Source organism: Pinus tabuliformis, chromosome 7 (genome assembly GCF_031772625.1).
Source record: "Pinus tabuliformis cultivar Carrire ecotype Pingquan chromosome 7, CPIR1, whole genome shotgun sequence".
Taxonomy (NCBI): Eukaryota; Viridiplantae; Streptophyta; class Pinopsida; order Pinales; family Pinaceae; genus Pinus; species Pinus tabuliformis.
The window spans coordinates 1,414,139,374-1,414,716,089 of NC_142293.1; the positions used below are offsets into that span (position 1 = coordinate 1,414,139,374).

General features: G+C 39.6%; 1 protein-coding gene and 2 pseudogenes across 4 annotated transcripts; 1 reads left to right on the top strand and 2 right to left on the bottom strand.

The window, feature by feature from the left end:
• Positions 1-61,646: 61,646 nt before the first annotated feature.
• Positions 61,647-338,599, bottom strand: HGL1 (heteroglycan glucosidase 1). 4 transcript variants are annotated; one of them, XM_089459848.1, is made up of 23 exons: positions 338,113-338,599; positions 276,088-276,412; positions 275,834-275,902; positions 275,161-275,298; positions 274,862-274,979; positions 251,014-251,096; positions 250,621-250,716; positions 249,870-250,038; positions 249,574-249,716; positions 249,322-249,408; positions 249,004-249,189; positions 201,904-202,071; positions 197,154-197,274; positions 196,818-196,887; positions 196,513-196,600; positions 196,266-196,386; positions 122,125-122,318; positions 121,917-122,025; positions 120,814-120,966; positions 62,895-62,997; positions 62,594-62,767; positions 62,339-62,484; positions 61,647-62,222 (listed from the first exon to the last, which is right to left on the bottom strand). In XM_089459848.1, exons 1-23 carry the CDS (start codon positions 338,280-338,282, stop codon positions 62,023-62,025), a joined length of 3,231 nt encoding a protein of 1,076 aa, XP_089315974.1. In that variant the 5' UTR covers positions 338,283-338,599; the 3' UTR covers positions 61,647-62,022. The 4 variants fall into 4 exon arrangements, with proteins under 4 accessions (XP_089315974.1, XP_089315973.1, XP_089315975.1 ...); XM_089459847.1 differs by having other exon boundaries at positions 276,088-276,416; positions 338,099-338,599; XM_089459849.1 differs by having other exon boundaries at positions 276,088-276,416; positions 338,113-338,244.
• LOC149252952 (autophagy protein 5 pseudogene) lies at positions 74,419-75,440 on the top strand (annotated as a pseudogene).
• A 186,896-nt stretch (positions 338,600-525,495) lies between the features above and the next one.
• Positions 525,496-525,906, bottom strand: LOC149252953 (RING-box protein 1a pseudogene; annotated as a pseudogene).
• Between the last annotated feature and the right edge of the window lie 50,810 nt (positions 525,907-576,716).

Below are 576,716 nucleotides of genomic sequence, written 5' to 3' on the forward strand. Positions count from 1 at the left end.
AGGAATGAGTACCATTGTTCCAGTATCAGCTGGCTGAGGTAGATCCTCCTATGCCACGCAATCTGCGGATGGCTTGCTAGATTCATTTGATGCCCAGGATCACTGGGAGTCAGCATATGTCATATTGACCTACATCCTTTTCATGGTTACAACGACAGAAGATCGTCGTGGAGGACTGGCCATACAACAACATTGATTTGCATGGAGATCTAGACATGCCCTTACTAGATGGAGAGGACTTCGATGGCGAAGGTAAAAAATCAAAATTTTAATTTCGAGATTTTTTTAATTTTTTTTGGTATATATGTGCTTATAACATTTCTCTTGTTAATGCAGATGTTGGACCAAAGCGGCCAGCTGGGATGTCCCCGATAGCCAGGTGCATCCCCCGCCCTATCGATGTTATCACCCCTTATCTAGAAGGGAGCAACAACGATGAGGAGATCATGAGGAACCTTGAGGGGTTAACTTATGGTATCCCAGAGTATGCTCAGATAGGAGACATGCCCCGTCGGTACCAGAGACACACGGTGGGAGTCTCAAATCAAATCCGCCGATTTTTTAGTTGTGTTGCACGAGCTGTCTTGTGCTACCATGATCACCATGCTAATTAGTTCCTAGGTCCATCACTTACATATTTTTTGAGGCCTACGGCCACAGATGTATGAGGCCTGCGAGCCGCCGGTGTTATTTTAGACACATGTTATTTTTTTGGGTTCTAATGTATCAAACATTCTCACCATATCTATATATATATATATATATATATATATATATATATATATATATATATATATATATTGTATTTTCTTGTTTATTATGGTACAAATGGTTTGTTTTATCTTTTACATGTTTCGTAAATTTCTATCCAACATGTAATTAGCTAATGCATCTGTCAATGTATTCATGCACCTAGGAATATAATGATATGTAATATAATCAAAATGCCTTTCCAATAGATGGATACGAAGATACATTCTCAATATCGGAGGGTTCCTTATGGAATATTGTCCGTTGAGTTGAAGGAAAACAAGCTATGAATCTAGGTTGAAAACCAATTCTCTGAGGTCCAGAGCGATGACTTCTGACAACAGTTTGATTACCGCATTGTATTCAACAATGTTGTTGGTTGTGCAACATAGGCAGATACCTTGAAGATCAATCAACTCAGCGTTACGGTCATATATAGTCCATGCCGTGGATGATAGGTTCTGAGTACTATGGCAAGCACCATCAGCGAAACCAACGTGAAGAGTCACAGACATCTACAAAGCAAGAAAAGCATAATAAACAGGAAAGTTCTTTGAAAACTATCACACAAAACCACGATGTACAAAAATGAATCACACACTAATGTACATAAGTAACCATGCAATATGACCTAAGCATAGTACTTTTTGAGGTAAAGCCCATTTTGGGGCTTATCGAGAGGATTTCCTTCATAATCAATAAGCTCATAGGCTCCTTTCTGCAAAACGTGTTTCACGATATAGGGCCCATGCCACATAGGTTCGAACTTGCCTACCCCCAGCTTATCGTTAGCTTGGTCATATAATAAGACCAAATCACCCTCAGAGAATGCGCGAGGGGAGACCGACTGATTGAAATGGGATTTGACCCGTTTCTTTTGTGCTTCGATGACCAAGGCAGCAAGATGACAAGTCTCATCCAGTCGTTCTAGATATAAGAGGTGTTCCTCTTGAGGTGATGTTTAGGGGAGGAGTTCAACAACTAACTTGAGTGAAGGAATCTCATATTTGATTAGCAATGTTGCTTCCAGACCGTAGACCAGCTGTAATGGTGTGAAACCAATTGCGTCATTGGTTGAGGTTTGATAGGCCCACAAAGCTTAAAAGAGCATGAGATGCCAATTTGACTTGTGCATCCCAATAGTACGTTGAAGCATTGTGACCAAGACTTTGTTCACAGCTTCAACTTGGTTGTTGGCCTAAGGATAATATGGGGTCAAGCCATCGTGGTGCAAGCCCAATGCAGATGTCAGCTCAGCCATCATGTAATCTTTGAAATGGGAGCCATGGTCTGTGACAATGGCTTGGGGTACGCCGAATCTGGAAATAACATGGTTAAAAGGGAATTGAGTTGTCGTCTTACCATCTACAGAATATGTAGGAATCACTTTGGCCCATTTGGTGAAATATTCCACAGCAACGATAATATAGCCATGCCCCCTGGTGAAATGAGGGTTACATATCATATAATAAATGCCCCATTTGGCAAAGGGACCTATGGTAATGACGGGGTGGAGGTGATCGGGAGGGGCGCACATCTTGTGTTGGTAAATTTGGCATTCGTGGCACTTTCTAATAGCAGGAATGTAGTCCTTGAAGATAGACGGCCAGAAATAACCAACGCAAAGGATTTTTTGAGATGTAGCATAACTAGATATATGACCACCACATGCCCCAGAGTGGAAATCATTGAGAACTCTTTCAGCTTCCTCGACCATAAGGCATCAGGGAAGAATTGAATCGACACCGACACGACATAAAGTATCGCTAATAATAAGGTAGGGTTGGGAGTGATGCCAAATCCTTCGATGATCATCCTTGGTCAACGCGGAATGAAACATGGAAATTTGGAGATACACAATGATATCACCGTACCATGGATCAAGGGTGCTAATTAGGAAAAGGGTCTCATCTAGAAGCTGCTCATCTACACCAGCAGGGAGAGCCTTGGAGGGGAGGGAACAAATCAATTTAGCAAAAACAAGTGACTTCTTGATTTGGTCGTAGTGAAGACCAAATCGTATTCTTGCAGGATGACGATCCATTTGGAATACTTGCCCCCCAGGAACTGACGAGTCAGGATATAGTTCATAGGGTTGTATTCAGAAATCACTCGTCATACATAAAAGGATATAGTGCCGAAAGCATTGAACAACCTGAATGACAGTCGAAGCCAACTTCTCAACATGTGCATAACATGTTTCAGTGTCGAGGAGATTTTGACTAAGGTAGTAGATTACATGTTCATTTCCTTCACGTTGTCTTGGACCAAAACCATAGCAATGGTGCTAGTGGTCGCGACTAGGTAAAGGAATTAATCTCAATAATAGTTCGATGAGTGCAACAAAGAAGAATTTATGAGGATGGCCTTGAGATTATCAAAATATTTTTGGGCCACCTTGTCCCATGCAAAGGGAATTCCTTGTTTGAGCAACCAGGTAAATCCTGTGGCTAGCCCGGCATAGTTGGGTATAAAACGAAAAAGAAAGTTGGCCTTTCCTTGTAGGCTCTGGAGTTGGTGCAGTGAGGATGGAGGGGGTAAATTTACAATGGCCTCAACTTTTAGCGGATCCAGATGACTACCGTCCTTGGAAACGATGAAGTTTAGGAGTTGTCCTGATTCCACGCAAAAAACACATTTGTGTGGATTTAACCGAATGTTATAGTGTTTGCAACATAGAACAATCTATCGAAGATGATCTAGGTGATCGTAGCGCTTACGAGAATGAGCGAGAACGTCATCCAAGTAAGGCTGGACAATGTTGTGAATATCATGAAATGCGTAGGACATTGCTCGTTGAAAAGTGGCTCCAGCATTTTTAAAGCCGAAAGGAAGCTTCTTGTACACGAATACACCACATGGGCAGATAAAGGTTGTCTTTTCTTGATCAGACGGTGTGATATTAATCTGGTTATAACTAGAAAAACCATCCATAAATGAAAAGATCTCGCTCCTGGCACATTCATAAATGTTTTGATCAATGAAGGGAGTAGGATAGTTGTCTTTAGGACAGGAACAATTGAGATCTCGATAATCCACATAGACGTGGATCGTGCCTTGTTTTTTAGTCATTGGGACATTATTGGACACCCAATCTATAAGGGGGATGGGATAGATGAACCCAGCCTTGAGAGGCTTTTCAACTTCACCCTTAATAGCAACGACCTTCCTCAGGTGCACCAGGCGAAGTCATTAGCAAATGGGCTTCGCGTGTGGATATGTTGGTATTTCATGAACCACAATGCTAGGATCAATGTCAGGCATCTCTTCATAAGACCATGCAAACACATCACAAAATTTTTGAAATAGACAAGTATATGTCTTGATCTCATCCAGAGAACAAGATACCCCAATATGAACATGTTCAATGATACCAGGTTTGATAGAAATGTCAATTGGCATCATTTGGGTAATATTACCCAAATTTCCTTCAGACCATACTTCATGATTAACAGTCGGTGGCGGAAATGGAGAAGAGGACTCTTTGAAAGTGGTAGACATGACCACCGGGTGGGGCAGGAATGAGGAGCGATGATGAGTATAATCCAAGGTGGTTCCTCAAGATACATTATTTCCATGATACCTTCATCAGTAAGGAAGGTCTCGGCTAAGGGATCAAATGATTCCAAATTACCAAGCCAAGGGGATTGAGAGTACATATCGACAGAGGTATTTGACATATGAGAATCATAGGATGCAGAGTTCGACGCCGAAACAATTTCCACGTAATTGAATTCGGTGAGACTAAGCAGCGTAACCTTGCCCCAAGTATCAACAAGATCTGGTGCAGGTATGACCCAGGGATCACATTTAACTGAGATCATGTTGACAAAGGCAACATGAGGATGTGGGAGTGGAAAATTTCCCATTAAGGCAGAATCTTTGAAGAGACCTACCCCCACACTCTCATAGGGAGCACCAGAGTGCTTGATGTACGAAACATTGACATCTGAGGAGGAAGAGGAAAAGAAAGACAGTTGATCGATGGTGACAATTTTCCCTTGATGGGGAAACAGATCACGTGAAATAAAGAGGAGGCCACGACATGCATGGCATGAGTCCAACTTCGGCAGAGTAGAAGATTATAATTGAGATTTGCGTCAACAATTTCTACTTATACTTGCATTGTCTTGCCTTCCAGGGTGATGGAAAGGTTAGGTAAGATACCGAAGGGTCGCAAGTCACACCCATCGAAAGCTTCCAAAGTGTTTGGAGATTGGTTCAGTGCAGGGGAACCAATAGCCTTCCAACATGCAGTGGACATGATGCAGGTGGAAGCACCTTCATCGATGACAGTGCGACGTATGGTATTCTCATTGATGATTACCTGAATAAGAAAGGAAATATGATGAGGGAGCCATGGAACATGGTTCTCCAGATCAAAACATATCAAATTGGAATCGGTGGGATCAATGCCCTCGATAGCTGACAACAAATATTTCTGCTACAATGGGAAGCTTTGGAGTACCTCGAGAGCCGACATGGCTGACGGTGCCTGAGCCAAATCCTCAACAATATTATAGTGTTGAGCTACTCGGGAATTGGGATTATATGAGGATTTCCGCAGTACAGCTCGAGAGGTTGGCCGCATAGTAGAATCAAGGTGAGGGTGCTCAATTTGCAAAGGGTTGGAACTCAGGGTAGAAGAAGAAGGTGCAGCTTCTTTCTCCTTCCCAGCTGCCAGAGCTGTAGTTTGATAGTCTTTAGATCAATTAGCCACATTAATAGGTGTCCTCATCATGAACACTTGAGATTGAGGAAGAAGATTGAGGTTGGTCTACCATTTGGTTCTGCTGAGATGAAAACGGCTCTTTGAGGACAACAAGGGTCCCTTTGAGCAAGCGACTAACTTCGTATCATCGAGGACAATCCTTAGTGTAGTGATATTCCTCGCAAATGAGGTAGGGATACTTAGGTTTCTGTTGCAAAGATTCGCCAGCAGACGATTTGGGAGGACCCTGTTTCGGGGCATCGGCTTTAGCTTTTCCTTTGCCTTTCTTTTTTCCTTTCGAGGATTTGTCCACTGCGGTAGACTAGAAGGTGTGGACCTCTAAGGTTTTACCAGGGCCAGGTGGATTCTGGGATGAACTATTAGGGGAAGAATTCGAGACTGAATTCTGTTTGGAAGAAGTTTTAGCAGGGGTTTGGGATACTAAACCAATAACTCCATCAATGGGGGGAACACCTAGTGACTTTGATGTTGTGGGATCGGAGGATGGCCACAGAGCATTGGTTAATAACTCGTATAAAGTTCCAGACTAAGAATAAACTAGATCAAAGTAGTGGGCACGAGCGATGGCCTACTCTTCAGTGACACATCCACCCATAGCTATATCACAGGCAATTGGGGCTACGAATGATTTGGTAAACCATTCAGTGAGAAACTGATCAACAATATCGAATTTTATCAGGTGATGTCTACGTATCCACTCATGGATGTGATCAGAGATGTGTGTCGCAGTATCTTGCTTAAGCGATGTGAGAAAATAGGTGCCAGTTTCATAGCGAACCGACAGCTGAAAATGAGTGAGGAAAGCCATGGCTAAAGAGTTAAAGTCATGGTAAGTAATTTTAGGTAGCTCGATATACCATTTCGCTGCAACACCTGTGAGGATTCGTTGCAAAAGACAGAGACGAATGGAATCATCCACGTATGAGTTCGACAAGCACCAGAGTTGATATGTCATCACATGGGCCTGAGGATCTTCTTTAGCTTTCCCATCAAACTTTTGGCAATCACTTGGTATCTTGGATGACACTGGAGGCCAGTACGGTGAATGAAGGATCGGATCATTCATAAGGCGCGATACATCTGGCAACTCGAGTGTAGCCAAGAAAGGTAATTGAGTGTTAAAAGGCATGGGAGGTCGATAAGCGGGCCCATAGGGAGGAGTCCATCCCTGCTGGTAAGGATTTTGGCCCCATAGTGGGGGATTTTGTCCATATGGCATCTGAGGCTGCCCCCATTGCCAATTACCTTGACCATAGGGAGGATTTTTACCTTCAATACCTTAAAATTGTCTAGGCATAGGTTTCTGATAGGAAACGTACGGGTTAAAAGGTTGTTGAGCCTCTTGACCTTGGACATATGGATATGGAACTTGTTGTCCTTGAACATACGCTGATGAGCCTGTTGTCCATGAACAAGAGTATTCTAGACCTACAGTCCTTGGGCATAAGGTTGATAAACTTGTTTCCCTTGGACGTAGGGATTTTGTACTTGGTGCCCTTGGCCAGCAGGATTCTGAAACTGTTGGCCTAGGACATGAGGATTTTGGGCATGCTACTGCAGGACTTGACCTTGACCCTACCCCTACAAGGGTTGACCTTGTTGATATGTATACAAGGGTTGTTGCTGCCCTGGTTGGTTTTATTGTTGCAAGGGTTGACCTTGCGGTTGTAAAACTTTTCCCTAGGTCTGCAGAGGTTGGCCTTGCGAGGACATGGGTTGAGAGGTGTGGGGAGCATATTACATCTGCTGTTGCGCGACTTGCTGCAACTTTTGTAAGGATTGACCTTGCGATTGTTGCAGGTGACCTTGCTGCGGGATCATTTTCCCTTGCTGTTGCACAGAGAGCCCTTGTTGCAACAAAGGTTGCCCTTGCGGTAACAAAGGCTACCCTTGTTTTTTTAGGGGTTGTCCTTGCTATTGCAAGGGTACTTGAACAATGCCCAGAAAATTACTGAACTGAATCTGGTCGTAGCTAGGTTAGATGTATTGCTTAGATTGGAGGGTGTAAGGTTGATTAACTAATCCTTGAGAACCATATGGAACATAAGGATATTGGTACTAGACCTGAGCCCCATAAGGCTATTGATACTGAACATTGCTCGATCTAGATGGACCAACGGGATTCTAAACCTATTGATACTGGACATCGCTTGATCTAGTAGGATCAGCAAGGTTATAAATAATACTAGAAGAAGGTTGGTTTATACCAAGCATGTGACCTTGGGAGCTCTTCACATTAGTGGCACCTGACACCATAGAAACATTCAGGTTCTTCCCCCCAGGCGGTGGCACAATCTGGCCACTGACTAGCGGGATGGAGGAACTGACAGAGACAATCTTTGAAATTGTTGGTTGTCTCTGACGTGTAACTAGGATCCATGATACAAGAGTGTTTGGAATAGTGGGTTGCACCGGGACTTAAGTAAAAACCTGTTGGGTACTCATGTTCGTGACGAACGGACCTGACGTAGGTCTAATCTCTGATGCCCATACAAGATTATGGTAAAGTGATGAGGCACTAGGTGTGCTTAAAACTAAGTTCCCCAAAGACATGTAGATGGGTGGCAAACTAGCGGGAATACCTTCCGAAAAAGGGAAACCGTCGGGAGGAAACTGCAATTGCAATTCTCCCCCCTCAACAGTGTGGAGTAGAAACTTCGAACTCATCCAGAGATGTGACTAGAGCATTGCCTTCGGGTTCCATGTCTAAAAAAAAACGACGATGAATGGCCAAATGAGTACGAGGGGATAGTTCCAAAGGAACACCCAGCTGGTCGTACGGACTGTAAGGATGCTGCAGTGATATCACAATAGGGTAAAACAGAGGGTTTGGAGGGAAGATAACTAGTCCAAGTTGGCTGTCAGTGGTCAGCGAGTTCTCTAGAGTTTGAATGGGATTTTCTGGAGATTTTGGTCCAAGATCAAAAGATGACCCAGTATAGAAAGTAGGCGGAGGACGAGATGACAATGGTTGAACACTCAAAACAATTGTGAGTTCAACATTTTGCTCCTCGAGTGACTCTGGTAACTCAGGAAATGGCTCCTCAAACAATCTTTCAGACGGAGGAGAGGAAGAGGAATTGGGTGAACCAGATGGTTCAGCCACGATGACCTTGTCTGAGTCAACAGAACAAATAACTTCAACGCTTTAAAATGTTCTTTTAAGGAAACTCATAATCTGGTCAAAAAGACTAACAGGATGTTTTGGATCGTGGGCAATCAATTATTAAGACGCATAAAATACTGATGCTCTTTCATTTTTAAGAGTCGAGAAAGAAACAAAGATGACTCTATCGCTTTCGACTGGAAACAAGCTCGAAAGGACAAGTGCTCGAATGATCTTTTAATTTTAATGAGTCAAAAAGATCAAATGACTTCTCTGGATGATCTAGGTAAACAAGATTAACAAGCAACCGTGAACTACTGAATACCTTCCGGCGAACCAAGAAGTACGAGCAGGCAATATCCCTTCGGTGTATCTTGTTTGCAAGGCGGCCAACTCGGCTTCCTATGGATAAAAGGATTGCAGCCTAGTGGGTTCTTCCATTATATACTTGACGATACATGGAGCACAAATATGTACTAGCGCTCTATAATGCTGAAGCTAATGACAGTTGCTAGGTTTAAAGACACCAGAACACGTCTCTATCCTAGACCTTCTAGATATGATCGTTAATGTTAAATGCACCTTAGGTTAATTGAATTCATTTTAGAGTTGATATTGAGTTAAGTTTCAGTTTTTAGGTCTTAGCAATGCTACTCGAAAAACCTCAAATGCAACTAAATGAGACAAGACCCTTTCAATTCAATGAAATGCCTATGCTAGAGAGGGTAGAAACTACTCAATCAAATGAAAACAATCAAGAAACTGAAAATGAAATGATCTTTCACTACCTTACTTTTCAAAAAATAAACTAATCAAAATGCATTCGACAAGAACTTATCTATTAGTCCTTTCAAAAAAAAATTCTCTTCCTTGTTCAAATGCCGATGCAATTCTAGTCTTTTAGAAAGATGCAAATTATTGTAACATAATGATGTAACGAGCTAGAATTTCATACCATTTCATGAAACAATGAAACAAATTTCCGCATACAATCTTTCAGTGAAAAAGTTCTTGAGACAATAATCTATTAAAGCAGATGAAAACATGAAAAGAGAAGTTCGTTCAGGTCAATAAAACACCGACTTTACCAATCACAAGACCGACAATGTAATCTATGCCGGAAAAGAAACATTCAGGCAAGTAAATGAAACTTTTTCAAACTTGTCCAAAAAGAGGTCAAAGTCGTAAAAAGGACCAAAAAAAAATGCAGAGTAAACACACCTACAACCCCAATTAGTGAGTTCTCAAACTGTTGAATGGATGACCAACTAGATTCCCTAGTGTCGCTAGCCACTCAATGACAATCAAGTATAAAGTTGACAAGCCAACAAGAAAACAAAACCAAATGAAAAGTAGCTTTTTAATTAGGGAGAAAACAATCAAAAAGGCCTATGGGGTCAAAACCACAAGAGCAGAACACACTAGCCAATATTGGGGTCAAGCCCTAATATTCACTTACAAGCATTGGTGCGACTGCCTAACTGAGAACAAGCACCAAAAGGCTGGTCAGCGTGATTTTCAGTGGATTAAGCATGCTGATCGAGGTAGCTAAGGAAAAAAAAATTGAAAACAGGACCAAATCAGCTACTATGAATTTCAGACTCAGACTAGTAAACAGGAGAAAGAAACAGAACCAAAGGGAAAACATGAAACTAGGAAAGTTCACACGAAATCATGAAATCCAAGACAGACAAAAGGATTCGAATCCCCAGTGGAGTCACCAATTTGTGGTGAAGTAAAATTACAAGTGCAGACATGAAAAAATTCTTGTATCCTGATGATGGGTCTACCCACAAAAGATACATTCTATGGAATATTTCCTTAGGTTAGAATCAATCAAGAGGGCCTGCCTCTTGGTTGCTTATCCTGCTTGATGATGTCCTCGCTTGCTCGCTCCAACAATCTCTCACTTCCTTCTTCAAGTTCCTGAAACAAGTAAACAACAACAACACACAAACATAATAATAAACATTGCAATTCAACCTACTTAACAAGTCAAGAAACATTAAGCCACGAATATGTAATATTACAAAACATGTAGGAAAGCGATCGATAGTTTCATATATTAATATAAAGAGAGATTACAACCATTTGTCTTGACGCTGCAACCTTCCTCTGACAGACCAGGTTCCCACACACTTCTACTAGCATCCCGTGATGGCCTCAATCAACAATATTTTTAAGGCTCTTCTCTTTAGGCTTCACTCCAAACCAAACACACTTCTCCCTAACACAACTAGATAGCTACAACTAGTAATAGCTTGCTTGTCTACTCCAAACCAAAATAATATCAACACTCAACCAAAAACTTTGCAACTAACACTAGTTTGTGCTTGGGAAGAAGGGAGGTTTATATAGGAAATATGAATGGGAGATGGATCCTCTTCTCATGGGAGAAGGAATTATCCCTTGAGGTAGTTCCATCATTATAGGGGAAAGGAGCCCAAACTGTCATCCTCGACACCATCCGGCCAAACCTTTTACCAGACTTCCGTTACAGAGCTTCTAGATCTAGAAGCTTCGGTTCTAATTTAAAAAACTTTCCATAACAAGAGTAGTGCTAATATCTTCACATCGGTGCATGGGAGACAAAGGCCATTTTTTTCGATCTTGTAAACTAGACAAAACAAAAGTTTCATGCGAAATGGTGCAAAAGGGAAATGATCTGCTCATGAAGAGGGACACAATGGGAGTTTCTTCATGAAGGCAAAGCATGCGGGGTTCACTATAGAGTTCCTCTAGGATTAGGGAACGAGGAGTACAGGGACAGTGACAAAATGCTATGTAATAGGACCTACTATTGATGTACTCCTTAATGAGCTAAGAAATGCTACCAGTTGAACTGGAGGTAGAAACCTATTGAGGGTCTTCTAAAATCACTTGGAAGCCTAGCTGGTCTAGATTTCCCTCGGTCAATTTTACCTTAAATTTTTCATCTTTTTATTCCTTTAGTTTGGAATTTTTTGTTGATGGTGAATCCTCCATCACCGTGTCTCCAACCTCATCAACATTCATTTTCTTGGTTTTTTCTTTTGTTAATGGTGTCTCAACCTGCATTTTTGTATTGATAAGACAATATTCTAAGTTAACTTTCCATTCCAAATCAGGTCTAGATTCATGTTCATATGAAGAAGTGTTAATTTTTTTTCTCCTTTTAGATATAATACTATGGGGATCATAGTGCCAAACTTCTCCTATCTCAAAATTTAACTCCTTTAACATATCTTCTACCGGTTTGAAAGATTGTCCAGTGTTCATAATGAAAATGCCCATAGTTTTCCAAGCTTAAACATGTACCATTCTTAGCAAGGAAAAAATGGATCTGATCATCATTTAAACTTTGCTTAATAAATTTTAAGGCAAAGATCCTCATAGGCATAAATATAGGTAATTAATATGGGGGCATATCGGATCCATACACCTTAATTTCAATATAATCCTCAAATAGATACTAGTCACCTACCCTAGTATCCTTAGTGAGCCAAAAGCAGCTCTCTCCAGTGAGGTAGGACTCTAGGGGGAGAGAGATTATTGATGATCTTATAAGAAGTAGACATAAAGGTAGAAATGAAGTGGGAAAGCCCTTTATGGTTGGACTTATTCTTCAAAGCATTGTTCCAGTCAACTATTGATTTTCTCCACTCATCAGAGTCTATCATACTCAGACATAGGTAGTCAAACTACTTTACATGAGTTTACGTGAATGGGTAGACCAATATGGAGTAATATATAAAGTAGGAGGAAAGGTGAGAATGGTTAAACTGAAACTTGATAGCTTTAGTAAGAAATGAGGGAATGCTTAGAACAATGTCAAGCTTCATCATTAAATGAAAAAATCCTAGAGTTTTTTTGCTAATAGTTGTTGTTTCATCCTCACCTAGCAACAACAGAATTATGGCCAAGATAGGTTGTGTTGTTTCTAAAAATAAATAAATGGGGAATGTCTCTGAATTTGGAGGCAATTGAGCACTAAGAGCTAAAATCGTTTTGAAGAGGACTTGTTTTTCTTTAACTAAGAGTCTATTGTAATTGAAAAAGAGGATGATGTATGTCAATTTCTCTAGATTTGGGGATTTTGGGTAAACTAATGTGTTTTGAATCAATTTTGGGGTGATGTTGTGGTGGCTACAACACCCTCCAACATTTTGGCTTGCATCCAAAATTTGGAGCCTTGGTTTTTCCCTTGATGGTTGCAAAGACTCAAACTCATCCCATGAGCTCTTGTTGAGTTTTCACACCCTCTTCGCTTAATCAATCATAGGTCGTCTTTTGGCACATTCATCGCTATGTCATGCTTGTGAGTTTGTTCTGGAATTTTGAAGGTTTTTCTTTGTGTGTATGAGTTTTTTTTCTCTGTTGACATCGTTCGCACTCACACACTAAGTTGTAAACGCTATCACGCCCGTGTCGTCACGGTCGTTTGAACACATATTTCAATTGTCACACTTGTCACTCTCAACATTCAAGTCATTCTCACTGAGCACATGTTATCTTGTTAGTTTGAGGTGCCTTGTCTTCGAGTCATGCTAAGTGTGTGATCACATTGTCATGTATGCACGAGTACACTTACTTTCACATAGTCAATTTTCCTGAAAATTTATCGACCGGAAAACCCTCCGTTAACCGAACCCGATCTTAGTGACCTTGTATTGCTACCCAAAACTACGCAAATATTGAGGCTATCCTTCGGGCAGCCTGCTCTACGCAATTTTGGAAATGAGCCAACTAACTGATTCCTAGAAATGTGCAAAACTTGGCCCATAAGCCAATCCACTCTACACTCCCTGCAAGGCCTCCCATCAAGCCTCCCTCTGGTCAACCAGAGAAATAACTTGGGTTGTGACCCTCGACTGTACTAAGCTCCAAAATTACACAGAGTTATCCTACCTGCCCATATTACCTGCTCTACAACCAGCTTAGGAATTGCGTAGAGTTGTTTTGTCTTGCCCTTCCTTCCTACTTTGAAACAATCCTAGGAATTGCATAGATTTTTCCTACCTTATAGCCCCTTCTTCCCGACTTTTGAACCAGCTCAGGAATTATGCAGAGTTGTCTTCCCATGCCATCCCTTCTTCCCTACTCTATAACTAGCTCAGGAATTGCATAGAGTTTTCCTTCCCATCCCTTCTTCCCCGCTCTACAACCAGCTCAGAAACTGCGCAAAATTGTTTGGGCTCGGACTCTCTCAGGATTGCGCAATTTTGACCAACAACTCCTGCAACTCGACCTTGTGCTCCTTTGGAAAAATGTGCAGATTTTTCTTCCAGTGCCTCTTATTTCCCGCACAGTCTTCCCTGGAGAAATTACGCAGATTCTTGCTGGATGACCTTCCCATTGCTCCCTTGAAAAATTGCGCAGATTGGCCCGAAATCTCCCTGACACCCCACATGGCATTCGTCCCAGAAATTGTGTAGTTCTACCTCCTAGCTGGGTTTTTCCCCGCAATTGTCACTATTGTCTCGGATTGCAAAAATCTCTCTCCCAGTGACATTTGCACGTTTTTTACCGACAGTGGTCTAGAGCCTTGCATCTCGACTTGTGATGTGCTCCCGCAGCCCCCGTGCCTTGTCACTCTCCCAGTCACTTGCACCGAAATGGAAGACAATGCATCCTGATAGACTAGGATATTCTTGGATTTGATGGAATTTCATCAAGAGTGATTGCAGGAACAAGTACATCGTTGAAACATGGCGTGACGACAAAAAATATTGAGAAGAGGTGCATGCTTGATGACTTTCTCAAGGTCAAACAAACACATGAAGCACATTGAGAAAGCGAGCGGAAGGGATACATTCACATGCACCATCAAGAAAAGACCAATACCATTAAAGACCCCACACACTTTGCCATGTGGAGGTGAATACATGTTGCACCAAGAGCATATCATCACTCAGTAGCACAACAACTCGACACAGACACCACAGTCAGGCAGTACATGTCAGTAGTTTCATGTCAAGTTGTGTCATGAGTTGTCTCAGCCACATCACTATTATGGGCTATACTTTTTGTAATCAATGTAATGTAAGAAAGTCCAAGAGACCCACATATGAATTTGAAGAGTCATGTAAAGTTGAAAAATCATAGGAAGTCAAACAGTCATGAGGGAAGTCGAAGAGTCACAAGGGTCAGTTATACCCCCTTGGCTATATATACCCCCTCATTGTATGAGAAAAGGAATTTGCACCTTCGCTACTCCCACATAGCCTTGAGAGTTTGTAGTCTGTTCTTTGAGGAGTAAGGAGTGGCCTCAATGTCCCACCACTTGGACTAGTGATGTATGGTGTACAGATGTGTCTTAGATCTTTTTCTTAATTCAGAAGCATGTCTTAAGCCAACATGTTTTCAGGCGTGTTTTGTATCTATTTGTAAGACTATTCTTTAAACTTTTGTAATGCATGTTTGCTTAACCTCTACTAAGATAGTTGAACTAATTCAGTTATTTTAGTACTCATATTGTTTAAAATGTGTTGTATTGTTTATCACTACTCTCCCGTCCATGTGGACTACTCTGCCAAACATTAGACAGACCATATTTGTGTATTTCTTGGTGTTAACAACTGTCATCCCCATGTGGACTATTCCACTGGATGGTGTACGTGTTTTCCCTCGAGCTTTGGTTTTCACAACTGTCGCATTCGCTGTGGATTACTCCATTGAATGCTGGAAAGACCCTTGTTGTTGTTCGCGTATGTTTCTTCTTGGGTTGGGACTATTCCCTCTCATCAAGAGGCTCACTTTACCTCCCCCTTTTGACAGTAAGAGAACCTGGACACAGAGTTACATTACGCACTCACTAGGCACACTCACCTCACTTTCTTCAAGCTACAAGTATAACACTCTCATGTGCTAAACAGCAAGAGCTAAGGAAAATCTCTAAGAGAATGGAAACTAGGCCATCATATTGGATGGGACTCCTACACCAAATGGTGTAAGGTCTAGTTGCGAATTCATACCGAGGAGATCCCTTGAATTTTTTTGGGTCCATCACCGTTAACATTTATGGCGCAAGAAGGAGGGTTTCCACTCATTTATGGTTGAATTTCCTCTCAACCCCACGTATCTATCATCTGGTCAAGGGACTATCATGAACTCCCTCTCTCCCATGCCCAAATTTGAAGTTGGTTACTCCTCACCTCCCAGACCCGAACAAGAAATCCCATATCATCACCATTTCTCAGTTTGTCCCATCACCCATTAGTTTGCTAAAGCTATTGGGTTGATCCCAGGAGTACATAATCTTCCCTCTTCGCAGAGGAAGAAAAAGACTACACCCATAGGAGTAGTGGTCTCATCTACTGAAGAAGTAATCCTCGCCACCCTTAAAGAGCTAGAAGAATTTGTTTAGAACAAAGAGGAACCTTCTATTTTTCCTAAAAGGAGAATAAGTTAACAATACAATCTTGGGCTCAGGTTCTGGCGGAGGTAGTGGAGGCGGAGACGAACCAACAGATTCGGAGGTTGAATCGTCTAATTCAGAAGAAGAGGAGGAGTACGAAGAAGAAGAAGACATGGCTAATAAAAATTTAGAATGGATGACACAAAGTCCATTGGCAATCCATGGTGTCTTGCACAATATTCCAAGACATGTAAATAAGTTGTTAACGAAATATGACACTGATAGAGTAGTGAAGGCGGAAGATCATCTAGACACATTCTACCTACATCTGCAGACACTTGAGGTACGTTATGACGATGTTGCATGTAGACTATTTCCATGTACCTTGGATGGTAGAGCAGTTGTATGGTACCACAACCTTGTTGTCAACTCCATTCAGAAACGAGATATGTTCAAGAGAATTTTCCTTGAAAACTTTGTTGATGACAAAGCCCCCGCCATGTTATTGAAAGAGTTGGGTAACCTTAAGATGGAACCGAAAGAGAAAGTGAAATAATTTAACCATAGATTTAACAGTATTCTGGACAAGTTCACTGTATACACTAAACCTCATGACTCCATCACAATCGACTACTACACATCTGCACTTCCAACCATCATTGCGCATTTTTTCGAGCGAGGTGTGAAACCAACGCTATCCGAAAATTGCCAAGAATCAATTGATGTGGAGAAGGACTGACACATGATTGGACTCATTGTAGATGATGAATCAGTGAAGGACCCCAAAGACGCGGGTAGGAGGTCCCAGACTACTATGAGCCTAAGGTGAAGGAAAAAGAAACAAGTGAAATTGAGACTCTTATTCGTATCCTTAAGTCCTTAACAGCTGAAGTAGTTGAACTCAAGAAACAGACAAATGAGAAAATAGTAAGCAACATACCTGCTAGTTTTGCACACAGAAATAATGCGACATTAGGTAGCAGCAGTCACCCGACTAAATCTGCGTAGAGTTCAAATGTTATGTTCCAAACAAACCTACTTGGTAAGGATAACTTCTGTGATTTCCACCAAGCACGACACTCAGAGAAGACCTGTATGGATTGGAACCGAGTTGTGGGCTCCGTGGCTTCAAGAATGAACGATCATCTTAATGCCAGTGAGCAGGTTCAACTAGAAGATGAAGATGATGAAGAGGATGTTGCATCTGATGAAGCTCCAAGTTCTGGGCATGTGGTTAACATGTATCAGTGTCTAAACGCTACCCAGAATAAAACAACCATTGAGAAGAAGGCCCCAAAATAGAATGGTCGATACAACTTAAGAAGTCAAGGGGATCCTACTATGACTGAGGTACCAAAAGAGAAAGTCAAGAAACTATTCATAAAAGTTTAGCCACCAGAACCCTCAAGACAGAAAACACAAAACAAGTCCGGGAAGACAACTCCAACGAAAGATACATCCATGAGTAGCTCACTTCATAACACTCTAGCGGACAATACAAACACAAGTCTTCCCCCAGAAAACTCGGTGAGTATTCTCGTTTTGGACTATAATATTGTTGAATACATGAAGAAGACACGTGTGAACATTTCTTTGTACGAACTCACCAAACTCACGGTCAACAGGATATTTTGTTGCACGCAATGGGACAAACCTCCATAAACAATTTTGCCCCTTCCAGCAAGGGATCACATAAGTCTCTCAGATCACTCGCATTTGTACTGAACGCGCTTCACAAGGAGGAAGCGAACTCGCTTTGTCCACCATTTTTATTATCATTTGAAATATTCAACTTCATTGTTGACAACTATTTGGTTGACTTTGGTGCATCAGTCAATGTCATGTCACTCTCCATTTCTAAATAGATCAATGCACAATGGAGCATTACAACCACGAAGATCATCCAACTTGATTGAACATGTGTACCATCCATTGGTGAACTCTAGGATTTGATCATCTAGTTATCATCCAACAGGTGAGTTCACCAGTGCATTAACATTGCGATAGTGGACATCCCAAAAGCATATGGCTTACTTCTCAGTAGAGACTAGTCCAACAAGTTGGATGGATATTTTGCTACAGACTAGTCAGACTTATGGCTTGCGTATCAGGGCAGAAGAAACCAGATTCGAGTGTTATTTTAGAGGTATATGAAGCACAACATTACTCCCCTCGAAGGTTAGAATGAACTGTTGGCCTTCTCAGAACTTTTGTTCCACAATTTATTTCCAGAAAATGCAGTTGGGGTGCTATCTTCATAGCTGAGCACCACCCCACCAAAAACACAGTTGGGTCTCCTTCCTTGCCCAACTGGTGATAATGAAACTTGTACAATACTTTGTAACATTAGTGTCTGTAGTGTTAGCAGTACTAGTGTGGCAAGCGGTCCTTGTACAAATGACATGTGGACCTTGTATTTTGATGGATCCAAAACATAAGATGGCTCTGGAGCCGAGTGTGTTTTGATCGAACCAAGGAAAAGAAAGAATTTAGTCTCAAGCCGCTTGGAGTTCAAGTGCACTAACAAAAGTAGTGAATATGAAGCACTTGTCTTGGGTTTGCACAAAGCCCTTAGCCTCAATGTCACTATGCTTAAAGTGGTAGGTGATTCATAGATTGTGGTACGACAGGTACGTAACACCATACACTATGTATCACCTCACCTTAAAGGTTACCAGCAAGAGGTATGGTGGCTAATTTCTAATTTTCAAGCTTTTAATATCATATATGTACCAAGAATGCACAATGCAACTGCAGATGCTTTGGAAAATGCAGCTGCTAGGATGACATTGCTTAGGGATAGATTTACTGTTGAGATTTTGTATAAGCCATCTATCCCTAACAACATAACTAATTTGCATTTTTTTGATGATGATGAATAGATACTGCACTTTATGGCCAATGGTGACGTTTTCAAAAACGCAGCCATAGATGAAGGTTTGCACAAGCAGTCTCTGCAAGACACATCTGATGACAAAAAGGAAACCCCATCCCCAAGGGTGTGGTTTCACTTGAGAAACTCTATGACTTGCATAATCGCTTCAAAGGGCCCAGGAACACCAAAACCCACAATTCCACACTGATGCATGAACAAATCAACTTGGGAACAAAAAGAGATCTGAAATTTGTAAATCTCGGTACATGTTTCACACTAGAGGAACAACAGACTTTTTCCACCTATTTATAGAGTATCGGGATGTATTCGATTGGACATCCAATGATTTGAAAACATATGACATGCGAATAATCCAACACGTGATTCCAATCAAAGAAGGTGTCAAGTCGTTTCAGCAGAAACTTGGAAAAGTTCGTCCATCACTTGAACCCCTCATATAGAAAGAATTGTCTACGTTATTGGACGCTCAGATCATATACAAGGTTCGCCATTCTACATGGGTTTCGAATTTAGTTCCTATAAGGAAGAAGTCCAGGGAGATCCCCCTGTGCATACATTTCTGAAATATTAAGAGGGCCTCAGAAAAAGACAAGTACCTTGTGCCATCTATGGAGCACATCTTGCATATAGTATCTGACGCTGAAATGTTCTCTCTCCTTGAAAGATTTTTTGTACATAACTAGGTTCTGGTAGTAGAACCTGATAGACTTAAAACTAGTTTTCGTACCAAGTGGGGTACATTCACTTACAGAAGAATGCCATTTGGTATTGTAAATGTAGGCGCAACCTTTAAACGCGCTATGGACATCACCTTCCATGGGCTCATCGGACAAAGCATGGTAGTATACCTTGACAACGTGACAATTTTTTTCAGAAAGAGGTCAGACCACTTGCACCATATTAAGAAGATCTTTGAGCGATGTCGAAAGTATGGGATATCCTTGAATCCCAAGAATATTGTATTTGTAGTATATGAGGGGAACCTCCTTGGGCATATCATATCATCGGAAAAAGTGGTATCAAGGTTGATCCAGACTAGGTTTGGACCATTACGCATATTCCTCACCCACTCAATAAGAATGCTATGTGGTTCTTCTTGGGAAAGATAAACTTCCTCTGGAAGTTCATCTCAGATTATGCGTATATTGTCAAACCTATCCAAGATATGATCAAGAAGGACGTTGTATATAGCTGGGGAAAGAAAGAAAAGGACGAGTTTGCCTGTATCAAACAGGAAATAGCAGATGCACCTACGGTATACAACCCAAATTTTAGCAAATATTTATTTTTGTATACATTCGCTTCCAACAATTAATTCGTTGTAGTGCTCACACAAAAGGGTGAGATGAACAAAGAACGTCCCATATGCTTCATGAGCGCGAACATGTAGGGACCCGAGCTCAACTATCTCACCATGGCTAAATAGGCATATGTTGTATACAATACAGTGAAACATTTTAGACCTTACCTACTGAAAAATCACTGCATAGTATTTGTGCCACACCAAGCAATCAGAGTGTTGCTTGTTCAACAAAAGCTGGCTAAAATACATGTGAACTGGATGAAAAAACTACAAGAGTATGATCTTGATATCAAGCTAGTTCACACTGTCAAGGGTCATGACCTCTGTATACTTGCAGCAGAAGCAGTACATGCCCAAGAGGAAGAAGAAGAGCTTGTCGGTTGGGAGCAATAAATCGATATGTATAATATAGAGCGATAACCACCCACATCGCACAACAACACTTGGTACGAAGAAGTGTGACAGTACCTTGAGCATGACACCATTCCCTCTCACTTTCCATGTGATAGAAGATGGAACTTCGCCCAAAAGCCTTATGTTAGCGGTTGGTGCATGAAGTGCTTTATAGAAAGCACAACAACGAAATTCTGCGCAAGTGCCTGGAGGTGCAAGATTCAGAGAAACTGTTATATGACATGCATGATGGACCAACCAGAGGTCACTTCACAGGTAACACAACTATGCATAAAGTGATGAGGTTCGATTTCTACTTGCCCACATTGTTTAAGGATGCACACGCTTATGCCCGCAAGTTCCCGGTCTGTCAGCGATGCACTGACAAAACACGAAGGTCAGCAGCCCCTTTGCAGCCTGTTGTAGTGGATGAACCATTCCAACAGTGGGGCTTAGACATCATTGGGGAAATCTTCCCCCAAGCATCAAGGCATCACCACTACATTCTGACTGCTACATATTACTTCACGTGGTGGACTAAATCAGTTCTACTCAAACATGTGAATGACTAGGAAGTCATCAGCTTCCTTCATCAGAACATCACCTCAAGGTTTGGCATTCCTGTATCACTCGTTTTTGACAATGTAACTTACTTATCTTTGTTGAAACTGAATGATTTTGCATTGCAATATGTATTGTGGTTAAGAATTCATCTAACTACTACCCGTAGGGAGATGGTCTTGTTGAATCAACAAACAAGAATCTTATTCATATCATCAAAAAGACCATTTACTCTGAGCAGCGAAACTGGCATTCCACCGTGGTGAATGCACTTTGGATTGACCTAGTTACACAAAATCCCTCTTTGAACACATCTCCATAATTCCTTGTATACGGTAAAGAAGCCATCCTGCCACCTAATATCTACTTTCCTACTATTATGTTATTCCAAGAATCTCGAGGCATGTCGTGTCTATTGATTCAACGTAGGATGGACACATTATACAAGTTATAGGAAGAACGAATGAAAGAAAAATAAAAATTTACACTCCACTTGAACCATATCAAGAGATGGTTCGATTGTAATTCTGCAGGGAACGCTAGCTTTGTTGTAGGTGACTTAGTCTTGAAATGGGATAAACCCCATGAAGACAAAGGAGAACACACTGATCTGAAAATCACTCTTGAGTGATCTCAGTTAAAGAATTATTGAATGAAGGTATTACAGACTCATGTGTTGGTGTGTGTCTATGTTATTTTAGGCAACGGATCGATTAGATTGCAAAATACACAGACACTGGAAAATGGAAAACAGTAAGAGAAACATAGTAAGAAAATACAAGAACACAACAAATTAATAAGGAGTTCACCCTATCCTCTAGGGCTACGTCTCCGGTCCAGCTTTCATTGGTGGCCTTCTTTTATTGTGTCTTTAAAGCAAGATTTACAATGACGAGCTCAACTTGAGTCTCCTGAAGTAGAAATGATGCTTGGCAGGGTGGTTCATGGATTCCCTAAGCCACTAGAGTGCACAGACTCTTTTCCTCTCCAAGTCTTGACTTCCCTGGTCTTTAATGGGAGGAGCCCAATGTGGTGCTCAATTCCCGACAAATCCTCTCGGGGATTACTTGAACCTCTCAAGCTTTCTGTCTACTCGATGCTTCCTTAGGCTGCAGGTCAGCTCGGCCCTCTGTCTTTCTGCTTCTTGCTTCACTCTCTCTTCTTTTATCTGTCTTCACTCTCTTCTCCTCTCCCAGTCTTCTGTTCTCTCTGTTCATGGCGTAAAGCCAATTTGCCTCACAATTGTTCGATTCCTCTTCCGCCCCCGTTGGATCGCCTGCTGTTGCTCGCTTGGAGTTCCTTGTCTCTGCGTCATCGTCAATGGCTCACAAGGAGTGGCCATTTGTCCTCTTGTGAACTATGTTATCTCTTCCTCAACGGTTCGGTTTTTTCGGTTACGTTATGCAACGACTCACCCGCCAACTCAGCACTCAAATCGGACCTCAAACTCTTATGTGTCGCAGCTTAATCCCCTGTCAAATCCAATTTCTCCATTAGGCACGATCTCCTCCATCAGATCTAGAGCCTCTAGATCCTATTCCATTCGCTCATTTCGCGTGGTTGACCTGCTCGACCGTTAGCACGCGATGAGCGGTGGTTTTCTCTCTCATTTGCCTGCCACGTGTCGAGCGCTGAATGGAATCACTCATTTTTCTCCAAATCCGCTTACTACCCAAGGGTGCCCCTGATATACCACCGGTTTTAGAGTGCGGGTCCCGCCTTTCGCCTTAGTGCTTTCCCCATGGTTTCCCGGCTTCCATGCGACCGAGAAATTTGGGGCTCTTTCCTTCTCGAGGGGTTTTGCCCAACGATGTGCGATTAATCGTGCATCAGAAATGCCCTCTGTTTCCCAATCCAGGCTTCCCAAGTGCCAGTTTTTCCTCCTGCATGGTCTCCATGGGCCTCGGTCAGCGCGCTTTGACCGAGTTCCTCGTCGTTCCTTGCTGGCTGCAAACTGCCACTGTCAGAGGTCTTCCTGATCACTCTTTTTTCACAAGTTCGAAGTCTGTCCTGTTTTGATACAGTCATGGCATCTTGATTATTTTTCATAGATCCAATTCAGATCATGGCCTTCCCACTGAAAAAGCTTTTGGACCACCAAAAGTTGGTTTTCAAGCATCGACTAAGTGAGGGTACAATTGTCTCACTTGTCCAATCTCTATCCACTTTGCACTACTCAGCTTTGAACCCTTGAGCCCAATTTTGAGGTACTCAACATCTCCTTTGTGCATTGTCCTCACCTTCCTATCCAGAACTGTGTCCTCCTGCAATTCATTAAGGTATTCAGGTAGCAAGTCATCAATAGAAGGCAACTGACTCTTCTTTGTGGTATCCTCAATTAGTGAGGGTTCAAACAATCTCAAGCAGTCTGCATTCACAACTGAGTAGATGTGCATGTAAGCTGGTAGATCAAGGCGAAAAGCATTTTCACCAATCTTCTCAAGTATTATGAAAGGTCCATACCTGATAGGCTTTAGCTTTTTACCTTCACCTTGCATCATGTCCTTGCTAATGTATAGCCAAACTTGGTCACCAACTTGGAAACTATGCTCCATCTGATGCTTGTCATGTCTTGCCTTGTATTTGGCTTGGCTCTTTTCCAGCTGTTCCTGTACTGCCTGGTGGATCTCTTGGATTTTTTCAATGAACCTGGTTGCCCTGTCCACATCACTATGTCCATCAACTGTGGTATCTTTACCAAAGACAAAATCCAAAGGAGACCTTGGTGTGAAACCATAACAAGTCTCAAAAGGAGATCTCTGTGTAGAAGAATGTTTTGCTCTGTTGTAAGCATGTTTCACATAACACAAATTTTCATCCCAAAGCTTAGGATGTATGCTGCAATATCCTCTGAGTAACTGGATCACTGTCCTGTTAACTACCTCTGTCTAACCATCAGTTTGTGGATGAAAATTTGTGCTTTTCTTTAGTTTGGTGTCCATCAGTTCCCACAGACTCGACCAAAACTTCCCCACAAATCAGGTGTCTCGATTAGATACAATGGAAGTGGGTAGTCCAAAATGAACCCATACATGTTCAAAGAATAGTTTTGCAGTTTGTTCAGTTGTAATCTATTTATTACAAGGTATCAAAATACACATTTTGTTGAACCTATCCACAACAACATATAGATAATCATGATCTTTCCTAGATTTAGGCAGTCCTCCAACAAAATCCATCGAAACACTTTCCCAAGGGTGAGAAGGAACTGGTAATGGAGTGCACAAGCCTAGTTTTCTATTGTTGGGCTTGCTTTTAGCACACATAGTACACCCTCTTACATATCTAGAAACTGTCTCATTCATTTTTGGCCAATAACAAAATCTTTTCAGCTGTGCAGCTATTTTACTTACCCCAAAGTGACCTAATATGAGTGTGTTCTTCTCTAATTATCTTTACTCTCTCAGTTTTGGAATGCATAACTTCCCACAATGGTATAAGAATCGGTCCTTTACATGATAATCCAATTATTCTACTCGTTTGCCTTGACTTAAAGTTGCATATACATCTTTAAAGTCTATATCTTGAGCATATTGTTCAAAGTAGCTTTCATGTAGCACAAAATTATGCTTAAGTATAGTAGATGCATCTATAATGGGTCTAGATAACATATCTGCAACTTTATTGTGTATTCCCTTTTTATATCTGATGACTAAATGAAACTATTGTAGAAAACCCATCCATCTATAGTGTCTTGATTGTTGCAACTTAGTTTGGGAGTGTAGATATCGAAGTGGTTGATGATCAGTATGTATTACTGTCTCTTTTCTCATTAAGTAATGTTTCCACTTTTTCACACTCTGTACTAATGCATACAATTCTTTATCATATGTAGGATAGTTCACTACTACAGGATTAAAAGTCTCAGAATGATAACATATGGGTTTACCGTGATATGTCAACACTGCTCCCATGGCATAGTCACTGGCATCTGTTTGGATCTCAAATGGTCTTTGAAGATCAGGCAGTGCTAGTATAGGTGTTGTACTAATCTTTTCTTTCAAAGCGTTGAATGCTTTCTGTTGTTTTCCTCCCCACTGAAACACCTTGCTCAATCCGATTAAAGCATGTAAGGGAGCTGCAATTGAGGAAAAGTTAGAAATGAAATTCCTCCAATATTGTGCTACTCCTAAGAAGCTTCTAACTTCTGTAGCAGATTTGGGTTTAGGCCAGTTTACAATGACTGCTAGCTTAGAGGGATCTATCTTCAATTCACCACCCCCTACTATATGACCCAAATAATTTAGAGATGTTTTTCCAATTCACATTTTGAGAATTTAAGATGAAGTTTTTCTCTTTTCAAAACATCTAATGTATTTTTAACACGCTTTAAGTGTTCTTCCCACGTTTTGCTAAAAATCAGAATGTCATCCAGATACACAATAACAAAATCATCAAGAAAAGGTCCGGGTACGTCATTCATTAATCTCATGAAATTAGCGGGAGCATTGGTTAAGCAAAAAGGCATAACCAACCACTCATACAATCCCTGCTTTGTTTTGAAAGCAATCTTCCATGCATCTTTTTCTGCAACTCTGACCTGATGGTATCCATTGTGCAAGTCTAGCTTGGAGAAATAAACAACTTCCTTCAATTGATCTAAAAGATCATCTATGTGAGGAAGGGGATAACGATTTTTTATTTTTATCTTATTCAGTGCTCGGTAATCAATGCACATTCTCCACGAGCCATATTTCTTTCTCACCAAAATGATTAGTGACCCACATGGCGATGTGCTAGGCCTGATGAACCCTTTCTCGAGAAACTCCTGCACCTGCTTCTTGATTTCAGCGTTCTCTAAAGCAAACAACCTGTACATTCCAATATTAGGCAATGGAGCATCTTGCTGCAAAATAATATCATGTACTATTTCCTTTTTGGGTGGAAGACCTTTAGGTTCTTGAAACAAGATATCATACCTTGAAACAACCTTTTATAAATCAACTTGCTGTTTAGCATTAAAACCCTCAAATACATTGGTTTTTTAGGTTTCTTTTCCTTTACAACCATCAGTAAGAATTGTTTGCATGAATTTATCATTATTTTCATCTGCCCTGAGTTTATGAGAGTATAATTATTCTTGAGCTTATGAGCTCTTACAAATTATTCGATTCTATCTTTAACAAGTAGATACTTGTTCTCAGCTCTATAGAAAATAGCTTTTCTATCATACAAGTAAGGACTTCCTAAAACAATTCCACATATATCCAAAGGAATTATGTCTAACTCAACCTCATCTACAAATGCTGACCCAACCATCCTAATGGGTATGGTTTCTTATGAGGTGTAGTTGCTAATCCCAATTTCTTTACAATTGCTTCAGAAATTAAATTTACTTGTGAGCCACTATCAAACAAAGTATCAATCTTTTTATGTTTGGAAATAACTCGAATATGAAAATCTCATGTCTTTTTCTCTCATTCTCTTCATTAATAATAGATTGTGCAGAATTACTAGTAGATGATTCAGAATTCTTACCTTTTATACCTGTAGCTGCAATTATTGTTTCATCTCCCGAGTCTAACCCCAAATCTTTCTGAATAACTGCAAAAATCTTCTTCTTCTTGCCCTCGAACTTCTTAGGTCTCAGCTCTGGATGTAGAATCCAACAATACTCATCATCATGCCCATCCTTTTTACAGTGAGTGCATGAAGCTTTTCTCTTCTGTGCAATGTTAGCCCTCCTTGCTTTCTATTCCTACTTCCTTTTCTCCTTTCTCTTGCTTGCAGTGGGTTGGGATGATCCCCCAACTTCTAGATTTCCATTCTTTCCTCTAGCTTCTAGATGAGTAGCTTGTACAGATACTTCATCTATACTAGTGGGATTAAACATGAGGATGGTATGCCTCATGTAGCTGTGTAGACCACCAATGTACTTCAACAGAGTCTCTAATGAGTCTAATGAGATTCCTAGGATCAATGCTCTCTTTCTAAACTCTTGAGTGTACCCTTACACACTTTTCCCTTTCAACTGTCGAAGAGTTTGCCAACTCATCATGGCTTGTTGCATGTAGGCCAATGGATAGAACTGCTTTTTGATTACATAAACAAATTCACTCCAGACAGAGATAGTATCACCATGTCTTTTCATGTCAGCTTGGGTTTTGCCTTCCCACCAAACCAAGGCAGTGCCTCCAAGGCATAGGCTTGCCAGCTGAATATTGCTCTTGTCTAAGTCGATATTATGCACTCTGAAATACACATCAATTTGTCTAATCCAATTGTCCAACTTTTTGCATTCAACTCTCCATCATATATAGGTAAATCAAATTTGACATCTATTTTGATCAAAGATGCTTTCTTTTTGTTTTAAGGGCTGTTAGGAGGTGTGAGAAAGCTTTCCTCTTTCCATTTTCCTTTGGAGTGGTCATGGAAGTGAGACTCATCTTCTCCTTTGTCTTGCTTAGAGCTTGATGAATCTTCATCCTTATGTTTTCTAAAGTCCCTATACATTTCTTCTACCATGGACTTTATGGCTAGGAAACTTTCTATGAATTGAGGGTCTTGCCCCATAGAACCTTCCTCTGACATTGTCTTTCAAGGATAGACTCTCCCAATTTCAGGATTAGTTTTGACCAAATCTCCTTCTCCTAATTTGAGCTTTGATCTAGTGAGCATTCAACAACTAAACCAACACAAGCTTGTCTAGCCTTGACAACCTAAAGCTATGATACCACTTGATCTGAAAATCACTCTTGAGTGATCTCAGTTAAAGAATTATTGAATGAAGGTATTACAGACTCATGTGCTGGTGTGTGTCTATGTTATTTTAAGCAACGGATCGATCAGATTGCAAAATACACAGACACTGGAAAAGGGAAAATAGTAAGAGAAACACATTAAGAAAATACAAGAACATAACAAATTAATAAGGAGTTCACCCTATCCTCTAGGGCTACGTCTCTGGTCCAACTTTTAATGGTGGCCTTCTTTTATTGTGTCTTTAAAGTAGAGATTTATAATGAGGATCTCAACTTGAGTCTCCTGAAGCAGAAATGATGCTTGATAGGGTGGTTCTTGGATTCCCCAAGCCACTAGAGTGCACAGACTCTTTTCCTCTCCAAGTCTTGACTTCTCTGGTCTTTAATGGGAGGAGCCCAATGTGGTGCTCAATTCCAAACAGATCCTCTCGGGGATTGCTTGAACCTCTCAAGCTTTCTGTCTACTTGATGCTTCCTTAGGCTATAGGTCAGCTCGGCCCTCTATCTTTCTGCTTCTTGCTTCATTGTCTCTTTTTTTCTCTGTCTTCACTCTCTTCTCCTCTCCCAGTCTTTTGTTCTCTCTATTCGTGGCTTAAATCCAATTTGTCTCATGACTGTTTGATTCATATTCCGCCCCCATTGAATCACCTGCTGCTACTCACTTAGAGTTCCCTGTCTCTACGTCATCATCAATGGCTCACAGGGAGTGGCCACTTGTCCTCTCGTGAACTACGCCAGCTCTTCCTCAACGATTCGGTTTTTTCAGTTACGTTATGCAACAACTCACCCGCCAACTCAGCGGTCAAATCGAACCTCAAACTCTTATGTGTCACGGCTTAATTCCCTGTCAAATACAGTTTCTCCATTGGGCGCGATCTCTGCCGTTAGATCTGGAGCCTCCAGATCCTACGCCATTTGCTCATTTCGCGCGGTTGACCTGCTCGACCGTTAGCGCGCAATGAGCGGTGGTTTCCTCTCTCATCCACCTGCCACGTGTTGGGCATTGAATGGAATCGCTCGTTTTTCGCCAAATCCGCTTACCACCCAAGGGTGCCTCCAATATAACGCCAGTTTTGGAGCGCGGGTCTCGCCTTTCGCCTTAGCACTTTCCCCATGGTTTCCTGGCTTCCATGCGACCGAGTGATTTGGGGCTCTTTCCTTTTCAAGGGGTTTTTCCCAGTGATGCGCGATGCGCTAATCGCGCATCAGAAATGCCCTCTGTTTCCTGATTCAGGCTTCCCAAGTTCCAGTTCCTTCTACGCGGTCTCCATGGGCCTTGGTCAGCGTGCTTTGACCGAGGTCCTCGTCGTTCCTTGCTGGCTACAAACTGCCACTGTCAAAGGTCTCCCTGATCGCTCTTTGTTCACAAATTCGAAGTTTGTCATGTTTTGATACAGTCATGGCATCTTGATTATTTTTCATGGATCCAATATGGATCACACATGAAGTTCTAGTCTCTATGGATTAGTATGTACAGGGTTCACGAAAAACTTGGCCAACACACATATCGCTTGCAATCACTTGACGAGAGGATTAACAACCTTCTTATCAATGGCCAAGATTTAAAATGTTATTTTCAATGATCTGGGGTTGCACCCCACCCATGTATATAGCATGCTTATTGTTGCTTTGTTAATTTGTTTTTTTGTTTTTCTATTTTACTTTCGTGCTTTTTGCTTTGTTTTTCTTTTCTTTGTTTTGATTTTCTTTTCGTTTTGTTTTGTAAATAAGTGTTGTCCTATATTATGTTATTGATTTTGAATAAGTGTTTGGATGAGTTTAAAGAGTCTTGTGACACTACAACACTTGGCTAGGTTTGTGTCCAACTTCTCTGTGCTTGGTTGTAACTTTTGGCCGATGAAGCTTGGACAGAAAATATGAACCATTTGTAAGGGAAGCTCTGGTCAAAGCATGAACCTGTGTCCAAATTGGGAAACCCCATGCCTATACTCAGTCTTCTTCTTTGTGTGTTCAAGCTTAATCTAACTAATAGAAACGGAGAAGGGGAAAAATATAAACGAGCAAACCTAAATGAAAAGTCTTATATGCTTCTTTGAAGGAACAACCTCTTCTGCTCTCAATCAATTAGGATCCCTCTTCTTCCCCAAAAATAAATAAGTGCCCATGCACAGTCCTCTTTAAAAAATACAAAGGTTAATGAAGAGAAAGGATTCCTGCACAAAGAGGTGAAGAAGGGAACTCCACTGGGGTACTAACCAGGCTCGCTAGCAGTGGAGTAATGCTTGTGTTCCTGCATTACTCCATCGGGGTACTATCCAATCTTGCTTGCAGTGGAGCAACACCAGAGATGAAAACCTATACTCTACAAATCTTCAGCTCATGAACCTAACTACTCTTCCCAATTTTGAAACACTGTGATCTAGCTGAAAATTTTATTGTGCTTGACTGAGTTGGTACAAGGTGAACCATGTCTATCCATGGGGTAAGTGGGGAAGAAAAAGTAACATGCACAATGAATCAATACTTCCTGAAAGTCCAAGGCCTTGTGCTGCAAATGAACTGAAACAAAGAAGCTCATATTCAACTAGTGCGTTTCCAAGTGTTGTAGCGGCAACAACACCCTCCAAAATTTTGGCCTGCATCCAAAATTTTGGAGCCTTATTTGGTTTTTCCCTTGATGGTCACAAATAGTTAGGCTCATCCCATGAGCTCTTATTGAGTTTTCACACCCTCTTCGTTTGATCAATCATCAGTCATCTTTTGGCCCATTGATTGTTATGTCATGCTTGTGAGTTTGTTCTAGAATTTTGAAGATTTGTCCTTGTGTGTATGAGTTGTTTTCGCTCTGTTGAAATCGGTCACACTCACACACTAAGTTTCAAACACTGTCGCGCAAGTGTCATCACGGTCGTTTGAAGACATATTTCAATTGCCGGACTTGTTTCTCTCAACCTTAGAAGTAGTCTCACTAAGCACATGTTGTCTTGTTGGTTTGAGGTGTCTTGTCCCCGAGTCATGCTAAGTGTGTGATCACATTGTCATGTATGCACAAGTACACTTGCTTTCGCACTTAGTCAATTTTCTTGAAAATATGTCGACCGGACATCCCTCCGTCAACCAGGCCCGATCTCAACGACCTTGTACTACTTCCCAGAACTACACAGAGCTTGAGGTTTTCCTCTGGGTAGCCTGCTCTGCGCAATTTTGGAAATGAGCCAACTGACTGGATCCCATAACTATGAAGAAGTTATCCCAGAAGCCAATCCACTCTGCGCTCCTTGCAATACCTCCCATCAAGCGTCTTGTTGGTCAATTGGAGAAGGCACTTGAGTTGTGACCCTGGGCTATACTGAGCTCCAAAATTGCACAGAGTTGTCTTACCCTGCCCATCTTACTTGCTCTACAACGTGCTCAGGAACTTCGCAGAGCTATCATGTCTCGCCCTTCCTTCTTGCTCTGCAACTAGCCCTGGAATTGCATAGATATCTCCTGCCCTGCCAACCTTCTTCCCCACTCTGCAACCAACTCAGGAATTGTGCATAGCTATACTACCCTACCAACCCTTCTTCCACGCTCTGTAACTAGATTGGGAATTGTGCAGAGCTGTCCTGCCCTACCCTTCTTCTCCACTCTGCAACTAGCTCAAAAGCTACATAGAATTGTTTGGGCCCGAACTGTCTCTCAATATTGCGCAGTTTTGAACAACAACTCCCGCAGCCCGACCTTGTGCTCCTATGGAAAACTGCGGAGATTTTTTTGCTAGTGCCTCCTACTGCCCGCACTATCTTCCCTGGAGAAATTGTGCAAATCCCAGTTGGATGACCTACCCAGTGCTCCCTTGGAAAATTACACAAATTAGCCCACCAGCTCCCCGACACCCCACCTGGATTTCCCCTTGGAAATTGTGCAGTTCTTCCTCCCAGCTAGGTTTTGCCCCGCATCTGTCACTGCTATCTCGAATTGAAAAAAATTTGTCTCCCAATGACATCTCCGCATTTTTTCCCGATAATGCTTCGAAGCCTCGCATCTCGGCCTATGTTGTGATCCAGCAGCCTCAGTGCTTTGTCCCTCTCCTGGTCACCTGCACTGAAATGGAAGACAATGCATCTTCATAGAATAGGATATTTTCAAATTTTGTGTCGTCTCATCATGAGTGATTGCAGGAACAGGTACATCGATGAAACATGGCGTGATAACGAATGAGATGGAGAAGAAATTTGGAAATTTGTAAGGTTTTATTACGCGAAGACAAACGAGATCAATGAACTTTGGAAATTTGTAAGGTGGTAATTCAAAACCATAAACCCTGATCTCTGTGTAGTTCTAGTACAAGTATTAGTCTCCTATTTTAGTCTGTTCTCTTAGATGGAGGAATCTCTTTATTTCTAGACCTATTCTTGGCTCAATATCACTGTTCAACAAATAAGATACTGTGTATAAAAACTAATCAACATACTATGTGAAAGTAAATTCATTGGAGTGCTTCCTTACCAAGGAAGTCCAATGAATTACTGATTAGGGATTTCCCTACTCATCTAATTTCTACAAAGGAAACTGAAACCTATATGCCTGATGGTACAGAAGAAAATAAACAAGTACTGCAACATATTTGAAAGTTGCCTATATGGAGAATTTGAGGAACTGTGCATGGATTGCATCTGATATAAACTAACTATAATTGAATATGGAGAGTTTTTCACATGTTGTAAAGACTGATAAAAAACCAACAATGACTTGATCAACCCACTAATTGGATTGGTAGCCAAGTAGGCATGAAACAATATAAATAATTTTTTTAGTCATCTCAAGGAACATAGAGGATGAATATGGATGGTTTTCCTTGGGTAATTGGGCTTCCTCGGGGAGAAAAGTCTCAAAAATCTTAGCTCTACATGGGAAGGTTAGGTTTTTGTAGAATTCTATGAGGGAATCTACTGTAAATGGCTTCAAAGGGGGAAATTTTGCAATTGGAGCATTTAGGAGATGGATTCAACTGTAATGGTGAAAAGGATATCATTATTTTGGACCACAATTTCTCTCTAACTGGGAATATATCTGAATTGACACCATGACACAAACTCAGGAAAGTGGTAGGTCTAGGAAAAATAAATTGGGGTAGGGAGGATTCCCAGAGACGCAATTCATCGCTAAGGTGTTAGGCCCCTATACTACTAGTGTAACACCTTATTTTTATTAGTACAATCCCCTTATTATATTGATGTACCCATGTAGTGCCCATATTGTTACTATTGTGCCCCATAGAAGCCCACTAATGTTATTATTGTGCCCTTACATTATTATTGTTATGTCGGCTCTGATTATATTATGACCCCTTAGACTCCTATATATAGAAAGGAGGTCTTTTCATTTGTATAATCCAAGATTATTTTTTTTTGTGTAATGTAAAGGAGGTTGCCCCCTCAAAGAGGCTGAATTTTAAGGCGTTCAACTATCTTTTCTATCTCTTTGTGAGCTGGTTTCATAACATAAGGTCTATGAATTTATGTTTTAACCAGTTGTGGATTTCATAAAGGTCGAACTCACAACTGGTTTCAACGATATTTTATTCTTGGTATACTAGGGGTTGATGTTATAAATCTATGATAGGGGGTAGCATGGGGTCATCAACTAAGGCCTTAGATTTTCCTTTGGGAGCCATGCTAGAAGGAAAATCGACAGGAAAATTTTAATTACCCAAGAAAAACTGGATGAACATTGTTGCCTGGATGAACACTAGTGACTGGATGCACGGTCGTAGTGATAGCTTCTTCTAACTGGGTGTTGTAATAGGCTCTAATTCGCAGACTAAGAAATGTAACAATTATGGTCTAATAGTCTTGAAACAACATAGGGAAAGGAAAATAAATGGGCTCAGGGTCTATTTAAGGACAAACATGGATAACCTTTGTAATTACACATTTAACGGAGTGGGTCCATTATCCTAGGAACGGGTGGTTATTAAATCCTTTAATGGTTTGATGATGAGGTGGCAGAGGTCTCAGGTGGCAGTGACGCACTAGGGTGAAGTGGGAATGCGAAGTGACAGGGATGGGAGACGAGCAAATAGAGGAGCGCCATGTGGATGCGTCACGTAGGAGTGAGTTGGGGACGGGAAGGTAAGAGTGATTTGGCAGAAGGGAAGTGGGGTCTGGAGATATGAGGTGTCAGAAGACGAGTGGAGTGGGAGCAGAAAAGTTAATGGTCGTAATTGGTAGGAGCAAGAGCGGAAAGCTGGTTTTCGGGGGGGGATGGTATATGGTATTAGGTAGGGGGGTCCAAAATGGATGAGGAGCGAACATTTTGCAAGTGTGGTGAGAGGGGAAACCAATTTTCAAACTCCCCCTTCGGTCAACCGTTGGAAGGACCAGGGGGGTCTGCAACTCCTCACCCGCTGTTGATTCGGGCGGGTGAGATCTCAACCATTGAAAAATGTGCACCATTTATTACATGGAAAAAAAAACCGTCGCATCAAAATAAAATTTATTATATTACATAATCGTGGTTTATACAAATATGATTTCACTTAATTAATTAAATTAGCCCTAATCTAAGCATGTTTAAATTGTGAGCTTTAATTTTTAACATATTTAAAATAAAATCAACTTTACCTAATCCAACTTTCAACCACAATTACACTGTGTGGTCAAAACATTATTTTTTCCTAACTAAACACATCTTATTAACAAGCCTAATCACGCTTCAATGGTGTGATTAAAAGTCTAATCCTATTTATTTAAGTTTGATGAAAATGTGGCATTTTAACTAGCAACACATTATTCAAGATTTCTAAGGTATTACTGATGCATTTTTTTATTTTTTGAGTGGCATTTAGACTTGCTCACTTATTTTTGGGGTATTTTGATTCCTTTTTTAATTTTCTCATGTTTTTTTCCTTCACATATATAATTTTTTCTTTTTGTGTCCCCTTTCTTTTCTTTTCTTTTATTCTACTTTTTCTTTTTCTTTTATTTTGGAAATAATTTGCAGAAAGGGAGATTATTTACAATAATCATATACATGAAAATTCACAAATAATCAACTTATGATCCTATAGATTATAGGACCCTAAAAGTGGCTCCAATGGGGATGGTATGCTCCTTGTGAGATGTCAAGAACGTTGTAGATCAGTAGCCTTTATCCTTTGGGAATTGAGTCCTTATTCTGTGGATAAAATAATTACCTGCTTTTATTATTAAATATGGGTAACAAATCACCAAAAGCTCAGGGCCTTCTCTTCGAGCTTCAACTTATGATGTTCACCACCTTCACTCTTGCAATAGAATACTAAGTATATATAAAATGATTCTAAATGAAAATTGATTTAACTTTGAGGAAAGTAGTGTTTGAGAAGTCTTCCATTGACAGGTCCACCAGGAAGTACTTCTTCAGTCAAGTCCTTCAAGAAAAATGCATTATTTCCTCGGAAGGCTACAACTTTGTAGGGTCCCTTCCACATATGATAAAATTCCCCATGTTTTCCTTTGTCCTGATTCCTTGAATCTCATTTCAATACTAGATCCTCTAGTTGAAAGCCATCTGCCTTAGTCCTTCTATCATGGATCTTTTTAATCTTATCTTGAATGATTTGAGTTTTATTGTAGACTTCCTCCCTGGACTATTGCAACTGTATGGACTGATCAATTCTTCTATGAAAATATTGGTTTCTACTTTAGATTCTTGTAACAATTTTAACATGATAAATCCTAGAGAAGCAGGAAAAACAACATCAACTCCATATACTATTTGGAATGGAGACATTCAAATAGGCTTTTTGGTGTTATTTCGGTCAACCCACAAGGCATTAATCAAATTTTTATGTCAGGATTTTTTATTCTCTTTCAGTAGCTTTTTGATTATTTTGACTAAACTCTTGTTGGAGGACAAAGCTAACCCATTTCCTTGTAGGTAATAGGTAGTTGAGTGTCCTATTTTTATGTTATACTTATGACAAAACTCTATCATTTTCTTTGATGTAAAGGTCGCAACATTGTCTGTTATGATCTTGTGTGGGCATCCAAACCTAGATAGAATGTTACCTTCTAAAAATTGTATGATGATCGTGTCTGTAGCATACCTGGTTGGGATAGCCTCAATCCACTTGGTAAAATAGTTAGTGGCTATCAAGATCCATCTATGTTGAGTTGAGGAGCTCGGATGGATTTCTCCAATGAAATCTAGGCCCCACTGTTGGAAGGGGACCTCCACTGAAATAGGCTTTAGGGGTAAGTGCAACAACTTTCTTTTACCTTCAAAAATTTGGCATTGATGGCATGTTGAGACCTTCTTGTACACATCTGCAAATAAAGTGGGCCAGTAGAAACCAGCTCTAAGGATTTTATTGGCTATGGTTTTCTAATATAAGTGTCCTCCACATTCTCCTTAATGAAATTCTTGCATGGTCTTATTTGCTTCATCCTTTAATAAACAATTTAACAAAATACCCCCAGCATATTTTCGATACATATTTTGATCTAAAATACAAAATTTCATAGCTTTTAACGTAGGAAATATAACTTTAGTTTTAGTTAAACTATGAGGATCTTGAAAATTCTGTAAAACAAAAATGATATCTGCATACCAAGGAGAGGTAGCAAATGCTTCTGAAACTTGTGGAGTTGCCTTCTCTTCCTATTCATCAAGAGTAGCTATGAAATTTATGTCAAGAGCATGGAAATTTTACTTAGCCATTAGTTTAGCTAACCCCTACTCTTTAATAAGCTTGGTAGGTTTTATTTCAATATCATATTGTAGGATGATTTTTATCCACTTGCCTCATTTTCCATCATGAATTATTTGCGTAAGAATATATTTTACCACAGCATTAGGAACATAAGCAATGATGTGGGAATGTAAAATGTAAACTCTGAAATATTTTACTGCTTTTACCAATGAAAAGGCTTGTTTCTCCATGATGTTATATTTTAGGGATGCATCTCTCAAGGCCCTGCTAAAGAAATCAATAGGTTGCTCAAATCCTTCACTGTTTTTCGACAAAAGAATAATCGCAATAGTATGTTCAGATGCAAAAGAAAAAATCATAAAATCCTTTGTAAAGTCGGGGCTAATTAAAACAGGAGTTATTGTTAAAGCTAACTTTACTTCATTAAAATATTTTTTGGCTTCAGTGTTCCATTTTATCTCAACATATTTCTTTTGCGTATGAGTGATGCCTTTTAAGATCTCGGCCAGGTTTGGAATAAATCTTTTGAGGAAGTTTATCTTGCCTATAAAATATTGGATTTATTTCTTGTTTCTAGGAGGGTCAATTTTCTGTATGGGTTTGACTCTGTTAGGATCTATCTTGATACCCTCTTTAGAAATAATATGACTTAGAAGATTTCCCTCCTTTAAACCAAAAATAATTTTCTTAGGGTTTAAGGATATTCCATACTTTCTACATTTTTCAACAACAATTCTTAAATGTAGCAGATGGTCTTCATCTGTTTTTGAAAACACATTTATATCATCTAGATAGATTATTATGAACCTATCTATTTCATTAGCAAATGCATAGTCCATAGCTCTCTTAAAGGTGGCCCCTTCATTCATGAGTCTAAAGGGCATCTTGACATACATAAAGGTCCCCCAAGGTGTAGTAAAAGTTGTCTTGTGTTGATCATCAGGGTGAACAAGAATCTAGTTGTACCTTGTGAAACCATCCAGCAGAGAAATTCTACTAGAACCAACTACTCTTTGTAAAATATGGTCCATTTTAGGGAGAGGATAGTTGTATTTAAGAGATACCTTATTTAAATTCCTAAAATCTATACAAATTCTAATTTCTCATGTTTTCTTCCTAGTTGGTACTAGATTAGAGACCCATTTTGAGAACCTCAAGGGTACAATGATTTTAGCATCAAACAGTTTCTTCACCTCTCTCTGTATTAAAGGTAATAACAATGGATTTACCCTTCTTAATTTATGTTTGAAGGGTTTTTGTTCTTCTCTTATGGGGATGGTATGCTTTATGATACTAGTATCATAAGATTTTAAGTCCTCATAACTCCAAGCAAACACATCAGAGAATTCTTTAAACAATTAAATGCATTTTTTCTTTTCATTAGGAGGCAAGGATTTAGACAGTTTTACAATTTTAGGATTTTCTTATGTTCCTATGTTACAATCCTCTACCTCATCTCCTACATTTTCAATTTTTGGCTTTTTGGCCACGTCGTTGAAGTCAAAAAGTTCTTCCAATGGCACCAATCCTCTTGGTAGCACATTGTCTTTTAATTGTAGAACCTCAAGTTCTTCTTGATTGTTATCAATGTCATTTAAGACTATTTCTTTTTCATTATTATTTGCATCATTATCAATATCATTGTCTACATCGATATTCACAACTCAAAATCATCTTTCATTTGTAAAAAAATCTCTATTTTCTCATCATTACCAAAAACTTGCCAATATCTTACATTATCAGGGACAACTGGCCTGTGTTTCACTTCCACCACATATTTCCTATTGGGATGGAAAGGCATTTTGCAAGTACTGGTTGAAACAACCAAGGCATCAGGTAAAATAGTTTGGCTTCGATGGATAACAGACAAATCATATTTAGAAAAGCATTGAAAAAAATCTAAGACTGCATTCCTATAAGCTCTTAATCTAGGGTGTTTAGCAGAATCTTCACCCTTAATTTGATTGATAATTAGCTCAGAATCCCCATGCACAAAAATTATTTTTGCTCCTAATCTCTTTAAAATTTGGAGTCCTAACATCAACGCCTCATATTCAGTTATGTTATTGGTGCACTGAAAATTATGTTTGTAACCATGTCCCTTTCCCATATTTGTTGATGAGTTTACAATGAAAAAACCTACCCCTGCTCCATCCTTACTCATAGCCCCATCGAAACTCTTATTCCAAAGAGCTTATCCCTCTACTTCATTTTCTTCAATGTCCAATTTTATTACTTCTGTATCACTTATTTCAGCCTATAAGTGTGAAACTTCAATTTCTACACACTCATTATTATATAAGATAAGTGAATCTATGTCTGTAGGTTTTAACCCTGTACAGAAATTACCTGCATACGAATTCTTAAACAAAGAAAATAAACAATGCGAGAGAATAACCCATAAAACACATATGCACAGAGATTTTTCCCTGGATCCCAAAACTGGGACTACCAGCTTGATTTTTCATTATGTTCCTTTCAATGTTACAATACATATTTATACATGCCGAAGCATCCAATACCATGGACCGAAATCCATCGCGTCCAATACCATGGACCGAAAACCATCGCGTCCAAAAAACATGTGCGAAAATCATGCACAAAACCATAGGTGGGTCCGCCCAACCTAACATATGGTCCAAAACCAAAATTTTCCGGGGCACTGTCCCGAACCCCATAAAGTGGGGTTACGGGTGCCCTTCAAACCCCCTATTAACTACGTGGAAAGAATATAACACAACCCAACAATGTCTGAATGTATATAATACAAGGGATAATTGTTGCATTTTTCTTGACTACCATGTACTTCATTAGTGTCTCCCTGTATAATCTTCTTGGCTTACCAAACACCAGAATGGTAGCATAAGTCATGTCCATTTGTAAAGTGCCTTGTAATTTTTCTCCCCAGGATCTAGAGAGAAAAATTCCATACTTAGGAGGTATGTCTGCTACTATAATATCCATCACCAAGCTATTTGCTGGTATTTGGACTAGAGTAACACATAAATCTTTGATTAATCCTAAGCATATTACCTTACTTGAATCAAATGAATATAAATATTTGTATGGCCTCGTTATGTCTAATCCTAGCTTCTCCATAATAGCCCTAGGCATTAGATTGTGCGAGGCTCCAGATCCAAGCATAGCATTATGTAGAATTTTATCATGAATATTCAAGCTAATGTAGAAAGGGGGCACACTACCATCCTCATATTTTCCTTCGACCTCAAGCCCAAACAATAACTCAGGTTGGTCATCAGTCAAATTGGTTGTGCCAGTCCCTTCTTCTATCTTCAAGGCTTTTATGACTTGTGATCTATATGCATTTTTATTAATTAATTCAATGAGAGGAATATAAATTTTTACTTTAGCTAATTCATTTTCAATGCTAAAATATGTAGGAGGTTTTTCTATTTCTTCGGTATTTGCATCCTGTTTCTTAGAAGTTTCCTTCTGAGAATCATCTTTAGCCTGGCTAGTAGAAGGGGTATCAGTTTGGGTCTTCTTAGGAGGAGTGTCAATAATATTTTTACTCCTCAAGTTATATTGTCTATGTACTTCCATAATTGTATTCTGATATCCTTGTTTGTAGTCTTCAGACTCTAATGGAATGGCTTATGGTTGTGAGAGTAGGAAAATGTCTTGCTCTTCCTTAGTAACGAAAATGTGGTCAACTTTAGTTTCCTCTAATAAATTTATTTTATTTTCTTCAGTATATTCAATTATGTCATCTTCCTCATCTGCATAGTTTTATCGGAATGGAGGTATAATCTGTTTCTAATCATTTTGGCCTCTCTGCTCTCTTTGTTTAATCTAAGGCTGGCTTTTCCTGAAATTTAGATTTCTAATTTGGGGACCACCTTGGTTTTCCTTTGCAGGGGCTCTGCCAGCTATATTAATTCTCTCCATCATTTTCTCCATTGTTTTTACTAAAGTATCAAACTTAACATCAAAGCAAGAAGAAGCATGTTCCTCTTTTATGTATGGTAACTCTCCTTTCAGCCTTAAGTTTAGCTCTCTTTGCTAACAGATTGGCTTCAACACTATATGCATTTCTCTACATTTCCTCAAGGGTTGCAGGGTTTCTTTCTCTTAATTGGTAAGACATATCAGGGTCAAAACCATTTGGGAATTTAATTAGGGCTAGCCCTGGAGGAGGTTGTATTGTTGTAGGGATAGAGTTATAGATATTGCTAAATGTGATACAATAGTCCTAGACTATTTCACTAGGGGATCATTTGGTACTTTCATATGCTGCTAAGATTTATAGAGGGTTCTTTTTCACTTCCAATTTTCTGAGGAAGGTTTCATGAAATTGAGTAAGGTCTAGGATAGAACGAGTTGGTAATCCTTTAAACCATTTTTTAACCTCACTAGGGAGACTTTGAACAAACAATCTCATTTTTACATCAGCATCATCTATCTCTTGGAGGTCTAAGTAGTAATTCATTTAATCAATATGTTGTTGACAAGTTATGGGCCTAGTGATATCAAATTGAGGAATCCTACTCTGGTAATCTTGAGGCATTGCATTGAGTTGTGCAGGTAGGAACAAGGGGACATAATGGGCGGCCATTATTGGTAAATGAGAATGAGAAGATGATGAAATTATAATAGGAGTGTATATGGGAGGGATTAAAGGAGGTGCAGCAGAACTTTGTCGAGTTGGTATAGTAGTATTGGAGGTAGGTATTGTGGTAATGGGAGAAGTTATTAAAGGAGTAGTAGAAATAGGAGGAATTTCTAGTGGGATAGAAATACTAGGTGTAATTTTTGGTGGGGTTGGGGATGAAGCCATAGAAGAAGAAGGTGAGGGTTTAGGTGACTGATGGATCAAGGATTTATGCACAACTTGATCTAACTAGATTACCAGAGCTTCAAGCTTGTCAAATTGTTTGAGTTCATCACCAACAGAATCTGATTTAACAATTTGGGGTTTAGAGATATAAGGTTTTGGCAGGATTTCATCAATCACAATTTTAGCACAAAGCTATCAGATTTATTTCTAAAAAGACTATGTTCAAAAGCTAAATCAAATTCTATATATTCTAAAGTGACAAAACTCTTAAGAAGGGAATTAACTCTAGGAAGATGACCTTCACTTGATTCACTCTCAAATACACTTTTCTTTCTAATTATTTTATCTGGATTATCTACAATTTTTGGTGGATTTGGATCTGGATTAGCTCTAGTGTATATTCTTTTAGAACCTAGATCGATTATTAAGTATTCATAGATAAAATATATACACTTTTAAGAGGAAAACAACCTGAAACATATCTATTTCAAAGCCACAAAAATGAAATAGCTTTAAGGTATAATGAAATCTTTACCAAGGAAAATTGAATTTAAATGAAATATGTTCAATTCCCCAATATTGTCTTCTGAATGTTATCACTCTGTAATTTCCCGAACCATAAAGGAATTGTAGAGGTAACCAAAAAACCACTTTTAAGTTTAGAAGCTAACCCTTCAAAACTCATAAAGGAATCTCTCTGTCAAATTTAGTTTTGTTGCTTTAGGATTTTAGGCTAGGTGTAAGGTTCAAAGTTTGTTTTTTTGAATTGTTTGGTTGAAATTGAAGAGAAACGCCATTAGGAAAATGGAGTCGAATGCCATAGGGTGATCATATGTAGAAATATCATAACGAATGTAACAGGGAAAGATAGGCAAGCTATTGGATCTTTGTAGCTTGATGGAGTGATAGAGAGGAAAAGCTTAAGGTTCGATTAAACATAGAGCAGTTAAGAATCCTATATTTAATTTCAATTTGAAAAAACATAGATATTTCTTATAAGTCGAGATAGAGTGTAATTAAACAAATTCAATCTTTCATTTTCTTTAAACAATATAAATCATAATAACATATGGAAAACAAAGATACAAGAAGTTTACAAAAAAAAACATCACCAGTTCGCCTAATACAAGAATCCTGGAACAGATTTTTGTATTAAAGAAATGATCACTTTTAATTCAATGAACAACTTTACATCAATAACATGCTTTATTCATCCAAGTTCCAACATTTTTAATTCGATATATGAAGTATCTATACAAAATTATCAAAAAATATCTTGAGAGAAAACATCAAGATCTTTTCCAAAATATCCTAAATTGTTCGTAAAAATAGAACAAAAATATAGGTAACAAAAATCTAAAGCTTCCATAAATGCCTTTCCTGTGATGCTTCCTTTGATAGTTTAAAACTTTGATTGATCCCTTGCAATGGTATATAGTTTATGGAAATAATATTCTAAGCTTATAAGCTTATATCCAATTCCTATTAATCTTGGGAGTCCCTTCTGATTAAGCACATTAAATTTCCTGTCAAAATTTCTGAATGCTGGACTCCATATTGTGACACTTGTTCTCCAACTGCAGCATAAGGTTCCTTTTTGTAAGGACCCTCCTTACCTCCAAAATTTTTTATGTTCTATCTGTAATTTTGAATTCTTCTAATTCTTATTCTTTGTATTCAAAATTTTGATGAGAGAAATGGCTTCACCAGGCTTCTGCCCCAAATCTGCTTTTATTTCTTCAACAACCTCTTTGGACCTCTGAATTAACACCTCCTGCAAAAAATAATCTTAATTGAGGGCCATACTTCAATCATGTCCTCATTTATTTATATCCATATACTTTCTTTTGTTTGTCCCAATGTCTATGCCAGTGCTAATTCATTTTTTAACTGCTCAATCTTATGTTGTAAATTATGTATATTTTGCAACTCTACCAGGTACAAATTGTCGATCTTCAACTTCTGCTCCCAAAGGTTATTTAGATGGGTCTTCAGCTTCTCAATTTCCTTTCCTCTGATTGACAAGTCATCCATTTCTCTAATGAGTTCATCAGAAGAATCTATCGACTTTCCCTCAACGTGATGGTTGTTGAAGTAGATGCCCCTGATGCTGATGTAAATGTCTGTCAATGTAACTACTGCTAATTGTGTTGTTTGTTCTCTCTCTTTTAGAAACTTCTCCATTTCAACCTCCATTTCCTTGATCTGTCCACTTTGTTCAATAAGGATCTTGAACATCTCCTCTTTTTCCTTCTCAAGCTCCCCAACTTCCTTAGTTTGTGGTTCTTCTGTGGATGGAAGCTTGCGCTGCTTCTTAAGTGCTACAATATCAACATTCTTCTTTTTGACGATCTCTTATGTTTCTTTCATGCACTAGGATCATATCCCAATTTGATTATAAGGTCTTCTAATGATTTGATCTTTGTATCTTTGGCCAGAGAGGAGATGTTCTGTGGAAAACAAATAGTTGAACCTACATGAGGCATAAAGATAGTGAAAGGTATAGGAAATAGGGCTTTGTTTATTTTATGGTATCTTGGAGGTTCGTTGGCATTTGAAGAATGAAGTCCCTGAGGTAAGTTATAATCCATATTTCTTTTATCTTCTTGATGATGATATCTTAAGCTCCTTCACTCCTGTGGTCTAGCTATGTTAATTTTAGGTATGTTCTATGCTTAGAGAAATTTATTTCAATTTTCACAGTTAGCTCAATATATTTTCCAAATTAGCAATCACATCAGCATTAAAGTAAACTGTTGATAGAACATAAACATAAATTGCAGAAGACAAGCCAAGACAAGAGGACACAAGATGTGGTGCTAGTCAAGGACAAACCCCAATGTGGGGAAACCCTTGATCAATTCTTCTTATATGTTCTTCAATAGTTCAACAGAGAGAGAGAGAGAGATAGTACGTTTACAACAGAAGTCAACACATTGACTTATCTAGATAAGAGCATAGATCATCTCTAAGAAAATGATACACGTTGATTCTCCAAGGTGACTCCTTCACCTATCGTTGTGCTACAATTCGTCATCATGTTGCACGTCACCGTGCTGCACCATGTTGCACCCATCATCACTATGTTGCATCTCATCACACTTCATTAATCATGACTATACCCATCATTGTATTGCATTATGTGCCATTGCTGCACCATGTTGCCATACTGACCTATGTGTTGGCTGCATCATACTTGCTTGTTGTCTCAAGCTTGCATGTTGTCCCTAGCATGCTTGTTGTCCTTAGCATGCTTGTTGTTTCATGCTAGTTGTCCCTTGGATGCTAGCTATAACATTTCATGCTTGGTATATTTGCTTCTAAGTACCATACAATTGTCCCAATGTTACTTAGTTGTCCCTTGCATGCTTCTCTCCTTCGGAGATAGATGCTCTGGCTGTTTCGGCAGTTCCCGGCAGTTCCCGACACTTCCGACAATTCCGACAGTTCCAACAATTCCAGTTGTTCCTGGCAGTTCCGGCAGTTCTGACAATTCTAGTTGTTCCCGGCAGTTCCGGCTTCTGCCCTCTACGTCAACTTTCCCGCCTGTTTCAGCAATACCTGGTAGTTCGGCAGTTCTGGCAATTCTGGCTGTTCCTGGCAATTCCGACAGTTCCAAAAATTCCAGGTATTTCCGACAATTTCGGTAGTTCCTGACAGTTCCGACAGTTCCGGCTTTTCCCGGCAGTTCCTGGCAATTCCAGCTTCTACACTCTGTGTCAACTTTCCTGGAAATTCCCGATAGTTTCGGCTTCTGCCCTCTGGATTAGGGCAGCGTTATCCCTTAGGATCTCTCCTCTTACTAAAACAAGTAGAGACGAAGAGATCCCAAGTGTGTTGAAATGACTTGAAGGCCACCTCCATTTATACTAAAACGTTGAGCACAAGTGGGGTTTATTTGGTTGATGGCTGACCTTGACGAATTGTCCCATAACACAAATAAATTCATATCTCCATGAATACTTATCGGAATTGGATGATCTTTAGATCAATCCTACACCTCTCGATGAGAGGGATCCAAGAAAAATATCAGCTTCCATTAATAAGATGACCCACATGGAGTTTGGCTCTAGTTGACAATTTTAACACTCCCTCTCAACTAGGGAGACCTCCATCCGCTGATCCATATGTCTAACTGTACTATCTCTACCATCAGTGCCCTACACTGCTCTGCTTTGCTCTGCGCTACTCTACTGAACCATGAAGAAGAAGAATTGATCGAGAATGTCTCATACCATTCTCTACTGACCCAAAGTCAGTTTGATCTGAAGAGACTGTGTCACATCACTCTTACTGGCCCGAAGTCAGTTTTATTGATCCCAAGTCAATATCACAAGAGAGTGTCTCAAACCACTCATATTGATCTCAGATCAGTTTCATTGATCCCAGATCAATGGAGGTCATCCTAGCATAGGGAGTACGATAGATACATCGATGCGTCCATCGATAGTACTACTATGGTCCCTAACCCCATTTCCCTGCTCATTTATCAGATGAGAGGTACTTCCCATGAGTCCCAGACTGCATGGTTAGGATGCCTTGACAAGAGAACTAATCATCCTGTCCACAGGAGAATGAATCATCCTGCCCCATAGTTGCCACGGGAGAACTAATCATCTCGGCCCACAAGAGAACTAATCATCCTATTTCACAGTTTCCACGGGAGAATTAATCATCCCGGCCCACAGGAGAACTAATCGTCCTGTTTCACAGTTGCCACGGGAGAACTAATCATCTCGGCCCACAGGAGAACTAATCATCATGTTCCACAGTTTCCATGAGAGAACTAATCATCCTAGCCCATAGGAGAACTAATCATCCTGTTCCATAGTTTCCACGGGAGAACTAATCATCCTGTTCCATAGTTTCCACAGGAGAACTAATCATTCCGGCCCACAGGAGAACTAATCATCATGTTCCACAGTCGCCATGGGGTATCACAGGGGAAGGTTGAACCTGTCATCTTGTACATATCGCACCACTAGGGAAGGGTGAGTCACCCTGTGGTCGTATGTCGCTGCAGTAAGTACCCCAAGCCCCCCAAAGCTCCTAGAGATCAATGCATGCAACATGTAGGACCCTTATAAGAAGGTCTCTCAACGACTCCAAGTCGTTCGGGAAAGTCACAGATTTGACCTTTCCCCGGGGCTTTGACAAAATGTCTGCGACCTGTACATCAGTCTCAATGAGATGGAGCCTCCTCGCTCATCGACTTACCATATCCTAGATAAGGCAGTATCTGATGTCTCTACTGGAGAAATCATCGAATACGAGATTCCTCAATAATCGAATCCCCCCTCTGGTTGTCACAGAGAATCACAATGGTATTCATCATGTGTACAAACATCTCACTTAAGAGCTTCTGCAACCATGCAGCTTCACACGAGATCATACTCGTAGCTATGTATTCAGTCTCGGCGGTGCTTATAGAAATCAACTTTTGCTTCCTGCTCATCCATGATATCGAGGTAGAATCCAAAGAGAACCAGCACTGAGAAGTGCTCTAGTGATTCTCCACACTGCATGTCCAGTCAGTGTTTGAATAATCATGTAGTTTCATATTTCTGGCAATGTATCTCAATCCATGAGAGATTGTGCCCCGAAGATATCTCAGAAGATTCTTGGCACCAATCCAGTGAGGCTCAACTAAATATGAGCTCACTATGCTAACTGAAAAACATATGTCCGGACGGAATTTCACCAAGAACGTCAACATGAATGAGTTTATGAAACTCATAGGCATTTCCCAAATCTGGTCCAACATCACTACCATATAACTTCTGAAAGTTAATATCCTCGAGGTAGTCACAGGCTTGTAGTTTATCATTCCACATCCAGAATCCAACTCCCTCTTACTTCTGAAAATGAGAGGGTATGCACCTGTCAGAAATAGGTCGTCCTCATAAGGTGTCGGTATGAGAGGTCTATCATCCACAACCTTCGGGTAATGGTTTGGATCGGTTTCACTCCTAGTGAATCTCAACTTCATCAGACAGCTATCAATCCTCTCATACTACACCCGTGGTGTTTTGCTTCAAGCCATAAGGGGCTTTCTTCCACCTATATACATGAGATTCCTGATCATGAATCTAAACTCCTCGGGTTGTTCCAAACCTGTGGACCCGTTGTATGAGGGGAATGGTCCCCTTATAAGGTTTTCCTTCGGTGCATATCAGACATGTACCTTCATGCTCTTCTTGAATTCAGGCATCCCTATCACCATATGGCTCACATCGGGTAGGGCCCCATAGGTAGACCTCTGGTGTTATAGATGTGATATGTCAATTGACATGATACCCAATGGACCATCCTGCAACTTGATACAAATTGCCAACCCTGAACGCATGAGAAAAAGCATCTTTGAAAATTCTATTTTTTAACATGTACCTTTCCATTGATGAATGCCACCTTGAAACCTTTGACTTCCATTTCTGAGATGGACACCAGGTTCTTCTTGCGATTAGGTACATAAAAGAGATTCGTGTAAATGAATAGAGTTACCCTCATTCAATTGAGAGGTAACATTCCCTACACCCTTTCCGGGATAGGTGGCATCGACTCCAAGTATAATCCCACGGTTGTTTCCGTCTCTACCAAATTCGAGAGATCACCCTTCTATCCGATGAGGTGCCTTGAAGCACTATGATCAATAAGCCAGATTCTCAAAGAATCTGAAGGAGAGGGCCAATACAAGATAACGCTTCTTTATCTTATCAAAAACAAAATTTGATTCTTCATACCTGGGGTTCCTTGCTTTCTCTGAAGAGTCGGTGGTTTCCTTGATGACCTGCATTACCTATCATTCCTCTGATCATTGAAGATGTCCTTGGAATGATTGTTATCATCATCAAGTGATGTGTCCCTACCTCAGACACTCCTTCACATAATGGCCGAACTTATTACAACCAAGGCATCTTCCTTTCCTTCCACCCTTAGATCTGAGCTTCCCATTGAAGTGATCTTTAGGTAGGCCATCGGAAACTTCTATTGCGCCATTATGATAATATTCTTTGCTTCGACTTCACCCTTGGTGAATTTGAAGAGGGATGAGGAATCCATTGATCCTTTTGTCCTTTCCCAACTATCTTCGCTGATTGCTCTTTCACTCTTGCTTGGGCATTGTCTTCACCTCAGCTCTGACACCATCTTAATTTTAGGTATGTTCTATGCTTAGAGCAATGTATTTCAATTTTCACAGTTAGCTCAATATCTTTTTCAAATTAGCAATCACATCAGCATTAAAGCAGATAGAACATAAACATAAATCGTAGAAGACAAGCCAAGACAAGAGGACACAAGATGTGGCGCTAGCCAGGGACAAACCCCAATGTGGGGAAAACCTTGATCAATTCTTCTTATATGTTCTTCAATAGTTTAGCAGAGAGAGAGATATAGTACGTTTACAACAGAAGTCAACACTTTGACTTATCTAGATAAGAGCATAGATCATCTCTAAGAAGATGATACATGAGAGCAGTTGAAGACACGTTGCTTTACTGATTCTCCAAGGTGACTCCTTCACCTATCGTTGTGTTGCATTTCGTCATCATGCTGCACCTCACCGCATTGCACCATGTTTCACCCATCATCACTATGTTGCATCTCACCACGCTTCATTAATCATGACTGTACCCATCATTGTATTGCATTATGTGACATTGCTACACCATGTTTCCATACAAACCTATGTGTTGGTTGCATCTTCCTTGCTTGTTGTCGCATTCTTGCTTGTTGTCCCTAGCATGCTTGTTGTCCTTAGCATGCTTGTTGTTGCATGCTAGCTATATCATTGCATGCTTGGTGTATTTGCTGCTAAGTACCATACAACTATCCCAATGTTAGTTATTTGTCCCTTGCATGCTGCTCTCCTTCGGAGACAGATGCTCTGCCTATTCCGGCAATTCTCGGCAGTTCCGACAATTCCGGCAATTCTAACTGTTCTCGGCAATTCCGACAATTCCGGTAATTCCAGCAATTTCGGTTGTTCCTGGCAGTTCTGGCTTCTACCCTCTGTGTCAACTTTCCCACCTGTTCTGGTAGTTCTCGGCAGTTCCGGCAATTCCAACTATTCCTAGCAATTCTAGCAGTTCCGGCTATTCGCGACAGTTCCGGAAGTTCCAGCAATTGTGGCAGTTTCAGCTTTTTCCCTCTGCGTTAGCGTTCCCGGCAATTCCCGGAAGTTCCGGCTTCTGCCCTCTGGATTAGGGAAACGTTATCCCTTAGGATCTCTCCTCTTACTAAAACAAGTAGAGAAGAAGAGATCCCAAGTGTGTTGAAATGACTCTAAGGCCACCTCTATTTATACTAAAACGTTGAGCACAAGTGGGGTTTATTTGGTTGTTGGCCAACCTTGACGAATTGTCCCATAACACAAATAAATTCATATCTCCATGAATACTTATCAGAGTCTGATGATCTTTAGATCAATCCTACACCTCTCAATGAGAGGGATCCAAGAAAAATATCAACTTCCATTAATAAGATGACCCACATGGTGTTTGGCTCTAGTTGCCAATTTTAACAAGGTACTACAACATTGATTTTTTTGGCATATCCTTTATAAGAAGACAATGTCTCTCCTTGAAATATAGTGGTTTGATCTATACATAGGTTAAAGTGAATAGGATCAAAGAAGGGCATCAAACAACACAAATATATTTGTGCAGAACCCAATTTGTATGTGTGTATTTATACATTGTTGTGCACACTATATAAATTTGACCTTACCTGTGCAGTCAAGAAATTCAATGTGATGATAACCAGTTTGGCACTGAAGTATCTTGAACAAAACAATTTCATCTCTATGGGAAGGGTGATTATCAACACCTAAGTTGTGACATATATATGTGACTAACCTTGGTGTAATTACTTTGGTTCATTGGGATTGCATTCCTTTTCTAAGAACCTACAGTTAAACCTTATCATAGATATTGGAGTTGAGTAATAGTATTCTTGTCTTGGCCTCAAGTAAACGTCTCTCCAAGCTATAAAAGTGACTTTTCTGAGAACCTTAGTATGATCAAAAGTTGCAGGACATAGAACCTTATTTAACAGTCATATATGATGTACATATTTGACATATTTGAAAGTGTTAGTTTGTGACTATATTAATGCTATATTGACAGTGAGTCTTTTGATTCATATGGTGTCCTTGTTTTGAAGGCATAAGCTTGACTTTGATAAGAAGTAGTGAAATGAAGTTTGTTCACCTATAGTTGTCAATATATGACAACAATTCTCATCATAACCTCATTACGTATCAATGACTATTTTCAAAAATGCATTGAACCAATCATTGACTTCAAATTTTAGCGAAATTGAAACTACATTGTATAAATTCAATATATATATATATATAAGACCTTGACATGACTTGAAATTTTGACACATGGAATTGGGTTCTTTGACACAGTGACATACCCTATGTGAGCTTGCCATTATATTGCAAACAGTGAGATTGTAAAACGTAATGACGTATTAATGACTAAACTCGTATTGACATCCTTGCAATTGTCCTAGGAAAACTAGTGGCATAACCGTAAAGCACTTACATGACCTTTGTATCAGTAGTATTGATGATCTTATAGTAAATTGACAATGAACTAATGTTTGATGTGAAAGTGAAATAATAGATTTGAATAACACTCCTTTCATAAGACTAGTCCTTGATTAGTGTAACCTTTAACAAGTGAACTTATGAGACAATAGTCTTATGTGACATTAATCTGATTCACTACTATTTAAATTTGACATGGTACGATGACTATCCCATTTTTACATTTAGTGGATGAGCGTATAACAACATTTTGATCATCAAAATAAATATGAACACCTATTAGTAACAAAGTAACAATCTTACAAGTTGACTGTAGGAGTCAACAACTTGACATTAGTGTGATTATGTCTTTTGATAGGTAGGGAAATGGTAGTCAACTTTGATTGTGACTTGAAATGGGCTAATCTGACAATTTTCCTTAAAAGAAAAGGGATTTGAATTGACTAGTATAACTTCGCAATGACACATGCATTAATATTCATTGATAGCCTTTATGTGATGTGACAAACTTAACCATGACTCAAAATATGAGATGATTAAATAACCATGACCATGTATCTTGTGAATTGGCAGTGATATTATGTATCTATAGTGACCTCAGGACTTTTAGCAATATATTTGTTGGCTAAGAATATCAAGGATAAAACTGAGTTTATGATTACATTGAAGTGATCTTATTGTCTCATATATCCCTAAACTTAATTAGGGTCCATTGTTTGAAGATAGAAAATTACATATATAACATTGAAAATTAAGATCCTAGATTTGACATAATGACTTGACAATAAGACCTTGACCAATAGATGGTAGTTACACATGGCATACACCTACGACTATAATGACCTAGGATGTACTATAGTAAATGAAGCTTGATATTACATGGTAGCAGGTCATTGAGGATAATATGATCTTTTGTACATCTTATTGATGTGAAGATGGATAGCAAGATATGACTAGTGATCAGTAGTGAAAAGACATATGTTGATAGCTATCCATGGGCGGAGCTTGAGAGAATTAGTAGCAGGTCATGAGGATGAACTGAGGAATCTTGGAGTATTCCATTATCAAATACTTGGGTTCAACATTGACAGCAGTACATGGTGTTTTGGTTCAGTGATGTTTGGTAGCCATCATTGTGAAGTGCAATGATTGTATAATGATGTACAGTGGCCTATGTGAGCAGTGACAATGATGTGATGTGTAGTTGAGTAGTGTCAGTAATGTACAATGATGAGCAGTGATTAGATTGTGCAGTTGTTAGTCGACTTGGCAGTGTTGATAGTCAAGATTTGATATGCAGTAAGAATAAATTATGTAGTAATCAGTTTGGACATTATTGTGCAGTGGTCAATGGTTACCAAAATTTGACAATATATACAATTCAACAATATCATCTCTTCATTTTTCTTATATTGATTCAGACCACAGGGGAATCTAATATGAAAATTGGGAAACATGGTCCGCTTGTTGATTAGGGTGGCAAAGTGGTGCAGGGAAAGTGATTGGATTCACCTTCATGTTGTGGCCTAAGAACACTTCAGGGTGGCAGGGTGGTGCTAGGGCAAGTCATAGCCTGCACTAGGTGTAGGGACATCCTTTCAGTTGTGGTTGATAAATTACAGGGAAGCAAAGCATCCTTCCAACAACAGTTGGTAAATAGAGGGTTAGGGCACTTGTCAGGTTGTGGTTTGACTCATAGGGTGTTGGGGCGTCATTCTAGGTGCAGTAGGTTAGTAGAGTGTAGTAGCTTCCTAGAGGTTGTAGCCTATAAATCAAGGGGTTGGAGCCCCCTTCAATTATGGATGAGAACTTGATGTAATTAATTTTTCTTTTAAAGAGAAGAGGAATACAAATACTAAGAATCGTTCAGTGGTTTTTGACCCGGAGGGGTTTTTCCACCTAAAAATCTTTATGTCCACTAATTTATCTTTCTGCAATGTTGTATGGTGTTGTCTACTGTTGATTATTGTTTTTAATTATCTAAAGAAGAACAATAATAATAACTAAAGATTAACTAACGCTCTAAAAAATATTAAAAAGTGTTAATTGCTAAGAAATATTGATTAACCCTCGTCTCAGTGTGTTTCCAAAAATTGGTATCAGAGCTTGGTTCCTTTAGTAGCAACTTAATCGTTGGAAGGCAGATCTTAGAGCATAGAGATGGGAAATTCAAAGAAGCAAGTTTCCAAGTGTTCAAAGGAAGTTCCAGGTATGGATAAAGCTTCAGATTCTATTATCAATGATAATAAGAAGGATGCTCCTGAAGAATAAGTTGAAGAAATGAGTGAAATTAATTTCAAAATGAAATTGTTATAGTTATAAAGGAACTTCAGAATGAAAATATGCATGTTAAATCTTTGGTAGATGAATTGAATATAGAAAATGGATGTGTCAGAAGACTCAATAAGAAGAATGAATAATCAAATAAAATCATTATCATACTTAGAGTGCAGTTGTAAGAAGCCAGAAAGGTCGAAGAGTCAAAATGGAAGAACATGGAAACATAAAATTGCACACTCAAGAAAGAAGTTTCTCTATTGAAACTTCAATTGCAGGAAGATGATAGCAAAGAGAAGGATTTGAAAAGAAAATTAAAGGGTTTTAATCAAAGGAACGTATTTTCAGTTGACTAGAAGGAATTAGAGACATCTTCAGTATAAATAAGCAGGCTCGGGACAAAAAATGAAAAGCAGATGGAACAAATACAAATTCTCAACAAAGAAGAAAAAAATGTCACACTTCTAAAGCTACAAATACAAGAAGCAGAGACAAGAAGACAAGTCTTGAAAAATTGGTTTCAATAAGACGTTGCTCAAAAAAAGAAGAAATGAGACCTTTCAAGACCCAAGGACTAAAGTCAAACCCCCTCTAAGCACCAACTCATCCCTCCAAAAGAGTCCAGGTACACCAAAGTCAACTAGAGTCAAAGTCCTTCCAATTTGCACAATTCAAATTCTCAGACACTTGATTCATGTCTGCAACTTCGGCTTGCAATCCTCAGCCCTGCAACTCACACAGATCCCCAGAATTCTCGCATGTGTGAGTTAGTTTAGGTCAAATTCCAGGCTTTTATTTCTTCGCTTGGATTCTCTTCTTGTTTCCTTTCCTTTGCTCTTGTTTTTAGTTTTGTTGGTGGCGCAGATCGAACTTGATTAATCTCCAAATGAATTAAAATATTCTTCCTTTATATAGCCTTCACATGTGATTGAATAACCCTTCTCTTAGGCTGACTTTTCACAGTTAGGTCCTACTTAATCTTGGAGGTCTTTTTTAAATTCTTGACTCAAAAATAAATTATTTTATATGTTACAACTTGCCCAAATGGGTCTTATACAATTAATATTGACTCTCTTGACTCATGAAAATAAATCTTATGACATGAAAACCCCTAGAAGAATGAAGAACATGCTTAACCTAGATGACCAAATAAAAGAAGCATGAAACCCATAATTGAAAATAATATTTTTTCTTTCTTCTTTTGCTTGTTACATAAGATATACATAATGGCATGAGTATAAAGACAATTATGAATACTGAACCTTGTTACCTTTCCAACACTCCCTCTTAACTAGATAGGTATTCATAATGGCTCAATAGGTCCATCTTAAGTTGAACTATTCTCATAAGAAAGGATCCAGATTGATAAGCATCAAAATATCATCATAGCCAACATTGTCACTTTTATCAAGGCCTTGAAATGTACACTATATCTTTCACATGATCATAGCACAATGTTGGCAGGCATTCTATGGGACACCACACTACCTCACCAAGTTATATAATCCACCTAGGATACCCAGAGTATATCTCTCACTGTACCATTTCCCTCAAGGAAATGTTTTTCCATTTGACCATACTTATCCAATTTCATATACTTGACTTAGGATCTCAATCCTAATCCATCATAGTACATGACTGAAGAATGTATTTCCAAGATGCTTATCCAATTCACCGTTCTCCTTATCCATGTCCATGCACTTGACGTAGGAATCCTAATCCGTCACAGTACCTGACACAAGGAGAACCATGCTAATTTAAATCATCATTCTCCCCATTTGTGATGCATGCACTAGACTCACAGTTGTTGGTCCTGGCATAGTACATGACACAAGGAGAACTAGTGTACAACATCATTCCCTCTCAACCTAAGAGGAGAAATCCATGCTCACTCTCTCTCAACCAATGAGAATTCATCAACAAGCCTCATCTTGTGTTAGAAGTACTCCCCTTACATAAGCTAACATTTATAATTGTATCTTCCTCATACAACCCTTTTATCACTGATATTTCTCATCTTGAAACTCCTAGGGCTTCAAATATGCCTCCTAACATATCATTTATCTTATACTTGAGGTATTCCCTACATCATCCTCAATTGTGACCACCACTACTTCCTACATTGCTTTCTACCTTAAAGATAGTCCATCACATAGTTTCTTCAACAAATACATTATCATATGGTTAACCAATCCATTGTTTTGAACACAACTTGGCTGTCCCCTCCAATCAGTCTTCATAAATTAATATAGCTCCTTAAACACAAATAATTCTTCCCTCCAGTTGTTTTTTTCATCTTTCCAAAGTAGCCAACTCCCAGGGTCTTCAAATAACCTTCTTGATAATCCTCTAGTTTCCCCTTAGATGTCTGTCATTAGCCCTCTAATTGTCCTAAAATTTATAGTACTTACCAATCAAACTGCCTTTCAATAGTGAGTTAGATTCTTCAAGATTACTGTCAAAAGGTCTTCCAGTCACAACCCACATGATAGTGAATTTACATTGCTTCACTGTCTTTAGGGTTTTTCATAAATTTTTCCACATAATAGTGTGACAACTCTTGCACTCACTGTACATATAACTCCTTCAAATCTACCCTCTGCAACATTCAAAAATATCGATGACTTTCTTTTACCAGTAAAACACAATATAAAGTACTCACCAAATGACTCTCTTCCTACGTAATTGCCACATAGAGAATTGTCCTAGTTTTGGAAGTCATCCTGGCCTCCAAAATAGGTCATTCCCCCAACTTGCAATTATATGGAATTTTTGTCGCTTGTAGACTGTGATAATATCTAGCCTTCTATACCTTGGCCAAATTTCCTTCAAAGATTAGTCCTTGGAACTCAAATCCTAACCTCTACTAGCAGATTTATATTCCTTCAATTTTTTCACTTAGGGCTCCCTTGAACACCTACTTGTTTCCCTCCAACAGTCTTAAGATACCCAATAAACTATCTGTCGAGAAATCAATGCTAGTAGATATTAGGGTTTGATTCATCTTTATTGATAATTTCTTGTGAATTATGTTGGCCTTTTTTACTTCTTTATTAGTTGATCTTTCATCAATCAATTACCAAATTATGTATGTGTGAAGATCACAAGAACAAGAGAGACAAGATATAGGTGCACAACCAGGGAGAAACCCCTATAAGGGGAAAAATAAGTCAAGAACTCGTCCTTCAATAATTCAATTCAACATGAGATACTTCTAGACTCCTTAGACCTAGACAAAGACCTCCAACCACCAAGTCAGCCCTTCCTCCTTATAGATGTCTTGTTCTCAGCCTTCCAAGTGTTAATGCTTCAAGGTGTAACTTCAGATCAAACTTTTGGCCCCAACATCGGATTTTCAGCCCCCAGCTTCAGAACTTCGACCCCGCAACAAAGAAAAAAATTCGGCCCCAACTTCAGCTCAATAGCTTCACACATGTGAGAGAAAGGTAGCCTAAAAACTCAATTTTCCTCTCCCCAGCTTCTCTCCTTCTCCTTCAACTTCACACTCTTTTCCATCCACTGCTTCATAGGGATCGAACTTGATGATGATGCTCTCTAAATGATGTCGAACTGATCAATATATAGGCTTCTTGTGGGGTCAAATTTTCCTAATCCAAGTCGACTTGTTCAGGGCAAGACCAACTTGGTGTGGAGGTGACAGATTACCTTTTTGACTTAAAATAATTATTTTTACATGATACAAAAGTCCAAGAAGGGTATAATAATAATGACAATGACTCTAATGGCTCAAGACAAAACCTAGAAGTCCTTAATGGAACTTTGACCTAGAAAACATTGAACCAAGCATGAAACCCATGCTTTAATAAGTGATTTTCTTTAATAATAAAATTTTATTTTGACAAGTATAATTATGAAGACCAAAGCTAGTTACAATATTTAGCACTCCCTCTTAATTAGGGAGGCGTTCATAATTACATTTTACACATAGATACAAGTACATGGAAGGTTTCAAAATGACATGAACTACGAAGAGTTCTACCACACTCAGTGCTACAGACTAGATTCCTGACTAGGGTAATCTATCCGGGTGGGACTAAGATGGACTAAAGTTTTCAGCCAACCTAGGTACCATCAGGCTTAATAACTAACCATCAACCCAGGGATCTAGGTGTGTATCCAAGGTCATAGCTCCAAGACCAATGACCCCCTCCCTCTTCAAGATCTAGAAATCAACACACATGTCGAGCATATTTCCTCCCAAGCATCCACCACTAAATGCTTCATCTCTCCCTATCAACTAAATATGTAATATCGATCAACCCAAGCATGCTTCTAAAATATTCAAATTTCTTATTCAGAAGAGACTTCGTCAATACATTAGCTACATGTTCATATGTTGGAATATACTTAAGATTTACGACCCGCCTTGTACCAGGATCCTAATGTAGTGGTACTTTTTATTGATATGCTTTGTCCTTGCATGGAATACATGATGTTTAGACATCTTGATGTTGCTTTAATTATCACAATTAATCACAGTAGGATCGAGACGCTTGCCAAATAAATATGACAAAAAATTTCTTAACCACACAACTTCCCTTCATCCATGAAATCATAGTACATACCAAGCTAAAACATCCACCTATATGTTTTCTTCCATCATTCTCATTGCCACCCCAAACGGAATCAATAAAACATGTTAACTTGACTTCTTTCCATCATACTTTAGAAAGTGAAGTATATTGCCACATAGATATCTCAAAATATGTTTGGTAGTTATCCAATGGTCATGACAAGGCTCCAACTGAAATTGACTAAGAAAATTCACAGCAAAGCTGACTAAGAAAATTCATAGCAAAGCATATATCAGGTCTTGTATTAACCAAGTACATCAGAGAACCCACCAACTTATGATAGTTAGTAGGATCGATGAGACTAGAGTGAGAGCTTCTCAACTTCTTAAGATTAGTAATCACGGGAGTATTCATAGGTTTCGAATCCATCATACCGAATCTCTGCAATATATCAATTATGTATTTCCCTTGACCTAGATGTATTTCTCCAGGTTTTTTCCAGACTTCCAAACCCAAGTAATAACTTTCATTTCAAATTTGGCTGCCAACATCTTCTTGTGTTCTTTAAGTTTGTGCTCCACACTTGAAATGAATAAATAATCCACATACAATAGAATAATGGTTGGTTCATGGTTCACTACCTTGATGTAGAGGTTTGGATCTATAGAACTTTTGATGAACCCAATTTTAAATATATATGCATCCATTCTTGCATACCATGCCATAGAAACTTACTTCAAGCCATATAGGGCATATGCGTCTTTACTATTAATGGAATACTTGGAGAAAATTTACATAAATCTTGACACGAAACCTAATTGATGGGCTCTTGAAAGTGTCGCCTCCTGAAACCCTTGCTAATTCGACCTCTCAAATAGATAAATTTGACCCTCTTGAAACAAGCAATTTGGTACACATGCAAAATCAATTCGGCCTTCCTTGGAGATGTAACTTGGCCTCCTATTGGATCAATCACTGAAGTGCAATTCATCCCCCCATAATGCCTGAGAATTTTCGACCATTGGAAATAATTATTTTCCTATTCTTTTGGATGTGGCTCACAAGGTTGTGGGGAAGCCCCCCCCCCCCCCTGCCACGAACCTGCTCCCAATTCGCGCTCCACTCTAGAGCTAGTCTAGAGTGCGCTCTCGAAGAGGGAGCGATTTCGGGAGCACGCTCCTTTAAAAAAAAACGATCCCTAATTTTTAGGGAGCGATTAAGGGAGCTCCCTAGTCTTTTTCGCAAATTTTCTTTTGCAGTAACATTCCAAATGCATTTTTTTTTCAAAGAAACAAATATTTTTTAAGTGGGGCAGCCTAATGATAAAGCTTATGGCCCTAGTATTGATACGTGATTCATGGTAATATTAAAGTCTTAAAGTAAAAGTGACATTTTTAACATTACCATGAAATAACTCAGGATGTTTGAGTGGTTCTGACCTCATTAGATTTCATATGGATAAAGTAGAATTTTAGATCTCATTCAAAATCCAACAGACTTATCAATTTTTTAGGGTTTCAGGATTGGGAGGATTACAATGTTTCCATTGGATTTTGTCATGTATTAAGGTATGGAACTCGTATTTAATCAAGCGCCAATCCCTCTATGTACCTTGATGTTAGTGATATTGGTTGTCGAACTCCTCTATCATGACCATACTAAAATGTACCCATCACTCAAACAAAATCTTGACTTGACATGCTATGTTTTTTCTATCTTATGTTAATGCATAGAGGATGATATTAATGACAAATATCCCTATACATATCCAAAGGTAATGACAAATATCTCTAGATATTAATGCTTAGAGGGTGGTATTAATGACAAAGATCCTGATTTTCCAACATGACTAAAAAATTAGACATTTATCGTGGCGACAAAAGGCCCAAGCATTAGCAATAGATAATAGATTTACTTGTCTTTTCTAGTAGTTTTTTATAACTATTGACTCTTTCATATCTATTATGATATTTTTTTTTAAACAATATATGACAATTTAAGTTTGAAGTTGGCAATTATAAATCATTGGTATTGAATTATGTATATGATGCTTCATGAAGGTTGAAAGTTGTTTCATTTGATTTCATTTTATAGCATTTCATTTCATGTTAGATATTATTTGTTGTAATGGTTACACTTAGCTTACAAGTACAACTTTGGTGATCAATGATGATAAATGTTATATATTGAATTTTGAAAGCTTGAAACCTTAAGATTGATGAATCATGAGACTCAATATGTTGTATGTTACTAACTTGTGGACATGGTTGACGAAAATTATAACTTCTAAATGATTGTTGTTATATGGTTCAATCTATGTTTTTATGCTTTTTATATCTAATTCATCATTCTACATGCTTTTGTTGACATATATGCATCTATATATATATATATATATATATATATATATATCGCTCCCCGAATCACTCCCAAACTGGGAGTTTCTGAAAATGTCGCTCCCGCTTCCATGTAACCTTGGTGGCTCAGTCTCCACGCTAGCGTTTGAAATGATCTGCGCAATATGATGTGGCCTTCTTCAATAGCCAAAGGTTCGCTCCTTCAATGAGATAATAAACCCCCCAGATTTGCACTGGCTCTTGAAGCAAATTTGATCTTCAACTCTTGGTGATTTCAGCCCCTTTCACTAATTGATTTTGCACCTAGGTGGACAACTCAACCCAGCAAATATAATAAACTCAGCTCCTGTAAAATCAATAATTCAACCCCTTAACAAATAATGGTTTAGCCCCAGCAAATTAGATGAATTCAGCCCCAACAAAACCAACAAGCTCGACCTTAGCAAATCAATGAACTCAACCCCTACAAGTACAATAACGCGGCCCTCTAGAATCACACAATGGATTGAAAATTCGTCCTCTTGAATCGATCTTCTTGGCCACTACATCAACCTACAACACAATAATTGGCTAGGGTGGCTTTGCAACCACCAAAACCAATGCCACCAGTTAGGATGTATATTTCAACAGCAAAACGGGAACCAAACAAGAGTTTCACCTCTTAGCAGGCTACTGGAGCATCTCATCAAATTGACTAATAATTTTCCACATGTCGTCTTTCAATCTCCCTTTTAATAACATTTCCATACTCCAAACACCTTGGGTAGTAAGAAAATACCATGAGCCACTTTATTTTTCTTAACTTTTTACCACCCCTTCTATTTAATTATTTATTTATTTTTATTATGGTGACTCCTTTGTTCTTTTGTCAATAGCCCACGCATGGGGTTTAAATAGGATATGACTCAACCCCCTTTGCTTCTAAGAATCAGAAAGGGCCATCACACTGCATATAAAGTTTTCAGCAAGAGATATTGTTACAATGCAACATCCTAAGTACACACCGCTTTCTCTCATGTTTTGAACATGCATCCTTTGTTTTTGTTAAATATAAAGCAATTCTTAGAGGGTACAAGTAAATTTTCAGGTCTCATCCCTAGGTAGCACCCCAGATTTTGCTTATGAGGCTCCCTTTGTGGGGATGCAACCACTCTGTCCCCTTTGGTTTTGATTCTGTGATAGGGCCTAGGAGCAAACCACACTTTTCCAATCCACCTATACTTGTGAAACTGAATCATTGTCAAACACAAATAATAATTCCTTCCTTTTCCCTTTCTTTTGCACCTTATAAGTATAATGAAGAACTTACTGATACATTTTTTTTTCTTAACAGAAGTACCCCAATGCCATAAGTGATCTACGATCATCACTTGTGTGAATGCCGATTTTTTATTTGGCTTGGATGATGCTCAGGGCTTAGGAAGAACTCCACGTTTAATAAGCATCCAAGTTTTACCCATATCTTGGAAAATTGCACCGACCACATTAAAAATTTTAATCATGGCCTTTCCTCTTAAAATTTGACTCATGGTATTTCTAATGACCCAACACAACTTGAAAAAGGGGAGGTGAATGTTCAAAACAGATTAATCCACCTCTACGCATCCTCAAGAGGGATGGAAATGGCCTTACTCATATAGTCCTTGACTCATTTTGTATCAACAGAGGGATAAAGCTCTCAAGAGTAGCTAGTAGCTTTAATGGTTTTTAGAATATGAAGACATTTTTCATTCGCAAAACATGCTAATAAGCAAATATTTCATGTAACTTTTAATTTTATGGTACTCAAGAACCTATAGATAACTGAGTTTGAAAACAGTAGCATACCAGATGCTATTAATATTTTTTTGTTGGTTTTTGACCCACAGGGAATTTGAACTTTGAATCCCATGGTTTACACAATACTTCATAACAAGGTGATTGCCAATTGAGCTGCCCCGTGTGCAGCAGATGCTATTAATTTAATTATCAAGATAGGTTGGGAATTTCGTCCAGCAATGTATTTAAATTTTCTGAAATGCCTAGAAAATCTCCTCTATGGAAAAATGTTTAAAGTGAAGGAATCATGTAAATTCCCTTGTCATGGAGTCCAGAGTCGTATGACCTCATATTCATGACAGATCCTCAAAGGACTCTCCTTGGAAACAGGCCTTTCTTCAGACCAAAGTTCTAAATTACAGGTACCAGCATCCCAAACAATGAAGCATTTGCACACTTCATTGACACTGAATCTGTTCACCAAAGCAACCCCTTCACACTTATCTACGAGCATCCACTCCCCTGCACAGGAAAATAATTATCAGTCAAGGAATGATGAAGAAACTATCAAGGAATATCTCTAGCCCCTGCCCCACAAGGACACAGCTTTCCATATTTATAACTAACAATTTGCTTACCATTAGGCCTTGAGTTTGCTTCAAAGATTTTTTCTCCAATTTCTGGACCATATTCACAATCCTTTCCATCTATAGATGTAAACTTCACAAACACCTCTGTTGGATGCACTAGTGTAAATGTTGGGTGTACCCGAAGACATACCAACCTTTCAGAAAGCAAGTGTGAGTTAATTGTCGTTAGATCTCAACAACACTGCAGGAAAATTGCTTTTGAATGCTTAATGAATTATGACAAACAAGGAAAATATAGCATACCTTGAAAACCCTCCAGAACCAGCACCCACACTCTTGGCAATGATACTGGATTCAATTCGAACAACATTTGGAAGGGACTTTGGAAGACAAATCTCACGCTGTAAGACTAGCCCACCCCCAATATCACCTTCCAAGGTTAGGGACTCTTGTTCTTCTGCTTGTGCCAGACCTTGCCTGGAAGAGGAAAATTCTCTTTTCATTATACAAGAAACATCTACAAACAGTCCTATATTATTTATTCTTGAGTGCATAGTATATTGCGGTGACCAAGAGTACTATCTTCCTTGCAATGTCGGCTTACTTGATGACAGTATATTCCTCAGAACAACCGGCAGAACGATACTCAATGCCACTGTATTCCTCGTACCCACTCATTTCAACCCTGCTATGCAACCACTGGGTACCTGCATTACAGTGCCACATGTTTGTTAGTTCTACAGTTTACAATTCAATTTACAAATGAATTGGGTCAGCCAGCAGTGGCTCTAATATGTCAGCCCACAAACTTGTGATCTATTTCAAAGAGTACAAGGAATATTGAGTTTTGACTATTTCCATTCAATAGTGGGTATGAAATGCATTCTAATCGTAGAGTATTAAAGGAACAAGTCCCGTAAATATTTCTAGAGTGTCTCCACAGGTAGAAATTGCAATAGCAATTGATAGAAGACCCTAGGCATCAGTTGTTCACATGGACCTGCATTCTCCTTCTACCAAGGCATAAGACTGAAAAGATGTACAAACTATTTCAAAGCATTATTTGTATGGCAACTAGTACAAAATGAAACTGTACAATATTGGACAGTTGTAACAGAGACATTGAAATTTAAAAAAGTACAGTTGCACAAAAGATGTTGACATTTATAAACTTATCTCACAGGAGCCAGATGGAAAACTGCCCTGCAAAAAATTGGAGTCACCAACCAGTAAATTTATAGATGTGCATCTATACATGCCTGCCAAACTCAATTGCAAGCTGCATCTTCTATCTCAGTAAATCTAAGAGATTATACAAGTTTGAAGCATCTGAATAGGAAACAGTTATTCCATAAGTGCTCCAAACTTTAGCAAATGCATGATAAGTAAATTAGTAATCATTGCTGGAAGCCTGGAACTCAGCCAAAAATGCTCCCTTGGATTCTCAAACAATTCAACAATATTACTAACAAAGTCTAGCTGAATCCAAACTGTATGACAAGAACTAAGTGAAGAAGTGCATAATCAATTCTCTCAAAGCCATACCTAAATTGTGCAAGAAATAATCCAAAGCTTTGGAAACTAAACCTAAGATCAATACAAGTCATGCATCCTTATCATGATTGAGTAGCTTGAGAATTTTTTCCCATGTTATGTCCTCTGTGTTCAGATATTTATGCAAACATCTTAAAAGCTTTGTCTAAAGCTTATATAATATTACCCAGACAGTTAAATAATGGTTATTTTCAGATGCCAAATTGCCAATAAAAAGCTCAAAGACCAGAACAATATTGCGAAAATCACAATGGGGATTATATTGGCAAGAGTCCAGAAAAGGAAAAAACCATAAAAATTGAGAAAAAATCGGTACAAATCGGCAAATACGAAAATATTCATTTTTTTCTATATTTTATTATCTAAAGCATCCACAACATAAAATAAATGCATTGACACATATATATGAAAATAAAATTAATATATAAGATGTGTAGTATGTCTAGTGCTACATCGCACATAATAGTGAATCATGTCCTAAATCTTGAGTTCTGACTCAGCATCAAAATATCAACAAAAAATATAATAATGCATATCATATCATGAGTCATATACAATGAAATGAAGCACTAAGTAACTAATGATTTCCTCTGCACTGTTGATTTGGGGTAGCATCGGATGTGCTCTAGCCATGAAAAATGGGGGAGAGGCCAAAGCACATGAGATCTCCAAGACCCAAAAAGGGTTTTGGCATATTCTAACTGGTTTGGAAGATATTAAAATAATTAACATTTTTAATGGAGTTCCTAAGTCTAAAATTAGGAAAAATAAAATATTAATGGGGCATTAATATAAAACTGGGTTAGAATGTTAGAAAAGTCATGGATCAAGCCAAATCTAATCTTAGCTGTTGATTAGAGATTTAATCTCGACCGTTGAAGGACCAACGAGAAAAGTATAAGAGGATGCTTGAGGGTCAGTCGAAGAACACACCAGAGTGATCAGTCATTCATTTTGCTAGAGCGGGGTTGCTAAGCAAAGTTCAATCAGTGATCAGCAGTGAGGGGCAGAGACAATAATGGGAGACCAGCACAGAAGTAGAGAGAGCAAGAGAAACACAGTCCAGGGTACGCAGAGCCTAGCAGAGGCAGCGCAAAGCCCAGAGAGACTACGCCATCCACGCAGAGGGCAAAGGGACTGACACAGAGGCTCTCAGAGGATGTGCAATTCCTCAAAGGGTTGACGGAGTGACGCAGAGGGTCCTGGGGATGACGTGGATCAGCAGGAGGCCGACGCAGTGGTCAGAAGGGCCAGCGCTGAGCTTCAGTTGTGCCGGAGAGAGTTTCGTGGGACAGGTCTTTTGAATGCCTGTTTCCGGATATAGAGGTATTGTTGTCGTGTATTTTTCTCTGTCGGGTGAGCCGGTTAGGCACCCAGATGTACTCAAATAGACTGCATAATAATATAACCCTTTGAATAGTTGCACCGGTTTTCCTGCATTGGGTTTTTCCGGGGACATTTGTCCAAAAATAATGATGTCACTTGCATGCTTGTTTCTTTCAGTTGATGATCTGTAGATGTTGTGACTGTATTGTGTTTATTTCGATATTTAAATGTATTAATTAACTTGTTAGAATTAAACAAGTAGAAGAAATAAACCAACAGAATACAGATTAATTTTCTAATGGATAGACTTAGAAAATTCAACATGCCCCTCTTGCGAGAAAATGTAACAACTTCCCCTCTAGATGAAGAAGGTCCTGGGGCTGGCAATGGATGCTAATGTCCTCTAGAAGCTGAAGAAATAGCAGCTGGACGAGGTAGACCACGTCCTCTACTGGTGACCATGGTAGGTGGTGTCACCTCCTCCTCCTGCTGCTCCTCCTCCTTCGCCTCCTCCTCCCCTACAGTTGTTGCCTCCTCCACCTCTAACCAATCAAGGGTTGATTCCATGACAAGCCTCTCGACCTCAACCCTCCAACAGCAATGGTGTCAATCCCATCCAATGAGATGGCCTTCACGTCACGTGTCTTCTGAATTTGCCTCACACACAATCAAAGATTGTTGTAGATGTAGACTATGTCATTAAGGTGCTAGGACTCCAACGTGTATGAGAGTGATACATTATAAATTAATAATTATAAAAATGATAAATTATAGTTTTTATTATTTAATGAATTCAAAAAATTAATTTGTAATTTTTTAACTTGTTGTGCTTCTTGGTGTGTATTTTTCAAATGCACTCCAGTTGCGCTCATATTCAAAGGAGCTACATGTTTGGATGAACACTTGAATGGCAACTTTTTGGAGATTGGGTACTCTACCGCCATAGCTTCTCCACCATGGATCTACAACAAATAAGAGAAACATAAGAAAAAAAATTGAAATTGAAAGTTGAAGAAAAGCATGAAGAGACAATGAAATTTGAAACAAACTAAAACTTACCTTCCATTTTGGTCATCCTATCTCGGATAGCCATGTCAAAGTTGAATGTGCCTCTTGCCACCCTGTATATCTCCATTTCTTTGGAAATTTCTGCACATCTTGATGGAGATGGCACCATTTTCTGAACACAAGAATTCATCCATGACCTCAACATCAAATATGAATTCAAAGGAGTAAGAAAATGCAGAGCTCAAGTAGATCCCTACAGCATGAATCAAACAATAGAGTGTATTGTTCCATTGCTCATCAATCACTCTCCATATCAGCGATTGTTTCTCAAACCCCTCATCCCCCTTATCAACATAATAGTTGTGAATGGATTCTTTGACCCTATAGATGGCCTCATACAAGTAGCCCATTGCAGGCTAGTCTCCATCAACTAATCAAAAAACCTTTACCAAAGGTTCAATACTGGAACACACCTCCCGCACTGTTGCGCAAAAGCTTTCCTAATATGAAACTAGCCTGCGTATGGCCTCTTTCTTTGGTTTGTGGCTAAATGATAAAGCACACCACACCTCTAAAGGAAACATTCTCTTCACATCCCACATAGAATTCAAGAGAGACCAAAGAGATATAAAGCTAGTGGCAAACTGTGTAATAACAAGGCGCACCAACTCCTTGTTATTGGTGAATGTTCTCATCAAATGAAGCACAGACGCGTGATTATATATAAATTTTGTAATACCTTTTGATGATTCAACAATATCCTTGACAAAAGGAATTTTTTCAATGTCCTCCAACATCAAGTCGATACAGTGTGCAGCACAAGGTGTCCAAAATAAGTTAGGATGCCTCTTCATTATCGTCTTGCCAACAACAACATAATTTGCAGCATTGTCTGTTATGACTTGGACAACATGTTGTGGACCTACCTCTTGAATGAACACATCCAACAAATCAAATAATAATCGTGCATCTTTGATATGTGCAGATGCGTTAACAAATTCATAAACAATGTCCCCTGGGGACAATTAACCAAGAAGTTAATAAGGGTTCTACTCTTTTTGATCAATCCAACCATTTGACATCACAGTGCATTCCGTCTATGCCCAAGATACCTTGAATTGCTCCAATCTCTTAGTGAAATCGGCCTTTTCATTTTGAAGAATAGGCCCCCTCAAGTCATCATAGGAAGGGGTTTTGTAACTTGGACCAACAATAGAAATAGCATCAAATATGGGCTAGTAAAATGGATTGTTCCTGGCAATGCTAACGAGAATGTCACTCCATAGAAAACACCTACTCACCAGCTTGTCAGCGTCTTCCTTCTCCTTTTTCTTAAGAGTTGACCTGACAAATGGTTGTGCTCCAAGTGTGGTTCTAGGAACAAAGGAGGCAGTTATGTGGTTGACTATAGAAGTTGATGCTGAAGAAGAACCACTCTCAAGGTCACCTGTAGCCACTCCACCCCTTGCCATTTGAGTCTTCACAGCTTCCTTGTTCACTTTGAATGAGTCCATATCTTCTATTGCTTTGAGGGCTCTACAAATGATTTCTGGAGTTACATCTAGGCAAAGTTCTACTTCATGTCTCGGAATTTGTGCAAGATAGTATTTCAATCGATTTACTCCCCTTGTCATACGCTTCGCACACAATTCACAACTCAAATTTGATCTACCAAACCCCCCATCGAGTACACCAAATTCCCACAAAGGGTCCAAATGTTTTGACATGTTTGTTGGACTGTTAATGTAAGATTGAACCTAGGGCACAAGAATAATTTAAGAAAAATAAAATTAACAATTAGCATTTTCAATTTTCACAAAAAAAATAATAGCAAAAAAAACACACTCAAACCAAAGCAAAAATCATGGAAAAAATATGGGTGACTGAAACCGAAGGCAAAACAAGAAAACAAAAAAAGGGCGAAATTTGATGCCCATACCTGGAATCCACGGCCCGCTAGAGAAACTGGGTACAAAATCAATTTTTTTTTACTTGGGATCCTCAATAATGTGGGTTTTCTCCTCTATTTCCCTTGTAGAATTGCCCTCCTGCTCCTTAGCGCTCTCACTTTCCGTCTAATTGCAAAATGAATTAAAAAAAACCAAGTCAAAATCTTTAACAAGTCAATTCTCGGCAGGTCGATAATTTTTACCTATCGACTCGCAATTTTTTGCCGATAAATACGAAAAAATTGCGATTTTTTTGTTTTAAAAAAATTGCCAATAAAATCGTCAATGCAAAAAAATCACAATTTGATGATTTTATCAAGATTTTATCCTAATCTTGCAACACTAGTCCCAAAAGAATTTTAGTAAATGTGATCTTAATCCTCAGACAATGCATAATCAACTTAAAGATACAACACACATATTTATGCGAAATGTTGCAACAGAGCAGTCAATCTTGGTCAAGCCTACTAATAGCAGTGTACCATAGATCATATAATTATCCTACGTAGATGCATTGCATCATCAATGATGTGGTACAAAGGTCTCTGCAAAAGCTACTCCAAATTCGCACAAAATTGTTGATAACAATGGTATAAAGCATGTATAGTTTCTTCCTTTGTCCTTAATAAGATGAGACACAAAAAGAGACCTTTGGAAATATCATGTGCAAATGTGGCACAAAAATGGATGACAACATAATCTTGTTCCGGGAAAGCATCTCCTCCAAATCTAGCAAATTATTAGTATGCATGTTGTCAAGCCCCAAGGATACTGTTGCTACTTTTCTATATACATTCTTATCTCAAACATACTATTCTGAATTGCGTGTCATGAGTCATGACATAATAAGTGTTTGTTTGACACTAATAGTGTTACTAGTAAGTATTGCCCTTGCATTTTTTGTAGCAAATTTTGGTCACACTTAGGTACTCTCACGCAAGGTTACTTGGGAGCATAGTTTTTAAAACCGGTCGGCATGAATCAGAAACCGGTCAAACCAGCTGGTTCATTAGGCAACCGGGTGGAACTGGACAAAAAACCCGGTTTAAGGGCCAACCTAGCCAAAAAAACACAAAAACTAGACCAAACCGGCCAGTTCCATCATAAATCAGTCAGTTCATTGCCAAGGCTATGGCGGACCCACACAGAGACTTTCTGGAAGCTTCCTGGGTGTTTTGGAGGGAAAGTAAGGGTTGTTTCCCTCCAAAAACACCCTCTCCAAGCCTTTAAAAGGAGCTCACCCCCTCATTTTCCTCACACATCTCATTTGGACTTGTGAAAAATCGGTTATCCGGATTCCTACTGCAGCAACTGATTAAATTTCTCCTACTCGTTATTTTCTGAATCAAGTTATTTACAATGTTACACAGTAAACATCTAAATAAAATCTACTACAGCATTCACAATATAAAATACTAAGGAAACAAAATATTGCATAGAAGAGAAATAAACACACACACAAATACACAGTTATTTTTGTACCAATGTCCTTGGAAAAACCTAACTTGGTAAAATCGATGCAGCAGCTAAGGGTTTTATTATTATGTAGTAATCTGAGTACAAATCATTAGATTGTTGATTTTGGGTAGCATCGGATGTGCTCTAGCCGTGAAAATTGGTGGAGATGCTAAAGCAAATGAGATCTCCAAGACCCAAAAATGGTTTGGACAGATTGTACCCGATTTGGAGATATTAAAATGATTAATATTTTTAATGGAGTTCCTAAGTCTAAACTTAGGAAAAATAAAATATTAATGGGTATTAATATAAAACTGGGTTAGAAGGTTCAAAAGTCATGGATCAAGCCAAATCTAATCTTAGCTTTTGATTAGAGATTTAATCTCAGTCATTGATGGACCAACAAGAAAAGTATAAGAAGAGGCTTGAGGGTCAATTGGAGAATACACCAGAGTGATCAGTCATTCATTTTGCTAGAGCGAGGTTGCTAAGCAAAGTTGAATCAATGATCAGCAGCGAGTGGCAGAGAGTACGAGACAAAGAGGCAGAGACAATACTGAGAGACCAGCGCAGAAGCAGAGAGAGCGAAAGCAGCAACCAGTCTAGGCTACGCAGAGCCTAGCATTGACAGTGCAGAGGCCAAAGGGACTTCGTCATCCACGCAGAGGTTGATGGAGTGACACAGAGGGTCCCAGAGGTTGCGCAGTGCCTCAGACGGTTGACGCAGAGGGTCCTAGGGTTGATGCAAGTCAGCAATAGGTTGACGCAAAGGCCATAAGGGCCAACACTGAGCTTCAAATGTGCTGGAGAGTGTTTCGTGGGACAGGATTTCTGAATACCTGTTTCCGGATATAGAGGTATTGCTGCCATGTATTTTTCTCTGTCGGGTGAGTTGATTAGGCACCCAGTTGTACTTAGATAGACTGCATAATAATATAACCCTCCGAATAGCTGCACCGATTTTCCCGCATTGGGCTTTTCCGGGGACATTTGTCCAAAAATAATGGTGTCACTTGTGTGCTTGTTTTCTTTCAGTTGATGATCTGTAGGTGTTGTGACTATATTGTGTGTATTTCGATATTTAAATGTATTAAATAACTTGTTCGAATTTAAACAAGTAAAAGAAATAAACCAGCGGAATACAGATTAATTTTCTAACAGATAGACTTAGAAAATTCAACATAGTATCAGTTGTCCCGAGTGACAGAGTTGATCCTTGCAGAAAGCGACAGAGGAAGGAGTGACGCAGAGGGACTACTTCATCAGTCTGAGATAGAGAGAGGCAGCACAAAAGCTGAGGATGGTAGAAACAGGCTCACGTAGAGGCCAGGTGGGCTGACGCAGTTGGCTAAGGGAGTTGTTTTGCTGGTGCCGGGATTGCAGAGAGCCAAGAGGCTCAATCCTTCAGTGGTTGGGGCATAGGAAGCTATGGGTAGTTTGTGGAGCGAAGCTAGTGGGGTATTGTGGTTAAAACAGTACCTAACAGGGCAAGACCAAGGTAGAGGGAGTCGTTGCCGAGGCGGATTTCTAGCCAAGGAATCTGGATTAGTGCTGCAATTGCACAAACAATCAGAGAGGGGCAACTTGATGTTGGCAGAAGGATTTCCAGGAGGGAAATTGGGACTTAGAGGGAATCTAAGAGAACTTTCAGACGTGAACTAGAAAGACTCAGCAGGATTCGAACAGAGGACTTCCAGGAGGGAAGTAGAGAGACTCAGAGGAGTTGATAGAAGAGCAGCGAGATGGCTGTGAGGCTGAGAGATCAGGACAGGTTGGACGGAGCATCCAACTTTGTGGTCTAGAAGGCCAGGATCTTGTCCATTCTACATAGACATCGCATCAAGGGCTTTGTCTCGAGAGTGATAGCTATCCCAATTGACCCGGTAGCTAATGAAAGGTACGAGGAGCCAATGGCTAAGGCTAAGTGCATCATCCTTGATGGGGTCAAGGATCATGTGGTACCACATATTGTCGAGAAGGAAATGGCAAAGGAGATGTGGGACGCCTTGAAGACATTGTACGAGCATACTTCCGTGCAGAGGAAGATGCTCCTGGAGAATCAGCTAAGGGCATACCAGATGCAGAAGAGAGAGCAGATAGATGTCTTCCTCGGTCGGTTGATGGAGATCTATGACCAACTATCACTGGCAATCTGATACAGAGAATAAACTGGCAAAGAGGTAGTGAGAAAAATCTCACACAGTCACTGGCGATTCGAATTTGATCCAAGCTCTCGATGGGTAGCCCCACGCTGCCTCTGTGTCAGCCTATGTAGATCTGTGTCACAACCTCCAGGAACTTCATCACCCTTCTTACTGGTCGATTTGCCTCTGGAACTTCAACTCTTTGGCCCTCTGGTCTCACACCCCGGCTTTAGGCACTAGATCTAAACTCTCCCCACAAAATTACGAACTCCCTTTGAAGCTTTGTGTGGCACTGCGCTGCCTCTTTGAACCTCTCGTTGCCTTCTCTGCATTGCACTCTCCGAAACTGGAATACTTCACTTCGGTCTACTATCCCTGCCCCTCACTACAAGAAGATCACTCGATCTCTCTCCGGCAACTCAATAATACTACTCTTAAGAAAATCGATCTCTAGATCTCACTATCTCAATGTGTTCTCCAAGTGCCCATCAAGCTCCTCCTTATAATCTCTCGTTGGAGCACCAACTGTTGATTTTGGGTAGCATCGGATGTGCTCTAACCATGAAATTTGGTGGAGAAACTAAGTCACATGAATCTCCAAGACTCAGAAATCGTTTGGAGAAATTCCATTCGGATGAAGAGATATTAAAATAATTAATATTTTTAATGGGTCCCTAAGTCTAAACTTAGGAAAATAAAAATATTAATGTGTATTAATATAAAATGGGTGAGAAAGTTCTAAGTGACGAGGATCAAGCCAGTTCTAATCTTAGTTGTTGATTAGGGACTTAATCTCGAACGTTGAATTGTCAACAGGAAAAGTATAAGAGGAGGCTTGAGGGTCGATTGGAGACACACCAAGAGAGATCAATCAGTTCGATTTTTTGGGGCGAGGTTTGCTGAGAAAATCGAGCAAGTGATCAGTTGCAATGAGGGGCAGTTTGGCAGGAGGTCGAAGAATACATAGCAGAGAGGTAGCGCAATGCCAAGAGAGATAGCACAGGCCCAAAAGGGCTGACAAAGAGGTCAAAGGAGCCAACGCAAAGGACACAGAGGGCCATAGAGGCTGACGCAGAGGACGCAGAGGACCTTAAAGGCAGTGTTGGGAGATTCTTTGGGGCAAACTGGGAGCTGATCAACAGGTCTTGAGCCGAGAGAGGAAGACACAGATCCTAAAGGAGTGACGCAGTTCTAGAGCAGTGTTTGGAGCAGCTTTCGTTGTCTAGCACAAGGAACAGTCGGAGTCGTTGTGGGGTTTGATCATTCGGTTGCTAATTTCCCAGAATATCTGTCTCCAGATAGAAGTACTACTGCCGAGGATATTCTCTGTTGGGTGAACCATTTCTAGCACCCTAGTTGTATTCAAAAAAATTTCTTAATAATACAAACCCTCTATATGTTGCACCGGTTTTCCCGAATTGGGTTTTCCAGGGACGATTGTCCAAAAATAATGGTGTCCCTTGTGTGATTGTCTCAGTTTATTTCAGTGCATGATATGTATATTTTTGAAGGTTGCAATTGTGTTTACTTCGATGTTTATGCAATTAAATAACTTAATGTAAAGAACAAGTAGGAGATAGTAAACCATAACTTGCAGTAGGGGTTTTTGATGTGTTAGATTTAGGAATTTTCACACTAACGACCGAGATTAAAACATAATCAAAGGCTAAGATCAACTGGGAGTTGATTCTCGTCTTCTTATAGAAGATTCGCACAAGATTTAATTAATACCCTTTAATCAATCACATTTCCTAAGTTTAGACTTAGGAATACATTAAAAATGATTAATTATTTTAATTAAACCATTTCAAGGTGGAATTTTCCCAAACGATTTCTGGGTATTGGAGAATGCATGTGTCTTAGCCTTTCTGCAAAATCTTGAGGCTAGAGCACAACCTATGCTACAAGAAATCGACACTCCCTCGCTTGCTCTAGTGTTGCAACCCACTGAAGCACTACTCTGTGTTATGAATATAATTCATAACAAATAAATAAATAAAATAAATGTAAATATTAAATAATCAAATATTGATTATATTAAGTAGTCATTGAGTTAAGTGAAAAGGCATGTCTAAAAGACATGCCTAGTCACGAAAGGACACCGGCTTAGGTATATATAGGCGGTCCTCATTGTAACATTCATCACTTGTACATTTTTTATATTAATAAATTATTATTACAAATACTCTTGTGTATTTTTACATTCAAGGCAACAAGCTATCAGTTTTTATGCTTCAGTGGTATTAGAGCCATGGCGCACAATATAATCATGTGAGTCCTTGAATGTTGTTCCTCGCACAATGTGCCATTACGTTCACGTCCTGAATGCGTTGAGAAGTTTAGTAAAATTCAAGAAGCATTTCAGCGTTTAGAAAAATCATTTGCAGAAGTTAAAGCATAACGAAAGGAAATCGATAATAAGGAAGATGATAGCGATGGTGAAACAAAATAAGATGAAGCATTAGATGATTATAATAATGAAGATGAACATGTCACATAAAATTATCTAAATGATGATTCCGATGAAGCTGATATAGATCAAGATGAGGATTATCTTGAGAAACAAAGAGATGTACAATATCATAACAATGAAAAATATGTTGACAATGAAAAATTGCCATCGGTGAATCTTGAGAAAAATCAGGCTCTTGAAGATGTGGAGAATGTGAATACCTTCGAGAAAACAGGGATGGTGGGTAAAGGCAGTTCAATTATTACTGCAACTAGTGTGACTGTTGGTGTAAGTGACATTCAGAGTCGTCTACATTTAGATATTGATCTTAATGTGCCTGATGAAGGAGTAGTGGAAGATGGTTTGATGACTTGTTTTTCCTCTCAAATTTCTGCACGTGTGACAAGTTCAGAGCTTGCTACTGTAAGTGGTCATAATTTTGTGCTTTCATCAAGGGAACCGTCTACTTGCAAATATGTGTGGATGGGCAACATTCCACTGCAAGTTCATTTGCATGATTCCGAAGTTACAACAGTTCCTGCCCCCCCCCCACCTCTTCTGGTCTTGGCTCCTCATAATGGATACCTTCCTCTTCTTACTCCTGTCATAAAACCTCATTTTCAAAGTTCCTTGCCTCCTGGAACAGATACAGTATGGTTTGACTACAAAGGCTTACCTTTGAAATGGTACATTCCAACTGGAGTCTTGTTTGATCTTCTTTGTGCAGAGCCGAAAAGGCCATGGAATATAGCAGTTCACTTTAGAGGGTATCTAGCAGATATATTAAGCCCATGTGAGGGTGAAGACAACGTGAAATGGAGTTTTATTAATTCACTAAAAGAGGCATCCTTCATAATGAACATGTCAAAACTAGATCAAATAGAGCTATGGCAATGTGTTGCAAAAGGTGACATGGATGGGTATAATCGATTTTCTGCATGACTTAGGCCAGGACCTGTTGTTGAGGATGGTGCTTCTGGAACAAATCTTGGTAAAGGGTTATCAAATGGCGGAACCATGGTGAAAGTGACAGTGTTGAAACAAGTAGAACTGGCAAGATCCCACTTTGGTTGTATTTACGTCATCTAAAAGAAGTTCGAAATGATCTTGCTGATGCATTGTCAATGGACTGTTGGGATGAGATAACTTATATCAACAAAGACAAGTACATGCAGAAGCATCTTATTGCCTACGCGGCCAAAATGAGTTGGTTGAGCAACAAATTTTGTCTTATGAAGAAAAAGAGAATGAAACATTAGATAATAATTCCATTTCGGGGACATTAGAATTCATAGAATATTCGTTCGTGGAAGTTGTGGAGATCATTAAAAAGGAAGATTCAAATCCGCTACGATCAATCCTCGCCCGTCCTACAGGCGAAAATGCCAAGGAGAAAAAGAGGGTACGTTGGGCCCCTGACATGGTAGACCCCTGCACAAACAAAGACAAATATTGGCGAAAGCATCTTATAGCACGAAATAACTTGGTTGAGCAGGAATTCTCTTCTAAAGAAAAAAAGAACGAAACATCAGATAAGAACAACATCACCAGTTCAAGTACACAGGCATTAGAATTCGTTGAAAGTTCGAAAGTGAAAGATGCGAAGATCGTTCAAACTAAAGATTCAAATCAACTGCAATCAATCCTCGCCCGTCCAACAGGCGAAAAAGAAAAGGAGAAAAAGAGGTTACATTGGGCCCCTGACGTGGTGGACCCCTGCACCAACAAAGACGAATACTTGCAGAAGCATCTGGCTCTGTACGACCCTAAATAAGTTGGTCGAGGAGGAAATTTCTTCAAAAGAAGAAAAAAAAAGGAATGAAACATTGCAGCCACGACCTCAGACAAAATTTCGTTGATACATGAAGTTTTGCAAATCATGGTCGGATGGGGTGTTTTGATAAAGTCGCGTCTTTGTAATCGTGACAACGATTCTTGACAACCTATAATTATTTGAATCTGTTTCGCACTCCATAACCGGCTCGTTGTCACCACAGTCTTTTGCTCCGGTTACGTTGTCTCTCCATTGTGATGTGAGTTTTTTAACCCAGAAACAACACTGATTGTGTGTCAACACTGTTTTTTTGGGCCGCAGTCAACCGATGTGTTCCCCCGGTCAAACATCAAACCCTCGGGACTATATACAATTGATTCATACGTCTGTTTAACTCTGTGTTGCATGGGTACCCGCACCCAGGGGTGGGGTTCTCGAACCCGTCCCGGGTTCCCGCACCCAAGTACCGGATTTGGGTACGGGTTCTTCCCAGACGAACCCAGAAGAACCGGGTTCTTCCATGAAGAACCGGGTTCTTCAAAAAAAAAAATTGGGTTCTTTTCCTTTAACGGGTTCTTGGGTTCTTCGGGTGCTTGGGTTCTTGGGTTCTTCGGGTTCTGCAGGTTCTTCGGGTTCTTCGAGTTCTTTGGGTTCTTCATAAAAAAACTATATTAAAAATTTAATTTTCAAATAATTTTTTTTTATTGAAATTTAAAAAATAACTTATAACAAAGGTAAAACTTATAACAAAACCTAAAAAACCCTAAATCAATTCTTGTAAATCAATTTGCAATGAAACATTCTTCCACGGTCCTTACCATCAAAACCTGTGTTGCACGGGTACCCGCACCCGGTTTTTAAAGTTTTTTACAAGTCTTGTTTTTTTAAGAATTCTTGTAAATCAATTTGGAATGAAACATTCATTCCCGAGCCAAATAACCATCAAATTATAAACTGTAAATGCACATATACAGGTTCAGACATTTTCGGTCAAATAGAAACTAGGATTGAGACCAGCCATAAGCTGTAATCAGCTGATGCTGTTAAATGGCGAAGGGCTATTTTGGAAATTTGGACAATGGCTAAATTAAGTATCAAAATCTGCCAATTTCTCACAGCATTCTGATAACATCATGCTAAGATTAAAACTAAGAAAATATGCCTAAATCATATATGGTCTCTACAGACTTGTACACCAAGTAATCTCTAAAAACTGCGAAGATGTTTTATGTTTATATAATTAATATTCAGGCAGAGCTTCGCACTCAAAGACAAACTATCCCTCAAGCCATCAGATGGCTGTTGTGCATTTTATTGGGAAACAAAGACTGATAAGCGTGTTTTGTGGAAGGGTAAGACTGCCACTGTTTTTGGGATTGCTTTACCACAGAGCACACCATGCATGGGGCAGGTGGATGATTAGACATCAAAAAAATTCTAGACCACTATCAGGTTGAGAAGAATCTCCTATGAAAAAATTGTGTTTTTATATGGGAGAGACTAAACATTCAAAGCAAAATTACAAGCTCAAGCTCCAGCCAGAATGAGCAATTTCAATAAGGAGAGAAGTTGTCTTGAAATTAGAGCAGGAGGCAGAAATGCTAACACTCCTTGGCTGTGTAGGAGGAAGGGTCTGTACGACCACAGCCTGATTCATTGATAGGCATCCTTGCAAATGAACCTAAGCTGCATAGTTATTTTAAAACCTGTGTGTGACAAAATTTGTCCCAAGTTTCACCAAAATAGCTGAGTCTAGCATTTATCCTAGTATGTATTTTGAATTTTCAGTTTTAGTAGTAGCCTTGAGCTCTCTCACATAGCTGTCACAGTGTCATGGTTACACAGAAAAGATTCAAAAGAACAGTTTTTTGGTGATAAATTTTGAAATATCAATGTCAATATTGAATGTTCAATGATGTGCATGTTTAAATGATTATCATTAAAGTTTTCTTGTTTAAAGTTGAAAAAATATACAAATTCAAATTTCATATATATTATTAATTATAAATTTATAATTTATAAAATATAATTATTAAAATTTAATATTATTATATTACCCGACGAACCCACGCACCCTGTTTCCAAAAATGTCGTCCCCGTCCCCGTCCCCGTCCCCGCACCCACGTTTCCTGGCAACATAGGTTTAACTATATAACTTTTAATTATATAAACATTAAACTTTAAAAAAAGTAGAGTTTTAAAAAAAAATTGAGTTATTTAAAAAAAAAAAAATCGATAACCCTGGATTCAAGACAATGTTACCAAGTGAATTATACAGAAAAAGGTGCCAATGGCGTCAAGTTACATATGTCGAGATGACAAATGCAAACTGAAGGAAACTACCAACAATAAGCTTTGAGGACAAAGCTTCTGAAGGAAGGGGCTATGTTATGAATATAATTCATAACAAATAAATAAATAAAATAAATGTAAATATTAAATAACCAAATATTGATTATGTTAAGTAGTCATTAAGTTAAGTGAAAAGGCATGTCTAAAAGAAATGCCCAGTCACGAAAGGACACCTGCTTAGGTATATATAGGCGATCCTCATTGTAACATTCATCACTTGTACATTTTATATATTAATAAATTATTATTACAAATACTCTTGTGTATTTTTACATTCAAGTCAGCAAGCTATCAATTTTTATGCTTCACTCTATCTCTGCACCATCTCCAGCTACGTTGTTGATGTCTGTGTCTGCTGCCCATCAATTATTGCGCAACTCTGATTGTTGCATCTGTGTTGTTGTTGGCCCTTGCTGAACTACTGCCAACACTGCATCTGCATTGCAGATGTTGCAACTGCAACAACTGCAACGAAAAGGCATCCAAAATACTAAACCAATTGTGGTCAGTATGGTGCATCTGTCACCCAAGTCCTAACTGATGCTAGACTTTGCGTTGTCACTAACGCCTCTGCGTTGTTGTTGACTCTGCTCTGTGTCATCTGCACTGCTGCCAACTCTGCTCTGCGTTGCTCAGTATCTGACCTGCTACTAGCTACTACATCTGTCACTTTAGCACCTAACTGCACCAACTGCCACTAATCCATTCTGCTACTGCATGTCTTGGGCTCTTGTAGCAAGGTATTGATTCACGAGGTGGACCTCCTCAAGAATCATGCCCATCTTGTAGCTCACTGGGGCTACAACTCCAAATCACCCCACCTCACCCTTAGAGGCATCTCGACAATCATGGGAAACTCTTCCTCCAATCTGGAGGATAGCCTGTCGATCTCAGCAGGTGTTGCCTACTGATCCTGCTTCTCCTCATTGTCCTTATTTTTTAGAGGACATTGAGTGTTGTAGTGGCCAAGCTCACCACACCTGAAGCACTTGATCTTCGAAATGTCCATCTTCCTCCTGCGTTGCTCCTGTTGCCCCTTAGATGCGAGGGCCATGTCTTCCTCCTCCTCTACTTGCTTCATCCCACTACTGCTACTGCCACTAATGGTGGCCATCACCAAATCTTGCCTCATCTCCTCTTGTTGCAGATCAGCCCACACACGTTCCCAATTTGGTAGTTTTTCTCTGCCCAAGATACTCTAGACAAAAACTTACCATTCTTCAGAAACGTTGTTCGGCGCTAATTGTACAAACTCTGTAGGCTGGGGCATTGATCCTACTGAAGCCAGTTGATCCCAAACATCCTGGAGCCTAGTAAGGAAGTGATCTACACACTCCCCTTTCTGCATCCTTGTGCATCTCAGCTTCTCCTCAAGATACATCTTTCGTTGCTTAGAAGATCCCTCGTAAAACGTAGCTAGTGCTTCCCGCATCTATTAGGCAGTATCTTTGCCAGCTATGTGAGATACCACATGATCTCGAACCCCATCGAGAATAAACCTCTTAGCTCTCGCAATCTCCTTCTTGTACTTCTTAAGTGGATCTGCATCTGCAGGTATAGCTACCGCACTATCGACACAAGTTTTGAGATCATGCTCATCTAGAAGGCAAGAAATTCTAGCCTTCCAGATCACATAGTTGGAGGCCCAATCCAACCGATCTTGATCTCTCAACCCAATTGATGCCATCTCTCTAAAAAATATGTCGAACTCCTCCTCTTCTCCTTTTCGCAACTGATGCCCAGCTATTCGCACTCCCTTTTGGAGTGAGAAATCCTACACACAACCACTGCTACTCTGCTGGCTAGAAGTCTCCTGAGGAAAGAATTCCCTCAGTGTGTGCTCTCCTCTCCTTTTGACGCTATTTTGCCAGCAACTACTACAAAATGATCGCATCCCAATTGAAGATTTGCTCTGCATGGAAACTGTTGCACTGCTCCCTCTGCCTCTGCGAATCTTCAATCCAAAAAATTTACTCTCTATCGACTCACTCAGAGAAGTAATTTTCCACAAAAATTAGCCCTTCTGGCCAATAGACTGCGCATCCACTATGGGGTTTCGAAATGTTGCCTACACAGTGATTTCGAACTCCCTCTTTCGCTTGCAACTAAGCTCTTCTGCTTACGATATGTGCTCTGATACAATGTGAAAATTCAGTTATTTGAAATCCCACTACAACAACTGATTAAATTTCTCCTACTTGTTAATTTACGAATCAAGCTATTTACAGTGTTACACAGTGAACATTGAAATAAAATCTATTGCAGCCTTTACAATATAAAATACTTCGAAATAAAATACTGCACAAGAGAAAAATAAACACACACAAATACACCGTTATTTTCGGACCAATGTCCCTGAAAAAACCCAACTTGGGAAAACTGGTGTAGTAGTTGAGGGTTTTATTATTATGCAATGGTAATCTGAGTACAAATCATTAGATGCCCAAATTGGCAATCTGATATAGAGAATAAACTGGTAGAGTTAGTGAGGAAAATATTACACTGTCACCGGCGATCCGAATTTGATCCAAGCTCTAGATGGCTAGCCCCACGCTGCCTCGGCGTCAGCCAAGATACGTGTCATAGCCTCTAGGAACTGTGTCAACCTTCTTGCTGGTCAATTTGCCTCTGGAACTTCGACTCTCTGGCCCTCCAGTTGTTGATTTGGGGTAGCATCGGATGTGCTCTAGCCACGAAAACTAGTGGAGAGGCTAAAGCACATGAGATCTCCAATACCCAGAAATGGTTTGGGCAGAATCTAACTAGTTTTGGAGATGTTAAAATAATTAATATTTTTAATGGAGTCCCTAATTCTAAACTTAGGAAAATAAAATATTAATGTGAATTAATATAAAACTAAGTTACAATGGTCCAAAAGTCATGAATCAAGCCAGATCTAATCTTAGTTGTTGATTAGGGACTTAATTTTGGTCGTTGAATTGTCAACGAGAAAAATATGAGAGGAGGCTTGAGGGTCACTTCGAGAACATTCAATTTTCTGGGGCAGGGCTTGCTGCGGAAATCGAAGGAGTGATCAGAGTTGTAGCTGAGGGGCAGTGAATGCAATAGCATAGAGGCAGAGATAGTACCAGGAGCATCATCGCAGAGGCCAGGAGAGGGTTGATGCAGAGCCAGCTAGAGGCCACGCGAGAGCAGCCAGAGGCCACGTAGAGGAAGTCAGGAGCTGTGCAGACCTTGAGGAGGGCCACTGTGGGAGACGCAAAGCCTCCGGAGGCTAACGCAGAGCCCCAAGAGGCTGACGCTAGGCCAGAGAGGCTGACGCTGGGCCAGAGAGGCCGACGCAGACCTTAGAGGTTGACGCTGGGAGATTTCGTGGGGCAGATTGGGGCTGATATATGTCTCCGACTGAGAGATACTATTGCTGAGGGCATTCTCTGTTGGGTGAGCCATTTCTGGCACCCAAATTGTATTTTGAAACTACTTAATAATAAAACCCTCATATAGCTGCACCGGTTTTCCCGCATTGGGTTTTTCCAGGGACATTAGTCCAAACATAACGGTGTCACTTGTGTGCTTGTTTTTTTTCTTCAGTTGATGATCTGTATGTGTTGAACTTGAGACTGTACTTGTATTTATTTTTAGTATTTACATGGTAAATAACTTGTTAATTAACAGAACAAGTAGGAAGAAATAAATCAGAAAGTACAGGAAGGATTTCTAACAGTTAGACTTAGAAATTCCAACATGGTATTAGAGGGTGGTTGCAGATCACAGGATAATTGAGGGCATTAGTCAAGCAGAGCAGCAGCAGCAAAAATAGTTGTCCCGAGTGACAGAAGTTGTTCCTAGCAGAAAAGTAGCAAGGAAGGGGTGATGCAGTGCCTGCGTCATCAATTCAAGCCGAGAAGAGGATCAGCGCAATGGCAGAGAGGAGCAGACCTGACCTATGCAGTGCCCGGTCATCTTTCTCAGTGAGGAAGGATTGATGCCCGTGGCCAGGAGGTGCGCATTTTGCTAGTGTCGGGATTGCGGAGAGCCTAGAGGCTCTAACCTTCAGTTTGTTGGGGCATAGGAGGTTGTGGGTAAGTTATGGAGTGAAGCTAGTGGGGTATTGTGGTCAGAACAGTACCTAACAGGGCAAGACCAAGGAGGAGGGAGTTGCTGCCAAGGATTTCTAGCCAAGAAATCCAGATCAGTGGTGCAGCTGCACTAACGATCGGAGTGGGGGCATCTCGACATTGGCAAAGGGGTTTCCAGGAGGGAAATCGAGGCTCAGAGGGAGTCACATAGAGAACTTCCAAGAGGGAAGTAGAGAGACCTAGAAGAGTTGAAAGAGGAGCAGCGAAATGACAGTGAACGGGGTAAGAGATCAGGACAGACTAAACGGAGCCTCAAACTTCATAGTCTAGAAGGTAAGGATCTTGTCCGTTCTAGACAGGAATCGTCTCAAGCACTTCGCCTTGAACACGATAGCGATCCCAGTTGACCCGGATGAGAACGAAAAGTACCAGGAGGCAATGGCGAGGGCCAAGAGCATCATCCTTGACAGGGTCAAGGACCATGTAGTACCACATATTGCCGAAAAGGACACGGCAAATGCGATGTGGGAGGCCCTGACGAAATTGTATCAACATACTTCCGTGCAGAGGAAGATGCTACTGAAAAATCAGTTGCGGTCATACCAGATGCAAAAGGGAGAACAAATAGACACCTTGGTTGATTGAAGGAAATCTGGGATCAACTGACTTCCATAGGGGCCATGCTGGATGAGGAGATGATGGTGAGGACCGCATTGAACGCAGCCTCAGAGGATTGGGAGGTATTTGTCCAGAGCATACTGGGAAGGTCGACCCTTCCAGATTGGGAGGAACTGTGGGCGATTCTTCATCAAGAAGATATCAGAAGGTTAACCAAGGCAGGAAGCAGCAGCAAGGGGGTCAAAATCCAGATGGAGGAAGAGGAGGATGTTGCCCTAGAATCTGAGGGAAAGAGGGAGAAACGAAAGAAGAAGGACCTCTCCAAGGTCAAATGATTCCAATGTGGGGAACTAGGTAACTATGCAAGCCAGTGTCTGAGGAAGAAGAGCAAGGGAGAGGCCTCTAAGACCAAGGCTGCACCAGCAAGGGTGGAGAAAGAAGTGGAGACAGATGATGATTGTGCCATGAGTGCTCATGCACCTTAAGAGAAGAGCTAGGGAGACATTGAGTTGTAGTCAGACGGACTACAGGCGATAAGGGGCAGGATCTTCGAGGTACCCAACCTCTTGGATTATACCTTGCTACAGGAGCCTCGAAGAGTAGCAACACTGACAGATATCAGATTTGGGAGATTAGTTACTTATTAATCAGTAACTGAGTTGCAGTGCAGCAGTTAGCAATGGCAGTGCTACGGGCAGCACGATGTAGCATGATGAGAGGGGTTACAGTGCACATGCAGCAGTGGCAGTGGCAGGGCCATGGGCAACAACACGGATGCAGAGGGAGCTATCGTACAAATGCAGCAATGGCAGTGGCAGGGCCATGGGTACCAATACATGATGCAGCAGTGCAGAGGATGTTGGGCAGCAAGCCTAGCATCAGCACAGGGGACCGATGTCCGATGATCAGGGTGATGCTCAATGAGGAGTATTACTAGAGCACAGTCCTTGCTAAGAGGGAATATTGATTTGGGGTTGCATCGGATGTGCTCTAGCCATGAAAATTGGTGGAGAGGCCAAAGTACATGAGATCTCCAATACCCAGAAATGGTTTGGGCAAAATCTAACCAGTTTTGAAGATATTAAAATAATTAATATTTTTAATGGAGTCCCTAAGTCTAAACTTAGGAAAATAAAATATGAATGTGAATGAATATAAAACTGAGTTAGAATGGTCCAAAAGTCATGGATCAAGCCAAATCTAATCTTAGTCGTTGATTAGGGACTTAATCTCGACTGTTGAATTGTCAACGAGAAAAGTATAAGAGGAGGCTTGAGGGTCACTTCGAGAACACACCGAGTTGATCAAGAATTCGATTTTCTGGGGCAGGGCTTGCTGAGGAAATCAAAGGAAATCGATGAATGCCACCCTGAAACCTTTGACTTCCATTACCAAAATGGACACCAGGTTCTTCTTGTGATTAGGTACATAAAAGAGAATCTCGTAAATGAATCGAGTTACCCTCATTCAATTGGGGGGTAACATTCCCTACACACTTTCCAGGATAGGTGGCATCGCCTCCAAGTATAATCCCACGATTGTTTCCATTTCTACCAAATTAGAGAGAGCACCCTTATATCCGATCAAGTGCCTTGAAGCACTACAATCAATAAGCCAGATTCCCATAGAATCTGAAGGAGAGGGCCAATACAAGATAATACTTCTTTATCTTATCAGAAACAACATTTGATTCTTCATACCTAGGGTTCCTTGCTTTCTTTGAAGAGTCAGTCGTATCCTTGATGACCTGCATTACTTGTCATTCCTCTGATCATTGAAGATGTCCCTGGAATGATTGTTATCATCATGAAGTGATTGTCCCTGCCATTCAGACACTCCTTCGCATAATGGCCGAACTTATTATAAACAAGGCATTTTCCTTTCCTTCCACCCTTAGATCTGGACTTCCTATTGAAGTGATCTTTAGGTAGGCCATCAGAAGCTTTTACTGCGCCATTCTGATAATATTTTCTGCTTTGACTTCATCCTTGGTGAATTAGAAGAGGGATGAGGAATTCATTGATCCTTTTGTCCTTTCCCAACTATCTTCGATGATTGCTCTTTCAATCTTTCTTGGGCTTTGTCCTCACCTCAGCTCTGATACCATGTTAATTTTAGGTATGTTCTATGCTTAGAGGAATTTATTTCAATTTTCACAGTTAGCTCAATATCTTTTCCAGATTAGCGAACACATCAGCATTAAAGTAAACTGCAGATAGAACATAAAGATAAATCTCAAAAGACAAGCCAAGACAAGAAAACACAAGATGTGGTGCTAGCCAGGTACAAACCCCAATGTGGGGAAACCCTTCATCAATTCTTCTTATATGTTCTTCAATAGTTCAGCAGAGAGAGAGAGAGAGTACATTTATAACAGAAGTCAACACTTTGACTTATCTAGATAAGAGCATAGATCGTCTCTAAGAAGATGATACATAAGATCAATTGAACAGATGTTGCTTCAACTGATTCTCCAAGGTGACTCCTTCACCTATCATTGTGCTGCACCTCACCGTGCTGCACCATGTTGCACCCATCATCACAATGCTGGACCTCATGACCATGCTGTACACATCATACTGTCGCACTGTTGTCCCATGTGTCATTGTTGAACCATGTTGGCATACAGCGTGTCTCATGTGCTAACGACACCATGCTTGCCACTGCTATCCATGTTGTCCATGCTGCACCATGGTTGCCATGTTGTCCATGCTTGCTGCGGTCCCATGTGCCTTTGCTGCCATGTCACAGCTGTTGTCCCACTTTGCCTTACCATGCCTTGCTGATGTCCCATTGTTGTACCATTGCAGCACCATGTAGCATTGTTGTTCCATCGCTACACCATGTAGCCTTTGTTGTCCCATTGCTGCACCATGTAGCCTTTGTTGTACCATTGCTACACTATACATCTTGCTATCATATACTATGTTGTCTATCATGTTACAGCATTCATCATAAGACTTGGATCTATCATTCATGACTATGATTCAATCCAAACTGCAGATAGAGCATCCTTATTTAGAACAGCGTTAAGCATAACTGAAGGTATGGCTTCTTTATCTCAGCGTTTATGTGTGAGAGCATTCCTTCCATGACAGCAATGGTATTCCTTTCATGACTGCGTATAGGATAAGGGCTTTTCCTTTCATGACAGGAAGGGCATTCCATGTGTAGAGCACTTCTTCTAGGACAACGTTTAGGTGCCATCTCCATTAGGCAGCGTAGCAACTAAGTTTAGGGCATCTCTTCTCCTTAGACCTATGGCTAGGGTTTCTGCCTTCATTTCCATGGCTGCGTATTTAGGGCATCTCCATAACTGCGGTTAGGGTCACCCTTGGGACAACGTATTAGGTGAGGGTTGTCTTCCTTGACAGCGTAGAGGTTAGGGTTGTTTTCTTCACAATATGACAACATCCTAGATCTAGGTCATGCGTAGAGCTGCTAGGGCATCATCTAGGACTGCGTTTAGGGCATCCTCTAGGACAACATTTATCCCTTAGAGATTCTTCTTTCCACTAAAACCCAAAACAAGTGGAGAAGAAGAAATCTCAAGAGAGGTGTGTGTACAAATGACTTGCAAAGCACTTGTATTTATACCAAAACGTGGAGCACAAGTGGGGGAAGTTTAGTTGCTGGCCGACCTTGACGAATTGTCCCATAACACAAATAAATTCATATCTCCATGAATACTTATCGGAATCGGATGATCTTTAGATCAATCCTACACCTCTCGATGAGAGGAGTCCAAGAAAAATATCAGTTGCCATAAATAAGATGACCCATATGGAGTTTGGCCCTAGTTGCCAATTTTAACACTCCCTCTCTACTAGGGAGAACTCCATCTGCTGATCCATCTGCCAGACTTTACTATCTCTGCCATCAGTGCCCTGCACTACTCTGCTCTGCTCTATTGTGATCCACTCTGTTCTGTTCTGCTATGCTCTGCTCTGTTGAGCTTTGCTCTGCTTCGCTAAACCATGAAGAAGAAGAATTGATCGAGAATGTCTCATACCATTTTCTACTGACCCGAAGTCAGTTCCATATGAAGAGAGCGTGTCATACCACTCTTACTGACCCGAAGTCAGTTCCATATGAAGAGAGCGTGTCATACCACTCTTACTGACCCGAAGTCAGTTTCATTGATCCTAGATCAATATCATAAGAAAGTGTCTCAAACCACTCAAACTGATCCTAGATCAATTTCATTGATCACAGATCAATATCACAAGAGAGTGTCTCAAACCACTCATATTGATCCTAGATCAGCTTCATTGATCCCAAATCAATGGAGGTCATCCTAGCATAGGGAGTACAGTAGATACAACGATGCGTCCATCGATAGTACTACTATGGTCCCTAACCCCATTTCCCTGCTCATTGGCCAGATGAGAGGTACTTCCCATGAGTCCCAGGCTGCATGGGTAGGATGCCTTGACAGGAGAACCACTCATCCTGTCCCTAAGTCGCCATGGGGTATCACAGGGGAAGGCTGAACCATTCACCATGTACACAACGCACCATTAGGGGAGGGTGAGTTGCCCTATGGTTGCTTGTTGCTCCAAGCAATACCCCAAGCCCCCCGGAGCTCCTAGAGCTCAATGCATGCATCATGCAGGACCCTCATAAGAGTGTCTCTCAACGACTCCAAGTCGTTTGGGAAAGTTACAAATTTGACCTTTCCTTGGGGCTTCGACAAAATGTCTGCGACTTGTACATCAGCCTCAATGCAATAGAGCCTCGCTCATCGATGTACCATATCCTAGATGAGGTAGTATCTAATGCCAATATGTTGGAGCAATCATAGAATATGGGTTTCCTCAACAATCAAATCCCCCCTGGTTGACACAGAAGATCACGATGGTATCCATCATGTGTACAAACAGCTCACTGAAGAGCTCCCGCAACCAGGCAGCTTCACATTTCTGACAATGTATCTCAATCTAAGTTGCACGAAACGGGGAAACGGAAACGAGTTTCCGAAACGGGAAGCGAAACGAAACGCGACCTCCCCAAATTTTGGAAACAGGGAAACGCGAATATATATAATAATATATATATATATATTAGGAATTTAAGAAATATGTGCAATCATAAAGCATATATGATACATTCTAATTTATTACATTATGATAAAATTGTCAATTGTCAATGCATAGACTATAAGTATCTAAATTTACATCACATTTACTCATGAATAATCACATAATGAAAATAGAAATATCCAAAATCAGCCACGAGAAATTTCTAATTTTTTGTCTCGTGGTTGATTGGGAGTCTCCTCCTACATAGTCGAATGACCTTAGTGCTCTTGATTAAATACAAGTTTCATACCCTAGTACCCTACATTCTCTTGATTATTGGGAGTCTCCCCTGCATAGAGGGCTTTGTTCTCTCGATTAAATACAAGTTCCATACCCTAGTACATGATAAAATCCAATGGAAACATTGAAATCCCCCCAATCTTGAAATCCTGAAAAACAGATAAGTCTGCTGGATTTTGAGTAAGATCTAAAATTCTACTTTCTCCATATGAAATCCAATGACGGCGAAACCACTCTCAAACATCCTGAGTCATTTCATGGTAATGTTAAAAATTTAAGTAAAAGGATGAAAATAAAAAATAAAGGAGAATATCACTTTTACTTTAAGAATTTAACATTACCATGAACTGCATATCAACACTAGGGTAAACAAATGTAAGAGATCTACATTAGAAAAAAAAAAATTTTAAAAACAAATGTTTTTTTGGGGGAAACGTGGCCCGTACGGCCTGGAAACGCGTTTCCGGCCGTACGGCCACGTTTCCGTTTCGGGAAACGTGGCCGTACGGCCGGAAACACGTTTCCAGGCCGTACGGTACGGGGAAACGCGTTTCGTTTCGTTTCCCCTGGAGAAACGCCCCCTAGGGCCACGTTTCCTGCAACTTAGATCTCAATCCATGAGAGATTGTGTCCCGAAGATAACTCAAGAGTCTTCACACCAATCCAGTGAGGCTCAACCAAATATGAGCTCATCATGCTAACTGCAAAACATATGTCTGGACGGAAGTTCACCAAGAATATCAACACGAATGAGTTTATGAAACTCAGAGGCATTTCCCAAATCTGGTCCGACGTCACTACCATATAACTTTTGAAAGTTAAGATCCTCGAGGTAGTCACAGGTTTGCAGTTTACCATTCCACATCCGGAATCCAACTCCCTCTTACTTCTGCAAATGAGAGGGTCAGCACCTGTCAGAAATAGGTCGTCCTCAGAAGGTGCCAGTATGAGAAGTCTATCATCCACAACCTTCGAGCAATGGTTTGGATCTGTTTCACTCCTAGTGAATCTCAACTGCATCAGACAGCGATCAATCCTCTCAGGCTACGCCCGAGGTGTTTTGCTTCAAGCCATAGAAGACTTTCTTCCACCTGTATACATGAGATTCCCGATCATGAATCTCAAACTCCTCGAGTTGTTCCAAACTTATGCACCTGCTACATGAGGGGAATGGTCCCCTTGTAAGATTTTCCTTCGGTACATCTCAGACATGTACCTTCATGCTCTTCTTGAATTCAGGCATCCTTGTCACCATCTGACTTATATTAGGTAGGGCCCCATAAGTAGACCTCCGATGTTATAGATGAGACATGTCATTTGACATGATCCCCAATGGACCATCTTGCAACTTGATACAAATTGCCAACCCTGAAACCATGAGAAAAAGCATCTTTGAAAATTCTATTTTCAAACACGTACCTTTCCGTTGATGAATGCCATCCTGAAACCTTTGACTTCCATTGCCGAAATGGACACCAGGTTCTTCTTGTGATTAGGTACATAAAAGAGATTCTCGTAAATGAATTGAGTTACCCTCATTCAATTGAGGGCTAACATTCCCTACACCCTTTCCGAGATAGGTGGCATTGGCTCCAAGTATAATCCCATGATTGTTTCCATTTCTACCAAATTAGAGAGAGCACCCTTCTATCCGATGAAGTGCCTTAAAGCACTACAATCAATAAGCCAGATTCCCACAAAATTTGAAGGAGAGGGCCAATACAAGATAACACTTCTTTATCTTATCAGAAACAACATTTGATTCTTCATACCTGGGGTTCCTTGCTTTCTTTGAAGAGTCGATCGTATCCTTGATGACCTGCATTACCTATCATTCCTCTGATCATTGAAGATTTTCCTGGAATGATTGTTATCATCATCAGGTGATTGTCCCTGCCATTCAGACACTCCTTTGCATAATGGCCGAACTTATTATAAACAAGGCATCTGCCTTTCCTTCCACCCTTAGATCCGGACTTCCCATTGAAGTGATCTTTAAGTAGGCCAACAGAAGCTTCTGTTGCGCCATTCTGATAATATTCTTTGCTTTGACTTCATCCTTGTTGAATTAGAAGAGAGATGAGGAATTCATTGATCCTTTTTTCCTTTCCCAACTGTCTTCGGTGATTGCTCTTTCACTCTTGCTTGGGCTTTGTCTTCACCTCAACTCCGATACCATGTTAATTTTAGGTATGTTCTATGCTTAGAGCAATTTATTTCAATTTTCACAGTTAGCTCAATATCTTTTCTAGATTAGCAATCACATCAGTATTAAATTAAACTGCAAATAGAACATAAACATAAATTGCAGAAGACAAGCCAAGACAAGAGGACACAAGATGTGGCGCTAACCAAGGACAAACCCCAATGTGGGGAAACCCTTGATCAATTCTTCTTATATGTTCTTCAATAGTTCAGTAGAGAGAGAGAGAGATAGTACATTTATAACAGAAGTCAACACTTTGACTTATCTAGATAAGAGCATAGATCATCTCTAGGAAGATGATACATGAGATCAGTTGAAGTCATGCTGCTTCAACTAATTCTCCAAGGTGACTCCTTCATCTATCATTGTGTTGCACCACGCTGCACCCATCATCACAATGCTGGACCTCATGACCATGTTGTACACCTTATGCTGCAATGTTGTCCCATGTGTCATTGTTGAACCATGTTGGCATACAGCATGTCTCATGTGCTAGCAGCACCATGCTTGCCACTGTTGTCCATGTTGTCCATGCTTCCCATGCTGTCCATGCTTGTTGTTGTCCCATGTGCCTTTGCTTCCATGTCACAACTGATGTCCCACTTTGCCTTGCCATACCTTGTTGCTATCTCATTGTTGTACCATTGCAGCACCATGTAGCATTGTTTTCCCATTGTTGTACCATTGCTGCACCATGTAGCCTTTGCTGTCCCATTGTTGCACCATGTAGCCTTTGTTGTCCCATTGTTGTACCATTGCTGCACTATGCATCTTGCTGTCTATAATGTTACAACATTCATCATAAGACTTGGATCTATCATTCATGACTATGATTCAATCCAAACAGTAGATAGACCATCCTTATTTAGAACAACGTTAAGGATAGCTGAAGGTGTGGCTTCTTTATCTCAGCGTTTATGTGTGAGAATATTCTTTCCATGATAGCAATGGTATTCATTTCATGACTGCGTATATGATAAGGGCTTTTGCTTTCATGACAACAAGGGCATTCCATGTGTAGAGCACTTCTTCTAGGACAACATTTAGGTACCATCTCCATTAGGCAGCGTAGCAACTAAGTTTAGGGCATCTCTTCTCCTTAGACCTATGGCTAGGGTTTCTGCCTTCATTTCCATGGCTGCGTATTTAGGGCATCTCCATAACTGCGATTAGGGTCACCCTTGGGACAATGTATTAGGTGAGGGTTGTCTTCCTTGACAGCATAGAGATTAGGGTTGTTTTCTTCACAATATGACAGCGTCCTAGATCTAGGAAATGCGTAGAGCTGCTAGGGCATCATCTAGGGTTGCATTTACGGCATCCTCTAGGACAACATTTATCCCTTAGAGATTCTTCTTTCCACTAAAACCCAAAACAAGTGGAGAAGAAGAAATCTCAAGAGGGGTGTGTGTACAAATGACTTGCAAAGCACTTGTATTTATATCAAAACGTGGAGCACAAGTGGGAGCAGGTTAGTTGCTGGCCGACCTTGAAGAATTGTCCCATAACACAAATAAATTCTTATCTCCATGAATACTTATCGGAATCGGATGATCTTTAGATCAATCCTACACCTCTCGATGAGAGGAGTCCAAAAAAAATATTAGCTGCCATAAATAAGATGACCCACATGGAGTTTGGCCCTAGTTGCCAATTTTAACAAAAAATAACGGTGTCACTTGTGTGCTTGTTTTTTCTTTTTAGTTGATGATCTGTATGTGTTGAGACTGTACTTGTATTTATTTTCAGTATTTACATGGTAGATAACTTGTTAATTAATAGAACAAGTAGGAAGAAATAAATCAGAAGGTACAGGAATGATTTCTAACAGTTAGATTTAGAAATTCCAACACCGGCCTCACACCCCGACTTCTGGCACTACATCTCGACTCTCCCAACAAAATTACTGACTCCCTCTAAATCTCTGCGCTGCCTCTCTGAACTTCCCGTTGCCTTCTCTGCCTTGCACTCTCTGGAACAAGAAAACTTCCCTCTGGTCTACTATATGTTCATTTGCGGTAGCATCGGATGTGCTATAGCCATGAAAATTGGTGGAGAGGCTAAGGCACATAAGATCTCTAAGACCCAAAAAACGTCAGGGAAACTCCACCCGGATGGAGTGATATTAAAATAATTAATATTTTTAATGGGGTTCCTAAGTCAAAGCTTAGGAAAATTAAAATATTAATGTGTATTAATATAAAATGGGTGTGAAAGTTCTAAATGACGAGGATCAAGCCAAATCTAGTTTTAGTCGTTGATTAGAGACTTAATCTTGCCCGTTGAATCGTCAACAGGAAAAGTATAAGAGGAGGTTTGGGGGGTCAGTTGGAGATGCACCAAGTTGATCAAGAATTCGATTTTTTGGGGCAGGGCTTGCTGAGAGAATCGATTTAGTGATCTGTTGCAGCGAGGGGCAATTCGGCAGAAGGCCGAGAATACATATCATAGAAGTAGAGAAAGTGCCAGAGAGACAGTGCAAAGCCTTGGAAGGCTAACGCATAAGCAGCCAGGACTGGCGCAGACGCTGAGTGGGCCAGCGCAAAAGACGCAAAAGGCCAAGAGGCTGACGCAGAGGCAGTAGAGGCTGCGCAGAGGCTAGCAGAGTTGATGTTTGGCTGAAGAGACAGCGCTAAGGGATTTTCGTGGGGCAGACTGGGAGCTGAGAGGCAGATGCAGAGCAGAAAAAGATGATGCAATTCCAGAAATAAGCTTGGATCAGCTTTCGTTGTCCAGCTAAGGAACTGTCGAAGTTGTTGTGGGATCAATCATATGGTCGTTGATCAACCAGAATATCTGTCTCCGAGGAGAGGTACTTCTGCCAAGGAAATTTTCTGAAGGGTGAGACATTTCTGGCACCCTAGTTGTATTCAAAAATTGCATAATAATAAAACCCTCATATTTGTTGCACCAGTTTTCCCACATTAGCTTTTTCTGGGGAGGCTTGTCCAAAAATAACGGTGTCCCTTGTGTAATTGTCTCAATTATTTCAATTGCTTATATGTACATGTCTTGAGGCTGCATTTGTGTTTATTTCCCGGTATTTATATTTATAAATAACTTGTTAATGGAAAGAACAAGTAGAAAATAAGAAACCAGATAATGCAGTAGGGATTTCTGATGTGTCAGACTTAGAAATTTCAACTTGGTATCAGAGGATTGTAGATCACAGAAGGACTGAAGGCACCAGCAAAAATCTGAAATTTGCAGCAGTAGCAGCTGTCCCGAGAGACAGCATTGTTCCAAAGCAGAAGTAGCAAGAGAAGAAGTGACGCAGAGCCTGCGTTTTAAAATTGGCAACTAGGGCCAAACTCCATGTGGGTCATCTTATTAATGGAATCTGATATTTTTATTGGATCCCTCTCATTGAGAGGTGTAGGATTGATCTAAAGATCATCCGATTCCGATAAGTATTCATGGAGATATGAATTTATTTGTGTTATGGGACAATTCGTCAAGGTCAGCCAGCGACCAAATAAACCCCACTTGTGCTCAACGTTTTAGTATAAATAGAGGTGGCCTTCAAGTCATTTCAACACACTTGGGATCTCTTCCTCTCTACTTGTTTTAATAGGAGGAGAGATCCTAAGGGATAACGCTACCCTAATCCAGAGGGCAGAAGCCGAAACTGCCAAGAATAGCTGGAATTGTTGGAACTACCTGAGCTGTCGGGAATTGCCAGAACTGCCGAGAAAAACCGGAACTATCGGAACTGTCGGGAACTGCCGAGAACTGTCGGAACTACTGAAACTGTTGGGAACTGCCCGAACTGCCGGGAATAGCCGGAATTGTTGGAACTACCGGGATTGCCGGGAACTGCCAGAACTGCCGAGAATAGCCGGAATTGTCGGAACTATCGAAACTATCGAGAATAGTCGGAACTGCCGAGAATAGCCAGAACTGTCGGAACAGTCGGGAAAGCTGATGCAGAGGGCAGAAGCCGGAACTGTCGAAACAGTCGGGCAAGCTGACGCAGAGGGCAGAAGCCGGAATTGTCGAAACAGTCGGGAAAGCTGACGCAGAGGGCAGAAGCCGGAACTGCCAAGAAAAGCCAGAATTGTCGAAACTGCCGGGAATAGCTAGAATTATCGGAACTACCGGAATAGCCGGGAACAGCCAAAATTGTCGAAACTGCCCAAACAGCCTGAGCCTCTGTCTCCGAAGGAGAGCAACGTGCAAGGGACAACTAACTAACATTGGGACAGTTGTATGGTACTTAGCAGCAAATACACCAAGCATGCAATGTTATAGCTAGCATGCAAGGGACAGCGAGCATGCAACAACAAGCATGCAAAAGACAACAAGCATGCTAGGGACAACAAGCAAGCAAGATGTAGCCAGCACATAGGTCAGTATAGCAAAATGGTGCAGCAATGGCACATAATGCAGTACAGTAATGGGTACAGTCATGATTAATGAAGCGTGATGAGATGCAGCATGGTGCAGCACGGTGAGGTGCAGCATGATGACGAAATGCAGCACAACGATAGGTGAAGGAGTCACCTTGGAGAATCAGTTGAAGCAGCATGTCTTCAACGAATCTCATGTATCATCTTCTTAGAGATGATCTATGCTCTTATCTAGATAAGTCAAAGTGTTGACCTCCTTTGTAAACGTAAACGTACCATCTCTCTCTCTTTGCTGAACTATTGAAGAACATATAAGAAGAATTTATCAAGGGTTTCCCCACATTGGGGTTTGTCTCTGGCTAGCGCCACATCTTGTGTCCTCTTGTCTTGGCTTGTCTTCTGCGATTTATGTTTATGTTCTATCTGCAGTTTACTTTAATGTTGATGTGATTGCTAATCTGGAAACGATATTGAGCTAACTATGAAAATTGAAATAAATTGCTCTAAGAATAGAACATACCTAAAATTAACACTGCGTCATCATTTCGAATCAGGATGAGGGCCAGCGCGGAGGCAGAGAGGGGCAAATCAGACCTCCGCAATGCCTAGTCATCTTTCTCAACCAGGAAGGATCGACGCTGTGGCCAGGAGGAGCAAATTCAGCCTTTGTCGGGATTGCACAGAGGCTGAAGAGCTCAATTCTTCAGTTTCGAGGCTTGGGGAGTTGTGTGCAGATTATGATTTGAGGAGCTGGTGGGACGATGTCTCTGTCGAAGCAAAATAGTGTCTAAGGAGACGGAACCAAGGTAGAGGGAATCACTACCTTGACGGATTTCTAGCCAAGGAATCTAGATCCGTGTTGCAGCGGCAAAGGAGGATTGGAGAGGAGCGATTCGATAGTTGGCTAGATGATTTCCAGAAGGGAAATCAAGACTTAGAGGAAGATTTCCAGGAGGGGAGTTGAGACTTAGAGGGAGTCCAAAAGAGGAGTTGAAATGGCATTGAATGGACTAAGGGATTAGGACAAGTTGGATGGAGCTTCCAACTTTGTCATCTGGAAGGTCAGGATCTTGGCAGTCCTGGATCAACATCGCATCAAGGACTTTGCCTTGAAAACCATGGCCATCCCAGTTGACCCAGCTGAGAACCAGAAGTATGAGGATGCAATGGCAAGGGCGAAGTGCATGATCCTAGACGGGGTCAAAGATCACGTCATACCACATATTGCTGAGAAGAACACAACAAAGGAGATGTGGGACACCCTAACCACCTTACACCAGGGCTCTTCCGTGCAACGGAAGATGCTATTGGAGAATCGGTTGCGGTCATATCAGATGTAGAAGGGAAAGCAGATAGATCCATTCCTTTTCAGGTTGCATGAGATTCGCGATCAACTTACTTCCGTGGGGTCTACACCGGATCCAGAATTTATGGTCAAGACTACCCTGAATGTAGTTTTCGAGGAGTGGCAGACATTTGTCCAAAGTATTTTGGGCAGGGCTACTCTTCCCAGTTGGGAGGAGATGTGGGCAGCTCTTCGCCAGGAAGATATCAGGAGAATGACCAAGGTGGGGAGGTCGAATCAAGAAAGAAGAGGAGGATGCGGCTCTAGCATCTACGGGACAGCAAGGGAAGAGGAAGAAGAAGGACATCTCCAAGGTTAAGTGCTTCCATTGTGGGGAGCTGGGACATTATGCATCCCAGTGTCCCAGGAAGAAAAATAAGGGAGAGGCTTCCAATTCAAAGGCAGCTCAAACTAAGGGAGAGAAAGAGGTCGAGACTGATAGCGATTGTGCCATGAGTGCTCATGCACCTCTAGCGAAGAGGTGGGGTGATATCAAATTGTAGTCATGAAGACTACATACTATGGGCAGGATCCTTGAGATGCCCAAACTCTTGGATCACATTCGGCTACAAGAGCCCTTAATGACAGTAGCATGATGACAAGTGTCGGATGCAGCAAAGTGTAGTGGAGCAACAAGGCAGTGCTTGGGTGTTGAATTCTGAGGCAGCGCAGTGGAGGTTGCAGTAGTGAGAGAGGCACAGAGGTGTATGCAGCAGCATAGTGGCAGCAGAGGGAGCACAGAATAGCAGCAAAGGCAGCATCAGCATCACGAGACTTCCAGGCTGACTGGGATGTCACTATTTGGGAGAGGTCAGTTACCTACATCTTGGTAACTGAGTTGCAGTGCAGCAGTTAGTAGTGGCAGTGCTAGGGGCAACATGGGCAGCATGTTGAGAGGGAGCTACAGTACAGATGTAACAGTGGCAGTGGCAGTGTCATGGGCAACAGTACAGGGAGCAGCAGTGCAGAGGATGCGAAGCAATAGGCCAAGCATCAACATAGGTACCGGTGCGGAGGATCAGTGTAATGTTTCAGTGATGGAGCATTACTAAAGCACATTCCTCACTAAGAGGGAGTGTTGACTTGTGGTAGCATCGAATGTGCTCTAGCCATGAAAATTGGTGGAGAGGCTAATGCACATAAGATCTCCAAGACCCAAAAATCATTTGGGGCAATTCCACCCAGATGGAGAGATATTAAAATAATTAATATTTTTAATGGGGTTCCTAAATCTAAACTTAGGAAAATTAAAATATTAATGTGTATTAATATAAAATGGGTGAGAAAGTTCTAAATGACGAGGATAAAGCCAAATCTAATCTTAGCCGTTGATTAGGGACTTAATCTCGGTCGTTGAATCGTCAACTGGAAAAGTATAAGAGGAGCGTTGAGGGTCAGTTGGAGATACACCAAGTTGATCAAGAATTTGATTTTCTAGGGAAGGGTTTGCTGAGAGAATCGAGTTAGTGATCTGTTGCAGCGAGGGGCAATTCGGCAGAAGGCCGAGAATACATATCAGATAGGCAAAGAAGTGTCAGAGAGACAGCGCAAAGTGTTGGAAGACTGAGCAGAGGTAGCCAAGATGACGCAGAGGTTGAGTGGGCCAGCGCAAAAGGGACAAAAGGCCAAGAGGCTGACGCAAAGGCAACAGAGGCTGCGCAGAAGCCAACATAACTGACGTTGGGCTGAAGAGGCAGCGTTGAGGGATTTTCATGGGGCATACTGGGAGCTGAGAGAAAGACGCAGAGCAGAAAAGGGTGACGCAGTTCCAGAGAGAAGCTTGGATCAGCTTTCGCTGTCCAGCTAAGGAACTATCGAAATTGTTGTGGGATCAATCATCCGGTTGTTGATCAGCCGGAATATCTATCGCCAAGGGGAGGTACTTCTGCTAAAGAAATTCTCTAAAGGGTGAGCCATTTCTGGCACCCTAGTTGTATTCAGAAATTGCATAATAATAAAACCCTCATATCTACTGCATCGATTTTCCCACATTGGGTTTTTCCAGGGATGTTTGTCCAAAAATAATGGTGTCCCTCGTGTAATTGTCTCGGTTATTTCAGTTGTTGATCTGTACATGTGTTGAGGTTGCATTTGTGTTTATTTCGGTATTTATATTTATAAATAACTTGTTAATGGAAAGAACAAGTAGGAGATAATAAACCAGATAATGCAGTAGGGATTTCTAATGTGTCAGACTTAGAAATTTCAACACTATCCATGCCCCTCACTGCAAGAAGATCACTCTATCTCTCTCCGGCAACTCAGCGCTGCTACTCTTGAGAAATTCAATCTCTAGATCTCGCTATCTCAGTGTGTTCTCCAAGTGCCCATCAAGCTCCTTCTTATAATCTCGCGTTGGAGCACCAATGGCCAAGATTAAAACATAATCAAAGGCTAACATTAACTGGGAGTTGATCCGCGTCTTCTTCTAGAAGATTCACTCCAGATTTAATTAATACCCTTTAATTCATCACATTTCCTAAGTTTAGACTTGTTGAAGAATCTAGGGTGCTTATAGTTAATGTGATTCTTCTTAGCTTGATAACTATTTGTGAGGAGTTTTAACTTTTCTTCTTAGCATAGTCTTCACTTGTTATTAGTAGTGTGTGTCTTCTTAGTTCATTAAATAGCTGCCAAAACAAAAGAGACAAGAACACGCGATGTTGGCTTTCTGCCAGGGCCAAAATCTCTCCCTCTTGGAGAGGAAATCCCGCACAAAATTCTTCTTATAAAGGTTCCAGTTAACGAATACCAAGACCTTGACTCTTGACCTACTAGGCCACTCCAAGACCAAGACACCAATCCTCCTATTCTGCTGAGATCATCATCATCACTACTGCTTTATTGAGATCATCATTGCTACACCATGTCTGCTCCTTCATCAAGATCTTCATCATTGTTGTACCCATGCTACACCTTCACTAAGAACTAGATCATTGTTGTACTATTACTGAGATCACTACCATGTCAACGAGGTTTCTTCATTGGGATTATGACCGAGACCATAGGTGTCATTATGCTAAGGTCTTGTGATTGCCTTTTCTTCCTGCATGGAAGCCTTGATGATACTATCTAGTATATTGAGACAGTGTTCCCTTCTTGTATTGAGACCCTCAACATTATGCTGAGACTGTAACCATTTCAGTGACACCCATCTGAGATTACAGTGTTATTGTCCATCTTTACTGTCATGTGAAGATACTTGTCCGAGATTTTGTCTCCTGCACCCATCCGAGATTACAGAGTGTCTGAGATTCTGTCTCCTGCATCCACTGTGTCATCTGAGGTTTCAGAGAGATGTCCGAAAATCCTGACTGTAATTCTGAACCTTAATGCCTATTTATAGTGGTTCTGCCTTCATAAATAAGCCGACATGACAGAGTGAAGTGTTGTGTCTCCTTTTGTGAGCCGACTTGCCATTTATGTTCGTTTGTAGGGAGACATAACTATGTTTCACATCGTTTTGCTAGCAGACTTCTTCTTGTGCATGTCTTGGAGGGCTATTTAGACTTTTCTATTACACATGAGATTGACTCTTTGACATCCTAAGGCTCTCAATGGGAGCCACTAAATAAATAGACCTCTTGCTCATGAAACCCATGCAACAAGGAATAACAATAAATTCATTTTCTTGTTTACGAAAGTCATAAATACAATGTCACGAAGGCCGAACCTAGTTATACTTTTTTCAACACTCCCTCTTAACTAGGAAGGTATTCCTGATGGTACTTGGTCATTCTCAATCTAAATAATTTCTCGTGAGAAGAATCGGATTGGTAACCCATCTGTATAGCATCATAGTAACCAACAGTGTTTCCACAACAAGGACTTTATTGATGCCTCTATCTCTCATCAAATCAGAGCACAATGTTGGTGAGACCAATGATTGTAGACACCTTCATCATTGTCTCTCAAGGTATATACCCACCCGGGTGTTCACTTAGTATAACCTTCTAGGACTATTCTTATCTTGGGTTCCCAACCATCAAAGAATATTGGTCCTCTTGCCTACTATTGTCTTGGATGCCCTACACATCCTCAAAGAGCCTCAGATGCCAGATGATTACCCAATCCTCCATTCTTCCTTCTAGAGTGAAGACAAGAATGTTGTGTCTATCTTTTCCTCTCAACTGGGGAAGATATGCCCAAGTTTCCTCTGATCAAAAACTTGCCCAAGCTCCCTTTTAATCAAAAACTTGTTAGAGCTCCCTCTTAGCTAGGGACTCTTTTATACATCAGCAACTTCATGGGTCCTTCAAGCTACTTGATCAACTTCTCTTCTTGATGTCATGAAATTCAGTTGAGCTTCTTCCTTGTAGGGCCACAACCATCGATCACTTTCCTCCTTCGTTCGTCATGTCATTCCTTTCTTCATGGAAAGTGGCCTTCTTCATATCTGGAACCTTCGTCATATGGCTACTTCTTCATCATGCTTCTTCTATCCACCACATGAATGCTAGTTGTACTTGTATTTACAACTCTTGTTTGAGTAGCCCTGCATGAACTTATCCAGATATTTTTCAAGAAGTCAAAACATATTAATCAAGTCATACCTTACGAGATGGCTTTTTCATCATTACATCTTGTAGTTATTTCTCATTTGGGTTTGGACAATCAAAGTTCCTTTCATTTAGATAGATTGTGATAAAACAGGGATTGGGTGAGGGCTAATGAGGGGGCTAGAGCTCAAGTTAGGCTTTTATCCACATACTTTCATCCTGTCCCAACCAATCTTTTTCATTTTATCATTTGTGGCTATATGCTTTTCTTTTCTTTTTCTGCTACATCAACCTCTTAGGGCCAAGTTTTTAGGCCCCTACTAAAGGACAAGCTACATACGAAATTAAAATTGGAAAAGAAAGCAATCGACTAGAAGAAGGGAAAAGGAACACGGAAAGGATGAAAATGGTAATTATCGGTAACCATGGACATCCAACATTAATCAGTGCCTCCTATTCATGCCCCTCCTAGACGATGAAAGAAAAGGCCTCAAGCAAGGTCACATTAGACTAAGGATGGGTGATAACCACCAAGGTGAAGCAAAGGAACCAGTGTAAAGTCGAAAGTGGTTAATTATCCAATTTAACTCGAGATCCACACTAGAATGCCTTTAACCATTAAATGAAAACACTTGAATACAAAAATGATGAGTGTACCTCATATTTAAAGATCCACCTTCATCTACTAAACTGGCTAAATGAAATAAATAACTGACCAAAGAGGCATCTAAGACTAGCTATATGTGGATCATGGTGGGGCTATTGGCTCACAAGCTAGATCAAAAGGAGAAAAAATTCCCCTGCGGGTTACCCAAAGGCTAGCGGGGAACATATATTGAAAATATTGGCAAAATGTCAATTTTTAATAATATCATATTATCCCCACATTCAAAACCTCGCAATATATCATAATTTTGCCAATGTTATCACAATAAATGCAACTAGGGTTATAACTCATTGGTGATAAAGGCCTATTTCATTTCATATTCTACATCCTACTATTTGCTTTATAACTCTGTCACTACTAGATGTCGATGTTAATGGTTTAACTTCACTTCCTACTGTACTTTATCTGATTTTTAACTTTGAAACTTCTTAGTGTTTAAATTCTTAGTTATAGCGTCTTGAGACTTCTATTAAATGGTTTATGCTCTAATTTACTAGTAATTCTAACTTCTTAATAATATAATACTTTTCGATAAGTAATACTCAAATCTAGGTTTTCTTATTTTATGCAACTACTTTGGCATTTTGCACCTCTTTTTATATATGTATTATGTTGATGTTTTTGTAGTTTGCAACATCGGGGTGAATGGCCCAGGATAGTCTTTCTCCTAATAGCTCTAGTGTCTGGCGTGGGAATAATGGCCCATGATATGCACATTGCCTTCTCCAGGATGGAGTGATCTTTTTTTTATAGAGCTGATTTGATTTGTTTATTTAATGAGGATTTTCACCCACCAATGGAATAAACAATTCTAGTCTAATGTTGAGTTGTTTGTAGCAGTGTTGCGGACATCGTGATTGGGATTAAATCGGCGAGGGTCCGAAATCGGAAAAAATAGGTAAAAATCGGCAAAAAAATGGCAAATACAGAAATATTCATTGTTTTTCAATATTTTTAATATCTAAATCATCCACAACATAAAATAAATGCATTGACACATAAATATGAAAAAAGAACTAATATATAAGATGTGTAATATCATTTCTAGTGCTACATCACACATCATAGTGAATCATGCCCTGAATTCTAAATCCTGTGTCCCAACTCAACCTCAAAATATCAACAAAAAAAATAATAATGTATCTCATATCATGAGTCATAATGTCATATACAATGAAATGAACCAAATAACTAATACTATTGATTTCCTCTGCCCCTCTTGCGAGAAAATGCAACATATTGCCCTCTAGATGTAGATGGTGATGGAGATGGCAATGGACTCTGTTGTGCTTTAGAAGCTGAACAACTAGGAGTTATAGGAGGTATACCACGTCCTCTACTGGTGATAGGATAGGTGGTGTCACCTCCTCCTCCTCTACCCCCTCCACTACCTCCTTCTCTAACCAATCAGAGGTCGACTCCATGATAGGCCTCTCAGCCTCAACCCTCCATGCAGTAGTGGTGTCAATCCCATCCAATGAGATGGCCTCCACATCAGGTGTCCTCTCAAGTTGCCTCACCCACAATCGAAGATTGTAGTAGACGTAGACCATGTCATTAAGTCGCTAGGACTCCAACCTATACAAGGGTCATAAATTAATAAATTATAAATAATAAAATAATAATTATAAAAAATTATTATTTAATGAATTCAAAAAATTAATTGGAAATTTGGAAAATTTTATCTTGTTGCGCTTCTAAGTGTGTATTTTTTCAAATACACTTGAGTTGCACTCGCATCTCAAGGAGTTACATATTTAGCTGAGCACTCGAATGGCAAGCCTTCGGAGATTGGGTACTCTGCCACCATAGCTTCTCCACCATGCATCTACAACAAATAAGATAAACATAAGAAAAAAATGAAATTTGAAAGTTGAAGCAAAGTATGAACTTGAAGAGACAATGAAATTTGAAACAAACTAAAGCTTACCTGGCATTTTAGTCTTCCTATCCACAATAGCCATGTCAAAGTTAAATGTGCCACCTGTCATCCTGTATATCTCCATTTCTTTGGAGATTTCTGCACGTTCTGCTGGAGATGGCACCATCCTCTGAACACAAGTGAAGAATCCATCCATGACCTCAGCATCAAATAAGAAACCACAGGAGTAAGAAAATGTGGGGTTCAGGTAGATCCTTGCAGCATGAATGGGACGATGGAGTGTATTGTTCCATCGCTCATCAATCACTTCCCATAGGAGTTGTTGTTTCTCAAACCCCTCATCCCCTTTATCATCATAATAGGTCTAAATGGATTCTTTGGCCCTATCCATGGCCTCATACAAGTAGCCAATTGGGGGCTTGTCTCCTTCAACTAATCGAAGAACCTTTAACAAAGGTTCAATAATGCTACACACCTCCTGCACTCCCCCCAGAAGCTTTCCTGCTATGAAACTAACCTACATATGGCCTCTCCCTTTAGTTTGTGGCTAAATGCCAAAACATGCCACTCCTCTGAAAGAAAATTTCTCTTCACATCCCACATAGAATTCAAGAGGGATTGAAGAGATATGAAACTGATGGAAACCCGTGTAATGGCATGGCGCACCAACTCCTTGTTGTTGGTGAATATTCTCATCAAATGAAGCACAAATCCATAATTATATATAAATTTTGTAATGCTTTTTTATGACTCAACAATATACTTGACAAAAGGAATTTTTCCTATGTCCTCCAACATCAAATCAATGCAGTGTGCAGCACAAGGTGTCCAAGATAAGGTAGGATGCCTTTCTATAAACATCTTGCCAACAACAACATAATTTGCAGCATTGTCCGTTATGACTTGGACAACATGTTTTGGACCCACCTCTTGAATGAAAACATCCAACAAATCACATATTAACCGTGTATATTTGATATGTGTAGATCCATCAGCAGATTTCATCAACATTGTCACTTTGGGACAATTAACCAAGAACTTAACAAGGCTTCTACCCTTTTGATCGATCCAACCATCTGACATCATAGTGCATCCTATGTATGCCCATGATGCCCTAAACTCCTCCAATCTCTTAGTGCAGTCAACCTTTTCATTTTGAAGAATGCGCCCTCTAAAGTCATCATAAAAAGAGACTTTGTACCCTAGGCCAACAATAGCAATAACATTAACCGTGGACTAGAAAAACGGATTGTTCCTTGCAACGCTGAAACAAATATCACTCCAAAGAAGAAACGTACCCAACAACTTGTCAGCTTCTTCTTTCTCCCTTTTTTTAATGACGGAAGAGATAGATGGTTGTGGACCACGTGTGGTTCTAGGAATAAAAAATGATGAGGTGTCTATAGGGTTGGTTATCGATGTTGATGGTGAAGTAGAACCAGTACCACTCGCATGTTCACCTCCCAATCCTGACCCTCTACTCCCTCCTAGTTGACTCTTCAGAGCTGACTTGAACAATTTGGTTCTATTTCTTCCAATCTTCTGAGGGCTCTTCAAATTATTTCTGGGTTTGTATTTGTCCAGGAACTTGTGCAAGGTGATACTTCGATCTGTATACCCCCTTGTCATATGATCCATGTTACCCACCACTTTGTGGGTGATATCCCCAGGAGAATTTTTTCTCCATGATGAGCCTCAGCCCGCAGCCCCTTGATGCCTCCTACTACGTCATTGTGTCATTTCTCTGCCATTTGAACCAACCATGTGGTCCCTCACCCACCTGTATTGATCGTATGTTTGAAGGTGGACTTCTCGAATCTAAAGGTATGTCTTGTCATTTGGTAAATTGAGTATTAGGTTTACTTATCATGGATACTTCTGGGTATGGATTGATGGGGGGATTTGGCAGAAAGAGTGGGCTTAGTTTGTGCTCTTGTCCCCTTGATATATTTTGGTTGTTACCCTTGGATCTTAGTCCCATGGGATCTCCTTTATTGACCATTTGGTTCTAGGTTGGTACTACTTGGAAAACCCCGACTTTGGGTGCATGGTCCCGCTCCTTTACCTACACATATTATTCCCTTTCCACTCACTAAACCCCCATTCATCTTTTCTCCCACTTGGGTCCACATTTCCATTTTGGGTCCACACAAGGCCAGCCTCCCTATCCCTTTGCCCCCACCTTAGGTTGGGCCTAGAATGATGCCCCGGAGGTTGAAGCAGTTAAAAGAAAAGGTCAAAAGCATAATTGGCCACATTTAAAAGTAAATTATAACACAAAATGCAAAATATGGCCAGAACAAAATAATCAACACATGGTCAAAAGCCAATGCATGGGCTCTACCCCAATCCATGACCATCACCCTGATTCCATAGGCCGCAGATGAGCCTCCTTTATCATTCAGGAACCCATGATTGTCCCAACGCCTGGAAGGCAATGAACCGCCCTACCTAAAAGGGGGTAATCACTACTATATCTTACATATCATGCTCTTGTCCTTTGAGCCCCGAGCAGTTAATTAAATAAATTCATAAAAGGGAAAAGGCATATAAAGAAGGGTGGAAAAATCAAGGTTAGGGCACCTCATGTACCATGATTTCTCCCTCCTACACATTACATACCCAAGTGTGGGTTTCCCTTTATCTAGCTACCCCTATGCCCCACTATGTGGCCCAGGATTGCCCCTCTCATTCCCTATTCCATTCCACTTATTTGTCACTTGCCACCCCCATTAGAGGGATGTACTTTGAACATACTATCCCTTTTAAGGGTTGAAACCACCTAATAAGGTACTTGGCTAACTCCCTTTGGTGTTTGCAGACACTAACACATACCAAAGCCCACTACGGAAAGGCATGCCATTATGAAGTGCCCACTTTGTTATCCATGATTTATAAGCTCATTTACCCTATTATTTTAATGACTAGTTGTACTGGAAGCCTAGGAGACGCATTAGACCTTATGCAGGATTACAGGCGGTTCCCATTTGGGTTTGGTTTCCCTATATGAGATCCTAACCCCCAAAGGTCTACATTGGCACATGTAGGGTGTGCATAGAGAACCATGGGCCTCCACAACAACAGACAACATTCAACGGATTTTCATGGATGCTTAGAGACTACTAGTGATCCACTTTTGGGATGATGGTGATATGCTTGGTACATTATGCCCAACAGACCCCCACAGGAGCCCCACACTCTTGGCAGGTATAGCAGGACTTGTACGATGTCATGGCAGCATTCATTCCACCACTTGGACCCTTAACCTAGTAGTTGCCCTCTTAGGAACCCCTTTAGGTCCTCGGCTGGTTTGAGTGGTTACAATGTCCACATAACTTGCAAGTCAAATTTGATTTATCAAACCCTCTATCAGGTTCACCAAATTCCCACAGAGGGTCCAATTTCCTTGGTATATTTGTAACTTTGTTGAACTCTTGAGTTTTAATGTAAGATGAAGTTTGAAGTTTGAGGTTGAACCTAGGGCACAAAAGGAATTGCAAGTTAATAAAATAAAATTAAAGTTTACATATAACATATTGAATTTTTTACCAAAAAAATAACCCTCAACTCAATGCAACAATAATGGAAAAAAATACACATTCAAATCCAAGCAAAAATGATGGAAACAAATTAGGGCACAAGAAGAATTAAACAAATAAATCTAACAATCAAGTTTTTGCATTTTTGACCAAAATAAACCCTTTCCACTATATGCAACAAAAATGAAAAAAACACAATCAAATCCAAACAAAAATTATGGAAACTAAATGGGTGATAGAAACCCAAGGAAAAACAAGAAAAAAACAAAAAAAATGGCCAAATTTGATGCCCATAACTAAAAACCACACTTTGTTGAAGAAACTTTGTTCAAATTTGAATTTGTTTTGCTTGGGATGCTAAATTTCTTCACCTTTCTCCTCTCTTGCCCTTGTAAATGAGTTCTTTGTAGAAATTTACAAGGTAAGTTCCTCAGATAGAACACCAAAAGACACCGCTCACAAACAGATCACAGATCAGTACACCAGTATTTTTGACGTGATTAAAACCCTCAAAGAGGGAAATAGTCCACAGCCTGAGCCAACGCGACCACTTTAGGCAATTTATTAATGTAAAAGAAAGAAAATTTACATAAGTTTCTCTCATGAACGGTCACGTTACAAATGACCCTCCATGCTCTTTAAATAGAGATCATGGACCAATCGGGTGTTAAGCCACGAATCAAGTGTCGGTAATACCGAGGAGAGAATGAACCGTCGGATCACTTCATGTCTAGAACATATCGTGACCATCGGATTGTAAGTTACAAAAAATACATAATAAAGAAACACACTTTACCTAACAATACACTAGACCAAGTTTTACTTAACTATTTCCTATGTGTAGGAATATCCTAACATCCCCCCTTAAAAACAACTTGGGATAGGATTGAAGGATGTACAAATATGACACAATAGGAGAAGGAAGGAGGCATTAGAGCATATCCCCCCTTAGTGACAACTTCCTGAACTCCAACCATAAATTGAAGTTTAGTAAACTTTGCCTCTGTGAGAGCCTTTGTAAAGATGTTTGCAACTTGATCATCGATTGAACAATATTGCACTTCAAGAACATGGTCATGAATGAGCTTTCTGATGAAGTGCATGTGTAGTTCAATGTGTTTGTTGCGCTGATGTTGGACTGGATCTTTGCATAGTTGAATGGCACTTTGATTATCACACCAAAGTGTAGTCGGATGTTGCTGCTGAAAGCCAAACTCTGACAGGATCTGACAAAGCCACAGGGCTTCCTTACTAGGTTCTACGACGTCACGATACTCTGCTTCTGCTGAAGAAAGAGAAATGGAACCTTGTTTCTTGCAAGCCCATGTAATAGGTCCAGAACGAAGAGTGAAGACACAACCTGCAGTAGACTTTCGATCATCAGGGTCACTAGCCCAATTGGAATCAATGAAACCAACCAATAGAGGAGATGCTTCTGCACTGTAATGAATCCCAAACGAACTGTAACTCGAACATAACGAAGTATTCTTTTAATTGCTTTCCAATGACTTTCATGTGGGTTTTTTATAAACCGAGCAATAAGGTCAACAACAAAGGAAAGGTCAGGACGAGTATGGGTCAGATACAAAAATTTTCCTACAAGTTGACGGTATAAGGCACTGTTGATAATATCGGCGATATATCGGCGATATTCGGAAATATCGCGATATTTTCGGCAAAACGATATATCGCCGAGAAAATATCGCGATATTTTCTGTTTTGAAAATATCGCGATATTTTCAAAATATCGGCAAATATCGGAAAATATCGGCAAAATATCGCGATATTTTGAAAATATCGGCTATATTTTAAAATTTGAAAAAATTATTTTTTATGCTTGCCGATATTTGCCGATATTTTCGCCGATATTGCCGATAAGATATTTTTTGGACCCTCGTCGATATTTTGTCGATACCGATATTTTCAACACTGGTATAAGGTAGCATCAACTTCAAGGCAAGTACAAGTGACTGAAAGTTTGGCCCCAGACTGAAAGGCAAAAGGGGCTGACTTACAGTCTTCCATGTGAAAGTGGCATAGAAGATCACAGGCATACTTAGACTGGGAAAGGGAAATACCTTCCTTGGACTGCAAGACTTGAAGACCAAGAAAATAATGCAAGCGTCCTAAGTCTATCATTTCAAATTGCTTTTGAAGGTTGGACTTCACATGGTTTATAAGGTTGGGATCACTACAAGTAAGGATAAGACCATCAACATAAAGAACAAGAATGATAAGAGACTTACTCACTTTCTTGGTGTACACAGTATTGTCAAAATGACACCTAGAAAAGCCAGTGTCTAAAAGAAAGCTATCCATTTTGGCATACCAAGCCCGAGGGGCTTGCTTGAGACCATAAAGGGATTTCTTAAGCCGACATACAAGGCTAGAGTTTGTTTGTATAAACCCAAGAGGTTGTTCCATATATATTTCATCACGCAAGTCCCCATGCAAGAAGGTAGATTTAACATCCATCTGATGGACTTCCCATTTGAAAGAGGCAGCAAGGGAAAGAACAAGGCGGATAGAGTTCATTTTGGCAACAGGGGAGAAGGTTTCAATATAGTCAATGCCTTCAACTTGTGAAAAACCCTTAGCAACAAGACGAGCTTTATGTTTATCAACTTTTCCATCTCCTCCAAACTTGGTTCTGTAAACCCATTTGCATCTAACAAGTTTTCATCCCTTTGGAAGAGGAACAAGATCCCATGTATCATTTGCCAATAATGAACGATATTCTTCATTCATAGTTGTGTCCCAATTTGGATGGCCTAAAGCTTCTGCAAAGGTGTTAGGATCATAATTCGCTGAAGCTTCAGCCAGTAAAGAAGAGGCTCTACTGAACAAAGAACGTGTACGTCGTTGATCTGTAGGATCACCTGCAAGAGCACCCGCTACATCCCGAGTAGCACGGACCCATTTTGGAAGCTGAGGAACTGAAGGAGGATCCCGAGAAGATGGGGAAGGATTGTCATCCTCATTGTTATCATATGAAGAAGAAATACTTTCAGAAGTAGAAGGCATAGAGAGGTGGCACATCCGCTGAACTAGGCTCGTAGGTCGATATATTTTCAGCAAACTTTACATCTCTTCTAATGATAACACTTTTGGATTTAGGTGGAAAAAGTCTATATCCTTTGACATCTTCAGAATATCCAACAAAAATACATTTTTCACTCTTAGGTTCCAAGGCTTTATGTTTCTCATCGAGAATATGGGCCCATGCTTCACTTCCAAAAACACGAAAGTGACTTACATCAGGTTTAAATGAGCTCCATGCTTCTTCTAGAGTGATATTCCTTAAAACCTTAGTAAGAATGCGATTTACTATGTAATTTGTACAGTTAATTGCTTCTGCCCAAAAATTAAAACTAAGCCCTTTAGATTGAAGCATACAATTAGCCATTTCCTTTAAGGTGCGATTCTTCCTTTTAGCTACACCATTTTGTTGTGGAGTATATGAAATAGTATGTTGCATTTGAATTCCAAGCTCAGTGCAAAAGTTGATGAATTTGTTGTTAACATATTCTTCGCCATTATCAGATCTTAGCTTAACAATTTGATGTTCAGATTGTTTCTCAACAAAGGCCTTAAAGGCCAAGAACATGTTAAAGGCTTCACTCTTGAGTTTTAAGAAGTATACTAAAGTGCGTCTGGAGAAATCATTAATGAAAGTTAAGAAATACTTGTAGCCAAAGAATGAAACAACTGGAAGTGAACCACATAAATCACTGTGCACAAGTTGTAAAGGGGCTGAGGCATGCCAAGAGGCACGTTTTTCAAAACTCTCCCCGCGATGTTTTCTAAGTACACATCCGAAACAGACACCATCTCTACAAGATACCATAGAAAGACCTGTCACCGTATTTTCCTTGCATAGATTTTGAAGAGAGCAATAGTTTAAGTGACCAAATCGCTCACGCCAAAGTTTTCTCACTTCATCATTATGAGCCACAAATATCGAGGGAAGAGTTGATGACCCAAAGTTATTAAACTTATACAACCTTGTAGAATCATAAGCAATGTCAGTAGCTAAAATCTGTCTAGGATCTCTTAGGTCCTTAATTACAACATCATGAGGTGAAAATTCAACGGTCTTACCTTCGCCTAAATGAGTTATCTGATATACAGATAGAAGGTTGCAGCATAAGGTAGGAACACATAATACATCATTAAATTGACCATTATCTAGATGAATATTGTTGAAATTTCTAAGTATTACACGTTAGAAATTTTATCTATATTCTTCGGTTTATTTCTCCTACTTGTTAATTACAAACAAGTTATTTAAACATATAAACATCGATATAAACACAATATAGTCTCAACCATCTACAGAGCAACAGCTGAAAGAAATAGCAAACACACAAGTGACACCGTTATTTTTAAACAACTCGTCCCCGGAAAAACCCAAAGTGGGAAAACCGTTGCAGCAAGCTGCAATTCTAAGGGTTTATTTTATTATGTAGTCTATCCTTTAGTACAACTGGGTGCCAAACTGGCTCACCCGACATAGAAAAATAACCGGCATTAATATCTCTCTATTCAGAAGCAGATATTCAGAAAATTTGCCCCACGAAACGCTCTCCAACACAACTGAAGCACTGCGTCAACCCTCTTGACCTTTGCGTCAGCCTCAAAACCCTTTGCGTCAGCCTTTCTAGGCAATGCCCAGCCTCTACGGCCTTTTGCGTCACTCCTGCTGCCCTCTGCATGGATGATGCAAGCCCTCTGGCCTCTGCGTTGTCCCAGCTAGCCTCTGTGTGGCCTACTCTGGCTTCTGCATCTGCCTCTCTGCCTCTGTACTGGTCTCTCGGCACTATCTCTGCTTCTTTGCCTCTGTGTTTCTCTCTCAGCACTATCTCTGCCTCTCTATCCAGTACTCACTTCCCCTCGCTGCAAACTGATCACTGATTCGACTTTACTTAGCAAACTCGGCTCTAGTAAAACGAATGACTGATCACTTTGGTGTTTCTCCAACTGACTCTCAAGCCTCCTCTTATACTTTTTTTGTTGAGTCTTCAATGACCGAGATTAAATCTCTAATCAACAACTAAGATTAGATTTGGCTTGATTCATGTCATTTAGAACCTTCTAACCCAGTTTTATATTAATACCCATTAATATTTTTATTTTCCTAAGTTTAGACTTAGGAACCCATTAAAAATATTAATTATTTTAATATCTCCTTCACCAGGTAGAATTTCCCCAGACCATTTTTGGGTCTTGGAGATTTCATGTGCTTTAGCAACTCCACCAATTTTCATGGCTAGAGTACATCCGATGTTACCCCAAATCAACAAATAGTCTAGCCCCTACAACACTAAGAGATCTATCATCACCAACATATATATTTTTGGTGTTACAATCATTTAAAGAAGAAAACATGGCTTTGTTTTTGGCCATGTGATACGAAGCTACAGAATCAATGAGCCACTCATGAGAATGAGAAGAAGAAGATACATTTAGTGCATAACCAAACAGAAATGCTTGACAACCACATGCAGAAAGTGTTATTCCTGAAGATGAAGTTGAAGTTGAAGAGTGCTCCAAATGGATGTTATGCTTCTTCATTGCTGCTTCCAAGGCTTCCATCTTTTTAGAGCATTTGAATTTTAAGTGGCCATCATGATTACAAAAGTGCAATGTCTATCAGTCTTCTTCCCTTTGTTTTTATTTGCCTTATCATTTTGCTGAATTGATTTTTCATTTTGAGACTGAAATTGCTTAGGACCCTTGTTTGGTTTAGGACCATTCTTTTTAGGATGTTGCTACTTAGGATTCTTTGAATTTGGTTGTTGTTGGGCTACTAAGGCTTTCTTAGAAGAGTCTCCAATATTAAGAAGACCAAGATGTAAGAGTTTTTCTTGTTCTCTTATTAAAGAATCACAAAAAGCATCAAAAGTGTTGAAATTTCTAAGAGTTACCCGTTAAAAATTTTATCTATATTCTTCTGGTTTATTTCTCCTCCTTGTTAATTACAAACAAGTTATTTAAACATATAAACATCGGAATAAACACAATAAAGTCTCAACCATCAATAGATCAACAACTAAAAGAAATAGCAAACACACAAGTGACATCGTTATTTTTGGACAACTCATCCCTGGAAAAAACCAATGAGGGAAAAACGGTGCAGCAATTCTAAGGGTTTATTTTATTATGCAGTCTATCCTTGAGTACAACTGGGTGCCAAATTGGCTCACCCGACAAAGAAAAATAAGCAGCAATAATACCTCTCTATTTGGAAGCAAATATTCATAAAATATGCACCACGAAACTCTCTCCAGCACAACTGAAGCACTGCGTCAGCCCTCTGAGGCACTGCGCAACCTCTACGGCCCTTTGCGTCACTCCTGTTGCCCTCTACGTGGATGATGCAAGCCCTTTTGGCTTTGCGCTATCTCTGTTGGGCTCTGCATGGCCTACTCTGGCTTTTCCGTCTGCCTCTTTGCCTCTGCGCTGGTCTCTCGGCACTATCTCTGCCTCTTTGTCCAATACTCACTGCCCCTCGCTGCAAACTAATCACTGATTCGACTTTACTTAGCAAACCCTGCTCTAATAAATCGAATGACTGATCACTCTGGTGTGTTCTCCAATTGACCCTCAAGCCTCCTCTTATACTTTTCCTGTTGGTCCTTCAACGGCCGAGATTAAATCTCTAATCAACAGCTAAGATTAAATTTGGATTGATCCATATCCTTTAGAACCTTCTAACCCAGTTTTATATTAATACCCATTAATATTTTATTTTTCCTAAGTTTAGACTTAGGAACTCCATTAAAAATATTAATTATTTTAATATCTCCTAAACCAGGTAGAATCTGCCCAAACCATTTCTGGGTCTTGGAGATCTCATGTGCTTTAGCCTCTCTAATTTTCATGGCTAGAGCACATCCGATGCTACTCCAAATCAACACTCCCTCTTAGTGAGAACTATGCTCTAGTAATACTCCACACTGAGCATCACACTAATTAAACGACACCCGTACATGTGCTAATGTTAGGCCTCCCTGCCCAACATCCTCTGCACTGTTGCATCCTGTACTGCTGCCCATGGCTCTGCCACTACCACTGTTGCATCCGTACAACAGCTCCCTCTGCATCCGTGTTGTTGTTGGTCCTTTCTCCCAACACTGCATCTGCACTGCAAACCCTTCTCATCATGTTGCATCGTGCTACTGCTAACAGCTATTGCACTGCAACTCAGTTACTGAGAAGTAAGTAACTGATCCACCCAACTACTAACATCCCTGTCAGGCTAGAAACACTCCCAATGTTGAAGCTCTCTTTGTCGCTATCAAGTGCTCCCTCTACTGCCTCTGCGCTGCTGCAACAACTCCCTACCTCTCGCACCACTGCAAACCTCTTTGTGCCATCCTGCATTGTTGCAACCCCCTTTGTGCCTTTTGCACTACTACAGCTTGCTAACTCTGTGTTGTCCGGGACTACTGCACTGTAGCACTCTCTGTCGCTTCATCCGCATCCATTTCTACCGACATCCACCAGTCCTGCTACTCTCACTTCGGGGCTCCTGTAGCAAGGATTTGATCCAAGAGTTTGGGTACCTCAAGGATCCTGCCCCTCATCACCTGTAGTCTTCCTGACTATAACTCGATGTCTCCCCACCTCTTCTCTAGAGTTACAAGAGCACTCATGGTACAATCGTCATCCTCCTCTACCTCCTTTTCCGCCTTCGTTGGCATTGCCTTGGAGTCAGACGCCTTTCCCTTGTTCTTCTTCCTCGGACAATGGTTCGCATAATGCCCCAGTTCCCCACAGTTGAAGCACTTGACCTTAAAGAGGTCCTTTTTCTTCCTCTTCTCCTGCTTTCCTGCAGATGCCAGAGCTGCATCCTCTTTCTCTTCCTTCTTGATCCGGACTCCTTTGCTGCTACTTCTCGTCTTGGACAGCCGTCTGATCTCCTCTTGGTGAAGAGCTGCCCATAATTCTTACCAATCTGGAAGAGTAGCCCCGCCCAGAATACTATGGACAAATGTCTCCCACTCCTCGGAGACCACGTTTAGGGCAGTCCTCACCATCAGCTCCTGATCCGGCATAGCCCCTATGGAAGTCAGTTGGTCCCGGATCTCCTTCAATCTATCGAGAAAGTGATCTATCTGCTCCCCCTTCTCCATCTGGTATGACTGCAGTCGATTCTCAAGTAACATCTTCCTCTGCATGGAAGTGTGCTCATACAACTTCTTCAAGGCGTCCCACATTTCCTTTGTTGTCTCCTTTTCGGCAATATGTTGGACCACATGATCCTTGACCCCATCAAGGATGATGCATTTCGCCTTGGCCATTGCCTCCTTAAACTTTTCATTATCAGTCGGGTCAATTGGGATTGCCACTGTTCTCAAGGCGAAGGCCTTGATGTGATGTCTATCTAGAATGGATAGGATCCTGGCCTTCTAGACCACAAAGTTGGATGCCCCATCCAGCCTATCCTGATCCCTCAGCCCATTGATGGCCATCTTTGCTCTTCCTTTCGACTCCTCCGAGTCTCTCTACTTCCCTCTAGAAGTTTTCTCTTCGACTCCTGCTGAGTCTCTCTACTTCCCGCCTGGATGTTCTCTACTAGACTCCCTCTGAGCCTCAAATTTCCTTCTGGAAATCCTTCTGCCAATCGTCAAGTCACACCTCTCCGATCTCCTACACACCTGCAACACTGATCTAGATTCTTAGGCTAGGAATCTGCCTCGGTAGCGACTCCCTCTACCTTGTTTTTGCCCTGTTAGGTATTGTTCTGCCCATAGTATCCCACCAACTTCACTCCTCGCAAACTGTCAACAGCTTCCTAAACCCCACCAACCGAAGGACTAAGCCTCTAGGCTCTACAGAATCCCGACACTGGCTGAAATGCTTCCCTAGCCAACTGTGTCAACCCACTTGGTCTCAGCATGGCTCTGTGTGAGCCTTTTCTGCCCTCCTCAGCCTCTACGCTGGCCTCTCTCTGGCCCGGACTGATGACGCAGTCCCTTTGCATCAACCCTTCTCCTCTGCTTTCTGCTAGGAACAACTTCTGTCACTCGGGACAGTTATTTCTGCTGCAAATGCTCTGCTTCAGCTGGTGCCTTCAACTCTGCTGTGATCTGCAACCACCCTCTGATACCATGTTTCTAAGTGTTACCCGTTAGAAATTTTATCTGTATTCTTCTGGTTTATTTCTCCTCCTTGTTAATTACAAACAAGTCATTTAAACATATAAACATCGCAATAAACACAATACAGTCTCAACCATCTATAGATCAACAGCTGAAAGAAATAGCAAATACACAAGTGACACCATTATTTTTGGACAACTCATCCCCAGAAAAACCGGTGCAGCAATTCATGCAATCTATTCTTGAGTACAATTGGGTGTCAAACTGGCTCACCCGACAGAGAAAAATAACCGGCAGTAATACCTCTCTATTCGGAAGCAGATATTCAGAAAATCTGCCCCACGAAACCCTTTCGAGCACAACCGAAACACTCGTCAACCCTCCTGGCCTTTGCGTCAGCCTCAGAACCCTTGCATTAGCGCTCTGAGGCATTGTGCAACCTCTATGGCCCTCTGCGTCACTCTTGTTGCCCTTTACGTGGATGACGCAGACCCTTCTGGATTTGCACTGTCTCTGTTGGGCTCTATGTGGCCTGCTTTGGCTTCTGCGTCTACGCTTGTCTCTCGGCACTATCTCTGCCTCTCTGTCCATTACTCACTTCCCTCGCTACAAACTAATAATTGATTCGACTTTACTTAGCAAACCCCGCTCTACTAAATCAAATGACTGATCACTCTAGTGTGTTCTCCAACTGACCCTCAAGCCTCCTCTTATACTTTTCCTGTTAATCCTTCAATGACTGAGATTAAATCTCTAATCAATGGCTAAGATTAGATTTGCTTGATCCATGTCCTTTAGAACCTTCTAACCCAGTTTTATATTAATACCTATTAATATTTTATTTTTCCCAAGTTTAGACTTAGGAACTCCATTAAAAATATTAATTATTTTAATATCTCTTAAACCGGGTAGAATCTGCCCAAACCATTTCTGGGTCTTGAAGATCTCATGTGCTTTAGCCTCTCCACCAATTTTCATCACTAGAGCACATCTGATGCTACCCCAAATCAACAAAAAGAGGGGGACTTGTAGTCTTCTCCTTGAGAAATAAAGGCTTCTCTTGTAGAATGGGAGGTGGAAACAAACACAGAGTACGCTGGTCCCAACTTAGTAAGAATGGAATAAATAAGGCTACCATCTTCTTTCTTAACCTTAACACCTTCCAAGAGAAGTCTAAGGGTCTTGAACTTGGACAAAGAATCTTCAATGGAAATTCCAAAAACATTATTGAGTTGTTTCATTGCTTCATTAGAGGTATCAAGTCCTGCGTTATGGAATCTAAGGTCTGGAGAAATAGACATCCCTATCAACCCACGTGCTTGATCTTGCCTAATTTCCCATTTGGCTTGCTTATCTTCATCTTTAGGTTTAGCCTCTAGGCCTGAGGCTATTCTATAAAAACCTTTACTTTTTAAGTAAATCCTCAATGTAGGACAACCATTGGAAATAGCTGGTGCTGTCAAGAATAACTTGGCAAACAGAAACTGAAGTTGTAGATGTTGAAACTAAGTGTTTCAATGGAAAGATCTCGAAAAATTAAGCCGATTAAAAAAACGGCTCTGAAAACGGCTTCTGGACGAAGAAGTTATGGCTTTTTGAAGAAAAGTTGTTGAAGATGCCGACAAAGTAAGTGAATGTGCGGACGTGAATGATAATGTTATATTTTTTAAAAAATCCCTGCCTCCCCTTCCAAACTTAATCTAATTAGCTCTCTTTAAAAGAAATATATGTGAACCACTTTTATAAATAAGTGAAAATCACTTTTACAATGGTACTTTATGAGCTACCCACTAAATTGTAACTTAAATAAGAGATAAAGAGACTTTAGAATGATAAGTGACTCACTTTTTATAATGGGTGAGAACACTTTTACATAAAGTAGCTTTAAAACATAAGTTACATGTGCTTTTTGAAAAAGTAACTCAACAAAAGAAAGACTTGAACCCAAGGCCTCTATTATCATAAAGTAGCTTTGGACCAAGTGAGCTAGTTTAAAAGGTTAGTAATTTTTGGAAAAGAGGAAGGAGGGTTTTTTTTTAGTCACTGAAACTTTGGAGTGCATGCTTATTTGAGAAATCCCTTTTTGCCTCTAGATCTTAAAAATGACGTAGCTAGGGCTACCGGAAACCTTTTCGCATGAAACGAAAGGGGTTCCTCACTGGAACAGATGCTCCTAACACAATAGAGCAATCCTCTCAGCCCGAAAGTGGTCAGAAACAGTAGATCTAAGAAACCGCAGTCGGATGCAGTTGTATCAGCTTTGACTTTGGATCACCAATGGATGCGGCCCTCAAATAGCTCTGATACATATAGGAATTTACACGGTAAGTTCCTCAGATAAAACACCAAAGGACACTGCTCACAAATAAATCATAGATTAGTACACCATTATTCTTGACATGGTTAAAACCCTCAAAGAGGGAAACAGTCCACAGCCTGAGCCAACGCAGCCACTTCAGGCAATTTATTAATGTAAAAGAAAGAAAATTTACATAAGCTTCTCTCATGAATGGTCACCTTACAAATGACCCTCCATGCTTTTTAAATAGACATCATGGACCAATCGGGTATTAAGCCACGGATCAAGTGTAGGTAATAATGAGGAGAGAATGAACCGTCGCATCATTTCATGTCTAGAACATATCGTGACCATCGGATTGTAAGTTACAAAAAGTACATACTAAATAAACACACTTTACTTAACTATTTCCTATGTGTTGGAATATCCTAACATTTCTCCTCCTTAGCTCTCACTCTTGCCCTCTGTCTGAAAAAAATGAGGAAAAAAAACCCAAAAATCGTTTTTCTAAGTCGTTGTTCTGCACCCCCACAATTTTTACGGGTCGCATCGAGATTTTTCCATAAAAATTGCGATTTTAAATTTAAAAAAAAAAAAAAAAAAAAAAAAAAAACGGCGATCAAATTGTTTGAGCAAAAAAATCGCGATTTTTTGAAAAAATAGCGATGTTCGCAACACTGGTTTGTAGACTCAATAAGTGAAGGGGCTTCTTGTGATGAAGGGCTTCTTAATGGGTCTTTATGCAACATTAGAGCTCTATATAAATAGCTGTGCATGTGAGGAGACACTATATCAACATAGCAAGTTCATTCATATCTTTTCTAGTAGACGAAAAATTTCAGCTAAGGAGATATTTGTCCTATGGGGTTCATATTTCATCTTTTTTCATCATTGCATCTCTACTCTTAGAGCCACATGTGTGAAACCATACAGCAGTTTGACCTAGCTCAGCTGCACGTGTGGAGGGTTGACCAGCGTTGACTGATCCGTACATCCACACATGTGAAGGGTTGATCAGCATTGACTGATTCATACAGCCACACGTGACAATTTGACAGTTTGACCATAAGCCATATGTGTGAAAGTTTGACCACAGACCACATGTGTGACAGTTGATCAAAGACCAACATTGACTGCAGTTTACTTTTGATATATTTGACTGGCATTGACCAGCAGCAGTTTGACCAGATTTGACTGGTGATTTGACTTGTAATGTTGGCACAGGTTTCTAGACAAATTCCAATTTGTAAAATTTGCTGAAAAGACAATTTCTTCTTAAGAAAAGTCATTGGGTTTTCTCCCAGATTGGGTTTCCCAGGGTAAAAATATTGTCTATTGTGCATGGCTATCTTTCTATGATCTTTATTGTTTCCGCTGCATTTACAGTTGAGATTTTCTGTGTAATTATTCAATGATAACAGTGGCATGAGAAACATTATTTGAAAATCATTAGGAAGTAATTATCAGATCAGAAAATTGTATTCTACTACACATGCTATAGAATTTCAACATATTATAGTATATAAAATAGGAATTTTTTTGAAGGACCACTCCCTACTCCCACTGCCCACTCTCCCTTGGAAAAACTATCTTCTAAGGCTGGAATTTCCTTCCTTTCATATGAGATCACACTACCACAAGAAAGATGTAGAACAATGTGGGTCAACATCAATTGAAACATTTTATTGGTCCTTCATCACATAAGAAAAGTGACATGAGAATGTCAAGTAACCTAAGGGTCATGATCACTTCAGAGGAAATTCATCATAGGAAAAGGGTATTGGACCTTGAATTGTATAAGATCTCAAAATAACCTACACTTACAAACTACATTAAACATCAAATATGAACATAGCCAACCAAATGGCAACCATACAGACTATCCAAAACCATTGGTAGAATGGAAATCAAAGCTCATTGCAGTATACATTAGCCCTAGGATTTCACAGATAATCTAGTAGGAAAGTGAAATATAATCAGACACAACTCTAGCTGCTCAAACACAATAAATATCTTGGAACCAAAAGTTACAATATTTTGGAATATTGGGAAGACCAGGAGAAATATATGTTCAAACAAAATCCCTTCACTTTCTGCAGAAAAAGAGAGATATTTGGATGCTCAGAGCAATCAAAATAAGCATATGTAAATCAAAGGCAACAGTTCTGACATTTCTGCAGCATTAAGAATGTGTCTCCAGCATTTCCAGTCTGTTTAAACTTTACATAAATTATAAGTCATAATATGAAAGAAAAACCCTTTTGTTGCTAATATTAAGACATTTGGATCATTGAGAAACTTGTCACATCAGTTCCGGCTTGTACTTACTGCAAAATAGCCACGTTACTTCACTAATTGGCCCAATGTATCTAGTTACCAATATGGAAGACAAACTTGCAACATCTAACAATAATTTCTTGAGAATCCAGGTCATTTATCCTCAATGATATTAGGCAATTGAAATTCTTCAGTCAATCCTGAAGAATGAACTTTCAAGGTACACTGCAGCAATTTAAAGCATAAGCAAACACAAACACACTGATCTTGAAAATATCATCTAAGATTCAATCGTTTAAATTGTCTCCAAGGGAATAGAGCACAAATTGCAAAGATTGGAAAATCCAGTCTACTTACCAGAGGGAATATGGGCCATGGAGATCATACGACCTCCAATCCAAGGAACTACTTTGAGATGCCAATCACCACTCCTAAGATCAACAGGAATCTTAGAGAGTTCTGCTCCCCTCATATAATTCTCTTGTTCATCTGGAGGGCGCTTTGCTTGGGCTGTATCCACAGAAACACCCCATGCAAATTTTCATTTTCATTTTAGTAAAAAGTAAGCTATATGCTGTCACATATATAATGTTTTCCCTTTAGCGGTTGCAATATTATGTAAATAAACCTTCCATAAGGCTCTCCTATTTTAAGAAAAAGACATCTTATATTTACAGAAATGTATATATAATCAGTAAATTAAAAACTGCTTCTGTAAATAATTAATTTTGACCTTCCATAAGGCTCCTTTATACACTGGTCTCCCTGTAAACCAGATGAATCAACAGCAACATTTAAGACTTCGAGACTGTTGATTGATTCATTTCTTGTGATTTATAAATCATTCCATCAAAGAGGTGTTATATCTAGTAGTAACGTTCAATAATAAGATTTCTGACATAAGTTCACAGAGCTAATTTATTCTATCAAACAGACATGGTGGTTCAAACTTCAAACCAATATGCAATCAACATTCAAAATAAAAATCCTGAAGAGGGAGAACAATCAAATGTGCAGCAACGTTGAACAAACTAAATATATGGTACTCATTAGGCCCAAGAACCAAGGTTTAAAATCTCTCTGGTAGATTAAATAAACTAATTAAACAGCCTTGCCTTGGAGACATCTCAAGACAGTGGACTGTAGAAAAATATTTTAAAACATAATAAAAGGGTTAAGCACACAGATCATTCATAGCAAAGCAAATATTCATAATTGCTATGGGAAGTAGCAAGCATTTATAAAATTCAAAGTAGATAGATGTGAATTAAGTGGCTTCGAAAACCTATATAAGCATGTTCTTCACAGTGACCTTGCAGGCTGAAATATCCACTTGAGCACAAAATAGAGACATACACTCAAAGTGTTATGCTTGACCAATATAGGTATACAAAATTTACATGTAAATTGTAAATCCTTTAATCTCAACTCTCTAAATGTCAGGGTTCATGAAAACACACCTATATTTAAACTGTCTTGCTTCTGACTTTCAGCTACAAGCTCTGCAATCTCAACCGCAGAAGGAATCTCAACTTCAACCTTTTCTCCATCATGTCCCCATGCTTCTATCTGCAAGAAGAAAATAACAGTGACATACAAATGTATCAATTCCTTAGCAACTATATTCTGCATATTTTGGTCATTATGATGAGTGGGCATGTTCAATACCTTGGCACCCTCACCAAGCAATAATTGAATATTCAATTTACGCCTTGGCCTTTTCCATAATCCTTCAGTTCTATCGACTTGGATAGAAACAATAGATGATGAAGATTCAGCTTTATAATATGTCAAAAGGAATTGCCCCTGCTGGTATTCATATCCATCACCATCATCCTCAAAAAGAAATCCTTCAGCATTTCCTGAAAAATCAGACATCCAAATATTAATACGAGGAGTCAAACAACTCCCTATGGTCATCTCTTCAGTTCCCTCCACCCAAAAGGATAAGAATGAAATCCCCTTTCCCATACAGGTCATGACAGTCATTTAAAAGTAAAAATCCATTTCCTAAAGCTAAAACTAAGTGCCTAAACAGTGACCCTGCATGAGGGTTAACTGGCATATCCTGTAGAAATTTTGTCCTTTCCAGCCAGTTCAGAATAGAACACCCTAAATGTCCAAACAGTTAGGATATCTGATCAAAGCATGTATCAGATGTCAGCACTGCAGCTTGAGAGAACAGCTGTCCTAGCATTACTTTAGGATAAACATGCTTTAATGTAGAGTTCCATCTTGAAGTTTTGTATTTATTTTCTAAAAAATATTATAATCTCTACCTTGGAATATATTTATCCTTGAGTTTGGTGTAAATTATCGATCACAAGTCCCAATCTATAGTAAAACTAAGTTCTCTTATGGTTCCACACCATGATATCTTCATACATACCATCACGGCCATACAGAGAACGACCATTTTGTTCATCTTAGTCATACTTGGGAGAACATAGATTGGCTAGGGCTTTAATACAAATTAGGAATTAAGAGTCCTTCCTACGAGGTTAACCAAGTCAAAGATCACTCTAGCATAAACGTGTAACATTCAAAAATACCTCTAGGTATTCTATCAGTCAACAATACAATCATGTTGATGCTAAAGATAACAGAACATAATGCAATTGCCACGTAGCAAGTTAAGCTTTGTAAAGAACACCTAGTAAAACTAAATAAGAAAGTGAAGGATCCAAACAATAGTCCTTTTCCTTCATATTGACTTTAACAAAGCTTATGATAGAATTGACTGGGAATTGATCCTTGACAAAGGTTAATGGCTTGGCTTTGCCAGACTTTTCACACATGCAGTCAAAATTCTCATTTGAATGTCTCTCCTAGAGCTCGTGCCAATGGCACACTTTTAGAACGAATCCCTCTTCAGAGATCCATTTAGCGAGGCTGCCCTCTGGTCCCTTACCTTTATGTGATAGTGGAATATGCATTTAAGGACCTTTTAGATGCTGCACATATCCTGGGACAGATCCAAGGCATTATTCATATGGATGTACAGTTGCTTAATGTACATTTTGAGGACAAAACTGTACTTACTCTGACTCTCACAAAATAATCTCTCGAAGGAATGTTGAGTTGCTGATCCGGATTTAAACAGGGACACAACAAATTACAGATATAACCATAAATACAAAGATGCAATAGAAATAACACTTCATTTCATTAATATCAAATACTGAAATATGCTTACAAATAGGATGGAAATAAGACTAGCTCGGGTGATGGTAGCTTATCTCTGAGAAGAGATGTGGCGACTACATGCCTTTGAACTGCGTTACAATGAGGCTCAAAGGCCTTTTTATTATTGAACAATAAGAGCAAACCCTAAACAACCAAAACCGTAACCCGAGGAGATGTAACACCAAGAGTTTATGGGCCCCGTTGGGGTGAGTTGGACAGCCAACTTCCCGGGTCGCGACTTGGTCATATTATCTCTGTTTGACGTGCATGGTAACCCGTTAGAAAGATCTCTCTGAGGACTACAACAGAAAAGATGATTTTAAACATAAAATTGTTGGCGGTAGTTTGCCAAAAAAACGTCGTTTAGGGCATACATGCCTCTGAACTGCGTTACAATGAGGCTTAAGGGCCTTTTTATTATTGAACAATAAGAGAAAACCCTAAACAACCAAAACCCTAACCCGAGGATATGTAACACCAAGAGTTTATGGGCCCCATTGGGGTGAGTTGGACAGCCAACTTCCCAGGGTCCTGACTTGGTCATATTATCTTTGTTTGATGCACATGATAACCTGTTGGAAAGATCTCTCCGAGGACTACGACAGAAAAGACAATTTTAAACAGAGAATTATTGGCAATAGATTTCCAAAAACACGCCGTTTAGGGCCAAAAAAACATCATTTAGTGCCTCAAAACAACTCCAAAAGTTTAGGACCCGAAAAACTGCTAAAAATAGTAAACTGTGCTATAATTAAAGAAATTGAAAAACTGAAAGAAACAATGGTGTGGGTCCAAGTGGAATTGGTGGGTGGCCACCAATATCCACTTGGATCACTCCTCCCCCTTTAGGAAGCAATGGTCCCCATTGCGTTGAGTTTCTCCATGAGAAGAGGAAACTTCTGCTGAACTTGGTCCCTGGTGAAGGAGTTGCCCTGCTTTGACAACTCGATACAATTGGATCTTCTACTGGCGAGTGTTCTTGATCTGCGTGTCCATGATCCATCAGTTGTGGCTTGCTCCATGCAATCTGGATTTAACTCTGTAGGTGTGAGTTGTTCTGCAATGTCTGATGTGTCTAGCAATGGTGGGAAGTATGATCAAAGGCAATCCACATTGAACACTGGGTGTAGGCCAAGGAATGGGGGAATGCTGAGCTCAAATGCATTGTCGCCCACAGCGTTGGTAATGGTGTAAGGACCATATCGGAGTAGTCTGAGTTTACGATAAGCTCCGGTAAGGCGTTCCTTCTGCAAATGCAACCAGACTTTGTCACCCACTTGAAACTTGTGTGGCACCCGATGTTGATCATGTCGCTACTTGTACTTGGCATTTGATTTCTCCAAAATGTCATGGACCTGCTGGCGGATATGTTGGATGTGATCAATGAAGTTGTTTGCCTTATCGGCTTCCGACTGGATATGAGTCGAATATGCCTAAGTAGCTGCAAATGGTATGGCCACATCAATGGGACATAGTGGCTAGAATCCCAAGCCCACCTGAAAAGGGTTGTGGCTAGTCGAGTTGTGGAGAGCCCGGTTATAAATGTGTTGGACATAGGGGAGGCTCTCCTCCCATGTGCATGGATGTTTTGAGCCGCACATGCATAGAATATGTACGATCATCCTATTGACGACCTCTGTCTGGCCATCAGTTTGGGGATGGAAAGTTGTCGACTTAGTGAGCTTGGTGTCCAGCATCAACCAGAGACTGGACCAAAATGTACTGAGGAACCTGTTGTCCCGATCTGAGATGATAGACTGTGGGATACCAAAGTGTACCCACACTCGTTCAAAGAAGAGTTTAGCAGTGGCTTCTACTACGATATTCTTCTTGCAGGCCGCCAGAATAGCCATCTTCGAGAATCTGTCGACAACCACAAAAACGCAGTCGTTGCCATGCTTAGTAAAAGAAAGGCCCGACAAGTAATCCATGGAGATGGATTCCCAAGGTCGACTAGGGGTAGGCAGCGGAGTATAGAGACCTTGCTTCTTGATGGTCGGTTTGGCAATGGTGCAGGTAGTGTAGGATCTGATGTACTTCCCGACATCCTGTCGAAGATTCGGCCAGTAGAAATATTTTTGTAGTACTGCCACTGTTTTCTCGACCCCGAAATGCCTAGCGGCCCGACTATAGTGCGCTTCCCAAATCATCTTGGCTCGCTCACTTGAAGGAACACAAAGGTGTCCCAGGTGGCATAGCAGGGCATCCTGGAGGTGAAAATTTGGAACTTGCTGACCCTCCAAGAGCATCTAGTATGTGTGGCCGAACTCTGGGTCACTTTTGTAGAGAAGTGGCCAATCAGAAGTCTCGTGCCCACAAGAGTTGAGCACAGTGGTTAATGCCATGATCGGTGGTCGGCTGAGGCAATCTGCAACATTATTGGTGCTACCCTTCTTATACTTGATATTCAAATGGAACTGCTACAGGTATGTGGACCACTTTTGATGGCGATCATTCTGCAACTTCCCTTGCATCTGTATGAACTGCAGGGGTCGGTGGTCTGTGTGGATGACTGTTTCCTTCCCCAAAATGTAATGCTTCCATTGTTGGCAAGCTTGCACAATGGAATACATCTCTTTGTCATAAGTGGGATACTTTCAAACTGTGTCTGAAAGTGTCTCACTGTGATATGCCACTGGATGCCCCTGTTGAGTAAGGACTGCCCCAATAGCATAGTCAGAGGCATCTATCTCGATCTCAAATGGCTATTGCAAGTTTGGTAAAGTGAGCACTGATGCAGAGAAGAGACGATGTTTCAACTCTGCGAATGCCTTCTATTGAGATTTAGACCAAAAGAATTTTTCTTTCACTCCTCCCTTGGTGACTTGACTCAAGGGCCAAGTGATATGAGAGAATCCCAACACGAACCTGTGGTAGAAATTGGCAAGACCCAGAAAGCTACGAAGCTCTGTCAAAGTGGTTGGGGCTAGCCAATCCCGAATGACTTGGATCTTGGCTGGATCCACATGCACCCCTCGTTCATCAATAATGTATCCCAGATACTGAACCTGGGTCATGCCAAAAGTGCATTTCTCCAAATTGGCACATAGCTTGTGTTACCACTGTGTTTGGAGAACCTGTCGAATGTGGTGGAGGTGCTCTTCCCAACTCTGGCTAAAGATCAGGATATCATCCAAGTATACCACTACAAATGAGTTGGTGAATGGCCACAAGATGTCAACCATTAGCTTCATGAAAGTTGCAGGAACATTCGTCAACCCAAAAGGCATAACCAACCATTCGAAAAGGCCCTCCTTGGCTTTGAAGGCAGTCTTCCACACATCAGAGGGTTCGATTGGTACCTGGTGATAGCTAGACTTCAAGTCAATCTTGCTAAAATATTTTGCCCCCTTCAGTTGGTCCAGAAGGTCATCAAACCATGGGATCAGGTAACTATTCCGGACAGTGATCTTGTTCGGCGCCCGACAGTCAATACAGTGTCTCCAAGTCCCATCCTTCTTCTGTACCAACTCGATCGAACTCCCACAGGGCGATGAACTCGGACGATGTGACATTTTTGCAGCAAGTCTTGAATCTGCCTTTTGATTTCGTCATTCTCCGAAACGAAGCGCTGATAGATTGGTTCATTGGGCAACAGCGCACCTGGAGTCAGATCAATGGAGTGTTTGACCTGACAATGCAGAGGCACCCCTGTGGGGGAGGTGAAAATGTCCTCGTACTCCTCCACGACCTTGTCCATTTGTTGTTGCCGTGTGGAGGGGCCCTGTCTGGAGGTCGTGGCCATCGTCTTCTTCTTTCCCTGAGGGCGTAACATCAGGAAAACAAAAATGACCTTACTACATTGTTTTGCGGTAACCAAAGAGATGGCGATATGCAGTGCTACCTCCGATATCTTGTACAACTTATTTCCCAAAGTAACAATAACAGCACGAGGCCTTGACTCATACACAGCATGTCGCTTCCATAAGTATGGTTGGCCTAATAATACATCACAAACATCAAGGGGAGCAACGTCACATAATACCTCATCTGTGAAGGGCTTGATGTTGTATGGAAGGCGGCACTACTGGCTCACGCGAAGATCCCATCCTTGGTGAAGCCACCCGATGGTGTACAGTTGTGGATGTTTTGTGGTCGGTAAGCCCAGTCGCTTCACGACCTCTATCGAAATGAGGTTCTTTTGACTCCTGTTGTCGACAATGAACTGTAGCGGGGAACCCTTTACCCACATCTGGGAGTGGAAGAGGCGCTCCTCCTTTGGATCTTCGAGTTCCTCCTTCTGGATCTTCGTGGTGGCAACGGTGGCGTTGGGCTCCGCATCAATAATCTGCTTCCCTTTGTCATTGCCCTTGTCAAGTTCTGACTCAGAGTCGTAACATGCATATGATTCCGAAGCCTTTAGCTCGGCCACCAGTGACTGCTTGGCCCAACACTCACTTGTGTTGTGAGTGGAGCTCTTATGGAACTCACAACACTTTCCCATGTCCTTCTTTGGCTTCGTGGCGTTGTTATTTGCTTGCGGCTTTGGCGGGTTGTCTTGGGCCGCCCCACCTTGGCTTTGTCCTTTGTTCTAGGTTTGGCGGCACCTTTCCCTTGCTTCGGATTCGCAGATCCAAAGTCTCGCTTCTTTGGTTTAAGCTTATGCTCGATCTTAACCACATATTGGTATGTCGCGCCAAGCGAGGAGATGTCCAGGAATTCCATCTTGTCCTGGACATACTTGTGCAGGCAGCCAAGGTACTTGAGAACCAAATGTTTCTCAGAATCCTTGATACCCAACTTTGTGCGAAGAGTATGAAAAACATTGGTAAACTCCGGCACATCTTGGTCCCTCCCGTGTCATAGCGTTGTCCACTTTATGTATTTATCCTCATAGCTCCTAAAAGGGTAGTACTGCTCCTTGACGGCATCCTGGAACAAGTTCCAAGTGGGTGCGGCTGAAAACATTGAGTTCGTACTTTCATCCTTCTACTCACAGTAGGTTCCCACCAGTCCTTGATGTGGGGGGCTACTTTGAGAAGTGCAAATGTGATCTTTTCCCGTCGAGAAAAATCATGAACGGAAAAATATCCTTCTAGCAGATTTAACCATTTATCTACAGTGTCTGCATCTATCTGACCCTCAAATATGGGAATGTCAAAGTTAACTTGTACCTTAAAGGGTGTGGCACTTCCAAAGTAGCTGTCAAAAGTAGATGTGTGGCCCCTGGGTAGCTGCTGAAGGATCTGGTCAAAGTTCTCCATCATCACGTTCCTTTGTTGCTCAAGGGCTTCCTCGAGCAAGATTTTGATGGGATCTCCTGCCCCCTCGTCTTTCTTTTCATCTGCCGTGGGAGGCCATCGGGATTCGCAAGGCTGGTCTTGCAAAGGTTCGACCAGTTCAAGCCCTAACTCCTTATATCTCGACCTAGTTGGGGACATGCAAAGAAAAACAGAGAAAGAGCAGATCGCTCTAACACCACTGATCCAGATTTAAACAGGAACACAACAATTTACAGATATAACCATAAATTCAAAGATGTAGTAGAAATAACACTTCATTTCATTAATATCAAATAGTGAAATATGCTTACAAACAGAATGGAAATAAGACTAGCTTGGGCGATGGTAGCTTATCTTTGAGAAGAGATGTGGCGGCTACATGCTTCTGAACTGCGTTACAATCAGGCTCAAGGGTGTTTTTATTATTAAACAATAAGAGTAAACCCTAAACAATCAAAACCCTAACCCAAGGAGATGTAACACCAAGAGTTTATGGGCCTCGTTGGGGTGAGTTGGATAGCCAACTTCTCGAGGTCGCCACTTGGTCATATTATCTTCGTTTGACACACATGATAACCCATTGGAAAGATCTCTCCGAGGACTACGACGGAAATGACGATTTTATTTAAAAAATCATTGGCGATAGATTGCCAAAAAAACATCGTTTAGGGCCTCAAAACGGCTTAGAAAGTTTAGGACCCGAAAAACTACTAAAAATAGTAAATTGTGCTATAATAAAGGAAACTGAAAAACTGAAAGAAACAATGGTGGGGGTCCAAGTGGAATTGGCCAATGGCCACCAGTATCCACTTGGATCAGTTGCCTAGACAGCTTTGCCTAAGTAGTTGAAGCTGAAGTGAATGAACAGAAAGCACAGGCTCTTCTGATTGGACAAGAGGACGCCTCCCAAGTGGCTTGATAAGAATGGAATTTAATATGGCTAGGATAGATGATAAGGTACTCGTGAATCCCATTTGGCATTATGGTGTCAACAGATGTCACAAGAATCGTAAATCAAACTCACTCAATCACGATTTTGACCCAAATCAAGCTAGAAAAGAATTTTTCTGGCTCAGCACATGTCAAACTCAAGGTAGACTAAGTTTGACTTAGTCAGCATAAGTTTAACTCGTGATTAATCATGAGAGAAACTATGCTTGCTGATTTTTCCCCAAGTTTTTCTGAATCCAAAGCTTTTGTACTTGTGTATTTCATTTTATTTTTACTCGCAATTGATCATGTATCAAACTCTACTCACTGATTTTTCCCAAATTTTTCCCAATCTGATTTTTTGTACTTGTGTATTTCTTTATATTTTTTTGTGTGCATTCTTAAAGTTTTGTACTTGCCAATCTTTTCTCAACTTTTTGACATGTTTTTCCCAACCCAAGTCAAACTCTTGGCTCTTATGCCTCACTGGGTTTTCCCCCGTTTCAAGTCTAGTAAGTCTATTTTTTTCCTACTTGTCTATATATTTATATTTTTAATCGCAAATAATCACGTGTCAAACTCCGCTCACTGATTTTTGCCCATTTTTTCCCAGTCTGACTTTTTGTGCTAGTGTATTTATTTATATATTTGTATATTCTTAAAAATTTTGTACCTACCAAATTTTTCTCAAGCTTTTCTTGATCAAAGTCAAACTCTTGGCTCTTCTACCACAGTGGGCTTTTCCCAACTTCAAGCCTAGTAACATTGGTGTCAACAACAAATGTGGAACTGGGTTATGGGTTTAACTAAGTTTGAAGTAAAACTCAAAAAATGGTCCAACTAGAGTATTCTTTTAGCAAAAAAAATTGTATTAGTGGACAAAATTTGTTGGAATTTCTAAGTCTAACTGTTAGAAATTCTTCATGTACTTTCTGATTTATTTCTGCCTACTTGTTTTGTTTAATTAACAAGTTATTTACCATGCAAATACTGAAAATAAATACAAGTACATGCTCAACACATTACAGATCATCAACTGAACAAAAAACAAGAACACAAGTGACACCATTATTTTTGGACTAATGTCCCCAGAAAAACCCAATGCGAGAAAACCGATGTAGCTATCTGAGGGTTTTATTATCAAGCAGTTTCAGAATAAAATCTGGGTGCCAAACCGGCTCACCCAACAGAGAATGATCTCAGCAGTAGTACCTCTCAGTCGGAGATAGATATTGTTGAAGTTTCTAAGTTTATTTAGTTATAAACCTTCCATGCACTTTATCTAATTTATTCCTACCTACTTGTTATTTTCCTTAACAAGTTATTTACAATGTAAATACTGAAAATAAACACTAGTGCATGCTCAACATATTACAGATCAGCAACTAAAAAAAAACAGAAACAAACACATCATATGACACCATTATTTTTGGACTAACGTCCCCTGAAAACCCCAATTTGGGAAAACCGGTGCAGTTATCTGCGGGTTTTCTTACTAAGCAATATCAGAGTACAATCTGCGTGCCGAAACTAGCCTACCCAACAAAGAATTTTCTTAGCAATAACACCTCTCTGTTTCTGACAAATCTACTAGTTGAAACCCTAGATAATCCTTCCAACAGCTACTCAGCACCAATCTGCCCCAGAAACCCCGGCGTCTTCCCAATCTGGACTACGTCAGCGTCTCCTAGCCCAGCCTTGGCCCTACATCAACCTATCTTGGCCTGCGTCAGCCCCAGGAGGCCCTGCGTCAACTCTCTGAGCCTCTGTGTCAGCTACGCTGGTCTCTCTAGTGCTTTGCGCAGCACTTAGCTACCTTTACATGGCCCTGCATGAGCACTAGTTGCTCCTGCGTCACTCTGTCTAGCTGCTCTGCTGCTCTCCCGGCACTATCTTTGCCTCTCTATACTCAATGCCCCTCGACTGCTCTCCGATCACTAATTCTATCTCTCTTAGCAAACCTCGTTCTAGAGAATAGAATGACTGATCACTCTGGTGTGCTCTCCAAGTGACCCTTAAGCCTCCTCTTATACTTTCCCTGTTGACATATCAACGGCTAAGATTAGATCTAGTTTAATCCATGTCTTTTGGACCATTCTAACACAATTTCATATTAATACACATTAATATTTTATTTTCCCTAAGTTTAAACTTAGGTACTCCACTAAAATATTAATTGTTTTAATATCTCTTGAACTGTTTAGAATCTGCCCAAACCCTTTCCGAGTATTGGAGATCTCATGTGCCCAAGCCTCTCCACCAAATTTTGTGGCTAGAGCACATCCGATGCTACCCAAATCAACACTCCCTCTTAGCGAGGATTGTGCTCTAGCAATACTCCTCACTGAGTATTACTCTGATCATCCGGCATCAGTACCTGTGTTGATGCTAGGTCTTCTTGCCCAACATCCTCTGCATTGCTGCATCCTGTACTGTTGCCCATGGTTCTGCCACTGTCATTGCTGCATTTGTACAACAGCTCCCTCTGCATCCATGTTGTTGTTGATCCTTTCTCCCAGCACTGCATCTACACTGCACCTCCTCTCATCATGTTGCATCGTGCTGCCCACTGTTGCACTGCAACTCAATTACCGAGAAGGTAGTAACTAATCTCCCCATCTGACCTCCCTGTTGGGCTAGAGACACCCACTGATGTTGAAACTCCCTCTACCGCTGACATGTGCTCCAACAACTCCCTGCATCTTGCACCGTTGCACACCTCTCTGTGCCATCTTGCATTAGTACAACACTCTTGTGCCTCTCGCACTGCTGCAACCTGCTAGCCTTCCGCTGTCTCGCGACTCCTACACTGTAGCTCTCTCCGCCGCTCCATCCGCATTTGTCTCTACCCATATCAGCCAATCCTGCTACTCCTCGTCAAGGCTCCTGTAGCAAGGTCTAATCTAAGAGGTTGGGTACCTCGAGGATCCTGCCCCTCATTGCCTGTAGTCTGCCTGACTACAACTCGATGTCTACCCACTTCCGCTCAAGTGGTGCATGTGCACTCATGGCACAGTCATCGTCTGTCAAAACTTCCTTCTCTGCCTGTGTTGGCGATGCCTTAGTCTCGGAAGACTCTCCCTTACACTTCTTCCTTGGACACTAGGTCGCATATTGACCCAGCTCCCCACAGTGGAAGCACTTGATCTTGGAGAGATCCTTCTTCTTCCGATTTTCCTGCTTTCCCTCAGACACTAGGGCCACGTCTTCCTCCTCCTGCTGGACTTTGATCCCCTTGCTGCTGCTACCTGTCTTCGACTACAGTCTGATCTCTTCTTGGCGAAGAGCTTCCCACATCTCGTCCCAAGGTGGAAGTGTCTCTCTGCCCAGTATACTCTGGACAAATACTTCCCAGTCTTCTGAGACAGCATTCAGGGTTGTCCTCACCATTAGCTCCTGCTCCGATGTGGCTCCTATAAGGGTCAACTGGTCTCGGATCTCATTCAGTCCTCCGAGGAAGGTGTCAATCGATTGTCCCTTCTTCATCTGATTCTCAAGCAGCATTCTTCTCTGCACAGAAGTATGCTGGTACAGCTTCTTAAGAACCTCCCACATCTCAAATGTCGTTTCCTTCTCCGCTATATGTGGTACCACATGATCCTTGATCCCGTCAAGGATAATGCACTTGGCCTTTGCCATCACCTCCTCGTACCTGTAATTATCACTGGGGTCGACTGGGACAGCTATGTTGAGGTGTAAAAGGTGTCCCTTTAACTCCTATTTATCCTACATTAATTATCAATCCAAGAACGATTTTCTATTTCAAGAGTGTACTCAATCTAAGGTGGCAATTTAATCCAAGAGTAATGTTTTCCAATTTGCAGTACAGTGCTTCAAATACAAGAGTAAACGGATGCTTGAAATAAAACCTATTTGCAATTAAAAGAAACTCAGTGCTCTGAAACTAAATCATTCACTCAGGAAATTAACAGCAATTATTAGTCAAAGATGCAGTAGCAACAACTCTTTCCTTTGTCAACTGATGAAAATGAAATCAAACATAAACAAGATCCACAATCTGAGAACTCTGACAATAGTAGCCAATGTTCTTTACAGTTGTTGATCTCACACTCCACACTAAAGCGACTAATGAGAAATGACAAGGAAGCTAATAGAAAATGCGCTAACTGTAATGATGCTAAAAGGCAAAACCAAATACTTGCATAAAAGAAATGAAAAGCAATGTTATCTAGTAGAAACAAACAGCGATCATTCAACAGAAATGAACAGCAATCTTATTTAATAGAAACAACAGCAATCTACAATGAACAGCAAAGTCAGTTTACTAGAATGAACAGCGAAGCTTTATAATTGAAACGAACAGCATAACAATATAGTTTCTCAAGATAATAATCTCATTATGATGAAAAGGAATGACAACGCGATTCAGTTATAACATATACAGTAAGGCAATTCATAAACTCTGGAAATAAAGAACAGTAAAGTAATGTGATTTAAATGAATGAAAACCAAACCAAACCATCACATGACTGCGATTGAAAGTAATGGTACAGATAGCAAGTGGATCCACCAGGGTCGGGCCCTTAGCCGCTAGTGAAGCACCGCCGAACTACTTCAGTATAAACGAATGGAACAGCAACCGACTTATGTATTAATCATATGAAAATGTTACAGGCAATCGTACTCTGTTTTAATCAACGAGAGTCGATAATCAAAGTAGAAATACAACAGTGAGTTCTGAATAACGATAATTGATAATCCATCCCCTAATCTTTACAAGCGTTGTCCCTTTTATAATGGACAGGCGGATAAAACAAGGAATAACAGATAGATTGTAAAACAACGATCCCTCAGGATCAATAGATCCTGAGGGATACGCTCCATCTTCTAACTCCAGTCAATCCCTTTGTCTTCTTGCACTGATGCTGCGATTTTCCATCCTTATCCTTAACTGTGCGCTCCGATCTTGATCTGCTTGTCTGGATACAGCTTCCTAGTGAAGGAACAGCAGTTACTCTATTTTGTCTTTTCCTTCAAAATGGTAGTTTTCCATTTCTTCTATTTTCTGCATGGAAAAAGACAATAATTAACTAATTCGCAATAATCAATAACTCCCTAGTTTTCGCTATAATTCTTTGATATATTATCATCTTAGGAATAAAAGGAGTTATGATAAAAGAAAAAGATAAGGAAATAAATGGCAAATTCATACCTTTTCCATAGCTCAACACACCCCCCTGCTTACCCTTTTTCATGGCCTCATGAAAACCATGTAATTTGCATGCAAAGCAGTCAAAGAATAGGCTGGAGAGGGATTGTCATGCAGTGGTCTAAAACCATGATTTGTAGCTAAAACTTCAAAGATGGGCCCTGTCTGCCCTTCAGGCAACTCATATATGGCCTTGTACCCTTCTGCAGGATACCAGATAATAGGGCTTCGAAACCTACAACCAAGCCAATATGGGCCTTCCCTCAAAATGAGGTTACTATAGGTAACCAAGCGATCTGCAGCTAACTTGAAGTTCTTGTAATTGAATGGCTCTCTGTCTTGTATATTCCAATTGGAAGTCTTCCATCTGAATTTAGCTGCTGCCAAGGAATTGTCTTTGATAGAGAGGAAATATTCTACCCCTTGCTGGACAATTTCTTTGTGGATGGGTCCCAGGGTTTGGATCACTCCTTCCTTTTTCATTAGGCTTTTATGTTTAGCCAGCAGCTGTAATGGGTTTTTCAGTTCACCCCTAACCCAAAGGTCTAGCCCATTTTCTTGTCTCTAAAAAGTATTATGGGCCTTGAGCCACTTTAACTGGTTAACAACAAATGAAATAAATGCTTGAAACTGTACATCACCCACAAAAGGACTGGGATTCTTCTCCATTTCCTCTTCCAATATAAAATTATGTAAATAAAACTCACAGAGTAATCGTTGAACTTTTACTCCATGGTGTTTACAACAATTTATAAAATCATCAACAATTTTTAATTCTATAGATTTCCCTGCCTTAACAACCTTAATTTTTAACTGTAAATATCTTTCTAACAAAAATAAAGCATAGTTTTTGGCAAGTGACCTACATGCTAGAACATCTGTATATAAGGAACAGAGAGTATCCATTTGACTCCTGACTGTTTTCAAACTATTCTTTACCTCTTCAACCTTTTCTTCTACCCTTCGATATTTATTGAAGGCTTCATTCTCTAATGCATTAATGTTCCTTAATTGTTGTTGTAATTCTTGGTATTTCTTCTGAGGAACAGTCTCTTCCTCAAGCTTCTCTATAGTCCGCTGATCTTATGCCGAATCCTCTTGGAGTTGTGTTATACCAAGGTGGTTGTTCATCAAAACATCTTTGGGTTGAATATTTATCTGGGTACTCTTATCACAATTCCGAGTGCCCATAGTCTGTGTCTCTTTATCACGGAATGTCTGGGTGGCCGTATTGCTGGAGGATAGTGCCTCTATTTGAACATCTTTATCGCAGACATATGCATTTTCTGTTTGGGCAGCTGCGTCTGTAACAGCTGCATGTTGTTCCTTACCATCTTGAATGCGTATGGGCTCGGTTTGAGTCTCCGTGGCCTTTGTATCATGGGGTTCAGTTTGTATGGCTGCATCCACTGTTTTCAGGGCTCTTCTTGAAATTTCCCCCTTTTTAGTGCCCTTATCTTCCGTCTAAGTTGTTTTACTAAATTTTGCAGTTTTTGTTGTTCCTTTCACAGCCTCTTAATTTCACTTTTCTTCTTCTTCTCAAGAGGAACAGCTATTTCCCTAACTGTCTCTATTCTTTCTGGGCTCGGTTGTTCAGTTGGATTTTGCTCTTCAAGGGTTGTGCCTTTGCCCTGGCTAGTTTCCATATCCTCTGTTTGGAGTGTCTCTTCAGTGTTTACATTCTCCAAACTAGGTTCCTCTGGAGGGGTAACCCTAGTTTGGTCTGCCACTTCCTGAGTGGCTTCTGCTCCTACTTCTTCCTCATTATTTATTTCTTCTGATGAATTCTTGGTGTGGGCAGAGTGTTCCTGTGATTGCTCTGCCTCAATATTGAGGTTGAGCGGACTTTGGGGCTGAATATACTCACTCATATTGGCCAAAATTTGGGCCAATTCGTCCTCCTGCAATGGGTTTTGTGGTGGACTTGCGCTAGGGTTTAAAGGAAGTTCAGTTCCCTCCCTCTCTTCTTCACTAGTGTGTTCAGTTTCTTCCTCCAATTCTGACTCTTGGTTATCTCTTCCTTCGGGTTGTGAAGGTTGCTCGTTTTTAGAACTAAGTAATTCTAAGGGTTGGCTGCTGCTACCCTGGAGGTTCTCAAACATTCCCCTGCCTATTCTTAATCTGGAGGAGTGTCTGCGTTTCAGAGGCCTGCTTGCTGTGTTGGCGGTTCTTTTTCTTTTTGGGGCTGGTAAGGCTAGTCCCCCGTCTATGGAAAACACCAATTCTTCCCAACTGGTCTGTTGTTGAGCAAGGCTATAACTTACTATTAATCGAATTAAACAATGGTGGCTCACTACAGTACCTATATGACGGGATTTCTTTATGCTCTCAGCAGCATCATGCAGCAAAAAATTTAGATATGCAGGCAAATTTACGGCACATTTCTATTTTAATACTGATAATAATTTGAGGTGGCGTGGTCTTACCACATCCTTTCTCCCGTCGCATGTAATGTAGCTCTGCACTACTCTAGCTAGTTTCGTCCATGGTTCCCCCAGAGATGAAGGTTGGACTCCTTTTCCTTTAACGATCAGGTTCTATCCCTCGTCCCGAAAGGTGGCCATGGCATCTTGAAGTCTCACTTTCTTATGTGTCCATATGGGACCAACTGCTGGTAGTCCAGATACTTCTGCAATTACTGTATCTGTCACTGTTATTCGCCTTCCTCTTACTATGGAATGATCGTCCTGCAAATTCTGCAGAAATTCGATAGCCACAGTTTCATGGGGCTGCTGTAACCGTGTAAAATAGGCGATCCATCCTGCTCTTACCAAAATTTCTCGTGCAACGTTGGAAACTGTTAGTACCTGTGGCTCGCTGCATACTGATCGACCTCCCATTCCGTCTAAGTTCTGCACACTGTTAATTTTACACAGCAATTCACAGAGATAACAATGGAACAGCAAACTGTGCATATCGGATAATATCCCTTTTTTAACATCAATACCATTAAAACTTGCTATTAATGGATCTGATGCAGTCTAGTACCTCCAAATAGGAAACTAACACATATGCAGGAGTATTTTGGAAGTCACCCACGCCCCCCCTAAGTATGATAGGTCGTCCTCGACCAATTTAAATGGAGGAGCAGCGTACTGGACGGCAATCGTATAGTATAAAAAAGGAAAGGTGTACATATTCATGACAAGATCACAAAAAGTATCGAGTTGCTGAAATCGAGGCTTATGATGAAAATCGTGAATAGATATGGAGATGCTATGGAGTGATGCGAAAAAGGGAAAAGGACAGCTGACGTAGGTAAAATGCTTATGCGGTCCTCATCCCACTTAAACCGTTATGATTGATTTTTAAACAATATTCATGCATAAAAGGTTCAAAAAGGAATTTGGGAACATAACCTCTTTTGAAATAAATATAAAGAAATAAGAAAAGGGTTTATAATTACTATTGGTGTTGAAAAATATGACTCCAATACCATCAGCAGAGCTCTATTGCCCACAAGTGTTTATAACCTTGACAAAGTTGTTTTTTCACCCTTGGAACCATAATCATTTATATATGCCTAGGAAAGTGCTTTGTGATGTCAGAATGGAGGCCATTGTGTTGGCTTGGTAACTAGTTGGATCACAATGCCATTCACCAGGAATGAGTGAAAGGTGGGCAGGCCGGCTCGTGATGAAACTTCCTATTCTAAGGACTTTTATTTTTTTCTGTTGTGCCCATTGGATCATATCCCTGGTGTGGTGGCCATAGTGGGAATACCACTTCACTGCTTTCTTATGATCATGGTAGGCTGGCTCTTGATGAGACCCCCTATCCTCCATTTGACAAATCATAGAATTGTTAGTAATCATATAAATATATTTTTTCTGTCATTTCCTTTTCTTTTATATAGCACTTCCTATCTATATACAGAGGATGGCTCAACACTCCTTAAGAGTAGGGATGGTGGAAGAAGTTTGAACATCTCAATAGGAGTGTCAGGCCAGGCAGTAACTCCATAAGGAAAAAATGATTCGTGTGTCATATTCCATCAGGTAGGTCTTCATTATATACATGAGGGAGAAACTGTTCAGTTCATCTCCCGATGATTGTTCATATTTCTTATTTATCTATTTACATATATTCACCCACTCACAAGTATTAGGTGTCAACATTCCCCCCCATAATCTGAAGGGATGTTGGTGAGCCCAAGCATCATTCTGAATCATTCAAGCTTTTCTCTTCCAAACGCTTTAGTGAAGATGTCTGCAATTTTCTCATTTGTGGAACAATGACGGAGATGGATTGTTTTGGCCTCAACATGATGTCGAATCAGATGATATTTAGTATTGATGTGCTTCGTTCGATCATGGAACTTTGGGTTCTTGGCCAACTTTATTGCAAAGGTATTGTCAATCATGAGTGGAGTTGATTGTACTTGTTTTACCTGCAAATCTTCAAGAATTTTCCTGAGCCACACAATTTCTTTTGTTGCTTCAGCTGCTACCACGTATTTTGCTTCTGTTGTGGAATCTGCTGGAACTGAATGTTTGCGTGATCTCCAAGAGACAGCTCCTGATCCAAGACTCATAGCATATCCTGAAGTAGATACCCCAGTTTCTTTGTCTCCATCGAAGTCTGAATCAAAGTATCCAATCAAGCTGAAGTCGTCCACCTGTGTATACTTGATTCCAAAGTGTTGAGTTCCCTTCAGGTACCTTAGAACACTTTTTGCAGCAGACCAATGTCCCTCACAAGGCTTTTGCATAAACCTGGAGAAGATTCCAACAGCAAACGAAATGTCTGGTCTGGTAATAGTTAGGTAGTTGAGACTTCCTACAAGTTGTCTATACTTTGTTGCATCTTTCAAATTCTTTTCCTTCAATAGATGTGAGCTTTAAGTTTTGTTCCATTGGAGTAGTAAGAGGATTGCACTCTATCATGCCAAACCTGTTCAACAGATCTCCAATGTATTTCTTTTGAGAAAGAAAAATGGACTTCGGATGTTGGGTTACTTCAATGCCAAGATAGTAATGAACATAGCCCAATCAGTCATTTCAAAACTTTTCACCAATTCCTTTTTTATGGATGCAATGTAGCTTTCATTATTCCCTGTGATCAAAAAAATCATCTACATATACCACAAGATATACAACTGTTTTGCCAACTTTCTTGACAAATAAAGTTGCATCATCAAGATCATAATGTTTGAAATTGAGTTTTAGAAGATGCTCAATTAGTTTTTCATACCAGACTCGCGGTGCTTGTTTGAGGCCATACAAGGACTTCACCAGTTTGCGAACTTTATGTTCATGTCCTTTCACAACAAATCCTTCAGGCTGGAACATAAAAACATTCTCTTTTAGATCTCCATTTAAGAAAGCAGTTTTTACATCCATTTGGTGGACTTTCCAACCGTTCTAAGCTGCTAGTGCAAAGAGTGTCCGGATGGTAGCCCATTTTGCTGTGGGGGCAAAAGTCTCCTCATAATCGACCCCTTCCTTCTGTGCAAAACCTTTTGCCACAAGCCTAGCTTTGTGCTTGTCAAGTGAGCCATCAGCTTTATACTTGTTCTTGTAGACCCACTTGCAACCAATTGGTTTGGTTCCTAATGGAGGATCAACCAGCTTCCAAGTGTCGTTCTTTATGAGGGCATCATACTCCTTTTGCATTGCTTCTTTCCCTTCATCATCAAAAGCAGCTTCTTTGAAGGAAGTTGGTTCAAAATCTGTAGACAAGTTCAATTCACAATCATAAGAAACATCCATATCAACAGGTGAATTAGAGTCATCCACATCACCTCCATTTTGCCGGTTTGAATTTCTAGTTCCTGTCTTTCCAACCTCATCAGGATGAACACTTTCAAGTGTCTTTGTCAGCCACTTTGGGGGACCTTTTTCAGATGGTCCAGGCTGCTTCGTTGATTGAGTTGGGACTGAATCAAGATTGAGTCTCCCAATTCTATCAATCACATCACTTAAAGCATCATTCGTTGTTGGAGTTTCATGCGGGGAAGAGTGTTCTTCAAAAGAAGATTCCACATGTTGATCTAGTATAGGAATCCCTGCTTCAAGATGTGAAATCTGATTATCAAATTCTTGAAATGATTTTGCTTTTGCGAATCTATCCAAGCGATCAAGTTGTCGCTCAACAACATTGTCAGTTTTGGATGATTCAAGAAAAATTACATCTCTAGATACAACAAACTTCTTATTTACTTCATCATAGAGGCGGTATGCTTTGGAGGTGTTTGAATACCCCAGAAAGATACACTTACGACTTCTAGCACCAAGTTTGTTTCTATGTACCTTTGGTATCAAGGCATAACAGGTGGAACCAAAGACCCTGAGATGCTTTACCGAAGGAACATGTCCATACCACATTTCATATGGGGTCTTGTTTCTTATAGCATTAGATGGACATCTATTCTTTATATATGCAGCACATAGAACAGCATCAGCCCAAAACATTATCTTTACATTTTTGAAGAAGAGCATGGATCGTACCATATTTAAGATTGTCCTATTCATTCTTTCAGCTACACCATTCTGTTGGGGATTATAAGGCACAGTTGTTTGATGTTTGATCCCATGTTGGCGAAGATAGTTTTCAAATTCATTTGATGTCTATTTTTTTCCATTATCAGTGCGAATAGACCCAATATGAGATTGTGCATCATTTTCAATCCATTTATGAAAATTCTTGAATGTTTGAAAAGCATCAGATTTGTTCTTCAATAAATAAACCCAACACATTCTAGTGTAGTCATCAATAAATGTCATGATATATTTATTTCCATTTGCAGAAGGAACAGGCATTGGACCACATAAATCTGAATGAATGAGTTCAAGTTTTCTATGTGCTCTTGAATGTGAATCATGAAAAGACTGTTTGCTATGCTTTCCTAGAATTCAAGCATCACATTGCTTAAGTTTCCTAGGAATTGTAGGCAAACCAGCAACACCATTTTTCTTCAACAAGCGAAGACTGTCATAGTTCAAATGTCCAAATCTAGCATGCCATAATAAACTTGATGGAAGTGTACCTTCTTCATGATGAGAATTGTATGAGAAATGTTGTGCACGAGCAGAAGTTCCTTGCAGCTTGAGAAGCCTTTCTTCTTCTATTCCCCTCATGACAAGTGAGTGGTCAAATGCTTTTCTTACCTCAAGCTTGCCATGAGAAATGTTGTGCATGATGCAGAAGAAACTCTAGAAGACCAAGCAATTTAAGCCTGATTGTGCCAAGCCCTGATGGCTTGATTTTTAATTGGTCTGCAAAGTATATTGCTCCATCAACATTGTCAGTGAAATCTTCAAAAAAATCTTTTCTATGAGTCATGTGGCAGGTTGCTCCTGAATCAAGCAACCAATCATTTTTCCAAGAAGCAAGTGAAGCATTAAATAAATATTCATTTACTCCAATGTTACATTGTGCCACAACATAGTGAGCGGATTCAGGTGCTTTACCTTTGTCTATATCATCAGTTTTACCTTTCTGTTGGTTTCTTTTCTGCTCAATTTTGTCCCATGGTAGCTTGCATGTAGAGGCATCATGTGATCCATTTCTTTTGCAGCGTATGCAGTGCAAATCTGCCTTTTCACATTGAGAAAGTCTGCCCCCCTGCCTCTGAAATATCTTCCTCTTTCTCTTCGACCACCTCTTCCTCTTGTAGAATCTTGAGCAAGATGTTTTTCTTTATGAGCAAGGCACACAGCCTCTTCAAAAGATTCAGGCACTGTCTTCTTTCCAAAAGTTTTCTCTCATTCAGCAAACTTTTCACAAGAGAGTCAAAGGTTATATCTTTGAGATTTCCATTTGCTTGCAATGACTCAAGATAATTGGAGTAAGTAGGATAAAGTGCCTTGAGAAAAGCGATAAGAGGAATATCCAATTCAACCTTAATGGATTTGATATCATGTATTATAGACTTTACTTCAGATGCAAGAGCAAGAGGATCATTATTTTGCAGTTCAGGAGTGAAGAGTTTAATCATGAGTTGAACAACTTCAAGTGCAGAATGTGAGTCATAGAGTTCTTTCAGCTTTTGTAAGGCTTCAAAGACAGTTGAATATGACGATAATATGGCAACTCACCTCTTCATTTACAGATGTTGTGATTAATGCATAAGCTTTGTTGTTCTTGTTTTCCCAAATGACGAGCTCTTTGTCTAAGGTAGGCTGTACTGGTTCATTGTCTCCGTCTCCGACATACACTCCTTTCCACAACTCATTGAAAACGAGGGTGTGTTTTATCATCCAGGACCATTCAGAATAGTTCTCCTTGCCAGTGAGAACTATTCCCACCATGGATATGATTGAATGCATTCTGTAAAAAATTATTTCTGCTGATAGAAAAATACTTCTATCAATATACAGTAAAATTGTACTCAAAAGGGCATTCTCTCCATATAGGGCTTTGTACTATCTTTTTCTTTAATGAAATAATAAAAAACATAGATCTATGCATTCTCAAAAGATTTCAAATCTCTTCCTTATATACCAATATGGACACCAATACCATGCAGTCAGCGTACCAAAAATAAGGGGCTCAATACAATTCCATGTGTTAAACAGAGTTAAGAGTACACATTTTACATGTCAAAAAGTCTTCAACGTATATACCAAAAACTTCAAAGTATATGCCAACGTTATGTGAAAAACTTCAAAGCATCATTCACGCAGCAGCGTTCTTCAGGCCAGTGTTATGTGAAAAACTTCAAAGCATCATTCACGCAGCAGCGTTCTATCAGGCCAACGTTATGTGAAAAACTTCAAAGCATCATTCACGCAGCAGCGTTCTGTCAATCCAGCGTTAAAAAATACCGAAGCAGCGTATGTGTGACAAACATGAAACAGCGTTTATATGGAGCATTGATTCAAAAGTGTAAAGATTACCTAAAAAAAGAACCCTTTCCAGAATAGTTAGAACCTTGGCTGAGGCGATGGCTTTCAGTGGTGGCGGCAGCTCGACTCACGCACCAGCGTTCCTCAAACGGACTGCATGGGCTCACAATAATGGCGGAGGCGATGGCTTTCAATGGAATAACTTGCCCAGAAGGAACAATCCTGGTTAGGAGGACCACTATTAATGACTTAATGCACTTTGATTCCCTTGAACAGTATGGCAGAAAAAGTTTATGGACAGTCCAGAGAGCCAGAGAGCGCAGGCAATGTAGCAGACAATTATATGGATAGCGAATTATATGGACAACGAAAATGTCAGGCACTGAATTATATGGGCAGCTTATTGTATGGAGGAGCAACGCTTCTATATGGAGAGCAGACTAGGGAGTTACAAGGGACATAAAAGCTAAAAAAGGAAGGAGTTGGCTCTGATACCATGTCAGGCTAGGCAGTAACTCCATAAGGCAAAAATGATTCGTGTGTCATATTCCATCAGGTAGGTCTTCATTATATACATGAAGGAGAGACTGTTCAGTTCATCTCTCGATGACTGTTCATATTTCTTATTTATCTATTTACATGTATTCACCCAATCACAAGGATTAGGAGTCAACAAGGGGAAAATATGCCCTTATTCTTATTCAATAATAATGATCAAAGAGAATTATGAGAATTAGGGAAGAACCAACATAATAACAATAATCAATCAATTTAAGTTTAAGTGAAGATAAAGATAGCAAAGTGATATAAATAGTTGTGTCTTTTCCTTTTTCTTATCAATACAAAGTAATCTCTTTAAAGATGACCATTTTTTTTTTATTTGCTTATTTCAGTAACTTCTAATTTTTGTGTCCTTGCATATATTTGTATCTTTGCCTTGAAAGGATCATGAAGAGTGAAACATTATTCACAAAGACTCTCAAAAAAAAATGTTGTTATTTAAGAGAAACGGCAAAAAATGCACTCAAAAAGTGTTGTTCCTTTAGATGGAACAGATGTTCCTTAAGAGGAACAGTGAAAAGAACATCTGCACACAAAATTGCGGTTCCTTTAAGAGGAACGGCAAAAAAAAAAAAAAATTACACGCGACTCTGTTGTTCCTCTTAAGGAACGGTAGTTGTTCCTTAAGCAGAACAAGTAGTAAAGCAAGTGCAAAATAAAGTGTTGATCCTTCGGCAGAACAGTGAAAAAAACACTCCAAATCGAAACTGTTGTTCCTTATAAGGAACGGCAGAAAGTAAAAAAATAGCGAAACTGTTGTTCCTTAAGAGGAACAACACAAATGTAAGCAGGTAGTATTGATGTTCTTTAAATGGAACGGCTGTTGTTTCTTAATAGGAATAGCAGTTGTTCATTTAATGGAACAGCTAAAAAAAATGCACGCGGGTTGTTGTTCCTTAAGAGGAACGGCTGTTGTTCCTTAAGAGGAACAGCAGTTGTTCCTTAAATGGAACAGCAAAAATATGAATCACGCAGAGTTGTTGTTCCTTAAGAGGAACAGTTGTTGTTCCTTAAGATGAACAGCAGATGTTCTTTAAGAGGAAAAGCAAAAAAATAGAGACATGCGAAGTGTTGTTCCTTAAGAGGAACAGCAAAAATAGAAACACGCGAAAATGTTGTTGCTTAAGAGGGACAATTGATATTCCTTAAGAGGAACAGCGAAAATACAACCATGCGAAAGTGTTGTTCCTTAAGAGTAATGGTTGTTGTTCCTTAGGAGATACAGCGATTGTTCCTTAAGAAGAACAGCAAAAATACAACACGCAGAAGTGATGTTCCTTGAGAGGAACGGTTGTTGTTCCTTAGGAGGAACAACAAAAATGCAAACGCCAAATGGGACATACAAAAATGTTGTTCCTTAAGAGGAACGGCTGTTGTTCCTTAAGAGGAACAGCGAACAAAAATAAGCTCGCAAAATTGTTGTTCCTTAAGAGGAATGGCTGTTGTTCCTTAAGAGGAACAACAGTTGTTTTTTAAGAGGAACAACATGTAAATATAAGCACATAAGATTGTTGTTCCTTAAGAGAAACGGCTGTTGTTCCTCTAAGAAACGGTTGTTGTTCCTTAAGAGGAACAGCAACTGTTCCTTATGGGGAACAGCACGAAAATAAAAGAAATCATCTGCTACTCCTTAAATGGAACCGTTGTTGTTCCTTAAGAGGAACAACAGTTGTTCCTTAAATGGAACAGCAATAAAAATCTGTACAAAAAAACAGTTTATACAAGCGAAATTTAAAAAGAAAAGTTTATGTACAAAATTCAAAAACAAAGGAATTATTCAGTGAATTAATGCTGAGGAGGGGTTATCTTCCTCAGCAAGAATCTACATAGTGGAATCTTCCCGTAATTGCTAGTAAAAGGATTCCCGAGTAAGCGGTTTGTGATAAAGTCGCACTCAATGACCATTTGCTTTGAAAGAATGTCCAGATCCGTCAATGGTAGTCAATGTAATGGTGCCATTGTCATGCACTTTCTGTATCTCATAAGGTCCAAGCCATCGTGTCTGGAGTTTTCCGGGAAAATCTTGAAACCTGGAATCGTATAGGAGTGCCCAATCTCCTTCGTGGAAGATCTTCTTTTTAATAAGGGCATCATGCCATTTTGCTCTCTGTTATTGAATTAATGCAGTGTGTTGAAGAGCTGAGAACTTGATTTCATCTAACTCATTAATTTGCTATAATCTATTAGTCTAGGCCTCATTTAAATTCAAACCCACCTCTTGCGTTGTTCTTAATGTTTGAATTTCGAATTCGATTGGAAAGATGGGTTCTTTTCCAAATACTAATTGATATGGTGAATACTCGGTGGTGTTTCTCCACGTTGTTCGATATGCCCACAAGGCTTTCGGCAATCTTGAAGCCCAGTCACGTCTGTGTGATGCAACTGTTTTTGTCAGTATTGCCTCAATTACCTTATTAGTGCTTTCTACTTGGCCATTTGCCTGTGGGTGGTATGGGGTTGTAATTTTGTGCCGAATGTGGTAATTTTTTAATGTTGCAGTGATTTTATTACCTACAAATTGCGGTCCCCCATCTGTAATTATCTCCCTCGGGAGGCCATATCGCACAAATAATTGAAAAAGAAAATGTATTACAGAATCCTCTGTAGCTCTTGGTAGTGCCTCTGCTTCAACCCATTTGGTAACATACTCTATTGCAACCAGTATGTATGTTTTCTGATTTGATGATGGGTTAATAGGACCAATAAAATCGAGCGCCCATCGCTCAAATGGCTCGATTACTAACTGTGGGTTCAAAGGCATTTCATCAGATTGTCCAGGGCGTCCTGCCCTTTGGCAACTATCACAGGCTTGAACAAACTTTTTAGCATCTTTAAAAATAGTGGGCCAGTAATAGCCTATTTGTAAAACCTTGTGACCGGTCCTGTGGTCTGCAAAATGTCTGCCACACGGCCCATCGTGGCATGCTTTCAGAATGTCAAATATTTCATCTTCTCGGACACATCTTCTGATGTGCATATCTACTCTTGTATGAAATAAGTAGCCCTCAATCCAAGAGAATCGGGTACTGCGTTGCACTATCTGTTTTATTTCATTAGGCGTTAAATGCTTAGGTAATTTGCCTACAGCTAAGTAATTTGAAACGTCGGCATACCATGGTGTTCTGACAATAACAGCAAACAAATGTTCATCCGGAAATTAGTCTTCCACTGCTACTGCGTCCGCTGGCTTTGGCATTCGTGAGAGAAAATCAGCTACAGGATTCTCTTTTCCAGGTTGATCCTTAATTGTGATGTCAAATTCCTGCAAGAGAATCAACCATCTTGTTACTCTTCCATTTGTAACCGGTTTATTTGCTAAATATTTTATGGCAGAGTGATCTGTATATAAAACTACAGGATACCCAGTTATATAATGTCTAAATTTATTTACAGCATGTATTACAGCTAAAAAATCTTTTTCAGTCACAATATAATTTAATTCAGCAAGAGATAGATTCTTGCTAATATAATAAATTGCATATGGATTTTTATCTTCTTCTTGCCCAAGAACTGCTCCAATTGTTGTGTCTGAAGCATCAGATGAAATTTGGAATGGCAAATCCCAATTTGGGCCCCTAAGCACTGGGGCTATCGATACAAGCTTTTTCAGATCCTCAAAAGCACGGTCACACTTATCTGTCCAAATGAAATCAACATTCCCTGTTAGTGCATATAAAGGTGCAGCAATTTGAGAAAAATGTTCTATAAATCTTCTATAATAACCAAAAAATCCTAGAAAACTGTGTACCTCTGTTTGTGTGGTAGGAGTAGGTATTAACAAAATTATCTGAATTTTAGCCGAATCTACCTATATTCCAGCTGCTGAGATATAATGACCTAAGATTAATCCTTCGGTCATCATCATATGACACTTTTCATGGCTCAAGCAGAGCCTGGTGGCAATACATCTTTGCAGCACTTTTTCCAGTGTTTGTAATGCTGGCTCAAAATCATCTCCATAAGGTGTGAAATCATCCATATATACTTCGAGCCCTTCATTTATTAGATCTGAAAAAATGTTGAGGATGGCCCTCTAAAATGTGGCAGGAGCATTGCATAACCCAAAGGGTAAGACTCTGTAAGCAAATGTTCCCCAAGGACAGGTAAAAGTGGTTTTATCTTGATCTTCAGGGGCAATCTGAATCTGATTGTATCCACTGAAGCCATCTAGGAAAGAAAAGAATTTCTTTCCTGCTAATGTGTCTAATACCTAATCAATGAATGGAAGGGGAAAGTGGTCTTTCTAGGTTGCTTTGTTCAATTCTCTGTAGTCTACACATATGCGCCACTTCCCATTCTTCTTTGGCACCACTACTAGTGGAGAGACCCACTTGCTGTCAGATATTGGGTAAATAAAGTTTACATCCAAAAGTTTTTGTAATTCAGCTTTCACAATATCCTTAAGATGAGGGTTTAATCTCCGTTGGGGTTGGCGAACGAGCCTAGCGTCCTTTTCTGTATAAATGTGGTGCGTACACAACTGGGGATCAATTCCTTTCATGTCTGGGTAATCCCATGCAAAAGCTTCCTTATATTTTCTCAGTAGTTGGACCAACTTTTCTTCTTGTTCAGCAGTCAGATTTTTGTTAATGTTCAAAGTTTTTCCTGGTTCAATTTCTATAGTTTTGTTGTTGTAAACAGAGGTAGTAGGTATTGATTGATCATGAGTGTCTTTCAGGGGATCTTCTTCTACATCATTATCAAATGCTGCCTCAATCATGTGACATTGTAAATGGGATCTGGTTTCTGGTTGGTTAATGAAGCTGTTAATGATGTCGTCCTCTGTTTGGTCTTTAAATTCGAGGGCATCTTCAATGGTTAATGGTGATCTAATGTTTTCTGTCAGGTATGATACAGGTTGTTTCTTTGTTTTAATTATTGTGAGGCTTGGCTGGGCTGGAGGGTATAAGGCTAAATTCTTGACATTACTCCCTCTTGCTATAGTCATGCTGCCTTGTCGACAGCCAATGTAAGCATCAGCAGTTGCCAGCCAAGGTCTACCTAAAATTAAAGGGTGTCCATCTAGTCAGTTTTTGGGATTAATAATCAAAAAGTCTGCAGGGTATTCCCAGGAATCTACAGATACCATTACATCATGTAGTGTACCTTCTGGTCTGACTATCGATCGGTCAGCCAACTCCAATAAGGTTGTGGTTGGGTCTAATGATGTAATGCCAAGCTTTTGACAAGTGGTGGTTGTTAAAATATTGATTGCAGCTCCTAAATCAACTAAGGCATTTGGGAAGGAGCATCCATTGATTTGCACCGTAACTATAGGATTCCCTGGGTCCTCATATTTTACAGGTGCTTCTCTTCCTGATAGTAAGTCAGATAGGGTGCCGACTACTTGGACAGTTGGGTTAGTTGTTATTTTCCTCTTTGGCTCTTTTATACATAATTCTTTTATGGTTTTTGCGTAAATTGGGATAGCTTGGAAGAGTGGAATTTTTATACATAAATTTTTTAGTTCTCCTAGAAAATCAAAGTTGGGATGTTCTATTGGGCAAGGTATGATTAATTGTTCTAGGAATGGAGGAGAAGAGGTGGTTGCTTGTTCATGAGTTTGTTGTCTAACCAAATTCTCTTCTTGTAGTGTTTGTTCTAAAGGTAACGAATTTTCAACTTGAGCATTTTTGTCTCCCTCTGTTTCTATTATGCGCCCAGATCTTAATTGAATGTCGTTGCACTCCCTTAACTCGATTTCTAGTTCTGGTCCTTCGATTATTTGAACAGATTGAACCAGTTTATTGTTGAGGTTCGGATTGGGTTAGGCTGAGAGTTGCGGTCTTAAGTTGGTCTGGGGATTTTGTTGCAATGTATAAGGTGCTGGCAGTGTAGGTTGAGGGAGAGGAATCGTTCCAACTGGTTGATTCATCGGTCTTTGCCAGTTCGACTGCCAGGTTTGACTCTGCGAGGTGGAGGGTGACCATTGTGTTGGATATGCATTGTTTTGCCAAAATGGTGGACAGTAAGGAAAGTTCGGCCAATTGGTTTGATTTGTTTGATTTGGCCATGATGATATGGGAAATGGTTGTTGTGACCAGCTAGGGAAAGGAGGTTGATTCTGCCATATTCCATTATATTGTTGAGCATTATATTGAGGAGGCTGAAAAGAAGAGGATGGATCAACGGGCATACCTGTTTGTCGTGGCTACCACTGGCAGCGCTAATTGAGTAGGTAAACCGGTTCTGTTTCTTCTTTTGCTTCCTTGTAAACTGCTTTCAATCCTGGGAGTGAGGGGCAGCCTTTTATGGAGTGATCTTTCGTGCAGATGGCACAGACTTGGACTGTATCCAGCGGGCACTCTTTGTGGTTGTGTTTCTTTCTGCATCTAGGGCAGAATATTGCCAAATTTCGCACTGCTTCTACTTGCTTTTGTTTAGCTTGCATGATGTCGAATTGCGTTGTCAAAGTCCCTAGAATATCAGTTTGAAATCTTCTAGTAGATTGCCGATTTCTGCGCGAGTTATACCTCCACTAGGGACCTTACTATCCCTTGTGATCATGTCACGTTCTGTTGGCTTTAGTCTTGTGCTGCCTCTCGAACTCTTGATACATAAATCAATGATGTCAGCAAAATTTTCCTGATATATGTCACCTTTGCCCATAATGTTTAATGTTTCAACCCATTCTTCTTTCATCCGTTTAATTAATGTAGTTTTTAACACATTGTCAGGCAAGGGTAGGGATGCATAAGGAGATCTCTGAAGATTGTATTGAAAGCGTTCTACATATTCCTCTAGTGTTTCATTAGGTCTTGTTGTCATTTGAAATATTTCATCCTTTAATTCTCTGGACCTACAATAATCCTGATATTTCTTTAGAAAAGCACCTTTCATCTGATCCCAGTCATTTATAACACCTCCACCTAGCCCCATAAACCATCGTAAAGCTGCTCCTTTTAATGTGGAGGGAAATAGTTTTAGTTTTTGGGGATCAGTGGTATAGTCATACCCCCGGCATAATACATCGAATTCAAACATAAATGCATCTGGATCTTCCGATGTTAGGCCATGGAATGTAGGAATATGCTGGAGAGGAATGGCCTTCATAGGTGCATTAACTGCAGTGTCCACAATGGGATATTGCAGTGTGGAGGTTTGAGGTGGTTGTTGGTTCTGGGCCATTTGATCAAATATGTGCCAATATCCTTCTGGGATTTCTAGGGAGTTATTCCTAGGCTGACTAGAAGGAGTAGGAATGGCCTTGACAGCACTTCCTTGGTCTGGGATAATGAGTGGTCCTTGCTGAACTATTATCTGGGGGGATTTTGGCTCTTCAGGTTCTTCTGTTTTGTTTTGGATGATCTTAACAACACTCCCCTTATCTGGGCTGCTGAGTGTTTGAACTATTTCAAGAGGGGATTTTGGCTCTTCTATTTCCCCTGTTTCTCCTCCACCTTCGCAGAGATTACTAGAGTTCCCTTCTTGAAAAGAAATTGGGCGAGAATTCTCAATTTCTTGAAAATCTTACTCAGTCTCTTCTGTTTTGTTGTGCACCTCAGCAAAAGTTATAGATGGTGAACCTGTGGCCCGAAGGGAGCCAGTAGGTTGTCTAAAAGCAACTTTTCTAGGGCCCACGGATGGCTGAGATTCAGCTTGCTTAATGATATCGTCTATGAAGGTTGATCGACCAAGGGTCAACAGTCCCTTGGCTTTGTCAGGTTTGGGTAGCAGTTTTGGAGTATTTTCAAGTTTTTTCTTCTTAGTCACACACAACTCAAATGTTTATTTCTACCCAAAAACGAAAAATTAACAAATCTGCTGGAAAGCGGGCGGGGGAACAGGGCTGTTACATGCTCCGTAGGCAAGTTCTTACCTTTCGTTTCTAATACCCAATTCTTTCCTAGCAGGCACTTATCAAATGCACACTACTCTGAAAAAAATGGCTACACTCTCCCCGGCAACGACGCCAAAATGTTGAGGTATAAAAGGTGTCTTTTTAACTCCCATTTATCCTACAATAATTATTCTATTTCGAGAGTGTACTCAATCTGAGGCGGCAATTTAATCCAAGAGTAATGTTTTCCAATTTGCAGTACAGTGCTTCAAATACAAGAGTAAACAGATGCTTGAAATAAAACCTATTTGCAATTAAAAGAAACTCAATGCTCTGAAACTAAATCATTCACTCAGGAAATTAACAGCAACTATCAGTCAAGGATGCAGTAGCAATAACTCTTTCCTTTGTCAACTGATGAAAATGAAATCAAACATAAACAAGATCCACAATCTGAGAACTCTGACAATAGTAGCCAATGTTCTTTACAGTTGTTGATCTCACACTCCACACTAAAGCGACTAATGAGAAATGACAAGGAATCAAATCAACAATGTTGCTAATGGAATAAATGCGCTAACTGTAATGATGCTAAAAGGAAAAACCAAATACTTGCAGAAAAGAAATGAACAGAAATGCTATCTAGTAGAAACGAACAGCAATCATTTAACAGAAATGAACAGCGATCTTATTTAATAGAAACGAACAACAATCTGCAATGAACAGCAAAGTCAGTTTACTGGAATGAACAACGAAGCTTTATAATTGAAATAAACAGCATAACAATATAGTTTCTCAAGATAATAATCTCATTATGATGAAAAGGAAGGGTAACGCGATTCAGTTACAGCATATACAATGAGGCAATTCATAAACTCTGGAAACAAAGAACGGTAAAGTAATGCGTTTAAATGAATGAAAATCAAACCAAACCATCACACGACTGCGATTGAAAGTAATGGTACAGATAGCAAGTGGATCCACCAAGGCCGGGCACTTAGCCGCTAGTGAAGCACCACCAAACTACTAGTATAAACGAATTGAACAGCAACCGACTTATGTATTAATCATATGGAAATGTTACAGGCAATCGTACTCTGTTTTAATCAACGAGAGTCGATAATCAAAGTAGAAATACAACAGTGAGTTCTGAATAACAATAATTGATAATCCATCCCCTAATCTTTACAAGCGTTGTCCCTTTTATAATGGACAGGCAGATAAAACAAGGAATAACAGATAGAATGTAAAACAGCGATCCCTCAAAATCAAGAGATCCTAAGGGATACGCTCCATCTTCTAACTCCAGTCAATCCCTTTGTCTTCTTGCACTGATGCTGCAATTTTCCATCCTTATCCTTAACTATGCGCTCTAATCTTGATCTGCTTGTTTGGATACGGCTTCCTAGTGAAGGAACAGCAGTTACTCTGTTTTGTCTTTTCCTTCAAAATGGTAGTTTTCCATTTCTTCTATAACTAATTCGCAATAATCAATAACTCCCTAGTTTTCACTATAAGTCTTTGATATATTATCATCTTAGAAATAAAAGGACTTATGATAAAAGAAAAAGATAAGGAAATAAATGGCAAATTCATACCTTTTCCATAGCTCAACAAGCTACTACCTTCAAGGCAAAGTTCTTGACACAATTCCTGTCAAGCACGGATAAGATTTTGGCCTTCCAGACTGCGAAGTTCGATGCTCCGTCCAGTCTATCCTAGTCTCTTGCCCCGTGTAGTGCCATGATTCTCCTCTACTTCCCTCCTGGAAGTTGTCTGTTTGAATCCTCTGAGTCTCTACTTCCCGTCTGGAAGTTCTCTTCTGGACTCCCTCTAAATCCTGATTTCCCTCCTGAAAATCCTTTTGCCACTTGTCGAGATGCCCCCTATTCCGATCGACTTGTGCAGCTACACTGCTAATCATGGTTCCTCGGCTGGAAACCCTCAGTAACAACTCCTCTGGCCCTGCTCTGTCAGGTACTGTTCTGACTATAGTACCTCACCAGCCCCACTCTGCAATATTCCAGCAGCCTTCTAGACCCCAGCAATTGCCTCTCTGTGAACTGCATCAGCCCCTCTCTGCCTCACATTGGTCGTGCGTCACCCCAGATGGGTCTGCATCAGCCCTGGGATGCCCTGTGTTAGCCCTCTTTGGCTTATGTGTTGCTAGAAACAGCATCTATCACCTCAGGACAACTGTTTTTTGTTGCCATTGCTTCGCTCGGCTGATGTCTTTTAGTCCTCATGTGATCTGCAATCACGCTCTGATACCATGTTGAAGTTTCTAAGTTTACATAATTAGAAACCCTCCATGCACTTTATCTAATTTATTCCTACCTACTTGTTATTTTCCTTAACAAGTTATTTACAATGTAAATACTGAAAATAAACACTAGTGCATGATCAACAAATTATAGATCAGCAACTAAAAAGAAACAGAAACAAACACACCATATTACACCATTATTTTTGGACTAATGTCCCCAGAAAAACCCAATGTGGGAAAACCGGTGCAGCGATCTGAGGGTTTTCTTATTAAGCAATATCATAGTACAATCTAGGTGCCGAAACTGGCCTACCAACAGAGAATTTCCTTAGCAGTAACACAGCTCTGTTTTTGACAAATCTACTAGCTGAAACCCCGGATAATCCTTCCGGCAATATTCAACACCAATCTGCCCCTGAAACCCCAGCGTCTGCCCAATCTGGACTGCGTCAGCCTCTCCTAGCCCAGCGCTAGCCCTGCGTCAGCCTATCTTGGCCTACATCAGCCCCAGGAGACCCTGTGTCAACTTTCTGAGCCTTTGCGTCAACAACGTTGGCCTCTCTAGTGCTCTGCCTAGCACTTAGTTGCCTCTACATGGCCTTGTGTAAGCACTGGCTGCTCCTGCGTCACTCACTCTGGCTACTCTGCTGCTCTCCCGGCACTATCTCTGCCTCTCTGTCTCTCTGTACTCAATGCCCCTCAGCTGCTCTCCAATCACCGATTCTATCTCTCTTAGCAAACCCCGCTCTAGAGAATAGAATGACTGATCACTCTGGTGTGCGCTCCAAGTGACCCTCAAGCCTCCTCTTATACTTTCCTTGTTGACATATCAACAGCCGAGATTGAGTCCCTAATCAACGGCTAAGATTAGATCTGGATTGATCCATGTCTTTTGGACCATTCTAACACAGTTTCATATTAATACACATTAATATTTTATTTTCCCTAAATTCAAACTTAGGGACTCCATTAAAATATTAATTAGTTTAATATCTCCTGAACTGTTTAGAATCTGCCCAAACCCTTTCTGGGTATTGGAGATCTCATGTGCCCCAGCCTCTCCACCAAATTTTGTGTCTAGAGTACATCTGATGCTACCCCAAATCAACATATCAACCCCAATCTGCCCCACAAAATCTCCAATGCCTGCCTCTAGGGACTACGTCAGCCTCTCTGGCCCAACATCACCACCACTCGCCCTGAGTCAGCCTCTGTAGGCACCATGTTAGCCTCTAGAGTCTCTACATCACCCACGCTAGCTCTCACTGGCACTGCGCAGCTCCTGGTTGCCTCTGTGTGGGCCCTTACTGGCTTTGCATGACCTCTACCTGGCCCTGTGTCCCTCTCTCCCGACTTCTGTGTTGATACTCCTGATACTCTCTCTACTTCTCTACTTTTGTATTCATTTCCCCTCAGCTGCAACTCCGATCACTCCTTCGATTTCCTCAGCAAACTCTGCCCCCAGAAAATCGAATTCTTGATCAACTCGTTGTGTTCTCCAAGTGACCCTCAAACCTCTTCTTATACTTTTCTCTTTGACAATTCAACGGTCGAGATTAAGTCCCTAATCAACGGCTAAGATTAACTCTGGTTTGATCCAGGACTTTTGGACCCTTCTAACACAGTTTTATATTAATTCACATTAATATTTTATTTTCTCTAAGTTTAGACTTAGGGACTCCATTAAAAATATTAATTATTTTAATATCTCCAAAACTGTTTAGAATCTGCCCAAACCATTTCTGGGTATTGGAGATCTCATGTGCTTCAGCCTCTCCACTAATTTCTGTGGCTAGAGCACATCCAATGCTACCCCAAATCAACAAAATTCTTTTCGCTCATCATGTTATTCCTCTTGCATTTTCTAATTGCTACAAGTTATAGGAAGTAGAGCAAATTTGTTGACAGTTCCTGCAGGGAAAACAAGGTGGTATGAGGGATCTTTCCTTGGTCACCTAAAGGACAATTGTACTTTGAACTTTCCTGTAAAATCACCAGAGTCAAAATTAGAGAGACAACAAGGCATAAGAGAAAAAAGTTTAAATCAGATCAGTAATAAATCGGTAAAAATCAGCAAGTACATATACATATTTTGACCAAAAAAATCATTTTTCACTAATACAATAAAGCCATGTTCATACAATGCACATTGTCCATAGACGACCAAAATTTCATGTTGAAAATCACTTGCTAAGTAAAGCATGAAAGAAATACATTATTCCTAATGCCTTAGATGCCAAGTTGTGTCAACAGATGGCTAACAAATGTCGATGAGTGCCCTAGATGGGTTTCTTTGTGCTCCGTTAGTCTGTTTGTCATTTGTAATCACTCTGACAGACAGGAAATTTGCTCAAACGCACCAAAATAATGAGAAAATCATTGTGTAAAGGGTATATATGTCTTGTGAGTACAAGTTCAAACAGCGAAGTAAAATCATGGATCACAAATTTGACTTGTGTTCACTAATTCAAATCTGTTCAACCCTGATTTTGACTCATCCAATCCACAAAAATTCTTTTGATTGCTAATCCGAGTCAAATTTGTGATTTGATGAGTTTGACTCACGATCCCTGTGACACTACTCTCCCAAGAGATGAAGGTGAGCTGGGTTTGACAGACATCAAAATGTAGGGGGCAGCACTGGTAGCGAAATGGATTGTAAGAACTTTATGGGGAAATACACGAAGGCAAGTTCTTGTTTGGCATTATATCTAGATTGTTACACATTTGTAGCCTCCTCAAAAGTAGAAGACTTGGAATCATTGATGCTTCTCATCAAGGCCATGTAACTAGAAAATCTCGTTGATGGTATCCTCTACCTTGTTACGACTCAAACTAGCAAGGGACCTAAGGGGGATCCCTAAAGGGCAATTGCGAGGCCAAGGGAAACAAATGGAGACTTAGCCCACTGTCACCTCCGCTAAGGCTCCCTTGTATTTACGAACTTTCACCAATGGGAGGAGACCCGGTATGTACGGAGTCACCAATGAAGGATAAGTCAATGGCTATGAATGACTCAAATAAACCCTCTCCCAAAAGAATTTCAAGGATAGATCTTGCTTGCTCTCTGAGCAAGGTACAATGTATTCTAGGAAGAGGAGGAAAGGATATGAGAGTTAGGTTTATGGGATAAGACTTGTGAAGGAGTTCCCTAATCCCTAAAATCCTTGTTAGAATTGGTATCCCAAATGGTTCTTGAAGAATGGTCTTTCAAAGGAACAGGACCACATGGGGCCAAGTGGACCCAGTCTAGGGTATGAGGAAAGAATGTAGCAACCAATGATATTCTTACCCTAGACAAGGTGGGGAAAGGATCAAAGAAAGTATTTTCACTCAAAGAAGTTGTTTTGACCCTATTAGCTACTAGCCTTTGGGATGGCAGGGAAAATTTTGATCCCGAAACTAGGGCTTGACTTCTCTCCCAACTCCATCGTCGGAATGTCTTCAAAATTGGAGGAGAGGTAGAGGAAAGGCCAGCGCAGGAGACCCTAGGAGATTGAATTTTTTTGATGGCTAGCTTGTCGGGAAATTGATGCCCTAGGTAGCCCAATGTGACTAGACCTGGGAGGAGGTGAAAGAATATAATTTTTGGTAACCACCCTTGGTAGATCAATCCCTTAATCTTTGGGAGAATGGAGTCTATGTTGAGTATGAGTAGGATTTCTTGGTTCCCAATCCAGGAGGCCTCAAGATCACTTCACTAGCCATCTAGGTCAAGAGGAAGCAACCTTGCATCTTTTATACTTCGTGTGCAAAAGAAATGGCTTATCAAGGTCAAGTTCTTTGATAAAATTACCCCTACGCAATTTCGCTCATATTACATGGCCCATACATTGAGAGATGTTATAATAGGGGTAAATTCCACAAATTTAAGCAGTAAATGCATGCAGCAATTAGCCCTAGAACAACAAAAACTCCAGTCCAACGTATATGACAAAAGTAAACAAGAATAGCATCCAAAAGCATGTACTTACATGTAATAGAGTATACAACCATTCACAACTAACAATAGAGAAGCTCCAAGAGAACATAGACCAATATCCACACATCAAAACTCATTCATAAAGCTCCAATTCATCCACTAGAAAAAGTGTGAAAATCTCAAGAGATAAGAAATCCAAACCAAAGTGATGATCTGAAAATGAGCTCATCTCACTTTAACAATAGAGAAGCTACAAGAGAACATAGACCAATATCCACACATCAAAACTCATTCATAAAGCTCCAATTCATCCACTAGAACAAGTGCGAAAATCTCAAGAGATAAGAAATCCAAACCAAAGTGATGATCTGAAAATGAGCTCATCTCACTTGTATTTATACACAATTTAGGAACTCGAATTAGCCTCCTTGGCCTACATAAGGCCCAAAAATAAAATAATGTTCTAATAATACAACTTTTGGTGACAAGCCCACCAAACTAGCTCATAAATGAAAAAGTAAGCCTCTCAAGAGAACAATCTATGCATGTCGTAGGGCCGTCTAAGAGGCCTAATGAGGTGCATGGCTGCCGCAATGCAGAATAGGACCCTAAAAAGTAGTGATCAAGGGGTTGGCCGCTTGTAATAACCTGTGGTGCTCCAAATGACGTGGGGGCACACAAGTGTCCTCATCGGTCTCCAAACAAATAAAAAATACCTGTAGATCGCCTGCAAGGGCTAGGATGATGGTGTAGGTGATGCCACATCATCGTGCAAGTTCTAGATCCTCTGCCAAGTGTATTGTGTAGATCTCGGGCCGACTAGGCATGATGGATTAGATGCATCCTCCTCGTCCAATAAGTGAACCATGAGCAATCTCTGAATGGTTGTGGGGATCCATCGAGTGCAATCTGCTATTGTGGAGGTCCATGGCTCTCAACGCTCACCCTACATGTGCCAATGTAGCCCTCTGGAGGATCAGGACCCCGTATAGGGAGACCAAACCCCAAATGGAAATCATCTGAAATCTTGCATAAGATCCAATGCATCAACTAGCCTTCCAATACAACAAGTCATTAGAGAAATTGAGTAAATGAGCTTACTTAATCATAGACCACAGGTGGGTACTTCATAATGGTCTGCCCTTCCATAATGGGCTTCGGGATGTGCCAATGTGCCCTAAACTCCAAATGGGGTTAACTAAGTACCCTATTAGATGGTTTCTACTTCTAAAGAGGATAATATTCAAGGTACATCCTTCAAAAGGTAGTGGCAAGTGACAGATATGGCGAATGAAGTAGGGGATGAGAAAGGGCAGCCCTCGGTCACATGATGGGGTGCAAGGTGGCTAATAAGAGGGAACCCTACACTTGGGTTTATAATGTACAGGAGGAGCAATCGTGGTACATTCGGTGCCCCAGCCTTGATTTTTCCACCCTTCTTTTATGCCTTTTTCTTTTTTATCATTTTCTTTGGTTAATTGCTTGAGGTTCAAAGGGTTAGAGCATGATGTATTATAGCAGTGAATTCCCCCTTTTAAGGTGGGGCGGTTCATCACCCACTAGGGGTTGGGACAATCATGGGTTCCTATATGATGAGGAATGCTCATAGAACCTGTAGGAACCAAGGTGATGGCCATGATGATGGAGTAGAGCTCATGCATTGGCTTTTGCCCATGTGCTAAAAGTATTTATCATGACCATCTTTTGCATCTTGTGGTACACTTTTCTGTTGACTGTGACCATATATGCGTTTAAATTTCTTTTCAGTTGCATGAACCTTCGAGCTTCATTCCAAGCCATGACCCAAGGTGTGGGCAAGGGGAAGGGGCAAGCTAAGCCTATGCAAACCCAATGGAGGAATCTAGAACCAGGGAGGATAAATGATGGATGGGGTAATAATGAATGAAAAGAGGGTAATATAAGCGATAAGGGAGTGGGACCACGTAACCAAAATCTGGGTTTCCCATGAAATACCATCCCTGGAACCAAATTGTCAGTAAAAGAGATCCCACAAGACTAGAATCCAAGGCTAATTCCTAAGAGGGGTCTAGGGGATAGAAGCATAGACCTAGCCCATTCTTTCCACTGAATACCCCCATTAATCCATGCCCAGAAATGTCCATGATAAGCAAACTACAATACTCAATTTCCAAATGACAAGGCATACCTTTAGGTTTGGTAGGCCCACCTTCAAACATACGATCATGGCAGATGGGCGAGAGACCACATGGTTGGCTCAGGTGGTGGAGAAGATGGCATAATGAGCTAACTGCTGGCTACAAGGAGTTGTTGGCTTGATCTGAAAATCCCTCTTGAGTGATCTCAGTTAAAGAATTATTGAATGAAGGTATTACAAACTCATGTGTTGGTGTGTGTCTATGTTATTTTAGGCAACGGATCGATCAGATTGCAAAATACACAGACACTGGAAAATGGAAAACAGTAAGAGAAACACAGTGAGCAAATACAAGAACACAACAAATTAATAAGGAGTTCACCCTATCCTCCAAGGCTACGTTTTCGGTCCAGCTTTCAGTGGTGGCCTTCTTTTATTGTGTCTTTAATGCAGAGATTTACAATGAGGAGCTCAACTTGAGTCTCCTGAAGAAGAAATGATGCTTGGCAGGGTGGTTCTTGGATTCCCAAGCCACTAGAGTGCACAGACTCTTTTCCTCTCCAAGTCTTGACTTCTCTGGTCTTTAATGGGAGGAGCCCAATGTGGAGCTCAATTCCCGACAGATCCTCTCGGGGATTGCTTGAACCTTTCAAGCTTTCTGTCTGCTCGATGCTGCCTTAGGTTGCAGGTCAGCTCGACCCTCTGTCTTTCTACTTCTTGCTTCATTGTCTCTTCTTTTCTCTGTCTTCACTCTCTTCTCCTCTCCTAGTCTTCTGTTCTGTCTATTCATGGCTTAAAGCCAATTTGTCTCACGATTGTTCGATTCCTCTTCCGCCCCCGTCGGATCCCCTGTTGTTGCTCACTTGGAGTTCCCTGTCTCTGCGTCATCGTCAACGGCTCACAGGGAGTGTCCACTTGTCCTCTCGCGAACTATGCCAGCTCTTCCTCAACGGTTCGGTTTTTTCGATTACGTTATGCAACGACTCACCCGCCAACTCAACGGTCAAATCGGACCTCAATCTCTCATGTGTCGCAGCTTAATCCCCTGTCAAATCCGGTTTCTCCATCAGGCACGATCTCCACCGTCAGATCTGGAGCCTCCAGATCCTACGCCATTCACTCATTTCGTGGGGTTGACTTGCTCGACCGTTAGCACGCAATGAGCGGTGGTTTTCTCTCTCATCCGCCTGCCACGCATCAGGCGTTGAATGGAATCGCTCGTTTTTCTCCAAATCCGTTTACCACCCAAGGGTGCCCCCGATATACCGCCAGTTTTGGAGCGCAGGTCCCACCTTTCACCTTAGCGCTTTCCCCACGGTTTCCCGGCTTCCATGCGACCGAGCGCTTCGGGGCTCTTTCCTTCTCGAGGGGTTTTGCCCAGCGATGCATAATTAATCGCGCATCAGAAATGCCCTCTGTTTCCCAATCCGGGCTTCCCAAGTGCCAGTTTTGCCTCCTGCGCGGTCTCCATGGGCCTCGGTCAACGCACTTTGACCGAGGTCCTCGTCGTTCCTTGCTGGCTGCAAACTGCCACTGTCAGAGGTCTTCCTGATCGCTCTTTGTTCACAAGTTCGAAGTCTGTCCTGTTTTGATACAATCATGGCATCTTGATTATTTTCATGGAACCAATTCGAATCACGACCTTCCCACTGAAAAAGCTTTTGGACCACCAAAAGTTGGTTTTCAAGCATTGACTAAGTGAGGGTACAATTATCTCACTTGTCCAATCTCTATCCACTTTGCACTGCTTGGCTTTGAACCCTTGAGCCCAATTCTGAGGTACTCAACATCTCCTCTGCGCGTTGTCCTCACCTTCCTATCCAGAACTATGTCCTCCTGCAATTCATTAAGGTATTCAGGTAGCAAGTCATCAATAGAAGGCAATTGACTCTGCTCTTCGGGATCCTCAATTAGTGAGGGTTTAAACAATCTCAAGCAGTCTGCATTCATGACTGAGTAGATGTGCATGTAAGCTGGTAGATCAAGGCGAAAAGCATTTTCACCAATCTTCTCAAGTATTTTGAAAGGTCCATACCTGATAGGCTTTAGCTTTTTACCTTCACCTTGCATCCTGTTCTTGCTGATGTACAGCCAGACTTGGTCACCAACTTGGAAACTATGCTCCGTCCGATGCTTGTCATGCCTTGCCTTGTATTTGGCTTGGCTCTTTTCCAGCTATTCTTGTACTGCCTGGTGGATCTCCTGGATTTGTTCAATGAACCTAGTTGCCCTGTCCAAATCACTGTGTCCATCAACTGTGGTATCTTTACCAAAGACAAAATCCAAAGGATACCTTGGTGTGAAACCATAACAGGTCTCAAAAGGAGATCTCTGTGTAGAAGAATGTTTTGCTCTGTTGTAAGCATGTTGCACATAACACAAATGTCCATCCCAAAGCTTAGGATGTTTGCTACAATATCCTCTGAGTAACTGGATCACTGTCATGTTAACTACCTCTGTCTGGCCATAAGTTTGTGGATGAAAAATTGTGCTTTCCTTTAGTTTGATGTCCATCAGTTCCCACGGGATCGACCAAAACTTCCCCACAAATCGGGTGTCTTAATTAGATACAATAGAATTGGGTAGTCCAAAATGCACCCATACATGTTCAAAAAACAGTTTTGCAGTTTGTTCAGCTATAATCTGTTTATTACAAGGTATCAAAATACACATTTTGTTGAACCTATCCACAACAACATATAGATAATCATGACCTTTCCTATATTTAGGCAATCCTCCAACAAAATCCATGGAAACACTTTCCCAAGGGTGAGAAAGAACTGGTAATGGAGTGTACAAGCCTATTTTTCTATCGATGGGCTTGCTTTTAGCACACATAGTACACCCTCTTACATTTCAAGAAATTGTCTCATTCATTTTTGGCCAATAACAAAATCTTTGCAGCTGTGCAACTGTTTTACTTATCTCAAAGTGACCTGATATCAGAGAAGTGTATGCTTCTCTAATTATCTTCACTCTCTCAGTTTGTGGAATGCATAACTTCCCACAATGGTATAAGAGTCGGTCCTTTACATGATAATCCAATTCTTCTACTCATTTGCCTTGACTTAAAGTTGCATATACATCTTTAAAGTCTATATCTTGAGCATATTGTTCAATGTAGCTTTCATGCAGCACAGAATTATGCTTATGTATAGTAGATGCATTTATAATGGGTCTCGATAACATATCTGCAACTTTATTGTGTATGCCCTTTTTATATCTGATGACTAAATGAAACTGTTGTGGAAAACCCATCCATCTATAGTGTCTTGATTGTTGCAACTTAGTTTGGGAGTGTAGATATTGAAGTGGATGATGATCAGTATGTATTACTGTCTCTTTGCCCATTAAGTAATGTTTCCACTTTTTCACACTCTGTACTAATGCATACAATTCTTTATCATATGTAGGATAGTTAACTACTGCAGGATTAAAAGTCTCAGAATGATAACATATGGATTTATCGTGTTGTGTCAACACCGCTCCCATGGCATAGTCACTGGCATCTGTTTGGATCTCAAATGGTCTTTGAAGATCAGGCAGTGCTAGTACAGGTAATGTACTAATCTTTTCTTTCAAGGTGTCGAAGGCTTTCTGTTGTTTGCCTCTCCAATGAAACACCTTGTTCAATCTAGTTAAAGCATGTAAGGGAGTTGTAATTGAAGAAAAGTTAGAAATGAACTTCCTCCAATATTGTGTTGCTCCTAAGAAGCTTCTAACTTCTGTAGCAGATTTGGGTTTAGGCCAATTTACAATGACTGCCACCTTAGAGGGATCTATCTTCAATTCACCACCCCCTACTATATGACCCAAATAATTTAGAGATGTTTTGCCAAATTCACATTTTGAGAGTTCAACATGAAGTTTTTCTCTTTTCAAAACATCTAATGTTTGTTTAACATGCTTTAAGTGTTCTTCCCACATTTTGCTAAAAAACAGAATGTCATCCAGATACACAATAACAAAATCATCAAGAAAAGGTCTGAGTACATCATTCATTAATCTCATAAAAGTAGCAGGAGCATTAGTTAAGCCAAAAGGCATAACTAGCCACTCATATAATCCCTGCTTTGTTTTGAAAGCAGTCTTCCATGCATCTTGTTCTACAACTCTGACATGATGGTATCCACTGTGCAAGTCTAGCTTGGAGAAATAAACAGCTTCCTTCAATTGATCTAAAAGATCATCTATGCGAGGAAAGGGATAACGATTTTTTATTGTTATCTTATTCAATGCTCGGTAATCAATGCACATTCTCCACGAGCCATCTTTCTTTCTCACCAAAACGATTGGTGACCCACATGGCGATGTGCTAGGCATGATGAACCCTTTCTTGAGCAACTCCTGCACCTGCTTCTTGATTTCAGCATTCTCTAAAGCAGACAACCTGTACATTCCAATGTTAGGCAATGGAGCATCTTGCTGCAAAATAATATCATGTACTATTTCCTTTTTGGGTGGCAGACCTTTAGGTTCTTGAAACAAGATATCATACTCTAAAACAACCTTTTCTAAATCAGCTTGTTGTTTAGCATTACAGCCCTCAAATACATTGGTTTTTTCAGGTTTCTTTTCCTTTACAACCATCAGTAAGAATTGTTTGCATGAATTTATCATTCTTTTCATTTGCCCTGAGTTTATGAGAGTATAATTATTCTTGAGCTTATGAGCTCTTACAAAGTATTCGATTCCATCTTTAACAAGTAGATACTTGTTCTCAGCTCTATAGAAAATAGCTTTTCTATCATACAAGTAAGGACTTCCTAAAACAATTCCACATATATCCAAAGGAACTATGTCTAACTCAACCTCATCTACAAATGCTGACCCAAAAAAAAAAACTTGAGTTTGCATTGTCTAATCACTTGTAGTTGTGCTTTATCATTCAACCATCCTAATGGGTATGGTTTCTTGTGAGGTGTAGTTGTTAATCCCAATTTCTTTACAATTGCTTCAGAAATTAAATTTACTTGTGAGCCACTATCAAACAAAGTATCAATCTTTTGATGTTTGGAAATAACTCGAATATGAAAAAGCTCATGTCTTTTTCTCTCATTCTCTTCATCAATAATAGATTGTGCAGAATTACTAGTAGATGCTTCAGAATTCTTACCTTTTATACCTGTAGCTGCAATGGATGTTGCATCTCCCGAATCTGACCCCAAATCTTTCTGAATAGCTGCAGCATTCTTCTTCTTCTTGCCCTCGAACTTCTTAGGTCTCAGCTCTGGATGCAGAATCCAACAATGCTCATCATCATGCCCATCCTTTTTACAGTAGGTGCATGAAGCTTTTCTCTTTTGTGCAGTGTTAGCCCTCCTTGCTTTCCATTTCTGCTTCCTTTTCTCCTTGCTCATGCTTGCAGTGGGTTGGGATGATCCCCCAATTTCTGGATTTCCATTCTTTCCTCTAACTTCTAGATAAGTAGCTTGTACAAATACTTCATCTATACTAGTGGGATTAAACATGAGGATGGTATGCCTCATGTAGCTGTGCAGACCACCAATGTACTTCAACAGAGTCTCTAGTGAGTCTAATGAGATTCCTAGGATCAATGCTTTCTTTCTAAATTCTTGAGTGTACCCTTGCACACTTTGCCCTTTCAACTGTCGAAGAGTTTGCCAAATCATCATGGCTTGTTGCATGTAGGCCAATGGATAGAACTGCTTTTTGATTGCAAAAACAAATTCGCTCCAGAAAAAGATAGTCTTACCATGTCTTTTCATGTTAGCTTGGGTTCTGCCTTCCCACCAAACCAAGGCAGTGCCTCCAAGGCGTAGGCTTGCCAGCCGAATCTTGCTCTTGACTGAGTTAATATTCTGCACTCTACAATACACATCAATTTGTCTAATCCAATTGTCCAACTTTCCTGCATTCAACTCTCCATCATATATAGGTAAATCAAATTTGACATCTAGTTTGATCAAAGATGCTTTCTTTTTGTTTTCAGGGCTGTTAGGAGGTGTGAGAAAGCTTTCCTCTTTCCCTTTTCCGTTGGAGTGGTCATGGAAGTGAGACTCATCTTCTCCTTTGTCTTGCTTAGAGCCTGATGAATCTTCATCCTTATGTTTTCTAAAGTCCCTATACATTTCTTCTACCATGGACTTTATGGCTAGGAAACTTTCTATGAATTGAGGGTCTGGCCCCATCGAACCTTCCTCTGACATTATCTTCCGAGAATAGACTCTCCCAATTTCAGGATTAGTTTCGACCAACTCTCCTTCTCCTAATTTGAGCTTTGATCTAGTGAGCATTCAACAGCGAAACCAACACAAGCTTGTCTAACCTTGACAGCCTAAAGCTCTGATACCACTTGATCTGAAAATCACACTTGAGTGATCTCAATTTCAGAATTATTGAATGAAGGTATTACAGACTCATGTGCTGGTGTGTGTCTATGTTATTTTAGGCAACGGATCGATCAGATTGCAAAATACACAGACACTGGAAAATGGAAAACAGTAAAAAAAACACAGTAAGCAAATACAAGAACACAACAAATTAATAAGGAGTTCACCCTATCCTCCAGGGCTACATCTCCGGTCCAGCTTTCAGTGGTGGCCTTCTTTTATTGTGTCTTTAAAGCAGAGATTTACAATGAGGAGCTCAATTTGAGTCTCCTGAAACAGAAATGATGCTTGGCAGGGTGGTTCTTGGATTCCCCAAGCCACTAGAGTGCACAGACTCTTTTCCTCTCCAAGTCTTGACTTCTTTGGTCTTTAATGGAAGGAGCCCAATGTGGTGCTCAATTCCCAATAGATCCTCTCGGGGATTGCTTGAACCTCTCAAGCTTTCTGTCTGCTCGATGCTGCCTTAGGCTGCAGGTCAGCTCGGCCCTCTGTCTTTCTGCTTCTTGCTTCACTGTCTCTTCTTTTCTCTATCTTCACTCTCTTCTCCTCTTGCAGTCTTCTGTTCTGTCTGTTCATGGCTTAAAGCCAATTTGTCTCACGACTATTCGATTCCTCTTCCGCCCCCGTCGGATCGCTTGCTGCTGCTCGCTTGGAGTTCCCTGTCTCTGCGTCATTGTCAACGGCTCACGGGGAGTGGCCACTTGTCTCTTGTGAACTACGCCATCTCTTCCTCAATGGTTTGGTTTTTTCAGTTACGTTATGCAACGACTCACCCGCCAACTCAGCGGTCAAATCGGACCTCAAACTCTTATGTGTCGCAGCTTAATCCCCTGTCAAATCCGGTTTCTCCATCGGGTGCGATGTCCGCCGTCAGATCTGGAGCCTCCAGATCCTACGCCATTCGCTCATTTCGCACGGTTGACCTACTCAACCGTTAGCGCACGATGAGCGGTGGTTTTCTCTCTCATCTGCCTGCCACGCATCGGGCGTTGAATGGAATCGCTTGTTTTTCTTCAAATCCGCTTACCGCCCAAAGGTGCCCCTAATATACCGCCAGTTTTGGAGCGCGGGTCCCGCCTTTCGCCTTAGCGCTTTCCCCACGATTTCCCGGCTTCCATGCGACCAAGCGCTTCGGGGCTTTTTCCTTCTCGAGGGGTTTTGCCCAGCGATGCGCAATTAACAGAAATGCCCTCTGTCTCCCGATCCGGGCTTCCCAAATGCCAGCTTTGCCTCCTGCGCAGTCTCCATGGGCCTCGGTCAGCACGCTTTCACCGAGGTCTTTGTCGTTCCTTGCTGGCTGCAAACTGCCACTGTCAGAGGTCTTCTTGATCTCTCTTTGTTCAAAAGTTCGAAGTCTGTCCTGTTTTGATACAGTCATGGAAATTTGATTATTTTTCATGGATCTAATTCGGATCATGGCCACTGGTTGAGGACCATCTTGGAGAAAAAAAAATCTCCTAGGGATATTACCCACAAAATGGTGGGTAACATCTGGCTCCAACTAGGACGTGATCTCTAGAAGAAGTGGGTGAAGCTACTCGAACAGAAGGTCACGAGAACTCTAGAAATCTCTTGGTTACCGTAGACCTATCAACTGCACATATAATAGATGGAAAGAGACGGGGCATCATGTTTTCGCGGCGCCTCATGATCACACATGCTAATATGTTAGGCCATAAAATCAACAAAAAATAAAATATGCAAATATGCATCTATCTACCATGAGAAAATCATATGATGTTATTTCTAATGCAGAAATCAGCATGCAATGCATCCTACTCTACCATGTATATGATACAATGTCAAGTCTCATGGAAAGAGGTGATACGACTTAATTTGACTGCCTCAGGCCAAAGTTCGTCATTAAGTTTAGCAATGTAGTAATAATCATCCCATCTTGATTATTTTTTGTGGATCCAATTCAGATCATGACTACTGGCTGAGGACCATCTTGGAGAAAAAAAAATCTCCTAGGGATATTACCCACAAAATGGTGGGTAACATCTGGCTCCAACTGGGATGTGATCTCTAGAAGAAGTGGGCGAAGCTACTCGAACAGAAGGTCACGAGAACTCTAGAAATCTCTTGGTTACCGTAGACCTATCAACTGCACATATCATAGATGGAAAAACACGGGGCATCATGTTTTCGCGGCATCTCATGATCACACATGCTAATTGTTAGGCCATAAAATCAACAAAAAATAAAATATGCAAATATGCATCTATCTACCATGAGAAAATCATATGACGTTATTTCTAATGCAGAAATCAGCATGCAATGCATCCTACTCTACCATGTATATGATACAATGTCAAGTCTCATGGAAAGAGGTGATACGACTTAATTTGACTGCCTCAGGCCAAAGTTCGTCATTAAGTTTAGCAATGTAGTAATAATCATCCCCACCCCTTCCATGGATCTTGACAGGCACATGATCTTTATCTACCAAGACTAAGTCCCCAACCTTACATTATTTCTTAGGATTCCACTTTTTGCTTGTTTGAGAGATTGGCCACTTGAGGATTCGGATTTCCTGGGTAGGGAGGATATGGGAAGGTTTCTCGACCTTGCATATCTCATAGTATGGTCCAGGCTTGATCACATGTGGAAAATAGGCAAGTTCCCTATAAAGAATTAAAGGGGTGCCATCGGATTGCAGGATGGTTGCATATGATAGGTCCATTTGAACATGCCCCCCAACGGTAGCTCCCCATTTTCGGGATAACAACATCCCCCACACATCAGGAATATTGATAACAATAACATCCATGAGGAGGGATATATCAAGATTCCTAGCTAAAGAGGCCTTAAGGTCTTTGATGATGCCTTCAACTTCCACAGGTTTGGAATTAAAACCACACACCCTTTTATATGGTCGAGTGATGTTGAGACCCAATTGCTTCATAACAGTGAAAGGAATGATATTAGCAGAAGCACCTAGCATACAATTGTGTAAGAAGAGGTCATTGATAGTCAAAGTAAGAAAGAATGGTTTGTGCCCAAGGTTTCGGTCAGGAATATGAATGTTTTGCAATTCCTCAAGTAATTCTTCATCTTGAATCTCGAGGAACTTCTTAAGTTGTTGTTGTTGCTCAGGAAGCTTAGCAATCTCCTTCAGGGGAACAAGTATAGTCATCTTTCCTACTGGAGCCCCTATGTCGATGTCAAGTTTAATTTCCTTCCCCTTTTCGTTCTTCCTATATTCTTTCCTTTGAGGATCCTTTTTTGGATTGACCTTTGTTGGGGCATCCTTCTTGGGAGGAGCTTTGGGGATGGACTTTTTAAGAGGGGCTTCCTTAGGTGATGGATCTTCCTTGGGTGATTCCTTAGGACGTGAGGGATATTTTTCCTTTTTTTTTTCGGGAATAATGGACCCCTTTAAATCTTCCCTGGCTATCGAAATTAAAAATATATTCTTCCTTTTCTTCCTTAAGAGTGACCTCACTAATGGGAGGATGTGTGTATGATCCTCCTAGCAAAATGTTGAAGATGCCAGATTCTACAAGATTGGCTTGCTCATAAGTTTGTTCATCTTCACTATCATCCCCTTCACTTCCCTCATCCTCAGATGAAGAATCAGGTGTTGATTTGTGGTAGCATTGGATGTGCTTTAGCCATGAAAATTGGTGAAGAGGCTAAGGCACATAAGATCTCCAAGACCCAGAAATGGTTTGGGGAAATTCCACCCAATTGGAGAGATATTTAAATAATTAATATTTTTAATGGGATTCCTAAGTCTAAACTTCTGAAAATTAAAATATTAATGGGTATTAATATAAAACTGGGTGAGAATGTTCTAAAGACATGGATCAAGTCAAATCTAATCTGAGCCGTTGATTAGAGACTTAATCTCGATTGTTGAAGACTCAACAGGAAAAGTATAATAAGAGGCTTGAGGGTCAGTTGGAGATACACCAAGATTGATCAGTCAGTTCAATTTTTTGGAGCGGAGCTTGCTAAGAAAATTTGAACTAGTGATCTGTTCCAGCGAGGGGCAGTGAGTACATAGCAGAGAGGCAGAGATAGTGCCATAGGGTCAGTGTCGTGACCGAAGAGGCTAACGCAGAGGCAGCTAGAGCTACGTAGAGGCAACAGAAGCTATGCAGAGGCAACTGGGGACTGCGCAGAGGCTGAGGGGCCTACGTGGGTGACACAGAGGGTCAGAGAGCTGATGCAGAGAGCTAGAAAGCTGACGCAGAGGCTTCAGGAGCTGAGCTGAAGCTAGCAGGACTAACGCAGAGCTAAGAGAACGCGCCGGAAAGATTTTCGTGGGGCATACTAGCTGAATATTTGTCTCCAAGAAGAGGTATTACTACCGTGTACCAATCTCTGTTGGGTGAACCATTTCTGGCACCCTAGTTGTAATCAAGAATCTGCATAATAATAAAACCCTCAAAACTGTTGCACCGGTTTTCCCACATTGGGTTTTTCCAGGGACGATTGTCCAAAAATAACGGTGTCCCTTGTGTGTTTGTCTTAGTATTGTTGGCATTATGGTTAGTAGTCCTTGGTAATGATGCTTATATGGCTAAATGATATATCTTGCTATGATATGGTTATGAGTTATCCATGACAAAATCTCATATGATTCTTGGGGTTACATAGTTGATGTTCAGATCAGATTTGTGGTTGATTCTCTGATGATGCATATATGGTGCTTACATGGTGATCTTCATAAGGATAAGGAGAAGTACAAAGCTTGAATACACATCTTCATTACTTGATGATGAGTCACTCATATGTTGCTGTCATCATATGCATAAAGATCATATAATACAGTTATGATGCAGGATTCCTATAGTTCTTGGCGCTCATGTGGATGAGGATTGTTGTTGTTGATGATATCAAGAAGTCTTGACAAATGATCTTGAGCTCAAGATACATAGTGTTGGATACATGAATGATTACTCAAAGTTGCATTGTTGGAGACATGATGATGATGAGTTCTTACCTATATGATGATAGGTTGATACTTACATATGTTGATTGATGCAGATGTTCCCAAAGTGATGATACTTGGATCATGCAGATCTTGATGAGACGGCTATGGTGTTTTTCACATATGATATAATGTGAATGATTTTGTATGTCATATGCAGAATTATGTTCAAAAGGATGAGTTGATATCTATATGCAGACATACCTTGTTATAGGTTGATGACTTATACACTAATGGACATATACAGGTTGTTGGTCTAGATGCTGTTGACAGATGCTTATGGAGCAGATCATACATTGTGTATGATAGTTGCTGATGACTATCATGGTCTTATTTAGATGTTTGGTCTCTGTTATAAATGTCATGTAAAGGTCATATCAAGACTCATGATTTAATAATTTGTCTCTATCTATTGTAGTCATTTGATGAATCCCTTTTGGTCATATGATGTAATTTGTACCCCCACTATATATGGGAAAGATGATGTAATATTTCAGTCATGTGTAAACAATTGGTATCTGGTGTATCCCCACTTGGTTGGGTGGATGAGTCAATATTGGTATATCCCCACTTGGTTGGGAGATGGATGTATGTATGAGTCTTTGGTGATAGGAAGGTCATTTATGATAGAGTCATGTTCTTCTTGTAGAACATCTTTTTGCAGACCTTTCTTACAGTCAGGGGGAGCATGAACAAAACTCTTCAGCGGAGCAAAGATTTCAGCATGTACTCAGAGGGAGCATGGACAAATTGGTACAACTTGGCATATACAAAGGGGGAGCTCAATCAAAGATTTCAGCAGGTACTCAGGGGGAGTATGGACAGCGGAATGTATATCAAGGAAGAGAATATCTTGGTCCGCCCTTTGCCCTTGATGTCAAAGGGGGAGAGTGACTTGGTATGGTTGTTGCCATCAAGTCCAAAGCGGGAGATTGTTGGCATTATGATGCATGTGTGGTACTTGATGGCAACCCACTTGCAACAGAACATCTCACTTATACATAACTAGATGAATCTACAAAAGAGAGATCAGATGTGACAGAACACATGGGATGCAGGGCAGCTCAAAGGAATCAATTCAGATGTAATGTACAATGACAACTCATTAAGTTCACAGTTCTTAGTATGGCAAGTTAGCTTTGCCATCAAGTCCAAAGGGGGAGATTGTTGGCATTATGATACAAGTGTTGTACTTGATGGCAACTCACACAGATGACAGATCATAGTGTAGCAGGTCAGTAGCAAAGAATTGATGATCAGACTACAAAGAATGAAGAAAGAAAAGTATATACGCAGGTTCACTATATACCAAGTCGCGTATATACGCAGGTTCGCTATATACCAAGTAGTGTATACACGCAGGTTATACACGCAGGTTCACTATATACAAAGGCGCGTATACACGTGGGATTGCTGATCAAAATTCGTGTATGCGTATGCACGCACTTTCATGCACGGAAAAGCATGTACATGTGGGAAAGCTTATTTTTGGGTCCGTGGTATTTAGACCTATGGTTTTGGACCTTGGTATTACGTCCGAAGTGTTGAACCCAGGTATTGGGTCCCTAGTATTAGTTCTAAATGGTTTTGGACCATGGTATTGAGTAAGGCCTAAGACTATAAAAGGAGAAGAAGATCATTAGGCAAAGGCATTAAGAAAGTCTTGAATATCTGATGATGTATGAGATCTAGTATGCAGGTTATGGGTTCATGATGCTTTGCTTGATTTGAGCTAAGGAGGAATCTCAGTAGTTGATGGAGAACAAGATCTAAGGATAGATTGGGATCAAATGGTTTGGAATGAATCATCTCTATATGGTTTGATCATGCTTGTTCTAGATCTATATACTGACACATGTAATGTTCTGATCTGGGTATAACTTAAGATTGAAATAGCTGCAAAACATGAATGAATATTTACAGATGTATACGCTGGTTGACTTTGATAAAAGCGCGTACATACGTAGGTTAGATACATCTAAGTAGCGTATACAATATGAACTATGATGTTTGAAGTTACAGGTGGTTCTGGTTGTTGATGCAAAGTCTGAGTTCTAGTGACTGTTTACTGGTGTCAGTATTCTGCATATTCAGTTTGGTTGATTGTGTTTAGCTTCAGTGTTGATGGATGAGATCTATAATGGATCAAGATCATAATGACTTATCTTTATGTGATCTGATGGACTAGATCTGGTTGCTAACATATGTATTATCCTTGTATATGTAATGATCTAGGTATGTCTGAAGTCAGGAAGTGCAACGAAGTTATTAGTAAGTAATTGTTGACATATACACTAGTTCATTTTGGTGAAGTTGCGTATACACACTGGTTCGACTCTTCCAAGTAGCGTATGCATGATTTCTGATGATACAATTGGTTCTAAATATTTTTGCAGAGTTTTGTGCTCTGCTCTGTGTTCTGGTGATTGCAGTTTGTTGACTGGGTTTCAGTGATTCAGTATTGGGTGATTCAGAGATTGATGATGCTAGTGTTGATTGATTTTGTGCTTCAATCATATTGATGGGTCCAGTATGAAAATTGGATGAAAGGTATCCTTTCAGATTATGGTGTTGTGCTTCAGGAGTATCCAATCTGAAAATTTATGAAACGTGGTACCTGGAGGATGAAAGAGAAGGTTGTAGCCTTCTGTAGGTTGGCACCTACGTACTAGTACATCAGCTAGTACAAGAGCTAAGGAAGTGGTAGCTCCCTTCCAGTAGCAACTGGAAAACGAGTGAAGGTTGGAGCATTCAGTAGGCTGGCACCTACGTACTAGTACCTCAGCTAGTACAAGAGCTAAGGGGGTTGTAGCTCCCTTCCAGGAGAAGCTGGAGAACGAGAGAAGGTTGTAGGCTTGTAGCCTTCTGCAGGTAGCAGCCTGTGTACTGGTATAAGACTGCACCAGTACAGAATCATTGTAAAAAGAAGTTTCTTATTAAAAGAAGATAGAGACAACTTGCAGCAGGTGGTTTTCACCCACATTGGGTTTCCACCTCACATCATGGTGTTCATGTGTGCTTCTTGTGTGTGATGATCTGTTATGTTTTATTGCCCCTGTTTACTGTTTATATGGTTAATAAAAGTTTTGATGCACTAACTAAAGATCAACCTTTAATGGATTAATTGAATCATAAGTTTACTGGATATACGCTAGTTGCATTAGACATAGTTGCGTGTACACGCAGGTTCCCTTCACTGAAGTAGCGTATATGAATCTGAGTATGGAAATGAAAAAGTGTTTGATTTGATAACACTGATTCACCCCCCCTCTCAGCATTATTTCCAACAAGTATTTCAGTGGCTGATTTGTATATGAGTTAAGGTTGCATTTGTGTTTATTTCAGTATTTATATTTATAAATAACTTGTTAATGGAATAAACAAGTAGGAGAAATAACCCAGATAATGCAGTAGGGATTTCTAACGTGTCAAACTTAGAAATTTCAACATCAGGCTCAACAATGTTAGTTGGAGCCAATGTGTTTGGATTTGTGAAGAGCTCGACCTATCTTCTTCACTTTGATTTTTGGGAAAAGGCCTTCCTTTAGGGATGTAACTCGATTTTTGGGCCTTTTCTAAAGCGATGATTTTGTTCATGATAACCCTGTCATGTGCATTGGCTTCTTCAGTGAACTTTTCCATCTTTTTTAGAATGGCAAGGAGAGTTTCTTCATGTTGATCTTTGGACTTCTCCTTCTTGGTTTCAAATTTGGCTCTAGGGTGATCATTGATGTCAACCCTTGAAATTCGCAGGGTTTCTTCAACTTCCATTGTCATTTCTTTAGCCTCAGGGACAAAAACACAAGCCAAGTGTCTTTCACTCTTGGTCATCTTGATTCTTGAGTTGATCCCTTTCAGAGTCAGTGCTTGAAGTAGATGCCATCTTTATGTAGAAATTGAAGACCCAAATTTCCACTGCAGCAACTAATTAAGTTTCTTCTATTTGTTAAATAACTGAACAAATTATTTACTGTGTTCTATGGTGAATATCGAAACCAATACACCACAGCCTTCAATAATTAAATTCTATGCAGAAACAAGAACTGAGCAAGAAGAAATACACAACACACAATGGACACCCTTGTTTTCTTTGGACAAATGTCCCGAGAAAAACCCAATGTGGGAAAACCGATGCAACAGTTGAGGGTTTGTATTTATTAAGCAATATTTTTCTTAATACAATTCTTCGGATGCCCAAACTAGCAATCCTATATAGAGATCTAATTGGGAAAAAAGGTAGCGAGATGATCTCACCCTGTCACTAGAAGATCTAGCACTGATCTGTGTTGGAGATGAGCCTCTGGGTGGTACTGGGCACACCCAAATAGTCACTGCGTCAATGTTGGGACTGCGCTGCACCTCCTATCGATCCTCTGCTAGCTAGAAACTTCGCCCTTTGGCCTCCTAGTCTCACACCCCGGCTCCGACACTAGATCCCGACTGTTCCTCAACAGAATTTCGGACTCCCTCTGAAGATCTGCACTGCCACAGTGTAGCTCTGCGTGGCCCTGCACTAGCCTCTCTGGATGTCTTTCTGCCCTCTTTGTCGTGTACTCTCCATATCAAGAAAACATCCTCCAAAAACTATCCCTGCCCCTCACTGCAAGAAATCACCTCGATCACTTCTCAAGAAACTGTTGCGCTCCTCTTTTGAGAAATCAATCTCTTGATCTCTCACTCTATGTATTTTCCAAATGCCCATAAAGCCTCTTCTTATAATCCTCTTGTTGATCAATCCACGGCGCAGATTAGATTCTAATCAATGGCTCAACTCATTTTGGCTTGATCATTGTCTTCTTATAGAAGTTTCACCCTCAGTTTAATTAATACCCTTTAATCATTTTAATTTCCTAAGTTCAAACTTAGAAATCCATTAAAAATAATTAATTCTTTTAATAAAATTGTCTCTGGGTGGAATTTCCCAAAACAATTTCTGGGTATTCTAGAATACATGTGTCCTAGCCTCCCTGCAAATTTTGAGGCTTAGAGCACATCTGATACTACCAAAAATCAACACTTTAGAGATGTATCACTGCACTTCTCGAATTCGGGAAAAAGGAAGTTTCCAACAGGTGATGGAGTTCCCTTCCCCTTTTTGCAGCAGCCCTAGTTAACGGAGGAATGTTGTCTCCTTCAAGTCAACTAGGGGATTGGACAATGAGTGGAGTCGCCAGAGGAATATTTTATAAATGTCATTAATGAATCAATTCCTCAATGATTCTCTAAGGAGGTAGGCCTGCTCCCTCCTTGGCATTGGTGCCAAAATGTTACCGCTCAAACTAGAAGGGGACCTAAGGGGGATCCCTAAAGGGTGTTGGAATTTCTAAGTTTAACCCGTTAGAAATTCTTCTAGTACTATCTCATTTATTTCTTCCTACTTGTTCAATTACTTAACAAGTTATTTACCATGTAAATACTGAAAATAAATACAAGTACAATATCAACACATACAGATCATCAACTGAAAGTAAACAAGCACACAAATGACACCATTGTTTTTAGACTAATGTCCCTAGAAAACCCAATGCAAGAAAACCGGTGCAACTATTCAGAGGGTTTTATTATTATGTAGTTTCAGAATACAACCTGGGTGCCAGAAATGGCTCACCCAACAGAGCATGCCCTCGGCAGTAGTACCTATCAGTCGAAGACAGATATTCCGACTAAATCACCTGATGAACGATCCCACAGCAACAATGAAGCTTCTGCTGCTCTGCGTAACTCTGATAGGGACTGTGTCACCCTATCCAGGTCTCCAACTCTCATCCTGTCCCACAAAATTCTCCCAGTGCTGCCTCTAGGCCCTACATCAGCCTCTCTGGCCCTGCGTCAGACTCTCTGGGCTCTGCGTCAGCTTCTGGAACCTCTACGTCATCCCCTAGACTCATTGCGTCTCACACGCTGGCCCTCTTTGGCTCTGAGCAGCTCCTGACAACCTCTGTGTGGCCACTGGCTGCCTCTACGTAGCCTCTAGCTGGCTCTGCATCAACCTCTCCTGACTCTGAGCTGATCAACTTTTCTCGGCTCTGAGCTGATCCTCCTGGTACTAACTCTGCCTCTCTGCTATGTATTCACTGCCCCTCAGCTGCAACTCAGATCACTCACTCGATTTCCTCAGCAAAACTTGCACCAGAAGATCGAATTCTTGATCTCTCTTGGTGTGTTCTCTAACTGACCCTCAAGCCTCCTCTTATACTTTTCTTGTTGGTCAGTGAATGGCCGAGATTAAATCTCTAATCAACAGCTAAGATTAGATTTGGCTTGATCCATGACTTTTGGACCATTCTAACCCAGTTTTACATTAATACCCATTAATATTTTATTTTTCCTAAGTTTAGACTTAGGAATTCCATTAAAAATATTAATTATTTTAATATCTCCCAAACCGGTTAGAATCTGCCAAAACCATTTCTAGGCCTTGGAGATCTCATGTGCTTTAGCCTCTCCACCAATTTTTATGGCTAGAGCACATCCAATGCTACCCCAAATCAACAAAGGGAAAATGCTCAGCCAAGGGCAACAAATAGAGACTTAGCCCACTGTGACCTCAGCTAAGGCTCCCTTCTATTTACGAATTTTCACCGATGGGAGGAGACCTGTTATGTACGGAGTCACCAATGAAGGATAAGTCAATGCATATGAGTGACTCAAATAAACCCTTTCCCAAAAGAATTTAAAGGATGGATCTTGCTTGCTCTCTAAGCAAGGTACTATGTATTCATGGGAGAGGAGGAAAGGATTTGAGGGTTAGGTTTATGGGATAAGACTTGTGGGAGTTACCCAATCCCTAAAATCCTTATTAGAATTGGTATCCCGGATGGTTCTTGAAGAATGGTCTTTCAAAGGATCGGGACCACACAGGGCCAAGTGGACCTAGTCTAGGGTATGAGGAAAGAATGTAGCAACCAATGATATTCTTACCCTAGACAAGGTGGGGAAAGGATCAAAGAAAGTATTTTCACTTAAATATGTTGTTTTGACCCTATGAGGTAATATCCTTGGGGATGGTAGAGCATATTTTGATCCCGGAGCTAGGGCTTGGCTTCTCTCCCAACTCCACCGTCGGAATGTCTTCAAAATTGGATGAGAGGTAGAAGAAAGGTCAGTGTAGGAGACCCTAGGAAATCGAATTTTTTTTATGGCTATCTTGTCGAGAATTTGATGCCCTAGGTACCTAATGTGTCTAGACCTGGGAGGAGGTGAAAGAATATGGTTTTTAGTGACCACCCTTGGTAGTGCAGTGCCTTAATCTTTGGGAGAATGGAGCCTATGTTGAGTATGAGTAGGATTTCTTGGTTCCCAGCCAAGGAGGCCTCAAGATCACTTCACTAACCTTCTAGGTTGTTAATTTTAGATAGCAATGGTATGTTCTATGCTTTAGCACAATTTACTTCAATGTTCCTTATTAGCCCAATGACAATTTTGAATTTTATCCGGTAGCAATCACATTAACTTATAAACATTGACAGTAAATGCAGATATAACATAAAATCATATGCTGAAAACAAGCCAAGACAAGGGGACACAAGATTTGGCGGATGCAAGGTAAAAACCCCAATGTGGGTAAACTCTTTGATCAAATCTTCTTATTATTCTTCAATAGTTCAGTAGAGAGAGAGAGTACAAATATCATAAGTACAAGACCAAATCAGATATGCCAAATCAGCAGTCAAACAGCCCTAACCAGAAAGTCAACGGTGGTCAAAGTTGTCCCAAAATGTTCTCCAAACAGCAGTGCAATTCGATCTTCTAGGAGTGTCAAAATCAGCCCAAAACAATTCGGTCAAACACAGTCAAAGGAGAGAAACACTGATGTAATTTTCTGCAGTGAAATCTTAAGTCACCATTGGTCAACCCATCCCAAACTCCTTGATTTTTGTGCCAATAAATGCAGCAGAGAGAAATCGGAATTCTGGCCCAAAAACTGAGGTCAACATTGTTCAAATCCCCCTTGGTCAACATTCTGAAACTTCGACCTGTTTTGCCCTAGAAATACTCGGCCTCCTACCATACGTGCGAAGAAGAGAAGCTGCCTCCAATCGCTGTACGAACCAAATAAGAGAAGAGAGACATGATGTGATGTGTGATGAGTGAATGTCCAAATGAGGGAAGGGTCACTCCTATTTATACAATTTGTTGAGGGTGAGGAGACCCATCTATTGGGCTTCATGAGCCTACATTTGACTGAGGTCAACCTTGACAATTTTGTCCATAAGAAGAATAAATTCATAATTCCATTTCTGCTTGTCAGAATGAGATGATATTTATATCAAAATTATACCTCTCCAAAAGAGGAATCCAATGCAATAATCATCTCCATCATATGAGTTGTCCTAAGGTGGAAGTTGGCCCTGCTTGCGTATTTTAACACTCCCTCTCAACCACGGAGAATTCCAACTGCCAATCCATCATCATGTCAACCTGTCATTCTAAACTATCATGACATCACTGCTCTGCTCTGCTGAACCATGAAGAAATAATGAAGAAGAAGTGATCGAGAGTGTATCATACCACTCTCCATTGACTAAAGTCAGTCCTCGATCCCAGATCAAGTCATTGAACACCATGCATCCTAGCCATATGGAGTACGGCAGTAAACAATGTGTCCATCGGTAATGCTATGGTCCCTAACCATCTTTTCCCAACTCGTTGGCTAGATGAGAGGTACTTCCCATGAGTCCCGGACTCTGTGGGTAGAATGTGTGTCGGGGCATCAGCAGGAAAAGGTGAACCACTCATCTCGCTCATATGCCATATAGGAGAAAGTGAACCACTCATCCTATGCATATTTCAATAGTAGGGTAAGGTGAACCACTCACCCTACATGCATGTGTCCGAGTAGGGGAAGGTGAACCACTCACCCTACACACATGTCAACCATAATTGGGTATCACAGGGGAAGGTGAACCACTCACCTGTATCCAGCACACCACTAGGGGAAGCTGAACCACTCACCCTATGGTCACTCATAGCTAGCTCCAAAAAGTACCCGACGCCCCCAGGAGCTCCCAAAGCTCTATGTTCAACTCATACGACACCCTCATAAGAAGGTTGTTCCACGACTCCAAGTTTCTCTCGAAAGGTTAAGAATTTGACCTTCCCGACAGGCTTCGTGAGAATGGCAGCAACCTACTCATCTGTCCTGATATGTTGGAGCCTAACAACTCCCCATTGTACCATATCTCAGATAAAGTGGTACCTGATATCAATGTGCTTGGAGCGGTCGTGGAACACGAGATTCTCTGATAGACGAATCCCGCTCTGCTTTTCGCAGAAGATCACGACGGTATCTAGCACATGCTCAAATAGCCCATTAAAGAGCTTCCTCAACCAAACTGCTGCACAACAGGCCATACTCGTAGCAATTTATTCAACCCCAGTGGTGCTTAATGCAACCGATTTCTGCTTCCTGCTCAACCATGACATAAAAGCAGACCCCAAAGAGAAGTAGCACCCAAACGTGCTCTTACGATCCACCACACTGCCAACTCAGTCAACATCTGTATATCCTTCGTGACAGTGTATCTCAGTCCATAATGGATTGTACCCCGGAGATATCTCAAGAGATTCTTGGCAGCATTCCAATGAATGTGATGAGGCTCGACCATATATTGACTCAACATGTTCACAGCAAAGCATATGTCAGGATTGGAGTTGACCAAAAACATCAGGGCCCCCACAAGTTGACGATATTCAATAAGGTTTGCCAATCCGAACGCAGTAGCACTTCCACATAGCTTCTTAAAGTTGAGTTCCACCGGAGTAGTCACGGACTTGCATTAATGGAGAATCAAGATGAGGTATGTATGCATCAAATTACTCATGTTATCATATGTATATTATTGAATCATGGGAATAGTTCTATAACATGATCAAGTATGAAAAAATCTCTTTCACCAAGGACATGCTCAAAGGCATGTACTACAATGCAATGAAGGTCAACAAAAGGATATGCTCGCATAAGGAGTATAAGATTGCTGAATAAGAGGCAAGAAGAAATGTTGACAAGTCCAGGAAGCAAGCAATGAAGAAGTGCTCTCACAAGGAGAATAAGGTGGTTGACCAATCTATCCAATAAGAAGCAAATGAAGAAAGAGATCAAGCATGTGAGGAACACCTTGATCATCAAGAATCACTATCTTACAAGATACTTTGAAAATATCTCCCTAAAGAAGGCAAGACAACTTTAACAAAGGAAGGACCCTTGACACCTATGAAGACCTTGGAGATATGAAAGATGCAGATAACTGATTCTACTCTATGAAGATATCATGATGAAGAAAGCCATCCAGAAAATCTTAATGTTGAAGCAATATCAGGATGTCATGATGGGCTACTAGGTTGAAGCATGTAAACAAGCAAGTACAATGAAGCATCCATGAGAAGAGTATTTTGAAGCATGGACAGATGACAAAGGAGTAGCCAGATGAGAAGAAAACCTGATGTATGACAAGAAAGCCACTTTCCACGAAGGAAGCAATGACATGACAAACCATGAAGGAAAGTGATTGATGGATGGTGCCCTACCTAGAAGAAGTTCGAACAAAGACTTCATGACATCAAAGAAAGGAAGGAGATCAAGCAGCTGAAGGACCCACGAAGAAGAAGTTGTTGATGAATGAAAGAGTCCCTAGTTAAGAGGGAGCTCTAACAAGTCCTTGATCAAGAGGGAGTTTTGGATCACCCCTGATTACAAAGGAGTGACAATTGTGTTTTTCCATTTCATGTGTCATGCACTAGACCAGGACTAACAGCCGTAATTCTAGATGAAGGCCATGAATGGAAATGTAGACACAACATTTTTCTCTTCACTTGGGAAGAAAGAATGGGAGGATTGGGTAATCATCTGGCATCTGATACTCTTTGAGGATGTGTAGGGCATCCAAGACAAGAGCAGACAAGAGGAACGATATTCTTTGAGGGCTGGGAACCCATGACAAGAATAGTCCTAGAAGGTTGTACTCAGTGAACACCCGGGTGGGTATGTACCTTGAGAGACAATGACTACGGTGTCTATAAGTCATTGATCTCGCCAACATTGTGCTCTAATCTATTGAGAGATAGAGTTGTTAGTCAAGGGCCAACATTGTGCTCTAATCTATTGAGAGATAGAGTTGTTAGTCAAGGCCTTTCTGTGGAAACAATATTGGTTATTATGATGCTATATTAGATAGATTGCAAATCCAATTTCTCTTATGTGAATTCTTCAAGATTGAAACATAGCCAAACACCTTGTAATGTTGTATGAATACCTCCCTAGTTAAGAGGGAGTATTGAAGGAAATGTAACTAAGTTCCTTCTTCATAAATGTACTTTTGATATTTGTATTTATTCAAGAAAAGAAATATTATTTTTATAATATATGTCAATGAGTTTCTTGCTCATTGAAATAGGTCTAGCACAAGTTAAAGTGTTATAGGTGAGTCAATAGTCAAAAGAAAATGTTGAAGACCTTAAGGGCATGTTGCATCATGTATATGTTTGTATAGAAGTCAAAGAACACTCCTCCAAGCAAAGTCAAGTCTCCTCCAAAGCAAAGGCACCATCAAAGAGTCTCCTCCAAGCATGTGACACCACCAAAGAAGCCATCCGAAGTAAGATAGCAAGTCGGCCTACAAACAGTCCTCATGTCAGCCTAAAAGGAGTGACAGTCCCCTATATATAGAGGTTTTCCACTCCACTTTAACGTACTCATATAGCTCTGAAATCAGCAAAGTAAAAGAGATAAGAAAAGAACGAAAAAGGACGAAGTCAAGGAGCCTCTAGTGTAGCGAAGTAAAGGGAAGCATAAGCGAAGGTTGGAGGCTGGTTTCTAGAGAAAATACAGTCGCACGTGCGAGGAAGCAGAAGGTTGTTTGCTCATGATAGTTTCACTTGATCGAAGTAACAGATAATAGTTCCCGCATTTCTCCAAGGATTCTGAGGGTCTCTTGATCGATCCAGAACCTTGAAAAATCCTAAAATGCAGATCAAACAGAATCTAATTTTTTGTTTTTTTTTTTTTTTAATTCCAGCATGTTGGATTTTGTAGCATCGAATGTGCTCCAGCCTTGAAACTTTTCCAAGAGGCTAAGACACATGCTTTCTCCAATACCCAGAAATTGTTTGGGAAAATTTCACCTAGAGATGATTTAATTAAAATAATTAACTTTTTTTAGATGGTTTCCTAGGTCTAAAATTAGAAAATCTGGTTAATTAAAGAGTATTAATTAACTCAGGTGAGAATCTTCTAGAAAAAGACATGGATCGATTTCCAGTTAATCTTAGCCATCAATTATGTTTTAATCTTGGTTGTTGGTGATCCAACAAAAGACTATAAGAAGAAGTCGATGGGTAGATGGAGAATGCACCAGAGCAGATAGTTGCTCAAGCAAATCGATTTTCTCACTGGTTGAAGTTTGGCAAGAGAAAATCAAATCAGAGAGTGAGTGCAAGTGGGAGAGACAGGGCATCAACATAGTCAGAGAGTGCAGGACAAATCTGGAGGAGGCAGCGCAGAGGAGAGATGCAGAGTTTGTTGAGATTGCAACAAGATGATGGAGCTTAGTGAAAAGAGTCGCCTTCACTAAGTGGGCCCGCAGGCTATTTTTGGCGCAAGTCTATTTTTAGACTATGTCTATTTTTAGACATATGGATCATGTCTATGTTTATGGATGATTGATCAAGTTGGGAAAATAGATGGACTTCTATTTTTGATGAAAGTGTGAGTGATCACAGTGTGAGTGATCAAGTCTATTTTTAGACTGGCTGTCAAAAATAGAAAAGTCAAATATTATTATCTCACAATAATATTTGGACTATAAACTTAATCTTATTCTCTTGGAGCACTTCAGTTTGAGCTACGGAAGTGGCACATGCAGCTGTCAGAAGGAAATTCGTTTTTCTTATGAGTCAGTTGAGTTGTTGCATGCATGACTTCAGTTAGAACTCAAGTGAGTTGAGTTTAGTGGACTGGAGGTACAGTTGATGGAGTTGTGTTCAGTTTAACTTAGTTAAACTGGTTGTAGTTAGTCTAACTGCAGATAGACTAATGATGAGTTGTTAAACTAATTATTAACTCATAATACAACTAAAGAATACATCAGTTAACTCAGTTGCATGTCAGTGCATGTTCAGTTCAACAGGGACAGGTGGTAGAGAATCAGATTGCTATCAGTTGTGACTATAGTTGTGCACCAGATCTTGCACAATCAAAGGATTGAGTATGCCAATGAGTTTGCTCACGTATTTGGCCCGCATTTCAGCCTTTGCTCACGTCCACAAAGAGTGAGTGACTATTTTGCAGGTGAAAATCGAGTTTGGGAAGCAATTCTCATCAGTTCTTGAGCAGGTATTGAGCAGTGGAGGCAGGCAAGCAGTGGAAGAGATTTGGAGATCAGATCTGAGCTGTATTGTGTGTAACAGAGGTGGAGATACTTGTGAGAAGTATTATGCTGTGTAATGTTACATGACTCAATCATTAATATACAGATAGTGTGGGGTTTTTAGCGAGATGCTTTCCCCGTGATACATACTGTGTTAATGTGTGAATGCTCTTGATGTTTTATTGTTATTGATGCTGCTATATTCTTGATCAACGTAGAGGAGCTTATGTATTGTGTATGTTTTCTGCATTAGTACATGATCAGGATAATCTCCATTGAATATGTGTTAAATTATTCAAAGTTTCTACATGGTATCAGAGCTAGATGATTTGTAGAAAAAATTTCTACATGGTATCGGAGCAGCTTGATTTGTAGAAGAGATTTTTACAGGATATCAAGCGAGGGTTGATCGGAAGCAGTTGAGTTGGTTGCTGGTGGAATTCGAATTTGCAGCAGTGTTGTTGAAATGTCTTTCAACGGATTGCAAATGTTATTCCAAAGCAAGAGCGACCTGGCGCTCAAGGATAAACTCAGTAACAATAAAGGTGAGAATGGATCTTCATCAAAGGTATCTGATGAAGAGAATTGTGCTTTGGCTGCCAAAGCAAAGAAGGGGAAGAACGAGAAAGCTTCTCATTCCGGTGCGAAAGGCAAGAAGCAGGATATGTCCAAAGTGAAGTGTTTTCACTGTCACCAACATGGACACTATGCCACAAATTGTCCGCAGAAGAAGAAGAACAAGCAAGCTGCTGGATCTGCAGGGGGAGAGGCTTTAGCTTCTCAGTTTGAGCTTGATTTTTCATTGATCGCATGCTTGGTTTCAAGTGTGATGGGATCAGTGTGGTTTCTGGACAGTGGTGCGTCTTTTCACATGACGGGAGATAGAGATTTGTTCTCTGATCTGGAGGACAAAGATCTTGGAGTGCACATCGAGATGGGCGATGATGGTAGATACAGTGCGACCGGTATCGGTACCATTTCCTTTGAGAGGGAGTCTGGTAAACCCTTTGTATTGAAGGAAGTCATGCATGTTCCAGGATTGAAGAAGAATCTCATCTCAGTGGCGATGTTAGAAGACAAGGGGTATGATGTTGTTTTCAGCGAGGGAAAGGCCTTCCTGCGCAGCAAGACAACTGGTGAGACCCGAAAGATAGGGGTTCGAGTGAGGAACCTTTATCAGTTGCATGTAGATGGATGCGCAGCAATGGCAGGCAAGGCAGAAGGATTGGTGAGCCGGGATGATGGCGAGTTGTGGCACAGGAGATTGGGTCACCTTCACCATGGAGCCTTGAAGATACTGCAGCAGATCACTACAGGGCTTCCTAAAGGCACACTTGCGCAGTCAGATCAATGCAAGGGGTGTACTTTGGGGAAGTTTGTGAAAGCCACCTTTCACGAGAAGGATAGTCGCGCCACGACGATCCTTGAGAGAATTCACACAGACGTGTGTGGACCTTTCTCAGTTGCTTCGACAGCAAAACACAGGTATTATGTGATTTTTGTTGATGATTTCTCTCGTAAGTGCTGGATCTTCTTCATGCAGAAGAAGAGCGAGACATATTCAAAGTTCTGTGAATTCAAAGCACTGGTCGAGAAGGAGTCGGGGAAGAAGGTGAAGGCTCTTAGGAGCGATAATGGTGGTGAATACATCTCGGACGAGTTCAAGGATTTCTGCAAGGCAGAAGGGATTCGTAGAGAGCTCATAGCTCCCCATAACCCACAGCAGAACGGGGTAGCTGAGCGGAAGAACAGAACGATTGTGGGTGCTGCACGGGCAATGTTGCATGATCAGGGCCTACCCCTTCACTTGTGGGCGGAAGCATGCAATACAGCAGTTTATGTGCAGAACCGTTGTCCTCATAGGATACTTGGCATGAGTACACCCGAGGAGGCTTATTCTGGTAAGAAGCCTGATCTTTCTCATTTGAGGATTTTTGGTGCTAACGTTTACATGCATGTGACGAAGGATGCCAGAAAGAAGTTGGAGCCGACTGCAGAGGTTGGGATATTTGTGGGGTACACTGATACGCCCCACAACTATCGTGTGTATTTGCCAGATAGTGGTAAAACTGTTGTGCGACGGGATATAAAATTTCAGGAGGAGAAAGCCATGAAGTGTTCGCTTGAGAGGGAGCTACACTTGCATGCAGATGAGGAGCTATTAGTTCCTAAGGATGAGCTTCAGGACGTGGATCAGCCACAGGACGAGGTTCATGGAGTGGAAGAGACCACTCATGCAGCGCCAACCATCAGAGGGCGAAAGCGCTTGACAGAAGCTGAGCGACTGGCTCAAGATGCAGAGAAAGTTGTAGGACCACCTACAGCCCAACGCAGGCAGAGACAGTCACCTGATCGGTACACTGGATACATGGCTCTTATGAGCAAGTGTGTTGTGACTGAGCCATCCTCTTTCGAGGAAGCTGTGGAGGATCCCGCATGGGTAGACGCCATGGTGGAAGAGTATGATTCTATTGTCAGAAACAGTGCATGGGAGATTGTTCCTAGACCGGAAGGGAAATCAGTGGTAGGTTCGAGATGGATCTACAAAGTTAAGCAGGCAGCTGACGGGAGTGTGGAGAAGTACAAGGCAAGATTTGTTGCCCGAGGCTTTTCACAGATTGAGGGGATCGATTATGAGGAGACCTTTGCACCTGTCGCAAGGTATTCTTCCATACGGACGATTCTTGCTCTCTCAGCGCAGATGGGATGGCACATTCATCAGATGGATGTGAAGACTGCGTTCCTCAACGGAGTCATTGAGGAGGAGGTGTACATTGAGCAACCCGAAGGCTTTGAAGTCTTCAGCAGCGAGTCGCATGTGTGCAGGCTCAAGAGAGCGCTGTATGGGTTGAAGCAAGCACCACGTGCTTGGTACACACGGATAGACAGCTATTTCACAGGACTTGGATTCTCCAAGAGCGAGGCGGATCCGAACCTATACCAGATTGTGGTGGAGGGTAAGTTGCTTATCATTGTACTGTATGTTGATGATTTGATTCTAACGAGTGATGAGCTGTTGATACTGTCATGCAAGAAGGATCTTGCTACAGAGTTTGAGATGAAGGATTTGGGCCTCCTTCACTATTTCCTAGGATTGGAAATATGGCAGCGCAGTGGTGGACTGTTTGTTTCTCAGGGCAAGTATGCTCGGGAGATACTGGAGAAGTTCAACATGCATGGCTGCAAGCCTGTTGATACTCCTCTTCCTGGAGGTTGGAGGAAGGAGGATGCCACTTCGGGAGAAGAAGTGGATGCCACTGTTTATCGACAGTTGGTGGGGTCGCTGATGTATTTGGTCAATACACGACCTGATATATGCTATGCAGTTAACCAGCTTTCACAAGCTATGGTTAAGCCTACCAAGCTCTTCTGGAAGGCGGGCAAGCATGTATTGCGCTACTTGAGAGGCACATCGGGATATGGTTTGTGGTACAGACAGGAGGATGAGGTGAAGCTATGTGGCTTCACGGATGCAGATTGGGCAGGGAGCCCAACAGACAGAAAGAGCACATCAGGAGGGGTCTTCAGTATCGGATCGACAGCAGTTTCTTGGTACAGCAGGAAGCAGAGATCTGTGGCACTCAGTTCAGCGGAGGCCGAGTATATGGCAGCAAGTTTGGCTGCATGCGAGGCTATATGGATGAGGAAGATCCTGGTTGGTTTGTTCGGTTCTCATTTGGATCCTACTGTGATTTACTGTGATAACCAGAGTTGCATTAAACTCTCGGCTAATCCTGTATTTCATGATAGATCTAAACATATTGACATCAGGTACCATCATATCAGAGATTGTGTGCAGCGGAGGATCATGTTACTTTCGTACATTCCAACGGAGGATCAGGATGCTGATATTCTGACGAAGGCTCTCACCAGGAGCAAATTCGAGTACCACCGAGGCAGGATAGGGGTTGCTGATAATCCATATCTTGTCGAGAGGGAGTGTTGAGATTGCAACAAGATGATGGAGCTTAGTGAAAAGAGTCGCCTTCACTAAGTGGGCCCGCAGGCTATTTTTGACGCAAGTCTATTTTTAGACTATGTCTATTTTTAGACATATGGATCATGTCTATGTTTATGGATGATTGATCAAGTTGGGAAAATAGATGGACTTCTATTTTTGATGAAAGTGTGAGTGATCACAGTGTGAGTGATCAAGTCTATTTTTAGACTGGCTGTCAAAAATAGAAAAGTCAAATATTATTATCTCACAATAATATTTGGACTATAAACTTAATCTTATTCTCTTGGAGCACTTCAGTTTGAGCTACGGAAGTGGCACATGCAGCTGTCAGAAGGAAATTCGTTTTTCTTATGAGTCAGTTGAGTTGTTGCATGCATGACTTCAGTTAGAACTCAAGTGAGTTGAGTTTAGTGGACTGGAGGTACAGTTGATGGAGTTGTGTTCAGTTTAACTTAGTTAAACTGGTTGTAGTTAGTCTAACTGCAGATAGACTAATGATGAGTTGTTAAACTAATTATTAACTCATAATACAACTAAAGAATACATCAGTTAACTCAGTTGCATGTCAGTGCATGTTCAGTTCAACAGGGACAGGTGGTAGAGAATCAGATTGCTATCAGTTGTGACTATAGTTGTGCACCAGATCTTGCACAATCAAAGGATTGAGTATGCCAATGAGTTTGCTCACGTATTTGGCCCGCATTTCAGCCTTTGCTCACGTCCACAAAGAGTGAGTGACTATTTTGCAGGTGAAAATCGAGTTTGGGAAGCAATTCTCATCAGTTCTTGAGCAGGTATTGAGCAGTGGAGGCAGGCAAGCAGTGGAAGAGATTTGGAGATCAGATCTGAGCTGTATTGTGTGTAACAGAGGTGGAGATACTTGTGAGAAGTATTATGCTGTGTAATGTTACATGACTCAATCATTAATATACAGATAGTGTGGGGTTTTTAGCGAGATGCTTTCCTCGTGATACATACTGTGTTAATGTGTGAATGCTCTTGATGTTTTATTGTTATTGATGCTGCTATATTCTTGATCAACGTAGAGGAGCTTATGTATTGTGTATGTTTTCCGCATTAGTACATGATCAGGATAATCTCCATTGAATATGTGTTAAATTATTCAAAGTTTCTACAGAGTTGGGACGCAAAAGGGTTGACATAGGGCCTATGTTGTCACTACGCAGAGGGTAACGTGGAAGGGCCAGCGATAGAGGTACGAGGTCCTCTTTGGAGTCAGAAAACGTTGTGGATTGTGAGAAAATATCCAATAAAATTCTCTCAGTGATTCTTCCTCTATTTTGTCTGTACAAAAATTATTACTAAAGATTAATAAAAGAAACCCTCATATGTTGCACCGGTTTTCCCACATTGGGTTTTACCGAGGACAATTGTCCAAAACTAATTGTGTCACTGTGGTTATATATGTGCTAATATTTTCCTTGTATTTACTTTCTGCATAATTTTATTTGTGAAGATGCAATGTATGTATTTTGATGTTTTCCGTAGAAAACTGCAAATAATTTGTTTAAGTAATTCAACAAATAGAAGAAATATTATCAGTTACTGCAATAGGATTCGAGATCACCAAATTTTCACATGGTATCAGAGCACAAATCGTGAGCAGAAGAGCTCAGTTGCAAAAAGGAATAAGGATATCAAATTTACTGCAGAGGCAGTAATTTGAAACCCAAGATGGAAGTGCAGTCTTTGGGCAAAAGATATCGAAGTTTTGAGTAAGATCGATTTCTCTTAGTGAGTCAACAGAGAAATCCGATTCTCCAGATCGAAGCTTTCCAAAGGTAGAAGGGAAAAGTGCAGTTTCATGGCAGAGCAGACCTTCAACTGGGACAAAGATATTTTGCAGCAGTTGTTGGCAGAATAGCATCAAAGGAAGGAAATACCACAGAAAATTATGGATAATCAAGAAGCCTCATAATTATCTTCCAGATTGGAAGAAGAGTTTGTGTGTCTTTCAGGATCAACTTTGGATGGTGTTTAGTATATTGATAGCAGAGCTTCATCTCACATGACTAGAGTAAGGGAATATTTCTCGAGCTATCAAGAGGAACAAATGGACTTCCATATCACTATGGGCAATAGAATGAAGTGTACTCCAGTAGGGAGAGGCACCATAGATTTTCAGACGGAAGCAGGAACCAGTACTAGAGCCACGAATGTACTGCATGTGCCAGGATTGGGCATGAACCTAATTTCAGTGTCCCAGTTGCAGGACAAGGGATACAATGTATACTTTGTGGGAAAGAAAGTATATGTCAAGCATCCCACCTGGAAGAAGGTGAGACAGATTGGAGTTTGAAGCAACAAGCTATATAGATTGCAAATCGATTCTCCAATGGCACTGATAGGCAGTAATAACAACAGTAGAAAGGAGTTGAATGAACTATGGCACAGGAGGATGGGACACTTGCACCATGGAGCACTTAGGATGCTCAAAGAGACTGTAACAGGAGTTCCAGCTCTTAGCACTGAGCATGATGACCTATGCTAGGGATGTGTACTTTGAAAGTATGCAAAAGCAATGTTTCCCAGAAGTGATAGCAGAGCCAATGGCGTGTTGGGATTGATACACTCAAATATTTGTGGTCCTATGTCCACCAGAGCTCTTAGCGGTGGCGAATATTTCGTCACCTTCATTGATGACCATTCCAGAAAAACCTGGATCTACTTCTTAAAGACCAAGGATGAGGTCTTTGATCGATTTCGAGAGTTCAAGGCTCTCATAGAAAACATGACAGGGAAAAAGATCAAGGTACTACGTTCAGATAATCGTGGAGAATAAACGGATAAAAACTTCATAGATTTATGCGCCAAGGAAGGTACCAAAAGAGAGTGGATTGCTCCCTACAATCCGCAGCAGAATGGAGTAGCGGAGCAGAGGAACAAAACCAAATCGGGGCAGCAAAGGCCATGTTGTATGATCAGGATTTGCCTAGATTTCTATGGGCGGAAGCATGCAACACAGCAGTGTACATTCCGAACAGGACACCTCATAGGGCTTTGGGGAAGAAAACGCCAAAGGGAGTCTTCTCTAGGAAGAAACCCGAGGTAAGTCATCTGAGGATATTTTGGAGTGTGGCCTATTGTCATATTCCAGATGAGAAGCGTAGTAAGTTGGATCAGACTACAGAAAAGGGGTATCTTGTAGGATATAGCAAGACCTCAAAGGCATACAAAATCTACGTTCCTGGCAACAGGAAGATTGTAGTGAGGCAAAATGTAAAGTTCATGGAAGACAGAGCTTTCAAAAGGTCTCGAGAGATGCTTGCAGGAAATCAACCATCAAATGTTCCTTTAGTCCAGCAGCAACAGGAACTGTAGGTAGAACAAGCAGGGGGGCAGTCACAGGATTCGAGTACAGTGACTAGTACTAGCATCTCCTCAAGAGCAGGAGATCCAGGAAGTTCCTAGCAAACATAGCTGGAGGTACAGGTAGAGGAGCAGATTGAACCTCCCACCACCAGTGGTAGGACCAATAGGGAAGTGCATCAGATCTTGAAGGACGTTGAAGAGTTTGTCAAAACTCCTAGAACTGACAAGAGGCACCGCAGGCAACCTGACAGATACCAGGCCTTGGTAGCTCAGGTTGCAGAACCCTCTAGTTTTCAAGAAGCCGCACAACATCAGGTGTCGGTGGATGCCATGGTAGAAGAGTGCAATTCTATCATGACAAATGATGTGCAGGCAATGGTGCCTAGACCAGAAGATAGATTAGTTGTGGGTTCCAGGTGGATCTACAAGATCAAATATGCTACAAATGGCAGTGTAGAGAAATATAAGGCTAGATTCGTGGCAAAGGGGTATGCACAAAAAGAAGAAATAGACTATGTGGAGACCTTCACCTTAGCTGCCAGATTTACCTCTATCAAATCCATCATATCCCTAGTAGCGCAAATGGGATGGGAAATTCACCAGATGGATCTCAAGACAACATTCTTGAACGAGGTGATAGAAGAAGAGGTGTACATTGAGCAGCCTGAAGGCTTCAAGACTCATGAGAAGAGCACTCATGTATGCACCCTGTATGGGCTCAAGCAGGCACCCAGGGCGTGGTACTTCGGATTGACAATTATTTGCAGTGGTTGGGATTCATCAAGAGTGATGCAGATCCCAACCTCTACTATTTGATGGTGGAGAATGAGCCTCTCATTCTGGTTTTATATGTAGATGATATGTTTTTGACGGGATCATCGAGGCTCATAGAGGACTGCAAAAGGAACCTTGCAGCAGAATTCGACATGAAGGATATGGGGTTGATGCACTATTTTTTGGGGTTGGAAGTATGGCAGAAGAATGGGGAAATCTTCCTTGGGCAAGGAAGATATGCTACAGAAATTCTGAAGAGATTCAGAATGCAAGATTGCAGACCCATGGCAACACCCATGATTACCAACTAGAAAAAGATAGATGCCTTAGGGGACAGGGAAGTCGACCCCACCTTGTACAAACAGCTAATTGGGTCACTCATGTATCTGGTCAACACCAGGCCAGACATTTGTTTCGCTATCAATACCCTTAGTCAGTTCATGGTGGAACCGAAAAGGGTACATTGGGCAATAGCAAAGCACATTCTCAGATATGTGTGTGGAACAATCAGGCTCGGGTTCAAATATACTTGAGGAGATGACGTCAAGTTGAGCAGATTCACAAATGCAGATTGGGCAGGTAGTTCAATGGACAGAAAAAGTACCTCCAAGTACTGCTTCAACGTTGGATCAAGGATGATCTCTTGGTGCAGTAGGAAGCAAAAGTCAGTAGCATTGAGCTCAGCAGAAGCAGAATATATGGCGGATAGAACAGCTACGTGCGAAGCCATATGACTTAGGAAAAATGCTGGTGAGTTTGTTCAAGAAGAAAATGGGAGCGACCAGTGTTTACTGTGATAATCAAAGTTGCATAAAACTCTCTGAGAATCCAGTATTTCATGATAGGTAGAAGCACATTGATATCAAATGTCATTTCATCAGGGATTGTGTTCAATGTGGGGCAGTCCAGCTGCAATATGTCCCCTCAGGAGATCAAGTTGTAGACATACTCACGAATGCTCTAGGCAGAACTAAGTTCATCCAGTTCAGGGAACAGATGGGTAGGTGGAGAACCCATTTCAGTAGCAGATAGATTCTCAGTTGCAGCAGTAGCAGATGGAGAGAGGGTTGCAGTGCAAATGCAATAGTTAACAGCAGTTCAGCAGGGTCAGCAACAGCACAGATGCAGCACATATCAGAGTTGCACAGTAGTTGGTGGGCAGTAGAGCCAGACATCAGCAACACAGCAAGAGGTGTTGCAGAACTAGAGTGATGCTCCAGTGGGTTGCAGCACTAGAGCACATTCCTCGCTAAGAGGGAGTGTTGATTTTTGTAACATTGGATGTGCTCTAATCTTGAATCTTTGCAGAGAGGCTAAGACACATGCTTTCTCCAATACCCAAAAATCATTTGGGAAAATTCCACCTAGAGATGATTTAATTAAAATAATTAACTTTTTTTAAATGGTTTCCTAAGTCTAAACTTAGGAAATCTGGTTAATTCAAGGGTATTAATTGAATCAAGTGAGAATCTTCTAGAAGAAGACACGGATCGATTTCCAGTTAATCTTAGCCATCGATTATGTTTTAATCTTGGCCATTAGTGCTCCAACAGAAGACTATAAGAAGAAGTCGATGGGTAGATGGAGAATGCACCAGAGCAGATACTCAGTTGCTCAAGCAGATCAATTTTCTCATTGGCTGAAGTTCGGCAAGAGAAAATCGAATCAGAGAGTGAATTACAGGTGGGAGAGATAAGGCATCAACATAGTCAGAGAGTGCAGGACAAATCTGGAGGAAGCAGCGCAAAGGAGAGACGCAGCGTTGGGACGCAGAAGGGTTGACGTAGGGCCTACACTATCACTGCGCAAAGGGTGACGCAGAAGGGCTAGCGAAAGAGGCAGGAGGTCTTCATCGGACTTAGAAAACGTTGTGGATTGTGAGAATCTCTAGTAAAATTCTCTCAGTGATTCTTCCTCTATTTTGTCTTGTACAGAAATTATCGCTGAAGATTAATAAAAGAAACCCTCATCTGTTGCACCAGTTTTCCTACATTGGGTTTTTCTAGGGACAATTGTCCAAAAATAATTGTGTCATTGTGGCTATATATGTGCTAGTATTTTCTTTGTATTTACTTTCCGCTGAATTTTATTTGTGAAGACTGCAGTGGATGTATTTTGATGTTTCCCGTAGAAAACTGCAAATAATTTGTTTAAGTAATTTAACAAATAGAAGAAATATTATCAGTTACTGCAGTAGGATTCGGGATCACCGAATTTTCACACAGCATGAAAAGAATTTTCAGGGTCATTTTTTAATATTCCTTATACAATGCACTACTGAAGGCTATCTGCTGCATTTAGTGCAGCCTAACCTTGAACTAAATGTATGGCGACACTCAACATGATATGTAGCTACCATTCCTGAAGCTTGCCGCATCTTAAATTAAAATTGACTTTTTCTTATAAAAATATAAGGTTTACTTTTCTCAATGAGGCTGTCCTCTAATATTAAAGATGTATATCTTTACACAAATTGTTCTTGGTAGGGCTATAACAAGTACTCTTTGGCCTGAATGTAAGAAATAACATGAACATTTCACAAAGTTGTACATCTAGATAACATAAAACCATAGTTACCAATTAGGTGTAGACCAGTTGGTTTGAGTGGGATTTAGTCCCCACCAGGTCTCAGGTTCAAAGTTTCAAACCTCATGGGGAGGGGTTGAGGATGGAATCCACTTTTGGGGGAATTAAACTATCCCAAGGGGCATCCAAGCTTGACCAAGATTTGCACAATCCTGGTGATAGCATCCCACTAGTGGGTAGATTGTTCTTCCATCCAACAGGCAAGCTGACCCCAGCCTAGGCTCAGCTTAGTTACAAATAAATAAATAAAACACAAAACCATAGTTTTTTCCTCGAAGCATATTGTTTCTAGAGTTGGAACCTTGCCTTGAATTTGATAACATCTTTAAGTGCCTCTTCTTCTTATAGTTCAAACCACTTATCGCATTACAGACTAAAGTGCATCCATCATATGAGTATAAATAGTTTATTACATGTCTATCTACTTCATAAATGAAGTTATGTGGCATCAGCAGATAGCATTTTAAGGGCCCAAAAAGAACTTTAAAAAATTAAATATGAGCTATAAAGAAAAATAGTCAACATGGAAAGAAATCAGAACTATCAGGGATTACCTTGTTCATCTAAGGCCACAAGGAGTGTTAGTGTGTCAGTGGGCTTTGCTTCACCTGTGTGTTGAATACATGGACCTATTGGAATAATAGATCCACCGCCCAAATACAGCAATGGTAGATCCTGTACAAAACCAGGATTCTAAGACAATTCTATCATCTATCCCCTTCAGACATTATATTTCCATCTAACAAATAAAAGACATCTGTGACTATGCAGTTTACAGCCAAAAAAGATAATGGTATTTACAGGATGATTATCGTCAAAGTCAAAACGCCTCCAGACACCCTTAGGCAGTACCGTCTCTTTTGAATCTGAACCCTTTTCTCGTGCAGTACTGTTAATCCAACCAGTAATAACATAAATAAACGAAAATGAAAGCAGACTATGCTATCAGATACTGTTTTAGAGAAGAAATTTTCAGCGTGCATTGGCATTGTGAAAATATAAATGTTTGATGCATAATTATTGGAAAAAGACTTAATTTGCTATTAAAAGAATGGATGCCAAATAGACAAATATAGGCATTCCAGCAAAATCTCAAAATAAAGAACCTGGCAGAGACTAGAAGTTGCCCCAGTAGAAATGTATCTTCTACATCGCGTAGATTTGGATCATTGCAGTCTGCACCAAAAGGTGGAAAGATATACTAAGAACAAATATATTTGTAACATAGATATTAAATAGTCTGTCTACAGAGGGCATCCTTATGTCGATCGCAGATTCCGGGAATATACCGGAAGCTGATGGTCAGGCGACGGGTCAATTGTTTGACCCCTCTCCTGACCACCGGATTCCGGGATATTCCTGGAATCTGCAATCGATATAAGTTCAGAAGTCTACAGAACCACCCTGATTGGATAAAAAGCTTGGTAAAAAAATAGTCATACCAGCAAAAAAAAGTGGAGATGCCACTAGATCTCCTTTTGTGTGAGCAAAATAAAAGAGTGTGTATAAGTGGGGTAGCAATCTATATCGCCTCTGAAGTGCCAGTTGACAAACTTTTTCACACTGCAAAGGTATCACTCTCGTCAGACTATCCACCCAACAAAGGAAAGAAACAACTTTAATGTGTACTAATTACAAATGCAAGTTACCATGACAGTATGACTACAAAATACAACAAATAGGAGAAACCTGGGAGGGTGCACTAGTGATTTCTGATCTGGTTCTGATAATATAAACCATAAGAGGATAAGTTGAAGTTTCTGCCATTCTAGCATTTTTGTTCAAATTCCTCAAAAGAAATTTTGCAGATAAATTATTGCATGAACTATTCTAATGTCAGCACTTGGTGTCCCTCAGTGACAGTAAGACCTTCAGACTCTGGCAATAAACAAACTGTTGAAATTATATATGCAGTTATGTGTTCTTGAATACCTCCTCCAGTTTAACATTGTAAGACATTTGACACAATCATTGGGTAGCACTAATAGATGCACACAGTGGAACAAAGGAAATTAGAGAGATAAGTGTTTGTGATTGTTAAAATTCTATTGCATGTGCAGTAGAATATGATTTTCTGCTCTAATAATTAATTCTTAATTATTCTCAAACAGTATTTCTCATGCCATGATGCCACTGATATCATTGAATAATTACACACAGAAAATTTCAACTGCAAATGCAGCGGAAACAATAAAGATCATAGAAAGACAGCCATGCACAATAGACACAATATTTTTACCCTGGGAAACCCAACCTTGGGAGAAAACCCAGCAATATTTTCTTGAGGAGAAATTGTCTTTTCAGCAAGGTTTACAAATCAGAAATTTGTCTAGAAATCTGAGCCAACATTACATGTCAAAATGCCAGTCAAACCTGTTCATACAGCTGAACGTCAAAGCTGGTCAAACCAGTCAAAATTTCAACTCTGATCAAACTTTGGCCTGCGATCAACTCACACATGCAGCCTGCAGTCAACTCGCACATGCGGTCAAATCTGCAGTCAAACTTGGTCAAACAACTGCAATCAATCTCGATCAAACAGCCACAGTCAATGCTGGTCAAAACTCGGTCAAATCCTTCACACACGTGGCTGTCAAAGTGCTAGTCAAAGGTCAACCTCCTCACACGTGCGGCCTCCAAAGAGATAGAAAAGATGAAGAACAGATTTCTCCTTAGCTGATTTCTCCTTCACTAGAAAAAATTGAATGAGCTTGCTATGTTGATGATTTGTCTCCTCACAAGCTTATCTATTTATATAGAGCTCTAACGTTGAGTGGAGACCCATAAAGATCCAATCATCCACCTCATCACAAGAAACCCCCTCGCTTATGGAGCCTACATTACAACTCAACATTAAACTAGAATTGTTTATTCTGCTAATGGGTGAAAAACCCTATTAGATAAACAAGGCAAACCCAATCTATAAAAAAATAAATCATTCCATCTTGGAGCAAGCAATGTGAGCATCGTGGGCCAATCTCCACTAGCCAAATCAGCATGGCCCCATGGGAGAAGGACTACCCCTGTGCCATTCACCCCTAGCCAAATCAACATGGCCCCATGGGTGAATGTATCATTCTCCATTAGTGAAATCTGCATGAACCCATGGGAGAATGTCTGCCCAATGTTGCAAAAACATCAACACTCCCTCTCAGCGAGGAAGACATTATGCATCACGCCAAGCTTGTCTCTGAAGTATACAAACTTCCCCCTAGATAGAGGTTGGTTGAGAATGTTCACAATCTACTAGCCTGTGTATATGTACTAAAGCTTCATTGCTCCCTTCTACACCATGTCTCGGATGAAGTGATATTTGATCTCGATGTGCTTTGCCCTATCATGAAATATTGGATTCTCCGAAATCATAACACAGCTTTGATTATCAAAATATATCAAGGTCGTCTCTAGCACCTGATCAAATAGCCCTACAAATAGCTTCTCAAGCCACATTGCTTCTTGACTTGCGGAACTAGCAGCAAGATACTCCACTTTTGTTGTATTGAGTGTTGAAAATAGTGTAGCTTGGGAGGTACTCCCACAAGTCCTAGGTACTTGACTTGTGAGGAGAAAACCCACTTTGCGGGAAAAGTGCCCAAGCCTGGGGGTCTTGAACCCAAAGCAGTGGGTTTAGAACCAGAAAAGAATTTTTATTATTAATGTTTTTAGGGTTTGAGCATGTAGGCTCAGGCAGCTGGGAGCCAAGTGACATGACCCTTGGGGTTAAAGGTCACCCCTTGAACACTATATATGGGAGGACATCAAGGTCATTTCAATCATCATGGCAATCAAACTTGAGAGAACAAGCAATCCTAAGAAAGTGAGTTGCGGCAAGAAGAGGACAAAAAGAAGACGTCTGAGATTTTTGTCTAAGGAAGAGAAGAGGTCGAGTTTGTCTACCCAAGAACAAGGTTGAGGTTCTATTTCATCTAGTCGAGTTAGAGGAAGGTGTTGGCCGTAATTGCAATGTGTTATGTTCAATGGAGGGTCAAAGCCCTAGAAATCTGTTGCAGGTAGGCCGAAAGGCCTCAGTCCAAGTTGCAGGAGGGCCGAAAAAGCCTCAGGACTAGGCCACAACCTATCTGAGGTAGGTTGCAGGTAGAGGAGAGGGTCTGAAAGGCCTCAGAGGCCTAGGAGGCAGGGCTGAGGTATCTCAGACCTTAGAAGAGGCCAGCAAAGGTGGTTTAGGGGTTGTTGTTTAGTGAAGTAGGGTTGCTAAGTTGATATTTGTTAAGTTTGTTCAGTAATGGATGTCTGAACAACATGTTTAGAGGCTGATAAATACACTAAACTGAAGAGAATTGTCCATTGTGAGCAGTTGGGTGTGCAAGGAAATCAATGATACATTCACCCATTGGGCCATGCTGATTTGGCTAGGGGTAACTAGCCCGGAGTGTTGATGTTTGCAGGATTGGAGCAGACTTTCTCCCATACAACCATGTTGATTTGGATAAGGTCATGCTGATTTGACTAGGGGAGATTGATACATTTACCCATGATGGCATGAAGCCATGCTAATTTGTCTAGGGATGAATGGCCTAGGGAAACCGCAACATAGAGCAGACATTCTTCCATTGGAGCCATGCTTGTTTGGAATCCATGGGGTCATGATGATTGGACTAGTGATGAATGATGCATTCACCTAAGAAGCCATGCTGATTTGGCCAAGGGTGAATGGCCCAGGGGCATACCTTATCTAAGAAGCCATGTTGATTTGGCTGGGTCACACTGATTTGGCTAGGGGAGATTGATACATTTACCTGTGGAGCCATGTTGATTGGGCTAGGGGTAAAATTGTAAATGGCCCAAGGCAATCATATTGCATGCTTCGGGATGGAGTGATCTATATCTATAGACGTGCATGTGAGGAGACACTACATGAACATAGTAAGCTCATGAATTTTTCTAGTGGAAGAGAAATTTCAGCTAAGAAATCTGATTTCAACCAAGGAGAATACCTCCCTTGCTAAGAGGGAGTGTTGATTTTTGTGTAGGATCGGGAGGTCTTCCCATTTGGCTAAATGGTTTTCAGTCAGACTAAAATAATTTTTGAAGTGACAAGCCAGGTTAGGAAAGTCAAGTTGGGCCAGCCTATGAAGGGGTGTGTCCCTTAGGTTATTTCACCTCATTCGACAAGTATAAATAGAGGGTGTGATGTCTCATTTTTCTCCACCAAGCAAGAACAAGTTTCCTCACTCTCTTCACCATTTCCTTCTCTCTTGAACAAGCGCACGTGTGGTGAAGGAGAGTGAGTTTGACTATTTTGATTCAGCAAATTTGACCTCTGTTTGACTGAACTGTTTAACCTCATATTTGACCATAGTCCGTACAGCACTGACCAGGCTTTGGCCACGGAGATTTGACCGCAGGCCAAGTTGACCAGTGTTGACTTCTGGTTATTTTCGCTGGTTTGACCAGCATGGACTTGCTGCTATTTGAGCAGGTTTGAATGCTATTTGGACTTGCATATTGGCACATATCTCAAGACAAATTGCTGGTTTTTAAACCTTGCTAAAAAATAATTTCTCCTAATGAAAAGATGATGGGTTTTCTCCCCAGGTTGGGTTTCCCAGGGTAAAATTATTGTCTCTATTGTGCATGGCTGATTCACTGTTAAGATTTTCTGAAGTGTAATTATTCAGTGATAGCAGTGGTATAAAATATTGTGTGAAAATTCATTAGGAAGTAATTATCTGACAGAAAATTGTATCTACTGCACTCTTGCATAGAATTTCAACAAAATGTGGGTCCCAACAATTGAATCAAGGCAAAATCAGACACATTTCATTTGAAAACACATTGTACAGACGTTGAAATGTGTCTTAGTTTATATGAAACACATTTCCAACATGGGAAATGCATTTCATATTTGAGTGGAGTTTCAGAGTTTCCATACGGAAACGCAGCTGATACATGGGAGGAGGGGGGCATGTTTCCAGCAACATAGGTTCTCATTGCTATTATAAAATTCTTTTATTTCTGCTGTCTTCTATATCACAACAATTAACAAAATACATTTTTAATCCTCTATTTAGATTGCAGAAGGAAGTCAAACTCGTCAAAACACAGGTCTGGTAGAGAAATTTCCCATATGGCAGGCTCCCAAACAAGTTGAAAATTATAAATTAATTAGAATCAACTTGATAATATCAACCTAGGTCCTAAAGCCAATAATCATATTCTGAAAATCTGTACCTCAGCACCAAACACCCATGGCTCATGGTCAGTTGTTTGAGCTTCACTATGGCCACGAGAAAATGGAAGCATTGTACCAATTCCCATCCATCGTGCAAATAACCTAGGTGTTGCATTTCCAGCAAAGCCACCAATATCAGGTCCCGACAATGGCTGTCCACTAAGTCCCTGCATAAACAAAACAAAAAATGAAATAAGCCATGCTGCTAAGATGAAGCCATTTAGAGTCTGCAGATCTCATCCAGTAGTTTCAATGAAAGACATAATTCTTCTTGACATATCTTTGGTTTCTAGTTCAAAGATAACTATTAAATGCCAACATAATTGCATCATACCAGCATGATAGTAAGCCAAACTTGAATCCATTAACTTTTGAAAACAATGAGTAGCACTATGTTATAACAAAGAATTGATTTCTATTTGTATAGAGATTCGGAAAAATTGAAATGAGAAAGAACATGGTAGAGTTGTATGGTTACAGAGATACATATATATTCATAAAACACTCAAAAGTACACCGAAGCTACATTCATTTCATATAAGAATAAAGGTGGTAAAAAAGCTTCATTTAATAAATGGCTTAAAACAAGGCTTTCCAATTGCTAATGACAGTGTACACTTAATGCTTATCAAAGAATTTCCTTTTCATAATATCTCAGGAAGAGCATTTGAACATTCTATGAACAAATAAAGGCCTAAGTTCACCTTTCCTGGTATACTGCTTATTGTACATTGTTCCCTCATCATCAGTATGCATATAATCACCAATTAGATTACCTATTGCCCTTCATATGACTTGGTCTGATTTTATTCCCTTGTGTCCTGATGACACTTTTACCAACTTCGACTTGATATTTATTATTTAGTACACATTTGGATCTACTAACAATGACCTGTTCTCCATGTTCTGAACCGCAACTAATATCCTACCTGAATTGATGTACAAAGGAATTGACGGCAACATTTTCTACATGTTAGGGGAGTTATAATCCTAAGATACTTTATGGAAACTCATTTACTGTAACATAATCTTAGTAAAGCTGGCAGCTCAACTATTTCATTATTTAAACAGGAAATAATGAAATAATTTCAAAGTCAGCAATTGGCCAATTCCTTCATGGAATTTTGTGGGTAATTGGTGGAGGGCCCGGGGTCCCTAGAAGTTATTCTTCAGAGCCAGCAGCGCATTATCTGGGCATTTCAGCGCAGAGCCAATGGGAGATCAGCCAGTATGCTTGGGGGACTTCATCTTCATCATTTGGGCTTAGCTAGCTTGCCATGGGCAAGCACCCATTGTAACCTCATGTTTTATCAATAAAATGGCTCAACAGAAAAGCTTTTGGTTCTATCTCGTGGTCTTATTTGTGGGAAAATTTTCTGTGTTTTTCTCTATGCATGGTTTAGTTATTACTGTAAATTTTCCTTACGGATATTACAAAGTGGTTGTATGGTCTGTTTCTCCATGTAGGTAGACTGTTTTCAAAAAAGAGTTCACACTAACACAATCAGTATTCCGAAACCAAAAATAGATATAATAAGAGAATCTGCATTAATTTCACCCCCTTCTCTGAACCATCTCTGCATCAATGAATTTGTGGGTAGCTCCACTGTCCACCAAAACTGAAACATGCTGCCCCTGCACCATGCCCCTGATCGTCAAGGTCAAAAACTTGGGTACCCCTCACAAAGAGGCAAGGACCCCTCCTGCTGGTGCGAAAGAAGCTCCCCCTGGTGGTGGTGGTGGCAGTGGTCCCCTCTCCACACATGCTACGTTGTCATCTCCACCCACTTCCAAGCTCCAGCTCTACATTGTCCTCGAGGTCACTGTCGAAAAAGACCTCAATGTAAGGGGCCTTGCCTGTTGTGCTTCTATGGCCTAGTGCCCATTGTTCTCGACAAGTGAAACACAACTTCCTCCTGCGTAAGTCTCTCCAAGTCTCCTCATCCAACTGCCCTCGCCCCTGGTTGGCTCTTGGTGGTGGAGCCCTCGTGTCTCTTCCCCTCTGTTGGAATCCCTGTCTAGGTGGTAATGGTGCTCTAGCCCTAGGTAGGGATCCTGCAGATCTCAGGCCCTCCCCACTGCGTCCTGCAAGGTAGTGGGCCTGTTGGACCTCACCAATCCCTTCAATGGCTCTACTAGCCCCTCTACAAACATGAAGACCCTCCTAGCCTCTGATAGATCAGGTACCATCACTAACAACCTTAGAAACTCTGAGATGTAAGCCTCAGCACTTCGCGTCTGTTTGAGCCTTGTCAGCTCCTCCTCTCAAAACGCTCCAGCACCCTCCTAGTGAAATCCTCGTAGGTTGCCACTCTGGCATGCCCCATCGTGGTTAGCCCATGGAACCACCAGTCATGGGCTTCCCCTTCTAAATGCAAAGTGGCAATTTTAATTGCCTCTCCTTCCATCATTTGATTAAGTTGGAAGTAGACATCCAGCTTCTCAACCCATGCTTTCGCTGAGCTCTTGGACGACCCATCGAAAGTTGGGAGGAACAATCTCCCCATGGTGTGTTGAAAATCGGTACCATGAGTGTAGCTTCCTCCACCCTACCCTTTCCCCCTGTTATTACCTTTCAGCTGACAAAAGTCCCTGAAGATAATGGCCTCTCCAAAGTCACGCCCATAGGACTAATACTCCACAAAATAGTCCCCCATGGGCATCTCCTCTTGCCCTTGCAACCCTCCAGCACTGGATGTTATAAATGTGGGAATAGTGGACCTACGCGGTCTGCTGGGAATGAGGGGTGCGTTGGGGTTGTTGACCACTACGTGTCAATGACCCATAGCAGTACACCCCCTTTTTCACAAAAGGGATAATGCCTGATCGATGTATCGATGCCGCTCAGTTGTCATCATCAGCCTGATTATCATGTTATAATGTAAACCCATTCTGCATATATGTGATGTAAATAATCTCAGCAGATCTGTGTCATGTATGTAATTGCCTAGGTAAACATATTTTTCTGGTAATGATCTACATTCTAGGAGGTTTTTTGTCTCACCGATCCATTCTCGGCTGGTCGGCAGATTTTTCCTTTAGCCTTACCCCAAAGCCGGAATGAATTTAGTCACCAGGACCTTAAGCGAGTCCTAGTGTTATAGATCGAGTCTGTGTAAAAGTGATTTGGGAATAATCCTAACTATTTGGTTAGGTTATTTTATTACAAGTTGCTGAGTCTACTGGATTATATTTGTGTCGCAGAAATGGGTAGTCTGTGAGGGTCTTTTTCAAATGGGTTTTCCCCATTGAGATGTAAAAAATGTAAAAAACCATGATGTAAAGTGTCTGGAGGGTTAGAAAAATAATTTATCCCCTCATAGGTCCTTGGTCCTAGGTAAATTTAAAATTTCCAGAGGTAAAATTCGTGGATCCTTTAAAAAATTAAGTCTTAACAGGTCCAGGGACTAAAGTTAATTGATTATTTTGCTAAATTTTATGCCTTGGGTCCCTAGGGTTAAGTCAAAGTCAAAATTTTGAGGAAATAAATGCAAAATTTTAATTTTTGAATTTATTAAAATGCATTTAATTGAAAAATTCGAAATTTCCTCAATATTTAAAATTTCGACGGATGAGATTAAAAGAAATTTTGATCCTCATCAACGGTCAAGATCACTTTGACAAGGATCACTCGAACTAGCCGTTGGGAGATTTATCTTTAAATAGGAGGTCAGTTGTCAGTTGAGATCATCCGATCTTTTGATCGTGTACTAAGTGAAAAGCTCTCTCTTGTAATCTTTTTATGAGCAATAAAGAAAGACTTTGGGGTTAATTTCCGTTGGTGTTACTCTTCATGGAAATGTTGTAAGATGTATTATTTTCGTGCGTAATTTCTTTTTTGCCATTAATAATAGCTTCTGAAGAGCAATTTGAGTACAGGTATCTTGCTCAGTCGCTGGGGTTTGAATGATAATTTAAGTTTTGAATATAATAGCAGGTATCTCTATTAGATCTGAATTTTATTATTGTTTTCTCGCTCTATGTTGACGACTGAATTGAGTTTTGCAGGAAAATCCTTGATTATTAGATCATCGGGCATTCGAGGAAGTTCTCGGTTGAACCAGCCAACTCCCGATCCATGTTTTCTGAAGAGCCCAGTTTGAATTTGATCCCAGGCTTATCATAAGATATTTTTATGGGTGATGCATGAAGGGTTTTGAGCTTAGTACCTCCTCTAAAATTCAGAAAATTTTAACTTTTTTGTGCTAAATCGTTAGATCTGGCTGTTGAGAGCCTCGGATCATCAGATCTGGGAGAGGAGTCAAACTCACACTCCCTAGATCTGATAGATCTGCTATTTATGTAAATAGATCTGTAACTTTCTTCAGTTTTCTAAAATGGATTTTTTTTTGGGTTTTAGTTTTTTGGGTCATTCTATATATCATTTGAGTGTGTCTTGTTGTCCTGTAGCTGCAGATCTGAAGTTGAAAGCTATGCAGAGTCCAGATCTAGGCCCTGGAGGGTAGGATTTGCATCTCTGAAGGTCCATCAGCATCATTTTTTGCAGGGAATTTATTTATTTTCAGATCTGGAAATTTCATAAGGGTTTCAAAGAAATCTGAAGCAAAGCGATTTAAAATTTTAATTAAGATTTCTGGAAAAAAATTTAGAGTTTCTGTTGGAAGTTCTAGGCCACCATTTTGCAAGTTGACTAGCTACCTGGAGTTTCCTAAGCAGAAAAATTTCGAATTTGTTTTTACTGTTGTTTTCTAGAGAATTTCGAAATTATTTTTTTTATGAGAAATCTGAGTTTTTGCCTGAGTTTTGTCCACATCCTCAAGCCCTCATGCGGCATCCATCCTTGGTCTACCATTGTTGCACCTGCGTCCTTCCAAACCCGTCAGCTTTCTTCTCCTTGTTGCGTATTCACCTGTCCAAACCCTCGCAGCCTTCCTTGCCATCGAGCCCCTTCCTTCGATCTCCTGCCCAGATCCGCAAATCTCTCTTCCCTTCCCTCGCTGCACCTTCTACTTGGCTACCTTCAGCTCCTCCTCGCATCCTTTACCGACGTACTGTCATCCTGCCTGCAGCTTCCTCTCCACATCTGTCCCTTCTCGTAGACATGTTCTTCACTCGACACCCATCGTAGCAGCGCCCTTCTGCCATCTCTGTTCCGCTGCCAGCATACCTTCCTGCGTGCTAGCCAAACCCTCATTCTGCGTCCTCCACGCAGTCTCATCCTGCCCCTGCGTTATTCCTTCCATTACTCTTCTTCGTCACTGCCAAACATGCAACAAACACAGCTTCCCACGCAGTCCATCCCTCGGCGTTCGCTCGAGCTTTGTATTTCTGCTGTCGTGCTCCTTCCTATGTCGGGCTTACCTGTACACACCAAACAGCGAAACATTCGACCTTCTTTTTTTTATTATTTGTATATATGCGTTAAGTTTCATTTTGTTTAGTTTATTTCTGTTTTATATTTAGATTAGGGTTAGACTTTCGATTTCCCCTTGGTTATTTTAGCATAGGTCCCTTTTTTTTATTTGGTTTGGTTTTATATTTTTTTTAGAAATTAAAATAAAAATTAAAAAAATCGATTTTGTTTTCTTTTGATTTCATTTTATTTCATTTTTATTTTGTTTTGTTTTTTATTTTGATTAAAAAAATATAAAAGTCTTAAAAAACATTAAAAAGGTTTAAAAAATCCAAAAACATTTAAAAAATATATAAAATTAGAAAAATTTTAAAAAACATTAAAAGTTTCTAAAAGATTAAGAAAATCTCAAAATATTTTGTGACTGAGAATAAACAAAATTAAGGGGTTTTTTCGCTTAAACTTTAGAATTTTTAATGTGGCCTATGGCCCATTAAAATTTTTGATTTTTTAACCCTTTGATTAAATTAAGTTCCTAAGGAATAATTAACAAATAATTTAGCCTAAAGTTCCTTAGTGTCATTTGGTCATTAAATGCATTTTTTATGATGGTCAAAGTGCGATAAATGTTTTAAGTCATATTGACTGTTGGAGAAAACTAATTGAATCTAGATCTTGGTCATTAACGATAATCGTCTTAAATCTAGAATATCTTGCGTGATACAGTGTTCGGCATTTACAGGGATTATTTATGATTGTCACTTTTCGTCACATATTGAAAATCGTTCTGGATAACTTGTTTTATTGATGGTTAATTCAAATATCGAAGGCACTGGTCTATAATTGTTTCTATCTTGTGGTCATGTCTTGTTTATGTTGGCGTTTAATCTATCAATCTGATTTAATCATTTAGATTCATCAAGTTGTTCATCATTAAAATCTCCTAGAGCCTGTGATCCACAGGCTTTCTCATCCATTTACCTTAGGGACTACCCCCATTGACTTGCCTAAGAGAGAGTCTAAACGGAGTGAGTAAGGATTAAGAGTGACAACCCTTACTATGAGCGTTGTCGCGCTGCCTAGACATTCTATGCAACAACAGGGGCCATGACCCCCTTGGTGATGTGAAGTACCGGAGCCCTCACTAATTTGGAGCTCCCCTTGAATCCCTTTATCCCTATTGTTACTGCAATTTTGTTGCCTCAACTCCTTAATACCTTTAGACAAATCCTGCACGACCTTGAGAATATGTTGAGCAAACTCCTCCTCTTTACTCCTTCTGTCTCCTTCAATATCCCCCATGTTTGGCCTTTCAACCTCTGGTTCAGCTATCACTAGATCTGGCGTAATTTGTAGCTGCCTCTCTGCATTTGTACCTCTGCCTCCTCTAAGTTATGTTTTGTTGGTCTTCTGGTGTCATAGACTGATGCTGCTCCCCACAGGTTGAGCCAAGACTATGAGATCTGATACCACTATAATATCCCTAAGGAAAATTTACAGTAATAATCAAACCATGCATAGAGAAAAACACATAGGAAATTTGCCCACAAATTAGACCATGAGATAGAACCAAAAACTGCTCTGCTGAGCCATTTTATTGATAAAACATGAGGTTACAATGGGTGAAGAAAGTATGCACCTGGACTTTCCCAAGGCAAGCTAGCTAAGCCCAAGTGATTTAGATGAAGCCCCCCAAGCATATTGGTTGATCTCCCTTTGGCTTTGCGCTGAAATGGCCAGAAAATGAGTTGTTGGCTGTGAAGAATAGATGTTAGCGCCTCCTCCGCTACTCAGAAAATTCCGGGAAATTAACCCCGAGCTCTCCACCAATTACCCACAAAAACCCACAAAGGAATTGGCCATGGCTGACTTTGAAATTTCGGCCAAATTTCCCTTAATGGCACCGCTGCTGGGTAATTCGATCCACCTGATAATCCTGTTGTTGAATGCCCCCAAAAGGACTGCAATCACCAACAAATCTCCTTCCCGGACTCCTTCCCAAGTTTCAGCCCAAAATTCCCTTCTCTCCTCAACCCCCATGTGAGACACTACCAAGGACTGCACAGTGTCTATGTTGTTGCCGCTGGAACTTCCCCACACTCACACCACACTGCTCCCGGATCGATCTAAAAAGGATGAGACTCCCTCCTTGGGTTGGCACTCGAAGTCCACCAATGCATGGGGTGATATTTTCACCTGGAAACCTCTTGTGCTCAACAACACTTGCACACTTAGCTTCAGTTCAAGCATAGTGGTCTAAAAGAAAACTCAAATAATCATGAATGACCAAAAAATGATTGCCTCCTCTTTTGTCAAAGAGCCTCCCAAATGCCCATGTGGGCCCAACCTTAGACTTTCCCCCACCAATCTCCCTCCAATGAGTGTGTTTCCTTGTGGGCCACATTTCTCTATGGGTGGCCCCCACTTACCACTAGTAGCTCGATTTTATCCTTCTTCTAATGTTTGGGATCCCCTTTAACTCAAAATTTCATGCGGGACCTCTAAACCCACCTTTCCTCAGTGCAAGTGCAAATTAATACAAAATTGGGCAAAATTGATATTTCACCTTAGCAATATTGCTAAGTGGGAATATCACACACTTTCTTTCTCATGCATGTCACAAAGATTTTCAACCCTTTAATTTGCACTCTAATTATTAACCTTTTCTCAAGAATATCTAGTAGAAGATCTCCACATCTAATAATTTGAGAATTCACACAAATAATAAAGAGGTGGAATAGAAATTTTCGATAGTTGGAGTCATAAATACATTGAGGTTGCTACGTTTTTATTCATATGTTTGGTAGGGGGTAAACCAACTTCTTCTAACCACTAAGACTTAACTAATACATAACTTTAATTATGGATGGCCAACGTAATTCCTTCCATGCTAATCCACGTGTGGAGGTGGAAATGAAGTTCAAGCTTCCACCTTTTATTTCTATGTACTATGGATGGAGTTCAGCCTCAGAAAGTTCAGTACCTCAATCTACCAAATGCCTGCTTTGTATGCCAAGCTCATGATCATCTTATCAAAGATTTTCCCCATCATAGATCTAAGCCAGTTGATGCAACAAGTGAAGGGGATGCATTTGCAACTCCACCTACTTCTCAAGGTTTAGGGATAGGTGATACTTCAACCACCTTGGGACAGGTTGTTGGGGAAAGTGACCTTGTTACCCCTAATTTTACATGAGGCCTACACTAGTGAATTTTTTAACTGTGCTTGTGTTTTTTATCACAAAGGCGGGTTTATAGGTTAATACAGCATTGGATGCATCAGGAGTACACAAATTTCAGGATACATGTGCTTGGTTAGAGGATTTTTTCACTTGGTAGAGTGATGCACTTTTAATGCTAAGGTGTATTATTGGTGATATAGTCATGAATATTTTGATGATGCTTTCCTTTCATTGATGATTGCTTTCTCTTCATGATAATAAGCTTGGTTATGAAGCCCCTCTATGATCATGAGGATAGAGGCAGTGTTAATCCATGAGCCTAACAGGTGAATGCCCTATCACTTTTGGGCTAAGCTGACATTATATTGGCATCTTCATTTGGTTGCCTTCATAATGGTGTAAAGCTCTTGGCACTTTCCCCTTGCTTTAACCCAATTTCACATTCATTTCGGGTGTGTTGACCACTACGTGTCAACTACCCATAGTAGTACACCCCCTTTTTCGCAAAAGGGATAGCGCTTAATCAACATGTCTGTGTCATTCGACAGTCATCGTCGACCTGATCATGTTATGTTGTAAACCTAGTCTGCATGTGTAAATTGTAAATAATCTTAGCAGATCTTAGTCATGTATGTAAATTGCTTAAGTAAACCTAATTTTCTAGTGATAATCTACATCCTGGAAGGCTTTTTGTCTCACCGATCCATGATCGGCAGAGTTTTCCTTCAGCCTAACCCCAAAGCTAGAATGAATTGTCATTAGAATCTTAGGGGAATTCTAGTGTGCTTCGAGTCTATGTAAAAGTAATTTGGAAATAATTCTAACTATTTGGTTAGGTTATTACAAATTGCTTGATCTGCTAGATTATATTTGTGTCGCAAAATTGGGTGGTCTATGAGGGTCCATGTCAAATGGGTTTTCCCCTTGAGATGTAAAATTGTAAAAGTCATGATGTAAAGTGTCTTGAGGGTTAGAAAATGTTTTATCCCCTCATAGGTCCTAAGTCCTAGGTCCTAGGTGATTTTTCCAAAGGCTAAGTTCGAGGATCCAAAAAATAAATAATAAATAATAATAAAAAATATAAATAATAAAAAATAATGAAATTTAAAAATTTAAAAAAAAAAATTAAAAATATATATATATATATTGAAAAATAAAATAAAATAATAAAATAGTAATAAGTCAAAAGTTCTGAGGAAATAAATGCAAAATTTAAATTTTTAATATTAAAATGCATTTAAAAATTTTGACGGATGAGATTAAAAGGGATTTTGATCCTCATCGACGGTCAAGATCATTTTGACATGGATCACTCGAACTAACCGTTGGGAAATTTTCTTTTAAATAGGGTGTCAGGGGTCATTTGAGATCATTCGATTTGAGAGTCTGATGCTAAAGAAAGCTCTCTTATAGTCATTTTTTTGGTGCAATAAAGAAAGACTTTGGGGTTATAAATCTTGTTGGTGTTACTCTTCTGGAAATGCTGTAAGATGTTTTATTTTTCTGCATAATTTTATTTTCAGCCATTGATGATAGCTTGATGAAGATTGATTCAGGCACAGGTATCTTGTCTGATCTCTGGGGTTTGAACAATAGTTTAGATTCTGAAAAATAATGGCACGTATCTCCATTTGATCTGCATTTCACTATTGTTTTATCCTTCTATGTTAATGGTTGATTTTAAACTGTGCAGGAAATCCCTTTTTTTAGATTACCGGGCGTTCGGGGAAGTTCTCGGCTGAACCAGCCAACGCCCGGATTGTGTTTTATGAAAGAGCCCAGCCAGTTTTAATGTCGGGCTTATCATTTAAAAATTTTTATGAATGCATGAAGGGTTTTCTGAAGCATCTCACATTAAGCTTAAAATTCTGAAAATATCACTGTGGATTATTAACAAATATGGCTGCTTAAGAGTCGAAAATCTGTAAATATTGTAAACTTTTAGCAGGTTTTAGGGTTTTCAGTTTTGTTTCTTGCGCATTTTACTTCTCGGTGTTCTGTTTTTGCTATTGCAAGTCGCAGATATAGATTTTAAAGTTTTTCAAGGTTTTCATTAGACATATCTGAATGCAGGGCAATTTAAAATTTACTGGAGAATTTGCAATGTTTTCCTGAAGAAATTCGAGGTTTTCCAAGCCATTTGTCTGTTGGAGTTTCACTGATAAATCCGAAGTATAAGTGAGAAATTCATTTTCTGGAATTTGGGACATTTTTCTGAGGGTTTCAAAATTGTTTTATCATTCTGGCATGCTTCAGAATTTTTCTTTGTTGCTGTGGTCACCCTCAATCGTTGCCCAGCACTCCCTTCCTCATGCTGTCAGTCTCAACGTATTTCTCAGCACCTCTATTTTCTGCAAAGAGTCCCCACGTCCCTCAAAACTCCTCACGCTGACCTGCAGTCGTTTCTCTGTCCAGACAGCCATCTCCACGCTGCAAGTAAAACCCTCGACCTGCCAAATCTCTGCGGCATTTCCTCCGCTTCAGCAAACCCCTCCGCTGCCAAACTAATCTCCCATCGTTCTGCCATCAAGTTTTTCCCTTACGCCGTTGTCTGGCAGATACACACAATGCAATCCAGCGTTACTTTACGCTGCCATCCCTACCTACAAATTAAACACTCGCATATCCCTCAGGCATCAACCTGCGGATTCCTGCGCCCATCTTCATCAAGCTCTCGACACCAGCCTTTCATCCCCTCCGTTGTGTTGTTCCTCCCGCCGTCACAAACCTGCATAACCAATACGATATACACTGTTTGATCTTCTTTTTTGCGTTTCATTTCTTATGTGTGCAAGTTAGTTTAGGGTTTATATTAGTTTCATTTATATTTGAGTCCAGTTTATGTATATCGGTTAGTTTAGAAATTAGATTACATTCGATTTATTCATATATTTTTGTTTCATATAGTTAGGTTTAGTTTTATTTCTTTTGATTTCAAAATAAATCAAGAAATCATAATAAAAATTAATAATAAAATATCCAAAACATAAAAATAAAAAATAAAAAATCCCAAAATCATAAAAAGGTTTTTAGGTTTTGGTTTAGTCTTATTTTATGATTTTGATTTTAATCATACAAAAAATATAAAAAAAGGCATGACAAAGTTCCTTTTAAGTTTTTAGTTAGGATCTGGCTAGCTTTAGAATTAGACTTTGAATTTATTTACAATTTAGATTTAGATTTTTCTTTTGTTAGGTGTTAAGATTTTTATTCTTTTCCTGTAGCTTAGGTCTTAGAGCTAGATATGTTTTAGTTTTGTTTTGTTTTATTTTTTAAATTAAAAAATCTCATAAAAAATAAAATAATATAAAAATATGTAAAAATTAAAAAAGAATTGAAAATTTGAAAATTCATTTTTTGGCGTCTTTTGTGGTATTTATGTTCCATTTTTCTATAGCTAAATGCAATTAAATGTTTATTTACAAGTTAGTTATATGAAAGTGGTAATTGGTTAGCATTTAAATTGTATGGTGGTTTAAAGCATTCAATCTTTAGAAATTTAATTGCTGGATCATTATTAAGGCGTTGTGCGTTTGTCGAATATCTTACATCACCTGGGTTATTTGATGATAAATGATTGTTTTACATGGTTTATACTTCTGCAACATTTAATAAATATTCATGTAATCATTAACTCCATAAGGCACTGGTACATTAATTTCTAAATCAATAAAGTGCTAAATTGCCTTGCCGTGTCTTCCAACCCAACTGGTCCACAGTTGGTTTTCATTCATCCCATAGGGTCTACCCCCCTTAGCCTCGGGAGACGGCTTAAACGGAGAGATTGGGGATCAGGGTGACAGCCCCCAATCTAAGCATTGCCGTGACAATCTGTGTGACAACATTTTTTGGCGTCGTTGCCGGGGACATTTTATTCTCGGCGTTTCAACGACATTCATTTTCTCATTTCTCATCATTCTTTCATCTTTCTCATCTCTCATTTGAGCAAATTCAACATTTTTTGGAATCATTTGGATCTTTTCATCGCCCTATCTTTCGTCATATCGTTTAATCGAACCTTTAGCACCTGGACTCTTCATTTCGTTTCTTGTTTGGGTGGCGACTCCATTTTCTTTTCATTTATTTTTCCCAGACAGGAAGCCTCCCTCATATCAGCGTGTTTGTTGCTTTTTGGATCCTAGAATTAGATTCATTGTTCAAGTGGTGACTCCACTTCTTTCATCTCTTGATTTACTTGAGCAAAGATCTCTTTCTATCATCCAATTGGTCCCTCATTATTCATCATGGATTATTCGTTTAAACCATGTCATTTTACTGATGATCCCCATGATATTCCAAAAGTGGTCATTTCTAAATTACCTTTGTTCTCGGGTGGTGATTCACTCGCTGTTAAAAAACATCTAGGCAGGTTTACTCGTATAATGATCATGTATTGTAGATCTCCTCAGTGTAATCATGAAGATGTCAAAATGCGTCTATTTGTCCTTTCTTTAGAGGATGATGCTTTGAATTGGTTTAATAATTGTCCTGAAGATTCTTTCACTTCTTTACAAGACATTGTCGATGCTTTTAAAGATAGATATGGTGATCCAGATAGCTCGTCTTGTGCCCCTATAATTGTGCAACAGAATGAAACTAATCTTATAAAAGGTCCAGCTGTCGATGAAAGATTTCAAGACAATTCTTCATATCAGAATGTGCCATCCACCTGTACCATTGCAGATTAAATCCATGATACTGGAAAAGCAGGGACAAATTATAAAATCAGTGTCGATAATGAAAAGGAAGATCAGAAGCAAATTATACAAGAACTAATGTGGCTGGTAAAAATATGGAGATCAATCAAACTAATTACGCCAATGATGTGAGAACTTTATGCACCCACCTGGAAAAACGTAATAAGGAGATGGAGATCATGCAAAATCAGCATGCTAAGGAAATTGAGGCCATGAAGACTAATCATGACACAGAAATTAGTTTTATGCAAAGCAAGTTATCAGGCTTAGAGGAAAATATGACGACCCTGAAAGCTAATCATGATAGGCAAAGGAAAATATGACGACCATGAAAGCTAATCATGATAGGCAAATTAATTTTATGAAAAATAAGTTATTGACAATGGAAGAAGACCATGCCAGGGAAATCAATGCTATGAAGGTTGAACACTCTAGTCAGATGGATGCCATTACAATACAAGTTCAGAAATTTCAACAGCGGTCAGAGGATGAAAGAAACCAGGGAACGTCAATAGATCAAGAGCCTCCTTATTTGTTACAGCAAGCTCCATCATATTATGAGGTCCTTTGTTCCATTGAAAAGTGGATAATTGAAGGCGACCTGGATAAAAGGGAAATTAATAATCAGGTTCATGCTCACACGGTTAATCCACCAGTCATTCAAGATCAAGTTATAACTCATGGCACCTGTGAGATTGGTCCATCATCCTTGACAAGGCAGATGCAGAATGAAGAAAGACATGTCACGCATATCTTACATACTTCATCTGAGAGCTTTGCAGCAAAAAGCTCCACGTCATCAGTGATACAGCCTGCCACGAAGAAAAAGCGCAAGAAAAAGAAAATGAGAAAAAGATTTGATGCATCAGATGGCCGCGAGCAGCTTGATTTTCGAATAGGGAAAAGTCCTACCGTATGCAAAAATGGACATGGCACATCCGAGAAGCAGCCGATAGATCTGCCTGAAAGCAGACAAATGCTCAGTATACACTATATTGAACACATCTGATGCCATGGGGCATCCTCTATATTTCTAACCCTACTCCTTGTTTTTTCAGCATTTTCATTTCTGTTTTAGGATTAGATTTACTTTTTCATGTTGTTAGACTAGTTAATAAATAAAGAGCTTATATCTTTCCTGTGTTTAATGTTATATGATGATCTTTGGATGGACACTACTTATGTTTTGTTGTGTGTTGCATGGATGCATATTCTAGATTCTCACATTCCTACAATGCAGCAACGTGTCCCCAAGTAGAGCCAGATGTTAACCACTGCGTGTCAACTACCCATAGCAATACACCCCCTTTTTCGCAAAAGAGATAGCGCTTAATCGACATGTCTGTGCCATTCGACAGTCATCGTCGACCTGATCATGTTATGTTGTAAACCCAGTCTGCATGTGTAAATTGTAAATAATCTTAGCAGATCTGAGTCATGTATGTAAATTGCCTAGGTAAACCTAATTTTCTAGTGACCATCTACATTCCGGAAGGTTTTTTGTCTCACCGTTCCATGATCGGCAGAGTTTTCCTTCAGCCTAACCCCAAAGCCGGAATGAATTGTCATTAGAATCTTAGGGGAATCCTAGTGTGCTTCGAGTCTATGTAAAAGTAATTTGGAAATAATTCTAACTATTTGGTTAGGTTATTACAAATTGCTTGATCTGCTAGATTATATCTGTGTCGCAGAACTGGGTGGTCTATGAGGGTCTATGTCAAATGGGTTTTCCCCTTGAGATGTAAAATTGTAAAAGTCATGATGTAAAGTGTCTTTAGGGTTAGAAAATGTTTTGTCCCCTCATAGGTCCTAAGTCTAAGGTCCTAGGTGATTTTTCCAAAGGCTAAGTTCGAGGATCCAACCATTCCAAGACCAACTTGAATAATCCTCACAGCACCTCGCAGGCGGCATTTAATGCCTGCTCTTGCCAAGGCAAAACCATCACCTGCATAACCATGGAACCGGTGAATCACCCGATCATTCTTCCCTTGTTTCACTGTGCCTGCCCTCAACAGGCGAGAGCCGACTAAGCGAACCAGCATGGGACGCAGTTGTTGGCTTGTTTGCTGTCTGGACTTGGGTAATGGCTTCCACCATTCCCATACTAACCTTTGCAATTTGGCTCCTGCCCCTCAGCACTCTATAACCTCTGCGCAACATTCCTCTGTCAACTCTTCTTCCACCCCCCTGACTCTGCAACTGCGCCTACCTTCACCATGGTCCGCAGCCGTCGCGGCGGTAGCTCTTGCTCCCTTGCTTTACACAGCCACAATTCGGCTTCCCCTGCCTCATCAGCTGAAAATCCCCGCCAATACAGTGCTGCTAGTCATTATTCGAACACCAGAAGTGGTAGAGGCAGAGCCTGCCTCCACTGCTCCAGACGCGACGAGGCGACAGTTTGCACTGCTACCTTCCCTCTGCCTCCGCATCAAGTCCCCCACACGACGCAGTTCCGGTTCCGTAGCTTTATGAATTGCTCGGTTATAGTCGCCACCGTCTCCATCTGCATTTCTGAAGAGCCTGAGCAGCAAATTCCCATGACTACTTCCCTGGAGGAGACGAACAGAGCAGGCCCAAGTCAGCACAGAGACAACAATGACGAGCTGGATGGTAATGGAGGTCAGCACAGAAGACATGGAAAAGCCATTGCTGGCAGCTCGCATGATGCTTCAGGCGTTCCAAGTGACACGTGGGCAGTGGAAAGGCGTCTGGAGAACACATCGCGCCCGCAGGATGCAGCTGGCTGCGGGAAGTGGCAAGGCGGACAACCCGGATGACTGGGTGTGTCCTATCATGGAGGAACCCGCTCCGGATGACCTGGCGATGCATGTCACACCCGACAGGTGGCAATTCATTTAGTTCTGGGTTTATTTTCTATCTTGCTTTTGTGTCTTCAGGGTAATTTGCTGGTTGGTTGGTCCAATCAGGACAAACTGTTGTTTTTTTTGGGTGGTTTTGCTGGTTTTTAGAGTGGTTTTGTTGTTGGCTGATAGGCTGGTCTACTCAGGAAACCTGTGGGTTAAATTTGGATGTTTAATGGACTGTTTACTTTTGGACTGGTTTCCCCTCTATAGGGGCAGTATTAGACAATTTTCATGGTTGCGTGCTGATTAAGGCCGGGACTCTTTACGGACCGAATACTATGTAACTTTTTGTATTATATCAATAGATTAACCTTATTTAGAAAAAAAATATATATATATAAAATTAAATTAAAATTAAAATTCAAAAAAAAAATTAAAATTTGAAAAATAAAATAAAATAATAAAATAGTAATAAGTCAAAAGGTTTGAGGAAATAAATGCAAAATTTAAATTTTTAATATTAAAATGCATTTAAAAATTTCTACGGATGAGATTAAAAGAGATTTTGATCCTCATCGACCGTCGAGATCATTTTGACATGGATCACTCGAACTAGCCGTTGCGAAATTTTCCTTTAAATAGGGTGTCAGGGGTCATTTGAGATCATTCGATCTGAGAGTCTGGTGCTAAAGAAAGCTCTCTTGTAGTCATTTTTTTGTGCAATAAAGAAAGACTTTGGGGCTGAAAATCTTGTTGGTGTTACTCTTTTGGAAATGTTGTAAGATGTTTTATTTTTCTGCATAATTTTATTTTCAGCCATTGATGATAGCTTGATGAAGATTGATTCGGGCATAGGTATCTTGTCTGATCTCTGGGGTTTGAATAATAGTTTAGATTCTGAAATATATGGCAGGTATCTCTATTTGATCTGGATTTCACTATTGTTTTATCCCTCTATGTTTATGGTTGATTTTAAGCTGTGCAGGAAATCCCTTTTTTTTAGATTACCGGACATTCGGGGAAGTTCTCAGCTAAACCAGCCAACTCCCGAATTGTGTTTTCTAAAAGAGCCCAGCCAGTTTTAATCCCAGGCTTATCATTTAAATTTTTTTATGAATGCATGAAGGGTTTTCTGAAGCATCTCACATTAAGCTTAAAATTCTGAAAATATTACTGTGGATTATAGACAAATATGGCTGCTTAAGAGTCGAAAATCTGTAAATATTGTAAATTTTTAGCAAGTATTAGGGTTTTCAGTTTTGTTTCTTGCGCATTTTACTTCTCAGTGTTCTATTTTTGCTATTGCAGGTTGCAGGTATAGATTTTAAAGTTTTTCAGGGTTTTCATTAGACATATCTAAATGTAGGGCAATTTAAAATTTACTAGAGAATTTGCAGGGTTTTTCTGAAGAAATTCGAGGTTTTCCAAGCCATTTGTCTGCTAGAGTTTCACTGATAAATCCGAAGTATAAGTGAGAAATTTGTTTTCTTGAATTTGGGACATTTTTCTGAGGGTTTAAAAATTGTTTTATCATTCTAGCATGCTTCAAAATTTTCTTTTTCACTGTGGTCACCCTCAATCATTGCCCAGTGCTCCCTTCCTCACGCTGTCAGCCTCAGTGTATTTCTCAACACCTCTATTTTCTGCAAAGAGTCCCCACGTCCCTCAAAACTCCTCACGCTGACCTACAGTCATTTCTCTGTCCAGATAGCCATCTCCACGCTGCAAGTAAAACCCTTGACCTGCCAAATCTCTGTGCCATTTCCTCCGCTCCAGCAAACCCCTCCGCTGCCAATCTGATCTCCCATCGTTCGTTTTCCCCTTACGCTGTTGTCTAGCAGATACACACAATGCAGTCCAGCGTTACCTTACGCTGCCATCCCTGCCTGCAAATTAAACACTCGCATATCCCTCAAGCATCAACCTGTGGTTTCCTGCACCCATCTTCATCAAGCTCTCGACGCCAGCCTTTCATCCCCTCCGTCGTGTTGTTCCTCCCGCTGTCACAAACCTGCATAACCAATACGTTATACACCATTTGATCTTCTTTTTTGCGTTTCATTTCTTATGTGTGCGGGCTAGTTTAGGGTTTAGATTAGTTTCATTTATATTTGAGTCCAGTTTATGTATATCGGTTAGTTTAGAAATTAGATTACATTCGATTTATTAAGTTAGCATATATTTTTGTTTCATATAGTTAGGTTTAGTTTTAATTCTTTTGATTTCAAAATAAATCAAGAAATCATAATAAAAAATAAAAAAATATCCAAAACATGAAAATAAAAAATAAAAAATCCCAAAATCATAAAAAGGTTTTTAGGTTTTGGTTTAGTCTTATTTTAGAATTTAGCTTTTATTTTATGATTTTGATTTTAATCATATAAAAAATATGAAAAAAGGCATGAAAAAGTTCCTTTTAAGTTTTTAGTTAGGATCTGGCTGGCTTTAGAATTAGACTTTGAGTTTATTTACAATTTAGATTTAGATTTTTCTTTTGTTAGGTGTTAAGATTTTTATTTTTTTCCTGTAGCTTAGGTCTTACAGCTAGATATGTTTTAGTTTTGTTTTGTTTTATTTTTTAAATTAAAGAATCTCATAAAAAAATAAAAGTATATAAAAATTTAAAAAAAAAATTGAAAAATTGAAAATTCATTTTTTGGCGTCTTTTGTGGTATTTATGTTCCATTTTTCTATAGCTAAATGCACTTAAATGTTTATTTACAAGTTAGTTATATGAAAGCGGTAATTGGTTAGCATTTAAATTGTATGGTGGTTTAATGCATTCAATCTTTAGAAATTTAATTGTTGGATCATTATTAAGGCATTGTGCGTTTGTTGAATATCTTACATCGCTTGGGTTATTTGATGATAAATGATCGTTTTACATGGTTTATACTTCTGCAACATTTAATAAATAATCATTTAATCATTAACTCCATAAGGCACTGGTACATTAATTTCTAAATCAATCAAGTGCTAAATCGCCTTGCTGTGTCTCCCAACCCAACTGGTCCACAATTGGTCTTCATTCATCCCATAGGGTTTACCCCCCTTAGCCTCAGGAGACGGCTTAAACGGAGAGATCGGGGATCAAGGTGACAGCCCCCGGTCTGAGTGTTGTCGTGACAATTTGTGTGACAACAGGGTGATTTGACATGATCTAGCATGAATGGACCTGGTATAAGAATGCACTAGCTTATGTGTCTTGGTTTATCACTCAAATGGGTATATGTTGATGTGGACTATCATTATATGTGGAGTGCCTTCTGTGAAAATTCCTAATCCGGAATCCCTACTGCAGCAAACTGATGTTACTTCTCCTACTTGTTAATTCATGTAAGTTATTTACTGTGTCTTATGGTAAGTATTGAAGCAAATACATTTGTAGCCTTCACTTAATTAACATATATGCGAAAACAAAATACTGAGCAAGAAAGAAAAGTACAACACATAGGACACAGTTATTTTTGGACAAATAGTCCCCGAAAAAACCTAACACGGGAAAACTGGTGCAGCAACTTTGAGGGTTTATTATTATGCAGGAGAAAATTCTGAGTACAATTCTAGGATGATCAACTAGCAATCCGATACAGAGAGAATACTTAGCAAAACACTGTTGAAATGATCTCACCCTGCAACTAGAGAATTAGTGACTGATGCTGCTACTCTGGAGGCTCTACGTCACCCTCTGGTGGCCTCTACGCAAAACGTTGTCACCCCTCCTAAGTATTACGTTGTCTCTCCTCTGGATCCTCTGTTGGCTGACAAAACGACTTTCTGCCTCCGAGACTCACACCCTGGCTTCTGGCAACTGAATTTCGAGTTCCCTTAGCAGGAACTCGACTGCCCCTCAAGGACTTCGTTGCCTCTGCTTCAGCACTGTGTGGGCCATCGTGAACCTTCCTCTGGAGGTCTTTCTATTCTCCCTCTGCCTCGTATTCTTCGGAAATTCCTTCTCCCCGATTCTCACTGCCCATCTGCTGCAAGATCTCCTCAATCGATTTTCCTCCTGAGAACTTCGCACTTCAGAAAATTGATTTTCTCAACCTCTCTATGTGTTTTTCCAAATGACTCTCAAGCCCCTTCTTATATCCTCCTGTTGGACAACCAACCGCCTAGATTTAAACATAATCAAAGGCTCAAATTGTTTTGCCTTGATCTGTGGCTTTTTCTAGAAGTTTCACCCCTGATTATATTAATACCCATTAATATTTTAATTTTCCTAACTTTAGACTTAGGAACCCCATTAAAATATTAATTATTTTAATAAAATCACTTATGGGTGGAATTTCCCAAAACACTTTATGGGTTCTTTGGAATACCTGTGCCCAAGGCTCCTTGCAAAATTTGAGGCTTAAAGCACATCCGATGCTACCCCAAATCAACACTCCCTCCTAGCGTGTCTGACCTGTTGTCCACCAACTATTGCGTTGTTGCTGAAACTATACTGCTGCTGACACTAACTCTATCAACAATGCATCTGTACTACAACTCCCTCTGCATCCGTGTTGTTGTTGGTCCTGCTACCCAACACTACATCTGCACTACAACTCAATTACTAAGAGAAGCAACTAAAAACACCCAAAATTGGACAAGTATCCAGTGGATACTCCTCGGTGTTGAAATCCTGACTGCTGCTAGTCCCATGCTACCTCTGAAGCCACTGTGTTGTTGAAACTCTGCATTGTGCCTCCTTGCTCTGTTGCCTCCCTGCTCTGCATTGCTCAGTCTTTGGCTCTCCTAGCCATTACATCTGTCGAATCAACACTCCATCGTACCAACTAAACCTCCACCATCCCACTACTACTCATCATGGGCTCCTCAAGGATGGTGCCCATCTGTAGTCCTCCTAACTACAACTCCATATCATCCCACCTAACCTCCTGGAGGTATCTCCGTTGTCATGGCGAACTCCTCCTATTCAATCTTTGCGGTTGCAACCTTAGGATCATGCTTTGCATCCTTGTCCTTTTTCTTCAAAGGACACTAGGATGCATAGTGGCCCATCTCGCCACATCTAAAGCACTTCACGTTGGAGATGTCCTTCTTTCGTCTTTGTTGCCCCTGTTGTCCTTTCGATGCAAGGGTTTTGTTATCCTCCTCTACTATGGGCTTCGACCCACTACTATTGTTGCTCCCGTCAAGTTTGACTTTGAGCAGGTCTCTTCTCAGCTCTTCTTGTTTCAGAGTTGCCCACATCTCGTCCCAATTTGGCAATGATGCTCTACCCAGGATTCTTTGTACAAAGATTTGCCATTCATCCAAGACGCAATTTAGAGTGAGTCTTACTAACTCCGAATCCTGAGGTGTACGCCCCGCAGCTGACAACTCATCACGGGTCTCCTTTATTTTCGTGAAGAATGGATCCACAAGTTCTCCCTTCTGCATCTGAGCAGATCTCAGATTCTGCTCTAAGTACATCTTTTGCTACTTGGCAGATCCCTGATGCAATGTGGCCAAGGCATCCCCCATCTCCTTTGCATTCCCTTGGCTAGCAATGTGGCACGTGACACCACGTGATCCTAGACTCCATCCAAGATCATCCTTTTCGCCTTAGCCATCTCAGCTATGTACTTCTTCAGCGGATCAGCATCCACAAGGACAGCTACCACATTATCAACATACCTCTTGAGGGCATGCTCATCTAGAAGGAAAGTCATTCTAGCCTTCCAGATGGCATAGTTGGAAGCCTCATCCAACCTGTCCTGATCCCTCAAGCCACTGGTTTCCATATCTTCCGAAAAATGTCGAACAACGCCCTCTTTCTCCCTACTACGTAGGTCCTAGGATGCCTTACGCACTCCCTGATGGAGCTCATAAGTTGTTGCTCCTCTAATGTTCAGCAATTTAGAAATACAGATTTCCTCGGCAAAAAAACACTGAGGAAGAATTCCCTCACTATGCTCTTCTTCCTTCTTCTAACGTCTTTCAACCCAGCAAAACTGCCCACTGAAAAGTCTGCATCCATGAACTGCTCCTCACGTTGAAGCTCAACGTTGCTCCCTCTGTCACGGCAAAATTCGAACTGGAAGCTCTTTCTCTCTATCAACTCACTCATAGAGAGACTACCTCGAATTGTCGACCCTCCGGCTAGAACTGCGCAAATCCTCCAGGGTTTCAACTTGCTGCCTCCTGCAACTTTTTGACTTCCCCTCCTGCTCAGTGTTGGGGTTTTGGTTCTACTCTTCTTGTCTCATCTGCACTAGCTCCAATACCATGCGAAAATTCCTAAGCCGAAATCCCTACTGCAGCAAACTGATGTTACTTCTCCTACTTGTTAATTCATGCAAGTTATTTACTGTGTTCTACGGTAAGTATCGAAGCAAATACACCTGCAGCCTTCACTTAATTAACATATATGGAGAAACAAATTACTGAGCAAGAAAGAAAAATACAACACATATGACAGTTATTTTTGGACAAATAGTCACCGAAAAACCCAATGCGGGAAAACTGATGCAACAGCTCTGAGGGTTGATTATTATGCAGGAAAAAATTTTGAGTACAATTCTAGAATGCTCAACTAGCAATCTCGTACAGAGAGAATACTAAACAAAAGACTGGTGAAATGATCTCACCCTGTCACTAGAGAATCAGTGACTAATCCTGCTGCTCTAGAGGCTCTGCCCACCCTCTGGTGGGCTCTATGCAGAGCTTTGTCACCTTGGGCAGTTTATGCGTCACCCCTCCTGGGTATTACGCTGCCTCTCCTCTAGATCCTGTGATGGCTGAGAAATCAACTTTTTGCCTCCCAGACTCACACCCTGGCTTTTGGCAACCGAATTTCGACTTCCCTCAGCAAGAACTCGACTTCCCCACAAGGACTGCGCTACCTCTGTGTCAGCACTGCGTGGGCCAGCATCAGCCTTCCTCTGGACATCTTTCTGTTCTCCCACTGCCTCGTACCCTCCAGAAATTCCCTCTCCCGGATTCTCACTGCCCCTCTACTGCAAGATCTCCTCAATCGATTTTCCTCCTAAGAACTTCTCAATTCAAAAAAATCGATTTTCTCAATCTCTCTGTGTGTTTTTCCAAATGACCCTCAATCCCCTTCTCATATCTTCCTGTTGGGCAACCAACAGCCTAGCTTAAAACATAATCAAAGGCTCAGATCACTTTGGCTTTTTCAAGAAGTTTCACCCCTGATTAGATTAATACCCATTAATATTTTAATTTTTCCTAAGTTTAGACATAGGAACCCCATCAAAATATTAATTATTTTAATAAAATCACTTCTGGGTGGAATTTCCCAAAACGCTTTCTGGGTTTTTTGGAATACTTGTACCCAAGCCTCCTTGCAAAATTTGAGGCTTAGAGCACATCCGATGTTACCCCAAATCAACACTCCCTCTTAGCAAGGAGTGTGCTCTAGCAATACACTGCCTCTCTGCATACTGCTCTGACTTTAAAGCATCGTCTTTGCGCTACTAATGTCTGACTTGTTGTCCACCAACTACTGCACTGCTGCTACAACTATATTGTTGTTGACACTACCACTGTCACCACTGCATCTGTACTACAACTCCCTTTGCATCCGTGTTGTTGTTGGTCCTCCTACCCAACACTGCATTTGCACTACAACTCAATTGCTGAGAGAAATAACTAAAAACACCCAAAACTGGACAAGTATCTAGTGGATACTCCTCGGTGCTGAAATCATGACTGCTGCTAATACCATGTTGCCTCTGAAGAAACTGCATTGTTGAAGCTTTGCATTGTGCCTCCTCGCACTGCTGCCTCCCTGCTCTGTGCTGCTCAGTCTCTAGCTCTCCTAGCCACTATCTGTCGAATCAACACTCCATCGCACCAACTGAACCTCCACCATCCCGCTACTACTCATCGTGGGCTCCCGTAGCAAGGTAATGATCCAAGAGGTGGGCTCCTCAAGGATCATGCCCATCTGCAGTCCTCCTGACTACAACTCCAAATCAACCCACATCCCTCTTGCAGGTATCTCTGTTGTCATGGCGAACTCCTCCTGTTGTTCAATATTTGCGGTTGCAAGCTTAGGATTGTGCTTCTCATCCTTGTCATTTTTCTTCAAAGGACACTAGGATGCATAATGGCCCATCTGGCCACATCTAAAGCACTTCACCTTGGAGATGTCCTTCTTTCGTCTTTGTTGCCCCTGTTGTCCCTTCAATGCAAGGGTTGCGTTATCCTCCTCCTCTACTTTGGGTTTCGACCCACTACTGTTGCTGCTCCCGTCAAGTTTGACCTTGAGCAGGTCTCCCAGCTCTTCTTGTTTCAGAGTTGCCCACATCTCGTCCCAATTTGGCAATGTTGCTCTACCCAGGATACTCTGGACAAAGATTTCCCATTCGTCCGAGACAAAATTTAGAGTCAAGCTAACTCTGAATCCTGAGGTGTATGCCCCGCAGCTGACAGCTCATCATGGGTCTCATTTAGTTTCGTGAGAAATGGATCCACACGTTCTCCCTTTTGCATCTAAGCAGATCTCTGATTTTGCGCTAAGTACATCTTCCACTGCTTGGAAGATCCCTGATACAATGTGGCCAAGGCATCCCACATCTCCTTTGCAATCCCTTGGCTAGCAACATCGCACGTGACACCACGTGATCGTTGACTCCATCCAGGATCATCCTTTTCACCTTAGCCATCTCAGCGTTGTACTTCTTCAGCGGATTTTTATCAACAGGGACAGCTACCACATTATCAACATACCACTTGAGGGCATGCTCATCTAGAAGGAAAGTCATTCTAGCCTTCCAAATGGCACAGTTGGAAGCCTCGTCCAACTTGCCTTGATCCCTCAAGCCATTGGTTGCCATATCTTCCGAAAAATGTCGAACAGCTCCCTCTTTCTCCCTACTGTGTAGCTCCTAGGCTGCCTTACGCCCTCCCTGATGGAGCTAGTGAGCTGCTGCTCCTCTATTGTTCAGCAATTGAGAAATATTGATTTGCTCAGCAAGAAATCACTGAGGAAGTATTCCCTCACTATGCTCTTCTTCTTTCTTCTGACGTCTTTCAACCCGGCAAAACTGCCCACTGAAAAATCTGTGTCCACCAACTGCTCCTCACGCTGAGGCTCAGCGTTGCTCCCTCTGCCACAGCAAAATTCGAACTGGAAGCTCTTTCTCTCCATCAACTCACTCGAAGAGAGACTACCTCGAATTTTCGACCCTCCGGCTAGAACTGTGCAAACCCTCTGGGGTTTCGACTTGCTACCTCCTGCAGCTTTTCGATTTCCCCTTCTACTCAGCGTTGGGGTTTCTGGTTCTTCTCTTCTTGTCTCACCTACACTAGCTTTGATACCATGTGAAAATTCCTAAACCGGAATCCCTACTGCAGCAAACTGATGTTACTTCTCCTACTTGTTAATTCATGCAAGTTATTTATTGTGTTCTACGGTAAATATCGAAGCAAATACATCTGTAGCATTCACTTAATTAACATATATGCGGAAACAAAATATTTAGCAAGAAAGAAAAATACAACACATAAGACAAAATTATTTTTGGACAGGTAGTCCTTGGAAAAACCCAATGCGGGAAATCTGGGGCATCAGCTCTAAGGGTTTAATATTATGCAGGAGAAAATTATGAGTACAATTCTAGGATGCTCAACTAGCAATCCGATATAGAGAGAATATTGAACAAAACACTGGTGAAATGATCTCACCCGGTCACTAGAGAATTGGTGACAGACCCTGCTTCTCTGGAGGCTCCACATCACCCTCTGGTGGCCTCTACGCAAAACTGTGTCACCCCTCCTGGGTATTACGCTACCTCTCCTTTGGATCATCAGTTGACTAACAAATCAACTTTCTGCCTCCCAGACTTGCACCCTGGCTTCCGGCAACTAAATTTCAACTTCCCTCAGCAGGAACTCGACTTCCCCTCAAGGACTGCGTTGCCTCTATGTCAGCACTACGTGGGTCAGTGTCAACCTTCCTCTAGACATCTTTCATTTCTACCTCTGCCTCATACTCTCCGCAAATTCCTTCTCCCGGATTCTCACTGCCCCTCTGTTGCAAGATCTCCTCAATCGATTTTCCTCCTAAGAACCGCTCACTTCAGAAAATCGATTTTCTCAATTTCTCTGTTTGTTTTTCCAAATGACCCTCAAGCCCCTTCTTATATCTTCATGTTGGGAAACCAACAGCCTAGATTAAAACATAATCAAAGGCTCAAATCGTTTTGGCTTGACCCGTGGATTTTTCTAGAAGTTTCACCCCTAATTAGATTAATACCCATTAATATTTTAATTTTCCTAAGTTTAGACTTAGGAACCCCATTAAGATATTAATTATTTTAATAAAATCACTTCTGGGTGGAATTTCCCAAAACACTTTTTGGGTTGTGCCCAAGCCTCCTTGCAAAATTTGAGGCTTAGAGCACATTTGATGCTATACCCCAAATCAACACTTACCTTCTTCATGATGAATTAGTGCTTATGAGGAGGCATTTTACACACTTGGTGCATTTTGATGAGGACGCCCCTCCTGCTTTAATGATTTGGCATATCAATTGGATGACTTGGCATATGGTTGATGATGACAGTTGGCTTGTTTGACTCTTTCCTCCATGGATCTAGCACCTTGCACATACTTTAAGGATGTTTTGGATGATTTATGGCACACATGTCAAGGCACATTATCATACTCTTTATTGTTCGTGGAGTGCACCCTTTGAAGTGATCCTATGTGGACCAAGGACCATCTCTTGTTGGCCAAACCATAGAGCACTACTTTCTTTATGACTTGACGGATGAGTTGAGTGGATTGGAAGGTCACACATGCCATATTTGGGGGTGTTGAGAAACCAAAGTGTTTATAGATGATGATGATTTCTCTTAAATTTATAGTTACTTGTGAATATTTGTTGGCTTCGTATTAATATTTTGTTTTCTTCGTCAAGCAATTACCAAAAACATAAAGATCACAAAGAGACAAAGAACACAAGAAATTAGGCTCCAAGCCAGGGAAAAACCCAAAAAATCCTCTTTTTATAGAATCAGATCAAAGTAGATATCCAATGTCATGTCCCTTCTCAAACACATTCGTAACAAGTATTGCTACACAATTTTGCACAATTTTGGCTAAGGAAGAGAACCCATCATTTTCGACTTAGGGACTTAGGAGGCAATTCGACTTTATTTGGTTGCTAGTGGAATGTGGGGGCCACCCACATGGGAGTTCGAATTGGCCCATTCGAATAGCTTGGACAGAAAGTCGAAAAGGTGGATGGAGGGGCCCACATGAGGCTAGGGAGGCCCAAGGAGTTATAAGGAGGGAGAAACTCTCATTTTGGATTCATTCTTAAACCTTGCAATCAATATTACTTCACTGTTCACTCTGTTGTTTAGCTGAGTCAACCGACTATTTAACCACGAATCTCTCAAGCAGGAGATTCAACCTCTACTTCGGGGGACCATCCGTGCCTGCCCTAGAGAGGCAGTTCCATAAGTATTTTAGGAGTTCCGGGAGTGTGTTACAGCACTACCATTCAGCCACAACAAGGAGTGCGTATTTCTGGCTAGCTAGAGAATACACAAGGGGAGTTTGGAGCTATCAGTGATCAAGCATTTTCCGGGAGAGTTAGAGGATTGGGAGAGCAGCAAAGGGCCAGCCTTTCTTGCGAGTTTGGAGCCAACAGAGCCAACATCCCAGCAGTCTGATTTACAGTTACTTGGGCCTGCAAAAAGAACCATCACTAGGCTCACGTGGGAGTTGGAGGAAGGAATTGTAGAGCGGAAGTTGGCCGGAAGAAGTAGGAGATCACTTGGAGGGCCATTTGAGGAGGATTGTTGGAGTTGGGAGAGCAGAGATTGACAGGATCAGTCACAGCAATAGAATTCGAAATTGGAGGAGGGTCAAGCTGTGAAAAGTCAATTTTTTAAGGTTGGAACCAAGGGAAACCCTTTCTGGGTTTTTCTGGGTTTTGGGCAAGGATCACACTCCTAAATTTATAGAATTTTCTGGGCAGATCTAAGGGGTCAAACAAGGGTCCCAACTCAGCCAGCAGCTAGAGGAGCTAAGGGGAATTTGGGCCAAAATTCTGAGGTCAACATTTGGCCAATTCTTTCGTGGGTTTTTCTGGGTTTAGGCCAAGGAGAAAGGAGATGAAATCTCATAATTTTTTGAGCATGGGAAGCAGTGATTCCAGCCCTTCTAAATCAGCACACAAAGCATTTTTTTGGGGCAGCACTGTTCAGTTGGTGCCACAGTTGAAGCAGCCTTCAATTCAGTGTTTTCTCACCTGGGTTTTGTCATGCTTGTCCATTAAGACAAGCCCAGGTGCACCATTCTATTTTACAATTGTATTTTCTCCTGAAGAACTAATAAAATGGCTCAGCAGTTCTCTATTTCCAGTGTTTCCATGGGTCCTTAATATATATTTCATTTTTCTGATTGTTGGATTGTTTGCATGCTTTGTATATCACTTATATTCTTGTTTAGGAACATTACAGTGGTATCAGAGCCATAATCTTGGCTCAGCCTGTGGGAAAGATTAGAATCAAACAACATGGCGGTCACCTGGAATGAGGTGGTGAGGATACAACAAATGATGATTGATGTGGGGAAGAAATTGATTCATTCCTCAATTGGGAATCCGGGCATGATTGCAATTGATGTGGCGTTATTGGGGGAAAATTGGAGGGCATACCAATCATTAGGTCATGGCATTCAGGCGTCCCTCTCTTTTTGGGAATTTTGTGAACTAAGGGGTATGCACAAACCAATGGAAATTCAGTGGGATTTTGCAGGGATGACGAGAAGTATTAAGAAAAAAGATGAAAGAGTAGTTGAAGGGGCCATGGTTGGCAAAGAAATAGTTAAGCATAGATCCATTGATGAGGTATTCGGGGTTGTGACAAAGTTCTCAGGTGATAACAATGCTCCACAGGTTGGTGAGGTGTCAGAAGATAGCTTGCTACTTTTAGGTGTGTTCTATGTTTAGAGAAATTTATTTCAATTTTCACAGTTAGCTCAATATCTTTTCTAGACTAGCAATCACATCAGCATAATAGTAAATTGCAGATAGAACATAAACATAAATCGCAGAAGACAAGCCAAGAGAAGAGGACACAAGATGTGGCGCTAGCCAGGGACAAACCCCAATGTAGGGAAACCCTTGATCAATTCTTCTTATATGTTCTTCAATAGTTCAGCAGAGAGAAAGAGAGAGAATACATATACAACAGAAGTCAACACTTTGACTTATCTAAATAGGAGCATAGATCTTCTCTAAGAAGATGATACATGAGGTAATTGAACTCAGTTGAAGACATGCTGCTTCAACTGATTCTCCAAGGTGACTCCATCACCATGTTGCACCTATCATTGTGCTGCTCCTCATCATCATCCTGCACCTCACTGTGCTGCACTATGTTGCACCCATCATCACTATGCTATATCTCATCATGCTTCACTAATCATGATTGTACCCATCACTATACCACTGAGCTCTTCATTGCACTATGTTGCACTGTACTTGTAGCTCCCATTGTTGTACCAACGCTGCACCATGTACTTTTTGCACCAAGTACCATTGCTGCTATGTCAAGCCACCAATTTGGCTCCCACAGACTGACCAACAATCTGATCCAAACTGACCCAAAGAATGGATCCAACACACATCACAACTGTTGCTCCAAATCTGCTATACTGCTGTCCCTGGTTAGGGCATGTGCATGCTGCAACAACTCTTAAATACTACACAAACAGACTCCCTTTTGTTGCGACCAAGGAAAGGAAGGTTCCTCCTTACGTGAGCTGTTGTTCTGGGCTTTTGTAGCCCCTAACTCCACGCTGGCCTGTTTTGGAGTGGCTAGGCCTGTGGCCTACCACAGACCTCCGCTGCCTCCTACAGCCCACTCAATACACCTTACGTTGCCCTCCAAACTGCTCATAGGGCTTGCGGCTTACCCACAGCAGCCTACACTGCCTTTCACCAAAAGTTTAGCACTCAAGAACACCTCCACACTAGCTGAAGCAGTCTGCCCTTATCTCGGCCCTAAAACAAACCTCTTTCTCCCACGCAGGATTGCCTCTACTTGTTGCGGCTAGGGCAGCATGTATAGGCCTTAGATCTCCCTTGCTAAGACTGTGGTTTGACATCCTTTAGACAACTAGGTTAGGGAGCCTCTTTACTGCCTCTTTTCCAGCATCTAAGGGTTGTCTCAAACAGCGTATAGATTAGGGCATGACTGTGATTAGCTAGGGCATCATAAGACTGCGTTTAGGCTTCAAGCTAAGGCTCCTTTCTTTTTGCGTCTAGGGCTTCCTCCTCTTAGACTTCTCTTCCACTAAAACCCAAAACAAGTGGAGAGAAATCAAGAGTGAAGTGTGTGTACAAATGACTCTCAAGTCACCTCCTTTTATACTAAAACGTTGAGCATACGTGGGGGTTATTTGGTTGTTGGCCGACCTTGATGAATTGTCCCTTAACACAAATAAATTCATATCTTCACGAATACTTATCGGAATTGAATGATCTTTAGATCAATCGTACACCTCTCTATGAGAGGGATCCAAGAAAAATATCAGCTGCCATAAATAAGATGATCCACATGGAGTTTGGCCCTAGTTGCCAATTTTAACACAGCTCCATTGTTGTTGAGGAGCCGATAGGTACAGAGGCCTCCAGATCTATGACAGAGTTGCCAGACGACAATCGCCTACAGCTGATTGGTGAGCATATCGTGCATATTGGGTTGTCTATGGAGGAGCAGTCGAAGGCTCATGTCGAGCCCGTGATGGAGGAGGATGTGCAGCCATCCCTTGGGCTAGCCATTGATGAGGGGCAGCATAGAGGTCACGCGTTGGGTTTTCAGCACAGTTCACTTCAGAGGCCCACTGGCGGGGTCTATAGCATTATCAACCCACCCTTATGCATTGGATTGAGGGAGGTCGAGTTGTCTAGACATACCCGAGGGGGTGGACAAGTTAGCAGGACTGAGCTAAGCATGATACCACATCAGCTTGGAGGGCTTGTTCCTTCCACAGAGGATTACACATTCAATCTCTCCTTTGGGATTGGATGGCGAGAGGTACTGAGCTGGTACTCGATGGAGCAGGTTAGGCGGTTGGATACATCCATGGCCACATGTCAGCAAAGGCCATGGATTACTAGAGGGACTCGAGGGTCAGACTATTTTTGGGATCCAGGTGGGATTTTCCATCACATCATAGAGCTGGTAGGTGATGGTAGTAGCTACGGGATGGATTTGACGCTTGAGCGCACCCACATTTTCAGATCTCCATTAGAGCCCCAGTCAGCACTAGTGACAGGATGGTTTGACAGGCAAGCAGACAAATTTCATGAGTTGTCTTGGCATATTGACGGTGCGTGGAGTCACAGGGTGACTAGCTTACTCTAGCAAGAGTTGGTAGGAGGAGGTGGCATCGACAAGCTATCAGATAGGGCATTGTATGGAGAGAGTGCTCTCTTACTAGCATATGGGATGCAGGGACTATTGAGGATAGGCGCAGTAGTGTCATTTCCGTTAGCATGTGGGGAGTCGGGCCGCTCAAGTCTTTCAGAGCAGATGGGGGGATGTAGCCCACATCATGGAGGGCGTACTAGCAGAGAGGTTGATATTTTGGCCCATGTAGGATATTGTATGTTACAGGGTGGTATGACAGTGGGCAATGGTACACAGGACTACACAGAGTTATGTCACAACGTCCAGTGTTATGTAGAGGGATGTAGTCTAATGCATACAAACCCAACGTTAGGCCATAGCATCCAGTGGTGTGCGGGGCTATGGAGCAAGGAGCAGGGGCCTACAGAGGAGCATGGAGATGCAGGGTGGTGTGTCATAGTATGTTGGATTGCGCTATGGAGTGGGAGTGCCTCACATCGCATTGAGTACATGCGGGGAGTGACAGGTACAGTGACACATGTGAGACCCAGGCCAATACAGGATGGCATAGTTGTAGCCGAGGGTATCCAACGATGTATAGGGTTAGGCCATGGTGTACAATGGCAGGTCCAAGAAACCTGGGATGATCGATGGCATGCAGGGGTGTATAGTGTTGCACAACAAGGTCGTGGAGTGTTGCCTCCAGGGAGACCCTTGGATGGAACATCGGGCATACCTTTGGGCGTAGTTCACCCAGGATCGACGGGGACACAGATGAGCGATACTTGATGGTATCCACAGGGACTCACACACCTAACCCTCTTCTACATCCCTCATAGGCGCAGTCGATTTTATTGTCGACTTTCTGCACTTTAGGCATGAGCCATGGGGGACGAGGAGCTCACCCGAGATATTTGGGTGAGACTTAGCGCACAAGGGGGGAGACTTTTCAACAGTGGCGTTGGGTTGGTGCGTCAGTTGACAGCCACAGGTTGGGGGATGAGGTGATCATCTATAGGGGTGGCATATCGTTCATCACCAAGCCTACATCTAGGGATCTAGTCCCGAGGGAGACACATGTGTCGCTCTTTTCTCAGGGCATGTCGAGACCGAGCATGAGCAGAGGATAATGGTTATGACTGGTGTAGTTTCCCAATATGTGTCCGAGCTCCAGACCTTATACTGGCACATTATCGAGAGGGCGGATGGAAGACCCAGGGGAGATGATTGGCAGGGACAGGAGGGATCCACATACCCTGCGTCGATTACGAGTATCGAATACCCATCTTTTGGTTGCATTTAGGGGGTATCTCTTTGGCACACGTGGCTTCCAACGATCATCGTTACTACATAGTGGCAGGCACAGGGCAAATTAGAATGCATCAAATTAGCCCAAGATATATGGAGCCTATATAGTGATCACATGCAGGGACTAGAGATAAGGGCTAGAGGGATTCCATCGGTTGACAGGGTTATGCCGCAGCAGGTCTGGCTATGGGATGCAAGGATTCATTTGATCGATAGATCACTCATGATGAGCGGAGTCGTGGTAGAGAGTGATATAGTTCTCTCTTGGGATGACACATGGGGGTTCACAGAGGGTTTCATCGTATGGGGAGGCAGACATTCTGTGTTGCTGCACAGGTTCAGAGTTAGATTTGGATGGGTAGGCCTAGGTGCCATGGAGATGCCTAAGTAGGATGTGTCTCGCCTCTCTCAGTATTCCACCATCGAGTTCCAAGAGAGGAGGATACTGACTGCGCACGATGGGGAGTATGACATAGTTAGAGTAGCGCAGTGTCAATATGGTGGCACCACTCTGGGACTACCAGAGAATGTGACATCACAACTCTTCACACCTCAATAACCTTTAGGGATGCGCTGACTACTACGAGGGGATATCATACAGATCTTCCATTGGGTTTTAGCGAGTCACTGATGGAGCAGGGGACCTCTGGTACTTTCACCGAGCAGGATAGTGAGTGGAGCGAGGGGAGCTTCATGTTGGACAGGATTGCCTGGGATCCTATTATTGAAGGATTCTTCCATATCAAGAAAATGCAGATGTCAGGCACGATCCAGTGGCACATCTGGGACCTTGGCACATTTTGCAGTCACAGTGGGGAGCAACAGTTATAGAGGTTGCTTGCTCAGGCATTGTTTGGGGACAAGCGATTTTTGGTGCATTGGAAGAGCTTTCCGATGAGGATGCCACATGGGAGGGTGAGCACATTTTGGAGCACCCAGTTGTGAGGTTGGGCAAGGAACATCTAGGAGGGGAGGAGTAGGAGATCACTTGGAGGCCCATTTGAGGAGGATTGCTAGAGTTGGGAGAGCAGAGATTAACAGGATCAGTCACAGCAACAGAATTCGAAATTTGAGGAGGGCAAAGCTGTGAAGGGTCAATTTTTGAAGGTTGGAACCAAGGGAAACCCTTTTTGGGTTTTTCTGGGTTTTGGGCAAGGATCACACTCCTAAATTTATAGAATTTTTTGGGCAGACCTAAGGGGTCAAACAGGGCTCCCAAGTCAGCCAGCAACTAGAGGAGCCAAGGGGAATTTGGGCCAAAATTTCGAGGTCAACATTTGGCCAATTCCTTCGTGGGTTTTCCTGGGTTTAGGCCAAGGAGAAAGGAGGTGAAATCTTATAATTTTCTGAGCACAAGAAGCAGTGATTTCAGCCCTTCGAAATAGCAGACAGAGCATTTTTCTGGGGCAGCACAGTGCAGTTGGTGCAGCAGTTGTAGCAGCCTTCAGTTCAGCATTTTCTCACCTGGACTTTGTCATGCTTGTCCATTGAGACAAGCCCAGGTGCACCATTCTATTTACAATTGTATTTTCTCCTGAAGAAGTAATAAAATGGCTCAACAGTTCTCTATTTCCAGTGTTTCCGTGGGTGCTTAATGTATATTTCGTTTTTCTGATTGCTGGATTATTCACATGCCTTGTATATCACTTACATTCCTGTTTAGGGACATTCCATCCAAGACCGAAGACCAAGACTACCACAAAGACCCAAGTGGACACTCATTTAAATATCCTCCAACCAAGTCAAATTCAACAAAAGTCAACCTTGGTCACCTTGTCAAATTTGGTCAAAACATAGAATTTCAGACCTGCAATTCGAACTTATAGTTTCACAAAGTTGCCACAGTACCTTCACACATGTGAATAGAAACAAGCCAAAAACACCTAAATTCTCTCTCCTTTGACTTCGCTATCTTTCTTCTTCTATTTGGCACAGAAATCGAAGTGTGTGATGAGTGAATGAATGAGGTCGAAGTGTCTTCTATTTATAGCTATTCAAGAGGTTGAATAGATGCCTCTTCTAGCCCGACTTGTCCAGGCAGAGCCGACTTGTTCTTGTGGATGATAAATTAACTCGGACTCTTTTTGACTCCAGATAAAATAATTTTCTTTTTCTTACAAGGAGTCCAAATAGGACTTTGACTCAAATACATTTCTTTGACTCATAATAAATTTTCTTTTGACTCAATAAACCCTAAAAGCATGAAGAACATGCTTAGACTAGAGATAAAAATAATAATAGTGAATATAATGAATGAAAATAATAAATACATAAATAATACATTTGAGTTACATTATGAAGACTGACACTAGTTACATTTTCAACACTCCCTCTTAACCAGGGAGGTATTCATAACAACATAACAGGATACTCTCAAATTGAAATATTCTCATAAGAAGGGATTTGGATTGATAAGCATCATCAAAACATCATAACCAGCATTGTCGAATAGAAAGGCCTTGACTAACAAGCTCTATCTCTCCACTAGATTAGAGCACAATGATTGGAGGCATAAATTAGGACACCACCCCCGCCTCTCAAGGCACATACCCAACCTGGATGTTCACCAATTATATCCTTACAAGACTATTCTTATCTTGGATATCACCCATCCTCAAAGAATATCGGTCCTCGGGACTATTTTTATCTTGGATCCAAATCCTCAAAGAATATTGATCCGAAATGCTTATACAATCCACCATTCTCCCTACCAGTGCCTTCACTAGGCTTATGGTTGTTAGTCATGGCCATATTACATGACACAAGGAGAATATGGTGTCCACCCTCACCCCCTCTCAACTAGGGAGGAAATATCCACAAGCCATAGCTTGTCTCTAAAATACTCAAGCTTCATGTTAGGAAGAGACTTTGTCAATATATCAGCTACATGTTCGTCAGTGGAGATGTATTGTAGCTTCACGGCCCTATCCTGCACTAGGCATAGAATGTAGTGGCGCTTGATATTGATGTGCTTCATCCTAGCATGGAAGACTAGGTACTCTATTAACCTTATGCAGCTTTGGTTGTCATAGCATATGATGGTAGAGTCCAAAGGCCCTTCAAACAAATCTGCAAGAAACATCTGGAGCCAAACTACTTCTCAACCAACTTCAATGGTTGCTATATATTCGGCTTCAGCACTACTCAAGGCAACTGTCTTGCTTTCTACTCATCCATGAAATCATATAGGATCCCAAATAAAAACATCCACATGTAGTACTCTTTCCATCTACATCATTGCCTACCCAATCTGAATCTGTGTAACCCAATAACTAAATCTCATTACCTGCAACATATCTCAGACAATGATGTATGGTCCTGTTGCCACACAATCTAGCAGGGGTCCTAGAAGGGGTACCTAAAGGACAACTACTAGACCAAATGAAAACAATGGAACAAAGACGCGTTGTCACCTCAATTAGTGTCCCTTGCTCTTTACAAACTTTCACTGATGGGAGGAGCCCTAGTATGAGGGAAATCGCTATATAATGATAGAATCAAGGACTAGGTATGATGTGGTTTCCAAGGCCCATTCAAAGGAGAGGTTCATATAAAGGCTCAATGCTTCAAGAGAAGCAAAAAGGCTCTCCAAGAAAGACCTATGAGGAGACTTAAACCGATGGCTTATGATATTCAATGATGACAAGAAGACCTAAAGTCAAGGCTCCAAAGACAATAGGGACCTTTCAAGAAGCTTTGTAAGATGGTTATATCCCTTTACAAAGCTTTCTCTATTCTTGAGAAGGACCTAGAGGGGGACCACATGAGACCTAGGGTTCATGTATTATCATGGGGGAAAACTCTACAAAGTGCTCTCTAGGTCAAGGTGGGATGAGAGAAAGGGGTTGAATGATTAATTCTACTGAATACTATGTGCAAAAAGCCTCAAGAAAGCAAACACACCTAAACATTCAAGATGAGTTTCCAACATTAGAGCTACGACTTCTAATTTCTTGCAAATGGACCATGGAAATTTCATAAAACCTCGAGGAGCCCTAGGGGAGACACTAGTGTGGTACTTTATCCAAGTGGATTTGAAAAATTCCTCCCCTATAGGAATTCACAAAAAGCTCAATCAAGGCCATCTAGGTTGGAGGCCGAAATTTTGGGAGGAGAAAAACAGGGAAAAGGGGGTGATCACCAAATTGGCTTGAATCGGTGCCTTATCCTTGGGCTATGGGGTCTGTGATTTGAAATTTGACAAAAATTGTCTACAATGAGGCTAAAAAGTGATGCCCTAGCAAGCACTCTTTAACATTTACCCACCCAAAACCAATGGACTTTCATGGAAGAAAAACAGGTTTTACTCCACTAAGAACATTCATCTACTTGTTATCAATGAGTAACATGCACAAATTTGCAATCTAACAATCCTTTACAATGATATTCAATAAATTAAGCCACAAAAGAAAGAGCTAGTTACAAAATTTCCACACATTAGACAGTTTTCATGCAAAAATCTTCAACAATATTACTTACAATACAACAAGAGATATATACAATCCAAGATCAAGTAGATGGCTCCAAGGGAGAATGAAATTTCAGCTCCAAAAATATCGAAATGCATCAAAAGATCTCCAATAGACAACCAAGAGAAAAGTGTGAAATTCACAAGAAGAGATATCCAAGTAGTGATGATGATACAAATGAATGAGGATTAGCTCTAGTTATATGAGCCTCTAAATCGAATCAGCCTAAAAATGCCCCTAATAATATTTTAATGTGCAAAATAACAACAACTTTGGTGACAAGCCCACCAAATAGCTCAAATGTGTACGATAAGCCATCCAAATGAAACTGAAATGGTAAAATAATGGTGCAAAGGACCGCTAGAGGGCCTAATTAAGTCCTCAAGTGCCATGATGAAGAAGAGGCCTCCACAAATGATGGGTGGCCCCCTTGGTCTCCAAGCAAAACATCATTTGGTGCTCCTAAGTGGCTCTAGGGCACAAGCAATGGTCTCATGGGTCTCCTGGTGGATCAAAATCAAGTCGATGCCCCATAAATCAGGGCTAGAAGATGACACATGCCCTCCCATGTCTCCGTAGGAAAAATATAACCTCCTCTGGCCTTGGATCAATGGTCGAATGTTGGATGCAATGTGTAGTCGACTAGGCAATGTGGTCCAAGTGCATCATCATCTATGAATAACTTGCGCACAAGCAAGAAAGTAGTGGTGTTGAAGAAGCCCATGGCGTGGCAACCAATGTTCTGCATGGATGGAGGCCCATGGCTCTCAACGCACACCCTACAAATGCCAATGTGATCCTCTGGAGGGCTTGGACCCCATATAAGGAGGCCAAGTCCAAGATGAAAACCCACCTTCAATCTTGTATAAGATCCAATGTGTTTCGTCACCTTCCAGTACAATGATTCATTAGTCCAATTGAGTAAATAAGCTTGCTAATCAAGGGCACAAGTGGACACTTCATAGTGGATTTCCCTTTCAATTTTGGCTTTGAACATGTACTGGTGTTACCTCACTCGGCAAGAGAGGTTAATGAAGGACACTATTAGGTGGTTTCAACCTCTAAGGGAATGACAAGTCCATGGAACACCCTACAAGTGGCAAGTGTCATATGTTATAAATGATGATGGAATGGAGTGGGGATACAGGGATGACTCCAAGCCACATGCCATGGTACAAGGGTTGTTATGATGAAGGAGGCCCATACCTTGGGTATATGAATGTAGGAGGGATCAATCGTGGCACATGAGTTACCTCGGCCTTTATTTCTCCACCCTTCTTCATTTACATTTTTCCTTTTATTGATTTTTCTTCATTCTACTACTCGAGGCTCAAGAGGATGAGTGCATGAAGCGTGAGATATAGCAATGATTACCCCCTTAAAGTGGGGCAGTTCATCGCCCACTAGGGGTTGGGATATTCATGGATTCCTTAACGTTGCAAGGGGCACTCATAGGAGCCCTAGGAACCAAGGTAATGGCCATAATGATAAGGGATAGAGCTCATGTTTTGGCTTTTGCCCACATGCCAAATTTTATTGCCCCGACCATCTTTCACATTTTGTGGTACATTTCCTTTTGTATGTGGCCATTTATGTTTTTATCTTTCTTTTTAGCTGCATCAACCTCAAGGGCATCGTTTCAAGCTCAACCCAGGGTGTTGTTTAAGAATGTAACTAGGTTCGGTCTTCATAATTGTATTTGAGTCACAATGAAATGTATTTATCAAAAGAAAGAAAAGGGAATTTTTATTATTATTATTACGACTTGTTAAAGCATGGGTTTCATGCTTGGGTCGACATGTTTTAAGTCAAAGTCCCCATTGAGGACTTCTAGGTTTTGTCTTGAGTCATTAGAGTCATTGTCCATTTAAAGAGACCCTTCTTGGGCTTTCGAATCGTGTAAAAAAAAATTATTAGAGTAAAATAAGCCATTTGTCACCTCCACACCAAGTTGGCCCTTACCTAATCAAGTCGGCCTACATGAGGGTAATTCGACCTCTAGAAAAGGGTATATATACAAGCAGTCCAATTCATTTGGAGGATATCTCTGACACAAGTTCGATATCCAAGAGGAGGCAGAAAAAGTGTGAAATTCCAAGAGAAAGAGGAGATTTGCTGGAGAAAGAAAATCGAAGTTTCTGGGTTGTCTCTCTCTCTCACATGTGTGGATTTACAGTACTATTTGATGGAAGGTCAAAGTTACTGATGTTGAGAAATCCAAAAGGGTGGCAAGTTAATTGATTTTTCTTATTATGACATTATCTTGTGATATTTCATTCTTAGTTTTCTTCTTTCTATTTATCTTATTCTTATCATCAAGACAAATGCCAATTAATGAACAGAAGAGGACACGAGATGTAGGCACGCAGCGAGGGAAAAAGCCCTATGTAGGGAAAACCCAGTCAAGTAATTCTTCCTTCAGTAGATTCAAAACAAGATTGAGATGACCAAGACTCTCACAACCTAGACCAAAGACTACCTCCATCCATCAAGTCAACCTTGTCATGTTATACTTCAGTTTTGTGGCAGTCCAATCATACTTCATTCCTGTAGCAGTCAACCTTCTTCATACTTCGGTCCTGAGATCCTAATTATACTTTGGGGCAGCTTTCTTATATTTCAATCCTGTGATATCTTTCCTTACTTCTGTCATACTTCAATCAATCTTGTATCATAATTTGATCCATCTGTAATATGATAGAAAAATATTTGCAGTGGCATAGACATAACTCAGCCCTTCATTTCTATGGTGGCAATATAAAAGTAACTCGGTCCTTTAGTCCTGCGGTAGGAGCATGGATATGACTCGATCCTTTATTTTGGTCATGCAATATTCCTTGGTCCTGTAATGTTAGCCCAATTCTCTTGTCTTGTAGTCATATAGTTATCTTATACGAATTATCTTCCCAACAATTGCATCGAACTTCATCTCTGAGATCTCTGAACTTATGTCTCTGGAATTTCTATGAAGTTGCATCTCTGTTGAGCGAAGGTTACACACATATATATAGTAGTTTCTCACTGAAATAAGACGACATGAGTCTATTTGGTGACGCCAACTTGTTGACAATTAATTTGAAGGTCGACTTGCAAGGAGACTTGATGGAGGAGTCTTTTGACCAAACAAAATTGATTTTTGACTTAAATAAAAATCCTAAAGCCTACAATGGAGGCTTGACCTATGATAATTGACCCAAGCATGAAACCCATGCTTTAACAAGTCAATTTAATTAATAAAAAAAATATTTTGCTTTCTTTTGACAAATATATTTCATTTTTGACTCATGTACAATTATGAAGACCGAACCTAGTTACATTCTTCAACACTCCCTCTTAACTAGGGAGGTATTCATACTTATACATATCTATAGAGATACATGGAAAATCTCAAAACACATGATCTACGAAGAGTTTAGGCACCACAAAGCCAGGGACTAAATTTCTGACTGGGGCAACCTATCCAAGGTCCTTCAACAATTTAGGCACTCACGGTGCCACGGATTAGATTCCTGACCAGGGAAATCAGTCCGGGTGGGACTAAGATGGACTAAATCTTTCAGCCTATCTAGGTACCATCAGGCAGGCTCTATGACCAATGCCACCCTCCCTACTTCGAGATCCAGACATCAACACAAAGTGTCGATCAAATGTCCTCCCAGGCAATGTGTATCACACACAAAGCCTCAACACTCTCGATTATTCCAATCAGTAGCAAATCCTCCCTGATCAAACAAATCGGTAACACCAAATCTCTCCCAATCAAACTGATCAATAACAACAAGCATGTAAAACATGTTATCAAAATTTCCGAGAGATTTACCTGTACAAACACAACCCCAATCAGTGACAATCTTTTCAAATGTACATAAGTAAACACAAACCTCTGGGGTCTTTCAGACATCTTGATGTTGCTTCTCACTTTATCACAGTAGGACTTAGAGACTTTCAAACGAATCTTGACACAAGATTCCTTAACTATATGGCTTTCTTTCCTACTTCACATGTAGCAACATATTCTACAACCAGATCATGTTTTCCTTCTTTCAGCAGCAACTCAAAAATACATTCTCCAGTTTCATTTTTCAAGGTAACTATCATGACTATGATATGCCCTCCCTCTTAACTAGGGAGATTTCTTCTATCCAGGCTCCCTCTTAACTTAGGGAGATCAACTTTCTTTTATGACATTGGAGAATCTTTCATGGCTTCCATCCTTCTTATCAGAGTCATCTTGACCATCATCATTCACATATCATGCTCATCATGTGACATAAACATCTTCACCATCTTGAAGGTGATGTACCTACACAACTTAGATAGCAAGTATAACCAATTCTATAGAAGCATGAAGTTAACCACATCAAAATCATACAATAATGGAAGCATTAGACTTTACAAACATGATCAGCAAGAGACTTTATTTCAATACTTCAACTCCTTGCCCAGCTTTTGTTACAATCCTTAAATCACATCAACAGCGCAATCAAGATATCAATTTCATTATATCTAGGGTGTTAATATCTCCTTCAGAGATATAACAAATTCTTTCACATAGAAAACCCTAGAAATAATTCAAACAAGTATAACAATGCATCTAACAACTTTCAGAATTCATATGTTAGACTTCCCACTAGGATTTCATACAAACCCTAGATTTCATACATGAGTTTCAACAATTAAAACCAATCACAACTCAATCAACAATATGACTAGGTTCTACTAGGGTTTGTTGTAAACCCTATATTTTCATTTTCTAATCCTCAATAATCACAATACAGTATTAGGTTTCATCAACCTTTCATAAATCCCAAATTGTCACATTTGAAACAATATCCTCATATACTTGAGAACTTCTACTAAGGTTCAACTACAAAACCCTAGAATTCACAAACAGTATCATCCTAGAATATCAGACTTCGACTAGGGAAAACCCTAGGATTTATCACCATCATCAATTAGGTCAACGCATGCATATCTAAAATATCATCATTATGTATAAGCATATGTTAGGCAAACCAAATGACACAAACACATTAAAGTTTGACGTATAACAAGCTTGATCAGACAAACAAACATATGCCTAGGGATCCATTCCTAGGTCATAAGGATCTTGCTCATAAACCTTACCAAGCCCTAAAGATCTGGGGTTTCAACAGCAAACCCTAATTTATCAATACTTCAAAGATTTGGTATTTCAAACATCACCATTCAACTCTAACAAGTTAGGGTTTACGCAACCATAACAAAACCCCAAACATGAAAACATCAAAAGAATAGTATTTATCAATAACCCTAAGCATATTAGGGTTTTCACATATTATCATTGGCATACCCTTAAGTTAGTGTTTTCCAGAGAACCCTTTTAGGGTTCCACAAGAATAATCAAAGATATGAGGGTAGATTTATCTAATGATGAATCACCCAATCAAGATTCTTCATGATTCAAGAGAGCTAGACACAACGATGTTAGTAATGTAACGCAAATTTCAAAAGATGATGTACTTTTTATATTAAGAGAATTTTATAAAGTGTATAGTCTAAGACATACCTGGAGATGTTCCTTGACAAACCTTGTAAGGATTCCTTGAAGTGTTCTCTTTGTATTAAGCCATGATCTTTTATACCTATAATAAATACTTTCAAGTAAAACATGTGATACCAAGAACATGATTTTAATTTTTCAATCTAGATTTTCTAACAATGGAGGATGGAATCCTTTGTATATAAGAATCAAATTATCTTTTCTTCCAATCAATACTAAGATTTCACTTGACATCCTAGATTACTTATAAACCCTAGAAGATAAGGATTAGGGTTATTGTGTGTCATCTAGGGATTACATTTTGTATCCTAGACTAACTATGGACAAGAATTATATGGACCATCTAAGATTGGATATATTGAAAAATCTAAAAGCTCATTTAAATGAATATATGTACCTTGTGTTTACATACCTTTGATTTGATAGCCCATTAGACTTATTGCATATGCATCTTGTTAAGTAAGGAACAGTGACAATACTTACTTGATTTATTTGAGCTGGTTCCTTGTGTTGGTCACAGAGAGAATAGGCTTGGACTATCAATTCAGATCCTCAAAGAGTAAGGCTTGTATTTCTTCTCCACAGGTCAGACTTCAGATCCCTTTCACAGTCCTCAAATGTATGCTTTAGATCTCAGATTAAGCTCACAATAGTGCTTAGAATTTTGGACCAGACTTGGATCACCTCATAGAAGTAATTTGGACTTCAAATTGCTGCTTAAGTGTAGGAGGACTGCTACTATTCTTGTAGCATGTTGGTGATAATGAATATCATTGTGATGATACCCTTCCGTTGAATACTACTGTGATTTGAATTGTTTGCAAAATGGTAGATCATTTGGGATTGCTTATTTTACCTGTGATTTACTTCAATATGACACCTTCATATTAGACCAGTTTATCTTTCTTGTTCAGCCCTTAAATGATGAACTCCTGCCTGTAGTGAAGGTTCCTTCAAATTATATATCTTAACTAAGGAGGCTTTAGACCTTTGTTCATCTTGGATGCTTCGATCTACTCTTGACAATGAATTCGATCTCAGATAGTGACTTTGCTCCAATTCCAAAACCTTCTTGCCAATAAGGTGATTTTCAAACTTCTTTCACCATAGCTCTGATATCATGTTGAGAAATCCACTAGGTTGGCAAGTTAATTGATTTCTCTTATTATAACATTATCTTGTGATGTTTTGTTATTAGTTTTCTTCTTTCTATTTATCTTATTCTTATCATCAAGACTAATGCCAATCAATGAACAGAAGAGCACCACCCACCAAAAAAATAAATAAATAAATTAGAAAACAAAAAACCCTGCAACAAAAATAAAACATAATTTTCATCTATTTAATGATACCACCCTACGTCTATCTTAAAAGGCTTACCCTGATGGACTTGCAACCACTTTCACTACCACGGGATATGACCATTGGTATTGAATCGTCAATGGAAATTAAGTCAAGATGCCAAGCATACCTATGCAAAGAATGTAGAGGATCTAGCTTCAGATAATTATGTACCTTGGATTTATTGTAGATTGTAGTATGATCGTTTTTGGACTCCTGAAATAATTTAGGGCCTCAAGGTTTAAGTATTTTGATTCAGATATGTATTGCAGTCGATACTATTTACTACATGCACATGCGATATACATGAGAAAACTTTACATATCTGGTGTCCAATGGTTTGGGTTTATATTGATATACATAATTATGTAATTTTTATCAAAATTTGCATATCGTATTTTTTGTTCCGCCGATTTTTTCCCAGTTCTGGTCTGACTTGTGATTTTGGGGTCAACCAGTCTGGTTCCAATTCCAGTTCTGATAATTATGACGCGGATAGTAAACATATGAAGCCAATATGTTGAATGCACAATATTATCTAATAAATTTTGAATCAGTTAAATTAGGTTTTGACTCGTATAAATTTTGAAACAAACTAATTTTTTGTTAGATAACCCTATTTCAACATCAGCGGCTTCTTAAATTTCATCCCTACAGGATGGTTTACTTACCTGTCAAACTGTCACTAACATGCCAAAAGAATCAATAAAAAAATTATTTCATTAAATCAAATGTGATGTATCTTCATTTTGGTTTCAAAACTCAAGGCTATTATCAATTCCTTCTACGAAATCCTACTTTCATGAATTATATTTGTTGCAAATTTCCTTTCACTGGGACACAAGTTAGCCATATAAAGCTGCAAGATTCTGCAAAGAAATTTTTCTGTACAAAATGGCATGTTCAACATGATTTCATTGAGAGAAAATTTGTTTTGGGTAATAATTTCACTACAGAGCACAAGTCTGGAAAACAATTTCACCAAGAAAACATGGAGTTTTGCGAGAGCTTTCAAGGACAATTTTGCTACAGATAATGAAAATTTACATAAAACTTTTTTTCATTGAAAAGCATGTCTTCTTACTCCCTGAAAATGCATGGCTCATTTTTCATTCTTCAGAGTAATGACTAGTCACTTTTTTCTACCTTAGCAAGACTCCCAAAGTCAACAAACAATATATGCAGTATATGGAGTACCATTGTAGAAAGTAGAAAATCAATCACAGTTGCAGGTGATGAGCAGTGACCTGGAATACACACTGATGCAATCATAGCCAGAGTATGCTTGCATTAATCTCTCATGCCTGAATCAAGTCGAGGAAAGTCTTGTACGACGAAAGAGCCCCACAGTTAAGGTTGAGTGTGATCAGATGAAGGGTGCTAACATGAATGAGGAGTGCTAGCATGGATGAGGGTTAGAATTCACGTATGACCCCATTCACATGATAAATCAAGGTGTTTCTACATTTTGGAGGAGCTTCTACATATTTGGAGGTGCATTACACATTTGAAGAGGTCTTTTGGGGTAAAGAAACATTGCTTAAGGTATGTTTCACATCTTTGGAGGCATATTCGCCTTTGAGGTCCTCTTGAGTTGAAGACACATCATTCAAGGCATTTTCTACATATTTGGAGGAGAGCTCCTTGCATCAGGAGATGCCATCTGGCATTATTGATATGGACAAACTCCCAAATGAAGGACAAATGCATGCCCTAACAAAGATCTTTTGCTTGTGGAAATTACAGGCGGACTTGAGACCTCATCGAAGGACCCAAACCTTTTAATGATATTTTATGAAGGGTTAAATCAATCTAATGGAGGAAAAGGTCTTTCTTAATAATGTTTTAATGAAAAGTTGTTGGAAGGGAAATCTATATAAGGAGATCCATTCTCATTTGCCAATGGTTTGAGTTCAAGGAGAAAAACTTACCCTGAAGGTCAAGTTGAATATATTTCCAGGTATGTAGAGGAAGCCTAAAGGCCATGTGACAAGTTGTGGTTTTCTATATATGGATCATAGACAGAGAAAGGGCATGTGACAAGTTGTGGTTTTCTATATATGGATCATAGGGAGAGAAAGGGCATGTGATAAGTTGTGGTTTCCATCTATCTTCTTTTTCTATGGATCATAACATAGTTGGCTGACTACTTCCTCTCCCTTGATTCTGATCTTGATCAGATCCAACAAGTTTGTTGCAACTGTTATCTCCTTTTGTTCAAGGCTCATTTTGAAGGGTTGTTTTTGTCCATGGGACACAGTGAAAGCTGAGATCTATGATCCTCCTTGCCATTGATGTAAGCAGAAATTTAATAGAAGGAATTTGTTGCTTTCCATTCTATTTCTGAGGGCTGTTTGTGTTCATCTTTTATGTGATGGTTACACGGTACATTAGCTGAAAACTACATGGTTATAATGTGCATCATTCAAGGGCTTTCATTTAAGCTTTGCATATGAATGAGATTCATCTAAATTAGTAGAAATGTATAATTGACAGCCTAGCTGATTTTTTTCCCTTCCATCTTCAAACCATCTTGTTATCACTGCCCTAAGTGCCCTTACTCCATTCCCTAAGGATAGGCACTCATCTTTGTGAATTCCACTACCATAAAACCGCACTCTTGTAATCCAACTTTGGATATACTGTTAAAGGACAGGTTACATATTTTAATCAAAAGGACTCCCCACTTCAGCCAAAGAACAGCTGGCCTAAAGTGAGAGGAAACATTGTGAAGTGACAATGGGCAACTTTCCTAAATACCCCTAGGATTGCACTCCACTTAGAGACTTGAAAATCATTAAGCGCAGGTTTTGGAGGCAACATGTCAACAATTCTGTTTGAAGTCCACCTGCTACATTGGATCATAACCATCGAATTTTGTACTGAATAACTTCAACCTTTATCTTAAACTCAATGACATTGACTATTTTCCAGATAGCCATTTGTCACAGATTATCAATGTTATATATCAGAAACATTTGTAAAGGCATTTTCCTTGTCCATTCTTCCCGTCACAAAAATAGGCAGCATAAAACAATACAAATTTCATATACCAGCTATGAAATAAACAATAATTTGCAATTTGCTTGCAAATACCAAACCCAAAACATACCAGATTAAGGGCCATGGGAATACTATTATGTAGGTGCTCCCAAGTTGAAAGATTATCTCCTGTCCATGTTGCAGCATACCTTTGACTGCCTATATATCCAGCCCTAGTTAGAACGAAGGGTCGTTTTTGGGGATTTGCTAACAACATTCCTTCGTATGTGGACCTTGCCATCAACATTCCATAAACCTGTCAAAACTGACCAAAATCAGAATTAAGGAAAAATCACAGGAACACTAATGGGTGAAGCCTGCTTTAGGCCATGCAAACTGAATATTATCAGTGATTTTGCAAGAAACATTAGCAGATGGTATATATTACATTGTGATAATGAGAATGCTTCTGGCATCCACCCAGTTCTTCATCGCCTGTATGAATATTACTCTCAGGCATAGTTTTTGTCACAGTCTGCACAGCATGACACCTCCCAAAGTGAATAGGCAAGTTCTATCCTCAGTCTCCAACCTCCTCTAGCATTATACTTGTCTTACGGAAATATATCAATCTAAAATTTTGAGTTGTTATCAGATATAACATAGTGTAATCTACTTTAAAACAATTGCTCCATGCTACCTTGAAGACAGCCGGTTCATTCATATCATTCCATATACCATCAACACCATTTGAAACAAAATCAGAAATCAATTTCAACCACCATGCTCGAGTTTTTCTTTGGGTAAAATCAGGGAAAACACACTCTCCTGGCCAGACCTCTCCTGCCAATGACATCCAGAACATCAGAGTTTAAATCAATAGATAACCAGGATATATAGATTACAAACAGTGTAAAATGAGCATACCACCTTACTAACAATAAAACAGACTCCAGTTCATAAACACTTCCTCCTACAAATAGTAGAGAAACTCACCCACGTAAGGTTTTCCCTGTGTCTGCTGGACCCATACATCATTTGAGCACCCACTATCATAGACAAAATATCCCTCCTCCTTTTTAATGCCAGGATCAATCATCCAAATGGCTTTAAAACCTTTACTATGAAGGTCATTTGCCAAATATTGAGGATCAGGAAATCGCTCCTAGAAATTAAAAGTCAAAACATTTATATTACTTCATGGTAAAATTCTTTGTAAAAATGCAGGCACTATGAGCACAAAATCCTATTCATGGAAAATGAGCTAGTACACACTCTACAAAAGGTTAAAATTAAGGACAGTTCAACCAACAAGGATTGGATAAATTCCAACATAACAATGGAATGATTATAGCAAAGAAACATATCATACGCATTCTTTATTTTACAAAGAAACCACCCATAAGATTCAATCTTTTGACAAACAAGATCTCATCAACCAGCATGGTTCTTCATGTGAATGAAACACACGGATGGCTGGTATCTCAACAGCAATTCTTATGGTGCAGCATGAGAAATTTATTAAATGCAAAAGAAAGTGTGATTTCTGCTGGAAAAATAGAATTCTAAAATCATTTGTAAAAGATCTGAAAACAATACCGAAATAACTGCTATTGGAAAGGGGAGCACCTTATTTTAAAAATCAGTGTTTAGTTTTCATTGAGAAGGGTTCCTAGAACTAATTCATTATTCAAGACAAAAAAAAGAAAGAAAAAATTTTGACACCAACTTCAATAAAGCCACATACTGGATCAAATGTGAAACAACGAAAGCCGTGCATGTAATCTATGTCCATCCATATGACATCACAAGGCAGCTGTTTTTCCCGGAAACTTTTTGCCACCTGGATATTCGGAGAAGATAACAGTTTCAGATATCAGAAATAAAAAATTCTCACTGTGAATGGAGACAAGAAAATGAGTTTTATCCTTCATACCCTCAACATTTCATGTACCATAAAAATGAATGCCTAACACTTGAGAGGCCCAAGCAGAACCAAAAGTCACAGGTTGTGAACAGCTCCCCCTACTTAAACTATATTTTTTAATTCTGATATATAAGAAATAAGCCAAAAGAGGTACTGCAACCCAAACCGTGTGAAAATAAAATACTAGTGAAACAATATTGGTTAAAAACACACCTCAAGAACCCTAGCATCTGTGTCATAGCTCCAGCGGCATTGGTGATAGCCGAGTGACCATTTTGGTGGCATGAATACAGTTCCTATTAGAGTACAAAGATAATTAATTTCAGAATTAAACTTAACTACAAGCGCTTAAGATTGTACTCAGAGTATAAACCAAAGAAAATAATTGTTTCAGATAAAGGATGTAAACTGAAAAATAAATATAAACTTCTCATCTACCTTTTCATTACAAACACAAGAAAGGCTATTACTATTGACCTGACAGCATCCATGACCATAAAAGAAACTCAACACCTGAATGTATCATAACAATTTTAATAAAACCTTTGTGACTTTATTACATTAACTTTAGATTTGTTGTGTGTAGAGACAGTGTTTTAAAAATCGGTCCGAGTTGACTGCAACTTGGTCAACCTTGTAGGTTGAAGCAACACTTAGCTGGTCTAAGAGACCAAGTTGCCCCATAAATGGCACCACTAGAGGAGATTCAATGGATTAGATTGAAATTGCAAAATTAGTTTGTGAAATTTGAAGAAAACGAGGCTATGCAAAAGGATATGTTTGTAGCATGTTTTTGGGGCACTTCGAGGGCATTTAGAGCCTCATTAAGTATGTATTTTGTTGCTGACATCTATTGCACTCAGTGCTATTTTGATATATTCACCCTTACATGGTATATACATGAATAGACTTTGCATATTTTGCCTCTAACGGTTTGGAATCTTTAAAATATATTTTTTCCATTAAAATTTAAATATATTATGTATTTTTTAGTAAACCGAGTCTTATTGAAATCAGATCAGTCCAAGGTTGACCCTCAATTGATCCCAAGACCTGGTCCGAGTTTTAAAACATTGATAAAAGGTATATGTTGGTTACTAAAAATAGGGTGTCGTACATGCTCGAAACAAATAAAGGTAAGTGCTTGATTCCGTAAATTTTTATGGCCATGCCCCATATCTTGTTTGAAGAGCATCTTATATGCCTAGAGCTAATCTCACCCTTGCAACATTATTATTCAATGATATGTTTGTCTCCTAATTATAAGATTTCTTATCCTTTATTCATAGATTCCTCCAATAAATGTGAGTGGGAAATTAGTTATAACTCTTGTATTTTCTTTGCCTCAATGTTGAAACTCTCAACACATGGGAACAATTTGAGCAATCTAACCAACCATGCCTGTTACCCCTCTTTCAATAGAGGTACCCCAAAATTTTTGACAAAGGACCGTGTCATTTGTAAACCCAAATGTGTGCAATCTATGGCCCTATAGGCTGTCGGAAAATGTAACTAGGTTCGGTCTTCATTAAATGTATTTGAGTCATCTTGTAATGTACTTGTCAAAAGAATAAAGAAAATAATTATTATTATTATTATTATTGTGACTTATTAAAGCATGGGTTTCATGCTTGGGTCACCATGTTTTAGGTCAAAGTCCCCATTGAGGACTTCTAGGATTTATTCTGAGTCAATAGAGTCATTGTACTTTTAAAGAGACCCTTCTTGGGCTTTTGAATCATGTAAAAAGGTTTAGTATTGAGTCAAATATAATTTATGTATCCTCCACATCAAGTTGGCCTAGAAGAGATCAAGTCAGCCTAAGGACATCAATTCGACCTCCCTTGAAGCCTATAAATAGAAGCAAGTTGAATTCATTTGGAGCATCTCATCTCAAGCAAGTTCGATATCTCTAAGGAAGTCGGAGAAGTGTGAAGTGGGTCTAAGGAAGCCAAAAGAAGTGCGAGTTGGGTGGAGTCTAAGGAGAAGAAGAAAAACAAAATTTTGGTGCCTCTCTCTCTCTGTTTCGTGCCCTAGTTTGGGAGATCGAAGTCTTCCAAGTTTCGCTGATGCCGGAAGCTGCTACATAGTCGAAGTTGCTGGAAAGGAGGTCAAAGATCTGGGAGGCTGACTTGGTGTGGAGGGAAGGTTTGGTCTTTGTCTAGGGTGAAGAGTCTCAAAGAATATTATTGAAAGGAAGAGAATTTTGACTGGGTTTTCCCCTCGAGGGGGGTTTTTCCCTGGCATAGTGCCTACATCTGGTGTCCATTGTTTTATGTGTTATTGCTTTGGTAATTGCTTGATGAACTAAAAGAAAGAAGATATAAAGAATCATAATAACAAATCAAGAACATCACAAGTAATTATCAAGAATAAGAAAATCTTTTTGCCTTTCTGATTTTCTAACAAGGTATCATAGATTTGGTGAAGAAAGAAAAAAAAGGCAGTCTCAAGCACTTGATCAAGGAACTATTCAAAAGGATTATCTCAGGGAAGGAGTCTACTATATTCAAGGAAGATGTCTAACACAATCAAGGGAGAGAACAAACTTGAAGGAGCCTCAAACTACAGGTCTTGGAAGAAGAGGATTGACCTCATCCTTGAAAAGAACAAGGTTCTAGACTTGGTCAAAGGAAAAGTAAAGAAGCCTACAGAAGACTCCAGTGATGCTGACAAAGTAAAGTTCAGGGAACTAGAATTGGTGGCCATGACTCTAATGGTAGAAGGAATAAAGGACAACCTTGTCCCATTCATAGCCAACATCAATCATGCTCAGGAAATGTATGAAGCCTTGTCAAAGTTATTCACCATTAAGAACATTGGTCAAGTAGCAAGCTTGAAGAATGAACTAAGGACCACAAAGATGACTAAAGAAGATACAGTGGCCTCCTTCTTTGTGAAGATAGCAAGAATCAGAGATGATCTTTTGGCCATTGATGAAATTGTTCCAGACAAAGAACTCGTGATCACTGCTCTATTAGGATTGCCACCTACTTGGGGTGCATTTGTTGCAGGTCTTAACAGTTGGAAGGAAGCTCCCACTTTTGAAGAACTATGGACTGCCTGCAGTCAAGAAGAATTAAGGATCTCATTAGTTGCCAATTCTGAAGATGTTTCAAATGCCTACATTGCTCAACATAAAGGAAAGAAATCGAAACGACCAAGAAAGAAAGTTGACATGTCCAAGGTAGAATTCTATCAATGTCATAAGAAGGGTCACTAAAGGAGTGACTGTCCAGACAATCCAAGAAACAAGAAGAGAGAAAGAGATAGAGCCAATGTTGTCGAAGAGGAAGACCTAAAGAAAGACAAACCCGAAGAATCTGACATAAGGGACTTACACTACTAAGTCCTTTGCTTGCAGCCTTAGATATCTTATTTTATATTTTTGATGTTTAGAATTGATAGGCTTTAACATGTTTAGGGAAAAGACTCTTTCATTTGTTTTAAAAGTTTATAGATATCCCTCAAGCTTTGGAGGGAGCCCCCAACAACTCCCAAAGATAAGTATCTCATTCCCTTTCAGTTTTTGGTTTCATGTACTCATTTAGTTTTGATTATATTAAATACTAATCACCATTCTCCCTCTATTGTCTTGATTAGGAAAACATCTGCTATAAGGTTTGTCAAGGAACAAAGATATGCTTTAAAACATTGATTTCTTTATAATAAATGTTTATTCATTTGACAATCTATTACTAAAATTATTGTGACTAGCTATAGTGAATCATATTGATTCTTATTTTGGGTAATTCATCGCTTGATAAATCTACCCCACTCCTATTCTTAACTGATTTTATAGAACCCTAGACAGGTTACATGGAAAACCCTAACTAAGGGTATGCTAATGTGAATGTTTGAAACCCTAAACTACTTGGGGATATTAAAAAATGCTATTTGAAGTTTTTATTGATAATGTCATGTTTAGGATTTTGGTATGATCAGAAAACCTAACTTGTTACGGTTGATTAATTAAGTCTAAAATCTCGAACCTTTGGAATATTGGTAATCTTGGGTTTGCTATGTTGAAACCCTATCTCATTAGGGTTTGGTGGAATGTGTAAGCAAGACCCTTATATTGTCTTCAAAATGATTCCCTTGGTATGTGTGTGTTTGTTTGATCAAACCCTAGTCTAATCAAGTTTGTTGTATGTCTAGTGTTATTGATCTTTGTGAAGTTGGGTTTGACTAACACGTGATATGAAATGCCTATGCATGATGATGAAGTCCTAGATGTATGCGTTGACCTATTTGTCAGTGGTCATGAATCCTAGGGTTTGGAACTAAGCCCTAGTCAAAGTCTGTCTTTCTACGATGATAGTATTTGTGAAATTCTAGGGCTTTGGTGTTAAACCTTGGTAGAAGTGAAAATCTTTGATGTATGATGACAAAATGATGATTTGAGATTTGTGTAAGATTGTTGAAATCTGAGTTTTGGTTGGGATTGATGATTGATTGGAAATCTAGGGTTTGCAACTAACCCTAGTAGAAGTTGGTCATGTTAATGACTAAGTTGCGATTGGTTTTGATTGATTCTTTTGTATGAAATCTAGGATTTGTATGATTCCATGGTGGAAAGTCTAACATATGAATTCTGAAATTTGTTAGATTCCTTGTAGATCTATATTTGTTTGAATTGTTTCTAGGGTTTCTTATATGTTGTAGTAGAGTATGTCACTTTGAAAGAAACATTGAAACCCTAGATGGAATAAAAGTTGTTATGAAGTAGTCTAGGGTTTATGACAATGTCCCTAGCAAGATGTTGAAGAGTATGTGTCTCTTGTTTCAGTATCTGATAAATGTAAGGTTGAAATGCTTCCGTAATTCTGATATGGCTAACTTCATGCTTCTATAGATTTGGTTGTACTTGTTATCTAAGTTGTGTAGGTACACAATTTTCAATATGGTGAAGATGTTCGTTGATGTGATAAGCATGATGAGGATACTAACAACTCTGATGTAATCGATGGAAGCCACGAAAGATTCTCTGACGACAAAAAGTTGATCTCCCTGAGGAAGCCTTAATAGAAGAGATCTCCCTAAAATTAAGAGGGAGTCTGGATAAAGAGATGCTCCCTAGTTGAGAGGAAGGGCATAGCCTGGTTTTGATTGAAGAATGAATTTCGGAGTATATGTTTATGTATAAGAAGTAGGAAAGAAAGTGTATGAATGAGGAATCTTTTGTCAAAGATTCGGTTGATAGTCCTCCTAGGAAAAGTTGGGAAGCAACATCAAGTTGTCTAAAAATCTCGAAGGTTTGTATTTGAATATGTACATATGAAAGCATATTATTGATTGGGGTTGTGTTTGTACAGATAAATATCTCGAAGGTGTTGATAGCATGTTGGTTACCAGTCAGTTTGATTGGGAGAGATTGGTTATCCTTGATCAGTTGGATCTAGGAACATTGAGGCTTTGTGAGTGAAGCATTGCCTGGGAGGACATCTGGTTGACACTCTGTGTTGATGTCTAGGTCCCAAAGTTGGAAAAGGTGGTGTCGATTATAGAGCTATGTTTTTGGATACACACCTAGATCTTTGGTCTAGATCCCAAAGTTGGAAAAGGTGGTGTCGATTATAGACCAAGTTGCAGTAGGTCGAAGTGCAGGATTTTGTAGCTAGGAGGAAGGATACTATGTCTAGACCTCGTTGACCTTAGGAAGAGATGTCTTACTCTAGGAAGGCCTCAAGAGGAGGTTGATCTAGGGTTTCCTTGGAAGTTGCAATACAGAAATTGCAAGGTCGAAATTGCAGGCTGAGTAGCAGTATCGAAGCTAGCAAGTCGAAGTTGCAGAGTGTAGCAGTTTGGTGCAGACTCAAGGAAGGACTTGAAGAAGGGCTAACTTGGTACTAGGAGAAGGAATTGGTTTAGGGTTCAGGTCTTTGTATCTCATTTGAAGTAGATTCTAAGAAGAGAAGAGTTTCTGGGTTTGCCCCTTGGAGGGGTTTTGCCCTGGCTAAGAGCCTAATATCTGTCTTCTATTGTTGTTATTGTTCTTGATATTGTTTGATGAAAAGATCTAACTAAAGAACATAAAGAAAATAAATAAGATTCACAAGCAAATATAAAGGTTAAGGAAAATAAGATTAAAAACTGCCATTTTCCGTTTTTCAACATGGTATTAGAGCTAAGGTGAACAAGGAAGGCAACTGCAGCCTGCAAGGACACTAGTTACTTGTCAAGGAGAAGGAAAAAGGGGGCAATTCTAGAAAAATTTGATTGTTAAGAAGAATCATTTGATAAAAGACTCAAGGAAGGAGGGTTTCTACATTAAAGGAGATCAAGTCCACATCAAGCATGCATCAAAGGAAGATCCGAGAGAAGGACTTCAAGAAGGGTGTTGATCTCTCTATGGATGCAGATTTATTTGGAAGGCATCTTTCAAGGAAGCATTAAGGGACTTCGAAAGCTATTATCAAGGACACTTCAAAGATCTTGAAGGCATCAAGAAGATTGAAGACATCATCAAGGAGAATCTTGGTCTCAAGTATCATATTATTACATCATGTCTGAATCTACAAGTCATATGGGTTCTTTATGCAAGGAGAGCAATAAGCTTGTTGGGGCATCAAACTATCTAGCATGGAAGAAAAGAATTGACTTGATACTCACAGAACAAGAAGTAATGGAATATGTTACTGGGGAAATCACTGAACCAAGCAAAGACAAGACACAAGAACTAGCAAAGTACAAGAAAGGGGAAGTAAGGGCTCAAAGGATCATAGTTGAATCAATTAAGGATTCTCTTGTTCCATTTGTTGCAAACTTGAAGACTTCCAAGGCTATGTATGACAAGCTAGTGAATTTGTACTCTGTAAGTACAACAAGACAAAAGATGTCTTTGCGGAATAAGTTATATAGAATGAAGAAATCAAAGGATGAGGATGTGGCATCCTTTCTCATGAGAGTCTCTCAACTAAGAGACCATCTACAAGGACTTGGGGAACCTATTACTCATTTGGAAGTAACCATATGTGTACTGAATGCATTGCGACCAGAATGGAGACAAGCTAGTGAAATTGTACTCTGTAAGTACAACGAGACAAAAGATGTCTCTGCGGAATAAGTTATATAGAATGAAGAAATCAAAGGATGAGGATGTGGCATCCTTTCTCATGAGAATCTCTCAACTAAGAGACCATCTACAAGGACTTGGGGAACCTATTACTCATTTGGAAGTAACCATATGTGTACTGAATGCATTGCCACCAGAATGGAGCAGCTTTGCTACAAGCATCTACTCCAAGAAAGATTCAACTCCCTTTGATGAGTTGTGGGCTCAATGCATATTGGAAGAATCAAGGATCAAAGTAAAGGATGATATTGGATCATATGAGCAATCTCAAGCCTTTCTAGCCCGAGTCAAGAAGCTGAAGAAGGGAAAGTTTGGTAAGTCCAAGAAGAAAGACATGTCCAAGGTTCAATGCTTCAAGTGCAATGAGTTTGGACACTTTAAAAGGGATTGTCCAAACCAACAAAACAACAAGAGAAAAGAAAGGAGTGAAGCTCATGTAGTCGAAGCAATGGGAGAACCTAAGAAGAAGGCAATGCAGGAAGAAGCGAAGGATCTTTACCACTAAAAGAAGGTTCATTGATTGTCATGTTCTTTATGAAGATTAATCTTTCTTTTAGGATGATATGTTTTGCATAAGCATCATAGGAAAGAAGCATATGATAGTAGCATATTTGGAATTTACATGATTAAGTTGCTTTGTAGAGATCATCTAGGATAGAATGTTAGACCATTTTGCATATTGTTCATCCAGATGTTATCTAACGTTATGTTAGAGGTTGTCATGTTGGTTAAGTGGATCATCACGATCCTAGAAGAACCATCATCTTGGAAGGTTCTTAGGAGAAGCACTATAACAAGGATAGTATGCATTCCATTGAATGTGGAAACAGTACTAGTAAAGGGATGAAGGAATGTAATGGGTCAGGTTGTAGGGTCACTTTAGGGCATATAGCTAGATGATTGGATGAAAGAATAAGAATGCATGTTGAAAATAAACTTTGCATAAGATTCACATGTATCGAATCTTGAAGAAAGTTAGTCATAAAAATATTCTCATGTATATGGATATATGATGCTTGCACAGAATAGGACCTGACTTACTTAAAGATGTATAAAAGATTGAAACTTTCTCTAGAATATGTAAAATAATGATTAACATCCAATATAATCTCAGGAAGAAAATTTCTAACTTGGTAATCCAACTCGATCATTGGGCACTCTAATGCATGAAGGAAGTATCAAGTGGAGATGGTCGAAGAGGATGTTGATGGAACGAGAAGGTCATCATGGTGAGGTAAGTCTAATTTGTTTATGGTTTGGTTATTTGGTTAACATATTATTTTGTTACCTGGAAGGATGTTGCAAGAACACATGATGACAGTTGAGGCAAGTTCAACTGCATAGACAAAGAGTATTGAGGAAGGCTCAATATCTGGGAACTGGCAGCTATGAAGTCAAGATATGTTCATCTTGGAAGGTAATTGTGGGAGAAGATAACCTAAAGGTCAAAGGAGATCACTTTCATGAAGGAAGCTATGATTAGCTTGAAGTTTGGGAAGGCTCAATGCAATGCCTTCATGCTAAAGATGAAAATGAACAGCAAGGAAAGATGACCTCAATCCTATCACAAGAACAAAGATGGCTCCATGATACCTCGAAAGAAAGCAAGCTCAATGCAAGAAATGCAAAGGAAAGAGGGAGCCAGGTAGCCATGGAAAAATGGTAGTTGATACTTTGATGAAAACAAGTCTAAGGTGTTGACTTCCAAGTCTGAAAGGAAGTCCGCAATCTCCTCTGTTTTTTAGAGGGAGCAAAGGAGTCTCCTTGAATAGGAGAAAGGTTCTATTCTCAAGATTAAAGGAGAATAGGGATGTCCTCTCGTTTTGAGAGGGAGTCATGTCAGACATCACATGTGCATTCTCCTCTTCAGGGGATGAAGAGAAAATGGCGAAGGATTGGGTAAGCATTTGTGGTTTCCTTGAGGATATCGCATCCAAGAAAGGAAAGATACTGACACTCTTTGAGAATGGGACAGGCATTCAAGAGAAGAGTGGTCGAAGAGGATCGATATTCTTTGAGAACTCTAGTATGGAGGTCCAAGATAAGAATAGTCCTAAAAGGACATACCTTGTGGACATCTGGATGGGGTATGTAACTTGTCGAGGTAGTGAAGTATCACACATAAAGCCTCCCAACTTGTTGCTCTTGATTAAAGTAAAGCGTGTCTAGTTAGGCCTCAGGGAGAGTGCTAGTCATAATGATGATGTTTATAGTATGGCTTATCAATCTGACTATTATTGTGAGAACTTTTCAGTTTGAGATATGATGTTGTACTGGTTGTACAATTATGAATACCTACCTAGTTAAGAGGGAGGGTTGAGAAATGTAACCAGTTTCGATCTTCATAATTGTTGTACTCATTTCAATATGTATCCTATCTAACAAACAAGAAAGGAAAAGAAAAAATTATTATTATTAAAGCATGGGTTCCATGCTCATTATTCATGGTCTTCTAGGTAAAAGCATGTTCTTCGTGCTTCTATGGTTTCTTAGGTCTTAGGATTTATTGTCATGAGTCAAAGGAGTCAACGTCATGTTTATAAGACCCTTACGAGCAAAATGTAATTGTAAAAAGAATTATTTTTGAGTCTAGAAAGTGTTGGAAACTCCTAAAGTACAAGTCGGCCCTGGAAACATCAAGCCGGCCTAAAGAAGGGAATTTGACCCCTTGAGAAGGCTATATAAAGGAGTAGTTCGACCCCATTTGGCACTCACTCACTCCGCAAGTTCGATATCACAAGGCAAAGTTTGATCTATAGTTGGGAGAAGCAAAAAAAGAGAGTGAAGGTCTGGGAGAAGAAAGAAGGACGAAAATTTCTTGTTTTGGGCTCTATTTCTCTCACACATGCGAAATTCTAGGGTTTCTGGGCTGCAGGCGTTGAGAAATCTAGGGCAACCAAATTACGAGCAGTTTCTCTTAACTTGATAACTACTTTTGATGTTCTTTATTTCAATTTGTAGTATTTACAATTAGCTTTTTCTTCTCTTGATTATTATGGTGTTCTTATCATCAAACAGCTACCAAAACATGAAGATCAATAGAACAAATGGATACAATATGTAGGATGTTAGTGAGGGCCAAAATGTGAAAAATTCATCTACCACAGCAACTGGAAATTATTTTCCTAGTTGTTAATTTATTTAACAATTTATCGGCTATGACAAATATCAAATAATTCACACTGTGATTTTCACCAATAAACTGTGGATGAGAAATACATTGGAAACTGAGAAAATACTAGCACAAACACATAAAATATGATAGTTATTTTTGGACAAATGTCCCCAGAAAAACCCAACTTGGGAAATCCCAGTGCAACAGTTAAGGGTTTTTATTATTATGCAGCAGTGAAATTCTGAGTACAATCTATGTATGCCCAACTGGCAATCGAAACAGCAAGAAAATCTGGCCAAAATTATCTAAGGGAATTTCCCTTCCTCCACAAGCAATCCCGACACAACTCTGCTTTGGAAACTCGTCCTCCTAGACCCCTGCGTAGGCCTCTGCACAGTGCTTGCGGAGATCCTTTAACGTCTAGCCCAAAACTGCCTCTGATCAAGTCATTTTGCCTATCTCTACTGAGGAAAATGATTCTTCAGCCTTCTGGAAGACTTCCCAGGCCTCTGGAAGCTAAATCAATTTTTCCTGCAACTAAATCGAATTGCTCTTATGAAGCAACAACATAGTCCTCTGCGTTGCTTCACTGGGAATAACTTGGCCTCTTGTTGTTGCCTCTCCGGATCTGGGAAACTTCCTTTGGCTTCATTGTCCCTACCCCTCACTATCTTTGCTTCCCTCCTGAAGCTCGAACTCTTCCAGCAACTGAATGTTTCTCTCTAGAAAAGTGAATTCTCCAAGTGTCTGAAGTGTGTGTTCTCCATCTACCCATCGACTTCTTCTTATAATCCTCTGCTAGAGCACCAACAACCAAGATTAGGACTTAATCAAGGTCCCAGATTAATTCTTTGTCGATCCGTGTGAGTTTCTAGAGAATTCTCACCTTATCTCTATTAATTCTGATTAATTAACCATATTCCCTAAACTTAGACTTACAAAATATTTAAAAATCGGCTAATAATCTAACTGAACCATCTCTAGGTGGAATTTCCAGAAACGATTTCTGGGTTTTGGAGATCTCATGTGTTTTAGCCTCTCCACATAGTTTCGAGACTAGAAAACCTTCGATGCTACAAAAACTAACACAAAACCTCTCCTAGAGAGGAAAAACCGCAAGAAATCCTTCTCTTCTTATAGAATCTTCAAATCACGAAATCCAAGAGTAAGCCGACAAAGAATAAAATTTTCTGGATCGAGATTTGTCAGAGGTAGAGGGAGCATCACAACAGTTTCCACACAGAGCAGGAGGTGTATTTGTGCAGCTGTGAATTCAGTGTTGGGAAGGAAAAATAGCACAGGAAATTATGGATAGTCAAGAAGCCTCAAAATTATCTTCCAGATTGGAAGATGAGTTTGTGTGTCTGTCAAGATCGGCATCAGTTGGTGTCTAGTATATTGATAGTGGAGCTTCGGCTCACATGACTAGAGTAAGGGAATATTTCTCGAGCTATCAAGAGAAGCAAATGGACTTCCAGATCACTATGGGCAACAGAACTAAGTGTACTATAGTAGGGAGAGGCACCATAGATTTTCAAACAGAAGCAGGAACCAGCACTAGCGCCACAAATGTATTGCATGTGCCAGGATTGGGTATCAACTTAATTTCAATGTCCTGGTTACAGGACAAAGTGTACGATGTATACTTTGTAGGAAGGAAAGTATATGCCAAGCATCCCACCTGGAAGAAGGTGAGACAAATTGGAGCTCGAAGCAACAGGCTATATAGATTGCAAATCGATTCTCCAATGGCATTAATAGGCAGTGATAACAATAGTAGGAAGGAGTTGAACGAACTATGGCACAGGAGGATGGGACACTTGCACCATGGAGCACTTAGGATGCTCAAAGAGACTATAACAGGAGTTCTAGCCCTTAGCACCGAGCACGATGATCTATGTCGAGGATGTGTACTTGGGAAGTACGCAAAAGCAGCGTTTCCCAGAAGTGACAGTAGAGCCAATAGCGTGTTGGGATTGATACACTCAGATATCTACGGCCCTATGTCTGCCAAAGCTCTTAGCGGTGGCAAGTATTTTGTCACCTTTATTCATGACTATTCCAGAAAAACCTGGATCTACTTCTTAAAGACCAAGGATGAAGTCTTTGATTGGTTTCGAGGGTTCAAGGCTCTCGTAGAAAACATGATAGGAAGAAAGATCAAGGTACTACGTTCAAATAATGGTGGAGAATACACAGATAAAGACTTCACAGATTTTTGCACAAAGGAAGGTATCAAAAGAAAGTGGACAGCTCCCTACAATCCACAGCAGAATGGAGTAGCGGAACGAAAGAACAAAACTATAGTCGGGGCAGCAAAGGCCATGTTGTATGATCAGGATTTGCCTAGATTTCTATGGGCAAAAGCATGCAACACAGCAGTGTACATTCAAAACAGGACACCTCACAGAGCTTTGGGGAAGAAAACGCCAAAGGGAGTCTTCACCGGGAAGAAACCTGAGGTAAGTCATTTGAGGATATTCGAGAGTGTGGCCTATTGTCACATTCTAGATGAGAAACGCAATAAATTGGATCAGACCTCAAAGGCATACGGAATTTACGTTCCTGGCAGCACGAAGATTGTAGTGAGGCGAGATGTAAAGTTCATGGAAGACAGAGCTTTCAAAAGATCTCAAGAGATGCCTGCAAGAGATTAGTCATCAGATGTTCCACTAGTCCAGCAGCAGTAGGGACCGCATGTAGAACAAGCAAGGGGGCAATCACAGAATTCGAGTACAATGACTAGTACCAACATCTCCTCAATAGCAGGAGATCCAGAAAGTTCTCTGAAGATAGAGCAGTAGGAACAAGTGGAGGAAGAGATTGAACCTCCCACCACCAGTAGTAAGACCAGTAGGGAAGTGCATTAGACCTTGAAGGACGCAGAAGAGTTTGTCAGAGCTCCTAGAACCGACAAGAGGCAGTGCAGGCAGCCTGACAAATACCAGGCCTTAGTGGCTCAGGTTGCAGAACCCTCCAGTTTTCAAGAAGCCACACAACATTAGGTGTGGGTGGATGCCATTGTAGAAGAGTACAGTTCTATCATGACAAATGATGTTTGGGAGGTGGTGCCTAAACCAAAAAATAAATTAGTTGGGGTTCTAGATGGATCTACAAGATCAAGTACGCTGCAGATGGCAGTGTAGAGAAGTATAAGGCTAGATTCGTGGCAAAGGGGTATGCACAGAAAGAAGGAATAGAGTATGAGGAGACCTTCGCCCTAGTTGCCAGATATACCTCTATCAGATCCGTCATATCCCTAGCAGCACAGATGGGATGGGAAATTCACCAGATGGAGCTCAAGACAGCTTTCTTGAACGGGGTGATAGAAGAAGAGGTGTACATAGAGCAACTTGAAGGCTTCAAAACTCATGAGAAGCGCACTCATGTATGCAGATTGAAGAAATCCCTGTATGGGCTCAAGAAGGCACCCAGGGCATGGTACGGTCGGATTGACGATTACTTGCAGCAGTTGGGATTCATCAAGAGTGATGCAGACCCCAATCTCTACAATCTAATGGTGGAGAAAGAACCTCTCATTCTAATTTTATATGTAGATGATCTGTTTTTGACAAGTTCATCGAGGTTCATAAAGGACTGCAAAAGGAACGTTGCAGCAGAATTCGACATGAAGGATATGGGGTTGATGCACTATTTTTTGGGGTTGGAAGTATAGCAGAAGAATGGGGAAATCTTCCTTGGGCAAGGGAGATATGCTACAAAAATTCTAAAGAGATTCAGAATGCAAGATTGAAGACCCATGGCAACACACATGATTACCAACTAGAAAAAGATAGATGCCTCGGGGGACAAGGAAGTTGACCCCACCTTGTACAGACAGCTAATTGGGTCACTCATGTATTTGGTCAACACCAGGCCAGACATTTGTTTTTTCGTCAATACCCTTAGTCAGTTCATGGTGGAACCAAAAAGGGTACATTGGGCAACATCTAGGCACATTCTCAGATATATGGTGGAACAGTCGGACACAGGTTGAAAAATACTCGAGGAGATGACGTCAAGTTGAGCGGATTCACATATGCAGATTGGGCAGGTAGTTCAGTGGACAGGAAAAGTACCTCCGGGTATTGCTTCAGCGTTGGATCAGGGATGATCTCTTGGTGCAGCAGGAAGCAGAAGTTAGTAGCACTGAGCTCAGCAAAAGCAGAATATATGGCGGCCAGCACGGCTACGTGCGAAGCCATATGGCTTAGGAAATTGCTGGTGAGTTTGTTTAGGAAGAAAATGGGAGAGACCAGTATTTACAGTGATAATCTGAGTTGCATAAATCTCTCTAAGAATCCATTATTTCATGATAGGTTGAAGCACATTGATATCATATGTCATTTCATCAGAGATTGTGTTCAACGTGGGGCAGTCCAGTTACAATATGTCCCCACAGGCAATCAAGTAGCAAACATACTCACAAAAGCTCTAGGGAGAGCTAATTTCATCCAGTTCAAAGAACAGATGGGTATGGTGGAGAATTTGTTTCAATATATTCTCAACAACAACAGTTGAGAGGGAGTTGCAGTGCAGATGCAGTAGTTGACAGCAGTTCAGCAGGTTCAACAGCAGCACAGATGCAACACATATCAGAGTTATGCAGTACTTGGTGGGCAACAACAGCCAGACATCAGCAACGTGACAGGAGATGGTGTAAAGACAGGATGTTGCTTTAGTGGGTTGCAGCACTAGAACACATTCCTCACTAAGAGGGAGTGTTGATTTTTGTAGCATCGGATGTGTTCTAGCCACGAAATTTTGTGGAGAGGCTAGAATACATGTATTCTCCAAAACCCAAAAATCATTTCTGGAAATTCCACCTAGAGACGACTTAATTAAAATAATTAAATTTTTTTTAATGGTTCCTAAGTCTAAACTTAGGAAATATGGTTAGTTAAAAGGTATTAATCAAGTCATCGTAAGAATCTTCTAGAAGAAGACATGGATCGATTTCTAGTTAATCTTGACCGTTGGTACTCCAACAAAAGATTATAAGAAGAAATCGATGGGTTGATGAAGAAGACACCAGGGCAGATACTCAGTTTCTCAAGCAGATCGATTTTCTCTGTGGTTGAAGTTCCTCAAGAGAAAATCGAGTCAGATAGTGAGTTGCAGGTGGGAGAGAGAAGGCATCAGCATAGTTTGAGAGTGCAGGACAAATCTGGAAGGGTGAGCACAGAGGAGGGTTGCAGTTCATCAGCGCAGAGGAGTGACGCAGGCACTACGCAGTCATTGCGCAAGTGGTGACGCAGAAAGGCCAGCGAAAGGGCAGGAGGTCCTCTTCAGGATCAAAAAAATGTTGTGGAGTGTGAGAAATTCATCAGCAAATTTCTCTCAGAGATTCTTCCTCCATTTTGGCTATCTGTATCTTGTATAGAAATTATTGCTGAAGATTAATAAAAGAAACCCTCATTTGCTATACCGATTTTCCCACATTGGGTTTTTCCGGGGACAATTGTCCAAAAATAAATATGTCATTGTGATTATATAGTGCTAGCATTTTCCTTGAATTTACTTTCCATAGAATATTATTTGTGAAGGCTGCAGTGTATGTATTTCGATATTTGTCGTAGAAAACTGCAAATAATTTGTTTAAGTAATTTAACAAATAGGAGAAATATTATCAGCTGTTGCAGTAGGATTCAGGATCACCGAATTTTCACAAGAAGTTGCCCTAACTTAAGGATAAAAGTTGGCTTGGCCTTGGAGGAATCTTGGTCAAGGGTCTTGGTCTTGGTATTCGTCAATTGAAGTCTCTATAAGAAGAAGAATTCTTTTGGGTTTTTCTCTCCAGTTGGAGAGGTTTTGGCCCTAAATGATCGCCTACATTCTGTGTCTCTTGTCTCTTTATTGTTTATGCATTGGTAGGTGTTTGATGAAGAACACTATAATAATCTAAGTAAAGAAAAGATCCTAATCTAAAGAAGTAAAAAGCATTCACAAGCAGTTATCATTAGAAGAGAAATCTCCTAATTGTTATGCCCTAGATTTCTCAACATGGAAGATTTGGGCCAAGATGCCTCCGAAACATGTCAGCAGTGTTTCAGTGGCATTTCCGAATCAGGGGAAGGCATACAAGTGTTCGAAGATGTATCGGCCATGTTTCGGCATTTTTAGTATTAGTATACCATGTTGGGGGCCATTTCTTGCAACATGAAAGTCAATGAAAATGGAGAGTTCAAGGTAAATGTGCAATAAAAGTGGAAAGCTCCTCAAGAAGTTCACCTAGATTCCTCCAATGAAGGCCCCAATATGGAGTGCTATATGGAACTATGCCACAAGAGTGAAGCACTTCTCAAAATATTGGTGAAACCCTCAAACCACGTGCCAAGCCACCCCTGGAGCCACTTAGTTGAGGATCATTCCTCTCAAAATGCATGCTATGGCATGTGCGGATGCAACAAAGTCTCAAATTGACCACCAATAGGCCAAGCACTCCTCTAAAATAAGCATGGATGTGGCTAACCAAGACTCTCAACCCATATAATATAGCAATGCCACATCATTTGGGAGCATAGAATGCAAGGCACTCATCTAGCTCTATATCCTTGACCACTGGCATGCCTCCAGATATGTAATTGTGCCTAGGGAAATGTGAGATGTCCTCCCAATATGTGGTGATGCCTCAAAAGATGATGCTCCATGATGAAATGGACATCATCAAAAGTTGGAACAAATTGCTATCAAGCGAAAATCCTCCATAACACATGTAAAAATTTATGTTTTCCCACCCCGGTTTTCAGTTTCTCCTTATTTCTCCCATGTAGTTAAATGCCCATTCCCATAACCATACATTTAACAGACTGAAAAAAATAAATATTGCTGAAAACACAAATTCTGGAAATTTTTCAGAATGCTGGAAATTGCAGAATTAAAAATCAGCAATTAAAAACAGCCATTAAAACACATTAAAACACTGATATTTTTTGTCAACTTGACCCTGGAAAAACTCCCTACAACTCTTGGGGAAAACCAGTTTGAGAGCTCTTCTTTATTTCTGAAAATTGTCTTTTTACAGTGAGAATTATTCAGCAAAAAATCAGCAAGCAAATTTACAACTTATCTCCTTTCCCGTGCCTCACAGCAATCTGGAAATTACAACAAACAGGACAGCAATAAATGCTGTACGACCTCCGTTTTGTGTGCAGAAAAATCAGCAAACTGCTCCTCGATTTTTGTGCAAAAATCTGCCTTTCACTATGTGCTGAATCAGCTGTACAAATCTGCTCAACTGCTGCCTTGGAATGTGTGCCAAGCTGCTGTCTCCTTCTCCTTCCTGCTCAGAAATCTCTCTTGCTCTCTTGCTCTCCTTCTCCCAATCTGCTCATGAAAGAATGAATGACCTTTTCCTCCTTTTCCTCCTTTAATATAACTCCAAGTGACTTTTGGGTGATCCAAGTGACTTTTGGGTGATCTCTAAATCCAATGGCTGAAATAGATTTAGATCAATGGTTGAGATTAAATGCTCATTTAAATCTCACTTTCTATTTTTTAATTCACCCCACTTTAATAAAGACCCACTTAGTCATTTATTTCCAAAGTCACTTTTCCTTTCTAATTTTTCATTGACTTTATAAAAGTCACTTTAAAATTAGACTTAATAACTTTATCACTTAAAGTCACTTTTAAATTAGATTTAACTTTATAAAATTATAAAGTCACTTTAGGAGAAAAATTAAATTCTTTTGGACACTTTTCCCTAGGCCAAAGATCAAAGCCTAAGGGAACCACCTGTCCTCCGGTACCAAATTTCAACACTCCCTCTTACCGAGGAAGGTGTTCCTCACCACACCCATCTTGTCTCTGAAGTAGACATGCTTGCCCCGTGGTAAGGCTTTGGTAAGGATATCTGCAACCTGCTCATCAGTGGAAATATACTCAAGCTTCACAGCTCCCTTCTGAACATAGTCTCTGATGAAATGATATCTGATCCCGATATGCTTTGACCTGTCATGAAATACTGGATTCTCCGTGAGTTTAATGCAACTCTGATTATCACAGTAAATCACTGAAGGTCTCAACGGCTGACCAAATAAGCCAAACAACATCTTGCGAAGCCAGATGGCCTCACAACTAGCTAGACTGGCTGCCATATACTCTGCTTCCGCTGAACTCAGTGCTACTGACTGCTGCTTCCGGCTGAACCATGACACTACTGTTGAACCCAACCCAAAACAACACCCTGAAGTGCTCTTCCTATCAGAAGCACAACTTGCCCAATCAGAATCAGTGTATCCTGCCAATCTCACTCCATCTCCCTGCCTGTAGTCCAGACCATAATCCACTGTCCCCTGCAAGTACCGCAAAATGTGTTTTGCAGCCACCCAGTGAACCTTCCTAGGCTCACACATAAACTGACTCATCGTGTTGACTGCAAAACAGATATCTGGTCTAGTGTTGACCAAATACATCAAGGAACCAATCAGCTGCCTGTACAATGTGGGATCCACCAACTCGGAATCCGAAGCATGAAGCTTCTTCCAGTTGGTGATCATCGGTGTCGACATGGGTCTACAATCCTCCATGTGGAATCTGCTAAGGATGTCCACAATATACTTCCCCTGCCCCAGGAAGAAATGCCCCTCCTCCTGCCACACCTCCAAACCCAAAAAGTAATGCATCAAGCCGATGTCCTTCATCTCAAACTCCGCCGCAAGATCTCTCTTGCAGTGCTCTATGAGTCTCTCTGCACCCGTAATGATCAAGTCATCCACATACAGCACCAGAATGAGAGGCTCCTCACCAATCACAATAAAGTAAAGGTTCGGATCTGCCTCACTCTTTGTGAAACCCATCCCCTGCAAGTATGCATCTATCCTGGAGTACCAAGCTCTGGGAGCTTGCTTCAGGCCATAAAGGGCCTTCTTCAATCTGCACACATGGGACTCCTTCCCATGCACCTCAAAGCCCTGTGGCTGCTCAATGTACACCTCCTCCTGTATGAAGCCATTGAGAAATGCGGTCTTCACATCCATCTGGTGGATCTTCCAACCCATCTCTGCTGCTATCGATATAATGGAGCGGATCGAAGTATATCGAGCCACGGGAGCGAAGGTCTCCTCATAATCAACTCCCTCTACCTGGGAGAACCCTCTAGCCACAAACCTCGCTTTGAATTTCTCAATGCTGCCATCTGCAGCATGCTTTACCTTGTAAAGCCATCTGGAAGTAACCACGGATTTGCCCTCAGGCCTCGGCACCACCTCCCAAACATCATTCTTCATGATAGAAGAATACTCCTCCTGCATGGCCTCTCTCCAGACCTGCTGGCTAGCTGCCTCCTCATAGCTAGAAGGCTCAGAGTCAAGGATGCTGGTAACCATCGCCATATAACTACAAAACCTCTCAGGTGGTCTACTCTCTCTGACCGGCCTCTTCGGCTCAGCAATAGATGTGGCATCTCTCAAGGTGTCCTGAAGCCACTTGGGCTTCCTCTTCCCTGAGCGCACTTCTTCCACCGGAGAATGAAACTCCTCCTCCTCATCATCATCAGTAGCCTGAACTCCTGACTGTCTGTCTGCTGTCCTCCTGCCTGCACCTGAACCTGTAGAAGCTGAGGTACCGTGTGAACTGTCCATCAGTGGACTCCCTAGTGAACTGCTCTGTGCACTGCTCTGCATGCTGCCCGGAGCACCACCCCTCTGGCTCGATGAGCCACTGCTCACTGACGAACCTGACATCCTCATAGATGTACCTCCGGATCCTCCTGATCCCTGCCCACTGGATCCCTGCGACTGACTCAACTGTTGCTGAGGGTCTGGCTGATCCAGATACTCTAACTCCCGTGACCTCCTAAAGGCCCTGTCCTCCTCGAACTTCACATCCCGTCTGACAACAACTCTCCTCTGTGCAGGAATGTAAATCCGAAAGGCCTTTGAGGTCTCACTGTAGCCCACAAAGATACCCTTCTCTGCGGTGGGCTCTAGTTTGGTCCTCTTCTCCTTGGGTATATAGGAGTATGTAATGCATCCAAAGATATGAAGATGACCAAGATCAGGCTTCTTCCCAGAGAAAGCCTCCTCCGGAGTCATGTGCCCCAAGGCACGATGCGGACTCCTGTTCTGCAAGTAAACAGCTGTGTTGCAGGCCTCTGCCCACAAGAACAATGGCAACCCCTGATCATGTAACATAGCTTTGGCAGCCTCTATGATGGATCTGTTCTTCCTCTCCGCAACCCCGTTCTGCTGGGGGTTGTAAGGAACAGTGAACTCCCTCCTAATGCCTGCCTCCGCACAATAGTCAACAAACTCTCCAAGGGTGTACTCTCCTCCATTGTCCGACCTCAAGGACTTGATCTTTCGGCCTGTCTGTGTCTCCACAAGAGCTCTGAACTCCTGAAACCGCTTGAAGACCTCACTCTTGGTCTTCAAGAAATAAATCCAGGTCCTCCTAGAGTGATCATCAATGAATAAAACATAGTACTCATACCCACTCAAGGAAACATGAGACATCCGACCGCTCACATCGGAATGAATCAAATCAAGTATCCCCGTCGCTCTGCTGTCACTGCTGGGAAAAGGGGATTTGACAAATTTTCCCATCGCACAACCTCTGCAAGTATCAAAGTGATCAGTACTGAAATCTGGCACACCTGTAGTGATCTCCCGCAATGTCCTCAAGGCTCCATGATACATATGTCCCATCCTGCGGTGCCAAATCTCACACAGCTCAGAACTGCTAGCTCTGCTGTCGGTACTACTGCTCAATGCCAAAAGGGGCTGAAATGCAAACTTGTACACCTTTGCATGGCGTACACCTATCACTCTAGCTGAATCAGCTGGAGTGTCCCTGGGATACATCAACACCTGTCCTCCCCTGAACAGTACGTCATATCCTCTGTCCTCCAAAGCTGAGACGGATATGAGGTTCTTCCTCATCCCTGGCACATAAAGAACCTCTGACACCTTCAAGGGAGGTTTGGACTCCCTCTGAAATGTCACTGTCCCCACCCCGACTGCTCTAACAACTCTGTCATCACCGAGTACTACCTCAATATCAGTGCCACTCTCTGAAAGCTCTGAGAAGTACTCACGGACTCCTGTCATGTGACGTGAAGCCCCACTGTCCACATACCAAATACTTGTAGATGCTCCGCTAATCGAGGGAAAAGCATGCTCCCTCTGAACCTGTGTAGCAGGTGATCCTGCACTAGAGGACTCACACGTAGTGAACGCAAACTCTCGGTCAAAACGACCAGCAAAGTCCTCAATCTCTGCTGAAGCTGCCACGTCCTGGTTCTTCCCCTTCTTCTTCTTCTTCTCCGGACACACAACTGCATAGTGTCCCATCTTTTGACAATTCCAACACTTCACCTTGGAATAGTCCTTCTGTGTGTTCCCCTGTTTACCTTTACCTTTGCCTTTGCCCCCACCACTGCTTGTGGAAGCCTGCTTCTTCCCTTTGCCTTTCTTGCCTCCTGCCACCAGTGCTACATCCTCATCCTGCTCAACTGGCTTGGCTGCCCCAAGCTGTCCTTTCCTGATCTCTGTCTGAATGCAATCATCCCAAAACCTCTCCCATGTGGGAAGGGTCTCACGTGCACAAACCCCATCAGCAAAGTTCAACCATGAACGGGGGAGGCCATTCACTGCAATATGCACCAACTCAGTGGATGGAATGGCCTCTCCAATCGCTGCCAACTCATCTCTCACATTGGTAATCTTTGTGAGATATCCAGCTGCACTATCATTACCCATCTTAATGTTCCTCAGCTTCTCCTTCAGGACCATCTTCCGGTTCTCATTGGTACTCTGGTAGAGATTGGACAATGATGTCCACATCTCATGGGCATTGCTCTTTCCTCTCACATGAGGAATGCAATGGTCTTTGATTCCGTCTAGAATCAGCCTCTTACCCTTATTGTTCTTCTTTTTATACTCAGCCAACTGAGTAACATCAGTGGGCACAACAACAGGGTTCTGTGCGGTATGCACCATGATATCCCAGACTTCTGCCTCCTCAAAGATACTCTGCATTCTCTCCTTCCAAACGCTGTAATTTATATGCCCATCCAGCCTATCCTCCACCCTCAATCCCAATGACATCCTGCTGTCCTAAAACTGAAAAATAGCACTGCTGTAGTAAAGATAAAACTGCTGTTTATGAAAAAATCAGCTTGCTGGAATTTTCTGAGTGAAAAATCAGCAACTGTAATTTTTCCTTTTGCTGTCCCAAACTGCCCTTCAGCACTCAAGCTCCGATACCATGTAAAAATTTCTGTTTTCCCACCCCGGTTTTCAGTTTCTCCTTATTTCTCCCATGTAGTTAAATGCCCATTCCCATAACCATACATTTAACAGACTGAAAAAAATAAATATTGCTGAAAACACAAATTCTGGAAATTTTTCAGAATGCTGGAAATTGCAGAATTAAAAATCAGCAATTAAAAACAGCCATTAAAACACTGATATTTTTGGTCAACTTGACCCTGGAAAAACTCCCTACAACTCTTGGGGAAAACCAGTTTGAGAGCTCTTCTTTATTTCTGAAAATTGTCTTTTTACAGTGAGAATTATTCAGCAAAAAATCAGCAAGCAAATTTACAACTTATCTCATTTCCCGTGCCTCACAGCAATCTGGAAATTACAACAAACAGGACAGCAATAAATGCTGTACGACCTCCGTTTTGTGTGCAGAAAAATCAGCAAACTGCTCCTCGATTTTTGTGCAAAAATCTGCCTTTCACTATGTGCTGAATCAGCTGTACAAATCTGCTCAACTGCTGCCTTGCAATGTGTGCCAAGCTGCTGTCTCCTTCTCCTTCCTGCTCAGAAATCTCTCTTGCTCTCTTGCTCTCCTTCTCCCAATCTGCTCATGAAAGAATGAATGACCTTTTCCTCCTTTTCCTCCTTTAATATAACTCCAAGTGACTTTTGGGTGATCCAAGTGACTTTTGGGTGATCTCTAAATCCAATGGCTGAAATAGATTTAGATCAATGGTTGAGATTAAATGCTCATTTAAATCTCACTTTCTATTTTTTAATTCACCCCACTTTAATAAAGACCCACTTAGTCATTTATTTCCAAAGTCACTTTTCCTTTCTAATTTTTCATTGACTTTATAAAAGTCACTTTAAAATTAGACTTAATAACTTTATCACTTAAAGTCACTTTTAAATTAGATTTAACTTTATAAAATTATAAAGTCACTTTAGGAGAAAAATTAAATTCTTTTGGACACTTTTCCCTAGGCCAAAGATCAAAGCCTAAGGGAACCACCTGTCCTCCGGTACCAAATTTCAACAACACAGCCTAATGAAAAAGGTTATTGAATATGGTACCGATCCTCATGCAGCATCTGCAGTAACATTGAGCAACCTGTCATGAGGTGAATAATACATTCCATTCAGGAGAACTGACAACTTTTAGTTTAGAGTTAACTATGTAGATCTCAGCTAAGATGGAAATTTTTAGGAAGGATGTGGAGTCTCTTGAGATAGAGCTAAAGAAAATTTGATTGCCCACCTGGGTTTTGTAGGGGGGGCAAACCTCTGTGACTGCTTCTAGACTCCACAATGTATCATTGTTCAATGTTGATGTATATTTTTATTGTTTAGTAATGAAAAAATCAGACATTTTCCAATAAAAAGGTACATAAAGATTTCATAGAAGCTTTAAGGGCTTTAGTCTTATGTGTTTAGTGATTGTGTGAAACAAAGCACATTACAATCTACATAAAAACCTGTTTAGCTATGACCAAAAAATACAAAAATCACAGAAATCCATATCTTTAGCAACTCTAGATAAAGATGTGAAGCTTTGATTCAATCGAGACCAAAAAGCTTTAGCATTAATCTAAAAGATATCATGCAATATTGTCTCATTTATGTGCAGAATATCAAGATATAAAGATTGATATCAAGTACCAATAGCATGTGACAAAGATCTTAGAACCAAAGTTGGGGATGGAAACGGGCCAAATGTGATAAGTGGATAGACTTCTGAAGCCAAAAACTTGACGGTTGAGTCTCTTCGCAAATCTATCTGATCCACAAGAAAGAAAATGCATTAGCTAAAGTTAACATCCCTATGATTGCAGCCTGAAAATTTTGCAGTTTATTAATTATTTTACTCTTTTGTTTAAGTAAATATTGGTCACTCCTAATAGCCCCTGTAAAGAATGAAAGAATGACTATTGATGAAATCTATTTAGTATCATATCCACCTCACACCGCTTTGTAGTGTCAGCAAGAACCCCATAGGCTTGCCCATTTGGCAGAATGGCTAACACCCAGGGATGAGACTGATAAAGAGATGTAGTGCTATGACCATAACCCCACGCATCAGTGTTCCATGTAAATACCTGTAATCATTCGCGATACAAGAAAAAGATAATCTTAAGCTATGAATTTGCCATATGCACACTATATCCACAAATTGTATTTAAAACACATTCATAACAGTGACAGAATCAGAATAGAAAGGAGGCAGCAATATTACAACAACCAACAATAGCAAGAGCTGGTAAAATGAGGACATCAGGGTGAATAATATAAATCTCTTGAAACCATATCCTAAGGTGCTCCTAAAGTTCACAGGTTAACTAGAGCTAAACACATGATGTATAACACTAGGGTTCAAAACATAAAGTTCATCCCTATCAATTCCGATCACATAAGATAGACAAAATATTGACAGCTTGCCTAATGTCCTCGTCAAAAACAATATTAGCAATAAACATAATCATGTGAATTTGATTAATGCATCAAAATTCCACGCACAGAAAATCTAAAAAATGCTGCTAATGCAATGGTTTGTTACAGACATTGTTCAAAGCAATCTCAGCTAGAACCAAAAAAAGTACAGATAAATCAATTACTTCCATTTAAGTTACTCACCCGCTTGCCTGTTCGCTCCAGGGAACCACTAACCTCTCCAGAACCATAAATGGAAGAACCATGAGGAAGCTACATCATAATATGTCAGATAGAGATATATTAGCTTAAATTGGAAGGGTACAACTGCCCAAAAAGGATCCAAAAACATCAGCAAAATTGGCATTCGGTACAACCAAACACATTCTATCTTGTTTATAAGAAGCCTCTCTGTATATTATGTGAACAATTTCACAGATTAGGAGATGTTCTCAAACCTCAATGGTAACAACTTGTTGTCCTTGCAGACATTCACAAATTGGAATGTACTCCGGCACCTTGTGCATAGAAACTTCAAGGAGAGAATCTCTAGCCTTAGGATCTACAAATGATAAACTTGGAAATGCATATTTTCTTGCATCTCCATCATAATCAAAGCGATAAACATCTTCTTCAAGGATAGGCATGAAAACCATCTTCCTCGAGTGCTCCATCTTTCCAGTTCCTTGTGGATCTTCCTGGCCAACCATTCCCGATGTTAACTGCTGATTTTCCAAGTAGGATAGATTTCTCTGCTGGGATTTGTTCTTATCACAATGGTCCCTGTCTGTTTCAAACTTAAGTTAGGAAACGTTCCTGCCTGTCATCCACATTTCTAGTGTTTTATTCTATTTACAATAAATAGCATAGCCTTGTGTTTCCTAGCATGCTTCACTTATCTTTACATTTTACTGCCATCTACTTTCACTAATTTCTTTCCCTACTCCAAGTTCCCTGTGGGCAAAGATGCTCCATCTGCAAGCTTTGAGAATTCAGTATCAACATAAGTATAGGTAGATAAAGTATCTATTATCCATTACAGGTGTCCATTTATTCGAGTAAGTTAATTACATTGGTTCATTGCTCCACTTAGAAAAATCAAGTCACTAAGTGATTCAACTCAATGTAATCCATCTCATCAACCGTTGTACAATTAGAGATCCACAGAAGGTGTTATAGTTTCATGCATTGCTGCAAAGTAGGAGGAAGAAAACAAACTAAAGCAACTGGAACAAATATATAATAAAGTAAATTGGAAGTTGCATTGTTCTGAGTCTGGATTTTAGTCAACAAAAATAACTGTTACTGGTATAAAACAAGAAGAAATAATAAAAGCTGCTATTTTTGCGAAGTTAAATAAGAAGTTGCGCAGTTCAGAAAGTCAATCTTAAAGAGTAAATGGTAAACAAAATTTTCATAGTGTCATGACAGCCAACACTACACCAATTGTTAGGCATGAATAAGAAATACAATGAAAAAAATTTAAACAAATATAGATTTCAGATACTTTAAATGTTTTCAGTTCGTCTTTGAAAGTCCTATTCTTCCATATGACAATGCATGGAAAATTTACCTTAGTTGGCATTTTAACTATAAATAATGCAAGCTTGGAGACCTGCTCCTAAGGCTTGCAAATGCTCTCGGGTGAAAAGATCAGCATGGAGATTGTTATAGCACAGAATGGAAAGACAATCTGAGGAATAACAAGTAACAAGGAAAGCTCATACCTTAATCTCTATTTGGCTACACTTGGAATATTATTTGTCAGTTGGCTATCATTGGAAACCATCCTTGTTAGTTCACTTACAGGGGAAGCCACCAATCATTACTAGCATGTAACACATGGCAACACCCCAGAAGGCAGCCGCCATGTAGCAGGCGTTGGGTATAGATTAAGTACCAACATGAACATGAAGATAAAAACATCATATGAACAAAAAGACATCTCTTGATCCTTGAATGATGCACATGTATGTCTGGGCAGCTGCAAAAGGGGCTGCCAACATTTCCATGGCCATCTCTTAGGGCATACCTATGATTTTTCTCTCCTGTCTATCTAATACATTTCTACAGTCATCTCTTAGGCCATAATTCTTTGACCCCTTTTACCCATTCAGGTTATCCTTTGCTTCATTGTGTTTTTTGGGCAGCTTATTTTATTAAATATTTTTTTAAATTTTACCAGTACTACTCTTAATCGGGGATTTATTAGGTGCTAATGTACACTCTACCGATTAATCCTTGTAATTTTTACAGTCCCGATGGCCATATTTAGCCACTATTAGACATTAAGATTCATCCTAAATTAAAGTCAAATTGAAATGTATATGAAAATTCAAAGATGGTCAACTACAAGCTCATTGAATGAACATCAATGTTACCAGACTCGGAATCGGCAATAAATCGGCGAGGCAAAAGAGCGAAGAGTTTTAATCGGATCGGGAAAAAATCGGCAAAAAATCGTTGAATTCATTAAATAAAAATATACACATATATTGAATTAAAAAAAAAAAAAAACCATTTTTCATTAATATTGGGTAAAGGCATATCCAAACAATGCATAATATCAATAGATGTCCAAAATATCATGAATGAATAAGTATCTCATATATGTTATGAGTCCAAACATGATCCAAAGCACTGAGTCTTGAGTCCTTAGAAGCATATGCTTCTAAAAGTTTACAAAAAACTGCATACTAATCAGAAAAAAATCAGCAACTAAGAGTCTAAGACTCTTAAGAGTGAGAACTAAAAGCGATTCCTTCCACTCCTTCGCTTGCTTGACTCTCAAAGTTCTCCAAGTCATGAAGGCTTAAAAGAGGAGGCTCATCTAATTGAACCCAGTTTGCCGCATTTGTAGTTTGCAAATCTAACTCTTCAAAGTTGATTGGTGAATGATCCATACCTGTCATTATCATGAGGCATTGAAATGTGAATTAAAGTTTCACTTTGAAGTTTGAACTTTAAAGTACGAACTAGATTATGAAACCTTCAAATTCAAGCTCTCGAGTCTCACCTAGTATTTGTTTGTTGCGAAGTCGTAGATTGTAATGGACAAATACAAGGTCATTCAAGTGTTTTTGTGTCAATCGGTTGCGTTTCATAGAATGTATTTTCTCAAACATGCTCTAGTTGCGTTCACAACCTAAAGCATTGCATGCTTGGTTTAAGATTCGAATGGCAAATCTCTTCAAATTTGGCGTACCACTACCAAAGTTTTGCCACCAAAGACCTAGCAAGTGGTAAGGGTTTGTGAGTAGAAGTACTAAATAGTAAAAACTTAAAAAGAAAAGAAAATTTAATAAAACATTTAACATACAAAATAAAGTTTAAACAAATTTAATGAATTCATGAAGCCTTCAAGCTGGGTACCTGGCAACATCTTAGACCTTTGTCTTACAGCACTGGTATAGGCAAACAATTTAGATGACACCCTATAATCTTGTAGTTGGGAAAAGACACGACTTTGATGTTCTGGATCAGGGAAGCACCTTTCCATGCATGTCATAAGTCCTCTGCCAACCTCCCCATCCTCATTAAATTTGCTCTTATCATAAAAATATTGTGGGTTTAAGAAGTACCCGACAATATGTAAGGGGGAATGCAATTGCCTATCCCAACGTGCATCTATAGTGTCCCAAAGAGGCATATACTTTGTCTCATCATCCCCATATCTCCTTTTGATGGCCTCCTTTGCGAGATCCATCGCCTCATAAATGTAACCCATAGCGGGTTTGTCACCATCAACCATCTTGAAAGTTCAAGCATTCAAATTTAAAGAAATATGAAACATTGTAAATAAAAAGAAGCTTGAAATGAAATTTAAAAAATGCAAAAGTTAAAAGACTTGAAGTACCTGAGAACTCTAACAAGGGACTCCGTCACAGCAAGAATCTCTTCGACATCTTTCCAGAAACCATCATTAAACACAAGTGCAGCAATTTCGATGCCTTCAAGGGTCTTGGAATGTTTAGATCCCATCCACTCAGGTCCCAATAACATCCTCTTCAGATTTATCTTTTGCTCAACCACAGATTGCAAAGATATGAAATTTGTTGCAAATCTAGTCACTGCAGGTCGAACAATTTATTTACTTTCAGTGTATTTTCTCATAGCGTTTAGGACAATAGTGTGATTGTATAGGTATTTGGTTATGGATTTTGCCTTCTCCACAACCTCATGTATCCAATGAAGCTTACCAATGTCCTCAAGCATTAAATCTATGCAATGGGCAGCACAAGAGGTCCAAAAAATAGTGGGGTGCCTAATCTCAAAAAGTCTACCAACAGCCATATAATTAGCTGCATTATCGATGACAATTTGTACAACATGTTCTTCTCCCACTTCTTGAACGACTTCCTCCATCTCACAGATAAGTTGGGCAGTCTTAACCTTGTCTGAAGCATCCACTGATTTGAGAAACATTGAACCTGCGGGACAAGATACAAGGAAATTTATTAAAGTTCTATTCCTCTGATCTGTCCATCCATCACTCATGATGGTGCACCCTGTTTCTACCCATGATGAACGAAACTCAGCTAGCACAAGCATGACATCTTCAACACTCTCTAACAACATATCTATCCTAAGGCTCTCTGATGTAGGGGCTTTAAACCCTGGACCTGCAATAGCAATTGCATCAATCATAGCTTGCCAATAAGGACTTTTGGCACAGTGGAAAGGTATGTCGGAATAGTACCAAAAGTTAGCAATGGCCTTCCTTGCCTGACTATGGATATTTTTTTTCCAACCAGTGGCATCCAAGGTAGGTTGGGAACTGGGTTTTGTGCGGGGAGCAAAAAAGGTGTTTATGTTTCCACCTCCAGTGTTGAAGGAAGGAGTCGAAGGACTCGTATGGCCTTGAGTTTGACTTGGCCTTGGAGGCATGTGTGGGAAACTTGGGAACGACATTGAGGATCCAACAGAGTGAGGTGACATGGGGCTAGTGGTAGAAAAACTACAACTCCAAGAGTTCCTATTTCAGTATTTTGCTTTTCTTTCTTGGCATTATGCTAATCTAACATATCAAGGGCCAAGGTTGCTTGGTGTTTGACATTATCGTCAACGTTGCTACAAAGACCTATATCATGGCCAGGTATTTGTGCAAGGTGGAACTTGAATCTATAAATGCGTCCACTACATTTCGTTTTGCAAAATTTACAAAGAAGCCCGGGGTCTCCGGGAATCTTGTCACAATAAGCCCAAGCAAAGTCCTTCTCCCTCGGCATTGTTGTTGCTTTGAAGTTTGAACTTGTGTTTAATTTGTGGCTTCTGTTAAGATTTGGAGTCATGGCTGCTATTTAATTTGTGGCTCCTGTGAAAGACAATAAAAAATCAAATTTAAAAATGATCCGAAAATTTAAAATATGCTAGAAATCTAAAAAATTAAATGAAGACAGATGTCAATAAACATATAGAAATGTTGCCTTTCAATAAAACCAGAAAAACATATTGCTTGATACATGAAATGCAGGTTACATATTGCTTGATATTATATATTATATATTTAGAAAACATGCAGAACCCTGGTTTTATTCAATGGAGCACAACATAGCTCTAAAAATTGGCACAAAAGCACACCAAGAAAGTGCCATGTCATGCTGAAAGGCCAAAGTGCAGTACTGCCTTTTGCTGGTTGAGAACAGTCATAACAGCGACACAGATGACATGCGAAGCAGACCAAAAAATGGCACTTTAACTGCTTGAAAATTCCTTAAGAAGTGCGTCTCCTTACCAAGCAAACATACTCAACACCCTATCTCATGCGAAAGAGATCCAAAAACTGTGCTCTCCATCACACCAACAGCAGTAACAATAGCACCCTGACCCTCCTCTAAGGTTGACTTATCTCTCATTAAATCTCGAAAAAGGTGCTTGGAATAAGTAATTTTCAAGCTTGTTTATTGATCATGCAAAATAACAGAAAGTCTTCACAGGGGAATTTGACTTAGCCTGAGGTGTAAGCAACCTCCATATGTTGGTCCTCCATGTGCATATCCCAAGAACGTAGCTTAGGGAGTAAGCTACCTCATTAGACGTGGATTTGAAATAGATCTGATATGCTTCATATCAGAGTTGGAAAACAGTGCAATCTGTTTCTCAAAGGCAATGGAAATTTATTGTATCAAGCAATATGTTTTTGGCATTTGCATAATATTAAAAATTTGGTTCTTCTTTAAACTTTTCAGATAACTATCACAATTGTAAACTGCCCTATTTTCCCATCTCTTGATACATTATCATTTGAATGGATTGCCATAATTGAGCACCTTGATTCATAATCAGAGTTCCATTTACCCAAGTACTTAGCTTGATCCCTGTAGGATGTTGCACCTTAGTGCTACATAATCTACATGTTGCTCAACAGGTGAAAAAGAAAGGTCAGAACTCAAGGCAAATAACAGCCACACTGTTAATACGTATTCAGGACTAGAAATACTGCTGTAGATAACAAATTTCTGTGAGTTTGCAGGCTGTTTGCATGATGAGAGTCGAGACAGGTCCACATTTCAATGATTAGTGGAGAATGCAATCTGAAACTTTCAGCCCATTAATACAGATTCTATGTTGGGTTTGAAATAACTTAATAAGATTCGAAATGGAAACCTCTGCTTTATTTACTGCACATTACAGCTTTGAGAACTTAAAATGAATACCTCACTGTTCACGCAGGTTACCTCAGGGCTCATGCAGGTGTATGTCAACAATCCGGCTCTGTGGCATCGAATGCGGCTCTGCGACGTCGAATGCAGCTCTACGATGTAACCGTGTCTGTCAACAATCCGGCTTTGCGGTGTATGGAATGCCTTTGCGGCTCTGCGGTGTATGTAATATGTATTGTCAACAATCCGGCTCTGCGGTGTCTGGACTCTGAACTATGAAATAGCTCTACGACGTAACCGATAAACTTACAAAGCGACAATCCGAAACCCAAAACCCGATAAACCCTAAACCCAAAACTGGCGGGACTCGGGAAAAAAACGCGGAATCGGCAAAATCGGAATAATCGCCATACTCGCGAGTCAAACTCGCGTTGACCACGAGTCAAACTTGATCAACGCGATTTGACTCGCAAAGATTCGACTCGGATCATTTCATGGGCGAGCAGAGTTAGAATAGCGAGTAATCGGCAAAATCGGCGATTCCTGTTTCACTGATGAACATCTAATGAATTATGAAACCTTAGTGATGGCATTATTATAATATAGTTCCCTGTTTGACACTTTGAATGGAAAGATTCTTTACAACAAGTGGAAGCCAAGAAAACATGCCCACCATTTGATCCCCGTGCGCTCCCTGGAGGACTAAGGCTATTTCATGCAATTTGAGAGTGGAGATTTCCACAGTTGATCATATTGTTAGAGAACTTTCGGAAAAAACTATGTAGATGTTTACCTTGTTTGACTTTTCGAGTGGACACTCCACCCATCATCAGGGACTAGAAAGCAAACAGATGATGAGAGTGAATAATGATCAGACCTTAAACAAAAATTGGTAAGGCATAAGAGTAACGTTCAAAAAAAAATTAACTAATAAAATAAACGGTCAAGAATCAAAGAATTATTAAATTATTAATTGTATTACAAAATGATCCAAAGGATTAAAAATTAATTGAATAAACCAGTCAAAACGGCTAAAAAGAGGAAAATAATAAAAAAGGATTATTAAAATTTTATTGAATAAAACGGTAAAAAAAAAGAGAAAAATTGGGGGTGAGGGGGAGGGGGAGGGGTTTGTTAGATAAAAGAAAAGAGATTAATTGAAATATGGATGTAAATATAATATTTTCCCTCCAACTATAATATCAATTACAATGATATATATAATATAAATAATACCCTAATAGCAATAGTCCTAATAATAATATTCTTAATAGCCATAGTCCTAATGTTAATATTTCTGCTCCTAATAATAATACTAACATTTCATCTTCTAATAATATTATTAAAAAGAGATCAATTCCTAATATTATTAGAAAATCAAATCCACATCAACAAAGACCCCAAGAAAGTCACTCTACTCATTCACTCATAGCCAAATTATAGAAGACAAAAATCACAGAAATTTCAGACTTGCTAAGGAATTTCTACCCAAATCCAACCATGAGAAAATGAGAGGAAGTGCACCTTTATTTATAGAGGTGCTCAACTTCCTTCATAATAAAATATTAATTTTTAAAGCTAAGAGCCCCAAATCTAGCCTATGGAGGAGCAAAAGTCCCTCTTCAACAATTAATTAACCTAAAATAATACAAAATGGGGCTTTTAAAGCCACATGTAAAAAATCTAGGGGGCATGAACCAGTTTTACAAACATCCTGATTTTATTGTGATAAAATCCCGAAATTGTGATTTTTTGGCCTAGCCGACGTTTGTCGATTTTTAATGATATTTTGGCGGTATCTTAATTTTGTCGTTTGCTGATTTTTAACGATATTTTCCTGATTTTTACGATATTTTGGTTTTTCAAACCCTTGTCGATTTTATCCCAATGTCGATGTTTGCAACATGGGCATGAACCCACAAAATTGATCCATCTCCATAAATGAGGGGATACGCAGGGGCTTTGCTGCAGCATCCAGCCTCCAGAGGCTCTTCACTCACATGCCTTCTTCAAGCAAACTTCAAATCTGTCATCAACCATCCTCTAGGCTCCTTCATATGTTGGCATAAGGGCTCCAATTGTCGTTTTCCAAGTGGGTAAGGGGGCCTTCAGGGTGACAATTCTCCTCCACGAATTTTGTATGTAATTTCCAAGCCCTCCTACAAAACAAATGTGGGGGCTTCAAAGTGGACACATCCAACCTACAAAAGGATCTTCAAAGCATCCAAAGGATCATCCGAATTGGTTGTTGCAATGTGCAATCAATCCTCCCAATTGATCAAGATAGCATGTCTCCTATGAAATATCCCATGTCCTCCAATTTGGCAACACTTGTTTCCACTTTATTGATCAAATCTTACCAGCAATGTAGGCCAACTTTGTTCACAGTTTAAGTTGGCTTAAGTGAAAACTTATATCAGGTTGGCCCTATTGCCTCAAAATCTAGCAAGCCTTGTGAGAGGCCTCACAAGGCAAAGGCCAAGCCTTGTTGCAACAATGAGGGAAATTGCCATTGTACCCTCAGCAATCTTCCTCTTGCTCTTTAGTGGAATTGAACTACAAGAGAGGCTTCCAAGTGATCACCTAAAGGGTATTCTAGGTTATATGGATGAAGATGATGTAAATATAAGCTAAGCAAAGACACTCTTCAATGGACAAAGACAATTATTTTTGTAAAGGAACAGCGTATCATACACCAAGCCTAGTAAAAAGGCATGGGTGACCTAAGGTTTCAAGATGTGTAGCAACAAAGGAATTTTTAGGCATACAAACACCAAAGAAAGGGTTTACAAATGATAAATTCAACAAAGGAGAAAGAAACCCCTCAAATTAAGCCATAAGTTTAAGCCCTAGCTAGGGTTAGGGTTTTTCTAGAGCAAAAATTACTTAGAGAGGATGAGTCAACCCTTCTAGGGCAGATTTAACCATGCAAAAGGCTAGATTTTGAGTGAGATGGCTTAACAAGTTTAAATCCAAGTCTATTTAGCTCCAACATTCATCCAAGGATGCCCTAATTAAATTCAGCCCTACAAAATAGACTTAGCAGCTTGCCTTGAAGGACTTAGAAAATAAAAGGAAAGGAAATTATTGGGGTTTTTGAAGTATTTGACCAACACTAAAGATGCAAGTGCCTATCCTTACTTGGGTGATGAAGTCTTTAGGGCTAAGTTTAGGAGAAAATGAATTAATGCTTAGAGTAAGGGGGAAAACCATGTTTTCACTTGTACAAAGCCTAACTATCTTCTATAATGCCCCACTTAAATCTTATCATGCAAATTTTATTAATGTTTACATTACCTGAAAATATTGAGAAATATTTGGTGAATACCTTCATTATTGGAAACTATAAATTTATTTACTAATATAAAATTCATTATGCCTATTTTATTCCCAACTTGCCTTCTCAAATTGAATCTTAGGTAGAATATGGTCTCCTTCCATTATTTCAAATTATATATATATTCATCTCACATTCTCAAATGTACTCTCACATTTACTTAGGAGAAGACATGGTCCTCTCCATTTAATTACATCTCACAATCTCAAATGTACTCTGACATTTACTAGGGAGAAAACATGGTCCTCTCCATTTAATTACATCTCACATTCCCAAATGTACTCTCACATTTACTTGGGAGAAGACATAGTCCTCTCCATTTAATTACATCTCACAATCCCAAATGTACTCTCACATTCCCAAATGTACTCTCACATTACTTGGAGAGAAGACATGGTTCTCTCCCATTAATTTCCCAATTTTATATTCATATCACATTTCCAAATGTACTCTCAGATTTACTTGGGAGAAGAGAAGCAACTATAAGGATGGAAGAGAAGTTAATGACATTAATGAGAGGTGGTTGAGGTGGAGAAGAGAAGGAGGATATAAAAAGGGAAGGAGGAAGGGAGAAAAGGGGGCATGTGGGGGTCTTGCTTTGATTTTGGGGTTGGTTGTGATTTGGGTTGGCTGTGATTTTAGGATTGCTGTGATTTTGGGAGAGCTAAAGGAACCTGTGGAGGTTTCTTGGGCTTAGAGTTTGGAGGTATTATTGTTTATCTTGGTCTGGATTATTCATCTTGGACACACACTACATCTGGTTGGACTTGGGCTCGGAGGGCTAGGGAACCTGTGGAGGTTTATTGGGCTAGGAGTTATTTCCTAGTTGGCTGGGGGTAAATCCAGTTGGGTTAGTCAAGAGGAGCGTTCAGCAGGAGCAGCAGCTGAAAGGCATCTCCACTAGCCACCGATACAGGTATTCCTCTATAGATTACTCATGTAAATTATTGAAATGAAATGCTCACTATAAGTTATAGAGATTAGAATGTAAATAGTAAAATTTTCATTGTTTAAAAATCTTGTAAGAAAGTAAATTATTGTCTCTTATTGCATTTAAATTCCAGAGAAATAGATATGTTAGAAGACCCTAGGATAAGGCCTTACATCTTCTTTGTGAGGAGAGAAAATAAATTGGGGAATCTCTCTAAGAGTTCCCCTATGGATTTCAAGGAAAATAAATTTAACATGCAACAATCAAACAAGATTTTCCATAAATAATATCCATTTAGACATGAAACAAAGAAAACCCTAGCAATAATCAATTACATGAAAAAACATTAAAAATCTGCAATTAAACTTACAATTCTTCCATGAAATAACCTTCTTTCAATCCCAAAAAGACATCTCCAAGACAAAATCAATCTCCAATAGCAATAGCTCCAAAAAGATCACATCTCCACAAGTAGCGAGTTTACACAAGGCTAAGTCAATCTCTTTAAAGGAGGTTGAAATCCATGAGTGATGATGAAAAGATACAATGGAGTGATCCTCTGTTGAAATAGTAGCAAGAAATGGATTCCTTGATTTGTGCCTTAATTCAAGGAGTCAAATCGAGTTTCTTCTTTGGCATGCTCGATTTCCTAAAGAACAGGAAAATTCCAAAAAATTAGGACGAGCTATGATGCAATTAACTAGTGTGTTGAAGTGGAAGGCCGAGTTATTTGTCTTCTAGTGCGAGTTGATTGAGGAAAAGGATGAGTGGTTGAGTCTCAAGTCCTAGATTTGAGATAGAACAAGTTGCATGAGTAGTTAACTTAGTTAACTCGATGAATCACAAAAGCAATTTTCCTCAATTAGAAACTTACTAACTTTAGCCATTTGAATTGCATTAAAAGGAGGAACAAAGGCATAATTTGTATCATAATTGAGCACAAGTTTGTGTGTTTCTTGTGAGAGAAAGGTGCCAAGAGACCTTGTGTGAATTGTTGGAGAGGAAATCAATTCCTTAAGGAAGTGAACATAGAAATAGGAGGTCCCCTATTTAACAAGAGGAGAATTTGCGCGAGGAATTCAGGCTCCTAATGTGCACAGATTTAGGAGGAAAGGATCAGCATTCTTGCAGGTTGTTTCAAGCCTACTTCAAGGCTAAGAAATCATTGTATTCTCTATTGAAGAAAAGTGTTTTTTGTAAGAGATCTATTGCTCATTCTTCTTCAATAAAATTCTCAAGCAAGTGAGTGTTTTCCCAATTGGGTTTGTTAGAAAATGTAAAATGGCAGCTATTATATCTTATTTTCTTTATCCTTGATACTTGCTTGTGAATCTTATCTTCTTTATGTTCTTTAGTTAGATCTTTTCACGAAACAATACCAAGAAACAACAATAACAAAAGAGGACAGAGATATAGGCTCTTAGCCAAGGAAAAACCCGTCCAAAGGGAAAACTCATAAACTCTTCTCTTCTTAAAATCTGCTTCAAATGAGAAACAAAACCCAATCCCTAGACCAAGTCCTCCTCCCAGTACCAAGTCAGCCCTTCCTCAAGTCCTTTCTTAAATCTGCACAAAATTGTTACACACTGCGACTTCAACCTACCAACTACTTGTTGAGAAATCTAGGGCAGCTAGATTAGGGAGATTTCTCTTACTTTGATAACTACTTGTGATGTTCTTTTACTTAACTTGATGTACTTGTAGTTAGCTTCTTTGTTTACTTGATTATTATTGTGTTCTTTTCATCAAACAGCTACCAAACTATGAAGATCCATGAGACAAGAGGACACAACATGTAGGTTGCTAGCCAAGGCCAAAACCTCTCCTCTTGAGAGGAAAACCCACAAGAATTCTTCTCTTCTTATAGAATCTTCAAATGGCGAATTCCAAGACCTAAGACCCTTGTCAAAGACCCCTCCAAGACCAAGACAACCCTTCCCTTGATGAGCTTCTCTTCCTCAAAGTTAACACCAATCAAACTGCTTGAAAAACTTCAGACTTTGTCCTCTCCTTCAGATTTTCAGCCATTGCTTCAGGTTTGTAATTTTCGACCTCTTTTGCATAAACCCTAATTTGGCACATGTGAGAAAAGATGGTGAATAATGTCTCTTTCTTCCTTCGCTTGGGGAGTTGATTCTTCCTTAGTAATTCAGCTTGCAAGATGATCCTTTTGACACCTGATTTCGGCCTACAATATGACTGCAATATTTTGGTCTTTGTTGCAATAATTTATGCCCAAACTCCTTCGCACATGTGAGGAATTGTAGTCCAAAAACTCAAATTTCGATTTCACTTTTGTCTCTTTGTTTCTCCTTCTTCTTCGTCGTTTTTGGTCTGCTTTTTCTTCGTTTATAGAACTTCTTGGATGCTCTTTTCAAATGAGGTCGAGCTCTTATATATATAGGCTTCTCATGGGATCAAGTTGCTCTTCATGAGGCCCACTTGTCCCTTGTAGGCCGACTTCCCTTCTTGCAAGCTGACTTGGTCTTGGAGGAGAATATTTGACACTTTTTGACTTAGATAAATTTCTTTTACATGATACAACATGCCCAATAGGGTCTTTACATATGACAATGACTTCTTTGACTCCTAGAATTTATGACAAAGACCTAGAAGCACTCAATGGGTGCTTGACCTATAAATAAAATGATCTTAAGCATGACGCCCATGCTACAAAATAACAATAATAAAATTTATTTTTCTCTTTACATCGAATACATAATCATGATTACATTAGACGTTATGAATACCTAACCTAGCTACAAACTTCAACACTCCCTCTTAACTAGGGAGGTATTCATAGTACATACAAGGTACTTGGACATTCTCATACTAAAGAATTTTCATAAGAAGAGTCAGATTGGTAAGCCATCTCATAAGCTATTTATTCAGCTTATATCAGTGCATCTCATCATATCAACTAGCATTGTCATATAGCAAGGCCTTGACTAACAGCTCTATCTCTCCACTAGATTAGAGCACAATGTTGGGGAGACAATGACTAATAGACACCTTCATCATTGTCTCTCAAGGCACATACCCCATTCAGATGTTCACAAGGTATGTCCTTCTAGGATCATTCCCATCTTGGATTTACACATCCTCATGGAATTTCCTCTTCGACTACTCTTACCTATTGGATGCCCTACCTCATCCTCAAAGAGTATCGAAATCAATCTCAAATGCTTACCCAATCCTCCATTCTTTCTTCATAACATGAAGACAAGAATGATGTGTCTATCTCTCCCTCTCAACTAGGGAGGATCTACTCATTCCTATAAAAGGAATATACCCAAGCTCCCTCTTAACAAGGGACTTGTTTCCAACAGCAGCTATCTACTTTTCTATCAACTGCTTGTAGGTATCCTTCTTTTAACATCATCATTTCATGGATGAACTTCAACTTCTTCATCATGGAGCCTTCTTCTTCATCACTTCTTCATAAGGCATCGGCCATCTTCTACATCACTTCCCTTAAACAAAAATATCGTGTTGAACCAATAGTCATGTCATCCTTCTCTTCATCGAGAAGTGTTCTTCTAGTCCACATCTAGCTATCCTTCATACAGCTACCTCTTCCAAGTTATGCATCTTTCAGGATCTTCCATCCAATCCTACAAGTACTAGGTCTAGGTGACTTTCTACAACCCTTTTTCGGTAGCCCTGTAACAACCCAAACAGATGCTTTCAAAAATCAAAATGAACATTAAATCAAAAGTTACCTCTTTATGATGGCCTTTCATCATGACATCAGCTTCTAGCAACATCAAAATCCTTTCGCACATGGTAAGAATCCATCTCCAAGACATACAATACCAAGGTTCTCCTTTTTCCAACATACACATCAGGGTTTTCATACCTTCTCCATGGAGATGTCATAGCTTATCCTTCTAGTAATCAGATGGCGATCACTTATCTTATCTTACGTGACTATAGATACATTTTTCACGAACTCTTCTTTCACCTTTTTCGCAAATTGCTTTCTAGGGATCTTCTATACATAGTTCCTTTATCATAGGAATTGTTACCCACCACTTCGTGGGTGATATCTCCAGGAGAATTTTTTCTCCATCATGAACCTCAGTCGGCAGCCAGCATCCCCTTGCAGCCTCCTACTAGCTCATTGTGCCATTTCTCAGCCACCTGAGCTAGCCATGTGATCCCTCACCCACCTGTACTGATCGTATGTTTGAAGGTGGGCCTCCCGAATATAAAAGTATATATGTCTTATCATTTGGTAATTGAGTATTGGGTTTACTTATCATGGATACTTCTAGGTATGGATTGATGGGGGGATTTGGCGGAAAGGGTGGGCTTAGTTTGTGCTCTTGTCCCCTTGATCCATTTTGGATGTTACGCTTGGATCTTAGTCCCGTGGGATCTCCTTTATTGACCATTTGGTTCTAGGGTGGTACTACTTGGGAAACCCCGACTTTGGGTGTGTGGTCCCGCTCCTTTATCTGCATATATTACTCCCTTTCCACTCACTATACCCCATTCATCATTTCTCCCACCTGGGTCCACATTTCCATTCTGGGTCCACATAGAGCCAGCCTTCCTATCCCCTTGCCCCCACCTTGTGTCAAGCCTGGAATGATGCCCCGGAGGTTGAAGTAGTTAAAAAAAAAAAAGCATAATTGGCCACATTTAACAGGAAATTGTACCACAAAATGCAAAAGATGGTCGGGACAAAATAATTAGCACGTGGGAAAAAGCCAATACATGAGATCTACCCCAAACCATGGTCATCACCCTGGTTCTGTAGGCCCTAACTAAGCCTCCTTTATCATTCAAGAACCCATGATTGTCCCAACCACTGGAGGGAAATGAATCGCCATACCTTAAAACGGGTAATCACTGCCATATCTTACACATCATGCTCTTGCCCTTTGAGACCCGAGCAGTTAATTAAAGAAAATCCATAAAAAGCAAAAGGCATATAAGGAAGGGTGGAAAAATCAAGGTCGGGGCACCTCATGTACCACGATTGCTCCCTCCTACATATTACATACCCAGATGTGGGCTTCCCCTTATCTAGCTACCCCTATGCCCCAATATGTGGCCCAAGATTGGCCCTCTTATTCCCCATTCCTTTCCACTTATTTATCACTTTCCACCCCCATTAGAGGGATGTACCTTAGACATACTATCCCCTTTAAGAACTGAAACCACCTAATAAGATACTTGGTTAACCCCCTTTGGAGCTTGGAGACATTAGCACATGCCAAAGCCCACTACAGAAGGGCATGCCATTATGAAGTGCCCACTTTGTTATCCATTTTTTGTAAACTCTTTTACCCTATTATTTTTGTTGATTTTGGGTAGCATCGAATGTGCTTTAGCCATGAAAATTGATGGAGAGGCTAAAGCACATGAAATCTCCAAGACCCAGAATGGGTTTGGGCAGATTCTAACCGGTTTGGGAGATATTAAAATAATTAATATTTTTAATGGAGTTCCTAAGTTTAAACTTAGGAAAAATAAAATATTAATGGGTATTAATATAAAACTGGGTTAGAATGTTCCAGAAGACATAGATCAAGCCAAATCTAATCTTAGCTGTTGATTAGAGATTTAATCTCGGTCGTTGATGGACCAATGAGAAAAGTATAAGAGGAGGCTTGAGGGTCAATTGGAGAATACACCAGAGTGATCAGTCATTATATTCTCTAGAGCATGGTTTGCTAAGAGAGACAGAATCAGTGATCAGCAGCGAGGGGCAGTGAATACATAACAGAGAGGCAGAGTTAGTACCGAGAAATAACGCAGAGGCAGAGACGCAGACGTAGAACCAGCAAGAGCCACGGAGAGGGCCAGAGTGACTGCGCAGAGGGCCAAAGGGCTTGCATGGGTGACGCAGAGGGCCAAACAGGCAGCGCAGAGCATCTATAGGCTGACGCAGAGGGTTCTAGGCTGACGCAGAGCCTCAGAGAGGCATTGGAGGATTTTCGTGGGGCAGACTAGGTGCTGGTGAACCGGGTAGGGTGATGCAGTCCCTATCAGAGTGACACATAGTAGTGGAAGTTGTAATTGTTGTTGTGGGATCGTTCATCCGGTGATTTATTAGCCGGAATATTCATCTCCGAGGAGAGGTACTACTGCCAAGGGCATTCTCTGTTGGGTGAGCCATTTCTGGCATCCTGGTTGTATTCAGAAAACTGCATAATAATAAAACCCTCTGAATAGTTGCATCGATTTTCCCAAGTTGGGTTTTTCCGGGGACATTGGTCCAAAATTAACGATGTCACTTGTGTGCTTGTTTTCTTTCAGTTGATGCTCTATAGATGTTGATATTATACTTGTGTTTATTTTCAGTATTTACATGGTAAATAACTTGTTAAGTAATTGAACAAGTAGAAAGAAATAAACCAGATAGTACAAGAAGAATTTCTAACGGGTTAAACTTAGAAATTCCAACATGGTATCAGAGCATGGTTGCAGATCACAGGATAACTGAAGGCATCAGCTAGCAGAGCAGTAGCAGCAGATTCAGCTGTCCCGAGTGACAGAGTTGATCCGTGCAGAAGGCGATAGAGGAAGGAGTGACGCAGAAGAACTGTGTCATCAGTTCGAGCCAAGAGGAGGATCAACGCAGAGGCAGAGAGGAGCAGATCTGACCTACGCAGTGCTTGGTCATTTTTCTTAGTCAGGAAGGATCAACACTGTGGCCAGGAGGTGCAGATTTTGCCAGTGCCGGGATTGCGCAGAGCCTAGAGGCTCAGTCCTTCAGTTGCTGGGGCATAGGAGGTTGTGGGTAATTTGCGGAGCGAAGCTGGTGGGGTACTGTGGTCAAAACAGTTCCTAACAGGGCAAGACCAAGGAGGAGGGAGTTGTTGCCGAGGCAGATTTATATCCAAGGAATCCTGATTAGTGTCAGACGATTGGAGTGGGGCAACTTGACATTGGCAGAAGGATTCCCAGAAGGGAAATCGAGACTCAAAGGGAGTCGAACCAAGAACTTACAGGTGAGAAGTTGAGAGACTCGGAGGAGTCAAAAGAGGAGTAGCGAGATGGTCATGAATGGGCTGAGCGATCAGGATAGGATGGACGAAACATCCAACTTCGTGGTCTGGAAGCCCAGGATCTTGTCCATTCTAGACAGATATTGCATCAAGGACTCCGCCTTGAAAACGATAGCGATCTCAGTTGACCCAACTGAAAATGAGAAGTACGAGGAGGCAATGGGTAGGGCGAAGTGCATCATCCTTGATGGGGTCAAGGATCATGTGGTGCCACATATTGCCAAAAAGGATACTGGAAATGAGATGTGGGAGGCCCTGAAGAAATTGTACCAGCATACTTCCGTGCAAAGGAAGATGTTACTTGAAAATCAGTTGCGGTCATACCAAATGCAGAAGGGAGAGAAGATAGATATCTTCCTCGGTCGATTGAAGGAGATCCGAGACCAGCTGACTTCCATAGGGGCCACGCCGAATGAGGAGATGTCGGTGAGGACCGTACTAAAAGCAGTTTCTGAGGATCAGGAAGTGTTTGTCCAGAGCATACTGGGCAGGTCGAAGCTTCCAGATTGGGAAGAACTATAGGCGACTCTTCGTCAAGAAGAGATCAAACGGCTGACTAAGGCAGGGAGTAGCGGTAAAGGGGTCAGGGTCAAGAAGGAGGAAGAAGAGGATGCGGCTCTAGCATCTGCGAGAAAGCAAGAGAAGCGGAAGAAGGACCTCTCCCAGGTCAAGTGCTTCCATTGTGGGGAATTGGGTCATTTTGCGAACCAGTCTCCAAGGAAGAAGAGCAAGGGAGAGTCTTCTGAGACCAAGGAAACGCTGGCAAGGGCGGAGAAAGAAGTCGAGGAAGATGATGATTGTGCCATGAGTGCTCATGTGCTACTTGAGAAGACGTGGGAAGACATCGAGTTGTAGTTAGACGAACTACAGACGATGAGGGACAGGATCCTTGAGGCACCCAACCTCTTGGATTATACCTTGCTATGGAAACCCCGAAGAGGAGTAGCGGGACCGGAGGATATCGGTAAAGACAGATGCGGATGAAGCAACGGAGAGTGCTACAGTGCAGAAGTCCCATGGCAGTGCGAGGCTAGCAGGTTGCAACAGTGCGAGGGGCACGGGAGTGTTGCACTAGTGCAGGATCGCACAGAGAGGTGTGTAACGGTGCGAGATGCAGGGAGTTGTTGCAGCAGCGCAGAGATCAGTAGGGGAGCACTTGTTAGCGGTAGAGGGAGCTTCAGCATCAGAGTGTCTCTAGCCTGACAAAGATGTCAAAGTTGGGAGGATCAGTTACTTACTTCTCGGTAACTGAGTTGCAGTGCAACAGTTAGCAGTGGCAGTGCTATGGGAAGCACAATGCAGCATGATGAGAGGGGATGCAATGCAGATGCAGTGTTGGGAGGATGGACCAGCAACAACACGGATGTAGAGGGAGCTGCCATACAGATGCAGCAGTTGCAGTGGCAGGGCCATGGGCAGCAGTACTGGATGCAGCAATGCAGAGGATGTTGGGCAGGGAGGCCTAGCATCAGTGCAGGGACCGATGCTGGATAATCAAGGTGATGCTCAATGTGGAGTATTACTAGAGCATAGTCCTTGCTAAGAGGGAGTGTTGATTTGGGGTAGCATCAAATATGCTCTAGCCATGAAAATTGGTGGAGAGGCTAAAGCACATGAAATCTCCAAGACCCAGAAAGGGTTTGGGTAGATTCTAACCGGTTTGGAAGATATTTAAATAATTAATATTTTCAATGGAGTTCCTAAGTCTAAACTTAGGAAAAATAAAATATTAATGGTTATTAATAGAAAACTGGCTTAGAATGTTCCAAAAGACATGGATCAAGCCAAATCTAATCTTAGCCATTGATTAGATATTTAATCTTGACCGTTGATGGACCAACGAGAAAAGTATAAGAGGAGGCTTGAGGGTCAATTGGAGAATACACCAGAGTGATCAGTCATTCTATTCTCTAGAGCAGGGTTTGCTAAGAGATATAGAATCAGTGATCAATCACGAGGGGCAGTGAATACATAGCAAAGAGGCAGAGTTAGTACCGAGAGACAATGCAGAGGCAGAGAGGCAGACGTAGAACCAGAAGGAGCCACGCAGAGGACCAGAGTGACTGCGCAGAGGGCCAGAGGGCCTGCATGGATGACGCAGAGGGCCAGAGAGGTAGCGCAGAGCATCTATAGGCTGACGCAAAGGCTAGCAAAAGAGGCGTTGGACGATTTTCGTGGGGAAGACTAGGCGTTGGTGAGCCGGGTAGGGTGACGCAGTCCCTATCAAAGTGACGCAGAGCAATGGAAGTTGCAATTGTTGTTGTGGGATCGTTCATCCAGTGATTTATCAGTCGGAATATCTATCTCCGAGGAGAGGTACTACTACCAAGGGCATTCTCTGTTGGGTGAGACATTTCTAGCACCCTGGTTGTATTCTGAATTCTACATAATAATAAAACCCAAAGAATAGCTGCATCAATTTTCCCAAGTTGGGTTTTTCTAGGGACATTGGTCCAAAAATAACGGTGTCACTTGTGTCTTTGTTTTCTTTCAGTTGATGATCCGTAGATGTTGATATTGTACTTGTGTTTATTTTCAGTATTTACATGGTAAATAACTTGTTAAGTACTTGTGTGTTTGTTTTCTTTCAGTTGATGATCTGTAGATGTTGATATTGTACTTGTGTTTATTTTCAGTATTTACATGGTAAATGACTTGTTAAGTAATTGAACAAGTAGGAAGAAATAAACCAGGTAGTATAGGAAGAATATCTAACAGGTTAAACTTAGAAATTCCAACAATTTTAATGAATGGTTGTACTGGAAGACTAGGCGACGCATTGGATCTTATGCAGGATTACAGGAGGTTTCCATTTGGATTTGGTCTCCCTCTACATGATCCTAACCCCCCGAGGTCTACATTGGCACATATAGGGTGTGCATAGAGAGCCATTGGCCTCCACAACAGTAGACAACACCCCACAGATCTTCACCAATGCTCAGAGACTACTAGCGATCTACTTTTGGGATGATGGTGATATGCTTGGTACATTGTTCCCAACAGACCCCCGCAGGAGCCCCACACTCTTGGCAGGTTTCCCAAGACTTGTACGATATCATGGCAGCATTCTTTCCACCACTCGAACCCTTGCAGAGGATCTACAGGCATCTCTGATTCATATGGAGACCCATGGGGTCATTTTGTACCCTCAGACCCACTGGGTGCACCACAAGTCTACTACTTGGAGAACAAGGGGCCAACTCCTTGCCATCATATTCCGAGTAATTTATTCCTCAGTATGGCACTTTAGGACATTATTAGACCTTTGGAGGGCCCCACGACATGTACATATTATTATTTGGCCCCTTGTGAGACTTATTTATACACTTGTGAGCTAGTTTGGTGGGCTTGTCACCAATAGGGGTTTTATTTGCACATTATTTTATCATTAAGGGCTAATGTAGGCCCATAGGCTAATTCGAACTCCTTAGGAGGCTATATATTGATGTTTGATACATTCAATTGGATCATCACTTCACTTGGGATCTCTCTAAACATAGAGAACTTTGCATTTTTTCCTAAAAGGATATTTTTTTGGAGATGGACGAATTTTGATGTATGGATTTGGGTTATTTTTCTTATCTTGGAGCTTTGTATTGCAAAAAAAATGCTTGTTGGATATATTCTATAACGTTGTAAGCAAATTTTGAAGTTATTATTCTTGTTGCTGCATACTACTAAAATTAGGGCTAGTTGTTGCATAATTGAAATGTGGAATTAAGCATGTTTTAGCTAATTTAATGTATGGGCCAATGTTATATGAATGAAATGTCCTAGAGATTATTTGTCTCGATAAGCTTGCATCATTTGCTTTGAAGTATAAATGCTTGAAGGTCACTTTTCTTTTCTTTCTCTCAACATTGGATGAAGCTGACTTTCCGGGCCTCCTTGATCAAAAAACTAAGTTCTTACTCATCATCATCCTTGACTCCATATCCCCAAGTGAATTAGGCATTAATCCCTCAAAAAAGGTGATCATTTTAGCCCTATTTTTACCCTTTTCCCTCTTTTCCCTTGGTCTAGCCCCATTAGGTCACCTAGGGCATCAATTTCCTAGGAATTGACCCAAAGAAAAATTTCGATCTCCTGCAGGCTACTATGTTGGTGGGTCCCCTCCCTCTCCAAATTTGAGGCAATTCTAACAGTGGAATCTCCGGGAATCCCATGCCCTAGCTCTAGAATCGAATTTTGCCTATGCATCCCCAAGGCTAGACCTCAACGGGATTAATTCAACCTTTTGAAGTAAATATTCTTGTTTGGTCCTTTCCTTTCACCTTGTCCAGGATAGGAACATCATTGGTTGCTACATTCAATCCCTGAACCTGGACTGGGTCCACTTAGCCCCGTGTGGTCCCACTTCTCAATAAATATTATTTGTCAAGGACCATTTGGGAATCCAAGTTTCCCAAGGATTATAGGGATTGAGAACCTCGTCTATAAGCCTATTCCTTCTCCCTCAACCTCCAATGCTCACCCCTTAACCCCTGGAGGACCAAGTCCCTTACTTTAGGAGCAAGCAATTTCCATTCTTCATTCCATCCTTGGGAAAGGGTTTCTAGGGTCATTTTCCACCTATCCATTGACATATACTTTACAAGTGATCGCTACACTACCGGGACTCCTCCCATCGGTGAAATTTCGTAAAGAGTAGGGAGACTTAGATGTGGTGAGAGTGGGCTAACGCTCCACTGTTGCCCTTAACCTAGCAGTTGCCCTCTTAGGAACCCCTTGTAGGTCCCCTATTGGTTTGAGTGGTAACGTTCTGGCCCTGTTGCCAGGGACACGAAATGTGTGTTTTGCTCCCCATACGACATATTAACATATCATTACTAACGACTCCATTGGAAGAACGAAGCCCTAGTTCTTCATTGAAGTTTAAGGTCGATGCTTGTTGGGTAAAGCAAACATTTTTATATGCATCTTTAATTTCACCCTGGCGACACCTACATATGTTTCATGTATACCTCAAATAGGTTGTCATTCTTTTGAAAATTTCCCGCTTTGGACATTGCTAGCATCTTTATACATCCTAATCATGTCGCGGGAAAGATGGTACGTGGGGTGCCCGTGTTTGATGGTAATCCACTCTCTGCAACTGACTACGTAGAAAAATTTAATGCAAATGCTTCAAGAGAGAAGGTTGTCCACCAAGATGTCCTTATGTTATTGTTCATGGGATCTCTCGATGGTCATAGCTCATGGTTGCACAATCATGAACCTAGGAGCATCTCATCTATTGAAGAGTTAGTTGAAGGCTTTCGTAGACATTTTCAAATACACCCAACATTAAGCATCTAAGAGGATTTCGTTGAGCATCATCAAGACATCAATGTTGATTTGTGGTAGCATCGGATGTGCTCTAACCATGAAAATTGGTGGAGAGGCTAAGGCACATAAGATCTCCAAGACCCAAAAATCGTTTTGAAAAATTCCATCCAGATGAGGAGTTATTAAAATAATTAATATTTTTAATTGGCTCCTAAGTCTAAACTTAGGAAAATTAAAATATTAATGGGTATTAATAAAGATAAAGATGAGAAGCTTCTAAGACACGAGGATCAAGTCTGTTTTAATCTTAGCCGTTGATTAGAGACTTAATCTCGGTCGTTGATTTGTCAACAAGAAAAGTATAAGAGAAGACTTGAGGGTCATTTGGAGATGCACTAACAGATACTCAATATCCCAAGGAAAATCAATTTTCAGAGAGAGTGAAAAAGGGAGAGTTGCAGGGTGGAGGAAGAGGGGGTGATTAGCAGCAGTCAGGGAGATCAGAAGACGTGATGCAGAGACGGTGAGAGACAGCGCAAAGGGAGACGCAGAACATAGAGACACAGTGAAGGACAGAGCAGCGCAGAGCCACGCATAATGACGCAGGGCTAACGCAGTAGGGAAAGGAAGTCCTCCAAGGTGTCAGAAAGTCTCGGAGAAAATTCTCAGGTGTTTTCTCCCAGTGTCTATGCAAAAAATTTCTGTAAAAGTGATTGTAGATGAATATTAATAAAGCCCTCCTCTGTTGCACCAGTTTTCCCGCATTGGGTTTTTCTGGGCACAATTGTCCAAAAACTACTATGTTCATGTGTTTGATTCTTGTGCATATATTTGTTTCTGTATAATGGTGTGATATTTGCAATAGAATTTATTTTAATATTTACTGAAATGATTTCGTAAATACTTATTGAGAAATAAGTAGGTAAAATAAATCAGTTGCTGCAGTAATAGAATTTTTGTTTAGAAATTTTCACATGGTATCAGAGCAAAGTTCGGAGACAGGAAGGGAAAATCAATTATGGGTCAAGGGCATAATGCAAAGGTATCCACGTCAGGAGACTCATGCAAATTTTCAGAAGAATGCACAAGAGATAGAAATTTCGATTTCTCTATGTTGGCTTCCAGATTGGAAGAAGAAGTCGCAAGCTCTGCATCATCAGGGGTATGGTATATAGACAGTGGAGCCTCCTAGCATATGACAGGAATTCGGGAATGTTTATCAGACTATTAGGAGGAAAGAATGAATTTTCAGATCACCATGGGGAATAAGGCAAAATGTACTCCAGTAGGGAAGGGTACTATAGTTTTTCAAACAGAAACAGGAGAGCGGTTCCGAGCTACCAATGTGTTGCATGTGCCAGGACTGGGGATGAACTTACTTTCTGTATCTCAGCTTCAAAGCAAGGACTATGACGTTTTCATTAAGGAGAAAGTATACGTCAAACACCCGAGTTAGAAAAAGAAGGTACAGATCGGAATCAAAATTAACAGGTTGTACAGGTTACAGCTAGAATCACCAATGGCACAGATAGGCAGTAATGGAGAAAAGGATTTGAATGAACTATGGCATAGAAGGATGGGACATGTGCACCATGGGGCTCTGAGAATTCTCAAGAAAACTGTAACAAGAGTTCCAAATCTTAGTACTGAACGAGATAATGTATGCAGAGGGTGTGCTCTGGGCAAGTATGCCAAAGTAGCATTCCCTAGAAGTAACAATAGGGCCAAGAGTGTACTAGGATTCATACACTCAAATATCTACAGACCAATGTCCACAAAATCTCTTAGTGGTGCCAAATACTTTGTCACCTTCATCGATGACCATTCCAGGAAGACTTTGATCTATTTTCTGAAAACCAAGGATGAGGTTTTCTATCGATTCAAAGAGTTCAAAGCTCAAGTGGAGAATTTGACAGGAAAGAAAATAAAAGTGTTGCGCTCAGACAATGGTGGAGAGTATGTCAACAAGGACTTCACCGATTTTTATGCTAGGGAGGGCACTAGAAGAGAGTGGACAACTCCTTATAATCCGGAGCAAAATAGAGTAGCAAAAAGGAAGAACAGGACTATTGTGGAAGCAGCTAGGGCAACAATGTATGATCAGGATATGTCAAAATTCCTATGGACAGAAGTATGTAGCACGGCAGTCTATGTCCAGAATAGAACTCCTCATATGCCATTGGGCAAGATTACTCCAGAATAGGTCTTCACCGAGAAGACACCTGAAGTTAGTCATTTCAAGATATTTGGGAGTTTGGCATATTGTCGTATACCCGAGGAGAAGAGGAAGAAGTTAGATCAAACTACAAAGAAAGGATATCTTGTGGGATATAGCGAGAATGCTAAGGCATATAGAATCTATCTTCCAGGGAGCAGGAAGGTAGTAGTTCGGCGAGATGTGAAGTTCATGGAGGATAGGGCCTTTAGAAAATCTCGAGAAATGCCTTCCGAGGAGCAGTCAAAAGATGAGTTTTTGGTCAAACCACTTCAACCAACGGAAGCCAATACCAGAAATTCTCCTTCAGAACAGGAGGAATCACAGGAAGAGGAAGAGCTAACAAATGCACCTACTACCAGAGGAAGAACGAGTCGGGAACTCCGACAGATTCTACGGGATGCAAAAGATTTCATTGGTGCACCCAGGAACAGTAAGGGGGAGTGAAAATAGCCAGACAGATATCAGGCCTTAGTAGCTCAGGTTGGGGAACCTTCCAGTTTTCAAGAGGTCGTTCAGCATCAAGTTTGGATGGATGTGATGGTAGAGGAATATAGCTCTATAATGGTAAATAATGTCTGGGAAGTAGTGCCTAAGCCTCAGGACAGATCAGTGGTAGGTTCGAGATGGATCTACAAGATCAAATTCGTTGCAGACGGCAGTGTGGAAAAATACAAAGCCAAGTTTGTGGCTAATGGGTATGCTCAGAAGGAAGGAATAGACTACGAAGAGACCTTCGCCCTAGTAGCCAGGTATAAATCTATTAGAACCGTGATATCTCTTGCAACACAGATGGATGGGAGATTCATCAGATGGATGTCAAGACGGCATTCTTGAACGGGTTGATAGAAGAGGAAGTATACATTGAACAGCCAGAAGGCTTTGAAACACATGAGAAGAAATCTCATGTATGCAGATTGAAGAAAGCCTTGTATGGGCTCAAACATGCGCCTAGAGCATGGTATGGTCGAATTGATGGCTACTTATAGAAGATGGGGTTCGTCAAGAGTGATGCAGATCCCAATCTCTACTATCTGATTGCAGAGAATGAGCCTCTAGTCCTAGTATTATATGTGGATGATCTCTTCCTGACAGGATCATCCCGGCTCATCGAGGACTGCAAGAAGAATCTAGCCACAGAATTCGACATGAAGGATTTGGGACAGATGCATTATTTCCTGGGGTTGGAAGTTTGGCAGCAAAAGGGTGAGATCTTCCTTAAACAAGGGAGATATGCTACAGAAATCCTGACGAGATTCAGGATGCGGGACTATAGGCCTATGGCTACTCCAATGATCACCAACTGGAATAAAATTGATGCATCAGAAGACAAAGATGTTGATCCCACCTTATATAGGCAGCTCATAGGGTCACTGATGTATCTGGTCAATACCAGGCCAGACATTTGTTATGTTGTCAACACCCTCAGTCAATTCATGGTGGAACCTAAGAGGGCGCATTGGGCAGTAGCCAAACATGTTCTCCGATATATACAGGGAATGGTCGAGTATGGACTATTGTACACCAGAAGTAATGACATCAAACTGAGTGGGTTTACTGATGCAGATTGGGCTGGAAGCTCAGTAGATCGGAAAAGTACCTCTGGGTACTGTTTCAACATAGGATCGGGGATGACCTCCTGGTGCACTAGGAAACAGAAATCTGTAGCTCTAAGCTCAGCTGAAGTAGAATATATGGCCACTAGCACAGCTTCGTGCGAAGCCATATGGCTTAGAAAATTGCTTGTGAACCTATTCAAAAGAAGGATGGAGGCGAGTGATAATCAGAGTTGCATCAAGCTCTCTGAGAATCCAGTATTTCATGATCGGTCGAAGCACATTGATATTCGGGGTCACTTTGTCAAACACTGTGTTCAACGAGGAGCAGTATAATTGAACTACACTCCTACAGGAGAACAGGTGGCGAACATCCTCACCAAGGCCCTAGGAAGAACAAAGTTCGTTTATTTCAGGGAGAAGATGGTGATAGTAAAGAATCCATTCCAGTAGCAGAAATGGATAGTATCAGGGAATGCAGTGCAGCAGTTAGCAGTGGCAGTGCTATGGGCAACATGTTGAGAGGGAGTTGCAGTACAGATGTAGCAGTGGTAGTAGCAGAGCCATGGGCAACAGTACAAGGGGCAGCAGTGCAGAGGATGCTGGGGAGAGAGCCAAGCATCAGCACAGGTACCGATGTTGGAGGATCAGTGTGATGTTCAGTGATGGAGCATTACTAGAGCACATCCTCGCTAAGAGAGAGTGTTGATTTGTGGTAGCATCGGATGTGCTCTAGCCATGAAAATTGGTGGAGAGGCTAAGGCACATAAGATATCCAAGACCCAGAAATCATTTTGAGAAATTCCATCCAGCTGAGGAGTTATTAAAATAATTAATATTTTTAATGGGCTCCTAAGTCTAAACTTAGGAAAATAAAAATATTAATGGGTATTAATAAAGATAAGGATGAGAAGCTTCTAAGACACGAGGATCAACTCTGTTTTAATCTTATCCGTTGATTAGAGACTTAATCTCAGTCGTTGATTCGTCAACAGGAAAAGTAAAAGAGAAGACTTGAGGGTCATTTGGAGATGCACTAGCAAATACTCAGTATCCCAAGGAAAATCGATTCTTAAAGAGAGTGAAATCAATTTCAAAGGGAGAGTTGCAGGGTGGAGGAAGAGGGGGTGATTAGCAGCAGTCAGAGAGATCAGAAGAGGTGATGCAGAGACAGTGAGAGACAGCGCAGAGGGAGACGCAGTGAAGGACAAAGCAACAGAGAGCCACACAAAATGACATAGCGCTAACGCAGTAGGTAAAGGAAGTCCTCCAAGGTGTCAGAAAGTCTCAGAGAAAAGTCTCAGGTGTTTTCTCTCAGTGTCTATGCAAAAATTTTCTGTAAAAGTGATTGTTGTTGAAGATTAATAAAGCCCTCCTCTGCTGCACTGGTTTTCCCGCATTGGGTCTTTCCGGGGACAATTGTCCAAAAATAACTATGTTCGTGTCTTTGATTCTTGTGCATATATTTGTTTCTGTATAATGGTGTGATATCTACAGTAGAATTTATTTTAATATTTGCTGAAGTGATTTCGTAAATAACTTATTGAGAAATAAGTAGGTAAAATAAATTAGTTGCTGCAGTAATAGAATTTCTGTTTAGAACTTTTCACAATCAAGAATCTACGTAATGAGTAAGAAGATGAGTCTTCTTTGGGTCCACGTGATGAGAATGATGATTTTAAGGACACGTGCTGGGAAGGATGAATTTATGGAAAGTGAAATTGAAACCAACTCTACCTTTCTCAAGGATACTACTCATGAATCCTCTTTTGAAAACCTTGAGAAAGATGATCCCATTAGCTCCTTGAAAAATGACAATGAAGATTATTTCCTTGTTGAAAAGGGGAAATGGGAAATTGTTGGTCTTCAATTTGATTGCGCTCCCATTTACGACATCGACAAGGAGAATGAGGATGAGATTGGTATTCCTTTCCCCTCGGGCACTATTTATGATGATATACCCATTGATACCCTTGGGAAGGAGGATCTTCATTTTCCTTTGCTTAAAGATGGGCGGTTGGAAGTAATCAATTTTCCTTTTAAGAGAGACCCAATCTTTGATACTAAGGAAATTGATAAGACTCCCACTTCTCCCAAGTATGATTCTATGTTCAAATCACTCAAGCATCTAGATTATGATTTTGGGAAAGTCGAACCCATTGAATACAATACTTCTTTCTCCCTTTTTCCTATTGGTCATCATCTTGAGTCCTCATCAAGTGATTCCCTCACCCTTGGTCATATGATCTCCAGTAACTGTGAGCCTTTTTCCCCTCCTAAGTATAGTGTCAAGGAAAATTCCTTCATTGATTATACTTTCCCTACATGGGCGCGCCCTCAGGGTTTTGGTTATTCCATAGTCTCCCCTCTCCAGTGTAATCATTATGTGCAACCTACTTCTCCATTTCGTCGACCTCCATCTCCTATTAATCATAACCCAATGAAGGCCATAAGCTATGATGCAAATAATAAGGACAATGGTGGAAGCGATATGCTAGAGGTTGTCATCCATCAAAAGTTTATGAGCTTGGTTGTCAAAATCTCTATATTTTGGTTGCAAGAGAAGATCTCATGGGCTAGATTACATCCTTTTCATACCTCTTCTCACATAGTATTCCATGTGTGGGCATCATATTTTCCCACCTCCCCCCCCGCAGCATCTGTTATGAAACCAGCTCAAGAAAAGATAGAAAAGATAGATCAACGCCTTAGAATTCAGCCTCTTCGAGGGGGCAACCTCCTTTACATTACATAAATGAACAATTCTTGGATGATACAAATGACAAAACCTCCTTTCTATATATAGGAGTCTAAGGAGTCACAATATAATCCAGCCGACCTAACAATAATAATATAAAGCCACAAAAATAACAATAGAGGGATTCTATGGGGCACAGAAATAACAATATGGGGGTAATAGGGGCACAACAATATAAATAAGGGGTATAACTACAATAGTAATGGGGTAATCACTAGTATTATAGGGACCCAACATGCCCCTCTCCTTCAAAAAAGTGTTGTCCTCAACGCTTGAGTAGTTCTGGATACTTCTGCATAAAATTCTCATCCTCCCATGTGGAATCTTCAGCGGATAAGTTCTTCCACTTGATAAGATACTCTGAAATTGATCGATTTCGTAGCTGTCGAGTTCTTGTTTCTGTGACTGCTTCCGGTTCCATCCTTCCTCATCAAGTTCTGGCAATATTGTTTGAATTGGGAGCTTGTCACCTATAACCTTCTTTAAACATGAAACATGGAAGACTGGGTGCAATCGAGAAGCTGCAGGAAGCTCCAATTTGTATGCCATAGTACCAATCTTTTGCAACACCTTGTACGGACCATAATACTTTGGTGATAATTTATTATCCTTCTTAGCTTGCTTTAGGGACATTTGCTTATATGGTTGTAGCCGTAGGAATACCCAATCACCTACATCAAAACTTCTTTCACTGCGATGTTGATCTGCCTGTTGTTTCATTCTATTTTGTGCCAACACGAGGTTATCCTTTAAGAGTTGGAGGACTTGTTGTTGATGTTCGATGTGATGTTCCACTGCCTGAACCTTAGAATTTTCTCTTAAATATGATGTGATGGATGGTGGTTGATACCCATAAAGTGCCATAAATGGGGTCATTTTTGTTGCTGTATGGAAGGAAGTGTTATACCACCATTCAGCCAGAGGCAACCATTTGACCCATTGTGTCTGTTTATCAGATACAAAGCAACGAAGATATCCTTCCAAACATTTGTTTACTATCTCAGTTTGCCCATCAGATTGAGGATGATAAGATGAGCTATGAGCTAACTGAGTACCAAGACAAGAAAATAATTCTGTCCAAAAATTTCCAGTGAAAATGGGATCTCTGTCACTTACAATAATCTTTGGGTTTCCATGTAGCTTTTGAACTGTTTCCATAAATGCAGTAGAAACTGTACTGGCTTTAAATGGATGTGATAATGCACAAAAGTGTGCATACTTGGTAAGTCTGTCAACTACCACCATGATGACACTCTTTCCCTCAGACTTGGGTAAACCTGTGATAAAATCCATTGAAACCTCCTCCCAACGTTGGCTTGGAATGGATAAAGGTTGTAATAGACCCGGTGTCTTAATTGTTTCAACTTTATTTTGCTGGCAAACCAAACATTCCGCCACAAACTTTTGAATATCTGATTTAAGGCCATCCCAAAAAAATTCCTTCTTAACCCTGTGGTAAGTTTTTAAAAATCCTGAGTGCCCTCCTAAGGGAGAAGTGTGCAATTCCATAAGAATCTTTTGTTTTAGCTGGGAATTCTTACAGAGGTATAAGCGATCTTTGTACCATAATGAATCATTTTTCCAGCTAAATGTATCAGAAGTACTGGAATCTTGTTGTAGCTTTCGAATAAGTGCCCACACTTCTTCGTCATTCTTCCATTCCTCCCTTGCTTCGTTTATCCAATCTGGTTGGATAATAGAAATGGCACACAACAATGCTTCCACATCCTCATCCTTTCTTGAGAGTGCATCTGCCACCACATTTTGCTTCCCTTTTTTGTAGATGATTTCAAAGTCATAACCCAACATCTTTGTGACCCACTTTTGTTGCTCTTCAGAGGATAATCTTTGTTCTAAAAAGTATTTAAGGCTATCATGATCCGTTTTTACCTTGAAGTGTCTTCCCATTAGGTAGGGTCGCCATTTCTTAAGTGCATGGAGTATTGCCAACATTTCCTTCTCATAAATAGCTTTGCTTAAAAACTTTCCCTTGATTGGACGACTTTCAAAAGCAATGGGTCTTTCATCTTGCATTAGAACAGCACCAATTCCATTTCCTGAAGCATCACATTCCACAATAAAGGTTTTTGTGAAGTCCGGTGTAGCTAAGACCGGTGCTTGGCACATTGCCTCTTTAAGATGTTCAAAGGCCTTTGTTGCTTCCGGAGTCCATGAAAATGAATCTTTCTTCAATAATGTTGTTAGAGGTGCTGCTATTCTCCCATAATTCTTAACAAACTTGCGATAATACCCTGTCAACCCAAGAAATCCTCGCAGATGCTTTATGGATGTGGGGATTTTCCATTCCTTAATGGCTTTAATTTTGCTAGGGTCTACCTTAACTCCTTCATGAGATACAATATGACCCAAATATTCCACCTCCTGGACTCCAAAGAAACATTTGGATCTTTTTGCATATAATTGTTTCTCCTCCAATAGTTGTAGCACCCTGTCAACATGTTCAACATGATCCTTCCAAGACTTGTTGTAGATTAGTATATCATCAAAAAATACTAACACAAATTTTCTAAGGAATGGTTTGAAAATTGAATTCATCAAACCTTGAAATGTTGAAGGTGCATTGGTAAGGCCAAAAGGCATGACCAAAAATTCATAATGACCCTCATGAGTTCTAAATGTCGTTTTTGGAATGTCTTCAATCTTCATTCTGATTTGATGATATCCCGAACGAAGATCCAACTTGGTGAAGTAAATTGATCCATGCAATTCATCCAGTAATTCATCAATAACAGGAATGGGGAACTTATCTTTAATAGTGAGCTTGTTGAGCTCCCTATAATCTGGACACATGCGCCATGATCCATCCTTCTTGTGCACCAATACTACTGGAGCTGAGAAAGAACTTTGACTCGGTTGAATTATACCAGCCTCTAGCATTTCTGCAACCATACGTTCAATTTCACTTTTTTGGACATAGGGATATCTGTACGGCCTGATGTTTGGAGGAACACTTCCTGGAATCAGATGAATAGCATGATCATGATCACGCATAGGTGGGAGACCTTTGGGAGTCTCAAATACCTTGGAATGATTGTCCAAGACTTTTTGGAGATCTGGAGAAATAGATGATTCCAATGTGGAAACATCTAGCGAACATAATTGTGCAATTACACCTCTTTGCTCCTTTTTTAGAAGCTTTGTCATACCATTAGAGCTGATTATCTTTCCTGGTTTCCCTGCAATACCCCTTAATTCAACTTCCTTTCCTTCCGTAGAAAATTTGATGAAAAGTTCTTGAAAATTAAAAGCTATTGTACCCAAGGATTGTAGCCATTGGACTCCTAGTACAACATCAGCACCTCCCATTGGAATGGAAAGCATTGGGCTAGTCAATACATATTCTCCCATGGATAGCTTGATATTATGGCACTTTCCAGAGCAATTTATTGTTCCTCCATTTGCAATCATCACTTGACACTCTGGTGCTGGATATAGGAAGCAATTCAATTCTTTTGCTACCCTACAATGAATAAAATTGTGGGTGCTTCCTGAATCAATCAACACTATTACCTTTTTCTTCTTGATTTGTCCTTCTATCTTGATGGTTTGAGGAGTGGTAATTCCCGCCAATGCATTACAAGATATGGTCGGATTTATTTGTTCTTCATCTAGGCTTTGTTCCTGGAGTATATCTTCTTCTTTTGACCTTTCTTGCTCCTTTTCTTCTTCCTCTTCACAATCTATGTAGAATAATTTCTTCTCAGCACACTTATGACCTTTAGTGTATTTGCTATCACAACTGTAACAAAGCCCTTTTGCTCTTTTTTCTTCCAATTGTTGTGGTGTCAACCTTATAGGTTGTGGAAGACTAGGGGCAACAACACTTCCGTCTTTATAGTTGTGAGTGGTATGCTTCCTGGTTGCCATAATTTTGCTTTCCATTTTTCTTGCTAACCTGAATGCCTTCTCTAATGAATCAGGTTCCCAAAGGCGAACATCATGTTGGATATTATCCTTTAAAGACCCTATGAACACATCAATCCTATGCTCCTCTGGAATATCTTTTACCCTTATGTTCAATTTTTGGAACTCCTCAATGTGCTCCATTACTGAACCCTTTTGTTTGAGACTTATCAATTGGCTAAAAAAAGTGTTGCTTTTTGTATCTTCATAATGTGCTATCAATTCTTCCGTAAAAATTGCCCAAGTGATAAATTGTTTACGAGAGCAAAGCCATTGATACCATACAAACTGATTTGGTTCCAAATATACAGTTGCCATACGTACCTTTTGTGCGTTTTGCACATTATTGAGATCGAAGAATTGCTCCATCTGTAATATCCATGTGGCGGGATCCTTGCCATCAAACTTCCTCATATCGATTTTTGGAATATGGTGATTCTTCGATCCAACATTAGCGTCTATGGAATCATGATTAACATTTCTTTTGTTTTCATCATGAGTTTCCTTTACTACCTTTTCACCATTAGTGACCCTTTCTTGTAGCAACTTCTTTAATTCTTCCATATCTGTCTTCAAATCTATCTTCAGATCTGCCATGTCTCTCTTCAAATCTGTCTTCGAATCATCCATCTTAGCTTCCATGCCCTTTATCTTAGATTCCACGCCACTTATCTTAGCTTCTGTTAGCTTTTGTGAGCGTGACATTTGTTGCACTTGTTCTTGTAATTTTGATATATCATGTAGCATTTCTTCTTCTTCTTCATGAGTCATGCTAGAGCTTTCAGGTTCTTTACTAGGTGTTTGCATTTTCTTTCCTCGGGGCATCAGTTACCGATAATAATGCTTTACTATGCCCTTTGAATTCCGTTAAACCAAGCTTACACAAAAATTTAAAAAAAAAATACACACCTTTTTTCACTTTATAGAAGCCTGATATTGAATCTGATGTATCTCTGTAATTTCAGATCATCCAGTTCTGAAATTGCTACCTGTAGTAGCCTTCTGCGTCCTCTTTCCAATGCCACAAGTCTGAGCCAAATTGGATTCTCCAAGGAAGAGTTATGTGAAATCTCCCACAGTGACTTGCTTTTAGACTGGTTCAGTAGAGCGAACTTGTACGACGTGCCACGAATCACTGTTTCAACCTTTGAATCTGAAACACACGCACAAGAAACTACAGTCTGTCCTCTTTCTGTACCTTTTTATGAAATTTCAATCCGATCCTCAGAGAGAGAGTTATGACGATTTTCCCCAGGTCACCTGTTTTGAATGTAATTCAGGAGTCTGCAAAAAGGCCAACTTCCTCAGATCATATCTCCGAAAATATCGCTCGAAAAGCTCTGAAATTCGGACCCAAGGTTCAGCGCCAATTCTTCTCAAATGGGTTTTTTTTGCGACTTCTGAAACGTCACAGAAAAAAAGTTATAGCGAAAATGCCACGATGACCTGTTTGGAGCAGCGAAACCCTAGAATCCAAAGCTCTGATACCAAATGTTATGAAACCAGCTTAAGAAAAGATAGATCAACGCCTTAGAATTCAACCTCTTCGAGGGGGCAACCTCCTTTACATTACATAAATGAACAATTCTTGGATGATACAAATGACAAAACCTCCTTTCTATATATAGGAGTCTAAGGAGTCACAATATAATCCAGCCGACCTAACAACAATATGGGGGTAATAGGGGCACAACAATATAAATAAGGGGTATAACTACAATAGTAATGGGGTAATCACTAGTATTATAGGCACCCAACAGCATCCTCCATGTGTTTGGATTTGCATTCTCTTCGGGATTTGTTGCATGGGTAATAATATAGGTAGGCATATTTATATTAACTTGATGATATGTTGGTTGCACTGGCTTTATGATTACACTTAATAATAGTTTCGTTATATGCATTTTAGGGTAGGATGCATTGCGTAATGATTTTTGCATTAGAACTAACCGCAGATGATATTTCTCATGATAGATTAGATTACATTTAGGCTTAAAAAATATTGCATATTTTGTTTCTTGTTGGTTTATGAGCTGACATTAAGCATGGGTGATCATGAGACACCATGAAAAGACATGTTTCCCTGTGGCTTTGATCTTTGACATGTGCAGATAATAGGACTACGGTGACCAAGAGATTGTTGGAGTTCTCGTGACCTCCCGTTCGAGCAGCCTCGTCCACTTCTTCGAAAGATCATGTCCAAGTTGGAGCCAGATGTTACCCACCACTTCGTGGATCCCCAGGAGAAATTTTTCTCCATGATGAACCTCAGACGGCAGCCAACAGCGCCTTGTAGCCTCCTACTAGCTCATTACGCCATTTCTCTGCCACCTGAGCCAGCCATGTAGTCCCTCACCCGCTTGTATTGATCATATGTTTGAAGGTGGGCCTCCCGAATATAAAGGTACGTCTTGTCATTTGGTAATTGAGTATTGGGTTTACTTATCATGGATACTTCTAGGTATGGATTGATGGGGTGATTTTGCGGAAAAGGTGGGCTTAGTTTGTGCTTTTGTCCCCTTGATCCCTTTTGGATGTTACCCTTGGATCTTAGTCCCGTGGGATCTTCTTTATTGACCATTTGGTTCTAGGGTGGTACTACTTGGTAAACCCCGACTTTGGGTGTATGGTCCCACTCCTTTATTTGCATATATTACTCCCTTTCCACTCACTATACCTGATTCATCATTTCTGCCACTTGGGTCCACATTTCCATTTTGGGTCCACATAGGGCCAGCCTCACTATCCCCTTGCCCCCAACTTAGGTCAGGCCTGGAATGATGCCCCGGAGGTTGAAGTGGTTTAAAAAAAACAAAAAAATTGGCCACATTTAACACTAAATTGTACCACAAAATGCAAAAGATGGTCGGGACAAAATAATTAGCAAGTGGGCAAAAGCCCATACATGAGATCTACCCCAATCCATGGTCATCACCCTGGTTCCATAGGCCCTCGTTGAGCCTCCTTTATCATTCAAGAACCAATGATTGTCCCAACCCCTGGAGGGAAATGAATCGCCCTACCTTAAAGGGGGTAATCACTGCCATATCTTACACATCACGCTCTTGCCCGTCGAGCCCTGAGCAGTTAATTCAAGAAAATTCATAAAAGGCAAAAGGCATGTAAGGAAGGGTGGAAAAATCAAGGTCAGGGCACCTTATGTACCACGATTGCTCCCTCCTACACATTACATACCCAAATGTGGGCTTCCCCTTATCTAGCTACCCCTATGCCCCAATATGTGGCCCAAGATTGGCCCTCTTATTCCCCATTCCATTCCACATATTTATCACTTGACACCCCCATTAGAGGGATATACCTTAGACATACTATCCCCTTTAAGGGCTGAAACCACCTAATAAGGTACTTGGTTAACCCCCTTTGGAGCTTGGAGACACTAGCACATGCCAAAGCCCACTACGGAAGGGCATGCCATTATGAAGTGCCCATTTCGTTATCCATTATTTGTAAACTCTTTTACCTTATTATTTTAATGATTGGTTGTACTGGAAGCCTAGGGGATGCATTGGATCTTATGCAGGATTACAGGTGGTTTCCATTTGGGTTTGGTCTCCCTATACAGGATCCTAACCCCCAGAGGTCTACATTGGCACATATAGGGTGTGCATAGAGAGCCATTAGCCTCCACAACAATAGACAACACTCCACGGATCTTCATCAATGCTCAGAGACTACTAGCGATCTACTTTTGGGATGATGGTGATATGCTTGGTACATTATGCCCAGTAAGCCCCCACAAGAGCCCCACACTCTTGGCAGGTGTCCCAAGACTTGTACGATATCATGGCACCATTCATTGCACCACTCGGAACCTTGCAGAGGATCTATAGGCATCTCGGATTCATATAGAGACCCATGGGGTCATTTATGTGCCCTCAGACCCACTGCGAGCACCACCGGTCTACTACTTGGAGAACAAGAGGCAACCCCCTATTGATTTTGGATAGCATCGAATGTGCTCTAGCCATGAAATTTGGTGGAGAGGCTAAGGCACATGAGATCTCCAAGACCCTAAAATCATTTGGAGAAATTCCACCCAAATGAAGAGATATTAAAATAATTAATATTTTTAATGGGTCCCTAAGTCTAAACTTAGGAAAATAGAAATAATAATGTGTATTAATATAAAATGGGTGAGAAAGTTCTAAGTGACGAGGATCAAGCCAGTTCTAATCTTAGCCATTGATTAGGGTCTTAATCTCAGCCGTTGAATCGTCAACAAGAAAAGTATAAGAGGAGGCTTGAGGGTCACTTGGAGACACACCAAGAGAGATCAATCGGTTCAATTTTTTGGGACGAGGTTTGCTGAGAAAATCGAGCAAGTGATCAGTTGTAATGAAGGGCAGTTCAGCAGGAGGCCGAAGAATACATAGCAGAGAGGCAGCGCATTGCCGGGAGAGACAGCGCAAGCCCAAAAGGGTTGACGCAGAGGCTGAAGGATCCAGCGCAGAGGACACATAGGGCCGTAGAGGCTGACGCAGAGAACGCAGAGGGCCTCAGAGGCAGCGCTAGGAGATCCTGTGGGGCAGACTGGGAGCTGATCAGCAGATCCTGAGTCGAGAGAGGAAGACACAGATCTTAAAGGAGTGATGCAGTTCCAAAGCAGTGTTTGAAGCATCTTTCGTTGTCCAGCACAAGGAATAACCGAAGTCGTTGTGGGGTTTGATCATCCGGTTGTTGATTTATATCTATCTCCAAATAGAGGTACTACTGCCGAGGACATTCTCAGTTGGGTGAGCCATTTCTGGCACCCTAGTTGTATTCAAGAAATATGCTTAATTATACAAACCCTCTATATGATGCACCGGTTTTCCCGAATTGGGTTTTTTCGGGGACGATTGTCCAAAAATAACAGTGTCCCTTGTGTGATTGTCTCAGTTTATTTCAGTGCACGATCTGTATATTTGTGAAGGTTGTAATTGTGTTTACTTCAATGTTTATGCAATTAAATAACTTGTTAATGTAAAGAACAAGTAGGAGATAGTAAACCAGAAATTGTAGTGGGTTTCTGATGTGTTAGATTCAGGGATTTTCACACCCCCTTGTCCATCATATTCCAAGGAATTTATTCCTCGGTATGGCACTTCAAGACATTATTAGGCCTTTGGAGGGCCCCATGACATGTACATATTATTATTTGGCCCCTTGTGAGTCTTATTTTTACACTTGTGAGCTAGTTTGGTGGGCTTGTCACCAATAGGGGTTTTATTTGCACATTATTTTATCATTAGGGGCTAATGTAGGCCCATAGGCTAATTCCAACTCCTTAGCTAGCTATATATTGATGTTAGATACATACATTTGGATAATCACTTGACTTGGGATCTCTCTAATCATAGAGAGCTTCGCATTTTTTCGTTGGAGGATATTTTTTTGGAGATGGATGAATTTTGTCGTATGGATTTGAGCTATTTTTCTTGTCTTGGAGCTTTGTCTTGCAAACGAAATGTTGGTTGGATATATTCTATAATGTTGTAAGCAAATTTTGATGTTGTTATTCTTGTTGCCGCATATTACTAAAATTAGGGCTACTTGCTGCATAATTGAAATGTGGAATTAAGCATGTTTTAGCTAATTTAATGTATGGACCAATGTTATATGAATGAAATGTGCTAGAGATTATTTATCTCGATAAGCTTGCATCATTTGCTTTGAAGTATAAATGCTTGAAGGTCGCTTTTCTTTTCTTTCTCTCAACATTAGATGAAGCTGACTTGCTGGGCCTCCATGATCAATAAACCAAGTTCTTACTCATCATCATCCTTGACTTCATATCCCCAAGTGAATTAGGCATTGATCCCTCAAAAAGGGTGATCATTTTACCCTCTTTTTAACCTTTTCCCTTCTTTCCCTAGGTCTAGCCCCATTAGGTCACCTGGGGCATCAATTTTCCGGGAATTGACCCAAGGAAAAATTTTGATCTCCTACAAACTACAACGTCGGTGGGTCCCCTCCCTCTCCTCCAAATTTGAGGCAATTCTAACAGTGGAATATCCGAGAATCCCAAGCCCTAGCTCTAGGATCGAATTTTGCCTAGGCATCCCCAGGCTAGACCTCAGAAGGATCAATTCAACCTTTTGAAGTAGATATTCTTATTCAGTCCTTTCCTTTCACCTTGTCCAGGATAGGAAAATCATTGGTTGCTACATGCCATCCCCGAACCTGGACTAAGTCCACTTGGCCCCGTGTGGTCCCACTTCTCAATAAAGATTATTTGTCAAGAACCATTTGGGAATCCAAGTTTCCCAAGGATTATAGGGATTTGGAACCTCGTCTATAAGCCTATTCCTTCTCCCTCAACCCTCCAATCCTCACCCCTTACCCCTGGAGGACCAAGTCCCTTGCTTAAAGAGAAAGCAAGTTCCATTCTTCATTACATCCTTGGGAACGGGTTTCTAGGGTCACTTTCCACCTATCCATTGACATATACTTTATAAGTGATCCCTACACTGCTAGGAGTCCTCCCTTCGATGAAAGTCTATAAAAAGCAGGGAGACTTAGCTGTGGTGGCAGTGGGTTAAGCCTCCACCATTGCCCTTAACCTAGCAGTTGCCCTCTTAGGAACCCCTTTTAGGTCCCCTGCTGGTTTGAGTGGTAACAGGAACCATACTTGCCAACCACCTCATATTCTTCATGCGGACATATTATGTTGATTTCATCTAGTCAATATGTATAAGAGTTCAACGCACATTGTCTACATGCCTTCATGTATCATTCTAATGGAAGAGTTTCTTCTTCGTGCTCATGAAATAGAGCATTCTAACCATTCTATTTGTAACCATATGATGGCATGACTTTATCTATCTATTATCAAATATATACATACCTCTTCCTTCATATGGTCATCTAGACTTCCTTCAACAGCTTCCTTTCCTTGCTTGAAGATGAAAATACTTCAATCATGTTGCACATCTTCGTCATCATACCATCATCCTTCTAAACTGTGGATCCCACAAAAAGTGGAATGTAGACTATTTGTGAGACACTTGCTCCTTCTAAGTAGAGGTGAACCTTTTAGCAAAGATTCCAACGAAGGATCTTGATGATCTTCATTCTGCAAATGCTTCCTTCTAATGATGATGAGGTGTAACAAACTCTTTATCTTCCTATTTTGCTAGATGACTTGCTTCAATTATTCAATCTGTTACTTTGGTTATCCTTCTATGCTTCCAATGAAGATGCCATGAGCTACTTCCTTTCTATCATGATGACTTCTTCAACCATAATTTGGTTATCCTTTCATGCCTCTAAGATGATGTCATCTCAATCCCTGTTATAATGTATCTTATCATGACTGTGATGCTTCCTACATTGACTTACTATGTCTATGCACTTGAAAGTAGATTAGATGTGTGAAATACCTTCTGATAGTGGAGGTCTATCACTTCTTCCTTCTTCAAATTCTTCTTTTCTGGTTCTTCCACTTCTTCGGTGACATGGGCTTCGTTTCTTTCCTTTCTTTTCTTATTTTCCTTCTTCAGTTTAGGACAAGTCCTCTTGAAGTGCCCATATTCATTACACTCATAGCATTGGATTTTATACATATCAATTTTCTTTTGAAACTTCTTTCAATGCTCAAATTTTCCAAATTTCCCTTTCCTCCTTGCCATTGTTGCATATGCTTATGTTTGTTCATTTGCTCCAACGTCATTCTTTGCCTTCAATCTGGTTTCTTCAATTTTGCATAATGACCATAGATCATTGAATGGGGTAGTTTCCTTCTTCCCACAGATGCTTGATACAAAATAGACCCATTCATCTAGTAGTGTATTGAGCACAATGGTGGTCATCTCTCAATCAAACATTATTTCTCCTAGCTCTTGTAGTAGGCCTTTTATTTGAAATACCCTCTTTTGATACCTTCATCTTGCATAATTTGGTTCTTCAAGATATAATTTATCCTATAGTGCTTACAAAAAACAATTCTACCAATTTGTCATAGATTTCTTTAGATGTCTTCAACTTTGTTACATAAGGGCTGAGGGAATCCTTGATTGATTCTATGAGGATCCTTTGAGCCTATTTCTCCTTTCATGTACTTTGTTAGTGCTTGAGATTGTTCTTGAGAACGTTTGGTGATTGATCCCATGACATATTCACTAACTTCATTTTCTATGAGGATCAAATCTATTCTCTTCTTCCATGCAAGGTAATTTGATGACCCAACAAGTTTGTTGTTCTCCTTGCAGAAAGAAGTCATTGTAGATTGAGACATAAAATATAGAATACTTACTTGTCAAGTGAAGATGCTCCTTTGATGATGATATCTTCAACTTGATGTCTTCTTGATGATGTTGACTTCCATTACTCCTTTATTGTTGACAATTGAAGATGCCTCCTTGACGATGATTGCTTGATGATCTTCTTCAATGTGAGGGAGATCACTTTGATTACGAAGTGCTCTTTCTTGCTTCCTTTGGTTGATGATTGTAGAATGTGTTGGCTTCCCAAGAATGCTTTAAGTGTAGATAGAGGTCTTTGAGGTCTTCTTCTTCTTCAAAGTGTTGTTCCTTTTAGATGACAAGATCCTTGTGATGAGATGGATAGTCCTCCTTGATACTCTTTGCTTTCCCTTGATGATTTGATTTCTTTGATGCTCCTCTTATACTCAGCCCTTTGTGTATCCTTCTTCAATGAGTGATCTTCAAGCTGCCTTTCCTTATTGTTGTCACCTTAGCTCTGATAACATGTTGAGAAATCTAGGGCAACTAGATTAGAGATATTTCTCTTATTTTGATAACTGCTTAGGATGTTCTTTTACTTAACTTGACGTACTTAAAGTTAGTTTCTTTGTTTACTTGATTATTATTGTTTTCTTTTCATCAAACAGCTACCAAACTATGAAGATCCATGAGACAAGAGGACACAAAATGTAGGTTGCTAGCCAAGGCCAAAACCTCTCCTCTTGAGAGGAAAACCCACAAGAATTCTTCTCTTCTTATAGAATCTTCAATTGACGAATTCCAAGACCTAAGACCCTTGTCAGAGACCCCTCCAAGACCAAGACAACCCTTTCTTTGATGAGCTTCTCTTCCTCAAACTCAACGCCAGTCAAACTGCTTGAAAAACTTCAGATTCTCTACCATTGCTTTAGGTCTGTAATTTTCGGCCTCTTCTGCAGAAACCCTAATTTCGCACGTGTGAGAAAAGATGGTGAATAACGTCTCTTCCTTCGCTTGGGGAGTTGCTTCTTCCTTAGTAATTCTGCTTGTAACATGATCCTTTTGACACCTAATTTCGGCCTCTAATATGACTGCAATATTTCGGTCTTTGTTGTAATAATTTATGCCCTAACTCCTTCGCACATGTGAGGAATTGTAGCCCAAAAACTCAAATTTCAACTTCACTTTTTGTCTCTTTGTTTCTCCTTCTTCTTCGCTCTTTTTGGTCTGCTTTTTCTTCCTTTATCAATCTTCTTTGATGCTCTCTTCAAATGAGGTCGAGCTCTTATATAGATATATATATAGGCTTCTTGTGGAGTCGAGTTGCTCTTCATGAGGTCGACTTGTCACTTGTAGGTTGACTTCCCTTATTGCAAGCTGACTTTGTCTTGGAGGAGAATATTTGACACTTTTTTACTTACATAAATTTCTTTTACACGATACAACATGCCCAATAGGGTCTTTACATATGGGACTGACTTCTTTGACTCCTAGACTTTATGAAAAATCCCTAGAAGCACTCAATGGGTGCTTGAACCATGAACAAAATGATCTTGAGCATGAATCCCGTGCTACAAAATAATAATAATAATAAAATTTATTTTTCTCTTTACATCAAATACATAAAATCATGATTACATTAGACATTATGAAGACTGAACCTAGTTACATACTTCAACACTTCTCGACCTGCAAATTAGACCTTGCAATTTCGTCCTTGTAGCTCCTCGAGAAACCCTAACTCGACGTCCTTCTGGGACCTTCCAAGAGCAAGACAGCGCTTCCTAAGGTTAGCGATGTATAGACAGAGTTTCCCTACCCCCAGCTACAAGATGTTGCACCTCATCCTACTACAATTCGATTCTACAACTTCGGCCTCAACTGCAACCTAGAAACCCTAGAATTCCGCACATGTGAGAGAGATAGAGCCCAAAACAAAGAAAAATTGTCCTTCCTTCTCCTTGACCTTCGCACTCCTTGCAGCTACCCAGCTATAGATCGAACTTTCTTGCAGATTGAACTTGTGAGTGAGTGAGTCCCAAATGAAATCGAACTGCTCCTTTATATACAGACCTCTCAAGGGATTGAATTCCCTCCTTTAGGCCGACTTGTACTCTTGGAGATTCCAGGGCTTTCTGGACTCAAAATAAATTCTTTTTAAAATTACAAATCGCCCGGAAGGGTCTTATAAACATGATGTTGACTCCACTGACTCATGAAAATAAATCCTAAGACCTAACAAACCCAAAAGCACGAAGAACATGCTTTTACCTAGAAGACCATCAATAATGAGCATGAAACCCATGCTTTAGTAATAATAATTGTCTTTCTACTTTTCTTGTTTGTTACATAGGATACATATTGAAATGAGTACAACCACAATTATGAAGACTGAAACTAGTTACATTTCTCAACAATCCCTTTTAACTAGGGAGGTATTCATAATTGTACAGCTGGTACAACATCATATCTCAAACTAAAGAGTTCTCACAAGAAGAGTCAGATTGATAAGCCATAAGCATCATCATTATGACCAGCGTTGTCCCTGAGGCCTAACTGGACAAGCTCTTCTTTAACTAAGAGCATTACGCTGGAGGCTTTATGTGTGATACTGCATTACCTCTCCAAGGCACATACCCCATCAGGATGTCTACAAGGTATGCCCTTTTAGGACTATTCTTATCTTAGATCTCCAATACTGAGTCCTCAAAGAATATCGATCCTCTTTGTCTACTCTTCTCTTCGAATATTGTCCCATCCTCAAAGAGTGTTGGTAACTTTCCTTTCTTGGATGTTATATCCCCAAGGAAACCATGGATGCTTATCCAATCCTTCACCATTCTTTCTTCACAACCTGAAGAAGGGAATGCACATGTGATGTTCAACATCACTCACTCTCAACCAGAGAGGACATCCCTATTCTCCCTTAATCTTGAGAATAGAACCTTGCTCCTATTTAAGGAGACTCCTTTGCTCCCTCTCAAAACTAGAGGAGATTCCGAATTGTTGAGAAATCTAGGGAGCTGCAACTAAGATGATTTCTCTTCAACTTGATAATTGCTTGTGATGTATTTTTAATTTTCTAGATTATTAACTTCTTGTCTTATTATTATGTTGTTCTTATCATCAAACAGCTACCAAAACAAGAAGATCAACAATACACAAGAACATAGGATTTAGGCTACAAGCCAGGGCCAAAACCTCTCCACTTGAGAGGAAAACCCACAAATCCCTTCTCTTCTTATGTATTCTTCAAATGACAAATTCCAAGACCTTTAGACCAAGACCAAGTCTGACCTCCTTGATGATTTGCTTCCTCTATCCAAGTCAAACCTAGTCAAATCTCTTCCAATTGCACAACTTCGACCCCCAACTACAAAATTTCGGCCTCCACTACAGGTCTAAAATTTTTGGCCCCTGCAACAATTATTGTTTCCACACGTGTGAGCAATTTCAGGGCTTCAAGACTTCCTTTGACCTTCACTTGGGCTCCTTCCTCTTCTAGGGCTTGTAGGTGACCTAATAGACCTTCCTTCGACCTTCTTTTTGAAAATTCCTCAGCTTTGACCTTACAGCAGCAGAACCCTAGACTTTCTTCTTTGCACATGTGAGAGAAAGAGAGAGAGAACTAACCCAAACTTTCGTCCTTCATCCTTCTTCCTTCTTCACTAGCCTTCTTCTGCTTCTCCTTCACTTAGATGATGAGAAGATGAGTGAGTGTCCATAGGAGGTTGAGTTCCCTCCTATATATAGGCTTCCAAGGAGGACGACATGCCCTAATGAGGCCGACTTGGTCTTGGAGGGCATTTTGACCCTTTTAAATACAAAAATAATTATTTTTACATGTCACAATGTGCCCAACGGGGTCTTCTTCATATGATAATGACTCTTTTGACTTCTTGACCCTGGGATAAACGTTAGAAGCACTCAATGGGTGCTTGACCTCTAAATAAAAGTCCTTGAGCATGAAACCCATGCTACAAAAATAACAATAATAAATTTTCTTTCTTTTTACAATTTACAAGAATCAAAAGAACATTTCATATTTATGAAGACCGAACCTAGTTATACATTTCAACATGGACTTCCTTTCAAATTGGGAAATCAACACCTCAAGCCTCATAGCTTATCTTCTTCAGCGTATCAGCTACCAATTCTTCATAGTTGCCTGGCTCCTTTCCTTCACATCTCTTGCATCGAGCTTGCTTCCTTTTGAGGTATCATGGAGCCACCTTCTCTCTTCAATCTTGTGACAAGATCCAGGTCATCTTTCTTGCTTATCTCTTTCATCAACAACATGAAGGCATTACATGGAGTCTCCCAAAACTTCAAGTTGATCATAGCTTCCTCTTTGAAAGTGATATTTCTTTGACCTTCAAAGTTATCTTCTTGTACTGCAACCATCCAAGATAAACAAATTTTGACATAGTTGCCCGATACCAGACATTGAGCTTCCCTCAATACTCTAAAATTTAAATTCATATAGTTGAACTTGCCTCAACTTTCATCATATATTCCTACAACATTCTTCCAAGTAGCAAAAACAAAATGTTAACCAGATAACCAACAATTAAAATCAGACTTACCTCATCATGGTGACCTCATACCATCAACATCCTTATAGACCATCTCCACTTGAAACTTCCTTCATGCATCAAAGTGCCCAAGGATCGAACTTGATTACCAAGTTACAACTTTTCTTCAGGAGATTATACTAGATGTTAATCATTATCATATATTCTAGAGAAAGTCTTAATCTTTAATACATCCTTCAGTAAGTCAAATACTATTCCTTTACTAGCATCATAAATACTTGAGCATAATTTTTATAACCAACTTTCTTTCATAAGATTCTTGTATAAATGAATCTTATCCAGAGTCTACTTTCAACATGCATTCCTATGCTTTTATCCAATCATCTAGCTTTATGTCCTTGAAGTGACCCTTCAACCTGACCCATTGCATTCCTTCATCCCCTTACCAATATTGGTTCCACATTACATGGAATGTTTACTTTCCTTGTCATGATGCTTTTCTTAACGACCTTACAAAGTAATGGTCCCTCCCGGATCATGATGATCCATTCAAGCAAGCTGGCATTCCTCTAACATAATGTTAGATGAGATTTGGATAAACAATATGCAAAATGGTCTCAACATTTTATCCTAGATGATTTCTACAAAGCAACTTAATCATGTGTACTCTAAACATGCTACCACCATATACTTTCTTTCTATGATGCTTATGCAAAACACATTAACCTAAAAGAAAGATTAATCACAAAGAACATGATAGTTAGTGAACCTTCTTTAGTAGTAAAGATCCTTCACTTCTTCCTTCTTTGCCTTCATCTCAGGTTCTCCCATAGCTTCAGCTACATGAGCTTCACTCCTGTCTTTTCTCTTGTTGTTTTGCTTTTTTGGACAGTCCCTCTTAAAGTGTCCAAATTAATTGCATCCAAAACATTGCACTTTGGACATGTCTTTCTTCTTGGACTTATCAAACTTTCCCTTTTTCAACTTCTTGACTCCAGCAAGAAATTCTTGAGATTGCTCATCTGATCCAGTGCCATCTTTGACCTTGATCCTTGATTCTTAGAATATGCACTGCGCCCACAACTCTTCAAAGGGAGTTGAATCCTTCTTGGAGTAAATGCTTGTTGCAAAGTTGCTCCATTCTAGTGGAAATGCATTTAGTACACAGAGGGTTACTTTGGAATCAATAATAGGTTCCCCAAGTCCTTGCAAATGGTCTCTTAGTTGAGAGACTCTCATGAGAAACGATGCCACATCCTCACCCTTTGACTTCCTCATTCTATACAACTTGTTCCTCAATGACATCTTTTGTCCTATTGTACTTATCGAATATAAATTCACTAGCTTATCATACATGGCCTTAGAAGTCTTCAAATTTGTAACAAATGGAACAAGAGAATCCTTAATTGATTCAACTATGATCCTTTGAACCCTTACTTCCCCTTTCTTACATTTTGCTAGTTCTTGTGTCTTATATTTCTCTGGTTCAGTGATTTATCCAATAACATATCCCATTACTTCTTGTTTTGTGAGTATCAAGTCAATTATTTTCTTCCATGATAGACAGTTCAAAGCCCCAACAAGCTTATTGCTTTCCTTGCAAAAAGAACCCATATGACTTGAAGATTCAGACATAATGTAATAATACAATACTTACTTGAGAGCTAACATTCTTCTTGGTGATGTCTCCAACCTTCTTGATTCTTTCAAGACCTTTGGAGAGTTCTTGATGATGTCCTTGAAAGATGTTCCCTGGGATTCCTCCACTAACAGCATCCAAGATTGATGCCTTTAAAAGACTTCCTTTTGCAAGATCAACACCCTCCTTGCAAGATTGTTGTAGTCTTGATATTCTTCAATGTAGAAACCCTAAATTAGAAGGTCTTCTACCGATGAGTCTTTAACAAGATCCCTTCAAAAAATAATTTTCCTTGTATTCCTCTTCTTTCAAGCCTTGAGAGCTTCCTATCTTTTGATCAGCAATTCTTTCCAGTGTCCTTCCAGTTGCCTTCCTTGTTCACCTTAGCTCTGATACCATGTTAGAAAATGTAAAGTGGTAGTTATTATATCTTATTTTCTTTATCCTTGATACTTGCTTGTGAATCTTAATTTTCTTCTTTATGTTCTTTAGTTATATATTTTCATCAAACAATATCAAGAAACAACAACAACAAAAGAGGACACAAATATAAGCTCTCAGCCAGGGCAAAACCCCTCCAAGGGGAAAACCTGGAAACTCTTCTCTTCTTAGAATTTGCTTCAAATGAGATACAAAGACCCAATCCCTAGACCAAGTCCTTCTCCCAGTACCAAATCAGGCCTTCCTCAAGTCCTTTCTTGAATCCGCACAAAACTACTACACACTGCAAATTCAACCTTCCAGCTACTCGACCTGCAACTTCAGCCCTGCAATTTCGACCTTGTAGCTCTTGGAGAAACCCTAACTCGGCCTCCTTCTGGGACCTTCCAAGAGCAAGACAGCTCTTCCTAAGGTAAGCGAGGTATAGACAGAGTTTCCCTCCCCCCAGCTACAATATGTTGCACTTCGTCCTACTGCAATTCGATTCTGCAACTTCGGCCTCAACCACAACCCAGAAACCCTAGAATTTCGCACGTGTGAGAGAGATAGAGCCCAAAAACCAAGAAAATTCATCCTTCTTCCTTCTCCTTGACCTTCACTCTCCTTCTTGCAGCTACCCAGCTATAGATCGAACTCTTTCTTGTAGATTGAACTTGTGAGTGAGTGAGTCCCAAATGAATTCAAATTGCTCCCTTATATATAGCCTTCTCAAGGGGTTGAATTCCCTCCTTTAGGCTGACTTGTACTCTTGGAGATTCCAAGACTTTCTAGACTCAAAAATAATTCTTTTTACAATTAGAAATTGCCCGGAAGGGTCTTATAAACATGATGTTGACTCCATTGACTCATGACAATAAATCCTAAGACCTAACAAACCCTAGAAGCATGAAGAACATGCTTTTACCTAGAAGACCATCAATAATGAGCAAGAAACCCATGCTTTAGTAATAATAGCTTTCTTTCTTCTTTTCTTGTTTATTACATATGATACATGTTGAAATTAGTACAACCACAATTTATGAAGACAAAAACTAGTTACATTTCTCAACACTCCCTCTTAACTAGGGAGGTATTCATAATTGTACAGCTAGTACAACATCATATCTCAAACTGAAGAGTTCTCACAAGAAGAGTCAGATTGATAAACCATACTGTAAGCATCATCATTATGACCAGTATTGTCCCTGAGGCCTAACTGGACAAGCTCTTCTTTAATTAAGAGCATTATGTTGGGCAGCTTTATGTGTAATACCGCACTACCTCTCCAAGGCACATACCCCATCCGAATGTCGACAAGGTATGTCCCTTTAGGTCTATTCTTGTTTTGGATCTCCAATCCTGAGTCCTTAAAGAATATCGGTCCTCTTTGACTACTCTTCTCTTGGATTCATGTCCCATCCTCAAAGAGTATCAATACCTTTCCTTTCTTAGATGTTATATCCTCAAGGAAACCACAGATGCGTATCCAATCCTTCACCATTCTTTCTTCACAACTTGAAGAAGAGAATGCACATGTGATGTTCGACATCACTCCCTCTTAACTAGAGAGGACATCCTTATTCTCCCTTAATCTTGAGAATAGAACCTTGCTCCTATTTAAGGAGACTCCTTTGCTACCTCTCAAAACTAGAGGAGATTTCTAACTTCCTTTCAAATTGGGAGGTCAACAACTCAAGCCTCATAGCTTATCTTCTTCAGAGTATCAACTACCAATTCTTCAAAGCTTCTTGGCTCCTTCTTTCCTTCGAATCTCTTACATCGAGCTTGCTTCTTTCTAAGGTATCATGGAGCCACCTTCTCTCTTCAATCTTATGATAGGATCCAGGTCACCTTTCTTGCTATCACTTTCATCTTCAACATGAAGGCATTACACGGAGTCTTCCTAAACTTCAAGTTGATCATAGCTTCGTCTTTGAAAGTGATCTTCCTTTGACCTTTAGGTTCACTTCTCGTACTGCTACCATCCAAGATAAACATATTTTGACTTCAAAGTTGCCCAGTACCAGACATTGAGCTTCCCTCAATACTTTACATTCATACAATTGAACTTGCCTCAACTGTCATCATATATTCCTATAACATTCTTCCAGGTAGCAAAAACAATATGTTAACCAAATAACCAACAATTAAAATCGGACTTGCCTCATCATGATGACCTTCTCGTACCATCAACATCCTTAGAGACTATCTCCACTTGAAACTTCCTTCATGCATCAGAGTGCCCAAGGACCGAACTTGATTACCAAGTTACAACTTTTTTTCCAGAGATTATATTGGATGTTAATCATTATTAAATATTCTAGAGAAAGTCTTAATCTTTAATACATCCTTAAGTAAGTCAAATGTTATTCCTTTTCCAGCATCATAAATACTTGAGCATAATTTTTATAACCAACTTTCTTTCATAAGATTCTTGTATATATTAATCTTATCCAGAGTCTACTTTCAACATGCATTCCTATGCTTTTCTCCAATCATCTAGCTTTATGTCCCTGAAGTGACCCTTAAGCCTGACCCAATGCATTCCTTCATCCCTTTACCAGTATTGATTCCACATTACATGGAATGTCTACTTTCCTTGACATGATGTTTTTCCTAAGGACCTTCCAAAGTGATGGTCCCTCTCGAATCATGATGATCCATTCAAGCAAGATGACAATCCTCTAACATAATGTTAGATAAGATTTGGATAAACAATATGCAAAATGGTCTCAACATTTTATCATAGATGATTTCTACGAAGCAACTTAATCATGTGTACTCTAAAGATGCTACTACCATATGCTTTCTTTCTATGATGCTTATGCAAAACACATTAACCTAAAAGAAAGATTAATCATAAAGAACCTGATAGTTAGTGAACCTTCTTTAGTAGTAAAGATCCTTCACTTCTTCCTTCTTTGCCTTCTTCTCAAGTTCTCCCATAGCTTCGGCTACATGAGCTTCACTCCTTTCTTTTCTCGTGTTGTTTTGCTTGTTTGGACAGTCCCTCTTAAAGTGTCCAAATTCATTACATCCAAAACATTTCACTTTGGACATGTCTTTCTTCTTGGACTTACCAAACTTTCCATTTTTCAGCTTCTTGACTCATGCTGGAAATGCTTGAGATTGCTCATCTAATCCAATGTCATCTTTTACCTTGATCCTTGATTTTGTGAAAATTTCTGAATCTAATCAGAAATCCTACTGCAGTAAACTGATTTGCATTACCTACTTGTGTTCTTCATTTTAACAAGTTATTTTCATAATTATTCAGAATATATTAATGCAAATACATTGCAACCTACACCAATATACAGATCAAGTACTGAAAAAATAAATGAGACAACCACACAAAGGACACACTTATTTTTGGATTAAACATCCCCGGAAAAACCCAGTGTGGGAAAACCAGTGCAACAGATATGAGGGTTTTATTATTATGCAGATTTCTGAATACAACTAGGGTACCAAATCCGACTCACCCAACAGAAAATAAACCTGGCAGAAGTACCTCTATCCAGAGACAGATATTTTGGTTGATTCAGCAACTGGATGAACAAACCCCACAGGTGATTGCATTGTCCCTAGTGTTAGGCAGCGATGGCTGCTCCCAGCTCTGCGCTGGGACTGAGTCACCTCCTCTAGGAGCTACGTCACCCTCCCGGTGAGCCTTCCCGGCTCAGAGATTGATCTGCTGAATTGATGCCCAATCTGCTTCACAGAAACCCCAGCATTGCCTTTGTGTGACTGCATTAGCCCTCCAACCTCTGCGTCAATCTCCTGGAGGTACATTGTCTCTCCCTGGTGTTGCACTGACTCTCTATTATGTATTCTCGGCCTTGGACGAAAGTCCCACTGCCGAACTTCCCCTCTCTACACTAGAAGCTTACTCTGAAATTCTCAGTAAACCATGCCCCAGAATTTTGATCTAACTCAAGTGTTGCTCTCCTTGTGTATGTTCTCCAACTGACCCCAAGCCTTCCTTTATACTTTTCCTATTGAGAAATCAACGATCATGATCTAATCTCTAATCAACAGCTAAGATTAAATTAGACTTGATTTTCGTCACCTAGAAGCTTCTCACCCATATTTACATTAAATCACTTTAATTATTTAATTTCCTAAGTTTTAAATTAGGCACCATTAAAAATAATTAATTATTTGAATAACATGCACTCGGATGGAATTTCTCCAAACGATTTCTGGGTCTTCAAGATCTCATGTGTTCTAGCCCCTACACAAAATTTCGGAGCTAGAGCACATCAGATGCTGCCCTGCTACCCAAAAATCAACATTCCCTCTTAGCGAGGAATGTCCTCTAGCAATACTTCCCAGCAGAAGTATCACACTGATCCACAACATCGTTCCTCTGCGTTGCTGATGCTTGGCCTTGCTGCCCTTCATCCACTACGTTGCTGCAATCTGTACTGCTACCCATGACACTGCCATTGTCACTGTTGCATCCGTACTGCAGCTCCCTCTCATTATGCTGCATCATGTTGCCCATAGCACTACCACTGCTAACTGTTGCGCTGAAACTCAGTTGCTGAGAAGTAAACAACTGAAAAGCCACCCAAAAGTTGACATGCTGGTCAGTTTGGATGCCCATTGACGCTGAAGCTACCTCTACTGCTAATCTGTGTTGACCCTCTGATGCTACTGCTTTGCTGTTGTATTTGCCCTGTGCCTTCCGCAGTGTTGCAACAGTCCACTGCGCTGCTTCAAACTTTGGCGCTCTAGCTCTACCACTGTTGCTCCATCATCCCTCAAACCAACTAACTCTCGTCATTTTGCTACTGTCATTAAGGGCTCTCATAGCCGTATGTGATCCATGAGTTTGGGCAGCTCAAAGATCGGCCTATTTTATGTAGTCCTCCCGGCTATAGCTCAATATTGCCCCACCTCTTCTCTAGAGCATGGCGCAATCATCATCGTCCTCTTTGTTAGCTTGTGCTGGAGCAACCTTTGAGTCAAACTTCTCTTCTTTGCCCTTCTTCCGAGGGCACTGCGTGGCGAAATGACCCATTTCTCCACATCTGAAGCATCTGACTTTGGATATGTCCTTCTTCTTTTGTTTTTGTTGCCCTTGTTGTCCCGCTAATGCGAGAGTCGCATCCTCCTCTTCCTCCTTCTTGATTCTGACCCCTTTGTTGCTGCTTCCCGCCTTGGTCCATCGTCTAATCTCTTCCTGTCGAAGAGCTACCCACATCTCCTCCCAACTGGGAAGAGAAGCCCTACCCAAGATGCTTTGGACAAAGGTTTCCCAGTCTTCAGTGACTGCATTCAGGGCAGTCCTGACCATAAATTCAGCATCTGGTGTAGCCCCTACAAAAGTTAGTTGGTCACGGATCCTTTGCAACCTGAGAAGGAAGGGATCGATTTCTTCTCCCTTCTGCATCTGAAACTGTCTCAGCTGACTCTCAAGCAACATCTTTCGCTAAACAGAAGTTCCCTTGTACAATGTGGTCAAGGCCTCCCACATTTCCCTTGTTGTGTCTTTCTCAGCAATATGTGGGATCACATGATCCTTGACCTCGTCCAAGATCATGCACTTTGCTTTTGCTTGAGCCTCCTCGTACTTCTTGAGAGGATCAACATCAACTGAAACAACAACTGTCCTCAAGGCATAATCCTTGATGCCATTTTTATCCAAAACTGCTAGGATCATGGCCTTCCAGATGACGAAGTTGGATGCTCCATCCATCCTGTCATGATCCCTCGGTTTGTTAACGGCCATCTTTGCTTAAATGAATGTCGAATTGGTTCTCTTCTCCCTCTTTCGTTGCTACCCCAGCAAAACTCAGATCTAGATTTCTTTGGCGCTAGAAATCCTCTAAGGAACAAGCTCCCTCTGAATTTCGATTTCCTTCACGGAAATCCTTCTGCCAACTATTGTCGAACCACCCCTCTCTGATCTCTCTTTGTTGCTGCTCAACACTGGATCTAGATTTCTTGGCAAGAAATCTTCTGAGGAACTGATTCCCTCTACTTTGCTTCTACCCCACTAGGTATTGTTCTGCACCAACAGAATCAGCACCCCACCAACAACTCCAGATGAAATTTGCGTTGCACCTCTAGCCACGGCAACTGGAAAAACGAGACTCAACAGTCTCTGCGTTGGCCCAGTAACCACTGCACTACCCTCTGCAGCAACAGCATCACCCAATCAGGCTAACGCAAGCTCTACGTGAGCCTCCCTTGGTGACTGCATCACCCCTCCTCTGCTCTCTTGGCCTGAAACTGTGTTGTCTCTCGGGACAGCTGTCTTCACACATAGATTTTTCCTCTGTCCTTTCGCTGATGGCTTCAGTCCTCCTTGATCTACAATCGCTCTGATACCATGTGAAAATTTCTAAATCTAACAAATCAAAAATCCTACTGCAGTAAACTGATTTGCATTACCTACTTGTGTTCTTCATTTTAACAAGTTATTTTCAAAATTATTCAGAAAATATTAATGCAAATACACTGCAGCCTACACCAATATACAGATCAAGTATTGAAAAAATAAATGAAACAACCACACAAAGGACACACTTATTTTTGAACTAAACGTCCCCGGAAAAACCCAGTGTGGGAAAACCGGTGCAGCAGATATGAGGATCTTATTATTATGCAGATTTCTTAATATAACTAGGGTACCAAATCCGACTTAACCAATAGAGAATAAACCCGGCAGAAGTAACTCTATCCGGAGACAGATTTTTTGCCTGATCAAACAACTGGATGAACAAACCCCACAAGTGATTGTGTTGTCCCCAGTGTTGTGCAGTGATGGTTGCTCCCAGCTCTACGCTGGGACTGAGTAACCTCCTCTAGGAGCTGCGTCACCCTCACGGTGAGCCTTCCCGGCTCAGAAATCGATCTGCTGAATTGATGCCTAATCTGCCTCACAAAAACCCCAGCGTTGCCTCTGCATGACTATGTCAGCCCTCAAGCCTCTATGTCACCCTCCTGGAGCTACGTTGTCTCTCCCTGGTGTTGCACTAGCTCTCTGTTATGTATTCTTGGCCTTGGACGAAAGTCCCGCTGCCGAACTACCCCTCTCTGCACTAGAAGCTTACTCCGAAATTCTCAGCAAACCACGCCCTAGAATTTCGATATAACTCAAGTGTTGCTCTCCCTGTGTATGTTCTCCAACTGACCCCAAGCCTTCCTTTATACTTTTCTTGTTGAGAAATCAACAGTCGTGATCTAATCTCTAATCAACGGCTAAGATTAAATTAGACTTGATCGTCATCACTTAGAAGCTTCTCACCCATATTTACATTAATTCACTTTAATTATTTTAATTTCTTGAGTTTTAACTTAGGCACCATTAAAAATAATTAATTATTTAAATAACATTCACTCTGGGTGGAATTTCTCCAAACGATTTCTGGATCTTGGAGATCTCATGTGTTCTAGCCCCTCCACAAAAATTCGGAGCTAGAGCACATCCAATGCTACCCAAAAATCAACAGATTCTTCCAATATGCACTGCGCCCACAACTCTTCAAAGGGAGTTAAATCCTTCTTGGAGTAAATGTTTGTTCCAAAGCTGCTCCATTCTAGTGGCAATGCATTCAGTACACAGATGGTTACTTCTAAATCAATAATAGGTTGCCAAGTCCTTACATATGGTCTCTTAGTTGAGAGACTCTCATGAGAAAGGATGCCACATCCTCATCCTTTGACTTCTTCATTCTATGCAATTTGTTCCTCAATGACATCTTTTGTTTATAAAGAAATGTTTTGGTGATAGTGACATCGAAGAAAATATTGTTGACGTGTTTCGAACCAACTAGTGTGGTTCATCTTCAAAACAAGATAAGGAACCAAATCATGGCATCAAATAAATAGATGTAGAGAAATGTTTACTAGCCGTTAGAATATAACAACTAATTTTGACTGAAGAAATCTTATTTATAGTAAACAGTGTAAACTTATAATTATTATTATTGATAAATTGTTTTAGTCAAAGGAAGGACTTCAAAAAAATTAATAATAATAAATTGAATTAATCAGACAAATAAACGCAATAAATAAAATGATAAGTAAAAAGAATATATATAAAATTAGAATTAAGGGGGAAATTATAATTTATTAATACTAGTAATAGTATTAATAAAAAAATGATTTTATTATTAATAGTGGTAAATTGAATTAATCAAACAAATTAAACATAAAAAATAAAATGATTAGTAAAAAGAATATATATAAAAATTAAAATTAAGGGGGAAATTATATTTTATTATTATTAATAATACTATTAATAAAAATAAATCTTGATTTTATAATTAAGCTAAGAGGACATGCCTTCTAGAACTAACTACGAAAATATAGTCAAACCTAAATTGATATGAAAAATTAAAAATATAAAATAAATAAATCCAAAAAGAAAAACTAGGAAGACAAAGCAAGGATCCAACACCTGCTAATATTCCAACCATCATCTCTATTCAGATTTATAGGCCTCCTTTCAATTTCTAAGGCCTCCCTAAACTTACGCCGATGAAAGTTATCAATCCTAGCAATGACCCTAGCCTCTTCAATGCAGATGTGATGATTTGTCTTTTTTGCATGCTCTGCCAAAGTGGAGGAGCGAGACCTTCCATGATTAATGTCGACAAGCGCTCATAGATCCTCTTATTTATTGATCAGCCTGTTTCACCAATATATGAAGTCCCACAATAGCAAGGGATGATGCAAACACCCTTCCCATCTCTAGGGTTCACCGGGTCTTTTGCTGGTCTATGAGAGCTTCAAATAGTGTTTTGTCCTATTGTACTTACCGAATACAAATTCACTAGCTTATCATACATGGCCTTGGAAGTCTTCAAATTTGCAACAAATGGAACCAGAGAATCCTTAATTGACTCAACTATGATCCTTTGAGCCCTTACTTCCCCTTTCTTGTATTTTGCTAGTTCTTGTGTCTTATATTTCTCCAGTTCAGTGATTTCTCCAGTAACATATCCCATTACTTCTGATTTTGTGAGTATCAAGTCAATCCTTTTCTTCCATGCTAGATAGTTCAAAGCCCCAACGAGCTTATTGCTTTCCTTGCAGAAAGAACCCATATGACTTGAAGATTTAGACATAATGTAATAATACAATGCTTACTTGATAGCCAAGATTCTTCTTGGTGATGTCTCCAACCTTCTTGATTCTTTCAAGACCTTTGGAGAGTTCTTGATGATGTCCTTGAAAGATGTTCCCTAGGATTCCTCCACCAACAACTTCCAAGATTGATGCCTTGTAAATAGACTTCCTTTTTGCGAGATCAACACCCTCCTTGCGAGATTGATGTAGTCTTGATCTTCTTCAATGTAGAAACCCTATTAGAAGGTCTTCTACCATCAAGTCATTAACCAGGTCCCTTCAAGAGACAGTTTTCCTTGTATTCCTCTTCTTTCAGGCCTTGAGAGCTTCCTAACTTTTGATCAGCTATTCTTTCTAGTTGCCTTCCTTGTTCACCTTAGCTCTAATACCATGTTAGAAAATGTAAAGTGGCAGCTATTATATCTTATTTTCTTTAATCCTTTATACTTGCTTGTGAATCTTGATTATCTTCTTTATGTTCTTTAGTCAGATCTTTTCATCAAACAATATCAAGAAACAATAACAACAAAAGAGAACACAGATATCAACTCTCAGCCAGGGCAAAACCCCTCTAAGGGGAAAACCCAAAAACTCTCCTCTTCTTAGAATCTGTTTCAAATAAGATACAAAGACCCAATCCCTAGACCAAGTCCTTCTTCCAATACCAAGTCAACCCGTCCTCAAGTCCTTTCTTGAATCTGCACAACGTGCTACACACTGCAAATTCGACCTGCCAGCTGCTCAACCTGCAAATTCGACCCTGCAATTTCAGCCTTGTAGCTCCTGGAGAAACCCTAACTCGACCTCCTTTTGGGACCTTCCAAGAGCAAGACAACTCTTCCTAAGGTCAGTGAGGTATAAACAGATTTTTCCTCCCCTCAGCTACAAGATGTTGCACTTCGTCCTACTGCAATTCGATTCTGCAACTTCGGCCTCTTTCTACAACCCAAAAACCCTAGAATTTCGCACATGTGAGATAGATAGAGCCCAAAAGCCAAGAAAATTTGTCCTTCTTCCTTCTCCTTGACTTTCTCTCACCTTCTTGTAACTACCTAGCTATAGATCAAACTCTTTCTTATAGGTTGAACTTGTGAGTGAGTGAGTCCCAAATGAAGTCAAACTGCTCCTTTATATATAGCCTTCTCAAGGGGTTGAATTCCCTCCTTGAGGCCAACTTGATGATCCAAGAGCTGACTTGTACACTTGCAGATTCCAGGACTTTCTCGACTCAAAAATAATTCTTTTTACAATTACAAATTGCCCGAAAGGGTCTTATAAACATGATGTTGACTCCATTGACTCATGACAATAAATCCTAAGCCCTAACAAACCCTAGAAGCACAAAGAACGTGCTTTTACCTAGGAGACCATCAATAATGAGCATGAAACCCATGCTTTAGTAATAATAACTTTTTTTCTTCTTTTCTTGTTTGTTACATAGGATACATATTGAAATAAGTACAACCACAATTATGAAGAGCAAAACTAGTTACATTTCTCAATAGGGTTCCCTAGAAAAGAATTTTGTTTTGCTATCATGTTATTGTGATTTAAATTATGTTCTATTCTGCTACAAAATTAAGTAGGGAAATTTTGCGTCTATGTGAAAAGAAACTCGATTTTAGATTTTCCATACTAGCAATTGCAGAATTTTGTGGATTTTCTACATCCTCTATTTATATGAGGTCAATCTCTCTTAATAATTGGCCTAAAAGCCCTATGACAAGTTTAATTTTGAGTGTACATGAAGAAAATGGGTTACAAACCAACCTAATAGCTCAACGCAATAAAATAAGCCACTAAAAGCCCACATGTGTGGGTCAAAACTCCTCTCTAGCATGACATCATGCCCTTTTAGGGCAAATAAAGCTTCAAAAATGCATGGAATGGGAAATATGCATCTCCAATCATCATAATCAACTCAATGATTGAGGGAAAACCCTCAAGTCATGCCTCGAAATGTCTCCATGTGTCAAAAGTTTGCTTTGGGTGCCTTGCGTCATCTCCAAGGGGACTATAAAGGCAACATGGTGCAATCTCTCTCTAGCGTTGGGGCTCTAATAGGTAGTACAAGCCATCCCTTGTCATCCTAAGGATGGCCATCAAAATCTGGACTTTGGATTAAGCTATGCCCATCAAATAGTGTCAAGACCAACATGGAGGCATGCTGGGTTCATTGGGTACATCATCAAGAATCTCCAACACTAAGCAAAGTGAGCTTAGAATTTCAGCATTTGGGAGTGTTCTAAGGTGTCAATCAACTGTTGGAATCATTATTTTGCCCAACGCTCTGCTATGGAGGGGTAATACTGTATCTACAAGGTCATCACTACTCTCCGGAAGTGTAGTACAGCCTACGCATCTTGTGGAGTGAAAGCATGGAATTTGTGTCGAAATTACATGTGAAACCAAAGGAACTAAACCTACATAGAAAAACAAATTTAGGCATTCTTCTCAACAAAAAAAGGTTCTCACACCAATAAGAAAAAACAAAGGTGTTTCTCCAAAGTTAAGGCCCATGAAACACTATTTCATCACATGGATATTTTCATTAATTAAAGCAAAAAGAATCCTATAAGCAAACTTCAAGTGGTATGGCAATACAAGCCATGGGGATCCCATTCTTTCATCAAAATTTTCATGGTGGCCTAAAGACAATGTAGCCCATGAAATACCCAAGCAATGTATGATGTTGATAATCATGCGAGTGGTATGGCAATACAAGCCATGGGTCCCCTTCCTTCATCAAAACATTCACAGTGGCCTCACGACAGATGTAGCCCATGAAATACCCAAGCAATGTATGATGTTGATAATCATGCAAGGGGTATGCCAATACAAGCCATGGGGGTCCCATTCCTTCATCAAAATCACAAAACCTTCACGGTGGCCTCAAGACAGATGTAGCCCATGAAATACCCAGGCAATGTATGATGTCGATAATCATGCCAAATAACTACACATCAAAAAAAAACATCAATGGAATATCATCGAGGCCAAGTTTGTTATCTCAAGGAACCTTCTGTACAAACTTCCATGACCTCCTTCGCAAAATCATTGTTGGACACCTTACCAACAACACACTAGCAAGAATAATGGGTGGAATTACAAAGTTAATAGTGGCATTGATAATACCATCAGCATTATTAGTTTTGGGCCTTTACTAAGTCGTGAGGCATTTGTAGACTCCCTATATAAAGGAAATTCAGCCACTCAAGCCAGCACACCCTAGCAATGAAAAAGGGCATATAGTAAATGCATAGGAAGGAATACCAAATGTGTTTTTTTCAATATACATAATAAATAGATAGCCACAATTACAAGAACAATGATTTTACGCCATTTGGATAGCTTGAATGAAAAAGAATAAACTAACTTAGATCATCTTAACCCCAAAGCTATTAAGCACAAAGAGGAATGGAAACCCTCAAGGTATAAACCTCTTGGTAATTAATGAAAGACAGAGAGAGTGTGTGTCTTTTTCTTATGTAGGTAGGAGTGTGACACAAAGTAACAAACACCTCCCCCCACTCAAATTATAGGGCACTTCACTTCACTTGAGCGATCTTGAGCTTGAGTTTTTTATCTAATGGTTCTTTATATTGTTTTTATTGGAAAATGCATTATGGGCAAATGAACAAGTTGTGTGCAAACCTATTGCCACTTAATAAATCTAAGTAAAGATGGATCTATGTTTGTGTGTGTGCGTCTGCACTATGTATTTGGCTTTTATTTTTTGTGGTAAGAAGTAACAGACATTTCCCCTTCCCCACCAAAGTTGCAGAGCACTTCACTTCTCTTAAGGCATAATGAATATCTTATGTAGTGAGTCAGTGACTCTTTATATTGTTTTTACTAAAAACACACATTATGGGAAAATAAGCAAGAAACGTGAAAACCTTTTGGGTACTTAAAAAATCCTACATAGGATGGATCTAAATGTGCATGTGTGTGGATCTGGTCTTTTTTATGTAGGTTAGTGTAACAAAAAGACATGAAGTAATGGACATATCCTCCAATAGGGTTGTGGAGTACCACACTTCTATGGGGCATATTGAGTTTTGCTATAGAGTAATTACTTATATAATTTTTACTAGAAAATGTATTATGGGAAAATGAGCAAGCTATGCACAAACCTCTTGGCACTTGATAATCCAAGTCAATATGGATCTATGTAATTTAGTGCTTCTCTATGTTCCCTTTTTATGTGGGTAAAAGCATGACACAAAGTAAAGAACATCTCGCCATGTTGTTAAGCACCTTTCACAGTCTCTTGTGCCATAATGAAATTACTATGTAGTGATTTTTATATTGCTTTTACTAGATAAATACATTAAAGACAAATGAATAAGCTATGTGCAAACCTTTTGGCTTTTAATAAATCCATGTTAAGATACGTTAAGATGGACCTATGTTAATATTAATGTATTTGTAGTCAGCCTATTTTATAAGTTAGCTATGAAACTAATGGGTATCTCCCCCACTAACTTTGTAGAGCACCTTTCTTCTTTTGGGGCATACACTGAGTTTGCGATGTATAGATCCTCTGTATCGCTTTTACTGGAAAACTCAATTATGAACATCTATAATAAAATATTTTGTCATTATGGGCAGATGAGCAAGCCATGAGGTGAATTATTTGTTTCAGAATCCAATCATAAAATAGTGCTCCTCCTCCTCAAATCATTTTGAGATTTTCAACATCAACATTTATATGCCAGTAAAAGCAACAAACAATAAGACACTTGGAAGGGATAGTTAGAGATATTGAGGGAATGACTGTAACTGTCCATCGGCTTAAGACAGGGGCCAGAGTTAAGGAAATATCAGTAAGTTCAGCTTCTGAGAACTCAATTGAATTACATATTTAACGAAAAAAAAATCGTACAGTAAGCCACAGAATACACAGATTTACGATTACTGCTCTTGAAATAAATTAAGCAAACAATCGAAACTGAAATCTTGAAGGAAAAGGGGTAAACGAATCTAAACCTTGACAATCCCACCTCCTAAAACCGAAACCAGCTGTGAAGCGCGCGAGTTTCGAACTTTGGAATGATCGGCTTGAAATGTTACGCAAGCGGAATCTCCGCTGCGGCCGTGGGCAAAAGAATGGATCCACCTCCAGTAATCTGGGGTTCGAGACTGAGTGAGAGCTTGAAGGAAGGGCAAGCATGCTTTTATTCGAAGGGCCCACAGTTGTCTGCAAAATTAAAGATTCCCCTGCCTATGAATACTCAGACCGGTAATCTGGGGTTCGAGACTGAGTGAGAACTTGAAGGAAGGGCAAGCATGCTTTTATTCGAAGGGCCCACAGTTGTCTGCGGGCAATTAAAGATTCCCCTGCCTATGAATACTTATACCGGGTATTTTTTTAAAATAGCTTGAAGGAAGGGCGAGCATGCTTTTATCAAGATGAGTCAGATCGGGTATTTTATTCAAAACACTTTAAAAATTCCTTCCACCATTTCAGCTTTCAAGGAGCGATTCGCGTTATGTTTGCGATGCGGTTGGCGGATCACAAATTTGATGCCGTGGCATAAACTTTGAAATATATATATCGTTGTCTAAACAAGCTATCATATGATTAGGACTATTTTGGTAAATATTAATAGTAGAGATTGTAAAACGATGGTTTTGAGTAAGTTGATTTGATTTTTATATGTGTACAAGTTTGTTATAAAGTTTTTTTTGTTTTTTTGTGTTTTTTTTGTTGGGTATGTAGATGACTTTATTTTGATTGTTAAATTGGTTTTTGGTTTACAACAGTATTTATTATTCTTTGAGTATTTTTGTAGGAGTGTGGGGATGCAAATCAATATTAGCAAAATGAAAGTAGTGGTTTTCTCTAAGAAAATAAAATGTAACCAGCATAAGTTCTACTTTAAAGGTAACATTCTCAAAGAAGTTTCGGATTACAAATACTTTCGAATTGACTTCAACAAAAAACTACGCTGGAATGGTTGGAGGCAGAGTTATGAGACTGGAAAACCACTCAAACTCTTTTTGGGCTTCTAGTGATTCTGGTGATCTGGTGATTCTCTATGGTTGTGAACTATGGGCCAGCAGTACATCCGACATGCAGTGGAGACAAATTGAGAAAATTCAGAAACGTTTGATTACAAACAAATTCAAGATTAAAAGTGCAAGTCCTTATGCTGTCTTATTAAGTGAAACAGAGACTGCTCCTATTGAAGCAATTGCTATGGTGCGAGTCATAAGGTATTTAAAAAAAATTGAGCAAATGGAAGAGGGTAGATGGCCTAAGGTTGTCTTTAATGATAGATTGTGCAAGAGCAAAAAAACTTGGATGCAGCAAAATAACAAATGGTTTAATAAATCGGGTATTTGCTTAAACGTGTGTGTCCCATGAACAGCAAAGAGATAAAAGCTTTTGTTATGGAAAAGTTCCACAAGCGTACTTGGGATAAGGAGCTAGGAAGAAAGAAAAAGTATTATATTGAAGTGTTTAATCTCACTCATAGTCATCAACCAAAAGCATACATAGAGGCCAATATCTCTTGGAGAGCCAAAATTCTTATTGCTCAGTTAAGGACTAATTCTCATCAACTCAGTTGTGAAACAGGGCGCTGGAAAAGGCCAAAAGAAGTGTGAGAGGAAAGAGTATGCATTTTTTGTTCTTCTAGAAAAGTGGAAACAGAAAAACATTTCATTTTAGAATGTGCGGCCTTCAAAGACAATGGGGAAAGTTATGTAGATATGTTGCCAGCTAGCTCTTGGGATAATTTATTTAGCGAGGGGTTTGTCGAGAAGTTGGGAGCATTTATTTTGAAGCTTCACAGAAAAGGGCCGAATACATCAAGCAGATGAAGAAGCAATATGTCCCATAGGCTATCTTTAGCCTCGTGGACGTTAAAATAATTTCTTTCTTCTTTCTTTCTATTAAAAAAATGTAATGTTAGGAATGAAAATTATAATTTTATGGAGTTTGATTTTAATAATGATGCTTGGAACAAAAAAATATATGAATTTAAATTATAACAGGTTTATACTTCTTTTATATATATTATTTATATTTATTTTAAATTTAAAATTTTTAAGTATCATTTATGTTATATTTAAATTTATTAAGTATCATGAGGAGTGAAATCTTTTGAGCTCTAAATTTTTTTGAGTGTAAAATTTCAGTAAAATTTTGCACACTTTGAAATTTGAATATGAATTCAAGTTTAAGATAAATCTACGATGATTTTAGTCATAAGTAATTTAGACAAAATTTGTAGATAGTCAACATTATGTGTGTATATAAGATTAATATAATCATTTAAATTTATTGAATTTTGTAGATAGTCAACATTATGTGTGTATATAAGATTAATGTGATCATTTAAATTTATTGAATTTTTTCAATAAATTAAAAGTATAGAGAGGATTTTTTTTTTTTAATCCACACAAAATATTCTTAGTCAAAAAACGATGGCAAAAAATACATAGATATGATTACTTTTCTCTACATGTGCTTAGCTTCCATGTCCATGAATATTATCCTGAGAGCAATTATGCTTCAAAAAATTGACTTAACCATTACAAGTGCATTCCAATCAAGCAACATTATGCAGTTAAGCAATGTTTAATATAAAGAGAGTGTTATTAAAAAGGATAAATGTGAATTTATTTTCTTTAGTTTTTATAACAGTGATGTGATATATATATATATATATATTACATTTTTTATTCATTGACATTCTTATTTTATTTATATTCAATTTATTTATAATTTAAATATGGAAGTATACTTCTAAATAATATATTTAATATTCTCAACCAATTGAGGAAATATTGTAAATTTATGAGCAATTTCATATATATGAAATTGCTCATAAATTTACAATATTTCCTCAATTTGTTGAGAATATTAAATATATTATTCAGAAATATACTTCCATATTGACATCATAAATAAATTGAATATAAATATGTCAAATACAAAAGGTATCATACGTTGAAATCAATATATGTATAATGAAATCAGTTGATGTCAATGTACATGTCAACTTGTAGATGTGTTGATTTCAAAGTAAATGTCAAATTCTAACATATTGATTTCAATGTACATGTCAATTTCGGTTTCTATTTAGTATACATATGTGTAATTGTTGATTTCATTGTACATGTCAATTTCTATTCATTATTAGTGTATGCATCATTTGAGTATCTATGGAGTTGATTAATAAGTGTCTATATTGTTAGGTAATGTTTTTTATTAGTGCCTTAGGTATCACAGATACTTCATGGTTCATGCTTATATTTAATGGATTGTTACAACCCTATTTTTATTGGACATGTTGAATAAAAAGGTATCATGAAGATTTTCTAAGCATCTTTGTGCAAAACTTCATGAGAAATTGATTATCAATGTCTTTGTGTTATTGGGCAATGTTGTTGATCAATGCCTTGAATATCATAAATATTCCATGGTTCATGCTTTTGTTTAATGGATTGTTACAACCCTATTTTTGTTGAATATCTCAAATATTAAGGTATCATGAAGATTTTCTTAGCACCTTTGTGGATAAATTCATGAGCAGTAGAAAAGGAAGCCCTAAGCAATTGACTACCATACTGTCATTGTTAGGCAATGTTCTTTACCAATTTCTCAGGTATATGAAATACTTCATTGTTCATGTTTCTGTAATGTGGTGTTACAATCCTATTTTTATTGAATATGTAGAATATGAACATATCGTATAATAAAATCAATACATGTCCACTAAAATCAATAAGTTGATGTGAATATACATATTAATTTTAACACATTGATTGTAGTGTACATGTCAATTTTTGTTTCTATTTAGTATACACATAATTGTTGATTTCAATACACATGTCAATTTCAAGTACAAACTTTATTCTCAATATGTTCATCTTGATGAAAAAGGTAAATACTCCATGGTATTCAAACTAAGAGTAAAGTTGACACCATCTATGTGTGTTATGAACTTTGCTCTCAATAGATCCGACTCAATGTAAAATGGAAATAATGCATAGTATTTAAATTGAGGGTAAAGTTTGTACCATCTATGTGTATTGTTCCTATTACTTTTTCCCATCTTATCGAGACTTTTAGTACTCTTTAAACATTAAGATCCCTATATAACATAATAAATAGATATGCCTTAAAAGTATTTATTTGAGTTAGAAAATAGAATTCATACCATGATGCCATGCCCTCTATTCTTAAGGGATGCATTGGTTGTTGAATAGCTTATATGCAACTTTCCAAATTGGAAAATATTTTTATATTTTTCTTTACCTAATTGATAAGAGACTATTCTTCTATCATTACCACAAGTTTTCCATTCTTATTTAAGATCTCACATTGTGAGAGACCTCTTATACCCTTGTACTTAGAAATCAAACATGAGTTGGTTGCCTATATTACAACTCAAAATTACACATATTTTTAAAAATATGATGTATAATGTATAACAATATTTTATTTTTCAATAAAATAGTATATTGAGCCTAACTCTTCATTCACCATATCACTAAGAATACATTTAGCTTAAAAGAAACAAAACATGCATCTTTTATTTTATCTTTTCTTTTCGAAAAAAAACTCCTTAACATCTTCTAAAGTGTTGTATATAATGTGCTCAAAAGTTTGAAGTGTTCATTTGTAAAAGGAATAAAAAGACACAATCGATAACATTGAACATCCAACCTCTTCTTAACAAACTAAAAGGTGCTTTAGAATGTAGTGCGGGGTGTACATTTTAGCCACCCATTGGTGGGTGGGGTTGGTCTTGCATTCTTCCCATAATCTTGTCAAATCATATAGAAAAAAATATTATTCTAACCATTTTCTTTAACACTTCACAATGACGAATGGGACTCTTAATGAAGTTAGAAACATCATTTCCGTCGTGAACAACCCTTATTATTAACTTCGTTTCTCGATATAGTTCTTACCTGCACAAATTCATCATATATATTATCCCTATTGTTTGTTAATTATCAATTCTCACTCGTTCTTTGTGCATTTCATTTCTTTAATTTTCACTTAAAATTTTTGTCAAGAATATTGCGGTTTATGTTTGGTGCATGTGAGCTAATTGAAGTGCACATGCAATTCATGAATTGAGATTAGTATCTGGGTTTTGTTTCAAGACTTGATTTTTGTGTCAGGGTTTCACTTATACATATACAAGGTACATCAAGTTGAATACAAGTGTACATGTCAATTAGAGTGTATAGAGAATATTATCTTTAAAGATTTAACACAAGTAACAACTTAGTTGAATTTAATACAAACAACCATGCATGCATGCAAAGCGCACTCCATGTCTGCTCCCTTATGCATGCAATGCCATTCTTCCTTGATTGCTTTTGTGTAGAACCCACTTACCATTGTTTCCTTCTCTGTGTGTTTATATAATCTACGCTTCAAAGAAGCTAAAAAAATTTAGATCGGGCACTTTTTTATTTTCCTACTACAAGTGGTGAAGCCTTATGATCTAAAATAGAGGTGGATCTATTCTTAATGTTCTTAAAATTGAATTTGCCATATAAAGTATAAATTGTAGTCTATAACCTTAACAATAATGTACAAACATGAGAAAATTTGTAGATCCATATTTTCATATCTTATCCATTCCCCAATTACCTTTTGGTGTTCCACTTTACAATTTCCTCAACTAGTTCCAATTGTTTGATGTCTTTAATTTGAATTTTTGTGTGCGTACATATGTGTGTAGTGTGTAACAATGTGTGGAATTAAGCCCACATTTAGTATTATTATTATTATTAATTGAGTAGACATTAATTATTATTATTATTATTATTATTTAATCTAATGTTACAATGACAACATTTCCCCCGGACTAGGTTGTAAAGCGCTTTTGAGCACAATTATCAATGATTCATACGAGTGTTTGATTTTGTGCCATGTCGATGATGCATATGCACTCCTCAATTAGCTAGTCGTTATATATACAACAATTGTATATTGTTGGATATATAGCATGTGTACATTAAAGAATGTCTATCATAATGTATTTCATAGAGATTTATTGCTTGCATTAAATAGAATGTATATCGTCATATATTCTATAATGTGAGTGTTTATTGTTTATTATTTTACATTTTGTTCCATTATGTTTGATTGGTTATGAAGTGAGGGAAAACCTTAAGCCATCTATATAATTTCGATAAATGTATGCCATGGGACCTTGATTAATGAGTTTTTGGCATAGAACTATGCAAGACATGAAGGATATGCAAACACTTATGGTTAGTATATATGGTGCTTAGGACTAGTTGTGAGGTGAGTGTGTTTATTTGTTTGACTTGTTACTTTGCAATTTTTTTCATTATATTTTGTTGGTTATGAAGTGAGCACAAACCTTAGGCAATATATAAAGTCGCCATAAATGTATGGCATGGAACCTTGATGTGACATGTTTTAGCATAAAGCCATGAAAAACATGAAGGTTCCACTAACATTTATGGCTAGTATCTATTATGCTTAGTGTTTGCAACGAGGTGAGTATCTTTATTTGTTTGGCTCTCCTCTCTCCTCCTCTGTAATGCGAAAAATAAAAAGTATGGTTATTTGTTTGTCGTTATTTTCCTCTACAAAAAATAAAAAATAAAACAAATATGTCTAACAACCATTTGTTGTGGAATTATTTATACAACATAAATACATTTCTTTGCAAGTGTCAATTAAATTAAGTTCTACTTAGTAAATAAAAATACATCAACTTTTATACATAATTGATTGACAAATGACTTATCAAATAAGATAAATGGACAATATTCACATTATTTCTTGTTACTAGGATTCAATACTCAGCTCTACAACCTTATGTTTGAGTGAAGCTTATTAGTGTGTGTTTGTCTCAACAAAGATCAATAGTGACCTAGCTATGTTGACAACTTCTAAAGATATACATCAATCATTTTGAAGTGATTCTAGATAACCTTCAAGATGTAGTGGATTTTCATTTTTCTCCTATTTCTCTTGTGTGTGGTTTTGATGAGTCGAGGGGTTGACATTGGATGGAACGATAATGGACGATGGCACCCTGTTGCATCTGAAGTGGATAAATACATCGGTTCCTTTTTATAGCTATGAATTGTTTGAATGATTATGCTTCTCTATCCAACTATAGGAGTTTTAGAGTGTGAATATATGGATACAAGGGGAAGGTGTTGAGGCCATATCTATACCACAACCTTTGGAGGGAGGGTTGGGAACCTTAGTTGATGTTATTGGTCTCAATTGATTAACACATTACTTTGGAGATAACTAGTGATATTTCTTATTTTATGATTTACATCCCCTAGGCATATTGTTTTTTATTTATTTTCATTTGCGGCAATGGGATTGCTCAACTCAATATTGCAAATGACTTATATATTAGCAAGACCTAAAATGAATGGTTGTGCTCTTATAACTATTCCTTTAATCCATTGAGAATTTTCCAGCTAAAGAAATCTCTTATTTAGTAAACCACGACTTGAGGAAAACTCAACACATAATTGATCAGGTGCTCAGTATTTGGCTCAAAAATCAAAGTTCTCATATTGGCTCGAAAACTATATGACTGCGTCCGTCTCGTCAAGATGATCGCAACGCAATTTGTTTCACCGAAAACGAAGTCCGGATGAAGGAGAAAAGGCATGTTGTTCATTTTCCTAAACATCGAAAAAAATTTGCAGAATAAGACAAAATGATGACATGGCAGTCCAGTCAGTAGTCTAGTTGGCAAGGGGAATCTTCTTCAATTTTCGCCCAATGGGGTTGTGACAAGATTCCCCAATTTGGTTGTGTGAAGGTGAAATTGCCTAGTTGGCTCCAAGGTGGAATTTGAATTTGTTTTTATTTAAATATAATTATATATTATATATAATTATTATTTATATTATATAGTTTTTAACTATATATATATATATATATATATATATACATTAATTATAAATCTGCATATTCTAAAGTTTCTAAAGTTAAATTTGAATACATTACAAATAACGTTATATGGTCAAAGTCCACGCAATGTTTTGTTATTTTTTTTTTATTTTTTTTTTAATAGTGGCAATGTATTAATTCGCATGGCAAAAACATATACGGGACTCGCGGAGGTGTGTTTGAACCCGTGACCTCCCCCACCCAAACTCCATGCTAAACCAAAGGACCACTAGCGGGGATTTGAAAAGCATTGCCGCGAAATTATATTTCAAGCGACTGTGGAACTGACGGTGGGGGTGGTGGGAGCCAGCCCCCACCCCATGCGACCACAAGCGTGTGACCAAGGGCCAACAGATGGATAAGCACTTAGCACTAATCACGCTTAGCTTAAATTAATTATGTTTAAGCCTTATTTAAACAGGCTTTAATTCTGGATTAAGTTGGCGGCGAGCCAAATTCGACGGACTTAACTAGAGTCTCTCTAGATTTAGTGGGGTTTCCTAGGAAAAAATTGAATGCAGCAAATCTTGAGCAATTTTTGACCAAATTGAGCTAAAAAAGAAGTGTTCTTGGATAATTTGGACCTCCTGAACACATTGGTGCAGGTATCAGGAGCCATAGAGCTTTGTAAACAACATTTTTTCCACATTGAGCTAATACATAGGCCGAAGCCATGAAAGTTGGACCAAGGAGATGTAGCCCTCGAGGGGTGAACTCCTTCATCAAAACACTGTGTTAATGTGTCTCTTTGATGGTTTGCTGCACTGTACATGTTTGTTGTTCATTATTAATTTCTGAAGCTATTTTGCTCATGAATGTCTTGTTTAACTTAAGGAAATTTACCTATTTGTAAGCACCAACAACTAAGGAAACCTCAACACAAAAAGCAAGAAGAAAGCACATGTTTATAAATATGTAATTGTTATTAGCACAACAAAACTAATCATACAAAAATAGATCAAGTTGGTATCAGAGCACAAGTTTGAACTGCTTGATTGCTTGAGTTTGTGCAGTTAGGGTTTTAATGGTTGCAAAATTGTGATGCTTATAAGGTTAAAGTTGCATAAAGGAGAAGGGAAGTTATTGGTTGCAACTCTTGAGGTAATGCCCAGAAGAAGGAGAGCCACAAGGCCATAATCTCCAACACCCAAAGTTCCAATTCCAGCTACACTTGAAACTCCTCAAGTTTTGTCTTCAATTGAGATTGAAGAGGTTCAATTAGTACAAATTTATGAGCCTAAATCCATAGCCATTATGTCTGGAGAAAGCCTGAAGGTCCCTCTTCAAAAGAGGAAGAATTCAAGAAATCTTTTTATACTTTGACTGAGATAGTTAAAGTCCTCTATGAAGAGAGGAACACCAGAATGGTTGGAGAGGGTTCTAAACCTCCACATGGAGAAGGAAGCTCAGAGGACAAAAAGGATGAGAAGAAGGATTCCAAAGGGAATGGTGGAAAGCCACCTCCATCTCCACCATCCTCATCATCTTACTCATTGTCTCCATAATCTCACACAACATCATTTTCCACTACCACCACTGAAACTGCCCATACTCATTCCAAAACCCCAAAAGGAAAAACTCCATTACTGAAATTGGACATAAAATTCGAACTTCCCATGTACAATGGATAAGTGAATGCAGAAAAGTTGGACAATTGGATTCGACAGTTGGAGGTATACTGCAAAATTCAGAACCTTCAAGAAGACGTCATAAGATCCAGTTGGCTTCACTGAGGCTAGAAGGCGCTGCACTAGTTCGGTGGGAAGCAAAGACTCAATAGGAAATGAGAATCCATGGTGAGATATCCATCACTTGGGTTGAATTTGTTTCTGTAATTAAAAGACAGTTTTATCCTTTAGCCTATATGTAAAAAGCCATTACGAATTGGCAGAATTTTAGGCAGCTTAAAGGCCAAACAGTCCAAGATTGTACACATGAGTTTAGAAAAAGAGCTTTGTTATTAGGATTGAGTTTGAATTTCCAAGATACATTGCTGAAATATATTGGGGGTTTACATTCCTATCTTAAACACACTATTCTTATGTTCAATCCAATTAATTTGGATGAAGTATGTGTGCAAGCCACTCATCTTGAATCTAGAGGAAATAATACTTATGAAGGGAGTAGTAATAAAAATCCACCTAAGGGTAAGGAGAAAGAAAAAGGAGGAAAATGGAAATGGAAGAAAAACGCAAGTGTGAAGAAAGAAGGGGAGAAAGGTATCTGTAAACACTGTTCAAAAGAGGGACATAATGAGGATAACTGTTGGAAATTGCATCCAGAAATGAGACCAAATAAGTTCAACAACAAAGGGAAACATAAAACCACTGCTAGAAGATTTAGGTTTTGAATCAGGTGATGAGAAAAAAATCACTGTCACGGGAATAAAAGGAAAACAAGATATTGCAAGCACTAGTTCACAAAATTGTAGCACTACTACTACTCCAGATGAAAAGAGACGAATTGAGTTATTTCATGTTAGGGTCATATCTAAACACACCAAGATTGACACACTCTTCAATAGTGGGTCACAAGCGAATCTAATATGTGAAGACTTAGTCAACAGATTGAATCTTGAAACTGTACCTCACCATAAACCATACCCTTTGGGACGGATAACAAGAGACACTAGTTTACAGGTTACAATAAAATGTTTGTTTAAGTTTGCAATCATTGCAATTTTTGTTGACAAAGTAGAGTTAGATGTGGTATCGTTTGATATTTCAGGTGTGGTGTTGGGTAGTCCATATTTGTATGACCGGAAAGTAGTATTTTACCACCATGTAAACAAGTATCACTTGTTGAAGGATGGTGTGGAGTACATAGTGAGAGCCCATTGCAAAAAGATGAACATTTCTTTGGTTAATACAGGGGAGGCAAAAAGACTAGTGAATTCAAGAAAAAGTTTAGTACTTCTCATGTTCAAGCCAAATGATGATATCGTTTATGAAACTGTTGTTGCATGTAATGCGTTTAAATTCTGGTTTTGTTGGTTCATTTCATCAGAGTGATGAAGTATTTCAGGTTGTGAAATAATCATCCTTCAAGGAGAAAGAAATTTCACATGAAATATCTTTGTAGCAAGAGGTTTCTCTTTGTGATGCTAGCATGCAAGGGTTGACAAAATTGCAAAGTGTAGAGACACCAATGCCATGCAAAAGTTTGTTGAAAAATGGGCTCATTCAATCATCCCTTATGCCATGTTGTGCACCGATGGTTATGGTGCCAAAAAGGAATGGTAAGTATTTCAAGAAAGAGGACAAAAGGAGTAGTTTTCGCCAAAGCAAAGTTGTAAAAAGAGCTCAGTGCAAGAATATACATAACCCCAAACAAGAATGGTTTGTATGGATTTTAATGTTGTATGTTATTTGTAGCACTTCTATTACATACATGAATTTGAATTATGGAAAAAAAGGGTCATTTCTTGAAAAAATTGTCCACTTGGGTGACATAAACATGTTTAGAAACTTGTCTTATCCACATGTTATCTATGAAGGAAAATTGTTTGATGTTTTGAAGATATCAAAGTACAAGTTGGGTTTCACTTCTTTGATGCATTTGGGCCATGATATTGGAGGAGGTAAGTTGAAGGCAGACCTCTCCAAGTTGGATGCCATTGTTGATTGGTCAATGCCAAAGATCGTCATCTTGATAAGAGGTTTGTTGGGAGCAGCCCAATGTTGGAGAAAGTGGTTGTTGACATTTCTACTTTTGAAGCTCCTTGGCATGCATTGTCATGTGTGTGCAAAGTCTTCCAGTGGGGAGGCAAACAACAAGAGGTTTTTGCAAGCAACTTCACCATCTTATTTCATTCAGAATATTTCCATGGTGTAAAGATTAAGTTGCAGTGATCCATGCACTTTCATTGGGTAGATACTTGCCAATAAGTTCACTTGGTTCGAAGGTACAAAAGAGGTATAAGCAACAAGTTTATTGTTATGCCTTTTAGGCCCATTGGTTATGTAACTATTGTATTCAAGCGTCATTATGTTTTACATGAAAGTTATGTTCAAAAAATTTCATACTTTCAAGTTGTACAATTGGGTTTGACTCAAGAAAACCAAGTAGTGAAATTTGTCATACGTTTGCATTATATTTTGTTATGTCATCTTGGTAAGAAGGATGTTTCTTTTGATGGCGACATGGACAAAACCATGAATTTCTATGAACGACTGAAAATGGTGCAACAAACAGTGCAAGATCAACTTGAAAAGGGAAAAGACAAGTACAGGTATAGAACGGGGTCCTCAAGGCAAGTGAATGTTGATTTCCTTATAGAGGAGCTCAAGGAAACAAATTTGTCAAAAGCCAATTGGATCGAGCTTAGAAAGGTGAGGGGGTTGTACCCTCATCTACTTGTTAGATAATAGTATATTTTGGGGTTGAAAAGGCTTCTAATGGGGAGGAATGATCAGGTGCTCAGTGTTTAGCTCAAAAATCAAAGTTCTCAGATTGGATCAGAAACTATACGATTAGTCCATCTTGTCAAGACGATCACAATGCAATTCATTTCACCAAAAACGGAGTCTGGATGAAGGAGAAAAGGCCTGTTGTTCATTTTCCTAAACATAAAAAAAAATTGCAGAATAGGACAGAATGATGACATGGCAGTGCAGTCAGCAAGGGGAATCTTCTTCAGTTTTCACCCAATGGGGCTGTGACAAGTGTCACCTCCGGATTCGCCAGTTTCATTGTGTGAAAATGAAATTGCCTAGTTATCTCCAAGGTGGAATTTGAATTTGTGTATATATATATTCCAAAGTTAAATCCGAATACATTAAAAATAATGTTAATGTATTAATTCGCATGACAAAAACATATATGGGATGGGCGGAGGCGGGTTTGAACCCGTGACCTCCCCCACCCGAACTCCAAACCAAACCAAAGAAACACTGGCAGGGATTTAAAAAGCATTGCCGCGAAATTATATTTCAAGCGACTGCGGAACTAACGGCGGCGGTGGTGGGAGCCAGCCTTGCGGGCCAGCCCCCACCCCATGCGACCACAAGCGCGTGACCAAGGGCCAGGAGATGGATAAGCGCTTAACACTATTCACACTTAGCTTAAATTAATTTCGTTTAAGCCTGAATTAAACCTGCTTTAATTCCAGATTAAGTTAGCGGTGGATTTGGCGGTGTGCCAAATTCGGCGGAACAACTAGTTTTGGCGGACTTAACTGCGGTCTCTCTAGATTTAGCGGGGTCTCCTAAGAAAAAATTGAATGCAGCATATATTGAACAATTTTCAACCAAATTGAGCTCAGAAAGAAGTGTCCTTGGCTAATTTAGACCTTCTAAACACATTGGTGCAGGTATCAGGAGCCATAGAGCTTTTTAAACAACATTTTTGCCACATTGAGCTAATACAGAGGCCCAAGCCATGAAAGCTAGACCAAGGAGATGTAGCCCAGGAGGGGTGAACTCCTTCATCAAAACATTGTGTTAATGTGTCTCTTTGATGGTTTGCTACACTGTACATGTTTGTTGTTCATTATTAATTTCTAAAGCTATTTTTCTCATGAATGTCTTGTTTAACTTAAGGAAATTTACCCGTTTGTAAGCACCAACAACTAAGAAAACCTCAGCACAAAAAGCAAGAAGCAATCACATGTTTATAAATATGTAATTGTTATTAGCACAAAAAGTAATCATACAAAAACAGATCAATAATCAAGCATAAGTAATGTTTACCTTTTGGATATGACATATGTTTGACTAGATAATTTATCCTATTGTATTTCTAATTCTCTTACACTCATGGAACCAATAGGTGGATAGGGAGATCTATGCACTAGAGTTGTTATGATGATCATGGTAACTTGTTTGAAATCGTGGGATCATAGTTTAACAAAGAGACTAGTGCTACCTCAAAACCATGGTCTCTCTTTCAAAGATTTTTATGACCTTTAAGGTTGGGATAAAAACGATAAAGAAGTCATTGAAACACAAAGTAACTAAATTGTTTTGTGTTCCATGTGTGGTTTATCCATTTGTGTGTAGAAACTATTAAAAGCCACGATCAAGGAATGATATTGATAACTAGTGATGAGCTTGTTAATATCTTTTGAACTCTCTTCAATAAAGGTACTTGGTTGAGAGATCTCTAGATCCAATGGGAAGGAATGATTTATTTGCACAACCTCTTTAAAATACGAAGGATTCAAATATTCACTTTTTTCATCCCATAGGGGCTAACATACAAAGCTTGTGAGGAGGAAGTCATGTCGTTACTTAAAACCCCACCATGGAAACAACATACCAAGGAAAAGGTCAATACCTTTAAATTATATAATAAATGGAGGCTAAACTACTTTTCGGTAGCTTGCTTGAGAAGTTCAAATTCTCTTTATTAAGAAAGATTCTCTTCATTTTTTTTTTGACCTTTACAATGTAAAAGTCTCCAATCTCTCCATTTATAGAGTGATGGTTCTCCCCAAAAATGGTTTTCATTAAGATTTGAACCACCTGGCATAAGAAATCATAATTCTTATTGAAATTTCATCAAGTAGATGGTGGGTAGCATATTAATGCTTTTGTTGATGATTGGCATTCATTCTTTAACCTTCAACGCAAAGCTAATAATGAAGTAGCAAGTTTGCAATGTCCTATTCTAACCAAAGAGACTAGATAAATCCTTGAAACCACCATCATCAACGCAGTGTGTAAGATCTCTAAAAGCTCAATCATGCTTCGTTATTTTTATGAAATTTTGTCAACATTTGGTCAAAATATTGTCCACATTCACATTTATTTCATTAATGGTTTCATCATTAACATGTAATTGTATAATTCTAATTTAAACTAATTTATTAAAATTTTAATCCATCTAAACAAAAATATGTGAATGAAATAATAATGTATAAGTTAACACGATGACACAATGTATGAATTAATAATAATATTAAAAACAACCTAGACAAGACATGAGCACGAGAACAAGGTGAAGATAAAAGACAAACCTAAAGACATGTAGGTGAGTGAAATATAATTATAAATCTTTGGAAAAAGTAAAGCAATATTACATGGAAATTGACCCATCAAACAAATTGGTAAAAGTTGGATGTTTTGATTTTGCTTATGAAATAATTTAGAGTACAAAAGTTATTAAAAAAACTTAGATGGGCGAGGATGGGTGGATTTTAAGTGCACGAGTACAAATCATGAATTGGATGATCTATTTAGTATCTTGACCTTTTTATAAGGTTTGATTGCAAAAAAAATTGTTTATTGGCGTGATTAGGAAAAAAGAAGTGTCATAAGGTAAATTTCATTATAACTCCACAATATATCTAAGATATTGTAAGCCAAATACTTAGGAAGCTTATAAAATCAAATCCTAAAATTATTAGAAGTTTTTTATAAAGAACACAAGGTTGCGCACATGAAATATTTTGAGAGAAAAAAAAATCTTATTTGGTTAAATGGATTTTATGCATGTGAAAACAACTGTAGTCATTAATCTTTTAGCAAATATGATTTAGTCTAAGGCCATGAGGCTAGTGATGGTTAAAAGCTCAAGAGATAAAGTATAAACCTATAATATCTTGCTAGCAACATTTGTTATTTTATTTATTGTTAGTTTAAAAGAAAATAAAATAAAATGGAGATGATAAACATATATTAATGATGTTATTTTGGTATTTGTGTTTGTCTATGTGGTACATATATTGATATACAAGTGTTTGGGTTGCAAATTATACTTGTTTTGATCTTTAATAACAACCCACATTGATAAATAAGTGATTTTTTCCCCGCATCAAACATTTATACCATATATGGGTGATTTTGTATGTGTGGTAGTGATTTTTTGATGAGTGAATCACCCTTATGTATACCTCAACCTCATTGCACCAAAAAATTTACCATGTTGGTTGTTCCAAAATTAGTAATTGGTATGCACAACCAACACCTCTCCTTCATAATGTGAAACCTTGCTTATATGATCAAGGAAAAAACTCTTATTACACCATGCCATTAGTGAGCACCTGGATCTCTTTAGCGCCAATTCATCTACCTACACCCAACACCACCTTAGTGACAATTAACTATGCATAACAACCTATAAGAGTTGTGCACATGACATCATAAGTGATCAAAGTGGACCATGTTAATCAATGATATACACTAATGTTCAAATTTGACAAGTTCAGCATAAGTGGTGCCCAACCTAACTTCAAAGAATGAGGGGGTGATTATCCCTACTCATTATGTGCAAGGAATTACCATTATGGATCACTTAAATGGATCATCTCACTGCTCACATTTCATTTAAATATGTAATATACACCATTTTAATTATTTTTATTCTTCTCATTCTTTAGCACTACATATGTAATGGAAAATATATCATATTCGCTATTTTATATACCTTTGTGAATTTCATTCTCTTCATAGACAACTTAAGTATGTAGTGATTCGTTACAATATTAGATCTTTATTCTAATTTTGTATTAGTTTTATAACAATAATAGATTGTACAAATTACACACAAATTATGTAATCCCTTATGTAGTGACATCATTATGCAATGGTTGCTCAACTAGGTAGACAGTTTATTACTAAGCTTATCTACATAGATAAGTATGAAGATTTGCTTCTTAATTGTCCAAAGCTATTTCGTGAATGACACCCAAGATTTATTTTTTACCTAATCTTTATGCTAGACATTTTATGGATTGATGGGTTTACTTTGTTAAAAGTTATAAAATGCAAAGATTAACTACTTTTTTAGGTAAGAGGCATTCTAAAACATTTCCACACCTAACAATCATCATATATACCCAAATTTTTGCATGCATACACAATTTTCTTAACACTTCAATGAAATTTGTCATGTTATAGTGCAACCAAATTTGCATTTTCTAACTAACATTAGACAAATTAAAGGGTTGCATGCTTGCAAGTTATCAATCCCACATGGCCATCTAAAGACTTATCATAAGCCATTTCCAACTAGGACATGATCAACTCATTTAAGGTTCAACAATCGATTGCATGTCCTTGTTTTCACATCATTTAGCTTTCATGGGGCTATGTCAATACAAGCTTGTATGCCACCCTACACTCCTTAGTAAGACCTTGAGATTGAAAAAACAATATATAATGGGAAATATAATCACTTTCAATATACTTCTATCGAGTAATTAGTTTTTAAGTGTTGAAAGCTTCTCCATGGCCTTGTTGGAGGCCAAGGCTGCGAAGAAATCCTTCATTATTGATCCATTTTTTTTTTAATTATAGCTTGTTATTGAACCCCTTTATCACTCCTAATCTCCACCATGTTGAGGGGTTGCCTAAGCTTGGTCACCACATCTTGAAATTCTTCATTGAAAGGAATCTTTTACATTATTGACTCATTATCTCTAGCTCATCTTTTATAGTCTTACTTCTCTTTCTTCTCATTATACAATTTGCCTTCCATAAATACTCAATAGATATAGGTCTTAGAAATGGCATGTTCCCACTGAGTAATCCAATGATCCTTGCCCCTAGGCTTTGGAATGATGTCCCAAATATTTTTGATGCAATTTAACAAATTTATATTATTACAATGTGAAATATTTATAATATATTAGGCCATGGTTATGTGCATCTTTTTTTCTCTCCACAAAGAAAAAAACGAATAGATTAGTGGTCCATAATAGGGTTATGTCGACCATCACTTGCACAAGTTGGGACCTTGAATAGTTGCATAAGAAAGTGTTCTATCACAATCTAGGGATCTGAGGGCCTTCTTATTTCCCTTACAAAATTTAAGCAAAATAAACTAAAGCTCAAAATAATCACTATGCCTATATTTGTTAGGATTGTAAGGTTTAAGGGAGAAAATGCTCTTTTTTATGAGTCAACTTAACTGGTAAAATCCCTTCTTTATCCTCCCAAAAAACAATCAAATTAAAATCTCCACATAAGAGATAATGGGATTCTCTAAGCTTGCCAACTATCCATTATTAAAAAGTAACTCACTCACGCATATCATTGGAAGCATAGATGTTGGCCAAATGAAAGGATATGGTCCTCTTGGTTGAGTAAAATTCCATTGGAAGGAAAACACCAACTAGTGGAGGTTTTTGCAAAACCTCCTCAAAATTCTCTTTTTTCTTTGTTTATATTGTGGAGGTTTCTAACAAAGGAAAGTGGTTGGAGGTTTTGACATAAGCTTTTAACTAGTTCCCTTCATTTGTCTCGTCACATCAATGCACCTAACCTTTCATGTTAAAACCAAATGAATGATCCCATCATAAGCACTAAGGTAAGTTAAAACTTTTTGTTGTAAAATATTGATTAAAAAAAAGAATTGGTGTGCCATAAACCAACAAATACCCTATTGCATATATATATTGTAAAGATCACCACTCAAGGTTAAAAAAATTGTAATATTTATCCTTTTTTTTGCAAATAGAAAAAAGTTATTAATGCACCATAAACCAATAAAGTTATTGATGCTTTGAGATATTTATGGGTGCACCATGTTAAGATATATCTATTTATATATAATTTTTCAAAGAAATAACTTTATATTTGATGGATTGATGGGCCCTGACCTAGGTTCAGTGTTAGTCAGCTAAGCAAATCCTTACACTATTGGCCCTTTCGGCACCAGCCCACAAAGCACGGACTGAAGTCTCGCCCGAAGCAATATGGGGGGATGCAAGAACCAAGTTTCCGCACCCTGAGATGGTTGTGATGTCGGTTTTACACTTTAACTTTGCCTTCACTCAGATCGATAAGCCTTTAGGGCTTATCGACGTACTTATTTATTAGTCTTTTAAAACCTCCGCGAAGGTCGACGATAATCCTTCGTGTAACATTAACAAGCGATTTAGGCACCTATGCACCTCTATAACTACTTTACTGTATAGTTTCCCAGAGGAAAACATATATATTTCTACTTGCATTCATATAACAGAGGAAAACATATATATTCGCGCATCAACTTATCAATAAAACATAAACCCAGTGCTTAACATTACATAATCACATGAAATTGGCAGAAGTAAACTTCATAGTAACTTCATAATACTTCTCTTTATTGATAATTCAGATTTCTAGTACAGACTCTAACTACCCTGCGCACACAGCTGTAGGGGTCCGCACACTTAGCTACAAACTTCTACCCTAGGCCTCTGCGCACTCAGCCGCAGAGCCTCTTTCCTACTCTAATACTCTCGCTCTTATCTCTTCACAGACTCATTAATGACTCCACCTATTACTTTCCTATCATCAACTTAACTATCTTAGACTCCTCTAAGACCTCCTTTTTATACAATCCCATGGTCCGCAGACCAAGGGCGGATCTCATCAAGCCGACACAACCTATCTAAACTAAGGGCAGAAACCCTTTTTGACTCTTGATATCTTTGCGCTCTGCGACCACAAAATGCGGAGACTTTACATTCCTTTATACAAAATTCAGGCTTTCTGCCCCAAAACTTGGGCTTTTAACCCCAAAATTGACCCCAGGGGACCCGTTCCCAATAGGCCCCCAACACAAACATGGTGACTCGCCCTCGAGTCACTCGGCTGGCATGGAGATCTTGTCGCGAAGACCTCCCAGCTCCACTTGGACTACTGCAACTTCGACAGTGCACTGTGTTGTCGCCTACTTCATCTCCTCGACTAGCTGCTCCATCATTGGCCCTGCACTATCTGGCTGTATCTTCTGTTGAGTTGCCTACAAACTAGTCAGCTTGCCTTCAATAGTGGTCGTGATCAAATATGCCTCGTTTAGCCAAGGCTTCAAGTGAGCCTTCAACACTACTTCCTTGTGCTGAGCTATGTCCACCTGCTCTTTCAGCACCTTTGCCTCCTACACTTGGCTAACCTTTGTGTGATGGCGACGGTGCATGTCATCGCTTTAACTTCGTCATATCATTGCTGCAATTCCTGCACCTCTGTTTCCAACCTTTGTACATTGGGGTCCTCTTACAGGCTGGTGACGACTTCGAGCGACTGCTCAAAGAGCGCAGTGCAATCCTTTACTGCATTGTCCACTGCTGCCATGAAATCTTTCACAGTTGACTCGCGTTGCTCTCTGACTTTTAGCGGAGGGCCTTCAATTGCAGTTCTACAATCTTGAGGTTCAAGTCAAACTGAACCTTTGCCAACTTTTTTCTTGCGTGGCGCACACAGACAGTGAGCTTCCAAATCCGCACATCTACTGGCTCATCATCGGGAATGTCGAGCTCTAGGACAGACCTACATGCCTCAACCATTACCTTGGTCGTGCACTCATTTTTGTTTATGATGCCTTTGACGAGGTTAATAGCGAAATCTCTTTGTATAGCCATCTTAGCGTTGTTGACATTTTTCTTGCTGATTACCTGCAACGCGCGCTGTTCGCAGGCCCGAAGTTTTGCGATCATGCTATCCTGCAAAATGTGAAGCGCCTCACTGGGAAGCGCGACCAAATTGAGCCCAACTCCCAGCTTCGGTTTTTGTGGTTATTTCTCCTTTTGGCAACACCATTTCTTAGGTATCCAGTGTGCGCACCATCCCTGTTTCTTCCAATGTGTCGAGCACCAAACTAGTTAACGTCGCACTACTTCATCCCACACTGGTCTATACCTGCGACGCCTAGATCTACAGTTCACGTAGACCCGTCTGAATGGCACCCAAGGCCTGCTTTTGCTGTAGCTCAAACTACTGTAGAAGTTCCGCGGTCGCATCCCTTACTATATCACCGATATCATTCAAATCACCTTCTGTTAAGGTGATTGGATCGAGAGAAGTTTGTTGGCCTTAGACTTCTTTCGTGACCCTAACTTCTCTAGATCTCTATTGCGCTTAACGCAGAATGGAATAGTCTCTAGGTACGCTCCTTCCTGTTCTGACTCCTAGTCCTCCTCCTCTGTCTCCGGGGAAGGCGACTTCTGACTCCTGTCAAAGTAGTGCTCCTCTTCTTCCGCCTGTCCTCTCATCTACTTCGTGACGGCGTGCTCTGCCTTGGCCTTGTCCTCAACCTCCTTTTTCGCTTTGCAGCCAACTGCTCCATCTTCAACTTAGCCTCTTCCTTTTTCCGTTGCGCTGCAAACTTGTTAGATCCAGCTGTCAAGTCCGAGGCAGTGCACCAATCTACCAGCTAGCGGTCGAGGACCGCTGTAATCGCATCGTCTATGGCAAGGTATGGTAGGTCATACCATTTCTGCTCAGGATCCTTTCACGCGTGTATCGAGACATGGTGGAAGTCGGCCTTGAACTCCACATACTCTTGCAGCTTCTCAAAATTTTTGGCGACACGCGCAGTTTGCGGTTGATAGCCATATGGATACTTATTGAGCCTCAAACCTGCACCTTCATATACACCCTCTCAGCCTTCCTTTTCCACTTGTTGCATCCACCCAGCTGCTAAATCATTGCATTATAGTTTAAAAAAAGTTCTTTACATGGTTTTCTGACTATACTTATGACTGTTGTTTGGTTTAGTTTTTTTGTTCATGCAGCTGCGGAAACTTGTCAATTTCCGCACCCAGCACAGGTTTCCGCAGCCAGCACAGGATTCCGCAGCTATTTTGTTAAAAGCTGTGCTACAGGTGTCCTATGGAGAAACGAGCCACATGGGCAAGCTCCAGGTGACGAATACATGAAACGTGTCCCTTCGAAGCAGCCAAATCATCCATGGAAGGTCACGGTCAACGAAGGTCAAAGGTAGAGCCAACCAAAGAGTCCAGTGGTGGCACGTCTCTGTTTTGAGCACGTGAATGTTACGTGGCACAGTCCTCAGCTCACGAAGACACCAGCACACCTGGAGATCACTTCTGTAACCGGAATCTAACAACAACCACTCCAGAGATTTAATAAACATGATGACAGTTACGCTAGATCTCGGCTGAAGGGATCTACGTGTCTCTGTCAATACAGTCAATAGCGTAGGAGTTAGTTAGCTAGTCTCAGCATTTTGTCATTATAAATAACGCGTCGATGAACGCTGTAAAGAAGTTTTTCCTTGATATGTAATTTCTGAACTATCGTGTTGTCACCCCACTGTTTATACATATTGCTGTTTTAATATATGAGGAGACTTTTCTGAGCTTATTCGTGTGATTACTTGTGACCGGCCGAAGTGGCAGAGGGCCCCTGCGCGCTGAAGCCTTGTAAAGTTGTCATTTGGTTTTATTATGTTTTTGTATCATTAGCTTGTACATAACATACTTTTGATGTTTCTTAACTCACTGCTGTTTAGATTTTCATCTCTGTTTTCTTATAATTGTCAACTGATCAGTGCTTTTCTGCAGGTTTTCTTAGGCAGCCCGGGCAAATTTTCATCTTTTTGATAACTATTGGCATATGAGATCATCTTGTCCTTCCTGCTAACTTTCATTTTCTGAAGTTCTTTCATTTTCTGAAGTTTAATTTCAGCACTGTCTTTTCCAAGTTGTGATTTGCTTACTTATTTTCTTTGTTATTTGGATATCATACTGCTCATCAATTTATGGTTTCTTTCTATAGTGAAGTGTCTCTATTAGCAAGAAATCAGAATATCACTAACTGTAGTGTGATTTAGTTATCATATTGCTTAAACTTATTCATGATTGCTTCCCACAAGGTAGATTGAGCTCAAGGGTAAAGGATCAGAAGAGTTGAAGTAGTGTGATTAGTTTCTTTTCTGCAATTTACTTTCTTGCAATTTAGTTATCATATTGCTTAAACTTATTCATGGTTGCTTCCCACAAGGTAGATTGAGCTGAAGGGTAAAGGACCAGGAGAGTTAAAGTAGTGTGACTAGTTTCTTTCATGCAATTTAATTTCTTGTCATTTAGAAAGCATATTGCTTGACTTATTCATGATTACTTCCCACAAGGTAGATTGAGCTGAAGGGTAAAGGATCTGAAGAGTTTGAGTAGTGTGAATTAGTTGCTTTGCTTTTGGTTTGAGTTGCTTTAAGTTCAGTTTTTACTTTCTTTTCATTCAGCAGCAAGGATACTGGGCCATTGTCATTAGTTCACTTTTTGATGCATTTACTTTCTCTTAAGAATTGATTTCAGTTTATCTTTCTTCTTGAGCATTTTCAAGTTTGAGGAAATCACTGTAGAAACCATCATCACTGTCCATACTTCATACTTCACTTTCAATCTCACCATCACACATTAGGGAAAGATAAATCCAAAAATAAACTAAAAAACTCAAAAACGACAAAAGATTAAAGAAATGGTTATCTAGTACATATAGTACACTTCACTTCGTCAGTTTACGAACCCCGGGTTGACATTATAAATAGCAATTTAGATCACACTAAATTGACCAAACAATACTCATCTCCATGAAGATCCAAAAGCCCTTGTTGTCCTTGACCCATTAAGGGTCCTTCGTAGCCCATAACGAAGCGAACTTCACTGCTTCCGGTAGGTCGGGTGCGACCGGATGAAACGGGCTATCCTCTGGTAACTCCCACGTGACCAGCACTATGGACAACAACAACCATGCATAGTGGAATGTTTTGATGTGATCCTGCGCCTCGCGTTAGTTCACGAGGAACTCACCGCAGAGGTAGCGGGCCCAGTTAAATTGTACGCCCTTCGCGCACTAGGCCATTGAGGCTACTACTGGTGTCGACACTTCGTCTACGCAACACTTCCACATAATCTTTCCTGCCAAGATTTGCACTACTATTTTGACTGTGGGGTTAGCTATACTTGTGATGGCATAGCCGCATGGCTTCTTAGCGAGTTTGAATTTGTCCTTCGTTGCTTTAGCGAGGTCACACTCTCTTGGCTTTTCGAAAAACGCCATGGCAGGATTTTCTGCCAAGTACGGCAGCCGAGTGATCCTATGGATCAACATGTCAGTGATGGGTATCGACTCTTCTAGCCATAAACACCCATCACGCACCAAGCACAACAACTGCTTGACCACTACCATGGTTATGGGTGTGCGGTTGTAATGCGGCACCCACAACATGTTTAATAGACCCGCCTTATCCACCCCTTCTACCCACTTTCTTGGCTCCCGCGTGGTCACACCAGAGTCTTTGTAGAAGACAGGGCACATGAGTTGATTTGTGGCTAAGTGGGGAAAGCATTTCGTATCAGCCAAATCCTAGTCCTCCAGTTTTAAAAGGGGGATGCGCCCCAGGCGTGATCCTTCAAAGATGATTTGATCCGGTAGTAAGGGTGTGTGCAGTGTGATCTTACTTTCATCAATATCCTTCAGAACCTTTATCTTGCCTCTGCACGGAGGAATGTACTTGGGTAGTTTAGAAATGGGGTCAGACCCCTCCACATCAATGTCCTCTGCCCCCTCCATATCAATATCGCTTGCACCCACATTGAGTTCTTCAACATCGGCTTCAGGCTCTAGGTCAATCACCTTGCCCTTCTCCTGCGCGGTGGGCTTTCCTGTCTGTGGGTGCTTTCTGGATGATGCGCACACTGGCTGTTGCGCTTTCTGCTTATCCCTCTTTGATTTGGGACCCTCCTTGGTCGGCGTAGACCTCGGCCTGGGTGTCCTCGGTGATTTAGGCACTTCTGCCGGTACTTCGACGCTTTCAACCTCCGGGGCAGCTCCCTCAGTTGCCATTACTACCTCCGGGGTAGTTCCTTCAGTTGCCATTGCTTCTCCTACACTCACGGTTTCTGCGGGCGCCGAAATAATGCTAGAAAACGACTCCCGCGTCTTCATTGACAATTTCTCAAACACTGAACTCGCTATCAGAGCTTCAAAGATCTCAGGGTTCATACATACCTGAGAGCTTAATACCTCAATTCTCAAAATGCCAAGTGTTTTTTGTTGGGAAGTCACCTGTAATTTATAGGCATTTTTGAATTCAAATCCAATTGTTCCCCCCAAAATTCGTTCATAAATGTTGTATTGGCGGCATATTTTCACAAATATTTCCCTTAAGTTCTAACTTAAATTCCACCCCCCCGCTCCATTTGGTCGTTTTGCCACTGTCAAGTCATGAACAATGAGCATAACGGTCACTTTCCAGCTGCCCTGCGCGGTCCCTTCTTGGATAGCGTAGCTCCCTGTGTGTTTCTGCTAACAATGGGACATTTATTCCTTCCCTGCAATTCCCCAATCGTGCAGCTCCCCAACCCGGGCAGTGTAGTTTATAGTCCCGCGCCTCCTTCCAGCTGCCTAGAGCGCTAAGACTGTGTTGCCATCATGTAGTCATCTAGCCAGATCACCGGTGTATGGCTTCAATCGGCTGCCATTCACCTACACTAGGAATGGTTCTCCATTCAATTTTACCAACTGAACTGCTCCACCATCGGTAATCTCCTTGATGACATAGGGCCCTAGCCAATGCATCCTAAATTTCCCTCGAATTTCTCAAACTTGTTTTCATATAACAAAACTGGATCATTTAACTTGAAGTGGCGCAGTTTGATGTGTCGATCATGTCATGCCTTTTTGCACTCCTTTTGAACCTGTTGATGGAATCCATCTAGAAATCTATCTTCTTCAAGCTCTGTTAGCTGCGCGGGCCTCTCCTCCAGGGCTCCGCAATCCGCCATTCCTGTGAATTCCGCTATGCGTAGACTAGGTACAATTTACTCCATCAGCATCACAACTTCCACGCCATAAACCAATCTGAATGGCGTTGTCCAGTCAACTTCTTGCAAGTCGTTCTATACGCCCATAGCACTGCAGGCATGCGAACATCCTAGTTGTTTATTTAAGCATTCCAATCCTTCGTGAGCGCGCTTTCTAATATTTTATTAAATGCTTCCACATCCCATTAGCCTGCGGATGATAAGGTGTGCTCTTCTGATGGTAAACCTAAAATTCTCCCGTCATCGCGTTGATCGTCTCATTGAGAAAGTGTGTACCACAATCGCTCATTAGAATTTTTTGGAAAACAGAACCTTGTCAGCACGTACTCAGAGATGAATTTGGTTGTTTTCGCACTTGTACAGTCCTTCACAAGTTGCGCCTCTGCCCATCTAGTTAAGTACTCAATAGTAGTGATGATGTACCGTGCACCCGTCTTTTTTCCTAGAGGCTGAATTTGTCCTACAAAGTAAATTGCCCACTTCTAGAAGGGTTGTAGCGACATATGTGGATTTAGCTACAACTCATCCCTGCGCAAGGGTCTCCCCATCCTTTGGCATGCGTCACATGCCCTACAATATGCTTTTGAATCCTTATGCAAGGTCGGCCACCATAACCCAATGCATAGAATCTTCTGCGCTATTACTTTCCCTGCATAATGACCTCCTGCAGCTTCGCTATTTGCCTCAGCGAGGATGTTGTTTCATTCAAACTCTGGTACATAACGTCGCAATATTTCATTTGATCCCATTTTGTACAAGTGCCCTGCAATGACAGAAAAGTTTGTCGCTTTCACCACCAATTCCTTCTTCTGTTGGCTTGTATATCCTTCCGGAGCCGTTCCTGTCGTCAGGAAGTGGATAATATATTCAAAGAGACTGTCCGCGATGCGCACTACAAAGATCTGCGTGTCAGGTAGCCCCTCCTCTAAATTAGTAGGCTCCTCCCCTATTTCAATGCGCGATAGATGATCTGGTCTAGCATTCAAGCGTCCTGGTTTCACAATAACTTCAAAATCATACTCCTGGGACAACAACAACCACTTGCAGATCTTCCCCCCCAACATAGGCCTATTGACCACGTATTTTAGTGTAGAATGGTTTGTATACATCTTAAAATGTCATCCCAAAAAATAATTCCTGAATTTCTGGAGCGTGTACACCATAGCTAGTCCTTCACGCTCTATCGTGGAATAATTTTTCTCAGCTTTGGACAGCTTCCTACTTGCGAACGCTATAGGGTGATCCAAGTCCCCTTCATCTACTGTGTCGGTACTGCTCCCAGCATGATACATGATGCATCCACATGTACATGAAATTCCTTCTTCCAATCCAGGAAGACTAGGATCGATGCAGTGACCATTTTCTCCTTCAACACACCAAGCTCTTTTGGCATTATTCATTCCAATAGAATGTAACATCCTTCTTTAGTAGTTTTTCCATCGGTGCAGTGATCTGGGCATAGCTCTTGATGAATTTCCTATGGTATTAAGTATGCCCCAATGTTGCGCGCAGCTATTTCACACTCCTTGGTGCCTCCAAATTGATTATGACCGCGATCTTCGCAGGTTCTACCATCAAGCCTTGTCTACATAGCACATGGCCAAGCAAGATCCCAAACGAGACACAAAACAAACATTTCTTCAGATTGAGCACGATCTGGTACCTCCGGCATGTATCTAGCATCAAGCACAGACTTGCCACATGGCACTTCACCAGTCCGAACACTGTCCAATCGTCAAAGTATACTTCCAGAAATTTATGAATGAAATCCTTGAACGCCGCGATGACTATGCGCGAAAAGATCGCCGACGCATTCTTCAGCCCAAAAGGCATCACCGTATACTGGAAGCATCCCCATTCAGTCGCGAAGGTCATCTTACTTCTATCCTCCGGCGCGATCTTGATTTGATGGTACCCAGAGAACCCATTAGTGAACGAATATGCTTCTTGGCCACCTACATTATCTAGGACCTCATCAGTGAATGGGGTTGGGAAGGGATCATGCACACAGGCATCATTCAACTTCCTGATATCTACACATATCCTTATTTCTTCCTTCTGCTTCTTTTCCTGAACCACTATTGGGCTTACCCAATCATATTCTTCCACTGGTTCAATAATACTTACCGTGAGCATCTTGTCTAACTCTAAGCGAACCCTTTCTTTATACTTCGGATTGAGGCAGTAAGGTCTTTGCTTCATAGGTTTCACGTTCAGTTTTAGGGTGATATTCATGACACCTAAGTCCCCTATTATCCCTTTCAGATCTGAAAACTTTGTGGGAAACAAATCCTGATATTCGCGGAGTAGTTCAACGACCTTATCTACTGTCGCGTTGTCCCAGTAGTCCCCAATATTTGCAAACTTCGGCTCTGCCTTTGTGCCAATGTTCACCTGCCTGGTCTTGAGTGGCTCAGTTATGTCTGGGTTCTCTAGTTGTGGTCCTTCAACTTCGCGGTGTCCTTCAGTCTCTGGAATATTAATCTTCCTCGGGTCTTCGTCTTCTTCTTCCGCTGTGACATTGTAGCACTCCAGCGCATGGCTCAACTGGGTGGTCCAATCAGGTTGAATCAAATCTAGAGGATCCTATGGTATCCTGAAAATGGATGTCTTAACATCCTGCAATGCTTCATCAATAGATTCAAATGCATCCTCAAAATTGAATGTCATTAGAAATCCTTGGTGCAAAACATCCCATTCTTCGGTGCCATGATGAAGTTTTGTCTCCAAGTACCAATTCATTGGTATAACATCCAAGGTATGACAAAACATATGGACCCACTCCGATTGAGGCTTCGCTCCATATACTTCAATCCATTTGGCCAAATGATCGCGCAGATCATTTCTCTCGTCATACTTTGTTGTTAGTCGTACCTTCAGGTGGCCAAAGCGTATCCTCATCATCTTTCTATATTCACGCCAATCCTCAAAATTGTCCTTGTGTGTACCCCACCATCTTGTGAGTGTAGCGTGCAACGCCCAATCTAATGCTTGGAAGTGATGCTTCTCTGGTACTTCCCTTTCAAATGTGTCCAAAAAGTGATCAACATCAGTTAACCCATTGTAGTGAGGCAGATTTCTTACCTCTGATGATACACAGCGCAATAACTTGGTCATCATATCACAACGCAGTGTAGATACTTCATTTAGTCGATTCTACCAGCGCTCTAGTTCTTCGTCTGAATCTGGTGTGTAGGAGCTCTCGCAGTCCCATGCAGTACGTCCTTCTGCTGTCGGATTCACCCAAGCCCGATCTCGCGTCATTATCTTGTAAATTTGGTCCAAATCGTCCTCACTTTCATAATCGTGTACCGGTTCGGTATAGTGTGGTCCTTCTACAGGATCCAATGGCACCACTACGCGGAGCGATTTCTTTTCAAATATCATCTTTCACTTATTTAGGTTGATTACCCCATTCATGTAGGTGGTCCAATCGATCCCAAGGAGCGTGGGGTAAGGATTGATATCATCCACAATCTTTATTAATTCAAAAGCCGTTAGTGCACTTGCGCCTTCGATATCAACTGTTACCCCCTGCAACCTCCCCTTTGGGATGATTTTCTGTTGATTCGCCATCCTTAGCTGAATCGGGGACCACTGTATCATAGGGCTCCCCCTTATTTCCCATGTTTTTTTCGGCAAAACATTCACGTCAGACCTTAGGTCCAAGATAACTTGGTCCATTTCGTATTCTCCTATTTGCGCGGTGAGTCTCATCTCACGTCCAGTCCTTGCCTTATGCTTAGCAAGATTTCTGACTACGTGCGGTTCGTTAGTAGCGTTTTCATTGCCAACACACCGATTGATTAATTCCTATAGTCCCTTCACAACTTTACTATCATGTAGCAGTTTCATGCAGGCCTCCATGAACGTGGTAATCATGGATGGGTCCATTTCTTCAATCGGTTTCTCCTGATTTCCTGAGGTAGAGGCCTCAGCGAAACTTTACTTCGCTTCCATAAATGTTTCTTTTGCGCGTTCCAGATGAAACCCAGTCTCCTTTTCTAGTGCTTTGTGGACCCACTCACATTCTGCACGTTGTTTCCCTTTATCTTCACTAGTCGTCATTCCACTTCGCAGCATAATGTTTACCTTAGGGTCTTCCTCATGAGGCTCAACCCTCATCATCTATAGGTTCTGAGTTAGTTGCGGAGGTTGCGCTCCCTTTTCGTGAATCTTAGCCAACAATATAGGGCATTCCTCCATCACATGGTCAAACTGAGTACAATAGCGAAATGACAACCACGCCAGATTTGGGCAGTCTCTCGCGTAGTGTCCTGGTCCTCCACAATTATAACAAACAAGCTCCCCTCGACCTCTACCAGGTCCTCCTCCACCTCGACCTCGGCTGCGCCCCTGATACTCACCTCGCGCTCCTCTGGCGCCTTAGTACGAAGGTTGCGTTTCAGATTTCACCCTGCATGCAGGTGTCCTATCCATCATTAATTCGTAGCTTCGACAATTGCACTCATCATGACCAATAGATTGACAAAAGTTACAGAAGAGCTGTTGCGGTGTTTGTATGGATTTCTGCAGCAAATGACAATTTTCTGTCACATGTTTCCCAGATACCTGATAGATAGCACACCCTAGCGTGGGCCCTGTACTTGGACCTGCTGCAGCCTCCAGCCTTAGAGGCATTGGTTCCCCTGCTACAACATAATTTGAAAAGACGAGACAATGATCCTTGTCATGCCCCTGACCTTTGCATTTCAGGCACCAGACTTCTTTGCGTGCCTCTGGCCGAGTTGTTTTGTCTTTCTTCAAAATTGCATTTCAAGGCAAAGGTTGTGCAACTGCGCGTGAATCTGGTGGACACCTAGATTAGCATCCTGCATTGGTGTCTCATGAAATCTCATTGCGATTTCTAGAGCTTCCGCCTGGGTCCCAATATTCTATTATGATGGCGCAACCCTTAGGTGAGGCAGGAGCGAGGCCACAAACCATTCGCGGTGCTGCCCATCAGTTAGATTCATGTTGGCTTCACAGATCATACACTTCAATCTTTGATCCAAATCCCATGGCGTCTCTCCAGGCTTCATCATGATCTCCTTGAATCCCATAATGGATTGCGCTTGAGACTTAGGTCTATTGAATTCCTTATTTAGCGCAATCTGGATATCTGCCAATGCAGACGTCAAGTTATTAGTATTGTACTTAATGTACCATGTTAGTGTGCGGTCCTGCAAAGCACTAACCAATAGTGCTTTCTTCATTTGATCATTTTTGATACCCTGAGCTTCCCATACAGCCTTAACGACGAACCAAAACTAGTCTGGATCTTCATTTCCTACGCCCTTGAACACAAGTAGCTTTACGAAGTTCGCCATGTTGAACGGTGGTGGAGGTGGTGGCGGTGTGGGTGAGGGGGTAAGTGGTGGAGGTGAGGATGGAGGCGGTGTGGATGGATGAGATGAGGATGGAGGCGGTGTAGGTATTCGCAGGAATCCTTGTCTTATCAACTGAATAACACTCAGTGGAGAAGCCTGTGTTGCTCCTTCGCCGTCACTCAAAGGAGGCTCAATCAGCGGGCTATATTCAGGACCTTTTCTTCCTCTGTCCCCGAAAGTCTTTCCACTTCGCGTAGCCCCAAACATCAAGGTAACTATATGACGCACTTTTCATACAAGAGCATCTTAATCCAAGTATTTAATGATTTCAAATGCTTATCTCGCGACCCCTTAAAGAAGCGACGCTATACTTCGCTATAACTAACCGAAGTTTCGACCACGAACTCTATCAAAAACCCTCTTATGATACGGTTGAACCAATGATCGAAAGCACGCGAGATCTTATCTTCAGAGGTTTCCAATTTCCGCACTAACTCCGGGGTCCAGAAAATCAGACTGTTAAGCCTCCACCTCCCTTGGCCATCTGCCAACTTCGTGATCCACTCATATAATTCAACCGGGAAGGAATAGAAGAAGATTTTGTGTATCTCTGTGTACAGATATCTGTCCAACCACTGTTCTTTCGTCAATTGCATATTCCTATTTTCTTGCGTTGCGAATTCGTGGATCTTTCTATCCAATCAGTCTTCAATCTCCTTCTTAGTTGGATTCCAATGATGCGACATCACACATCTCGCTATGCAGATCTCGATCTTGGCAACGAAACCATTTTTTGGCTTGATGGGCCCTGACCCAGGTTCAACGTTAGTCAGCTAAGCAAATCCCTACACTATTGGCCCTTTCGGCATCAGCCGTGGAGTGCGGACTGAAGTCTCACCCGAAGCAGCACGAGGGGATGTAGGAATCAAATTTCTGCACCTTGAGATGGTTGTGATGTTAGCTTTACACTTTAACTCTGCCTTTGCGCAGATCGATAAGCCTTTAGGGCTTATCAATGTACTTATTTATTAGTGTTTCAGAAGCTTCGCGAAGGTCGGCGATCATCCTTCGCGTAACCTTAACAAGCGATTTAGGCACCTACGCGCCTCTGTAACTACTTTACTGTATAGTTTCTTGAATTATCTTAAGTGTTTTCCAATTCTACCATACAATTAAGATTGTCTTTGCGTAGACATATATTTCTACTCACGTTCATATAACAAAGGAAAACATATATATTCGCGCATCAACTTAGCAATAAAACATAAACCCAATGCTTAACATAACATAATCACATGCAATTGGCAGATGTAAAATACACAATAAATTCAGAATACTTCTCTTTATTGATAATTCAGATTTCCAGTACAGACTCTAACTGCCTGTGCACACAGCTGCAGGGGTCTGCGCACTCAGCTGCGGACTTCTACCCTAGGCCTCTGCAAACTCATTTGCAAAGCCTCTTTCCTACGTTAAGACTCTCTCTCTTAGCTCTTCACAAACTCATCAATGACTCCATCTATTAGTTTCTTATCATCAACTTAACTATCTTAGACTCCTCTAAGACCTCCTTTTTATACAATCCCATGGTCTGCGGACCAAGGGCGGATCTCATTAAGCCGACACAACCTATCTAAACTAAGGGCAAAAACCCTTTTTGACTCTTGATATCTTCGCGCTCCGCGACCACAAAATGCGAAGACTTTACATTCCTTTATACAAAATTTGGGCTTTCTGCCCCAAAACTTGGGCTTTTAACCCCAAAATTGACCCTAGAATGTAGGTTTTAACCCCGTACAGAAATTACTTGCATATGAATTCTAAAAAACAGAAAGTAAACAATGCGAGAGCATAACACATAAAACACATATACATAGAGATTTCCCCTGGATCCCAAAACCGGGACTATAAGCTTGATTTTTCATTATGTTCCTTTCAATGTTACAATACATATTTATACATGCCAAAGCATCCAATACCATGGACCGAAAACCATCGCGTCCAAAACCATGTGCAAAAATCATGCACAAAACCATAGGTAGGTCCGCCCAACCTAATTTAGGGTCCAAAAAAAAAATTCCCGGAGCGCTACCTCGGACCCCGTAGAGGGGGGATACCTGCCCCCCTCAAACCCCCTGGACAGGGGGGGCTGCCGCCCCCCCTGTGACCCCCCCACTGCACAATCAGCACAACAAAAGGGGGGCTCCGTCCCCCTTCTAAACCCCCAGTTCATTAAGTTGGCTAGTTGTGGAAAGAATAATACAACCCAACAGGGACCTGTTCCCATCAATATTCAATATGAAGAATATACATGTTTCAATCATTGAGGGGTTCTCAGACAATAAGGCTCGAAGCCATTATAAAGATAATATTCATAATGAGTTCAACATGTCACATGTGGGAATTGACTCTAGATAGGGGGGATACTTATGTCTCTTCCAACTACCAAGCTACGTCTAATTAACACACACAGAGAAAAAGGTGAGCAAACCAAAAAAACTATTATGACATTTGCTTAGTGTTGGACACCCATTCAAGCGTTAATACTTAACATTCCCTATGATTACCCCATTTTCCAGTGCTATCACATTGTCCGATTTCTTGATTCCTTTATTTCCATGATTATTTTTGTTCATTTTAGAATTATCAAATAATACTAATTTTTCAAAATTTATGCCAAAAAAAACTATACCTCCTCCTCAAAAAAGAAAATACCAAATAAATTAATCAATATCTTTTAACTTATTTTTTTAATAGATTAAAATTTAAAATTAATGTTTCATTTATTTATTTTTTAAGAATATTTTTCGTTTGACACAACTTGGACATTTGACACACCAATTCCCAATGCTTTTATAGATGCTCCACGAGTAGTTCCTTTTTACATCTTTATTACACCTAAGATATTCATATTAATGTTTATTAAAATTCGTTATGCTCTTTAATGTGCTTTAAGATGTACTGTCGCATAATTTTAGTGCTCATATCATAAAAAGAAAAGAATAAGCACATCGAAAATATTAAAATTGTCCAAATTCCCGATGCTCTCCAATGCACATTTGTATGTATTGTCACATCATTGAGATTTTCATGTAAAAGCATGGTCATCATATAATGTACCTATACATATTAGGCATATCAGAAATATTTATAATTAGTTTTATAGATATTTCCCTCGCTCATTAATGCACTAATATATGTGAGGAAGCATTCTATAAAATAATCAGGGTGATGCTCCTATCAAAGCACGGGGTAATAATCACACTATGCAATAATGTGAGTTATTTTTAGTGTGATTTTTTGGAAGTTTTTTTGGTGGGATTTTCCAGTGTAATTTCTATAAAATCCGGGAGGAATTCATTGAAATTACAAGTTTGATGGGTAACCCTCGCACAATAGAAGTGTCTTAGGGTTTTTCAAGGTGTTGAATCCATATATACAGTCAATTAACTAGTTTAAATAACACAAATCAAGATTTGACCTCAATTTTTTCTGCCATATTCTGGCACTGGAAACTCCAAAAAGTCGCACTAAAGACAACTCCGTAATGATGTAGCAAAAGTTATTAAAATTTAGGACACTCTCGGGCCGTGGAATCGGAAAAACATTTCATTTTGGAATGTGATGCATTCAAAGACATCAGATAAAGTTATGAGAACATGTTACAATCAGTTCCTTGGCATTGTCTTTTTAGCGAGGGAATTGTTGAAAGGTTGGACCTGCTCATCATCAATTTGAATTAAAAAAGGATTAAATTGCAAAAAGCGAAAAACAACAAACTAATGGTCTCATAAACTATTTTTAGTCTCGTGAACCTTAAAATATCATTTCATTTCATTACTATGGTTATGGATGCACAAACACATTATTCCAGTGCTTTAATATTTTCTAAAGAACATTTTTTTTTATGGTGCACTATGTTAAAGTTAGTTGCACTATCATTTGCAATGCACTTAAAAACCCATAATGTAGGTACGGTGTTTTCACTTAAAAAACCATAATGCACTAGGTATGGTGTTTAGTTGAAATAGACACACTATACAATTATACATATTTTATCTAAAAAATTTAAGTTAATATTTACAAGTAGTAATTTAGTATAAATGGTTTATTTAATATTGAGTGAATATTTACAAATAGTAATTTAATATAAATTGTTTATTGCTAAAAAAATTTAAGTTTAATACTGAGTGAATATTTACCAGTAGTAATTTAGTATAAATTGTTTATTTAATATTGAGTGAATATTTACAAGTAGTAGTAATTTAATATAAATGGTTTATTGTACATATATATATGATATGATGAAATTTGTATGTGAACAAAGGAGAGGCACAGTAACAAGTCAACCTATATAATTTTGATAAAGTCAATCTATATAACTCTGATCATCGATGAGATTCCTTGGTTGATTCAAGATAGTCCTATTGGAAGTTTGGTTGATCAAAAGCCTTTACAATGAGTTATGAGGGACTATTTATAGCAAAGGGTGGGGTGACCCTTGACATTCCCCTTTGTGATAGTTCACCTACCCTCATGACTCTTCATCTACTCTATGACTGTTACATCCAACTATCAGCACTTGACTTACATTTGACATGACGTTACATTACAATGCACATGTACCCATGTGAGACAAAATGGCTTCAGTAAGCTATGCTAGAAATCACTATGACTTGGACAACTGTTGGAAGACTAACTCTTTGACATCTTCATTGTGATTGACAGTAGCGAACTGATGCCAAGATTGGTAGTTTGTAATGGTTTCCTTGTGCTCCAAGGTGACATCATTCTGGAACCTGACTCTTCCCTCCATAGAATCCGGGTACACTGCCTGGTCTCCTCTATCTAACTCGCCTGAAAGCATGTGCATCATTTTCTTTAATTCGGTCGGACCAGCAACATACTTGTGCATGATGTCTGCATTGATTGGCAAGTTTGGGTTGGTGGCTATGCGCATCAACTCGTCAAAGTACGAGTCAAGCTCTAGTCGGACCTATGCCTTTGTCTTCGCCTGGGTGAGAGTCTCTATAGATGGGATCGCATGTGCGCACACCACAACATCCATACTCTTGAATACACGTGAATGGGAAGCTTGTAGACTGGTCATGAGCTGCGAGAGCTCTTCATAGTTCCAGATCTCACTCCGAATATGTGCCTTCAACTCGACTGCTTTGGGCTTTATCATCTTAGGAAAGTGAAGTGGGGCTCCCTTATATCTCATCGTCCACGTTCATGTAATTAACAACATCATGTATGTTGACAAGATACGTGCTCTTCTAGCACCTCGCTGCTGCCATCCGTTGAGATAGATGATTGCCTTATGCACAGTATTAAACTTGGAAATAAACGCCCGCATAACTGTGTCAAGGGACAATACTTAATCTAGTATTTCCTTCTTCAGTTCAGCTTGGGCGGATGTTGTAACCAACTCTCCTCCTTTCTTGGCCATCTGGAGCTACTTAGCCATTCGATCATTCTTAGCTATTAGAAATCGAACACTTAAGCTAGTGGCTTCAGTATATGCTCTGGTAGCATCGGCCAAGGCTTCTGAATGTTTTTGCACATTAGACACGATCACTCTTTCTTCAACTTGCGCAGGAGATGTATGGTCATCCAGAGTCGACACTCTACGAGACTACATAACTCTACGTTGAGACTCGTCGAATGAGATGTTTTGCATCTCTCCTTCCAACTGACCTCCAAGGATCTGAGTGTCTCCTTGGTTGCTTGGGACTTGCTCCTCTTCTGGATGTGGTGAAGCGAGTAAGTCAACCTCTTGGTGATGAGGCATGAGGTCGATGTCTTGCTCTAACTCCTGTTGCTCCAAATATGTATCCATCTGTTCAAGTGCTTGCTCTATCTCTCGAGAGAAGTCTTGCTCTTGCGATGGTTCACCCTATCTGACTGATGCCAGTTGTTTTAATGAGTCCACTACCTCTACGGGTGTTGTTTCATCTATCTGCACATGTTGCGCCCCCTGTTGTACCTATTGCTACTATGCTTCCCTCTCCTGTTTGCGCAATTCTTATTCCTTATAGAGTTTCTTCTTCAACTCATGCAACTCCTTCTCTGTTTCCTCCATTATTTGCTTATCTCTCTACCTTTGCACGGTTTGCTTGTTGCATTGTTGCCTCTTTGCCTGTATAGCCATAGCTTCTTTCTCCACAAGTGGATCTACTCAGAACTTGGAGCTTTTATCTTCCTCCATGCAATCGACAATCTTACTCTTGCCCTTGTCGCGCACTGGTATGTTCACCTCTGCTGCTATTGTTGCTTCTGGTGCTTTCCGGGATACTGCTTCACGTTTCTTTGTTAACCATTCCACAACAAAGATGACGTGTTCATTGGGTCTGGAGAAACTGTAGCAATATCTTCATGGGTCCTGCTTTGCCCAATGACATGGCCCGTGGATCCAATTGAACTGTACTCTCGCGCAGTGATCTTTCACAAGACAATGCGGTTCATACAGATTGTAACTCCGAAGGTCGAATGGATACTTCTTCATCTATTCTGCTTCGACATCTGCATGCTTGAAACTTCGTATCTCGTATAACCCGATGCACAGTGGAAGAGCAGACCAAGGTGCCTTCTTCTTCCGGTGAAGCCTAGCTGTCAATGCTACCGAGATGTGATATGATACTTCCTGCATGACGAGTACGTCCAAGGAAAACTTTGGTAGAACACGTGAAGGCTTCTCCACACTGTACATTCGTATGAAGGTGCTAGATAGTGAGGCATACCAATCAGCTTTGTCCATTAATGCATTCATTGCGGCCTTCGACATGCAGGGTGGATCCTGTTCGAATATCATCTTGTAAAATGGGGTGACAAAATGGTGGGACAACCATGTGATAGCTCCTTTGAAGCTGCATTCAGACAACATCTTACAATAAGTGTTCACATCAGTCTCCGCTAGTGACCATGCCCACTTCAAGCCTGGGAACTCCTGTCGGGCACAGATTGCATCCAACATGTAGGTGGACATGTAGATTTTTGCTTGCATACCTCTGGGTGACTGTCGAGCCCTTGTTACCTGTTCCTTCAGCTGATGAGCCAACATGCCGAACCAGTTACATGGTTTTCCTTCTCTGGCCAGTTTGTCCAGCGCGATCACCCAACTATGTGGGAAGGTTTCCATGCTTTTTTGGCCATATAATCGACATGCAAAGATGACCAAGTATTGATATGCCTTCTGTAGTATCTTCGTCTTGTAGATCTGGTTGGGTGTCATCCTGAATCTAGCCGGATCCTTCACCCATTTCTTTAAGATTTCTATGGAGTTGGCACTGCTGCTGGGTATGCTGAAGGTAGTCTCCATGACGGTCATGGGCTCCGACATCTGATACATCTCTTCATAATCCCATGCCCTGAAGGTTACCATCTTTTTCCTGCTGACACTGCTCAATGTCATTGTCTCAGGATTTGTGTGCGAGACGATCCAGTGTATCATGTCCACGCGTGGGAACGTGGGGTATCTACATGCAATCCGGTACAAGTCGGACTTTTGAATGTTCACATACACCTGGCGGTCTTTGAGGTCTTCCCCAAATGTGTCTGTAAATGCATCATTGGGCTCTTGTAATTTCAGCTTGATGTCCTTGTCTAGAAACAACTTGGTATCTTCAAAGATTGGTAGACATGCGGACACTCACTCAACTGCTGCTCCAGTTGCACTTCCGTTAGTGTCCTTTGATCCTGATCTCTTAGAGGCCATTGATCTTGTACTGCTAAGAGGTAGATGAACACCTGTAAGATCTAAAGACAAAGCGACATGCATGGCAAGAAATCTGTTAGCGTAAAACAAAGCAAACTTGAGGAATGACACAACGCATACTTGGGGATTTACTGGCAGGGATTGCGCAATTTATTCTATGAGGTTGCGTGGCTGGCTGCCAGAACTGTGAAAAAGGTAGTCTGGGAGGGATGACAGGCTATTGGAATTGAGCAATGCGCAATCGGGGTTGACTGTTGACTGTGGGAATTGCACAATGTGCAATTCCAACTGGCAATGAATGTAGGCTCAGTGACTGCATTGCATAATTTTTTGGGCCAACACTCACTGTCCCTCAGAATTGCACAAAGCAATCCTGGAGGACAGTTACTGGGAATAAATGCACATTTCCTGAGAGGAAGGCAGAGCCTTCCTTCTCTGGATTGCACAATGATGTCTTGGTGAGGCAGGGTTCGGGCCAAGGCTGCCCAGACCTGCCGACGGACAACTGAAAGCAAATGCGAAAGTGAATGCATGGCGATACTAAGTGTAAACATAAGTGATTGATCGTGCATGAAAACATTGGATGAAAGATTCAGAAAACATAACAACATGCATGTGGGTGAAGCGAGTCGTCGAATCGGCGACCATTCTTGCAAAATAGTTTCATGCATGCGACAACAGTGAGATGCTAATGAAAAATAAAATGACGCTATTACAAGCTAGTATGAATGTAAGCGATAGAAACCATTCAAAGAAATCAAGCAAATAACACTCACACAAGCGAAAACACCAAAAGTGATAGAAATGCTGAAAAAGACAAGTTGAGACCACTTACCTGTGAATAGCTGAGTCGGATGTGTCGAAGAGTCCTAGATGTGCTATGGGATGTCAGAGCTCCAAGATCGATGTGAATGAGTGAGCTCTAAATTGTCGAATAAATAATTTTGAGGCTCATGGCGCGCATGCCACAAATCTAGGAAAAAGCGACACTTGGAGGAAAGATTCTAAAACAATCTTTGCATGTAACCTCCAGTTGCTAAAAGTAGCTCCATGAATCATGGGATGCCTTTTGCATGTTGCCTTTTGCTATTCCAGGAAAAAGCAAGTCATGCATGCAAGTCAAGTTTCCTTGGTCTTGGGTGGAACTGGTCAACCCAACTGCACATGTAAGAGCCCGCTCAACTGCTGGGAGAAAATACACATTTCTATAAGGGAGTTGGCCTGGTTGCCCAGAAGATTTGCAAAATTTCTAGGCAGAGCAGTTGACTGCTACCTAGAATTGCGCAAATTTTGGGCTGAGCAGCCCTGTTGGGAAGAATTGCGCAATTTTCTGGATGAAGTCTGACTGGAAGATTTGCACAATTCTGGAGCCCAGCAGGCTGTCAGACATAATTGTGCAATTTTTGGAGGGAAGGCTGGTTGCCCTCCAGAATTGCGCAATTTCTTGAGGGAGCTACTCAGCCTAGAGCTGGACCAAGTCCGGAAGAAAAATCTGTGAGGGGAATGCAATAAGATATGATGGAGAGGTTGTCATTCTGCAAGAAAATCACTGAAGCATGTGTACTTGACGAAGCAAGACATGCTGTTGTGAAAGGTTGGTAGGGAGGCTCCAAAACGAAGCTAAGACAAAATTTTGGAGGGTGGTTGTAGCCGCCACAATAGTTTCTCAAGCTATCCCAACACAATCTATGAAGCGTGATTAAATCTTTGAAGCTGAACACTCATAGAATCATTCGATTGAAGGTCAATGATGAGAACATGTCACCGAAAGCCAAAAAACCTGCCATTTAGGCATGTGGGCTCCAAGATACTAAGGAGGTTTCTAGATCAACTTCCTAGATAATGAGCTGAAGTTGATAGGAAGCGCTTTATCATGCTAAAGTTCAAATTAGAGACCATGGTGTGAGACCTAAAACAAACAATCAAGGGTTACAATACAATATATTCATATAATCATCACTAAGGTAGGCATTCCCATACTCAGAGAAAAAGTATCTCAAAGAATCAGTAAGGAAATATACAAAGATCCATGTCAACAGTAGACCCAGTATGGTCGCCAATTTTTTATGGCGGACAAATCACTCTTGCGGACAAGAGTGCTCTCCTTAGACTCTAAAGAGATATAGTAACAAATAAAATAAGTGACTGTTACCTTTCCTTAATTCATAATTGAAGGATAAAGTATGAGATATGCAAGAGCCTCTTACCTTTCTACGAAATTCCTATGGAAGTCCTTCTGATGCTTTCAAAAGCCTTCCCCATTGCTTCAAAGGAAGATATGCATAAATAAAAACAAACAAGGCATAAAAGCATAACATAGATAAAGATGAAACACAAAGCAAATGAAAGTTGCAACATAGCACATATCATAGGATTAAACCAATATTCAGTTATAAATCATGAAAAATATCAAGGAGCTTTGCAAAGAGCATTAAAACAAGTGCAATTAGGAAAGAAACAATTGCTTGTATTAATCTTTGAACAAGAAGAAGCAATACAAGCTTGCCTTGATGATGTAAGCCTCCTCCTAATGGTCTCCAATCCTCCCTTTAGGTGACAAGCTTTCCAACCCTATTCCAATAGCATAATTTTACATTCAGAAGTCCTCCCTAGCCCTCTAATTTGTGTTGAATTGATAAGCCAAGAGGAGAAGGTTTGAGATCCTCTTCTCAAGGGATGAGATCCTCAAAAGGAGGTATTAGGGTTCCATAAAGGGAGGAGGTTTTCTCCATGAACAGATGAATGATGCACAAGCATGTAGAAGCTCTTTTGGGGCCTTCGTTTTTGTGATATTTTGTGGAGAAAGAGGCTAGTGACAAGTGGAGGAAATGGCCGCTGGAAAGTTGCTGAGTTGACAACCGAGGAAAGACAAGAGACTAGAGGAAGACTGGTAGTTGTGGAGGAGTGGCAGGAATAAGTAGAGACAATCGAGTGAGGAAAGAGTAGGAGTAGCTGAGATGAAGACAACCAAGCAATGGAAAAGGAAACGATAGTTCAGGTTGGCGTGCAGGAAAAGAAAGAAGAAGATAAAAAGCAGAGAGGAGAATTGAAAAGGGGTTGGTTGGTTATGTTGTGTTCTTGGTAATTCCATTTTTCCTGTGCTGTGGAGATATGAGAACAACTTTGTGATTATCTTTGTATGATTTTATATCCTGTCTAAAAAAGTCTTGATTTTGAGGAACAGGTTGCGAGCCTTATGTAATGTGCCTATTTTGATAGTAATGAAGAAGATTGTTATGGGATCATAGTGTGTTCACTGTGTGTTATTCTGGTTATTCAAAATTTTATATATGCACCTATTTAGGTAGTCTCTCTATTATAGCATGCATAGACTGTTGCGATCTGGTTGCTTTGAATGTTAAGTTATTGTTCCTTGCTCTCTATCTTTTGATATGGTTTCCCTGGTATCGGATTCCAACCCTCCTCTAACTTAGGTTGCGGCATGCCTCAGGTGAGACTCCTTACCCATCTCGGGTAAGGTGAAAATGATAGCATTGTGCTAGACTAAAATGGAGTCTTGTATTTCCCCTGTGCCCGAACCTAGGATCTTAACCTTGTTGCTATTTTTGTGCCAATAAATGGTTTCGTTGCTGGGACTTGAAATTCAAAAAGAGCGTTTGGAATATGGTATCGAGGATATTTAAGAAAGAAATACAAAACTAGTAGGATGAAAAAGAAAAATGTTGATTTTTGTAGTTTGGGAGGTACTCCAAGCCCTAGGGTTCAGGGTTTGAAGGGCGAAGTGCCACCAGGGTCACTTGTGGGCTTGGAACCCAAGGATGGGGTTTTGCACCCGATCATGTTTGGGGAAATTATAGAAGCACATTTATACATGTGATGGCATGAGACAATAGAGGGCAGAAAGGATAATCCAACTCTTCAAGAATCATCGAATTCCGAGTTGTAAAAGTGGAGAAATGAATTTTTGAAGTTGGAAAATAATTATTGGTATTAAAATAATGTAAGATTGAAGTAAAATTGTCCAATAGATGTGTCTCTTCATGAATTTGTGGAGCCCCTTTATTGGTGTATAAATAAAGGGTGAATTGGAGTCATTAAGGCATCCATTGTGCAACACATTATACATCAAAGAGGAGCTCGTTGAGGAGGGCAAAGAAGGAAGTAGAACAATGAAGTGGGAGCACTGTATTTGGGTCTGAAATTGATGTAGTGGAGGCCGCGAGTGTTGGAGGCTAGGACGAGTTGAAGAGCCTCCTCGCAAGTCTGTTTTGGAGCAATGCTTGGGGATAAAATCTACCTAACAATGTTGGTTGTTAGCTATAGAATTGTTGTGTGCTAGGCCGAAGGCCATAACACCACAACAGGGTGTGCAAGGAGGGTTTAAGGGGTTGGTTTAAGCCTACAACAACAACGTGGTAGAGGAGGGATCTTCTAAGTGGATGTCGCAATGTATTGAGGTTGTTTGAGAGTTGTTCAACGGTCGGTTAAGGGTTGTAACAACTTGCTAAAGAATCCCTAACCAGTGACAGTCAAGGGCAGTGTGGGACAACATACTTGGAGCAGAAGGTTGATGTGTGTTGGGTCAAGCAGTGACTAGGTTGGATCAGTTTGATATTACATCCTGTTGGTGCCATGTGGAGGACATTCCAAGGAGGCGAAGAGTCCATCCTAGGAGCAAAACCGACAATGAAGTATTGGGTGCAATTGATTTGGTGGAGGGAAATGTGTGGTCTACTTATAGTAGCCCTAGACGAGCTTTCTTGAAGTGACAAAGAGGAGCTGAATATTGGGTGAAGATTGGTGTCGAAGTGCAACACTTTGATGGAAAAAGGTGACTGCTAGCCTGGCAGTTGGAGCTCAGGAATTAGGCCTACCCAAAGAGAATATTGGATCAGCCCATGTACATGCTACATAAGTGACGTGAAATAGTGCTAGAGGCCAGCCCTTGTGGATTCTCGATGTGTAGTGACCTTGATGGACTAAGGCACTACTAGTGGGTAGTACGGAAGCGAAGGATAGGCAGGACATGATACGGCATAGAAGTTGCAACGAAGTTTGTCATTATATCTTGTATAACATAGACTGTTGTATAATTCAGATTTTGTTTAATATAACGAAGATTGTTGATTGTACAATATTGTACAATTTTGTTAAAAAGTGTGTATATTTGTGCATATGTGATTTACTGCTTTATATTTCTGCTGTGCAAAGTAGTTTATGGTTCAGATTCCTGGTTTGGTAGCATCAGTGATTTTAAGACTCTAACCTAGACCCAAGGTCATGGAAATTCAACATGGACCAGTTTGTTTCTCAGCAAGCTCAACTCCACTGCCGAACTATTGCGAAACTTAAGGATGAAATCTTGTACCCAGAACCGGTGAGTGATTAATACGAGATCTCTAGTGCAAATTTACAGAAGAACTTTACAATTGGTTGCGGAGATTACAAGTGAAAGGGAGATCCAATGGACAAGATTTGTCTATTCACAACTGGATTCAAGCAGATCTCACTGCACTATATCATCTTGACATAGATCTGATGAAGGAAGTAGATTTATGGGTACAAACCACACTGGAAGGGTGTATTATCGATTTTGTGGCAGAAATTCATCAATTCTTTTCAAAGGTTGAAGCTGTTTTCCGAGTAGGCTTGTGAGGGAAGATGCTAAAAGAATTAACCCTCTGGATCAAGGTATTAATGGTGGAAGAGTGCTTACTATAATTCCAAAGTCCAAGCATGGCAGCGTAAACACCTAGTACTCGGGGAAGGACCTAAAGGGAGGGATGCTACTAAGCGTGGAACTATGAGGCTATTAGGAGGATGGATGCAGATGATTTCCAAAAGGCTAGGGATATAACAGTGCAAAGAAGAGCGCTGATAACATAGAGATGGAAAGAAAGAGCCATGCAAAAGATTAAAAGGAAATAAGAGGGATTGAACCAAGTAGGAGGGGTGTTGAGAAGTCTAGTGGAAGGGGACAGTATGGAAGAGAGCTCAGTGGAGGGAATCGAGATGGCCGCAACCGCTGTGGGTTCAAAAGGAAATAGGGACCCTCCCTCACGAGTGGAGAGGGAGAAGTCAGATGGGAAAGGTTGTGTTGGCTCAGAAATGTATTTTTTTATACAAATACTATATGGTGAAGATGATGCATCCAGAATAATCAATGATCCACCCCGTCGAAGTTCAGGTAGTGTCTCCCCCAACCTTCCCTTGATACTCTATAACGATCCTGACAAATTCCTTTCTAAGTTGATCAAAACTATGAGAGTTCATAGTGTGCATGTTAGTCATAAATCTAGTACTAGTAGCAGTGGAAATAGTAGTAGCAATACGGGTTTTCAAGGATATCTACAACCAGGATCACAAGGATTTGTGCTTTTAGAATGAACTCAGTAAAAAATGGCACGATCATTCACAAGGTATCTCAAGTTCTCCGATAGGGGGAACGGAGACATAGAACAACATTCGTATCCATGTGAGGCCATCTGGAGAGCCTGCCAGATGCCTAATAATGTGAAACTAATAGAATTTCAGATCACTCGCAGGGAAGGGCCTTGAGGTTGTTTATAAAATGGTCAAAGTTACACCATAATCCAACTGTGGATGCTGTTAAAAGAGAATTTGTACAATAATTGAAGCTTCCCCAAACCAATCAACAAGGGTTATCAAAGCTGTGGGAGATAAAGCAGTAGGAGGGAGAGAGAAGATGTAATTGATGCAAAGATTTAAGGATGCAATTAGTAAGCTTAGTTACCCAATAGACCCGAATCACTTAGGAGATTAGTTTATCAAAGCATTGTGACACCTCACCCATACACCATTGACGCAACAGAAGATTGACACACTACAGGATGGTCTCGAGAAAGCAACTTCGATATAAGTTATGACATGATACCTGCACGAATATCGGGGGGGGGGGGGGGGGGGGGGGGAAACATTGCATAATCCATCTATCTTGGATCTTAAACATCAAATTGCAAGTCTAATAGAGAAGTTCAAGGAATCTACAATGATCCTGCCCTTCGAGACTGGACGTGTGGTGCACAAATTACTTTGTGGAAGGTCATGTTGCCATAAAATTCCCGAGGTTGCCGGGCACAAGTACCACGTTTACTCCAGGGGGACCACCTGGGCCTACACCTGTAATGGGAGTCACGCAGGTAAGATCGCAAGGGTTGTATCCTGGCCACAACCAGCTGGAGTACTATGAAGTATGTAGGGGGTATGGACACTCTCCTCATCTGTGTTTGATATTACAAAGATACTCCAATGTTCCAAATAAAAATTATTGTGAATTTTGTGCTTCCACAACTCACTACACTGACAAAAGTAGAGCGCTAGATAATTTGGTAGATAGTTTAGATCACTCAGCATTCGAATTCAATGAGATTGCTCGAGGGTGGCGATGAGGAGGAACAAGGGGCAGAAGGGTAGGAGGCAGAGGCCTAGTTCGTTGTTACAACTGTGACCAAGAAGCACATGTTGCACAGGATTGCTCGCTACCAAGAAGGCCCTGGTGCTCTCAGTGCAGGGTCAGTGCACATGCAACAGAGGATTGTCCAGAGCTAATTACAAGATGGGAGGACGAGAACTCACAGAGGGAAATGAACTTGATTAACGCAGAGCCAAGAGTAACGAAGGAAGCCCCCCTATTGAATATTAATGTAGTCACACGTGAAGGTAAAAAACGGGTTGATCTAGGAACTTCGGACTAGCCCACGATCACTAGTTTGGCCTCCCCAAATCACTCATATGACCCCGAGTAGTAGAAGTAGTATTCCAAGGAGGCAATAATTTTTTTTTGAGAATCCTGCAGATCGTGAATGATGACCAGATGTTGGGGTAGTTGTGGAAAAGTCTGAAAGTGATCATCCCAGAGGAGGAGGTTCAGGGAGGAGTTATCTCCACTAAATTGCCCGAAAGACACGCTAGGAGGGTACAGAGGAACAAGAAGAGAGCAGGTATACAATTCAAAATTGATGCTCAAATTGTAGTATTTCAAATCAATGACACTATGCTAGATCTTGGCTTTGATGTCAACATCCTACCAAGGAAAACGTGGGAAGCACTGGGAAAACTCGGTTGACATTCTCACCAATCCAGTTGCTGATGGTGAATCAATATTGTATACTTACAATTGGGAGAATGGAGGATGTAGAAGTGGATGTAGCAAGGGTAAATACCCATGCAGATTTGAAGTAATAGATATTATGGGAGACAAGGATCCTTATCCAGCACTGCTTGGGATAGACTGGGCATTTGAAAATTATGTTATAATTGACTTAAAGAAGGAACTAATGACTTTTGAAGTAGAAGGAGTAAGGGTGATTCAACCTCTAGATCCATATCAAGGACCAAGATTCACAGAACCAACAGATGACAAAGAAGAGCCAGGGATGTTAGATCAACTTTACAGGCTGACAACGGGTAAAAGGGAGGACTACATAAACCCAACAACTGAAGGATCTGTTAGCTGGAGAAGTATTCAGAGTTCATAGGTTGGTTAAGGAGCCACCTGGGACGATTGGCAAGTGGGTCCACTGAATTGGCATGGAGGTAAGGGAATTCCCTATCTTTAATGGTAGAGACTTAGTAAATTCATTTCTCAATAGGATTGATGAAACTATTATTAAAGAGCATAAAATACCGTTACTAAATGTCACATTGCAAGCAACACCGACACAATGGTTGGGAGTTCACCGTAACTACCTCCGGGACTGGGACAAGATCAAGAAAGAAATGGAAGTAAGATTCAGACAGGATTGTAAGGAAAAATGGAACTGAGAAGGAGTTCCAAAAGAGTTATGGGTACATGGGTTCATACATACCTTGGAGCCTTTCCAAAAGTCTGGTATGTACAAGAAGAAATAAGGAGACAAATGGGAGATTGGGATAGCTTGGTTGATCAGTTTGGCAGAAACTACTCTTTCTTAGACATCAACAGGAGGCTGATTGAGGCATTGCAGGCTGTCAAGAAAATTCTGCTCATATCGGATCAGCTAATGGACGAGTGCATAGAGAAAAGGACCTTAAAACATGTCTATGAGTCAGGATATCCTGAAGCAATGGCCTGTGGAAAAGTGGACAAAGAACCAGATGAGGATGATCTGGAGGAGTTACGACATTTGTCATTCCATGAAGGGGAAAGCGGCATTAAGGATGGACCAGTAATTGATGCACCACACTTTCTCCTAGTGAAGTTGCAGAAACACAACATGGGGACAGATGACAAACCAACACTTGCCTCGATTGGAGACTATTGGGATGAACAAACTACAAAATATATTTTTTACCTCCTAAGAGAATATGAGGATTTGTTTCCTTCGTTAGTTGCATAACTAAAAGGGATCAAGGGAGACCTAGGGAGATGAAAATTATATTGAAACCTGATGCAAATCTAGTAAACAACCTTCCTTACAGACTAGACCCAAGAGTTAAAGAGAAAGTGAAGAAATATATAGACAAGATGATAGAAGCATGGCTTATTTTTCCGGTGGACAAGGCAGAGTGGGTAAGTCCGATTGTAATACAAAACAAAAAAGATACTACAGAAATAAGGGTCTGCATGGAGTAACACAATTTGAATAATGTTGTGTGCATGACTCGTTTCTCACACCATTCAGTGATGAGGTTCTCTATAATGTAGTAGGGAACGAACCATACTCCTTATAGATGGATTTTTAGGCTATCACCAAGTCAGAATCACCAAGGAGGATAAGAAGAAAACTACCTTCACTACAGAATGAGGATCCTACACTTATCATGTTATGCCATTTGGTCTGAAGAATGCACTTGCAGTGTTCTTGAGAATTGTAATTGCAACCTTTAGGGATTACATCCACAGGTTCTTAGAGGTCTACATGGATGACTGGACAGTTTATAGTTTTCTAAAGAAACATTCCAGTCTGCTTAGGATAATGTTTGATCACTACAAACAACTACAAATATCGTTGAACTTGAAAAAATGTATGTTTACAATCTCGTTTGGCACACTTTTGGGCCATATAGTGTGCAAATAAGGAGTATGTGTAGATCCTGCCAAGGTTGTGGCGATAGTGAATATGGACCCACCTACAAGTGTAAAACAACTCATATCAACTTTGGGACATACCAAATACTATAGAATATTTATCCGCAACTACACATCCATTACTGAACCAATGGAGAAACTGCTGAGGAAGGCTAAATGATTTACGTGGATGGAGGAATGTGAAGCTTCTCTTAACATACTGTAAGAGAAGTTGTTAACTGCACCAATTCTGGCCTACCCTGACTGGAACAAACAATTCCATGTCCAAATCGATGCATTTGGTATTGCTCTGGGGGTTGTTCTGGCTCAGATGGGGGAAAGGAGCCTCGACCACACAATCTACTTTTCCAGGGGAAAGTTATCCTTAACATAAAAGAATTATACCACGACAGAGTGGGAGGCACTCACGATGGTGTATTCACTCCAAAAATTTAGACATTATTTTTTTGGGGGCCCGTTTAAGTTTTTCACTGACCATTCCGCTTTGAAGTACTTGGTGAACAAGCCTGTGCTGGAGGGAAGAATTTGCAGGTGGATGTTATTATTTCAGGAATTTACTTTCGAGGTAATCGTTAAACTTTTCTGACTGAATGTGGGACCTGATCACCTCTCACGCTTGTAATCGGGAGAAAGTGGAGGATCCTTGGATGATCAACTACTAGACGCTAACCTGTTCCGACTTGAATCAATACTATATTACCTGGAAGACATTAGAGCCTTCTTAGCTATAGGGAAATTTTCAAAAGAATACACAACCACAAAAAGCATACACATGGTTGTTCGAGTGGCTAATTACTAGTTAATCGTGGGACAACTATATAAATTGGGCCTTGATCACATGTTGCATCGATGTATCCTCCACCATGAGAGACATGATGTGCTATGTGAATGTCATTCAAGAGTTACGGGTGGCCACGGTGGGGGAAAAGCTACCGCAAGGAAAGTGTTGTAGTTAGGACTATGGTGGCTAATGATTTTCAAAGACGCGAAAGAATATGACAGACGATGTGATGTGTGTCGAAGGGTTGGAAGGCCTTCACATTGCGATGCACTACCATTTCGACTTGTACGTGCCCTACAAATATTTGAGAAATGGGCAATCGATTTCATAGGGCTTATCAATCTGTCGGCGTGTCACTCTCATGCCAGGTATATAATCACCGTAATAGAATACCTCACTAGATGGGCCGAAGCAGTACTTGTAAAGGACTATATAACATATATTTCCGCCATATTCATATTTGATAACATCATATCAAGATTCGGGTGCCCCAAGAGTCTGAAAAACGATTAAGGGACCCACTTCATAAATGAGATAGTTGCTTCTCTACTTCAAAATTTTATGGTACAACACCACAAAAGCAGTTTGTACCACCCGCAGGTCAATGGTACAGTAGAAACCTTCAACAAGATATTAAATAAGGGTTTGACTAAGATATGTTCATCCAACCGAGATGATTGGGATGAGAGGGTGCCAATGACCCTATGGGCATATCGCATAATGGTCAAGATATTACACAAGCATACACCTTTCCAACTTGTGTATGGATGAGAAGTCATGGTGCTAACTAAGTTCGCTATCCCAAGCATTTTCATCGCCCAAGAAACTAAGATGATAGAGGAGGAATCACTTCAGAAGTGATTAGATGAACTCTTAGAGCTTGATGAGGCAAGATTTATGGCATATTTCCACCAAATGGTTGAGAAGCAAAGGTAGAAGGCGTGGCATGACCGACATATCAAGAGGAAATCATTCACAGTCGACGGGCATGTTCTGTTATATGACAGTAAGTTCTTGAAGTTTCTTGGGGCTACAAATGCACTAGTTAGGACCATTCATTGTTGTGGAGATAAGGGAGTTTGGAGTTGTCAAGCTCGCGCAACTGGACAAGGTATTGCTACCAGGTTGGGTGAACGGTGCACGCCTGAAACCCTTCCACACATCAAATAATGTTACTCATAATTGATTGGATCTCTGAAAGGGGATCATAGGTAGGAATAGGAAGAGTCAGTAGGATTCAATTAGTTTCATCATCATTCGTTGTGTCAATCATATGTTATTTTCTTTTCTTTTTCTCTAATAAGTCTATCCTTGACATTTTCAAATAAGGCTCCGCGATGTCAGTTCCAATTGTGGTTGTCATTCCACCACACCGCAATTATTTGTGGTCAAAGAGGGGGGGGGGGCAGGGGTGGGAGTCATACATTTTAAGAGTCCTTTCTGCAATAATTAGAAAATAATTATGGTGTCAGCCTAGATTCCTGTAAACTATTTCCCATTATAGAAATAATTAATGCCTAAATGTATTCCATTACGATAACATAATTACCCATCAAATCCACCTTTCATTTTTTAGAATTGCATCAACCAAGTCAGGTCCAACTCAATTGACGATAGGATTAACACGTTTGAGTATGCATATGCAATTTTTTTGTAGTAATTAGTTAGGGGGTCTCGTTAGAAGCATCGTGTCGAGCTGGTCTACTTAATTTGCATGGCAATGCTGAATTTCTCAGAGTCTGAAGCCAAGGTGGTAGAGTCGCTCCATTTGCAGTCTGGTTCCAAGTGTTGTCATTCAAGGATTAGCTACCAACCCTTGATGATTTTAGTTTATCAACGTCGCTCCAGTATGATGATGGCAATTCTATATGTTCCAGATTTCAGAATGGGTGAAAGAATTGCCGTAACAGAGTCACTCTATGACAAGTATGACAAAGCAACACTAGTCGATAATGATCTCGCGGACTAGTTCCAATTTCCAGCCATGAAGCGTGAGGTCTACGCAGAGTCAGTCAAAAAAGAAGATGGAATGCCAATGATTAAAGTCAAGACTGACTTCAGAGGAATCCAATGGTAAACCCTACTGAATTTGAGGTGTTTGCTTGTGTTTGGCATAGCTCTGGCTGCTATGCAATGCACCAAGTTGTTGATCAACAGAATGCACGATGGGCCGCTCTAGCTTGACAAGGAGTACCCAATTCATGTAATTGACATTCAAAGACTTACAGGTCTATTGGTGGCAGGAGATGCAGTTTCAACGACGTTCCAAATGAATTCCAAGAGAGAAAAAAAGGAGGGTGATGCAGACTACTACACCAAGTATTATACCAAAAGAGGAGGAAAGGGAGCGTGCATAGATTTGATCAACTCCCCAAAAATTAAGTATGCTTGCCACATTATTGCATGGAAACTGATGCATCAATTTTCTAAGAATGAGTGCACGTTGGATACGTTTTCAGTCGTGGAGAATTGTGCAGCGGGCGCCCAGCTGAGCTAGTGTGCTTTGCTCCTCCAGGAATTGTTTGAAACATGTGAAGATGTCTACAAGTGGTCCACCAATTATATTTATGGGTGTATTTTCATTGCCATGACAATGTGGAAATGGTGCCCACCATAGGGCTGAGATTTAGCTCCAATTACAGAAGACCAGCCTGTGGCCCTTTGATATGTGCCTTGGAGAACTTCAGGGGACCCAAGCAGCAAAGAGATAAATGACATTTCATTCGACGGCTGGTACATACAATGTTTGAAGTAACTAGAATTGTGGAACGGATCCCCAGGACCCTACTTGACGAGTATTCAACAACGATTTGGTTCGATGCTTCTCATGGGAGCACCTGGGTGAGGCCACACTGTGTTCACCCTCATACCTTCTAGATGTAAGCTTAGAAATTTGTGTTATTAGCCAAAGCCTTCCACACAAAGGTCAGGTCGTGGTTGGGAGTCATAGGGGAAATTAGAGAAGGAAGGTACATCTATTTCTTTGACGGGATGGTGTCGCCACCATTACCAGGGGAAACAGTTGTGGAGTCCAAAAAGTGGATGGCTGAACAAGAGCTACAGTCGGTCATCTCACAACTGAAGAAGCACATGAGCTCCTTAAAGGAGACCATCACCAATATCGACATATCATCAGGTTCGGTTTCCAACTCTTTTGAATCTCAAGGTTTAATACAATAGAATCCTTTGGTTACTACCCCTCTTGTTGTTGCAATGCTAGTTGTAGGGCCCCATTCACAATCCAAGCCCACCATCCCTAAACCCCACAAAGAAAAAGTCACCAAACCTCTAGTCGGGGCCAAGAAGCAGAAATAAACCCCTGCCACTCACATTGTCGACCTCACCCTTGAACAACCCCAGTCCAACATTGCCTCACCCATCATCAAAGAGATTCCACCTTCCACATCAGTTGCATCACCTAGCTTGCACAACCCATCCCCACATAGTGCATCTACATTCACCACCCTCTTAGACACCATACCCTTTGGGACACTGTTGGGCCCAGAGATAGACATGGAAGTTGATTAAGTTATTCAGTCTACCATGACACTCCCTAGCAGAGGAGTCGTCACCGCCTCCATGATGTCATTATTATTAGAGTCAGGTCCATTGTTGAATACGGGGCCCATCATTCCACATCACTCATTACCAATGTCGAGTCCATCACATTACCACTTCGTTTAATTCCTCCGATTGCATCACTCCCTGTTTCCATTCAGAAAACCATTTGCAGAACCATCAAAGCAAGCTACCTCACCTCACGAAAACTCAGATGATTCTGTCGCTAGTGGGCAACCTATGTAGAGTCGATTCCCTGATCCATCAACCATGTAACAGAATGATCTCTAGGGTTGGTCCTCAGCCCAATTGTTCAATTTTATTCAACAATTTGCATAGAGGGCCGAAGAGCTACATAATGACCTCACTGCTGACCATGAACAACAACAACAAAAAATTGTTGCACTCATAGCTGAACATGATCAACTCTGTTAGGACAAGCAACAACTCCAAGAGCAGGTCGAGTATATCACTTCATGATGCCATGAACTGTGGCCATCCATTTCTGATGTTGTAATCGATGCTCCAGAAGATTTCTTAGCTTGCACACTGGTCGAATGGTGCAACCATATCCAGACCGCGTGCAATGATTTAATCATGGCTAATTGAGAGCTGAGGAAAACCCTTGCTTCTACAAGGAGTGCATTGCCAGACCCTGCCACGACATATGCCAACGAGATTGAGCAAAAAGTTACCACTGCAGATGCTCTCAAGGACTCCATTTTCGAGGCCACGAATGATGCATACACCCTACTGCAGGAGGTTCGTGACTAGTCAGGAATCCTGGCAAGAAGAATCAACTAGTTTACCTATTATCTTAGGGTTCTGCAGCTAGCCGTACTAAACTAGAGAGGGATCTCTCTATGAGTTCACAAACAATGATGACTAGAGTGGGAAAATATGTTAGGCTAGTTATTACAGCACTAGAGTTTTGCAGATTTAGGGTTTGCTGGATCAGAGGTACAAATCATGGAACTAAGTCAGGTCTTCAAAGGTTCAGTTGCATGAGATATAATGGAGCAAGGTAGGCATGATTTTGTGATAGCTTAGGAGTTGGTCAATGTAGTGTAGGGTTGAATAGGTAAGACAATTAAGATGAGAATGTGAACCATGAATTCATCTATCAGAAGACTGAGCATGTAAAATGAGATTCCTAATAAAATAGAGCTTAATTACAAGAATTATGTTTAATACCTCTTAGGAAAATCATTGAAAAGCATAGATATGAAAAGGAAAATAATTTATCATTCATATAAATGCTTAACAAGAGAAAAACAATACCATAAACTCACACCACAAGAATTCCTGAATAATAGTTGCAACTTGGCCTTTGATTTCCTGTAAAAATATGATGAAGTACATGCTACAAGATTTCCACTCTTTGATGTCCAACCTTTTATTTGACTCAATGAGGGATACATATAGGTGTGAAACAAATTTTCCCACTCTCAGGGGTGGAATCCCTCAATGTAGGAACTGATCACAAGAATATCTCCAACAAGACCTAATGAATAGGGAGGTTAACAATCTCTCCTCAATATAGAAAAACTGATACATTTGACTTTTAACCACCATTAATGATGATGAATCTACATCAAAACGAATCTAACGAGACATATTTACTATCATTACATTAATTAAACTCACAACATGAGGATTTACATAATAAAAACCAAGTTTAACTGAAGAAAACTCGAAATTGGGAGTAACAGGCAAAAGCGCAGTGCCACCTGCAAAAGTGCAGTGCCATCAGGCATAAGCGTAGCGCCACCTGCAAAAGTGCAGTGCCATCAGGCATAAGCGTAGCGCCAAATTTGAGGAGGTCTTTTAAGGCCTTACACTGATCCAAATTCAGCTCTGAATATACCAATATAAATTTTTGGATGTCTAGTTGTAATTAGACACCTCAAGCAAGCAAAATGGACACTCCAAGACCAAGAAAAACACATTCTCCCACAACTACTCCAAAAGTGCAGTGCCTCTCATATAGCAACTATATTTTGTAATTTTTCCCAAATAATAATACCTGTGTATAAAATGAAGGATGTTTTTTTTCCTTAGTCTATTATTGACAAAAACTTCTTTCATTTTGTCAAATTCATCTTCCTTACTTCAGAAACAAATTTTGAACTAAGATTGTCCCTATTTGTGGCAACTGATTTGTCTCTTAGAATGATTTCTTGAGAAATGGTGAAGACCTGATCTCATGTGCTGAATTGGGCCCATACCTTCTGATTTGACCTCCCTTATGCATCTTCTTCTCAGTAGTCTCTGACTCCATAGTAAATCCTAGCTCAATGGGAGGGGAAATTACGGCTTAGTGTAGGGAAAATCATGGGATTTGGACAGTTTTAGAAATGAAGGGAGATGAAGGGGTTAGTCGGTTTCTAAATTTTTATGAAAATTTGGGGAGGTAGGGATGGATGTCAGGAAGTGGGGGAAAGTGAAATTTCAAGGAAAGAGTGAGGGGAAGGGGTCCAAAATGTCAAAACACAGTCCTAGCCTAGGAAAGTATAGTCTAGGCTAGGATTTGTGGGAAAATGATGATTTTGAGGGATACAAGTGAGGGAAAATGTATATGGAGGTATATGGAAGATGTGGGAGGGTAATTGAGCTTAATTTTGAGGGGTTTTCTTAATAATTCCACCAAAGAGACTATGAAACCAAGCAAACCCTAGGAGAGGGAAATCTGATCTTTCCAAGCATGAATTGATGGTGGCAAGGAATCACTTGTCTGAGAGTGAAACTGAGTTTTCTTGGTGGAAATATGTCTTATAAAGTTGGAATGAGCAAATGAGAAGCTCTTTTTGGTCTTTTATAGCTTGGAAATCGGTTTTATCCTTTGGTGATGTAGTGGCCCAACCATGTCCTTTCACATTCTGATTTAATTTTCTAATGAACTGCAGCCTTAGAATGCTTTTTGCATATATTACATCTTGATGAAGATATAAAAACACTTTAGAAACCTTTATTGAATATTTTTCACTATTACCACTCCTTCAAAAGATGACTGTGATGGTGAAATGACCCATTTTCATGATTTTGACCTTATGACCTAATGATGACAGAACATGGAAGAATGAGTTGAATGATGACCATGATGACCATGACACTCTTTCAAAAAGGAATGACCTGAACATGTTGATGTCCATTGACCATGAAGGCTAAAAGGGGTAGTAATAAACCTAGACAACTAACCAGTGACCAAATTTTTATTGAAAATCTATTTGAAACCCTAAAAATTTGACCTAGGACCCAAAAAAAAACTTTAAAAGAGCATAATTTGATCACTGGTGACTGACAAGACTGATAGACACTAACACTTTCCACTCCAAAACCGAGTTAATCAGCTCCTTACTGCTATTAAGAACATAAAGGGCAACTAGAAAAGGAAGCAATTCTGAGCAGAAGTCTCACTCTAGAAGGCCGCACCCAACAGATCGAAGATGATTCGACCAGGACAAAACAAATACTCAGTGGTCTCTAGCCCCCGGTTCAAGCACACGTAGATACACTACAGGAGAAAAGTGAGGATATGGAATTACAATGGACTTCCCTACTAATGGCACGACCAGTGCAACCAACATCCAACACAACGACTGAATTCCTCACTCAAGTAGTTGCGATCACAGAGACTTGGAAAGCAATGCTTAATTACAAAACTCAATTCCACCAGGAGACTATTGCGGTTTTTCCTGAATTGGGGCCTTCATTTAAAGAAATCGGCAAAGAAGGAGGAACATCACCACCAGAGGAAGCACCAACAGTAGCATTAGTAGAAGCACCAACAATGACACTAGCATAAGCACCAACAAAAACACTAACAGAAGCACCCGCAAAAGCACCAACAAAAGCGTCAACAACACCGATGACATCAAAGGAAGATTGAATCAGGGACAAGTCAATGAGTTGTGGTCGAGGCTTGTTTGGGCCTTAATTTTTGTGATATTTTTTGGAGAAAGAGGCTAGTGAGAAGTGGTAGAAACAACCATTGGAAAGTTGCGAAGCTGACAGCCAAGGAAAGACAAGAGACTGGAGGAAGACTAACAGTTGTAGAGGAGTGGCGGGAATAAATAGAGACAACCGAGTGAGGATAGAGTAGGAGCAACCGAGGATGAAGATAACCGAGTAGGGGAAAAGAAACGGATAGTTTGAGTTGGCGTGCAGGAAAAGAAAGAAGAAGATAAAAAGAAGAGAGGAGAACCGAGAAGGGGTTGGTTGGTTATGTTGTGTTCTTGGTAATTCCATTCGTCTTGTGTTGCAAAGCTATGAGAACAACTTCATGATTATCTTTGTATGAGTTTATATCCCATCTGTAAGAGTTTTGATGTTGAGGAACAGGCTGTGAGCCTTATGTAATGTGCCTATTTTGATAATAATGAAGAAGACTATTATGGGATCATAGTGTGTTCACTGTGTGTTATTTAGATTATTCAAAATTTTATATATGCACATGTTTAGGTAGTCTCTCTTTTATAGCATGGATAGATTGGTTGCTTTGAATGTTAAGCTATTTTTCCTTGCTCTCTATCTTTTGATATGGTTTCCCTGGTATCAGATTCCAACCCTCCTCTAACTTAGGCTGCGACACACCTTGGGTGAGACTCCTTACCCATCTTGGGTAAGGTGAAAATGTTGGTGTTGTACTAGAATACAACGAAGCCTTATTGAGCCCCTGTGCCCGAACTCGAGGTCTTAACCTTGTTTCTGTGCCAACAAGCTCGATGCTTTTAGTTGGGAAATATTCCTCCAACAAGGATTCTAGAAATGATTTTTTAATTTTTATTTATGTTAAGAGATTTGCACAGTTCATAGTGAAAGATAGAGCGCAAATTTGTGCCGACCATAATGGTAAAAACTGCGGTTGCATAGATTCTGGCTAAGAAACTGTGCAAGTGCTTAAAAGTAGGTTTTTGAGTAATGTAATCTAGGATTCTTATTGTATTTGCGGTTGTTTTGCTTCTAACATTGTAGGGGAAGGCTTGGAATACTTCATTGGATAGCAAGAGATCTGGATTGGCGGTCATTTACCTAAAATTGGCAAAATGATGTGTAACATAGTGTGACACAATGAGTGTTCACCTTCAACCCTTTACATTTTGAATAGCCACATATTATTCTTGTACCACAAAACAAGTTCAATTCATGGTGAAGTACCATTGACCTAGGATGATTGTCGAATGATGGATCGTTACCGTTAACAAGGTAGAGTGTCTCTCCATTTCATCTACAATATGATTTTGGTATCTTGCTCCATATAGGATCTTGCAACTTTTTTGTACTAGTTGAATATATCGTGCATTCAAACTCAATCTGAATGAGGATCCAACAAAATTAAATGCACAATTATTTAAATGCATGTTTCTAAATATACCATAAATTTAATCAGATAATCAAAAAATAAATAAATATGAACTTACTGCAAATTGTAAGGGGTAACTAAATGAACTTGGAACAATATCAATTATTGGACTTGGAACTAGTTAACATCATTACTTTTTTCTCCCTTTCGTTTGAGCCAAAACCATAATCAATATATGTCTACATGCTTTGATAAAAATGTAATCATATGACATTTTGACTTTAAATATATTTTTAAAATCGTTATATAAGTAGATAATTTGAGATTAAACATAATTCATATAATATCTAATGATATTGTTAGGTCCCTATAATACTAGTGTAACCCCCTTATTGTTATTGTTAGTGTAGCCCCCTTATTGTTATTGTTAATTTAACCCCCATATTGTTATTGTTGTTCCCCATATAATCCCACTATTGTTATTGTTGTGCCGTTACATTATTATTATTATGTAGACTCTGATTATATTGTGACCCCTTAGACTCCTATATATAGAAATGAGGTTTCTTCATTTGTATAATCCAGGAATTGTTCATTTATGTGATGTAAAGGAGGTTTCCCCCTTGTAGATGCTAACTTTCAAGTTGTTGATCTATGTTTTCTTCTATTTTTTAATATGGTTACATAGCATTTGGTATTAGAGATTTGGATTCTAGGGTTTTGCTGCGTCAAATAGGCCATCTTGGGATTTTCGCTATAACGTTTTTTATACGAGGCTTCAGAAGCTGAAATTTTGAACAAGTGGACACATAATCTTGGTAAAATTTGTGTACACAATTAAGATATTGGTTCATCATATTTTTTGAGATATGGTTCAAATAATTTAGGGTTTTTGCAGGCTCCAGAATCCAATCTCAAGCAGGTGACCTAGGGAAAATCGTCATAACTTTATGTCCGAGCATCCGATTTGAATTTCATAAGAAACTATTGAAATTGAATGGAATATTGTTTTTCCTATATCATTTTCAGGGCCGAAGGTTGAAACAGTGACACATATCATTCCATACAAGTTCGCTCTATTGAAAAGTCTATAATTAGGTCATCGTGGGAGATTAGGCATAACTTTTTCTTGAAGAATCCAATCTCAGTCTAAATTGTGGATTTGGAAATAAGACTAAGAGGGTTACCATAGGATGAAATTTCAGACCTTGGAGATCTGAAATTACAGAGACACAATAGTTTCAATATAGACCTACTAAAAAGCAAGAAAAATGTGTGTATTTTTAATTCTTTTTGCATAACTTTTGTTTTAAAAATCAGTTTTAAGTGATTCAAAAGGCATAATGAAGCATATATATTGTTGTTTTATTCCAAAATGCCTCGAAAAATAAAAATGAAAATGGACACACCTAGTAAGGAACCAAAAATCTCTACTATGATGCATGGAGAAGAGGGAAGAAATGCAACATGATATATCAAAATTATGAGACCAAGTGAAACAAATTTTGATCTTGCAAAGAGTAACAAAAAATGAAATATAAGCTAAGATGGATGGTTTAGAAGAAAAAGTAAAAGGCAACATGGAAGGCTTGAAGGATGATTTAAAGGGAGATATGGGAGTTTTGAAAGTAGACATGGACACGATGAATGTCAAATTGGAAGGGTTGAAAAAGTTGTTGCAACAATGGTTTCCCAGTGATGACAAGGCAATCCATGAAAATGATGATGAGGACAAAAGGAATATGAATTATGATTTTAGAGACTCCAATGTTGGGTTTATGATCCACCACATTCCAAATATCAACATGAGAAAGTTTGAAGGCAAGGATTCGATAACATGGATACTACAGATGAAGAAATTTTTTGATCTACATGATGTGCCACATAGACAAAAGGTACGCATTTCATCTTTGTATTTAGAACAAAATAAGTTTGTGTGGTAACAATGGATTTTTTCTCGTAAATCAATTGTCACTTGGGAAATTTTTATGGAAGAATTGGTAGTACATTATGAGGATACAAAGAGAAATACCTTCTTTAGACAATTGATAAATCTCAAACAAAAGGGTTCAATGGTGGTGCACATTGAGGACTTATAAATATTGAATATCAAGGTAAATGATATTCTAGAGGAGCATAGGATTGATGTTTTCATAGGGAATTTAAATGATAACATCCAACATGAGGTTCGCCTTTGGGAACTTGATCATTGGAGAAGACATTCAAGGTGGAAAGAAAAGTTGAAAGCAAAATTATGGCAACAAGGAAGTCTTCCACTCACAACTATAAAGATGGAAGTGTTTCCTCTCCTAGCCTCCCACAACCTACAAATTTGACACCACAATATCTGGAGGAAAAAGTAGCAAAAGTGATATGTTATAGTTGTGATAACAAATACACTAAGTGTCATTAGTGTGCTGAGAAGAAATTATTTTACATACATTCTAAAGAGGAGGAAGAGAAAGAATAAGAAACATCAAAAGAAGAGGATCTACACCAGGAACCAACCCCAGAAAAAGAAGAAATGAATTTGACCAGATCTTTTAATGAATTGGTAGGAATTATCACTCCTCAAACTCTAATGATAAAAGAATATATCAAGAAAAAAAGAGAATAATACTGATCGATTTTGGTAGTACCCATAATTTTATTCATTGTAAGATAACCAAAGAATTGAATTTGTTTCTATATCCAACATTAGAGTGTCAAGTGATGGTTGCAAATGGAGGAACTATAAATTGCTCAGGGAGGTGTCATAATATCAATCTAACCATGGGGGAATATGTATTGAATAGTCCAATTCTTTCCATTCCAGTGGGTGGTGTTGATTTTGTATTAGGAGTCCAATGGTTACAATATTTAGGGATGATAGCTTTTAATTTTCATAAATTTTCTTGAAATTTTCCTCGGAAGGAAAAGAAATTGCATTAAGGGTCACCACATGGAAACTAGGGAAGATAATCAATTATAATGGCATGACAAATATTTTGAAGAAACACCAATGAGTCATAATTTCACAATTATGCTCACTAGATGTTCAAACATCGAAATAATCCATTTCTCGAGATCTCTAAAGAATCTTGGACAATCATTCCAGGGTATTTGAGACTCCCAAAGGCCTCCCACCTATTCGTGATCATGATCATGCTATTAACTTAAGTCCAGGAAGTGTTCCTCCAAACATCAGGTCTTACAAATATGCCTATGCCCAAAAGAGTGAAATTGAACGTATGGTTGTAGAAATGTTAGAGGTCAGTATAATTCAACCTAGCCAGAGTTATTTCTCTACTCTAGAATTAATGGTTCATAAGAAGGACAGGTCATGGTGTATGTGTCTAGATTATAGGGAGCTCAACAAGCTCACTATTAAAGATAAATCTCCCATTCTTGTCATTGATGAATTGTTGGATTAATTACATGGAGCAATTTATGTCACCAAGCTAGATCTTTGTTCAATATATCATCAAATCAGAATGAAGACTAAAGACATTCCGAAAACAACATTAAGAACTCATGAAGGCCGTTATGAATTTTGGTCATGCCTTTGGCCTTGCTAATGCACCTTCCACATTTCAAGGTTTGATGAATTCCATTTTCAAACCCTTCCCTAGAAAATTTGTGTTAATATTTTTTGATGATATACTAATCTACAACAAGTCTTTGAAGGATCATGTTCAACATGTTGATAGGGTGCTCAAACTATTCGAGGAGAAACAATTATATGCAAAAACCTCAAAATGTTTTTTAGAGCACAGGAGGCGAAATATTTGGGTTATATTGCATCTCATGAGGGTGTTAAGGTAGACCCTAACAAAATTAAAGCCATTAAGGAATGGAAAATCCCCACAAACCTAAAGCATCTTCGAGGATTTATCGGGTTGACAAGGTATTATCACAAGTTTGTTAAGGATTATTGGAGAATAGAAGTGTCTCTAACAACATTACTGGAGAAAGATGCATTTTCTTGGACTCCAGAAGAAACTAAGGCCTTTGAACATCTTAAAGAGGCAATGTGCCAAGCACCGATCTTAGCTACACCAGACTTCACAAAAACCTTTATTATGGAACGCGATGCCTCAGGAAATGGAATTGGTATTGTTTTAATGTAAAAGGAAGAACCATTGCTTTTGAAAGTCGTCCAATCAAGGGAAAGTATTTACATAAACCTATTTATGAGAAGGAAATGCTGGCAATACTACATAGACTAAATCAATGACAACCTTACCTAATGGGAAGGCACTTAAAGGTAAAAAAATATCATGATAACCTTAAATACTTTTTAGAACAAAGAATATCTTCAAAAGAGCAACAAAAATGGGTCACAAAGATGTTGGGCTATGACTTTGAAATCATCTACAAAAAAGGAAAGCAAAATGTTGTTGCCGATGGACTCTCAAGAAATGATGAGGATGTGGAAGCATTGTGCCATTTATATTATCCAACCTTATTGGATAACTGAAGAAAGGAATGAATGGAGGAATGACAAAGAGGTGTGGACACTCATTCAAAAGTTGCAACAATATCCCAATACATTTGATATATTTATATGGAAAACTGATTCATTATGGTACAAAGATCACTTGTATCTATGTAAGAATTCTCAACTCAAGCGAAAGATTATTTTGGAATTGCAGACTCTCCCCTTAGGAGGGAACTCAAAATTTTTAAAGACTTATCATAGGGTCAAGAAGGATTTTTTTTGGGATGGCATTAAATCTAATATTCAGAAGTTTGTGGCAGAATGTTTGGTTTTCCAAAAAAATAAAGTTGAGAAAATTAAGACCCAAGTCTGTTGCAACCTTTATCCATTCCAAGTCAGCATTGAGAGGAGGTCTCAAAGGATTTTATCATAGGTTTACGTAAGTCCAAAGGAAAGAGTGTCATCTTGGTGGTAGTTTATAGACTTACCAAATATGCACACTTTTGTGCACTATCTCATCATTTTAAAGCCAATACAATTGCTACTGCATTTATGGAAACAATTCAAAAGCTGCATGGAAACCCAAAGATTATTGTAAGTGACAAAGATCCAATTTGCACTAGGAATTTTTGGGCAAAATTATTTTCCGTTGAGAAATGGAAACAAGAAATTCTAGTTTAATTTGTCATTGAATTAAACTAAGAATTAAAATCGAATTCCATTCTCATAACAACTTGTAAATAGTTAATTAAGTTTACATAACTTAATTAGCTTAGGAATTTCGAGTTGGAAGTCTTTTTGTAGTCATGTATATGTTCCCCCTAAGTTTTAGGGGTCTAATATGAGTCTAAATTGAGTTGGAAATTAGATCACTCAGTTTACTGAGTTAAGTTTAGTTAAATTAGTCCCAAACTGTTTGAGGAATTAATAGAGAGTTAACAGTCAGTTGGTGCGCTAGTGCATCCACTAGTGCTACTCCTGTTAACTGAAGAATCCCTCATGAGAAACTCATGTATGTTAGTTCAGAGAAAGACCCGGTTAAGACTAACGTACATGGATAGTGTACTATCAATTGTATTATTTACAGTGTAAATATCATGCACGCATCATAGATTGATCCTATGTTTGGATTGCATAGTTTTGGAATCATGAATTCAATTTAAATATAGGATATTCATCCGAGGAATTATGCAAGAGATTAAGGGTTTGGAGAGCTACAAAATTGGCTAAGTGTTGGCGAAGAGCTTGCTTTTGAGCTGAGAGAGTTGAGCATACTTGTGCGAAATTGTTCTAGTGAGAACAAGATTTGTATATTCACTCATATTTTTGATATATGCAATATAGATAGCAGGGTTTTGAGCAGTGGCTTTCCCTAGATACATCTTGTGTTATGTTCCATTGATTTATCTTCTTCTTGTTTATATTGTTTTCATCGATCTATTGGCTTCCCCTGGTTGAAAGTAGAAGTAGATTCTTGTCCTGTGCTTTAGTACATTGCATGAGCCTGTGAATCTACATGATTTTCTACATGGTATTGGAGCTAAAGACAATATACAAGAGGATATTTCGAGGTTTTGAGTTCTGGGTTATGGGTGAAATTCGAATTTGCAATACATACTTCAAGATCGTTAGATGGTGTTCTACGGTTTGCGACTCGAGTATGCCTTGGATGGTAGCTCAAATTATATATCCTGGAGGGATAGAATGGAGGTTGTTCCAGAGGATAATGGCTTGAAGTAATTCATTGATCAAGACATTCCTAAGCCAACAACATCGGATGCACAAATTCTGGCCGAATGGAAGAAGTGTGTGGTGAAGGCGAGGTGGATAAACCTTGAGGGAGTTCGAGACCACATTGTCTCGAGTCTCCATGGCAAGGAAACTTCGTATGCTATGTGGAAAGCATTGACGAAATTGTATCAGAACAACAATGATCCAAGGAAATTGGCACTGAAGGACAAACTTCAAAAAATCAAAATGGAGAAAGGAAAGACTATTCCAAAATACTTGACCAAGTTCACTCAATGTCGTGATGAACTTGGAAGTGTTGGAATCACAGTTGCTGAGGATGATATGGTGAGTCTTTCTCTTTTAGGACTCCCAAAGAGTTGGCATAGTTAACAAGACTCTATCAATGGTTGGGAGAAGTTGTCGGATTGGGAACAACTGTGTTTAGATTTGATGCAAGAGGAGATCAGGAGGAACACCAGGGATGGCTCTTCATCAAAGATTGATGATGAAGAGAATTGTGCCTTAGCGGTTAAGGCAAAGAAGGGGAAAAGGAAAGATTCCCATTCCAAAGTGGATTCTTGTCATGGAGGCAAGAAGAAACATATGACGAAAGTTAAGTGCTTTCATTGTCATGAGTTGGGCCATTTTGCTACAAATTGTCCACTCAAGTAGTCGAAGAAGTCCTCAGGAGGAGCGGCGGGTGAGGCTTTGGCCTCTCAATTCAAATTTGGATTTTCCCTCATTGCATGCATCGTGTCATCAATGATGGGATGTGTATGGTACTTAGACAGTAGAGCTTCATTCCACATGACTGGCAACAAAGAGTTATTCAGTGACTTGGAGGAGAAAGATCTCTAGATGCATATCGAGATGGGTGACGACGGGAAGTATAATGTTACTAGATTGGGCACGATTACTTTTTAGAGGGAGCATGGGGTTACACTCACCTTGAAGAATGTTATGTATTTTCTTGGGCTAAAGAAGAACTTGGTATTTGTTGCCATAGCGTTCCTTCAATACATAGCCATGGGTCAAGTGAACAGGATAGGGATTCGGGTGAAGAAAATCTATAAGCTAGAGGTACAGGAGTGTGCTGCTTTGAGCACAAAAGTAGAAAGGGAGTAGAGCTGAGACGTTAGCGAGTTGTGGCACAGACGATTGGGCCACTTGCATCATGGAGCTTTGAAGATATTGCAATAGATCTCTACCGGTCTTCCCAAAGGTACGCCTGAGCAAGTTGATACATATAAGGGGTGTACTTTGGGAAAATACACCAAGCCTTCCTTTCACGATAGAGAAAGTCGAGTAGAGGCTATTCTAGAGTGAGACCATTCATATGTGTGTGCACCATTCTCGACAGCATGCACAACCAAACACAGGTATTAAGTTATATTTTTTGATGACTTTTCTCGAAAATGTTGGATATTTTTCATGTAGAAAAGGATCAAACTTTCACAAAGTTTTGTGAGTTTAAAGCATTGGTGGAGAAAGAGTCGGGAAATAAGGTTAAATCTCTGCGAAGTGATAATGGTGGTGAGTATGTCTCAAATGAGTTCAAGAACTTCAGTGCAACGAAAGGGATTAAACAGGAGTTGACGACACCCAATAACCCTCAACAGAATGGGGTGGTTGAGAGGAAGAACATAATAATAGTAGGGGAATTGAGGGAGATGATGCATAATTAGGGCCTACCACTACACTTGTGGGTTGAGGCATGCAACACAACAGTTTATGTTCAAAACCGTAGCCCACATTGGATACTTGAGATGAAGAGACAAGAGGAGGCTTATTCCAGTAAGAGGCTAGATGTTGGTCACTTCAGGATTTTTGGGTCATCGGTATATTGTAATGTGACCAAAGATGCACGGAAGAAGATTGAGCCGACAAAAAAGTTGGGGATATTTGTGGGGTACACTGTTACACCTCATAACTATCTGGTGTACTTTCCGACTAACAGGATGACAATGGTTCGCTGGGATGTCAGATTCGATGAGGAGAAGGCCATGCGAGTTTGCCTTGAGAGGGAGCTTGAGCTACATGTAGATGAGGAGCTTTTAGCTCTTGAGGTTGAGGAGCCTTAGATTGATGTGGAGCAACCACACGTAGAGGATTCAGGAGTGGAGACATCCATTCAGGCAGATTCTTCTAGAGATGGAAGAAAGCGCACTAGAGAGGCTGATAGATACTTGGATGATGCACAAGAGAATGTGGGAGCACCCACTTCTCAGCGCAGGCAAAGGAGGTCACCTGAGAGGTACACTAGATACATGGCTCTTATGGGCGAATGTGTTGTGGCAGCGCCATATTCCTTTAAGGAAGCAGTGCAACAACCAGTTTGGGTTAATGCCATAGTGGAGGAGTATGACTCCATAGTTCGTAATAGTGTTTGGAATGTGGTCACGAGACCAGAGGACAAGTCAGTGGTGAGATCCCGATGGATTTATGATATGATAATCACCCTATGAGTGACATCAATTAAATATTTATTGTTTAAAGGTATTACAGACTCATGTGCTAGTGTGTGTTTTTTGTTATTGAAGCAACGGATCGATCAAATTGCCAATACACAAACAATAAAATGGAAAGACAGTAGAGAAATACAGTAAGCAAAAACAAAGAGACAAGAATTTTTAATAAGGAGCTCACCCTATTCTCCAGGGCTACGTCTCCAGTCCAGCTTTCAGTGGTGGCCTTGTTTTATTGTGCCTTTAAGTAGAGAATTACAATACAGGGACTCAATGTGAGTTCTCCTGAAGCAGGTTTGCTTGGCAGGGTGGTTCTTAGATTCCCCAAGCCACTGGAGTACACAGACTCTTCTTCTTCCTACCAGCTTTATGACCTTCTAGTCTATAGTGGAAAGAGCCAAATGTGGTGCTCATCCCAGACAGATTCCTCTAGGGGATGGCTTGAATCTCTCAAGCTCTCTGGTACTCGATGCTGCCGCTGGTCAACTCAGCCCTCTGTCCTCTTTCTACTTTTGCTTCACTATCTTCTTTCTCTGCATAATCCATCCTCCTCTTGGGACTCTGGTCTTTCCTCGTCTCTCAAACTATTCTCTGACTTGACTTTCGACTGTGTATTTCTTTTCGCTATTCATAGCTTTGAAGCCATTCGAACTCATGTCCGTTTGGTTCCTCTTCCACCACTGTCGATTCACCTTCTGCAGCTACGCTTGGACTTCCCTGTTTGGCATCAGCATGAACACTCAGGGAGTGGCCACTTGTCCTCCTCTAAATGGTACTAGCCTGCTTCGTCGGTTCGTTTCTTCAGTTACGTCGTGGATGAAGTCTTTCCTCCATCGTGGCGGTCAAATGGATTCCAAATCTTCAAAAATCACAGCGTATTCCTCCGTCAATTCCGCTTTCTCCATCGGGCTTGATCTCAACCATCTGATCTGGGGCCTCCAGATCTGATGTCACACGCACGTCTCGCGCGGTTGACTTGCTCGACTGATAACGTGCGATCAACGACGGTTTTCTCTCACCTCCGCTTGCCACGCGTCGATCGTTGAGTGGGATCGCTCTGCTTCCATCCAAAACCGTTTATCATTTGAGGGTGCCCCGATCAATACCACCGGTTTCTAGAGCAGGGTCCTGCCTTTGTACATTTAGCGCTTTTGCCGTTTCCACCCGTGGTTCTCCGGTTCCCAATGTGACCAAGTGCTCGAGTTTCCCCCATTTTGGCCCTGTTTGCATAGCGATGCGCGATTATCAACATCCACTTCCTTTTCCCGATTCGGGGCTCCTAGGGGCTATTCTGATCTCCTGCGCAGTCTCCATGGGCCTCAGTCAGCACGATTGATCGAGGTCCTCGTCGTTCCACGCTGGCTGCCATTGCCACTGGTTCAGGGGTGTTTTTGATCACGGTTTTGAATTCTTAGAGATTTGTCCCGACCTGATACAGTCATGGTTCTTGGTCAGTCTTTTATGGATCCAATTCGGATCACAGCCTTCTCACTGAAAAAGCTTTTGGACCACCAAAATTTGGTTTTCTTTCAAGCTTTAACTAAGTGAGGGTATTGCTTTCTCACTTGTCCAATCTCAATCCACTTTGCACTACTCGACTTCGAACCTTTGAGTCCAATTCTAAGGTACTCAACATCTCCTCTGCACGTCACCCTTACCTTCCTATCCAAGACTGTGTCTTCCTGTAATTCATTAAGATATTAAGGTAGCAGGTCGTCAATAGAAGGCAATTGAATTTTCTCTTCAGGATCCTCAATCATTGAAGGTTCAAACAATATCAAGCAATCTGCATTTACGACTGAGTAGATGTGCATGTAAGCTGGCAGATCAAGGCGAAAAGCATTTTCACCAATCTTCTCAAGTATCCTAAAAGGTCCATACCTGATAGGCTTTAGCTTTTTACCTTCACCTTGCATCCTGTCCTTGCTGATATACAAGCAGACCTGGTCTCCAACTTGAAAACTATGCTCCATCCGATGCTTGTCATGCCTAGCCTTGTATTTGGCTTGGCTATTTTCCAGCTATTCCTGTACTTCCTGGTGGATCTCCTAGATCTGTTCAATGAACCTAGTTGCCTTGTCCACATCACTGTGTCCATCAATTATGGTATCTTTACCAAAGACAAAATCTAAGGGTGACCTTGGTATGAAACCAAAACAGGTCTCAAAATGAGATCTCTATGTAGAAGAGTGTTTGGCTCTGTTGTAAGCATGCTGCACATAACACAAATGTTCATCCCAAAGCTTAGGATGTTTGCTGCAATATCCCCTGAGTAATTGGATCACTGTCTTGTTAACTACTTCTGTCTGGCCATCGGTTTGTGGATGAAAGGCTGTGCTTTTCTTCAGTTGGGTGTTCATCAGTTCCCACAGACTTGACCAAAACTTCCCCACAAATCGGGTGTCTTGATTAGATACAATAGAAGTGGATAATCCAAAATGAACACATACATGTTCAAAGAACAATTTTGCAGTTTGTTTAGCTGTAATCTGTTTATTACAAGGTATCAAAATACACATTTTGCTGAACCTATCCAAAACCACATATAGATAATCACGACCTTTCCTAGATTTAGGCAGTCCTCCAACAAAATCCATGGAAACACTTTCCCAAGGGTGAGAATGAACTGGTAAAGGAGTGTACAAGCCTAGTTTTCTATTTCTAGGCTTGCTTTTAGCACACATAGTACACTCTCTTACATATCTAGAAACAGTCTCATTCATTTTCGACCAATAACAAAGTCTTTGCAGCTGTGCAACTGTTTTACTTACCCCAAAGTGACCTGATATCAAAAAAGTGTGTGCCTCTCTAATTATCTTTACTCTCTCTGTTTGTGGAATGTAGAGTTTCCCACAATGATATAAGAGTCGGTCCTTCACATGACAGTCCAATTCTTTTACCTTTTTGCCTTGACTCAAAGTTGCATATACATCTTTAAAATCCATATCCTGAGCGTATTGTTCTATGTAGCTTTCATGTGGCACATAATTATGCTTAAGTATGGTAGATGCATTTATAATGGGTCTAGATAACATGTCTGCAACCTTGTTGTGTATGCCTTTTTTATATCTGATCAATAGATGAAACTGTTGTATAAAACCCATCCATCTATAATGCCTTGATTGCTGCAACTTAGTTTGGGAGTGTAGATATTGAAGTGGTTGATGATCAGTATGTATTTTTTTTTTTTTTTTTTTTCCGAAGAAAAAGCGAACTTTTTATTAAGAAAAAATAAAAAGTTACATTGCATATGCTGAGCATTTCCAGAAGCAAAAAAGCATTCCGTAAGCTGCCACAAGGGCTCGAGTGCTTTCGCACCCCGCGCATCGTTAGAGGACTAACGTGCACAAAGAATAAAAAAATAGAAAGAGAGGAGAGAGGGGGGAGGGACGCTTCAGGTTTTCCTCCCCTTTTTCTTTTCAACCTTGCGCCACTCTCCCACAGTGGGCTCGGTCGATGCAATGACTAACTGGGTTGATACATTTGGATGCCCTGTTTCTTTGTCTGAATCTGAAGTATCTGAGTGATGATACCGTTTGATGCCTCCAGTGCCTTGATCCACGCTTTGCATCTCTGCCTGATTTGAGTGTGACTGTGTATTCTTGTTGACTGCTATATTCTCCTTCTGGTTCTCTATTTCGACCTCCTCAATGGTGGTATCATCCTCCTCTGCTTCTGTTTCTTCGTCTTCTGTTACTGAGGGGGCTTTCTTTCCCGCGGTTCTCTTCTTCATGACAGAGTCTATGTTTTGCCATCCTTTGTGTTTCCTTTGTTGTGGCTTGCTCTTGTTTAGACTTTTGCATGCATTGAACAGATGACCTGTTTGTTGACATCCCCTGCATCTGAATGCTGTATTCTCATAGTCCAGAGGTTGTTTCCACTGTGTATTGTTGAAATTCAGGATGATGCTTTCCGGTAACCCTTGGCTGAGATCTACCTCGACACATATTCTAGCAAAGGTAAAAATTCCTTTTAAGTGTCTTTCTGTATCGATCTTTAACATTTTTCCAAGAGTATTCCCTATAACTGATAATGTCTTGAAGTGCCAGAAATGTATCGGAAGGTTGTGCAGCCTTACCCATACCGGCATCCGTGATACCACCATGGTATTTGGATCAAATTCCGGGAACCAAGGGGTAACAAATAATCCCGCACTGCCCCAGAACCATGGTCCTTCAGTGAGTACTTTTTCCCTTTCTTCTTCAGCGCGGAAAATTACTATGAAGAAACCCTTCGAGCATAGGTGGATCTGGCAGTTTGTTGTCCAGGTCGTATGGATCCATTGATATAAAATATCTGTTCTGGGCCAGAAGCCGTTAAATCTACAAATAACAGCTTTTTTTTGTAGATCTGAGAATATGCACTCTACCTCTGGGATATCCAGCGGAATGGAGGGACTCTCTGGTACTTCATCCACGATGTACTGCCCTGGAGGTATATTAACAGCTGAATGTTCTTTCCCCTTTGTGGATTCGTTCCCTTTTGCTGCGTCGCGGTAGGATCCTGTAGGTTTTGATGTAGATCCCTTAGATCCACCTCGCAATCGGTGTGTGAGGATAATTGTTGAGTCTTTTGCAACCTTGTAATGCTGGAGAGTGTATTGTTCCTGCATGCATACCCCAGAAAATATTAGGATTTGGAGTGCCACTGGAATTCCCAATCTGTCCTGGATCTCGTTCTTTAACTCCCAAATGCTCATCCGCTCCCAGATCTGTACGCAGATATGTCTGCCTTCTGTGGTTTTGATGAAGATTTGGTTCAGATCTGCTGTATCTGCCTTACCCAAATCCCGTTTTTCAGATTTGTAATCTGGATCTGACAAGATATCATTTTGATTCTGCCTATCTCTGTCCAGACCTGGTAGATCCTTCCCTAACCTGCCATGCGGAGCCCTGATCTGCACTGCAGAAGGCGAATGAAGCTCAAAATCCTGGGTGGCCAGGTCCATATTCCCTACCCATACTTGATCTGAGATTGGCCCTAGATCGGCAGCTCGGATCCATGTTGAAGGCAACAACAGTGTGGTAGATCGGATCCGCAGTATCCCAAAAATAGACATATGAATACTCAGCCAGATCTGTTGCCCATTAACGCAGACAGAGCAAAATAACCAGAAAACTTCGCTCCCGTGGGAGGCCGTTTCAACCTCAGACGCAGTGAGGGTCAAAATTTTTTTAATATAAAACACTGAACAGTGGAGATGGGTGCCCTGCAGCGCCCTCATGAAAACGCACTGTGCCAAAGAAGGGGGAAAGAGGCCTGATGATCAGTATGTATTACTATCTCTTTGCCCATTAAGTAATGTTTCCACTTTTTCACACTCTGAACTAATGCATACAATTCTTTATCATATGTAGGATAGTTAACTACTGTAGGATTAAAAGTCTCAGAATGATAACATATGGGTTTACCGTGTTGTGTCAACACTGCTCCCATGGCATAGTCACTGGCATCTGTTTGGATTTCAAATGGTCTTTGTAGATCAGGCAGTGCTAGTACAAGTGCTGTACTAATCTTTTCTTTCAAGGTGTCGAAGGCTTTCTAATGTTTGCCTCCCCACTGAAACACCTTGTTCAATCCTGTCAAAGCATGTAAGGGAGCTGCAATTGAGGAAAAATTAGAAATGAACTTCCTCCAATATTTTGCTGCTCCTAAGAAGCTTCTCACTTCTGTAGCAGACTTCGGTTTAGGCCAGTTTACAATGACTGCCACTTTAGAGGGATCTATTTTCAATTCACCACCCCCTACTATATGACCCAAATAATTTAGAGATGTTTTGCCAAATTCACATTTTGAGAGTTTAACATAAAGTTTTTCTCTTTTCAAAACATCTAATATCTGCTTAACATGCTTTAAGTGTTCTTCCCACGTTTTACTAAAAATCAGAATGTCATCCAGATACACAATAACAAAATCATCAAGAAAAGGTCTGAGCACATCATTCATTAATCTCATGAAAGTAGCGGGAGCATTGGTCAAGCCAAAAGGCATAACTAGCCACTCATACAATCCTTGCTTTGTTTTGAAAGAAGTCTTCCATGCATCTTGCTCTGCAACTCTGACCTGATGGTATCCACTATGCAAATCGAGCTTGGTGAAATAAACAGCTTCCTTTAGTTGATATAAAAGATCATCTATGCGAGGAAGGGGATAATGATTTTTGATTTTTATCTTATTCAGTGCTCAGTAGTCAATGCACATTCTCCACGGGCCATCTTTCTTTCTCACCAAAACGATTGGTGACCCACATGGTGATGTGCTAGGCCTGAAGAATCCCTTCTTGAGCAACTCCTACACCTGCTTCTTGATTTCAGCATTCTCTAAAGCATACAACCTATACATCCCAATGTTAGGCAATGGAACATCTTGCTGCAAAATAATATCATGTACTATTTCCTTTTTGGGTGGCAGACCTTTAGGTTCCTGAAACAAGAAATCATACTCTGAAACAATGTTTTCTATATTAGCTTGCTGCTGAGCATTACAACCCTCAAATACATTGGTCCTATCAGGTTTGTTTTCCTTTACAACCATTAGTAAGAATTGTTTGCATGAATTTATCATTCTTTTCATTTGCCCATAATTTATGAGATTATAATTATTCTTGAGCTTGTGAGCTCTTACAAAGTATTCGATTCCATGTTTAACAAGTAGATACTTGTTCTCAGCTCTATCGAAAATAGCCTTTCTATCATACAAGTAAGGACTTCCTAAAACAATTCCACATATATACAAAGGAATTATGTCGACCTCAACCTCATCTACAAATGCTGACCCAAAAGAAAACTTGAGTTTGCACTGTCTAGTCACTTGTAGTTGTGCGTTATCATTCAACCATCCTAATGGGTATGGTTTCTTGTGAGGTGTAGTTGCTAATCCCAATTTCTTTACAATTGCTTCAAAAATCAAATTTACTTGTGAGCCACTATCAAATAAAGTATCAATATTTTTATGCTTGGAAATAACTTGAATATGGAAAAGCTCATGTATTTTTCTCTCATGTTCTTCATAAATAATAGTTTGAGCAGAAATACTAGTAGATGCTTCAGAATTCTTACCTTTTATACCTGTGGCTGCAATGATTGTTTCATCTCCCGAGTTTGACCCAAATCTTTCTGAATAGCTGCAGTAGTCTTCTTCTTCTTGCCCTCGGACTTCTTAGGTCTCAGCTTTGGATGCAGAATCCAATAGTGCTCATCATCATGCCCCTCCTTTTTACAGTGAGTGCATGAAGCTTTGCCTTTCTGTGCAGCGTTAGCCTTCCTTGCTTTCCACTTCTGCTTTCTTTTCTCCTTTCTCTTGCTTACAGTGGGTTGGGATGGTCCCCCAAATTTTGGATTTCCATTCTTTCCTCTGGCTTCTAGATGAGTAGCTTGTACAGATACCTCATCTATACTATTGGGATTAAACATGAGGATGGTATGCATCATGTAGCTGTGTAGACCACCAATGTACTTCAAAAGAGTCTCTGGTGAGTCTAATGAGATACCCAACATCAATGCTCTTTTTCTGAATTCTTGAGTATACCCTTGCACACTTTCCCCTTTCAACTGCCAAAGGGTTTGCCGACTCATCATGGCTTGTTGCATGTAGGCCAATGGATAGAAATGCTTTTTGATTGCAGAAACAAATTCACTCCAGATAGAGATGGTCTTGCCATGTTTCTTCATATCAGCTTGGGTTCTGCCTTCCCACCAAACCAAGGCAGTGCCTCCTAGGCGTAGGCTTGATAGCTGAATTTTACTCTTGTCTGAGTTGATGTTTTGCACTCTACAATACACATCAATTTGTCTAATCCAATTGTCCAACTTTTCAGCATTTAGCTCTCCATCATATATAGGCAAATCAAATTTAACATCTAGCTTAATCAAAGATGCTTTCTTATTATGCACAGGGCTATTAGGAGGTGTGAGAAAGTTTTCCTCTTTCCCTTTTCCTTTTGAGTGGTCATGGAAATGAGACTCATCTTCTTCTTTATCTTGTTTAGAACCTGATGAATTTTCATCCTTATGCTTTCTAAAGTCCCTATACATTTCTTCTACCATAGACTTTATTGCTAAGAAAATTTCTATGAATTTAGGGTCTGGCCCCATAGAACCTTCTTCTGACATTGTCTTTCGAGGATAGACTCTCCCAATTTCAGGATTAGTTTCGACCAACTCTCCTTCTCCTAATTTGAACTTTGATCTCGTGAGCATTCAACAGCTAAACCAACACAAGCTTGTCTAACCTTACAACCTAGAGATCTGATACCACTTGATATGATATTCACCCTATGAGTGACATCAGTTAAAGATTTATTGTTTAAAGGTATTACAGACTCATGTACTGGTGTGTGTTCTGTGTTACTGAAGCAACAGATCGATCAGATTTCCAATACACAGACAATAAAATGGAAAGACAACAGAGAAATACAGTAAGAAAACACAAAGACACAAGAATTTTTAAAAAGGAGTTCACCCTATTCTCCAGGGCTATGTCTCTGGTCTAGCTTTCAATGGTGGCCTTGTTTTATTGTGCCTTTAAGAAGAGAATTACAATACAGGGACTCAATGTGAGTTCTCCTAAAGTAGGTTTGCTTGGCAGGGTGGTTCTTGGATTCCCCAAGCCACTGGAGTACACAGACTCTTCTTCTTCCTACCAGCTCTATGACCTTCTGGTCTATAGTGGAAAGAGCCAAATGTGGTGCTAAGCTCGAACAGATTCCTCTAGGGCATGGCTTGAATCTCTCAAGCTCTCTGGTGCTCGATGCTGCTGCTGGTTAGCTCAACCCTCTGTCCTCTTTCTGCTTTTGCTTCACTGTCTTCTTTCTTTGTGTAATCCGTCCTCCTCTCGGGATTCTGGTATTTCCTCATCTCTCGGACTGTTCTCCGACTTGACTTTCGACTGTGTATTTATTTTTGCTGTTCATGGCTTTGAAGCCATTTGAACTCATGTCTGTTTGGTTCCTCTTCCGCCACTGTCGATTCACCTTCTGCAGCTATGCTTGGAGTTCCCTGTTCGGTGCCAGCATGAACACTCAGGGAGTGGCCACTTGTCCTCCTCTAAACGACACCAGCCTGCTTCGTTGGTTCGTTTCTTCAGTTATGTCGTGGATGAAGTCTTTCCTCCATCGTGGCGGTCAAACGGATTCCAAATCTTCACAAATCGCGGCGTATTCCTCCATTGAGCTTGATCTCAGCCATCCGATCTGGGGCCTCCAGATCTGACGTCATACGCACATCTCGCATGGTTGACTTGCTCGATCGATAACGCGCGATTAACGGTGGTTTTCTCTCACCTCCGCTTGCCACGTGTCGATCATTGAGTGGGATCGCTTCGCTTCCATCCAAAACCGTTTACCGTTTGAGGGCGCCCCGATCAATACAGCTGGTTTCCATAGCATCGGTCTCGCCTTTGTAAATTTAGCACTTTTGCCTTTTGCGCCTGCGGTTTTCTGGTTCCCAACGCGACCAAGTGCTCGGGCTTCCCCCATTTCGGCCCTGTTTGCCCAGCGGTGCGTGATTAGTGCTAAGCACTAATCACACATCAAAATCCACCTCCTTTTCTCAATCCGGGGCTCCCAGGGGCTATTTTGACCTCCTGCACGGTCTCCATGGGCCTCGGTCAGCGCGCTTTGACCGAGGTCCTCGTCGTTCCACGCTGGCTGCCATTGCCACTGGTTCAGTGGTGTTTTTGATCACGGTTCTGAATTCTTAGAGATTTGTCCCGACCTGATACAGTCATGGTTCTTGGTCAGTCTTTTATGGATCCAATTTAGATCACTTTACAAGGTAAAGAAAGTTGAAGATGGTGGTGTGGAGAAGCATAGGGCTAGATTTGTGGCCCATGGATTTTCATAGGTAGAGAGGATTAACTATGATGAGACCTTTGCTGCTGTTGCAAGGTATTCGTCGATCAGATCTATATTGGCACTATCAGAACAGATGGGTTGGAAGATACATTAGATGGATGTGAAGACAACCTTCCTTAATGACATGATTGAGGAAGAGGTGTACATAGAGAATCCTGAAGGTTTTGAGACCTTTGACCGTGAATCACATGTGTGTCGTCTCAAGAGAGCATTATATGGGTTGAAGCAAGCACCTCGTGCTTTGTACACCAATATAGATAGCTACTTCATTGGGTTGGGCTTCACGAAGAGTGAAGCGGATGCGAACCTGTACCACATAGTGGTGGAAGGTAAGTTGTTGATCATTGTACTTTATGTTGATGATCTCATACTGACAGGTGATGGTCAACTGATCAAATATTGCAAGGAGGAACTTGTAAGAGAGTTTGAGATGAAGGACATGGGGCTCATGCATTACTTTATTGGCATGGAGGTATGGTAGGGAGAGGGGGAGTTGTTTGTGTCTCAAGGAAAGTATGCCAATGAGATACTTAGGAGATTCTGCATGGAGAGAAACAAACCCATGGAGACTGCTTAGCAGGTAACTAGAGGAAGGAGGATGCTACTTCAAGGGAAGTAGTGGAAGCTATTATTTATTGGAAGCTTGTGGGTTCACTCATGTACTTGGTGAACACACAATCGGATATGTGCTATGTAGTTAACTAGCTTGGTTAAGCACACGTTAAGCGATGGTTAGGCCTATCAAGTTGTATTGGAAGACGACAAAGCATGCGTTGAGATAACTGAGGGGCATTTCTCAGTATGGATTATGGTATAGACAGACAGAGGGAGTGAAGCTTCAAGGCTTCACTGATGCAAATTGGGTAGGGATTCCATCTGACTGGAAGAGCACATCAGGAGGGATCTTCAGTATTGGGTCAGCGAAAGTTTCTTGGTACAATAGGAAACATAGATCATTTATACTCAGTTCAACGGAGGCAGAGTACATGGCTGCGATTCAGGCACCATGTGAGGCCATCTAGATGAGGAAGATCATGGTTGGTTTATTTAGTCAGCAGATGGATCGAACTATGATTTACTGCGATAATTGGAGTTGTATCAAACTCTTTGAAAATCCAGTTTTTCATGATTGGTCCAAGCATATTGATATTCGATATCATCATCTCAAAGATTGTGTATTGAGGCAGATTATCTTGTTAGAGTACATTCGCACAGAGGAGTAAGATGCTGACATTTTGACAATGTCATTGTCAAGATGTAAATTCGAGTTTCACAGGGACATGATTGGGTTAGATGATAATCCCTTTCTTGTTGAGAGGGAGTCTTGAGAAATGGAAACAAGAAATTCTTGTTTAATTTTTCCTTGAATTACATTGAGAATTAATATCGAATTCTATTCTCATAGAAAGTTGTAAATAGTTAATGAAGTTTAACTAACTTAATTATCTTAGGAATTTCGAGTTCGAAGTCTTTCTGTAGTCATGTATATGTTCTCGTTAAGTTTTAGGGTTCCAGTATGAGTCTAATTGAGTTGGAAATTAGATCACTCAGTTTACTGAGTTAGGTTCAGTTAAATTAGTTCTAAACTGTTTGAGGAACTAATAGAGAGTTTACAGTCAGTTGGTGCACTAGTGCATCCACTAGTGCTATTCCAATTAACTGAAGATTTCCTCACGAGAAACTCATGCATGCCAGTTCAGAGAAATACCCAGTTGAGAATAGAGTGCAGGGACAGTGTACTATCAGTTGTATTATTTACTGGAGTGTAAATATCATGCATGTATTAGAGATTGATCCTATGATGGGATTGCACAATTTTGGAAGCATGAATTCCCTTTAAATATGGGCTATTCATCCTAGGAATTATGCAAGATATTAGGGGCTTGGAGAGCTACAAAATTGGATAAGTGTTGGTGAAGAGCTTGCTTGTGTGCTGACAGAGTTGAGCATACTTGTGCGGAATTTTTCTAGTGAGAACAAGATTTGTATCTTCACTCATATTTCTGAGATATGAAATACAGCCATCGGGGTTTTGAGCAGTAGATTTCCCCAGATACATCTTGTGTTATGTGCCATTGATTTATCTTCTTCTTGTTCATATTGTTTTCATCGATCTATTGGCTTTCGCTGGTTGAAAGTAGAAGTAGATTCTTGTCCGGTGTTTGTGAATCTATAGGATTTTTTACATTTTCTTGTCTTGGTACTCAATCATGGCTCATCTTATCATTATCAATCTGACGAGTAAACTGAGATAGTGAACAAATGTTCAGAAGGATATCTTCATTGCTTTGTATTCGATAAACAAACACAATGGGTTAAGTGGTTACCTCTGGTTGAATGGTGGTATAAAACTTCCTTCCATACTGCAGCTAAAATGACCCGATTTATGGCACTTTATGGATATATTCCACCATCCAACACCTGATATTCAATAGAAAATTCTAAGGTTCAAGCAGTGGAAGATTACATTGAGCATCAACAACAAGTTCTTCAACTTTTGTAGGATAACCTCACTCTGGCGCAGAATCGCATGAAACAATGAGCAGCTCAGCATCATAGTGAAAGAAGTTTTGACATAGGTGACAGGGTATTTTTACAACTATAACCATAGAAAAAAATGTCCCTCAAGAAAGCTAAGAAGGATAATAAATTATCACCCAAGTATTATGGTCCTTACAAGGTGTTGCAAAAGATTGTCACTATGGCATACAAATTGGAGTTGCCAACATCTTCTCGAGTACACCTAGTTTTCCATGTTTTATGCTTAAAGAAGGTTATCAGTGACAAGCTCCCAGTCTAATCTATATTGCCAGAACTTGATGAAGAAGGAAAATTGATATTGGAGCTTGAAGCAGTCACACAAACAAGAACTTGACAACTACAAAATCAATCAATTTCAGAGTATCTCATTAAGTGGAAGAACTTACCCACTGAAGATTCCACATGGGAGGATGATAATTTTATACAGAAGCATCCAAAACTACTCAAGCATTGAGAAAAAAACTTTGTTTTGAAGGACAGGAGAATGTTAGGTCTCTATAATACTACTGTAGCCCCCTTATTGTTATTGTTAGTGTATCCCCCTTATTGTTATTGTTAATGTAGCCCCCATATTGTTATTGTTGAGCCCCATAGAAGCCCACTATTGTTATTGTCGTGCCCTTACATTATTATTGTTATGTAGGTTCTGATTCTATCTTGACACCTTAGACTCCTATATAAAAAAAGGAAGTCTTGTCATTTGTTTCATCCAAGAATTGTTCATTTGTGTGATGTAAAAGAGGTTTCCCCCTCAAAGAGGCTACTTTTCGAGTCGTTGATCTATCTTTTCTTCTATTTTGTGATCTGGTTGCATAACAGATATATATCCCATTCTTGTGATAGTTAGGTACCACTTCTATAATTTCTAATGGTATGTTTCCCACTCATGTGGTATGGACATTTTAAAGAAAAAAATACTTGATTAAACAATTTCTTCTTTGAGTTTAATTTCTTTATATGATGATATTAATTAGGAAAATACCTTAACAAAGGGAACAAAACCCCATACCACGATCTTTAAATTATACTGATAATTTACTATCTTATGTTGTTTTATAGTTTATGTGTTTGCAATCTTAAAATAAAGCTTGGGATTCCTGTAGTATTCTAACTTCAATGTAACCTTTGAAGGCTTTTCTCGAATAATTGGTGCCCCTAGTTTATATTGCTGCATTGGTGCAAATTTTTTTAAAAGAAAGGGGTATTAAGAGTTTATTAAAAAGAGTCGGGATCCACCCCAAAACCGTTACAATTCTTCAAGGAAACAAGAGCTACAAAAAACCTTGAAGATTTAGGATTGAGCACGGAGGATCAATCCAAACCTCAAGTTGACAACTCCTCATTACATTAAAAATGTTCCCAATGCAACTGTAGATTTTCCAAAAGACACCTAATATCCAAATATATTTGAATCCCACCCTAAACATGGTGTCATTTTAACTTTGGTTTTCTTCTAGCTATCCTTGGAGAGGTATTTTTCATATTTTTTCCAACTTGGGTCCAACCCAAGTTTTCTATTGTATTTGTCTTGTCGCCATTCATTGAGTGGTCTCTATTGGAAGCTTCATTCTTTTGACTCAATGGAAGCTCTTCCACATCTACTTGGTCAGCCCAAGAGGGAACTTTTCCAAAGTTGTTTTTAGTAAAGGCACACTCATATGGAATGATCTTATAGGTAAGATTCTTGCCCTTGTCCACTATGGGAGCTTAGTCCCAACATTCTTTTTTTGGAAATTGTTCTCCAAAGAAACAGTTGGGTTTCCAATATTCTTAGTCTCCCCATTGTTGTCTGCCTTCCCTTGATTTGTTGTTGAAGATTCTTGTTAATTAGGGGAAATTGCTTTGGGATTTGAACAATTTTTTCCCATTTGTTGATTTTCCTCAATGCATAAAACATGGGAGGAAACCTCCTTATAGATCCTATAATGAATCGGATTGGCATAGTCCCACCATCTTGGCTTGCGTCTAGATTTTTTTTTCATTATTCTTTCGAGATTTGGGACAATTTGTAAAGGAGTACCTGACTTCATAACATGCTCTATAATTAAAGGAAATGTTTTCATAATCCAATTTTGTACCCATAAATAATCTTGACCTGTTAACTTGATTTCAGCAGGGAATACCCTATCGAAATCCATCTCGAAATAGTTGCGAGCATAGGTGGGCTTTAAGTATTGCATAGTGTCATTGCTTCGACAATAAAATATGCCTAAGGAATTGCCTATTTCTTTCAATGAAGGAATATTCCACATATGAAAAGGAAGGTTGTTAAGTCTTACCCAAACCAGAGAAGAATAGATTGAAGTTGAGAGAGGATCAAAGGAGGGAAACCAAGGTTACATAAGCAACCCTGCACTACCCTAGAACCATGGACCATAATCAAAGATCAACTTCCTATCTTTAGATTTGTTAAAGATTGGAATAAAGAAACCTCTGGCTAGAGGATACATATTCAAATAATTAGAGATTAAAGGTTTCTAAAGCTAAGTGATCCAAGAATGAAGATCAACTAGCCATGACCACAGGCCATTAAACCTGCATATCAAACCAACCTCCAATTTTTTTGCTTCATGAACTGACGGTCGAGAGAAGGAATGGCTAGAGTCATTTTTCATTATATCCCAGAAAGAGGGAGGGGTCACAACAACACAAAACTCCATCTGAGGCATTTCCAAAGCTGATGACTGATTTCAAGGGAACCATTGAAACGACAGGGGGGAAAATTGACAAGGAAGTGTCGCACATTACAGCTTGTTGACCGAAAACATCAAACAAATTTGAACTAGCTGCCAACTAGGAGGAATGAGACAACCTAGTGAAAGAAGACACACTATTGGAACTATCTACCATAGCATAGGTTGTAAATGATGAGCTGAGAGATATTAGAAAGTTTGCAGTCCTAAACAATAGGAAGTCTAAAGAAAAACTTGGCTCAACAATAGATGAAGAGGAAGGGGATGAAGTAATTGTAGGAGAGGGACCCTCCATTTAAAAGTTTTAAATAGGAGGAGAGACAAGAGGCTAGGGCCAAACCCTAACTGCCTCGACGAAGCCACCGTGCACATGAGCCATTTTTGAGTAACATGTAACAAGATTCCATTGGTGCATATTTTTATAGTAGATGTACCAATGTATTTTATTTTGATTTGTATAGAATACAAAGCTACACAAGAATACCATAGAGATTTTATTATGGAGGTTTGCACTTTTATTTTCATTGCAAATTGTTACATCAATGTGTTTATGTCATAGATGAACTTGTGTCTCATTGCTGCACTGTGAATGAAAGCAAGAAAAAAAAAGTTAGATCACATGATTATCATCAATGCATTTAAATATGAAGTGAACAAAATAATTGTAATTTCATTTTGTAAAAGTACATTGAAACAAAAACCAAATCCCTATTCAATTGTTTTACCAAAAGTTATAGGGGAGACTTGTGCACGAGAGGTTTACCAAGGAAAATGTTGGAGTAGGAATATTTTCCTAAATAGTTGAATTTGCAAGGAAGCGGTTCATCTTCAAATCTACAGATGAGAAATTTTGGGTATCTGACTTCATTTTCTTCATTTCAAATTTTCCCTTATTTTGATTAAAAAATTCCCAACATTTTCAAAAGTTATTTCTATAAATATATACAAACTTTCAAGAAAACAAAGCACTTTTAGAATCTCTTTCAATTCCACAAACCCTATCTTTATTGTTATTTCCCTCTTGTTTTATATCATTGTCAACCCTAGCGGTGATGGTTTAATCTCTCTACTCATTCACATCAAAATTTGTTTATGGGGGGCCTCTAGATATTTGTATATGTTTCTTTTGGTATTTATTGGATTTGGACCATTTTACATTGGATCCAAAAATCTATCATTGTCATATTTAAATATAAAAAAAATAAATTTATAGTACACATTGTATAATAAACATGTACGAATGTGTTTTTTAATGTACAATGCATTGCTTGGCTACATCTTATTTTCTTATTACACACACACATCAATGTGTATGATATAGTTAACACACATTGATGTGTTTTAGTGGGTAATTCACCACTTAGCTATGTCAGATTAAAGAAAAAAGATGATTCGAGCAATGTGTACGTTACAAAACACATGCATGAGAACATATTATTATATAAAATGCACCACCTAGCCTAAAAATGGTTTTATCTTGAAATTATTTACTTTCTTTGTAATACATATTTCATAGTTTGTATATGTCAATATGCAAGGTTTATATCAATAAAAGATCTAGGAAAAAAATTGATAATAAGGAATACAATGAAAGAAAATATCAAGAAGGGAACATGTAATTTATTTGAAGTTATATATCTATCTATCTATCTATATATATATATATATATATATATATATATATATATATATATATATATATATATATATATATATATATATATATATATATATATATATATATATATATATATATATATATATTTGTAAGCTTGGTAGTGCCTTCCTTTTCATTACTTTAAAATCAAATTACAACAACATAATAGTTAGTTAAGTGGTCGAACTTGCCCATAGGGAAACCAAGTTAACTGACCACCTAACAACATTATAGGTCAACTAGTAGCAAAAAATAAGGAGTCTGTCACACCAGGCTAGATATGCCTGCAAGTCTAGATTGTATCTAAAAACTACAATGCCTTCAACGATAATTACAACATATTGAAATGTAAAAGCTAGATGCATACTGCTATTAAAAAAACAGAGAGAGATCAGCAAGAAAACTAGTTAGTGCCCTCAGCTGAAACCGACTCGACCAGAGCCGGATCCTTCACATTCGAGCTAGGGAGTTCTTTCAGAGTACAGATCCATGGGAAATGGTCTTCAATTCTCTTGAGGCAACCATCCTGCTTCTGTAATTGGAAGTGGAGTTTCTGGAACTCTTGTGGTAGTCCACGAAGCTTTGGAATACCACTGCCATGTTTATCGCAACCTACTCCAGTGCCTTGCCCAAAAGGCTCTTCATCGACCAATATAAAAACAAAGTTCATTTGTATTGAGTCACTCTGCTGTGGGTGTGCCTGTGATCTGACACCATTTCCGTGCTTCTTCGACATCAATTTCCATGTTTCCAACTTGTTTATTTAATTATGCTTCCCATTCTTCAATGAGATTGTTGATTTCCTTTGTAGTACCCTCATGATATGCAGAGGCCACGTCATTGATAATACTATTGATGGGATTTCGTCCTCTTGTCTGCCCCCCCGAGGTGTTGGGGTGGTATGACCGAGTAGCCCCTCTGTTTCGTTTGCCTCAGCCCTGAGAGGCAGAGCCGCAACTAGATGCTGTCGACGAGCGATTCATTCCCTTACAGAAGAAATGAACTTGATAAACAAAGGGTTGTGTAACTATAATCTTAAAATAGGGATCGTTCCAAGAGGCGAACCACTTCCAGGTGGTCTTACTATCCAGAACCCCTATCAGAGAAGCAACAAAACACCATAATAACACCAGAATTTTATGAGAGAGAACACCCTGACTCCGCTTGTGACCGTAGAAATTGAGGTTCAACCACAGGATAATGACTAAATGCAGAACCAAAACCCGCCCTCCATACAAACCGATAATTCGATAGAGATTAAAGACAGGGAAGAGCTTCCACAGACCTACCCTTAGACTCACTCACGAAAGACCTTTGACCCAGGACCCAGCATGACTCTTCTCATTCCAAGCACCCATGATGGTGTTACACTGTCACCGAATAGCCAATTTCTTCAACAACCGACTCAGAGGACCCTTCCCAACCCAAGAACAGGTGTAAATACCAGACCCATACACATAACAAATGAGAACCCTTGTTGCAATCCCAAAACGTTACCCCAAGTCCAAACCACAAAGACCAGGAAATGATACAGACCCATCTTCGACAAGCAAATTTCATACAACATCGACACAAAGGTACAATCCCGCAACCAAACCTCATTAAAAATGCATATAGTCACATGTAAGTACCAAAGGCGACTCATACCTTGATAACCCAACAAAGCAAGGCCATGCACCTGCATTTTCCAAAGACTGGTAAGCCAATACATGTAGCAGGAGGGAAAGAGACATAAAACATACCTGACGAACTGAGAGAAGAGGAGTTGAGATTGCCTTCGCGCCGAGAGATTTTTGTTAGCGCGCTCTTCCTCCTTCAACTTCCCACGGAGTAGACTTCGGGTGTGATCACAATTGTTTGCCAAGACGGTTAACCACAGGTTGCATTGAAGGCCTCTGCCACCTTCGATATATGTCTTAAATTCCTACATGTGCTTGCCCTCCTCACCACCTACCTCGAGCGTGTGAGGTGGGGTGGGTGTGCTTCCTAATTCCATCACCATAACGACCCCGCGGGTGATATATACTCCAAGTCGCACCTTGATCGGGGAATAATCATAATATTTTTTACTTAAGAAATATCTTTATATTCCATAGGAGGAATTTACATATTACTATCCTTCAGGGACTCTCACACAACAAGGTTTGAACCTATTACACGGATATATTCATTATAAGCTCAACATATCACATGCCAAAATTGAACCAAGTGAGGAAAATAATAACATTTCTCTTAACCACCCAAGCTACATCTAGTTGACTATTATAAGAGTAATACCTTTGAATTATCTATATGTTTAAATTATGGGTATTAGTTAATGCAAGTGAGGAAAATAACATCTGCTAACCACCCAAGCTACATCTACATCTAGTTGACTATTATAAGAGTAATATCTTTGAATTATCTATAGGTTTAAATTATAGGTATTAGTTAATGTGTGTCATGTATAATAGAAACTTAGAAAAATTAAATAAGGTTTTTCATGATTTGAGTGGAAAAGAGAAGAGAAGTTTTATGGAAATGTTGTGAATATGGAAATTAGGTGTAGAAAAGGTGATCAATATGAAGTTTTTCTTTGAATTTTTACTAACTAGCCTAGATCCATCTTAACTCCAGATCTATTAAGCCCCAAGAGGGATCAAATCTCTCATGGTGCAAGCCTATTTTTTGAGTACAAAACTTGAGGAAATGTTTGCACCTCGAGATATTTGATCCCTCTAGGCGCTTAATAGATGTAGAGTTAAGATGGATCTAGGCTGGTTTGATATATATATAAGCTTGGTAGTTAAGATAATCTACTTGAAGCTTTGTTCCTAGATAGTAAAACCTAATAAGATCCTCTATTATACTATAAAACCCAATAAGAATATACAACTCTATATTTGCAGGATTCAAGGATATTAACTATCCTTGGTTTACTTTTATTTTTAATGTTATCATTTGATCTCCTAAATAAAACTCAATAACAATTGTATATAAACTATGTTGTTATGAACATCTAAGAGACATATTCTAGTGATTTTTCATGCTGAGGTTAAAATCAATGGTTGACACATTCTAAAGTGAGCAAATCCAATAAATTTTAATGCAGACAAAAAATATAAACAAAATGTAGGACTACATGCACTTGGAAAAATCTAACCTTTGAAGACTACGTAACAAAGTGAGCAAGGTTGTTTTTCCCAACTTTTACTTGGTGATGAGCACCAGTATTGTAGAAAGAATGCTGCAACTCCTGGGCTACTGACTTTACTTTATCAACCCAGGGTTCGTACAAACTTGGAGGTGACAGTGTTGTATACACAAGTAAAAGTGATGGTTCTGCCTGTTGTCATTGTTCAACTGGCGAGAGACCACTAGGGTTTTCAAGCCAGACTTCTATGGAGTCAGAAGAAGCTTGATTTATTGATGGAATAAAGGTAAATCTACTCTAAGAGAGAGCTACTCTACTGCAATAATGGAGAAGACCGAAATTCAATGCTAAATCACACCATTTCCTAATTAACTGCTAAGAAACTATGCTTTGCAAAAATGCTAAATTAACATGAACCAAATGCTACTATCTAAGTATAGGAGTAATAAGCATCAAACATCACTAACATGCAATTAAAGAGACTGAAATAAATCTGTTTTTGTCTTTTTGTCTTTTCATGCAAAATCAAGTATGCAAACTAATTTCTTCTGGTGATGTGGCAGGTGAATTAAGGATGTTTGAGGATGGATGGAAGGGTTAGGATATGGTTGGATGTTGTGGGAGACCCTTGGGAGGATTTTGGTGACTTCCTATAGGTTTTCCCTCAATTTGGCCTCAAAACAGGTCATTTCAGGAAAACCTACAGGATGTACTAGAAACCTACAGGATTCCCTGTAAACCTACAGGATACAACCGAGAGAAAAATGTGAGGTGTTGGAGGTGGTGGAAGGCTTAGGAAAAGTGGTTGATGGGTGGAACGGAGTGGGATAAGGTCTAGGATCACTCAGAAGTCAACAATAAAGATAGGAGATGGTTGGATTCGCTCAATGTGCTTGGAAGAATTTATATGAAAAATGATGAAAGCTAGTGAAGGTGATGGTGAAAACAAGGGATGGCTATGGTGGATGGAGTGGAAGGTGGTTACTGGCTATGAAGTCTTTGTCTCCTCCTAAAGCACCTGCTCTACATAAAACATGTATATTTTCCAAAAAACTATGTAAACAAGAAACATTCTCATAAACTAGGAAACCAAAATTAATGAACTAACTGCCTACATTATGCATGAGGAAAGTTGCTGAAAGGAATGAAAGCATGGATGGGATCTACTGCAAAAATTAAGATGAAAAAGATGACAATGGAGTCCTACTTTTCAAAATTGACCAAATTCTAATTTAAAGACAACAAACTCCAAAGCTTATAAAAGAAATAGAAATCTGTGTTTTTGGGGCTGCATAAGGGTCCCTTCCTCAAGTCATGATCCCAGAGGGAGGAAGTGAGGCCAAGACACCCGCTGACAACCTTGTGGTGCTCCTTTTATCTGTTATGAAACTAACTCACAAAAAGATAGAAAAGATAGATCAACGCCTTAGAAATAAGCCTCTTCGAGGGGGCAACCTCCTTTACATTACACAAATGAACAATTCTTAGATGATACAAATGACAAGACTTCCTTTCTATATATAGGAGTCTAAGGGGTCATAATATAATCAGAGCCGACATAACAATAATAATGTAAGGGCACAATAATAACAATAGTGGGCTTCTATGGGGCATAATAATAACAATATGGGGACTACATGGGCACACCAATATAATAAGGGGGTTGTACTAATAACAATAAGGGGTTACGCTAGTAGTATAGGGACCTAACATTATCCCTGCTAACCTGCTACTGAAGTAAGGCACAAATGGAAGCAAACTAATAAACAACCAATCCAATCTACACTACTTGTAATGGAAATGCATCTAAAAGCAAATTAACAATGAAGCTATGAAACTAAACTAAACATAAATATATAAGAAAGAGGAGCCTTGGCTGCTAGGGTTGGGCCCTAACCCAAGAGCTTCAGCCCTCTGAGTTAACTCAGTTTTGGCTCAAAATAAAACTCATTCTTATTACCAAAACAAAAAATTACATCAATAACACTTTCACAAGTCTAGAACTCGAAAATAGCTTAGAGTTTTACAATAAAAATTTGAATCCTAATGAGGCTCTAGGCCTCCCTACTTATACAACTGAAGTCCCCAATGACTTCCTTAAAATCAGGGAGGCTCAACTCCCGAACTCGAGATAAACTAGCTCTTTGTCTCTCACTTGCTTGGCTTCCTTCTAATCCTCATGGCTTGGCTGCTTGCACTCCGAGCTGGTGTGATGGATGGAGGAATATTCGAATGGGGGATAAGTAAATGAGGAGGATTTACCTCCTATAATCCCTCTCCCTTGTCCCATTCGAGTTTTAACCTTAGTATTTGCAAAAATTCCTTGATTTTCTTCTTCAGTCATGCATTCAATGCATATTAGTCCACTAGGTATAATATCCAACTCTAACTCATCTCTAAAACAAAATATAATAAAAAACATGTAATAAGTTGTGAGAAAAGTTGGTTTGACTAAGCTAGGAGGTGAATTAAGTCTCATATAATTACCCAATGATGAGGTTCATCTCTTGGAATACATGAATTTAAAGAGCTATAAAGTCTTTGTGTCATGTGCCTTTATTGAGTGGTTTTCTTTTCCAAATCGGATATGAAAATTGCTCAAGGTTACGATATATCTTGTGGAAATTAGGATTTATTTTGATCTAACTAAAATATTTTATTGCAATGAATGTCTAACATTAGCAAATAAAACCTTTAAACAGGCTACATTAAAGAAAAACACATGAAAAACCATAGGCTATGAAAACCTGAAGCCCAAAAATCTTCATGCTTAAATTTACTTTTTTATCTCAATTTTATTATATATATATATATTTTAATATTATATAATTTTACCATGCCATGGGACAAACCATGGGTTGTAAGAACTTGGAGCGCAAAAACCTTCATCCATAAATTTACTATTTTATCTGAATTTTCTTAATATTTTAATTATTAATTTTTCAATATATTATATTATTCATATTTTTAATTTTTTTTTGGTTTTATTTTATTATTATGTAATTTTACCATTAGATAAGAATACCATGGGAAAAACCATTGGTTGTGAAAACCTAGATCCCAAAAACCTCCAAAAAATTTACTATTTTATCTCAATTTTATTTATTTATTTATTTTTTTTATGTAATTTGACCAAGTCAAAATGTTTACATAACATGGTATAACATAGGGATACTTATGATCTTGACATTTAAAAAATATTCACATATTTAACTCGTACACATCTAACCTAACGTCTACACATCTACCTATATTGGGTTGTAGAGCGCCTCTTGGTGCAACAATGTACTTAACAATAATAGATAAATATCTAATTTAACATTAATTTAAATGAGAGTGGCACTTACCTAGCCCAATAAACATGTAATTAATTAACTAAATTCAAATTGAATGAATAGTGCTTACCTGTTTACCTGTGGTCGAAGTAGGCTTACCGCAACAAGGTTTTGGGGACGACTCTCCACCCAACCGTAGGCTCAATTGTGCAACGTCTTGCTACAACTGGCCACCCCCGAGCCCTCAATCAACGTACTACTGCCAGTGACTCCTAGGTCTTAGTATACCATTCTCCCAAGAGAATGAAAGACAGAATCTCGGAAAGATGGAATGCAGGAATACCTCTCATCTTCCTCGCCATCTATTAAATAGAACAAACATTGGAAGAGGAACCACATGCACACACACTCCATGTGTCTCATGCAACTTTCTTTTGATTTCTTTCTTTTTGATAGTTTCCTTATTGTTATCTAGAGCTTTAGTATGGTTATTACTATTTTCTTTGTATATATTTTTAATCTTATTTATTATTTAATCATTTATGATTTATTATTTTTATTATTATTAAGTGATTTATTTATTATTATTTATAATTTATACTATTAATTATTATTTTTGTATTATTTATTATTTTATTATTTTTATTTATTATTAAGGGGAGGGATATTACCCAGCCCATATGGTGTTACTTATTCTCTCTCATGCGTATGGGCTCACACGAGATCATCGAATAAACCGGCCCTTTCGGCCCATTTGTGGAGTCCTGTGAATCATCACACCTCAACATGCAACCAATGCATTAGCTATACCATCATAGTATCATAGAAAATAATCCACATGCCAAGTCTTGCATGTCATCATGAGAACATTCATCATTGTTAATCGCAAAAATAACGAACTGCATGCTCATGCATGTCATAAATTTGTATGCAACTATCACATGCTTCACCTCATGAAATACCATCATAAGTTATAACATCAACATATTTGCATCAAAGATATATCATGACTTCACGTAATAAATGAAACACATGTCAGTATACATCTTATCATAACATCATGATCTCTATAAATATCATACCCATTATGAGCATTCAACATCGTTATAATAACAGATAAATAAAGAAGCATCACATATACCCTCATACCATCACATCATGAAACATCATTAATATGATAACCATCTCAATACTTATCAAATATAGAACAACAATGCACTTTAAGCATTATTATCATGAACTGATTTCATTTAATTATATAAACAATGAATACTAACTATGAATTAAGATTATTCAACATCCCTCTAAGATCTATGTTATCTCATGAATACTATTATTGTCATGTTTTCATCAAGATACCAATTGCTTTCCAATATTCATTTTCACTTCTTTCAACTAGGAAGTTGACAATTCATTAAGTACATCGTGAGCCTCATCAGCTTTGAAATTTAATCTCTCGTCATATTTTCTTCCTTCCTCAATATATTACTAGCCTTACAACATTCCTTAAATTATTAATATTGGATTTTACATCAATTTACACCTTTGCCTTACTGTCTCATTATATTCATCCTTAGTTAATCATTTGAAGCCCCAAGCCACTATCATCCACAAAAAGGTTTCATATGCTTGGTGTGCTTGGTAACTCCTTCCATTTCCCATGGTAAAAACTTGATAAATTCTTTTGCAAAAGCCTCAGTATCATGAATCCAGTACATCCTCTATTAATTGATTTTCTCTTCTCTTGTCAATTTATGTGTAGTCCTTCTCAAGGTTTCATTATATAATTCTTTTTCCTAGGCTTCATGTTTGGTGTTTAATATTAGTCTGCATAGTCTATATCATTTTCCCACAATTAATCATCATTTTCATCCTAGTTTATCACTTGACATTCTCATCAATTACAAGTATTCTCAACTTCCAATTTAGACACTTTTAAATCTACCAATTTTGCATCTACTTGCAAAGTTATCCAATTCCCATCATACAAATATTCATGCAGTTATTACTTCTATAACCCAATGTTACCATAATTTCATTATCACCTTTATTAAATTTTTTTTGTGCATGCTATAGGGAGCATAAAAAAATGTCATCATTCCTTGGCTTCTTCTTAACATATGGAATTTCTTAATGACATGAATTGCGTGTTATAACTTTTTGATCTAACCACTAGGATGCCTCCAAACTCTAACAAAAGATATTGAAAGAATTGTTTACAACTTTTGACCAATACAAAAAAAAGACGCAACCATAACTATCATTATACATAAATTGGACAAGAAAATAATCTTCACCAAGTCAAGAACTTGCATCCACTACAACTTAAACCACATTTCACCAATTTCATTATTAATGATTCTTATGAGATTTATGTATAACTTGATCTTTTTTTCTTTTTGTTTTTACCGTATCCATATAAAGTGCATTCAAATTCTGAAATAATACTTATTTGTAACCATATTGAATATCGTAATTTCACTACTAAAATATAATATATTATGGAATTTGACAAAATATTATGATTAATAACAAAATGCATGATTGGATTTTAAAATAGATCATTCAAAAAATCACTTAGTTTAGAAAATATGGCTACTATTAAATTCCCTAACATTAAATATATATATAATATAAACCATAATTAAAATATTATAATTTCTTATTAACTTATAATTCAAGTTCACCATATATATATATAAGTTATATATTGAATAAATCAGCGTTCTCAAAGGAGAATCAAAATAATAAGAGCTGTCAAGATTTTATTTATTTATTGTGCAAGTTTGTTAATGGAAAAGAATTCAAATTTATAGTGGGATGAAATGTAAGTATTTATATGCCACTTCTCCCAGTTATATTGGAATTGATTTTAAGTTGTATCAAATTTACATAAGTTCTATGTCTAACATTGATATTACAGTGAATCCTAATATAATTTTATGATGATACTCATCCTTTCATTGTTGCCACTAACCAGTGTATGGTCGTTGTATAGTTTAAGGAATACCTTCATACTCATACTCCTATTTTTATACATTCTAATTCATTAGCGTCATTTTAAACACCTAATTTGGAATATGAATAGTGTGCACAAATTGCAGATTTGACATTATAGGTTGGTTTAAAAAATTAATAAATCAACTTTGAAGGAATAAAAATGTAATCTCGCTCAGGCAGAATTTGAGTTTGCAAATTCCAACCGGTTAAAATTTAAGAGTTTGGATAATTTCCTATAATTGAAAACACCAAGTTTTCCTATATACTTTCTCCAGGGCAAAATCCTACTCATCATGAGCCAAAGCAAATAGTTTGATCGACTTCTTGAACAAGAGACAAAAAGAGTACAACAAAGCTATCAGCAAGACGCAAAGGAACCCTGACAAGAAATAGAGCAAAGATGATAGCATTCCAGCACATGACAACTACGCATTATTCAGTCTATGTCCAACACTGTTTTTTTTTTTTTTTTTTTGAGAAGATCAAGACATTATGTATGCTACACCAAAAGCTGCAAGGCTTACATCAGAGATAGACCTAACATATTTTATATTAAGTCAAAATGAAATCAATGCTAGTAGATGACCCAATGGAAAGCATAGAAATCCATGAAACCTCTATGGAGATTATTAAAGATAAATTAAAAGACCATGTACAAGACATAAAAGGCTACATAAAGAGATAGAGGTGTTGAACATTAGGTTAAAAAAATTGACACTACCCTTGTCTCACTTAGCACATCCAAATCTACAAAAGGGATTGCACCTACTTCGGTAAAAGAAATCCTGGAGCAAGTTTATTTTTCCATTGCTTCAAACAATTTTTTTTTTTGAGATATTCTCCTATACATTTAAGATGAAGGGAATTCACTTTTCCTTTAAACAATTTAGTCTAGAAGATTCATGCTTATGACAATGCTTTCTAGAAACACCTATCTAAATTCAAAACTTTTAAAGACAAAGAAATGACAAAAATTTTGGACCGACTTACCAGTATCCTGAGATGACATTGCCTGAAGTTGAACTGCCTCATATTGTAAAGGTTAAGGAATGGTCATTATATGTGTTGAAAAAAAAAAAAATTGCAGTTCCTTTAGATTCTTAAATGATGTAAGGGGCCAGTAAAATTATTAGTTTATATCACCAGATCAATAAGACATGACCAAATAAGTTTTTCGAGTGAACCAAACAGTCAAGGTGAGGAGGGATTTCATCGCGAAGCATGCTACGGCTTGGATCAAGAATCTCCAACTGCTTGCAATTTCCAATCTTGGGTGATATTTCCCCAAGCAGATTGTTTCCAGAAATATTCAAGACCTTCAAGGCAGTCAACTTTCCAATACCAGATGGTATGTAGCCTGACAGATTCTTGAGAATAAGAGACCATACCCTGGACAGATACTAGCTGTGCAGTCTGCACCTCCCCAATCACGATAGAATCTGAGGCCATCCACCCGTTTAGATTATTCAATGGATACACAAAACTTTTCTTAATCTCACTGAGATCTTGTCATTATTGGTTCAGCCACTGAGCTGAACGACTAAGGCTACAAAAAGAACAATTCTCAATGGAAAGAAATCGGCTCTAAAAGGCCTTCATGTTTATTTGAAAACGCCACTGTTCTTAGCACTACAAAATGTCCCATGTTGAAAGTAGTAAAGAAGCCATTTCCAGCAGAGCAAAGGTGTGGTAATATAATGGATCTGAATATATGTGATCGATCTTGAGGAGATTTGGAACTGCACAGTACAGAAAACAAAGCATAATTGCAAGTGCAAAGGCTAAGAAATTTCACTGGAGACCTTACTTTAAAAATGGAGATTTTATCAAACAAGCTATCAGACAATGAGATCTGGGAAATTCAAAGAAATTCTGTGGCAAAATTGTTAATTATGAACCCGGTATTCCTTCTCGTATCATTTATATCAAAAACTTTTTGTGGATGTAAAAGACACAGACCTACCAGCTTTATATATTCAGTTAAAAAGTCCTGGAAAGAAGTTACTCTTCCGAGTGGTTAAGGCGTGTGCCTGCTAAACTCGCCTAAGAGATCTAGATGATAATAAGTTCATCCTTAGTTCATCTAGAGTGTTGTTGGAAGCTTTTTTACCTATATAAATATCTTTATATCCCACTGGGGGAATATACATTGTTTTTCAATGTGGGACTGATAAGATAAGGCTCAAAGCCATTACAACAATACACTTGATAATAGGCCAACATGCCACTTATGGGATTCAATTGAACCTGGGTGGGAAGGATACTAATCATTCCTCTCAACCACCCAAGGTAAACCCAATTGACATGACATAAAAATCAGTCGAATGAATTTAAGAATCAAGGCTACGTGTTTCTAGAGTAATGGTCCATAAGAATTTTGAGACTTGCAATAGTAAAACATACAATAAAAAAAATGAATAATCTTAAAGGTATTATTGTTAAACCTGTTTTTCTATTATATGTATATACTATTCCAAAAAATATCAAATTAATTTTCTCCGTATATTTGTTCTCATATAAATATTGATTGTTTTTTTTCTTTTTCTTTTTTTAGGAAGATTATGAAAATTTCAATGAATGAATGAAATGATATCTAAAACATGTTAGTAGGGATGTCGAAAAAAGTGTACAAAGGGATGGTCGATGAAAAAAGAATAATGAATTGCATGACGAGCTACACCAACAACTACATGGATCAAATGTAATCCTTGATTTTTTTAATGTTTAGTCAAAGAGTTTAACTATCATATGAGATTCTAGTCAATTCTTCTTTTTGTTCTTGTAGAAAAGAAACAAAATGGAACCCATTTAAAACATAAGACGAGATGACCAGGTAGAAATGAGGGTTGATGACAAATTTTGTATTTTCCATTTCCTTACTTAACCTATCATATCTATTATGATGTTTATATTATCATCAATTTACAATTCTACATGGATGCTTTCTAGTAAGTGCTACCATACAAAGAAGAGCCATAAAAAAATTGATTGGGATAGGATTAAACTTGGTTTTGAGTATATGTTAGAGTGTCAAAGGTTATTTGAACAATTTGTACATAGCTCTATTGTTTTACTTCCTTATTTTATAATTAAAGGAACAACATGAAACCTTTAATTTATCCATACTTTGTCATTACTATTGAAACTCACATGAAACCCAATATGAAGTGGAGCCAACATAGGGCATCTTTAGATAACACTCAAGGAATGACTTCAAAAGAATGTTTATTGTCTATGAATTACTTATTGCTATGGTACACTTTTCAATTTATGCAATCATGCATATTATATTATAAATATAAATGCCCTCATCACGCTTTACTTTTATGTATGTATATGTAAAATGTGGAGGCAACAAAAAATCAAACCGATAAATAAAACATTCGAAATAATTTAAGTATAAAATCCCCAACAAATGATAAAGAAAAAGACAACCAAATTAGTTTAAGTAATGATTGATGATCACTAAAATTGAAATTTACAAGTCATCTATTTTGGATTGTTTGTGTGAAAATCACACATTTTGTTTAATGTGGACATATTGCCCAAATTGGATGATGATAGGTTATTAATAATTATGTCAATTGTTTATTGGCATTTTAGTTATTGTGGATCTTATGTTGTCCCAATTCATATGATGAAGGCTCCCTTAATTACATATATTAAAATTAGTATCTTATTCAATTTCAATTGAGGCAATGAAATATATGAATGATTTACATTATTACATGAACATATGTGTAATCACTAATTTATTTTTAAAAATATGCAATTCATTAATGCAATGATTATATTCAAAGACAATAATTAAAATATAAAATCAATATTAATATAAAAATTATTTGATTTTTCATATGACTAATTGAAGTTATATTAAAAAAACGAGAAGTTGCATTCGCACATTTGAAATGTGGAAAAATTCAGCCTTGGAACATACTGGTATATTTTATTCATTTTGCTTCAACTGTGTAGTTCATATATATTTTTGTACTAGTGTCTTTAAATAGTCATTAAATGTCGATGCTATACACATACAACTGCACTAATGCTCTTAATAACAACAACAACAATGACCTTGGGAGGTGTCACCTTGCTCAAGGAAGGTCTCAAGAGGAACCTATATTAACGTTTCTGCAACTGCTATAGGGCCGAATTTGCAGGTTGAAGAAGCCATATTGAAGTTGAGAGGTCGAAGTTGTAGTGTGAAGCTGGTTGGTGCAAGATCAAGGAAGGACTTGTTGGAAGGGTTGACTTGGTCTGGGGTTTGGGTCTTTGTTTTCTCATTTGAAGCATATTCTATAAGAAGAGAAGAATTTTCCGGGTTTCCCCTTGGAGGGGTTTTGCCCTGGCTGAGAGCCATATTTTTGTATCCTCTATTGTTTCTATTTCTATTATTGATATTTTTTTGATGAAAATATCTAAAAAAGGAACACAAGAAGACTCACTATGCTCACAAGCAAATATTAAGGTTAACTAAAATTGGAATTAATAACCATATTGCATTTTCCAACAACATCAAACATACATTAAACCTTCTATTAAACTTCTACTAGTATTAAAGGAGTTTTATTTATTTATATTTTTTCCCAATTTTGTAACACTAACATTTATGAAATGGGTTAACACCCTAGTCGAAGGCCAATGCAACCGTATTACAAGAAACTAGAGTCTTGACATTACCCCTTCTAATATCAAGGAAAAAAACAACTACACTCAACCAATTATAGTTTAGACAATTATGGAGCTAATTTACCTACTATAGATAGGAGATATCCAAAGCTTCAAAACCACATATAATTCTTGTATTTTTTTATGGAGTAAGGTTTTGAAAGCCCCTTAAGTTTCACAATGCCACATTGATCCGGATTTAAACAGGAACGCAACAAATTACAGAGATAACCATATACACAAAGATGCAACGGAAATAATACTTCATTTCATTAATGGAAAATACTGAAATATGCTTACAACCAGAAATGGAAATAAACCAGCTAGGGCGATGGTAGCTTATCTCTGAGAAGAGATGTGGCGGCTACATGCCTCTGAACTGTTTTAAAACTGTGTTACAATGAGGATCGAAGGCCTATTTATTGTTGAGAAACAATGGAAAACCTTTAACATTCCAAAACCTAACCCTAGAAGATGAAACGCCAAATTGTGGGCCCCATTTGGGTAAATTGGTACATCAATTTCTTGGGGTCGTAACTTTGGCATACGATCTCCGTTTGACGCGTACGATAGCTCGTTAGAAATATCTATCCGAGTACTACCACTTTGGGAGGCAACATGGGTCCATCGACCCATGTTGCCCCAGATTTCCCAAAAAACGTTGTTTAGGGCCTCAAAACGGCTCCGGAAGTTCAGGACCCGAAAAACTACTAAAAATAGTAAACTGTGCTACAATTTAGGAAACTAAAAAAGCTGAAAGAGACAGTTGTGGGGGTCCAAATGGGATAGGTGGGTGGCCACCAACATCCACCTGGATCATTCCTCCCCCCTTAGGAAGCAATGGTCCCCATTGCGTTGAGTTCCTCCATTTACTGAACTTGGTCCCTGGTGAGCTGTTCTGCAATCTCTGATGTGTTCAGAAATGGTGGGAAGCATGGTTGATGACGGTCCACATTGATCACTCGGTGTAAGCGAAGGAATGGAGGAATGCTGTGCTTCAAAGCATTTTTGCTCGTAACCTTGGTACTGGTGTAAGGACCATGTCGCAGTCGCCTGAGTTTCTGATGGGTTCTGGTAATGCGTTCTCTCTGCAGATGTAACCAAACTTTGTCGCCCACCTGAAACTTGTGTGGTACCCCTGTGGGTGAGGAGAAGTTGTTCCTGTGTCTTGTCATGACTGTATCCCTTTGCTGCTGCTGCTACATGGAGGAACCCTTTGCAGGGGTCATGGATGTAGCAACGATCTTCCCCTTACTTTGGGAGTGAACCAGACAGATAAATTTCTTGGTCTGGGAGATGAGTTTGTTTCCTTTCTTAGCAGTGATCGAAGATGTGGCAGTAGGTGGGGCTACCTCCGGTATCCTGTATAATGAATTATTTAAAGAAATAATGACAGCACGAGGCCTTGACTCATACACAACATGTCACCTCCACAAGTATGGTTGGCCTAATAATACATCACAAACATCCAGAGGTGTAACATCACACAATACCTCGTCTGTGAAGGGCTTGATGCTATAGGGAAGGCGGAACTGCTGGCGAACTTTGAGATCTCGTCCTTCATGAAGCCACCCGATATTGTACGGCTGTGGGTGTGGTGTAGTCGGTAGGCCCAACCGCTTCACGACCTCTGCTGAAATGAAGTTCTTTTGGCTGCCACTGTCAACAATGAATTGCAGCGGTGAACCCTTCACCCACATCTGTGAGTGGAAAAGACGCTCCCCCTCTTCTGGATCTGTAGGTTCATTCTTCTGGATCTTGGCTGTGGCAACAGTGGCGCTGGGATCCGCATCAATGATCTGCTTCCCTTTGCCATTCCCCTTGTCAGGTTCTGGCTCAGGGTCAGAACATGCATCTGATTCGGAAGCCTTCAACTCGGCCACCAGCGACTGCTTGGTCCGACACTCACTTGTGTTATGAGTGGGACTCTTGTGGAACTCACACCACTTTCCTGTGTCCTTCTTCGGCTTTGTGGTGTTGTTCTTTTCTTGCAGTTTCGACGGGTTGTCTTGGGTCACCCCGCCTTGGCTTTGTCCTTTGGGCTTCGAATTTGCAGATCCAAAGTCTTGCTTCTTTTGTTTGAACTTTTGCTCGATTTTGACAGCGTATCGGTATGCTGTGCCGAGCGAGGAGATGTTCATGAACACCATCTCTTCCTAGATGTATCTGTGCAAGCAGCCGTGGTATTTGAGTACCAGATGTAGCTCAGAATATTTGATACCCAACTGTGTGCGAAGGGTATGAAAAATGTTTGTGAAATCCGGCACATCTTGGTCTCGTCCCTGCCGCAGTGTGGTCCATTTGATGTATTTGTCCTCATAGCTTCCGAAAGGGTAGTACTGCTCCTTGATGGCATCCCGGAAGTCATTCCAAGTGGGTGTGGCTGAAAATAGTGAGCCTGTACTTTCATCCTTCTGCTCGCAGTAGGTTTCCCACCAGTCCTTGACGTGGGGGGCTGCTTTGAGAAGAGCAAAAATAATCTTTTCTCGACTTGAAAATTCATGAACAGAAAAATACCCATCTAGCAGATTTAACCATTTATCTACGGCATCTGCGTCTATTTGACCCTCGAAGATGGGGATTCCAAAATTAACTTGTACCTTAAACGGTGTGGCATTTCCAGAGTCGTTGTTGGAAGCCGATGCATCGCCTCTGGGTAGCCGCTGAAGGATCTGCGCAAAGCTATCCATCATCGCGTTCCTTTGCCACTCGAGGGCTTCTTCGAGCAAGATTTTGATAGGATCTCCTGCGCCCTCGTCTTTCTTCTCATCCGCCATGGGAGGTCGTCGAGATTTGCGAGGCTGGTCTTGCAAAGGTTCGACCAGTTCAAGCCCTAACTCCTTATATCCCGACCTCGTTGGGGACATGCAAAGAAAAACAGAGAAAAAGCAGACCGCTCTGATACCACTGATCCAGATTTAAACAGGAACGCAACAAATTACAGAGATAACCATATACACAAAGATGCAGCGGAAATAATACTTCATTTCATTAATGGAAAATACTGAAATATGCTTACAACTAGAAATGGAAATAAACCAGCTAGGGCGATGGTAGCTTATCTCTGAGAAGAGATGTGGCGGCTACATGCCTCTGAACTGTTTTAAAACTGTGTTACAATGAGGCTTGAAGGCCTATTTATTGTTGAGAAATAATGGAAAACCTTTAACATTCCAAAACCTAACCCTAGAAGATGAAACGCCAAATTGTGGGCCTCGTTTGGGTAAATTGGTACATCAATTTCCCGGGGTCGTAACTTTGGCATACGATCTCCGTTTGACGCGTACGATAGCTCGTTAGAAAGATCTATCCGAGTACTACCACTTTGGGAGGCAACATGGGTCCATGGACCCATGTTGCCCCATATTTACCAAAAAACGTCGTTTAGGGCCTCAAAACGGCTCCGGAAGTTCAGGACCCGAAAAACTACTAAAAATAGTAAACTGTGCTACAATTTAGGAAACTGAAAAAGCTGAAAGAGACAGTTATGGGGGTCCAAATGGGATAGGTGGGTGGCCACCAACATCCACCTGGATCACACATTCATTAATATTAAGAAGCAATGAAATCAAGATTACCCTCCTTTGAACCCTTTGTGAATTCTACAAGCACCTCAATTTAATTGGATATTATTGAGCTCTTAAGGATATGAGCAAAGTAATCATGCATGATACTTCTTTAGTTTCCATTATAAATCCTCGAGACCAAAGGGATCCTTGGAATTTCAAAGTATATATGTTAATGAGCACTCATATTAGTGCAATGAGACATGAATCCTTGATAGGAGCATCTAGAATTGCTAGGTAGGGATAGAGAGGCCTAAGTCTTCTTATTAGTTGAACAAATTGAACTAAGGACAGAGTGGCCTATAAATTTTGGGTCACAATATCCTTTATTTGTTGGAGAGGTTTTCTTGAATATTTGAACATGCCCTCATATTTAATTTTGGTTTAGGGGATGTATTAACTAGAGGACCTTGAGTTCATCGAGGTTGAGGGGCATCAAGCTTGGTCATTAGAAGATAATGTAGCTTGATCATTATAAGATACTCCCAATTTTGTGTTCAAGAATTTGGAATATGATATAAACATTGGACAAGTTAATGTCACACACAACACACCTAAACATCTTATTCTCTAAGTGATGCAAATGTGTTCCTTAATCTTCAAAGAGGCACTATAAAGGATCCATATGAATGGGTGGAAAAGCATAATGCCTTTAAACTAGATCACCTCTTGCAATGGCCATCAAGTTTTAGAAATAAGCTTATGAGACATGGGGTTTTCACTTAATCAATTTGTTTCATAGGGCCTACATTCATGGGATATCAAAGAATACCTCTAATCACTCTGGATATTGATAAAAACCTCCCAAAATTATTTTGTTGGTCCCCCACCTCCTAATACATATTTTTAATAAAAATAACCCCTATTTTTAATACATATTATCTATTTTACAAAATACCTCTTCTTATACACCCTAATACCTATAAATAGCCCTTTCCCACATCACATTTCCACCCCAAACCCCCCTGCCCCTCAAAATACATAAAGTATATTGACTATTTTTCACAATTAAAAAACCCCCTTTATGAATGAACATGTTAAGATATTGGTCGACAAGATGAAGCTCCTATGTTTTAGAAGCAAGAGTTGTTCCATATAATGGATATATGTTGGATCATGGGGATGAAACCTTAATTAGTGTCTCCACCCTTCACAATCGACAATAATGGAAAAAGACCCACAACAACATATTTTCTCAATTCTACCAATCTCAACAATATCATAGTTGTTCTCAATGTTGTCATTAGCCAAATTCTCTTAAATTCCCCTACATATCTAGGTAATTTCATCATACACGTGCTTGCAAATGACATACATGATTCTTATACATGATTTCCATTTCATGATGTTTGCTTCTAACAATGTTTGTTTATTTATCTATTCATTTATGATCAAAGATCAGATAGTAGATTAAATATATATTTAGTATTTTGCATTTGAAAATTTGCAAGAAAGAAGGGTGGCTCCTCTAGGAAGGAAAGGTCCTATGGAGTAAAATTCAAGGATTCCCATGGTTATTCTTAACTATATTTTCTTAAATAATCATCACAATCTAGTGAGGTAATTGTCTTTGCAGGATCTATAGTTAGCATCCAACTACTCTTCTCGAGTTTAATCGACCCATCTAAATATCTTCAATAATTCAATATTCCTCTATTCTTACATTTACCTTTAGTAGGCCAAGGGATTAAAGACAACTCTCATGCAATCACAACTTTGCAATCCCATACACCCTTAGAATCCTGTAAGTAGTGGATATTCTTAAATAGCCTTAAAGTTAAATCAAATTTAGCAAATTCATTCTAACAACTTCCAATATAAATGGTAGTGAAATCCAATACCAGAAGAACTTTTTTGCTAGAAACATATTTGGGAAGCTAACATTTCCATTGTTGAGAGGAAAACTTTGGCTATGCGTTAGGGATCCTTGAGGAAATTCATCTATTTGATAGAACTATTATTCCCACCCTTTGGACCCAAATAGAAGTGTGCATGGCATGAAAATGATGGCTAAACTCTTCAAAACACAATATTTTCAAAGATTCACATATGTAACAATGAATCATTCATTGCATGAGTTTCAATTCTTTAACTAGGTGTTGCTAAGGAACACAAGGGGTGATGTAATCATGGTTAAGTTCTACCAGAATACATTGAACACATTGTGGAATTTCTATGGAATATGATGTAGTGCCCCACCATAGTTGATTGGATTTTACATTATATTAAACTTGATATAGCCTTATGGTATATACATTATTCTTTAAGGATCTCAGGTCGAGGATTCAGTTATTCTTACTATTATTATTAGTGGATGCGAGAATGATTTTGATGTACCAAATTAATGTTATTATTGGTTGCGATGATAACCATGATGTACCTGTTTGATGATTATGTATAATAATGATGATGGTTTCATTATATGTTGCCACACTTACACATATTCTGATGACTATCTTTCTTAATTTTAGTTAATGCTATGTTGAAGATTATGTAATATGTATTCAAGATGATTCTCATAATGATCTACTAACATGTGTAAATATTTAGTGACTAACCTAATGAGAATATGTTAATAATGGATATCTTAGTGTGGCAAGATTCCACTAGGATGCACATGCATGTGATGGTCAACGACCTCTAGTTTTATCGATTTCATACTATTGATACTAGAATTCAAATTTTTAATTAATATTTCACTATGGTTACTAATGTCATGATAGTGGTTGTAGGTACATGTCAGTTGCTTGGTTGAAAAAATCACACATGGGTGATGGGGTTGTATTATAATGTTAAACTTTCATGGGAGGGGTGGGAAAATGTACCTGATTCCACCCGCTATCACTCCCATTGTACTTGGGATGTAAGGAATTAGGATGCCTTCACCTTGAAGCTCATGATGTTGTGAGGGTGGGCCATAAATTGGGTTGCTCACAAGGATTTACTAGGGGGTGTGCATCAAGGTGGATTCATTGATCCTCATCACTATTAGTCCCATAATAGAGGGTGATGCAAGGGACGATAGTGTTCTCCATCATCGTGCCCAAGTTCTCCTCTTAGTTACAAATGCTTGAAGAGAAAGTGATGTGGCACCCTTGGAACTTTGAAAGGAAGTTCTTGATGGGAACGACCAACTTGGCAGCCTTGGCAACAAGAGAAAAAAAGAAAGAAAAAGAAGGCGCTAGAAGGTAAATGATTGTTTACACTTATGTAGTGATAAGCACCAAAACACAGTGTAAGTAAGAATTTATTGAGGAAAATTAATTTAGAAGTTAAAAAGCTTTGGGAAAGGAGAATAAGCATGGATATAAAAACTAAATCGAATAAGTAATCCTACCATCCTCACACTTGGAAAACCTTTATATATATATATATATATATATATATATATATATATATATATATATAAAGATATAAAGTATATAAATTGTCCTAATAGCAAAGGGAAAATGGGGCATAAAATCAAAATAGAAACATTAATCCAATGAAAATTTACTCTCATTAAGAAAAGGGGGTTGCACATGAAATTAGAGAATTATAATTTAAAATTTTGAGAAAATGAATTTCATGAGCGAACTTCCATATGGACATAGCATAACACGAAAATATCCAACAAAAAACGAGGAGTCTTAATCATGATTAAAGGACAACTAGGAGAATAAATAGGGAAACATGTGTTGGTGAGGGAAAATAGCCTTTGAATAAGAAATTATGAAATAATTTCATGAGATATTTTCTGAGGGGATGACACATGGTTAGATTAATAATCAAAATATTTTAATAAAGAAAATAATTATTTTGCATGAGGTTCCAAGTGTCAATATTGAAATTTTCTATAAAAGGAGCAAATCGTTGGATTTTTTTTTTTTTTTTTTTTTTTAAAGGAGGGAGCACCCTATTGTTGGATGGATAACCTAATGATAATTTTCATTTTGAGTGACTATTGAGATCTTTGGTGAGTTTGGTGAAAGTGGAGGTGTTGTGGGTGGGAACCTCTTGAGCTTCAGGGATATTTTCCGTTTGCTAACACATTTTTCTTCTGTATACCCCCATTGTAGCTCGGGGTCAATAGGGAAAAAAGTACCCAAGGAAATGTTGGGAGGTTAATTGTTGAGTTAGTGAAATTTAGTTGGGTCATGGGAAATCAATAAGTTTGTAAGGACCACATTAAGGGAGGATGAGAAATGAACAAATTGTAGTTCAAATAATAATTTCCTTGGTGAACAGTAATTTTGTTTGATTGGATTGCCCATTAATGATGTATCTTCTTATTACTGATGTTGCTAATGATGTGCAATATTTAGATTCAAATGTAATTGTTGATTTATGTAATACTTATATGATGGATGTACTACTTAATGGATTTAAGACCTTTGTGGTTAATATCTTGTAACTTAGTAACCGGAGAATCCACAGTAAAAACCATTTTTTGTTAACGTTTCAAATCTCAACAGGGATCCATCATCAAGACTATTTTGAATGTTGATAGAAGAAGAGCTCAATTGTGAGATTTAAATAGTTATGAGGTGAGCTGTTTTGTTTTAAGAAAGAATGAAGGTTGGCTGCTTAATAATTAATTTTATCCAAATATTTAGGTTTTTTTGGTAAATTAATATTAATAATAAATAGTAAAGGTGAAATTTCTTTATAGTAATTAATAATATTTCGTAATAATTAATAATTTTCTTTATAGTAATTAATAATATTTCATAATAACTAATAATTTTTATAATAATAATTAATTTTTATATAATAATTTAAAATAATTTATAATTTATAATAATTTTTAAAATAATTTATAATAATAATAATTTATGATAGTTTATAAAAATAATAAAAATACTAGTAATAACTAAGAAGTATTATAATAAATATTCACTACTAATAAATAATAAAAATATTAGTAATAATTAATGTTATAATACATATTATTATTATAATAATAGTAAACAATTTTTATTAAATTGATTATTAATGACATTATTTATTAATTTGAATATAAATGAGATTATTTTAGGGATTAATTAGATTTATTTTTAAGAATTAATAATAGTACTAATAGTTTTATAATAATTTAAGATAATAATGATTAGTGATAGTTTATAATAATTTTTATGGTAATAATAAATAATAAGTCATAGTGATAATAATTAATAATCAGTAATAAATAAATATTATAAATAATATAAATTATTATAAATAATATAATATTGGCTAATTTTTATTAATAGTTACTTATAAATAATAATAAAAGTTAATTTTTGATATGAATTAATAATAATACATAATACAGAATTAATAATAATATTACATATTATAAATTTTGACTACTTAATTATTATTAATCATTTTAATAGATTAACAATTATTATATTCGAATATTAATTATTAAAGTTTTGAGATTGATTATTAGGAGTAACAGAAGAAATAAAAGAAACTAGGTCTTGCTAAAAAACTTAAGAGGAAAGGGAGGGGAAGAAAGTTACCTATTAAGAGCTAAACCTAGGAAGCAATGGGGGTCTTAATTTCTTTGATTAAGGGAAACCATCTACTACTGATCTCAATGCCATTGTCCCTGTTGAGATTATGTGGATGTTTCATAATCTCAAGAGCCTCTCTAATCTTTCGCCTATGATGATGTTCTTCTCTTGTGACAATTGAGGCGTTTTCCACACATAGATGGTGTTTAGTTTTAGAGGAAACATTGACGAAAAATGGTTTTTACTGTGGGTTCTCCGGTTATTAAGTTACAAGGTACTACTTAATGTTTGTGCCTTATAAATTGAATCACAACTATGAAATGCATAACATCTTGACATTGATTTTGGGAAAAGTTGGGGTTACTTAGAAGGGTCTTACATACGACATGTTAGGTTTGTGAAGTCATATTAGGTAAACAATGTTGGGAGTATGTGGGTTGCAAATGACTCAACATTCAAAGACTATCTTGCAACTAACACACAAGCCACCACTATGATGCTTGATAGGTAATTATAATATTCTTAATATTTCAATTTAGTCTCTATATATTAATATATAAAGATGAAAACCATAATATTTTTGTGCATCTAAGTATGTGGGATTGAATCTAAAAAAATGAAGGTTATTTACTGGCATTAGAAAAAGTAATGTAATTTAGTGAATTTGCTTCTATTAATAAAGATTTCTGGAATTTTTCCGAGTAGTCTACCCACGCCTTTAAGTCTCCTTTTGGTTGTAGCTATTGCATGTGAGTCATCCACTTAAATGTTGTGTTACATTTCATATAGAAATGTTTGAAAATTACTAATGGAAAAAATAATTATAAATATTAATATCATGTGTAATTGGAGAAGGATGGAATCTTGCATGGGTTTATTATTTTTCGATGTTTCGGGCTAAGTATCACAAACCATCATCAAGAAGAGATCCACATAAGAATCTTATATTTAATTGGCCAAAATACAATATACATAAATAGTAATTTCTCTAAATTAAAGAAGTTAAGTCCACATTATATATATATATATATATATATATATATATATATATATATATATTTTAATTAACAAATTTAAAGGATTAAATAGATTAATTAAAAAATACAATATAAATAAATATTAATATATGGTGGACTCAATAGATTTATAAGATATAATAAATAAACTTTAATATATATTTATTATTTTATACACACACATGAAAGTAGATGCATTAAATTTAAAGGATTTAATTAGATTTATCAAATTAATGAGTAGAGAATAATTACAAGAATATAAGATTGATTGGATTAATTAGCGGTGATTTGGTTGATAATGGGGATCTAGGATTTGATGAGCTTCCACCCATCATCTCTATTAATGTTGCTAGGGTTTTTTCCAATCTCAATGGCCCAAAATGCCGAAAAATAATAAAACCACACATGATTCCATCCTTCTCCAATGCAAACATGTGAGAACACAAGTAAATCATGTGTAATTGTTAGATATTTTTCTCAATGTTCTATTATGTGATCAATACACAACCAAGTTTTATAATTTCCTAACACAATTTTTTTTGCCTAACACACCCACAAAACTAGATTCACACTATTAGAGTGCAATGGCTACAAAAGTAGTATATTTACATGGTCATAATATGCATATGCTATAGAACTAAATATGAACAAAATTAATAATGTAAACAACGAGGAGAAAAATGAAAGGGAAAAAATGACTCTTTATTGATTAATATGCCAATTTCAACCTGCATATTACAATTTAGAGGCCTTAATCTCTCTATGGTTCATACTATTTGTAGACTATGATAATCAAACTACCAACTACTCCAAAGCTACATCAAGCATGAAGTGATATTCCTCTCCTTTTTCTTATTTTGCGGGTTGCTAGAGTTTACCCTCTTCTTGATAATTCACCATATTTATGATGTTTCCTTAACCATTTTATTTCATGTGTGTTAGGTTCCTATACCAATAGGAGTCATAATTTTGAATGGCTAATGTTAAGCCTTGTAATATTGTACATACCTTTGCTTTCTGCAAATGTTTTCCATATTAAAAATTTAAAAAATGTAAAGAGGGTATGTCCTAAAGAAAAATCAAAGGACAAAAGAATAAGAAAAGGTCCAAGAAAATGAGCATATATGAACCCCAAAAAACAAAAAGAGATTATGAAAGTGAGCAAGCCAAAATGCCACTACTATTTACTTTTATGCATAATAAGGGTTGTGTGTAACTTGTTACTCATGCAACAATCCATGATAGTCAAATTGTTTAAACTTGGCTATTTCATGCTTTGAATTTTATGTTTATATTTAGAGAATAAAATCTGACCAAACAGTTTAACCTTGGTAGATTATTAGATAGGTAGAGAAAATAAAAGGAGCTCATCAGTTTAATCTGAGCCCATGGACGATATAAGGTTAGAATTAGATAGTTTACTTTGTAAAAGTAAAGAAAAGGATTGATAAGGGTTTGCTAGCCTAAATGCACCCAAATAAAGTGAAGAAAAAATGGTAGGGTAAGCGAATGGGTAAGTAGAACAAATGTTGCAGAAATATCAAGTTCATTGCATAAAAGCACTTATGTCATGTTTAGATACATCTTTCAATGTGCATAAACAGTAAACAAAGCAGGCACAATGGTTTTCAAATGTGTTTTAATTAACATCCCCCCACTCACTTCACCCCTTTTACTTATTAATTTCCCCCATCAAGATGCTCTAAGTACTTAAAATCCTTTAAGTCAAAAAGGCTCAGAGCATTTCTCTGACTTCTGGAGGGACCAGACCCTCGGCTTAATGACTTAGGGGGACAAGTACTAGAACCCCCTTCATGAAAACATATTCCCCCTTCATAAAATCCGTTTCCCCTCATTACCCTAAGAAAATCCCTTTTCCTAAGGTTTAAACACCTTTTACCTAGGAAAAGTAATACTCCCCCCGTATAAAACCCTTTCGCACAAAAAACCCAAAAAAAAACCACAAAAAAGCCTTTTTTCCTAAGTATAAAGCTAAGTGTGCGAATGTTTTACTTTACCCTTGTACTAAGGAACAACCCACTCCGCCATCGCATTTTCATATTAATCACTAACATTATTATAGAAATCCCGTTATAAACCCTTTTCCCGTATAATAATTAAATCCCTATATAAAATACCCCAACCTTTGGTTTTAATAAAAACTAATAGAAATTACCCATACCCCGATATAACCTTACTTAGTTTACCTAATCCCAGTAAACTTAAGTTAATCCCGTTATTAACCTCACCTAACTCCCTAATCCCTCATTAAGCCCGGCTCGATCATTTTAAACCTGTGATTTATCCCTAAACTAATCCCAAACCACCGTGATTAAACCCCTGGCCCCCCCCCCCCCATCAACTCCCGTTCATTTCCCCCCGCGTAGCTCTTTTGCTCGAATACTATTTGATCATCGCCCCCCCTCATCCAACGACACACAGCCATATCGGCCATGCCCGATGGCTGAATGTTAACCACCCGATAAAGTCTCAAGTTAGTTTGAGATATTTTGTAATACTTTTTGTATAAATACTTCACAATTCAAAGTATGTAGTGTGGGTTCCAAGACATTTCTATAGACTTCTTGATCTTAAGTCTGTAAATCTATTGTATCATTGACTAGATAAACAAGTTGGATTAATGAATAAAGACCAAATATTTCACAGGATTCATGTGTAAAGCGAAGTGCAAATAAGTATTTTCTCATGTTGAATGTTATTTTCCTTAAATTTGTCCACAATCTTTATTGTATCTCTAAAAAACTGAATGCTATAACATGGAATGATATCTCAGAATTTGCTTAATTGCACTCTGTTTTAACTGTTATGCATACTGAATGTTTTCTTCTCATATCTAAGTTAAGGAATTCTTAATTTCTCCTTAGTTTAGGTTTTTCTTGATAATCTATAGCAAGGGATTCTTAGTTTCCCTTTGTTTCCGATTACCCTCTGTTCCTCGTTTAAATCCTGGTTTGAGAATTCTTAATTGCTCTCTCACCTTGATTCAAACCATTCCACCTCTCTGATCCAAAACTTGCACTTTACTTTGCTAGCTTGCCCTGTGGAAATTCCCTTTAATGAATTGATCTAGTTCTGCTACCCATTTGTTGACTCCATAGCCCAATGGCCTAAAGACCTCATTCTATCCATCTGTTCCAAGAATCCCACCACCCAACCTTCAATACAAATCAAAAACCCCCTGAACATTTAGAACTAGCCTAAAATCCCAGCAAACAAAGCTAAATCATATAGAGAGAGCCCTCTCTAAGTCATAGGTTGGCTAGAGCCTATGCTTAAAAGATTGGTTTGTGGTTATCTCGGTCTTTCCTTCTTCTGATAACTTCTAGGGAAAAGTTATGAGTGATAACAATGTGGAATCCCAAAAGTCTTTCTAGCACTTTATCTCCACTTGTGCCATCTCTATGAATTCCTAGGAGTAGTGTGTGATCTCTCTCTCTAATTGTGACAACTCATACAATTTTATTTTAGCAATTTTGGTTCAATGTGTGGATCCACAACAACTTTGTAGCAATGCATGTATCCCTAGCAATTCTATAGAAATAGGCACTCATCCCATGGCCATGGATGTTTTATATGTGAATTACTTGAGCCTAAGGATGCTCCTACATCAAACACCCTTGGTAAGAAAATATGATCATCTAGCTCATATGGACTAAACCATGAACTCTTCAAGTAATGTTGTCCATTAAAGATGACCCAATTTTCCTTTGCAATCCATGATGCATCCTCCAAATTTTTGTTCCTCCACTTGGCTAAATATTTGAATTGATCCCAACCTTGGTTCTTCCTATTAAATATTTCTACCGAAATCTCTTCAATTTTTTTAGCAAGCTTGATTGACCCACTAATTTGAAAATTCTAGTGGTTCATGGTTAAGAAAGGGCGTGACTATCATATGAATTTAGATAAGATACAATATGTTGAAAATGGCCCATGCCATGAAAAACACTCTTTATAAATTTAAAAGACGTGTTTGATTTTTCTTTGTTGGTTTTCATTGAAGAAACATAAAAGTAGCTCACTGCAACCATTTGAGGGCATAATTTATTATTAAAAAACCAGGAGTGTTGTATCTTTATCCATATTAATATAAAAAATCGACCATGGACTTGAAGTATTACTAGGATGACACATATTTTGACAAGTGTTCTAGATTTCTTAACATTTTAAAAGTGATCTATCTATGATTTCTTGTTTGTGTTCAAATTTAATTGGAATTTTCCATTGCTATGAAACACCAACTTACATCCTCTATAAAGATATTAATAACTTGGTGGTTGTTTTGCTGCACATAAGGATACAATTTCTTTGCTAGTAGATGAGCACTAAATCCCATGGGAACTCATTTCATTATGCGTGATAGACCGAATTATGTATTCTATTGGACCTTATCAATGACCATGTCAACAAACTTGGTCTTTTTCAAGACATTTCCCTAAACACTAATAACCCAATAGCCAAAGCCCTTATAATAGTGATTTTTTTTTTTTTGAATGAAACAAGGTATTTATGTTTTGATAATTCCAATGATTGTAGGTGTTGAGCGAATGTTCGTATGTGCAATGTATCATCTTTTCCAAAGGATGAAGACATTTTTCAATTGTTCATGCCATGTGTTGTTACTATGCATGATCTTGTTTTTTTTTTTCCTGGAAAGAAAAATCGTAATTTTCATTGACATAGAAAATTACATGTTGTTAATGACCTTGGCATATGCTGTAAGATGACCATGGTCATCTGTGAACTATTTGAAAAACTATTAAAAAACCTACATAAAAACCCTGGACGGGTATACTGATAGAGTTCATATACAAATTTATTTACATATTCAAAAACTGTTCATAAATATTAACACCAAAAAGTGTTGGATCTAGGGCCTCTCTGCCCTCTGTATATCTTGGTCCATATACGGTCTATGGTAGTACTGATAGACCTGTGAAGGAGTATGCTCTCTGATTAGCCATTCTCCTTGAGGATGATGTGTTGCCTCTTTCCATAACCTGTTCGTAGATGCATTGCGTTCCATGTAGATATGAGTACAAGAAACAAGATCAAATTATGATTTTAAAAATATTACATCATCCAAAATTGTTCTGAGCGAATATGCATGGCATTTAGTAGTGCAATTGAACCAGTTTATGACAATCTTAGAATCCCCAAATATTTGTAGTTGTCTACAATTTTTGGAAGTAGCAAAATGTAAGAGATGTCGGAGGGTAATGAGTTCTGCATAATTGTTATTGCGATCTCCCAGCCCCAAGTAGATATGGTAAAAATATGTTTCGGTTATGTGTAGTATGATGCCTCCGCTGCAGCCCTGTTCTTGTGCTACTCCATCAAAGAAGGCCCAAGGCTTCTCTCTATCTATGACTTCTGGAGTAATGTTCCTTGTCCTGGTGACCTGAGCCTCCTCCGGGATTTAAAGGTAGCTCTTACATATCTTTGGGATATTCTGAGCCCAAACAATCTGTTTCCCCTGAAAATTATTACTTTTTCTGCAAATCCAAATGTGCCAGGACACAATGAGAGGCAAGTTCCTAGCTTTCGGATGTGTTGCACTATCCCACTAGGAGTGATCCAGGTGGCTCTAGGGACACACACAGAACAAAGAGGGCTTTGGAAGCTCAAAAATCAAAGTGATCAGAATGCTTTCAATCAAGGACTAGAGCACGGATCTTGTCGTCTTGATCACAATGGTGCGAATGATTCATCAAACCGAGCTTGTATGCGAAAGTTAGAGGTAGTCAAATTTTAGGGTTGACCGGGTGACTTGGAAAACTTAAGGAAGGCACAATTTCGCTGAAATCTGGCAATCGGATTCCGGCCAACTTCCGAGCGAAATTGTGGCCTCATTAAAATGTCTCCTACAGTCAAATTTTAGAAATTCAAAAAAATGGCTGTGTTATAAAAATAAAAATAAAAATATATAAAGGGTGGCAGGCCATGACCCTCGCCACCTCCATCGCGACCACCATAACATGTAACACAAATATATATGGGCCAGCGGGAATCGAACCCACCCAGCCATGTGGCCAGCCCGTACCACGGGTGGCCCAACCAAATACGACCCCCATTTAATATGTAACGACCCATGTACCATGCCAAAACCAAACATTAATGCAACCGCACCCAAAATCAAAACAAACTTCGTGTATTTTCGGCAGAGGAGGCCGACCTCCTCGCCTCCACCATTTCGCCTTAACCAATAGGCCAACACCATTTTCATTGATATTTCCACCCAGATTTAATACATAAACCCTCAATTTATTTGCACAAACGAAGGCGGATTTGAGAACGGAGGTGTGGAACGGAGAACAGGACTATGATGTAGTTCCAGGAGGCTAAGGCATGGAACAAAAATCGAGACAACATTTTTTAATTAATTTATTTTAGGTGGAACCATGAACCTGGGAAAAGCACAGGTGGAACCATGATTAAGCCAAATTCTCAGGAGGGGAAAATTTTGCCAGTGTCCAAATTGGATAAACTTTATGTTGATCTTACACCTCTTAGTGACATGAATCTGACGGCACAACTAGAATTTTGATCTGAGCAGCAGATCTTCAGAGGACCCAGAGGAGGGAATCTTTGAGGAATCTAGGGGGAATCTAAAAGATTCCTTAAGCCCAAGATTTTCACTTTCTCAGAATTCAGAAATTTGACATTCGATTTTACACTATTTGATTCCGCAAATTTGATGGTGCATTCAGATTTTTCATTTGATCATTTCATTTTTCGGCCACTTTTCAAAGTGGAGTGCAGGTGTCAGCATTCATGTGCGAGCAGTCATTTCCATTAGACTCGACGTTGCGAGATTGATGGTACGGATAGCTTCAGCAGTTTGACATCATTTTCTTCAGATGGCCCTAGGATGTGAGGTATATGCAGTGTGTTCATGTACTTCGTTTTGCTATGAGATGCATTGTGTTACATAGATCCCTGTTCGTTGTTTGATGTGGGATCTTGTTTTCTTTATTATTTCATGATTCCTGCTTGATGTGACGTGGAATCATCTGTGGGATGTACTTGTTGTCATGATTCATCATGTTTTGTTTGAGATCCCTTTGTTGTTATGTTGATGGGATACTCATGTGTTGCCATGTATGTTTGCATTGAGATCCCTTTTATGCCATGTTGGCGGGATGTTCATTATCATCATGCATGAGTTTATGTCATACTGATAGGAGTCCTTTTTGACTGAGAGTTCCTATAGCGGAACATCTCTTGGAGCCACTCTTGCGTGAGGGCATTTTCCTTGTATGATAGCGACGTCACCTCTTATGTACATCATCACTATTGACAACACTTAATGCAGCGGCCTACACCATCTTGACACTGGGGCCCGGAGACGTAGTCCCTCCTGGATGAACTCCGTTATCAACACCTTGAGTTTTATGTTGCTGATTCTTATCATGCAGTTATGTTCCTTTATGCTATTTTAAATGCAATTTTAATCACATCACGAAAGCAAAAGATCTTGGTTAAATCCGAGAGTTGAGTCAACTCGGATCAAGTTTGGTATCAGAGCGGTCTTTGCATGGATGTGAATTGCAAGCGTGAACAATGGAACGTGCAGCGACAGAGGATGAAAAAGTGATGTACGAGACCATGCTCAAAATTTCCCAAAGGGTGGAAATAATGTATGAAGCTCTACAAAAAGAGATAGAGGAAAAGGAGTGATTGCAGCTTCAGTTGCGAGCCACGGAAGAGGTCCTGGAAGAACTAAAGCACAACAAACAAAATCTTCAAGAAGAGAATGCTGAATTAAAGATGCTTCTACATGAAGAGAAAGAGGAAAAACAAATTTTCCTACGACAGCTGCAAGCTAAGGACGAGGCCTTGGAAAAGCTACAACGTGACCCATGTGAGGTAAAAAGTAACTCTCTAGATTCATGTATGTGTCCTGATGATGATTTCGCTATTTTTGAAAATCATACCATAGGAATTGGCTCCAAACTATTGAAGAAAATGGGTTATGAAGGAAAAGGCTTGGGAATTAATGGCCAAGGCATTGTCAACCCCATCAAAGTAGAAGAACTACCCCGTCAGGCAGGACTTGGGTATGTCAGGAAGGAAGTTGGGGAATGCGTCGAGACAACTAGTGAACCAACAACAACAGATGATGAGAAGCCCTCATTAGTTATTTCCAAATCGACATAGGAGGTAAAAGATGTTGATTTCCTTTCGGTTTCATCTTCACATAGTATGATTTTTGTTTGAGATGTGGAGATACCAATTACAGGGACAAACATGAGGATCCTTACCAAGATGAGGTGCAAGGAAGAAAAAGAACTTGGTGTTAATAACCAAGGCATAACTCAACCATTGGAGACTAAGCAGGGACCTCGATTTGGAGGCTTGGGATACACCGAAGGAGAATGCTCGAAGGTGTCAGATTCTTTCGAGACATCATCGAAATCGTTGAGGCAAGAGAATGATGGGAACACATCCCCATCATCCCATGGCAATGCCCATTGCAGGGAAAGAGCTGAGGCAAGCTCTCATCACCATACTTACACCAGAGACAACAAGGAAAGGCATAACCACTCTCAATATTCAAATGTTCATTTTGGTTATAATCATGTTGTTAAAAATGAACGTAAATCATGGAATTGAAAAACATGTACCTTTTGTGGATTACATAACCATACATTTTTTAAATGTTAGAAAAGAATGGCAGCACACAGAAGGATGAGGCATGAAAGACCCTCTCAACAGCAGGTAAAGAAACATGTTAAGTAGATCTCGAGGAAGAAGATGTATTGCAATCATCGCAATAGAGGTGGCCATCAAAGAGCCACTTGTTGGAGGCTCCATCCAGAGCAGCGCATTAAAGGAAAAGTGTCAGTGCATGAACCAGATGAAACGATTGTTTGACAAGCAAAACCACCACAAGGAGGCGACCCATTCACCTTGATAAGTGAAAAATGGTTTCTAGATATGTTAGCTTGTCATGGTCGTGCTTTTGTAAATCATTTGTTGCATTTTAAAATGTAAAAGTGATGATGTGTTTTCCATCACTTGTTAAGCAATAATGATGTCTGGTATTATTTTGTGTTGCATGATAAACTGTGAAAGTGATGTCATGTTTCCATCACTTGTCAAAGCAAAACAATAGTGTTTGGCCTTATTTTTGTAAATCATGTGTTGCAGTGATGATGTGTTTTCCATCACTTGTTGAAGCAACAATGATATGTTGGCCTTGTTTTCATAGCTGGGGTATTGTGTCCATCTTGATGTAAACTTGACCACCGAGTATGTGTTATAAACTCGTGGCAAGTATGGGATGCTTGGGTCATTAGTTGGTCATGTCAATCAAGCATGTAATTTGCAAAAACAATGTACTACAGGTTGCAGAGGTTGCAGGTGTCAGCTCATCGCTTAAGGCTCTAAAGAAAAAAGGTGAAGGAGATGGAAGCGAGACCTTTTTAGGACGCTTGTGATGCAGACAAGGTACAAAGAAGTTGCAGATTATTTTTTCATGCTTTTGGAGGACCAAAAGCTCCTCAGTGGGGAGGATTGATCCAGGTGGCTCCAGAGACACACACAGGACAAAGAGGGCTTATGGAAGCTCGAAAATCAAAGTGATCAGAATGCTTTCAAACAAGGACCAGAGCATATATCTCGTCATCCGCAACGGTGCGAATGGTTCGTCAAACCGAGCTCGTATGCGAAAGTTAGAGGCAGCCAAAGTTCAATGTTGATCGGGTGACTTGGCAAGCTTAAGGAAGGCACAATTTCGCCGAAATCCGGCCAACTTCCCGGAAAAATTATGGCCTCATTAAAATGTCTACTACGGTCAAATTTCAGAAATTCAAAAAAATGGTTGTGTTATAAAAATAAAAATAAAATTTATATAAAAGGTGGCGGGCCATGACCCCTGCCACCTCCATCGCAACCACCATAACATGTAACACAAATATATATGTGCCGGTGGGAATCAAACCCTCCCGCCCACATGGCCGGCCCGCACCACGGGTGGCCCAACCAAATACGACCCCCATTTAATATGTAACGACCCATGTACCGTGCCAAAACAAACATTAATGCAACCGCGCCCAAAATCAAAACAAACTTCGTGTATTTTTGGTGGAGGTGGGATTTGATCCCCTGACCTCCTTGCCTCCACCACTCCGCCTTAACCAACAGACCAACAACCTTTTCATTGATATTTTTGCCCAGATTTAATACATAAATCCTCAATTTATTTGCACGAACGGAGGCAGATTTGAGAACGGAGGTGTGGAACGGAGAACGGAACTATGATGCAATTTTAGGAGGCCAAGGCATGGCATGAAAATGGAGACAAATTTTTTTAATTAATTTATTGCAGGTGGAACCATGAACCTGGGAAAAGCATAGGCGAAACCATGATTGAGCCAAATTCTCAGGAGGGCGAAATTTTGCCAGTGTCCAAATTGGACAAATTTTATGTCGATCTTACACCTCTCAGTGACACAAATCTGATGGTGTAGTTAGAATTTTGATATGAGCAATAGATCTTCAGATGACCCGGAGGAGGGAATCTTTGAGGAATCTAGGGGGAATCTAAAAGATTCCTTAAGCCCCAGATTTCACTTTCTCAGAATTCAAAAATTTGACAGTCGATTTTACACTATTTGATTCCGCAAATTTGATGGTGCATTCAGATTTTTCATTTGATCATTTCATTTTTCGGCCACTTTTCAAAGTGGAGTGCAGGTGTCAGCATTCATGTGCGAGCAGTCATTTCCATTAGACTCGACGTTGCGAGATTGATGGTACGGATAGCTTCAACAGTTTGACATCATTTTCTTCAGATGGCCCTAGGATGTGAGGTATATGCAGTGTGTTCATGTACTTCTTTTTGCTATGAGATGCATTGTGTTACATAGATCCCTGTTCGTTGTTTGATGTGGGATCTTGTTTTCTTTATTATTTCATGATTCCTGCTTGATGTGACGCGGAATCATCTGTGGGATGTACTTGTTGTCATGATTCATCATGTTTTGTTTGAGATCCCTTTGTTGTTATGTTGATGGGATACTCATGTGTCGCCATGTATGTTTGCATTGAGATCCCTTTTATGCCATGTTGGCAGGATGTTCATTATCATCATGCATGAGTTTATGTCATACTGATAGGAGTCCTTTTTGACTGAGAGTTCCTGTAGCGGAACATCTCTTGGAGCCACTCCTGCATGAGGGAATTTTCCTTGTATGATAGCGATGTCACCTCTTATGTACATCATCATTATTGACAACACTTAATGCAGCGACCTACACCATCTTGACACCGGGGCTCGGAGAGGTAGTCCCTCCTGAACGAACTCCGTTATCAACGTCTTGAGTTTTATGTTGCTCATTATTGTCATGCAGTTATGTTCCTTTATGCTATTTTAAATGCAATTTTAATCACATCATGAAAGCAAAATATCTTGGTTAAATCCGAGAGTTGAGTCAACTCGGATCAAGTAGTTCCAGGCCATGTTCATGTCATCCCAGGTTCATGTATTAGGTATCTTAAGAATCTGAAGGGCTTGGGCCCAGACATGTTGAGTAATGGGACAAGTAAGGAAAAGGTGTTTGGTAGTTTCCTCCTTGTCTTTACAGAGAACACACCATGTAGGTACCGGGAATGCCCGTTTCCTTAGATTTTTTCTAGCCGGGATTTTGTCCAAAATTATGTTCCACATGAGTAATCAGGTGCGTGGAGGACCATGTAGCTTCTAAATATTCCACCACTAGCATTTCAATACTTCCGGTTTGTGTCTTGCATGTATTGTTGTATATCCGTCCTTTGGGGAATAGGTCCCATTCTATGCTAGTCCCTAGAGTAGCTCATCCGGCTCGTCCCTTAATCTCACAAGTGATTCTGATAATGCCATCAAGTAGGTCCTCCACTCCATGTGCCACTGAGCAGGGATATCTAATGCCGTCCCTCATAACCAAGCTTGCTGATATACAGTTGAGTTTTGAGGGTCCCCTATTTGTGCTATGTTGTAAATGTCCCTTTGGTTCAGATTGTCTATCAGGTCTGGTGGGAGAAGGTGGGAGTTCCCACATCCAATCCAAGGGTCAATCCCAATACGAGCCGACCCTCCATTGCCAATCCTCCATATGAGTCCCCTTATAATGGTAGGGAGGTATTTAACACTACCCTCTAGATTACTGATATACCCTTCCTATTCCAAGTTGGTAGTCTTAGCCAATACTACACTGAGATCGACCAAATGTATTTGTATGTGATCACCTCTGACCAAAGGCTCCTATGCTTCAGGAGTTGCCATCCCAGTTTTGCCGCAAGAGCTTGGGTGAAAGAAGATAGGTTTTTCAAGCCCCAACCACCCCATTTTTTGGGGATATCAATGCTACTCCATTTGACCCAAGCATATAGTTTCCCCTCCTTATGCCCCTTCCATAAGAAATTGCAACATATTTTCTGAATCCTTTGAATAATTCCTTGTGGAATCCAGGCCAGGGACATCCAATAAACTGGTGTGGTTTCAAGAACTGTTTTGATAAGCACCAATCTGCCAACCCTGGATAGCAGTCCGTGGCTCCAAATATTTAATCTTCTTTCTATCTTTGCGATCAACCATGTCTAGTCTGCTATTTTGTATCCATCAGATTTGATCCTAAATCCCAAGTACTTTAGTCCTTCCTCCAGGGTTTGAATTTGAAAAGGGAAGTTTTGTAGGGCAAGATTGGTTTCCTGTTGAGTACATCTTGATAGGGAGATGGTGGATTTAACATGATTAATCTCCATCCCTGTGGCAGAGCTAAATAACCTCATTATCCCTGAGAGAATGTTAATGTCCTGTATGCCCCCATCAAGAAAAATGAGGATTTCATCAACAAAGAGCAGATGAGTTAATATGCATTGGTATGTTATCTTGAGTCCCATGAGTCTACATGATCTTGTTATTGTTATGTAATAAAGTCACTTTCTCTCACACCTTAAGATGAAAAAATATTTAACTTGCCACATTTGTCAATACTGTCATATATCTCCATATGAAACTAATAACATGCAATTTGTCATATTGTAAGTACGTAATTGATTTATGCTCTCTCTCTCTCTCTCTCAAACTGTAACAGGGGAATATTATATTGAAAAATGTTGCAACTAAGTGAGCAATAATATTGTATCAAATTTATATTTCAAAGTTTTAACAAAAATAGAAAATGGTGCCAACTACATGTGTATTACAAAGTATATCAAGATCTTTACGGAAAATTCCTTGTATTTCTTGATGCTATAAGCACCACAATATAAACCAATAATTATAATAACTTCGTAAAATATAAAAATTAATAGGAAGCATGTTGACTATTGCTTCATGCTAGGTTGCATTTAGTGGGTTAAAGTCTTTCTTAACTATTTCCATGTCTTTATGAAGTTGGTGCATCATTTCTTCTTCCTTTAGCTCCTCATGGATTGAATTTGATTGAATTAGTAAAATTTTAAACCACGTTTTAGAGAATAGTACATTTCAATTCATGGGAATCTATCTATCACTTGTATTGAACAAGGGTCCCCATTATTTTTGTTACATAAGAAGTGCCCCTATGTTCATTCTCATGCACTTTTGAAGTGACCATGAAGATGGAAATCCTATGGCATTATACATATAATAATAGCAAATTATCTATAAAATGTAATAACAAATATCATAATATGATATTATTATATAACTTATTGAAGTAGCCACAATCTTCCTAACAACACATGACATGCATTCAATTTACCCACACCATATGATACCTGGACACTAAAGTTGTGGATTTTGAATCTGAACAAGAATTGCTTCACAAGACCCTTCTAAAGCCGTGAAACTTGATATGGATTGGAATGAGGGATCCACTTAATTTCATCTTCTTGATCACCTTCGTGGCTATCGAATTTTTTGTACTTCTACCAACTATAATTAAATTGCATCATTTACCCTAAAAATTTCATTTAGTTTTAAAAATACTCTTCCTCTATTCATGTTCTTTCATAGTCTTGTTTTCGAAGTTTGAGAAACACCCTTCTAAACACAGGGTTTCCACCCTATTAATGTTGAAGTACTAAAACATTATCTCCCATAGTGAATGCCTTATCTACTTGTGTGAAATGAGTCTTGGCTTTATTCCTTCTTCATGGATTGTGATTCTATAGTCATTTAGATGCCTTTTTCCCTTTTACTCCACATCTATGGCAAGTAAATGACATATTTACCCTTGTGCTATGAACCTTGCACCTTTAAAATGATAAGATACCAATAAGTATAGTCTTCTTCAAGGTGAAAACCTCCTTTTATTATGAACACAATGTATAAGACAAGATTTGATGATCATCAGACTAAGTCTCCTTGGTATATATATAGGAGACAAAGGGTACAATTATAATAAAATGGGACCATGACAGGTTGTAGCCTACATAACAATATAATAGTAGAAAGGTTATCATCAAATATCTAGCACTTAAATAAAGGGTTTTGTTGTAGCGGCTACAACCACCCTCCAAAATTTCACCTTAAGCTTTGTTTTGGAGCCTCCCTACCAACCTTCACACCAACATGTCTTGCTTCGTCAAGTACACAGGCTCCAATGTTTTTCTTGCAAAAGGGTAGCTTGTCGATCTAACCTTGATGCGTTCCCCTCATAGGTTGTTCATCTGGACTTGGTCCAGTAGCAGGCTGAGCAACTCCTTCAAGAATTTGTGAAAATATGGAGGGAAACCAACCTTCTCTTTAGAAATTGCATAATCTTGATTGGCAGCCTGCTGGGCCCCAGAATTGCGCAATTCTGTTGAGCAAGCTTCACCCAGAAAATTGTGCAATCCTTCCCAGCTGGGCTGCTTAGCCCTGAATTTGTGCAAATCTGGGCAACGGTCAGTTGCTCTACCTAGAAATTGCACAAATCTTCTAAGTAGCCAACCCAGCTCCCAGTCAGAAATGCGCATTTTCTCCCAACGGTTGAGCAGCCTCTTGCATGTGCAACTAAGTTGACCGGTTCCCTCTGGGACTAAGCAAAACATACTTTCATGCATGGGTTGCTTCTTCTAAGACAACATGCAAAGATATCCCTTGTTTCAGGGACCTATTTTTGGCAGTTGGAGGTTACATACAAGGATCATTTCAGAAACCTGCCACCAAGTGTCTCTTTCCCTAGATTTGTGGCATGTGCATCACAACCTTGATTTTATCAAAACTCATGAACTAGACACTGTAGAGCTCATTCCTCACATCAACCTTGGAGCTCTGACATCCCACATCATGTCTAGGAGCCGTTGGCACATTCAGCTCAACTTTTTTGGGGTAAGCCCGCTTTCCATGTCTTGTGTTACATTTCTTGTGCTTCTTGTGTTTCGCTTCATATGAATGCTGCCTGCTTGATTTCAGTGAGCGCTTGCTGTCTTTTTGATACATACTAGGTTGTACTTGCACCATTTTAGTTTTCGCTAACATCTCACTGTAGTCGGATGCATGAAACTGTTTTTCACGAACTGCCGCTGATTCGGTGACTCAACTCACCCACTTGCATGTTGTTCTATTTTCTAAATCTGTCATTCACCATATGCACACACGATCATTCAATTATGCTTACACTTAGTATTGCCATGAATTTTCTTTCACTTTCGCTTTAAGTTGCCCATTGGCGAGTCTGGGCAATCTTGACCCAGACTTTGCCACACTGAGACCGCATTGTGTAATCTGGAGAGGGAAGGCTCTGCCTTCCTCTCTAGAAATGCGCATTTCCGCCCAGGAACTATCCTCTAGGATTGTTTTGCGCAATTCTGAGGGACAGTGACAACTAGCCTAGAAAATTATGCAATGCAGTCACTGAGCCTGCAATCATTGCTAGCTGAGATTGCGCATTGCGTAATTCTAGTAGTCAGCAGCTAGACTGGACTGTGCATTGCAGAGTTCCAGCTGTTAGTCAACCTCCCAACATCCCAGACTTTGCCTTGCGCAATCTTGGCAGTCAGTCTCCTGACCTCCTAAGGAAAATTGCGCAACCCTCATGATCAGTCACACAGGTATGTTGCAAGTCAGTTCTCAAGTTCATTTTGGTTTTCAACCGACAGGTTGCTTGGCATGAGTGTTGCCATGTCTCTAGGTATCTTAGGTGTTCATCTACTTCTCAGCAGTATAGGTGCAATGGTTCCCAGAGAGCAGAGTCGAAGACACTGTTCAGAGCACAGTTGGGGATGCAGTCGATCAAGTGTCAATGGACTTGCCTACCCATGAAGACACCAAGTTGTTCATAGACAAGGACATCAAGATATGACAACAACAAAATCACAATGAGCATCATCATGAAAAATAGCTGAAGTTAGCATACCAGATGCAACAAATGCAAGAGGAAGGTGGTTGGCAACACAGAGGTGGAACAAAGTTGTGAGCTCAAGCAGATCCATTGATGATGAAAGCAACTTTGGAGACTCGGGCTTTGAGGTGACAGCGCGACATGAAGATCACGCGAAGACAGAAAATGGAACAAAGAAGGAGTTGCATGTGCTGAAGCAACAACTCAAGGAAGAACATGCGCTGCACATACAAGCAAATGAGTTGCATTAGGAACAAGAACAATAGGGGGCGCAACATGCACTCACAGATGAAACTGCGCCCGTACAAGTTATTTTGGTCAGCCAAGCTTTCGATAAGACTATCTTGGAGAGATTTTGGACAATATTGTAACGAGCCTTGGATTCTCCACTGCATAGAGCTAGTATACCTCTTTGGAGGAGCAGGCGGTTGTGGTTGCAACGTTCCGCTATCGTGACTAGTGGTTGGACATGGATGTATTGTATGATTGGAACTTACACTTCTTAATATAACAAGAGACAACACGTTTCATGCATATGTTGTATTGTATTCTATGCTATCTAGTTTACTCTAAATGATATATGTATTTGTTTACTTACGCATGCATGTATGGACTATTATGTATAAGTATGCATGAATCTTTCTGAAATGTGTTGTTGGTTTAACCATCACTTTGGATTGCTCGCTAACTTGATTTCCAGCTTGTGATTCATCTTCGCTCGTGTGTTCCCTTCCAAGCCGCGTACTATTACAGGTTTCCAAGGGGCACACTCAACTCACCCCCCATGTGTTAGAACCTCTCATGCACCTTCCTTAGCATGCTGCAGCTGTCACACCCTTGCTACCAACAGAGTTATCTTACTTTCCTCTATGCGAAATCGCGGTCAAGGCATTACCATATGACCCACTGCTGGGACTCCTACACCAAACGGTCTGAGTTCTAATAGGGACTTCTTACCAGGGAGATCCCCTTACATGTTGGCAGGTCCCTCACAATTGTTATAGCCATTTTTGGGCCCTACAACCCCAAGCATGAAATGTCCATAAACCAAGGGCTCCTAAGTCCCTAAGAGTGTTGTTCTAACCCCTAAAGGAACAAGGTCAACAGATTACAGCTTCTCCCAGAAGTTCTCCATGAGAAACTGCTCAGAATTGGTCAAAACAGGATCATTGCAGCTGCTCCACTAGCTAAGTGCATTGCATCTCACCCAAATACACTGTGAGGGTGCGTTGCATTTCAAAAGTCCCTTCTGTGGGGTGCGATGGGTGAGAAATGACAAATGGCAGTGTCATTCCGCGAGGTGGAGAGGCAATGGAAGCTTCCAGAATCTTCTCCTGTGACACTTGCCTCATTGAATTCAACCAAGGATGAGTAAGAGGCCATCAGTCTCCAAGTGGAAACAAGAACTATCAGAGAGAAGACACTAATCAAACCACAAGATGAATCATTCCCCTTACAGATATCTATATATGGATCCCTCATCCCAGAGATCCGGAGGTTGGAATTTTGCATATTGTAAGGAATTGCTGTTGGTTTCTTGAGACAAACATCAGATTGTTGGGTGATCTAAGATTTGTTTGAGGTGAAGAGGGGCTTCTTTGCTGGGAGGTTGATGCTGGGTCAGAACAACTGGTTGTAACTCCTCTTGGCTCTTTTCTTGTTTTATCAATAAAAGCTATTTGAGTTTTCCTCCATGCTCTTGTGTCATTGATGCTTGTTACATTTGTATGGTCAATTTACATCTGATCCTAGATTGTTTATGATTATAGATCCATGTCTTTGTATAGTGCTATGCTTCTGTGATCTTACAGGTACTTTGTGGAGCTGGGCGTGCAAGGGAGCAGGTAGCTGAGGACTATCAAAGAAGAGAGGGATCAAATCGGGAGATTAGCGCAAGACAGAGGTTGGTCTTTCTGTTCCTCTCTATCTCTAATTCATAAAGGAAAAACGAAAGTAGCTTTTCTCTGTTTGTTTCTAAGGCAGCTGTCACACCTTAGTGGGATAGAGCAGTTCTATATAGACACTTTTCCCTGTAACAAAATGGCGACTCCACTGGGGAACTAATTAGTTGGTTTGTTTATCATTCTTTGTTGTTTGTTTCATAAACTTACAAGTAGCATTCGAACAGCATTTGCCATAACAAATGCAAAGTAGATAACTGCTGCTTCAATCCATCTACTGGATATGTTTATGATTTAAACAACTGATTCACAAACTATCTGATTTCCCTTGTGATAGCTCTTAGATCCTCCTTAGATCTACCCCTGATTGTTGCATTACTGATTGCTTTTTGCTCGGCCAAAACCCAAGAACTGAACTGCAAAATTTGACCCGGAACCCGAACAAAGTCTCGTTTATGGCCCAACGTAGGTACTGTTCAGAGTTTCTGAATTTCAGCGCACTTCCCGAGTGGACAACCTGCGCTGAATTTCAGATTCTCTGTGTTACAGGTGCGCTGATCAGACTAGCTCTGTGCAGTTGTGGCTTCTGTGGTTCATTCTTTCCAGTTCTATTCTTGAATTTTGCTGCCTGTGATCAGTATATGTCTGTTTGAAACCCTTTTTCCTTGCTGTTATTCCGCCTCCTTTGTACAAAAGAACTGTAGATGTTTTTGTGTGTTTGTTGAGTCATTTACAGTTCTCCTTTGCAAGAGTAGCGTAATCGTACTGTCGCCCTTTGATTTGAAACTCTCGCAAGTGTCGATTTCAATCCTAGGAAAGAGTTTGATTGCTGTTGATGGTCGATTATCCCGTTACTATTGCTTTTGGTCTGAATTTGTAATTTTCTAGTGTCGAGAACAAGTATTCATTTCAAAATCGTAAAGTGTTGTGATCGTCTCCATTTTTTTGATTTCGAAAAGAAACTTGTTGATATTTGTCGCTTGAAAAGAAATTCAGATTTGTGCATCAACTTTCTTTTTAGCATTCATATACTAAGAAAGTCGAAAAACAAATACATGCATGTGAATTTGCATATAGACAGTCTGATTGGCTTGATTTAGGAAAGTGCATTTAGAGTGTGCTCTTTGCTCTTTGTGAAAAGATTCTGTCTTTCTTTTCCCTAGTAGCTAGGATTTTCATTGCATAAAAGAGATAAAAAGTTTGTTTATCATAAAAGAACCTCCTGCTGCTACTCCAACAATGTTCGCCGGTATACCATCTGTCCCGGCAAGTTATCAACAACAAGCCAGAGTCCAATCAGGGACTGTTTCGACGACATGGTCTGTTCCTATTTCTTCATCCGGATTATCATCTGGTATTTCTTATGTTGAAACTCAACAAATTGATCCAATGTGTCTTCAAAGGCCAATCTACCCTTTAAGTACTGGATTTCCACCATATGGAGGGCAGTATGCCTTTTCATTGTTCCCTCCCAGAGAACAACCATATGGGAGTTTACAACAAAGTTCAGGTCAAACTGGAATCCAGCGGTTGGGTACCAATACTGCCTCAGCAACCAAGGGTTGTATATTCAATGCAACCAGTCCACCCTGTGTCGAATATTCCCACTATACCTGCTATGGTGACTGCATCGCAAGTACAAGCGCTACCTGTTGTATGTCAACCCCAAGTTTCTCAGGTTGCAATACAACAACCACTTGTCTCAACGACTCAATCACAACCTCAGGTTAGTGCCTCCTTATCTGGAGCGACTCAGGCTCAAACAAGTACTATGACTCCTCATCTTGGTCAATCATCTAGTATTGGACAACAGCAAATGGTCCAACAACCAGGGCTGGTTCAATCTCAACAACCGCAATTCTAGCAATCATATCAAGGACCTGAGCAACAAGTCTTTGTAAGTAATGGGCAACTGCATTTCCAAAGCGGTTATCAACAACCATACTATAATGGTTATGCCCATCAACCTTATCAAAGTTACCAGCATCAAATACATTATGCTGGTATGCAAAGACCCACTGCTCAGGCGATTCCATCTTATCCTGGGTATGCTTCGCCTAACCTGAATCAACAGTTGCCCTTTGTAGCAACTCTAGAATTACCAGATCTAAACCGGCTGACGAATGATCCAATTGCTTATGCCCCTTGGTGGCCGACGATTCCGCATAAACTTCCGTCAGATATTCCTAAATTTAATGGAAATCCGGGTGAAGACCCGTCGAATCATGTGATGACCTTTCATCTGTGGTGTTCATCTAACACTCTAAACGATGATTCGATTAGGCTTCGCCTTTTTCAGCGAATGTTAATTGGTCCAGCAGCAAAATGGTATATCAAATTGCCTAGAGCTTCATTCGATAACTTCAGTACCCTAGCCACAACCTTTTTAACCCATTTTCAGTTACCAATAAGGTACGAAACAGGAACGGAACTTCTTACCAACTTCAAACAGACGACGGCCACTCACATATCTGATCATATACATGAGTGGCGACGTCGTCGTAGAATGGTGAAAACGTATGTTCCCGATCAGATTTTAGCTGAATGGTTTATTAAGTCATTACTGCCTTCCATCACGGAAGATGTGGCAAAAGGGGGAGTCGTCACAGAAGAGCAAGTTATCGCTCGTGCGCAATATTTGGACTTGATTTACACTCAGTTCGGCACGCTCTACGATAAAATACCCGACGCCCCTAGACCGGAATTCTCAGTTCCTCCTCCTCCTAAATCAAACAATGACTCTCATGCTGGTGATGGCGTGATTGGCGCAACAGACACGAAATCGACAAAGGCTACATCTAAAAAGGCCCGTAAAATTTCTAGTCAAAATGCAAATGAGGAACTTCTTGCCTTGGAAGTAAATGCCGTGTCAACCGACAAGGGCAAACAACTGAAGCAACCAGGGGGCAAGAAGAAAAAGAAAGGGAGAAAAAAGAAGCAGGATGAGTCATCTCCTGGAAAACCTTCTGCAAACCCTTCTGGGCAAAGGAAACCCCTTGCAGGGTGTCATATATGCGATGAGGATCATTGGACGAGAGATTGTCCACATAAAGCTGAAGTTAAGAAACTCTTTAAGAGTTCAAAAACCTCAGCGGTATTGACTGATCCGTTTCCAAATGCGGGAACCAAACTGGTTGCTAATTAAAATGCTTCCCGATCCCAAGTGCTTATGTTGTCTATCTCAAAGCAGCAAAGTGATACTTTAACAAGGAATAAAGATTACGGGAATCCGCAGCTGTCGAATAACAAGGCTAATGAACAACCTAGTAGTTCGACAACAACTTTGACCGAAGTTGTGCCACCCATCATTCCTGAACCAATGATAAAGTCACCAAAGGGAGTAGTACACAAATCGACATTTAATCCTTGTGCAAAAGTAGCATAGAATTATGATATAATAGAGGACCTGGCCCAATTGCCGTTCGCTATGTCGACACTTGAGGTACCGCAAAATTGCCCCTCCCAAAAGCAAGCTTTATTATCAGCAATAGGTGGGATTGGCCCAATGGATTCCAATCTTGTGGCCTTTGATCATTAAGGATATGACCCTCAGTTACCAGCTCAACTAGCTTTCCTTATTCAAGTGAAAGCCCTCAACAAAACTATTCATTGAACAATTATTGATGAGGGGGCATCTACATGTATTATGTCGATGAGTTGCTGGAAAAATTTAGGCTCACCACCCTTGTCGAGATCGTCAACGACGTTAAAAGCATTTGAGGGACGATCATACACTCCATACGGGATTTTAAGTAACTTGCAAGTTAAACTGGGGGAAAGACAGTAGAAATTGATGTTGAAGTAATCGACGGAAACCTCGATTACAACATCCTACTGGGAAGGCCCTGGATATATGCCATGGCCGCAGTTGTGTCGACCTACCTTAGGAAGATTGCATTTCCCTTCCAAGGAAGAATTACAATTGTCGACCAACAAACATTTCTCCCCAACAGTTCACAAGTTACGGGAAGCATTCCAATGATCCATGGAAGCAATCATTCGCTTCAAAATATTGGAGTAGGCCTCCTAAAAGACCCTGCCTTAATGGGTACTTTTGCCCTACCGCCTCCGAGTAATCTGGCGGAAGTGGCCACAGTGGAAACCTGCAATATGAAATCTTCTATATCTAATGGATTCAGAAGATTCCTAAACATTTTGTCAGCATGGATCATCGCCATTTTAGAAATATTATAGCAATCAATTTTCTTGGCCTGGGGGGCAAACCCAAATCAATTCTCATCGAGTGTTTGGATAGATAGGTCTAAGGAATATGGTACCTCTTCAAATCCTTGGTCGCATGTACATTCTACAGACAAAGGAATCATTCAATCAATGATGATAGGAGAGGCACCATGGGAAGATTACCACCATCACTCCCATCTTCCGGATTACCACGAAGATTATTCCAGCAACCTTAATCATCCATCAGTTTTTGATTTTCTATCAAATACTGTAAATACTAAATACGGTGGATTTCGAGGATGGTTCTTATCTCATGTCGACCTCGTTAAAAAATGAAACAAGGAGTCATGAGGATAGTTCTTTTACTGTGTCAACCTCATTAAAAAATGAAACGACTCTCTTTCCAAATCGAGTCTTTGATTACGATCTCGTAAAATCAAAGTCGAGTCTTTCGAAGATCTCGAAGGTAAACCTTCATTCCAACCACCGAAATGAATGAAATGAAGCTTGGGGGGCATGCACCTCGATTTGCGTTATTATGCTAGGGGCATGCAAACTTATCACGAGCAGTGTTACTGCAGGGTTCAAGCTCGTTAAAAAATAAACCCGCATCGAGCAGTTTTAGCACATAGTTCAAGCTCGTTAAAAAATAAACGTAAGCCATGAGCAAATGTTTCCCCCCGCGTTTAAGCTTGTTAAAAAATGAACTATTCACCGATAAATAACCATCGTGAATGTAGTACTTCAGCCGTTAAAGCCTTGGTCGTGTTTGCACCGTCACCTCCACTTTTGAATTGGCCGATCATTCACCCCCATTTGATTGTTTACCCATTTTGAGGAACAACTGCGAAGAGTGATCTCACTAGCCATCCTTGTAACACTGCCGTGATTGGAAAATTCCAAACCTTACCTGGAATTAGCTACTACCCATTTTATCACTCGTTCCTCAAAAGACGAGTCTCCTTTAAGCTGTTTTCAACTCACTCGTAAAATATGAAAAGATTGCCCAGCCGTTGGCCTCTCCAGCTCGTTAAAGGGACAGGAAGTGCTATCCCTCCTCTAGATTTTAATCTTTTTGGACCTGAGGGATTATTACACAAAAAGATCGAGCGCTTGTTTTGTTCGGCTCGTTAAAAGTATCAAAAATTCATCCCTTCTGTATTGTTTTATACTTTTTCGGACTTAAGGGATTAGATGACGAAAAAGGAATTTTGGAGTTATCTTTACGTTCATTTTCAGACTCCCTAAAATTGAAAAGGACCGAGTTATCTTTGTCGTTAAACTCGTTAAAAGTATAATAGCGACAAACTTTTCTATAGACGAGAACGAGTTTCACTATCGCTAGGCTCGTTAAAACATAGCGATGGGTTTGCCCGAAGGGAAAATTATAGAACAAGCATATGTTATCCTCCTCAAGCTTGAAAAAAATAAAGAGGTATTGGTCAGCAATGACTGGGGAAAATTGGGAAGAAAACTTGAAGAAACTTTGTTGGTAGCAAGTCGCTCTTGAACATGACACTTCCACTCCGTGTCCGAGTTGGGTTGGGTTGTTTCATTCACCGGTCACATCACCATGGTCACGCCATACCATCCACATTTGGGGTTGATGTTACCAATCCATCACATCAGTGTCGCCGATATGTTCAAGAGAAGTCATTCAGAGAATTCACCTGTGTCTCACCCACTACCATACATTATACTCCATTCTTTCATGACCGCCACCCTGAACCTTATATCACTAGATCGTTTTCACCTCCATTAAAATCATTTGCTCCGTTCCGTGTCATTGATGTGGGATTCATTAAGGCCCTCCTGTGACGGATCACTTCTTGTCAACATCAGCTCATTATCCAAGAAGTTGATCTAGGAACACCCCATTCAGTACTTTGAAGCTTGCATGCCTCAATGGCAAGTTTCTCACTTCCGGTGACAGGTTTACATCAATGGCCTTCGATCGAAAGATTTTGCGTGGTGTTCGACGCCAAGTCCTTTATTCACACCACGTGAATTGTACTGCAGTACCTTGAGGGTCATTATCATTATCGGTGATTCCTCTCGTGCTTGTTAACAGTTTACATCATTGACTGGTAATCAAGCAATGTCTTTCCATGTTCGACTTCAGAACATTTCTCACATGGATCAACTTGTACTTTGAGTGAAGATCGGACGAGATTGAAGACCCCGGATCTAGTTTCATCCATCCGGGCTGCGATATATATTCAGGGAAATAAAGACATTAAATGTACATCATTGATGCACAGATAGTCATCCACTCAAAAGGATGATGGCTCTATCAGAATCATCAGTCTGCACTCAGACGATTGTCTGTCCTATGTACATGAGAATGAATTTATAAAGCTGAGCATGGGAATGCCAGTCTCAGCTAGATCATGAAAATAGTATGAAGATAATGTATTGTATTGTATCTTATTACAGGTCTCCTCCCAGCATTGAAAGAACTTCAGATCCTCATAATAAAGCATTTCACCCGACACCAAAAGATTAACGGCCTCATACTTTAGGGGGCAACTGTTATAGACATTTTTGGGCCCTACAACCCCAAGCATGAAATGTCCATAAACCAAGGGCTCCTAAGTCCCTAAAAGTGTTGTTCTAACCCCTAAAGGAACAAGGTAAATAGATTACAACTTCTCCCAGAAGTTCTCCATGAGAAACTGCTCAGAATTGGTCAAAACAGGATCATTGCAGTTGCTCCACTGGCTAAGTGCGTTGCATCTCACCCAAATACACTGTGAGGGTGCGTTGCATTTCAAAAGTCCATTCTGTGGGGTGTGATGGGCGAGAAATGACAAATGGCAGTGTCATTCCGCGAGGTGGAGAGGCAATGGAAGCTTCTAGAATCTTCTCCTGTGACAGTTGCCTCACTGAATTCGACCAAGGATGAGTAAGAGGCCATCAGTCTCCAAGTGGAAACAAGAACTATCAGAGAGAAGACACTAATCAAACCACAAGCTGACTCATTCCCCTTACAGATATCTATATATGGATCGCTCATCCCAGAGATCCGGAGGCTGGAATTTTGCATATTGTAAGGAATTGCTGTTGGTTTCTTGAGACAAACATCAGATTGTTGGGTGATCTAAGCTTTGTTTGAGGTGAAGAGGGGCTTCTTTGCTAGGAGGTTGATGCTGGGTCAGAACAACTGGTTGTAACTCCTCTTGGCTCTTTTCTTGTTTTATCAATAAAAGCTATTTGAGTTTTCCTCCATGCTCTTGTGTCATTGATGCTTGTTACATTTGTATGGTCAATTTACTTCTGATCCTAGATTGTTTATGATTATAGATCCATGTCTTTGTATAGTGCTATGCTTCTGTGATCTTACAGGTACTTTGTGGAGCTGGGCATGCAAGGGAGCAGGTAGCTGAGGACTATCAAAGAAGAGAGGGATCAAATCGGGAGATTAGCGCAAGACAGAGGTTGGTCTTTCTGTTCCTCTCTATCTATAATTCATAAAGGAAAAGTGAAAGTAGCTTTTCTCTGTTTGTTTCTAAGGCAACTGTCACACCTTAGTGGGATAGAGCAGTTCTATATAGACACTTTTCCCTGATTTGCGTTGTTATGCTGGGGGCATGCAAACTTATCACGAGCAGTGTTACTGCAGGGTTCAAGCTCGTTAAAAAATAAACCCGCATTGAGCAGTTTTAGCACATAGTTCAAGCTCGTTAAAAAATAAACATAAGCCATGAGCAAATGTTTCCCCCCGCGTTTAAGCTCGTTAAAAAATGAACTATTCACCGGTAAATAACCATCGTGAATGTAGTACTTCAGCCGTTAAAGCCTTGGTCGTGTTTGCACCGTCACCTCCACTTTTGCATTGGCCGATCATTCACCCCCACTTGATTGTTTACCCATTTTGAGGAACAGCTGCGAAGAGTGATCTCACTAGCCATCCTTGTAACACTGCCGTGATTGGAAAATTCCAAACCTTACCTGGAATTAGATGCTACCCATTTTATCACTCGTTCCTCAAAAGACGAGTCTCCTTTAAGCTCTTTTTAATTGACTCGTAAAATATGAAAAGATTGCCGAGCCATTGGCCTCTCCAGCTCGTTAAAGGGACAGGAAGTGCTATCCCTCCTCTAGATTTTAATCTTTTTGGACCTGAGGGATTATTACACAAAAAGATCGAGCGCTTGTTTTGTTCGGCTCGTTAAAAGTATCGAAAATTCATCCCTTCTGTATTGTTTTATACTTTTTTCGGACTTAAGGGATTAGATGACGAAAAAGGAATTTTGGAGTTACCTTTACGTTCCTTTTCAGACTCTCTAAAATTGAAAAGGACCGAGTTATCTTTGTCGTTAAACTCGTTAAAAGTATAATAGCGACAAACTTGTCTATAGACGAGAACGAGTTTCACTATCGCTAGGCTCGTTAAAACATAGCGATGGGTTTGCCCGAAGGGCAAATTATAGAACAATCATATGTTATCCTCCTCAAGCTTGACAAAAATAAAGAGGTACCGGTCAGCAATGATTGGGGAAAATTGGGAAGAAAACTTGAAGAAACTTTGTTGGTAGCAAGTCGCTCTTGAACATGACACTTCCACTCCGTGTCCGAGTCGGGTTGGGTTGTTTCATTCACCGGTCACATCACCATGGTCACGCCATACCATTCACATTTTGGGTTAATGCTACCAATCCATCACATCAGTGTCACCGATATGTTCAAGAGAATTCATTCAGAGAATTCACCTGTGTCTCACCCACTACCATACATTATACTCCATTCTTTCATGACCGCCACCCTGAACCTTATATCACCAGATCGTTTTCACCTCCATTAAAATCATTTGCTCCGTTCCGTGTCATTGATGTGGGATTCATTAAGGCCCTCCTGTGACGGATCACTTCTTGTCGACATCAGCTCATTATCCAAGAAGTTGATCTAGGAACACCCCATTCAGTACTTTGAAGCTTGCATGCCTCAATGGCAAGTTTCTCACTTCCGGCGACAGGTTTACATCAATGGCCTTCGATCGAAATATTTTGCGTGGTGTTCGACGCCAAGTCCTTTATTCACACCACGTGAATTATACTGCAGTACCTTGAGGGTCATTATCATTATCGGTGATTCCTCTAGCGCTTGTTAACAGTTTACATCATTGACTGGTAATCAAGCAATGTATTTCCATGTTCGACTTCAGAACATTTCTCACATGGATCGACTTGTACTTTGAGTGAAGATCGGACGAGATTGAAGACCCCGGATCTAGTTTCATCCATCCGAGCTACAATATATATTCAGGGAAATAAAGACATTAAATGTACATCATTGCTGCACAGATAATCATCGACTCAAAAGGATGATGGCTCTATCAGAATCATCAGTCTGCACTCAGACGATTGTCTGTCCTATGTACATGAGAATGAATTTATAAAGCTGAGCATGGGAATGCCCGCCTCAGCTAGATCATGAAAATAGTATGAAGATAATGTATTGTATTGTATCTTATTGCAGGTCTCCTCCCAGCATTGAAAGAACTTCGGATCCTCATAATAAAGCATTTCACCCGAAACCAAAAGATTAACGGCCTCATACTTTAAGGGGCAACTGTTATAGACATTTTTGGGCCCTACAACCCCAAGCATGAAATGTCCATAAACCAAGGGCTCCTAAGTCCCTAAAAGTGTTGTTCTAACCCCTAAAGGAACAAGGTCAATAGATTACAGCTTCTCCCAGAAGTTCTCCATGAGAAACTGCTCAGAATTGGTCAAAACAGGATCATTGCAGCTGCTCCACTAGCTAAGTGCATTGCATCTCACCCAAATACACTGTGAGGGTGCGTTGCATTTCAAAAGTCCCTTCTGTGGGGTGCGATGGGCGAGAAATGACAAATGGCAGTGTCATTCCGCGAGGTGGAGAGGCAATGGAAGCTTCCAGATTCTTCTCCTGTGACACTTGCCTCACTGAATTCGACCAAGGATGAGTAAGAGGCCATCAGTCTCCAAGTGGAAACAAGAACTATCAGAGAGAAGACACTAATCAAACCACAAGCTGACTCATTCCCCTTACAGATATCTATATATGGATCCCTCATCCCAGAGATCCGGAGGCTGGAATTTTGCATATTGTAAGGAATTGCTGTTGGTTTCTTGAGACAAACATCAAATTGTTGGGTGATCTAAGCTTTGTTTGAGGTGAAGAGGGGCTTCTTTGCTGGGAGGTTGATGCTGGGTCAGAACAACTGTTGTAACTCCTCTTGGCTCTTTTCTTGTTTTATCAATAAAAGTTATTTGAGTTTTCCTCGATGATCTTGTGCCATTGATGCTTGTTACATTTGTATGGTCAATTTACTTCTGATCCTAGATTGTTTATGATTATAGATCCATGTCTTTGTATAGTGCTATGCTTCTGTGATCTTACAGGTACTTTGTGGAGCTGGGCGTGCAAGGGAGCAGGTAGCTGAGGACTATCAAAGAAGAGAGGGATCAAATCGGGAGATTAGCGCAAGACAGAGGTTGGTCTTTCTGTTCCTCTCTATCTATAATTCATAAAGGAAAAACGAAAGTAGCTTTTCTCTGTTTGTTTCTAAGGCAGCTGTCACACCTTAGTGGGATAGAGCAGTTCTATATAGACACTTTTCCCTGTAACAACAATCAACATGTTTTAAGGTTAACATGGGTGTTATATAGGGCTTCAAAATCCCCTTCACTTTGTATTGTCCTTAACACTTGACTAACTGCTAGTGATTATGCATGAATAAGTCATCTTCCTATGCCATATCTTCCACTTGGAGGTGCTTCTTGTTTGATGAGGTACTCCACAATTGTAGGATTACTCGGCTATTTAATCCTTGTTTTAAGTATTGTTTCTATTTCTAGTATGGATTTCCTTTCTTCATTTATTGCTAGTACACTTCTAGGCTACAAATGAATAACATAGTCATGATCTTGAGCAGGTGGAAAACACTTAGGAATTACTGCAAATTTATTGGAATACTTGTCGATAAATTTATGGAGATCCCATGACATAGATGATATTGACATTTGAACATTTAGTGAACACAATTGTGTGATTACACCTTGTTCCCCTTTTTGAGTAGCTTTGTCATTCCATCAGAGCTTATCATTTTGGAGAGTTTCTCTTAGATACCTCTATGCTAAATTTCCTTGCCTTGTAGAAAGAGATCTTAAAAATTAAATGTCATTGTTTCCAATTATTATAATGATTGGACCCCATTTGTATTACGATCATGGAACTATCAACACCACCCATTTGTATTGCAATCATGGGACATCAACACCACCCATTTGTATTACAATCACAAGACTATGCAATGAATACTCCTCCATATCAAGCTTAATACCATGGGATTTCCTTAAACAATTTATGGTACCTCTATCTGCAACCATTACTTGAGACTTTGGTGCTAGATATACAAAACAATTGGGAATTTTTGCTAATTTGTAATTGATGAAGTTATGGGTGTTATCAAAATCAATCAACTACTTTTTCATTTTGATATATCCTTCTATCTTGATGGTTTTTGGAATATTGATGTTGGCTAGTACATGACATGATATTACTGGATTAGTCTCTTCTAGCTCCAGATCTTATGATGATTACAATTATTTATCTTATTCCTCTTCAAAGTCTATGTAAAACAATTTATTCTCACCACAATTATGCACCTTAATGCACTTTCTGTCATAGTTGAAACCTAGTCCACTTTCTCTTCTTTCATCCATTTGTTGAGGAGTCAACCTTGTCAGTTTAAGAGAGGGAGCATGATTTTCTCTATAATTGTTAGTGACCAATTTTATTTTTGATATATCCTTCTCTCTTAAGGGTTTGTGGAGTATTGATGATAGCCAATGCACGACATGATATTGTTGGAGTAGTCTCTTCTAGCTCTAGATCTTCTGATGAATACAATTCTTGATCTTCATCCTCTTCATAGTCTATGTAGAATAATTTCTTCTCACCATATTTATGTGCATTAATGTACTTAATGTCATAGTTGAAACATAGTCCCTTTGTTATTATTTCATCCATTTGCTAAGGAGTCAACCTTGTCGGTTTAGGAGAAGGAGCATGATTTTCTCTATAATTATTAGTGATTGATTTTCTAGTGGCCATACTTTTAATTTAAACTTTCCTTGCCAGACGTAAAGCATGCTCTAGATATTTAGGTTCAAAGGGACACACCTCATGTTGGATGCTTTACTTTAAAGTTCCCATGAATAGGTCCAACAAATTATCCTTTTGAAATATTCTTTACCTTGAGACACAACTTTTGGAATTGTTGAATGCGCTTTGTAATTGGACCTCTTTGTCAAATATTTACCAATTGACTAAATAATGTATTGCTCTTAATATCCCCATAATGTGATATCAATTCCTTTGTAAAAATGGACCCAGATATAATATAACTTATTTTCCATTCACAAAGCCATCAAAACCATACATGTTGGCTTTGTTCTAAAAACATGGATGCAATATTTACTTTTTGTAAGGATGTCACTTGGTGTAGATCAAAGAATTGCTTCATCTAGAATATCCATGTTATAGGATCATTACCACCAAAATTCCTCATATCAATATTTAGAATGTAGTAGTTCCTTATTGTTGACTTAAAGCCCCGACGATGTGGATATCGTATTGCAAATTCATGATTATGGTTATGTGATTCTATATTTGTGCTCTCCAATTACGATAAAGTATCCCGCATATGTGATTGAGTCTCAATGCCATGCTTCTCCTTTCCATGGATCTCCATATCCTTCCTTTAGTAGAATGGTTTAAAATTATTTTGTAGATTTCTGTATTTCTTCCTTATTCTCATTCATCTTCTTTTTTATTCCATCTATATTTTCTTCCTTATTTTCATTTATATCCTTTTCCATTTCATCCATCATTTCTCTTAAAAGGTTTTCCTAAGAACCTAATAAATCCACCTTTTTAAACATACAACCATCCATTTCATTAACTTTCTTTTCTAATTATGAGAACCTAAATTCTAAGTCTTCAATTTCTTAATAAGCCGGTTGGTGCAATAGAATTTGGATCTTTTTTTGGAGGCACATGAGAAAAACAAAATAGTACTATTTTTTAACAAAACTTTTAGTCACCAGAAAAAATGGATTTTCTAATAAAAAGTTATGTCAATTTTAAGTTACATGCCTTTAAAACATTAGTTTGGAGAATAACTGAATAACTAACCTCTTTCTTGATATAGATCTAATATTTGATCCCTTCTAAATCTAAAAATTTGGTCCACAATACTATGATATGTCTTCTTTGTAATTCCACATGTTTGACTAGAATTTGATGTGCTAAGAAAAAGTTACGGTAAATTGCCAAAAACTTGCTGATTTTTGGCCTATTTCTACAAGTAAACATGTATAGAGTGCCACATGCCCACTTCTTACAATATAATTTTGAAATTCTTATCTAAGGTACTTCTATATGTCTCCTAATATCCTTGAAGATTTCATAGTTTGAAAAGTCCTAGAAAAGAAGTTATAGAAAAAATACCAAGTTGACATGTTTGAAACTGATTTTAGGATACTTAAAAAACCTTGACTTCTATAAAGTATATCTCTGAAAGTATAGTGAGACAAACTCTAAAATTCAAATAAGAAGTTCCCCAATATCTTGCCTCATTGTGATCCATGTTTGGCCATCAAACACATCATAGAAAAAAAATTATAATGAAAATCCCTAACTAACCTATTTGAAACTAATTTTAGGAGCATTCAAAAATCCTATATGACTTAGAGCATATATCCAAAAGTATAGCAAACCAAGACCTAAAATTTGAACCAAATTTTCCCTAAGAGTTTCACTCAATATTGTCCAAGTTTCACCATTTATAACATCCTAGAAAAAAGTTATTTGGAAAATTAAAAACTTACATTCTTGAAACTGCTTTCAAGAGCCTTCAATAACCTTAATTTCCGTAGAGCATATCTCCAAAATATAACAAGGAAAAGATCTGGAATTTGACCCAAATTTTCCATGATATTTATCCTAATAATTTTCCACGTATCACTTTTTGAAACCACCCAAAGGAAATATATGGAGGAAATACTAAGATGACCTGTTTGAATCAGCTTGTTTGAAACTGATTTCAAGAGCATTCAATAGCCTTAATTTCCATAGAGCATATCTCCAAAATATAGCGAAAAAAAGATCTGAGATTTGACCCAAATGTTCCACGATATTTATCCTAAGTATTTTCCAAGTATCACTTTTTAAAACCACCCAAAGATAAAATATGGAGGAAATACCAAGATGATCTATTTGAAGAAACAAAATCTTAGGTTTTGTTACAGGGAAAAGTGTCTATTTAGAACTGCTCTATCACACTAAGGTGTGATAGCTGCCTTAGAAACAAACAGAGAAAAACTACTTTTGTTTTTCCTTTATGAATTATAGATAGAGAGGAACAGAAAGACCAACCTCTGTCTTGCGCTAGTCCATCGATTCGATCCCTCTCTTCTTTGATAGTCCCCAGCTACCCACTCCCTTGCACGCCCAGCTTCACAAAGTACCTGTAAGATCACAGAAGCATAGCACTATACAAAGACATGGATCTATAATCATAAACAATCTAGGATCAGATATAAATTGACCATACAAATGTAACAAGCATCAATGATACAAAAGCATGGAGGAAAACTCAAATAGTTTTTATTGATAAACAAGAAAAGATCCAGGAGGAGTTACAACCAGTTGTTCCGAACCAGCATCAACCTCCCAGCAAAGAAGCCCCTCTTCACCTCAAACAAAGCTTAGATCACCCAACAATCTGATGTTTGTCTCTAGAAACCAACAGCAATTCCTTACAATATGCAAAATTCCAGCCTCCGGATCTCTGGGATGAGGGATCCATATATAGATATCTGTAAGGGGGATGAGTCAGCTTGTGATTTGATTAGTGTCCTCTCTCTGATAGTTCTTGCTTCCACTTGGAGACTGAGGGCCTCTTACTCATCCTTGGTCGAATTCAATGAGGCAAGTGTCACAGGAGAAGATTTTGGAAGCTTCCATTGCCTCTCCACCTCGCGGAATGACACTTCCATTTGTCATTTCTCGCCCATCGCACCCCACAGAAGGGACTTTTGAAATGCAACGCACCCTCACAGTGTATTTAGGTGAGATGCAACGCACTTAGCGAGTGGAGCAGCTGCAATGATCCTGTTTTGACCAATTCTGAGCAGTTTCTCATGGAGAACTTCTAGGAGAAGCTGTAATCTGTTGACCTTGTTCCTTTAGGGGTTAGAACAACACTTTTAGGGACTTAGGAGCCCTTGGTTTATGGACATTTCATGCTTGGGGTTGTAGGGCCCAAAAATGTCTATAACAGTTGCCCCCTAAAGTATGAGGCCGTTAACCTTTTGGTGTCGGGTGAAATGCTTTATTATGAGGATCCGAAGTTCATTCAATTCTGGGAGGAGACCTGTAATAAGATACAATACAATACATTATCTTCATACTATTTTCATGATCTGGCTAAGGCGGGCATTCCCATGCTCAGCTTTATAAATTCATTTTCATGTACATAGGACAGACAATCGTCTGAGTGTAGACTGATGATTCTGGTAGAGCCATCATCCTTTTGAGTGGATGATTATCTGTGCAGCAATGATGTACATTTAATGTCTTTATTTTCCCTGAATATATATCGCAGCCCGGATGGATGAAACTAGATCCGGGGTCTTCAATCTCGTTCGATCTTCACTCGGAGTACAAGTCGATCCATGTGAGAAATGTTCTGAAGTCGAACATGGAAGGACATCGCTTGATTACCAGTCAATGATGTAAACTGTTAACAAGTGCGAGAGGAATCACCGATAATGATAATGACCCTCAAGGTACTGCAGTACAATTCACGTGGTGTGAATAAAGGACTTGGCGTTGAACACCACGCAAAATCTTTCGGTCGAAGGCCATTGATGTAAACCTGTCGCCGGAAGTGAGAAACTTGCCATTGAGGCATGCAAGCTTCAAAGTACTGAATGGGGTGTTCCTAGATCAACTTCTTGGATAATGAGCTGATGTCGACAAGAAGTGATCCGTCACAGGAGGGCCTTAATGAATCCCACATCAATGACACGGAACGGAGCAAATGATTTTAATGGAGGTGAAAACGATCTGGTGATATAGGGTTCAGGGTGGCGGTCATGAAAGGATGGAGTATAATGTATGGTAGTGGGTGAGACACAGGTGAATTCACTGAATGACTTCTCTTGAACATATCAGCGACACTGATGTGATGGATTGGTAGCATTAACCCCAAATGTGGATGGTATGGCGTGACCATGGTGATGTGACCGGTGAATGAAACAACCCAACCCGACTCGGACACGGAGTGGAAGTGTCATGTTCAAGAGCGACTTGCTACCAATAAAGTTTCTTTGAGTTTTCTTCCCAATTTTTCCCCAGTCATTGCTGACCAGTACCTCTTTATTTTTGTCAAGCTTGAGGAGGATAACATATGCTTGTTCTATAATTTTCCCTTCGGGCAAACCCATCGCTATGTTTTAACGAGCCTAGCGATAGTGAAACTCGTTCTCGTCTATAGACAAGTTTGTTGCTATTAATCTTTTTAACGAGTTTAACGACAAAGATAACTCGATCCTTTTCAATTTTAGAGAGTCTAAAAAGGAACGTAAAGGTAACTCCAAATTTCCTTTTTCGTCATCTAATCCCTTAAGTCTGAAAAAGTATAAAACAATACAGAAGGGATAAATTTTCGATACTTTTAACGAGCCGAACAAAACAAGCGCTTGATATTTTTGTGTAATAATCCCTCAGGTCCAAAAAGATTAAAATCTAGAGGAGGGATAGCACTTCCTATCCCTTTAACGAGCTGGAAAGGCCAATGGCTCGGCAATCTTTTCATATTTTACGAGTCAGTTGAAAAGAGCTTAAAGGAGACACGTCTTTTGAGGAACGAGTGATAAAACGGGTAGCAGCTGATTCCAGGTAAGGTTTGGAATTTTCCAATCACGACAGTGTCACAAGGATGGCTAGTGAAATCACTCTTCGCAGCTGTTCCTCAAAATGGGTAAACAATCAAATGGAGGTGAATGATCGGCCAATGAAAAAGTGGAGGTGACGGTGCAAACACGACCAAGGCTTTAATGGCTGAAGTACTACATTCACGATGGTTATTTACCGGGGAATAGTTCATTTTTTAACGAGCTTAAACGCGGGTGGAAACATTTGCTCATGTCTTATGTTTATTTTTTAACGAGCTTGAACTATGTGCTAAAACTGCTCGATTAATCCAGTCGTGTGATAAGAATGTCTCATATAAAACGACAATTTTTAGATTTTTGCCCCACATCCTTTCTTTATGTAAGTTAGGAAACGACCAATCCAAAAAACAGATAAATGATCGCTCTTTGCTTGCACTCCAAAAGGTTTGCATGCCCCCAGGTATAAAACAGAGTTTCAAGGTTACCTCTTGTTTAGTCCATTAAAACATTTGTTTTACCGAGAGAGGCCTACCTCTTACAGGTTACCCAAAGATTGTTCTATTCATAGCACAAACAAAACACTTCTCCGGCGATGTCTACCGAGATAAACAAAGGTGAGTGAAGGAGGCTACTCCACTCACATAACTTTGACAAGAGAATCTTGTTCTAGAATAACCCCCTCTTCCAATCACGGACGAGGGTACAGACTAGTCATATTCGCTCGCGGAAACCTACCCTATACCCGAAGTTTTCTTGCCGAAGTAGACCAGGGTGCATGCCCCCTGGGATTCAGTCATGTCCCCCCGAATCACTCGTGCTCATCGGGTGGACGGACAGGAGATTGAGACATTTCTTGTGTGAAAAGACCATTTAGGGATGGTATATGACTATTTGCTATGCGTGATTCGGGAAATGAAAGCTGGTCTACGAGCTTTACCACTCTTCCTTCGTGTGGAGAACACATCACTCTAAAGAGTGATGAGACAATGGCTCTCATGCAATAAATATAGTCTCGTCCAGGGAGTAGATTGTAATCCAGAGGTCCTTGAACTACCATTACGTTCATGTGAACGGTTTTCCCTCTCAATGTTATGGGCATATCGGGAAGGATCCCTAACGGTCGACTGGTTCCTTTATCAAAGCCTGTAAGATTTCTCATCTCAGGCAAAAGCGATGGCGAACCAAGCGCTTTCCAAGCAGTTGAGGAAAGGATACTCACAGAAGCCCCCTCATCTATGATGATACCATCCATAACCATTCTATATATTTGAACAATAATTCGGAATGGTATACTAGCTGGTAAACGGGGTCTGCCTAGTTGATTCCAGTCGAAGGAGACAACTAGGTTGCTTGGAAGTGGGACCGAATAGACAGCCGGGTACGACGCTGACAAACTTCCTTCCTGCGGTAAAGGAACGGGTAAATTGCCCCCATGTTCATTGGAGTCTGTGCTTATGAAAAGAATTTGGACGGTGTCATCCTTGTTCTCTTCAGTGACTGTATCATCTGAAGATGGAACCTCTGAAGGCAAGACCGGGTCAACTGCCGCCTCGACCTTTTGACTTTCGTCTGGTATGGATTCAGATGGTTTATCTTCAATGATAGATGCTTCAGCTGACCACCTAAGCGGGCCAGCCGGATTTTCAACTGGTGACGGAATCGGCAAGAGTTTCTTATATCCAGGAGGAAGTCGTAACGGTGAAACCAGACAATCATCCAAAACTCTTTTAGCTTCATCTAAGAAGGGACAACGGTGGACGGCGTGATCGCCTTCGCACAGTTTACAAGGAAATCTATATTTTCCTTTTTGTCCTGGGGCTTCACTTTCACTAGTTGACGGCGTGTTTTCAACATGATCATCAGAGGTTGACGACACCGGTTGTGCAAACGGGGAGACCAGTCCCTTAAGATCCGAGGGATGCAAGGACAATCTCTGTGATAGTGGTCTCCCTTGCAAATGACACATGGTGATTTAGGCCTAGTCAGTGCAGTGTGTGGATTTTCGTTAGACGACACTCGTTTGCCCCCATTCGCTGTTGGCTCCTTCTTCTTCTTCTCTTTCTTCTTCTTTTCCTTCTTCTCCTTAGGTACTTGAATTTTGGCTTTACCAGCCCCATCAAGCGAAGAGGAAGGAGGAGAGGAAGAATTAGAGGAAGTAGAAGGTTGGTGGGTAACTCTGGATTCGTCTAATTGCTGATTCGATTGTTCAGGAATAGTGGTGTTCTGAACGACAGAGGTTGAGAAGAGCCATACATGCAAACCAATTGTCAGTCCTGGAAGCGACAATGTGGCCAAATGGGGTGCACCAACATCTCCCCAAGAGGAGAAGGGACTAGGATTTCCTCCAAGGGGAATTCCTTGGTTGGTGGACTCCATTTTCTCAACCCAAGATCAACGTAGGAAAGGGGTAATGAATATTCCGTTTAAAATAAATTTTATACGCTTTGACACAACTTGTTTTTTCAGTTTTTAAGAGTCGAGAAAAAACAAAAGATGACTCTAGTCTCCTTCGATTTTTAATGAGCCTGAAGTGACAAGTGCTCAGATGGACCTTTTCCGTTAAGGAGTCTGAAAAGGAACGAAAGGGACTGATCTGGAAATCTAGGTAGAGGGAGTACAAAACCAATCGCAAAACTGCAGAATACTTTTTACGGTACGAAAATCAATCTTCTCGAATGCTGTGTTCAGTGCATTGCGATCGATAGGGCGGCAGACACGGCTTCCTATGGATAAAGGATTAAGCCTATTGGGGTCTCCCAAAATATACTCGACGGTACGTGGGAGCACAAGTCCGTACTGGCACTTATCGTCTCAAAGTGGAGGAATCACCCAACCATCAGTGAGAACAACAGTTACCAGGCTTTACGACGCCGGAATACGTCTCTAGCCTAGACCTCTCAATGTTGTGCGTTAAGTTCCAAAGCGTTGTTAGATTCATTGAATTTATTTTAAGTTGATCTTGTTTATGAAGTTTGCCTTTCGGGTTCACCACGAGATGTAGATGTAATTCCTAAAATGCAATCTAAGATGATAAACAAACTTTTTATCTCTTTTATGCAATGAAAATCCTAGCTACTAAGGAAAAGAAAGACAAAATCTTTTCACAAAGAGCAACGAGCACACTCTAAATGCACTTTCCTAAATCAAGCCAATCAGACTGTCTATATGCAAATGCACGTGCATGTATTTTTTTTTCGACTTTCTTAGTATATGGATGCTAAAAAGAAAGTTGATGCACAAATCTGAATTTCTTTTCAAGCGACAAATATCAACAAGCTTCCTTTCGAAATCAAAAAATGGAGACGATCACAACACTTCACGATTTTGAATTGAATACTTGTTCTTGACACTAGAAAATTAGAAATTCAGACCAAAAGCAATAGTAACAGGATAATCGACCATCAACAACAATCAAACTTTTTCCTACGATCGAAATCGACACTTGCGACAGATTCAAATCAAAGGACGACAGTATGACTATGCTACTTTTGCAAAGGAGAACTGTAAATGACTCAACAAACACACAAAAACATATACAGTTCTTTTGTACAAAGGAGGCGGAATAACAGCAAGGAAAAGGGGTTTCAAACAGACATAAACTGATCATAGGCATAGAACTGGAAAGAATGAAGCACAGAAGCCACAACTGCGCAGAGCTAGTCTGATCAGCGCACCTGTAACACAGAGAATCTGAAATGTAGCGCAGGTTGTCCTCTCGGGAAGTGCGCTGAAATTCAGAATCTCTGAACAGTACCTGCGCTGGGCCAGAAACGAGACTTTGTTCGGGTTCCGGGTCACAGTTTGCAGTTCAGTTCTTGGGTTTTGGCCGAGCAAAAAGCAATCAGTGATGCAATAATCAGGGGTAGATCTAAGGAGGATCTAAGAGCTATCACAAGGGCAATCAGATTGTTTTTGAATAAGTTGTTTAAATCATAAACAGATCCAGTAGATGGATTGAAGTAGCAGTTATCTACTTTGCATTTGTTATGGCAAATGCAGTTCGAATGCTACTTGTAAGTTTATGAAATAGACAACAAGGAATGATAAACAAACAAACTAATTAGGTCCCCAGTGGAGTCGCCATTTTGTTACAGGGAAAGTTTCTATTTAGAACTGCTCTATCCCACTAAGGTGTGACAGCTGCCTCAGAAACAAACAGAGAAAAACTACTTTTGTTTTTCCTTTATGAATTATAGATAGAGAGGAACAGAAAGACCAACCTCTGTCTTGCGCTAGTCCTTCGATTCGATCCCTCTCTTCTTTGATAGTCCCCAACTACCTGCTCCCTTGCACGCCCAGCTTCACAAAGTACCTGTAAGATCACAGAAGCATAGCACTATACAAAGACATGGATCTATAATCATAAACAATCTAGGATCAGATATAAATTGACCATACAAATGTAACAAGCATCAATGATACAAAAGCATGGAGGAAAACTGAAATAGATTTTATTGATAAACAAGAAAAGATCCAGGAGGAGTTACAACCAGTTGTTCTGACCCATCATCAACCTCCCAGCAAAGAAGCCCCTCTTCACCTCAAAAAAAGCTTAGATCACCCAACAATCTGATGTTTGTCTCTAGAAACCAACAACGATTCCTTACAATATGCAAAATTCCAGCCTCCGGATCTCTGGGATGAGGGATCCATATATAGATATCTGTAAGGGGAATGAGTCAGCTTGTGATTTGATTAGTGTCCTCTCTCTGATAGTTCTTGCTTCCACTTGGAGACTGAGGGCCTCTTACTCATCCTTGGTCGAATTCAGTGAGGCAAGTGTCACAAGAGAAGATTCTTGAAGCTTCCATTGCCTCTCCACCTCGCGGAATGACACTGCCATTTGTCATTTCTCGCCCATCGCACCCCACAGAAGGGACTTTTGAAATGCAACGCACCCTCACAGTGTATTTAGGTGAGATGCAACGCACTTAGCGAGTGGAGCAGCTGCAATGATCCTGTTTTGACCAATTCTGAGCAGTTTCTCATGGAGAACTTCTGGGAGAAGCTGTAATCTATTGACCTTGTTCCTTTAGGCGTTAGAACAACACTTTTAGGGACTTAGGAGCCCTTGGTTTATGGACATTTCATGCTTGGGGTTGTAGGGCCCAAAAATGTCTATAACAGGTTTGTATGCAATAATATGAAATGTTGTGAACCTTGTGCTTTAAAAATGATAAGAAACCAATAATTACAATCCTCTTAAAGGGAGAAACCTCCTTTTATAATGAGTACACCACACAAGATAAGATTGGATGATCCTAAGACTATGTCTCCTTCATGTGTGTGTGTGTAGGAGACATAAGGTACACTTATAATAAAATGGGACCATGCAAGGTTCCAAATTAGATAACAATATAACAATATAACAATAGAAATGCTATCACTCAATATCTAGGGCTTAATAAGGGATTTTAGGGTTAACATGGGCTTATATAGGGCTTTACACCTTGCCTCTTCCAAACCCTTTGCCTCTACTAGTTGCTTTGTTTGGTATTTTTACTATTGGATGCTTAATCTTCTCTCCCTTTGCTAGATAATCCTCTTGTATCCTTCACCCTTCTTTTGCCTCTAAGATTCTTGTTGAACCTCAGAATTACCCTCTCCTTGACAACTTTTCTCACTTCTTTCCCTTGCATTTCCATAAGATTACAGATCCCCATCAATGATAAATGATAGATTTTGTCTTAAGGAGAGCATTAAATGATTGACATGTTATATTTTTATGTTTTTGATAATTGAATAAGTTTTTGCAAATTAGCTACAGAACATAGCCTATTCTGCAGCTAAGTATGTATTCCGTAGCTATTTCTATGGTCTTGTAGGTTCCAGGTGTCAAACGAAGAAACTGGCAACATGGGCATCTATAGAATCGGCTCCACATGAATCCTATCCTAGTCACTCAGCCAAATCGATAAGAAAACCAGCACAAGACCACAGTTAAATGTGGAGTCAAACATATGAAACTCGGAAGCAATAGGACTCTTTGTCTACTCTTTCGTGGTTAATTAATAAATCCAATAGTTCTGTTGCAGCATTAACTCGGATCAGCCACCTGTGTTAACGGTTCTGTGCAACCATCTTGCTCGAATTCAAGTCACCTATAGCTGATCAAACATTTACGCAGTCCTGTTGTGATACGTGTAGACCACCTGTAGCTAATTTTCCTCAAAGACAGTTATGAATATTTTCTTTTAAATACCAGTTGTACAGAACCGAGGGGGGTTTGAAGTTTTTGATGTATTAAGCTCAGAATTTCAGCTCTGTAATTTTGAACTTTTGTTCTTGTTTATAATATAAAGCCATGTGTTGACCAATGATCGTTTGAAAGAGAATTTTCAACTAGTTAGCAGCTCAACCCAGTTAGTTGTAGAGGGCCCCTGCACTGAAGGAGGTTTTCTTTTCATTTGTTTTCTCTTCAGTTTTAATTTCATCATTTGCTTTTAGTAGTGTTTCTAACTTAGGTTGATTTCTTGTAGTTTTGATCAGTAGCATAATGTTAGAATTCAATTGTGTAGTCTTGTTTCTCCAATCCATTTCATAAAGGAAATGACTTTGTTTCTAAACAGAGTAAGGTTGAAAGTAACGAGAATGCATTGTTGATTAGTTTACTCAGTGCACTGTGTTAACGAATGGTTTTTGTCACCACTTCCAGATGATACCCATCCTAAACTAAATGGTTAAACATTCACTTTACACAATGGTTGAAACCAATCACTTACCTTCTGCATGTTTTTATTTAGTTCTATAGATCATGAAGTACAAAAAGTTGCTTATATTCCATTTCAAGAAGGTTATCTTTCAAAATTGAAGGTTAGAGTAACTAGAAGTACTTCAGTTAATTTCATTCTCTGTATTTATTTCAGCATGCCTTACAACTTCACCTCTCAATTTTAAGAATTCGATTCATGACTTAGGATTAATGACAAGATAGGACAAATGCTCTGTTTTCCTTCTTTTAACTTAGATTTTGACTAGTTTTAAGCTCTTGGTTCACCTTTAGGAAGTTTAGATTCAATTTCTCATAATTCAATTTGTACATCATTAGGAATCAAAGAATAGAAACCCCTAAAACAATATAAAAATACAAAACAACGAAGTAGGAAGGGTTAACTAAGCACATATAGTGCACTACACTTCATCAGCTTACAAACCTCGATTGATACTTCATGCAAACAATTTAGGACACTAAATTGACTAAACATTTTGGCGCCGTTGCCGGGGAAGTGTAATTAGGTAACCTTATCTCTTACATTAAAAAAAAATGATATGCATAGAGAAAGAGACTCTAGGGGTAGATTTATAGCTAGAGGCAGGAGTTCAATTCCTACAACACCACCTACTCCACCAAGAACAAGAAGAGATACACCTCCATCTCAAGCTCATACTCCTAGCCATAGAACTCCTGAAGTTCTAAGGTCATAAATCCAATCAAAAGGATCTCCTATTTCATCTACTGAGACAGTCGTAGAGGAGAAAAATCTTGGGTCTCCAACAGAAGTAATAGCCTTTTTCACCTCCATAGGGGAGCACATTTTAGTTGAAGAATTAGGAATACCTAGTGAGAAAGAAGAAGTAGAACCTCTCTCCCACATACCATTAATAGAGGAACCAGATATAGAACAAGTGACCTCGCAGGTTGAACCCTATACTGACTTTGAAGAAACTATAATGGCAGAATAAGGAGAGGATGGAGAATTCACATTGTTTGGAGGAGGGGGTAGAGGAAGAGGTAGAGGAAACAATGGAGGAGGTAGAGGAAATAATGGAGGAGGCAGAGGAAATAGGGAAATAGATAATTCTTTTGGATTCCCTATAGGTGATGAAGAAACAAATGCCACAATGAAAAATATCTCACCTTCTGTCCTCCCAAATTTCCATGGGTTAAAAAGTGAGGATCCTGAAACATTTTTATTTGAGTTTGAAGTCTTGTGTAGAACCTGTGATTACGTAGAAGTCTCTCAAAAACTTAAGTTATTTCCTTCAACATTGAAAAGAGATGCTTTGAAGTGGTTCATGGGGATAGTCACTCAGTCCATTATAACATGGAATGACATGAAGAAAGTGTTTTTGGATAGGTACTTGGATTATTTCATGCCTACCAATCACAAGGATGAAGTGTTCAAAATGATGCAAAGAGAGGATGAAAATTTGGAGGATTTAATTGAGAGATTCAACTATAACTTGAAAAGAGAAAAGATAGGCAATTTAGATGAATATACCTTAAAAACTCTTCTATTAAAATCCATTAGAGATTAATGGATATATATCCTTAACATGATGGGGAAGGGAGATATCTCTCAACTCCCATTAAGTGACATAAGAGAATTACGTGTTCATCTCTCAAGAGGGAAATCAAAAACTGGGAAAGGTCCAAGATATCCTTCTCTTGTTAGAGTAAATAAATCTGCAATTGGATTAGTGAGTAGGGCAAAAATTTGGAATATGCTTGATGAATTTAAAACATATATTCTAGGGAGCCTTAGTGAGAAAATAGACACCCTTAAGTTGCAAAACAAATAGAAAACTGAGGTTGATGCTTTAGCTATTTTCTGTCCCAAATGCAAAAAAAACACGCTTTAAGAGAATGTCCTTTGGATGCAAAAATCATAGAGAATTGTATGATTTGTTTAGAAAACCATGAGACTAAGGGTTGCCCTTCAATTCTAGATCTTAAGGCTGTTTTTCAAGAAGAAACAGTTCCAAATTCAGCAGAATCTCTTTGCTTTGTCTCTAGAAGACCTTGGCAGGGGCCACAAAATCAGGGATTTAACAATCAAATGTATCTTCAGCCCCCACCAAATTGGAATTCTTGGCAGCAACCTTGGCCTCAACCTCAATCTCAATCTCAAACTTGGGCTCAAGGAGTACAAAATCCTTATGGAAGATTTTCTCAATATTATCAATATCCTCTATCATATCAGAATTATCCTTCCCCACACATTCCACAACAAAATCAGCAGCCACAACTTCAAAATCAGAACCCTCAACTTTCACTACCATTTCCACAACAAAACCAAAATCCTCAACTCTTACTACCATTTCAGCAGAGACCAAATCAACTACCTACCCAACCATTACCAAACCCCAACAATAAAAATCCTCAGAATACTTACATGGTGGAAGGAAAACAATTTCCAACTTATATGATCACTGCTCTAGATCTTAATGATGTTCAACTAAGATCTGGTAGGATATTAGAAAAGGAAAGGCCTTCTGTAGTTATTCAGGAACAAGACAATTCTGCGGAAGATTCTCTACAACCCAATAAAAGTTTTGAAGGAACATCTCTCCAAACCAAAATACTGAAAATGAAAAACAAAAAGAACTAGTGAACTCAACTCATATCATTGAGTAATCAGTATCTACTTCTGCACTTCCTTTTCCTGAAATATTACAAGTTGATAGAGGAGTAGAAAAACAGATTATGTTGCCTAATTATGCTTTTCTAGATGAATTGAAAAATGTCTGTATCAAAATCCATTTGTTACAAGCCATTAAGGAGATTCCAATCCTAGCTAAAACAATAAAGGAGTTGAGCATAAAGAAACCAGGAAGAAAAGAAAAAGAAACAAAAATAATTCACCTGGTAGGAAAAATAGCATATATAACGATGGGAAAAATTGCCATACAAAAATATGTAGATCTAGGAAGTCCAATTGTGAAAACATATATCATTGGAGTTGAAATTCCAAATACATTGATTGATTTAGGAGCAGCAATAAACATCATGAGCAAACAAACCATGGAACAACTCAAGCTTCCTAATCTTCTTATCCTTAGATTCTTGGGAATATCTTGTTGATTTTATGATCTTAACCCCCAAGAACAATCTAGGAGGACATCCACTTATATTAGGAAGACCTTGGATAGCCATAGCTGATGCTTTCATTAGCTGTAGATCTGGTGACATGTATATTTCTGATGGGAATTCAACAAAGAAATTCACTCTATATCCTCCAGCAAGAACAATCACAGAAATAGATGAGAAAGAATGGATTGATGATGAAAATGACATTTAACCTCTACTATTTCAGACATTGTTACAGGGAAAAGTGTCTATATAGAAATGCTCTATCCCACTAAGGTGTGACAGCTGCCTTAGAAACAAACAGAGAAAAGCTACTTTCGTTTTTCCTTTATGAATTATAGATAGAGAGGAACAAGAAGACCAACCTCTGTCTTGCGCTAATCTCCTGATTTGATTCCTCTCTTCTTTGATAGTCTTCAGCTACCTGCTCCCTTGCACGCCTAGCTTCACAAAGTACCTGTAAGATCACAGAAGCATAGCACTATACAAAGACATGGATCTATAATCATTAACAATCTCGGATCAGATGTAAATTGACCATACAAATGTAACAAGCATCAATGACACAAAAGCATGGAGGAAAACTCAAATAGATTTTATTGATAAACAAGAAAAGAGCTAAGAGGAGTTACAACCAGTTGTTCTGACCCAGCATCAACCTCCCAGCAAAGAAGCCCCTCTTCACCTCAAACAAAGCTTAGATCACCCAACAATCTGATGTTTGTCTCAAGAAACCAACAACAATTCCTTACAATATCCAAAATTCCAGCCTCTGGATCTCTGGGATGAGGGATCCATATATAGATATCTGTAAGGGGGATGAGTCAGCTTGTGATTTGATTAGTGTCTTCTCTCTGATAGTTCTTGCTTCCACTTGGAGACTGATGGCCTCTTACTCATCCTTGGTCGAATTCAGTGAGGCAAGTGTCACAGGAGAAGATTCTGGAAGCTTCCATTGCCTCTCCACCTCGCGGAATGACATTTCCCTTTGTCATTTCTCACCCATCGCACCCCACAGAAGGGAATTTTGAAATGAAATGCACCCTCACAGTGTATTTGGGTGAGATGCAACGCACTTAGCTAGTGGAGCAGCTGCAATGATCCTGTTTTGACCAATTCTGAGCAGTTTCTCATGGAGAACTTCTAGGAGAAGCTGTAATCTGTTGACCTTGTTCCTTTAGGGGTTAGAACAACACTTTTAGGGACTTAGGAGCCCTTGGTTTATGGACATTTCATGCTTGGGGTTGTAGGGCCCAAAAATGTCTATAACAGTTGCCCCCTAAAGTATGAGGTCGTTAATCTTTTGATGTTGGGTGAAATGCTTTATTATGGGGATCCGAAGTTCTTTCAATGCTGGGAGGAGACCTGTAATAAGATAAAATACAATACATTATCTTCATAATATTTTCATGATCTAGCTGAGGCGGGCATTCCCATGCTCAGCTTTATAAATTCATTTTCATGTACATAGGACAGACAATCGTCTGAGTGTAGACTAATGATTCTGATAGAGCCATCATCCTTTTGAGTGGATGATTATCTGTGCAGCAATGATGTACATTTAATGTCTTTATTTCCCTGAATATATATCGCAGCCCGGATGGATGAAATTAGATCCGGGGTCTTCAATCTCGTCCGATATTCACTCAAAGTACAAATCGATCCATGTGAGAAATGTTCTGAAGTCGAACATGGAAAGACATCGCTTGGTTACCAGCCAATGATGTAAACTGTTAACAAGTGCGAGAGGAATCACCGATAATGATAATGACCCTCAAGGTACTGCAGTACAATTCACGTGGTGTGAATAAAGGACTTGGCGTCGAACACCACGCAAAATCTTTCGGTCGAAGGCCATTGATGTAAACCTGTCGCCAGAAGTGAGAAACTTGCCATTGAGGCATGCAAGCTTCAAAGTACTGAATGGGGTGTTCCTAGATCAACTTCTTGGATAATGAGCTGATGTCGACAAGAAGTGATCCATCACAGGAGGGCCTTAATGAATCCCACATCAATGACACAGAACGGAGCAAATGATTTTAATGGAGGTGAAAACGATCTAGTGATATAAGGTTCAGGGTGGCGATCATGAAAGAATGGAGCATAAATGTATGGTAGTGGGTGAGACACAGGTGAATTCTCTGAATGACTTCTCTTGAACATATCGGTGACACTGATGTGATGGATTGGTAGCATTAACCCCAAATGTGGATGGTATGGTGTGACCATGGTGATGTGACCGGTGAATGAAACAACCCAACCCGACTCGGACACGGAGTGGAAGTGTCATGTTCAAGAGCGACTTGCTACCAACAAAGTTTCTTTAAGTTTTCTTCCCAATTTTCCCCAGTCATTGCTGACCAGTACCTCTTTATTTTTGTCAAGCTTGAGGAGGATAACATATGCTTGTTCTATAATTTTCCCTTCGGGCAAACCCATCGCTATGTTTTAACGAGCCTAGCGATAATGAAACTCGTTCTCTTATATAGACAAGTTTGTCGCTATTATACTTTTAACGAGTTTAACGACAAAGATAACTCGGTCCTTTTCAATTTTAGAGAGTCTGAAAAGGGACGTAAAGGTAACTCCAAAATTCCTTTTTCGTCATCTAATCCCTTAAGTCCGAAAAAGTATAAAACAATACAGAAGGGATGAATTTTCGATACTTTTAACGAGCCGAACAAAACAAGCGCTTGATCTTTTTGTGTAATAATCCCTCAGGTCCAAAAAGATTAAAATCTAGAGGAGGGATAGCACTTCCTGTCCCTTTAACGAGCTGGAGAGGCCAATGGCTCGGCAATATTTTCATATTCTACGAGTCAGTTGAAAAGAGCTTAAAGGAGACTCGTCTTTTGAGAAACGAGTGATAAAATGGGTAGCAGCTGATTCCAGGTAAAGTTTGGAATTTTCCAATCACGGCAGTGTCACAAGGATGGCTAGTGAAATCACTCTTCGCAGCTGTTCCTCAAAATGGGTAAACAATCAAATGGAGGTGAATGATCGGCCAATGAAAAAATGGAGGTGACAGTGCAAACACGACCAAGGCTTTAATGGCTGAAGTACTACATTCACGATGGTTATTTACCGGGGAATAGTTCATTTTTTAACGAGCTTAAACGCAGGGGGAAACATTTGCTCATGGCTTATGTTTATTTTTTAACGAGCTTGAACTATGTGCTAAAACTGCTCGATTAATCCAGTCGTGTGATAAGAATGTCTCATATAAAACGACAAATTTTAGATTTTTGCCCCACATCCTTTCTTTATGCAAGTTAGGAAACGACCAATCCAAAAAACAGGTAAATGATCAGTCTTTGCTTTCACTCTAAAAGGTTTGCATGCCTCCAGGTATAAAACAGAGTTTCAAGGTTACCCCTTCTTTATTCCGTTAAAACATTCGTTTTACCGAGAGAGGCCTACCTCTTACAGGTTACTAAAGATTGTTCTATTTACGACGTAAACAAAACACTTCTTCGGCGATGTCTACCGAGATAAAAAAAGGTGAGTGGCGATGCCCGCCAACTCACATAACTTTGACAAGAGGATCTTATTCCAGCCCAACTCCCTCTTCCAATCACGGACGGGAGTACGAAGATCATATACTCTCGCGGAAACCTACCCTATACCCAAAGTTTTCCTGCCGAAGCAGACTAGGGTGCATGCCCCCTGGGTTTCAGTCATGTCCCCTCGAATCACTCGCGCTCATCGGGTGGACGGACTGGAAATTGAGACATTTCTTGCGTGAAAAGACCATTCAGGGATGGTATATGACTATTTGATCTGTGTGATCTAGGAAATGAAAGCTGGTCTACGAGCTTGACCACTCTTCCTTCGTGCGGAAAACACATTACTCTAAAGAGTGAGGAGACAATTGCTCCCATGCAATAAATATAGTCTCGTCCAAGGAGTAGATTGTAATCCAGGGGTCCTTGAACTACCATCACGTTCATGTGAATGGTTTTCCCTCTCAATGTTATGGGCACATTGGGAATGATCCCTAACGGTCGACTGGTTCCTTTATCAAAGCCTGTTAGATTTCTCATCTCAGGCAAAAGCGATGGCGAACCAAGCGCTTTCCAAGTAGTTGAGAAAAGGATACTCACAGAAGCCCCCTCATCTATGATGGTACCAACCATAACCATTCTATATATTTGAACAATAATTCGGAATGGTACACTAGCTGGTAAACGGGGTCTGCCTAGTTGATTCCAGTCGAAGGAGACAACTAGGTTGCTTGGAGGTGGGACCGAATAGACAGCCAGGTACGACTCTGACGAACTTCCTTCCTGCGGTAAAGAAACGGGTAAATTGCCCCCATGTTCGTTGGAGTCTGTGCTTATGAAAAGAATTTGGACGGTGTCATCCTTGTTCTCTTCGGTGACTGTATCATCTGAGGACATAATCTCTGAAGGCAAGACCGGGTCAACTGCCGCCTCGACCTTTTGACTTTCGTCTAGTATGGGTTTAGATTGTTTGTCTTCAATGATAGATGCTTCAGCCGACCACCTGAGCAGGCCAGCCGGATTTTCAACTAGTGACAGACTCGGCAAGAGTTTTTTATATCCAGGAGGAAGTCGTAACGGTGAAACCGGACGATCATCCAAAACACTTTTAGCTTCATCTAAGAAGGGACAACGGTGGATGGCATGATCACCTTCGCACAGTTTACAAGGAAATCTATATTTTCCTTTTTGTCCTGGGGCTTCACTTTCACTAGTTGACGGCGCGTTTTCAACATGATCATCAGAGGTTGACGACATTGGGTTGTGCAAACGAGGAGACTAGTCCCTTAAGATCCGAGGGATGCAAGGACAATCTCTGTGATAGTGGTCTCCTTTGCAAATGACACATGGCGATTTAGGTCTGGTCGGTGCAGTGTGTGGATTTTCGTTAGACGACACTCGTTTGCCCCCATTTGCTTTTGGCTCCTTCTTCTTCTTCTCTTTCTTCTTCTTTTCCTTCTTCTCCTTAGGTACTTGACTTTTGGCTTTACCAGCCCCATCAAGCGAAGAGGAAGGAGGAGAGGAAGAATTAGAGGAAGTAGAAGGTTGGTGGGTAACTCTGGACTCGTCTAGTTGCTGATTCGATTGTTCAGGAATAGTGGTGTTCTAAACGACAGAGGTTGAGAAGAGCCATACAGGCAAACCAATTGTCAGTCCTGGAAGCGACAATGTGGCCATATGGGGTGCACCAACCGTAGCCATTGTCATATTGGTTTGACATCTGGATACATCTTAATTTCGTGTTCAACGATACTCGAGTCGATGCCTGGCATTTCACTATATGACCAAGCAAAGACATCTCTGAATTCGAGAAAAAGAGCGTTATATATTTCCAGTTTTGAAGGAGAACAACATTTGCTAACATAAATATTCTCTACAACATCTGTTTTGGTCGAGATATTTGTGGTGATAGTCTCTTCAATGTTGGACAAGTTTCGCTCGGAATCCACCGTGTTTATAGTATTTGATAGGAAATAAAAAACTGAAGGGTGATAAAGGTCATCTTGAGTATCTTCTCCACAATCCGGAAGAAGGGAACGATGCTGGGAATCATTCCATGGTGCCCCTTCAATTACCATTGATTGGACAATTCCTTCGTCGGTGACATGCACTCGCGACCAAAGATCTGAAGGGGTACCATATTCTTTAGACCTATCTATCCAAACGCTTGATGAGCGTTGATTTGGGTTTGCCTCCCATGCTAGGAACATTGATTGCTACAATATTTCCGTTGGGCTTGGGGGCAAAACCATTGCATGATCCATGTTGATATCATTTTCTGAGATCTTTTTAGAAGATATCATATTGCAGGTTCCTACTGACGCTACTTCTGCCAGGTTGATTGGAGGTGGAAGGGCGAAAGTTCCCATTAATATAGGATCTTTTAGTAGGCCTACTCCGATATTTTGAAGCGAATGGGGGCTTCCATGGATCATGGGAATGCTTCCTGTAACTTGAGAACCATTCGGGAGGAAGTTTTGTTGATCGACAATTGTAATCCCTCCTTGAAAGGGAAATGCAATCTTCCTAAAATAGGTCGACACAATAGCAGCCATAGCATATATCCATGGTCTTCCTAGTAGGATGTTGTAATCAAGATTTCCATCGATTACTTCAACATCTATTTCTACTGTTTTCCCTCCTAGTTCAACTTTCAAGTTACTTAGAATACCATATGGGGTATATGTCCTTCCGTCGAATGCTTTTAATGTCGTCGAAGATCGCGACAAGGTTGGAGAACCTAAAGTTTTCCAGCAACTCATCGACATAATGCATGTAGATGCTCCCTCATCAATAATTGTTCGATGAACAGTTTTGTTGAGGGTTTTCACTTGAACAAGGAAAGCTAGTTGAGCTGGTAATTGAGGATCTATCCTTTATGGTCGAAGGATACAAGATTGGAATCCTTTGGGTCTATCCCACCAATGGCTGATAATAAAGCCTGCCTTTGGGATAGGCAATTTTGTAGTACTTCAAGAGTTGACATAGCGGATGGCGATTGGGCCAAATCTTCCACTATATTATAATGCTGTGCCGCTCTAGCACGGGGATTAAACGTCGACTTGTGTACTACTCCCTTTGGTGGTTTTATTATTAATTCAGGAATGATGGGAGGCGCAACTTCTGTCGGAGTTGTTGTCGAACTACTAGGTTGATCTTTATCCTTGTTGTTCGACAGCTGTGGATTCCCATAATCTTTGTTCCTTGTCGATATCAAAGCGTCATTTTGGTGTTTTGAAACCGACAACATTAGCACTTGAGACAGGGAAGCATTTCTACTTTCAACCAGATTTGTTCCTGGATTTGGAAACGGATCAGTTAACACTGCGGAGGTTTTTGAATTCTTGAAGAATTTTTTAAGCTCAGCTCTGTGTGGACAATTTGCGGTCCAATGATCCTCATCGCATATGAAGCATGGATTTTTTGGTTTCCTATCTCCAGGAGGGTTTGAAGAAGATTTTTCAGGTGATGATTCCTCCTGTTTCTTCTTCTGCCCTTTGCCTTTCTTCTTGCTCCCTGGTTGTTTGGTTTCTTTGCCTTTATCTGTCGATACGGCATTTACTTTTGAGGCAAGAAGTTCATCTTTTGAATTTTGACTTGAAATCTTACGGGCCTTTTTGGATGTAGCCTTTGTCGATTTCGTTTCTGTTGTGCCAATCACGCCATCGCCGACATGAGAGTCATTGTTTGATTTAGGAGGAGGAGGAATTGAGAATTCTGGTCTAGGGGCGTCAGGTATTTTATCATAGAGCGTGCCAGACTGAGTGTAAATCAAGTCCAAATACTGCGCATGAGCGATAAGTACTTGCTCTTCTGTTACAACTCCCCCCTTTGCCACATCTTCCGTGATGGAAGGTAGTAATGACTTGATAAACCATTCAGCTAGGAGTTGATCGAGGACATACGTTTTTACCATTCTACGACGACATCGCCACTCATGTATATGATCAGATATGTGAGTGGCCGTTGTCTGTGTTTCATACCTTATTGGTAACTGAAAATGGGTTAAAAAGGTTGTGGCTAGGGTACTGAAGTTGTCGAACGAAGCTCTAGGCAATTCGATGTACCATTTTGCCGCTGGACCCGTTAACATCCTCTGAAAGAGGCGAAGTCTTATCGAATCATCATTTAGGGTGTTTGATGAACACCATAGATGAAAGGTCATCACATGATTCGATGGATCTTCACCCGGATTTCCATTAAATTTAGGAATATCTGATGGAATTTTATGCGGGATCGCTGGCCACCAAGGGGCGTAAGCGATTGGATCGTTTGTTAACCAATTTAAATCAGGTAACTCTAAAGTTGCCACAAAGGGTAACTGCTGATTCAGGTTAGGCGAAGCATACCCAGGATAAGATGGGATTGCCTGAGCAGTTGGTCTTTGCATACCGGCATAATGCATTTGATGTTGGTAACTTTGGTAAGGTTGGTGGGCATGACCATTGTAAAATGGTTGATTTTGACCATTTTGAATATACGGCTGTCCACTATTTGCAAAGATCTGTTGCTCAGAACCTTGGTATACTTGTTGGAATTGCGGTTGTTGGTATTGTACTAGCCATGGTTGTGAAGCCATGTGCTGTTGACCGATACTAACAGTTTGAACAAGATGAGGGGTAATTGTACCCGTCTGAACCTGTGTCATTCCACCAGTCGGCGATTGTGGTTGAGTCGCAGGGTCAAGGGGTTGTTGCATTACAACCTGAGAAACCTGAGGTTGGCATACAACAGGCAGCGCTTGAACTTGCGACACTGTCACAATAGCTGGCATAGTTGGTATATTTAACATAGGTAAGCATTGTTGCATCGAGTATACAACTCTTGGTTGTTGAGGTAGTATAGGTACCCAACCGCTTGAGGTAATTCCAGTATAACCTGAATGTTGTTGTGAACTCCTGTATGAATATCCTCCCGGAGGGGATAATGAAAGGGTATACTGCCCCCCATACGGTGGTAATCCAGAACTCAAGGGAATGGTTTTCCCTTGGGGGCCGGACTGCCCAAATTGACCTCCAAATGGATCAATTTGCTGAGACTCAACATAAGAGTTTCTGAATATTATTCCGGATGAACAAACAGGAACAGAGCATACTGTCGAAATGGCCCCTGAGTGGGCTCCTTCTAGCGGTTGAGAGCTAGTCGGGACATATGGTATACCAGTGAACATTGTCGGAGTGATAGCAGGGAGTTCTGCCGTCGCTGTGTTAGATGACACAGTCCTATATGTTGACGGTTGTTCAGACATTTGTAGTCTATACAAAAGATTACCTAGTGATTCTACAGGAGCTTCCGCTGGTGGTAGACTAACTTCTGATGAAGAAGGATATAGAGTGATCCCGACTCCAAATTGCGATGGAGTACTCGTTGGAGGATCTTCCACAATTTCTTCTATGGCAATCAGACCAGGTGGAAGGGGAAGACCGTTAGGTCCGTAGAATATTTCTGGTGCCGAAGAAGGTATGGAATCGGCAGCGACAGATGTTTGAAGAGCAAGACTCTCCGAACCGGTTGAAAATGGAACTGGTTCGGTAACACAAGTGTTTACTCTCAGACTTGGATCAGTATCACTGTCCTTCTGTGGCTGCTGAACTTCTTCTGTAGAGGCAGGGGTTCCAGAAATGTTTGGAGTAACCAGAATCTCTGAGGTTGTTAGAACACTGGTTCTAACTTTAACAGGAGATTTGGAACCGGTTAAATGAGTTTGCTTTGTCCGTACTAGCTTCGATTCCGGAGACAAAGACAGTTGACTCGTAAGCCTCCGCGAACGACGGGGTTTCAATTGACTTTATTCCACGATTGTGGATTAATCGATCAACTAAAATAAAGGGGAAGTATGTTTCCGAATTAAATGAATTTTAGACGCTTTGACACAACTTGTTTTTTCAATTTTTAAGAGTCGAGAAAAAACAAAAGATGACTCTAGTCTCCTTCGATTTTTAATGAGCCTGAAGTGATAAGTGCTCAGATGGACCTTTTCCGTTAAGGAGTCTGAAAAGGAACGAAAGGGACTGCTCTGGAAGTCTAGGTATAGGGATTACCAAACCAATCACAAAACTGCAGAATACTTTTTACGGTACGGCAGTCAATCTTCCCGAATGCTGTGTTCAGTGCATTGCGATCGATAGGGCAGCAGACACGACTTCCTATGGATAAAGGATTAAGCCTATTGGGGTCTCCCAAAATATACTCGACGGTACATGGGATCACAAGTCCGTACTGGCACTTATCATCTCAAAGTGGAGGAATCACCCAACCATCAGTGAGGACAACAGTTACGAGGCTTTACGACGCCGGAATACGTCTCTAGCCTAGACTTCTAAATGTTGTGCGTTAAGTTCCAAAGCGTTGTTAGATTCATTGAATTTATTTTAAGTTGATCTTGTTTATGAAGTTTGCCTTTCGGGTCACCACGAGATGTAGATGTAATTCCTAAAATGCAATCTAAGATGATAAACAAACTTTTTATCTCCTTTATGCAATGAAAATCCTAGCTACTAGGGAAAAGAAAGACAAAATCTTTTCACAAAGAGCAAAGAGCACACTCTAAATGCACTTTCCTAAATCAAGCCAATCAGACTGTCTATATGCAAATGCACATGCATGTATTTGTTTTCGACTTTCTTAGTATATCAATGCTAAAAAGAAAGTTGATGTACAAATCTGAATTTCTTTTCAAGCGACAAATATCAACAAGTTTCTTTTCGAAATCAAAAAATGGAGACGATCACAACACTTTACGATTTTGAACTGAATACTTGTTCTCGACACTAGAAAATTAAAAATTCAGACCAAAAGCAATAGTAACAGGATAATCAATCATCAACAGCAATCAAACTCTTTCCTACGATTGAAATCGACACTTGCGACAGTTTCAAATCAAAGGACGACAGTATGATTACACTACTTTTGCAAAGGAGAACTGTAAATGCCTCAACAAACACACAAAAACATCTACAGCTCTTTTGTACAAAGGAGGCGGAATAACAGCAAGGAAAAGGGGTTTCAAACAGACATATACTGATCACAGGCAGCAAAATTCAGGAATAGAACTGGAAAGAATGAAACACAGAAGCCACAACTGCACAGAGCTAGTCTGATCAACGCACCTGTAACACAAAGAATCTGAAATGCAGCGCAGGTTGTCCACTCGGGAAGTGCGCTGAAATTCAGAATCTCTGAATAGTACCTGCGTTGGGCCAGAAACGAGACTCTGTTCGAGTTCCGGGTCACGGTTTGCAGTTCAGTTCTTGGGTTTTGGCAGAGCAAAAAAGCAATCAGTAATGCAACAATCAGGGGTAGATCTAAGGAGGATCTAAGAGCTATCACAAGGGCAATCAGATAGTTTGTGAATCAGTTGTTTAAATCATAAACAGATCCAGTGGATGGATTGAAGCAACAGTTATCTACTTTGCATTTGTTATGGCAAATACAGTTCGAATGCTACTCGTAAGTTTATGAAACAAACAACAAAGAATGATAAACAAACAAACTAATTATTTCCCCAGTGGAGTCGCCATTTTGTTACAGGGAAAAGTGTCTATATAGAACTGCTCTATCCCACTAAGGTGTGACAGCTGCCTTAGAAACAAACAGAGAAAAGCTACTTTCGTTTTTCCTTTATGAATTATAGATAGAGAGGAACAAGAAGACCAACCTCTGTCTTGCGCTAATCTCCTGATTTGATTCCTCTCTTCTTTGATAGTCTTCAGCTACCTGCTCCCTTGCACGCCTAGCTTCACAAAGTACCTGTAAGATCACAAAAGCATAGCACTATACAAAGACATGGATCTATAATCATAAACAATCTAGGATCAGATGTAAATTGACCATACAAATGTAACAAGCATCAATGACACAAAAAGATGGAGGAAAACTCAAATAGCTTTTATTGATAAACAAGAAAAGAGCCAAGAGGAGTTACAACTAGTTGTTCTGACCCAGCATCAACCTCCCAGCAAAGAAGCCCCTCTTCACCTCAAACAAAGCTTAGATCACCCAACAATCTGATGTTTGTCTCAAGAAACCAACAACAATTCCTTACAATATCCAAAATTCCAGCCTCTGGATATCTGGGATGAGGGATCCATATATAGATATCTGTAAGGGGGATGAGTCAGCTTGTGATTTGATTAGTGTCTTCTCTCTGATAGTTCTTGCTTCCACTTGGAGACTGATGGCCTCTTACTCATCCTTGGTCGAATTCAGTGAGGCAAGTGTCACAGGAGAAGATTTTGGAAGCTTCCATTGCCTCTCCACCTTGCGGAATGACACTGCCATTTGTCATTTGTCGCCCATCGCACCCCACAGAAGGGACTTTTGAAATGCAACGCACCCTCATAGTGTATTTGGGTGAGATGCAACGCACTTAGCCAGTGGAGCAGCTGCAATGATCTTGTTTTGACCAATTCTGAGCAGTTTCTCATGGAGAACTTCTGGGAGAAGCTGTAATCTGTTGACCTTGTTCCTTTAGGGGTTAGAACAACACTTTTAGGGACTTAGGAGCCCTTGGTTTATGGACATTTCATGCTTGGGGTTGTAGGGCCCAAAAATGTCTATAACCGACATTAGTGAAGATAGTCAAATCTTGAATACAATGGAAAATTTTGGATCATCTCCAGGATATGAACATGATCAATTCCAAGAAAAATCCAATATTGAATATTTTTCATCTAGGGAGGTTTCTCTTTATTCTATGGAAGATTTTGGTAGCTCTACAATTGAAATCTTTCTAGGAAGAACATTGAACATAAATAATAACTTGGAGAAATTACAACAGGAAAAGATAATCAAAACATTACAACGACATTATGCTATGTATGCATGGGAATATACTGACATGAAAGGAATTGGTCCTAAGACTTGTATACATCACATCTACATTGAGGAAAATTGTAGACCTATCAGACAACCTCAAAGAAGGATGAATCCAAATCTTAGGGAAATTGTGAAAGAAGAGTTGCAAAAACCGCTGAATGTAAACTTCATTTACCCAATTTCAGACATCCAATGGGTTTCCCCTTTAGTGATCGTGCCTTAAAAGAATGGTAAATGGAGGGTGTGCATTGATTATCAAGAATTGAATAAAGCTACCCTTAAAGATCATTTTCCTTTGCCCTTTATAGATCAAGTGTTAAATACATTACTAGGTAAGAAGTATTTCTCATTCTTGGATGGTTTTAGTGGTTATAATCAGATTCAGGTGGCACCTGAAGATCAAGATAGAAACACATTTACTTGTCCATGGGGAACCTATGCCTACCGAGTACTTCCTTTTGGATTATGTAATGCACCTGCAACATTCCAAAGAGCAGTACTAGGAATTTTTTCTGATCTAATACATGATTGTGTAGAGGTATATATGGATGACTTTACAGTCTATGGGAATACATTTGAAGAAGCTTTGGAAAAATTGGAAAAAGTTCTTAAAAGATCTAAGGAAGCAAACCTTTCACTAAGCCATGAAAAATGTTTTATGATGTTTACAGAAGGGATTGTTTTAGGACATCACGTTTCAGGAGATGGAATTAAAGTTGATAAATCTAAAGTTCAAGTCATCTCTAAATTATCAATTCCAAATGGATTTACATGATACTATGGACAATTTATAGAGAATTTCACTAAAATAGCATCCCCACTCTTCAAATTACTCACCAAGGATTGTGAATTCAACTAGAATCTCGATTGCTAGTTAGCATTTGACATTTTAAAAACAAAAATTTTTGAAGCACCCATCTTGAGAGGTCCAAATTGGAAACTACCTTTTCACATTTCAACAGATGCTTCAGATACAGCTCTGGGAGTTGTATTAGGACAAAAAAATTGTTGGGTTGTGTTATATTCTTTCCACGACTAGCCCACGTAGTTAACCGGGGGGGTTAGAGCCCCCCCTTCATTGCGTCGATTGTGTAGTGGGGCGGGGGGGGTCACAGGGGGTTTGAGGGGTGCAGGTAACCCCACTTTATGGGGTCCGGGGCAGCGCCCCGGAAAATTTTGGTTTTGGAACCTATGTTAGGTTGGGTGGACCCACCTATGGTTTTGTGCATGATTTTCGCACATGTTTTTTTGGACGCAATGGTTTTAGGTCCATGGTATTGGAAGCAATGGTTTTGGGTCCATGGTATTGGATGCTTCAGCATGTATAAATATGTATTATAACATTGAAAGGAACATAATGAAAAATCAAGCTAGTAGTCCTGGTTTTGGGATCCAGGGGAAAATCTCTTTGTATATGTGTTTCATGTGTTATGCTCTCGCATTGTTTATTTTATGTGTTTTAGAATTCGTATGCAGGTAATTTTTGTATGGGGTTAAAACCTACATTTGGTATCAGAGTTGGTTTGGCTTCAAGGGGACGCCTTTGTTGTTGAGGGGTTTCTCTCGGGCCTATGGTAGACCCTGTTCAGTGGGAGATATGCGAGATCGATTCTGGTGGTGAAAGAAGATGGCGAGCAGTGGAAAGATAGAGATCGAGAAATTTAATTGTCAGAGTTTTGAGTTGTGGAAACTCAAAATGGAGGATCTATTGGTGAATAAAGATCAGTGGATCACGGTAGATCTAGATACTAAACCAATAGGAGTGTCTGATGAAGAATGGAAGAAGTTGGATCGGAAGGAAAAGAGCACAATACGATTGTGTGTCTCAGATTCAGTATTGCTGAATGTATCAGGGGAAGCTATGGCGAAGAATTTGTGGGACAAGTTAGGGACTTTGTACCAATCTAAGTCTCTGGTGAATAAACTGTTCTTGCGGAAAAAGCTGTATAACCTGAGGATGAAAGATGGAGACTTGGTGATAGAGCATCTGAACGCATTTAATACTGTGGTAAGTCAGTTATCATCTGTTGATATTAAAATTTCAGATGAAGACAAGTGCATCAGTTTGTTGTTTTCTCTAGTAGATTCGTGGGATAGTTTGGTTATTGTAATAGGTAGCAATGAAACTTCCTTACAGTTTGATGAAAAATTCTTATCCTTGCTGACGAAGGAGATGAGACGGAAAAATATGGAGAGCCAGAATGGTGATGCCCTGTCTATACCAGGATGGTCCTAGAATAGAAACAAAAATAAGACATTGAGTGGGAGATCTAAATCTAGAGGGAGATCTAAATCTCCTGGAAAACCTGTAAAGGTGGTGTGCTAGAAATGCAGAAAGGAAGGGCACTACAAAAGGGACTGTAAATCTAAAGCTCCTGATAAAGGAAAGGGATCTGGTGATGCTCCTTCTGTAGAGGCGAAAACCACCTCAGATGAAGGTGGGGATGTGTACTTGGCTTCTTCAAGTACACATGTAGATCATGAGGCATGGTTGATTGACTCAGGTGCATCCTTTCACTTCACTCCCCATAGAGAGTGGTTCTGCGAGTATGAGAAATATGATGGTGGTGATGTCTTCTTAGGAGATGATAGGAAGGCTAGAATCGTTGGTCGTGGAAAAGTAAAATTGAAGTTGCAAGGTGGAAGGGTTAGAACACTTCCAGGTGTTCTGCATATTCCTGCATTGGTCAGAAATCTGATTTCTGTAAGCAAGTTGAATGATGCAGGTGTAAAAACAGTGTTCGAGAAGGATACCTGCAAGATGGTTTAGGGAGCGCTGGTATTGATGCGGGGAGTTTGGATTGGAACTCTGTACAAGCTGCAAGGTAGCACAGTTGTTGATGGGTGCAACGATTGTGTGGTTCCTGAAAGTGGAGCAGAAAATCTAGTGGTCTCTAGAGAGAAGACCATGCTATGGCATCAAAGGCTTGGAAATATTGGAGAGAAAGGCCTTCGAATACTTCACGGTAAAGGTATGGTAGAAGGAATGAGTAATAGCTCTCTGGATCTCGATTTCTGTGAAAGCTGTGTATATGGGAAGCAGAATCGGGTGAGTTTCCCTCTGGTGGTAAGAGAGCAAAACATATATCAGATCTTGTGCATAGTGATGTGTTTGGACCTTTGAAGGTTCCATCATTGGCTAAGTCTGTGTACTATGTATAATTTATAGATGACTTCTCAAGGAATACATGGATATATTTCCTTAAGGAGAAATCTGAAGTCTTTGACAAGTTTAAAGAATTCAAGGCTCCGGTGGAAAACCAGACAGAGAAGAAGATAAAGGTGTTGAGGACAGATAACGGTGGAGAGTTTTGCAGTAAGGAATTTGAAGAATTCTGTAAGAAGTGTGCTATAGAACGGAAGAAGACTACTCCATATACACCTCAGCAAAATGGAGTTGCAAAAATAATGAACAATACGTTGATGGAAAGGGAAAGAAGCATGCTCAGTGGTGCCGGGTTAGGACAGGAATTCTGGGCAAAGGCGGTGGAGACAGCATGTTACTTGGTCAACAGATCACCTTCATCAGCGTTGGAGGATAAAACTCAACAAGAGGTATGGACTGGTAAGAAACCCTCTCTTTCACATCTGAGGGTATTTGGATGTGATGCATATGTACATGTTCCAAAGGAGAAATGAACTAAGTTTTATAGTAAATTTGAAAAGTGCATCTTTATTGGGTATAAGGATGGTTTAAAGGGTTATAAGATTTGGAACCTAGTAACAAGGAAGGTTGTGTACAGCTGAGATGTGGTGTTCAGAGAGGTGAAAGATGTTATTAAACATGAAATTCAACCAAAGGAACCTAAGAAGATAGAGTTTGAGCTAAAGGAGGAAGAATCAGACTCTACAGCAGAGGAGGAATCAGAAGATGATGAACCACAAAATCCAGGTGTGAGAAGATCAGTTCGAGAAAGAAGGCAGCTATAAAGGTATAGTCCACCTGCTTTCTGTTCAAATTTTTCTTTATCTATTATTGATGATGATCCCAGAACTGTGAAGGAAGCAATAGATTCAGAGGATGGAAAACTTTGAAAAGAGGCCATGGTTGATGAAATGGCATCTTTGCACAAAATGACACTTGGAATTTGGTGGAGTTGCTAGCTAGAAGGAAACCTATTGGCAGTAAATGGGTGTTCAAGAAGAAGACAAATGTAGAAGGAAAGTTGGAGAAATATAAAGCTCGGTTGGTAGCAAAAGGTTATTCCCAGGTGCCGGGAATTGATTTTGGTGATATTTTTTCTCCTGTTTCCAAGGTAACCTATATTAGATTACTTTTATCTGTTGCTGATGCTTTTGATTTTGAGGTAGAATAGATGGATGTGAAGACAACATTTCTTGACGAGGATCTGGAAGAGGAAATCTGCATGAAGCAACCTGAAGGCTTTGCGGTGAAGGGTAAGAAAGAACTGGTATGCAAGTTAAAGAAGTCTCTGTATGGGTTAAAACAGTCACTAAGGATGTGGTATCAGAAATTTGATACATTTATACGGGGACTTGGCTTCACCAGAAGCAAAGCAGATCACTGTGTGTATTTTAAATTAATTGGTGAGCGTGTTATTTATTTGGTCTTGTATGTAGATGATATGTTGTTGGTTGGAAATGACAAAGAAACCATCCAGGATTTGAAGACCCAATTATCCTCCAAATTCGACATGAAAGATCTTGGTGCTGCAAACTATAAGTTGGGCATGGAAATTAAAAGAGATCGGGCAAAGAGGAAGCTCTGGTTAAACCAGAGGAAGTATGTCGAGACAATATTGCAGAGATTTAATATGCAAGCTAGTAAACTGGTGAAGGTTCCTATTCATCTAGGTGTAAAGTTATGTGCTGAATAGTGTCCCAAGACACAAGAAGAAGAAGAGGACATGTCCCGTGTTACATATGCAAGTGCAGTCGGTAGCCCGATGTATGCAATGGTATATACTAGACCAGACATTGCACATGCAGTGGGAGTATTGAGCAGGTTTATGTCAAAACCAGGAAAGGAGCATTGGACAACAGTGAAGTGGGTTTTTAGGTATTTCCGTGGCACTAGTGATTATGGTTTGTGCTACCAAGGAAGACCAGGATTAGACAAAGTGTTGGATATTCGCAGCTTTGTTGATGCAGGATGGGCTGGAGATCTGGATCAGAGAAGATCTACAAGTGGGTATGTGTTTAACGTATTTGGAGGTGCAGTTAGTTGGATGAGTAAGAAACAATTTGTAGTGGCACTATCAACTACAGAGGCAGAATAAATGGTAGCCACTCATGCAAGCAAGGAAGCAATTTGGTTGTAGAGATTGTGTTCAAGTATGGGGTTAGTACAGGGAGCTATAAGGATAGACTGTGACAGTCAAAGTGCAATTTTCTTGGCAAAGAACCCTACATATCATTCAAAGACAAAGCACATTGATGTTCAATATCACTTTTTGAAGGATATGATAGAAGACAAAAAGGTGTTACTAGTAAATGTGGACACTTTGAAGAATACTGCAGATGCATTGACAAAATCTATGAGCTCTGAGAAGTTCTCTGACTATAGAGAAACAATGGGTGTTGCAGGGTTGGATAAATGACTAAGCTCTCTTGTGGCCCCCTGTGGAAAGAAAACAACAAGTGGGAGAATTTTGGGTTGTGTTATATTCTTTCCACGACTAGCCCACGTAGTTAACCGTGGGGTTAGAGGGGGGGAGGAGCCCCCCTTTCGTTGCGTCGATTGCGTAGTGGGGGGGTCACAGGGGCCTCGGAAAATTTTGGTTTTTGAACCTATGTTAGTTTGGGTGGACCCACCTATGGTTTTGTGCATGATTTTCGCACATGTTTTTTTAGACGCAATGGTTTTTGGTCCATGGTACTGGATGCTTCAGCATGTATAAATATGTGTTATAACATTGAAAGCAACATAATGAAAAATCAAGCTGGTAGTCCCGGTTTTGGGATCCAGGGGAAAATCTCTGTGTATATGTGTTTTATGTGTTATGCTCTCGCATTGTTTATTTTCTGTGTTTTAGAATTTGTCTACAGGTAATTTATGTATGGGTTAAAACCTACAAAAATTTGATTTCTTATGCCATCTACTATACAAGTAAGAATTTGACTCACACTGAGTTAAATTATACTGTAACTGAAAATGAATTTTTAGCTGTTGTTCATGCAATCAACAAGTTCATACATTATATAAGAGGCTATGAAACCTTTGTTCATACAGATCACTCTGCAATTAGATACATAATGAATAAATCCATTACTAATGGCAGAGTTACAAGATGGCTATTACTCTTGCAAGAATTCAATATTACTGTGCTAGATAGACCTGGAAAACAAAACACAGTTGCTGGTTTCTTGTCCAGAATTCAAAATATCAAAGATGACACTCGGGTTGGAGATAATTTTCCTGATGAGTATCTTTTTGTAGTGACTACTCAGACCCCTTGGTTTTCAGATATTGCCAATTACTTAGTCACAAGAAAATTGCCTTCACATTTGTTTCCTAGAGAGAAAAGAAAAAGCATTCAAATAAGTGCAAGATAATCATGGATCACTAATGAATTGTATAAAATAGGTCCAGTAATCATGATCAGAAGATGCGTGAGGGAAGATGAAATGCCCGAGATTCTTAAGGCATGTCATGATGAACCGTGTGGTGGACACTTTTCTGACAAGAGGACAACCTATAAAATCCTTTCTTTAGGATATTATTGGCCATCCATCTTCAAAAATGCCAAAGAATATGTTAGGAGGTGTGACAGTTTCCAAAGGGTAGGAAAACCAGCTCCTTCAAATAAAATGCCACTACAAATTCAGGTACTAATTGAACCTTTTGAAAAATGGGCCTTGGATTTTGTTGGACCAATTAATCCCCAATCTAAGCAAAAGAAGTATATATTGATATGCACTGATTATGTCACTAAATGGGTAGAGGATAAAGCATTACCTTTTGCTAATGAAAAATCTGTAGTTACTTTTCTTTTTGAGGACAACTTCACTCGTTTTGGTGTTCCAAGAGAAATTGTGACAGATCAGGAATCTCAATTTACATCTAAAATGGTGAAGGGTCTTGTGGAAGATTGCAAGATCAAACATAGGAAATCTACTCCCTATCATCCATAAGAAAATGGTCAAGTTGAATCTACAAATAAGGTGATTGAAGGAATTCTCACTAAGACTGTGCATCTACATAGAAGAGATTGGGCAGAAAGGCTTCTTGAAGCCTTATGGGCTTATAGAACTACATGGCGGAACACAACGGGACATACATCCTATGAATTTGTTTATGGGAAACAAGTCCTATTCCCTCTAGAGTTTCTAATCAAAACCTTCAATATGGCAGTCCAATTGGGACTGGATTTATCAGAGGCACGGAAACATAGATTGGAGCAACTCAATGAGCTTGATGAAATCGGGCAAGATGCAGTTCAAAGAACCAGTATAGTCCAACAACAGAGGGCTAAATGGCATGATAAATATATCAAGGAGAAGAAGTTTCAAGCAGGAGATTGGGCACTATTGTTCGATTCAAAGTTCAAATATTTTCAAGGGAAATTTCAAAATCATTGGCTTGGGCCATATGAGATTGAAGAAGTCTTTAATAACAGAGTAGTAAGGATAAAGATAATAGATGGAAGCAAAATACCTCTTCTTGTGAATGTTCATCGATTGAAGATATATTAGAAACCAATTTCAAGAGAGGATTTCATTAAGATTTTCCAGAATAACTCTGAAATGAAGCTAGTGAAGAAGAATTCTTCTTCTCCACTAACTTAGCATTTACTTTTCCTAAAAAAAAAATGAAAAAAAAAAAACAAAACAATAATAAATTGTATGAGTTTGAAAACCAATCATTGATTGGCATACTTATATAGAAAATACACGATGAAAATAAGAGATTTCTAACATCCTATATTTTCCATTTCCTTTCTGTAATAAGTAGTGACAAAAAGCTACATTTATTTGTAGCTTGGAGTTTGCAAATTCATAGTCTCATTCCATATCATTCTGTTTTCGTTTTATTTTACAGTTCCATTTCATCTCACTGTCATATTCCATTTTCATTTTATTTTTACAGTTTTACTCCATTTCACCCTATTCCCATTTAAATCTCATTTCATCTCACTATCATAACCCATTTCCATTTCATTTTTACACTCATATTCCATAGCCATACTTCACTTTTCCTTCTTTTCACATTCTGCAGCTGATTCCATTCTGCAGCTAATCTGATTCTGTAGCTACAACTTACTTATCAGCTCTGGCACAATTGTACAACTCACAAATAAATCATGAATGCAGGAAATTGAAGAATCAAGTTTTGGAGACCAACCATGCTAAAAGTACCTACGGATCAACACCAAAGGAGTTATCAAGCAAAAGGTTAAGTTCTAAAGGTAAAATGCAAAATTTATTTCAAACAACAAGTTAAAAACATAAGTCATATATAATATGAATAATCATATGTCTCCTTAACAAGTCATCATTTGATTTGACTGCCACTTCATTATACCACATCTCCGCCACATCTTCCATACTCGGTACCAAATGGTCCATAATAATTTCATCATACCACATCTCCGCTACACTCTCCATACTCTGTACCTAAACGGTCCCTAATAACTCCATCTGTTAACGGTCAAGACTACGATGTGACCAACATATACACGCCTCTCCAAACCCTCACCGTCTACTTATTCCACACAAACCCATAGTTCTTTTTCACCATACCCGTAGTTAGTCCATTTCATAAACCAGGAGAGTAATTCTGAAGGTTAAAAACAAATTCTGCGAAATAAAAGCCATGGGACTCATTGTTAGGACAAAGCCAGTAGGAGCAAAATATATGGAGGGATTCCCACAACTCAAGGAGATGCTGTAGAAGGCTGGATGGCTCAATTTCATTGAAAAATTTGATCGCTTACACAAAGAGATCACAAAATATTTTGCTAGATCATTCGATGGTACAGAAGTGGAAATTGGAAACACTAAGTTTGCAGTAACAAAATCCTACATAGCAGAAGCTACAGAACTGCAAAGACATGGTGAGAGATGGTTCAAAAACAAGGAATTCCATAGTGAATCATGGAAAGTAATCCTTAGGAACCTAGGTATGGATATCTCTATGTTTAGAAAACAAATTCCTATTTTAGCACTTAAAAATAAATGGAGAAGCATGCTTTTGATATTACAGAAATTCATTACCTGTGAGGGGATATTCGGGTGCATGTATGTCTATCATATACGTTTATTGATGAACTTTCTAGAAAATGGAGACATCAACCTCCCTTTATTCCTGCTAAACAACTTAAGAAGGATGGATTCAAATGTACAAAAGAAAATAGAATTCGTAGACACAACCATGTATCATCATGGGTTGGTAAAAATACTGGTTCAGTTTCATTTGAAAAGAATAGGAGATACTTGGGAAAATTTCCCGATAAGAAATTATTTCCAAGAGGCACCAGAATCACCTGAAGAGGGTAATGTCAGAAGGAGTAGGAGGAAGAAGACTCGTATAACCATTCAAAGCAAACTTGAGTCCTCCACACAGAAAAATGATAAAGAGCTAGTCTCTGAAAAATTGACAGAGATTAGGGAACAGGTCAAGCAAAAAGAGAAGATGAAAAGGAAATCTGGTGGAATTACAAGAAATAAACCTGAATCTTCATTACAACAAGATGATGAACAATTAATATCTGAAAAATTGACAGATATTAGGAAACAAATCAAGATGAAAGAAAATATAGGAAAGGAGAAAAAGGGTACAAAGGAGGAGAACATAAGCCCTCTAAAACTTAGAATGAGATCTAGACTCTGAGGTTTGGTAAAGAAGGTATCATAAAAGGGAACAAAGTTCATAAATATAGAAGAAGAAACCCAAATACCATCTCTCGATAATGTTCCATTTACACACAATCCTCAAAATTATCCTAAACAATATTTCACAGGCATCTGCAGCAACAAATTTATGATTATATAGAATCATTGGAAAAGAAAAGTGCCTCACTGGATCCAAAATCCTCAGCTAATCTAGAACTTTCTGTCAATCCACAAGAACCTCTAACTGACTCTCTCAAACAGGAAATCTATGAGTTAGAGATATTGAATAGACACATCAAGAAAGAAAATGAAACCCTAAGGGAACAAAGTAAATTGGATAAAGCTATTCATGATAATACAATACTGCACCTAGGGCTATGGTACAAGAAGAATAGGAAGTTGAAGAGGAAGAATAGAAGCTTGAACAGAAACCAAGGATGGCAGTCACTTCAAATAGTAAAAGAAGAAAATTAGATGTACTAGCAGAAGTGCCTGAACAAATGCAATAGGAAAGAAGAATTCACATTTTTGGCAAATTGCATGGGGACATGCAATGATTTTGTAGTGGGGGTACGTTGAACCTCAAAATTACCCTCTCATTGACAACTTTTCTCACTTCTTTCCCTTGTTTTTCGATAAGATTATTGATCCCCATCAATGATAAATGATAGGTTTTGTCTTAAGGAGATCATTAAATGGTTGACATGTTATATTTTTATGTTTTTGCTATTTGAATAGGTTTTTTCAATTTCGCTATAGAACGCAGCCTGTTCTACAGCTAACTATGTATTCCATAGCTATTTCCATGGTCTGGAAGGTTCCAAGTGTCAAACGAAGAAACCGGCCACATGGGCATCTCTGGAATTGGCTCCACATGAATCCTATCCTAGTCACTCAACCAGATCGATAAGAAAGCCAGCTCAAGACCACAGTCAAAGGTGGAGTCAAACATATGAAACCCGAAAGCAACCATTCAAATACTTATCGAATCATGAACAAGAGCGATAACTAGAGCACATGATAGAACCATGCTTATGACCAATGTATAACTAGAATAATAACCATGACAAATCAACCATAAAATCACCATAATAACAAGTACAAGTGCTCATAGATAACAATAGGAAAATATATCTTATTAACATATACAAACACCAACCAAGTCTGGGACTTCCATGTACCACCCGATCATAGATTGAGTTGAACCAAAAATTTCTTTTAGCCAGTCACCCCCATGCCATATTCCAAGCATGAATGCGGGATCTCATGGGATAAACCAAGACACAACCAAAGAAGGAATCCAAAGGTTAAACCACCTCCACCCTCAAGATACCGTGATCTCACCTAAACCGGTCATGAGATCACAAAACCAAACCGAGCCTGGATGCCTCATAATTTCTTCACCATACCTTGAGGAATTTTCTTGTCTTCAACCACCTATCGAGGGCTTCCCGAGAAAACCATCTCCACTCCCAACCCTTGGAATTTTTTCTGAGACCACCTCACCCAGTACCAAAACCTTCCAACAATCCAAATCTCAAACAAGAATGAATCCCATCACACCATGGCTATCTAGGAAATGGCAAAGTAAGACTGAAGCCATCGTCAAACTAGGAAAAACCCATGCCATTGACAACAAATGAACCAAATAATCAAATGCATGCACCATGCATTCACACCTCAGCTGGGAAATCACACATGCAACCTATTACCTGCAAAATCCTCTTGCTGAAGCTGTTGTTCCAATATTCTCCTTGCTTTCCTTCACTTTCCTTTTCCTTCCTTTACTTGCTTGCTCCCTTGCTTGTTCTCTTTCCTTTTCTACACATGCTCCAAAGATGGGAAAAGGTCTTGTATTGTTTCTCCGATACCTTTTTATCATTGATGTCTAGTCTTTTCCTTTCCCTTTCCCTTTTTCTTTAATTTTCCTTCTTTTTCCCTCTAATTTCCCTTGTAGCATATTTGTGTCTCTTCATCTTCCTTTTCTCCTATTTTCCTTTATTTTCATAATTAAATGCAAATTATTGCCTCTTTGCATTTTCTAATTCCTTTTCCGATTTCCATAGCCATAAATAAAACAAAAATGATGCCCACTATAGTGTTTTCCCAACATTTAGCTTGGGATACGTGTCCCGTGACCTTGGTCTTATTTTTATTTACATGGAAAACAATCAGGGGTTGTTACAATGGGATATTATTGTCACCTTGCACACATTTATCACCACCTAGCTACAATATGATATTGCATGGTTTTATGTGATGGTTTAATATTTGATCCACAACTATGATTTTAGCTTGGCCATAATGTGGCCCCTACACCACCATGTATTGATGCGAAGGGAATTTTTTGGCTTTGAAGTTGGTTGATCATGGGAACTTACCTCCCTGCTCGATTGAGAATTTGGTAATCTGATTATTTTTGGTGGAAAAATTTGGCTATTCTCTAGATGCTAAAGAATATGACTCACCTTGGGACTTTACTGATGCTCATAAAGGTTTTAAAAAGCCAAGTTTGCATCTTCAGATGAGGTTAATACTCATCTTAGTTTACTCTGATTGCATATTTTGTGGTTAAAATTGATTTGGCTCAATGATTGTATGCTTTAAATCCTCTCTATTTGTATTTCTTTGGTTTGGTTGAATGGAAGGGAGTTTAAGGGATTAGGGTTGCTAGGTTTTGACTTCTTATTCTACATGCTCACATTTTTCATAAGTTTCTTTCCCTCACAGTTGTGTACTATTTTAATGACTAAAAAGAAAAGAGTTAATGGTCATGAATCTTGTATCATATTTTTCATATGTGAGTTGTTTTACTTTGAAATTTGTGGGATAAAAGGTGTTAGATCCTAGATTTGTCTCAGGCTAAAAAGACAAGGTTCTAGGTCCACACCAAGCCACACTCAGCGTCGTAGCTAGCCCTACTAGGACAGGAGAGGGCTCTCTCCGCGTCAATCTCAACAAAAGATACTCAATGGGGTTGGAGATGACTTATTTAGCAACTGATTTTAGGCTAGGTATTAAGTACAAAGGATTTGATTTGATTTTTTGGGGGTTTTGTTGAAAAAATGGGAAAGGCAAATTTGGGCTCGGGGATGAGGCACAATTTCTGCAGAGTTCTGATTGGGGCAAGGAAGGCAATCATTTTGATGCTTTAAAGTGAGTGAATGGATATATTAGACTGGTGAGGAGCTAAGGAGAGCAAGAGAGTCTCAAGAATTCTCCTTAAACTGATGAAAACATAGAAATTTAAACAAATTCAAAGGCAGAGCAGTTAATGGATTCTACCTTAATCACTCATTTGTTCAAATTCAGAAGAAGAGATAGGAAAATGATACACATAACACTAATGAACTTACAATTACTTAGAGAAGCACACCATCAAAACATAAAGCCACATGGATCCCAAACAGTGTTGCAAAACCCTGGTCTTTCCATAGCCAAAAATACGGAGATAGAATGTACAATAGAGTGCCAAAGCAATCCCAAGTGTCCAACCCTGAAAATGACTTAGGAATTACATGTTATAGACTAGCCCAACCCATTACCTTGCCTCTAGGGGTCGAGCTCATCATTCTAGGAGCTGTTTGAACTAGTTCTAAACAAGGAACTGAAAACTAGGTAGTCAAACAACTTACCCCTATATGCTAGGAAACTGATTCATTCACTCACATTTCACCTTTTGGTGAATGAATCTTATAGAACAAGTAAAAATGTGCCAATATTACATCATGGTTGTCAAATTACATCATGAAAGGTCAAGAATAACTTCAAGAAGCAAAACTGGTCAAAACTGGGCGAATTGCTGAGGTGAACAGTGAAAAACAAGCCAAAACTCTCTATGCACCGCGCCAAAATCTGTATGCGTTGCGCCACTTTGGAGCTGATTTTGAGGCACTTCCTGAAGTCCAAATTGAGCCCAAGTGTTCTTTTTGGAAATCCCTTCCTATCTACTTTCCAACCCAAGTGGAATTTCTAAATTTGGTGCCCATTTTCCCCTCCAAAACTTCAATCTCCCAAGACTGCTTCCTGTGTGTGAAAATAGGGGCAGAGAGGTCATTTTTAGGGTGTTTTTGACCTCCTGAGGACTCAAAACTTGCCCAAAATTCTTGGCCATGCACCAACAGTCATGATTTTTCATGAAAAATCCAAAACTATAATTTTTTTTGCATTTGGAGCCTCCTATCGTAAGCGCGCGCCACGTGGCGCGGCGCACAGGGAGAAAAACCCTGTTTTTTGAACAAAAATTTACAAAAATACCAAAAATGCCCCAAATTTCTTGAAATTTGGGCTGGAGCTTCTTCATCAAGTGTTATTCTGGGCTAAAGAGGCCTCGGTCAATATCTGAAGACGATCAAGCTCCCTTTGCCTCTTTTGCTTCTTTATTGCCTTTCTTAATTTCGCCTTCAAATTCCTGATTCGGGCCTTGCACACCTTGTTTCGTGCCATGTAGTGGAAAGCCATGTGTCTCAAAAAAGCATGGTCCTTGTCAGCCTTGTCCAAAAACCTCTCTAAGTGTATGTTAACTCTCTCGAGATTGGCCTCCCGATCCTCATTAATCTCTTGCTCCAAGACGTGAGCTCAACTCTCCTCCTTTGTGCAGCTTGGCGATGCTCACGAATGTTTTGTAGCTCCATGATTGCCTGCTGATACTCAAGCTATTTGTTCCTCTGCTCCAAGTACTTCATGGTCCACTTAGCCCTCTCTAAGTCAAGGGATAAGGCTTCCATCTCTGTTTGCTGCTCCTGGATGATCTCTCTAAGTTTGGCGCTTTGTGGACCCGTATCTGTATCATCATCATGAATGAGAATGAAGTCGGTCTCTCGTTCACCTAATGGCTCACCTAACGGCCCCTCATCCTGCATTGGCCTCTTTCCTTTGTCCTATACCTATGATGCTGATGGAGGAAGCGAGGCCCCTTCCACCCCGGGTGGAGATAACACTCACTTTGCCGCTGCAAACAAATGTTTGGTGCCTCTCTGATATGTGATGAATACCAGCACACTAGCAGTCTCATGGCGCTCATACTGATGAGAAGGTTCACCTTCATGCTTAACCTCTGATAATCCCTTGTGAAGCTCTGAAGAAATCACGAGAGATGAAATCATCCCAAGTGATGCCCTGCAATCCAAGCTGATGAACCACCAAAATCTTAATAAGAGCAAAATGATAGACACTATTAAGTTTCTGCTGAGGGATTTTATGCTGTATAAAGGTGGTCATCCTCTCTATGTTCCGGCAAATTAAATACAGAATGTTCATCATCCGCACCCTGGTGAAATGCATGAGCAACCTGATGTGATAAGCATAAAGACGAGAGAACCGTCCCTCACAGCTGAAATATTTCATGATCAATCTCATTAGTGGAGCATATTCATCTTTCAGATACCGGAATGGGAACACTCTCTTGAGATGCCTCAAGAAACTGGTTTTAATGTATGGCTCATAATGCTGCAGGTCAATCTTTTGTTTCTTGTGCCATGGTTCACCAATGTTCGGTATACCGGATGCTAATGAGACAGATTCTGGTGTAAGTGTGAAGGTGACACTAGCCAAGATAACATGATCTCCGTGCAAGTGCAGCAAAAAAATACGAGCCAGCTCATGATGAAATTGGACACTAGCCACCTTTTGACAAAACTCATAGCATGATTGATGCTGAAAACACTGCATAGCAAGAGGGTAGGCCTGCAATTCTGTAAGGGTGGTCGGTTATTCCCTAACATGTCTACCACTTTTATGAGGCCTCCTGGGTGCCTGCTCTTCCAAGGGAGAGTCACTTTGGGTTTCCACCTCATAGTCTGATGAATGCTCAGATGCCAAGACTGCTGTACAATATACCTTGAAGAAAAGATGCTGCTGCATATGAATTGTGCTTGGACTGCTCTTTATGAAATTGCTATGTTGTAATGCAATATGGTTGAATTCTGCCACCAAGGGGAACAAAAATGTGACAAGGGAATGTTAGGAAGGGGAAATAATAGTGAGGAATGGGAATTATTGGGAGAAATTCAATAGGGAAATATGGGAGAGGGTTTGAGGGATTTATGTATAGGAATAGGGTTTAGGGTTTGGGATTTTTACATTTGGAAATGTGTGGTAGGGAATTGGGAATATGAGTTTAGTAATTTTTTAGGATAGGGAAGAATGGGATTAAGGAAAAATGGAATAAGGGAGAAGGGAATGATGGAAAGAAGATAAAAATGAAATGGAGGGGGAACCTTGGTACCAAAACAATGGATTTTCAACCCTAACAGCAATTGGCTTGAGGACTTTTAGAGGTAGGGTTTGAGAGTTTTTGTTGCAACCATTAGCAGCCATAAACCACCATCACTTAGCACAAAATTTGATGCAACATCAAGAAGAAAGGCCTACCTGGCAAATCCATGCAAGAAATGAGCAGTTTGAAGAGATTTGACACAATTTCGGGCTTTGGGCTATATGCGCCGCGCCAAGAACCCAGTGCGCCACGCGCTCCCTGTGCACCGCGCCTGTTCAGAATAACACTGGGCAAGAACTCCCAATGCGCCGCACCACCTGTTCTGTGCGCCGCGCCGGATAATTGCAACGAGTTTCTCTCGAAAACACGCGCTGCTCACCCAATTCGCTTTGAAATGCTTTTCTCCAACCTTGGCATGCAGAATGACATTCATCTTCATGGAAAAACCTTTATAAAGACATCAATTTGATTTTTGGTTCTCCAAAACCCATTTTTGTAATGTTTTGCAATTGGCACTTTTTCACAATTAATAGAACTCTGACTTTTCATTTCCTCCTTGATTTTTGGTTGAAATGATGAATTTTTGGCAATTTTTAGTAGGAATAGCTGACATAGAATTTGGCAAAGGAGACTAGGGCTGCGCCTGAAGAATTCAAGAACTGAAAATTTTGGAAAATTATTACAGAAAACAAAATGTCGACTTGTCTTCAAAACATAGTTTTGAAGAAAAGTCATAATCCATCTGTATGACGATAAAAATCTTTGAAATAATAACTTATCAAGAACCTCCCTCTGGCTTGCTGGCTTTATTAGACCTTGTGAAGACACAACTTGACTAACCCTAGACCTAATGACTAAAATGACTGTTATGACCTAGAAACTGAAACAGGACTGCAAATGACTTTTAAGACTTGATTTTGATGAACAGACCTGAGCCAACAGTGTAAAGCATGAGGGGGATGAATGACAAAAGCCCTTCCGACAGATTTATGGCATGCTCCTAACGGAATGCAACTGATCGAGTGAGATGGGACACCTAAACATGAAATGCAAAAAGAGTTTTGATATCTGACCGAGGGATGACCAGACCGACTCTAACAAAAGGAAGGGTTATGCAACATGTTGGGTTGGTAAAAGAAATCTTGGAGTTTGGTTGTTAAAGCATTTACAGAAGCTTGTAATTAACGGTTGTGTGAAGAACTATGTTTCTAAGTGTAAATGGGTTATAGTTATGGTTCGAGATGATATGATGAATAGAAAAACTTTGGCTCATAAAAAAACTTGTCTCCAACTTCTTAATCTCTAAGTTCTTTCGATCTAATGACTACAATTGTTTTATAAGCTTGGTTAGTTGGCAATTTGTGGAAAATTATTGGTGATGCTTGTATGTCTTACTGCCTTGTTTAGAGCTTAAGTTGTTTGTAAATATAAATAATATTTGATTATGTGAAACCATTAAACAAGTCAGTGGAGTTCAATATAATATTATTCTAAGCTCAAACTTTGCAGAAAGAGGTGTGGCCAAAACCTGTTTCAAGCCCTTGAAATGCCACTCCTGTCACTTTCTATTTGGATATATATGTGATTTTGGAGATATATGTGATTTTTGTTTGTAACCCTAATTCAAAAACTAATAATGTTGAAACACTTTGAGGTTGGAAAATGGTTCTATTGTTTAGTCTGATAGAGTTCGAATCCTAGCATTGAAAATTATTGAAAGTTTCCAGTTGAAAATAGAAACTCCATCTTGTTAAATAATGCACAGGTTGATGATTAGTTAAGGGCATAATTGCATACTATTATTGAGCATGATTATTCCATACACTCAACATTATTTTTATTGAATTAAAAAAGTTACAATTTACTTTAGTAAATTGAATAACCTAAAGTATTTCAGGGTAATTATATGATATACATGTGGACTGTTTGAGAAAAAGAAGAAGGGTTAAAAGAGAAAATAAATATATTTGGTTAGAACGAAAAACTTTAAATATATAAGGAATGATTGTTGAGATACATGTATTGACTATTGGATAGTGTTAAAAGTGAAAACATAAGTGTATCCTGTAACTTGATATTTGAGTGACCTACTATAAAAGGTTAGAAAACATGTTGCTCAAAGTTCTTTACTACATAATCCTCCCCCTCTTCCTTCATTGTAAAGTATGAAAAAATATTCTTTCCTATTAATTTTACTTTTATTTCACTATCATCATATAATTTTTCATTTAAATACATTTTTCCCTAGTCATCCCTTCCATGAACTCACTTTACATAATGAAATTTTGGAAATAAATATACAATATAAAGATACTTATATAACTATTGGAGAGTATATATGGCAGTCATAAAAGGAATTACGTGATAGAGTAGAGTGGACAAACAAGGGTTTTGAAGGGTGAATGGTTTCATGTGATGGTATTTCTTCATGTATTCACATATCACATCCCAATTTATGCTTGAATAATATGCTTTCATTTGAGCAATATTTCATAAGTTAAACACATTTTGAAATTAATTTACCATTTTGTGTATGCTTTTTGTTTTGTTTTGTCTGAAGCTAGCCTTTCTATTACTGAAGTGAAATTTTACAAGTAATAAAGCAATGTCTACTGGTCTTCCCACTGGGAAACCAAACTAGTAACACATATTAAGTTTCTTGAGATTCAAATCATCCCTCTTCAACATATTGACAGACAAAAACCAAAAATTGCTCCAAAGAGCATGAGTATACATGAGAGCATGGATATGAGAGCTCTACTTTGCAGAGCGATTACAATTTAAGAAAGACAAAAGTTCCTTAAACATGACAATTAAAACAAAGAATTGGGATAGCCAGAGACTTGGAAAAGATTTGGAGTAGGCCATAGGTGCCAAGTTTGGCTACTACAAAGAACTAACACTGCCATGGTCAAGCCATGACCCCTGAAAACCTTCACAACCTTGTCCAGACTGTGATCACAGAGAGCCATCGTTAGATCACCATCTTGCACATGCTCTGACAGAGGAGTGACCACTAAGAGTCTGCTCTAACTAACCGAGTGAAAAGTGGGCTAAAGCGGAACAAGAGTGATAGACCATGAAAATGCCTCCTGAGAAATAACAACTATGAATGGTATCCACAAGTAGCAGAGAAGTTGGCTGCGTTGGGTTGCCTATCGACTTTGAGATGCATATAATTAGCCAAGAAAAAATACCCTTATAATTGCAAAGCAGAGACCACGATATCCTTGAATGGGAGAGACCTAAAGACCATGAAGAAATCAAAATTATTGGCTGACCAAGAGGAGGTTGAACGATGACCTGGAGAGCTAAATTGTTATCATAAGTTTCGATAGCCAACTGAAGCTCCACCATGACAGGTCAAGTAGATGAATATTGTGGAGCCAAGGGAGGATGATGTTGGAGATTGTCTAGTTATGAGTATGTCAATGCATTCCAAAGTATGGGCTAGCCATAAAAAATGAGGACATGGTGAAGATAATGGGAATGGAGGCCATGTATCAGAAACTCAAAGACACTGATCATAATTGATAGAGGAGACGAATACAACATGCAAGGAACAAAGTCTGGAGGCAGGCTTAAAGAATTGTGTTGATCAATCATGACCGCATTGTAGTACCACCCTAAGGGAAGCTATTTTAGGTAATAATGGAGCTGCATAATGAGATTTCAAGTGATGGGAGTGTAAGGTATGAGAACTAGGAGCAAGTAGATATCTCCATTGTACCTGCATTTGACCAAGCATGCTATCATGCTGAGAGGCTCATTCCATGGGATAGATGGCTTTCAAAACCACTAAATCCTATCATCATTGAGACATTTGGAAATTATGTGCTATGGGGGATTTCATTTTTTTTTTTTTCCGAGGAAATTGTAGGTAGATCCACCCGAAGGGATAACATCTCGCCGACCAAACTAATCAAAGCCTAACCTCGAGTGGGTTAAGGAGAATTGACTCTGTGATATCCCAATGGAAAGGTGCTTTAGCAATGAGACCTCGACCAATTGAGCTAACCATTGGGGCTATGTATGATACTTCTTTTTATTGACATTGTGATTTGAATTATTTTTCTAGATGATATTTTTTCAGCAGGAATAACATATGTAACATGGGAGGAAGGGGAAAAATATCTAGAAATCTAGGGCTAGTAGATTAGGTGTGATTTCTCTAAACTTTATAATTGATTGTGATATTCTTTTACTTTGACTTGATGTACTTACAATTTGCTTCTTGTTATCTTGATTATGATGGTTTTCTTATCATCAAACAACTACCAAAAGATGAAGATCAATAGAACAAATGGACACAAGATGTAGGCTGCTAGCTAAGGCCAAATCCTTTCCTAGAGAGGAAAACCCACAAGAAATTCTTCTCTTCCTATATAAGCTTGAAATGATTAATTCTAAGACCTTTAGAACCAAGACCAAGATCCCTCCAAGACCAAGTCAACCTCCCTATTGATGAGTGTATTTTATACAAAGTAAACTCAAGTCAAACTACTTCAAAACTATTGCAACTTCACTTTTGATCTCAATTTTGTACTTGAAACTTTTGACTGCAGATAAAGATGGGAGAAAAATGTGTCTCTTTTCTTTGCTCTACTTGATTTCTTCTTCTAGGTAATGAGACTTTAAAAATTGATCCAAGTTTCGACTTCTTTTAGTAGATCTGCAATTTTGTCTTGTAGCAACAAAATGTGCCCTAATTCCTTCACATGTGTGGGAGAATGTGGCCCAAAATTAGACTTTAAACTTCGATTTTTCTTCCTTTTAATTCTTCTCTTCTTCACTGGATTTAGACTTATTTTATTATTTCTTGATTGAGCTATATGGATGATCTTCGAGTGAGGTCGAGTGACATATATATATATAATTTTTCATGAATGATGAATAGCCCTAGACAGGACCAACTTGATGTTTGCTAGGCTGACTTCTTCTCTGTAGACCAACTTGGTCTTGGAGGGATACTTTGACACAATTTAACTCAAAATAAATTCTTTGACTTTATACAAAATGCACCACTAGGTTCTATTACATATGACAATGATACTTTTGACTCCTTGAATCTATGACAAACCCTAGAAGCACACAATGGGTACTTTGACCTAAAAATAAATTGACCTTGAGCATGAAATCCATGCTATAAAATAACAATAATAAATTTTCTTTCTATTTTGCATTTAATACATAAAATCAATAGTACATAGAATATTATGAAGACCGAACTTAGTTACACATTCCAACAAAAAATGCCTAATATGATTTGGCAAGAAGGTAGAAACAAGATAATCATATTCTCTATACATTTGAACAAAATTAAGAAGAATTTAACTAGATTCTTCAAAATTGTCAAATTAACCTCAACAATCAAGTTGCCTTGCCACCCCCACTATCTCAACCAAACAATGAATTGCAACCTCATCCTATTATTACCAATATCCATGCCTCTCTAAGGTCACCTAAAAATAATGTATGGAATCCTAAGCTTGCTCAAATTTCTTCTAGTGTTGTTTTTTGGTAAGCCATGACTATTCATGTCTCATCTACCCCTATTGCAAATCACATGATCTCGTAAGCTGCCTCATTTTCCAAGTCTCTTCCAAAACAATCCATCTAGCAATCCCGAAAGACAAAAGAAAGAAATCCATGGAAAAATGTGCCTCAAGCTCCATTGACTCTACCTTCACTTCTAAACTTCATTTAACTAAAGCTAAGGTAGAAGAAAAAAGAGAGATGTCATTTTGAGATTTCTATGTAGATACATGGTGACTTTTAATTATTGTTTTCAGACATCTGATGCTTACTATTGTTAAAACCTATATATTCCCCATGTTAGCCCTAAAACACCTTATGAATCTTTAGATATCGAGTGATTACATTTATATTTTTATATTGTTATGTATGTTAGAACCCCTCATGGTCTCATTTTTTTATAATTATACCCCTTGCCTACTATATATATATATATTTTCCCTAGGGAAAATATCGTAATTTTCATTAAGATGTTGAAAATCACATGTTGTAGATGTTTTAGGAAGCATATGTAGTATAGAATGACTATTGTCACATATTTGAAAAAATTAAAAAATCTATCTCGGGACGAGACTGATAAGTAGATACAAAATTACATGTCTGTTAAATATATATACATATAAATACTGAAAACATAAAGACCGTCTGATATCTGGATCATAAAAAATCAGGGTTTGGATGCCCCATCAAGCTGCTGATCATCATATGGTCTATGGAAGTACTGGTAGAAGTCGTGCCCTGATTGTTCTTGGATCATCTAAATCCCCCGAGGCTGGTGTGTGACTTCCTTGGATAGACTATCTGAAATCTGGTTGCGCTCCTTCTGGAACTCCCACTCGCTATTATCTAATGGGTAGACTTGTCTTGTCTTAAGCCAACGACTTATGTAATGGAAGTGGAAGGCATGATTGTAGACACCCCATGCAATTGTACATTTTTCACTGGTAGCACTTGCTTGATTTTCCTACCACTCAATGCAGAGATCCATAATATGGTTTCTGCAAATTGCACAATTGTCAACCACAATACCCCACGCCCAGAGGGAAACATCATTCCATTTCTTGATTTCAAACCATTTGACCTTCCTAGTGGAACTTCTTGGTCTAACTTGACTACTGGAGCCCTCCCTTATAGGCTCTGGGATCATATCTACGTCTGTTGAAGCCATTGAACAATACCAGATTTCCCAATTGAAACTTCAAAAATATCTAAGATATGGCTCAGTACAATCACCGACAATGTATAAGAGATCATGATCCTATGGTTTTTCTACTTCAAATAAGCCCTTGTAGCATTTTTGCTATAACTTTTTTTTGGGAGGTTTTGAATAGTGAAACTTGGAGAAAATTGGGAAGACATCTCAAGCAATATGTATTTCCAATTTCAAATATTGTTTTTCTATATTTTTGGAGATATGCTCCAAGCAAGTTAGGGTTTCTATATGCTCCTGAAATCAATCTCAAATAGGTTAGTTCAACATTTTCGCTATAACTTTTTTTTTTGTGAGGTTTTAGACCATGAAACTTGGAACACATTAAGGAGAATTCATGGGTAAAATCCAGTTCAAGTTACAGATCTTGGTTTGCTATATTTTTGGAGATATGATCCCAGGAAGTTAGGGTTTCTATATACTCTAGAAATCAGTTTCAAACAGGTCAATATTGCTTTTTTCTATAACCTTTCTTCAATAATGCTTCAGAAAGTAAAGCTTGGAAAATATTAAAGTGAAATCTTCGGGTATAACTAGTTAAACTTTTAAGAATTTGGTTTCTTATACTTTCATAGTTATACTTTATGGAAGTTAGGGTTTGTGAACAGTCACAAAATAAATTTTAAATAGGCCAGCTTGGTACTTTTGCTATATCTTCATGTTTGTGATTCTTTAGACTACAAAATATTTAGGGATTTTAAGAGACATATATTATGCAACCAACTCACAAAATAGAAGAAAAGATAGATCAAAGACTTAAAAATTAGCCTCTTGGGCAACCTCCTTTACATTACATAAATGAACAATTCTTGGATGATACAAATGATAAGACCTCCTTGGTATGTATAGGAGTCTAAGTGGTTACAATATAATGAGAGCCTACATAACAATAATAATGTAAGGGCACACCAATAATAATAATGGGCTTCTATGGGGCACACCAATAACAACATGGGGGATACATGGGCATAACAATAACAATAGGGGGGTACACTAACAATAACAATAAGGGGAATACACTAGTATTATAGGGACCTAACATGCCCCTCTTCTTCAAAAAAGTGTTAACGTCAATTCTTGAGTAGTTCCAGATGATTCTGTATAAAATTCACATCCTCCCATTTGGAATCTTCAACAGGTAAGTTATTCCACTTAATGAGATACTCTGAATTAATCAATTCTGTAGTTGCCGGGTTCTTGTTTTTGTGACTGCTTTAGGCTCAAATATGATTTTTTCTTCTTTCGTCAAGTTCTAACAACACTGTTTGAACTGGGAGCATGTGATCGATAACCTTCTTTAAGCATGAAACATCGAAAACTGGATGTACTTAGGAAGATGCAGGAAACTCTAATTTGTATGCCATAGTACCAATCTTTTGCAACACCTTGTAAGGACCATAGTACTTGGGTGATAATTTATTATCCTTCTTAGCTTGCTTGAAGGAAATTTGTTTGTATGGTTATAGCTGTAAAAATACCCAATTGCCTACATCAACACCTCTTTAATTACAGTGTTGATCTGCCTATTGTTTCATTCAATTTTGCGCTAGAGTGAGGTTATCCTTTAAGAGTTGGAGAGCTTGTTGTTGATGTTCAATGTGATCTTCCATTACTTGAACCTTAGAATTTTCTCTTAAATATGATGTGATGGATGGTGGATGATATCCATAAAGTGCCATAAATGGGGTCATTTTTGTTGCAGTATGGAAGGAAGTGTTATACCACCATTCAGCTAGATGTAACCTCTTGAACCATTGTGTTTGTTTATTAGATACAAAGAAACAAAGATATCCTTCCAAACATTTTTTCACTATCTCAGTTTGCCCTTCAGATTGAGGATGATAAGATGAGCCATGAGCTAATTGAGTACCAAGACAAGAAAATGATTTTGTCCAAAAATTTCCAGTGAAAATGGGATCTCCGTCACTTACAATAATCTTTGGGTTTCCATGTAGCTTTTTAATTATTTCTATAAATGTAGTAGAAATTGTGCTGGTTATAAAAGTATGAGATAATGCGCAAAAGTGTGCATACTTGGTAAGTCTATCAACTACCATCATGATGATGCTATTTCCTTCAGACTTGGGTAAACCTGTAATAAAATCCATTGAGACCTCCTCCCAATGCTGATTTGGAATGACTAAAGGTTGTAAGAGAACCGGGGGTATTAATTGTCTCAACTTTATTTTGTTGGCAAACCAAACATTCAACCACAAACTTGTGAATGTCAGATTTAAGGCCATCCCAAAAATTTTCCTTCTTGACCCTATGGTAAGTTTTTAAAAATCCTTAGTGCCCTCCTAAAGGGGAGGTGTGGAATTCCAAAAGAATATTTTGCTTGAGATGGAAATTCTTACAAAGATATAGGCAATATTTGTACCACAATGAATCATTTTTCAGCTAAACATATGAGATGTACTGGGATCTTGTTGCAACTTTTGAATGAGTGTCCACACCTCTTTGTCATTCTTCCATTCATCCCTTCCTTCGGTTATCCAATCAGGTTGGATAATATAAATGACACAAGGCAATGCTTCCACATCCTCATCCTTTCTTGAGAGTGCATCTGCAGCAACATTTTTCTTCCCTCTTTTGTAGATGATTTCAAAGTCATAACTCAACATCTTTGTGACCCATAAGTTTGCTGCTCTTCTGGAGATAATACTTGTTCCAAAAATTATTTAATACTATCATGATGTGTTTCTACCTTGAAATGTCTTCACATTAGGTAAGGTCGCCATTGCTTTAGTGCATGTAGTATTGCCAACATTTTCTTCTCATAAATAGGTTTGTGTAAATACTTTCCTTTGATTGGAAAACTTTCAAAAGCAATGGGTCTTTTTTCTTGCATTAAAACAACACCAATTCCATTTCCTAAGGCATCACATTCCACAATAAAGGTTTTTATGAAGTTTGGCATAAGTCAGACCGGTGCTTGGCACATTGCCTCTTTAAGATGTTTAAAGGCCTTAGTTTCTTCTGGAGTCCAAGAAAATGCATCTTTCTTTAGTAATGTTGTTACAGGTGTTTCTATTCTCCCGTAATTCTTAACAAACTTGTGATAATAACCTGTCAACCTGAGAAATCCTTGAAGATGCTTTATGGTTGTGGGGATTTTCCATTCCTTAATGGATTTAATTTTGTTAGGGTCTACCTTAACACCCTCATGAGATACAATATGACCCAAATAATCCACCTCCTGTACTCCAAAGAAATATTTGGAGGTTTTTCATATAATTGTTTCTCCTCCAATAGTTTGAGCACCCTGTCAACATGTTGAACATGAGCCTTCCAAGACTTGTTGTAGATTAGTATATCATCAAAAAATACTAATGCAAATTTTCTAAGGAAGGGTTTGAAAATGGAATTCATCAAACCCTAAAATGTGGAAGGTGCATTAGTAAGGCCAAAAAGCATGACCAAAAATTCATAATGACCCTCATGAGTTCCGAATGATCTTTTCATAATGTCTTTAGTCTTCATTCTAATATGATGATATCCTGAATGAAGATCCAACTTGGTGAAGTAAATTGCTCCATGCAATTCATCCAACAATTCATCAATGACAGGATTGGGAATTTATCTTTAATTGTGAGCTTGTTTAGCTCCCTATAATCTAGATACATACACCATGATCCATCCTTCTTTTGCACCAATACTACTGGAGCAAAGAAAGAACTATGATTAGGTTGAATTATACTAGCCTCTAGCATTTCTACAACCATACATTCAATTTAATTCTTTTGGGAATAGGGATATCTGTAAGGTCCTATGTTTGGAGGAACACTTCTTGTGTTGGGTATGCCTTATATTCTTTCCATGACTAGTTGCATGCGTTGTATGTTGCACTAGGTGAAGTAAGGGGGTCACAGGGGGGTGGTAGCCCCCCTTGTTGGGGGGTTTGGAGGGGGGTAGTAGGCCCCCTACATGGGGTCTGGGGCAGTGCCCAATAATTTCTTTATTTTTTATTTTTATTTTATTATTATTATTATTATTTATTTTTATTTTTATTTATTTTTATTTTTTTTGTTTTATGTAGACCCAATAATAATTGGGTGGACCCAAAGATGGTGGGTGGACCTACCCATGGTTTTGTGCATGGGTTTTGCACATGGTTTTGGGCATGATGGTTTTTTGCCCATGGTATTTTGTAGATCCGGTCAATGGAACTACAGTTATGTTCTAATCCAGGGTTAATGGATTGGGGTTTATGAATGCTTCGACATGTATATATATGTATTGTAGCATTGAAAGGAATATAATGAAAAATCAAACTGCTAGTCCCAGTTTTGGGATCTAGGGGATAATCACTGTGTATATTTGTTTTCTGTTCTCACCATGTTTATTTTTCTATTTGAAGAATTTGTTTGCAGGTAATTTTTGTACAATGTTAAAACCTACATCCTAGGATCAAATGAATAACATGATCCTGATCACGAATAGGTGGGAGGCCTTTAGGAGTTTCAAATAACTTTGAATGATTGTCCAATACTTTTTGGACATCTGGGGAAATAGATGATTTCGATGTTGAATCTCTAATGAGCATAATTTTGTAATTACACCCCATTGTTATTTATTTAGAATCTTTCTTATGCCATTAGAGCTCATCACTTTCCTTGTTTCGCTGCACTACCCCTTAATTCAACTTCCTTTCCTTCCCAAAAAAAATCAAGAAAAGTTCTTGAAAAGTACAAGCTATCATCCCTAAAGATTGTAACAATTGGATTCCTCATACAACGTTAGCACCACCCATTGGAATGGAAAGCATTGGACTATTCAATACATATTCCTCCATAGTTAGCTTGATATTATGGGACCTTCCAGAGAAATTTATAGTTCCTCCATTTGCAACCATCACTTGATACTCTGGTGCTAGATATAGGAAGCAATTCAATTCCTTGGCTATCTTACAATGAATAAAATTATGGATACTACCCGAATCAATCATAACTATTACCTTTTTCTCCTTGATATTTCCTTCTATATTGAGAGTTTGAGGAGTGGTAATTCCTGCCATTGCATTGCAAGATATGGTCGGATACATTTCTTCTTTCTCTGGGGTTGGTTCTTGGTGTATATCCTCCTCATTTGATGTTTCTTGCTCCTTTTCTTCCTCCTCTTCACAATTTATGTGGAATAATTTCTTCTCAACGCACATGACCTTTAGTGTGTTTTCTATCACAGCTGTAACAAAGCCCTTTTGTTATTTTTTCCTCCAATTGTTGTGGTGTCAACCTTGTAGGTTGTGGAATTCTAGGAGAAACAACACTTACATATTTATAGTTGTGAGTGGTAGACTTCCTTGTTGCCATAATTTTTCTTTCAACTTTTCTTGTCACCCTGAATGCCTTTTCCAATGAATCAAGTTCCCAAAGGTGAACCTCGTGTTGGATATTATCCTTCAAAGTTCCTATGAAGATAGAAATCATATGCTCCTCTGGAATATCATTTACCCTAATATTCATTTTTTCAAAGTCTTCAATGTGCTCCGCCATTGAATCCTTTTGTTTGAGATTTATCAATTCGCTAAAGAAAGTGTTTCTCTTTGTATATTCATAATGTGCTATCATTTCCTTCGTAAAAATTGACCAGGTGAAAAGTGGTTTACGAGAATAAATCCATTTATACCATAAAAATTGATTTGGTTCTAAATATAAAGATGCAATATGTACTTTTTGTGAGGGTTGCACATCATATAGATCAAAATATTCCTCCATCTATATTATCCATGTTACTAGATCCTTGCCATCAAACTTTGTCATATTGATATTTGGAATGTGGGAGGTCTTCAACCCAAATTTAGAGTCTCTAAAATCATGATTAATATTCCTTTTGTTCTCATAATGAGTTTCATGGAATACCTTGTTGCTATTGTAGCAATTTTGTCAAACCTTCCTTCAAACCTTCCATTTATGCTTTTAAACCATCCTTCAAACCTTCCATTTTTATTCTAAAGCATCCATTTTCCCTTTTAAACCATCCATATTAACATTCATCATTGCTTCCAATTCATTTTTGGTTACTCTTTGTGAGAGTGAAATTTGTTGCACTTGGTCTCGTAATTTTGATATATCATGTTGCATTTCTTCCTCTTCTTCATGCATCATATAAGAGATTTCTGGTTGCTTACTAGGTGTGTCCATTTTTATTTTTTATTTCAAGGAATTTTGGAATCAAAAATTGATATCTATGCTTCTCTATTCCCTTTGAATCACTTCAAACTGTTTTTTCAAACAAAAGTTATGCAAAATTTTAAAAAATTACACACCTTTTTCTTGTTTTTTAGGAGCTCGATATTGAAATTGTTGTATCTATGTAATTTCAGATCCTCAAGGTCTAAAATTTCCTTTTATAGTATCCCTTAGAGTATTCTTTCCAACCCTACAAGTCACACTGAGATTGGTGTTGGGATGGGGTCCCCTGGGTCAGTTTTGGGGTTAAAATAACCCACGTTTTGATGTAGTTTTTGTAAGTAATGTAAATTATCCTCGATTTGTGGATGCAGAGCGTGTAGATGAGTAGGAGTCAAAGAAGTTTTAGCCCGTTGTTTATGCTAAGTTGAGTCAGGTTTGAGACCCACCCATGGTCCGCAGACCATGGGATTGTATGTAAAAGGCTGTAAATAGGCATGTCTTAGAGAGTCTAAGGAGGTTAGAAGAGAATCATGGATGTAATGGGTCAACAGAAGAGAAGTATTAGTGCAGAGAAGTGGGTTAGACAAGAGAGAAAGGCTCTGCAACTGAGTGCACAGAGGCCTAGATAGAGTCTGCAGTTGAGTGCACTGACGCCTACAACTGAGTGGGCAGGGTAGTTTCGAGTCTGTAAAGTTGAATTAAAGATAAATAAAGAAAGTTACCAAAGAAATACTGTGTATATATGTTTATCTCACTTTACTTCTGTTTACTGTTTATGCTGTGGATGAATAATGTGTTTGTGAAATATTGATCTAATGATGCGTGATTCTATTGAATAACTATTAGAATATGTACGCAAACATGTTTATGTACTTTTGCGAAGACGGTGATGAATTTTGTTATGTTTACTAGATAACGAAGTAGATCTATGTGGACACTAATTTAAGATTGTTCCCTAATGCGCATAAGTCCATAAATCAACTGTTAAGGGTTCACAAAGACTGATCATAGACCTTCGCGAAGGTCTGAAGGTTGTTTTAGTAGAATTGCAGTATCGAGCCCTAAGGGATTATCGATCTATGCAAAGGAAGAACTGAGGCACTAAAATACATCACACTCATCTCTGGATGCAAAAACTTGGTTCTTTCATCCCCCCATACTGCTTCAAGTGAGACTGCAGCCTGCGCTACGCGAGTTGCTGCCGAAAGGGCCAATAGTGTAAGGATTTGTTGGTTGGCACAACTAAATCTAAACCTGGGTCAGGACCCCCTAAGTCAACAAATGGTCTTGTTGCCGAGATTGGGATATGCTTGAAGGAGATGTGTGATGTCGCATCATTGGAATCCGACGAAGAAAGAAATTGAAAAGTGGCTGGATAAAAAAATTCATGAATTCGCGGTGCAGGAAAACAAGAATCCACGCCTACCAAAGGAGTAGTGGTTGGATAGGTATTTGTATACGGATATATATAAAATTTTCTTCTGCACCTTCCCAATTGAATTATACGAGTGGTTAGCTAAGTTGGCAGACGATCAAGGCAGGTGGAAGCTTGACGGTCCAATAATGTGGACTCTAGAACTGATATGATGATTAGAAGCCTCTGAAGATAAGATTGCATGGATGTCGATCACTGGCTCGATCGAATTATAGGAGGATTTGTTACAGAATTTGCAGTCGATACCTCAGTCAGCTACAACAAAGTAGAGTGACAATTTTTCAAGGGACCGTGAGGTAAGTATTTAAGATCTTTGAATACCTAGATTAAAATGTTGTTATGTGGAAAACGGGTTATGCCATTGCCTTGATGTTCGGAGCTACACGAAGCGGAAAATTATTTAGAGATCGAGAGAGATTAGGTCGTGAATATAGTCCATTGATTAAACCGTTTGTAAGTGATGACGAACGGGTGGAAAGGACCTCGCCGCGAAGTGCTATTGAGCTAATCACTCATGGGTTTCCTTGAAAAAATCATCCATCCACTCCACCTCCACCTCTACCTCCACCGCATACACCTTCTCCCACACCTCCACCACCACCACCTCCATCTAACATGGCAAACACAATGAAGATGCCAATTTTCTAAGGCATCGGGAGTTAGGATTGTTTGGTCAATTTAGAGTGTCCTAAATTTCTATATTAATTGTCAATCCAGGAGTCGTAAACTACTGAAGTGAGGTACACTATATATGCAAGATAACCGATTTCTTTCTTTTTGTCGTTTTTGATTTTTGGTTTGTTTTTGGGTTTATCTTTTGTTGATTCCCTAATGTGAGATGGAAATTCTAAAAGTCAAGTATGGATATAAGTATTCAAGGCAATGGTGACCTTTAAAATGATTTCCAAACTTCAAAGTTTTCAAAAAGGTTTTAAAACTTGCAATGATGAAATCAATTCCTAAGAGAAAATAAAAATGTATCAATATTCTAATTAAGCCAAACAGTGAGCTAGTGACTATGAAACCCAGTATCCTTGCTGCTGTATAAAAAGAAACTGAACTCAAAGAAATTCAAAAACTACAAGCAAAGTAAACTAAAATCATATTACATCAACTCATATTCTAACCCCTCACCATTTGACTCGCTCTGGATTTAGGAGGTATTCATAAACAAATTGAGAAATCTGATATCTAATTTGCATAAATAAAACTAATATTAAACTACACACTCATACTCCAATCCCTCACCATTTGACTTGCTCTGGCTATAGGAGGTAACTGAAAATGACATGAGAAATTCAATAACTAACTTGCAGAAAAATAAACTAATATCAAACTATGCATTCATACTTCAATCCCTCACCATTTGACTCGCTCTGGCTATAGGAGGTAACTGAAAATGACATGAGTAATCTAATATCTATCTTGCAGAAAAGTAAATGAACAAAACTGAAAGAAATAAACAGTGCTGGAATTAGAACTAAGAAAATAAATCAACAGAAGGACAAGATAATTCCATGTCAGTAGTCATTATAAAGCTATGTGCAAATGCCCGGGCTGCCTATTAGAACCTGAAATAAAGACACTGATCAGTTAACAGCATTAGAAAGCATAAAAACTATGGACAACAATCAACATGAATACCATAAGCAGTGTAATATATACAAGTAAACAATTATGGCATCAGGAACGTAAAGGAATAAAGCATGAAACTATACAGCAATTACAAAACCTTGGTGTGTACAGGGGCCCTCTGCACAACCTCGGCCAATCAGCAATCAACCACGAATTGAACTTATAAACAGTGTCTTCTCATGTATTAAAATGCAGTCATAACATAAGGATAAAGTCACGACACAGTGGGCTCGTAAACAGTCAAAATTACATTAAAAAAGCTAGCTAATATGCGTATGAGAACGCTTTATTTATAACAGAGGATGACACAACTACTTTCCTAAAATCTGCGCTGATAAAAAGACACGTGAATAACCACGTCTAGAAATCTAGCATTATGGTAGCCGTGGAGATTAAATCCAAGGAGGGTGGCTGTTAGATTCGGTTCATGGAGCAGTCCCTAGGTGTTAACACGTCTCCTGAGATTTAGGAACGACCACGCAAGTCTTCACGTGGTGAAAAACAGAGTTCTGCCACCGTAAAACTCTTAGGTTGACCACTGCTTGACTGTCTTTGACCACGACCTTCTGTGAGGGATTCGACTGAACCAATAGTTACGGTCCATGTCCACATCATTTGCAACTTGCCCATGTGGCTGGATTTCCCTGTAGACACATGTAACATAGACTTCAACAAAAAGGCTGCGGAAAGTTGAGCTCGCTGCGGAAAGTGACAAGATTCCGCAGCTGAATGAGAAAAAATCTAGATCAAACAACAGTCACAAGACATAGTTAGGAAACCATTTTATATGATATTTTTAAACTAATATGCAATGATTTGACAGCTTAGGAGGTCCAGGTAAATGGAAAAAGGCTAAAAATGTGTATAGGGAAGATGCAAGTTTGGGACTCAACATACCCCCACTGTGAAGGTGTTGCATGTCCTCATGCAACCAAAATTTTGATCCTCCCCCCTTTAGTCCATGTGTTCTGAAGCTTCTGCTAGTACATAAAATCCTCTTCTTTACTTCCTTGGTGCTATTACCATCCCGGGCTTCCTTATCAAACATCTGAATTTGAGATTGATTAATTCCCTACTCAACTTCCTGCACTTTTTCTTTAATTTCTTGTTCTTTTTCTGCCACAGTCCCAGATGTAACATAGTGTTATCATGAATGATTTTGTCCACTTTTCTTTGCTCCTTTAATGCTTCATTTTCTTGTTTAATGTGCATGTTTAAAACCTCCAATTCAAACACTTCTTGTTTCAATGATTGGACTTGTGCTTCTTGTGCTATGTGAGGCAGAGTGGATGACGTGCTCGGGCCTGCAGCTGTCTTCTCTAAGGATTCGAGATAATCATACACCTCTTGCTGATTTGGATCTATTTCGGGTGTTTTCCTTGGGCTGACCTCAAAGTCTTGTTGAGGAGGAGGACTGATTTCTAATTCTGGCCGAGAAGGACTTATATCAACATCTGGAGGACTGGTTTCAATATTTGGCTGAGGATGAGGTGGGCTACGGCTAGCTGGAGGTTTCTCGGGTGTTTCCCCACCCAAGTCAATGAAGTGGGGTCCTTTTACTTGTGTTTTCCTCCACTTTCCTCTAAGCCTGCTGCTTCTTCTTAAATACTGTGGGCTAGTACTCTCTTCTTCCATACTCTGTTTTCCTTTTTCTTTCTTCTTGGCTGTAGCAGCTTGTTTTCGAAGATGCACTAGTCTCTCAGACAACACTTGATAGTCTTCCTCTACAGATGGTTCTGGTGATTGGTAGACATCTTCTATGCTCCTTTTTCCTTTCAATTTTCTCTGTTTTCTATCCTTAGTTCTTTCCTCCTTCTCTTTTTGACCAACTTCTTTAGTTTTGCTAATAGGAGAGTCTTGAATTATTGCACTTTTCTCTTTTCTCCTACTCCTTCTTGGTGTTTTTGGTGTACTGCTTTCAGGTGCCTCAGATGGCTCTTGAAAGTAGTTTCTTACTAAAAACCGTTCCCAGGTATCTTTGTTTTTCTTCAATTGGTCTTCAATTAGAAACCTCACAAGCCCATGACGATATACATGAGGTTCTATGTCTTCTATGTTCTTTTGGATTGTTGTGCACATCTTTTTCAAGCTCAACAATAAGAAGTAGGGCAGATTAAGGGTTTGGTTCTCTAAGAAGTTCATCAATAACCGAGTATGATACATGTACATTGCTCCAAAACGGCCTTCACAAGTAATGAACTTTTGAATGATTAACAGTAAGCTGGCCCACTCTTCTTTTAATGCATGAACAAGAATTCCTTTTGTGAATACAGTTACGACCATACCTGGGTTACGTAATATGACTCTCCATGCTTGCTCACCCAAACTTTTGTTTTTAGATCAACGTTCACCTTCCTAGGGCAGGTCTGTAGCAGCTGCTATGGATGCTTCGGTGACTGTGAACTTTAGGTCTCCAATTTCCACCACCTGGCTGTTGAAAGACCTTGCAAAAGCTTTTGTTATCTCCTTATTTTGGCCCTTAAATTTTTGAATGAAACGTAGCCATTTTTCCTTCTTCAGCAAGTCTTTTACTTGAGGGTATTCTTCTAAGAACTTGGGCCCTTTCGGTTCTACCCTCGATAACCGACCATCCTTCCTTTTGTTTGAAATTCGACTGCATGTGAGGGGTTTAGCAGAGGTAAGACGGCTAGGTTACGAGGTTTATGGAGAAAAAAAACAGTGGCTGAAAATGGAAGCTGGAGAACAGGTAACGGGAGTGTTCAGGGACTGTAAGCGGAAACAGAGGATAGGCAGCCGAGGTGAGTTCACGAAATGGAGTGGAGGCGTATGTGAACGAGGTGGTAATGTAGCCGTGGCTTCAATAGAATGGCAGGGGAGTGAAGTGAACCCAGAATTTTTAAACTGAACGACTGCATAGGAGATGTTAACACATTTATGAAATGGCTACGGAAATTATGCGGTGGAGAGGAGCCGTAATTAAATAGGTCACATCTCATGATTACAAGTGGGGTGTGAAAGTGCAGTCAACTACGAGTTAAACCCGAGAATTAATCATGAGACCGTTTAGGGAATAAATGCATGGTTCATGGAGGAATGTCGTGAAATGGTAATGGAGCTATCGTGGTAATCATTGCATATAGTGGAGCTTTAAGGTTTAATAACTATGCAAAATTGTGCCTTTGATTGCTATTTGAAAGAAATTTTTACTCATACCTTGGAATCTTTGCCATTTGTTGTCCATTAGCCCTTAATCAACTGCTCCTTATTGATGTCTTTAGATGCTCCATGTCTTCATAACATATGCTCAGTCATACCTGCATTTTCATGATTATTGAACTAACATCTTGACTGTCAATTTGAAAAACAGAGTGGTGGCTGCAGAAACTGCTTCTGGCTGCGGAAACTGATTCCAGCTGCGGAAACTGACACAACAACCACTTGGCTGAATAAAGATAGTTAGATAATAACTAACTGAATGGAAATGGTCATGAAAGAGACTTTTATTGATGAAATGGATGAAATGGAGTGGAGTGGAATGAAAATGAAATGGAGTGGAATGAAAATGAAGTGAAGTGAAAATGGGAAAGAAAGAGAGATTTTTTTTTGGGAAAATATAGGGTGTCAGGTGTTCCTGATTTTCACTCTATATTTTCTGTATAAGATTGCCAATCAGTGATTGGTTTTCAAGCTTATACAATTTTTTTTTTTTTTTTTTAACAGAAAGGAACAAAGGCTAGGCTGGTGGAGAAGAAGGATTCTTCTTCACCAGCCTTATTGCAGAATTCTCTTGAAACATTTTGAAAAATTCCTCTTTTGAGAGTGGCTTATGATAAATATTTAATCTGTGGCCATTCACAATAAGAGGAGTTTGAAATTCATCAATGGTCTTGATTCTTACCGCTCCATTGCTAAAGACTTTTTCAATCTCATATGGCCCAAGCTAGTGGGTCTAAAATTTACCTTTGAAGTCTTTAAACTTGGAATCAAATAGTAATGCCCAATCTCCCTCTTGAAACTTTTTCTCTTTGATGTATCTGTCATGCCACTTAGCTCTTTGATGTTGAACTAGATCAGTTCTTAGGATTTCTTCTTGTCTGATCTCATCCAGCTCATTCAACTGCTCCATTCTGTGCTTTTGGGCTTCTGATAGATCCATCCCCAACTGAACTGCCATCTTGAAAGTTTTGACTTGAAACTCAATGGGGAGCAAGACTTCTTTTCCATAAACAAGTTCATAGGGAGAATGTCATGTTGTATTCCTCCATGTAGTTCTGTAGGCCCATAAGGCTTCAGGAAGCCTTTCTGCCCAATCTCTTCTATGTAGATGAACAATTTTGGTGATGATGCTTTCAATAACTTTGTTTGTAGACTCCACTTGGCCATTTGCTTGCGGATGGTAAGGACTAGATTTTATGTGCTTGATTTTGTATTCTTCCATCAGCTTCTCCATCATGTTGAATGTAAATTGACTTCCCTGATCTGTCACAATTTCTCTTGGGACACCAAATCAAGTAAAAATGTCATAAAGAAAACTAACAAGTGAATTTTTAGTAGCAGAAAGTAATGCTTTAGCTTCTACCCATTTAGTGACATAATCAGTACATACCAATATATACTTCTTTTGTTTAGATGGTGGATTAATGGGTCCAATGAAATCAAAAGCCCATTTTTCAAAGGGTTCGATGAGTACCTGTGGTTGTAATGGCATTTCATTTGAAGGAGTCGGTTTCCCTACTCTTTGGCAGCTGTCACACCTTTTGACATATTATTTTGTATATTTGAAGAGGGAAGGCCAATGATATCCTAAAGAAAGGATTTTAAAGGCCTTCCTTTTGTCAGCAAAGTGTCCACCGCATGGTTCATCATGACATTCTTTAAGGATGTCAGGCATTTCATCTTCCTTAACACATCTTCTGATCACACAATCTGGCCCTGTTTTAAACAATTCGTTAGAAATCCATGAATATTTTGAACTCTCCTGAATAATTCTTATTCTTTCACTAGGAAATAGATGTGGAGGTAGTTTCTCTGTAACCAAATAGTTAGCAATATCTGCATACCAAGGAGTCTTAGTAGTTACTGCAAACAAATATTCATATGGAAACTTATCCTCTACAGGAGAATCTTCTTTAGTATTTTGGATTCTAGACAAGAAATCAGCTACTGTATTTTGTTTCCTTGGTCTATCCAACACAGTAATATTGAATTCCTGTAAAAGTAAGAGCCATCTTGTAACTCTGCCATTAGTAACAGGTTTGCTCATTAGATATCTAATCGCAGAATGATCAGTATGGACAAAAGTTTCATAGCCTGTTATATAATGTCTAAACTTATTGATTGCATGAACAACAACTAAGAACTCTTTTTCAGTGACAGTATAGTTCAACTCAGTGGGAGTCAAATTTTTACTGGTATAGTAAATGGCATAAGGAACTAAATCTTTTTGACCCAACACAGCTCCTAGAGCTATATCTGAAGCATCTGTAGGAATATGGAAAGGAAGTTTCCAATTTGGCCCTCTCAAGATGGGTGCTTTAGATATTCTTGTTTTCAAAGTTTCAAATTTTGATTGACAATCAGGATCCCATTTGAATTCACAGTCTTTTGTAAGTAATTTGAAGAGTGGAGATGCTATTTTGGTGAAGTTTTCTATAAATCTTCTATAGTACCCAGTAAATTCCAGAAAACTTCTAACATATTTTTGACAATTTGGAATAGGCAACTTGGAGATGACTTCAACTTTTGATCTATCAACTTTAATCCCATCCCCTGAAATGTGATGTCCCAAAACAATACCTTCAGTAAACATCATAAAGCATTTTTCATGACTCAATGAAAGGTTTGTTTCTTTACATCTTATAAGGACTTTTTCCAAATTCTCTAATTCCTCTTCAAATGAATTACCATAAATTGTAAAATCATCCAATGAAACCTCTACACAATCATGGATTAGATTAGAAAAGATTCCTAGTACTGCCCTTTGAAATGTTGCGGGTGCATTACATAATCCAAAAGGAAGCACTCGGTAAGCAAAAGTTCCCCATGGACAGGTAAATGTGGTCTTATCTTGATCTTTAGGGGCTACCTGAATTTGATTATAGCCACTAAAACCATCCAAAAATGAAAAGTACTTTTGCCTGTTAGAGTATCTAATACCTGATCGATAAAGGGCAAAGGAAAGTGATCCTTCAAAGTTACTTTATTCAATTCCCTGTAATCAATGTAGACTCTCCATTTACCATTCTTTTTAGGTACTATAACCAAAGGAGAAACCCATCGACTATCTGAAATTGGATAAATGAAGTTTACATTGAGTAGTTTTTGGAGCTCTTCTTTCACTATCTCCCTAAGGTTTGGATTCATCCTTCTTTGAGGTTGTCTGATTGGTATACTGTCTTCCTCAATGTAGATGTGATGAATGCAAGTCTTAGGGTCAATACCTTTCATATCAGTATACTCCCATGCAAATGCAGTAGAATGTTTTTGCAAGATTTTGGTTAGCTCTCCTTGTTGTGATTTTTCCAAGTTTTGTTGATATTCAATGTTTTACTTGGAAAAATCTCAATGGCGGAACTACCAAACTCTTCCATAGAGTAAAGAGACATTTGTCTAGATGATAGATACTCAATATCAGAATTTAACTGAAATTGTGTGTGGTCATATTCTGAAGATGTTTCAAAATGTTCTAATGTGTTCAGAATTTGACTATCTTTACTGATTTCAGAAATGGTAAAGACAGGTTGTATAGTGTCCTCATCATCGACCCATTCATTATCTCCTACTTCTGTAATTGCTTTCACTGGAGGATACAAATTGAATTTCTTTGTCGAATTACCATCAGAAATATACATATCCCCAGATCTACAACTGATAAAAGCATCAGCTGTGGCTAGCCAAGGTCTTCCTAAGATGAGTGGGTGCCCTCCTAGATTACTCTTAGGAGTTAAAATCATGAAATCTACTGGATATTCCCAAGAATCTAAGGAGACCGAAATGTCTTCTAATACACCATCTGGTTTGATAATTGATCGATCTGCAAGTTGCAGTAGAGTAGGTGTAAAAAGAAGATTAGGAAGTTTTAGCTGTTCCATAGTCTGTCTACTCATAATGTTGATAGCAGCCCCTAAATCAATCAAAGTATTTGGAATTTCTACCCCATTGATATGTGTTTTGACAATTGGACTATCGGGATCTACATACTTCTACATGGTAATTTTTCCCATCATGATATCTGCAATTTTTCCTACCATGTGAATTCTTCTTGTATCTCTTGGTTTCCTTCCTGGTCTTTTGAGACTCAACTCCTTTATTGTTTTTGCTAGAATAGGAATCTCTCTAATGGCTTGTAGAAAGAGAATCTTGATACAGACATTCTTTAATTCATCTAGAAAATCATAGTCAGGCAACAAGATTTGTTTTTCCACTCCTTTGTCAGTTTGTAATCTTTCAGGAAAAGGAGGTGTGGATGAAGATGCAGGTTGCTCAACTATAGGAGTTGTGGGGGTTGATTCTTTTTCTTTTTCTTTTTGAGTGCTTGGGTTTTGAAGAGATGCTTCAAAACCTTTATTGGCTTCAAGAGAATCTTCCTCAGAAATGCTTTGCTTTTGAGCATCTATAAAAGGTTTTTCTAAAACTATACTAGATTTGAGTTGTACATCATTGAGAGGAACAATCATATAGGTAGGAAATTGTTGTCCTTCTACCATGTAAGCATTTTGAGGGTTTTTATTATTGGGGTTTGGCAATGGCTGGGAAGGTAGTTGATTTGTCTTTTGTTGGAATGGAAGCAAGAGTTGGGAATTTGGATTTTGTTGAGAAGGTTGTTGTTGTTGTGGAAATGGCAATGAAAGTTGTGGATTTTGATTTGGAAGTTGTGGAGCTTGTTGATTTTGAAAAGATGGAGGATATTGATAGAATTGAGCAAATGTACCATAAGGATTTTGCATACCTTGTACCCATGATTGAAATGGATTTTGAGGTTGGGACCAAGGTTGTTGCCAAGGATTCCAATTTGGTGGGGGTTGAAAGTTCGTGGGGTTGTTAAACCCTTGATTTTGTTGCCCCTGCCAAGGTCTCCTTGAAACAAAGCAGAGAGTCTCAATTGAATTTGGGTCTTCTTGAAAGACAACTTTGAGCCCAGTAATTGAAGGACAATCCTTGGTCTCATGGCTTTCTGAACAAATCATACATGTTTCTACAACTTTTGCATCCAAGGGGCATTCAATTAGAGCATGTTTCTTCCTACATTTTGGACAAAATATGGCCAAAGCTTCAGCTTCATCTTTCTGCTTGTTTTGTATCTTAAGGGTGTCTAGTTGCTCACTAAGGCTCCCTAAAATATCAGTTTTGAACTCATCAAGCATGTTGCCAATCTTAGCCCTACTTACTGATCCAGATGCAGATTTGTTTGCTCTAATGAGAGAAGGATCTCTAGGCCCTTTTCCAGTTTTAGATTTTCCCCTTGAGAGATGGACACATAGCTCTGCTATATCATGAAGTGGAAGTTGAGATATATCTCCTTTTCCCGTCATGTTCAAAATATCTATCCATTCATCTCTAATGGCTTTCAATAGAAGGGATTTCAAGGTTTCCTCATCTAGGTTATTCATTTTTGCTCTTTTCAGGTTGTATTGAAATCTTTCAAGTAAATCCTCCAAGTTTTCATCTTCTTCTTGCACCATTTTGAATACCTCATCCTTATGATTGGTGGGTATACAATAGTCCAGGTATCTATCCAAAAATGTTTGTTTCATATCATTCCAAGTCCTAATAGATTGAGTGACTAATCCCATGAACCATTTTAGAGCAGCTCCCTTCAATGTTGAAGGAAACAATTTGAGTTTTTGAGATTCTTCCATATAATCATAAGTTCGGCACACGACTTCAAACTCAAATAGAAATGTTTCAGGATCCTCACTTCACAACCCATAAAAGTTTGGGAGGACAGATGGTGAGATGTTTTTCATTGTTGTTCGAGATTCCTCATCAACTATAGGAAATCCAAATGAGCTATCTCCATCCCTATTTCCCCTGTTGTTACCTCTACCTCCATTGTTTCCTCCTCCTCTACCTCCTCCAAATCCGTTTACTACTTCCTTTGTCATGATAGTTTTCTCAGAGATTTCAGAGTCCTCTGGTTCTTCTACTAATGGCGAACGAGGAGGAATTTCTCCCTCTTCTTTTTCAGGTGATTCTACTTCATCGATTAAAATTTGTTTTCCTATAGAAGTAAAGAAAGGGTCTTTTCCTAACTCAGATTCGGTGGATAGTGTGGGAGAGTCTCCTAATTCAGCTGCTGCCCCTTGAATTCCAGGAATCCTAAGGCTAGGAGTGTGAGTTGGAGATGATGGAGTTGTATCTTGCCTATGCCTTGAAGTAGATGGAGTTGTAAAAATTGAACTCTTGGCCCTAGCTATAAACCTTCCCCTAGAATCTCTTGCTCTATGCATGTCATTTTTTATTTTTCTTCAAGTCGGGCTAATAATTCTCTTTCTGATCTTCCAGATCACTCTAGGTGCAAGAAGAGAGCATACTCAAGAAATTATTGAACCAATAACTCTCTTTTCTGATCCTCCAGGTCACACTAGGTGCAAGAGGAGAGCATACTTTGAGAAGTTATCAATTTTTGCCTTCCTTGAAATTTTCTTGTTTTTTTTTTTAAGAAATTGGCTACCTAGTTTCACTTCCCCGGCAACGGCACCAAAATGTTTGGTCAATTTAGAGTGTCCTAAATTGCTATATTAATTGTCAATCTGGGAGTCGTAAACTGCTGAAGTGAGGTGCACTATATATGCAAGATAACCGATTTCTTACTTTTTGTCGTTTTTTATTTTTGGTTTGTTTTTGGGTTTATCTTTTGTTGATTCCCTAATGTGAGATGGAAATTCTAAAAGTCAAGTATGGATATAAGTATTCAAGGCAATGGTGACCTTTAAAATGATTTCCAAACTTCAAAGTTTTCAAAAAGGTTTTAAAACTTGCAATGATGAAATCAATTCCTAAGAGAAAATAAAAATGTACCAATATTCTAATTAAGCCAAACAGTGAGCTAGTGACTATGAAACCCAGTATCCTTGCTGCTGTATAAAAAGAAACTGAACTCAAATAAATTCAAAAACTGCAAGCAAAGTAAACTAAAATCATATTACATCAACTCATATTCTGACCCCTCACCATTTGACTCACTCTGGCTTTAGGAGGTAATCATAAACAAATTGAGCAATCTGATATCTAATTTGCATAAAATGAAACTAATATTAAACTACACACTCATACTCCAATCCCTCACCATTTGACTCGCTCTGGCTATAGGAGGTAACTGAAAATGACATGAGCAATTCAATAACTAACTTGTAGAAAAATAAACTAATATCAAACTACGCATTCATACTTCAATCCGTCACCATTTGACTCACTCTAGCTATAGGAGGTAACTGAGAATGACATGAGTAATCTAATATCTATCTTGCAGAAAAGTAAATGAACAAAACTGAAAGAAATAAACAGTGCTGGAATTAGAACTAAGAAAATAAATCAGCAAAAGGACAAGATAATTCCATGTCAGTAGTCATTATAAAGCTGTGCAAATGCCCAGGATGCCTACTAGAACCTGAAATAAAGACACTGATCAGTTAACAACATTAGAAAGCATAAAAACTATGGACAACAATCAACATGAATACCATAAGCAGTGTAATATATACAAGTAAATAATTATGGCATCAGGAACGTAAAGGAATAAAGCATGAAACTATACAACAATTACAAAACCTTGGTGTGTACAGGGGCCCTCTGCACAACCTTGGCTAATCAGCAATCAACCACGAATTGAACTTATAAACAGTGTCTTCTCATGTATTAAAATGCAGTGATAACATAAGGATAAAGTCACGGCACAGTGGGCTCGTAAACAGTCAAAATTACATTAAAAAAGCTAGCTAATATGCGTATGAGAACACTTTATTTATAACAGAGGATGGCACAACTACTTTCCTAAAATCTGCGCTGATAAAAAGACACGTGAATAACCACGTCTAGAAATCTAGCATTATGGTAGCCGTGGAGATTAAATCCAAGGAGGGTGGCTGTTAGATTCGGTTCATGGAGCAGTCCCCAGGTGTTAACACGTCTTCTGAGATTTAGGAACGGCCATGCAAGTCTTCATGTGATGAAAAACAGAGTTCTTCCACCGTAAAACTCTTAGGTTGACCACCGCTTGACTGTCTTTGACCACGACCTTCTGTGAGGGATTCGATTGAACCAATAGGACACGGTCCATGTCCACATCATTTGCAACTTTCCCATGTGTCCGGATTCGCCTGTAGACACCTGTAACATAGACTTCAACAAAAAGGCTGCGGAAAGTTGAGCTGGCTGCGGAAAGTGACAAGATTCCGCAGCTGAATGAGAAAAAATCTAGATCAAACAACAGTCACAAGACACAGTTAGGAAACCATTTTATATGCTCTTTTTAAACTAATATGCAATGATTTGATAGCTTAGGAGGTCCAGGTAAATGGAAAAAGGCTAAAAAGGTGTATAGGGAAGATGCAAGTTTGGGACTCAACAAGGATACAAAGCAATATTGGTTCGTTGCGGATGCTTTGTGGACAACACAACAAATTACTGATGACAATATAAAGAAGGCATTGTTGGTTACCGCTTTGCAGGATCGCACATTGACTTGGTATATTAAGTTTTGTTTTGATCAACCTCTTGCATCGCTGGCAGATACTAAGGCGGCTATGAACAAGGAGTTTAGCAAGACCAAGTCTGATCGCAGTCAGTAGTCGGATTTAAGGAAATCACGATGAGGGTTGATGAGACCCCTTGGGAATTAGATCAAAGGTTGAAATGTGCGATTCGAGAATCTAACATGCAGTTCATATATGGTTAGCATCGTGAGTGGTTTATAGCTTTGATTTTGCCCCACCTCAGGATTGCTTTGTCACAATAGAAAATAGGAACTTAGGCAGAAGCCCTAGAAATCACGATGAGGTTGCATGCAATGCGCATTCAGGATGCAACCTTAGGGGTACAATAGATTCACTCCCAGCTACATAACCTCTGCTTGGAATTGCAGAGCTTGAAGAAAGACAAGGAGACTAAACTAGAGGTGTGCGCGAAAGTTTGGTGTCTGAAGTGTAATGGCCAGGGGCACGATAAAGACCACTGTCTCGTATTCGCAAACTATATCATAGGAGGACCAATTCCCCTAAGGCCAGAAGCTCTAGTAGTACCAAGTGTGGGGGCTACGCTATGGTGCGCCATTTGCCAAGTTGCTAGACAACACACGATGGATAACTCTCATTTCCTTCAAAAGTTCATCAAGACATCGCAACAATTGTTTTGTAACTTCTGCAAATCAGTGGGCCACGATGAGCGCCACTGTCACAACTATGAGTTGATGATGGAAAGAAAACCTACCTACCGGATGCAAGCAGAAACTTGTTCTCCAGAGTAGGGCGTCGGAGGAATGCACAGAGGCTATCAGGAACGAGGATGAGGCCAAGAAGGAGGAGGGCCTGGTAGAGGCTGGGGACAGGTTATCTGTTAAAACTGTGGGACACCAGGGAACTACACACGGGAGTGCTAGAATCAGACATGCCCGTCATGTCAATACTGCATCCAGTTTGACCACACTATAGAAGAATGCCCAGTGCTGATAGCTAAGATGCAGGAAAAGAAGGCGCAACCTTAAAACCTACGTACAACTTACAAATGATGAGAGCTTACCCCTGCGAGGAGGATCAAATCGTGAATATAGTGCTGAGGAGTGGAATAAAAACTAGAGATGATAAAGGAAAATAACTTGAAAAGGATGGATGGGCCCACAAGGCCCCAGAAAAGGAATTTGGGTTTGATCTGGATTGTGCGAAGGAAACATTTATGGAGGCTAAAAAAATCTTCGCTGAGGCATCCACCTCAGGAAGTCAGGACAAGATGCAAGAAACCAACATGCCTATAGAGGTTGATCCCTCTGTCCTTACCACGTTCTTGGAGACCTGCTTGAAACTGCTACATGACAACAAAGATGTGAAAGGCCTGCAGGAGTTAATAAACAAATGTGTTGGAAATAATACTGAGAGGGGGGGGTGAATCAGTATTATCACATTAATAAAACTTTTTCATTTCCATAATCAGATTCATATATGCTACTTCCACAACTTCTTATGATTAAGTTAATCGATCTTCAATGAGTGCATTAGAACATTATCAACCATATTATCAGTTAACAGATGCAGTAACATAAAGTAGATCATCACACATAAGGCACACATGAACACAATGATATAAGGTGGAAACCCAATGCGGGAGAAAACCACCTGCTGCAAGTCATCTCAATCTTCTTCTTAATAAGAAAATCCTTTTACAATATTTGTACTGGTGCAGTCTTATACCAGTACGAGAGCTACAACCCCCTTTGCTCTTGTACTAGCTGATCCATTTACTAGTACGCAGGCTACTACCTGCTATAATGCTCCAAAGATTTCCTTTAGCTCTTGTACTAGCTTGGATACTAGTACGTAGGCGCCAGCCTACAATCTTCTCTCCTCCAAGTACCACGTTTCATCAATTTTCATACTGGATACACTGAAGCACAACCCATAATCTGAAAGGCCACATTTCATCCAATTTTCATACTGGACCCAATAACAACATTGAAGCTCATAATCAAACAACCTTCTGAAACACCCAATCACTAGATCAATACATATACAATGAGAGTCATCAATCAGATCTAGTCCATCAGATCATTAAGAACCTGATCCATCAATTCTGAAGCTAATCATAATCATTTACTCAATCACTGCTGTTATCAGAACATAATACCAGAAACCAGACATCACTTCAAAACTCAGAACACAGCAATGATAAACATGAACAGCTAAATTGATTTTAAGAGAAGTACGCAGCTTCACCCATGTAAAGCCTGCGTCCAGCACGCACTGTTCTGAACTGTGCACCTGTGTACCCCCGCACTGTGCCAAATAGACTTCCTGCGTACCTCCGCAACTGCAGTGCTTCTGCGCCTGCGTCCCAGCGCACTTGCAGCGCTTCTGAGCCTGCGTACCGGCGCACTTGTCTTTCACTGTACCTGCGTACCTTCGGCCATAAATGATTTCAAGACTTCAAGAATAACCCAGACAGTCAGATCTACAGATCTGATCATGCGCCAAATAGATCTCAGTCCATTAGTAGATTCACCTTCTTTAGATCTAGACCAGATCTAGCCCACATAAGATATTCAACCAAAAACATGCTCAAGCCAAATGATCTCCTTTGCTTTATATAGGCAAGCTCCTCCTAAAATCATGGAACAATACCACGAGCCGACACCATAATAACCCAATACCGTCGGCTAAATACCAAGAGTAAAACATAAGAAAACCCCACATGTGTTTTTCTCTGCCTTGAAATGTGTGCACTGGGGGGATGCACCTTCTGAACGGCTGGCCTGCGTATCTGGATGCGGTCCCTCCACGGTGTACCTGCGGGTACGCACTTTCTGTAAGGTGTACCTGCGTACCCCTTATTTTCTTCAATATTTGATAGCTGATCATCCACCTCTGCTGCTGACTTGAAGTACAGTGATCTATCACCTGAATGGGTTGCCATCAAGGACAACACATTAGCCATAATGCCAACAATCTCCCCCTTTGGACTTGATGGCAAAGCTTACTAAGAACTTGCCATTTGATTCCTTTGAGCTGTCCTGCATCTATGTATTATGTCACGTCTGATATTTCTTCTGTAGATTCATCTGAATGTATATAAGTGAGATGATCTTCTATGAGAGGGTTGCCATCAAGTACAACACATGCATCATAATGCCAACAATCTCCCCCTTTGGACTTGATGGCAACATCACCAAATCACTCTCCCCCTTTGACATCAAGGGCAAAGGGGTATGCTCCCCCTAAGAACATGCTCCCCTTGACTATAAACCAGATCCGCTGAAGTCTCTGAATGAGCTCCCCCTTTGTATATGTCATGGTGCTCCAATCTGATAATGGTCTTTCTGAGAACAAGCTGAGATGTCTGCTCTGCTATATAGTGCTGTTCATGCTCAAGCTCCCCCTGACTGTAAGCAAGGTCTGCAAAAAGATGTTCTACAAGAAGAACATGACTTTATATATCATAAATGACCTTCCTATCACCAAAAGACTCAATACATACATCCATCACCCATCTCAATAAGGATCATCCATCAAACCAAGTGGGAATACATCAGAAATATGAAAGCCAAATATATTACATCTTCATCCCATGCATAGTGAGGGGACATAGGCCGTTACATGACCTGAAGAGATGACTACAATAGATAGACCATTACAACATGAGTCTTGCTATGACCTTTACATCAAACATCTAAAGATCATGACAAACATCATCAACAGTACTGTATAATCTGCTCCATAGTATCTGTCAACATCAAGGACTTCTGCATCAACTCATAACCATCCAGATCTACATGAATCAAGAGCCATCAAATGAAGGCATCTGCATCAATCAACATATGTATGAATAATCATCCCTGTATCCAGCCAACAATCCTCATCCATTTGTACCAAGAAAGAAATCATGCATCATGCACATGTCAATAGCAGCATATGAGTGACTCATCATCATCATGTCTCCAACAATGCAACTTTGAATAATCATCCACGAAATCAGCCAACCTCATCCATATATGTGCCAAGAACAATAAAGACTCCATGCAAGCATCATTAGAGAATCAACCATAAATCTGATCATGTGACCAACTCATAACCATAGCAAGATGAATCATAAGCATTGTCACCGAGGACCATAATGCCAACAATGCATTCAGGACATATGCTCCCCCTGAACCAGTGCCATCTGTCAAATCTGATCAAGTATATCAATAAGAAGAATCAGCCAATAAATGCCTTAAGACAGGTACGCACTTCATCTTCTGCTCCCCTGCGTACACCCGCAGAAATCCCTCTGCTGTACTGCGTATATACGCAGACAGTCTTCTATTACAGAGCGTACCCACGCACCTGTTCCATCAGTTGCGCCGCGTACTGCTACTGCAGGGACGCACCCAAAAGTACTATCGCGCCGCGTACTTTTACTGCACGGACGCACCTGAACCTTAGTCGCTCTGCGTACCCACGCAGTTCTCCTTCTTCTGCTCTGCGTACCCACGCAGATCTCCTGTTACGGCACTGCGTCCCCACGCAGATCTCCTGTTACTGAACTGCGTCCCCACGCAGATCTCCTGTTACTGCACTGCGTCCCCACACAGATCTCCTGTTACTGCACTGCGTCCCCACGCAGATCTTCTGTTAAACACCTGCGGCCTTCTGATTAGGGCCGAATTAACAGTCCTCCTTTGTGCTACTGACAGTCAGATTCCCAGATCTGATAGATTCATTTCCAACTTCACTTGCCTACTGCCTTCAAACAAGCATATACGCGATTGTGCAGTATCCAACTCGCGTATATATGCGACTTGCCTTTATGAAGTTTGTATATGAGATTCAGGAACCTGAAGTTTTTTACTTTCAGCTTCCTTTGATTCTGGTATGTCTGTACATTGTGCTGTGCCATCCTTTTCTGACTGTACTTCCTTTTTCCTCCATATCTTCAAGCGTGATGATGACATTTTCTCCTTTTGATATGGTGCCCACACTTTGTTCCTGCATTCCTTAGCTATATGTCCAGGCTTGTTACATGCATAACATCTTACATGTTTCATATTCCTCCTGTAACAATCAGCAGCTTTGTGACCAAACGTATTGCAAGCAAAGCAATATCCATAAAAATACCTTGATTGAGATGACTTGTCTGCATAATGGTCTTGAACTCTTCTTCTTCTACATCTAGCTGCAACATGTCCAAGATTATGACATACATAACATTCAACCTTATTCATAGGAGGAGTAAAGGATTTTCTTTGAGGAATCTCTTTTCTTGGTTGATGATGAGATTGATCTTTCATTTCTTCGTTGATCACTTTAGATTTCTCTTTAGAGTTCCTTGCCTCACCTTGTGAACTAGATTCATGGAAACCAAGACCAGTCTTTATAGCAGGAGACCTTTGACTACTAAGAATATCATCCAAGACTTTAGAACTATCCTGAAATCGTAAAAGCTTATCCTTTTCTTCTAGTTTACCTTTCAAGATATTTACCTCAACCTGAAGCTGTTCTTCCTTTTCAAGAGATTGCCTTTTCAAATCTTCTTCAGCTTTCCTTCCTTCTTCCATTTGTTTCCTTAGTTTGAGAATCTCCTTTTCTTGTTCTTCATTTAGATCCTGCTGCATTTGACGAATTCTGAAAGCACATTCTAGCTGAGATTTTAGGCTGATAACTTCGTTTCCCTGTTTTTCAATATCTTGGATTAGATCATTATTCTGCTTCTTTGATTCTTCAAGGTCTTCCTTTAGTGAGCGGATTGTGGCTTCAAGACTTTCATAATAGCTGGATCTATCTCTGAGTTTCATGATGGTTATGTTCTTTTCATTGACTTCATTTCTTAGCAATGTTACTTCATCCTGCAGCTTGTGATATTTATCCTTGAATAACTCTCGTTGGGCCTTAGCAGTATCATCCTTTATGTTCATAAGTTCTTCTTGAGTTCTAATTTTGTTTGTCAGTCTTCTAAATTATGCTTCTATCTCATTTCTTTCTTGTTCACCCATGAGAGCTAATTCAGTAGTTTCGCTTTCACTTTCATCTCTTTCATAAGGAAATATAGCTGGAACATCAGAGGATAACACATTCATACCTGATAATGATTATGAATCTGATTCTGAGTCTGAAGAGCTTCTTATGCCTAATCCCCAATCGATTCTCCCACTGTCATAGTTTTTCTGAGATGACTTCTTTTTCTTATGAGCTTTCTTTTTAAGCTTCTTTCCCATTGTTCCACGGATCTCCTTCAAGCGATCAAGCTTCTATCAAAGGACCTGCTCTGATACCAATTGTTGGAAATAATACTGAGAGGGGGGGGTGAATTAGTATTATCACATTAATAAAACTTTTTCATTTCCATAATCAGATTCATATATGCTACTTCCACAACTTCTTATGATTAAGTTAATCGATCTTCAATGAGTGCATTAGAACATTATCAACCATATTATCAGTTAACAGATGCAGTAACATAAAGTAGATCATCACACATAAGGCACACATGAACACAATGATATAAGGTGGAAACCCAATGCGGGAGAAAACCACCTGCTGCAAGTCATCTCAATCTTCTTCTTAATAAGAAAATCCTTTTACAATATTTGTACTGGTGCAGTCTTATACCAGTACGGGAGCTACAACCCCCTTTGCTCTTGTACTAGCTGATCCATTTACTAGTACGCAGGCTACTACCTGCTATAATGCTCCAAAGATTTCCTTTAGCTCTTGTACTAGCTTGGATACTAGTACGTAGGCGCCGGCCTACAATCTTCTCTCCTCCAAGTACCACGTTTCATCAATTTTCATACTGGATACACTGAAGCACAACCCATAATCTGAAAGGCCACATTTCATCCAATTTTCATACTGGACCCAATAACAACATTGAAGCTCATAATCAAACAACCTTCTGAAACACCCAATCACTAGATCAATACATATACAATGAGAGTCATCAATCAGATCTAGTCCATCAGATCATTAAGAACCTGATCCATCAATTCTGAAGCTAATCATAATCATTTACTCAATCACTACTGTTATCAGAACATAATACCAGAAACCAGACATCACTTCAAAACTCAGAACACAGCAATGATAAACATGAATAGCTAAATTGATTTCAAGAGAAGTATGCAGCTTCACCCATGTAAAGCCTGCGTCCAGCACGCACTGTTCTGAACTGTGCACCTGCGTACCCACGCACTGTGCCAAATAGACTTCCTGCGTACCTCCGCAACTGCAGTGCTTCTGCGCCTGCGTCCCGGCGCACCTGCAGCGCTTCTGAGCCTGCGTACCGACGCACTTGTCTTTCACTGTACCTGCGTACCTTCGGCCATAAATGATTTCAAGACTTCAAGAATAACCTAGACAGTCAGATCTACAGATCTGATCATGCGCCAAAGAGATCTCAGTCCATTAGTAGATTCGCCTTCTTTAGATCTAGACCAGATCTAGCCCACATAAGATATTCAACCAAAAACATGCTCAAGCCAAATGATCTCCTTTGCTTTATATAGGCAAGCTCCTCCTAAAATCATGGAACAATACCACGAGCCGACACCATAATAACCCAATACCGTCGGCTAAATACCAAGAGTAAAACATAAGAAAACCCCACATGTGTTTTTCTCTGCCTTGAAATGTGTGCACTGGGGGGACGCACCTCCTGAACGGCTGGCCTGCGTATCTGGACGCGGTCCCTGCACGGTGTACCTGCGGGTACACACTTTCTGTAAGGTGTACCTGCGTACCCCTTATTTTCTTCAATATTTGATAGCTGATCATCCACCTCTGCTGCTGACTTGAAGTACAATGATCTATCACCTGAATGGGTTGCCATCAAGGACAACACTTTAGCCATAATGCCAACAATCTCCCCCTTTGGACTTGATGGCAAAGCTTACTAAGAACTTGCCATTTGATTCCTTTGAGCTGTCCTGCATCTATGTATTATGTCACGTCTGATATTTCTTCTGTAGATTCATCTGAATGTATATAAGTGAGATGATCTTCTATGAGAGGTTTGCCATCAAGTACAACACATGCATCATAATGCCAACAAAATGCACCTGCAAAGAGAATGTCCTTGATGGAAACCGCGTAGTTAAAAAAATTGGCAAACATAAGGCAAGAACAGGGCGCGAGATGAGGCTCACCGCAAAGATAAGAGATTATGAGATGGACCAGGTCATCTTGGAGCTGGGGTTCGATGCGAACGTTTTTCCAAAACAAACATGGGAAAGAATGGGGAGACCTGCACTACAGTGGTCTCTGATTCAGCTTAGAATGGCGAACCAGCAGAAGATCATCCCTATGGGACGATTATATGGAGTAACAGTTGATATAGAAGGTGCGAGTGTGATGGCTGACTTTGAAGTGATAGAGATCATTGATGATAGTAATCCATACCCTGCACTCCTAGGAATTGATTGGACCATTGACATGAATGGGTTTATCAACCTAAAAAATAGGACAATTTCGTTTGAATGGAAATCACTTCGGGTTGTAGTGTCGTTGGACCCTACAGAAGGAGTGCACTAGAATGAACTAGTTCGCGACTATGAAGAAAGTGAAGATGAACTGGATCAGATCTACAAAGTAATGATGCGAGACCAGGACTGGATCAATCCAATGGAAAATGGATGGATTGCATGGGGCCAGGAGATTTCCTGCACCTCTGATTCAGATGAAGAGTTGGAGCATTGGCAGAATCGTTTACATGAAGTATCTACACTGTGTTGCAACATGATGACGAAGTCGTTGTGCTGTGTCAAGTTGGAGGTAAGGAACTTACCTTATTATGATGGTTTAACTGACACGAATAAATTTTTGGATGAATTTGAGCACGAAGTTCCTAAGAATCACCGCTTCCAAGCATTAGATTTGGCACTACGTGCTACACTCGCACGATAGTGGGGTACACACAAGGATAGCTTTGAGGATTGGAGGGATTACAAAAGAATGATGAAATTAAGGTTTGGTCATCCTAATACTTGATTGACTGAGAAATATGATGGGAGGGATGAGCCGCGTGATCACCTGGCGAAATGGACCAAAGCTTATGGAACGGAGTTGCAGCCAGAGTGGGTACACTTATTTTTCCATACTTTGGACACAATACCCATGAACTGGCATTTGGAAACAGAGCTCCGCCATGGCACCGCAGACTGGGATATATTGAAAGAAGGATTCTTATTAACCTTCAAATTTGAAGATGGCTTCACGAGCATCGATGAATCCCTATAGGAGATTAAGGCAGTTATCTTTAGAACACCGCAAGAACCTTTGGAATGGGTCCAACCAGATTGGAGCACCTAGATGCGCCATGCGCTGGAATGCTATAATGTGACCGCTGAAGAGGAGGATGACGATCCAAGAAATATTAACATCCAGAGGCTGAAGGACATTGCAAAGTTGAGGGCCCACAAATAGACAACCCAGACATCACCGTGTCATTGAAGACAAATCAAGTAAACATTGGTACTGAAGCAGAATCGAAGTTTACAAAGATTGGAGATTATTGGGATGGATCTATTGTGGATAAGGTTGTTGAGCTACTCCACAAATATCAGGATCTATTCCATACCAAGTTTTCAGATTTGAAGGGCATAGTTGGTGATTTGGGAGTTATGAAAATCACTCTGAAGATGGACGTGAAGCCTGTTAAAAAGAGGCCGTATCACCTTAATCCTAAATACAAGGAAAATGTTTGCTTAGAGTTGGATAAGATGCTAGAGGTAGGCATCATAGAATCGATTGAAGAAACTGATTGGGTGAGCCCAATGGTGGTTCAGGAAAAGAAGCAGAAGGGAAACATAAGGATTTGCATAGATCTGCGAAAACTTAATGATGCCTGTGCCCATGATCCATTCCCGAAGCCATTCACCAATGAAGTATTAGACAATGTTGGAGGACAGGAGGCCTAATCGTTCACGAATGGGTTCTATGGATATCATCAGATTAAGATTGCACCTAAGGATAGGAGAAAAATGACCTTCACGATAAAATGGGGTTGTTTTTAATACACTGTGATGCCGTTCGGACTCAAGAATGCGCCTGCGATATTTTCTCGCGTAGTCATCACAACATTCAAGGATTTCATTCATGCATTCTTGGAAGTATAATTTGATGACTGGGAATGTTCGGACTAGTAAAATGCCATGTAGAAAGTCTGCACTTGATGTTGGATACGTGTCACAGATACCATATCGCGCTAAATTTGAAGAAATGCATCTTCTCTGTTCCCTTTGGAATCTTGCTGGGTCACATGGTGTGCAAGGAAGGGTTGATGGTGGACCCTGCAAAGATTGTGGTGATAGTGAATTTTGAGGCTCCATGGAATGTTAAGAAGTTGTGCGTGATGCTTGGAAATATGGGATATTACGGGAAATTTATCAAAGCTTATGCTTAGATTACTGCGCCCATGGAGAAGCTGCTGAAGAAGGACGCAACATTCTATTGGGATGAAGAATGCCAGCTCAGCTTAGATGGTTTGAAAGAAAAGATGGTCACCACGCCAATCTTGGTATTCCCGGATTGAAAGAAGGAATTTCATGTGCATGTTGATGCCTCTTGCATTGCGTTGGGTGCAGTGTTAACGCAAGATGGTGAAGGAGAAATGGACCATCTTATAGCCTTCATGAGTAGGAAACTATCGAAGGCCGAGAAGAATTATTCAACGACTAAGCACGAAGGATTGGTCATGGTATACGTGCTTCAGAAATTCAGGGCTATCTGTTAGGAGGGAATTTCAAAATGTACACAAATCATTATGCTTTGAAATACCTGGTCAATAAGCCTGTGTTGGGAGGTAAGATTTACAGATGGTTGCTACTCTTCCAGGAGTATGACTTTGAAGTTATTGTGAAGCTATGGAGGTTGAATGCAGGACCTGACCATCTGTCGCGAATCGAAATAGGAGAAGAGCCCAGTAATTTGGAGGAAGGGTTTCCAGATGTGCAGCTCATCGCGGTGCACATAGCGGATAACCATTTTGTAGATATTATTCACTTTTTGACTACGGGGATGGCACTAGAAGGGAACACAAGTCCGCAAAAGAAGGAGCTCGTAGTGCATGCAGGAAACTTTTCAATTATTGCGGGACATCTGTATAAGATGGGTGTTTACAAAATATTGCAAAGATATGTGCCAGACTTTGAGAGGGATAACTTTCTCGTTGAAGCTCATGGAGGAGCTGTGGGAGGACATTATGCAGGAAAGGAAACTACGCAGAAGATTTTGCATGCAGGTCTATGGTGGCCGACGCTGCATAAGGATTCCAAAGCATATTGTAAGTCATGAGATGCATGTTAGAGAATGGGCAGCCCATCGCGTAGGGGTGAATTTCTTTTACAACTTCAAGTATCCTTGCAGCCATTTGAGAAATGGGCGATTGATTTTGTTGGGCCAATTCAGCGCCCAAAGAAGAAAACTAGTGCGCGCTATATCATCACTGCGACGAAATATCTTAACATATGGGCAGAGGCACAACCAGTTAAGGATTGTAAAAGGGCTACAACAACAAAGTTTTTGTTTGAGCATGTCTTAACCAAATTTGGCTGCCCGAAAGTTTTGATGAGCGACAGAGGTACGCACTTTCTGAACTAAATTATCAACACGTTGACTGAAGAAGTTCATGTCTATCACCAAAAGAGTACATTGTATCACCCATAGGTCAATGGAAATGTTGAAGCCTTCAAAAATATTTTCGAGAATGAGTTGACAAAGATATGCAACATACAGTGAAATGACTGGGATGTGTGCATACCTATAGTGCTATGGGCGTATAGGACTACTTGCAAGAAGCTGACAGGACAAATGCTACTCAGGTTGGTCTATGGGACAGAAGGTGTAATGCCAATGGAGTATATTATGCCTAGTCTGGACATAAAAGCTCTCACAAGTATGGCCATTTGCGAAGCTGTGAAGGAACAACTCGCGCAATTGATGGAGCCTGAAAAGGACCGATTCTTGGTAGGATTCCATCAGCAAGTACAGAAGGAACATGAAAAATCATGGCACGATCGCCACATCAAGCTTCACACGTTCAAGGTAAATGATCTTGTCTTATTATATGATAGTAAATTCACTAAGTTTCTGGGAAAATTTCAGATGCATTGGCTAGGGCCATATATTATCAAAGAAATTACAGATGGAGGCGCAGTTCAGCTCGCGAAGTTGAATGGAGAACCTTTTCTGGGAAGAGTGAATGGGAGCCGATTGAAGCTGTATATAGGGGATCTTGTGCTGTGACTATATGGTAGTGGGATAGTCTTAGTGCTCCAAGTAGTTGCAAGGGAGCGCAAGACTATAAACTATACTATTAGGGTTGGAGGACTACGCAGTAGGCGGGATGTGCAGAAGATGATGAAGATGAAACCTATGAAGCTGCGCACAGGAAGCTGTGCTATGGAGGGTAGTGATGCACAACATAGCAGAAAAGTGATCGTTGGAGTCACTATTCATGACTTGGCTGCCAGAAGATGGTTAAGAGGAGCAGGATGGCGACATTTAAGGAAAAAATATTTGAAGATCTGTCGCCAAAACAACATTAATTGTCAGAATTTGGGGGGAATGGTCGGATTCAAATTCAAAACCCCCTATAAATTACGCATGCCGGTCCAACAGAGAACACTTTGCACCCTTAGAGTTTTTGTTGAGATTTGCTGTCTATCGCTTATGAATCGATCATATTGGGAGGATTTAGTTGTGAGCCCTACATTTTCTAAGTTGTCTGAGTTGAATCAGAAGTTCATTCTCGAAAAGATGCTTGGACCAAGCCCCGCAGAAACTGTGAGTACTGGTGGTGATGTTTCCTCTAAGGGAGTCGTCCCAGAAGTGGTGAGTGTTATCGGGAAAACTAGTGTCCATTCAGAGCTTCTAGTCCCACTAAGACGGTAGCTATCTTAGAAGCAAACAAACTAAAGTCACTCATGTTTTCCTTTATTAGAGATAGATGAGAAAGAAGCAGAGAGTACCAACCTCAGTATTTCGCTTGGCTCCTTGCTTATTTCCTTTCCCCTTTGACAGAACTTCACCACTCTTTCCTTAATTGTCCTGCTTCAAAGAGCACCTGTAGAGTCAAAGCAACATAATACCATCAAAGCATAGAGATCTATAACCATAAACAATATAGGATCAGAAGTATATTAACCATACAAATGCATATATCAATACAAGATTCAGAGATACACAAGAATATGGAGGAAAACTCAAATAGCTTTATTGATAGAAGTAGTAGAAGAGAGGATTACAACCCATTGGTCTGACCTAGTGCCATCCTCCCAGAATGAAATCCCTCTTCACCTCATCAAAAGTTTAGATCACCAAACAATACAATGTTGCACAGAGAAACCAACAACACTTCCTTACAAAATACAAAATTCTAGCTTCTCGCCTCTGGATCTCTAAGATGAGGGATCCATATATAGATATTTCATTCCATTGATAGTTCTTGGTTCCACTTGGATATTTCATTGATCTCTTACTCACCCTGGGCAAATTCTCAGAGGCAAGTGTCATATGAGAAGTTTCTAGAAGATTCCTTGATCATCCACTTAGCAAACTGTCTCTGCCATTTGTCTATTCTCGCTCATCGCACCCTATAGAAGGCATTTTCAGTATGCATCGCACCTCTCGTGTGTACAAGGTGAGATGCATCGCACCCTGGCCATGGAGCAGGTGAGATTATCCAGTTTTGATTAGTTTTGAGCAATTTTTTAGGGAGAACTTCTAGGAAATGATGTAATTATTAAGGAATTTAGACTTCCGTGATCCATAACATTGTTCAGAAACTCTTCGGCAAAATCACATAACCAATCTTTTGTCGACGCGTTTCGAACCAGCCAGTGTGGTTCATCGTCAGGACAAGTTGAAGAACCAATCCGGCTTAGCTTGATTAAATAGAGCGTGCAGAGACTCCAACGGCTATATTGCCAACGGCTAATTTTGACCTAATGATCAAAGTCAAACCACTAATATTCTTGATATATTAAATTATTATTATTCTTAGAAAACAGCTAAATCAGGTAAATAATATATTAAAAGAATTCATTTGTTAATAAATGTATATGTATATCTAATATATAATTTATTTTTATTAGCTAAACTTAAAAGAATTCATTTGTTAATTTACCTAAATGAATATAACTTATAATATTTATATAATCCATATTTATTATTTAAATATAATGGTTAATAAATTAATAAATAATTAAATAATCTATATTTATTATTATTCAACGTTATTTAAATATAAACAAATAGTCTTAAATTACTATTAGGTAATTGTATATTAATTGGATGATTATTTCAATCTAATGGTCCAATGGTAAAATATATTATTTTACTTTTATTTATTATTTAAATATAATGGCCTATTCGAAATTAAACAATAAGTTACATATAATAATTTATATTTATAAAATAATCTCTATTTTTGCTTAATGATTTATAATTCCAATATTATTAAAGCAAACACTAGTATTCTTGTTAAATCTTTATTATTCTTTAGAATTTAGTTAGAATAGGTAAATACATTAAAGTACATGTTTATTAATAAATGTATATCTATAAAAATAACTAACACAAACTAACTAAATACTATTGGTATATCATAAATTTTTTAATAACAATTTCTTATTTACCATTTAAACCTAATGGTCCATTTGTAATTCAATTAATAATTTATATTCATTAAATAATCAATATTTATTCAATAAATTTGTTATAAAATTATTAAAATTAACTATGTCATTAGGTAAATATATTAATACTTATAAGGTCTAAAACGGTATTTTCACTAATTAAATAAAAGAAAATAGTTACAGGGAATTTCAATTCTAAGGGAATAGTGGAATTAAATATAAATGCATAAATGATTGAAATTATGGAAACATAAATCTAATCTATTTTTAATATACCTAATAGTATCATAAACGGGATAAAGTTAATACAGTAATTAGCCCGAAATTAATTAATAACCTATCCAAAACTCATACCCCTTATAATAATAGGACTAAACCGAAGAATACTATAGGATACAAGGATAACGGGGAGAAAACCCGGGAAGAAAGGAGGGACCAACCGCCAAAAACCAAAACTTAAGGAGAGGGAAGACAGAAACCCTACGACTTAACGGAAGGGGAATGAGGAGGCTAGGAAGATAAGGCTGGGACCCAACAACTGCTAATCTTCCAGCCATCATCCCTATTAAGATTGTTCGGCCTCTTCTCAATCTCCAGGGCCTCTCTAAATTGAAATAATCATCGAATTAATATACAATTACCTAATAGTAATTTAAGACTATTTGTTTATATTTAAATAACGTTGAATAATAATAAATATAGATTATTTAATTATTTATTAATTTATTAACCATTATATTTAAATAATAAATATGGATTATATAATTATTGTAAGTTATATTCATTTAGGTAAATTAACAAATGAATTCTTTTAAGTTTAGCTAATAAAAATAAATTATATATTAGATATACATATACATTTATTAACAAATGAATTCTTTTAATATACCTGATTTAGCTGGTTTCCAAGAATAATAATAATTTAATATATCAAGAATATTAGTGGTTTGACTTTGATCATTAGGTCAAAATTAGCCGTTGGCAATATAGCCGTTGGAGTCTCTGCACGCTCTATTTAATCAAGCTAAGCCGGATTGGTTCTTCAACTTGTCCTGACGATGAACCACACTGGCTGGTTCGAAACGCGTCGACAAAAGATTGGTTATGTGATTTTGCCGAAGAGTTTCTGAACAATGATGTAATTAGTTGACCTTGATCCTTTAGGGTATGAAACAACACTTTTAGGGGTTTAGAAGCCCTTGGTTTATGGACATATGTGATTGGGGTTGTAGTGCCCAAATATGTCTATAACAGTTGCCCCCTAAAGCATGAGGTCGTAAATCTTTTGATGTCGGGTGAAATGATTTATCATGAGGATCCGAGGTTTTTCTCACTGGAAGGTGACCTGTAATAAGATACACTACAATACATTATCTTCATAATATTTTCATGATAAAGCTGAGGCGGGCATTCCCATGCTCAGCTTTATAAATTCATTTTCATGTACATAGGACAAACAATCGTCTGTGTGGCAGACTGATGATTCTGGTAGAGCCATCATCCCTTAGCTTGGATGATTATCTGTGCAACAATGACATACATTTTGATGTCTTTATTTTCTTGAATATATCGCAGCCCGGATGGATGAAACTAGATCCAGGGTCTTCAAAACTCATTCAATCTTCGCCCGAAGTACAAGTCTATCCATGTGAAAAGATGTTCTGATGTCGAACATGGAAAGACATCGCCTGATTACCAGCCAATGAGTAAGCTGTTAACAGGTGCGAGAGGAATCATCGATAATGATGATGACCCTCAAGGTACTGCAGTACAATTCACGTGGCGTGAATACATGAGTTGATGTCAAACACCATGCAAAATCTTTCGGTCGAAGGCCATTGATGTAAACCTATTGCCGGAAGTGAGAAAATTTCCATTGAGGCATGCAATTTTCAAAGTACTGAAAGGGTTGTTCCTAAGTCGACTTCTTGGATAATGAGATGATGTCGACAAGAAGTGACCTGTCGTAGGAGGGCCTTAATGAATTCCACATCTACGACACGAAACGGAGCAAATTATTTTGTGGAGGTGAAAATGATCTAATGATACAAGGTTCAGCGTGGCGGTCATGAAAGAATGAAGCTTGAAGGTACCGCAGCAGATGAGACACAAGCTTGGTTGGTGTATTCTCTGAGCGACTTCTCTTGAACATACTGACGACACTGAAATGGATTGGTAGCATTAACCCCAAAAAATGGATGGTACAGTGGACCAATGGTAATATGACCGATGAACGGAATAACCTAACCCGACTCAATCATGGTGATGGAGTGAAAGTGTCATGTTCAAGAGCGACTTGCTACCAATAAAGTTTCTTCAAGTTTTCTTCCCAATTTTTCCCCAGTCATTTCTGACCAGTACCTCTTTATTTTTGTTAAGCTTGAGGAGGATAACATATGCTTGTTCTATAATTTTCCCTTCGAGCAAACCCGTCGCTATGTTTTAACGAGCCTAGCAACAATGAAACTCACCCTTGCCTGCATGGACAAGTTTGTCGCTATTGTTTTAACGAGTTTAACGACAAAGATAACTCGGTCCTTTTCATTTTTAGAGAGTCTGAAAAAGGACGAAAAGGAAACTCCAGTATTCCTTTTTTGTAATGTAATCCCTTAAGTCCGAAGAAGTGTAAAATAATATGAAAGGGATGAATTTTCGATAGTTTTAAAGAGCTGAACAAGACAAGCACTCGATCTTTTTGTGTAATGATCCCTCAGGTCCAAAAAGATTAAAATATAGAGGAGGGATAGAACTTCCGATCGTTTTAACTACCTGGAGAGGCTAATTGCTCGGTAATCTTTTCATATTTTACGAGTCAGATGAAAAGAGCTTAAAGGAGACTTGTTTTTTGAATTCTTAAAGAATTTCTTAATTTCAAATTTATGTGGACAATCTCTCATCTAGTGATCCTCATCGCATATTTGACATCCCGAAGGAGGTTTCCTTTGCCCAGAAGGGTTTGCAGAAGATTTTTCAGGAGACGACTCATCCTGCTTCTTCTTTTTCCCTTTCTTTTTCTTCTTGCCTCCTGGTTGCTTCGGTTCTTTGCCTTTGTCGGTTGACACAACATTAACCTCCGAGGTGAGAAGTTCTTCATTTGCATTTTGACTAGAAACCGTACGGGCTTTCTTTGATGTAGCCTTTGCGGTTTTCGTGCTAGTCATACCTATCACGCCATCGCCAGCATGAGAGTCTTTGTTTGATTTAGGAGGAGGAGGAACGAAAAACTCTGGTCTAGGAGCATCAGGGATTTTGTCATAGAGCATGCCAGACTGAGTATAGATCAAGTCTAGATATTGCGCACGAGCAATGACTTGCTCTTCAGTGACGACTCCTCCCTTTGCCACATCTTCTGTAATAGAAGGTAACAATGACTTAATAAACCATTCAGCTAGCAGCTGATCAGGAACATATGTTTTTACCATTCTACGACAACGTCACCACTCATGAATCTTATTAGATATGTGAGTGGCCGTCGTCTGCTTGAAATTGGTAAGAAGCTCCGTTCTTGTTTCGTACCTTGTTGGTAATTGAAAATGGGTTAAAAATGTGGTGGCAAGGGCGCCGAAGTTATCGAATGAAGCTCTAGGCAATTTGATGTACCATTTTGCTGCCAGACCAGTTAACATTCGCTGAAAAAGGCGAAGCCTAATCGAATCATCATTGAGAGTGTTGGACGAACACCATAGATGAAAGGTCATCACATGATTCGATGGATCTTCACCCGGATTTCCATTGAATTTAGGAATATCTGACGGAAGTTTATGAGGAATCGCCGACCACCAAGGGGCATAAGCAATTGGATTGTTTGTTAGCCGATTTAGATCTGGTAACTCCAAAGTTGCCACAAAGGGCAACTGTTGATTTAGGTTCGGCGAAGCATACCCAGGATAAGATGGGATCGCCTGAGCTGTGGGTCTTTGCATACCAACATAATGTATTTGATGCTGATAACTTTGATAAGGTTGTTGGGCATAACCATTTTGATATGATTGATGATAACCATTTTGAATATATGGCTGCCCATTACTGGCAAAGTTTTGTTTCTCAGGTCCTCGGTAAGCTTGTTGGAATTACGGTTGTTGATGTTGCACCAGCCATGGTTGTGAAACCATTTGCTGTTGCCCAATACTGGATGTTTGACCAAGATGAGGGGTAATAGTACCCGTTTGAGCCTGAGTCACTCCAGTTAAGGAGCCACCAATCGACGATTGTGGTTGTGTCGTGGAGACAAGAGGCTGTTGTATTACGACCTGAGAAACTTGAGGTTGGCATACAATAGGCAATGCTTGTACTTGCGACACCATCACAATAGCCGGTGTAGTGGGGATATTTGACATAGGTAGACTTGGTTGCATTGAGTATACAACTCTTGGTTGTTGAGGCAGTATTGGCACCCAACCACTGGATGTGATTCCAACTTGACCTAAATTTTGTTGTGAACTCTCATATGGTTGTTCTCCTAGAGGGAACAATGAAAGGGCATATTGCCCCCCATACGGCGGAAATCCAGTGCTCAAAGGAAAGATTGGCCTTTGGAGACCGGACTGCCCAAATTGATACTGTTGCGAAGGATCAATTTGCTGAGACTCAACATAAGAAATTCCAGATATTATTCTGGACGAACAAACGGGAACAGACCATACTGTCGAAACAGTCCCTGGGTGGACTTCCTCTAGTGGTTGAGAGCTAGTTGGGACAGATGGTATACCAGCGAACATTGTCGGAGTGGTGGCAGGAGGTTCTACTGCCGCTGTATCAGACGACATAGTCTTAGATGTCGATGGTTGTCCAAACATATCGAGTCTATCCAAAAGACTTCCTAGCGATTCTACAGGAACTTGTGATGAAGGGAGACTAACTTCTGAAGTAGAAGGATATAGGTGGATCCCAGTTCCAAAATGCGATGGATTATTGGATGGAAGATCCTTCATAATCTCTTCTATAGAAATCAGTCCAGGTGGAAGAGGTAGACCGTCAGGTCCGTAAAATATTTCTGGTGCCGAAGAAGGTATAGACTCTACAGCGACAGATGATGGAGGGGTGACACCTTCCGAATCAGCCCTAGATGGAGCCGGTTCAGGATCAGTTCTAATGTCCTCTTGTGACTGCGGAACTTCTTCTGTAGAGGCAGGGATACCAGAAATGGTTCAAGTAACTGGAGTCTCTGAGGATGTTGAAACACAAGTTTAAAAAAAACCAGGAGACTTTGACCCAGTTAAACGAGTTCGCTTGGCCCGGAAGGGTTTTGTTTCTGGAGTCAAAGACGGTTGACTCGTTAGTCTCCACGAACGATGGGGTTTCAATTGACTTTCTTCCACGATTGCGGATTACATGATCAACACAAAAATAGGGGAAAAATTGATTTCAAATTAAATGAATTTTAGACGCTTTGACACAACTTGCTTTTTCAATTTTTAAGAGTCGAGAAAAAGCTAAAGATGACTCTAGTCGCCTTCGATTTTTAATGAGCCTGAAGTGACAAGTGCTCAGATGGACCTTTTCTTTTAAGGAGTTTGAAAAGGAACGAAAGTGTCTGCTTTGAAAATATAGACAGAGAGATTACCAAACCAATCGCAAAACTATAGAATACTTTTTACGGTACGACAATAAATCTTCCTGAACGCTGTGTTCAGTGCATTGCGATCGATAGGGCGACAGACACGGCTTCTTAAGGATAAAGGATGTAGCGTATTATGGTCTCCCAATATATACTCGATAGTATGTGGGAGCACAAGTCCGTACTGACACTTGTCGTCTCAAAGAGGAGGAATCACCCAACCTACGATGAAAGTGATAGTTACCAGGCTTTACGACGCTAGAATACGTCTCTATCCTAGACTTCTAAATGTTGTGCATTAGGTTCCAAAGCGTTTTTATGTTCATTGAATTTATTTCACAGTTGATCTTTCTTAAGAAGTTTTCCTTTAAGGTTCACTGCGTGATGTAGATATACAATTCCAAAATATGCAATCTAAGATGATAAACAGTCGTTTACTCTTCTTTTTGCAATGAAAATCCTAGCTACTAAGGAAAGAGAAGCAAAATTCTTTCAACATAGAGCAGAGAGCATACACTAGATGCACTGTCCTAAATCAAAATCAACAAGCAGTCTAAATGCAAATGCACATGCATGTATTTGTTTTCCGCTTTCTTAATGTGTGAGTGACAAAAATAATGCTAAATATAAATCTGAACTATCTTTTCTCTCAAAGCAACAGTACTAACAATTTTCTCTTCAAAAGATGAAGACGACACTTTGCGATTTCAAATTCAAAAAACGAAAGGAAGACCAAGACGATACTTTGCGATTTTGAATTCAAAAAACGAAAGGAAGACTACTTTGTGATTTCGAATTCAAAAAACGAAAGGAAGGCTAAGACGACACTTTGCGATTTCAAATTTCAAAAACAAAAGGAAGGCTAAGATGACAATTTCATCTTCAATTTGAAAACTACTTTCGACACTTGAAATACTATTAATTCAAATCAAATACAAGAGTAACAGTGTAATCGACCATCAAAAAGAGTAGGATTATTTTCTTTGACTGAAAACGACACTTGCGACACTTCCAAATCAAAAGATGACAGTTCGATTAAGCTACTTTTTGTAAAGGAGAACTGTAAATGGCGAAAAATACATAAAAAATTCACAATTCTTTGTACAATGGAGGTTGAATAATGCAAAGGAAGGGAGTTTCAACAGTGGTATACTGATCATAGACAACAAAACTCCTAAATAAAGCTGAAGAGAATGAAGAAAAAACCAAAATCTGGAGGCAGAAACAGTCTTATCTGATCATCGCACCTGTAACACAGGGAAACAGGGATGCATCTCACCTACTGCACACGAGAGGTGCAATGCATCCAGACTGTCAAAAGGAGACAGTGCGATGGTCCAAGGATGAGACTTTAACTTGGTTTTTGGTCACAGTTTGTAGCTTAGTTCAGGGATTTAGGCTGAGCTAATGATAGTTAGTAAACACAAAGTATAGGGGCTGATCTAATGAGGTTACTTGAGCTACCACCAGGGCACTTAGGATGTTTGCAAGTCAGTTGTTCAGTTTATAAACAAAACCCAGAGATAGACTGAAGCAGCGTTGATCTACTTTGCACTTGCATAGAAAATGCAGTTCGAAGGCTAGCTAGCTTAACTTCAGGCTCCACCTGTAGTTTATAAAGTAAACAAATATAAACAAGAAAATCAGCTATTCGCTCCCCAGTGGAGTCACAATTTTGTTATCGGGAAAACTAGTGTCCATTCAGAGCTACTAGTCCCACTAAGATGGGTATCTATCTTAGAAACAAATAAACTAAAGTCACTCGTGTTTTCCTTTATGAGAGATAGATGAGAAAGAAGCAGAGAGTACCAACCTCAGTCTTTCGCTTGGCTCCTTGCTTGTTTCCTTTCCCCTTTTACAGAACTTCACCACTCTTTCCTTACTTGTCCCACTTCAAAGAGCACCTGTAGAGTCAAAGCAGCATAATACCATCAAAGCATAGAGATCTATAACCATAAACAATATAGGATCAGAAGTATATTAACCATACAAATGCATATATCAATACAATATTTAGAGATACACAAGAATATGGAGGAAAACTCAAATAGCTTTATTGATAGAAGTAGTAGAAGAGAGGATTACAACCCATTGGTCTGACCCAGCGCCATCCTCCCAGCATGAAATCCCTCTTCACCTCATGAAAAGCTTAGATCACCCAACAATACAATGTTGCATAGAGAAACCAACAACACTTCCTTACAAAATACAAAATTCCAGCCTCTTGCCTCTGGATCTCTAAGGTGAGGGATCCATATATAGATATTTACAGAGGTGTGAGTCAGCTCTGGGTTTTTTATTAGTGTCATTCCACTGATATTTCTTGGTTCCACTTGGAGATTTCATTGATCTCTTACTCATCCCTGGGCGAATTCTGAGAGGCAAGTGTCATATGAGAAGTTTCTAGAAGATTCCTTGATCATCCACTTAGCAAACTATCTCTGCCATTTGTCTATTCTCGCTCATCACACCCTACAGAAGGCCTTTTCAGTATGCATCACACCTCCCGTGTGTACAAGGTGAGATGCATTGCACCCTGGCCATGGAGCAGGTGAGATGATCCAGTTTTGACCAATTCTGAGCAGTTTTTCAGGGAGAACTTCTGGGAAATGATGTAATCAGTTGACCTTGATCCTTTAGGGTATGAAACAAAACTTTTATGGGTTTAGAAGCCCTTGGTTTATGGAAATATGTGATTGGGGTTGCAATGCCCAAATATGTCTATAACAGTGAGTATGGAAGCTTCGAATGCTGTGCCTACGACGCTGAGATCGCCTAGGCCGAACCCTACCCCTACGAAAGAAACCCAAACAGTTAAAATGAAGATGGATAAGTAGAAAAATCCAGTACGGTGCATGAATCCCCTAGGAAGCATTCTGAGCGTAGGAACAAAAGAAGGAAAAGCAACTTGAGAAGGTAGTTGACCTAGAGGTGGAAGAAGGCTAGGGTACAAAAGATATAGATGTCGAGGGAGTGGAGCCCATCACAAAGTTACCTGCCTATATCCCTCTATATAAGGGGAAGGCGAAGGTCACAAAGGATCCAAATTCATAGAATTTTTCCATTTCTATGCCCCTGCTACCTAAGCAGGTTCCATTTGAAGGTTCACAACTTTCACAGATCCCACTGCTAAAAATGAAGGATTGGGACCTCGCAAATCATGCTAGGTTTCCACACTTAGCAACCGATAAGTACATGAAGTGCGTCTACTACGCGGATTCAGGTGATACCGCACTAAAGACTGTGGAATGGATCTGCGGTGTGGAGAACTCAGGGTTACTAAATTTGTTGTGGGTGCCCCATTATCACCGCACCGCTATCAACACAATTTGTGTGTGCTAACTAATCACTTTGGTGCACGATGGGTGTTTATGGCTCGAAGGGCCTATCCCCATCATGGACATGCTCATTCAGAGGATTATGCACCTGCCATATGAAGGTCTGAATCTTGCCAAGGAGTTTGGCTGAAAGATAGGGGAAAAGGACTTGGCATAACAAATGAAGAAAGAATTCGACCTCATGAAGAAGGTGTGAGGATATTCCATCACCTCAATAACAGACCCAACAGTGCAAATTTCCACCCAAATTTTAGCAGGGAAGGTGATGAGAAAGTGCCACGTGGATGAAGTTCCAGCGCTCGTAGTGTCCTTCGCTACTCAGTGTGTGAAAGGCATACAATTCAACTGGTCCAGGTACCTGTGCTAGGAATTCCTCGCGAATTGTCGCAAGGCTGAGGATGAAACCAAGTCGTTTCATTACGCTTGGTTACTGCTATCTATTGTGTTGGTTGCATGGGAACTATTGGAGGATAACCGGTTTCCTCGACTTGAAGAAGGATTACTAGAAACAGCATAGTTTTCTTCCCTATGGGCTACAAAGGACCCCGCATAAATCACAAAGACAAAGATATTCTAGGTCTTGATGGAAATGATTCTATGCATGTCTATTAACTAGCACCCAAGGTTGTCCCCAACCTTTTACATGTAGCTATCAGCCTACACAACCTTCAAGTCTGACTTCCATAGAGGCTACATTTAGGCGTGGAAGGATCCACATCAGAAATTGCATGACTTGCCATATTTGGTGATTGAGATAGATGTACAGGAGGTGATCGCGCGATGGCCAGCATAGTGGAGCGCCCCTCAGATTTAGCTGCTGGTACAAGCAAGGGCACAAGAAGTTCTGCAATGCAGAAGAGAAAAGGTTCAGCTAAGAAAGCTGCATGCAGACTCGCAGAGCAAAAAAAGAAGGAAGCAATAGAGAAGGCTTGACTGGAGCAAGATCACACTGCCAAGGAGCAGGAAGAATAGGAGTAACGCGAGTCAGAATGAAGTGGCAAGTCACCTTCGCTAGAGACGGAGGATGAAGAATTGTTAGCACAAGGCGACGGGGGAGATGAGGGGCAGAGCACCCCATTTATTATGAAGAGATGCGACATGGAACAACAAGGAGGCATAAGGAAGAAACAAAAATCAGACAAGTCGCAGGGTGATCCCATGGTCTTGACGGAAGGTGATCTTGATGAGATCGGAAATAAGACCCGAGATACCACAACTGAAGCGTTGCACAAGTTCGAGTAGCAATATATACAGATGCTGGGGAGCGTCCAAAAGGATCTGCATGAGCTACAGATCCATGGAAATAACATATAGGTGGGCACTGGTCAAGCGAGTGCAGAACAAGCGAGCCTAGCACCAGGGATGAGTCAAGCAGCCGAGTTGCTAAGGAACCTATACCTTAGAACTATTGCATTACCAGATGGGTCCTTTCATGCAGAGACAACCAATGATCGTGTTATCCTAAGCACCAAGGATAATTTTAGGGGCGAATGTTCGCCCTTTGGCGAAATTAAGGGGTTTTAAATTTTTAGTGGGAGAATATTTTGTATCATAGTACATTTTTACAAATCACCTCAAATAGCCCACCTTATTTTAAGGGAGAGGGTAAAAAAGGTAAATTTAGCCCTTGAAATTAGGACTTACAACCTTCCATTCGCCCATTTTCAAGAATAGGTTTTATTTAAGTGAATCCATTCGCCCATTTTCAAGAATAGGTTTTATTTAAGTGAATCCTATGGGCCAAAGGCCCAAATACCATATTTATAAAAGAGGTATGGTAAATTAATAAAAATATAAATAAATGAGAGGTATGGTAAATAAATAAAACATTTTTTATATTTACTCCATAAGTCACCTTATATACATATACATGTAAGGGTGTAAACAAATAAAAATATAAGTAAAGTGGAGGTATGGTAAATAAATAAAACGTCTTTTTATACTTACTCAAAAGGTATGGTAAATAAATAAAAATATAAATAAACTAGACGTATCATAAATAAATAAAACCTCTTTTTATATTTAGTCCATAACCCTCGTTCTATTTATGAAGGCTCAAGAAAGAGGTTTTATTTAAGTGAATCCTATGGGCCAAATACCATATTTGTAAAAGAGGTATGGTAAATTAATAAAAATATAAATAAACTAGAGGTATGGTAAACAAATAAAACATTTTTTTATATTTACTCCATAAGTCACCTTATATTTACGAACACTCAAAAAATGGGTTATATTTAGGTGAAACCTATGGCCAAAATACTATGGGACAAATACCATGGACTAGATTGTTATTAATACCATGCAAAAAACCATTATTAACCCTAATATTAGAATTAATAAAAATAAAAATGGCACATGGTATTCACCAAAATGGCACATGGTATTGACCCATGGTATTCACCTGGAATGTAGCCTATTTAAATGGGGGAATTAAACCAGCATGTAGCCTATGCTAAGATTCACTGGGACTTTACAAAGTTTTATTATTTAGTGAAAGACTCGACAAGATCTTACAAGATTTTATAATTGAGTAAAATATTGGCCATGCCTGGTGAGAGATTCGCCAAAAAATTATATATACATATTATATTATTGATAAAATCGCCTTCCATTTTTCCTATATACCATGGAGATTCGCCCATTTATTATATTTATAAATTTAGGGGGGGTTCTTAAAATTTTCCCTACTAAGCACAATCAAGAACATTGGGCTGAACATAGCAGTGCTCCCCAACGAGATCCTCCACGTGTTGCATGCAGAAGTGACATAGGAGTTGAGAGATCAGGAGCAGTGTGATCTCAACCTCATCAACGAATACAGAGTGAAAAATGAAAATATGTTCACTAAGAAGACACAAACCTTAAAATAAAAGGAGACGCTGCAAGCATAGAGTTCTCGACTAGAGTCCGCAGTTGCAGAGGCATGTAGGATAGTGCCTAAGCTTCAATCCCTGAGGATGCACAATCAGAAGCGAAGATCATAAAATTAGCAGCTGGTTTGCACGAAGCCAAGGCAGAGGTTGGCCAAGTTCAATTTGAACTCAATATGAAGATCACGAAGCTGCAGTTAAAGTTGCAGCCCACGACTCCGCCTGAGGTCCGGGAGAAATGCGGAGCCGCCATAAAAGAAGGAATGACCACCCTGTATGCCATAATTGCTAACTGTTAGGGATTATTTGAACAAGCCATGGAGTTGGTCACCAATCTGCATGAAGATCCAAACCTGCAGAAACTGAATACAGAGATCAGGGAACTGCAGCGGCAGTATGACGAATTTAGGGAAACAACGCACTCCATCGCACCATCGCAGTGCCTAGATGAATTACAGGAAGGGAAGCAACTCCTCGCGCATGTAGAGGCAGCATAGAAGAAGGAGGCATTATTAAAGGCCAAGCTACAACCATGGTTTGATGAAGCTTATTAGATCACAACAACCATCCAGGATAAGCTGAAGGGCTTGCAGAAGATGTAATAGACAATGAGGCTGGTTGCAGAAGGCCCAACTACAGAGAAGTTAGTCGAAGAGTTCAAGCAGGCAACCACACATAGCATTGCCGAGGTTGCATTAGTTCAGGTGGAGTCAGGGGATCTTCGCAGCAAGATCGCAGCGCCAACCAAGTGACTCGAGGGCGAGTCACAATCTTTGTGTTGGGGGCCTATTGGGATGGGGTCCCCTGGGTCAGTTTTGGGGTTAAAATAACCCAAGTTTTGATGTATTTTTTGTAATTAATGTAAATTCTCTGCGATTTGTGTATGCGAAGCGCATAGATGATTAGAAGTCAAAGGGGTTTTAGCCCCTTATTTATGTTAATTGAGTCGGCTTTGAGACCGAACCATGGTCCACGGACCATGGGATTGTATGTAAAAGGCTATAAATAGGTGTGTCTTAGAGAGTCTAAGGCGGTTAGAAGAGAATCATGGATATAATGGGTTAATAGAAGAGAAGTATTAGCGTAGAGAAGTGGATCAGATAGGAGAGAAAGGCTCTGCAACTAAGTGCGCAGAGGCCTAGATAGAGTCCGCAACTGAGTGCGCGGACCCCTGCAGCTAAGTGCGCAGGGTAGTTTCGAGTCTGTAAAGTTGAATTAAAGATAAATAAATAAAGTTACCAAAGTAATACTATGTATATATGTTTATCTTTGATTACTTCTGTTTACGGTTTATGCCGTCGATGAATAATGTGTTTGTGAAATATTGATCTAATGATGCACAATTCTACTGAATAATTGTTAGAAGATGTACGCAAGCATGATTATGTACTTTCATGAAGACTGTGATGAATTCTATTATGTTTATTAAATAACTAAGTAGATCTGTGCGAACACTAATTTAGGATTGTTCTCTAATGTGCGTAAGTGGATAAATCAACTGTTAAGGTCTGCAAAGACTGATTGTAAACCTTCGCGAAGTTCTAAAGGCTGTTTTAGTAGAATTGCAATACCTAGCCCTAAGGGCTTATCGATATGTGTGAAGGCAGATTTGAGGCACTAAAAGACATCACAGTTGTCTCTGGATGTAGAAACTTGGTTCTTGCATCCCCCCATACTGCTTCGGGTGAGGCTGCATCCTGCACTATGCGGGTTGCTGCCGAAAGTGCCAGTAGTGTAGGGATTTGTTGGTTGGCACAAATAACTTTGAACCTGGGTCAGGACCCCCTAGGCCAACAATTGGATTCTTCAAGAAAGAGTTATGCCCAATTTGCCACGATGACTTGATTATCGACTGGCTCAGTAGAGAAAACTTGTATGGAGTGCCATGTGTCACTGTTCTGACCTTCAGCCCTGAAAACGATACACGATAAACTAAATTCTGTGCGCTTTCAACCACTTTTTCCAAAGTTCAAATCTGATGCTCAAAGAGAAAGTTATGATGATTTTACCTAGTTCACTTGTTTGAGATTGAATTATGGAGCCTGCAAAAACCCTAACTTGCTCGAATCATATCTCAAAAATTTTAGCGAACCAAGATATGAAATTCGTACACGAAGTTCATCAATATTTCAACTCCACGTGGTTGAAATATCAACTTCTGAAGTCTCATAGACAAAGGTTATAGTGAAAATTCCAAGATGACTTGTTTGAAGAAGCGAAATCCTATAATCCAAAGTTGTGATATCAAATGTTATGCAACCAATTCACAAAATAGAAGAAAAGATAGATCAATGAATTAAAAATTAACCTCTTTGAGGGGGAAACCTCCTTTACATTACATAAATGAACAATTCCTGGATGATACAAATGATAAGACATCATTGGTATGTATAGGAGTCTAAGGGGTCACAATATAATTAGAGCTTACATAACAATAATAATGTAAGGGCATAACAATAACAATAGTGGGATTCTATGGGGTACAACAATAATAACATGGGGGATACATGGGAAAAATAATAACAATGGGGGGCTACATTAACAATAACAACAAGGGGAATACACTACTACTATAAGGACTTAATAACATACAAAATTACCTCAGGTACAAGTTTCATAATTATATTTGAAGAATTGGACATGTGGTATGCTATACAATTTTGCTTGTGGGAAGAGGCCATAAAATCAACTTTTTGGAAAAATACTATAAGTTCTAGTTGGCACATCAAATTCAATTCACAACTATGGAATTGCAGAAAATAAATATCGTGTTACAAAAAAAAAAAATAGATCCAAAAGGCTTAAAATCCCAATATATATATCAATAAATGTCAACCATTTTTATATTATCCAAATTAAGGTATGTAACTTACTAGTGATCTAACCATTGATTATAATATATTTTTTGGTGACTAAAAGTGGTGATAAAGAGGAGTACAATTATTATTTTTTAACATGCCTCCAAAGAAAGCTACTACATCAATTAAATCTACTGAAGGCTCATCCTTAACTCAGGAAAAAAGTGAAGACTTAGAATTTAGGTTATCTCAGTTAGAGATGAAATTTAATGAGATAGATGGCAATATGTTGAAAAATGTGGATTTGTCAGGTTCTCAAGAAAATATTAAAATATAAATGGAAAATAATATGAATGAAAATAAGGAAGGAATATAAACTAAAATAAGGAAGAAACATAAAGGAAGATGAACAGAAATATGGAAGAAATGCAAAATTTAAAAGAAGATATTTAGAAATACACCAGGGAAGAAATAAAAGAATTACAAAACAATCCATTAAAAAATATCCCTAATAGGGTTGTAGAGATCCAAGAAAATCAAGAATATAAGGAAAAGAATGGTGTTGAGAATCAATCTCATATGGGGAGTATGCTATCACAGTTGGAGACCACTAATCACAAAAATATAATCATGAATTTCAATCCAAGATCCACATATTCAGGGCTTCATGTCATCACCAAGGAACTAATACATTGTGAAGATTGATATGAGGAAGTTTTATGGTAA

Excerpts from the sequence above, each read along its gene's own strand:
- HGL1 (XM_089459847.1), bottom strand. The coding sequence starts at position 338,282 with ATGCTTGCCCTTCCTTCAAGCTCTCACTCAGTCTCGAACCCCAGATTA. Across the intron at positions 276,417-338,098 it reads TAGGAGGTGGGATTGTCAAG|ACAGGGACCATTGTGATAAG; the intron begins GTTTAGATTCGT and ends AGTTTGAAACAG. Across the intron at positions 120,967-121,916 it reads GCAAGACAGTTTAAATATAG|CCCAAGCAAAGCGCCCTCCA; the intron begins GTGTGTTTTCAT and ends CTGTGGATACAG.